A 576,716-nucleotide genomic window follows, 5' to 3' on the forward strand; every position below is an offset into this window, starting at 1 on the left:
AAGGTAAGCTACCTTTCAAATGCTTTTCTTGTGGTAGAGTCGGCCATTATGCTGCCAAATGTCCTCATAAAGATAAATATGAAAAAGGAAAAGAATATGCAAAAGGAAATAGAAAACAGGTTGTGAATAGAAGGAGTTACTATACACATGAAGATAGTGATGGCTTATCCAATAGTGATGAAGATGAAACTGACCAAGATTATAGACTACTCATGGCTTATGACAATGATGATTTTTTGGATGCCTTAGAAGAGGAAGACTTTCTTGAAGAAATCACTAAACTCAAAATCTGTTTAGAAGAAAAGAATATGATCATCGATACGTTGACACACCAACTCACTGAAAGAGAAAAACACAATGAAAATCTAGGATGTGAAATTGTGGCTCTAAGAAAAGAACTTGAGAATACAAAATCTCTTAATCTTAGATTTGCTAAAGGATTTGAAACTTTAAATGAAATCATAAAATTTCAGCTTTCTCCTCTGATAAAGACAGGTCTTGGATATACTGAAGAATCATCTCAATCACAGAAGTCGTCAGCCTCTACCAGAAGCTATCTTGATGCAGCAAAGACCAGTGAACAGTATGTCAATCGTCAGCAAAGGCCTAAAATTACTCATTAGGTAAATCATACCAAATTTACTCGAAGGATGAATATCAACAGAAGTTTCAACCAACAGGTAAACAATGCCAAAAGATTCTATGATCGAAAAAACTTCTTTAATGGGAAATGATTTTCATGTCATAACTTTGGGCATAAGACTGCTCAATGTGTTGCTTACAAAACCATCATGACTAGAGAAGCACGAAATCAAAGGAGTGTAACAAGAATCAAGAAGAGTTCCTATAATAACTTTTCTCCTCTTGAAAATGAAGTAAAATGTTCGATTTGTAACAACTTTGGTCATGAAGAATCTAAATGCAGGAGAAAATTTCGGCCATCACTTCAAAAGGAGCAAACATCATTAAATCCCAAGATATGGAGAAAGAAGGAATCTCAATCAGAAAGATGTGGCATAGCTATGTATGCAGAAGGACACGAAAATCAATGGTACATCGATAGCAGATGCTCCGAACACATGACAAGTGATAAAGAGAAACTTCATTCATATAATGCTTTAGAAAAGGAAAAGAATGTCTCATTTGGAAATGACACTCCAGCTGTCATTAAAGGTAAAGGTTCTGTCTTCTTGAAAGAAAAGGTTAAAGCTGGAAATGTCATGTATGTAGATGGTTTAAAGCATAACCTGTTGAGTGTCAGTCAAATGTGTGATCAAGGAAATGAAGTTGTGTTTCGATCAAACAGATGTGTGGTTCATGAGCTTGATACAGGAAAGACCATGATCAAAGGAACAAGAACTCCAAATAACTTATACATACTCAAAGGAGGACAACAACAATGCTATCTAAGCAAAACAAATGAAAACTGGCTATGGCATAGAAGATTGGGACATCTAAGCTTTTCTCAAATAAGAAAAGCATGCAGGCTTAAGGTAGTTCGTGATCTTCCAGATATCAGCATCCCAGAAATACCATATGCAAACCATGTCAAGTCAGTAAGCAAACCAGAGTTCACTTCAATGAAAAAGAAGGATCAACAAGTAAGCCTCTTGAACTCATCCATACTGATTTATGTGGACCAACAAGGAAAAAGTCACCTCGTGGAGAAGAATATTTTATTTTATTTATTGATGATTTTTCCAGGATGTGTTGGATAGGTATACTAAAGCATAAAGATGAAGCATTTGAAAAATTTAAAGCCTTCAAAGCTTTAGTTGAAAATGAATCAGATCGAAAAATCAAATGTCTTAGATCTGATTGAGGGGGAGAATTCATATCAGATGAATTCTTTGAATTTTGTGAACAACATGGAATAAAGAGGCAATTCTCCATCGCAAGAAATCCTCATAAAAATGGCGTGGTGGAAAGAATGAGCAGAACAATTCAAAAAATGGCTTGAGCAATGCTTGATGAATCTGGAACTCCTGCAACCTTCTGGGGTGAAGCTGCATTTGCTGCCGTGACTATTCTCAACAAAGCGAATGTTCGGGTAAATAGAAATCAAACTCCATATGAACTTTGGTATGGTAAGCCTCCTACTGTAAAACACTTTAGAGTGTTTGGAAGCAAATGTTTCATCAAAAGAATTGTTGAAAAACTTGGTAAGTTCGAACCCAGAGCAGACGAAGGAATTCTTCTCGGTTATTCATCCATAAGTAAAGGATACAAATGTTATAACAAAATACTTCAGAAAATTGTTGAAAGAATTGATGTTGTAATTGATGAAGCATGCAGAAATCTGGAACAAATGAAATCAATAAAGGAATATGACAATGAGGAAGATGGGGAATGCTTTCCCGCATCAAATCAAAATGATATAGAAGAAGAAACCAATGAAGCACCAGAAGAAGATACAACAGATAGGGAAAAGAATCCATCCAGGTATGTTCAGAAGAATCATCCAGAATCTCAAATTCTAGGAGAAAAAGGGGCTGGTGTACAGACAAGAAGAACTCTTACAGGGACCTCAAGTTATCTAGCATTACTATCCTCCACCGAACCTTAGAATGTAAATGAAGCTTGCAAAGATGAATTTTGGGTCAAGGCCATGGATGAAGAACTGGACCAAATTGAAAAGAATGATACTTGGGAATTAGTTCCTAGACCTCATGATAAAAATGTTATAGGAACAAAATGGATATTTAAGAATAAGCTGAATGAAAATGGAGAAGTTATTAGAAATAAGGCAAGACTTGTTTGTAAAGGGTATGCTCAACAAGAAGGTATAGATTTTGAAGAAACTTTTGCACCTGTTGCCAGACTTGAAGCCATAAGGATGTTTCTTGCTCTCTCTAGTTTTCAAAAATTCAAAGTATATCAAATGGATGTAAAATCAACCTTTCTTAATGGAGATTTAGAAGAAGAAGTTTATATTGAACAACCAGAAGGATTCATTCTTGGAAATGATGCAAAACTCGTATGCAAGCTCAAAAAGGCTCTTTATGGTCTAAAACAGGCTCCAAGGGCTTGGTATTACTGCCTTGACAAATATCTACAACAACAAGGTTTCACAAAAGGTTATGTAGATAGCAATTTATACACAAAGATTGAAAATGATAAACTGCTAATTATTGTTGTTTATGTTGATGATATCATCTTTGGTAGCAATGAAGAATCCATGAGTCAAAATTTTGCTTCAGTAATGTAGCAAGAATTTGAAATGTCCTTACTTGGTGAACTTACTTATTTTCTTGGTCTACAAGTACAACAAACAAAAGATGGTATCTTTCTTTCACAAACCAAATATCTCAAGTAGATCTTGAAGAAATATGGAATGGAAGATTCTAAACCAGTATGTACTCCAATGGTAACAGGATGCAGTCTCAGTTCTAACGATGAATCACCAGCAGTAAACCAACCAACTTACAGATCTATGATTGGGAGTTTGCTTTATCTAACAGGTACCAGACTTGATATCATGCATGTAGTAGGAATTATTGGAAGGTTCCAAGAAATTCCAAAGGAATCACATCTACAAGCAGTCAAAAGAATTTTCAAATATCTTCAAGGAACTCAAGAATTTGGTCTATGGTATCCTAAAGATACAAATCTTACTCTTCATGCTTATACAGATGCTGATTGGGCAGGAAATGTGGATGATTGAAAGAGTACTAGTGGAGGAGCATTCTATATGGGTTCACGGTTGGTGTCTTGGTTCAGCAAGAAACAAAGTTTGATTGCCTTATCTACAACTGAAGTATAATATGTGGTTGCTGCATCTTGCTGCACACAACTACTTTGGATGATGCAAACATTGCAAGACATTCAGATCACATGTACTCCACCCATCTCCATTCTATGTGATAATACAAGTGCCATTAGTATTTCGAAAAATCCAGTCATGCACTCCAAGACCAAGCACATATCCATTAAGTACCATTTTATACGAGAACAAGTGCTTGAACGAAAGGTTAAATTGGAGTATGTTCCCTCCAAAGAATAGGTTGTTGATATATTCACTAAACCACTTCCCAGAGAAAAATTTAAATATCTCAGACAAAAGCTGGGAGTAGCTGCTGCATCATCTTGCTGTTAAATCTAGTTTTCAGAGGAAGACTATTATATGTGTGTTTCATGAAGTATAGTTGCGTATACATGCGGGTTTCTATGGCTGAATGAGCATATATGTTTTTCTGACAGAAAAACAGTGGGTCAAACTCTGATATGGGTGCTCTGTCTGATATTGATGATTACAATCTAACGATATTCTTTGTTCATTGATTGTTATCTGACTGACAAAGATGCTTTAATGAATGACTTGTTGACAATGCACAGGTAGCACAGGTTCAGGGGGAGCATTAGCCTTCACACACATTCTGCATTGTTGGCATCATGGTTGTTGAGTTCAACTATGGCTTCAAATACTTATATCATTTGTTGCATAAGTCATGTAAAGATCTAGGGTGTGATATGACTTCTTCTGTCATGGTCTATATTTGAATGAGTCCTATTGGACATATGATGTAATTTGTATCCCCACTTTGCATGGGATGGATGATGTAATAATTGTTATATTTCTGTCATGTATAAACAATTGGTATATCCCCACTTGGTTGGGTGGATGAGTCAAATATGGTGTATCCCCACTTGGTTGGGTGATTGATGTATGTATGAGTCATTGGTCATAGGGAGGTCATACTCACTTAGTTGAGTTATAGAGTCATGTTATTCTTTTGAATCATATCTCTGTAGACTCAACATGTACTCAGGGGGAGCATGGACAACATAATGTATATCAAAGGGGGAGAATATCTTGGTCCGCCCTTTGCCCTTGATGTCAAAGGGGGAGAGTATTTTGGTGTTTCTTGTTATCTCTAACAGTTTCTACAACTTGCAGTAATCAACACCAGCATGGTTGCCATCAAGTCCAAAGGGGGAGATTGTTGGAATTATGATACAAGTGTTGTCCTTGATGGCAACTCACTCATAAGTCAGTTCAGTTTTGATGAAAAGCAACCCATAGTGTAACTGGTCCATTTAGATGTAACAAGGCATTAGTACAGAAGAACAAGAAGATAGAACTAAAGTCTACTAATCAGAATGAAGGAGTTGAAGGAAAAGAATGGTGAAAAGCAGTTGAAGGTGTATACGCAGGTCCACTTAGTCAAAACAATGTATACACGTTGGTTCACAAAACAAAAGGCGCGTATATGTATACACACACTTTCACAAGAAGGAAAGTGCGTACATGTTGGAAAATCAAGGAAATTCAAGAGGAGACAATACCAGGGGCCAATACCATGGTATTATCCCATAATATTGAGCGGAGTAAAGAATATTTGATCCAGTCCAAGAATACCACGGGTCCTAAGTGGTTTTGGTCCAAGGTATTGAGAAAATCCTAAAACTATATAAGGAGGAGAAGATCATAAGGCCAGGGTGTGCAAGTGAAAAGGGTTTCTAAGGAATACTTCTATCTCAAGTATATTTTATGTTACAGGGGCTATGTTGGTGATTTGATCTAAAATATTGTGGCACCTTGAATTCAATGTTGGATCGGGATCATGAGACCTGAAATGACTTATCATTGAATGATCTTATATTGGTTGGGCTAGGTCTGATTGTGTACCCCTCTTTTATTCTTCAAATGTCATGATTTGGGTTTGTCTGAAGTCTGGAATAACAACAAAGTTATGATTTAATATTTGCAGATCTATATGCTAGTTCATTTCAGTAAAAGCGCGTGTACATGCAGGTTCTACTCTTCCAAGTAGCGTATACAATGGAAAAGCCTATTCTTCAGATCTGACTAATCTATCTGATTAGTTCTGTTGTTTTACTACTATTTGTCAATGAAGTCTTCTTAGATCTGAATGTAAAACTGAATGCATAAGAATTTTTATATCTGATTGATTGATTATATAAGTGAGAAGGGTGATATCTGCTACTTCTTGTGTAAAGCTCTGTAAATTGATAGTAGATGTTTAGTATATTGCTGGTTGGTACAGACTTGATTCAGAAGTTTTTTGTTTCAGTAGTTTTGAGGGTATACACAGGTTTGATTAAAGGAATTAGCGTATACATGCAGGTTGGGTTCAGTAAAGTAGCGTATACATTTGAATGCACGATTTTTGAGGTTGCAACTGGTTCTGAATGATGATGCAGGTTTCTAGGTTCAACACAGTTCTCTGGTGACAGTGATCTAATTTTTCAGATTAACTGATTGTTGGTTGATGCAGTTTGAGTTTCAAAGTTTCTGATGGGTCCAGTATGAAAATTTGATGAAATGAGGCCTTCATGTATATTGTTGTGTGCCAGGAGCATCCAATATGAAAATTTATGAAACATGGTCCCTAGAAGAAGAGAGAAGGTCATAGCCTTCTGTAGGCTGACGCCTACGTACTAGTAAATACATTGGCTAATACAAAAGCTAGGGGGTTGCAGCTCCCTTCCAGTAGAAGCTAGAAAACGAGAGAAGGTTGTAGCTTCTCCAGGTGGGTTCCTGCGTACTGGTATGAGTCTACACCAATACAAGATTGTAAGCATATTTTCTTATTATTAAAAGAAGACAGAGACAACAACAACAGGTGGTTTTCACCCACATTGGGTTTCCACCTTAAATCTTGGTGTTCATGTGTGATGGTTTATTCTGTTTTTACTGCACTATTTAATAAGTTACTGATGCACTGATTAAATTAACTAAATCTCAAGTTCTCTGGGTATACGTTGGTTTCTCTAATCACAGTAGTGTGTACACGCTAGTTCATTTCACAAAAGTAGCATATATAAATCTGTTTGGGAAATGAAAAATTATTGATCTGATAATACTGATTCACCCCCTTCTCAGTATTATTTCAACATTATATAGCAACATTGTCTCAACATATGAAGATATCTCATTCCTAGCAATATAGAATATTTTCTACTAATCATATCCCACTCTTTATTTCCGCAATGTATCATTGTTGCATCCAAAACCTGCTCAAACAAGTCTCCAAAGAGATTTCTCAACCAAAATGCCCCACAGCTAGCCATGATAGCAATAATTTACTCAACCTCAACTGTGCTTAAAGCTATAGACTTCTATTTCCTGCTCATCAAAATGTCATGATAGATCCCAAGCTAAAACAACACCCATATATGCTCATTTCATCAATAATGATACCAAACACCATCAGTGCATCCATGAAGTCATATATCATAGGAAGAATATCTCATACCAAAAATTGATTGCCCCATGCAAATATCTCGAAGTGGGCTTAGCGGAAACCCAATGTGTATGAAGTGGCTCAATCATGAATTGACTCAGATTCTATGCAAAACACACACACACACACACACACATACACGAACTGGTGTTCACACAGAACATCAATGCTTCAATCAACTATCGATTGCAAAAACAGGTTCAATAATATCTCTTCATAAATTTTTTAAATTCAATCGGAGTGTCTAAGGATTTTCATTTCCACTTTCCAAAAATGTCTTCAATAGCTTCATTATATAGATTTTTCTTTTCCAAACTTCAGAAAGTAATTCATCATGCCATGATTCTTCATTTCAAACTTCAGAGGCCAACTCCCTCTTACTTTGATCATCAGAGGCTCATTATAAGTCAAGAATAGACCTTCAACATATAAAACCAAAATCAAAGTCATACCTTGGAACACTTATGAAGTAGAGGTTTGCATCATCACATCTTCCTGGCTTCACTAGGTAACTCTCAATGCGGATATACCAAGCTCGGGGAGCTTGCTTCATACAATGTTTTCTGCAAACATAACACTTAACCAAACCAATATGCTCAACCTTACACAAATCAATATTGTGCAATCAAATCAACTAAGTCGATTTATCAAGCCTTAGATGTTAGATCAAAACTAATATCAAAGTCATAAAATTTTCCGCCCATATCACTATAACAAACTCTTCGGACAAGGTGTTAGATAGAGCTCACATCTAAATACGAATTTATGACTTCAGCTATTGTTATGTCAAAAAATTGTTATTAAGAAATATCAAACTTCATGAGGCCATCCATACAATCATAATATGAATTATTTTTGTCATTACACATGAAGGATAAGTCATATAAGTTTCATAAATTCATTGTGAGCTCGTTGCATATTGAATCACACTTTTTTATACTTCAACCAATGTGCCAAATCCAATGACGTCAATACAAAATCACAATTGACTATCAATTAGTCACTGAAAGTCACTATGAACCCATAACACTACCATGAAGGAAAATAATTAGTTATCAAATCAAAACCCTAATTTGTTATCATTGTGATTTCAATCAATCCATAAGCCAAGCATATCTATGAATTATCAAACATCATGTCAAAATTCCAATATTGCTCATCTATATCAAACCAATCAACCAAATCTTGTCAAACCCTCACAATTGTTATAAAATATTGTCATATACCAGTTTCATTGATCAAATCAAAATGACATACTGATATTCATATTCTGGTTCTCTGCAAACACAAGTTTAGTCAACACATTCACATTCTCTATAGTAAGTCAAACATTCAAACTTCCTTGCTCATAGAACTTTCTATTGTCTGTTCCATATCTGTAGGACTGTCATATTCCTGGTGTGCTCTTGGTTTTATGCATAGAATTTAGTTTTTTTCTGGTATCCTACAGGAACAACCGCACCCATAGGCCTTCTTCCAAGTGGTTGGGAGGCTTATAACCGCACTCTTTAAGCCTCTTTCCCAATAGTTGGGGCTTAGACTAGGAGAAGCCTTCTCTTATCATACCAGAACTTGCCAAATATTCTTCAACAACATCAAATGATTATTCATGACTAGAACCCTTCAAAAATCAAGTACTAGGTGTTAAAATCTCATGAAGTGTTTCTCCATCCCTATCAACCTGTCTATCACAATACTGTCATGCTACAACAAAATTGTTAGATCACAAACTATATCAGGTTCTTAGACATATATCATAACAAATCATCATCATGTCATCAAACATTAATCAAGGGTTAGTGTCATATAAGAATATCTTCATACTTCTAGGATCAAGTAAGGCATCGAATTCTACCACATGTCAGATTTACTAGACCTTACCAACGTCAACAAGAGAATCAATCTTATTGTCACACTTTTATCATGCTTATCTCAAGCATTAACAACAATATCAAGCTACCATATATCAAAAACAATATTCTAGCCTTCTTTATGAAACCCATCATGAAATCCATCATGACTAAAAATAAAGATGCTTTCCAAATATCAAGAGCACCAATATATATCACATGTACCATAAATCAAACCTACTTTCATATGTACGCATGAAAGTGATATTATTGACACACCTCAGGGCTTACCTTTCCATCTATTATTGTAGCTGAAATAATATACTATACATACCTTATAAAATTCAGATACCTTTTCACTTTGTATCACTTACTTGTCAAGGGAAATTGTAGCTCTTCTCTTCCTGTATTAGCTATCTTTGCCTACACCTTAGATGATCCTCAAGAAGGATCCACTTATCATATCTCATCAGGAGGTTAGAAGTATCCAAATACTCAAATATACATGTAGGAAGTATAATCAATGATCATATCAATAAATCTAAACAAAAGTAAAGACATAAAGAAGTAACATAAATCGAAAAAGTACTTATCTTCAATGAGAGGTGATCATCTCCCTCTTGAACCAACCTTCAAGAGTCATGACTATCCATTGTCCATATAACATTGTTGCCTTCATTATATTTCAACCAACTTCATCAGCAATTAGGCCTAATTGAGACTATCCCATCTAGTGCTACATCAAACCTGTCACAAGTGCTAGAACATCTTCACACTGATCATGCTAGGGTTTCTAGATTGCATATCTCAAATCTTTGTCATAATCCAAAATTTCCTACAAACCCTAACCTCATAATATCCATCAAACCCTAATAACCAAATTTCTGAGGGTTTCCTTCAAACCCTCGTATTCTTTTAGTCTCCTCCATCTTCTCTTGCTTCCAAAAATGATGTCTTCATATGAGTGATCTTCATTGACTTTTCTTCGGCCCAACTCTGATACCATGTTAAATTTTCTTAGGGCTATATCATTCTTTGCTTTAGATAATTGCATTTCATTTACATATTAAATTCACCCCATAATATCATAACATTATTCATTTTTACCACATTATTCAACAACATATACAATATATAGAAATAACAATATCATCATCAATGTAGTGGAACATAAAGGAACAATAAAAGAAAAACATTCACACATAGAGACACCAAGATTAGTTGGAGACCAGGGAATAACCCATTGGTTTCAATTTCTTCTTCTTATTAGATTGTCATTGAATGATTCAACAAAAGAGAATAAAATGATCCATATCTTCAACCATAATCCTATCCAAAAAAAATGAGCTAAACAACATCCACGAGATGAACCAAACAATGATAATAATAAAAACCTTGATTCAGAAGCCTGCAGTCAACTGCTGAACTTTGCGGTCAACTGTAAAACTCAAGCCCTAGTTCCTAACCACACACATAGAATGACGTGCATGCGGATGAAACCCTGCAACTGCACACATGAGCCTATGTGCTTGTGATTGCGACCAAAATTTGCTTGAACATGCTTGCAACTGTAAACCAAAACCCTAAACACACGTTTGAACTTTGGACTCTGCAATCTCAGACCTGTACGAACTAATCTCAAGACCTAGCCTCAGACCTGTGTGAGCCAAACCCAAAGAAATAAGAATGATCATGACAATGAATTCCAAATGAGGGTCACTTGACTTGTATTTATAACCATCCATAGGAGTCCAATTTCTCTTTTGGGGCAACTTGTCCTTTTGTGCACATGTGGGCTTCAATAAAAAAATACACTTTCCTTTGTCTAAATTATTCCTCTCAAAAAGAGGAATCTAGTTCCATGATTGGAATTTGTCAATGAGCTACCAAATTAACACTATTATCCCTTGTAGTCCTTCACAAGATGTTTCACTTAGGGCTTCTAATTCTGCCTCTCCTACCAGATTCAAAGTCTTTCATGACTCTAGAATTAGGGCTCCCAAGGCCACCTACTTTCTGCCCTCCAAATAGCCATAAGATGACCTCCCAAACTATCCTAAAATAGGACACCAATCCTGCACCTTTCCTCCTTGAATATGTCCTCTTCTAACCCTCCAAAACACTTCAGATTTGGGTCAAACTTCAATATGGAACTCAAACCTATTTAGGGCATCCTGCACCTACACAAAAGCACTCATTTCTCACCTCCACAGGCCTCCTTTTGTTGTGCTCTTGTTGGAGATGATCACGGCCTAGTTTAGGGAGTCCAGTAAGCTACTCGACATCCCAAAATAGAGCTTCCTCCCACCTGCAATCACAATAGAATTTTGGCTTGCATAATAGAGAGAAACACTTCCAAACTATGCCTATAATTACCCTTAAAAACTTGACATGTTCTCATATAGAATCTCCTTTTCTACGCTAGATTTCTCTACCCAAAACATCACCCAAAGTAGGCCTTAAACTCATCTAATTTTTTGCTTCTAAGGCTGCAGCTATCTCAGGAAAATCAACCTCCTAGTTTAGTCTTCCTTGAGGATGGAATGCCTTTATTGGATGCTCAATTGAGGCTCCTCCTCTCCATATTTATATGCTTCCTTAGGGGTAAAAACCAACCCATCAAAGGGTCTCCTTAATATAAGGCTGACTTGTCTTTCTAACCATTTAGCCCACGTGAAACATACAAAAGTCTCACAAACTATAAGTTCTATCTTGGTCCTTGAAGCTTCCCCTTACTTCTTTAAGGGTGCTCTTCCATCTCCAAGGGTCAAATCATCAAATCTCTTCTTGGTTTTGGACCCACTCCTTTGGGTGCAAGATCCCCAGGCTTGGGTTCTCAGCCCACAAGTGACTTTGTGATGCCAATTCCTCCACAACTTTGTGCCCTAGGGTTTATAGTACCTCCCAAGCTACCAACTTCAACAAAAAGGTCATGAGAGGGTTTTGACAATGAATGTGATGATTTCAACTTCTAGTGGTACAAGAAATTCTTATGGATACGAGGAGTGCGATGGACATAAACAATGATTTGAGTGACGAAGATGAAGATTTCGAAGGAAATACCCTAGAAAATACAAAATATAGACACACTAATTTAGGATGAAATCTATAAAAAATAGAGAAGCATGAAGCAATGAAAACTAGTAGTGGTTTGCATTAGTAGAGGTGGCAATGGCATAAATTGGCAACTATTTAAAATGGAAGGAATTCCACAGAATATAATTAAAGTGGTAATACTACACAACATATAGCTAGACTTAAATAAATCAATTACTTATGATATAAGATTACAGATAGAGCCAACGGGGCTTTGGATTGATAGTGAATGGGTGCAATGTTAAGGCACTCCTTGTGATAGGTCACTGACTCAAATCCCCTGTGGGTTCTAGCCTACAAAAAAAAGAAAAAGAAAAAAAAAAGATTACAGATAGAAAGAAATCATGGTAGGGTATATTCACATTTATAGGAGCTTCAAATATCTTGCCTATTTCATCGTTGGTTCAACTCTTAAATTTGGGACAATCTATTGTTCTATAGCCATAATTAGATTTAGCTTAAGGTTATTTCCAGCGAACCTTGAATTTATAATATGATGTACTAGAGTCCAATTCTTGACCAATGGGGGCCAAAGTTCTAGAAATCAAGGATGCAAGAGTAGGTAGGAATGAGGTTACATTTTTATTGCGATAAGTATGAGTGAGAACCCTTGTAGATGTAGATATTAGTCTTTTTGTTGGTGGAAACTTACTAATTTTGGTAGCCCACTTTCTTTTCCTTGTTTCCTACCTTATATCTAGAATCTAATGGTAGCATACTATCTATTTTTTTTTTTTAGTTGATTCAAAATTTCAATCTAAAAGAAAAACCTTTCCATTTTTTTATCTAAAATATTTTCCCATTTTTTTTGGATGGGAATATTGCTAAGGTACTTATGTTGTACGAAGTGTTAGATTACGTTTGCATTAATAGAGGTGGCAATGGAACAACTTGATAGCTATATAACATGGAAAGGAATTCCACAAAAATATAATTAAGAGTGAATTTTACTATGATAAGTTTGAGTGAGGATCCTTGTAGATGTAAATTTTAGTCTCCTTGTTGGTTTCAACTTGCTACTTTTGGTGGCTCTATTTCCCTTTCCCGTCTCCTACCTTATATCATGAACCTAAAGGTAACATACTATTTATTTGATTATTTTTCATTTGATTCAAATTTTCAATTTTCAATTTTTATTTTTTTTCATTTCGAATATAAAATATTTTCCCATTTCGTATTGGGTGGGAGGATTGCTGAGGTGCTTGGGATGTAGGAAGTGTCAGATTAGGATTTCATTTGTAGAGATTGCAATGACACAACTTGATATCTATTTAAAATGGAAATGAATTCCATGAAAACATAATTAAAAGTGGATTTATTGTGATAAGTTTGGTGAGGACCCTTATAAATGTAGATTTTAGGCTCTCTAATGGTGGGAACATGTTATTTTTGGTGGCTTGCATTCCCCTCCATGAAATTGCCTTATATCATGAACCTAAAGATGGAATATTGTTTGTTTATTTAATTTTCATTTGATTCAAGTTTTCAATCTCTCTCTCTCTCTCTCTCTCTCTCTCACACACACACACACACACACACACACACACATATATATTCCCATTTCCTATTAGGTGGTAGGATTGTTAAGGTTTTGAGTTGTAGGAAGTCTTAGGTTAGGTTCGCATTAATGTAGGTGGGAATGGAACAACTTGATAGCTATTTAATGTTAATTTCTTAATTCTAGATCTAGTTTTAATTCCTATCAATCTTTTATACCCAAAAAATATTTATGCAATTACTGAATGTAAAACACATTATAATTTTCAGAAATTTTAACAGAAAATTAAAAAGCACAAGCACACACACATGAAGTATTTCACACAGAAATAACCCTCCAATTATTCTTCACTTTTATCATCTCAATAATTAGGGATCCCTTACTGGCAAAATGGCCCACATAGAAAATACATAATTTTTTCAGCAATAGAAACTAGACAAATCGATTCCCAAAAACCTTGGATCTGCACTAGCTAAATTTCTTCCACTCATGCAACCTCTGGAACATCTGGAACTATCACACATGTAGCCTGTATTAGATCCTACACACTAACACATATAGATCGTGAATAGTCTACCTCACATGTGTGCCCCAATATCCTCACAAGTGTGGCCTAAGCTATCTCTCCCTCATGCGTGTAACCTTCTATAGAATTTTCTTCACATGTGCGACATTTAGCACACCTATGCTCAAAACAAGTATGGTCGTAGTCTCCTTGTTTGAAATTTTTCTGTTGCAAAATTTCTTCTCTCATTAGCCCTGAGTATCACACTCAGTCTTGTGTCTTTGTCCTCTCCTTAGCCTTAATTTTATAATTTCTCATTGTGATAAATACCTAACCTTAATATCCAAAGTGATGGATGACTAGGATTAAATCCTAACCCACTTGAGTTCAATGGTTGAGATTAAAACAAATTCACTAAAGTAAATCATTTTCTTTTCCTTATTTTCTTTACCTCAATAGCCAACATATTTTTTTTTTTCACAAGTCATACTTAGGCTAACTTTTACAAAAGAAAATTACACAATAAATTGAGCAAGTGCTCTAAGGAGACTTTGGATGACTCTTGCATGCTTAACACCTATCTAATGCATAAGTACCTATTTGGTGCTACAATTATCAACACTCCCTCTTAGCGAGGAAGGTATTTTGTACCATTCATAGCTTATCTATGTAAAAGGAAAACTTTCCCTTCACCAAGGGCTTGGTGAGAATATCTACAACCTACTCATTTGTGGAGATATATTGAAGCTTCACTACTCCTCTCTGGACCCTATCTATGATGAACTAAAATCTGATCTCGCTATGCTTGGACTATCATGGAACATTGGATTCTCTAAGAGTTTAATAATGTAACTCTATTTATCATAATGTATCATAGTAGGACCCAACTCCTATCCAAATAATAATGTCAGTGATTTGTGAAGCCAAATAACTTCAAAACTTGCCAAACTTGTTGCCTTATACTCTACCTATTCTAAACAGAGTGCCACAAAATCCAATTTCCTGTTGAACCAATAAAACACTGCTAATCCTAATTAACTAGACCACTTTTGATGTGATGCATGTCATAGACAACCCTATGTTGCCTGATTTGTCTCTCCATCACATGTGTGACCTTCTTTAGAATTTACTTCACACGTGTTGCATTCAGTAAAGATGTGCTCAAAACCAGTATGGCCTCAACCTCCACTTAATATCCTTCTTTGGAATTTTTTTGCTGCAACACTACTTCTCTCTTCAACCCTCAGTATGTTATGAAACTAGCTCACAAAAAGATAGAAAAGATAGATCAACGACTTAGAAATTAGCCTCTTCGAGGGGAAACCTCCTTTACATTACACAAATGAACAATTCTTGGATGATACAAATGACAAAACCTCCTTTCTATATATAGGAGTCTAAGGGGTCACAATATAACCAAAGCCGACCTAACAATAATAATATAAGGGCACAAAAATAACAATAGTGGGCTTCTATGGGGCACAATAATAACAATATGGGGACAACAGGGGCACAACAAGGGATACAATGACCATGAATCACTAGTATTATAGGGACCTAACATGCCCCTCTCCTTCAAAAAAGTTTTGTCCTCAATGATTGAGTAGTTCTAGATGCTTTTGTAAAAAAATTTCATCCTCCCATGTGGAATCTTCAACGGGTAAGTTCTTCCACTTGATGAGATACTCTAAAATTGATTGATTTCGTACTGTCGAGTTCTTATTTCTTTGACTGCTTTAGGTTCTAATATGAATTTTCTTTCCTCATCAAGTTTTGGCAATATTGTTTGAACTGGAAGCTTGTCACCTATAACCTTCTTTAAGCATTAAACATGTAAAACTATGTGCACTTGAGAAGTTCCAAGAAGCTCCAATTTGTATGGCATAGTACCTATGTTTTACAACACCTTGTATGGACCATAATACTTTGGTGATAATTTATTATCCTTCTTAGCTTTCTTGAGGGACATTTGTTTATATGGTTGTAGCCGTAGGAATACCCAATCACCTACATCAAAACTTCTTTCATTGCAATGTTGATTGGCCTATTGTTTCATTCTATTCTGCGCTAAGGTGAGGTTATCCTTTAAGAGTTGGAGAACTTGTTTTTGATGCTTGATGTGATCTTCCACTGCTTGAACCTTAGAATTTTCTCTTAAATATGATGTGATGGATGATGGATGATATCCATAAAGTGCCATAAATGGGGTCATTTTTGTTGCAGTATGGAAGGAAGTGTTATACCACTATTCAGCCAGAGACAACCATTTGACCCATTGTGTCTGTTTATTAGATACAAAGCAACAAAGATATCCCTCCAAACATTTGTTTACTATATGAGTTTTCCCATCAAATTGAGGATGATAAGATGAGCTATGAGCTAACTGAGTACCAAGACAAGAAAATAATTCTATCCAAAAATTTCCAGTGAAAATGGGATCTCTGTCGCTTACAATAATCCTTGGGTTTCCATGTAGCTTTTGAATTGTTTCCATAAATGCAGTAGAAACTGTACTTGCTTTAAATGGATGAGATAATGCACAAAAGTGTTCATACTTGGTAAGTCTGTCAAATACCACCATGATAACACTCTTTCCTTCGAACTTGGGTAAACCTGTGATAAAATCCATTGAAACCTCCTCCCAACGTTGGCTTGGAATGGATAAAGGTTGTAATAGACCTGGGGTCTTAATTGTTTCAACTTTATTTTGTTGGCAAACCAAACATTCCGCCACAAACTTTTGAATATCCTATTTAAGGCCATCCCAAAAAAAATCCTTCTTAACCCTATGGTAAGTTTTTAGAAATCCTGAGTGCCCTCCTAAGGGAGAGGTGTGCAATTACCTAAGAATATTTTGTTGGGAATTCTTACATAGGTATAACCGATCTTTGTACCATAACGAATCATTTTTCCAGCTAAATGTATTAGATGTAATGGGATCTTGTTGTAACTTTTGAATGAGTGCCCACACTTCTTCGTCATTCTTCCTTTCATCCCTTGCTTCGTTTATCCAATCTGGTTTGATAATAGAAATGGAACAAAGAAATGCTTCCACATCCTCATCCTTTCTTGAGAGTGCATCTGCCACAACATTTTGCTTCGCTTTTTTGTAGATGATTTCAAAGTCATAACCCAAAATCTTTGTGACCCATTTTTGATGCTCTTTTGAAGATAATCTTTGTTGTATAAAGTATTTAAGATTTTCATGATCTGTTTGTACCTTGAAGTGTCTTCCCATTAAGTAGGATAGCCATTTCTTAAGTGCATGTAGTATTTCCAACATTTCCTTCTCATAAATAGCTTTGTGTAAATACTTTCCTTTGATTAGATGACTTTCGAAAGCAATGGGTCTTTCTTCTTGCATTAAAACAACACCAATTCCATTTCCTGAGGCATCACATTCCACAATAAAGGTTTTTGTGAAGTTCAACATAGCTAAGACCGGTGCTTGGCACATTGCCTCTTTAAGATGTTCAAAGGCCTTCGTTGCTTCTAGAGTCCATGAAAATGCATCTTTCTTTAATAATGTTGTTAGAGGTGCCGCTATTCTCCCATATTCTTAACAAACTTGCGATAATACCTTGTCAACTCGAGAAATCCTCGTAGATGCTTTATGGATGTGGGGATTTTCCATTCCTTAATGGTTTTAATTTTGCTAGGGTCCACCTAACACCTTCATGAGATACGATATGACCTAGATATTCCACCTCTTGTACTCCAAAGAAACATTTGGAGCTTTTTACATATAATTGTTTCTCTTCCAATAGTTTGAGCACCCTGTCAACATGTTGAACATGATCCTTCCAAGACTTGCTGTAGATTAGTATATCATCAAAAAATACTAACACAAATTTTCTAAGGAAGGGTTTGAAAATAGAATTCATCAAACCTTGAAATGTAGAAGATGCATTGGTAAGGCCAAAAGGCATGACCAAAAATTCATAATGACCCTCATGAGTTCTAAATGATGTTTTTGGAATGTCTTCAATCTTCATTCTCATTTGATGATATCTTCAACGAAGATCCAACTTGGTGAAGTAAATTGATCCATGCAATTCATCCAATAATTCATCAATGGAAGGAATGGAAAATTTATCTTTAATAGTAAGCTTATTGAGCTCCATATAATCTGGACACATGCACCATGATCCATCATTCTTGTGAACCAATACTGCTGGAGCAAAGAAAGAACTTTGACTAGGTTGAATTATACCAGCCTCTAGCATTTTTGCAACCATACGTTCAATTTCACTCTTTTGGGCATAGGGATATATGTAAGGCCTGATGTTTGGAGGACACTTCCTGGAATCAAACGAATAGCATGAGCATGATCACGAATAGGCGGGAGGCCTTTAGGAGTCTTAAATACCTTGGAATGATTGTCCAAGAATTTTTGGAGATCTCGAGAAATAGATGATTTCGATGTGGGAACCTCTAGTGAACATAATTGTGCAATTATACCTCATTGTTCTTTCTTTAGAACCTTTGTCATTCTGTTAGAGCTGATTATCTTTCCCGATTTCCCTACGATACCCCTTAATTCAACTTCCTTTCCTTCTGAAGAAAATTTCATGAAAAGTTCTTGAAAATTAAAAGCTATTGTACCCAAGGATTGTAGCCATTGGACTCCTAGTACAACATCAACACCACCCATTGGAATGGAAAGCATTGGGTTATTCAATACATATTCTTCCATGGATAGCTTGATATTATGGCAATTTCCTGAGCAATTTATGGTTCCTCCACTTGCAACCATCACTTGACACTCTGGTGATGGATATATGAAGCAATTCAATTCCTTGGCTATCTTACAATGAATAAAATTATGGGTACTGCCTGAATCAATCAACACTATTACTTTTTTCTTCTTGATATGCCCATCTATCTTGATAGTTTGAGGAGTGGTAATTCTAGTCAATGCATTACAAGATATGGTCGGATTCATTTCTTCTTTCTCTAGGGTTTGTTCCTAGTGTATATCCTCTTCTTTTGACATTTCTTGTTGCTTTTCTTCCTCCTCTTCACAATCTATGTAAAATAAGTTCTTCTTAGCACACTTAGGACCTTTAGTGTATTTGTTATCACAACTATAACAAACCCCTTTTGCTCTTTTTTCTTCCAATTGTTGTGGTGTCAACCTTGTAGGTTTTGGATGGCTAGGGGCAGCAACACTTCCATCTTTATGATTGTGATTGGTAGGCTTCCTTGTTGCCATAATTTTTCTTTCCATTTTTCTTCCCAACCTGAATGCATTTTCCAATGAATCAGGTTCCCAAAGGAAAACCTCATGTTGGATGTTATCCTTTAAAGTCCCTATGAACACATCAATCCTATGCTCCTATGGAATATATTTTACCCTTATATTCAATTTTTGGAAGTCCTCAATGTGCTCCATCATTGAACCCTTTTGTTTGAGATTTATCAATTGGCTAAAAAAAGTGTTTCTTTTTGTATCTTCATAATGTGCTATCATTTCAATCGTAAAAATAGTCCAAGTGACAATTTGTTTACGAGAGAAAAGCCATTGATACCATACAAACTAATTTGGTTCCAAATATAAAGTTTCAATGCATACTTTTTGTGTGTTTTGCACATTATGGAGATCGAAAAATTGCTCCATCTGTAGTATCCATGATACAAGATCCTTGCCATCAAACTTCCTCATATCGATCTTTGGAACATGTTGATTCTTTGATCCAACGTTAGAGTCTATGAAATCATGATTAAGATTTATTTTGTTCTCATCATGAGTTTCCTTTACTACCCTTTCGCCATTAGTAAGCATTTCTTGTAGAAACTTTGTCAAATTTGTCTTCAAATATTTCATCTTAGCTTCCATGCCTTTCTTTAAATCATCCATCTTAGCTTCCATGCCATCCATCTTAGCTTCCACGTCATTCATCTTAGCTTCTACACCTTTCTTTAAACCATCCATCTTAGCTTCCACGCCATACATCTTAGCTTCTACATCTTTCTTTAAATCACCCATCTTAGCTTCTGTTACTTTTTGTGCAAGTGAAATTTGTTTCACTTGGTCTCATAATTTTCATATATCATGTTGCATTTCTTCCTCTTCTTCATGAGTCATGCTAGAGCTTTCAGGTTGCTTACTAGTTATTTCCATTTTCTTTCTTCGGGGCATCAATTAATGATAATGATGCTTCACTATACCCTTGAATTCCTTCAAACTAATTTTTTAAACCAAACTTTGCAAAAAAAAAAAAAAAAAAAAAAACTACACACCTTTTTTCACTTTGTAGGAGTTCGATATTGAATTTGTTGTATCTCTCTAATTTTGGATCTCCAAGGTCTGAATTTTTTCCTGCGGTAACCCTCTAAGAACTCTTTCTAACCCTGCAAGACTGATCAATATTGGATTCTCCAATGGAGAGTTAAGCTGAATCTTCCACGATGACCTAATTATAGACTAGTTCAGTAGAGTGAGTTTGTATGAAGCTCCACGTGTCACTGTTTTGACTTTAGGATCTGAAACTCATACACAAAAAACTATAGTCCGTCCTCTTTCTGAAACTTCTTATGAAATTTCAATCTGATGCTCAGAAAAAAAGTTATGACGATTTTCCCCAGGTCACCTGTTTGCGATATAATTCGAGATCTTGTAAAAACCCTAACTTCCTTGGATCATATCTCCGAAAATGTAGCGAAACAAGATCTGAAATTCAGACCCGAGGTTCAGAGAGATTTAAGCTCAAATGCTTTTTTTTTCTTCTTAAACGTCGCAGAAAAAAAGTTATAGCGAAAATGCCACGATGGCCTGTTTGGAGCAGCGAAACCCTAGAATCCAAACTCTGATACCAAATGTTATGAAACCAGCTCACGAAAAGACAGAAAAGATAGATCAACGACTTAGAAATCAGCCTCTTTGAGGGGGAAACCTCCTTTACATTACACAAATAAACAATTCTTGGATGATACAAATGACAAAACCTCCTTTCTATATATAGGAGTCTAAGGGTCACAATATAACCAAAGCTGACCTAACAATAATAATTCAAGGGCACAAAAATAACAATAGTGGTCTTCTATGGGGCACAATAATAACAATATGGGGACAATAGGGGCACAACAATAACAATAAGGAATACAATGACCATAGTAATGGGGGAATCACTAGTATTATAGTGACCTAACATAGTATCACACTCACTCTTGAGTCTTTTTCCTCTCCTTAGCTTTGCTTTTATAATTTCTCATTGAGTTAAATCCCTAACCTTAATCTCCAAAGAGATGGATGACTAGGATTAAATCTTAACTCACTTGAGATCAACAATTGAGTTTAAAACAAATTCATTAAAATAAATAATTTATTTTTTCTTCGTTTCTTTAGTTCAATATCCAACATAATTAATTATGTGATTTTCCTAAGTTAGACTTAAGCCAAATTACAAAAACAACCTACTCAATAAACTGAGCAAGTATACTAATTAGACTTTGGATGAATCATGCATTCTTGACACCTAGCTAGTGCTAAAGTGCCCGTTTGTTACTAAAATCATCAACATTTAACATAGAAAGGAATTACATGAAAACATAATTAAAAGTGGACCTTATTGTAGTAAGTTTGAGTGAGAACCCTCCTAATGTAGATTTTAGTCGCTTTGTTGGTGGAAACCTGTTACTTTTTGTGGCCTACTTTCCCTTTTCTATTTCCTACCTTATATCATGACACCAAAGGAATCATACTATCTATATACTTATTGTTAATTTGGTTCAATTTTTCAATATGAAAGAAATATTTGTTTTTCTTTTCTGATACAAAATTTGTTCACATTTCTTATTAAATAGAAGTATTATTAAAATTCTTGGGTTATAAGAAGTGTTGAGTTTGAAATATTTCCTTTTTCTCAAACAAAAAATTAGAAATAAAAGCGAAATAAAAATAAAAATATATATTAATTTTTTTTTTACATCATACAACCTGAAAAAGAGGCATATGGAAATGGAATTTTGTCACCTAACAAATTACTCAGTAATAAGATTTTCTTGGAATACAACGATGCATTTACACATATTTGTAACTAGTTATGCTCAATAGTGTAAGTTTAGTTTAATTTAGTTTTTTTACTTTAAAATACTTTTTAATTCTCATCTTTCAAGTTTTCATTTACATAGGGCAATAATAATTTAGTATTAAAAAGAGAAGGGCATATATTTCTTCTTATGGGAAGTGCACATGAAATGTGCACTCACTCAAAATCTCTATCTTCGAAAAGCAATCCACTTAGACTTCATCTTGTGGTCTACTGACTCATAATCTAAGATTATAACCCAAAACTACCACAGTTTGAAGTCACATATGGATTTTCGTGAGTTGCAAATTAAGATGTGAAAGAATGTAAAGATGATAATAAAGAAAAAAAAAGGCTTAATATATTAGTGAAAGTTTGAAAATTCATAAGTTTCTGTGTCAAATAAATTATACTTTATGTTTGATCATTTATGTGGACAAAATAAGACAACCAATATTAAGAGAAAATTTTGTGGGGAGCAAGAAAAACTTTTGTCATTTTTATAGAGGTGGTGCTCCTCTCTTGATAGATGTAAAATTCTTCTACTTGTTCTCAAATGAATACAATGGGTGAGTGCTAAAGAACAAATCCTAACAAATCTTCCATTAAAGCTTTGATGTAACAAATTTACTTGTAAAACACATCATTTCATTCATGGAAAGAAAAAAGGAATAAATATGAATGCAAAATATTTATCTACATGATTTGCATGTGAAAACTAAAAACACTCTTCTCATGGAAATGATATTAACAATGATATTCACATCATAACATTTACATCAAAAGACTTTTAAAGAGTAAAGGTTGTGACAAGGTTGGATTCTAGCATAACAGTGAGTAAAACACACTACATCATTAAGCAAGATTAAAAGAAATAGACCATATTTACAATAACTTAACATGTTATTTCAATTTAAACTCATAGGGATGAAAGAAGTTACACACTTGCAATCTTAAGCTTGTTGGGTCACTCAAATACCATCTCTTTACCAAACTTTCACTTCACTTTTAAACCATATTTCTCTTTCCCATACCCTTACATTAAACTATTTTCATGATTACATTGGGTTTAGACTTGATATTTTCCAATGCATCTGTTCTAGTGTTTTTGAGTGAATTAATGATTAAAGATTGGAAAAATAACATGTTTTCACTTATATATGAAAGTGGAATGAATTTCATGATGTTTGTAGGTGTATTTGAAGACTTCAACAAAGTCATCTTTGACCACCAAGCCTCAAAATCGAATTTCTTCTTCAACCCCTTGAAGGTTTGATGAATATTTGGGAGATTCCTTCAAGCATACTTCATGGAGAAGAATCATGAAAGTTTTGATAAGATTTCTTATCAAAGATATTAGATATTTGTGAGAGGATTTGTAGAGATGTTACTTGCTAAGTGTTAGCACATGGTTGTAACCACATGAGACATTTATGGATTTAGGAGAGATTTGTGGATCTAAAATCTTTGTTAGTTATCTCAAGTTTATGTATAAATAAGAGTGCCTCCTCCATTCTAAGGGGATGACCCTTGGAGCATGTATCCAACTTATGATGGAATAGAATAAAGCTTCCTTTTACATAAATTTCCATTCTATAGTTTTAGATGTAAATTGTTTTAATGTAGTGTATGAATTTATGGAATAGTTTGTCACTTTGCTCTTAGGAGAATTGAGCTCACTCCAAATGGATCAAGGAAGCATTTTATTTCATTATAAATAGTTGTGAATATTGGTTAGATTTATATGTTGGGTTATAATCTTGATTGTTGATAGGTCCTGTGAAACATTACGAAGAGACCTCCTGTAAGGGAGCTTAGTGTTTTCTTGCCTACAACAACTAAGTCATGTAACTCATCTTAATGCTTTCTATAGGTTTATATGCTTTACTGTTTTCATTAGGAATACTTGATAATTTTGATTGTTGATAGGTCTTGTGAAACATTATGGAAGGACCTCCTGTAAGGGAGCTTAGTGTTTTCTTGCTTACAACAACCAAGTTTGCTTAGCTTAGAGTCAATTGCCTACTCCTACATATATTTTGCTGGCATCATCACAAGCTTACGAGTATCCTTGGTTGATAATTTAATGAAAGCAATTTAAGTAATTGAATTTCCCGACAAAACTTAAAACTCAAAATAAGAAAGTCACACTAGCTGTGAACTCCTAAGATTTCTGTGTGGAATCTAAAATATAAATATATAAAGTGAGTTTATAATATTAAAAAAATTAAATGCATTTGTCCAAAATTGACTGAATAGGGCTCTCATGGACCATGGAAATGAAAAAACCTATAAGAGAAAAGAGGATAAGAATAAGAAATTAATTTTTTTCATTCAAAATGATGTTAGAAGTAAAGGCTGGGTGTTCGTTAACTGAGAAGAATATATTAGAAGACTCAACTAGGAGGTTACTTTACCTACTACACCAGATCTCTCTCTCTCTCTCTTTGGATGTTTTGCACATATTTTTATAATCCTTTCTTCATCTTATTGGAATTGCTTTATGGTTGTGGTTGTTTTCCCTTTGTGTTATCCTTTCATAAATATGAACTTTAATATTTATTCCCCAAAGAAGGGCCAATTCTAAACATTTGTAAAGTCCATTAAATTAGTCACTTTTTAAAAGTAATTTGTTTCCAAGTTAGAAATAGTCATGATTATACTTTAATTTTATCGGCATGATAGATGCCATTTCAACCATAGAAGTGATCTCCAAGTTGTTCTGCACACCTTTAGATTTCCAACGAGCTTTGGTTTTCCCAATTTGGACATTAGGAACTCAAGTAATGGACTTTGGAAGCTAGCGACTCAACAATTGTTTATCTGCTCCACATGAATCTTGGCCTTTGATTTATAAATATGTTCTATTTATCCCACATGCATTATAGAAGGTAATTTGTAACAATCTATAAGGAAATAAACTCCCTTTATTACTTGCATATGAAGTAGAAAGAGCCATGGATATTCATGTAACTTGTGTGTAGCTTTATCTTTTGATCACCAGCAGTTATTGCTCAAATGCCTTCCTTACTTTGAGCATGATATACACTATAGAGATGTGTTCATGCTCTAGATAAATTATTGAAGAAATCTTGCATTCATTGAGGGATTTTATAATAATTTTCTAAATAAGTTTTATTTATTTATTTAAGTCGACCAAAATTTATATTACAATGTAGTTGAAATTAAAATGAAAAAGAAAAAAGTAAATTTATTCATGAAACCTTTCTCATCAACTAAGTTTATGGTTTTTAAAATGTAAAATAAAATTTAATATGCTTTGGTTTGCAACCACAAATTATCCTTCCTCAATTATTTATGTTATATGCGCAGCTCTACAAATGGGGTTCGAACGCGGACCAGGTGCGAGATAACCGACATCCCCGGCCGCATGACCATGCACTCAAGTGCAAAAGATAATATAATTTATATGAAAGATAATACATATTTATAATTAAAAAAATTAAAATGTTTAACATTTTACAATATATTTATAATTAAGAGATTAAAAAATATAAAATATAGTTTTACCTTACAAACAACAATATAATTTATTCAAATTTACATTATCACATAATTATTATATCAAAATTTCCAATAATGATAAAAAATAATATATTTAAAGAAAAACATATCACCAATTTACACAAAAGTTTGGTGAAGTGAAACATTTTAGATATGTCGAGTTGGCACGGGTGGATAACGTGTAACATCATTATCATCAACGATGCCATAACGTTGTCTATCCCACGCTTACGAGAAGGCAAAGTGAGGCTGAGGCCGAGACTAATGGCGATGAGAGTGCCCCTGCAACTACACTTCCATCCTCGTTCTACATTCGCATTCTCTTCCACGACACCACACTATTCTCTGCTGCGCTGCTCTGTCAAATGTAACATCAACCCGGTAAGTGTCTTGAGCTCCTGACATGGCAATGTAGATACCCAGTAAGCCATTTCACATTATACGAAAGTTTTTGCATACTACTGAATCTGAATACAATTGAACATGCAGCTATCTATTACCCATTAGATATCTCCGTAACCATTGTAATTTGTTAAGTATTTATTGGGTGAATTCTTAAATCTGGTTCTTGTTCAATTATTCTAGTTTTGGCATGGCCTGTCATAATTTGCTTCCATAACCAATAGGGCATGCGTGCTTTTTATTCAGCTCAAACCTAGAACAATCTATTTATATTACATGGCACATGCTGGGTTTATTTGATCAGAGACAACATTCTATAGAGTGTAGCACTAAGCAGAATAACCTTTGATGAGACTCAGAGACCACGTTGGTGAGAAAACACAATGTAAAGTCTATCGAAAGAAGGTTAGAGCTATGCCAGTGTGCCAATACCATGTAAATTCTATCAAAAGAGGATTAGAAATTAGAGTTATACAATGGGCCATTGGTTCACTGGTGAGGTTGAAGAAGTTTTATGCACTCCCCAAAGGAAGTTTTCTTTATGTGATGCAACCACTTGTGGCATTTGCTCCCTTCAAAAGCAAAAGGAATAGAAAAGGGTTAATTCCATCAAAAGAGAATTAGAACTTAGAGTTATACAATGGGCCATTGGTTCATTGGCCAGTTTGAAGAAGTATTAAACACTCCCCAAAGAAGTTTTCTCTATATGATGTAACTACTTGTGGCATTTGCTCCCTGGATAAAAAAAAAGGGTTCAAATGTCCTTAAGGTACTTGAAATGAGCTATTTGTGATTAGCAATTGGAGGTTGGCTTGGGTTGCCCGAGTGGAATTCTAAGGGGACCAAGATGAAACCTCAATGATATTGAGTATCCAACATGACAAGGCAGCTTTGAGATGTGTACAAAAGAGCCCCACTTGAACCAGTGAACTATTTTTATGGTGCTTTCCTATTTTTCCTTTGTCGCTGTGGCTTGGTAATAGAATTCAGTCACCTTTGGAGATGATCATTGTACCTTCCTTTATCATTTTTGTCTCTGGTCTCTGAAGGATCCAAGATCACTCTAGGGGCAGATTTTCCCCTGAAAGTTGTATGAAACATGGTTTATGTTAATTTTTCCTGTGTTCTATGCCGTTACAATCACTTCAGCTCAATTCTTTCTTCAATTAGCAATCAATTTAATCTTTAAGTAACAAATAACAATTGTAGATAAAAAAGTAAATTTAATGAACAATAGAAGACAATCAAGAGCAATAAGAGACACAAGATTTGGTCAAAGACCAGGGAAAAACCCCACAAGGGGGAAACCCCTTTCAAATTCTTTTTCTTATTAGATTGTCATAAAATGTTCAACAGGGGGATACAATGATTCAATCCATCAACAAAAAGTCAAAGTCAATTGTTTGACTATCCAAGAGATCAACCAACCCCTCATCTGTTCAAAGTCAAATCTGGTCAACAAGTCAAATCTACAATTCTGGTCAAAGTCAATGACAACAGCAATAGTCCCAAATGGTCAATGGTCAACAGTCAACTTGCCTCCAAAAGAGCTTGGTCAATTGTCCAAAAATTTGAATGCTGGTCAAAATGAAGTCAAAACAGTCCCAAAATGTGAAAATTCCAAACTGGAATCCTATTGCGGCAACTCGTATTATTTCTCCTAATTATTAATTAATTTAACAATCTATTTGCTACAAAAAATATCGAAATAAACACACTGCAACCTTCACAAATAAAATATTGCGGAAAAATAATGCGCTGGAAACTGAGAAATGCTAGCACACACATAAAATTAACACAATTATTTTTGGACAAAAGTCCCTGGAAAAATCCAATGCAGGAAAACTGGTGCAACAGCTGAGGGTTTTATTATTATGTAGCAGTGAGAAATTATGAGTACAACTAGATGCCGAAATCTGACAATCCCATAGAGAAAAATACTGGCAAAAATCTAGTGAGGAATTTCCTCACCCCACAGGCAATCCTCGACACAACTTGCTTTCAGAAACTCGGCCCTCTGAACCTCTGCGTCAGCCTCCGCACTACTCTACGTAGCTTGCTTGACGTCAAGCCTCTGATTGATTTGTGATGAATTCATTCTTCTCTCTACTGCTTGGAAAGATGCTTCTCCGACACTTTGGGACTCCTTCCCGGCCTTTGGAACTAAAGACGTCTTTCCCTCTCAGCAAATCGAACTTGCCTCTAGAAGCTGCTGCGCTGCCCTTGTGTCAACGTCTTTGTGGCTCTTTTGCCTCTCTGCAAATGCACTCATTGGATCTGGAATACTTCCCCCAGCCTCACTGCCTCTGCCCCTCACTCACTGCTTCGATCTCTAGCTCTCTCTTCGGCAACTGACTACTGCTACTCTAGAAATCGATTTGCCAAGAAATCAAATTGTTCAAGTGTCTTCTCCATCACCACATCGACCTCCTCTTATAATCCTCTGTTGGAACACCAACGTCCAAGATTAAAACATAATTGATGGCTACGATCATCTCCGAATCAATCCGTGTAAGTTTCTAGATGATTCTTGGCTTGACATAATTAATACTGATTAATTAACCATATTCCCTAAGTTTAGACTTAGGAAATATTTTAAAACTGGTTAATAATCTAATTAAGTCTTTTCTAGGCAGAATTTCCAGAAACGATTTTTGGGTTTTGGAGATCTCATGTATTCTAGCCTCTCCACCAAATTTCGTGGCTAGAACACATCTGATGCTACAAAAAACTAACACTCCCTCTTATCAAGGAATGTGTTCTAGTGCTTGACACCTTGCCACAACACTCTTTCTCTGTATCATCTCTGTTACGCTGATGATGTCTGGCTGTTGTTGCCCACCAACTACTACGCAACTCTGATGTTGCAACTGTGTTGTCGTTGACATTGCCATACTGCTTCCAACTCTGCATTTGCACTGCAACTCCCTTTCATCTGTTGTTGTTGCAACTACAACATCTGCAATTGAAAAGCATCCAAAATACTGAATTTAATGTGTTCAGTATGATGCGTCTGTCTCCAAAGTATCTGCACTGTCACTGAAGAATTTGCATCGTTGCCAACTCTGCACTGAGCCATCTACTCTGCTGTTAACACTGTACTGCGCTCCTTAGCATCTGACTGCTACAAATCTACAACTGTCACTCTGGTACTGACTGAATCAATTACCACTGATCCATCCTATTACTGAATACTATGGGCCCCTGTAGCAAGGTACTGATCCATGAGGTGGACTCCTCAGGAACCCTGCCCAATCCTTGTAGTTCTTTGGGACTACACTACCAAATCTCCCCATCTCACTCCTGGAGGTATATCTGCGAATGTCGCGAAGTCTTCCTCCAACTTGGAGGACAACCTATCAATCTCTGCAGACGCTGCCTGCCGATCCTGCTTCTCTGAGCTCTCCTTCTTTCTGAGAGGACACTGCATGCTATAGTGAGCAAGCTCACCACACCTGAAACATTTGACCTTTGATAGGTCCTTCTTCTTCTTTCTCTGCTCCCCCTGCCCCTCACTGGGACCCTTTGATGCGAGGGCCACATTTTCCTCGTCCTTCACCACCTTCGATCCGTTGTTGCTACTGCCACTAATGGAGCTCTTTGGCAGAGCTCGTCTCAATTCTTGCTACTGCAGATCGACTCACATCCAGTCCCAATTTGGTAGCTTGGCTCTGCCTAATATACTTTGGACAAAAACTTGCCACTTTTAGAGACATTGTTTAGTGCCAACCTCACTAGTGCTGTTGGTTGAGGTGTTGCCCCAACATCTGCAAGCTGGTCTCGGACCTCCTAAATCCTAGTCAGGAAAGGATCTATGCCTTCCCCCTTTTGCATCCTTATACATCTCAGCTTCTCCTCCAGGAACATCTTCTGCTGCTTGAAAGTGCCCTGATATAGCGTGGTGAGAGCATCCCACATCTCTTTGGTAGTATCCTTGCTAGCTATGTGTGAGACTATATGGTCCCAAACTCCATCTAGGATCAACCGCTTCGCACGCACCATCTCCTTCCTGTATTCCTTTAGGTGATCCGCATCCACGAGATTTGCCACAACGCTGTGTATGTAGAGCTTTAGGCCATATTGATCCAACAGGAAGGACATTCTAGTCTTCGAGATGACGTAGTTGGAGGAGCCATCCAACCTATCCTAATCTCTAAGTCTTGTTGTGGCCATCTCTGATATTATCGAAAACTCCCTCTTTCCCTGTGCTCGACTGCTACTCTGCTACTCGCACTTCCTTCTGGAATGTGTGGCTCAGTTAGCTGCTAGTGCTACTGCCAATCTACAACTGGAAATTCGAACTTCCAAGACTCGAAGTTCCTTGAGGAAATTTTCTCCTCTGCTGTGTGTTCTTCTCTCTTCCACCCCGACGTTGGTTCTACTTCAGCGTACTGCTGCAAAACCCCTGCGTCTAGCTAGAGATCTACCCAATGAAAGCACTGAGTTGCTCCCTCTGCCTCTGGAATCACTTGATCTAGAAGGATCGAATTTTTTTGCCCCCCTCAGAAAAAAACAAACCTCCTCAAGCAACTTGCCCTCTTGGCAAAAATACTGCACTGCCCTTGGGAATTTCGACTTGCTGTCCTTCTGAGCAGAAAAATTTCTTTCCTTCGTTTTTGAACTCTCCAACTGATCAACTGTGCTCTGCTACCGTGTGAAAATTCCAAACTGGAATCCTATTGTAGCAACTAGTATTATTTCTCCTAATTGTTAATTAATTTAACAATCTATCTTCTATGACAAATATCGAAATAAACACACTACAAAATTCACAAATAAAATATCGTGGGAAAATAATGTGTTGGAAACTGAGAAATGCTAGCACACACACATAAAATTAACACAATTATTTTTGGACAAAAGTCCCTGGAAAAACCCAATGCAGGAAAACTGGTGCAGCAACTGAGGGTTTTATTATTATGCAGCAGTGAGAAATTCTGAGTACAACTAGATGCCGAAATATGGCAATCCTACAGAGAAAAATACTGGCAAAAATCTAGTGAGGAATTTCCTCACCCCACAGGCAATCCTCGACACAACTTTCCTTCAGAAACTCGACCCTCTAACCCTCTGTGTCAACCTCTGCGCTGCTTTGCGCAACCTGCTTGATGTCAAGCCTCTGAATGGTCTTTGATGAAGTCGTTCTGCCCTCTGCTTCTTTGGCACTCTGGGACTCCTTCCTGGCCTCTGGAACTGAAGATGTCTTTCCCTATCAGCAAATCAAACTTGCCTCTAGAAGTTGCTGCGCTGCCCCTTCATCAACTTCTCTATGGCTCTTTTGCCTCTCTGCAAATGCACTCATTGGATCTGGAATACTTCCTCCAACCTCACTGTCTTTGCCCCTTACTCACTGCTTCGATCTCTAGCTCTCTCTCCGATAACTGACTACTGCTACTCTGGAAATCGATCTACCAAGAAATTGAACTGTTCAAGTGTCTTCTCCATCACCACATCAACCTCCTCTTATAATCCTCTGTTGGAGCACGAACGACCAAAATTAAAACATAATCGATGGCTAGGATCATCTCCGAATTGATCTGCGTGAGTTTTTAGATGATTCTCGCCTTGACTTAAATAATATTGATTAATTAATCATATTCCCTAAGTTTAGACCTACTAAATATTTAAAAATTGGTTAATAATTTAATTAAGTCATTTCTAGGTGGAATTTCTAGAAACGATTTTAGGGTTTTGGAGATCTCATGTATTCTATCCTCTCCACCAAATTCATGGTTAGAAAACATCCGATGCTACAAAAAAAAACACAAAACAGTCCTCCAAAATCGGTCAAAGTCAAATTAAAACTCTGTTGAGATCCTAGTTGCAGAACTGTAGTCAACCAAGGTCAAAGTACCCAGAAAAATTCGTCCTCCTTACCTATGGGTTTTAGAAATGATGCTTTTTATGGAATCTTTAACAAGTCAAAGACGGGTGTAACTGTTGACGGTGCTGGACCCACCAACATGTTAGGGGATCTCCCTGGTAAGAAGTCCCAACTAGACTGCAGAACATTTGGAGTAGGAGTCCCAACAGTGGGTAGTAAAGCTATGCCTTGACTGTGATAGCGCGCAGAGGTAAGAAAGATATCTTTGTTAGAAGCAAGTGTGTGACCTTGCAGTGAGTCAAGATAGATGCATGGGGGTTCTAACACACAGAGGGGGAAATGAAGTGTATCCCTTAGAAGCCTGTAATAATACGCAACTTGAAACGAACACATGAGCTGAATGACATCACAAGTTGGAAAGCAGAATAGTTGACAATCCAAAGTGATGGGTTAAACCAACAACATGACTTCAAAAAGATTCATACAATCGTATACAAAGTAGCTCATACACAAATGCGTAAGTTAAACAACATACATTGCTAAAGTAACCAAAATAGTCGAACTACAATAACAACATATGCATGAAGGCGTGTTAGCTTTGTTATATTATATAAAGTGAAAGTTCCATCCATACATACACCATTGACAGCCACTAGCCTCAATAGTGGAACATTACAGTCAACATTGCCTGCTTCTCCAAAGAGATGTACTCGCTCTGCACTGTGGAGAAGCCAAGGTTCGTCACAATACTCTCCAAGCCTTCTCTAAGCAATGACTAGATAAAAGCTTGGATCCCAAAAGCCCTGCCTATGAGTTATGAGGTTCTATTTATAACAAAGGGTGGGGTGACCCTTGACATTCCCCTTTGTGACTCTTGGACTACCCTCATGACTCTTCAACTTCATTACATATAACTCTTTACATTACATATGACTGTTTGCATTCCACTAATGACACTTGGAATTTCACTTTACATCATGTTTACAATAATAATACATTTTCCACATATACCCATGTGGGACAAAAATAGGCTTGAGTCAGCCAGATAAGACAACACTAAGACTCGGACGGCTGTGGAAAGACCAACTCATCAACATCCTCTCCGTGATCTTTGGTGACGAACTGATGCCAAGCTTGGTATTGCGCAATGGTGTTCACGTACTGTTTGATGATGTCTTTCTGGAAACGAACTCTTGCCTCCATTGCTTCCAAGTATACTGATCTAGAACCTCTATCTAACTCGTCTTGTAACATGCATAGCTTAGTCCTGAGCATGGCTGGATCGATGACATATCTCTGCATGTTCTCTGCGCTGATCTACAAATCTGCGTTGGTGGCCATGTGCATCAACTGATCAAAGTACGCGTCGAGCTCCAGTCGGACTTGGTTCTTCTCTTTGGCTTCAGTGAGTGTTCCAATTGACGGGGTGCCATACTTTCTCACCACGACATCCAAACTCCTGAACAACCGTGCGTACGAAGCCTCAACATTGGTGATGAGCGGCGGGAGTTCCTCATAGTTCCGGATCAAACTCTGGATGCGTGCTTTGTCCAACTCTACTTGCAGCTTCATCATCTTGTGCAAGTGAAGCAGGGCTCCCTTGTACCTCATTGTCCATGTCTGTACATGATCAACAACAACATGTATATCTATGAGTGTTCACACTATCTTGGTGCAGTGCTGCTGATGACCATGTAGATGGACAACTGCCTTGTGCATGGTGACGAACCTGTCATACAGTCTCCGCATGACTGTCTCAAGAGCCGACACTTCAGCAAGTATCACTTTCTTCATCTCTGCTCTGGCGGATCCTGTTGATTGTTCCTCTCTCTACTTGGCTGCTTGCAATTCCTTAGCCATGCGCTCATTTTTTGCTATCAAGAACTTCACACTTGAGCTTGTGGCTTCAGCATAAGCCTTCGTAGCATCGGCCAAGGCAGCTGGATGTCTTCGCACATCTGACACAATCACCTGTTCTTCAAAGTGCGCAGGTGATGCATGCTCATCCGGGATGTGCGCTCTGTGTGCCTGTACAACTCTATGTTGTGACTCATCAAAGGCTATGTTTTACACATCTGTTCCCGGATCATCTTCAAGGAGAATGGTGTCCCCTTTTTCACTTGGGACTTGCTCTGCTACTGGAGCTGGTGAAGCCTGTGGGGTGACCTCAGTTGCTTTTGGCATGAGGTCAGTGTCTTGATCCTGTTCCAGCTGTACCATCTTCGTGTCCATCAGTTCTACTATCGGCTCATCCTGCTGAGCAAGTTCCTATTCTTGCGGTTGCTCACCCTGTTCATCATTCGCTGTTGGTGAATCTGAGTCTTCAACCTATATCGGCGTAGTTTGCGTTGTTTGAGCGCCTTGCACTTCCTCTTGTTCCTATTCCTATTCCTGTTCCTGCTGTGCTTCCTTCTCTCTTCTGCACAACTCTTGTTCTTCTTTGAGCTTCTGCTCTACTTCTTGCAACTTCCTCTCCGTCTCTTCCAATATTTTCTTATCTCTTCTTTTCTGCGCTCCTCTCCTGTCGCGCTGTTGCCTCTTTGCTTCTATCTCCAAAGCTACTCTCTCAACAAGTGGATCTTCCTTAAACTTGTAGCTATGATCTACCTCTGTGTTTTTGGCAGCCTTCCTCTTGCCTTTGTCTTGCGCAAGTTTGCTGCATGCTGCTGCTGTTGTTGCTACTCCCTGTGGTGCTGCTAGCCACTCTATTGCCATGCTGACCGGTTCATTGAGCCTAGAGGAGTTATAGCAATATCTCCAAGGGTCTTCCTCTGGCCAATGACACGCCTCGTGGATCCAAGGATAGTACACTCTCGTACAGTGGTCCTTGCATAAGCCATGCAGATTGTACGGATTGAAACTCTTGGTGCTGAACTTAAACTTCTTAAAGTCCTCGACCTCGGCATCTGTTTCTTTCAAACTCTGAATTGCGTACAACCCAATTCACAAAGGAAGCATAGGCCATGGTGCCTTCTTCCTGTGCAGTCCAACTGATAACCTTGTCGAGATGTGGTATGCAACCTCCTACATGACTAGCTTGTCTGTGGCAAACTTCGGCAACAAATGCGGAGCCTTCTCTACACTGTACATCTAGATGAAGGTGCCATCGGTGAGGCGTACCAATCTGCAATGTTCAACAACGCCTCCATTGTTGTCTGGGACATTCAAGGCGCATCTTGTTCAAAGATTATAATGTACAGAAGGGCAATGAAGTGGTCAAATAGTCTAGCCATGACTCCTCGGTAGCTTCACTTCTGAGAGCAACTCACAATATACGTTCACAACATTCTCTGAAGGTGTCCATGCCCAACCCATGCCAGGAAACTGTTGACGAGCACAAATTGCATCGAGCAGGTAGGCGGACATGAAGAATCTTGCTTGTTGATCCTTGGGCGGACTCTAGGCATTTGATACATGCACTTTCAACTGAAGAGCCAACATGTCGGACCAGTTGAAAGGTTTTCCTTCACTTGCCAGCTGATCCAACATAACAACCCAACTCTGCGGGAAGGTCTCTGTACTCTCTTGGCCATACAAGCAACATGCAAAGACAACCAAGAGTTGGTAAGCCTTCCTGAGTGTATTTGTCTTGTAGATCTGGTTGGGTGTCGTCCTGAACTTTGATGGCTCCCTTACCCAACGCTTCAAGATGTCTCTTGTGTTCGCGCTGTTGTTGGGAGTGTAGAACGGTGCATCCATCCTGTTCAGCGGCTGCGACAAATGATACATTTGCTGATAATCTTTCATCCTTAAGGTAGCAAGCTCTACTCCACTAACACTGCTCAGTATCATCATCTTAGGATCAGTGTGTGAGAGAATCCAGTGGATCACGTCTGCGTACGGGGGCTTGAGGGGTGACGCAGGCCAAGAGAAGGCTGATGCTAGGCTTTGAGGGGCCGGATCTGGTCCCGGGGAGGCCAAAAAGCTAAAACCCTTGTCCCAATTTTTTTCCTTCTTCGGATCTGAATTATGCCACAAAATCTTCAGTGAATAGCCCTGCAAAATTGTTTAGAGATTAGATCTTACCCTCAAGGGCCTAGATCTAGTTTTTCTTCCACTTGATCCATTGATCCAACCTACAAAAAAGAAAATAAAACACCCAAACCCGAGATATATACAAAATACTAAAAATCCCCAAAACTCAAGTGAGAAAAAATAACTTAAAGTTAGATCTACAAAATTATTTACAAGATTTACAAATATATAAGGGTTTTGAAAATTTTTAAATTTTGAGAAAAATATTTTTATGGAGTTTTTTCCTTTGAATCCCCAATGTATACTATAGCCTTAGCGAAGATTTAATCCACGATATAAATATTTGGAATCCAAGCAATTGTGGTTCTTGCCCAAGTTTGTAACTTGGAGGCCAAAGATTGAAGTACCTGCAAGCACTATGAATTTATCTCAAAAATAATTTGTTAGATCACATGGGGAATCAAACCACCTAAGATTTTTGAAGCCGGAAGCCGACGTGTGAGACTGGGAGGACATAATTGAAGTCTCAGAGGCAAATCGATCAGCTGAAGGGGTGAAACTATCCCTAGAAGCTATGACGTTGGGCTACGTAGAGGCTGCAAAGGACAAGTCATTCTATGGCTGGATCAGTCAAGATCGCCAGTGATAGTGTGAGGTATTTCTCACTAATCTTCTGTCAGTCAAATTATCTGTACTAGATAGTGAGAAAGGCATCCAAAGATTGTATTTAGAAAACTATTGCTTAATAATACAAATCCTCAGCTGCTGCACTAGTTTTCCCGCATTGGGTTTTTCTAGGGACATTTGTCCAAAAATAATTGTGTAATGTGTTGTGTATTTCTTTCTTGCTCAGTTACTTGTTTCCACATATAATTTTAATTGGTGAAGGTTGCAGTGTATTAGTTTCGATATTTGTTGTAGGAAGCAGTAAATAATTTGTTTAGTAATTAACAAATAGAAGGAACTTAATCAGTTGCTGCAGTAGAAATTTGGGCTTCCAACTTTTCACACTTTATGGATGAATTTTGATGTTTGGATTTGGTTTATCTTATCTTGGAGCTTCTCTATTGTCAAATTGTGGATGGTTGGATATGTTGTATTACATGTAAGTACACGCTTTTAATGCTATTCTTATTTTACTTTGCCATATACATTGGATTGGGATTTTTGCTATTTTAGGGCTAATTGTTGCATGCATTCACTGCTTAAACTGTGAAATTTTGTCTATATGTAGCATCTCTCAATGTATGGGCCATGTAATGTGAATGAAATTTTCTAGGGATAATTCTAACAATGAATTCATCTTGATAAGGCATCTCCTTTTGCAAGTCAAAGTGAAAATTGTATGGTTGCTTCCCTTTGCCCTAGAAGGCTAGCGAGGTAGTCTTAAGGCCTCCTTGATTAAGAAACGAAGCCCTCATTCATATTTATCATAGACTCCATTCTCCCAAGACTAAGGCACTGATCTTCCAAGAGGTGGTCACCCAAAATCAATTCTTTTTCACGTTTTCCTAGGTCTAGCCGGGTTGGGTCACCTAAGGCATCATTTTCCCGACAAAATAGCCCTCCAAAAAGTTTGATCTCCTAGCCTTCCCTGCATTGGTGTCTCCTCAAGGCCTCCTCCAGTTTTGAATCCATTCCGATGGTGGAGTTGTGAGAAAAGCCAAGCCCTAGCTCCGAGATCAATCTTTTCCCTAGTATCCCCAAGTCTAGTGCCTCATAGGATCAAATCAACACCTTTAAGTGAAAATTCTTTCTTTGATCCTTCCCCCCCTCCTCGTCTGGGTTAAAAATATCATTGGTTGCTAAACTCTTACCTCCTAATGTAGGCTGTGTCCACTTGGTCCCTTGTGGTCCCATTATTTTGAGAAGACAATTATTCAAGAACCATCCGGGATACCAATTTCAATAAGGATTTTAGGGAATGGGAAACTCTTTTACAAGTCATATTCCCTAAACTTTGTTGATTTGGCGTAGCATCGGATGTACTCTAGGCCTCAAATTTTGCAGGGACGCTTGGGCACATGTATTCCAAAGAACCCAGAAAGCACTTTGGGAAATTCCACCCAGAAACAATTTTATTAAAATAATTAATATTTTTTAATGGGACCCTAAGTCTAAACTTAGGAAATAAAAAATATTAATGGGTATTAATCTAATTGTGTGTGTAACTTCTAGAAGAAGACGAGGATCAAGCTAAAATGATCTTACCCATTGATTAGCTTTTAATCTGGGTCGTTGAATTTCAACGAGAAGATTATTTACGGGAGTTTGAAGGAAGAAATTATGATCGAGTAGATTTCTTGCAGTGAGGGGCAGTGAGTATCCAGAAGAAGGAAGTTTTCCTGGGCCGAAGAGTACAAGGTAGAGAGAGGGCAGAACAACGTCCATAGAGAGGCAGACATTGCCCCACATAGAGCTGACGTAGTGGTAGCGCAGGCCTTAGAGGGAAATCAAATTCCTGCTGAGGAAATCGAGTTTCAGTAGCTGGGAGCTGGGGTGTGAGAGCGAGAGGAAGAGATTCGGATTTTCCAGCCAGCAGAGGGTCTAGAGAAGGAGCAGCATGATACCCAACAGGGGTGACGCAAGAACTGCATGGGAGTGACGCAGTTCTGTGCAGAGGGTACGCAGAGGGTACACAGAGGCTCAAGTTCAGCGTGATCAGTCATAGCTTTTCCCAGTGACAGGGTGAGAGCACTTCACCATTCATTTTGTCTAGTTTCTCTCTGTATTGGATCGCTAGTTGAGCATCCAAGAATTGACTCAGATTTACTACAGGGTAACAATAAAACCCTCAGAACTGTTGCACCGGTTTTCCTGAATTGGGTTTTTTCGGGGACATTTGTTGAAAAGTAACGGTGTCATTTGTGTTTTATTTTCTTTCTTGCTCAGTCTCTTGTTTCCGCATAATATTTAATTAAGTGAAGGCTACAATGTATATGTTTTGATATTTTTCGTAGGAAACTGCAAATAATTTGGTTGATTAATTTAGCAAATAGAAGAAACATTATTAGTTGCTGCAGTAGAGATTCCAGTTTAGGAATTTTCACATGGTATCGGAGCTGCAAGTGGAACAAGAAGAGTAGTGCTAGGAAATCCAACATTGAGCAGAAGTAGAAAATCAAAAAAGCTATAGGAGGCAGCAGTTCGAAACCCTAGAGGGTTTGTGCAGTTCTTAGCCAGAGGGCTGAAATTTCGAGGTAGTCTCTCTCCAAGTGAGTCGCCGAAGAGAAGGGCTTCTAGATTGAGTTTTTGCGGGGGCAGAGGGAGCAGCGCAAAAGCCTCAGCATGAGTAGAGCTTGTGGGAAGCATATTTTTCTGTAGGCAGTTTGCTGAGCAGAAAATCGTCAGAAGAAAGAGGAGAAGTACGTTGATGGAATTTCTTCCTCAGAGAATTCCTAGTCAAGGAATTCGAATTCTCTAGAGCTGAGCAGCAACAAGGGGCAACAATTTTACTAGCTCCAGCAAGGAGTGCGTAAGCTAGCCCAGCAGCAGCACAAAGGAGAGAGGAGGTCATTCAACTTTCTATTTTTGGCAGAAATGGCAACCAGTGGCTTGAGGGATCAGGACAGGTTGGACAGAGCATCCAACTATGTCATCTGGAAGGCTAGAATGTCATTCCTTCTAGATGAGCATGCCCTCAAGACATATGTCAACAACGTGGTGGTTGTGCCTACAGATGCAGATCCATTGAAGAAGTACAAATCAGAAATGGCGAAGGCCAAGAGGATGATCCTTGATGGAGTAAAGGATCACGTAGTGTGTCATGTTGCTAGCAGAGGGACTGCTAAGGAGATGTGGGATGCCTTGGCAACGCTATATCAGGGATCTTCTGAGCAGCAGAAGATGTACTTGGAGCAAAAGCTAAGATCTGCTCAGATGTAGAAGGGAGAGCGTGTGGATCCATTCCTCACGAAGCTTAAGGAGACCCATGATGAATTGTCTACTGCAGGGCATACACCTCAAGATTCAGAGTTGGTTAGACTGACCCTCAATTCTGTCTCAGATGAGTGGCAAGTCTTTGTCTAGAGTATCCTGGGCAAAGTAGCATTGCTGAATTGGGATGAGATGTGGGCAGCTCTAAAACAAGAGGAGCTGAGGAGAGACTTAGTCAAGGTTAAACTTGATGGAAGCAGCAGCAGTGGGTCGAAGCCCAAGGAGGAGGAGGATAATGCAGCCCTTGCATCGAAGGGACAACAGGAGCAATAGAGACGTAAGAAGGACGTCTCGAAGATCAAGTGTTTCAGGTGTGGTGAGATGGGTCACTACGCTACTCAATGTCCTCTCAAGAAGAAGGACAAGGATGAGAAGCACGATCCGAAGGCTGCGCCCGCAAAGATCGAAGAGGAGTTCCCCATGACAATTGAGATACCTCTTGGAGGGAGCTGGGTTGATTTGGAGATGTAGTTCGAAAGAGCTACAGATGGGCAAGATCCTTGAGGAGTCCACCTCTTAGATCAATACCTTGCTACGGAAGCCTAGATTAGAAGCAGCAGGAGGATGGACTAGTGTCGGATGGTGCCAAGGAGTGTCGGGGATACAGTTGCAATGGCTAGGAGTGCCAGAGTATGAGCAACGCAGAGCAGAGTTGGCAGCAGTGCAGATAGCACAAAGTAGAGGTTAGCAACAACGCAATAGATTCAGAGGGTTAGTGCAGAGACTAGCAATAGTCAGACTCCCATATACATAGTTAGTTCAGTAATTTTGGATGTTTTTCCTTTGCTGATGGAGTAGCAGCAATAGTTTGCAATGTAGTGGCAGTTCTAGCAGCAACATAGATGCAACACTTGAGAAGGAGTTGTAGTACAAATGCAGTGTTGACAGTGGTAGTGTTAGCAGCAGTACAGTTGTAGCAGCAGCGCAGTGGTTGGTGGACAACATGTCAGACATCAACAGCATAGAGGATGATGCTTTAGAGTCAAAGCAGTATGTAGCAACGTATATTGCTAGAGCACATTCCTAGCTAAGAGGGAGTGTTGATTTGGGGTAGCATTGGATGTGCTCTAGGCCTCAAATTTTGGAGGGAGGCTTGGGCACATGTATTCCAAAGAACCCAAAAAGTGTTTTGGGAAATTCCACCCAGAAACAATTTTATTAAAATAATTAATATATTTTAATGGGACCCTAAGTCTAAGCTTAGGAAATTAAAAATATTAATGGATATTAATCTAATTGTGGGTGTAACTTCTAGAAGAAGACTAGGATCAAGCTAAAATGATCTTATCCATTGATTAGCTTTTAATCTGGGTCGTTGAATGTCAATGAGAAGATTATTTAAGGGAGCTTGAGGGTCATTTGGAAAACACACCAAGAGATCAGGAGATCGAATTTCTGAAGTGAAGTTCTCAGGAGGAAATTATGTTTGAGGATATTTCTTGCAAGGAGGGGTAGTGAGTGTCTGAAAAAAGGAATTTTTCCTGGGCCGGAGAGTACGAGGCAGAGAGAGAGTAGAACGACATCCAGAGAGAGGCAGACACTGGCCCACGTAGAACTGATGCAGTGGTAGCGCAGTCCTTAGAGGGAAATCAAATTCTTGTTGAGGAAATCGAGTTTCAGTAGCCGGGAGTTGGGGTATGAGATCGAGACGCAGAGATTCGAATTTTCCAGCCAGCAGAGGGTTCGAGGAAGGAGCACAATGATACCCAGTAGGGTTGACGTAGTTCTGCGCAGAGGGTACGTAGAGGCTCCATTTCAGCGTGATCAGACTCAGATTTTCCCAGTGACAGGGTGAGAGCACTTCACCATTCATTTTGTCTAGTTTCTCTCTGTATTGGATTGCTAGTTGAGCATCCAAGAATTGTACTCAGATTTACTACTGCATAATAATAAAAACCTCAGAATTGTTGCATTGGTTTCCTCGCATTGGGTCTTTTTGGGGACATTTATCCAAAAATAATGGTGTCATTTGTGTTGTATTTTCTTTCTTGCTCAATCTCTTGTGTCCACATAATATTTAATTAAGTGAAGGCTACAGTGTATATGTTTTGATATTATCTATAGGAAACTGCAAATAATTTGGTTGATTAATTTAACAAATAGAAGAAACATTATCAGTTGCTGCAGTAGGGATTTTGGTTTAGGAATTTTCACAAATGTAACCCTCAAATCCTCCCGTCCTTCTCCTAGAAGACATGGTACCTTTCTTAGAAAGCAAGCAAGCTCTATCCTTTAACCTCTTCTGGAAAGGGATTATTTGGGTCACTCTATATCCACTTGTTGATTTATTCTTCATTTGGGACTCCATATATATCGAGTCTCCTCCCATCGGTGAAAGTCTGTAAATAGTAGGGAGCCTTAGCTGAGGTGACAGTGGGCTAAGTCTCTATTTGTTGCCCTTGTTCTAGTTTTTTCCCCTTTAGAGATCCCCCTTTAGGTCCCCTACTAGTATGAGCGGTAACAAGGCTTGCTATATTTTGTGACAACGATTCCCTGTGCACAGTGGTCTCCGGGGTCAAAAAGTCAACTTGGTCTCAAATTGTGCAGTTTGATGAGAGGATTCCATGTCATGTGAAATTTTTTCTATTAGAGCATCCAATGGCTAGTTACAACTTGGTCAAACTTGGTCAACAAGTCAGAACAGGCTTTTAGGGGTTAGAATAGGTAGAGTGATGGGTAGAATTAGACATGCATTACATCAAAATTGGTCAGAGTAAGAGTCAAACAATACCCAGGTGTCATATTTTAGAGGTCAGCTAGGGTGTTTGAGAATCATCACGAGGAGGTGATGATGTGGCAAAGCCCTATAGAATATGAAAAGTTGGAGAGATACCCAGTGTAGATTTGGACTAACAGAGCAATACCTAGGTTCTAGAATTGCTAGAAGGGCAAGGGCATTGAATAACCAATAGAAGGGTGGCTATGTCGAATTACTCAAAGGAAAAAGTCAAGTTGAACTAGCCATTAGGATAATTCAAATAGTCCTTAGAAGGAAGATGCAATGGGAAGTTGAGTATTGGACCTGTTACCCACCAAAATGGGTAACCCCATAGGAGAAAACTTTTCTCCTACATTTGAAAACTAGCCAACCAACAACCCTTGATATTCACCATTTGATGATGATATGCCATGTGCCCTTCCATCTGCATCAACCACATACCTCTCACTATCAAGCGCTACCTCTTGGATGAAGGTGGGCTTTTGTTCAAAAGGTACTTTGATCATTTTGCAATCGTGTGCTTATCCTTGTTTGGTTTGGGCATTTAGTATGGATAAAGAGGTGATTTGAAAGATTGACCGATCTTGACTGTAAATTTATTCTCTCAACTTAACAGGGGGTTAATATTTTAGCCCTAGTACAGTGGGACCTCCATTAAGGCCCTAGGGTCATAGGAGGGGCACTACTTGGAAAACTCAAACTGATATAACGTGCTCATTTCCCCTACACCATACTTGACACTTTCCATCTCATATTACAAACCCCTTGTATACCACCTCCATTCTTCGGGTCTAACTTGTCATTGGTTCACTGGGATTTGACTCCCCCTCATGTCCACACTCCTTGAGTAGGGCCGAGAAACATTTCCATGGGGGTTGATGCATCTAAAACAATGGAAAAGCTTATCATGGCCACAATGAAAGAAAAAGGAGAAAAATCAAAATGCAAAAGATGGTCAAGACACAAGTTAGCATGTGGTAAAAAGCCTAGCATTAGCTCTACCCTTCTCAATAGCCATCAGCCATTTCCTGAGTACTTGATGCTCTGTTATATCGAAAGGAACCCTTGCTTGTTTGAACCCTAAAGAGTGATAAACTGCCTCATATTAAGGGGTGAAATTAAATGCTACACCATTAAGAGTAAGATATAACCCTTGAGCTATGCACCATAATGCAAAGCAATATCAAGAAGAAGTAAAAGGAGCACTAGAGGGGTGGAAAAAGCAGGCTAAACAAGGTAACTCATGCTTTTACGATTGCTCCCTCCTTTTACTTCTATACACTTAAGATGTGCCCCCCCCATTAGTTGGTGTCGTTGACCATGGCTCTTGGCCATGAAGCCTTTTCCCCTTCATTTCCACTCATTTACACTAACACCTATTGATTGAGGGATTGACCTTGGAAATGTCACCTCCCCTTAGGGGCTGGAAGCGCCTAATAGGGTTTACCGTTAGCCACCTCTATCAAGGTAGGGAACACCTTTATGGGACTTGGTCTAGTTAGATATTGGAAGGTGATCCAAGTTTGAAGTATTAACATGCTTTTAACATTCAAGTTTGGTCCACTTAGATGCTCATATGATCATAGTCTCTAATGGATGGTTGCTTTCACTTGAGTCCATGTTGGTCTTGTCAGGTGGTCCACAACAGCCCAGGCCTTGAAGGCACACACTCTAGAGGTACCCAGGCCTTTCAAAGAAGTTGATGACTAGCAAATGCAGTGTTGCCCACTTGCATCACAATGTTGGGTCTTATGATGACTTGAGTAGATGATACATGTCTGAAAGCACCCCTAGGACCTAGGACGCTAATCTTCTTTAACCCAACGTAGAGGATTCTTGATGATTGCATCACTAGACCCTGCATGCCCCTAGGTTGGCCTTGACACTACTTGATGGGTAGGCTATGTTTCAAAGCCGAGATGAGGATGATCTTCCTTGAGATGACTAGGGAGGGCTAGTTGCACTTGATGGATCCCTAACACTGGCGAGAGGAGGCCTTGCGTTGACCATTGGAGATGACATGGTAACACCCCATCTTGTGATAGAGATATGACTAAGAGGAGTGCACTGGTGTTAATTTTAGATAACAATGGTATGTTCTATGCTTTAGCACAATTTACTTCAATGTTCCTTATCAACCTGTTGACCACTACGTGTCAACGACCCATAGCAGTACACCCCATTTTCTCGCAAAAAGGATAGTGTTTGATCGATGTGTTCATGCCGTGCAGCTATCATCATCAGATTGATCATCATCTTATAATGTAAAACCAATCTACATGTGTATAATGTAAATAATCTCAGTAGATCTGTGTCGTGTATGTAATCACCTAGGTAAACCTACTTTTCTGGTGAAGATCTACATTCTAGGACGTTTTTTGTCTCACCGATCCATTGTCGAATGGTCGGCAGAGTTTTCCTTCAGTCTTACCCCAAAGTCGGAAATGATTTTGTCACTGGAATCTTAGGGGAGTCCTAGTGTTCTAGATCGAGTCTATGTAAAAGTGATTTGGGAATAATCCTACCTATTTGGTTAGGTTATTTTATTACAAATTGCTTGATCTGCTAGATTATATCTGTCGTAGAACTGTGTAGTCTGTGAGGGTTTTTTTGCAAATGTGTTTTGCCCCTTGAGATGTAATAAATGTAAAAATCATGATGTAAAGTGTCTTGAGGGTTAGAAAAATAATTTATCCCCTCATAGGTTAATTAATTAAATTTTCTGGCCAAAATTAATTAAAATCTTAAGCCAAAAATTTGATTAATTCTAGGTCCTAGGTAAATTTAAATTCTCCAAAGGCAAAATTCGTTGGTCCTTAAAAAATTAAAGTTTAAGAGGTCCAGGGACTAAGGTAAATTAATTATTTTGCTAAATTTTAAGCCTTTGGTCCCTGGGGTTAAGTCAAAGTCAAAATTTTGAGGAAATTAATTCAAAAATTTAATTTTTGAATTAATTAAAATACATTAAATTGAAAAATTCGAATTTCCTCAATAATTTAAAATTTCGACGGATGAGATTAAAAGAAATTTTGATCCTCATCAATGGTCAGGATTTATTTGACTAGGATCACTCGAACTAGCCGTTGGAGGATTTATTTTTAAATAGGAGGTCGTTTTTCAGTCAAAGGATTCGATCTCTGGATCGTGTACTAAGCTCTCAAGCTCTCTTGTATACTTTTTTGAATTAATGCAAAAGTCTTTGGGGTTTCAACGTGTTGTAGTGTTCCTCTTCATGAATTTATGGTAACATTGTTTTAATTTCTGCTTAATATTATGTGAAAACTATCAATCAATAGCTCTCTTAGAATAATCTAAATACAGGTATCTTATTCAGTTTGTTGGATCTAGGGTAACATTTTTAATTTTGATTGAAGTAGCAGGTATCTCTATTTCTTCAGAATTTTATTGTTGTTCTATTTCTCTACTTGATTTGATGGTTGATCTAGTGTTTGCAGAAGATCTCTCAGGTTCTCATTGAGCGTTTGGGTATAGTTCTCGGTTGGACCAGCCAACTTTCAACACATTTTTTTTGAAGAGCCTACTTCATATAAGCCTTAGGATTTATCTAACGATAATCTTTTTTTTGCAGCGTGTTTTTGGGCTAGTACCTCTAAAATTTCAAAATCTTTTAAATATTTTGTGGAAATTTTGATAGATCTGGCTATTAAGAGCCTTATATTATCAGATCTGGGAGCGGAGTTGGACTCATACTCCTCAGATCTGATAGATTTGTAAATTATTTGTATAGATCTGTAAATTATTTATTTGTATGGATCTGTAAATTATTTGTATAGATCTGTTATTTACTTGTGTAGATCTGAAATTTTGTAACATAATTTTGAATTTTAACACTTGGGTTTTGGAGTTTTCTCTATTTTTGTACATATTGGGTATTGGGTTTTTTTCTTTTCACTTGTGCAGAAATAGATCTGAGAAATCAGCCAAGAAAATCTTCAGATCTGAGCTAGATCTAGACCCTGGAGGGCAAGATCTGGGCTCGAAGATTGTTTGCGGGAATAGATCTAAGAATTCAGCCAGGTAAATCTTCAGATCTGAGATTTTTCAAGAAGATCTGGGGGTTTTGAGATAGATATAGGCCCTAGAGGGCAATATCTTATCCCAAATCTTTTTACAAGGCCAGCCATTAAAGATTTTGCAATAAATCTAAAGACCTAAAGCAAAATATTTTTTTTCAGAACAAGGGTTTCAAGTTTTGGGGCTCCTAAGCCTAGATCTACCTTCTCCTAGCTCAACGCTAGTTCTATTGGGCCTAGTGCTAGCTCTCATTGGCCTTAGATTCTCTTGCTCCATTTCTGATTTGAATATTTGATTTTCTGAAGCTAATCATTGGTGGGTTTTTGCAGAAAATTTGGTAAAAATTTGTGTTTCAGGTATCAAAATTTTTTTGGCAACTTGGGCAAGTGATCTTTAAGGCCTAGGGCCTAAAGGTTTGATCTCTAAACCATCTTTTTTTCATTGTTTGCTACAACAGTCATATAACTTTCTAATAGTGGTGAAAAACACATCTAAGTGGTTTGAAATTAACTAAAAAATTGCTAAATACATTAATAAGTCATTTATGTTTGATGTGTATCAAGAATTTAGCCTAGATCTACATTTTGGGTCCTTGATATCTCTGAATAATTCTGTTTCTGAAGTTTGAAATATAACAATGGAAAAATTTCATGTGGGTTAGCCTAAAATCAGTTCCTAAGCTGTCTAATACATTAAGGAATTAATTTCTTGAGTTGGGCATTCATCATTAGGTTTATTCCATGTTTTAATTGTTGGCTGTAATAAGTATATCAGATCTGATATAATTTTGGAAATCACATCATAACAGGCTGATTTTTTTTTATAATTCATGTGGGCAAGTTTGGAAAAATTGTGGTAAATTTTTGGCATAAAGATATCATTGATAGCTTACTATTTTAAGTGTTATATTGTTGCTGTCATAAAGTTTTTCTCACTGCTGTCCTAAAAATTAATTTCTAAAAATTAAGTGATTTGTCATAGAATTGTGATAAAATGCATATCCTTTGTTTCATAAACTGAGTATTTTTTTTGAGCATTTGTTGATATTAATTGCAAAGAAGTTTTTGTTCTCTTTGAGCTATAACTGTATTAGAAAGATTTGAAATAAGCTTGTGTTCTAATTATAATATCTTCAGGGGTTTAATTTTGAGTTTTCATTTAATAAAGCGAACATTTCATTTGGGTATTGGAAATTTCTGCGACATAAGCATCTTTTCATCCTCGGGTCTAACTTCTTCTCATTATCGGGTGCATTTGCATATAAGTTAGTTTTGCATAGATAAAATTTACTTCCAAGCATAAGCTTGGTCGATAGACAAATAGATCTCCATCCATCTTTTCTTGAGAAACCTGTTTTTATAGTACTTAAAACTGTGACCTTGCAGTCGTCAGAGTCACAGTTCTATGCAATGCTGGAGGCACCGGGTATGTTAGAATTTCAGGAGAGGTATCGTTTATCACAGCTTAGTGTGCTTCTCCTGATCTTCTCTCTGCTAATTACTACGAAATTAGGCTCAACACAGAAAGGATTGAAGGGTTCACATTTAAATAGGCATTTAACTAAAATTAACCAAGATTCTTGCATCTCACATTAGTTTTAGGATCTGCATTTCATATAAAATAGTCATTCATCTAAGCAGCAGTTGCTAATCGATTACTTGGTCTTAATTTCCCTAGCAAGATTGTTGACTACATAAGGCACTGGTATTAATTGTTTAAAATCTAATAAAATCCTATAAGTCTTGCTAAATCTTAATCATGTACTTGATCGCTTCACTGTGTCTCCCGAACTGGTTGGTTCCCAACTAATTCTTCTTCATTCCACTTTTCCATAGGGTCTACCCCCCTTAGCCTGTTGTAGGTAGACAACTTAAACGGAGAGATTGGGGATCAGGGTGACAACCCTCGATCTGAGTCGTTGTCACGGTGCCTAGACATTCTGTGCGACAACACAACTCAATGACAATTTCCAATTATATCCAGTAGCAGTGATATTAACATAAACACATTTATAGTAAATGCAGATAGAACATAAAAACATGTGCAGAAGACAAGCCCAGACAAGAGGACACAAGATGTGGCAGATGCCAGGGACAAACCCCAATGTGGGGAAACCCTTTGATCAAATCTTCTTATTATTCTTCAATAGTTCAGCAGAGAGAGAGAGTACAAATATCAGAATTACATGCCCAAAACAGTCCTGCCAAATCAACAGTCAATGCAGCCCTAACCAGAAAGTCAATGGTGGTCAAAGCTGCCCCAAAATGTCCTCCAAGCAGCTCGGTCAACAAAGAAGAATGCGGCCTGCCAAGGGAGTCAAAGTCAACCCAAAATCAGCTCGGTCAACCCAATCAAAGTCTGCTGTAATTTCTGTGGTCAAACTAGAAAGTCAACACAACAGTGAACTCGGTCAAATAGTCCCTAAACACCTCGAAATTCATGCCAATGAATGCTGCCTGCAGAAATTGAAATTCTGCCCTCCAGATCGAAGTCAAAGGATGGTCAAACAACCCAAGTCAACACTGCCCTAATCTCTAAAATTTTCTGCCTCCAAAACCAGTCCAGAAATTCATCGTCTTCCATACGTGCGAAGTAGAGAAGCCTCCAAGTTACAAACCAATCAAGAGAGGAGAGAGAAGATGATGTGATGAGTTGAGATGATGTCCAAATGAGAGAAAGGTCACTTCTATTTATACACTTCGATGAGCGTGAGGAGACATCCATTGGGCTTCATGAGCCTACATTTGACTGAGGCCAACCTTGACAACTTGTCCATGAGAAAGAATAAATTCAAAATTCCATTTTTGCTTGTCAAAATGAGATGATCTTTATATCAAAATTGTACCTCTCGAAAAGAGGAATCCAATGCAATAATCATCTCCATCATATGAGCTGTCCTAAGGTGGAAGTTGGCCCTAGTTGCCAATTTTAACACTACCTCTCAACTAGGGAGAATTCCACCTGTCAAACCATCTGTCATCATGCCATCCTGTCATCCTGTACCATCCTTATCATCACTGCCCTATTATGCTCTGCGGAACCATGAAGTAATAATGAAGAAGTGATCGAGAGTGAGTCGTAAGATCATACCACTCTCTACTGACAAAAGTCAGTCCTTGATCCCAGATCAAGTTTTTGAACACCATGCATCCTAGTCATAGGGAGTACGACAATGCAGGATTCGTTCATCAGCAGTGCTATGGTCCCTAACCATCTTTTCCCAACTCATTTGCCAGATGAGAGGTACTTCCCATGAGTCCCAGATTCTATGGGTAGGATGTGTGGAGAGGCATCAACAGGAGAAGGTGAACCACTCATCCTATACATATGCCATAGGAGAAGGTGAACCACTCATCCTATGCATATGTCAATTGTAGGGGAAGGTGAACCACTCACCCTACATGCATGTGTCCGGGTAGGGGAAGGTGAACCACTCACCCTGTATCCAGCGCACCACTAGGGGAAGGTGAACCACTCAACCTATGGTCGCTCATAGCTCTATGAAGTACCCCAAACCCCTAGGATCTCCCAAAGCTCTGTGTCCAACTCATACAGGACCCTCATAGGAGGTTCGTTCCACGACTCCAAGTCTCTCTCGGAAGGTTAAGAATTTGACCTTTCCCAAAGGTTTCATGAGAATGTCTGCGACCTGCTTATCCATCCTAATGTGGTGGAGCCTTATTGCTCCCCGTTGTACCATATCCCAGATAAAGTGGTACCTGATATCAATGTGCTTAGACTGGTTATGGAACATGGTATTCTCTGATAGGCGAATCCCACTCTGGATATCGCAAAATATCACGGTGGTATCTATCATGTGCTCAAATAGCTCACTGAAGAGCTTCCTCAACCAAACTGCTTCACAACAGGCCATACTCACAACAATGTATTCAGCCTCGGCGGTGCTTAGTGCAACCGATTTCTGCTTCTTGCTCATCCAAGATATAGAAGCAGACCCCAAAGAGAAGCAACACCCAGACGCGCTCCTACGATCCACCACACTACCAACCTAGTCAGTATATATATATCCATGTAACCTCAAATTCCCGACAGTGTATCTCAGTCCATAGTGGATTGTGCCCCGAAGATATCTCAAGAGATTCTTAATAGCAATCCAATGAATGTGATGAGGCTCGACCATATATTGACTCAACGTGTTCACAGTGAAGCATATGTCAGGACAGGAGTTGACCAAAAACATCAGGGCCCCCACAAGTTGACGATACTCGGAAGGGTTTGCCAATCTGGACCCAACAACACTTCCACATAGCTTCTTAAAGTTGAATTCCATTGGAGTAGTCACGGACTTGCAATCCACCATCCCACATCTCTCAAGTAGCTTCACAATGTATTTTCCTTGAGAAGGGAAAATCTCACCTGGCTTTTGCTAGACCTCCAACCCTAGGAAATAATGCATCAGTCCTAGGTCCTTCATCTCAAACTTGGAAGCCAACTCACTTTTGCATTGATGAATGAGAGGGTCATCACTTGTTAGAAAGAGATCATCCACATAAAGGACTAGAATGAGGGGTCTGTCCTTTTCAACATTGAAGTATAGGTTCAGGTCAGCATCACTCTTTTTAAATCCCAACTTCATAAGATAGGTATCTATCCTCTCATACTAAGCCCTAGGGGCTTGCTTCAACACATAGAGGGATTTCTTCAACCTGCATACATGTGTCTCACGATCTTGAACCTTGAACCCCTCAGGTTGTTCCACATAGACTTCCTCTTTAAGCAAACCATGCAAGAAGGCAGTTATGACATCCATTTGGTGTAGGCTCCATCCTTGCGAGGCAACAAGGGCTATAATTGAATGGATGGTAGTATATCAGGAAACCGGTGCAAATATCTCATCGTAGTCTACTCCTTCCTTTTGAGAGAAGCCTCGAGCTAAAAATCTAGCCTTGAATTTCTCAGCACTCCCATCAGCGCCATGTTTGATCTTGTAGAGCCATTTTGAAGTGACCACTGACGTGTCCTTGGGTCTAGGAACCACATCCCAGACATCATTCTTCATGATCGACTCATACTCCTCGTTCATCGCATCCTTCCAAACTTGTTGCTTCACAACTTCTTCGAATGTACAAGGCTCAGATTGAACAATGGTACTCATGGCAGCTAAGTACCCTTGGTACCTATTTGGCTTCTTGCTTTCACGAAATGTCCCCCTCGATGCAATATGTTTCTTAGCATCTTCAAGAGTATCTTTGAGCCATAAAGTTCTTTCTCTTGAAGTAGATGGCTCACTAGGAGGTGGATCAATGGGATCCATTGGACCTTGAACATCAAGCATCGGTTCGTCAGACGAAGGTTCATCATGCTTTTCTACATCATCATCATCATTGTCCTTCCTAGGGATAGGAAGATCTTAGATCTTTCTAAGAGCAGAATCTTTATCGAAAATGACATCATGACTTAATTCCACTTCCCTTTGACTAGGCACATAGATTCTATATGCCTTCGAAGTTTCACTGTAGCCCACAAATGTTCCTTTCTTCCCATATGCATCTAGTTTGTTTCTTACCAGTGAAAACTTCTTCGGGTGTCTTGAAGTCCAAAGCTTGATGTGGGCATCAGTTTTGAACATAAACAATAGTGTTGGCAACTTCTCCCTATAAGAACTTTGGAAGACCTTGATCATGAAGCATAGCATAACTGACTTCTATGATAGTATGATTCTTACTGTCAGCAACATCATTTTGTTCAGGAGTATATGCAGTAGTGGTTTCCCTTTTAATGCCAACTTCTCTACAATAGTCTTTGAATTCATTTGACTCATATTCAGTCCCATTATTGGTCCTCAATATTTTGATCTTCTTCCCTGTTTGATTCTCGACCAAGGCTTTGAAGGAGCGGAACCATTTGAACACTTCATCCTTATTTTTTAAGAGATAGATCCATGTTTTGCGAGAGAACTCATCCACTAAAATAGCGTAGTATAAATATCCACCCAAAGATGTCACGAGCAACATACCTGATAGATCAGAATGGACCAATTGAAGAATATCGGTGGTTTGAGTTTCACTTGAGGGGAATGGTCCCCTTGTATGTTTTCCAATTTCACATCCCTGACAAACACCTTCATGAGTCAAGTTGAATTTAGGCATCCTTGTGACCATCTTCCTTACATTAGGTAAGGCTTTCAAATGAAGGTGAGCAAATCTCCGGTGCCATAATTCGGATTGAAGAGAAGTATCATAAGTCATTGCTCCCAACGGACTTCCTCCAACCTGATAAAGACCTTCAACCCTGAATCCAAGAGTGAATGCATCTCTTGGGTTCCTTTGCCAAACACGAACCTTCCCATCAATGAATGTCACCTTGAAGCTTTTATCCTCCATCGTAGAAATAGAGACCAAGTTCTTTTTCAGATCAAGTACATATAACACTTCTTGTAAGTGGAGGGTTTGACCTTGATTTAAGTGAAGAGTAATAGTCCCAATTCCTTTCACGGGATAAGTGGAATTATCCCCAAGTATAATCTACATATTCGTCTTCTTTTCAACCAAGTTTGAGAGGGCCTCCTTGTACCTAGTGAAGCGCCTTGAGGCACCACTATCGAACAACCAATGATCCAATGTATCTGGAGGAGAGGCGGTGGTGAGGGAAAAAATAAGATAAAATGATTTTGCTTTACAACATTAACTTTTTCATACCTAGAGTTTCTTGACTTCTTGGGAGGACGACCATTTCCATTTCGAGCAACGGGAGCATTCCTCTTTCCCTTGTTATTGAACCTGTTGTTCCTTTGATTTCCATTTCCCTTGAAGTTGTTGTTATTGTTGTCATCTTCTCTTGGAGTATCTTTGTGAGGACGCTTTCTAGTGAAGTGGCGAAACCTGTCACAATTGAAGCATATTCCTTTTCTTCCTTCTTTGAATCTCGGCTTGAACCCTTGTCCTTGATTCCTTGGAACAACATTGTTCCTTCTCTTAGAATGAGCGGAGAAGGCGGTATGATTGTTTCCATTTGAGGGCTTGTCTCTTTCCATCATCCTTATTTCTTCTTGAGTGCATCTAGCCAACAATTCATCAAATCCAGGAATCCTATCATTGTTGAGGATGGTAGTGTTGAAAACATCCCATTCTCTTGTAAGGCCTTCAAGTGCAGTAAGTGTGAGCTCCCTCTCACCAATGACTTCTCCAATAGATAGTAGATCATTATTGATCTCGATAATCCTCATGAAGTAGGATTGGATGGATTCTCCTCTATCCATTTTGATGTCTTTCAACTTGTTCTTGAGAAAGAGAAATTGATTTGCATTATTTAATTTGAACATCCCAACCAGCTTGTCATACATCTCCTTAGATGTTTCCAACTCAAAAATATAGGCAACAAAAGGCTTATGAATAGAATCAACAATAATCTTCTTAGCTTTAACCTTACCTTTCTTGTACTTTGTTTGTGCAACTGCGGATGCATTTGAAGGAGGCTCTACTATTCTTCCTTTGACATAGTCCATAGCATCGTTTTCTTCCAATGTCAAATCTAGAGTCATCTTCCATGCATGATAGTCGGATTTGTCCTTAAGCTTGTCCTCATATTTGAAGAAAGATGTAGTCGTCATTGGGACTAGTTCCAAGTCCTTGTCCAACAAATTCCCTTAGTGATTGTTTTTCTTCACTCTTTCTTGGGCTTTGTCTCCACCTAAGCTCTGATAGCATGTTAATTTTAGATAAAAATGGTATGTTCTATGCTTTAGCACAATTTACTTCAATGTTCCTTATCAGCGCAATGACAGTTTCCAATTATATCCAGTAGCAATCACATTAACTTAAACACATTGATAGTAAATGCATATAGAACATAAAAAAATGTGCAGAAGACAAGCCAAGACAAGAGGACACAAGATGTGACAGATGCTAAGGACAAACCCTAATTGGGTAAACCCTTTGATCAAATCTTCTTATTATTTTTCAATAATTCAGCAAAGAGAGAGAGTACAAATATCAGAATTACATGCCCAAAACAATCCTGCCAAATCAACAATCAATCAATAGTCAATGCAACCCTAACCAGTGTGAAAATTCTAACTATTGCAGCTACTGGAGATTATTCGTCTAACTCATAAATTGATTCTGCAGTTTATTTACTACGACAAATAATGAATAAAATCACCACTGCAATTTTCACCATACAAATACTGCGGAAAATAAAATACTGGAAACTGAGAAATTCTAGCACACACACAATAGAATTGACATAGTTATTTTTGGACAATTGTCTCCAGAAAAACCCAACTTGGGAAAACTGGTGCAGCAGATGAGGGTTTTGTTATTAATGTTCAATAAATTTGAGTACAATAATTTAGATGCCCAGCTAGCAAATCTAATCTGAAGAAAACACTGGCAAAAATATTGTGAGAATTTTTTCTCACCCCACAACTATTTTCTGCCTCCGAAATAGCTTCCCCAAGCTCTGCGTGAGATGTTTGCATCAGCCTCTGCGCAGGCCCTACGCTGGGCCTCTGAAGATTTCAACCTTCCTTCGACTCTTCCAGGAACTGAAAACTTTCTCTCGTAATGTTGCTGCTCTCTTGCTCCACCTACTACTCACCCTCTGGCTCTATCTTCTCTGTTAAGCTACTGCTACTGAGAAAATCGAATTGCCTGGGCAATTGAGTATCTACACTGGATGATCTCCATCACCACATTGACTTTCTTTTATAATCCATTGTTGGAGCACCAACGGTTAAGATTAAAACTTAATCAATGGCTACGATAATTTCTGGGTTGATCCGTGTGGTTTCTAGATGATTCACGCCTTATCTCAATTAATACTGATTAATTAACCATATTCCCTAAGTTTAGACTTACGAAATATTTAAAAATTGGTTAATAATCTAATTGAGACACTTCTAGGCGGAATTTCTAGAAACGATTTCTGGGTTTTGGAGATCTCATGTAGTCTAGCCTCTCCACAAAATTTCGTGGCTAGAACACATTCGATGCTACAAAAACTAACAACCAGAAAGTCAACGGTGGTCAAAGCTACCCCAAAAGGCCCTCCAAGCAGCTCAGTCAACAACAAAAGAATGTGGCTTGCCAAGGGAGTCAAAGTCAACCCAAAATCAGCTCGCTCAACCTAGTCAAAGTCTGTTGTAATTACTGCAGTCAAACCAGAAAGTCAACGTAGTAGTCAACTCAGTCAAATAGTCCATAAACACCTCGAAAATCGTGCCAATGAATGCAGCCTACAGATTTCGAAATTCTGCCCTCCAGATCAAAGTCAAAGGATGGTCAAACAACCCAAGTCAACATTGGTCAATGCTGTCCTAATCTCTGAAATTTTCGGCCTCCAAAACCAGTGTAGAAATTCGTCCTCTTCCACACTTGCGAAGTAGAGAAGCCTCCAAGTTGTACGAACCAATCAAGAGAGGAGAGAGAAGATGATGTCCAAATGAGAGAAAGGTCACATCTATTATACACGTCAATGAGAGTGAGGAGACACATCCATTGGGCTTCATGAGCCTATATTTGACTGAGGCCGACCTTGACAATTTGTCCATGAGAAAGAATAAATTCAAAATTCCATTTCTGCTTGTCATAATGAGATGATCTTTATATCAAAATTGTATCTCTCGAAAAGAGGAATTCAATGCAATAATCATCTCCATTATATGAGCTGTCCTAAGGTGGAAGTTGGCCCTAGTTGCCAATTTTAACAACTGGTCTTCCTTTTTGTTGTGCATCTTCCTTTGTATTTTATCTCTCTTGTCTTGGAGTTGCTAGGGTTTCTTGGAGCTTTCATAGCATTTTGAATACTAGGGTTATGGTTTCATCCCTTGGAGACTTTAATTTAGGGTTTTGTGATGAAACCTGTTGACCACTACTGGTCAACTTCCCATGCAGTACACCCTCTTTTCTTGGCAGAAAGGGGTAGCACCTGAACGACGTGTCCGTGCCAAGCCTACAATCATCAGTAGCTTGATCATTTCAATTGTAAACCCAGTCTGCATGTATGAATTGTAAATAATCTAAGCAGATCAGAGTCATGTATGTAAAATTGCCTAGGTGGACCTAACTTTCTATGATAATCTATGTCCCGGAAGGTTTTTCGTCTCACCGATCCATGGATCGGCAGAGTTTTCCTTCAAACCTGACCCCAAAGCCGGGATGGATTTTGTCATTAGAACTTTAGGAGAATCCTAGTGTGTTAATCTGCTAGATTATAGTCGTGTCGCAGAACTGGGTGATTTATGAGGGTCTGTGTTAAGTGGGCTTGTCCCCTTGAGATGTAAGTTGTAAAAGTCATGATGTAATGTGTCTTGAGGGTCGAAAAATGTTTTAAATCCCCTCGTGAGTCCTAAGTCCTAGGTCCTAGGTGATGTTTCCAAAGGTTTTGGTTCGATGATCCATTTAAAAAAAAATGAAATAAAATAATAAATAATAAAAAATTTAAAAATTTAAAAAATGAAATAAATAAAAAATAATAAAAAATTTAAAAAAAAATATAATAAAATAATAAATAATAAAAAAAAAAAAAAAAATTTAAAAATTTAAAAAATAATAATAAAAAATTAATTGAATAAATCGACGGATGAGATCAAGAGATGTCTTGATCCTCATCAACGGTCGAGATTATTTCTACATGGATCATTCGAACTAGCCATTGGAATCATTTCCTTTATATAGAGTCTTAGGTGGTCATTTCAGATTCATTCGGATCTGTGAGTCTGTACTGAAAAAGCTCTCTTGTAAACTGATTTCTGGTTAATAAAAGAAGACTTTGGGGTCCAAATCTTGCTGGTGTTACTCTCTGGAATTGCTGTGAGATGCTTATTTTTCTGCATATTTCAGTTTTCAGCCATTAATAATAGCTTGTTTTCAGAGTATTGTGAGCACAGGTATCTTGTTCACTTGCTAGGGTTTAAGTGTTGTTAGGGTTTCTAAAATAATGGCAGGTATCTCCATTATTTCCTGAGGTCTAGCAGCATTTTTGCTCTCTTTATCGATGGTTGCTTGAGATGTGCAGGAAATCTTTAGGTGAAGGATATTGGTGGGCGTTTGGGGAAGTTCTAGGCTGAACCAGCCGACTCCCACAGGCTTTTCTTTGCAGAGCCTAGCTGATTTTGGCCCCGGGTTAATCATTAAGAGTTTCTTCTCTGGTTTATATGAGAGATTCCTGAAGCATTACCTGATATTCTGAAATATTTCTGTGCCTATTGTTTAAATATGGCTGTAAGGGGCCAAGTCTGTACATTTATTAAATTAATCTAGGGTTTCAAATTGAAGTTTTGCATATCATCTGTCGGGTTTTGTTTTTCCACTTGCAGAGACAAGGTTGGCAGGCTCTCGGTTCTAGATCAGTGGATTCTAGTGGCAAAGACCAGCTTAAAATGCGTTGTCGTCAAGGATCTCTGGTGACTGACCTCGCAGAATAAGAAATGTCGTGTGAAGCAATAGCATAAAACTGCCACTGCAAGGTCTTCCCGGGTTTGCAATCGCCGTCAATTTTTTTTTTGATTAACCATAGAAATTCTGCCCATAACCAAGCAGCGGCTCCAAGCAAAAACTGAGCTCTGCATTGACCCTTATCAAATCATCTCAAGCCTGGCGGGAAGGTGATATACTGACGATGGAGCTTTAATCAATTGCGATTAGAGGTACATCAGCTCTAAAAAAGGGCCGCCGTCAAATCCCGTTGTGCGTGGAGGTATCAAAGCAGCGAGAGATCCAGGTCTCGAAGCCAGGCAGTCTGCGTATCAACAGCTCAGGGTATTGGCAGCAGGTGAACTCTTCTCGGTTTGCGTATCAGGTGAAAATCGATTGTCAAAACTTAACTGTCGAACGCCGGGGTTCCCAGTATCTTGCACGGGGAAGCTATCACTGCATCCACGCAAGGAGCAAGCTTCTAAAAACAACTGCCGTCAGCTTCTTGGAATTTTTACGTAGCCAGTTACGGAGCCCTTCAGTGTTGCGATTCATTTTAGCCGCCGACGGTGTCAAGAGCTGTTACAGTTAGAAGATTTGATATCGACTGCATTCGAATTCGTTTGGCATTCTTCAGCCCTGCGTTTTTCCGACTTTCAGCTGCATTCTCCCGTTGCGATCTTATTGTCCACAGGTCGTTTCTCATCAGCTCAATCCGTTTGCGTGATTTCGATTGTTAGGGTAACGTAGTTGCTTTTGGGTTTTCATTTTAGAATTAAAATTTCATTTCTTTAGATATTCGTTTTTTAAAGTTTTGTTCTTTTGGTTTTAGTTTAAAGTTAGATTAGTTTTGTCTTGGTTTAAATTTAGATTTTTTTATCTTTTACCTTTATTTTTTTTTTAGGTTTTGCTTCATATTAAAAAAAAAAAAAAAGATTTTCGTTTAGTTTAGTTTTCATTAGATTTAGATTAATTTTTTTTTTTTTATAGTTTTTGTTTTATATTTAAAATAGATTTTAATTTTAGATTTAAATTTAAATTAACTTAGATTTTAATTTAATTTTTTAGTTTAGTTTAGGTTCTATTTTATTTGATTTTTTAATTTAGTTTTTGTTTAATGATAAAAAAATAAAAATTTCTATTTTTAGGCTTGGTTAAATTTCGATTTTGTTAAGATTTTGATTTGTTTTAGTTAGATTTCTAGTTTTCACTTTTTTAGATTTTATAAATAAATAAATAAAAAAAAAAAAAATAATAATAATAATAATAATAATAATAATAATAATATTCAAAAAAATTTCAAAAAAAAAAAAAAAAAAAAATTGTGGAAATTTTTTTTTAGATCCAGTTATTTTCGGGAATTGTCATATCTTTCATGCTGAGATCTAAATTTTCAAGTCGAGATGCGAAATTGATATCTGGTTAATGGTTTATGATTCGTGGTGGTTTAAAGCATTTATTTTTGAAAATTCTCAATTGCTGGATATCGTTTTCATCATTCTAAGAGCATTGTGATTTAGCTGATGATAGACGACTGCTGTTCATGGTCCATATTTCTATATCATTTAACAAGTAATCGTTTTAACCACAATCTCTTAAGGCACTGGTCTGCTAAGTTAATCAAATCTATCTGGTGTTTTTCATATCGTGTCTCGTGTCTTCCAACCAACTGGTCGACAGTTGGTCTCATTATCTCACAGGGACTACCCCCCTTAGCCGCAGGAGACAGGCTTAAACGGAAGGATCGGGGATCAGAGTGACAGCCCCCGGTCTGAGCGTTGTCGTGCCAATTCGCGCGACAACATTTTTTGGCGCCGTTGCCGGGGATAGAGTTTTTCTGTCCTTGGTTCTTACATTTCAAGCTTTTCTGTGTCTAACTTCTTGTTCAAGTGGCGACTCCACTTCCTATATTATCTGCAAGAGTGTACACTAGAAGACATCCAAGCAGTCTGTGCAACCCCACTCCTGATCCTGAAAAGGTTTACAGGGTGCGATCACACAAACTTGCTTCTTGTACACTCCTTGCAAATCTTGGACAAGAAGCCCTTTCCGATATTCATTTGCTCTTTAAAGGTCAAGTTAGGCGCAGCACCATGAGTCTGTATGCCCCTTGTGATTTTTCTAACATTCCTGGATCCCCCAATGCTATTCCATCTGTTGGGATAGACAAACTGCCTAATTTTCAAGGAGATAATGCCATTACTGTTAATTCCCACTTGCTAGATTTCAATATATGGATGGCTAAGTATGCTAGATCTCCTGATTTTGATCATGAAGATGTCAGGATGACTCTTTTTATCTTGACTCTAGCAGGTGATGCTTATGACTGGTTTACAGAAAAACCTCCAAATTCATTTAACTCTTTACAATCAATCATTAATTCATTTAGAGAAAAATATGGAGATAAGAGAGAGGGAAGACATCTTGTAAGAGCTCTTACTCTGATAAAAAAGAGAGAGGATGAAACTGTTGAAGAATTTAATAGAAGGTTTAATGGTATTATTAGAGAATTACCTCAAGACTATAAACCTACAGATAAAACTCTCCAAGATTTTTACATTGATGCCTTCGGTCCTGAACCATCTTATGAGTTAAGGCGTGCTAAACTTACTGATTATCGAGATTTCCAAGCCTTAGCTGTAGAACTTGAAAAGGATAAGGCAGCTTCTGGGAAGTCTGAAATCCCAGGTTTTGATAGGGCTGCTACGAAACTAAAGGAACCTAAGGGAAAAGCAGTCCAAGAGCCAGAAAGTGAGCTTGTTCTTAAATTGCTTCAAAAAATTGAAACTATGGAAATTAATCATAATAAGGAGATAAACACTTTGCAGAATAGATTGATTCAGATGGAAAGAACGCAATCGCAAAATTTTCAGCCTCGAAATAATAATAACAAAAATAATAATTGGCAAAGAAGGGGTCAATCTAGTGAGCAGAGACCCCCTAACCCGCTTACTAATCTGGTAGATGATGCCCCTGCTTACTGTCGTGCTTGCGATGCTTTTCACGAAGAGTCCTCTTGTCTCATTATCAGAAGACTCTTGGATAATGGAATGCTTGGGACAGGTGAGCAAATAAACGTAGTAGGGAGCAAGTTTCCTGTGCCCATGAATGATTGGATAGAGATTAAGGAAAGGAGCTATGATGTTATGGATCCTTCATCTGCTTTTAGTATTAATAACCTTGAAAATGAAGATGACATTTTGGCTAGGTTATATGGTGAGAAACCCTCTCCTGAGAAAATTTTAGAAATTGCTAGAGATAGGGGTTTGACATACCAAAGAAGGGATAAAGATCAGAGCGGGAATCAAATTCCCCCTCGAACTTTAAACCCTGGCATAAACTCTGGAATAGATGTTGATTTGGGAAGTTGGTTTAACAATGCAAAAATCTGGGTTCCTATATCTGAGATCGCTAAGATCCCTTCCCAAAAAGACAAGTTGCTAAAGGCAATTCAGGGTCCTCAAGTCAACACTTCTCAGCAGAAGATTCGCGAGGTTGACTATCATGATGCTCCTATTTATCTGCAAAGCGTAGATGCTGATAACAAAGATCATCAACCCTTCTTTATCACCTTATTAGTCAACGGGTATAAATTGAATAACTGCATGTTGGATTCAGGCGCATCTACTTGCGTTATGACTAAAAGGGTCATGGAACAGCTTAACTTAAGAGTTTCTAGACCCTACTATAATATATGTGCTATGGATTCTAAGAAAATCGAAGTACATGGTTTAATCAAGGATTTACAAGTTCACCTTTCAGTTTACCCGGACATCATGGTTGTTATGGATATTGTTGTCGTTGATGTACCTGATGCTTGGGGTATGCTGTTATCTAGAAAGTGGGCTTCTGATCTAGGAGGAAGCATTCAGATGAATTGGTCATATGCTATGATTCCTTCTCCTAGCGGTGATGGTTTTGTTAGGCTAAATAGAGAGCCCGAGAGGAAATTTCATGTTGAAAATCATAAGAAGCCTCATAACGAAATAATTAGAGAACAATCTGACATCGGGAACTACTCTATCATGTCCAATTTCATAATTCCCCCCGATGATGAGATTAAGGATCTTAAGGATAACGTCTGGTATATGTACTTCGATGGTGCGTCGTCTAGTCATGGTAAAGGTGCGGGAGTAGTGTTTAAATCTCCCCTTGGTCATATATTCAAGTTTGCCTATCGTTTAGAATTTGAAGTAACCAACAATGTCGCTGAGTACGAAGCTATATTGTTGTGTCTTGAATTGGCCAAAGCTTTGAGGATTAAATTGCTTAGCATCAAGGGGGATTCCGATCTGGTTATCATGCAACTTAAAAACAAATTCACATGTAGAAATCAGAGATTAAGAAACTATCGAAATGCTGTGTGGGATACTATGGAGCACTTCGATGCCCTTAACCTTGAAGCAATCCCTCGAGAACAAAATAGTTTGGCGGATGAGCTTGCCGTAGCTGCTACCACTTTCCAGTTGTCTGACGAGTTAATTAACGATAAAATTAAAATGGAAGTAATATTCAGACCATCTGTTCCAGACAACTCAGAGCATTGGCAAGTTTTTAATGATGAAAAACAAGTCGTTCGTTTTCTCAATAGTTTGGATGAGTTTGAGGATTTTCGGATAATTTCTCAGGAGGATGGATCTTTAAATCATGAACATATCATAAATCCTACTCCTAGAAATGTGGTTGCCTTAGAGCAACATTTTGATCGGCATGATGCCACGAAGCTTAGAGAAGAAAACAAGATGAACCCAGGCGAGTACCTCGAAATCAACATTGGAACTTCTGAAAATCCGAAAATAGTTAAAATTGGTAAAGGTACTAGTTTGGAGGAAAGGAAAAAGTTAACTGATTTACTTCATGAATATAGAGACGTTTTAGCTTTTTCCTATGATAAATTAAAAGGCTATAGGGAAGATGTTATGGAGCATACTATTCCCTTAAAGGATGAAAATGCTAAACCCTTTCGGCAGAAAATTAGGCAAATTAATCCGAAATTAGCCCCCTTGGTCCAGAAAGAGCTTGCAAAGATGCTTTCAGCAGGGATCATCGCTCAAACTAGGCATTCGACATGGTGTTCGAATTTGGTGATTGTTAGGAAAAAGAACGGTTCAATAAGACTTTGTGTCGATTTTAGAAACCTTAATCTAGCATGCAAAAAGGATAATTACCCTTTGCCAAACATGGAAACTTTGTTGCAAAGAGTAACGGGGTCTGGAATGATGTCATTGCTAGATGGCTTTTCTGGGTATAATCAAGTTTGGGTAAAAAAGGAAGATCGACACAAGACCACATTTACAACACCGTGGGGTACTTTTGAGTACATCAGAATGCCATTTGGGTTAACAAATGCTGGGGCTACTTTCCAGAGGGCCATGGATTATGCTTTCAAAGGGTTAATCGGGAAAATTATCGAAATCTATCAGGATGATCTTACTGTTTTCTCTAAAGATGGCATCAGTCATATAGATCATCTTAGACAAGTTTTTGATAGATGTAGAGAATATGGAATTTCTTTGAATCCGGCTAAGTCTGTTTTTGGGGTAACAGAAGGGAAATTACTCAGTCATATCATTTCTAAGGAAGGAATCAAAATCGATCCCGAACGAGTTGAAGCAATTCAAAAGATTCCTCTCCCGCATAATCTTAAATCCCTTCAGTATTTCCTTGGAAAGATAAATTTTATTAGAAGATTCATCCCAAATTATGCAGAAATAGCTAAGCCCATTCAAAATCTTCTGAAGAAAGATGCAAAATTTGTCTGGCAAGAAGAGGGCAAAAAGGCTTTCCAAGAAATCAAGTCCGCTATTGCAAAAGCTCCTGTCTTGGTTAGTCCTGACTATTCCAAGGATTTCATGATTTTTTCTTTCGCTTCTGAAGATACCATCGCCGGTGTTTTGCTTCAAAAGAATAAAGAGGGTCACGAGCAGCCTATTGCTTTCATGAGTAGAGCACTTCAAAACTCCGAATTGAAGTACAATACCATGGAAAAGCAGGCTTATGCCTTGGTCAAGTCTCTTAAGCATTTTAAAACTTATGTGGGTTATTCTAAGATCATTGCTTTCGTCCCACATTCTGCTGTTAAAGACATATTAACTCAAACTGATTGCTTAGGGACTCGTGCTAGGTGGGTTACTAAGATACAGGAGTATGATTTAGAAATTAGACCCACCAAGTTGATCAAAGGCCAAGGTTTAGCTCAAATGTTAACTGAAAGTAATGAAAAGACTCTTGGTTTGTTCTGCCTTGACGATCTATCTTCGCCAGAGTTGAGAAGATTAGCAGAGCATGAATGGTATAAGGACATAGTTTACTATTTGACAAATCTTGCATGTCCTAACCATTTAGTCGCTCATAAGAGGAGGGCTCTTAGACTAAAGGCCACTAAGTATTGCCTTATGAAGGATGGCCTTGGATGGAGAAATCCTGAGGGCATAGTGCTTAGGTGTGTTGACGATGTTGAGTCCAAAAGATTAATCTCCGAATTTCATTCAGGATTTTGTGGTGGTCATTATGCCGCTAGAACTATCGCCCACAAAATCCTGAGAGCTGGTTATTGGCCTTCGATTTTTTCTGATGTGCACAAGTATGTTAGAATGTGTCAAGCCTGTCAGCTGTTCACTGGGAAGCAGAAGCTTGCTGCCCTTCCTCTACAACCTGTTATTGTGGAGGCACCTTTTCAGCATTGGGGTCTGGACTTCATAGGGAAGTTCCATGAAAATTCCAGCAATGGCTACTCTTGGATTTTGACCGCTACCGATTATTTCACTAAATGGGTCGAAGCCATTCCTGCTAAGAATGCCACTGAAAAGGTGATTATGGATTTCATTGAGAATAACATCATTACTAGATTTGGTGTCCCCGCTAAGATCACTACGGACAATGCCAAGGCTTTTAGTTCTTCAGAGTTTACATCTTTTTGCTTCAAATATGGCATTGTCTTATCTCATTCGTCGAATTACTATCCTCAGGGTAATGGTTTGGCTGAATCAAGTAATAAAAATCTCATAACCATTATCAAGAAGATAGTAGGAGATAACAAGAAGTCTTGGGACAGTAAAATCAAGTATGCTTTGTGGGCAGACAGAATTACTAAGAAGAAGCCTACTGGTAAATCTCCCTTTGAATTAGTCTATGGCTTGGATGTTACCTTACCTGTGCACCTAAAATTGCCAGCCTATCAGCTTCTCCAAAATTTTTCCACTAATAAAGATGTTGTTCAGAATAGGATAGATCAGATTGTGGAATTAGATGAGGCTCGTCGGACAGCTTTTGAGGCTATATGTAAAAATCAATCTAATATTAAGAAAAGCTTTGATAAATGCTCTCGATCTAGATCTTTGCAGGTTGGAGATATGGTTTTACTCTGGGATCGCAAAAATGAAAAGCCGGGAAAACATAAGAAGTTTGATAGTTTGTGGCTGGGACCATACATCATTAGAGATATAGCCGGGCCAAACTCATTCTACTTGAGCAGATTGGATGGCGAACCACTTGATCTACCAGTGAACGGCCAAATGCTCAAGCTGTTCTTCAGAGATGATATCTGATGCCATGGGGCATCTTCTGTATTGTATTTCTATCCCTACTCCTTGTCTTTTCAGCATTTCATTTCTGTTTTTAGGATTAGATTTACTTTTCATGTTATTAGTTAATAAATGAAGAGCTTTTATCTTCCTGTGCTTAATGTATATGATGATTTTGGACGGACGCTACTTATATTTTGTTGTGTGTTGCATGGATGCAGATTCTGGATTCTCACATTCCTACAGAGCAGCAACGTGTCCCCAAGTAGAGCCAGATGTTGACCACTACTGGTCAACTTCCCATGCAGTACACCCTCTTTTCTTGGCAGAAAGGGGTAGCACCTGAACGACGTGTCCGTGCCAGCCTACAGTCATCAGCAGCTTGATCATTTCAATTGTAAACCCAGTCTGCATGTATGAATTGTAAATAATCTAAGCAGATCAGAGTCATGTATGTAAAATTGCCTAGGTGGACCTAACTTTCTATGATAATCTATGTCCCGGAAGGTTTTTCGTCTCACCGATCCATGGATCGGCAGAGTTTTCCTTCAAACCTGACCCCAAAGCCGGGATGGATTTTGTCATTAGAACTTTAGGAGAATCCTAGTGTGTTAATCTGCTAGATTATAGTTGTGTCGCAGAACTGGGTGATTTATGAGGGTCTGTGTTAAGTGGGCTTGTCCCCTTGAGATGTAAGTTGTAAAAGTCATGATGTAATGTGTCTTGAGGGTCGAAAAATGTTTTAAATCCCCTCGTGAGTCCTAAGTCCTAGGTCCTAGGTGATGTTTCCAAAGGTTTTGGTTCGATGATCCATTTAAAAAAAAATGAAATAAAATAATAAATAATAAAAAATTTAAAAAATGAAATAAATAAAAAATAATAAAAAATTTTAAAAATTTAAAAATTTAAAAAAAATATAATAAAATAATAAATAATAAAAAAAATTTAAAAATTTAAAAAATAATAATAAAAAATTAATTGAATAAATCGACGGATGAGATCAAGAGATGTCTTGATCCTCATCAACGGTCGAGATCATTTCTACATGGATCATTCGAACTAGCCGTTGGAATCATTTCCTTTATATAGAGTCTTAGGTGGTCATTTTAGATTCATTCGGATCTGTGAGTCTGTACTGAAAAAGCTCTCTTGTAAACTGATTTTTGGTTAATAAAAGAAGACTTTGGGGTCCAAATCTTGCTGGTGTTACTCTCTGGAATTGCTGTGAGATGCTTATTTTTCTGCGTATTTCAGTTTTCAGCCATTAATAATAGCTTGTTTTCAGAGTATTGTGAGCACAGGTATCTTGTTCACTTGCTAGGGTTTAAGTGTTGTTAGGGTTTCTAAAATAATGGCAGGTATCTCCATTATTTCCTGAGGTCTAGCAGCATTTTTGCTCTCTTTATCGATGGTTGCTTGAGATGTGCAGGAAATCTTTAGGTGAAGGATATTGGTGGGCGTTTGGGGAAGTTCTAGGCTGAACCAACCGACTCCCACAGGCTTTTCTTTGCAGAGCCTAGCTGATTTTGGCCCCGGGTTAATCATTAAGAGTTTCTTCTCTGGTTTATATGAGAGATTCTTGAAGCATTACCTGATATTCTGAAATATTTCTGTGCCTATTGTTTAAATATGGCTGTAAGGGGCCAAGTCTGTACATTTATTAAATTAATCTAGGGTTTCAAATTGAAGTTTTGCATATTATCTGTCGGGTTTTGTTTTTCCACTTGCAGAGACAAGGTTGGCAGGCTCTCGGTTCTAGATCAGTGGATTCTAGTGGCAAAGACCAGCTTAAAATGCGTTGCCGTCAAGGATCTCTGGTGACTGACCCCGCAGAATAAGAAATGTCGTGTGAAGCAATAGCATAAAACTGCCACTGCAAGGTCTTCCCGGGTTTGCAATCGCCGTCAATTTTTTTTTTTTATTAACCATAGAAATTCTGCCCATAACCAAGCAGCGGCTCCAAGCAAAAACTGAGCTCTGCATTGACCCTTATCAAATCATCTCAAGCCTGGCGGGAAGGTGATATACTGACGATGGAGCTTTAATCAATTGCGATCAGAGGTACATCAGTTCTAAAAAAGGGCCGCCGTCGAATCCCGTTGTGTGTGGAGGTATCAAAGCAGCGGGAGATCCAGGTCTCGAAGCCAGGCAGCCTGCGTATCAACGGCTCAGGGCATTGGCAGCAGATGAACTCTTCTCGATTTGCGTATCAGGTGAAAATCGATTGTCAAAACTTAACTGTCGAACGCCGGGGTTTCGAGTATCTTGCACGGGAAGCTATCACTGCATCCACGCAAGGAACAAGCTTCTAAAAACAACCGCCGTCAGCTTCATGGAATTTTTACGTAGCCAGTTACGGAGCCCTTCAGTGCTGCGATTCATTTTAGCCGCCGACGGTGTCAAGAGTTGTTACAGTTAGAAGATTTGATATCGACTGCATTCGAATTCGTTTGGCATTCTTCAGCCCTGCGTTTTTCCGACTTTCAACTGCATTCTCCCGTTGCGATCTTATTGTCCACAGGTCGTTTCTCATCAGCTCAATCTGTTTGCGTGATTTCGATTGTTAGGGTAGCGTAGTTGCTTTTGGGTTTTCATTTTAGAATTAAAATTTCATTTCTTTAGATATTCGTTTTTTAAAGTTTTGTTCTTTTGGTTTTAGTTTAAAGTTAGATTAGTTTTGTCTTGGTTTAAATTTAGATTTTTTTATCTTTTACCTTTATTTTTTTTTAGGTTTTGCTTCATATTAAAAAAAAAAAAAAAAAAAAAGATTTACGTTTAGTTTAGTTTTCATTAGATTTAGATTTAAATATTTTTTTTTATAGTTTTTGTTTTATATTTAAAATAGATTTAAATTTAAATTAACTTAGATTTTAATTTAATTTTTTAGTTTAGTTTAGGTTCTATTTTATTTGATTTTTTAATTTAGTTTTTGTTTAATGATAAAAAAATAAAAATTTCTATTTTTAGGCTTGGTTAAATTTCGATTTTGTTAAGATTTTGATTTGTTTTAGTTAGATTTCTAGTTTTCGATTTTTTAGATTTTATTAAAAAAAAAAAAAAAAAATTAAAAAAAAAAAATAAATAAATAAATTGTGGAATTTTTTTTTTAGATCCAGTTATTTTCGGGAATTTTCATATCTTTCATGCTGAGATCTAAATTTTCAAGTCGAGATGCGAAATTGATATCTGGTTAATGGTTTATGATTCGTGGTGGTTTAAAGCATTCATTTTTGAAAATTCTCAATTGCTGGATATCGTTTTCATCATTCTAAGAGCATTGTGATTTAGCTGATGATAGACGACTGCTGTTCATGGTCCATATTTCTATATCATTTAACAAGTAATCGTTTTAACCACAATCTCTTAAGGCACTGGTCTGCTAAGTTAATCAAATCTATCTGGTGTTTTTCATATCGTGTCTCGTGTCTTCCAACCAACTGGTCGACAGTTGGTCTCATTATCTCACAGGGACTACCCCCCTTAGTCGCGGGAGACAGGCTTAAACCGAGGGATCGGGGATCAGAGTGACAGCCCCCGGTCTGAGCGTTGTCGTGCCAATTCGCGCGACAACAAAACCCTAGGTTGTACTTGTTGAAGAAATGAAAAAGAGGAGATGTCTTATCTTGGAGGACATGCCATTGCGATGCTTCTTTGTTGTGGCTCCTTGGTGTGAGCTAGGATTTTCTTGGTTTTCCATAGCTAAGGTTTTGGAGAGCTTGAGGATTGTACTTTCCTTGGGATGATGCTATGTATGTACATAAACTTCATCTTTATACATATATATGAAGTTTTTATGTGTCCAAAATTGTTTCTATTGCAGCTTTGATTTTCAGCCATCTATTTGTTCATGCTTTCATAATTTCCAGCACTTATATGTCCTGCTGATTTGACATAAGTTTAGGCTGAAACTGTTAAGTGATTTAACATTAATATTGAAGAAGATAGGGCAGAATTGCGGCTGTATTTGCAACTGTCACAAAGTGAATTTCAGATTTGTTTTATACATGATAAGGTTGCCCTAGAGGGCTGAAACTTGTTGGCACACTTTCTTATCTTTTCTCTTGGATTTCCTTGTTGATTGGGGCTATTGACAGGTGAAATATTGCCCATTGCTGCTTCTGTTTTTTAATATTCCATAACAACCCTAAGAAAGAAAATTCGTAAGGTCAAGATCCTGGAAACCCTTAGGTAAGAGGTAAAATTTCTAGAGTTGTATTAATTGCCCTAGTGTGGAAAATTTCTACAATTTTTGAAGTTGTTTTGCTGTTGGAAATTCTGTATTATCTCTCTTTGCTTATGATTTTAGCATCTTAGAGTTTTTCGTTAGGTAGATTGAGTTTTGTAATACCTTGCTGACTTTTCTGTTTTTACCTTGTCCATCACCTGTAGAATTTGGCACTGATCATTTTTTTAAAATCTTAATTTCATGTTTTAAGTTTTTCCTAGGGACACCCCAAGAAATTAGCATGTACTAGTTTTGAAGTGAGTGGAATATTAGTGACACATTTTTCCCAAGTGGTCATTCGACTTACCTTGGGAACTTTCACAAGGGAAAACCTTGAGTGATCATACTCTTCAAACCCAAAACATGAGCACAAGAGAGAAAAAGAGTTAGAATATTAGCATTGATGGAATCCTGCTCCCATTACTATGAACACAGAGGGAAATTATACCTATAGGGAACATTATACAGTCAATTGAACCTTTCATGGAGACTATCGTCAAATGGTTAACACCAAATGGTTAGAGCATCTTACAAACTTAGTCATGCCTTAATATGATTCCAATCCTTCAGGATATAAAGGTTTTGAGCTGGTAAGGCCTAGGGTTGAATTAAAACTCCACATGTACTAGGTGGTTAAGCTCACTCTATGGCTTAGGAGGTTTTCAATGACCATGTTGTGTATTATAATCTCAACTTAGCGACATAAAGCATGCTCTATACATTGTTTTCTAGGATCAAGCGAATGTTAAACCATAACAGCTCACCATGACCTTGCCACCTCCAAGCATTTCCTAACTTGACCCTTTCAGCCATGGGCATTCTCCCATGTTTATTATTATTATATCATGTATTGGTCCATTTAGAATGGTGGATGATGACACAATTGGTCCCTCTACTTTCACTGAATTGATACATGGATGTGACAATGCCAATCTATTGTCTCAGTTTCCATTTTTGTTTCTACGTCTTCACTTGAAAGCAATTTGTACATGTACTTGGGTCTTATAGTGTAGCTTTATCCATCTTTGGGTTTACTCCATCTCTTTATGTTTACAGCATTCACTTTGTACACATTGTCTTGGTGTTAAAGCTATTTTTTAACTCCCTAGTGTTTTTCCTACCCTAGTTCTTTGCTATTCTGTTGGATGTAATTTAAATTCCATTAATCTTCTTTGGTCATCTGTGGAAATTAATATAATTCCTTTCTTTTTTTCTACGTTCCTTAAATAGAGGGAAAATATGACAGAAAAGGTATAATTATACAAGTATGACAGAAAAGGTATTGCATAACTACAAAGGAAACAATAGAAATATCATTTCCTATTAATTATTACTATGCCTTATCGAAACTCTATTGTTTGAATTGTCAGGATCAAGTCCATTATCAAAATGTTCAAGTATCAGTCTCAGAGCAAGGAAAGTACAGCCGAAGGGACATCATGTTGGGATCTTGTGCAACAGCAGGAGTGGTGAGTAAATCCTAATTTACAACACTTTAATATCCATTTGTTTGACTTATATATATGCAACTTATACCAATGAAGTCCTCGATTATTTTTCTCAAGTCACGGCACATAAAAGGTTAAAGCGTACAAATAAATGAGCTAGTCTGTGATAGTATGAACTACCCCCCTTGTACATAGGGTCATGGAGTGCTAACATATCCTCCATAGTTAATCTGAAGAGAGTTTAAACTTTATATCCTTATAAAAAATGTCAATTATAGTGAAATCCAAACTGCCAAGCTTGCTACGAATGTTGGAGTTTCCTCTAAATGAGAAGGGAAAGCATCCTCATTGAAATTTGGTTGACATCACTTTTTCCATAAAAAAGAGAATCATGTCAACTTTATAGTGTTCCGTATATTCTAGACTATTAGAACATCCACCTCTCTCTCAAAATGATCCCTTTTGCAATGAAAAAGGCTAACGAAAGAATTATGTGGTAGTTGGACTATATTGAAGAATTCATGTTGTAAGTTGTCACCCTTTATCTTCCTTATCATAGCCCTGGAAATCATACTCAAGGTCAGTACTCTTTTATTATACCTCAGAATTTTGTGCACATAAATCACCTTGCCACAGGATTAAAACTAATTTGTCTTTATCATTCCTTGGGAGGCAGAAACTCTACCAAAATAAAAATAAGAACAGTCTGATAAAATTTCATCAAAATCACTTGAGCTCAACTCAAGTAAAGAGGATGAAACATACTTTTATGCCACAGTCGTTTATGAGAAAATTGTCTGCTAGATAGCTTAAATACTGTTCTCCATCGACTTAAGGTGCCATTATAACAATTACATAACATTACTTCCTTTGAAATGCTTCAACCTCAAAGCATTAGATGAGATCAAATAGTATGAGCTTATGATATTTGCATACAACTTGCATGTTGGTTGATCATCCATCTATAGGCACATGATTCATACTGGAGATGGATTTTGATAGCTTGCTGTAAAGTTATTTTTTCTTTGATTCTTTAAATGTCCATAATCATGCAATATACTTTCTCAAGGACGTGAATAGCAATATATGCCTGTTGTCTTGGTTTCAAGGTCTCATGGTGTTGTGGATGTCGATCTGCCACCACCTTTATAACTTTGACCCTAAGTTGCATGAAATGTGGAAACATGTACAAGCTTTGGAAATGGGAACACATGGAAACGTGACCCTCCCCCAAAAGCGTTATATCAAAAGAAACATGGTGTGTGTATGCATAAAGTTTTTTTTAAATGACACATTTTCTTCCAATAAAATAAGAATGATAGGTTAGAGGTTAATTTGCCTTAATTTTTCATATGTTATGGTTCTTTAAACTCCCTATTGGTCCAAGCCCCTCCTAGGTACTTGGGGGTTTTTGAGTTTCTGTAACTTTCCAGTACTGGTGCATGGGAAGTTGAGCAGTTTCGTGCAGCAGAGATTTTAACTCATGATTTTTTTTCTTTTGAATCTTCAACTTTTCTTTCAACATATTCTTGTTTAGACTTTCTCCTGAGGTTATTGAGTTTGTTGAGGATGTTTTCTTTCTTCACATACAACTATGTTCTCTTGTTGTGCTTCATGGATGATCATTTCTTTTGCCTCTTTATTTGCATACTTGTCCTTCTTGGCTACAAGTGAAAATTCTTCCTCTGTTATATCCTGCAAAGGTAGCTTCCATCATGTTCCTTTTTAAACTTGTATGTAGTTTTCCAAATCAATGTTAATGAAGTTATATCTGTTTCCTGGAACTATAGAGACAAGATTGGCCTCCTTTTGAGTGTTCCCTTGTTCCTGTAGTATTGGAAATTCCTTCGATGGAAACACAAATTTTTCTTGCACGGAATTTTAGTCTGAATTTTGGATCTTCATTCTTTCCTTCAAGTTCATTTTCTTCTTTTTGAAGCTGGCACTTAGCTTCCTTTTGCTTGGGATGTTCCTTGCATTCTGTTTTCTTTCCCCATATAACTAAGATTATTTCTTCAAATTCTTCCCAGATGAGTTTAGATCTTCCATCAGGGAATTTCCACCCATCAAAAACCTGATCCTTGATGGTGTATGCCTAGAGCATTTCACCATAAAAATATTCTAACTCTTTAAGGCTTAAGCTAATCCATCATTTTCTAGGATTTTCTTTTCAATAAATTCATTGAAAACCCATATTAAAATGCAATTAACAAGTTTCTGCTATATATATATATATACATAATGACAAAAACTCAAAATGATTCAAGAAAAACATGCTAAAAAATTTAAAAGGGTATTTTCGCAAAATTTTAGATTCATCTGATAACATTATTGTCTTGGCATGAATCCCGAGGTTGACCAAAAATACTGTGAGACAGATGAATTGGGACCTATGTGTGATGTCTCCTATTCCATAAAGCTGCCAAGTGTAGCAAAATTTTGTAATTTTGGCGTTCGAGGAAATTTTTGGCATTTTGGACATAGAAAATGTGGGCAGATGGCTCCCATGCTCAATAAGGGGAGGTAATATGCACCCCTTGAGAAAGGGAGTGCGAATTAGTGGAAAGTCTTGAAATATGTAACTAGTTTTGGTCTTCACAATGACATATATAATGATGATTTTATGTATTTGAATTTTGATGTAATGAGAAAAATATATTATTATTGTTGACCTTGAGGCATGGGTTTCATGCTCAAGAGGAATTTATTTTATAGGTCAAGCTCCCATTGAGAGCTTTAGGGCTTATGAGTCATTGTAATGTATGAATGACCCTTTTGGCCATGTTACATATTGTAAAAATATCTATGAGAGTCAAAGTCAAGTCAAAGAACTCTCCAAAGACCAAGTCATAATGCAAAAGATCAAGTCGGCCTTCTCAACCATCAAGGGGGCCTAATGACAACTTCAAGTCGACCTAAAATCCTGGAGGAAGAGTCTATATATAGGAGGATTCAGACTCACTTAAGGAAGTATTCATTCGTCATCATCAAGTTCGATCTAAGGGAGAAGAAGTGACTAAAAAGGACAGCGAAGAAAGAGATAATCTCCAGCGAAAGAAATCAAAGGTTTTGCATCTGTTTTAAGGCTTGAATCTGTCACATGTGCGAGGAAGGATTAGGGCATTCTATCTTTCAAGCCGAGATCACCAGAAAATGACTGAAATTGCCCCAAGTTTGCCACATGTGCGAAAAGTACAGTCCATTGTAGGAAGCTGAAAGTTGCAGTCAAGGAGGCCGAGAATCTCAGCCTAGTGTTGCGGAGCAAAGGCTAAAGTGGAAGAAGAAATTGCAGCTGAATCAAGAAAGGATTAACTTTGACTTGAGGCAAGTTGACTTGGTCTTGGAGAAGTTCTTGGTCAAGGGTCTAGGTCTTGGAATTTGTCAATTGAAGATTCTATAAGAAGAAGAATTCTGTGGGTTTTCCTTTCAAGCTTGGAGAGGTTTTGGCCCTGGCTGATTGCCTATATCTTGTGTTTTTTGTCTCATTGTTCGTTATGGTTTTGGTAGCTGTTTGATGAAGAAAACATAATAATAATCAAAGATAAATAAGAACCTAATCAAGAAAAAGAAAAATTCTTCACAAGTAGTTATCATTGCAAGAGAAATCATCTTTATGCTACTGCCCCAAATTTCTCAACATGGTATCAGAGCTAAGGTGACAAGTCAAGGAAGGGCAGCTCAATAAGGGACATTCAAGGACCGAAAGATTATCAAGGGCATCAAGGAGATCCTCTCATCTCCAAGGCCAAGGATTACATAAAAGAAGATCTCAAAAACCCTAGCATTCTTGGTTACCTCGCTCAATTATCAACTCAAAGAAAGGAATACTCAGAATTTAGGAAGAAGGCTTGACCAAGTTCTGAAATTCTCAAGTCTGAAAACAAAGAAATCTCAAGAAGACTATATCTCTCTCAAGACATTGAAACTCATTCCAAAGTTAAAAAATTCTGGCTTCAATATCAGTCTTTCTCCAAGTAAGCAAACTTCCAAACTGCGTGCATAATGAAGCGATTTTTGAAGATACTACATCACTATTTCAATAGGTCGAAGGCCTAATTCAAATATTCAGAATAGTCTGAATCCTTTGACAAGAAGATCAAATCTCCGTGACTTAAAGAAGAAGACTGTTATCTGTTGCAACCACATGATTTCTAGACATCCTCAGAAAGGAAGCGAATTCCTCAAGAAGACTGAGAAATTCATGAAGATAGTTCATATCATAGTTTGCAAAGCACCGTGTTTGGGATGAATCAGTCATCTATGGCACTGAGGGTGCAATCATCTTCAAATCAAATATATTTATTCTCTGTAGAACAATCAATCATTTGAGAAGGCTAAATTGCCTCTACATTCATCTATACACTCTGATAAGCAGTTAAATCAAGAAACTACAGGCAGAAAGTAAGTGCAACAAAGGGAGTTTCCATTATGATTTTTTTGTTACAAAGAAGTCATGTAGCCATCAAGGTAGCAGAAAGGAGCTACAAAGGAATTCGTGAAGAAGCAGGTCTCAACAAGAAGGACAACAATTTCCCTGATTAAAGAATTCTTGAAGAGAGCAGAAAAGTCAGTAAAAACAACAATACCATGGCACTCTGAATACTGAGCATTACAGGTAGGTATCCATGAGGTATGTATGATATTTTCCTTTTAACTTTCAAGGGTCCGTCATAAGATGTTGTAGGGTTAAAGTTATGGCTCTAGGGTTTGTATTTTGATGGCTCATAAGAAACCCTAGTAATGAGGAACCCTAGTCTTAAGGTACTTGTTCCCTATGATTTGTAGGGTTTGTTAGGATTCTAGGACATGGAATAAACCCTTGAATAACATGAAGAGAAAATAATATGATCTAGGGTTTGAACTTAAGAAATCCTAGGATGACCTCTTGATAGCATGAAATCCTAGAAAGATAACTTGACATCATGTTTTGGTATCATGTACTTTGCTTGGGGTTCTTGTCAATAAATATTGCAAGTACAAGAAGTAAAGGTGAAGAGGCTAAGCCTTGGTTTTAAGAAGCATTATAGGAGGGAACTATACAGACCCTTTGGCACTATTCATGATGTATGGATACCTGGAAGAAGTAGGTGGTGGAAGACCTCTACCATGGTTAAAGAATTACAGCCAATAAAGTATGATAGGATGCATCACATTAAGAATGGCATACGATTGAAAGCAAGAGCTCATGACATCATTTTGGGAAGCTTGAAAAATAGCTGAAGTCTATGGCAGTCATTATTGGAAGGAAGTAGCTCTTGGTAACCTCATTAAAAGCATAAGTAGCACTTATGGGTAAAATGAGAATCATCTAGTATGAAGCTCATCATATATCATTAGGAAGGAGAATCTGCAAGATGAGGATAATCAGGATTCTCTGTTGGAATCTTCATTAGAAGGTTCATCTCTTGAAATATGCCTCGCTAAGAATTCCACTTTGGATGGGATTCATTGTTTAGAAGAATGATGGTATGATGGCAAAGGAATGCAACAAATTAAAGACGATTGAAGCACTCTCAAACAAGGACAGGAAGTTGCAGAAGGAAGTTGAGATGTCCAAAGAAGCAAAGAGGTATGTATGCATATGTTCAATAAGTCGAGTCATGTCATTATATAGTTGCAAATAGTAAGGATGCATGGTCTACCTCATAAGCATGATCAAGGGAAAATGATCTCTTTCATTAAAAGGATGCACAAAGGCATAGGTCGCATATTAACTAGATGAAATTAACATAATATGTCCTCATATGGAATATGAGATCATGAAAGATGCAACTATAGAGAAGGCAATCAACATCCTATGACTAGAATAATTGACTATGATATCTCCATGGCAAAAAATGACGACCTTGGAAAAGTTTGAAAAGAAAGAAGACCCTTGACAAATGAACATCTTGGAGATGTGTCAATATGAATGCATGATATTGATGTTGCAACAAGTAGATGTCATGATGAAGGGCCATCACAAAAGGTAATTTTTGATTTGATGTTCATTTCTGATTTTTCGAATAATATCTGGATGGGCTAATATAGGGCTACCTAAAGAGAAGTGTGGATGTCATCTACAACTGATACTCATGTGGAAGGATGGAAGATCCTGAAGGAGACATGATGTGAAAAAGGTAGCTGTATGAGGAAAAGCCAGATATGGTCCAATGGATCACTCTCCAAGGAAAGGAGGGATGACATGATTGCCCTGATTCAAGAAGGAAAGTGATGGATGGCCGATGCCCTACAAAGAAATCCCAAAATTTGAAGTCTCCATAATATCAAAATGAAATTCATGACATCAAATGGAGGAGTGCTACAAGCAGCTCAAGGTCCCATGATCTCCACCAATGAAGAAAGAGTGGCTGCTGGAAATAGGTCCCTGGTAAAGAGGGAGCCTGGAAGCAAGTTTCTGATTAAGGAGAAATTTGGATACAAGTCCTTGATTAAGAGGGAGCTTGGGTACATTCCTTTTATAGGAATGGGTACATTCCTTCATTGGAATGGGTATATCCTCCCTAGTTGAGAGGGAGAGATAGACACATCATTCTTGTCTTCACTTGGGAAGAAAGAATGGAGGATTGGGTAAGCATCTGACATCCGATACTCTTTGAGGATGTGGTAGGGAATCCAAGATAAGAGTAGTCGTAGAGGACCGATATTCTTTGAGGACTGGGAATCCAAGATAAGAATAGTCCTAGAAGGACATACCTTGTGAACACCCGGGTGGGGTATGCTCCTTGAGAGACAATGATGAAGGTGTCTATAAATCATTGGTCTCACTAGCATTGTGCTCTGATCTTGTGGAGAGATAGAGTTGTTAAAATTGGCAACTAGGGCCAAACTCCATGTGGGTCATCTTATTAATGGAAGCTGATATTTTTCTTGGATCCCTCTCACCGAGAGGTGTAGGATGTTGAAAATAGCAACAAGAAATGCTAAATATAGAAGTGCTAAATTTAGCACTACTATAAATAGCATTTCGAGATACCTTCCTATTTTAGTTAGTTCCTGAACTAAAATAGAGAAGTAAAAATTCGAATTTGATCTTAGCAGCTGTTTGTAAAATAATTAATTAATTCATCTTGAGTTAATTAGTTGTAGAAAATCAAACATGAAGTCTATGTGGGGACATGCAACAGTTTCTCCATTGATTGAGGAATTTATCCATCAATTAAAGAGATAAGGATGAGTTGTAATATTGAGTTGTAACTGAGCCAAGTCCAATTAGATTAGTTCAAATAGTTTGTTGAACTAATTGTGAGTTCAGTTAGTTAATGCATGCATGCATGTAACTGCTGCACTTCAAATAACTAAATATTCTCTCATAAATAACTCATGTATGTTAGTTCAGAGTCCAGACACAGACCTAGTTGAGATTAGATGATGGGACAATCTACTATCAGTTGCAGGAATATTCCATTGTGAATATCTCTTGCATGCAGAAGGAATTCATTCCTTAGAGATTGCGCAGTTACTTCTTCAGTTTAGTGAGTGTGTGATGAGGCCAATCACACAGGTGGCATCATTGGACCCCAAGAAAAACTGCGCAAGGAAATAGGAGGCTTGGAGGGCTAAGGGAAGGCATATCTAGTGTCTATTCAGTCTGTGAGTTGTATTGTTTGATTGCAGAGAGAGCAAGATAGCTTGTGAGATGATTCTTTTTGTAATACTGAACATATTTCCACTTGTATGATAATACAGAGATTGGGGTTTTAGGCTGAGGCTTTCCCCGAGTTATTCTTTTGTGTTCATGTGTGATTGAATTCTCATTCTCAGTTATATGTGTTGTATTTGATCTTGCTCATATTTGATTAAGATTCCGCAAGTTTGTTGTAGAAGTAGATCTTGTATTTTGCTTTAGTATATTGCATAATCTGTTGTTCTACAGTGGGAATTTCTATATAGGATTGATCTAAAGATCATCCGATTCCGATAAGTATTCGTGGAGATATGAATTTATTTGTGTTATGGGACAGTTCGTCAAGGTTGGCCAACAACCAAATAAACCCCACTTGTGCTCAACGTTTTAGTATAAATAGAGGTGGCTTTCAAGTCATTTCAACACACTTGGGATCTCTTCCTCTCTACTTGTCTTTGGGTTTTAGTAGGAGGAGAGATCCTAAGGGATAACGCTGCCCTAATCCAAAGGGCAGAAGTCGGAACTGCCGGAACTACCCGGAAAAGCCGGAACTGCCGGAAACTGCCGAGAATAGCCGGAATTGATAGAACTGCTGGGAATAGCTGGAATTGACGGAACTGCTGGGAATAGCTAGAATTGCCGGGAAAAGCCGAAACTGTCGGGAATAGTTGGAATTACCGTAACTGCCGGGAATAGCCAGAATTGCCGGGAAAAGCTGGAACTGCCGAAATTGTCGAGAATAACCGGAACTACTGGAACTGCTGGGAATAGCCGGAAGTGCCAAAACTGCCGGGAATAGCCGGAATTGCCAAAACTGCCGGAACTGCTAGAACAAGCAGGAAAGATGACGTAGAGGGCAGAAGCTAGAACAACCGGGAACAGCCGGAATTTCCGGAACTACTGGGAACAGCCAGAATTGCCGGAACTGCCGAGAACAACTGGAACTACCAGAATAGCCGGAACTACTGGGAACTGCTGAAACAGCCAGAGCATATGTCTCCGAAGGAGAGCAGCATTCAAGGGACAACTAACTAACATTGGGATAGTTGTATGGTACTTAACAGCAAATACACCAAGCATGCAATGTTACAGCTAGCATGCAAGGGACAGCTAGCATGCAACATCAAGCATGCAAAGGACAACAAGCAAGCTAGGGACAACAAGCAAGCAAGATGCAGCCAACACATAGGTCAGTATAGCAACATGGTGCAGCAATGTCACATAATGCAGTACAGTGATGGGTACAGTCATGATTAATGAAGCATGATGAGATGCAACATAGTGATGGGTGCAGCATGGTGCAGCACGGTGGGGTGCAGCATGGTGCAGCACGGTGAGATGCAGCATGATGACAAAATGCAGCACAACGATAGGTGAAGGAGTCACCTTGGAGAATCAATTGAAGTAGCATGTCTTCAACTGATCTCATGTATCATCTTCTTAGAGATGATCTATGCTCTTATCTAGATAAGTCAAAGTGTTGACTTCTGTTGTAAACGTACTATCTCTCTCTCTGCTGAACTATTGAAGAACATATAAGAAGAATTGATCAAGGGTTTCCCCACATTGGGGTTTGTCCCTGGCTAGCGCCACATCTTGTGTCCTCTTGTCTTGGCTTGTCTTTTGCAATATATGTTTATGTTATATCTGTAGTTTACTTTAATGCTGATGTGATTGCTAATCTGGAAAAGGTATTGAGCTAACTGTGAAAATTGAAATAAATTGCTCTAAGCATAGAACATATCTAAAATTAACATGGTATCAGAGCTGAGGTGAAAACAATGCCCAAGCAAGAGTGAAAGAGCAATCACCAAAGATAGTTGGAACTTGGGAAAGGACAAAAGGATCAGTGGATTCCTCATCCCTCTTCAAATTTACCGAGGGTGAAGTCGAAGCAGAGAATATTATCAGAATGGCACAGTGGAAGTTTCTGATGGCCTACCTAAAGATCACTTCATTGGGAAGTCCGAATCTAATTGGGAAGTCCGAATCTAAGGGTGGAAGGAAAGGTAGATGCCTTGGTTGCAATAAATTCGGCCATTATGCGAAGGAGTGTCTGTATGGAAGAGACACATCTCTTGATGAAGATAACATTCATTCCAGGGACATCTTGAATGATCAAAGGAATGATAGGTAAGGCAGGTCATCAAGGAAATGGCCGACTCTTCAAAGAAAGCAAGGAACCCCAGGTATGAAGAATCAAATCTTGTTTTTGATAACATAAAGAAGCATTATCTTGTATTGGCCCTTTCCTTCAGATTTTTTGGGAATCTGGCTTATTGATTGTAGTGCTTCAAGGCACTTCATCGGATAGAAGGATGCACTCTCTAATTTGGTAGAGATGGAAACAATCGTGGGATTATACTTGGAGCCGATGCCACCTATCCTGGAAAGGGTGTAGGGAATGTTACCCCTCAATTGAATGAGGGTAACTTGATTCATTTACATAATCTCTTTTATGTACCTGATCTCAAGAAGAACATGGTGTCCATTTCAGCAATGGAAGTCAAAGGATACAAGGTGGCACTCATCGATGGAAAGATACGTGTTTGAAAATAGAATTTTCAAAGATGTTTTTGAATTCAGGGTTGTATCAAGTTGCAGGGAGTCCACTGGGGACCATTTCCATTAACACATAGCATTGGAGGTCTGTGAGTCAGATGGTGACAGGTATGCCTGAATTCAAAAAGAGCATAAAAGTACATCTCTGAGATGTACGGAAGGAAAATATTACAAGGGGACCATTCCCCTCATGTAGCTGGTCCATAGGTTTGGAACAACCTGAGGGGTTTGAGATTGATGATCAGGAATCTCACGTACACAGGTGGAAGAAAGCCCTCTATGGCTTGAAGCAAAACTCCCCGGGCGTAGTATGAAAGGATTGATAGTTGTCAGATGAAGTTGAGATTCACTAAGAGTGAATTCGATCCAAACCATTGTTTGAAGGTTGTGGATGATAGACCTCTCATACCAGCACCTTATGAGGACGACCTATTTCTAATAGGTGCAGACCCTCTCATTTGCAGAAGTAAGAGGGAGTTGGATTCCGAATGTGGAATGATAAACTACAAGCCTGTGACTACCTCGAGGATCTTAACTTTCATAAGTTATATGGTAGTGATGTCGGAACAAATTTGGGAAATGCCTCTGAGTTTCATAAACTCATTCGCGTTGATGTTCTTGGTGAATTTTTGTCTGGATATATGTTTTGTAATTGGCATGGTGAGCTCATATTTGGTTGAGCCTCACTGGATTGGTGCCAAGAATCTTCTGAGATATCTTCGGGGCACAAACTCTCATGGATTGAGATACATTGCCAGAAATATGAAACTGCATGATTATTCGAATGCTGATTAGGCATGCAGTGTGGAGGATCATTAGAGCACTTCTCTGTGCTGGTTCTTTTTGGGTTCTGCTTCGATATCATGGATGAGCAGGAAGCAGAAATCAGTTGCTATAAGCATCGCCGAGACCGAATACGTAGCTACGAGTATGATCTCTCGTGAAGCTGCATGGCTGCAGAAGCTCTTAAGTGAGATGTTTGTACACATGATGAATACCACTGTGATTCTCTGTGACAACCAGAGGGGGGATTCGATTATTGAGGAATCCCGTATTCGATGATTGGTCCAGCAGATAGATATCAGACACTGCCTTATTTGGGATATGGTAAGTCGATGAGTGAGGAGGCTCCATCGCATCGCGACTGATGTATAGGTCGCAGACATTTTGTCAAAGCCCCGGGGAAAGGTCAAATCTGCGACTTTCCCGAACGACTTGTAGTCGTTGAGAGACCTTATAAGGGTCCTGTGTTTTGCATGCATTGAGATTTGGGAGCTCTGGGGGGCTTGGGGTACTTATTGGAGCAACATACGACCACAGGCGACTCACCCTCCCCTGGTGGTGCGCTATGTACAGGATGACAAGTTCAACCTTCCCCTGTGATACCTCGTGGCGACTGTGGAACAGGATGATTAGTTCTCTCGTGGCAACTGTGGAACAGGATGATTAGTTCTCCTGTGGGCTGGGATGATTAGTTCTCTCCTGGCAACTGTGAAACAGGATGATTAGTTCTCCTGTGGGCCAGGATGATTAGTTCTCCCATGGAAACTGTTAAACAAGATGATTAGTTCTCCTGTTGGCCGGGATGATTAGTTCTCCTGTGGCAACTGTGAAACAGAATAATTATTTCTCCTGTGGGCCAGGATGATTAGTTGTCCCATGGCGACTTTGGGGCAAGATGATTTGTTCTCCTGTGGACAGGATGATTAGTTCTCATGGCGAGGCATCCTACCCATGCAGTCCGGGACTCATGGGAAGTACCTCTCATCTGATCAATGAGTAGGGAAATGGGGTTAGGGACGATAGTAGTACTATCGATGGACGCATCGATGTATCTACTGTACTCCCTATGCTAGGATGACCTCCATTAATCTGGGATCAATGAAACTGATCTGGGATTAGTATGAGTGGTTTGAGACACTCTCTTGTGATATTGATCTGGGATTAATAAAACTGACTTCGAGCTAGTAAGAGTGATGTGACACACTCTCTTCAGATGAAACTGACTTCGGGTCAGTAGAGAATGGTATGAGACATTCTCGATCAATTCTTCGTATTCATGGTTCAGCAGAGTAGAGCAGAACAGAGCTCAGCAAAGCAGAGCAATGCAGGGCACTGATGGCAAAGATAGTACAGTCGGACATATGGATCAGCAGATGGAGTTCTCCCTAGTTGAGAGGGAGTGAAAAAATTGGCAGCTAGGGCCAAACTCCATGTGGGTCATCTTATTAATGGACACTGATATTTTTCTTGGATCCCTCTCATCGAGAGGTGTAGGATTGATCTAAAGATCATCTGATTCCGATAAGCATTCATGGAGATATGAATTTATTTGTGTTATGGGACTATTTGTCAAGGTCGACCAACAACCAAATAAACCCCACTTGTGCTCAACGTTTTAGTATAGATAGAGGTGGCCTTCAAGTCATTTCAACACACTTGGGATCTCTTCCTCTCTATTTGTCTTTGGGTTTTAGTAGGAAGAGAGATCCTAAGGGATAATGCTGCCCTGATCCAGAGGGCTGAAGTCGGAACTGCTGGAACTACTGGGAAAAGCTGGAACTACTGGGAATAGCTCGATGGAACTTCGAGGAATAGACGGAATTGACAGAACTATTGGAACTGCCGAGAATAGCCAGAACTGCCAGGAATAGCCGGAATTGCCAGAACTGCCGAGAATAGCTGGAATTGTCAGAACTGCTGGGAATAGCCGAAACTGATGGGAAAAGCTGGAACTGTCGGAACTGCCGGGAATAGCTGGAATTGCAGGAACTGTCGGAACTGCTGGGAATAGCCAGAAGTGCCAAAACTATCGGGAATAGCCGGAATTGCCGAAACTGCTGGGAACAGGTGGAAAAGATGACGCAGAGGGCAGAAGCTAGAACAGCCGGGAACAACTAGAATTGTCGGGAATAGCCGGAACTGCCGGAACTACCGGGAACAACCGGAATTGCCGAAACTATCGTGAACAGTCGGAACTGCCGGAATTGCCGGAACAGCCAGAGCATTTGTCTCCGAAGGAGAGCAACATTCAAGGGACAACTAACTAACATTAGGACAGTTGTAAGGTACTTGCAGCAAATACATCAAGCATGCAATGTTACAGCTAGTACGCAAGGGACAACTAGCATGCAACATCAAGCATGCAAAGGACAACAAGCATGCTAGGGACAACAAGCAAGCAAGATGCAACCACCACATAGGTCAGTATGGCAACATGGTGCAGCAATGGCACATAATGCAATACAGTGATGGGTACAATCATGATTAATGAAGCATGATGAGATGCAACATAGTGATGATGGGTGCATCATGGTGCAACATGGTGAGGTGTAGCATGATGACGAAATGTAGCACAACGATAGGTGAAGGAGTCACCTTGGAGAATCAGTTGAAGCAGCATGTCTTCAACTGATCTCATGTATCATCTTCTTAGAGATGATCTATGCTCTTATCTAGATAAGTCAAAGTGTTGACTTCTGTTGTAAACGTACTATCTCTCTCTCTCTTTGCTGAACTATTGAAGAACATATAAGAAGAATTGATCAAGGGTTTCCCCACATTGGGGTTTGTCCCTGGCTAGTGCCACATCTTGTGTCCTCTTGTCTTGGCTTGTCTTCTGCGATTTATATTTATGTTCTATTTGCAGTTTACTTTAATGCTAATGTGATTGCTAATCTGGAATAGATATTGAGCTAACTGTGAAAATTGAAATAAATTGCTCTAAGCATAGAACATACCTAAAATTAACAGTTGTTAGTCAAGGCCTTGCTATGTGACAATGCTGGATGATATGATGCTATACAGATGGGTTACCAATCCGACTCTTCTTATGAGAATTCTTCAGATTGAGAATTTTTTTTTACTATTGTTGACCTTGAGGCATGGGTTTCATGCTCAAGATGAATTTATTTTATAGGTCAAGATCCCATTAAGAGCTTCTAGGGCTTATGACTCATTGTCATGTATGAATGACCCTTTTGGGCATGTTACATATTGTAAAAAGATTTATGAAAGTCAAATTTAAGTCAAAGAACTCTCCAAAGACCAAGTCATAATGCAAAAGAACAAGTCAGCCTTCTCAAGCATCAAGTGGGCCTAAAGAAAACTTCAAGTCGGTCTAAAAGCATGGAGAAAGAGTCTATATATAGGAGGACTCGGCCTTACTTAAGGAAGCATTCATTCATCATCATCAAGTTTGATATAAGGGAGAAGTGATTGAAAAGGACAATGAAGAAAGAGATAATCTCCAGCAGAAGAAATCAAAGGTTTTGCATCTATTTAAGGCTTGAATCTGTCACATGTACAAGGAAGGATTAGGGCATTCACTTGTTGCAGAAAGGTTGAAGTGCAAACCCTTAGGAAGCCGAACCAAGATAAGGAATTGATCTATCTTTCAAGCTGAGATCACAAGAAGATTAACTCTAGTCAAGCGAAGGAGGAAAAGGATAGAAATTACCCCAAGTCTACGACACATGCGAAAAGTACAACCCATTGCAGGAAGCCAAAAGTTGTAGTCAAGGAGGCCGAGAATCTCAAACTAGTGTTGCAGGAGAGAAGGCTAAAGTGGAAGAAGAAATTGCAGCTGAATCAAGAAAGGATTAACTTTGACTTGAGGTAATTTGACTTGGTCTTGGAGAAGTTCTTGGTTGAGGATCTAGGTCTTGGAATTCGTCAATTGAAGATTCTATAAGAAGAAGAATTATGTGGGTTTTCCTCTCAAGCTTGGAGAGGTTTTGGCCTTGGTTGATCGCCTATATCTTATGTCTTTTGTCTCATTGTTAGTTATGGTTTTGGTAGTTGTTTGATGAAGAAAACACAATAATAATCAAATATGAAGAAGAACCTAATCAAGGAAAAGAAAAAGTCTTCACAAGCAGTTATCATTGCAAGAGAAATCATCTTTATGCTACTGCCCTAGATTTCTCAATAGAGAGTGGAGGCCACCAAAGGGGGTACGCATGGGCCAGGAGTATATAAGGGAAAAACGGGGGTATTTCCAACTATGTTTTGGCTATTACACTTCAGAACTTTACCTCTCTTGGAGTTGTTCATCGCAAGGGTTGGAGTGTTGTTGAGCACAAGGATTTCAAGCGGAATCCACACCAGTTTCAGAGAACTTCGAGTGTCTATTGTTGACCACACTTGTGTCAACAGTCCAAGAAGTAGATTACAAAGCACCAAATCAAATTTTTTCAAATCAATGTCATCATTCAACTTTTAGTTGTATCATTGTAAACCTAATTTCTGCAAATTTATTGTAAATGATGCTAGTGTGGCCATTGAGTCATGTAATTGGACCTAGGTAAGCCTATGATTTTTGTCAAAGGATTTCATTCTAGGAAGTTTTTTAACCTCCTCGAATTATGTGTGTTTGTAAACACGGATAATCGACAAATTTTTTCTCTAGTTATAACCCCAAAGCTAGGGTGGAATTCGTTGACAAGGTCTTAGGTGAGTCCTAGTGTTTATCGAGTCTATGTAAAAGTGTGTTTAGGAATATTTTAGTGCATGGTTACTCATAGTTAGACACCATGGCTAAATTATTTTATTATAAACACACTTGGTTTCATACTAGATCATATTGTGTCGCAGAATTGGGTAGTGTCTTGAGGGTCTATGTCTAAATGTGTATTTCCCCTTCTAAGGGTTGAATTAATTTGTAATATCTTGATGTAAAAAATATTTTAGTGCATGGTTACTCATAGTTAGACACCATGGCTAAAATATTTGAGGGTGGAAAAAATAATTAATCCCCTCTAGTCAATTAATTAATTTTTCTGGCAAAATTAAATAAAAATCCTAAGCCAAAAAATTAATTAATTTTGAGTCAAAAATAATTTGAGAGTAATTCAATGTTCCACCAAGGTTCCGGGATGAGGGGGCGAGGGAGCGAGGGGGCGCGGGAGTGGCCTATGCAAAAGCTCCCCACCATTTTTTAGGAAACGTGGGGGAGCGTCAGGTTCTTAAAAACTTATAAATATAAAATATTATTTATTAATTGAGTCCACTATGACAATTTGGTTTGAATTGAAAGAGTCAAAACATAATGATAAAAAAAGAAATGAAAAAAAATCCTTTGCTCCTAAAGTTAAAACTGTTTTTATAATCTATTCACTCAACTAATAGTCTAGACTCTAATACCTTCTGCGTTTAGGAAAGAAAAGGATATAATTTAAAAGTTTAAACCTATGCTCAATTGTTCTGTCGTCTGCACATAAATGATAAATCTATCAGCTCTGTCAACGTGACCTGAATTAGTTACAAACTTTGCTTTAGATCTCTGAAGATGCCACTATTTTGCTCTAAAAGGGAGACCGAGAATCATGACAAGGTCTATTGATAGCAAGTGAATTTAGATGTATAGAAGACCTCGACCATTAAAAACTTCCTCTTGCACAGTTTGTATTGAAGATCAGATCCTAAAGAAGTAAGTGATATGCCCAAAATAATAAAATATCCAGACCTTCAACCTCCTTTAAGGCTTTAAAATTAAAACTAGTAACATAATGACTGGTTGGTAAGTTACATCCCATTGAAATCTTGGTTTATAGAGCTGTGTTTTTAATACGAATGCATTTCATCAATGAAATTGAACAGCTTCCGACAAAAGGCCGTCATATGAAAAGTTTAACTTAAATATATGCCCTTGGTACTAGTTTAGATAGGTTCTAAATAACAATATCGCGTAAGGATCTACAGGAGTCTGGAGATTATAAAAACAAGCTAGCAAGTATACACAGGTCCCCATCTTTTGTATTGTTAAAACTTTAAGTTACTATAGCGAAGTTCTAGAGTGAGAGAAATTATTTTTCATGGATTCCACAACAGTACTTGCAAAGGGTCATTACAATATATACACATTGAGAAGTTGCATTCAACTCACACTCTTCAGCACAGTCAAGTTTGGTTGACACTGCTCTGAGACAGACACTGTGATGATTTCCCAAACTTCATTCACACGCCCAATGATTCGGAAAGGGCTGTTGTACTGTGCAATGATAAAACCTGCAGAATGTTAGGATATTCCGACACATAGGAAATAGTTAAGTTCAACTTGGTCTAGTATAGAGTTAGGTATAGAGTGTTTCTTTACCGTTGTACATTTTGTAACTTACAATCCGACGGTCCCGATATGTAGTGATCCGACGGTTCACTCTCTCCTCGGTATTACCGACACTTGATCCGTGGCTTGACACCCGATTGGTCCATGAGTTCTATTTAAAGCGCATGGAGGGTCATTGTTTGGGTAATCCGTGCATGAGAGAAGCTTATGTAAATTTTCATTCTTTGATTAATAAATTGCCTGTAGTAGCCACGTTGGCACAGGCCGTGGACTGTTTCTCTCTTTGAGGGTTTTAACCACGTCAAAAATACTGGTGTATTGATCTGTGATCTGGTTGTGAGCGGTGTCCTTTTGGTGTTCTTTTTGAGGAACTTACCCTGTAAATTCCTACATGGTATCAGAGCTATTTGAGGGCCGCGTCTTTTGGTGATCCAAATCTGAAGTCGGTAGAACTGCATCCGATTGCTGTTTCCTAGATCTGCTGTTTCTGACTGCTTTCGGGCCGAGAGGACTGCTCTGATGTGTTCGGAGCATCTGTTTCAATGAGGAACCCCTTTCGTTTCACGCGAAAAGGTTTCCGGTAGCCCTAGCTGCGTCTTTTTTAAGATCTGGAGGTATACAGTGTTTATTTGTAGTTTACTGTTATTTTCTCTCTGCTTATTTCGGTTTCGGTTTATTTAGCTTTTTTTTTAACCGGATCTATACCTTTCATTTCTGCGTATGCTCTTTGCCTTGCGACTCTGTGCGATCTGGGCAAATCAGAAACAGAAAGGAAGGATTTTTCTCATGCGTATGCTCTTTTCCCTGCACCTTAGTGTGATCTCGGAAAATCAGAAACATTGAGAAAAATATTTAGTTTTTCGGCTAAAGCTAACTTTGAGTTGCAAGGTTCTTTTTTTAAAATATCTAGTTTTTTGGCTAAAGCTAACTTCGAGCCATAAGGTTCGTTTTCTTTGCATGTCCGTGTTGGGTTTTGTGTTTTGTGTTTTGTAGGGAAAAAGAGCTTTCTCAAGGCAAGCACGCAAACCAAGGCCCCCCCCTCTCTCTCTCTCTCTCTCTCTCAAATTTTTTGTATAGATCAATTGGTTCAAAGCTATTTTAAGAGAGTAGAGGTCTTGGGTTCAAGTCTCCATTTTGTGGGCGCGGATTTTTTCATTTCCGCACATTTGCGCACTTTGCAGGTAACTTCAACAATTTTTTTTCAAAAAACCATAACTTCTTCATCCGGAAGCCTTTTTCAGAGCCGTTTTTTTTAAAACCGCCTAATTTTTCGAGATCTATCCATTGGAACACTTACTTTCAGCATCTTCAGCTTCAGTTTAAAAAAAAAATGGAAAGTCCATGCCAAGTCATTCTTGACAGCACTAACTACTTCCAATGGATATCCTACATGGAAGATTTACTTAGAAGTAAAGGTCTCTACAGAATAGCCACAGACCAAGAGAAGAAACCAAAAGATGAAGACAAGGCTGCAAAATGGGAAAATAGACAAGATCAAGCACGTGGTTTGATAGGGATGTCTATTTCTCCTGATCTTAGATTCCATATTGCAGAACTTGAGACTCCTCATGAAGCATTGGAACAAATCACTAAAGTTTTTGGGATTAAAAATGAAATTAGAGCCCATCAACTTGAAAATGAGTTGCTTACATTGGATCCTAATAATTTTTCTTGCATTGAAGATTTCTTGTCCAAATTCAAGACCCTTAGATATCTCTTGGAAGGTGTTAAGGTTAAGAAAGAAGATAGTAACCTTATTTATTCCATCCTTACTAAGTTGGGACCAGCCTACTCTGTATTTGTTTCCACCTTCCACTCTACAAGGGAAGCTTTCATTTGTCAGGGAAAAGACTACAAGGCCCCTTCCTTTGACTCTTTTTGTGATTCTTTAATAAGAGAACAAGAAAAACTCTTGCACCTTGGTCTTCTTAATCTTGGAAACTCTTCCAAGAAAGCGTTAGCCACCCAGCAGCAACCAAATTCAAAGAATCCTAAGAAGTCATATCCTAAAAAGAATGGTCCTAAACCAAACAAGGGTCCTAAGCAAACTCAGCCTCAAAATGAAAGATCATTTCAGCAAAATGATAGGACCAATAAAAACAAATGGAAGAAGACTGATAGACATTGTAACTTTTGTAATCGAGATGGCCACTTAGAATCTAAATGCTTTAAGAAGATGGAAGCCTTGGAAGCCGCAATGAAGAAACATAACATCCATGTGGAGCATTCTTCAACTTCAACTTCAACTTCATCTTCAGGAATGGCACTTTCTGCATGTCGTTGTCAATCATCTCAGTCTGGTTATGCATTAAATGTATCTTCTTCTTCTCATTCTCATGAGTGGCTCATTGATTCTGGAGCCTCTTATCACATGGCCAAAAACAAAGCCATGTTTTCTTCTTTAAATGATTGTAACACCAAAAATATATATGTTGGTGATGATAGATCTCTTAATGTTGTAGGGACTGGAACTGTTCATCTAGACAATGGTCAGTTTAATGATGTATTATGTGTTCCAACCTTATCCTGCAACCTTCTATCTGTATATCAGATAACTCATTCAGGTGAAGGTAAAATTGTTGAATTTTCACCTCATGATGTTGTAATCAAGGATCTAAGAGATCCTAAACAGATTCTAGCTACTGGTATTGCTGATGATTCCACAAGGTTGTATAAGTTTCACAACTTTGGGTCATCAAATCTTCCCTCAGTATTTGTTGCTCATAATGATGAAGTGAGCAAACTTTGGCATGAGCGATTTGGTCACTTAAACTATCGCTCCCTTCAGCATCTATGTAAAGAAAATATGGTGACAGGTCTTCCTATGGTATCTTGCAGAGATGGTGTTTGTTCTGGATGTGTACTCGGAAAACATCATCGGGACAGTTTTGAAAAACGTGCCTCTTGGCACGCCTCAGCCCCTTTACAGCTTGTGCACAGTGATTTATGTGGTCCACTTCCTGTTGCTTCATTCTCTGGCTGCAAGTATTTCTTAACTTTCATTGATGATTTCTCCAGACGCACTTGGGTATACTTCTTAAAACTCAAGAGCGAAGTATTTAACACATTTTTGGCCTTCAAAGCCTTTGTTGAAAAACAATCTGGACATCAAATTCTTAAGCTAAGAACTAATAATGGTGGAGAATATGTTAAAAACACATTCATCAACTTTTGCACCGAAAATGGAATTCAAATGCAACATACTGTTCCATACACTCCACAACAAAATGGTGTAGCTGAAAGGAAAAATCGCACCTTAAAGGAAATGGCTAATTGTATGCTGCAATCTAAAGGACTCAGTCTTAGTTTTTGGGCCGAAGCAATTAATTGTGCAAATTATATAATAAATCGCACTCCTACTAAGGTTCTAAAGAATATCACTCCAGAAGAAGCTTGGAGTTCCATTAAACCAGATGTAAGTCACTTTCGTGTTTTTGGAAGTGAAGCATGGGCCCATATTCCAGATGAAAAGCATAAAGCTTTAGAACCTAAGAGTGAGAAATGTACTTTTGTTGGATATTCTGAAGATGTAAAAGGTTATAGACTTATTCCATTTAAGTCCAAAAATGTTATCATTAGAAGAGATGTAAAATTTGATGAAAATAAATCGGCCTGCGAGCCTAGTCCGGCGGATGTGCCACCTCTTCCTATCTCTTCTACTTTTGAAAACATTTCTTCTTCAGATGATGAAAGTGAGGATGACAATCCTCCCCCACCTTCTCAGGATCCTCAACTTCCAAGATGGGTCCGTGCTACTCGGGATGCAGCAGGTGATCTTGCCGGTGATCCTACAGATCAGCGACGTACACGTTCTCAGTTTGAAAGAGCCTCTTCTTTACTGGCTCAAGCTCCAGTAAATCATGATCCTGACACTTTTGCAGAAGCTTCAGGCCATCCACATTGGGAAGCAGCTATGAATGAAGAATATCATTCATTGTTGACAAATGATACATGGGATCTTGTTCCTCTACCAAAGGGACGCAAACTTGTTAGATGTAAATGGGTTTACAGAACCAAGTATGGACCAGATGGGAAAGTTGATAAACATAAAGCTCGTCTTGTTGCTAAGGGCTTTTCACAGGTTGAAGGCATTGACTACACTGAAACCTTCTCCCCTGTTGCCAAAATGAACTCTATCCGCCTTGTTCTTTCCCTTGCTGCCTCTTTAAAATGGGAAGTCCATCAGATGGATGTTAAATCTGCCTTCTTGCATGGGGACTTGCATGAAGAAATCTATATGGAACAACCCATTGGCTTCATCCAAACAGACTCCAGCCTTGTATGTCGACTTAAGAAATCTCTTTATGGTCTCAAGCAAGCTCCTCGGGCTTGGTATGCCAAAATGGATAGCTTTCTTTTAGAATCTGGCTTTTCTAGGTGTTATTCTGACAATACTGTCTACACCAAGAAAGTGGGAAACTCTCTTATCATCCTTGTTCTTTATGTTGATGATCTTATTCTTACTGGTAGTGATCCCAACCTTATAAACCATGTGAAGTCCAGCCTTAAAAAGAAATTTGAAATGACAGACTTAGGACACTTACACTATTTTCTCGGTCTTCAAGTCTTGCAATCCAAGGAGGGTATTTCCCTTTCCCAGTCCAAGTATGCTTGTGATATTCTTCGTCATTTTCACATGGAAGACTGTAAGCCAGCCCCTTCTCCCTTTCAGTCTGGAGTCAAACTTTTAGTCTCTTGTACTTCTCCTGAAGCTGATGCTACCTTATACCGTCAACTTGTAGGAAAACTCTTGTATTTAACCCATACTCGTCCTGACCTTTCCTTTGCTGTTGGCCTTGTTGCTCGTTTTATGCAAAACCCCCGTGAAAGTCATTGGAAAGCAGCTAAAAGAATACTTCGTTATGTTCGAGGTACAGTACAGTTTGGGATTCATTACAATGCCAAAGCAGCTCCTCTATTAGTTGGTTTCACTGATTCTGATTGGGCTGGTGACCCTGATGATCGGAAGTCTACTGCCGGTTATGTCTTCACTCTTGGTTCAGGACCTATTACATGGGCTTGTAAGAAACAGGCTGCCATTTCTCTTTCGTCAGCAGAAGCAGAGTATCGTGGTGCCGTGGAAGCTAGTAAGGAAGCCTTGTGGCTTCATCAGATCCTATTAGAGTTTGGCTTTGAGCAGCAGCATCCAACCACACTTTGGTGTGATAATCAAAGTGCCATTCAGCTATGCAAAGATCCAGTCCAGCATCAGCGCAGCAAACACATTGAACTACACATGCACTTCATCAGAAAGCTCATTCATGACCATGTTCTTGAAGTGCAATATTGTTCAACAGATGATCAGGTTGCAGACATCTTCACAAAGGCTCTCACAGAGGCGAAGTTCACTAAACTTCGATATATGCTTGGAGTTCAGGAAGTTGTCACTAAGGGGGGATAGGCTCTAGTGCCTCCTTCCTTCTCCTATTGTGTCATATTTGTAAATCCTTCAATCCTATCCCAAGTTGTTCTTAAGGGGGGATGTTAGGATATTCTGACAAATAGGAAATAGTTAAGTTCAACTTGGTCTAGTATAGAGTTAGGTATAGAGTGTTTCTTTACCGTTGTACATTTTGTAACTTACAATCCGACGGTCACGATATGTAGTGATCCGACGGTTCACTCTCTCCTCGGTATTACTGACACTTGATCTGTGGCTTGACACCCGATTGGTCCATGAGTTCTATTTAAAGCGCATGGAGGGTCATTGTTCGGGTAATCCGTGCATGAGAGAAGCTTATGTAAATTTTCATTCTTTGATTAATAAATTGCCTGTAGTAGCCACGTTGGCACAGGCCGTGGAATGTTTCCCTCTTTGAGGGTTTTAACCACGTCAAAAATACTGGTGTATTGATCTGTGATCTGGTTGTGAGCGGTGTCCTTTTGGTGTTCTTTCTGAGGAACTTACCCTGTAAATTCCTACACAGAATATATTTAAAATCGAGACAAGGCCGTCATGTGAAAACCAGTGTGGCCGTAGACAAGGCCGTCATATGAAAACCTGCAGAATATATTTAAAATTTTAAATTTATAAGTGAAACATGGAAACCTAGTTTCTTTCGAGAAAGTTGCATTCATACTGAAATTAAAATATTTTGACACAAGGTTAGTTGGCGTGACTTCTATGTTTCGGATCTCATTGCAAGAGTAAAATCAAAATGTCAAAGCAGAGGTGCTCCACGGAACCATGGTGACTCCACGAAAGAATTGATGGCTGGAAGAAAATATCAAAACATGGAACCTCCATCTGTAGATTAGTTACGATAGCATTGTTGCTTAAAAAAATAGCCATCAAGGCACACCAAAGGGGAAACGCCCCCTCAGGAAAGGGAAACATCCCCCTGGCACGTCCCCCTGAGTTTCCTCATTTTTGGGAGCGTGGGGAAACGTCCCCTACTCGTCCCCAATTCCCTGGAGCGCGGGGGAGTGAGGAAACTAGACCCCTAGGGGGGGGTGAGTCCCCGTGGAACACTGGAGTAATTAAACTCTCCAAGTGGAGAATAACAAAAAAATCGTGGGTCAAAAAAGAATTAATTTTTGGAGGTTCTCCACCAAGGGAAAAATGGATTTTTTAAGAAAATTTGACCCCTTGGACCTTGATGGTTAAGTCAAAGTCAATTTTTTGAGGATATTAATCCAAACTGTAATCTTTTGGATTAATAAAAAATGGTTTTTAAGAGAAATTCGATTTTTTCTCAAAAATAAAAAATCGATGGTGGAGATTAAAAGAAGATCAAGTTGTTTTCAACTAATGAGATATTTTTGATGAAGATCAAGCCTACTAGCCATTATTTTCCACTTGGAGGGGTCGTCTCTATATAAAGAAGCTATTAAGCTCCTAGGATCCATATTTGGATGGAGTAATTTTAAACGGATGTACTGAGCTTTGCTCTACTGGGATTATTTTTTGCATAATAGAAAGACTTTGGGGTTTCAGTTCATGGTGTTCTTCTATTTGCTGATCTGTGGTATGTGCTAGTATTTTGTTCTTTCATGCTCTATATTGTGCTAAAATTTATAATTGTTATTTCATTTGCCAGTGATAAGAACATTCTATTGGTACAATTATCTTACCTTAGGTGATCTGATTCACCTCATGATCTAACAATTATTTTCAAGATTAAATAGAGATCTATAGGTATACTAGCCCTTGGACTCCAAGTTCATAGACTGTGGGGAATGATCGACCTTTTTTGAGCTCTGGGCTTTCATTTTGACGAATGATTTTACAGGAGGGTTTTGGCCAGTGATTTTTTGAAATTATTCATCCATATATATATATATATATATATATTTTACAAGTGGTTCACGAACACCCGTGGTCACTGGGTGGCCGCTATGTCCATGGAAATTTCTGAGCTTGATCAAGGGTATCAAGCCCCGCGGCCAATAGCTAGGCCTAACCCCAAGGGCTTCGGGGAGAATTGACCCTGTGACCTCCCGAATGACGACGCACTTATTTGACCAGTTGAGCTAACCCTTGGGGCGATTATTCATCCATATTATCTACTCAAAAATCTCAAACTTTTATTTTTTTAATTTTGTGCCATAAATATTTAATCTGCTAATAAGAGCAAACATTTAAATTTTGTAAATAATTGTAAATATTTTTGTAAATATGTCACTAAACCTTGTATATATCTGACTTCTTTATATATATTTTGTAGAAATCTAACGTGGGTTGTCTAGATCTAGGATTTAGTTGCTAGAATCTTGTACATAAAGTTCCTTTGTAGGTGAAAACTCCATAGATCTGGAGAAAGGATGAGCTATTTTTAATATCTGAAGTTTTTCACCCATCTAATTGGTGTTTTGAGGGTTTTTACACTATTTTGGCCAGCGTTTCACCAAGGAAAGAGGCTGCAAGGGGTTTTGGCATGCTTATGTTTTCCTTAAGCCCAGATCTGCCACACGCATATGCCAGAATCTGAACACTATGCCTAGAAGAGGAGGCCGTATGGTTGTAGGGCTATACTAGCCCTCTTGGTAAGAGTTTAATTGAAAGATTTGAGTTGCAAATAATTTAACCTTTCTCTGATCTTATTTTTACTATTAAAAGTTGTGGATCTACTTGGCATTGTGATCTAAGTCCTTTCCGAAAGCATCAAAGATCTGATCCATATGTGGAATTTTTCGCTGGGCTTTTAAGTGATATATTGCCTTTGGAAGCTAACGTTCTGCATGCAGAGATATAGCGTTCAGTCGGAAGGGCTTAAAAACTAATTTCTGAGCTTCATTTGGCTGGTCATTTGCATTCTAAGGCTAGCTGTAGGCTTGTTAAGGGTTTCCCCCTGTTGCATATGGTTGAAAGACTGATCGTTGGGGTTTTTGCAGTACTACACCATCATTTCAAGAGTTTTGTTGCACAATTTTGTGGTCTAATCACTTGAGGGTTTCTCCCAAGGCTAGCCACAAATCTTAGCAGCCTCATATAGCCTGGCCACTAGCCTTTTCTTGTCTGCTCCTGGCCTCATTTCATCTCAGAATTAACACACTGTGGTTGCAGGGTTTCCATCTCATTTTATGGGGGATCTTATCACTGTTTTGTGGCCTAGGATTAGCCTACTTTGTATATGATCATTGATGACTTCATTTAGGCTTGGCCACAGGGCCTAAAGATCTTGTTTCCCTTAATTGTGACCTACTGTATAATTACATAAGAACATCAGAACTGAAGGTTTATCTACAGTAACTAATCGCACTTAAAATTAACAATTCTATGCCCTAAAGCACCATAATCAGCACACAATAATTGCAAAAAATATTTACAGGTGGCTTTTGCTTGTGTTCATCATTTGCTGGTTGATTGATTTAATCATTATTGGACTAATATCTGTTGTTGTAGAAGTCTGATATGACTATTGTAGAGGTCTGATATCACTCTACAATGGTTCTACAGTGGTATCTTCACATTACATTTGGCATTACAATTATTTGTCCCCTTTGGTATTTGGTAATCAATTTGGTGACTAACATACAAGCTACTAAAGTCTGATTTGAATCTATAACAGTGACGCTTCATTACATCTTAACCTTGCGTTCATTAAGTGATATTTTGTTGAAGATTTTTCTTGGAATAATGTCTAATGTGTGGAATTATTGCAACTAGCTAAATCTCTTGTGCCCTAATTTATTGAATATCATTGTAAAAGGTTGTTTGGTTGTAAATTGCACATGTTACTCATTGAATGGCAATAGATGAATGTTCCTAGTGGATGGGTTTTCGTTCTTTTTCCATGAAAAACCATAGATATTGAGTAGGTAATTGTTGAAGAATGGTTGCTAGGGCATCATTTTTTAGCCTCCTTGAAGATGAATTTAGAAAATCTTGAATCATCTTAGACTCCATAGCCCAAGGATTAGGCACTAGTCCAAGAAGAATTGGTGACCAACCTTCCCCTCTCTCTTTTGCTTCTCAAATTTTCGGCTCCCCTCCTTTAGATGACTAGCTAGGTCATTTTGCGAATTGCATTAGAGGATGAATTTTGGGAATCCGCTTGGATAGGACTCTTCTTTAATGTTTTTTCTAGAAGATAACAAAATTTGGTTGAGTTCCCACAGTGGGGTCTCCATAAATCCTGATGCCCTAGATGTGGCCTAGAAGGGAAACCTAGTTTGAATCTATTGGATTGGTGGTTTTCTAGAGGGTCATATGAACATAGTATTCAAAGAAATAAATCTTACTAGGCCCTTTCTTTTGTCTTACCTTGACCTAGAGAACACTTTGGAAGAGTTTATTCCCATGTTTTCCTAAAAACCCTAGGTCTAGTGTAAGCCCATTTAAAGTGATAAATCATCTTGCAAAGCTTCCTAAGAGGTCCTATCTATGAAAATTCCTAGACTGAAATCCCTACTGCAGCAACTGATTATATTTCTCCTACTTGTTAATTTACATGAACAAGTTATTTGCAGTTTCCTACGACAAACATTGAAATACATAAACTGCAGCCTACACCATTTAAAATAATATGCCGAAACAAGAAATTGAACAATAGAGAGATACAACACAAATGACACAGTTGTTTTTGGACAAACGTCCTTGGAAAAACCCAACGCGGGAAACCGGTGCAACAAATCTAAGGGTTTTATTATTAAGCAGAAGTTATTTCTGAATACAACCTCTGGATGCCTTGCAGGCAATCCGGTACAGAGAATATCACTCGGTAGAAGAAATTAGTGAGATTACCTCACTCTACACTACCAGTCCTAATTGATTCGGTAGCTGAACCAATGAGTCCCCAGCTACTTCTGCGCTGTCCCTACGTAGTCACTGTGTGGGCCTGCATCACAGCCTCTAAGGCACTGTGTCACCTCTTTGCTGAATCGATTTTCTCTCAGGAGCTGACTCCAGCCCTCCTGGTTCAGAACTTGAAGCCCTTCAACAAATTTTGGGCCTTTGCGTGGAAGGCTTTGCGTGAGCCCTTCTTAGCTCTGCGTCGCCCTCTCTGGGCACTGCGCTGCCTCTTATGTGTGTCTCTCTGCCTCTCTGCTGAGTATTCTTGGCTCCGGAGAAGATACTCCAGCCAAAACTCTCTCTACCCCTCCCTGCGTGATCACTACGAAATCACTGCACTGCTCTAGTTTCAACAATTCGATATGACTGATCAACTCTATGTGTGTCTTCCAAATGACCCTCAAGCCTCCTTAAATAATATTCTCGTTGACATTCAATGGCCCAGATTAGAAGCTAATCAATGGCTAAGATCATTTCTGCTTGATCTTTGTCTTCTTCTAGAAGTTACACCGACAGTTAGATTAATACCCATTAATTATTTTAATTTCCTAAGTTTATACTTAGGGTCCCATTAAAATTAATTAATTATTTTAATAAAACTGTCTCCAGGTGGAATTTCCAAAAATGCTTTCTGGGTTCTTTTGAATACATGTGCCCAAGTCTCCTTGCAAAATTTGAGACTTAGAGCACATTCGATGCTACCAGAAATCAACACTATCTCATCTCAGAAGTCTTGTTCCTAGGCATACCTATCCTCATTGCGGAAATATCATACCCTTGGTCTTGATTTCCATCCTAGATCTTTCTTGGAAAGCTTTTCTTTCATCAAGCCTTAATTGAGCCTCTCCTTGAATGGTCTTAGTGGAATCACTTAACGTAGATCATTGATCCTCCCTTTGTGATTCCTATTCTACCGGGACTTCTCCCATCAGTGAAATTTCGTAAAGAGCAAGGAACATTCACTAAGGTGGCAGTGGGTCTTTGTCCCATTGTTGTTACTTGGTTTAGCAGTTTTCTCATAGGTTCCCCTCCTAGGGCCCTGTTACCCACCTTCTGTGGGTAGTATATGTAAGAGAAATTTTTTCTCCTAGATGGTCCTCAGCCAACAGCCAACAGCCTCTTACAGCCACCAAATAGCTTGATGTGACATTATCTTCGCCACTTGAGCTAGCCATGTGGTCCCTCGCCCACTTGTTATGATTGTATATTTGAAGGTGGGCCTCCCAACCTCGAAGGTATGGCTTTTCATTGGTATAGTGTTGGACTTTCTAAGTTTAACCCATTAGAAATTCTTCCTGTACTATCTGATTTATTTCTTCCTACTTGTTTAATTACTTAACAAGTTATTTACCATGTAAATACTAAAAATAAACACAAGTACAATATCAACATTTACAGATCATCAACTAAAAGAAAACAAGCACACAAGTGACACTGTTATTTTTGGACCAATGTCCCCAGAAAAACCCAATGTGGGAAAACTAGTGCATCTATTTAGAGGGTTATATTATTATGCAATTTATCAGAGTACATCTGGGTGCCTAACCGGATCATCCGACAGAGAAAAAATACACGACAGCAATACCTCTATATCCGGAAACAGGTATTTAGAAAGCCTGTCCCACGAAACCCTCTCTGGCACAATTGAAGCACAGCGCTGGCCCTTCTGGCCACTGCGTCAGCCCTTTGCTGACCTGCGTTAGCCCCAGGACGCTCTGTGTTAGCCCTTTGAGGCACTACGCAACCTCTGGAGGCTTTTGCGTCACTCCCTCTGCCCTTTGCGTGGATGACATTGTCTCTCTGGGCTCTGCGCTGCCTCTGTTGGGCTCCGCGTAGCTGGACTGGCTGCTGCTCTTGTTGTCTCTGCTTCTGCATTGGTCTCTCAGTATCGTCTCTGCCTCTCTGCCTCTTACTTACTGCCCCTTGCTGCTAATCACTAATTCAACTTTGCTTAGCAAACCCGCTCTAGCAAAATGAATGACTGATCACTCTGGTGTGTTCTCCAACTGACCCTCAAGCCTCCTCTTATACTTTTCTCGTTGGTCCATCAACGACCGAGATTAAATCTCTAATCAACGGCTAAGATTGGATTTGGCTTGATCCATGACTTTTGGAACCTTCTAAGCCAGTTTTATATTAATACCCATTAATATTTTATTTATCCTAAGTTTAGACTTAGGAACTCCATTAAAAATACTAATTATTTTAATATCTCCCAAACCAATTAGAATCTACCCAAACCATTTCTCGGTCTTGGAGATCTCATGTGCTTTAGCCTCTCCACCAAATTTCATGGCTAGAGCACATCTGATGCTACCCCAAATCAACACTCCCTCTTAGCGAGGACTGTGCTCTAGTAATACTCCACATTGAGTATCACACTAATTATCTGGCACCGGTCCCTGTGCTAATGCTAGGCCTCCCCGCCCAACATCCTCTGCACTGCTGCATCCTGTACTGTTGCCCATGGCCCTGCCACTGCCAGTGCTGCATTCGTACAGTAGCTCTCTCTGCATTTGTGCTGCTGCTGGTCCATCCTCCCAACACTGCATCCCCTCTCATCATGCTGCATCGTGCTACTGCATATTGCTACTGCACTGCAACTCAGTTACTGAGAAGTAATTGATCTACCTAACTTTTGACATCCCTGTCAAGCTAGAAACACTCCAGATGCTGAAGATCCCTCTGTCACCAACAAGTGCTCCATCTATTGACCTCTGTGCTACTGCAACAACTCCCTGCATCTTGCACCGTTGGACACCTCTCTGTGCCATCTTGCACTGGTGCAACACTCCCGTGCCTCTCGCACTGTTGCATCCTGCTAGCCTCGCACTGTCTCGAGACTCCTGCACTATAGCACTCTCTGCCGCTCCATCTGCATCCGTCTCTACCAACATCCGCCAGTCCTACTACTCCTATTCGGGGCTCCCGTAGCAAGGTATAATCCAAGAGTTTGGGTACCTTAAGGATCCTGCCCCTCATTGCTTGTAGTCCTCCTGACTACAGCTTGATGTCTCCCCACTTCTTCTCAAGTGGCACATGAGCACTCATGGCACAATCATCCTCCTTCTCAACTTCTTTCTCCGCCTTTGCAGGCGCTGCCTTCGAGTCCGAAGCCTCTCCCTTGCTCTTCTTCCTAGGACACTGGTTCGCAAAATGACCCAGTTACCCACAATGGAAGCACTTGACCTTGGAGAGGTTCTTCTTCTTCCTCTTCTCCTAGTTTCCTGCAGATGCTAGAGCAACATCCTCTTCTTCCTCCTTCTTGATTCTGACCCCTTTCTCGCTACTCCCCGCCTTGGTCAACTGTCTAATCTCTTCTTGACGAAGAGCCGCCCACAGTTCTTCCCAATTTGGAAGGCTCGTCTTGCCCAGTATGCTCTGGACAAATACCTCCTAGTCCTCGGAAACTGCATTCAGTGTTGTCCTCACCATTAATTCCTCATCCGGCATGGCCCCTATGGAAGTTAGCTGGTCACGGATCTCCTTCAAGCGACCGAGGAAGACATCTATCTGCTTTCCCTTCTACATTTGGTATGCCCTTAGCTAATTCTCCAGGAGCATCTTCCTCTGCACGGAAGTATGCCGGTACAATGTCTTCAAGGCATCCCACATCTCCTTTGCCATTTCCTTCTCGGCAATATGTGGTACCACATGATCCTTGACCCCATCAAGGATGATGCACTTAGCCTTCGCCATTGCCTCCTTGTACCTTTCATTAGCTATCGAGTCAACTCCCTCCACCTTGGTCTTGCCCTGTTAGGTACTGTTCCGACCACAGTACCCCACTAGCTTCGCCTTGCAAATTACCCATAAACTCCTCTACCCCAACAATTGAAGGATTGAGCCACTTGGCTCTGCGCAATCCCGACACCAACAAATGAGCTCCCCCAGCCGACTACGGTAGCCCTCCTGGCCTCTACGTGGCTCTGCGTGAGCCTGATACTGCCTCCCTTAGCCTCTATGCTACCTTTCTCTGGTCCAGAATGATGATGCAGTCCCTTTGCATCACTCCTTCCTTTGTCGCCTTCTGCAAGGATCAGCTCTGTCACTCGGGACAACTGAATCTGCTACCAATGCTCTGCTCAGCTAATGCCTTCAGTTTTCCTGTGATTTGCAACCACGCTCTGCTACCTTGTTGGAATTTGTAAGTTTAACCCATTAGAAATTCTTCCTGTACTATCTAGTTTATTTATTCCTACTTGTTTAATTACTTAACAAGTTATTTTACCATGCAAATACTGAAAATAAACACAAGTACAGTATCAACATTTACAGATCATCAACTAAAGGAAAACAAGCACACAAGTGACACCGTTATTTTTGGACCAATGTCCCTAGAAAAACCCAATGCGGGAAAACTGGTGCAACTATTCAGAGGGTTATATTATTATGCAGTTTATGAGAGTACATTTGGGTGCCTAAACCGGCTCACCCGAGAGAGAAAAAATACACAACAACAATACTTCTATATCCGGAAAAAGGTATTCAGAAAACCTGTCCCACAAAACCCTCTCTGGCACAATCGAAGCACAGCGTTGGGCCTTCTGGCCACTGCGTCAGCACCAGGACCCTCTGCGTCAGCCCTGTAATATTCCCAACCTAGAATAATCCTTAAACCCCATCAAAAACTCCAACCAAATATGTACAAATGATATAATAACCCAGAAGTGATAAAATAACAGTGGAACAGCATATAATAATGTAAACTGGAAATATAAGCAGATACAAGAAATGCAGTGAGAAATGCTAAGCCATTTTATTATACTGAGCAATAAAATGAGTACAAGAGGTGATTAGACAGATGACACCTCGACTTGCACAAGGCAAGTGAAGAAATACTCTCAGAATGACAAGAATGGCCTCTCTGCGTGGATGCTACTGCTGTTGCTAGAAAAAAATGATGATTTGGGGCTGCTCCCCTCCTCAGAAAAAGCTGAAACTCCGGATTCGGGCTCTACTCAAGAAACCCAGAAAGCTTTCCTGGAATGGCCGACCCCCGAAAAACACCCTCTTGGGGTTCTGCGCAGTTCCTCAATGCCCTATGCTGCCACTGAAGAAACCCCTCTAAACTCTGCCTGAAACACTGCCTGAAACCCTGCTTAAATCCTCCAATGAGACAAGAGATGGACCTCTGCTCAATCTCCCAACATAACTCCACCTGCAAACCCCAATCCAACACTACAACCAAAAAGAACTACGTCCCTCTCCAAGTACTGCGCAGTCCTCCAAAATGCTGATGAAACTGCTACTGAAATGCTGATAAAACTACTGCTGAAATGCCGACAGAAATACCTTGCTCGAGCAGGCACTCGAAGTCCCCCGGGGCTAAGGGTGAGATCTCCGAACGGAGACACTCAATGCACTAAACAGTGCTTCAAATTAGCTAAACAGCCAGCATGCTCAGAAGTCTAAACGACTAGCTCAAAATGCACATAAATGAATGATCCAAAATGAGGGGGCTCCTCTCTATTTTATAGCCTCTGCCTCTCACAATCCCTAGGCTCACCTTCTCCCGCGTGCTTCTCCTCTTGCCACGCGTTCTTCCCTCCTGCGCAGTCCCTCCATGTGTCTATGTGGGCTCCATTTCTACGTCTCCCTTTGGCCCCCTTTGTTGGAAATAATACTGAGAGGGGGGGTGAATCAGTATTATCTAGCAATTTAATAAATCTTCCTTATTTGATCTTTGAATTATTTTTGCATGTCAGTACCATAAAATAATGAGCATGAACAAAGACAACAGATAGTCACACCAAAGAACACAAGATGTAAGGTGGAAACCCAATGTGGGTGAAAACCACCTGCTGCAATATGTCTCTATCTTCTTTCAAATTAGAAACTCCTTTTACAATGATTTTGTACTGGTGCAGTCCTTTACCAGTACGCAGGCTGCAACCTGCAGAGAGCTACAACTCTCTCTCGTTTTCCAGTCTTCTCCTGGAAGGGAGCTACAACCCCCTACTTCTTTTCATAAAGCATCAAATGATCATCAAGTACATAACAGTTACAGTCCACTACAGTTATCAGATCAGTAATAACAAAACTAACCCAGAACACCTTATCAACAGAGAAATTCAATCAACAGAACATCTTAAGACAGAGACGCAGTTTTCCCTTCTGTGGCCTGCGACCAGACACAGTTAACCTTCTGCTCCCCTGCGTCCACACGCAGAGATCCTTCTGCTGCGCTGCGTGCCCACGCACTGTTCCTTCAACTGCACTGCGTCCTGTTGCTGCAAGGACGCACTCAGAAATAATATCGCGCCGCGTCTTTTTGCTCAAAGACGCACCTGATCCTTATTATGCTCCGCGTCCCCACGCAGTGCGCCTGTTACTGTACTGCGTCCCGGACGCACCTGAATCTTACTCTGCCTTTTTTCTCCCCGCAGGTCTCTTCTCACTGCACTGCGTCCCGGCGCACTTGCCTTTCACTGAACCTGCGTACCTTCGGGTATGAATGATTTCAAGACTTTAAGAGTAACCCAAACAGTCAGATCTACAGATCTGATCATGCGCCAAAGAGATCTCAGTCTTTCAGAAGATTCGCCTTTTTAGATCTAGACCAGATCTAGCCTCATAAGATATTCAACCAAAGACATACACAAACCAAATGATCTCCTTTGCTTTATATAGGCAAGCTCCTCCTCAAATCATGGAACAATACCACGAGCCGACAACATAATAACACAATACCGTCGGCTAGATACCAAGAGTAAAACACAAGAAACCCCCACGTGAGCTTTTCTCTGCCTTGAAATGTGTGCACTGGGTGGACGCACCTCCTGAATGGCTGGCCTGCGACTCCGGACGCGGTCCTTGGAAGGTGTACCTGCGGGTACGCACCTTCTGAACTGATTTCCTGCGTCCTTCTTATTTTTCAATAAATTGAGAGCCTTGTCATGGGAGTTGCCATCAAGTACAACATCTGTAACATATAGCCATACCAGAGAACATAATGCCAACAATCTCCCCCTTTGGACTTGATGGCAACCTTACAATCTTCAGCTTCATTCTCCCCCTTTGACATCAAGGGCAAAGGGGTATGCTCCCCCTAAGATCATGCTCCCCCTGAAAAAGAACCAGATCTGTAACAAAGAACCATAATCCACCATGAAAGAGATAGAGACATATTGCAGCTATTTCCAAGATCTCCTTCTGACCATCCTCCATAATGCCAACAATGCATTATATGCTCCCCCTGAACCTGTACCATCAATCAGAAAAGATTCAACAATAAGATGATGCATCAACAACCCCCAGCTTTTGCCTGAGGTATTCAAAAGTGTCCCTGGGCAATGGTTTGGTGAGAATATCAGCAACTTGTTCCTTAGAAGGAACATACTCCAACTTGACCTTCTGTTCAAGCACTTGTTCCCGGAGAAAATGATACTTGATTGGTATGTGCTTGGTTTTTGAATGCATAACTGGATTCTTTGAGATGCTGATTGCACTTGTGTTATCACATAAGATGGGGATAGGTGGTGTACAAGTGATTTGAAAATCCTGCAAAGTCTGCATCATCCAAAGGAGTTGGGTGCAACAAGATGCAGCAGCAACATATTCCGCTTCAGCTGTAGACAAGGCAATTGAACTCTGTTTCTTGCTGAACCAAGATACCAGTCTAGAACCCATAAAGAACGCACCACCACTTGTGCTTTTCCTGTCATCCACACTTCCGGCCCAATCTGCATCTGTATAAGCATGAAGAGTAAGATCTATATCTCTAGGATACCATAAGCCATAATTTTGAGTCCCTTGAAGATATTTGAAAATTCTCTTCACTGCCTGAAGATGAGTCTCCTTCGGATTTGCCTGAAATCTTCCAACTATTCCAACTGCATGCATGATGTCCGGTCGGGTACCTGTCAAATAAAGTAAACTTCCAATCATAGATCTGTAGGTTGGTTGATGTACTGCTGCAGATTCATCATTTGTACTGAGACTACATCCTGTGACCATGGGTGTACATACTGGTTTTGCATCTTCCATGCCATATTTCTTCAAAATCTGTTTGAGATACTTGGTTTGAGATAAAAAGATTCCTCCTTCCTTTTGTTGGATTTGCAAACCAAGGAAATATGTCAGTTCTCCTAGCAAGGACATTTCAAATTCTTTCTGCATGACCGAGGCAAAGCTTTGACTCATAGCTTCTTCATTGCTGCCAAAAATAATGTCATCTACATACACAACAAGTATTAGCAATTTGTCATTTTCAACTTTTATATAAAGATTGTTATCTGCTGAACCTTTTGAAAAACCTTGTTGATGAAGATATTTGTCCAAGCGGTAGTACCAAGCCCTTGGAGCTTGTTTGAGACCATAGAGGGCCTTTTTCAATCTGCATACAAGGTTTGGATCATTTCCAAGAATGAACCCATCTGGCTGTTCAATGTATACTTCTTCTTCCAAGTCTCCATTCAGAAAGGTTGATTTCACGTCCATTTGAAATACTTTGAAGTTTTGAAAACTTGAGAGAGCAAGAAACATTCGGATGGCCTCAAGTCTTGCAACAGGAGCAAAGGTTTCTTCAAAGTCTATTCCTTCTTGCTGCGCATACCCTTTACAAACAAGTATGGCTTTATTTCTAATTACTTCTCCATTTTCATTCAATTTGTTTTTGAAGACCCATTTTGTCCCGATAACATTCTTATCTTTTGGTCTAGGAACCAACTCCCAAGTGTTGTTCTTTTCGATCTGCTCAAGTTCTTCATCCATTGCTTTCACCCAACATTCATCTTTGCATGTCTCTTTCACATTTTGTGGTTCAGTTGAGGAGAGTAATGCTAAATAGCTTGAAGCTTCTGCAATTGTTCTTCGAGTTTGTACACCTGCTTCTTTCTGTCCCATAATCTGAGATTCTGGATGGTTCTTCTGAACATATCTGGATGGAGTCTTTTCTTCTATTCTTGTTTGCTCCTCTGGTTCTTCTTGAGGTTCTTCTTGAGATTCTTCTTCTTCATCATTCTGTCTTTGAGGGTAGCCTTCATCTTCTTCGATGTCTTCACGATGTACTTGCCTAGGAATGTATCCCTTCTCATCAACCACTACATCAATGCTGTCAACAATTCTGCCAAGTCTTTTATTGTAGCATTTGTATGCTTTGCTATATGGAGAATAACCAAGAAGAATGCCTTCATCTGCTCTAGGTTCAAGTTTGCCAAGCTGCTCATCAGTATTCTTGATATAGCATTTGCTCCCAAAGATTTTGAAGTGCTTTACCGAAGGAGTCCTACCATTCCAAAGCTCATGAGGAGTTTGAGTGCTGTTCACCCGGACATTCGTTTTGTTGAGAATAACAACCGCAGCATGTGCAGCTTCACCCCAGAAAGTAGCGGGAGTTCCTGATTCATCAAGCATAGCACGAGCCATTTGTTGGATTGTTCTGTTCATTCTTTCCACAACTCCATTTTGCTGGGGAGTTCTTGCTGTAGAGAATTCTCTTCTTATCTCATGTTCTTCACAGAAATCGAAAAATTCATTTGACGTAAATTCCCCACCTCTGTCGGATCTGAGGCACTTAATTTTGTGACCTGATTCATTTTCCACCAAGGCTTTGAAGGATTTGAATTTTTCGAATGCTTCATCTTTGTGCTTCATAAGTCCTAACCAGACAAACCTGGAGAAATCGTCAATGAATCATATCAAGTATTCTTCTCCTCGAGGTGTTCTTTTCCTGAAGGGTCCGCATGTATCTGTATGTACTAGCTCAAGAGGCATGCTAGCTGATCCTTCTTTCTCTGGAAAGTTAGTTCTGGTTTGTTTTCCAAACTGACATGATTTGCATATGGTGTTGTCAGGAATTTTGATATCTGGAAGATCGTGAACTGCCTGATATTTGCACGCTTTCCTTATTTGTGAGAAGCTTAGATGTCCCAACCTTCGATGCCATAACCAGTGCTCTTCATCCTTGCTCAGATAGCATTGTTGTTGTCCTTCTTCAAATATGTACAGATTATTTGGAGTTCTTTTGCCTTTGAGCACTGTTTTACCTGTATCAAGATCACGAACAAGACATCCATTCGATCTGAATATAACCTCGGTTCTTTGATCACACATCTGGCTGACACTTAGAAGATTATGCTTCAATCCATCTACATACAAAACATTTCCAGCCTTGACCTTTTCTTTTAACTGAGCAATGCCTTTTCCTTTTATAGTTGCAGGAGTATCATTTCCAAAAGAGACTTTCTTTCCCTTTTCTAGAGCAGAATAAGATTCAAGTTTTTCTTTATCACCTGTCATATGCTTCGAACATCCACTGTCAATGTACCATAGATTTTCCTGTCCTTCTGCATAAAAAGCTATCCCGCATCTTTCTGTTTGAGGTTCCTTTATTCTCCATGTTTTGGTGCTTGAGGCTTGTTCCTTTTTCTGCTGAAACCTGCTCCTGCATTCAGAGTCTTCATGCCCAAAATTATTGCAAATAGAACATTCAACTTCATTTTCAAGAACCGAAAAGTTGTTATAGGTCCTTTTTGTAATCCCTGTCATACTTCTTTGTTTTTGAGCTTCCCTAGTCATGATTGTTTTATATGCAACACATTGAGCTGCTTTGTGACCAAAGTTATGACAAGAAAAGCCTTGTCCATTGAAGAAACTTCTGCGGTTATCGAATCTACCATCCAACTGATTGTAATTTCTATTTTCATTTATTCTTGAACCAAATTGAGAAGATTTTACCTGTGGCTGGTTCACCCTTAAGATGGATTGCCCCTGATAGTTTCTGTTTGTAATTCGTCCCTGCTTTACCTGATGATCTTCATTGTTCTTTTGCTCATTTCTTCTTGCTGCATCAAGATAACTCTTAGAGGTGGATGCTTGAGAGGTTTCTCCATTGTAGCCCAGACCTGTCTTGTTTAGAGGAGACCGCTGCACATTGATAATCTTATCCAAAGTTTCAGATCCTTTGACAAACTTAAGATTAATAGTTTTTGTTTTCTCAATCTCTTTTCTAAGACCAACAATTTCTCCTTCTAGTTTTTCAAGATGTTTTTCCTTTTCATCAATTTGAAATTGTAAAGTATCAATGATCACATTCTTTTCTTCTATACATCTCTTGAGTCTAGTAATTTCATCATAAAGGTTATCCACATCTATAGCATCCATATAATCATCATCTTCAAATGCCATTAACAACTTATATTCATTACCTCGTTCATCTTCATCATTGTTCGATAGACCATCACTATCTTCATGGGTGTAGTAGCTTTTCTTATTTGCACTTTGTTTCTTGTTCCATCTAGCAGGTTCCTTTCCTTTATCCTTATAAGGACATTTTGCAGCATAATGACCTACTCTTCCACAAGCAAAGCATTTAAAAGGTAACTTACCTCTGAATCTTCCAGAACCTCTTTGAAGTTTTCTGACAAAATTTGATTCTTCTTCCTCTTCTTCTGGGACGTGGATTGCTTCATAATAATCTTCTTTACCTGATGTCTTGAAAGCAGCTTCTCTTCTGTCTGATGGACCTCCCTTTCTCATTTCATAAGCAGTTAGAATTCCATGTAGCTGAGACATAGTGAGAATTCGTAGATTTTCCTTTTCTTCTATAGCAGATACTTTAGATTCAAACTTGGGGGACAATGATCTTAGAACCTTTTCAACCACTATAGCCTCTCTTATTTCTTCACCCAAATTTTTCATACAATTAACAATCTCATCTACCCGAAGAAAATAGTTAGCCACACTTTCATCATTATACATCTTGAGAGTCTCATACTGAATCCTGAGAGTTTGAAGTTTAGCACGCTTTACCTGTTCATCTCCTTCATAGCTTGTGACAATTTTGTCCCATATCTCTTTTGCGGATTTGTAGTGCATTACCTTCATGAATTCCGTTTGGGATATACATCCTAACAGAGTACTGATTGCTTTTGCATTTGTTTCATACTTCTTTTTCTCAGCTGGATCTGTAGGAGTAGCTGAAGGAAAAGCGTAGCCTGTTTCAACAATGTCCCAAACTTCTGTACCAAGAGATTGAAGATATGCAGTAACTCTTACCTTCCAATAATTGAAGTTTGTCCCATCAAAAACCGGTGGCCTGATTGATGCTTCTCTCTCGTAGTTGCTCATGATGAACGATCTACCTTCAAGCGATCAAGCTTCTCTGAAGGACCTGCTCTGATACCAATTGTTGGAAATAATACTGAGAGGGGGGGTGAATCAGTATTATCTAGCAATTTAATAAATCTTCCTTATTTGATCTTTGAATTATTTTTGCATGTCAGTACCATAAAATAATGAGCATGAACAAAGACAACAGATAGTCACACCAAAGAACACAAGATGTAAGGTGGAAACCCAATGTGGGTGAAAACCACCTGCAGCAATATGTCTCTATCTTCTTTCAAATTAGAAACTCCTTTTACAATGATTTTGTACTGGTGCAGTCCTTTACCAGTACGCAGGCTGCAACCTGCAGAGAGCTACAACTCTCTCTCGTTTTCCAGTCTTCTCCTGGAAGGGAGCTACAACCCCCTTCTTCTTTTCATAAAGCATCAAATGATCATCAAGTACATAACAGTTACAGTCCACTACAGTTATCAGATCAGTAATAACAGAACTAACCCAGAACACCTTATCAACAGAGAAATTCAATCAACAGAACATCTTAAGACAGAGACGCAGTTTTCCCTTCTGTGGCCTGCGACCAGACGCAGTTAAACTTCTGCTCCCCTGCGTCCACACGCAGAGATCCTTCTGCTGCGCTGCGTGCCCACGCACTGTTCCTTCAACTGCACTGCGTCCTGTTGCTGCAGGGACGCACTCAGAAATAATATCGCGCCGCGTCTTTTTGCTCAAAGACGCACCTGATCCTTATTATGCTCCGCGTCCCCACGCAGTGCGCCTGTTACTGTACTGCGTCCCGGACGCACCTGAATCTTACTCTGCCTTGCGTCTCCCCGCAGGTCTCTTCTCACTGCACTGCGTCCCAGCGCACTTGCCTTTCACTGAACCTGCGTACCTTCGGGTATGAATGATTTCAAGACTTTAAGAGTAACCCAAACAGTCAGATCTACAGATCTGATCATGCGCCAAAGAGATCTCAGTCTTTCAGAAGATTCGCCTTTTTAGATCTAGACCAGATCTAGCCTCATAAGATATTCAACCAAAGACATACACAAACCAAATGATCTCCTTTGCTTTATATAGGCAAGCTCCTCCTCAAATCATGGAACAATACCACGAGCCGACACCATAATAACACAATACCGTCGGCTAGATACCAAGAGTAAAACACAAGAAACCCCCACGTGAGCTTTTCTCTGCCTTGAAATGTGTGCACTGGGTGGACGCACCTCCTGAATGGCTGGCCTGCGACTCCGGACGCGGTCCCTGCAAGGTGTACCTGCGGGTACGCACCTTCTGAACTGATTTCCTGCGTCCTTATTTTTCAATAAATTGAGAGCCTTGTCATGGGAGTTGCCATCAAGTACAACATCTGTAACATATAGCCATACCAGAGAACATAATGCCAACACCCTTGGCTCCCCTTTAAGTCACAATGTTGTGCTACCTAGGAAGTGACTTTTTATTCTAAAGTGAGTTATGTCCCCCTTCCTCACTTTTATTTACAAATAACTATAGAAGGCAAAAATTGAACAAAATCAAATATTCCAATTAGCCATAGCTAATTAGGAATATCATAGTCTCCCCCGGCAAAATGTTGCTTGTCCTCAAGCAACTGAAGTGATGGATGCTGCAAGATCCTCTCACTCTCCCAAGTGGCATCCTCATCCGACAAATTCTTCCACCTCACCAAGAATTCCTGGACCGTCCTTCTTCGTAGCTGCCTCTCCCTGGTATCAATGATAGCCTCCGGCTGCAATACTAGATGCCCCTCATCATCCATGGGCGGTAGCTCATATGTCACTGTCACCTGCTGCCCCAACGCCTTTTTTAGGCATGATACATGAAAAACTTTATGAATCTTGCTGCCTTGGGGCAGCTCCAGCTCATATGCAACCTGTCCAACTCTGCGTATCACCCTGTACGGCCCATAAAAGCGGGGCTTGAGCTTCTTAGCCCCCTTTTGCTTTAGTGACGATTGTCGGTATGGCTGTAATCGTAGGTAGACCATGTCCCCTACCTCAAACTGTCTCTCCACCTGACCCCTGTCGGCATACAGCTTCTGCTGATTCTGTGCTGTAGCCATGTTATCCTTGAGAGCTCGGAAAATATCTTGACTCTCTTGGATCCAAATCTTGGCTTTGGGAGCCTTGCTATCACCAAACATTACGTCAGCAAAAGATAAAGGATGATACCCATATAAGGCATAGAATGGTGACTTACCAATGGACATGTGATGTGAAGTATTGTAGCAGTACTCCCCTAGATGTAGCCACCTCAACCATGCTCGCTGCTGCCCACTGACATAGTTACGCAAGTAGCCCTCTAGCCACTTGTTAACTATCTCTGTCTCCCATCCGTTTATGGGTGATAATTGGTACTCGGTGTCAACTCCGTCCCCACCAACCGGAAAAGCTCCTGCAAAAACCCGCCCATGAAACGGCTGTCCCGATCATTAACAATGGTCTTAGGAAGACCATGTAGCCTGCGGATCTCTCTGAAGAACAGCTCGGCCACCTGTGCTGCTGTATAATGTGTGGATATGGCAAAGAAATGTGCGTACTTTGTCAGCCGATCAACGACGACAAAGATACAATTCTTGCATGTACCATGGGCAACCCTGTGATGAAGTCCATCAAAATACTCTCCCATTTCCCCTCTGGAATGGGAAGAGGCTGCAATAATCCCGCGGGATAGCTCATCTTCCCCTTGTTCCTCTGGCAAACATCGCACTCCCTGACATGCTGGAGTACGTCCTCCTTGAGGCCCTTCCATGAGAACCTCTCTCTGATGGCCCTCTAGGTTTTGGTAACCCCAGATGGCCTGCTAATGGTGAGTCATGTGATGCCTGGAGTATCTTCTTCTTGAGCTGAGACTCAGTCAAGAAGATCTGATCCCTGTAATAGATGATCTCATCGATCACCCTATACCTGTCATCTGCCACTTGTCCGTCCAAAATCTCACATGCAAACCTGTCCTTGGAGTACTCTACTAAGAGTCGAGCCCTCCAGTCTGTATCCAAGATCATAAGAGACAACGTGGCTGGTCTACGTGAAAGGGCATCTGCTACCACATTGTTTTTACCCTTGACATACTCAATGTCAAAGTCATATGCTTGGATCTTGTTGATCCACTTCTGCTGCCTCTCCTGTAGCTGCTTTTGCTCCAAAAAGAACTTGAGGCTGTTGTGATCAGTCCTCACCCTGAACCTGTTACCCACCAAATACTGCTGGTACTTAGCCAATGCATGCATGATGGCTAGCATCTCCTTATCGTATATAGAATACAACCTCTTGTGTGGAAGGAGTTTCTGGCTCTCGAAGGCTATAGGGTGGCCTCCCTGCATCAATACTGCGCCAATCCCCTCTCCCGACACATCACACTCCAAAACAAAAGGCTGCGTAAAATCTGGCAATGCAAGCATAGGGAAGCTGGTCATAACCTCCTTGAGCCTGTCAAAGGCTCGCTGCGCTGTATCGGACCAACTGAATGCCCCCTTCTTCATCAAATTTGTCAGGGGTGCAACAAGCTGTGAGAAACCTTTGACGAACTTCCGGTAGTAAGTGCAAATTCCAATGAATCCTCGAAGTTCCGTCACGTTTCTCGGCTCTGGCCATTCCCTGATGGCCCTGATCTGCTCCTCGTGGACCCTCACTCCGTCCACCCCATGATGTGTCCCAGATACAACATCTCCGTCAACCCGAACTCACACTTGGAGAGTTTGGCATAGAACTACTGCTCCTGTAAGATACGCAATACTGTCTCAATGTGCTGGAGATGCTCCTCCCAAGTCCTGCTGTAAATGAGAATATCATCGAAGAATACCAACACAAACTTCCTCTAGTGACTACGGAAGATGTGATTCATGCAGGACTGAAATGTAGTTGGGGCGTTGGTTAGCCCAAAAGGCATAACCAAGAACTCAAAGTGCCCATAGTGACACCTGAAGGCGGTCTTGGGAATGTCATGCTCCCTCATGCGAATCTGATGATACCCTGATCTCAAATCAATCTTTGAGAAGAAACGTGCCCCTCTCAACTCGTCCATCAACTCATCGATCCCGGGTATCGGGTACCTGTTCTTCAGGGTCTTCTTGTTTAGGGCCCTGTATTCAATGCACATCCTCAGCGTACTGTCCTTCTTCTTCACCAACACCACTGAAGAAGCAAAAGGACTCATGCTCAGTCGAATGTGCCCAAGAGCCAACAACTCCTAGATAACCCGCTCAATCTCGTCCCGATAGGCCTTGGGATGCCTATAGGGGGTGGTGATCACTGCCTGGATGCCCTGCTCAAGCTCGATAGTGTGCTCAAACCCCCGATCCGGTGGCTGTCTTGGTGGAATCTCTCCAAACACTATGGCATACTAATCAAGGATGGACTGGATCTCTGGATGTATCGTCTGCCCTGTAGTCCCTGTCTCTGATGCACGCAACTCCACTGCCCACTCTATGTCTCCCTTTCGGAAGACTGCCTCCATCTGATGAGCCGACACAGTTTGAGGCAGATATGTGTGCTGTCCCGTAACTTCTCATGCCTCCCTGTCTTCTCATCATCGCACTCCATCTCTAGGGTCTTCCAATCCATCGTGACCTTCCCTAGAGTAATAAGCCACTGAACACCCAGTATCATGTTGGTGTCCGGAATATCAACCACGAAAAAGTGGTCAGTCATTGTGTATGTGCCCATCGTCACTAAAAGCTCTGGGACATAACGAGCACACGTCATGGTCTGATCTCCTGGGACCAATACTGAAAACCCATTGAAGCTCTCTGTCTGAATACCTCTCCGCTCAACCATCTGTGCATCGATAAAGTTGTGGGTTGCCCCACTATCAACCAAAACTGGTACGTGCTGGCCACGTACTGTCCCTTGTACGCGCAGCGTCAGATACTTGGGTACTCCTTGCAATGCTCCAAGGGCCCCTCCGGTAGGTGCAAGTGATGCACCTCCTGGTGGTGGTGGTGGAGGTGGTAAAGGTCCCTGTATGGCATTGCTATCTCCTGCCTCATCATCCTCGTCATCCTCTTCTCCACTGCTCTAGGAGAAAACCTCAATAAAATGTGCTCTACCAGCAGCACATCTATGTCCTAGTGCCCACGGCTCCTGACATGTGAAGCACAACTGCTTCTTCTTCAGCTCCCTCCTGGCATCATCATCAAGCTGTACTCGTCTTGGATTCCCCTTTGGAGGTGGAATCCTCACGTCCTTCCCCTTAGACTGGAAATTCTGTCTCTGGGGGTAAGATGTCTGGGTCCTGGGTAAGACATCTTGTAAGTCTCGGGTTCTGCTGATAGCATCCTGGAGTGTGGCTGGTCTAGTGGATCGGACTAGACCCCGAAGTGGCTCTGCTAACCCCTCAACATATATATAGACCCTTCGTGCCATGGATAGGTCTGGCACCATCATGGAGACCCTCAAGAAATCTGCAATGTAGGTCTCTGGGCTCCCTGTCTGTTTGAGCCTCGTCATCTCAATGAAATGCTGCTCTGGATCCCTCTAATCAAATCGCTCCATCAGTCTCCTGGTAAACTCGGCATATGTCGTCACTGTGGAGTGCCCCAGTGTAACCATCCCATGAAACCACCAATCCTGGGCCTCGCCATCCAAATGCAATGTTGCCACCTTGATGGCCTTTACCTCCGACATCTGGTTAAGCTGGAAATAAATGTCCAGCTTCTCCACCCAAGACTTTGCCGAACTGTTTGATGAGCCATCAAATGTAGGCAAGTGGAATCTACTCACTGCACAGTGGGTGTCGCCATCATGGTAATGCCGGTATCCCCTGTGATGGTCGCGGGGTCTGCTATCCCGCTGGAGCTGAACAAAATCTCTGAATGAGAGGGCTTCCCTGAACTCCTGCCCATAGGCCTGGTACTCTGCAAAATAATCGCCCATATGTCCGGGCTCTGCCTCCTGCTGGGCTACGGCCCCCGTGTCTGCTCCTAAGAAAGTGGGCATCGTAGAGCGTGTAGGGGCATGTGTGGCCACCTGCTGCGTAGTATCATGCTGCTCTGGCAAGTGATGGGATGCACCTGATCCCTCACCAATCTGAAAAGCTCGTGGGCTCTCACGCTGTCTAGCCTCAACTGCCGTGAATCTCTGCCTCATCACCTCAATCTGCCTCGACAAATCCTGCACTGATTTGAGGAGCATATCCGCAAATCTCTTCCCGTCCTCGTCGGTCATCTATTCTGCGTCCACTACTGGCTCTCTCTGTTCTGCGTCTACCACAGGCTCCACCTGTTCTAGGTCCACCACAGGAACACAGTGTCCCTCCCCGGATGCCATACGAAGATCAAAGTCTTCAAGAGGAGCAACAACAATTATTGGGAGACAAAATTTCGGATCTGCAGTAGGAGGTCGAAGTTCTTGCAGTAGGAGGCCGAGTTGGTCTTGATCTTGGAGGGTATTTGTCTGAGTCACTAGGTCATGGTATTTGTCAATTGAATGATGTATAAGAAGAGAAGAGATTTAAGGGTTTTCCCCTCAAGAGGAGGGGTTTTGGCCCTGGCTTGCAACCTATACATTGTGTCACCGTTCTTATTGTTTTTGTAGTTGTTTGATGTATCTCACACCATAATAATAAGGAATAACGCCAATAACGTAAAAGGTAACACAAACAGTTATCGAGTTAAAGAGAATTAACATATTCATTGCCTTATTGAATTTTCAACATTTTGACCCCTCAAAGTGTGTCATAGTAGAAAGTTGAGGGTGAGAGGTGTAATTTTTAGCAGACATACACCATACAACTTCTTTAAACATCACTTATTACATATTATATTCATATTTTATTCCAATTTCCACCCTGCAGGAAATTTTAAAATTTAGTAAATGTCCCCTGAGACCTAACCAGATTCCACAAAATTTTACGAGTGATCTAGTATGGTAATATACAGTGACTCTAGACACTAGGAATCACCCAAGATCATGCTGTACTCCGGCTTTGGGGGTATGTTAAGAGGAAAAAACTCAATTAATTATTAAATTATTAGAGGAAAATGATAATCAACCAAGTGAAAAAACCTCCCAGAGTAGACTCATTTGATGACAAGGTTCAAAGCTACCTAGGTCTGTTACACGACTCAAACACATCATACGAGCATCACTTTACATCATCCTCATAGGGCTTGTGGAATTAGGGTACAATAGAAGAAGATGAGAAGAAGAAGTAGAGTTGAAAAACTCTAGTGATATGATGATATCTGACGGTACAAGCAACCTTTGCTACATCCTTGGGAATGGAGTCTTCAAAAAATCTTCAGGTGCCACTCTAGTGGTCAACTGGGCTCAATTAGGCAAATCGAACTCATTAGAGATTGTATAAATCGATGAGAGGTGATTCATTCTCTCATCATCACTTGGATTTGGGATTTAGTAGCTAGTAGATAATTTTGCATTCCCCTTTGGAGGACGAGTTTGGATTTCATGGATGAATTTTGATGTTTGGATCTACTTCTCTTGTCTTGGAGCATCATTATGGGCATAATTTGATGATTGGATATACTCATTTGTACATGTAAGCGTTCTTTTTCATGCTTATTTTTGTTATTTACTTTGTCACATGAATGTTGCTGGGATTTTCGCTATATAAGTCTGAAATTTACTGCTTTCCTATGCAAAATTGTGGAAATTTTGATCTTTTATAGCGTTGCATCATGTCATCGGCCATGTATGAATGGGCGAATGTTCCTAGAGATTATTTTTGTTGAATACATCTTGATAAGTCATCAATTATTGCATATCGAAGTATAAAGACCTTGAGTAGCTGCTCTCATGCCCTAATGCCATGCGAAGTTGCTTGAAGGCCTCCTTGATTGGGTAAATCCTTTCCAAACAATAAATTCTCTTTGACTCCATCTCTCCCAAAGGATAAGGCACTAATCCTTCCATAGGTGATCACTTTTAAAGAATATTTTTCTCACCTCTCCTTCTCTTTCTAGGCCTAGCGTTCATAGGTCACCTAGGGCATCATTTTTCTCCCATTGTAGCCATAAAACTTTGATCTCTTGCCCATAATTGCACTAGGGTTTTCTCTAGAGGCCCTCCAAATTTCAAGAAATTCCGATGGTGGGATCTCGAGATATTGCAATCCCTAGCTTAAGGATTGTTCTTGCCATAGGTTTCCCTTGGGTAGTGTCCTCATTTGGATCATTGTATTCAATTTTCAAAATAAAATTTGTCTTTCGATCCTCTTCTCTCCCCTAATAAGGTCAAGCCCCTCCTTGGTTGAACAACTCCATATCCTTGACCTAATTCTGGGTCCACTCGATCTTTTGTGATCTTGCAATTTTATAACTCTAATTTCACAAAGATCACATAAAGGCCAATTCTGCATAAAGATCTTTAGGTCTAGGAGTCATCTTTACAAGATATATTCCCAAACCCTAGCTTTGAAAATCCTCTTAGCCCTTCCTAGAGAGCATATCACCTTGCGTCCCAAGCAAGAAAGCCATATAATTGAGTCTCTCTTGTGAATAGGCCGTAGGAATCACTCCTCATCCTCATATTGATCCATTCATTGATCCAGACTTATGCAAGAACACAACAAAATATAGATTTAAACATAAACATAGAGATGCAGTAGGAATAAAACTTCATTTCATTAATATCAAAGCACTGAAATATGCTTACATACATAATGGAAATAAAGTAACTCGGGCGATGACAACTTATCTCTGGGAAGAGATGTGGCAGATACATGCCTCTGAACTATGTCAATGAGGTTCAAAGGCCTATTTATTATTTAGAAACAATGGAAAATCCTAAACATCCAAAAACCTAACCCTAGGAGATGCAGCACCAAAACTATTAGTCCTGTTTGGGTAAATTGGTACATCAACTTCCCGGGGTCGTAACTTTGGCATACGATCTCTATTTGATGCACACAATACCTTGTTAGAAAGATATATTCAAGGAATACAACTTTTGAATGCAGAGACAAATCAAAATTAGCGTTTGCCCAATTTTCCCAAAAAACATCATTTAGGGCCTCAAAACAACTTTGGAAGTTCCAAGACTCAAAAAATTGCCAAAAATAGTAAATTGTGCTACTGAAAACACTGAAAGAGACAATGGTGGGGGTCCAAGTAGAATAGGCGGGTGGCCACAAATATCTCCCTGGATCAATCCTCCCCCCTTAGGAAGCAATGGTCTCCATTTCATTGATTGCCTCCATGAGATGGGGAAATTTCTGCTGAACTTGGTGCTTGGTGAGCCATTTGCCTTGGTGCAGGAGTTGGTCAACTTTGACAACCCGATATTGTTGGATCTTTTGCTGGCAAGTGTCCTTGATCTGTGTCCATGATCCGATCAGTTGTGACCTATTCCATGCAGTCTGGGTTAACTTTGTTGGTGTGAGTTGTTCTGCAATGTCTGATGTGTCTAGTAATGGTGGAAAGTATTGTTGAAGGCGGTCCACATTGAAGACTGGTTGCAAGCCAAGGAATGGGGGAATACTAAGCTTAAAAGCATTGTCTCCCACAACCTTCGTAATGGTGTAAGGCCCATATCGGAGTGGTCTGAGCTTCCGATGGGCTCCGGTAATGCGTTCTTTTTGCAAATGCAACCAAACTTTGTTGCCCACCTGAAACTTATGTGGCACCCGATGTTGATCATGTCGCTGCTTATACTTGGCATTTGACTTCTCCAAGATGTCATGAACTTACTGGCAGATGTGTTGGATACGTTCAATAAATCTGGTTTCTTTATCAGCCTCAGACAATACATGTGTGGATTCTATTTGTGTAGTCGCATGAGACATGTCAACATCAATCGGACACAATGGTTGAAATCCTAGACTCACTTGAAAGGGACTGTGACCAGTTGAGCTATAGAGAGCTCTGTTATAATTGTGTTGCACATAGGGAAGAATCTCATCCCAGGTTTGTGGATGTTTGGAGTTGTACATGCGGAGTATGTGCACTATCATCCTATTGACGACCTCCGTTTGGCCATCAGTCTGGGGATGGAATGTAGTTGACTTGGTGAGGTTGGTGTCCAATAGTGTCCAGAGGCTTGACCAGAATGTGCTCAAGAGCCTGCAGTCCCAATCTGATATAATGGTCTGCGGGATCCCAAAATGTACCCACACTCGTTCAAAGAAGAGTTTGGCAGTGTCCTCTACTGTGATACTCTTCTTGCAGGCCACCAATATAGCCATCTTAGAAAATTTGTCCATGACCACAAATACATAGTCATTACCCTGCTTGGTAGAAGGGGGGACAGACATATAGTCCATGGAGAAGGATTCCGAAGGCTGGCTAGGAGTAAGCAGAGGAGTGTATAGGCCTTGCTTATTGATGATTGGCTTGGCGATGGCGCAGACAGTGGAGGATCTGATATATTTCCCAACATCTAGTTGGAGTTTTGGCCAATAAAAGTACTTTTGTAGTACAATCGCAGTTTTCTCCACACCAAAGTGTCCTGCGACCTGACTATAGTGCGCCTCACAAATCAGCTTGGCACACTCACATGAAGGAACACAAAAGTGGCCCAGGTAGCATAATAATGTATCCTAGAGGTGGAAATCAGGAACTACTTGCCATCTACTAGCATCTGGTATGTGGAGGCGAACTCTGGATCATTTTTGTATAGTTGCGGCCATCCAGAGGTCTCGTGGCCATAAGAGTTGAGAATAGTAGTCAGTGTTGCAACTGGGGGCCGGTTGAGGCAGTTTACAACATGATTGGTGTTACCTTTTTTGTATTTAATGTTCAAGTGGAATTGTTGCAGATATCTAGACCACTTCTGATGGTGACCATTCTGCAACTTCCCTTGTGTATGTAGAAACTGAAGAGGTCAGTGATCGGCGTGGATGACGTCTCCTTCCCCAGAATGTAATGCTTCCATTGTCGGCAAGCCTGCACGATGGAATACATTTCTTTATCATAGGTGGGGTACTTCCGAATTGTATCGGAAAATGTCTCACTATGATAGGCCACTGGATGTCCATGATGAGTAAGGACTGCACCAATAGCATAGTTGGAGGCGTCTATCTCAATTTCAAATGGTTGTTGCAGGTCTAGAAATGTGAGTACTAGTGCAGAGAAGAGGCATCGCTTCAACTCAACAAACGCCTTCTTTTGGGACTCAGACTAGGAAAACTTTGCTTTCGCTCTGCCCTTGGTAATCTGACTCAAAGGCCAAGTGGTATGGGAGAATCTCAACACGAACCTCCGATAAAAATTTGCAAGACCCCAAAAGATGCGAAGCTCTGTTAGAGTGGTTGGGGCTGGCCAATCTCGAATAACTTGGATCTTAGTTGGATCCACTTGCATGCCACACTCATCTATGATGTAACCCAGATATTGGACCTGGCTCATGCTAAAGGTGCATTTCTCTAGGTTGGCACACAGTTTGTGCCGTCGAAGGGTTTGAAGGACCTGCTGAATGTGTTGCAAGTGTTCTTCCCAACTTTTGCTGAAGATGAGGATGTCGTCTAGATAAACAGACATGAATGAGTTGGTAAAGGGCTGCAAGATGCCATCCATTAGCCTCATAAAAGAAGCAAGGGCATTTGTCGACCCAAAGGGCATAACCAACCATTCCAAAAGGCCTTCCTTGGATTTGAAGGCGATCTTCCATACATCTGTGGGCTCTATTGGAACCCGGTGATAGCCAGACTTCAGATCGATCTTGTTGAAATACTTGGCCCCTTGAGTTGGTCCAGAAGGTCATCAATCTGTGGGATTGGATACATGTTCCCGACAACAATCTTGTTTAGTGCCCGATAATCAATGCAGAGCCTCCAAGTCCCATACTTCTTTTGTACAAGTACAATCGGGCTCCTACAAGGCGAGGATCTTGGTCGGATGTGCCCTTTTTGCAGCAACTCCTAGATTTGCCGCTTGATCTCTACATTTTCCAGAATGGAGCGGTGATATATCGTCCCGTTGGGTAGAGGTGCTCCGGGAGTCAGATCGAACGAATGCTTGACCTGACAGTGCAGGGGTACTACCATGGGTGAAGAGAATATGCCCCTATATTCTTACACGACCATATACACCTGCTTTTGTTGCATGGAGGAACCCTTCCTAGGGGCCATGGATGTGGCTATGATCTTCCCCTTTCTTTGAGAGCGAATCAGAAAGAAAACTTTTTTCCCTGTCTGGGAGAAGATTCCACTGCATTGCTTAGCAGAGATCAAATAGATGGCGGTAGGTGGGGCAACCTTCGATATCTTGTATAACGTATTATCCACAGAAATAATAACAGTGCGAGGCCTCGACTCATATACAACATGACACTTCCACAAGTATGCTTGGCCTAATAATACATCACAAACTTCAAGAGGAACAACATCACACAATATTGTGAAAAGTCCTAGTCCTCAAGGAACCTCTACTGCAGCAACTCTGTATCTACTTGACCTACGTGATTTTAGTGTACATTCATTAAGTTATTCTCTGAATACTGAAACAAATTACTTCTACAGCCTATGCTATTTTAATATTTGATTACATGAAACATAAACCTGAGCAAAGAAAAGATACATAGGACACAATTATTTTTGGACAAAATAGTCCTCAGAAAAACCCAATGCGGGAAAACCGATGCAACAGCTCTGAGGGTTTATTATTATACAGGAGAAAATCTTAGTACAAATATAGGATGCTCAACTAGCAATCCTTTATAGAGAAAATACTGGACAAAAGATGGTGAAATAACCTCACCCTGTCATTGGAGCAACAGTGGCTGATCCTTCAGCTCTAGAGGCTCTACATCACCCTCTGCATGGCCTCTGCGTCACACTGCATCACCCTAGGCAGCTTTTGCATCACCCCTCCTGGGTATTACGCTGCCTCTCTGCTCTGGATCCTCTGCTGGTTGAGAAATCGAATTTCCTGCCTCCAGTCTCACACCCTAGCTTCCAGCAACTGAACTTTGAATTCCCTCAGCAGAAAATCGGCTTCTCCTCACTGATTGTGCTACCTTTGCGTCAGCACTGCGTAGGCCAGCGTCAACCCTCCTCTAGGCATCTTCTGTCCTCTCTTTGCCTTGTACTCTCTGGAAAGTCCTTCTCTCGGGTTCTCATTGCTCCTTAGTTGCAAGATCTCCCCCATCGACTTTCCTCCTGAGAACTTCTCACCTCAGGAAAACGATTTCCTCAACCTCTCTGTGTCTCTAAATGAACCCCAATCCTCCTTCTTATACTTTTCTCGTTGAGACTTGAACGACTGAGATTAAGTCTCTAATCAGTGGCTAGGATTAAAACATGACTTGATCCGCCTTAGACCATTCTCACCCATATTTTGATTAATACCCATTAATATTTTAATTTTCCTAGTTTAGACTTAAGAACCCCATTAAAAATATTAATTATTTTAATAAAATACAATCCGAGTGGAATTTCACCAAACGGTTTCTAGGTTCTTTAGAACTCATGTGCCTTAGTCTGTCCACCAATTTTCATGGCTAGAGCACATCCGATGCTACTAAAAACTAACACTCCCTCTTAGCGAGGAAAGTGCTCTAGCAACAATGTTCAACTACATGTTGCTCAATCTTTGAATCACCTCCTTTCTGCACTGCTGCTACCACTGACACTGTGTTGTTGCTGCTACTGTACTGCTACCCATGACACTACCATTGCCACTGCTACATTTGTACTACAACTCCCTCTCAAATGTTGCATCTACTATGCTGCTAGCACTGCATTCGTACTGCAACTCAGTTGCTGAGAGAAGCAACTGAAAAACATCCAAAATTAACTGAACTTAATTGTGTTCAACATAATACCATGAATGTTGGAATTTGACTGCTCTAGTCTCTAACCCTCTAAATATTTTGCACTGTTGCTGACTTCTGCACTGTGCCAACTGTATTGCTGCCAACCTTGCTCTGCGTTGATCAGTCTCTGGTCTTCGAATACTACATCTGTCTCTCCAAACAATCCACTGCATCATCTGGCACTAAGTCCATCTCGCTACTGTTGAATCTCGGGCTCCTGTAGCAAGGAATTGATCCAAGAGGTGGACTCCTCAAAGATCCCTCCCACATGTAGCCCTCCCGAATGCAACTCAATATCATCTCATCTCCCTCCTAGAGATGTGTGGGCACTCGTGGCAAACTCATCTTCGTCAATCTTTGTTGGAGCGGCCTTAGGATCATGTTTCTCATCCTTGTCCTTTGGCTTCAAAGGACATTGGGATGCAAAGTGGCTCATCTCGTTACATCTAAAACATTTCACCTTCGAAATGTCCTTCTTCCACTTCTTCTTATGTTGCCCCTTTGATGCAAGAGCTGCGTTCTCCTCCTCCTCCTTGGTCTTCGTGCCACTCTCACTGCTACCATTGAGATTAACCTTGATTAGGTCCCTCCTTAATTCTTCCTGTTGAAGAGTTGCCCACATCTCCTCCCATGAAGGTGGTCTTTCCCTGCCCAATATGCTTTGGATGAAGACCTGCAATTCATCTGAGACTCCATTCAGGGTTATCCTTACCATCACGGTAGATTAAGGAGTGGACCCCAATACAACAAGCTAGTCTCTGGTGTCCCAAAGGCGTTGAAGATAGGAGTTAACCCCTTCTCCTTTCTGCATCAATGTCCGCTGCAACTTTTATTCTAGGTACATCTTTTGCTACTCAGAAGTGCCTTCATACAGTGAAGACAAGGCTTCCCACATCTCTCGGGCTGTATCCTTGCCCTGTAAGTGTGAGACCACATGATCTCGAACTCCATCGAGAATGAGCCTCTTCACCTTCCCCTGCTCGGCCTTGTGCTTCTTCCTTTGATCATTGTCAACAGGAAGAACTACAACACTTTTGACGTAGGCTTCGAGATCGTACTCCTCCATAACAATTAAGATTCTAGTCTTCCATATGACATAGTCGGAAGCTCCTTCCAACTTGTCTTGATATTTGAGCCCATGTGATGCCATCTCACCCAAATTGTGGAATTGACTCCTCGTGTCACTTCTCAGAACTGCTCAGCTACCCAGCAAGTGAGAAATTTGAAATTTTTGGCAAAAAGTTCTCTAAAGAGAAAATTCCCCTTCTATGTGTCTTTGCTCTTTTCCGACGGATTTCTGCTCCGGTAGAAACTGCGTCTTTCAAGAACTGCATTGAGGCTCTATGTCACTCCCTCTGCCTTTGCAAACTCACGAACTGGAAATCGTACCTCTCTGTCGACTCTCTCAGAGAGAGATTTCCTCGGAATTTCTGCTTCCCGGCAAGGACTGCACAATCCCTTCAAGGGGATTCGAATTGTTGCCAAGTGCAACTTTTGGCCTCTCTGCTCAGCGTTGGATCTGCTCTTCCTGTTTCAAAATCAACGCTCTGATACCATTTGAAATTCCTAATCCTCAAGGAACCCCTACTGCAGCAAATCTGAATCTACTTCACCTACTTGATTTTAATGTACATTCATCAAGTTATTCTCTGAATACTTAAGCAAATTACTTCTGGAGCCTACACTACTTTAATATTTGATTACATGATATAGAAAACTGAGCAAAGAACACGATACATAGGACACTGTTATTTTGGACAAAATAGTCCTCGGAAAAACCCAATGCGGGAAAACTGGTGCAGCAACTCTAAGGGTTTATTATTATATAGGAGAAAATATGAGTACAAATATAGGATGCTCAACTAGCAATCCTCTACAAATAAAATATTGGACAAAAGACTGGTGAAATAATCTCACCCTATCACTGGAGAAACAATGATTAATCCTTCAGCTTTGGAGGCTTTGCATCACCCTCTGCATGGCCTCTATGTCAAACTGCGTCACCCCTCCTAGGTATTACGCTGCCTCTTTGCTTTAGATCCTCTACTGGTTGAGAAATCGAATTTCCTGCCTCCAGTCTCACACCCTTGTTTCCGGAAACTGAACTTCGAATTACCTCAATAGAAACTTGACTTCTCCTCACTGACTGCGCGGCCTCTGCGTCAGCACTATGTAGGCTAGCGTCAACCCTCCTTTGGACGTCTTCCGTCCTCTCTCTGCCTTGTACTCTTTGGAAAGTCCTCCCAGATTGTCACTGCTCCTCAGTTGCAAGATCTCCCCAATTGAATTTTCTCCTGAGAATTTCTCACCTCAGAAAATCAATTTCCTCAATTTCTTTGTGTGTCTCTAAATGAACACCAATCCTCCTTATAGTTTTCTCGTTGAGACTTAAACGACTGAGATTAAGTCTCTAAGAGTCTAATCAACGACTAAGATTAAAACTTGACTTGATCCACCTTCTAAATCATTCTCACCCATATTTTGATTAATACCCATTAATATTTTAATTTTCCTAAGTTTAGACTTCGGAACCCCATTAAAAATATTAATTATTTTAATATAATACACTCTGGTTGTAATTTCACCAAACAGTTTCTGGGTTCTTTAGAACTCATGTACCTTAGCCTCTCCACCAATTTTCATGGCTAGAGCACATCCAATGCTACCAAAAACTAACAAATACCTCATCCGTAAAGGGCTTGATGTTGTATGAAAGGCGACATTGCTAGCTGACGCAAAGATCTCGTCCTTGATGAAGCCACTTGATGGTGTACAAATGCAAGTGTGGTGTGGTCGGTAGGCCCAATCATTTCATGACCTCTGTTGAAATGAGGTTCTTTTGGCTCCTGCTGTTGACAATGAATTGTAGCATGAACCCTTCACCCACATCTGAGTGGAAGAGACGCTCCCCCTCCTTTGGATCTCCGGGTTCAATCTTCTGGATCTTGGTGGTGGCAACACTGACGTTGGGCTCTACATCAATAATCTGCTTCCCTTTGTTATTCCCCTTGTTGGGTTTTGACTCAGAGTCGGAACATGCATTTGATTTTGAAGCCTTCAGCTCGACCACCAGTGACTACTTGCCTCGACAATCACTTGTGTTGTGAGTGGGGCTCTTATGGAACTCACACCACTTCCCTGTGTCCTTCTTCGTCTTCGTGGTGTTGTTCTTTGCTTGCATATTCGACGTGTTGTCCCGGGTCACCCTGCCTTGGCTTTGCCCTTTGTTTTGCGGTTTGGGGGTGCCTTTCCCTTGCTTCAGATTCAGAGATTCAAAGTCTTGCTTCTTTTGTTTTAACCTTTGCTTGATCTTGACAGCATATTGGTATGCGGCACCGAGGGAGGAGATGTCTAGGAACTCCATCTCATCTTGGATGTATTTGTGAAGACAATCGTGGTACTTGAGTACCAGATGCCACTCAGAATCCTTGATACCCAACTTCGTGCGAAGGGGATGAAAAATATTTGTGAACTTTGGCACATCTTGGTCCCTTCCCTGTCGTAGTGTGGTCCACTTTATATACTTATCTTCAAAGACCTCGATATGGTAATACTACTCCTTGATGGCGTCTCCGAAAGAGTTCCAACTGGGTGCAATTGAAAACAATGAGGGTCCCTCTCGTCCTTCTGCTCACAGTAGGTTTTGCACCAATCCTTGACGTGGGGGGCGACTTTGAGGAGTGCAAAAGTAATCTTTTCCCTATTGGAAAAATCATGAACTAAAAAATACCCTTCCAATAGGTTTAACCATCTATCTACAACGTCTGAATCTATCTGGCCTTCAAATATGGGAATATCAAAGTCGACTTGTACCTTGAAGGGAGTGGTGCCTCTAGAGTGGCTGCCAGATGAAGATGCATCGCCTGTGGGCATCCGCCAAAGGATCTGGACAAAGTTGTCCATCATCGTGTTCCTCTGTTGCTCGAGGACTTCTTCGAGCAATATTTTTAAGGGATCTCCAGCTCTCTCGTCTTTCTTTTCTTCCGCCATGCGAGGTCATCGGAGTTTGCGAGGCTGGTCTTGCAAAGGTTCAACCAGTTCAAGCCCTAACTCCTTATACCCTAACCTCGTTGGAGACATGCAAAGAAAAATAGAGAAAGAGCAAACCGCTCTGATACTAATGATCCAGACTTATGCAGGAACGCAACAGAATATAGATATAAACATAAACACAGAGATGCAGCAGGAATAAAACTTCATTTCATTAATATCAAAGAACTGAAATATGCTTACATACAGAATGGAAATAAACTAGCTTGGGAAATGGTAGCTTATCTCTAAGAAGAGATGTGGTAGCTAGATGCCTCTGAATTGTGTTACAATGAGGCTTGAAGGCCTATTTATTATTGAGAAACAATGAAAAACCCTAAACATCCAAAACCTAACCCTAGGATATCAAGCGCCAAGGCCCAAAACTATGGGCCCCGTTTGGGTAAATTGGTATATCAACTTCCTGGAGTTGTAAATTTGGCTTACGATCTCCGTTTGACATGCACATTACCTCATTAGAAAGATCTATTTGAGGACGACAACTTTTGAATGCAAACATCAATCAAAGACTCATGTTCGCTGGGTTTTCCCAAAAACAGTCGTTTAGGACCTCAAAACAACTCTGAAATTTCAGGACTCGAAAAACTGCTAAAAATAGGAAACTATGCTACTAAAAAAATTGAAAGAGACAGTGGTGGGGGTCCAAGTGGAATAGGCGGGTCTCCACCAATATCCACTTGGATCATTCATCTAGTGATTCCCATCATATTAGGTCTCCTCCCATTAGTGAAAGTCTGTAAAGAGTAGGCAGTCTTAGCTGAGGTGACAGTGGGCTATCACTGCATTGTTTCCCTTGACCTAGTAGTTGCTCCATAGGATCCCCTCCTAGGACACCTGCTAGTTTGAGCTAATGTTATTAGAACCGAACCGGTGATCGAACTGAAAAACCTTATGGATTGGGAACCGGTTAGAACCAGTAAAAAACAGGAAAAATACCAGTTTACCAAAAACACATAAAATATTCATATTTTTAAGTAAAAACATATATATTCATGTGCATCCATATGAATCCAAACCATTTATATACAAATATGCAAAAGTTTTCATTTACATAGCATGTAAGGGTGCACATAATCAAAATAACATCGAGTGCATTCCATCTCTGAACCGAAAATACATCAACAAATAGGCTCTAGATGGCCTCTAGCATCCAAAAAAAATCATGCTACAACAAATTCGTACATATCATCAAAATCATTGCCTATATTGGGGTCTTTGCCACCAATCTAACCATTTAGGCATTAAAACGAGATAGAAAAATGTAGCATGTCATGTCAAGATTTTGTTTGAGTGATGGGTACATTTTTAGTAGAGTGATGGTAGAGGAGTTTGACAACCAAATGCCACTATCATCAAAGTACATAGAGGGCTTGGTGCTCTTTATTAAACACTAGCTCCATAACCTCGTACATGACAAAATCCAATGGAAACGTTGCAATCTCCCAATCCTAAAATCCTAAAAAACTGTTAAGTCTTCTTGATTTTGAGTGAAATATGAAATTCTACTTTCTCCATATGAAATCCAATGAGGTTGGAACCGGTTTTGGGCCAAAAACGGCCGGATCGGCTGGTTCCATCGGTTCCAGTCCGGTTCTGGTAACACTAGTTTGAGTGGTAACATTTTTGGTGTTGTTGCTGGGAACACGAGACGTGTTTCTTGCTCCCCATACGACAATATTGATATATCATTCTTGTTGACTCCACTGGAAGAACGAAGCCTTAGTTCTTCATTGAACTCCAAAGTTAATGCTTGTAGGGTGAAACAAGCATCTAGCAAGGCATTAACATTCACCATGGCGACTCCATTTTAATCCTAATGTGCAAAATCATGAAAAATGAACTTTTTCCAAGAGTGTGGTTTCCCTCCATCTCCCTATGATAACCTTGATCCTAAAGAAGTTCTAGAATGTTCGGAAATAAAGGTATGGATTAGGAGTTGGATGCCTTGGTTCAAAGGAAGTCTCGATCGAGATGCCAATGTCCATATTGATGGCTTATTTTGGGTCCTAGCCCCATTAAGGATTGACAATGATGACACAATTATGAGGCTATTTGCCTTATCACTTGAAGGTCAAGTTAAAGATTGGTATGCTAGCCTCCCTCATGAAAGTGTCATTGGTTATGATGGTTTCAAAGATATCTTTTTAAGAGATGGGGTGGCATCCCAAGTAAAGATAATATCTTTCATGACCAAAAGGAGGCTCCCTTGCTAGCAAGTCAAGGAGACCCCTTTGTGCATGATCAACATGATCTAGGTAATGAGACAAGTAATTGGGAAAATTTCTAAATCTAACAAGTCAGAAATCCTATTGCAGTAAACTGATTTGCATTACCTACTTGTGTTCTTTATTTTAACAAGTTATTTTCAGAATTATTCAGAAAATATTAAAGAAAATACACTGTAGCCTACACCAATATAGAGATCAAGTACTAGAAAATAAATGAGACAACCACACAAAGGACACTTATTTTTGGACTAAATGTCTTCGGAAAAATCCAATGCGGGAAAACCGATGCAATAGATATGAGGGTTTTATTATTAAGCATATTTTTGAATACAACTAGCATGCCAAATCCGGCTCACCCAACAGAGAATAAACTCGGCAGAAGTACCTCTATCTGGAGACAGATATTTTGGCGAATCCAGCAACTGGATGAACAAACCCCACAGTTTACTACACTGTCCTAAGTGCTGTGCAACGATGGTTGTTCCCAACCCTGCGCTGGAACTGTGTCACCTCCTCTAGGAGCTACATCACCTTCCCAGTGAGCCTTCCTGACTCAGAAATCTATGTGCTGAACTGATGGCTGATCTGCCTCACAAAAACCCCAGTGTTGCCTCTAAGTGATTGCGTCAGCCCTCCAGCCTCCGCGTTACCCTTTCTGGAGTTGCGTTGTCTCTTCCTGGTGCTGCTCTGCCTATCTGTTATGTATTCTTGGCCTTGGACGGAAGTCCCTCTGCCGAACTGCCCCTCTCTGCACTAGAAGCTCACTCCGAAATTTTGAGCAATCCACGCCCCATAATTTCGATCTAGCTCAAGTGCTGCTCTCACTGTGTGTATTCTCCAACTGACCCAAAGCCTTCCTTTATACTTTTCATGTTGAGAAATCAACGATCGTGATCTAATCTCCAATCAACGGCTAAGATTAAATTAGACTTGATCCTCGTCCCTTAGAAGCTTCTCACCCATATTTTCATTAATACCCATTAATATTTTAATTTTCCTATGTTTAGATATAGGAACCCCATTAAAAATATTAATTATTTTAATAAAATACAATTTGGGTGGAATTTCACCAAACGACTTCTAGGTCTTGGAGATCTCATGTGTTTTAGCCCCTCCACAAAATTTCGGAGCTAGAGCACATCCAATGCTACCCAAAAATCACGATTCCCTCTTAGCGAGAAATGTGCTCTAGCAATACTCCCCAACGGAAGTATCACACTGATCCACGACATCGGTTCTCTACGCTGCTAATGCTTGGCCTGCTGCCCCTCATCCACTGCGCTGTTGCAATCTGTACTGCTGCCCATGACACTGCCACTGTCATTGTTGCATCTGTACTACAACTCCCTCTCAATATGCTACCTATAACACTGCCATTGCTAACTGCTGCACTACAACTCAATTGCTAAGAAGTAAGCAACTGAAAATCCACCCAAAAGCTGACATGTTGGTCAGTCTGGATGCCCCTTGACGTTGAAGCTACCTCTGCTGCTAATCTGTGCTGACCCTCTGATGCTACTGCACTGCTATTGTATTTGCTCTGTGCCTTCCGCACTGCTGCAACACTCCACTGTGCTGCTTCAGACTTTGGCGCTCTAGCTCTGCCACTGTTGCTCCATCATCCCTCGCACCAACTAACTCTCGTCATTCTGCTACTGTCATTAAGGGCTCCCGTAGCCGTATGTGATCCAAGAGTTTGGGCACCTCAAGGATCCTGCCCATTTATGTAGTCCTCCCAACTACAGCTCAATATCGCCCCACCTCTTCTCTAGAGGTGCATGAGCACTCATGGCACAATCATCATCGTCCTCTTTGTCATCTTGCGTTGGAGCAGCCTTTGAGTCAAACTTCTCTTCTTTACCCTTCTTCTTCTGAGAGCAATGTGTGGCGAAATGACCCATTTCTCCACATCTGAAGCATCTGAATTTGGATATGTCCTCCTTCTTTCGTTTTTGCTGCCCTTGTTGTCTCGTTGATGTGAAAGCCGCGTCCTCCTCTTCCTCCTTCTTGATTTTGATCCCTTTACTGTTGCTTCCCCCTTGCTCAACTATCTAATCTCTTCCTGTCGAAGAGCTGCCCACATCTTCTCCCAACTCGGAAGAGAAGCCCTGCCCATGATGCTTTGGACAAAGGTTTCCTAGTCTTCATTGACTGCATTTAGGGTAGTCCTGACCATAAATTCAAGATCTGGTGTAGCCCCTACAGAAGTTAGTTGGTCACGGATCCTTTGCAACTTGAGAAGGAAGGGATCGATTTCTTCTCCCTTTTGCATCTGAAACTGTCTCAATTGACTCTCAAGCAACATCTTCCGCTGAACAAAAGTTCCCTCATACAATGTGGTCAAGGCCTCCCACATTTCCCTTGTTGTGTCTTTCTCAGCAATATGTGGGATCACATGATCCTTGACCCCGTCTAAGATCATGCACTTTGCTTTTTCTTGAGCCTTCTTGTACTTCTTGAGAGGATTAGCATCAACTGGAACAACAACCGTCCTCAAGGCATAATCCTTGATGCGATTTTTATCCAAAACTGCCAGGATCCTGGCCTTCCAGATGACGAAGTTGGATGCTCCATCCAACCTGTCCTGATCCCTCAGTCCATTAATGACCATCTTTGCTCAAATGAATGTCGAACTGGTTCTCTTCTCCCTCTTTCGCTATTGCCCCAACAAAACTCGGATTTGGATTTCTTTGGCGCTAGAAATCCTCTAAGGAACAAGCTCCCTTTGAATTTCAATTTCCTTCACGGAAATCCTTCTGCCAACCACTGTCGAACCACCCCTCTTTAATCTCTTTGCTATTGCTCAGCATTGGATCTAGATTTCTTGGCAAGAAATCTTTTGAGGAATTGATTCCTTCTACTTTGGTTCTGCCCCACTAGGTACTGTTCTGCACCAACAGAATCAGCTCCCCACCAACAACTCCAGATGAAATCTGCGCTACACCTCTAGCCACGACAACCGAAAAAACGAGAATCAACAGTCTCTGCGCTGGACCAGTAACCACTGTGTTGCCCTCTGCAACAACAACCTCACCCAATCAGGCTGACACAGGTTTTGCGTGAGCTTCCCTTGGTGACTACCTCACCCCTCCTCTGCTCTCTCAGCCAAAAACTGCGCTCTCTCGGGACAACTGTCTCCACACGGATTTTCCTCTGTCCTTTCGCCATGGCTTCAATCCGCATTGATCTACAATCCCTTTGATACCATGTGAAAATTTCTAAATCTAACAAGTCAGAAATCCTACTGCAGTAAACTTATTTGCATTACCTACTTGTGTTCTTCATTTTAACAAGTTATTTTCAGAATTATTCTGAAAATATTAATGCAAATACATTGCAACCTACACCAATATAGGGATCAAGTATTGAAAAATAAATGAGACAACCACACAAAGGACACACTTATTTTTAGACTAAACATCCACGGAAAAACCCATACAGGAAAACCGATGCAACAAATATGAGGGTTTTATTATTAAGCAGATTTATGAATACAACTAGGTGCCAAATCCGTCTCACCCAATAGAGAATAAACCCGACAGAAGTATCTCTATTCAGAGACAGATATTTTGGCGAATCTAGCAACTGGATGAACAAATCCCACAGGTGTTGTCTTGTCCCCAGTGTTGTGCAGCGATGGCTGCTCCCAGCTTTGCGTTGGAACTGCGTCACCCTCCCAGTGAGCCTTCTCGAATCAAAAATCAATCTGCTGAACTGATGCTCAATCTGCCTCACAGAAACCCCAACGCTGCCTCTAAGTGACTGCGTCAGCCCTCCAGCCTCTGCGTCGCCCTTTCTGGAGTTGCGTTGTCTCTCCCTGGTGCTGCTCTGCCTCTCTGCTGTGTATTTTCGGCCTTGGACGGAAGTCTCTCTGCCAAACTACCCCTCTGCACTAGAAGCTCACTCCTAAATTCTCAGCAAACCACGCCCCAGAATTTCGATCTAGCTCAAGTGCTGCTCTCATTGTGTGTATTCTCCAACTGACCCGAAGCCTTCCTTTATACTTTTCCTGTTGCGAAATCAACAGTCGTGATCTAATCTCTAATCAACGACTAAGATTAAATTAGACTTGATCCTCGTCTCTTAGAAGCTTCTCACTTATATTTTCATTAATACCCATTAATATTTTTATTTTCCTATGTTTAGACTTAGGAACCCCATTAAAAATATTAATTATTTTAATAAAATACAATTCGGGTGGAATTTCACCAAACGATTTCTAGGTCTTAGAGATCTCATGTGTTCTAGCCCCTCCACAAAATTTCAGAGCTAGAGTGCATCTGATGCTACCCAAAAATCAACAGTAATATTAAAAGAGGTCTAGATGAAAATGTTAATGAGGATTATGCCTTCAAATGTGAGGTTACAAGTGCCCCTTTAATTTCTGAAGAGAACCGTCCTCTCATTACATATGACAAAGCCTCAGAGGAAGAGTCTCACTTGTCTAGCCAATCTAGTGAAGAAATTCTGGAAGGCCCTGATTTGGGAATTGATATGAATGAACGCCCCTTTGAAATCCACAAAAATGAACATAATGAAGAAGGGCCTCTCATTCAAGGGAGGGTTCTTGAGGATATGGATATTGTAGCTCCCTTGGAAGACGACATTTCTAATTTCTTATGCATTAATGAGGGAAAATGGGATGTAGGCAACCATCATTTTGACAACAATCCTATCTATGATACCAACAAAGAAAATGAGGTCGAGGATGATTTTCCCATGCACATCGATGAAAAGGAGGATCATTTATTTCCCATTCATGAATAAGATTGGTGGAAAGTGGATGTCCCCATTTATAATGACAATCATGACCCCAAAGAGAGCCCTACATTCCCTTCCTCCCTCCAAGGTCCCGAAAACGTAGCTGTATTATCTTTGGACCCTTGCTTTTCCCTTTCCCATACCATCACTGTTATTAGCAAGACCTTTCTCCCTCATGAGTATGATGTCAAGGAAGAGGTATTCATTAGATGTATCCCTCCTTCCCCCTCATACCATTAGGATTGTGAATGCCATTATTCCATTGAGTGACCCGTTTGCTGCACCCTTCCTTTCCCATCCCATCATGACCTTGTGGCATCTACAAAGCATAATATTATGAAGAAGGGTTGTTATAGGAAGTTCTTGAAAATGAACGTTCATTCCTCCATTGTGTGCTTAGAGGGAAAGTTCCACCTTTCTAGATTGACTTATTTTCCTTCTTCTGGGGCTTCCTTTTACCTCAAATGGAGATCATAATTTCCCATCTCCCACCCGCTTCATCCTCCATGTGATTATGTCTCCATTGGCTTTGGGATTTACCACATGAGTAATCATATAGGCAAACATATGTATATTGATTTGATGATATGTTGGTTGCATTGACTTTATGATTACACTTAGTATTAGCCTTGTTGTATGCATGTTAGGGTAGGATGCATTGCATGACGATTTTCTCATTAGAGCTAACGTCATATGATATTTTCATGGTAGATTAGCTGCATTTAGATTTAAATTGCATTTGAAATCTACTAGTTGATTTTTAGTGGCCTAACATAAGCATGTACGATCATAAGACGACGCGAAATCATGTTGCCTTGTGTGTTTGATTTGTGATATGTGCAGGTAACAAGTCTACAGTCCCAAGAGATTACTGGTGTTCTCATGATCTCCCGTTCGAGTACATTCATGCACCCTTCCGAGAGCTCATGTTCTAGTTGGAGCCAGATGTTACCCACCACCTGTGGGTAGTATATATAGGAGAAAAGTTTTCTCCTAGATGGTCCTCAACTGACAGCTAGCAACGCTTTGCAGTGACCAAATAGTTTGATGTGCCATTATCGTCGCCACCTGAGCCAACCATGCAGACCCTCGCCCATTTGTTATGATTGTGTGTTTGAAGATGGGCCTCCCAACCCTGAATATATGGCTTTTCATTGGTATAGTTGAGTAATTTTCCTTACTTGTCATGGGCACTTTTGGGCATGGATTCGTGGGGGGATTCGATGGAAAGAGTGGGCTAGGTCTGCACTCTTGTCTCCAATGCCTGATTTCACGTTTAACCTTGTACCCTAGTCCCGTGGGATCTGCTTTACTGACCATTAGCTTTAGGGTTGGCACTACATGGGAAATCCCGACTTTTATTGTGGTGTCCCGCTTCCCGACACCATATACATCAGCCCCTTCCACTCATTTTAGCTCCATTCATCTCTTTTCCCATCTAGGTCCACATGTGTCCACTGGGTCCACATAGGGTTAGCCTCCCCCTCCCCTTGTCCACACTTTATGTCGGCCCTGGAATGATGCCTCGAAGGTTGATGCAGCTAAAAGAAAAGAAAAAAATCATAATTTGGCCACTCAATAAGAAATGTACCAGAAAATGCAAAAGATGGCCGGGAAATACAAATCTAGCACGTGGGCAAAAGCCAAACATAACTCTACTACTTATCCATGGCCATCACCCTCGCTTCTATGGGCCCTAGATGAGCCTCCTCCATCATTAAGGAACCCATAATTGTCCCAATCCCTGGTGGGCGATGAACTACTTCACCTTAAGCGGGTATCCATTGCTATATATTACACATCATGCTCTCATCCCTTGGAGCCTCGAGCAGTTATGAATAAAAACTTATCAAAGGCAAAAGACATATGAAGAAGGGTGGAAAAACAAAGGTCGGGGTAAGTCATGTACCACGATTTTCTCCCTCCTACACTCACATACGTAGGTGTGGGATTCCCTTATTATAGCTACCCTTTTACCATGACATGTGGTTTGGATGATTTCCTTGATCCCCACTTCGTTCCACCACTATATCATTTTCCACCTACCATTTGATGGATGTACCATGGACATATCACCCCCTTTAAAGGATGAAACCACCTAATAGGGTCCTTGATTAACCCCCTTATTGAGCTTGGGGACAGTTGTACATGCCAAACCCACTATGGAAGGGAATGCCACCATGAAGTTCCCCATTGATTCCATGACTTGTAAGCTCTTTTACTTGATTATCCTAATGATTTGTTGTATTGGAAGGCAAGGGGACGTATTGGATCTTATGCATGATTACAGGTGGGTCTCCATTTGGGGCTTGGTCTCCCTATACGAGGTCCTATCCCTCTAGTGGGACACATTGGCATTTGTAGGGGGAGCATTGAGGGCCATGGGCCTCCACAATAGCAGAGCGTACTTCATGGATCCCCAACACCGCTCATTGATTGCTTGTGTTCCACCTTTTGGATGAGGATGATGCATTTGGTTCACCATTGCCCAACCGACTCCACACTTGCACCATACACTTGGCAGATGTTCCAGGGTCCAAATGAGGGTGTGTCTCATTGCAGGAGACAAAGGGAGGGCTTATGTCATCATCCTAGCCCTTACAAATGGTTTACAGGCATTTTCAATCCACTTGGAGATTCGTGAGGATGTCCTGTGCCCCCCCCACACACTTGGGAGCACCACAGGGACTTTGCTTGGAAAACAAGGGACCAACCACTTGTCCACTATGTTTGGAGTCCATCTTCTCACCATGGCACATTTTCGACTTCAATAGGCCTCCCAACGACTCATTTTATTGATCATTCTACCCTCTTGAGAGGCTTATTCTTATTTTATTGAGCTATCTTGGTGGGCTTGTCACCAAGGGATGTTATTATTGCATATTATTTTATTATTTGGGGCTCAATTAGGCCAAATTAGGCAAATCAAACACATTAGAGATTGTATAAATTTATAAATAGATGAGAAGTGATTCATTCTCTCATCATCACATGGATTTGGGATTTAGTAGCTACCTGAGAATTTCACATTCCCTTTTGGAGGGCGAATTTGGATTTCATGGATGAATTTTGATGTTTGGATCTACTTCTCTTGTCTTGGAGCTTCATTATTGGTTTAATTTGATGATTGCATATGCTCATTTGTACATGTAAGCGATATTTTTCATGGTTATTCTTGTTATTTTCTTTGTCACATGTATGTTGTTGGGATTTTCGATATACAAGTATGAAATTTACTACTTTCCTTTGCAATTGTGGAAATTTTGATCTTTTGTAGCATTGCATCATGTCATGGTCCATGTATGAAAGGGTGAATGTTCCTAGAGATTATTTTTGTTGAATACATCTTGACAAGTCATCAATTATTACATATCGAAGTATAAAGACCTTGAGTAGCTGCTCCCATGCCCTAATGCCATGCGAAGTTGCTTGAAGGCCTCCTTGATTGGGTAAATCCTTTCCAAACATTAAATTCTCTTTGGCTCCATCTCTCCCAAAGGATAAGGCACTAATCCTTCCATAGATGATCACTTTTAAAGAATATTTTTCTCACCTCTCCTTCTCTTTTTAGGCCCAACTTTCATAGGTCACCTAGGGCATCATTTTTCTCCCATTGTAGCCATAAAAAAAAATTCGATCTCCTGTCCATCACTGTGCCAGGGTTTTCTTTAGAGGCCCTCCAAATTTCAAGAAATTTTGGTGATGGGATCTCGAGATATCGCAAGCCCTAGCTCAGGGATCATTTCTTGCCCTATGTTTCCCTTGGCTAGTGTCCTCGTTTGGTTCATTGCATTCAATTCTAAAAGAAAATTTGTCCTTTGATCCTCTTCTCTCCCCTACTCAGGTCAAGCCCCTCCTTGGTTGATCAACTCCATATCCTTGACCTAATTCTGGGTCCACTTGATCTTTTGTGGTCCCGCAATTTTATGACTCTAATTTCACAAAGATCACATAAAGGCCATTTCTGCATAAGGACCTTTAGGTCTTGAAAATCCTCTTAGCCCTTCCTAGAGAGCATATCACCTTGCTTCCCGACCAAGAAAGCCATACAATTGAGTCTCTCTTGTGAATCGGCCTTAGGAATCACTCCTCATCTTCCAATTGATCCATTCATGTAGTGATTCCCATCATACCAGGTCTCCTCCCATTGGTGAAAGTCCGTAAAGAGCAGGGAGCCTTCGTTGTGGTGCCAGTGGGCTATCGCTCCATTGTTGCCCTTGACCTAGTAGTTGCTCCATAGGATCCCCTCCTAGGACTCCTGCTAGTTTGAGTGGTAACAGTCCCAACTAGATTGTGTGGCTACAATCCTCATGAATCCCTAAGGATTTCTTCACTTGCCTTCGTTGGGATGGGATCTTTACAATCTCCTTTATAGGAACCTTCATACTCATTTTGCTCACAATAGCACCTGCGTCTTTGGTCTTGTGCTTGGGCTCCCCTTTAGGAGGATCCTTTTTGATGTTATCTTTCTTAGGAGGATCCTTCTTTGGTGGTTCGTTTGGAGGATGATCCCTTTCCTTTAACGGCTTAGAGCTTGAAGAGGCTTGTTTTTCATTCTTCCTAGAGTATTGCATTCCTTTGAATCTCCTGCTATTCTCCATTTTCAGCACAGTCTCACTTGGTTCTTCTTTAAGTTTTACATCGCTTATTTGCGGATGGGTATATGTACCACCTAATATGATGTTGAGAGGTTGGGATTCATCAACGACATTCATTTGTTCACTACCCTCCTCATCCTAGCCCCTTTTAGTTCCCAAATAAATGAAAATAAATGATCCAAAAATATAAAATTCAGGGTTATATTGGCTTTTTTCCACAACTTGGCATCTTTCCCCCCTTTTTTTCCCCGAGAGGGGGGGTGCAAGGGTGGTGAAAAAACCATGATTTTTCAATATTTGCTAAAAATGATGATATTTAGATGGTAATTTATAGTTTTACAGTTGGAATCACAATTTGTTTGCAAAACTATGGTTGAGGTTTCTGTTGTGGGAATTAGAAAACCCAGAGATGAATATTGCAAGGCATAGAACCTACAACAAACCCTTGCTGACATTAGAGTTCTGTGATAATACAAAGGTTACAAATCCACATTGGAATATGGAAGACCCATGCCACAATTACAGGAAGGAAGCCAAATGGACATGTCATTTGGTTGTCCAACTTCCCTGATTGTTGTGGTTCCTTTCACTGACATAATCTCACTCTATAGATGTGTGACTTGTAACAAGAAAAGAAAAAGGGAGGGGGAACCTGTAACCTTGTAATGCAAACATATTTAAAAAAGTATTGATGACAGTGTTCATCATACACAATTAAACTATATGCGCTATTTATTCTCTATCTCACGTCTATTTCTAGTATTGTAGGCTAGAAAAAGGAAATCCTCGTGTAAAAAATAACTTAGTTCCAGAACACCTTGCAAAATCTTTTAAGCGACAAGTTGAAAGCAATTGTGATAGAAAAACCACAACCCTAAAGACGCAGGCACTCGAATTTTTTATCATTTGGTATTTATGTACAAGAATATCTTTTATAGATCAGATTCTTTCCCCTTTCTTCTTGTGTTTTAGGTTGGAGTATGTGAAAATTCCCGAATCTAACACATCAAAAGCCCCTACTGCAATTTCTGGTTTACTATATCCTACTTGTTCTTTATATTAACAAGTTATTTAATCTCATAAATATCAAAGTAAACACAAATGCAACCTTCACAGCTATACAGATCATGCACTAAAGTAAACAATAACACAAGGGACATTGTTGTTTTTGGACAATCGTCCCCGAAAAAACCCAATGCGGGAAAATCAGTGTAGCATATAGAGGGTTTGTATTATTAAGCATATTTTGAATACAACTTGGGTGCCAGATATGGCTCACCTTGCAGAGAATTTCCTTGGCAATAGTACCTCTATCCGGAGAGATATTCCGACAAATCAACAACCAGATGATCAACCCCACAGTGACTTTGACTTTTCCTTGTGATGGACATCGAAAGCTGCTCCAAGCACTGCTCTGGAACTGCGTCACCCTCTCTGAAACTGTGTCTCGCTCTTTTGGCTTAGGATCTACTAATCAACTCCCAATCTGCCCCACAGAATCTCCCAGTGCTGCCTCTGAAGCCCTCTTCGTCCTCTGCGTCAGCCTCTACGACTTCTGTGTCAGCCTCTACGGCCCTCTGTGTCCTCTGCATCATCCCTTCTTGGGCCTGTGCTGCCTCTTCCGACACTTCACTGCCTCTCTGCTATGTATTCTTCAACCTTGGATTGAAATCCCTCGCCGAACTGCCCCTCACTGCAACTGATCTCTAACTTGATTTCCTTAGCAAACCCAACCCCAAAAAATTGAATTCTTGATCTCTCTTTGTGTGTCTCCAATTGACCCTCAAGCCTCCTCTTATACTTTTCCTGTTGACGATTCAATGACTGAGATTAAGTCCCTAATCAACGGCTAAGATTAGATCTGGCTTGATCCTCATCACTTAGAACTTTCTCACCATTTTATATTAATACATATTAATATTTTTATTTTTCTAAGTTTAGACTTTGGGACTCATTAAAAATATTAATTATTTTAATACCTCTACATCTGGGTGGAATTTCTCCAAACGATTTTTGGGTCTTGGAGATCTCATGTTCCTTAGCCTCTCCACCAGTTTTCATGGCTAGAGCACATCCGATGCTACCAAAAATCAACACTCCCTCTTAGAGAGGAATGTGCTCTAGTAATGCTTCACCATAGAAACATCACATTGATCCTCCGCATCAGTACCTGTGTTGATGCTTGGCCTACTGCCTCACATCCCTTGCACTGCTGCTTCCTATACTGCTGCCCATGACACTGGCACTGTCACTGCTACATTTGTACTGCAGCTTCCTTTCAACATGCTACATCATGCTGCCCATAGCACTACCACTACTAACTGCTGCACTGCAACTCAATTACCGAGAAGTAAGTAATTGAATTCACCCAAACACTAACATCCTGTTCAGTCTGGAAGCCTCGTGATGTTGAAGCTACCTTTGCTTCTATCTTGTGCTCCCTCTGTTGCCACTGCGCTGCTGTAAACACCTCTATGCCTCTTGCACTGCTGCAACCTCTACTGCGCTACTACAGACTTTCGTACTCTAGCCTTGCCTTGCTGCTCCACCACACTTTTCTCCACCTGACACCTGTCATCATGCTACTGTCGTTAAGGGCTCCCGTAGCCGTATGCGATCCAAGAGTTTGGGCACCTCAAGGATCCTGCCCCTCTTCTGTAGTCCTCTCGACTATAGCTCTATGTCTACCCACCTCTTCTCTAGAGGTGCATGAGCACTCATGGCACAATCATCATCAGTCTCGACATCCTTCTCCGCCTTTGCTGGAGTAGCCTTTGAGTCAGAAGCTTCTCCCTTGCCTTTCTTCCTGGGGCACAAAGATGTATAATGTCCTAGCTCCCCACAGTTGAAGCACTTGACCTTGGAGATGTCCTTCTTCTTCCTCTTCTGAACCCCCTGTTGTCCCGTAGATGCTAGAGCTGCATCTTCCTCCTCCTCCTTCTTGATTCGAACTCCTTTCCCGCCACTCCCCGCATTGGTCATTCTCCTGAGATCTTCCTGTTGAAGAGCTGCCCACATCTCCTTCCAACTGGGGAGAGTTGCTCTGCCCAAGATGCTTTGGACAAATGTCTCCCTCCTCAGAGACTTCATTTAGGGCAGTCCTAATCATGAACTCTGGATTCGGTTCCGATCTCATGGAAGTAGGGTAGTCATGAATCCCTTGCAACTTGAGAAGGAAGGGATCTATCTTCTCTCCTTTCTGCATCTGATAGATCCCACGGAAGTAAGCTAGTCATGAATCCCTTGCAACCTGAGAAGGAAGGGATCTATCTCCTCTCCTTTCTGCATCTGATATGACCTCAACTGATTTTCTAATAACATCTTTCGTTGCACGGAAGAGCCCTGGTATAAGGTGGTCAGGGTCTGCCACATCTGCCTTGCTATGTTCTTCTCAACAATATGTGGTATGACATGATCCTTGACCACGTCTAGGATCATGCATTTCACCTTCGCCTGGGCCTACTCATACTTCTCATTTGCATTAGGGTCAACTGGGACAACTACAGTTCTCAAGGCATAGTCCTTGATGCGATGTTTATCCAAGGTTGCTAGGATCTTGGCCTTTTAGATGACAAAATTGGAACCCACGTCCAATATGTCATGATCCCTTAATAAATTCACTGCCATCTTTACTCTTCTCTAGACTCCCTTTGAGTCCTGATTTCCCTCTTGGAAATCTTTCGGCCAATTGTCGAATCACTCCTCTCTAATCCTCCTTTGCCACTACAACTTGGATCTAGATTTCTTGGCTAGAAATCTGTCGAGGTAGTGCTTCCCTCTACCTTGGTTTAGTCTCCTTAGACACTGTTCTGCACTGACAGACACAACGTCCCATCAGCTCCTCAAATCAAAGTCTGCACAGTGCCCTTAGCCTCGACAACTGAAGAATCTGAGCCCTTCTGGCTTTGTGCAATCATAGTGAGAGCTGGATCAGCTCCTCCTGGCCACTGCATCAATACTTCCTGGCTGAGAAAGATGACTAGGCAATGCATAGGCCTGATCTGTCCCCCCTGTCTCTGCACTGGCCTGGACTGCTGACGCAGCTACTGCGTGGGCTCCTCCCACCTACTGCGTCTTCCTCTCCTGGGTCAGAATGCTGACGCAGGCACTGCGTGAGCCTCTGCGTCACCTTCTTTGCATTGCATCACCCTTCCTTTTTTGTCTCTGGCTCTGGAACAACGCTGTCTCTTGGGACAACTTCTTCTTTGCTGCAAACTCTTAGATTTCCCGGCTGGTGCCTTCAGTCTCCTATGATCTGCAACCTCCTTCTGATACCATGTGAAAATCCCTGAATCTAACACATCAAAAACCCCTACTGCAATTTCTGGTTTATTATCTCCTACTTGTTCTTTCTTTACATTAACAAGTTATTTAATCACATAAATATCGAAGTAAATAGAAATGAAACCTTCACAGCTATACAGATCATGCATTGAAGTAAACAGAAACAATAACACAAGGGACAATTATTTTTGGACAATCGTCCCTGGAAAAACCCAATGCGGGAAAACCGGTGCAGCATATAGAGGGTTTGTATTATTAAGCAGATTCTGAATACAACTAGGGTGCTAGATATGGCTCATCTTGCAGAGAATTTCCTTGGCAATAGTACCTCTCTCCGGAGATAGATATGCTGGAAAATCAGCAACCGGATGATCAACCCCACAGTGACTCTGACTATTCCTAGAGTTAGACAGCGAAAGCTGCTCCAAGCACTGCTCTGGAACTGCGTCACTTTCTCCTGGCTCAAGATCTATTGATCAACTCTCAGTCTGCCCCACATAATCTCCCAGCGCTGCCTCTGAAGCCCCCTGCGTCCTCTGCATTAGCCTCTATGGCTTCTACGTCAGCCTCTACGGCTTTTGCTTCAGCCTCTACGACCCTTTGTGCTAGCTCCTTAGGCCTTCGTGTCAACCCTTCTTGGGCCTGTGCTACCTCTTTTGGCACTTCACTGCTTCTTCAAAATCTCTTGTTGAACTGCCCCTCACTGCAACTAATCTCTAACTCGATTTCCTCAGCAAACTCGGCCCCATAAAATCGAATTCTTGATCTCTCTTGGTGTGTCTTGACCCTCAAGCCTCCTCTTATACTTTTCCTATTGACGATTCAACGACCGAGATTAAGTCTCTAATCAATGCCTAAGATTAGATCTGGCTTGATCCTCGTCAATTAAAACTTTCTCAACCATTTTATATTAATACTTATTAATATTTTTATTTTCCTAGGTTTAGACTTAGGGACTCATTAAAAATATTAATTATTTTAATATCTCTTCATCTGGGTGGAATTTCTCCAAACGATTTCTGGGTCTCAGAGATCTCATGTGCTTTAATGGGTAATAAAGAACCCCATTGAGACCGCAACTAGATGTCAGTTCAAAACATATGGTTGATGGTTATGAGGTAATTGATATTACATAATAGGTGCCAGGGATACTATAGCCGCAGATGAGAAGCAGGAGACTTGACATAGTTTACTTCTTGTATTTCCCGATAGTCTTGTTGTGTGATGGCTCCAAATATAACTGTTCTATCTTAGTAGCTAATTTGTACTTCACATGTTTTATTCTGTACCCTGCTAGATGATTTCTTCTTCTGCTTTGGATGCATCTTGTTGAGACTCATCATAAACGTGCTCTGTGTTCCCTCATTGCAGCTTTTAATAAGTATTTGAATATGCATCTAGCTAATAGAATTCTGTCATTTCTTGATAGAGTGCATTTATTTTTCACTCTTTCAGTCTGTGATATGGAACTTTTCACCAGCTCTTGAAATTGCATCTGCTGCCGATTTGATTCAACGAAGACAACGGGGTGAATTATTGGGTATGCTTCAATACTTTCTTGTATTAGACTTTTCTTCAAAACTTCACTATTAGTAAGTTACATTATTAAAAATGGATATTTTTGAGTAATTTTCATTTGGGATATTGCACAATCCTATCAACTTGACTTTTTGCTGTCACATGTGCAGAATTTATCAAGAGTTCACTAAAAAATGCTGTAGAGGTAACTTTTGTTGATTGATAACCCAAGTAAATATATGCTATCTTCCAATATTTCAGTTTTCCTCCTTGAGATATACTCGTATAATTTCACAAAGTATATTTTACTTACTTATAAAATGTGACAAGTTATAACGTTGAATTCTCAGAATCAGTATTTCCACTTACCATCAAAAACTATTTCTTTCGTTTTTGTAGGCTCATCCAGAGCTTGTTCCATCGATCCTGAGGTTGGCCTTGAATGATGCAATAACTTATGACAAGGTTTATTCTTGGCATTGTGCTTTAATGACTATGAAGAATGGTTCAATGTTCCATTCTTTGTTTCCATTAATATGGACATTTTTCTTTTGAAGTGTTGGTATAGTATGTTAAGTACCTTTATTTTCTGGTTATAAGTTACATCTGAGAATTGACTTGAACTGATCATAATGAGATTCTGTAAAACTTGTCATCCAGGGTAGCAAGACTGGTGGGGCAAATGGTTCAGTTAGATTCATGTAATACAAAATCATCTCTTGGAATAACAGAAATAATTTTATTTCAATATGTGTGTCTTTAAATTTCAATGTGTTTGAAGTTTGAACAGTCTGCATATAATTAATCGCCATAGATTCTGACTCAGGCTTTTAATTTCATTATGTGAAATTGGATCATCAAACAATCTGCATGACTCACAAACACAGTTCAGAGATAAACAGGCCAGAAAATAAAGGACTGTTACCTGCAATGAACTTATTGGAGGAGCTAAAGAAGGAAATTGATGCATTCTCAAAAGGTGGACCACTTTCTTACGCAGACCTCATCCAATTTGCAGGTATGATGCGTTGATGTTATACGCAATTGCCTTAAATCAGAATTGTAGTTAATTCCAATATAGTATTGTTCTAACAAATTAGTTTCTGTTTCTGAACCAAAATATTGGTTGGATATCTATATGCTGTGTGTGCTGTTAACATCAATGTTTTGCTATGTTACCTCGTAAACCTGCACTTCAAAAATTATTTAAGTCCAACATGAAGATGTGCATATAGGGTAAAGTAGAATTACCACCCACTGTCAACTTAGTGGTGACTTCTCTCTCTTTAAACTGGTCCATTCCCTATAAGGATTACCAATGTTTCTTTTAAATCCAATAATAAATTTTAGATTGGTAAAACAAAAAATTGAGGTTTTCAATAAATATCTTGCAGTGATTTCAAGTAGACAAATTTCTTGAATAATGGGTATGGAGTCAAGGAACTATTAAGCACTTAGAACTTGATTACAGAACCAACCTAGATCCATCTGAACTCTGGATCTACCAAGCACCGAGAGAGATCAAATCTCTTTTAACTCTAAAAGAGCTTTGCATCTCAAGAGATTTGATCCCTCTCTGCGCTTGGTAGATCCAAAGTTAAGATCGATCTAGGATGGTTTTATTATTAATTATAATTATAATTATAAATATAATAATAATTATTATTTTTGTTTTAGTTTTATGTAATTTGACCAAGTCAAAATGTTTTATTGATAATTATCATTATTAAGTTTCTAATTTTATTTTGATCGAGTCAAAATGCTTACAAGGCAACATCTCTATATACTGGGCTAGAGAGCATCTCTCCGTACAATTACTTTTAACCTTTTATTATTTTTTAATTGAGCCCACATGTAAATTTTTACACACATTTACACCACTACAATATTGTTAGAAAATCAGAAAGACAGAAATATTTTCTTTAGTTGATAATTACTTGTGATATGTTTGAATTCTTTGTATCTTTCTTATGTTCTTTTATCTTAGTTCATCAAGCAATTATCAAAAACAAAATATGAAGATTAGGGACACCAGATGTAGGCGGACAGCCAAGGCTAAAATGCCTATATAGGGGAAAACCCAGTCAAGAACCCTTCCTTTAGTAATTCAAATTGAGATGGACCAAGATCCTAGACCAGCAAACTTTCCTCCTCCACCAAGTCAGCCTTCCAAGATGATATAGTAGTCTCTTCTTTATCCAAAAACTCCAGCCCAACAACAATCCAGAAATTCGACTTCCCAGTTGCAGGATTTCGACTTCCCAGTTGCAGTATTTCGACCTCCCAGTTACTACAGAATTTCAGCCCCCTTCCAGCAGCTACACAACTTCACACATGTGGGAAAGAGAGAATTTCGATTTTTATGCTTGAAAGAGTCCTCCTTCTTCTTTGCTATCCTTTTTCTCCTTCTTTGAATTTCACACTTTTTCTTGGCCCAGTTACTGCAGATCAAACTTCTTGTGTGTGTGCGACAAATGAAGTCGAGTTGCTGCCATTATAGTGATTCTGCTGCCCAGTTTTAGGCCGACTTGTCCAGTTTTGAGGCTGACTTGGTGGAAGAGGTCTAAAAGACTAATTTTAATATAAAATAAATTTATTCCTTGACAAATAATTCCCAAGAAGTGTTATTTACATTATGACATGGACGAGGACGCTCGACACAAACCCTAGAAGCTTGCAATGGAGGATTTGACCTAAAACTAATTGACCCAAGCATGAAACCCATGCTTTAATAAGTCAATTTTAATAATAATAAAATTTCATTTTCTTTCTTTTGATAAATACATTATATTGTGACTTAAATACATTTATGAAGACCAAACCTAGTTACATTTTTCAACATTCCCTCTTAACTAGGGAGGTATTCATAATTACAACTATATAGAGGTACATGGAAGATCTCCAAAATGAACTACGAAGAGTTCAGGCACACTCAATGCCACGGACTAGATACCTGACGAGGGTTATCTATCTGGGGTGGGACTAAGATGGACTAAAGCTTTTCACTAGTCTAGGTACCATCAGGCTTACTAACTAACCATCAACCTAGGGATCTAGGTGCGTATCCAAGGTCATAGCTCCAAGACCAACGCCACCGTCCCTCTTCGAGATCTAGGCATCAACACACAGGTCAGCTAGATTTCTTCCCAAACATCTGCCTTTAGATGCTTTAACTCTCCCCAATAAACTAGATATATCCGTTTATCCAAGCATGCTTCCAAAGTGTTTCAACCTTCTTGTGAAGAGATTTTACCTGTACAATCACGACCCCAATTAGTAATAAACTTTCAAACATACAAACAAGTAAACACAAACCTTCGAGGTTTGGATGTTGCTTATATCATCAACAAGTTATCCAAATACATCTTGTCGGAAGCTTTCTTCTACCACTTCTTTAGTAGCACCAAATATAGCCTTAATACTTCTCAATTCTTTTGTTTGCAACTTCATGAATCACGAACATTTATCGATAGTATTCACTATCATAATATGCCTTCCCTCTCAAGTAGGGACGTATCCCTTTCTTCTATCCAAGCTCCCTCTCAACTTACGGAGATTAACCACTTCCTTCTTCCATAACATCGGAGAATCTTTTATGGCTCCATTCCTTCTTACAGTATCAAGGTTATCTTCATTATGCTTATATGAATATCTTCATTATCTTGAAGATTGTGTACTTGCAAATCTTTCAATAGCAAGTACAACCAAATACAAATATACAAAAGCATGAAGTTAACTATACTAAAAATCAAGTCATTATAATGGAAGCATTAAAGCCTTCAAACTTTAGACATCTGATACCTAAACCTAGTTAGGTTCAGTAAGAGAAACATATTTTAAACTTTTGTTAGTATTATTGTTAAGACTTAAAGCAACTCAATCAAGATAACAAACTCTTACTCTTTCAAACCCTAGATTCCACAATGCCTTTATATATTACCAATTTAATCAAATAACAATTCTATTATGCATATTAGAATCTACTAGGGCTTGTTGCAAACCCTAGATATCGAAACTAAAACATATCAATAATATCATCAAATTCTAGGTTATCATCTTTACTAGGCATTGTTACAAGCTCTAGAATTCATGGACTAAACCATGAGCAACGACAAATAGGTCAACATATATACATATCTAAGATTTTATAATCATGTACTAACGAATCACAACACTATCTACTAGGTAATCCTAAGACACAGACATTAATATATTAAAGTTAGACATATAACAAATTTTGACGAGACTAGGGTTTCAATCAAACGGACGAATACACACCTAAGGTTTTGCTCATAAAACCTAATTTATCAAACCCTAAGAATATAGGGTTTCATTTAAACATTAATAGCAAGCCCTAAAGGAGTAGGGTTTTTATTATAACAATACAAAAACTCTAAACATTAAGAAAATAGGATTTCTAGACTTCATCATCAAACCTAAGTAGATTGGGGTTTTATAAATATAGACATACCCTTAGGTTAGGGTTTTATAGAGAACCTTTTAGGGTTCCATATGAATGATCAATATATAATGAGGGTAGTTTCAATCTGATGATTATTCAAACAAGAATCTCTTATGATTCAAAACCCTAGACACAACGATGTTAGTAATGTAGAGCAAAATTTAAAAGAAGAATAATCGTACCTTTCTACAAAGAGAACTTTATAATAAAGCTTATAGGCTAAGACATACCTTGGGTTGTTTCCTAACAAACCTTGTAGGACATCAATGCTTGAAGGGCTTCAATAGAACCTCTTTCATGCTTCAAGTCTATCCTTTGAAGTCTTCTCCATAACCCTTGAGCAAACAACAATCTTTCCTAACCAAGAAAAATATAAAGAGAAAGGTTATCAACATACAATACAAATATACTTTCATATGAGAGAGAAAGAAAACACAAAAGAGGAGACAAAGAATAAAATACTTATCTTTTGGTAAATGATGGAAGCTCTCTCTTAATCCAATCTTTGAGGGATACCTACAACTTATAAAAATAATTCAAAAATATCTTAATACAACATGTTAGACCTACAAATTATAGAAATCAAAACATAAAGGAAATTCAGAACTTAGAATAGAAGACTGAGAGAGGATATGTGAAAAGGAGGATGGAGCTTCATCAGTGACATTTGTTTGATCCCTATTTCTCTTCTTATTTCTTAGATTCTTAGGACAATGACTCCTATAATGTCCCATCTTGTGGCAATTGTAACATTCAACCTTGGATAGGTCCATTTTCTTCTTTGGTCCTTTGAACTTATTGAAGGCTCCCTTCTTCTTTCTTCTTGTCATGAGCATAATAAGCATTCGAGGTGTTTTCTTCTTCATCCTCCTTCTTGTTATTTACCATCGATATTTTGGCTTCTTCTTGACTACATGCATTCCACATTTGTTCAAATGTTGGAGTATCCTTCCAATTGTTCAAATGTTGGAGTATCCTTCCAATTGTTAAAACTTGATGCAAAAGCACTCCAATATTTAGGTAGTCCCAGAAGGGCAGTAATTATGAGCTCCTTTTTTGGGACAACTTCATCTATTACTTGGAGTTCATCCTTGATTTTGGATATCTGTAATATTCCTAATGCAAAAATTTACAGTGATAACAAAAACATGCAAGACAATATGACATAAAAAATTTCAGTAAACACAACAACCCATAAATACTCCCAAACACACAAAAAATGGGCAATTTTATTATATAAATTGCTGGAGTACAATGTGAAATAGAAAGAGTGCACTTGGGATTGCACAAGGCAAGCTACAAACCTTACGTGATCGATATGTCAATGCCCAATTGCTACTGGATGTTGAAATTTCTAAGTCTAACCCGTTAGAAATTTCCCTGCACTATCTGGTTTATTTCGCCTACTTGTTTAATTACTGAACAATTTATTTAACCATATAAATACTAAAATAAACACAATGCAGTCTCGACCATCTACAGATCATCAACTGAAAGAAATAGACAAACACACAAGGGACACCATTATTTTTGGACAATCGTCCCCAGAAAAACCCAACTTGGGAAAACTGGTGCAGCAGTTTTGAGGGTTTTATTATTAAGTAGCTTTTCTTGAGTACAACTAGGTGCCAAATTGGCTCACCCGACAGAGAAATTAATTTGGCAATAATACCTCTCTTCGGAAGCAGATATTCTGAAAATTTGCTCCACGAAACTCTCTCCAACGCCTTTCTAAGACTCAGCGTCAGCCCTTCTAGCCTCTGCGTCAACCTAGAACCCTCTGCGTCAGCCTCTTGATGCACTGCGCAACCTCTCTGGCCCTCTGCGTCAACCACATAGGCCCTTTGGCCCTCTGCGCAGTCACTCTGACCCTCTGCGTGGCTCTTGCTGGCTCTATGTCTGCCTCTCTGCCTCTGCGCTAATCTTCCAGCACTATCTCTGCCTCTCTGTTATCCACTCACTGCCCCTCGCTGCAACTCTGATCACTCTTTCAATTTCTCTCAGCAAACCTAGCTCCAAAAAATCGAACTGACTGATCAACTTGGTGTATCTCCAACTGACCCTCAAGCCTCCTCTTATACTTTTCCTGTTGAGTCTTCAACGACCAAGATTAAATCTCTAATCAACAACTAAGATTAGATTTGGCTTGATCCATGTCATTTAGAACCTTCTAACCTAGTTTTATATTAATATCCATTAACAATTTTATTTTCCTAACTTTAGACTTAGGAACCCATTAAAAATATTAATTATTTTAATATCTCCTTCAACGGGTAGAATTTCCCCAAACCATTTCAGGGTCTTGGAGATCTCATGTGCTTTAGCCTCTCCACCAATTTTCATGGCTAGAGCACATCCGATGCTACCCCAAATCAACACTGGAGTTTATCTATCAGAAAATCTGCGCTGACCCAATAATTTTGCACTGTTGGCTGTGTTGAGACCTTGATTTGACCCCTCAAATCTGCTCAGAAAATTTTGCAAAATTAGATTTGAGGTCCTTTTCAAAAACCCAGAAAAACACAGAAAGGGCTTTGGAAAATTCTACCGACCACTAGGGACCCAATTTTTAAGCTCACCCGTCCTAACTCGTTGCTAAAGAATCCTGTTGTTCTGGGGTTGTAACGACCCATCTATAAATACAAAGAACGTAAGCATAATAGCAGGTATACGGTACATGCATATGATAGCTACATATGCATGTGTTGCATACACCACACTAGTATTTTATACTAAATTGATTATAAGTGCTAAATACCACGACACTTCTTGGAATAGAAGTTCTACTCATTCATCAATATTGCGTAATGCATGGTTAGATCTTAAAAGAGGACTATACATATTATATGTTCCAAATTATTGATAAAATTATATTAATAAATTAATAAAATAAAGGTTAATTATTAATATAAATAATTAATTAAAAAAATGGTCCAAGTATAAAGTTTATGAATGTCATATTAAAACAAATATAAATAAAACTTTATATTAAAACAAATATAAATAAAACAAAGTGTTATGTTAAAAATATATATAACATTATAAATGTTCTAATGGTACGTGTATATCCAAATGTGATGGTCATATTAAAAGAATTTAATATGAACCTAAGGCATTTAAATTAAAGTAAACCCTAAATATAAGATAAATACACCTGTAAAGAATTATGATTCATGTTCATAAAGGAAAAGTTGTCACTACGATGGAAAACGGTGGGATCGCTGGTGAAGAGGGCGGTGACTGCCACAAAAAGCTACATATAGAGGTAGACAGAGTTTTTAGAAGGGGGCTGAACCGGGAGAAAAACGAGAAGGAAGAATTCGAAAGGGAAGGGAATTAGCCATTGGAAGAGCTTGAGAGTTCTGAGGTTCTGGGCATGGGGGACAGTCAGCTTTTGTTCAGAAGCTTACTGGATTGAGCAGCCAGGCTCTGCTCAGTCTGGCTGGGAGGATTCGGTCTCTCGGTAACTGTAGCAGCATAGCCGGAGGCATCTTCAACTGCAACAGTTCAGGTAGGTACCTCAACAGTCCCGTTAATTGATTTTGTTGGGTCCAATGAAAATGTTACAGGTTCATGCTTTAAATTCCTTACTGTTTTCTGTACATCTGTGATTGGTTCTTACAGGGGTACCAAAACTCTCCAAAAATTATGCAAAATTAGGAGCAAACTAGGAGCAAACTCCTTCAGGCTAATTCAACAAAACCCATAAATGTTTTGGGCTAATTCCAACCTCCTGGAATTACCCAAATTTGGTGCTACGCCTTCCTTGACAGATTCTGCATCCCCCACAATTCAAACCATTGGATATGTCACCAATTCCCTCTCAATTAGTTGTAGGATTGCCCTGCAAATTACCTACAGAGGATGTGAGTGAAATTCTTTCCAAAACCTGGCACAAATAAGATGAATCCAACCCCACAAATTCTGCCCAGTAATAATTCTGTGCATACCCTAAAATGGTGAGTTTGAGTCTCTTAGCAGCAACAACTTCCAGCCCCGAAATTCTCCACAAATGCTAGTCCACCCTCAATGAAATTTCTCCTAAATTTGTTGGCCAAAATTCCCCTTGAAACTCCCTTAACTCAGTGGTTCGATTTTTGTCCTTGTATCCTCTTGGAAATTCAAACTAGCTGAAGCAAGAGCTGATGTGTGTGAAAATTCCTAAAACCAGGAATTACTACTGCAACAACAGGTGATATTTCTCCTACTTGCTAGATTTACATGAGCAAGTTATTTGCAATTTCCTATGACAAACATCGTAACACATACACTGCAGCCTACACCAATTAAATAATATGTCGAAACAAGAAACTGAACAATAGAGAAAGATACAACACAAATGACAGTTGTTTTTGGACAAACGTTCCTGGAAAATCCCAATGCAGGAAAAATGGTGCAACATGTCTGAGGGTTTTTGTTATTAAGCGAAGTATTTCTGAATACAACTTCTGGATGCCTTTCCGACAATCCAATTAAAGAGACTATCACTCGGCAAAATAAATTAGTGAGATTACCCCACTCTACACTGCAAGTCTCAGCTAATTCGGTAGTTGAACCAACGAGTTCCCCGGCTACTTCTGCGTTGCCCCTGCGTGGGCCTGTATCATCTCCGCGGGGAATCGATTTACCCTCTAGCACTAATTCCAGCCCTCCCGACTCAGAAACATCAGCCTCCTCAGCAAATTCGACTTCTGCATGGGGCTTGTGTGAGCCCTTCTTGGCTCTGCGTCACCCTATTTGGCCTCTGCGTTGCCTCCTCTATGTGTCTCTCTGCTTCTCTGCTAAGTATTCTTGGCTCTGAAAAAGATCCTCCAGCCAAAACTCCCTCTGCCCCTCTCTGCGTAATCACTACAAATCATTGCACTGCCTCTAGCTTCAGCAATTCAATCTGATTACAACTTCTAGATGCCTTCTCGGCAATACAATTATAGAGACTATCATTCAACAGAAGAAATTAGTGAGATTACCTCACTCTACACTGCAAGTCCCAACTAATTCGACACTTGAACCAACGAGTTCCCCGACTACTTCTGCGTTGCCCCTGCGTGGGGCTGTGTCAGCCTCTAAGGCCCTGCGTCACATCTGCTGGAAATCAATTTTCCCTCTAGAGCTGATTCCAGCCCTCTCGGCTAGAAACTTCAGCCTCCTCAGCAAATTCAGACTTCTGCTTGGATGGTTTTTGTGTTGCTCTGTGTGGGGCCTGCGTGAGCCCTTCCTGGCTCTGCACTGCCTCCTCTGTGTCTCTCTCCCTCTTTGCTGAGTACTCTTGGCTCCGGAGAAGATCCTCCAGCCAAAGCTCCCTCTGTCCCTCTCTACGTGATCACTACAATCATTGTGCTGCCTCTACCTTCAACAATTCGATTTGACTAATCAACTTTCTCTGTGTCTTCAAATGACCCTCAAGCCTCCTTAAATAATCTTCTCATTGACATTCAATGACCCAGATTAGAAGCTAATCAATGGCTAAGATCATTTCTGCTTGATCCTTGTCTTCTTCTAGAAGTTACATCCACAGTTAGATTAATACCCATTAATTATTTTAATTTCCTAAGTTTAGATGGTAGGGACCTATGAAAATAATTAATTAAACTGTCTTCGGGTGAAATTTCCCAAAACACTTTTTGGGTTCTTTGGAATACATGTGCTCAAGCCTCCCTGCAAAATTTGAGACTTAGAGCACATCGGATGCTACCAGAAATCAACAATGTGTCCCACGAACTCTAGCAAATCTCTCCCTACTTAGTTCTGAAATACTCTCCTAGGGTGACTCAAAGTTCACTGAAGGTAGAGGTGGAATTCCCGCTTGGGAATTCCTTGTGCTAAACAACACTGGTTTATTTGAATAAACAGCTCAAGAAAACTTGTGTTCAAAAGTTAGATTGTCAAAAGATGCCAAAATGGAGGCCACTTCTCCTATTTATAATTGTTGCTCGTTTTCTCTCCTTGTGGGTTCCACCATTCGATCTCCTTGCATCTTTCTTCTTCCCTCCAATTTGATTTCCTCAAGGAGTGCGTATTTCCTCATGAGGTGGTCTCCACATCACACTGTGTGATTAATCTTCCCTTTTGTCTAATATTTGGGGCCTCCCCTACCACACAAAATTAAATTAATTATTTTTCATCCACTTTTCCTAAGGTTGTACCCAAAATTTTATCCATCCAAAATTTGCAAAAATTGAGAAAGGAACTTAGCAAATTTTTATCGGAAGGCATATTATAGTCCTCCTCACTAAAAATTGCTTGTCTTCAAGCAATTCTTGAACAAGTTCTCTGTCCCTGCTGACCCAACTAACACTGCAAGCAATATTTGGGCCCCAATTGTGCCAATGAGACACTCCTGATCCATGTGCTAACTTGTCATAAAGGAGTCCATAGATACTAGGGACCCAAGTCATCTTTCTCAATGTGAAGCACCCCTCGCCCCATGCGCAGACCCAAGGTGTAGGGGTGTGAGAGTCCTCCCACCTCCTGTCAGTAAGCAGAGCACTTCGATGCTGCCAAACCCTTGTCAACTCGAAAGAAAGTTGTCCTGCCAGAAAATCGATACTGGGTACCTTAAGAGGTGACTCCTGAAGATACAACCCAAGTCCCATAAAATAGATCCCTCGTCCTGACGTGCCAATCACGGCCGCCTCCTGCCAGTCATATAGCCACCTAAGTGAGGCACTATCCTGTCTCAACTGGTCTTTGGGAAGTGAAGTTCTTGCTATCGAACGGAGTCCCAATGAAAGATCTAGGTGACCTTCCCCTATGAGAACCCACTCTCCCCAATCCGTAACCCAATTGCTCAGCCTTGTAGCTCCCAGCTCCCAAACTAATCTCAAAGTGAGTCGACCAAGTGGATGTTGCCCTGGTTTGGTCATAACTGCGACCCTCCCGTGCTCCTGCAGAGTCATCCACTTCGGTAAACCTCCGCTACAAATCCAATAAGGGGCAACTCCACTACACACAAGTTTATCCTGCCAGGGCACCCTGCCAAGGTTACCATCTACCGATCCATGCTTGGTCTCCTATCAAAACAATAATGAGAAGGGCCTTCCTCGACTCGTAGTGATCATCCTGATGGTCTCCGACCTGTCATCCGAAGGAGGATGCAATCCTGTCTTTGTCATCCCCATGATCCTCCCAAAACAAGGTAGTCCTCTAACCCAATGGATCCTTGGATCCCATAGCCAGATTGGAGGCCCATCGCTCCCAATTCCTGTTGCCTTCCACTAAGTAGTGCCAATGACCACCAAGGACCACACGTGCCAATCATCCTGCCATACTAGCGCAGTGCCCCAAGTCATCAACGAATCTCTAGGGGGCGAACTACTCTCCATGCAACTGAAACCCAATGGAAGACTTGTATGATCTTCCCCTGTAGAAACTATCACATACTTGAATGTGGATGAACTACCAAGCCTTGAGAGGCTGAGATCCTGCGTTGATTGCAAAAGGAAACTGCCATGCTGATGCTGCGACTCTCTAGTCATAATCAATGATCCAACATGCTCATACTGGGTCCTCCCCTCCTGTATCTCTCAGCCACCATACAGGTAATGACCAAAGTTATGCCCACCATGTGTGGACAAATCAACAATGCCCGGGCCTCCCACCCCTTGGCTAGTCTTGATCCTAAGAAACAACAGGGAATAGTCGCCTCACCATGTGGAGAAAACCTCAGTGATCTCCCATGTGTTGACCCAAGAATGAGATAGATCTCTCTCTGTCAAGGTACTGCTCATCTCGAAGTGGAGTGATCCACTCATCAATTGAAACCTTGGCTCCCAAGTTTGCGGCAACATAGTTCTGACAACTATTGTGATCCATCCGTGCCTCACCTCTGATCCTTGCGGGTATAGGCTTCATATATCAAGGGACAATCTGGTGTATACCCCACGACCCTGCTCTTGCCTGGCCACACAATGAACTCTACCATCCCGTCTCTAGATGGTGTACCCAAAAATTGCCAGAAACCTACGAGCCCTCCTGCAGAATGGGTCTATCGTCCCCTGTGCCGCATGCCCTTGCAATGCTTCGAAATGCCCTGCCAAAGGTGTGTCATACAGATCCCCCATAATCATACCCTCAAGGGGGGACTCGGGGGCAAAGCATATGCTACCTCTACAACATACCATGTCATCCCTACGCCTCCATGTGCCAACACACACATAGTTTGTCTGCCCCAATAGGAAAACTCATCTCCTGTCCATGATACTCTGGGTCACATCCATTTGCCTCAGGTGAGTCTCTTGCACCCTACTTCTTGTGATGAGGGCATCAAGGGACAACAACTAGCTCCTCTGTGACTGTATGCAAGTCCCTATGGATATACTCAAGAGGTGCTCATCACTGCATATCTCTATACACCACAGAATGCCACGACCAAAGGTTGAGTCAGTGTGCAACAACCTGCATCCTGTCAGGGTCGCCATCTCTACTACCACACCTCCATGACCTCGAATGGGTGGACCTCCCCTCCTGATCCTCTCAGAGAGATCTAATAGGAAAACCTCCCTACGTGCCAACGGCGGTGTCACTAAGGTGTTGCTGCTTGGTGTCCTCTGCACCCCACATATCCGTAGGAAAGCCTCATCCTCGTACAATGCTTTGTCTGGTGGTCTGCCGATGCCACCTCCTCCAATTAGCCCCTACAAGAGTATGTTGATCATCCTTCGACTCCATGCCTGATCCATATGCCAGGAAAACTCACGGAGTCCAACTAGCCATTAGAGTTGCTCGGAACTTTGATAGAAAACTATGGGTGTGTGTACCCTCAATCCTCGGATCTAGCGCACAACTACTACCATCGCTAACTGACTTCATGATGTGATCGGGAATCCCACCTGGATCCCAAAAACAGTTTGGCCCTCGAGCCCCTGTGATAACCCACGACACCTACTGAACTATGGCCATGGATGCATCTCGACACCTAACTTGCTCCATCGGGTACCAGCTCAATACCTCTTGCCATCCAACCCCATGAGAGGGATCAAAATGCACGAGCACCAATATACGTAACAACTCCACCATGCAAGCATTGTGCCCTGTGCAACTCATGTTGCCTCATATCACTGTATTGGTCAACATATACAATTTGTCTAGGTAACTCAACCACTCTCCCTCCAATGTGCAGAGGTAACCTAACAATACTGCATGCCCCCTCTATGTAAGCCTGAAGAGAGCTACTGATTAGAAGTACTGCAACTCTGCCTGCTGTCTGGGTATCTATTTGCTTCTTGTTGATGGCAGGCCGAAAATATGACTGCCCATCCTCCATCATGGGTTCAACAGGAGTCTTGAGCTACCCCACCACAGGTAGCTCCTCAAGCATAACATCCTCATCTAGCTCATGCTCCTCAAGGCGCTCTCCCTGCTACTGTAGGTAGCGGTCATTTGGGAACTCTATCACAACTTTGGGTACCTTTGTGCCTATTGACACCTCATCAATGGAAGGTCTTATGGGTGTGTGCCAAACTATCTCCACCAACATGTCAATCAGGGCTACCAAAGGAAACTCCCACAAGGGTGGCTGCTGTGTCACATTGGGTGTATCTATGTGCTCCTCATGACCCTGCGTACCCTCGACGTCCTCCTCGGGCTCCTAATGTCTAAAACCAGGTCTCCACTAGCAAAATCGTCTCTTGGACTCACCCTCTAACTGCCCTCGTCTACATGAAGATCCAACCCCTTAACCATACATCTCCTCCTCTTGTTCATGCAAGAAATGAGGCATGGTAGGATGGACAGACTGGTCATATGTATCGGTGTTGTATGACTGGGTTGTGCGTGCATATGCTTGGGTTCTCCACTGGTTATCTATCATTTGTTTCATCTCCTCTAGGATCTACTTGTTATGCCTCACCAATTGTTGGCTCTGCCACATCAACTCCTCCATGATCTTGCTAGCCTCCCCACAACTGACCAAGATCATGCTCTGATACCATTGTAATATTCCTAATGGAAAAATTTATAGTGATAACAAAAACATGCAAGACAATATAACAAAAAAAAATTCAGTAAACACCAACAACCCATAAATGCTCCCAAACACGCCAAAAATGGGAAATTTTACTATATAAACTTTGGAGTACAGTGTGAAATAGAAAGAGTGCACCTAGGCTTGCACAAGGCAAGCTACAAGATTGATATGACAATGCCCAACTACTGTTGGAGCTTATCTATCAGAAAATTTGTGCTGGCCCAATAATTCTACACTACTCGCTGTGTTGAGACTTTGACCCCTCAAATCTGCCCAAAAAATTCTACAAAATTAGATTTGAGGTCCTTGCCAAAAACCTAGAAAAACCCAGAAAGGTTTTGGCAAATTTTATCGACCACCAGGAACCCAATTTTTAAGCTCACCCCTCCTAACTCGCTGCTAAAGAATATTGTTGTTTTGGGGCACCAAATCTCCATAAATTATGCAAAATTAGGAGCAGACTCCTTGAGGCTAGTCCAACAAAACCCAAAAATGATTTGGGCTAATTCCAACCTCCCAAAATTACCCAAATTTGGTGCTATGCCCTCCTTGATAGTTTCTGTGTCCTCCACAATTCAAACTACTGGATATGTCACCAATTCCCTCTCAATTAGTTGTAGGATTGCCTTGCAAATTTCCTCTGAAGGATGTGAGTGAAATTCCTTCGAAAATCCGACACAAATAAGATGAATCCAATCCCACAAATTTTGCCCAGTAGTACTTCTGCACATGCCCTAAAATGGTGAGTTTGGCTCTCTCAGTGGTAGCAACTTCCAGCCCATAAATTCTCCACAAATTCTTGTCAACCCTCAATGAAATTTCTCTTAAATTCTCTGGCCAGAATTCCCCTTGAAACTCTCTCAACTCAGTGGTTCAATTTCTGTCCCTGCTTCCTCCTGGGAGTTCAAACTAGCTGAACGAAGAGCTGATGTGTCCCACAAACTCTAGCAAATCTCTCCCCACTAAGTTTTGAAATACTCTCCTAGGGTGACACTCAAAGTTCACTGAAGGTAGAGGTGAAATTCTTGCTTGGGAATTCCTTGTGCTAAACAACACTGGTTTACTTGGCTAAACAGCGCAAGAAAACTTGTGTTCAAAAGTTAGATTGTCAAAAGATGCCGAAATGGAGGCCACTTCTCCTATTTATAGTTGTTGCTCCTTTTCTCTCCTTGTGGGCTCCACCATTCAATCTCCTTGCCTCAACCCTCTTCCCTCCAATTCGATTTCTTCAAGGAGTGTGTATTTCTTCATGGGGTGGCCCCCATATCCCACTATGTTATTAATCTTCCCTTTTGTCTAATGTTTGGGGCCTCCCCCACCACACAAAATTAAATTAATTAATTTTCACCCAATTTTCCTAAGTTTGTACCCAAAATTTTATCCATCCAAAATTTGCAAAAATTGAGAAAGGCACACAGATTTTTATTGGAAGGGATATTACAATATCCTTATAAATTCTAATGAAACAATGTCATCATTTGTCATCTTAACAGATCTTAGTTCATTCTTGAGGCTTGCTATTTGACCAATGTACTTGATTGTGAATAACTTGGAGAGAGCCTCATACATTTCTTGAGGGGAATTAATGTTGGACATTTATGGAGTTAAGTTATCCTTGAACAAGATCTAAAACTTTGTTTTTTACGAGAATGAGATCTATTCTCTTTTTCCGGGCCCCATAGTTGGAGGCCCCTTCTAATTTATTTTCTCCCTTCATTGAGTTTGTCATTGTTTATGTAAAAATTAGGCTTGTTTTCTTATGTGATCCCCTTTTAATGTCCCTTTTTCTTGATTTCCTTTTTCCTCAATAGAGCATTTAACTTGCCTTTTTTTCTTTTTTCTTTTTCACCTTAGCTCTGATACCATGTTAGAAAATCAGAAAGGCAAAAATATTTTCTTTAGTTGATAATTACTTGTGATATCTTTGAATTCTTTATATATTTCTTATTTTCTTATTTTATCTTATTTCATCAAGCAATTATCAAAAACAAAATATGAAGATCAGGGACACTAGATGTAGGTAGACAACTAGGGCTAAAACCCCTATATAGGGGAAAACCCAACCAAGAAATCATCCTTCAGTGATTCAAATTGAGATGGACCAAGACCCTAGACCAATAGACTTTCCTCCTCCACCAAGTCAACCTTCCAAGATGATATAGTAGTCTCTTCTTATCCAACAACTCCAACCCAACAACAATCCATAAATTCGACTTCCCAGTTGCAGTATTTCGACCTCCTGCAACAAAATTTTGGCCTCCCAGTTACTGTAGAATTTCAGCCCCCCTTCCAACAGCTGCACAACTTCACACGTGTGGGAAAGAGAGAAATTTTCGATTTTTATGCTTGAAAGAGTCCTCCTTCACTATCTTGTTTTCTCCTTCCTTGCATTTCACACTTTTTCTTGGCCCAATTACTGCAGATCGAACTTACTTGTTGTGTGTGTGTGACAAATGAGGTCGAGTTACTGCCTCTATATAGTGATTTTGCTGCCCAGTTTTAGGCCGACTTGTCCAGTTTTGAGGCTAACTTGGTGGAGGAGGCCTAGAAGACTAATTTTAATATAAAATAAATTTCTTTCTTAACAAATAATTCTCAAGAAGGGTTCTTTACATTATCACATGGACAAAGATACTCGACACAAATCCTAGAAACTTGCAATGGGGACTTTGACCTAAAAATAATTGACCCAAGCATGAAACACATGCTTTAATAAGTCAATTTTTTATAATAATAAAATTTCATTTTCTTTCTTTTGATAAATACATTATATTGTGGCTTAAATACATTTATGAAGACTGAACCTAGTTACATTCTTCAACAAATATCTCCCCCATACCTTTTTCTTTTAGATTTAATTTAAAAAATGTTAATAAAATATTTTGATTTTGAATGAGTTACGGTTTTGGGGAAATTGTTATTGATAAGCCATGGTACTTGCCCATGGTGTTGTAACAAAGCCTATTTACAAGTTAATAATATCCGATTAAGAATCATGTTATCTTGTAAATTGATTATAAGTATTAAGTTTTAGTTAAAGAAAATTATTTACGGTTTTTGGACATGGTGTTGATAAACCATGGTATTGTAATAAAGCCTATTTAGAAGTTAATAATATCCGTGGTAAAATGTCAGTGAATATTCATGGTTAAAAATCTTGTTATATTGTAAGTATTAAATTTTTATGTGCTTATTAATTAAATTTAAGTATGGTTATGAAATCATTATTTTAATTTATATGGTAAAATGGATCTTAATTTATAACTACTATTTATATTTTATATATTTTAATGTAATATGTAAAAATGTTGACAAACTTACATCACATTATTTACATTACACACATCTCTCCTACACTAGGTTGTAAAGTGTTTCTCGGTGCAATTACCAAACCCACAATTTGTGTTGTTCACAAGTAACACAATTATGAAATAACAAGCTACAACCAAGTAAAAATGCTCTAACAAGTACAACAATACGACTGTCAAACACTTGGGTAGAATATATGACATAACATATGAAAATATGAAGTATCAAGCAACCTCAAACATTACATATCCAGATCTTATATCATTGCATCTGTGAAAAGGATAAACATATCTCTTTCTGGCTCATCTTTTATTAGCAAGACTATAATAAATAGTAAAGCACTTTATCCAAGCAAAATAAGTGATGCAAGTACACAATAACAACCTTACTTGGGCGTAGCAACCCTTAAAATTATAGATCAAGCTCCAAGACTTGCTCAAAAAAGCTCCCTGGTGTCCACCACAATTATTCTAATATTTTCTCCTATTGGTAGGCCCTTCCAATGGATTAAATACTACATGATAATTCAACTACTCTACCTCCTTTCTCTTGTATCCATGATCTTCTCTAGAATGAGGACCAATTGCCCCTCCACATCTAACGGTGGAAGTTTTGTTATCACCTTAAGCTACTTCCCAAGTACCCTTTTGAGGCAAGATAGGTGGAAGACATTGTGAATCTTGCTTCCTTCTGACAACTCCAATTCATAAGTCACTTCCCCAATTTTTCGCATCACCCTATAAGATCCATAATACCAGGGCTTTAATTTCTCAGAGCCACTCTTCTCCAAGTTGGATTACCTATACAACTGAAACCTCAAGAAGACAAGGTCCCCTTCTTGGAAACTACATTCCACCCTGTGGCAACTAATTTTGGGCCGCTTGCAAGTTCTCTTTAAGGATTCTAAGAATAAACTGACGTTCCTGCAACCAATCTTTTGCCTTTGGTGCCCTATTGTCTCCTAATGCCATCTCAATAAATGAGGGAGCATCATATCCATATAGTGCCTTGAAAGGAGTCATGCCAATAGACATATGGTAAGTAGTGTTATAACAGTATTCTCCCAAGTACAACCACCTAATCCATGTCTTTTGTTAATTGACCACACAGTTCCTCAAATAACTTTCTACCCTTTTATCTCCTAGGTTTTCCCTAGAGAAAAGTACAATCTCACCAAAAGGAGCACCCGAGGATACAATCAGGGAAAGTCACCCATTGTCACTTGACTGCTTCGCCCCTCACTTATAGGTTGCAAATTTTCCTAACCTAAAGGGGCTTTGCCTACATTCAATTCCAATTCTAAATTTGTAAAAATGATGATTAATTTCTCATTACAAATTCACCATAAATGACGAAAACTAAATGTTTGACCATTTGAAACTTAATAAAAAAGATTCATGACCAACCTAGTGAAAATGAATAAAGTTCAAACAAAACCAATCACCACAAATAATTAATTTCCAGTAGGTCTTTTGAGTGTAAGTTTGATCAAGGAGAAAATTGAATAAATCAATTATGCACCAGATATATGCCAAGAGATATCATATCATACAGAAATAAGCCACCAATAAATTTGCTCCAAAAGATCCTTTAACCATAGATTTAACATCTCACCGCATCAAAAAATCATTACCCACGTTTATTTCATTCACTTGCAATCATAGGATGATGACAATATTAGAAAAACAGATTTCTGAGCATCAAATATGTTTTAACGGTCTTGAGATACAAGTTGTTATTACAAAGATGCTGCTCAAGGTTTACCAAGTTATGCCTTCAATTGTTAATTCTATGCATTCAAAATTGGAAAGGGATTGGTAACCACATCGCAAATCTAAGAGAAAGGGCTCACAATTTAAATGGTTGGATTTCCCCTCATGCTGCTTATCAATTTACTTTAGAATTGGATTTATGAAAATGCATATTTCACATCAAATTTCAATGGTATCCATAAAGTTTACCAATCCCATATTAATGTTTTAGAAGATCATGTTTATCACGTATCAATGTTCTAGTCGATCCTGTTTAAAATATATTGCAGAATTTTGTTCACTGAACCAACGCATTTTCACTAATTAATTCCCAGTAATTGTGCAAGAAAATAAAATTGCCAGTCGATTTTCATGTTATCAATCTCTGTGGTTAATGCCAAATATAATTTGCTTACTTCCAAACTCTAATCAAAGCTGCAGACTTAATAACATTAAACTTTATGAAAATTGTGTTGCACTGACTTTGCTGGCCAAATTATGGTGGAAGAGTAGTGTCGCTGAGTTTGTTTTGCAGCGTTGAACCATTGCGTGGAATTTTTGGAGAATAGTGTACGAAGGTGCCGGAAGTTTCTAGCCACTGGGACCGAATGAAGGAGAGCCAATAGACCTGCACCGAGGGCTTCATACCCTGTTCGAGGGCTCGGCTCGATGGCTGCAGGTGACACAAACCGTGGATGATCGGGAGAGTAGAATGTTGAATGCAGTGTGGTGGTTAGGCTGCAAATGCAAAGTAATAGGAAACTCGGCCAGGGAATTGTGAATGAATGATATTTTGAGAGACTAAAAAGGAATATCGGTTTTTTTGGTTTTTTGCTTTTGCAATTTAGTTGCTTTTTGTTGGAATATCTAATTCCTACTTGTCTCTAGTTGTGATTCTCACTAAGTAAAGCTGTTCCTAGTAATTAGGATCCATTTCCTAGTTTGGTGTGTTCCTAGTAATTAGGATCCATTTCCTAGTTTGGTGTGTGGTGTGTGGTTGAGAGATTTCCTCAACAAACAGATTGTGTGTCTAAAATAGTCTCTCTATCTTGAGACAACACCTTGTATATATGTAATTAATAATTTGAATCTGGATTCTCAGTTTTTATCTTGGTATTAGATCCCGTGAGGGCCTGGCCCCTCCTGGGCTGAAGAAATAAAGAGTTTAGTGTATGTTGTTTGTCCATCAGTTTTTTAAAGCACCTGTTGTTAAGCACGCTGCTGCTCTGGTCCGGAGTGTACAGGACGTTGTAAATTCTATTGCCAATGAAGACCTGCGGGCGTCTTTTGGAGGGCAGAGTTGTTGACAATTGGTTCCTCCACACAGCATGGATATTTTCAGCGATGGATCAGCATGAGCATTTCACAGCGTGGATCGTTTGCATTTTTGATGTGATCAGTTAAAAGATTGCAGCCTCTGGCAATCGATGGTACAGTGAAAGTGGAGGAGCGTCTCTGCACTCAGCTTGTCCGATCTGTGGCTCTTCGGTGGTTCTGTGGATGGATTTTCGCTCTGGACAATGTGGATATAGCAGGTATTCGGGGTGATTGGAAAATCAATCAAATATGATTATAGCAGAGCTCATGTTTGTCTGGGCAATGAAATGGCGTTCATTCAGATGAAATATAATTCGGCCACTGTGATTTCCATGTTCACATTGCAGCCGACCATTGATTTGCGTGAGAGAACTCCAAAACTCGTTCACAGTTTGACTGCGTGTATGGATGGTGGCTTTCCCGTTGTAGTGCAGAGGAGGACGATGCCACTCCTTACTGCTTATCCCACTCCCATGCATAACTGACATTGATTAACTAAATTATGTATCTGATAGTTCTCTCGGCAGATAATTGGCACTGAAAAACAACGTTTCTCTGGTGAAATGTCTCGATCCATAATTTCTTCGATGATTGACGCGCTGTGCCCAATGGATGTTGAGTATTTCTAAAGCTTGGAATTTTGTTGAAACTATGTAGATCGATGAAGACTGTGACTAGAATTTCACAAAATTTAGTGTTCCAATCAATTTTCTCAGCTCGTCTCAATCCGTGGCAAATTTTATCATGGTTGTTGCAGCGCGAGCAGCCAGCGTGAGTGGCCTGTGGTTCCTACCTCGAATTCATATCCCGAATACTTTGAGAATGCGTCTCAAGCAATTTGGGGAAGTATCTAGTTTTATCATGGGATATATATATATTTTTTTGGGTGCAGATTTGATTCACTCTCAGATGGTGAAACAAGGGTAGGTACGAATGGCATACAGTGCAGTAGTTATATTAGAGAGGATATCCAACTTCAGGGTAGGTACGAATGGCATACAGTGCAGTAGTTATATTAGAGAGGATATCCAACTTCAAAGGCATCATACTTCCGCTGGAAGAATTAGGAAAAGCCTTTTTTTTTTTCACTCATATTATGGGTTGGTGATTTTTTATTAATACATAGTCAATTTTAGATCATGGCTTGTGCTTTTTTTATTATTTTGAAGGAGAATATATCTTGGAAGTTTGTGTACATATTGAGATTAACGACCTCAATATGCAGTCATGTTGTTAGAATTCGCTACTCTAATTGATGACAGGTAAAACATAGAGATGCAAGACCAGTATATCCAACACTCAAAAGTGCAAAGTCCATAATGGAAATATTCAAACGAGAAAGTAGTCTAGCATATGAAGGGTGTGGTATATTCAACATAAGCGATTAAAGAATGATGGATACTCAAATTTGCTTGAGTAGTTTGTTCGTGTTTGTGGAAAAGACTCTATTATGTTTTAATGTGAATCATAGTTGTAATGTAAGCAAATTTAGGATGTTTTATTATGATCTTTGTAAACTATGTACCTGGTAACTCCAGAATTGGAGTGTGTTGTAAGCCTTCTAAGGCATGTGTATCCCCATACAGTTCGTGGTAATCTAAAAACCACTAACAGAGCCCTTGGTGGCATGGTTGGGGGTGATCCGTTAAAACCCAAAACATGGTTACGGGTAATCTAACAAATCCCGAGTTAACAATCATGGAGGGGAATTTACAGGTACAGGTATAGGTGTGCAGTTATAATGGTTAGAAGAACCATGTATGCGAAGGACATCCTACAAGACTGGCAGTTGCAGCGGTTAGTACCCATGCATTATGGTGGATGGTTGCTCCTTTATATGGACATCAACATATTTTTTTTTTTGGTATATTTAACCACAACTAGATTTTGCAAACTGATATCGAGACAATTACTCATTAAGGGGGAGTGTTGGAATATCAAATTCCTACTTGTCTCTAGTTGTGATTCTCACTAAGTAAAGGACTCTGTTCCTAGTAGTTAGGATCCATTTCCTAGTTTGGTGTGTGGTTGAGAGATTTCCTCAACACACAGATTGTGTGTCTAAAATAGTCTCTCTATCTTGAGACAACACTTTGTATATATGTAATTGTATTTGATTAATAATTTGAATCTAGATTCTCAGTTTTTATCTCTTTTGACGCTGTTTTTATTGGAGCAATTGCTATGGTGCAAGTCACAAGGTATTTAAAAAAAATTGAGCAAATGAAAGAGAGTAGATGGCCTAAGATTGTCTTTAATGACAGATTGTGCAACAGGAAAAAGAGTAGGATGCAACAAAATAACAAATAGTTTAGTAAATGGGGTATTTGCTTGAACACGTATCCCATAAACAACACAGAGATAAAAAAACTTTTGTTATCGATAAATTCCATAAACCTACTTGGGATAAGGAGCTAGGAAGAAAGAAAAAGTACTATATTGAAGTGTTTAATCTCACTCATAGTCATCAACCAAAAGCATACATAGAAGCCAATATCTCTTGGTGAACCAAAATTCTTATTGTTTAGTTAAGGACTAATTCCTCATCATCTCCGTTGTGAAACAGGGTGCGCTGAAAAAGGCCAAAAGAAGTGCGAGCATTTTTTGTTCTTCCGAAAAAGTGGAAACAGAAAAGCATTTCATTTTAGAATGTGAGTCTTTCAAAGACAACAAAGAAAGTTATGCAGATATGCTGACAATGAGCTCTTGGGATAATCTATTTAGCAAAAGGGTTGTCGAGAAGTTGGGAGCATTTATTGTGAGGCTTCATAGAGAAAAAGCCGAATACATCAAGCAGATTAAGATGCAATATGTCCCATAAGCTATCTTTCACATCATAGACATTAAAATAATTTTCTTTCTTTCTTTCTAATTTAATCTTGATGATGAATTGACCAACTTTTAGTAGTCCCTTCATTGAAGATGGAAGAGCCGCATAAGAGAGGGGGGGCACATAATAGGGCGTTGTCACAAGATGCTTGGCCGCTTGAGTTGGTTGATTTATGCCTTATATGGAGTTGGTGCCTTGGCCAAACGAATTATGGGAGCGGTAGTGTCGTTGGTTCAATGGACGACGGGGAAAAAGCGAAGAAAGATCAAGTTGGAGCGGGCCGACCACTGGCCATAAACAATATTCGAGCGAGCTATTGACTTGACAAGAACAGTGTTCGGCCAGTGAGGCTTCGCTCGACGAGACTAACCAAGGGTTTTTTCTATTTGTTTTTTTCTTAAACGAAAACCTTAGATAAATAGAAACAAAAACCTAACCATAAATTTAAAAATTTTAAATTTAAGTAGTTAATATTATTATTATTATTAAATAAAATTTAATGCAAGTAAAATTTAAATATAATCTCTAACAAAATCAAATCTCATTTCTTAATTTATCGAAAATTTAGATAAAATCTCTAATAAAATCAAATCTCGTTTGAAACAAAATTGAAATCCAATGAAGATCTAAATTATTCAACCCTTAAACTAAAAAAATAAAATATGTAACTCAAAATTTGAGATAATTAAGATTGATTTTTTTTTTTAAATCTTAATTTAAATCAAATCTAATTAAATTTTAACTTTTAAAGAAAAATCAAGTCTGATTTAATTTTAATAATTTTTTTAATTCCAAATATATTTTAAATTTAATATAAATAAAATATATAAAACAAAGATATGAAAAATTGTATACCCCATCTATAAAAATTGTATACCCCATCTATAAACTATTCAACCCTTAAAATAAGAGGATAAAATAAGATGTAACTCAAAACCTAAAACCTAAGATAATATAAAAATTGTATACCCCATCTATAAACTATTCAACCCTTAAAATAAGAGGATAAAATAAGATGTAACTCAAAACCTAAAACCTAAGATAATTAAGATTGATTTTTTTGTTTATTTAAATATCAGTTTAAATTAAATCTAATTAAATTTTTTCACTTTTAAAGAAAAATTAAGTCTAATTTAATTCTAATAAATTTTTTAATTCTAATTAAATTTTAAGTTTAATCTAAATAAAATATATAAAGCAAAGATACGAAAATTTGTGTACCCGATTTAAGAGAGATGAAGACATTTGTCACGATAATAATTTCTCCCCTTGTATTTTGTTCGCCCAAAAAAAACCAGTGGCTAATTTCTCCCACTCGTGGTATATGAGAAAAATCATATTACCTGCAAAATACATTAAAAAGGAAAAAAAAACAGGTTAAATTTCTAAAAGGGAAGGAGGGGAAGGGATTCTTGTAAATCCCATTGGAATACAGGAAATTAAGCATTTTTCACGGCTTAAGCATAAATCAAACAATCTTGCGGAGATGTATGGGTTATATTGCGTCCTCCAATTAGCCAAGAATTAGAAAGTTTCCTCAATAGTAATTATTGGTGATTCTCTTATTACGGTCCAACACCTTCCTTTTTTTCAGAGAAAAAACCAGCATAGATTTATATTAAGGAAATATAAAAATCCTCCATACATATAGCTGCAGATTCAGCAGATAGAGAAACCCCTATCTGATTCGGCGAACAACCAACTTTCCCTTCTACTTTGTAGAATCATAACCATGTTGGAGGCCTTCTCAACGAAATCTTATTTCCACATCCTCAGAGGACTGAACAAAGAGGTAGACACCCCTGCTCATAGGGTTTGTCAGCTTGAAATAGGGCAATGGGAAATGAACGACTTATTAAGATGGAGAGTTATCCCATGAAGGCCACTTGCTTGTATACGAGGCCCTCCCTTCTTAATGGGCAGGATGGAAAAATGACAAAGACATGAATTTACACAAAACATTACACTCTACTCTCAATTCTTTCATCACTCCACATCTTTCTTTCCTCAAAAATTGCAGACCTCCATTAGTGTAGAATTTGCATAAAATTTAAAATTTAAAATATAAGTTATTATTATTATTATTATTTTGTTAAATAAATTTAAATATAATCTCTAAAAAAAATAAAATTTAAATATAATATAATCTCTAATATATATTTAAAATTAAATATAATCTCTAACAAAATCAAATTTCATTTAAAACACAATTGAAATTCAATGAAAATCTAATTAATTCACCCCTAAAATAAAAAGATAAATATCAAATTTCATTTAAAACACAATTGAAATTCAATGAAAATCTAATTAATTCACCCCCTAAAATAAAAAGATAAATCTAATGCAAGTTAAACTAAACTAAATAAAGCCTAGCCTTAAAATTTACATCTCAAATAATTAAGACTTGTTATTATAAATCTAATGCAAGTCAAACGGAAATAAATAAAGTAAAGCCTTAAAATTTAGATATCAAATAATTAAGATTTGTTATTTTTAATGTTTAATATGAGTTTGAAATCAATTTTGAGGTTCTTAAAAAAAATCAAAGTGCAATTTAACTCAAACAAAATTTTAATTCTAACTAAATTTTAGGTTTTATTTAAATAAAATAAATTAAGCAAAGATATGATAACAAAATTTTAATTCTAACTAAATTTTAGGTTTTATTTAAATAAAATAAATTAAGCAAAGATATGATTTTTTTGCGTACTGATCTTAAGAGATGAAGATTGTTCCCACTATAATGATCTCTTCCCTTGTACTTTGTTCGTCCAAATAATCGTGTTGCTAATTTCTCTCATCTAGATTTAGGAAAAAAAATCACATTACCTAGAAATACAAAAGAAGAAAAAAAAAAATACTTTTCAAGGAGTTGAATTAAAAAAAAAAATTAACAAAATCAAAATAAGTATTTATGTGAGAACAATAATAAAGAGAAATTTCAACAATGATTTATTTTATACATTTGAATCGATGTAGAAAAAATAAAACATAATCTATAAATGTTTAAAATGACCAATCTAGTTGAAAATTACGTATTTTGATGAATAAAATAAAAAAAATAAAGAAACAGAGTAAAATTGCTTTAAAAACTAACAAAGTTTTAGTTTTTCTCCAAAATCCGATATTGAGTGAGATAGAGTGTCTTCTTTCTATAGAGTAAGGAGGCATCTAACCCATTAGTTACAATTCCATGGGGAAATCAAATACCATTGGAGCATATAAGTGGTGATTAAATTTTGTCCACTTTTGATGTGGTAAAAAATGAAATAATAATAAAATGTTTCTCATTTCTCTAGAAGATCAATTTAAATAATAAAGCACTTAAAGCGCTTTTAAAACTTCTAGAAAAAATTTAATTAGTTGTGTTCATTTGACCAACTAATTTTTTTACATCAATTTTTTTTCATTTTTTTTAGCACACTGATAATTAAAATTTCACATATATGTGCTAGCAAAACTTTATACACTAGCCTAGATTAATCTTAACTCTGTATCTACCAAGTGTCGAGAGGGTTCAAATCTTTTTTCATTGTAAAAGAGATTTGTACCTCGAGATTTTATCCTTTTCAGTGCTTGGTAAATCCAAAGTTATACATCTACATTGGTTTATTTAATATCTTTGTCATTCATTCCTCAAGTTTTTTATGTTTTATGTTAAATGTTTCTTGAACTCCCCTTAAAAATTTTCAAATGTTATTGTATAAATTTCTATTTATAAAAAGATTTTATCATTATTTTAATAAATCCATTCAATAATATTATTACTAATTGTTTTATTATTATTAAGTCATTTTCTTTTGATAATATTTTAATAATCTAATTTCGAATTCTCTTTCAATTAATTGGTCAAAGGTTGAACCTCTATCAATGTTTTTATATATTTTCTCCATTGAAATTTATCAATTCACTAAAATGAAAAAATAATTATCTTTACAAATAACTTTTACAATTTTAAAATTTATATATTATTATTATTATTATTATTTAAAAACGTATACTCCAATTAAGATGGATCTAGATTACTTTATTTAATATATTTGTTCTTTGTTCCTTATTCCTCGGGATTTTTATGATGAATGCGTCTTGAACTTTTTTTGAAAAATTTCAAATATTCATGTATCACTCATTAAATATTTATTTATTTTTATTTATTTATTTATTTTTATTTTATTTATTATCATTATTTTCATAGATCTATTCAACAACAACAATAATAATAATAATAATAATAAGTCATTACCCTTTATTAATATTAATTATACTAATATTACATCTTTCAAGGGTTATTATTGTAATATTTTATTTTTAATATTAACATTAACTGTTAAATATTTTTTTTAATAATTAAAATCTTTACATTAAATATTCTTTTTAATTAATCTTTATTTAAAAAATTATTTTAATAATTTAATTTTCAATTCTCTTTCAATTACTTGGTCAAAGGTTGAATCTCTATCCAATGTTTTTATATAATTTCTCAATTGATTTAAAAATGTTTTTTTTTTTTTTTTTTTTTAAATCATTTTAAAAATATATACTTGAGTTAAGAGGGATCTAAGCTAGTTTATTTAATATCTTTGTACTTCATTCCTCAAGTTATCTAAGAAAACTTGGATGCAGATGGCCTAAGGTTGTCTTGAATGACATATTGTGCAAAGGTAAGAAGACTTGGACGCAACAAAATAACAAATGGCTTAGTAAATGGGGTATTTGTTTGAACATGTGTCCCATAAACAGTAAAGAGATAAAATCTTTTGTTATGGATAAGTTCCACAAGTGTATTTGGGATAAGGAATTAGGGAGAAAGAAAAAGTACTATATTGAAGTGTTTAACTCTACTCATAATCATCAACAAAAAGTGTACATAGAGGCCAATATTTCTTGGAGAGCCAAAATTCTTATTGCTAAGTTAATGACTAATTCTTATCGACTCCGTTGTGAAATAGGGCACTGGAAAATGGCAAAAGAAGTGTGGGAGGAAAGAGTATGTATTTTTTGTTCTTATGGAAAAGTGGAAACAGAAAAACATTTCATTTTAGAATGTGAGGCCTTCAAAGACAATAGACAAAGTTATGTAGATATTCTGACAGCTAACTCTTGGGATAATCTATTTAGCGAGGGGTTTGTTGAGACGCTGGGAGCGTTTGTTGTGAGGCTTCATAAGAAAAGGGTTGGATACATCAACCAGATGAAGAAGCAATTTGTCCCATAGGTTATCTTTAGCCTCGTGGGCACTAAACTAAATTTCTTTTCCTTTCTTTTATGTTGAATGTTTATTGAACTTCCCTCAAAAAATTTCAAATGTTCTTGTACCCATAAAATACTAATTTCTATTTATAAAAAGTTTTTATCATCATTTTAATAAATTCATCCATTATTATTATTATTAAGTCATTACCCTTAAATAATATTAATAATACTAATATTACATCTTTAAATGTTATTATTGTAATATGTTATTTTTAGAGAGTTATTATTGTAATATTTTATTTCTAGAGTTTCTTTTGTTGTTCGGTCAAAAATAATTATTAAATATTTTAATAATAAATTAAAGTCAAAGATTTTTTTTAATTAATATTTATTTAAAAAAGTTATTATTTTAAGATTGAATCTCTATGAAATGTTTTTATATAATTTCTTAATTGAAATTTATCAATTCTCTAAAATGAAAAAATAATCGTCTTAAAAAAATAACCATTACAAGTTTAAATATATTTAAATGTTTTTTAATCATTTTTGAAAGGTATACTCAAGTTTAGATGGATCTAGGCCGGTTTATTTAATATCTTTGTCCTTAATTCTTTGAAATCCTTATGCTAAATGTTTCTAGAACTTCCATTGAAGATTTTTAAATGTTTTTGTATCACCCATTAAATATTAATTTCTATTTACAAAAAGCTTTTATCATTATTTTAATAGATCCATTCATTATTATTATTATTATTAAGTCATTACTTTTTAATAAACATTAATAATACTTCTGTGATGGGGTGCCTTAATTGTTGGACAAGTGGTGGAGGAGGCGACGATGGAGCCTGTTCGGCCTCCACGCGTGCCCCACCCCCATGTTTAATAGACGTGATAGCAAGGGCCAATGTGCGAGGCTGTCACCCATGACGATGGCTATTAAATCCTGTCCTTGGAGCTGGTTACGCATTGCTTGGTCGTGGTGGGAGATGGTAGTGTTGTGCAGTGCGGTAAGGGTTGTGGAGCTCCTGCATGCCTCGCCGAGGTCTAGGCCTTGGGGGAGAGGTGGAGAAGCCAGCAACTGCTGTGTAGTGCAGGGTGTGTTGGATGATCCTTGGGACCCTAGAACGTGTTGATTTGGGGTAGCATCGAATGTGCGCTAGCCATGAAAATTGGTGGAGAGGCTAAAGCACATGAGATCTCCAAGACCTAGAAATGGTTTGGGCAGATTCTACCTGGTTTAGGAGATATTAAAATAATTAATATTTTTAATAGAGTTCCTAAGTCTAAACTTAGGAAAAATAAAATATTAATGGGTATTAATATAAAACTGAGTTAGAAGGTTCCAAATGACATGGATCAAGCAAAATCTAATCTTAGTTGTTGATTAGAGATGTAATCTCGACCGTTGAAGGACCAACATGAAAAGTATAAGAGGAGGCTTGAGGGTCAGTTGGAGAATACACCAGAGTGATCAGTCATTTGATTCTTTAAAGCAGGGTTTGCTAAGAGATAGTCGAATCAGTGATCAATTTGCAACGAGGGGTAGTGAGTACAAGACAAAGAGGTAAATATAGTGCCGAGAGACCAGCGCAGAGGCAGAGAGGCAGACACAAAAGCCAGAGCAGGCCACTCAGAGCTCAACAGAGACAACTCAGAGCCAAAACGGCATGCGTCATCCACGCAAAGGGCAACAGGAGTGACGCAGAGGGCCCTAGAGGCTGCGCATTGCCTTAGAGGGCTGACGCGGAGGGTTTTGAGGCTGACGCAGAGGCCAGGAGCGCTGACACAGTGCTTCAGTTGTGCTGGAGAGGGTTTCGTGGGGCGGATTTTCTGAATATCTGTTTTCGAATAGAGAGGTATTACTTTCGGTTATTTTTCTCTGGCGGGTGAGCCAGTGTGGCACCCAGTTGTACTCAAGGATATACTGCATAATATATAACCCTCAGAATTGTTGCACTAATTTTCCCAAGTTGAGTTTTTTCGGGGACGAGTTGTCCAAAATAACGATGTCACTTGTGTGTTTGCTATTTCTTCTAGCGGTTGATCTATAGATGGTTGAGATGGTACTGTGTTTATTTCGATGTTTATATGTTTAAATAACTTGTTCGTAATTAACAAGTAGCAGAAATAAACCAGAAGAATATAGATAGAATTTCTAATGGATAGACTTAGAAATTTCAACATGGTATCAGAGTGTGGTTGCGGATCACAGGAGAGCTGAAGACACCGGCTGAAGCATGGCATTTACAGCGAAAACAGTTGTCCCGAGTGATAGAAGTTGTTCCTTGCAGAAAGCGATAGAAGAAGGGTTGATGTAGAGGGACTGTGTCATCAGTCCGGGCCAGAGATAGGCTAGCGCAGAGGCTGAGGAGGGCAGAAAAAGGCTCACACAGAGCCATGCATAGACCAGGAGGGTTGACGTAGTTGGCTGAGGGAGCATTTAAGCAGGTGTCGGGATTGCACAGAGCCTAGAGGCTCAGCCCATCAATTACTGGGGCATAGGACGCTGTGGGCAGTTTGCGGGGAGTGAAGTTGGTGGGGTGTTGTGGGCAGAACAGTACCTAACAGGGAAAAACCAAGGTAAAGGGAGTCGCTACTGAGGCAGATTTCTAGCCAAGGAATCCAGATCAGTGTTGCAGGTGCACAGAAGATCAGAGAGGTGTGACTTGATGATTGGTAGGCGGATTTCTAGGAGGGAAATCGAGACTCAGAGGGAGTATAGCAGAGAAATTCCAGGCCAGAAGTAGAGAGACTCAGCAGGAGTCGAAGAGAGAACTTCCGGAGGGAAGTAGAGAGACTCGGAGGAGTCGACAAGAAGAGCAGAGAGATGGCCATGAATGGGTTGAGGAATCAGGACAGGCTGGATGGGGCGTCCAACTTTGTGGTCTGGATGGCCAAGATCCTGTCCATTCTAGATAGACATCGCATCAAAGCCTTCACCTTGAGAACAGTGGCGATCCCAGTTGACCCAACTTATAATGAAAACTACGAGGAGGCAATGGCCAAGGTGAAATGCATCATCCTTGATGGGGTCAAGGGTCATGTGGTCCAACATATTGCCGAGAAGGAGATGACAAAGGAAATGTGGGACACCTTGAAGAAATTGTACCAACATACTTCTGTGTAGAGGAAGATATTACTTGAGATTCAACTGCGGTCATACCAGATGCAAAAGGGGGAGCAGATACATCACTTCCTCGGTAGATTGAAGGAGAAATGGGACCAAATGACTTCCATAGGGGCCACGCCGGATCAGGAGTTGATGGTGAGGACTGCTCTAAACGCAGTCTCTGAGGAGTGGGAGACATTTGTCCAGAGCATTCTGGGCAGGGAAGATCTTCGAGATTGGGAAGAATTGTGGGCGACTCTTCGTCAAGAAGAGATCAGACGGCTGAGAAAGACGGGAAGTAGCAGCAAAGGAGTCTGAATCAAGAAGGAAGAGGAAGAGGATGCAGCTCTGGCATTTGTGGGAAAGCAGGAGAAGAGGAAGAAAAAGGACCTCTCCAAGGTCAAATGTTTCAATTGTGGGGAACTGGGTCATTATGCGAACTAGTGTTCGAGGAAGAAGAACAAGGGAGAGGCATCTGACTCTAAGGCAGCGCCAACGAAGGTGGAAAAGGAGGTAAAGGAGGATGACGATTGTGCCATGAGTGCTCATGTACCTCTAGAGAAGAGGTGGGAAGACATCGAGCTATAGTTAGGAAGACTACAGGCGATGAGGGGCAAGATCCTTGAGGTATCCAACCTCTTGGATCAGATCCTTGCTATGGGAGCCCCGAAGTGAGAAGTAGCAGGATTGGCGGATGTCAGTAGAGACGGATGCAGATGAAGCGATAGAGAGTGCTACAGTGCAGTAGTCCTGCGTAGCACAGAGCTAGCAGGCTGCAGCAGTGCGAGAGGCACAAAGGACATTGCAATAGTGTAGGATGGCATAGAGAGGTTTACAACGGTGCGAGAGGCAAGGAGTTGTTGTAGTAGTGCAGAGGTAGTAGAGGGAACGCTTCATAGCTGCAGAGAGAGATTCAGCATCGGGAGTGTTTCTAGCCTGACAGGGATGTCAGTAGTTGGGTGGATCAGTTACTTACTTCTCCGTAATTGAGTTGCAGTGCAGTAGCACGATGCAGCGTGATGAGAGGGGGTTGCAGTGTAGATGTAGTGTTGGAAGACAGGACCAACAACAACACGGATGTAGAGGGAGTTGTCGTACATATGCAGAAGTGGTAGTGGCAGGGTTGTGGGTAGTAGTACAGGATGCAATAGTGTAGAGGATGTTGGGCAGGGAGGCCTAGCATCAACACAGGTACTGGTGCCGTATAATCAGAGTGATACTTAGTATAGAGTATTATTAGAGCAAAATCCTTGGTAAGAGGGAGTGTTGATTTGGGGTAGCATCAGATGTGCTCTAGCCATGAACATTGGTGGAGAGTCTAAAGCACATGAGATTTCTAAGACCCATAAATGGTTTGGTCAGATTGTACCCGGTTTGGGAGATATTAAAATAATTAATATTTTTAATGGAGTTCCTAAGTCTAAACTTAGAAAAAATAAAATATTAATGGGTATTAATATAAAACTGGGTTAGAAGGTTCAAAGACATGGATCAAGCCAAATCTAATCTTAGCCATTGATTAGAGATGTAATCTCAGCCATTGAAGGAGGAATAGGAAAAGTATAAGAGGAGGCTTGCGAGTCAGTTGGAGAATACACCGGAGTGATCAGTCATTTGATTCTCTAGAGCAGGGTTTGCTAAGAGATAGTCAAATCATTGATCAGTTTGCAACGAGGGGTAGTGAGTATGAGACAAAGAGGCAGAGATAGTGCCGAGAGACCAGCGCAGAGGCAGATGCAGTATCCAGAGCAAGCCACGCAAAGCTCAGTAGAGACAACATAAAGCCAGAAGGGCTTGCGTCATCCACGCAGAGGGCAGTAGGAGTGACGCAGAGGGCAGTAGGAGTGACGCAGAGGGCCCTAGAGGCTGCGCAGTGCCTCAGAGGGCTCACACAGAGGCCAGGAGGGCTGACACAGTGCTTCAGTTGTGCTGGAGAGGGTTTCGTGGGGCAGATTTTTTGAATATTTGCTTCCGAATAGAGAGGTATTACTGCCGGTTATTTTTCTTTGTTGGGTGAGCCAGTTTGGCACCTAGTTGTACTCAAGGATATATTGCATAATAAATAACCCTCATAATTGCTGCACGAGTTTTCCCAAGTTGGGTTTTTCCGGGGACGAGTTGTCCAAAATAACGGTGTCACTTTTGTGTTTGCTATTTCTTTCAACTGTTGATATGTAGATGGTTGAGACTGTATTGTGTTTATTTCGATGTTTATATGTTTAAACAAACTGTTCGTAATTAACAAGTAGGAGAAATGAACCAGAAGAATACAGATAAAATTTCTAATGAATAGACTTAGAAATTTCAACAGAACGTCTAGGGAGAATGAATCCGTTGGCATTCTTGTCGGCCCAGTTCGTTTGCGTGATGCAGTGCAGGGGAGAGGAGAAGAGCCAGGGTTGACAGACCTTGGCCAAGCACTGGCGAATTATCCTCTTCTGGTTCGTGAGCAGTGGGGAACTTGTTCGAGAGACTGGTGGTTTGGGACTGATTGGCACCTGCGACAAGACTTTGGTTTCTTAGGGCCCCCGCGAGGAATTACAGTTGGGAAGGGCTCAACTAGCTAGAGGAAATACGCAGAGGCAAGTGTAGAAGAGGTGGCGGGACGCTGCGTTCAACTTTTGAAGCCCTATGTTGAGGAATCCTCGTCCCGCTTTGCCTGGGTATGGAGAGTTGATTACGGTGACGACCGGTGCAGGATAGCCCCTCAATTCTCTTTGGGGGAAGTGGTAGAAGTTACATTGTTTTCTGTTGTTGTGTGGGGTTGGGAGGGTGTTTGCGTCCGTCGCCCTTTAGGTGTTTTGGTACGCCGGGATGCCTCACCACCAAGGGAGACCATGTCGTGGGGGTGGCAATCTGCGGCAAGCAAATCAGCGGAGTGGGAAAATGACGCTTTGTCGGGTTCGTCAGGCAGCCATGAGATAGAGGACAAAGCCTTGTCAAGTTCGTCAGGCAGCCGTGAAATAGAGGAAAGAGCTGATGGCTCCCTGGGGCATGTGGTTGCTCCAGCGACGCTGGAGTCTATCACTGCTCAAATATGGAACATTCAAGTGAACATGGACAACCTTAGGAACCAAAGGTATGATGACTGTAATGAGTTGGTAGCTTTCGTCAATGACATTCAATTTGGCCAAAGTGAAATCATGGAACAATTGGATAATCTGCAACACCAGCAAAGGCACACCAACGAACACCTTTGCAGTCTGGAAGTGAGGGTGGAGCATATTGATTTTCATATGCACGAATATGTTGGCTATTTCGCAGCTCCCCCTGTAATCTCCCCAACCACCACTCCTTAATATGTTGCTTTCTATTATGTTTCTCTTTTTGTTTACAGTATGTATGTCATGGCTCCTAGGCCGCTGGAAAATAATGCATGAAGTTGGTAGCTCATGTTATCCTCCAGGTCGCAATCTCAACAAATTTGGTCGGACTGAGAGAAAGGGGCCCGTTGAGATGAATTTTGTACTTTGCACTTTGATGTTAATATAATGATTGAACTTTGACTGAAATCTATCTATATATATATATATATATAGTGTTACATTTTTAAAAAGTTATTATTTTAAAATTTTATTTCTAGAGTTTCTTTCCATTGTTTGGTCAAAGATTAATCATTAACCATTTTATTAACAACTTAAAACCTTTACGTCAAAGATTCTTTTTAATTAATCTTTATTTAAAAAAGTTATTATTTTAATAATCTAGTTTTCAATTCTATTTCAATTAATTGGTCAAAGGAGGTTGAATCTCTATCAAATGTGTTTATATATTTTCTCAATTGAAATTGATAAATTGGTTAAACTGAAAAAAATCATCTTTAAAAATACCCTTTACAATTTTAAAATCGATATAAATATTTTTTATTTAAATCATTTTAAAAAGGTATACTCATATGTCAAATTGCAATGAGTTAATCCTACCCTATGAAATTATAAAATCGATACAGTCATTGTAAAAATTGCAATGGGTCTACTCTAACCTATGCTATTTTAAAATGGATACAAGCATTATTTAATTAATCACTTTAAAATATATATGGTCATTTTTAATTAATCATTTTAAAATCGATACAAATTCATCTTTTTAATTTTAACATTAATTAATTTTTTAACTAATGGATGTGTACATTTTAAGTTATAACTTAATTTTCCAATTGATGCTTAGAGGTGGTGATAGAAAATATATTTTCAATCAACAAAAGATTTAGCACTTACTACTTTACGACAAAATTGCACAACCCTCCTGTCATCACTGATTTGCCCATCAATTCAATTGAAATGCGTTTGAGAATTTAAGGCACTGTACCGATAAAAAAAAAATGTGACAATCAAATGTAAAGTGCAACTAGGAGGATACAATTATAGACGACTATAGTTAATTAAACTCAGATTTCAAAGGGTACCGCACTGCACATTCTGCTTTAAAATGTGTAAATAACCCCTAAATATGGGAATACCCCAAAATTCATAAATAATCCCAAAATATGTGAAAATGATTTCTATTAATTTAAAGAATATACAATAAGTAGCGTGAAAAGAACCTTTTATTTCCTAAATCAACTAAGAGGATACAATTATAGATGACTATCACTAATTAACCTATTTCAAATGGTACAACATTGCACATTATATTTAAAAAAATTGTAAATAACCCTAAAATATGGGAATACCCCAAAATTCTTAAATAATCCCAAAATATGTGAAAATGATTTCTATTAATTTAAAGAGTATACAATATGTAATGTAAAAGAGCCTTTTTATTTCCTAAATAGCTAAACAATAATGAATTATGAAATCTATGTGCCTAACCCAAAATACTTTGTTTCTCGTCTAGACGTGTGCCTTCACTTCTCCTACAGAGGGCGAAGATCTTACCTGAAAAACATAACAAAGAACATCCACATAAAAATGAAATTATGAAAAATGAAAATGTGTAGAGAAAACCAAAAAAAAAGTTGTCAATATTTGCATGATGAGTGGTGGATTCTATAAGGTCTATTGGGTGGTAATATTCATAAATGAATTAACCCACGACACCTTCACTTTCACTCATTCAGCAGACCTTGAATCAAAGCCCTAACATAGCTTAAAGTTGGCAATACCTCTAAAGTGTTAAGGCTTGAATGGAAGCCCTAACACATTTTTTCTTTAAGTCACTTACAATTACTTACAGTTACTTTTGGGCTTGTTGGTAAAAATCTACATTGATGGACTGCAATTTTGTGGCAGTCAAATGTTAAAACAATTGGCCAATAAGATTGAATTTTTCTATCCAACGATAATTTTACTTTTCCAACCCCCTATTACACTCACTACTCTTCAAGTAAATCCTTATTTTGAAAAAATAGGGAAATTTTCATTAGAATTTTGTCTTTAAATAGGCCACATTAAAACAAATACCATGGGTTGTTAACCCCGAAAACCACTAATGTTTACATAACAGGATAGGACAAGATAACATCTCTTCCATACCAGGCTAGAGAGCGCCCCTGGCGCAATTAAAAATAATGCTCCAAATAATGCCAATGTAGACCATTGAAATGACGGAACATCATGTAGTTGCTCATATAGGTTGATAAAATGGGCAATGCCTAGCTCCATACCTTTAACAACACATCCAACTTCAACTATTGGCTAGACACTAACATAGATAAGATAAATTAGTCACAAGTAACTTAGCTGATGTTACCAATTTACTCAAGAAACTAACTAATGGGACAAATTTACGTCCGTTACACATGTCTTTGGGCTAAAACACAAAGTATTTCCCAAGTCCTTTAAGTTCAAGTAGGTGGATGACATTATTATTTTTTACATATGTATTAACTTCCAAAGACATAAAAAATGTTGAGGGTATAAATATCAGTGTTGTTAAAATCGCGATAAAATCGCGATTTTATCGGAAAATCGCGATTTTTTCCCCTTCCCGCTTAAATCGTGATTTTTATACGAAAAAATCGCTTACTTTTTTTTTGCCGATTTTTACTGAAAAAATCGCGCTTTTTTCAAAAAATCGCGATTTTTTTGAAAAAAGCGCGATTTTTAACGAAAAAATCGTGGGGGCTCAGGACAGCATAGTTTTATAACTTTTTTTGGGTTTTTTCATGCAATGTTTTTTGAAAGAAACAAATAATTTTTGAGTGGGGTAGCTTAATGATCAAGTCTAGGCCCTAGTATGGATATGCTATTCATGGTAATGTTAAATTCTTAAAGTAAAAGTGACATTCTCCTTAATCTTCATTTTCATCCTTTTACTTAAATTTTTAACATTACCATGAAATGACTCAGGATGTTTGAGAGTGGTTCCAGCCTCATTGGATTTCATATGGAGAAAGTAGAATTTTAGATTTCATTTAAAATCCAGCAGACTTATCAGTTTTTCAGGATTTCAGGATTGGGAGATTGTAATGTTTCCAGGTGACACCACCTGCCCGGGCTACCCCTGCCACCAGTAGAGGACGTGGTCTACCTCCTATAGCTCCTACTTCTAGTTCTTCAACGTCTAGATCACATCAGACTCCACTGCCATTTCCACTTGCACGGGCACCAGCATCTACATCTAGAGGGAAAGGGAAAGCTGTGGCATTTTCTCGCAAGAGGGGCAGAGGAAATCAATAGGATTAGACTTTCATTTTATTGTATATGACATTATGACATGATGAGATACATTATCATATTTTTTGTTGATATTTTGAGGCTGAGTTGGGACTTACTATTCAAGACATGATTCAATGTTATGTGTGATTTTAGCGCTAGAAATGATATTAAACATCTTATATATTAGTTTTTTTATCATATTTATGTGTCAATGTATTTATTTTATGTTGTAGATGGTTTAGATATTAAAAAAAATGAAAAAAAATGAAAAAAAATGAATATTTTTGTGCCAAACGCTTTTTTCCCGCTTTTTCCGCTTTTAACGATTTTTTCCGCTTTTTTCCCGGTGCCGATTAAATCCCGCTCGCGCTTTGTGCAACATTGATAAATATGGTCCAACTAACCGATTAAATTGTGGCTAGGAATCTTCTTTATTTGCAAAGCCTTGTGAGAGGGAGCTTTCGCTACTTCAGCCTGTTGGAAAATACTGAGAGGGGGAGGTGAAACAATATTCCTTAGCAATTAGCACTTTTAAATATTTTCAGAGCTTTAGTTAATCTTCAATTATTATTAATGTTTATGCAGTAATAACAGTAAATAAAAGAACCCAGAAGGCACAAATATTTTAGGTGGAAAATCCCCTTCGGGTCAAAAACCACCGAATGCTTTCCTAATAAATTCTTTAATCTTCAACCCCACTGAAATGAAAGCAACAACTTCCTAGAATTCTAGAATAGCATTATTCTCCAGCTCCCACTGGATGGACACTCCAACGCCTGAGATTCTTCAGTAGTCAACTGAATGGATGCCCCAACACCCAATGAGCTACAACTCACCCTAGCACCACCCTACCACCCTGAAGTTTTCATAGGCTTGAACCTGTTGGTGACTTCATGCACCAGCCTAGCACCAGCCTACCACCCTATAGAAGAATAAAAGAAGAATGGATTCCTGTACCAGGGAAAATGGTCCACTTTACAATGATATAGAATGATGTAGAAGAAGAAGACACACTAGACCATAACCCCAACTATGACACAACCACCTAATGATGATCCTAGACCTCCCGACACTGCCTCTTCAACTCTTGGCAGATAGACACTTGTACAACTTTTACAAAGATGCTTTTACAATGACTCTGTACAATGATACTTTTACAATGTCTGTATGCAGTGCTACCCACTTGAAGACTTCATGTGGTGAACTTCTTGCTGCTGTTTTGCACCTTGATTGCTGCTCTTGTCATGCTACCCTTTCTCATTCTTCAGAACATTAGATTATGTATTGAGTCTTGTCTTGACAAATATATATTACCTGCAAAAAGTCTTCAAGGAAATACCCATGACATGATAATAGAAAAACTTACCTCATCCTGCAAAGCATATGTCAATGCTAAACAAAAACAACAAATTAGAATACAAAGAACCTAATGCAATTAAGAGATGAACATGCATATACAGAAGATACTTACCTATAGCTTACCCTCTGCATCATTTTGCTGCACATTGCTCTTTGTTTCCCTAGAAAGTCTAGTACTTTGCACCCCTTGATAGCACTTGATCTAGTTTTTTTCGCCTTCTAGGAGCACAATATTTAATCTGATGTATCTCTGTGATTTCAGATCCCCAATATGTGATCTTCGGTCCTGTAGTATCCCTCTGAGTCTTCTTTCCAATGCCACAGGTCTGACCCAATTTGGACTCTTCAAGACAAAGTTATGCCCAATCTCTCACAATGACCTAATTATGGACTAGTTCAGTAGAGCGAACTTGTACGGCGTGCCACGTGTCACTATTTCCTCCTTCGGCTCTGAAATTGATACACAGAAAACTATAGTCCGTGCACTATCTGCCACTTTTTACATAATTCCAATCCTCTTCTCAGAGAGAGAGTTATGACGATTTTCCCAAGGTCACTTCTTTGAGATGAAATTCAGGAGCCTGCAAAAACCCTAACTTCCATAGATCATATCTCCAAAAATATAGTGAACCAAGATTTGAAATTCAGTCACGACATTCATCAGGATTGTGAATCAAATGGGTTTTCATTTCAGAATCTAAGACTTCGTAGAAATGAAGTTATAGCGAAAATGCCACGATCACTTCATTTGGAGGATATATGAGATTTCTTTTTATAGAGTTGAGAGGGGCTTCTATAGAGAATGTTGGAGGGATTTTAGGAGCTTAAAAAATTATTTATGAGTGCCATGCCACAACCCCATAGGGTTTTAGCCCACTAATTGGGGTTACTAACTTCAAACATGAATATATCTCAAACCGTAAAGAATTACTTGGCGTGCCATATATCAACAGAAACATCTCGATGAGTAAAATCCATCTAGAAGATCCTTGACTCAAAATAGAGTAAGTTGTTAAGTCAAAATTCCCTTGCAAGATCAGGGTAGCCCCTGGTGCTGCTTAGGTTGACATCAATGACAACCTCAGATCATCTTTAGATCAACAATCTCCCCCTTTGGCGTTGATGGCAATACAAGTACTCCCCTACGATCAGGCACCTCTTCCTACTACTTTCTCTCCCCCTTTGACATCAATGGCAAAGGGTAACCCCCCCGACACACAAGCATCCTGTGGACCTGTACACACTTCCACTCCCCCTTTATTTTTCGAATAAGGAAAATCTAAAGTGAACTTGGGAGAATCCCAAGCTTCTGGCGAAGATATTCAAATGCTTCACGAGGTAAAGGTTTAGTGAAGATATCAGCGATTTTTTCTTTTGTACCAACATATTCAAGCTTGATATTGTTTTCGGCGACCTGCTCTCTAACGAAATGATATTTAATCAGAATGTGCTTCGTTTTGGAATGCATCACAGGATTCTTGGAGATACTGATGGCGTTGGTGTTATCACAAAATATGGGAATAGGCTCATCAAACTTGACCTGAAGATCTTGAAAAGTTTTCTTCATCTAGAGAACTTGAGTACAACAAGCTGTTGCCGTGATATATTCTACTTCTGCTGTGGATAACGAGATTGAGGTTTGTTTTTTGCTCAACCATGATACGAGACAACCACCTAGATAGAATGCTGCTCCACTAGTACTCTTACGATCATCAACGCTTCTTGCCCAATCTGCATTTGTAAAGGCTTGAATAATGAGATTGTTGCCCTTGGGATACCACAAGCCATATTCTGTTGTGCCCTTTAGATATCGAAGAATTATTTTGACGGCAATAATATGTGATTCTTTTGGTGCTGCTTGGAATCTTGCTACTTGTCCAACTGCTTGCATAACATCTGGCTGGGAGGCTATTACATATAGAAGACTACCAATCATAGATCTGTACAACCTCTGATCCACATCCTTAGATGCGTCGTACCATCGGAGTAAGGACAGGCTTGCAATCTTCCATTTTGAATTTCTTGAGCATTTCTTTGATGTACTTGGTTTGACATATAAATATTCCTTTCTCTTGCTGAGATATTTGAAGCCCTAAGAAGTATGTCAACTCACCAAGTAAAGACATCTCGAACTCACTTTGCATCTTTGTAGCAAAGTTCTTACTTAGTCGATCATCATTACTACCAAAGATTATATCATCCACATATACCTCAACGATTGTTAAATTATCTTTATCTATTTGTACGTAAAGATTGCTATCAGCAGTACCTTTCTTGAACCCTTGTTGATGTAGATATCCGTCAAGACGAGCATACCATGCTCTGGGAGCCTGCTTGAGACCATACAGAGCCTTCTTTAACCTGCAAACATAGTCTTCTTTTTCTGATAGTAGAAAACTTTCAGGTTGTTCGATGTAAACTTCTTCTTCTAATTCTCCATTCAGAAATGCTGACTTAACATCCATTTGGTAGACTTTTATTTTTCTTGAACATGCATAGGCGAGAAACATCTAGATGGCTTCCATTCTGGCAACTGGTGCAAATGTTTCGTCGAAATCAATTCCTTCCACTTGTGCATATCCTTTGCAGACTAATCTTGTCTTGTTCCTGGTAACTTGTAATCCTTCAACTGTTTTGCTCCCCCTAAACCTTTAATGAAACTACCATCTTGTTCAAACTACCTTCCTGTCAATCGTAGACTTGTGCCATATATTGCTGCATAGACTCCTCTTGTACAGACATTAAGAAGGTTACAAGCCAAATTGTTCAAAATAGTGAGTCACCTAACAGACCATCTTGACTCGAGTCATTATCTGAAGCAACTACTAATTCCTCAAAACCTTTTGCTTTTACAAATCCTAAAAGCATAACTATTGAAACCTTGTTATCTGCTTTGTCTTCCTGTACCTGTTTCCTTTTCAAAACCTTCTTATTCCTGTAATCTCGAGCCATGTGCCCATAGTTATGACACTTGAAGCATTCAATGTTGTCCAAAGGTGATTCCATTTGATATCTGCAACCACGAGCACTATGGCCATAGTTATGGCATTTGAAACATTCAATATTTGGCCCATATAGCACATATTCTCTTTTGAAAAAATCATTGTGGAACCTATCTTGTGATCCTGCAAACTTGCTTCTAGGGTTTTGCAGATAATGATTGTACCTGTCAAAAACTTCACAATCCCTAGCCATATGTCCAGACTCCATAGTTAGCACATAAAAAGCAGTAACCGTTAAATAAACGAACATACCTAGAAAATTTTTCATTCTTCTTTGGAGGCGGTGTTGTAGTTTCTTGTGGTCCTTTGTTCTTGATTGCTTTGGTCTTGTTATTTAGAGTTGCAACATTCTTCTTTGGCTTTGCACTTTGATCAACTTCCTTCTTAGAATCATCCTGCAAAGCTGTGGAGCTTGTACCTTCATCAACTGGAGCTTTACCATCTTTAATTGCCTTCATTTTCGCTTCTTCATCTGTCTTATCTTGTAAGTATTCTTTTTGCGATCCCTTGAGTTTGTTGATCTCATCACAAGTTGCATCAAGTTCTTCTTGCTTTTGAGCAAGATCTTCTTGAAACCATCTTTTCAAGATCTTCCTTTTTTTTTCTGCCTTCTCTTTTGAGAACCTGTATCTGTTCCTTCTACTTCTCATTTTCAATCCTGAGCCTGCTTATTTCTATTGAAGATGTTTCTAATTCCTTTTGCTTTTGGTCAATGACAGATATGTATCTTTGATCAGATTCCTTCCTTTCAATTTCTGCTTCCTGCATCTATTGTGTGATCCTGCTAATCTCTGCAAATGCTGTGTCGAGTTCTTGTTGCTTCTGTTGGACTTCTCTCTTGAGGTCTTGTGTCGTTGTATTATTGATTTCTTCCAACTTCTTTTGAAGTGACTCTTCAATACATTTGTGTTCTTCAACTTCAATTTTGAGACCTTGGAACAGGTCTCAAGAGTATTGGAACAGGTCTTCTTAGCCTTGAGCTCTTTTATGAGCTTGATTGCCTCCTTAGAAAATTCTTCTATGGTCAACCCTTATTCATCATACTCCGAAGGATCCGAGTTTTCATTAACATCTTGACCTAATTTCTTTGTTGAATAGAGATTATGAAGCTTTTCCCAAAGAGCTTTAGCTGTTGAGCATTGACCAACTTTTGTTTTCACAGAATTTGGCAAAACATTCAAAATTACATTCGTGGCCTTTGAATTGTACCTTTTAGCTTCGTTGGTAGATGTGTCTCCAGAAACAATTGACTCCCATACTCCATGTGCCTGCAAAGATACTTCCATCCTAGATTCCCATATCCAGTAATCATCTCCATCAAAATTAGGGGTTGGTACACAATACTCACTTTCTTGAGATTTTGTTGTACCTGTACCTTCCTTTGAAATTCTTGTAATCCGCTTCTTTGACTTTCCCATCTATATGCTCTGAAAACTGACTTCTAGTGGTTAAGCTCTTACTGAAGGAACCAAGCTCTCATATCAATTGTCGGAAAATACTTAAAGGGAGGGGGTGAATCAATATTCCTTATCAATTAACACTTTTAAATATTTTCAAAGCATTAGTTAATCTTCAATTATTATTAACGTTTATGCAGTAATAACAGTAAATAAAAGAACCCTGGAGGCACAAAGATTTTAGGTGGAAAACACCCTCCAAGTAAAAAACCACCGAACGCTTTTCTAATAAATTCTTTAATCTTTAGCACCAACTGAAATGAAAGCAACAACTTCTAAGATTCTAGAAAAGCATTCTTATCCAGCTCCCACTGGATGGACGCTCCAACGCTCGAGATTCTTCAGTAGTCAACTGAACGGATGCCCCAACACCCAATGAGCTACAACTCACCCTAGCACCACCCTACCACCCTAAAGTTTTCATAGGCTTGAACCTGTTGGTGACTTCATGCACTAGCCTAGCACCACCCTACCACCCTATAGAAGAATAAAATAAGAATGGACTCCCGTACCAGGGAAAATGGTCCACTTTACAATGATATAGAATGATGTAGAAGAAGAAGACACACTAGACCATAACCCCAACTATGACACAACCACCTAATGATGATCCTAGACCTCCCGACACTGCCTCTTCAACTCTTGGTAGATAGACACTTGTACAACTTTTACAAAGATGCTTTTACAATGACTCTGTACAATGATACTTTTACAATGTCTGTATGCAGTATTGCCCACTTGAAAACTTCATGTGGTGAACTTCTTGTTGTTGTTCTACACCTTGATTGATACTCTTGTCATGCTACCCTTTCTCATTCTTCAAAACATTAAATTATGCATTGAGTCTTCTCTTGATGAATATATGGTACCTGCAAAAAGTCTTCAAGGAAATACCCATGACATGATAATAGCAAAACTTACCTCATCTTGCAGAGCATATGTTAGTGCTAAACAAAAACAACAAATTAGAATATAAAGAATCTAATGCAATTAAGAGGTGAACATGCATATACAAAAGATACTTACCCGTAGCTTGCCTGTTAAATTGGCAACTAGGGCCAAACTTCATGTGGGTCATATTATTCATGGCTGATAATATGTTCATTAGATTCCTCTCGTTGAAAGGTGTAGGATTGATCTAAAGATCATTCAATTCCGATAAGTATTCATGGAGATATGAATTTATTTTGATTATGGAATTATTATCAAGCAGACCTACAACTCATGTAGGTTCAGAAGCCAAATAGTCGCATCTATTCAAACATCAACAGTTGTGTATAAATACAGGAGGACTTCTCCTCATTTGCACTCACTCATCTCATCACATCTCTCTCTCCACTGCACAGAAAAGGGTCTCTCTCTCACACATGTGAAGCCAGAAGCTGCTGAAATTGGAGCTGCAATTGTAGATCCAAACTTTTACCAGCATGGACCATGAAACCTCCTCTTCTGATATGTTCTGTAGGTTCATCTAAACCTCCTCTGAAGGCTGCAACTTTTGGTGGTGGAATCAAGTCGATCCGACGGACAGTTTGCGAGATATCGACTGCCATAGTTTGAAGGAAGCTGCTGAAATTGAAGCTGCAACTGCAGAAGTGAAGTTTGACCTACGTGGACCAAAAGATCTCCTCATCTGAACTGCGCTATAGGTTCATCTGAACCTCCTCTGAAGGCTGCAACTTTTGGTGGTGGAATCAAGCCGATCTGACAGTCGGTTTGTGAGATATCGACTGCCCTAGTTTTGATGATGAAGCTGCTAAAGCTGATGCTGCTGATCTAGGGTTTGCTACTACTGATATAAATAAGATTTATTGTACTATTTCTCTCTGCTGAATTATTGAAGATAAAAGAATATTTGATCAAAGGGTTTCCCCACACATTGTGGGGTTTGTCCCTGGCTAGTCGCCACATCTTGTGTCTCTTGTCTTGGCTTGTTTTCTGTCAATCGTTTAATGTTCTATCTGCACTTTATGTACATGTGATTGCTAATCTGTGGAATATAATAAGAAAAAAAAGTAAACTGTTATAAGCATAGAACATACCATAACTTAACATGGTATCAAAGCTGAGGTGAAGACAAAGCCTGAGCAAGAGCAAGAGCAATCACCGAAGAGAAGATTGGCAAGGCTATCCTAAAAGAACTATGGGGTCCTCAACACTCTTTCCTACCAAAGACAAGCTCCATGAGAAAGCTAACTATCACGGATGGAAGATGTCTATCGATCTAACCCTAGAAGATCAAGGAGTGCTGGACCATGTAAGAGGCAATATTGTTGAGCCTCCATCAAATGCATTTGCTGCTGCCTGGAGCAAATGGAAAAACGGAGAATTCAAAACAAAGAAGATCATCTGGGACTCTATTGACAAGCACTTGGTGCCTACATCTTTGAACTAGACACCTCCAAGGAAATCTACGATAGACTAGTGAGTTTATTTAAATTTAATGATGCAAATCAAGTTTTGTTTCTTAGAAATAAGCTGAGGAAAATCAAGAAGGGTAAAGATGAGAGTATGTAAGCATACTTCTTAAGAATCACCGAGATCAAGAATGATCTCTTATCTATTGGGGAGACTATTACGGACAGAGAAATCGCACTCATGACTCTTGGAGGATTACCATCCAAATGGTACGTGTTCAGGACTACTCTTTTGAACAATAATGTAATTCTTGGTTTTGAGGAATTAATGGCTAGATGCATTCAAGAAGAAACAAGGGTAGAAGAGCAAGAAATTCCCTTACCTAAAGGTCCTCCTACTACCTTTTCTTCTCATGCTAAGAAAAGAAAGAATTCCGAGTCTAAATCAAAAGGAAAGGCTAGACCTAAGGGTGGAAGAAAAGGACGATGTTATATTTGCGATAAAGCAGGTCACTATGCAAGGGAGTGCCCTGATAGAAAGGACTCACACCGGGACGATGATCAAAATCCCTCTCATGGCAATCAAAGGAATGGAAAATTCAATAGCAAAGGTAAAAGGAGCGCCGAAAATCAAGGAAGAGGTCAACCATTCAAGAGGGCAAGAAATTCCAGGTATGAATCTAATACTGTAGATAATAAGCAGGATGAATATTATCTACCAGCTGCTCTATCTACCTCTGCTCCTACGGACTCAATGGGAATTTGGCTCATTGATAGTGGTGCCTCAAGGCACTTCACTGGTTACAAAGAAGTTCTCTATAATCTGATAGAGAAAGAAACGAACCTGGAAATTGTCCTTGGAGACAATATGAAATATCCCATAAGAGGTGTAGGAAATGTCTCTCTCAAATTGAATCAAGGAAATACGATCCACCTACAGGATGTATTATATGTACCTGACCTCAAAAAGAACCTGGTGTCCATCTCCACAATGGAAGACAAAGGCTACAAGGTAACCTTCAGCAATGGCAAGGTACGTATATGGAAAAATAATGTTAAAGATTCCTTCACTCTTGGGTTTCGAGTTGATTCATTATATCAGGTTGGTGGAAGTTCGCTAGGTGTCATGTCTTGTGACACAACTCTTCAGTCCAAACTTTGGCATCGAAGGTTTGCCCACCTTCATTATAAATCTCTACCCGATGTAAGACAAATGGTAACAGGGATGCCCGAATTTCGAGTAGAGAGAGAAGGTGTATGTCCAGGATGTGCTGAAGGAAAGCTCAAAAGGGGACCATTCCCCTCAAGCCAAAGAAAGACCTTTGATATATTATAGTTGGTTCACTCAGGCATACCTGAGGCTGGCATTAAGAGGGAGACTACTACTCCACATACTCCTGAGCAGAATGGTGTTGTGGAAAGGAAGAACCGTATGATTGTGGAAGCTGTCCAGAGACTTTTGAAGTTTCTATGGGTAGATAATGTAACAATGCCTGATGTGGAGGAACCCATGGATCCTATTTATCCACCTGAGCCTTCCTCTTCTAGGAAGAGGCCTTCATGGCTTAGGGGGTTACTCGATGATGCTGAAGGACATGCTACACCCCGAGGAACCTTCTGTGAAAATAAGAAACCTAACAGGTATTAGGGATACCTGACCATCATGAGCACGATTATACAAAATGAGCCTTCATCATTCTCAGATGCCGTCAAGCATCAAGTATGGAAGGATGCTATGACCGAAGAATATGAGTCTATTATGAAGAATGATGTCTGGGAAGTAGTTCCCAGACCCCAGGACAAGACAGTTGTCACGTCAAAATGGCTTTACAAGATAAAGCATGCAGTAGATGGAAGTACGGAAAAGTATAAGGCTCGTTTTGTTGCTCGTGGTTTCTCCCAGAAGGAAGGTATAGACTATGATGAGATATTTGCACCTGTTGCCAGATATACGACCATACGCTCGATCATAGCCCTTGCAGCTTCACAAGGATGGAACCTATATCAGATGGATGTCAAGACCACATTCTTGCATGGTTCGATCAAAGAAGAGTTCTACGTGGAGCAACCTGAAGGAGTCGAGATTTATGATCGAAAATCTCATGTATGCAGTTTGAAGAAAACTCTCTATGGGCTGAAGCAAGCACCTTGAGCATGGTATGAGAGGATCGATAGCTATTTGATGAAGCTAGGATTCACTAGGAGTGAAGCCGATCCTAACCTTTATTTTAAGGTTGAAGATGAAAAACCTCTCATACTGGTGCTGTATGTGGACGACCTCTTTCTAATAGGTGCAGACCCTCTCATTCACAAATGTAAGAGGGAGTTGGCTTCTGAATTTGAAATGAAGGACCTAGGACCGATGCACTATTTCCTAAGGAGTTGAAGTATGGCAGAACCCAGGGGAAATTTTTCGATCTCAAGGAAAATATGTGGTAAAGATATTGGAAAGATTTAGTATGATGGACTGCAAGCCTGTGACTACCTCGAGGATCTTAACTTTTAGAAGTTATATGGTAGTGATGTCAGACCAGATTTGGGAAATGCCTCTGAGTTTCATTGTTATGAAACCAGCTCAAGAAAAGATAGAAAAGATAGATCAACACCTTAGAATTCAGCCTCTTCGAGGGGGAAACCTCCTTTACATTACATAAATGAACAATTCTTTGATGATTCAAATGAAAAAACCTCCTTTCTATATATAGGAGTCTAAGGAGTCACAATATAATCCAGCCGACCTAACAATAATAATATAAAGCCACAAAAATAACAATAGAGGGATTCTATGCGGCACAGTAATAACAATATGGGGGCAATAGGGGCACAACAATATTAATAAGGGGTATAACTACAATAGTAATGGGGTAATCACTAGTATTATAGGGACCCAACATGCCCCTCTCCTTCAAAAAAGTGTTGTCCTCAACGCTTGAGTAGTTCTGGATACTTCTGCATAAAATTCTCATCCTCCCATGTGGAATCTTCAGCGGATAAGTTCTTCCACTTGATAAGATACTCTGAAATTGATCGATTTCGTAGCTGTCGAGTTCTTGTTTCTGTGACTGCTTCTGGTTCCAATATAATTTTTCCTTCCTCGTCAAGTTCTGGCAATATTGTTTGAACTGGGAGCTTGTCGCCTATAACCTTCTTTAAACATGAAACATGGAAAACTTGGTGCAATCGAGAAGCTGCAGGAGGCTCCAATTTGTATGCCATAGTACCAATCTTTTGCAACACCTTGTATGGACCATAATACTTTGGTGATAATTTATTATCCTTCTTAGCTTGCTTGAGGGACATTTGCTTATATGGTTGTAGCTGTAGGAATACCCATCACCTACATCAAAACTTCTTTCACTGCGATGTTGATCTGCCTGTTGTTTCATTCTATTTTGTGCCAACACGAGGTTATCTTTTAAGAGTTGGAGGACTTGTTGTGGATGTTCGATGTGATGTTCCACTGCCTGAACCTTAGAATTTTCTCTTAAATATGATGTGATGGATGGTGGTTGATACCCATAAAGTGCCATAAATGGGATCATTTTTGTTGCTGTATGGAAGGAAGTGTTATACCACCATTCAGCCAGAGGCAACCATTTGACCCATTGTGTCTGTTTATCAGATACAAAGCAACGAAGATATCCTTCCAAACATTTGTTTACTATCTCAGTTTGCCCATCAGATTGAGGATGATAAGATGAGCTATGAGCTAACTGAGTACCAAGACAAGAAAATAATTATGTCCAAAAATTTCCAGTGAAAATGGGATCTCTGTCACTTACAATAATCTTTGGGTTTCCATGTAGCTTTTGAATTGTTTCCATAAATGCAGTAGAAACTGTACTGGCTTTAAATGGATGTGATAATGCACAAAAGTGTGCATACTTGGTAAGTCTGTCAACTACCACCATGATGACACTCTTTCCCTCAGACTTGGGTAAACCTGTGATAAAATCCATTGAAACCTCCTCCCAACGTTGGCTTGGAATGGATAAAGGTTGTAATAGACTCGGTGTCTTAATTGTTTCAACTTTATTTTGTTGGCAAACCAAACATTCCGCCACAAACTTTTGAATATCTGATTTAAGGCCATCCCAAAAAAATTCCTTCTTAACCCTGTGGTAAGTTTTTAAAAATCCTGAGTGCCCTCCTAAGGGAGAAGTGTGCAATTCCATAAGAATCTTTTGTTTTAGCTGGGAATTCTTACAGAGGTATAAGCGATCTTTGTACCATAACGAATCATTTTGCCAGCTAAATGTATCAGACGTACTGGAATCTTGTTGTAACTTTCGAATAAGTGCCCACACTTCTTCGTCATTCTTCCATTCCTCCCTTGCTTCGTTTATCCAATCTGGTTGGATAATAGAAATGGCGCACAACAATGCTTCCACATCCTCATCCTTTCTTGAGAGTGCATCTGCCACCACATTTTGCTTCCCTTTTTTGTAGATGATTTCAAAGTCATAACCCAACATCTTTGTGACCCACTTTTGTTGCTCTTCAGAGGATAATCTTTGTTCTAAAAAGTATTTAAGGCTATCATGATCCGTTTTTACCTTGAAGTGTCTTCCCATTAGGTAGGGTCTCCATTTCTTAAGTGCATGGAGTATTGCCAACATTTCCTTCTCATAAATAGCTTTGCTTCAAAACTTTCCCTTGATTGGACGACTTTCAAAAGCAATGGGTCTTTCATATTGCATTAGAACAGCACCAATTCCATTTCCTGAAGCATCACATTCCACAATAAAGGTTTTTGTGAAGTCTGGTGTAGGTGCTTGGCATATTGCCTCTTTAAGATGTTCAAAGGCCTTTGTTGCTTCCGGAGTCCATGAAAATGCATCTTTCTTCAATAATGTTGTTAGAGGTGTTGCTATTCTCCCATAATTCTTAACAAACTTGCGATAATACCCTGTCAACCCGAGAAATCCTCGCAGATGCTTTATGGATGTGGGGATTTTCCATTCCTTAATGGCTTTAATTTTGCTAGGGTCTACCTTAACTCCTTCATGAGATACAATATGACCCAGATATTCCACCTCCTGGACTCCAAAGAAACATTTGGATCTTTTTGCATATAATTGTTTCTCCTCCAATAGTTGTAGCACCTTGTCAACATGTTCAACATGATCCTTCCAAGACTTGCTGTAGATTAGTATATCATCAAAAAATACTAACAAAATTTTCTAAGGAATGGTTTGAAAATTGAATTCATCAAACCTTGAAATGTTGAAGGTGCATTGGTAAGGCCAAAAGGCATGACCAAAAATTCATAATGACCCTCATGAGTTCTAAATTCTGTTTTCGGAATGTCTTCAGTCTTCATTCTGATTTGATGATATCCTGAACGAAGATCCAACTTGGTGAAGTAAATTGATCCATGCAATTCATCCAGTAATTCATCAATGACAGGAATGGGGAACTTATCTTTAATAGTGAGCTTGTTGAGCTCCCTATAATCCGGACACATGCACCATGATCCATCCTTCTTGTGCACCAATACTACTGGAGCAGAGAAAGAACTTTGACTCGGTTGAATTATACCAGCCTCTAGCATTTCTGCAACCATACGTTCAATTTCACTCTTTTGGACATAGGAATATCTGTACGGCCTGATGTTTGGAGGAACACTTCCTGGAATCAGATGAATAGCATGATCATGATCACGCATAGGTGGGAGACCTTTGGGAGTCTCAAATACCTTGGAATGATTGTCCAGGACTTTTTGGAGATCTGGAGAAATAGATGATTCCGATGTGGAAACATCTAGCGAACATAATTGTGCAATTACACCTCTTTGCTCCTTTTTTAGAAGCTTTGTCATACCATTAGAGCTGATTATCTTTCCTGGTTTCCCTGCAATACCCCTTAATTCAACTTCCTTTCCTTCCGTAGAAAATTTGATGAAAAGTTCTTGAAAATTAAAAGCTATTGTACCCAAGGATTGTAGCCATTGGACTCCTAGTACAACATCAGCACCTCCCATTGGAATGGAAAGCATTGGGCTAGTCAATACATATTCTCCCATGGATAGCTTGATATTATGGCACTTTCCAGAGCAATTTATTGTTCCTCCATTTGCAATCATCACTTGACACTCTGGTGCTGGATATAGGAAGCAATTCAATTCTTTTGCTACCTTACAATGAATAAAATTGTGGGTGCTTCCTGAATCAATCAACACTATTACCTTTTTCTTCTTGATTTGTCCTTCTATCTTGATGGTTTGAGGAGTGGTAATTCCTGCCAATGCATTACAAGATATGGTCGGATTTATTTGTTCTTCATCTAGGCTTTGTTCCTGGAGTATATCCTCTTCTTTTGACCTTTCTTGCTCCTTTTCTTCTTCCTCTTCACAATCTATGTAGAATAATTTCTTCTCAGCACACTTATGACCTTTATTGTATTTGCTATCACAACTGTAACAAAGCCCTTTTGCTCTTTTTTCTTCCAATTGTTGTGGTGTCAACCTTATAGGTTGTGGAAGACTAGGGGCAACAACACTTCCGTCTTTATAGTTGTGAGTGGTATGCTTCCTGGTTGCCATAATTTTGCTTTCCATTTTTCTTGCTAACCTGAATGCCTTCTCTAATGAATCAGGTTCCCAAAGGCGAACATCATGTTGGATATTATCCTTTAAAGACCCTATGAACACATCAATCCTATGCTCCTCTGGAATATCTTTTACCCTTATGTTCAATTTTTGGAACTCCTCAATGTGCTCCATTATTGAACCCTTTTGTTTGAGACTTATCAATTGGCTAAAAAAAGTGTTGCTTTTTGTATCCTCATAATGTGCTATCAATTCTTCCGTAAAAATTGCCCAAGTGATAAATTGTTTACGAGAGCAAAGCCATTGATACCATACAAACTGATTTGGTTCCAAATATAAAGTTGCCATACGTACCTTTTGTGTGTTTTCACATTATTGAGATCGAAGAATTGCTCCATCTGTAATATCCATGTGGTGGGATCCTTGCCATCAAACTTCCTCATATCGATTTTTGGAACATGGTGAGTCTTCGATCCAACATTAGAGTCTATGGAATCATGATTAACATTTCTTTTGTTCTCATCATGAGTTTCCTTTAGTACCCTTTCACCCTTAGTGACCATTTCTTGTAGCAACTTATTCATATTTATCTTCAATTCTTCCATCTTATCATCCATGCCATCAATTTTAGCGTCCATGCCATTCACCTTAGCTTCCATGCCATCCATCTTAGCTTCTACATCTTTCCGTAAACCATCCATCTTAGATTCTGTTGCTTTTTGTGCAAGTGACACTTGTTGCACTTGTTCTTGTAATTTTGATATATCATATAGCATTTCTTCTTCTTCTTCATGAGTCATGCTAGAGCTTTCAGGTTCCTTACTAGGTGTTTGCATTTTCTTTCCTCGGGGCATCAGTTACCGATAATAATGCTCTATTATGCCCTTTGAATTCCTTCAAAATAAATTTTCAAACCAAGCTTAAGCAAAAATTTAAGAAAATCTACACACTTTTTTTCACTTTGTAGGAGCTCGATATTTCCTCTGATGTATCTTTGTACTTTTCGATCATCTAGTTCTGAATTTGTGACCTGCAGTAGCCCTCTGTGTCCTCTTTCCAATGCCACAAGTCTGACCCAAATTGGATTCTCCAAGGAAGAGTTATGCGAAATCTCCCACAGTGACTTGATTATAGACTAGTTCAGTAGAGCGAACTTGTACGACGTGCCACGAGTCACTGTTTCGACCTTTGGATCTGAAAAATGCATACAATAAACTACAGTCCATCCTCTTTCTGTACCTTCTTACGGTCAATCCGATCCCCAGAGAGAAAGTTATGACGATTTTCCCCAGGTCACCTGTTTGGAATGTAATTCAGGAGTCTGCAAAAAGACCAACTTCCTCAGATCATATCTCCGCAAATATAGCACGAAAAGCTCCGAAATTCGGACCCGAGGTTCAACGCGATTTCTTCTCAAATGGGTTTTTTTTGCAACTTTTGAAACGTCGCAGAAAAAATGTTATAGAGAAAATGCCACGATGACCTGTTTGGAGCAGCGAAACCCTAGAATCCAAAGCTCTGATACCAAATGTTATGAAACCAGCACAAGTAAAGATAGAAAAGATAGATCAACGCCTTAGAATTCAGCCTCTTCGAGGGGGCATCCTCCTTTACATTACATAAATGAACAATTCTTTGATGATTCAAATGACAAAACCTCCTTTCTATATATAGGAGTCTAAGGAGTCACAATATAATCCAGTCGACCTAACAATAATAATATAAAGCCACAAAAATAACAATAGAGGGATTCTATGGGGCACAGTAATAACAATATGGGGGCAATAGGGGCACAACAATATTAATAAGGGGTATAACTACAATAGTAATTGCAGTCATCTTCACACTTCTCTCCCTCTCTCCTCATTGATTGGGTACGGATTTCTAGGCCTCTCTCTCCACATGTCCAAAATATTAGGAGGCTGAAATTTCAAGAGAGTGAAATTTCAGGAGGCCGAAATTTCAGGAGATCAAATTTTTGGATAGTTTGACCAACATTGGCTGCAGCTAGGGTTGACCGCAGGTGTTTGACTAGACTTTGACTGGGTTGAATTTGATTGTTTTGAGGGTTGTTTTATCTTGTTGTTTGGAGGCCGAAGTTAACCAATTTGCTGAGGGTCAAATCTGCCTTGTTGACCAGCATTGACTTTTCTGGTTAGGGCTCTTTTGCTGCTATTATAAATGATTAGATTTGTAAATTGTACTCTCTCTCTACTGAACTATTGAAGACTAAAAGAAGATTTGATCAAGGGTTTCCCACATTGGGGTTTGTCCCTGGCTAGTGCCACATCTTGTGTCCTCTTGTCTTGGCTTGTCTTCTACTGTTTATGTTTATGTTCTATCTGCATTTCACTATCATGTTGATGTGATTTCTAATCTGAATATTGATACTGGGCTAATAAATAAATTGAAGTAAAATTGCTCTAAAGCATAAAACATACTATTGTTGCCTAAAATTAACATGGTATCAGAGCTGATGTGAAGACAAAGCCCAAGCAAGAGTGAGAGCAATCACCAAAGACAGTTGGGTGAGGACAAAAGGCTCAATAGGTTCTTCATCCTACTTCCTGGCTGAAGACAAGCTCCATGATAAATCTGACTATCATGGATGGAAGATGTCTCTTGATTTGACCTTGGAAGAAAAAGAAGTGGATTATGTGCAGGGTAAAATCCTTGAGCCTCCTTCAAATGCACTGGCTGCTGTGAAGACCAAGTACAATAGGGCTGAAGTCAAAGTGAAGAAGACTATTAGGGATTCCATTGACAAGCATCTGGTGGCCTGTATATCCCAATCAAAGACCTCCAAGGAGATCTACGACAGGTTGCTCGTCATGTTCAAGGTTAGTAATTCTAATAAAATTCTATTTCTCAAGAATAAGTTGAAGGATATTAAGAAGGGCAAGGACGAAGACATTCAATCCTATTACTTGAGGATTACTGAGATTCAGAATGATATACTCTCGATTGGAGAAGTCATTCTTGACAGGGAACTTACTCTCACCACCCTTGGAGGACTCCCACTGAGTGGTATGTATTTAGAACCACCATACTAAACAATGATCGAATTCTAGGGTTTGAAGAATTGATGCCGAGATGCATTCAAGAAGAAACAAGAATGGTGGAGCAAGAAATGCCTTCTAATAGAAGTAGCCCCATTGCATTCTCTGCTGATGCCAAGAGGAAGAACAATGCAGGTTCAAAGAAGAAAAATCAAGGAAGACCGGGATTCAAAAATGGAAGGAAGGGAACATACTTTGTTTGCAATAAGTTTGGCCACTATGCAAGGGAGTGTCCAAATAGAAGGGACACGTCACATGATGATGATCACAATCATTCCAGGGGAAAATTCAACAACAACGATCAAAGGAATGGCAGGCCCAATGACAAAGGAAAAAGGAATGCGGGACATCAATGAAATGGTTGACCCTCCAAGAAATCAAGGAACTCCAGGTATGAAGAATCAGATGTTGTTAACGATAAACAAAAAGGAGTACTATCTTATATTGGCCCTCTCCACTGCCTCTCCTTTGGACACTTTGGGAAATTGGCTGATTGATAGTGGTGCCTCAAGGCACTTCACTGGATACAAGAAAGCCCTCTCTAATATGAGAAAGGAGACAAACTTGGAGATCATCCTTGGAGATGATGCCACCTATCTCGTGAAGGGAGTAGGGAATGTTACCCTTCAATTGAATCAAGGTAACACTATTCATTTGCAAGAAGTACTATATGTACCTGATCTCAAGAAGAACCTGGTGTCCATTTCAGCCATGGAGGACAAAGGATTCAAGGTGACATTCATTGATGGAAAGGTGCATGTTTGAAAAAGAAATTTTAAAGATGCTTTTACTCTTGGGTTCAGGGTTGACACTTTGTATCAAGTTGGAGGAAGTCCATTGGGAGCCGGAGGTTTGCCCATATTCATTATAAGGACCTACTCGATGCGAGACCGATGGTGATAGGTATGCCCGAGTTCAAAATAGAGCATGAAGGTGTATGTTCGAGGTGTGCCGAAGGAAAACTTACAAGGGCACCATTCTCCTCAAGTAATAGCGATATATTGCAATTGATCCACTTCGACATATCTGGTATGATGGCCGTAAACTCTTTGGGAGGATACTTATATTATCTCACCTTTACGGATGATTATTCTCGAAAGACCTGGATCTACTTCTTGAAGAAGAAGGATGAAGTGTTCACCTGGTTCTGACACTTCAAAGCCTTGATCAAAAACCAATCCGAGAAGAAAATCAAGATATTGAGGACTGATAATGGGATCGAGTACGAATCCAATGAATTCCAAGATTATTGCAGAGAAGCTGGCATTAAGAGGGAGACTACAATGCCATACACTCCTTAGCAGAATGGTGTGGCTGAAAGGAAGAATCGCTCTATTGTAGAAGCAGTTCATGCCATGCTTTATGATCAAGGCCTTTAGAAGTTCCTATGGGCTGAAGGTGCAAATACTGTCGTGTAGGTTCAAAATCGACAGCCTCATCAAGCATTGGACTCCAAGAATCCCATAGAAATGTTCACTAGTAAGAAATATGATGTCTCTCATTTTATAATTTTTGGAAGTCCCGTATATTTTCAAGTGCCGAAAGAGAAAAGAAGCAAATTGGGTACATCTAGGAAGAAAGGAATCTTTGTGGGCTATAGTGAAAATTCTAAGGGATATAGAATTTATGTGGCTAGTCAAAAGGAAGTTGAGATAAGTCATGATGTCACCTTCGACGAAGATATGGCCTTCAGGAAGATCAACAACCTTCCTATCCTAAGGAAAGACAAAGAAGCTGACACCGGAAATCAAGGTGCAAAAGAAGACGAAACGATGTCTGATATTGATGAACTTATGAATCCTATTGATCCTCCTCCTCATGAGCCCTACTCCTCCAAAAGGAGACCCTCATGGCTTAGGGAGACTCTCGAAGATGCCGAGAGACAAATTGCACCAAGGGGGACTTTCCATGAAAGTAAGAAGCCGAACAGGTATCAAGGATATTTGACCGCCATGAGCACTATCATTCAAAATGAGCCTTCATCATTCGAAGAGGCTATGAAGCATCAAGTATGGAAGGATGCTATGAATGAAGAATACAAGTCAATTATGAAGAATGATGTCTGGGATGTGGTCCTTAGACCCCAGGACAAATCGATTGTCACCTCTAAGTGGCTCTACAAAATCAAGCATGGAGCTCATGGAAGTGCGTAAAAGTTCAAAGGCTCGCTTTGTTGCTGGAGGCTTCTATCAAAAGGAAGGTGTAGATTACGATGAGATATTTGCACCTGTTGTCCGATACACCACCATCCACTCAATCATAGCCCTTTTGCCTCGCAAGGATGGAACCTATATCAGATGGATGTCAAGACCTCTTTCTTGCATGGTTCAATCAAAGAGGAAGTCTATGTGGAACAACCCAAGGGGTTTGAGGTTCATGATCGGGAATCGATACCTATCTGATGATGTTTGGATTCACTAGAAGTGAAGCCGATCCGAACCTTTACTTTAAGGTTGAAAATGACCTCTCATTCTAGTAATTTATGTGGACGACCTCTTTCTGATAGGTGCAGACCCTCTCATTCACAAATGTAAGAGGGAATTGGCTTCTGAATTTGAGATGAAGGACCTAGGACCGATGCACTATTTCCTAGGGTTGGAGGTTTGGCAAAAGCCAGGTGAAATTTTCCTCTCTCAAAGAAAATATGTTGTGAAGATATTGGAAAGATTTGGGATGGTGGACTGCAAGCCTGTGACTACTTCGATGGAACTTAACATTAAGAAGTTATGTGGTAGTGTTGCTGGACCTGAATTGGGAAATGCTTTTGAGTATCGTCAACTAATAGGAGCACTGATGTTCTTGGTGAACTGTTGTCCAGACATATGTTTTGCAATTAACACATTGAGCCAATACATGGTTGAGCCTCATCATATACATTGGATTGCTGCCAAGAATCTTCTGAGATATCTTCGGGGCACAATCACTCATGGATTGAGATACACTGTTGGAAATGTGAGGCTGCATGGTTATTCTGATGCTGATTGGGCTAGCAGTGTGGTGGATTGCAAGAGCACTAATGATTGTTGTTTTTCTTTGGGGTCTGCTTCAGTATCCTGGATGAGCAGGAAGCAGGAATCGGTTGCTTTGAGCACTGTTGAGTTCGAATACATAGCTGCTAGTATGGCCTCCTGTGAAGTTGTTTGGTTGAGGAAGCTCTTCAGTGAGCTATTTGGATAGGTGTTAGATACCACTGTGATCCTCTACGACAACCAAAGTGGGATCCGATTATCAGAAAATCTCGTGTTTCATGATCACTCCAAGCATATAGATATCAGCTACCACTTTATCCGGGACATGGTACAACGAGGAGAAATAAGGCTCCATCACCTTGGGACTGATGAGCAGGTTGTCGATATTTTGATGAAACCCTAGGGAAGGTCAAGTTCTTGGCCTTCCAAGAACGACTTGGAGTCGTGGAGAGACACTCTTATGAGGGTCCTGTATGAGATGGACATTGAGCTCTGGGAGCTCCGGGGGGCTTGGGGTACTTCTTAGAGTGATGAGAAACTATAGGGTGAGTGGTTCAGCCTTCCCCTAGTGGTTTGTTGTGTAAAGGGTGAGTGGTTTAGCCTTCCCTTGCAATACCACTTTGGCGACATGTAGGCAGGATGAGTGGTTCATTCTTCTCCTGCTGAGACATCCTACCCATGCAGTTTGGGACTCATGGGAAGTACCTCTCATCTGGCCAATGAGTAGGGAAATGAGGATGGGGACTATAGTACTACCGATGGACGCATCGTGTACTACCGTACTCCCTATGCTAGGATGACCGATATTGATCTAGGATCAATGGGAACTGACTTTGGGTCAGTAAGAGTGGTATGACACACTCTCTTTTGATTGGAACAGACTTCGGGTCAGTAAGAGTGGTATGATGTTGATTTTGGGTAGCATCAGATGTGCTCTAGCTTCGAAACTTGGTGGAGAGGCTAAGGCACATGAGATCTCCAATACCCAGAAATGGTTTGGGCGGATTTTAAATAGTTTGATAAATATTAAAAAAATTAATATTTTTAATGGAGCCCCTAAGTCTAAACTTAGGGAAAATAAAATATTAATGTGTATTAATATAAAACTGTGTTAGCATGGTCCAGAAGTCATGGATCAAGCCAGAATTAATCTTAGTCGTTGATTAGGGACTTAATCTCGGCCGTTGAATTTTCAAAGAGAAAAGTATAAAAGAAGGCTTGAGGGTCACTTGGAGAACACACCGAGTTGATCAAGATTTCGATTTTCTGGGGCAGGGTTTGTTGAGGAAGTCAAAAGAGTGATCAGAGTTGCAGCTGAGGGGTATTGAATACAGAAGCAGAGAGGTAGAGATCGTACCGGGAGGATCAGTGCAGAAACCAGGAGAGAGGGACACAGAGCCAGCCAGAGGTTCACGTAGAGCCAGCCAGGGTTCACGCAGAGGCAGCCAGGGCTCACGCAGAGGGAGCCAGGAGATGCGTAGTGCCTCAAAGAGCCAACATGGGTGACACAAATGCTCTAAGGACTGACGTAGTGCCTCCAGAGGCTGACGCTGGGGTTTTCATGGGGCAGATTGGAGCTGGGAGCTGTCGGAGTATTTATCCGAGGTTTCAGCCAGAACATATGTCTCTGATTAAGAGGTACTACTACCAAGATTATTCTCTGTTGGGTGAGTTGGTTTTGGCACCCAGATTGTATTATGAAACTGCTTAATAATTAAAACCCTCAGATAGTTGCACCGGTTTTCCCACATTGGGTTTTTCCGGGGACATTGGTCCAAAAACAATGGTGTCACTTGTGTGCTTGTTTTGTTTCCTTCAGTTGATGATTTGTAATGTGTTGTGCATGTACTTGTATTTATTTTCAGTATTTACATGGTAAATAACTTGTTAATTAATCAGAACAAGTAGGCAGAAATAAATTAGAAAAGTACATGAAGGGTTTCTAACAATTAGACTTAGAAATTCCAACATATGAGACACTTTCTTTTGATTGGGACAGACTTCGAGTCAGTAGAGAATGGTATGATACATTCTCGATCACTTCTTCTTCATAGTTCAGCAGAGTAGAGCAGAGTAGTGCATTGATGGGAGAGATAATACAGATTGGCAGATGGATTAGCAGATGGAGTTCTCCCTAGTTGAGAGGGAGTGTTAAAATTGGCAACTAGGGTCAAACTCCACATGGGTCATCTTATTTATGACAACTGATATTTTTCTTGGATTCCTCTCTCTGGGAGGTGTAGGATTGATCTAAAGATCATCTGACTCCAACATGTACAAATGAAGTTATGAATTTATTTTGATTATGGACAAATTGTCAAGGTCGGCCAGCAAACTTATGTAGGCTGAGAAAGCCCAACAGTTATGTCTATTCATCCTCAACGTTTGCTATAAATACATGATGCCTTAGCCTCATTTGGATACTCATCTTCACACTTTTCTCTCCCTCTCCTCATGGATTGCTTACGGATTTCTGTGCCTCTCTCTCCACACATTCGGAATTTCAGGAGAGCGAAATTTCAGGAGGCCGAAATTTCAGGAGATCGAATTTCTAGACAATTTGACTAGCGTTGACTGCAGCTAGGGATGACCGCAGGTGGGCTGATTGACAAGACTTTGACTGCGTTGAATTTCACTGTTTTGACGGTTGTTTTATCTTGTTGTTTGGAGGTCGAAGTTGACTGAAGTTAACCGATTTGCTGAGAGTCAAATCTGCCCTCTTGACCAGCATTGAGTTTTCTGGTTAGGGCTCTTTTGCTGTTGTTATAAATTATCAGATTTGTAAGTTGTACTATCTCTCTCCACTGAACCATTGAAGACTAAAAGAAGATTTGATCAAGGGTTCCCCACATTGGGGTTTATCCCTGGCTGGTGCCACATCTTGTGTCTTCTTGTCTTGGCTTGTCTTCTACTGTTTATGTTTATGTTCTATTGCATTTTACTATCATGTTGATGTGATTGCTAATATGAATATTGCTACTAGGCTAATAAAGAAATTGAAGTAAAATTGCTCTAAAGCATAGAACATACCATTGTTGCATAAAATTAACAGATACACTACTGGGTTGGGATTGTTTGTGGAGTGATTTAACTTAGGAGGAGCTTAGACTGAGCCTTGTCAGTGGCAACGCCAACAGTAAGACCTAGACACGTGAGGATGACGAGAATGTATCCCTAACAAGAAATGGCAAAGCCAAGAAGGGCTCTAGTAAAGGGTCCAAGGGAGAGAAGAAGAAAAAGGACTTGAGTAAAATCAAGTGTTTTGGATGTGGTCAGCAAGGACACTATGTTAGTCAATGTTCGAACGAAAGAATGGTGACAAGAAGAAGAAGCAACAAACAACATCTTCAATGGATATTAACGAGTCATCTTCGAGACGTGAGGATGAGTTCGCTCTCATAGCTTGCCTCTCTAGCTCTATTTCCACAGGGGTCTAGTATGTTGAGTACGGGGCGTCATGTCACATGATGGGATCTAGAGAATACTTTTCCAGTTACCAGGAAGACGAGATAGGCTTCAAGATTTTGATGGGAAATAAGTCCAAGTGCACTGCAGTTGGGAGAGGGACAAATACCTTTCAGAGGGAGTCAGGAAAGTGTAGTGCTACAGATGTGATGTATGTGCCATGTTTAAGAATGAACTTGATTTCAGTTTCTACTCTTTAGGATAAGAGATATGATGTCTACTTTTGAGGGTCAAAGGTGTACATAAAGCATTGGGATTCTAAGTTAGTGAAAGAGATTGGGGTGAGATGCAACAAGTTATACAAGCTACAGTTGAATGCTCTAAAGGCACTAGTGAGCAACACTAGTACTAGAGACATGGGAGAATTATGGCAGAGGAGGATGGGACATATCCATCATGGAACACTCAAATTGCTCAGAGACACTGTAATGGGAGTTCTAGAAACAAGCACAAAACATGGTAATGTGTGCAGAGGGTGCGTGCTTGAGAAGTTTGCAAAAGCAACATTTTCAAGGAGTGATAGTACAACCAAGGGTTTGTTAGACTTCATCCATTTTGATATAGGTGGTCCATTGTTCATGAAATCTCTCATGGGTTATGAGTATTTCATGACCTTCATTGATGACCTCTTCAGAATGACCTGGATATACTTCTTGAAGATAAAGGACGAAGTCTTCAATCAATTCTAAGAGTTTAAGGCTCTTGTGGAAAGCATGGCAAGAAGGAAGATAAAGCTTCTTCGGATAGATAAAGGAGGTGAGTACATTGAGAAGGTCATCAAGGAATTATGTGTGAAGGAGAGCATTAAGAGAGAGTGGACAACTCCATACAACCCACATCAGAATGGGGTTGTAGTAAGGAAGAACAGGACAATAATTGGAACATCGAGGGTGACGTTATATGATCAGGACATGCCTTGATTTCTGTAGGCAGAGGCATGTAGTACAATAGCATACATTTAGAATAGGCTCCCACACAAGGCATTGGGGAAGATGATACCTGAGGAGGCATTTACAGGAAAGAAGCCAGAAGTCAGGCACTTTAGGATTTTTGGCAACATAGCATATTGTCACGTTCCAAATGATAAGCGCACCAAGTTAGATTCGACTGCAGAGAAGGGATATTTCGTTGGCTACAACGAAACGTCCAAGGCATACAGGATCTACATTCTAGGTATCACGAAGATTGTCGTGAGACAAGACGTAAAGTTATAGGAGGAGAAAGGCTTCAAGAGATCTCTCGAGTTGCCAACAATTGATCACAGTGAGCTAGTGGAAGCTCCAAGGGATGAACAGGGATCTCAAGCTCAGGGAACTTGCATGAGTCTAGTGACTAGTATAGGCATAGGTACAAGTGCAAAGGAGAGTTCACAGCAGGTGGAGCAGCAATAGCTGGATGAGGAGCATGAAGTTCCACCCATCACCAGTGGGAGAAGGAATAGAGAGGTGCTTCAGATGTTGAGAGTTTCACAAGAGTTTGTGGGAGCTCTTAGATCGACCACTAGGGACATGAAACCACTAAAAAGGTATTCGAGGTGTAAGGTGTTAATGAGCGAGCTCATTGACATTGAGCTTTCCATTTATCAGGAGGCTGCACAATAACATGTGTGGCAGGGTGTAATGGTGGAGAGTACAACTTTATCATGATGAATGATATGTGGGAGGTTATACTTAGATTGTTAGACAGGGCAGTGGTTGGTTCCGCTTGGATCTATAAGATCAAACATGTTGCAAATGGTGGTGTGGAGAAGTAAAAGACTAGGTTCGGGGCCAAGAGTTTTCCTCAGAAGGAGGGCATAGAGTGTGAGGAGACTTTCCCTCCAGTGGTCAGATACACTTCCATTAGGGTCGTGATCTCTCTAGCAGCACAAATGGGATGTAAAATTCATCAAATGGGTGTCAAGATGGCTTTTTTGAATGGATTAATAGAAGAGGAGGTATGCATTGAACAACTAGAGGGATTTGAGACGCATGGGAGGGACACCCATGTATCTAAGTTAAAGAGAGTGCTATACAGACTCAAGCAAGCTTCTTGAGCATGGTATAGTCAGATTGACAGTTGCCTGTAGCAGATGGTAGGAGGTGAGCCTCTCATTCTCATATTATATGTGGATGATCTAATTCTGATAAGGTTGCCAATGCTCATAGAGGATTGCAAGAGGTACTTGGCTGCAAAGTATGATATGAAGGATTTGGGGTTGATGCATTATTTTCTAGGTTTGGAGGTATGGCAAACAAATGGGGAGATATTCCTTGGTCAATGGAGATATGCTATGGAGATCCTGAAGAAATTCAGGATGCTGGATTGTAGACCCATGTCTACTCCTTTGATTACCAATTAGGGGAAGATAGACGAATTAGAGCAGGAGGCAATGAAACCCACCTTGTATAGACAACTCATTGGATCTCTTATGTATTTGGTCAATACAAGGAGAAATCTCTTGTAACCATCTAAAACCCTTGAACCCTTGAATTTAGGTCCACTATTGCGCTAGGGTTTTCTCAAGAGGTCCTCCAAGTTTGAGCCAAATTCAACTGTGGAATCACGAAATATAGCAAGCCCTAGCCATAAGACCATCTCTTTACCTAGGCTAATTTGGGTTAGTGTCCTCACTTGGGTCATTGCATTTGAATTTCAAAGAAAATTTGTCCTTTGATCCTATTCTCCTCCCTAAATAGGTTAATCCCCTCTAGTGTTGATCAACTCCATATCCTTGACCTAGTTTGGGTCCACTTGAGTTCTTTGTGGTCACGCAACTTTATAACTCCAATTCCACAAGGATTGAATAGAAGCGATTTCTCCACAAGAATTCTTAGGTCTAGGAAGCTTCTTGTCAAGGCATATCCTCCAAACCTAGGCTCAAGTGTCCTCTTAGCCCTTCTTAGAGAGCCCATCTCCTTGCTTCTCAAGCAAGTAAGCCATTTAATTGAGTCTCTCTTGTGAATAGGCTTTAGGAATCACTCTCCATCCATTCATTGATCTATTTATCCTTGTGATTCCTCTTATACTAGGTCTCCTCCCATCGGTGAAAATCCGTAAAGAGAAGGGAGCCTTAACTGAGGTGACAGTGGGATATCTCTCCATTGTTGCCACTTGACCTAGTAGTAGCTCTATAAGACCCCCACCTCAGACCCCTGCTAGTTTGTGCAGTAACAGGTCCATATATTGAGTAGAGAATACCAAGTAGGTTGTAATATCCCATTTTTTGGTTTCCCTTATGATGCGGTTAGGATGGGTTTCTAGGGATTAAAGGTGACTTTAATTAGTCACTTTATTAAATAAAAGAGGGAAGAAGCGCTTAATTCGAGAAAAAGGCCAAAATGGGGAAAGTGACTTAAAATAAAATAAAATAATCACTTACATAAAATAAAATAAAAGGGAGAAGCTTCTAGAATGGAAATAAAATAATAAAATTAAGGTGCTTCTAGAAGGTTGGAGGGAGATCCATAAGATCTTTATAAGGGGGAAAACACGTCATTTGGGAACGTCTTGGATTTGGGATATCTTCTTGGAGAAGTTTGGAGAACTTGATTTTTAGGTTCGAAAGAGCTCTAGGATGAAAGGGTTTCTTATTGTGTTGGATGAAACCTCAACTCACTATTGTGGAGGTTTCATTCAGAAATCTCATTGGGCTTAATCAACATCAGTGGGTGAGCAAATCTAGAGTAGATTTGTGGATTGAAGTGGGGATCACTTAGATATCCAATTTGGGCTTCATTTCCCGATGCAGTTTTTGGGACGCCAACTTCAGTGTTGTAGTAGTAAATTAGAGGTCCTATTGTTTATTTTGGAGCGGACTTTCAACCATTCAGATGTTTTCGTATATTTGTAATAGGTTCTCATAACCATATTTTAATATAATAAGGTTAAATTTTCTCATGTTGCAACATTCCATTTAATTTCTGGGTTTATATAGAAATCTCATGTGTGCTGGTATTTTTGTAAGAAATTGTGCCAAAACATTTCATGAAATTTTCTATGGATTCATATGGAATTTTTATTAACATTTCCGACATTTATTTTGAAATATTTCTAGGTATTTTTAGCTAAATAATTTCCAGAATGGTAGCTAAATATTCTGAAAGGAATATTAAATAGGTGATCATATACTGGTTGATAAGAACCCTGTCCCTATTAGAATCCATGGCAAAGTAGGTTTTGAGTACTTTTATATCACTAAACTTGATGGTGCACTCTTTCCCTCACCAGTAAAAGGGAACTATCTCACTTTGTTTGTCGAAAACTAGTTAAGTTATATGTAGTTAGTTGCATTACCTGTTGTGTGAGCATTCCAACTCTTGCATTCTCATATTGTTTTGTTTCATTATAGAATAGGTTTCATTTAGATAGATTTTACTTTTGGTACGGATTTTATTATCATCATATCAAACTAGAGTGATAACCAACACCGAATGAACATGCTTCCAAACAAGTTGATTTGAGTGTGCAGGTAATAGGTCTACGAGCCCAGGGATTGATGGAGTTCTCATGAACTCCTCGTTCGAGCATATGGATAATACACTCTATCATGAGCTTATTTTCTTGAGTTGGAGCCAGATGTTATCCACCAAAATGGGTAGCTCCATAGGAGAAAATGTTTCTCCTACATTTGAAAACTAGCTAGATAATAACTCCTGATATTCACTTCATGATGCTGATATGTCGTGTGCCTCCGCCATCTGCATCAACCACATGCCTCTCACTATTTGGCATTTCCTCTTGGATGAAGTGTTGATTTGGGGTAGCATCAGATGTGTTCTAAGCCTCAAATTTTGCAGGGAGGCTTGGACACATGCATTCCAAAGAACCCAAAAAGAGTTTTGAGAAATTCCACCCAGAAGTGATTTTATTAAAATAATTAATAGTTTTAATGGGGTTCCTAAGTCTAAACTTAGGAAAATTAAAATATTAATGGGTATTAATTTAATCAGGGGTGAAAATTCTAGAAAAAGACGCATATCAAGCCAAAACGATCTAAGCCTTTGATTATGATTTAATCTAGGTCGTTGGTTGTCCAACAGAAAGATATAAGAAGAGGCTTGAGGGTAATTTGTAAAACACATAGAGAGGTTGAGAAGATCGATTTTATGAAGTGAGAAGTTCTCAGGAGGAAAAATTAATTGAGATCTCTTGCAGTTGAGGGGTAGGGATAGCAGCTTTCGGAGAGAAAGATTCTCAGCTGGGGATACATCAGTAGAGAGAGGCAGTAAGTGATCCAAAAGACTTGACACAGAGGCTGACACATGGCTAGAAGGGCCACACAGAAGCAATGCAGAGGGAGAGAGAGAAAGTTGAAAGTCAGAGCAAAGGGTCAGTTTCAGCAGCCAGAAGTCGGGGTGTGATACCGGGACGCTGAGAGCAGTGACTCTGGGCTATTGATCGATTCTCCAGTTGGGTGATGCTGTGCTTGAGAGGGTTGACGCTGGGACAACGTAGAGGTAGCGCAGTGATAGCGCAGAGCCTGCCAGGGGCACCTCATTTAGCAGCCGAAACAACCGAGACTTTTTCTCAGTGATTGTGTGAGGTAAAATCACAAAGCTTTTGCCAACATTTCTCTCTGTAACTGAATAACCATGTGAGGTATTCATTGATGTATTCAGAATTTTCTACTGCTTAATAATAATAAACCCTTAGAGTTGCTGCACCAGTTTTCTCGCATTGGGTTTTTCCGGGGGCTTTTGTCCAAAAATAATTGTGTCCTATGTGTTTCTATTTTACTTGCTCAGTTTCTATGTTTTAGAATCATATTTAATTGATGTAGGTTGCTTCAATAATTTACTTCAATGTTTCAAGAAGAAATCTGAAATATGCTTGTAATGTAATTTACAATCTAGGTGAAGTGGATTCAGTTGGTTGCGGTAGGATTCCTGAGATTGTTAGATCTAGGAATTTTCACATGGTATCAGAGCTTTTGATGTGAAACAGGGAAGAGCAGATCTAGCATTGAAGCAATGGCCAACTTGCTGTAGCAAGCAACAATTCGAATCCCCTGAGGGATTGCACAACTCTAGCCAGGAGGGCTATATTTTCGTGTGTGTCTCTCTTTGAGTGAGCTGGCAGAGAGGTAAGCTTGCCATATCGAAAACTTGCCAAGGCAGAAGGAGCCATGTGGAGCTAGAGGGACGCAGTTTTCTGCAAGCTGAGTGCTGGGCAGAAAAGCAGTTAGAAGAAGCAGATCGCATAGTGAGGGAATACTTCCTCAGTGATTTCTTGCCAAGGAAACCAATATTTCTCATTTGATGAGCAACAAAGGAGTAGAAGCTTACCAACTCCATTAGGGAGTGCGTAAGTCAATCTAGGAGCTACGCAGTAGGGAGAAAGAGGGAGTTGTTCGACATTTTTCGGAGGAGATGGCAACCAGTGGCTTGAGGGATTAGGACAGACAGGGCTTCCAACTATGCCATCTGGAAGGCTAGAATGTCTTTCCTTCTAGATGAGCATGCCCTCAAGACGTATGTTGATAATGTGGTAGCTGAACTTGCAGATGCAAATCCGCTAAAGAAATACAAGGATGAGATGTTAAAGGCCAAGAGGATGATCGTGGACACGTTGCTAGCAAAGGAACTGCTAAGGAGATGTGGGATGCCTTGGTCACATTATATCAGGGATCTTCTGAGCAGTGGAAGATGTCCTTGGAACAAAAGTTGAGATCTGCACAGATGCAGAAGGGAGAATGTGTGGATCCATTCCTCACAAAACTGAAGGAGACCTGTGATGAGTTGTCGGTTGTAGAGCATACACCTCAGGATTCGGAGTTAGTGACACTGACTCTAAATTTCGGATGATTGGCAAGTCTTTGTCCAAAGTATCCTGGGTAGAGCAACATTGCCAAATTGGGACGAGATGTGGGAAGCTCTGAAACAAGAAGAGCTGAGGAGAGACCTGCTCAAGGTCAAACTTGACGGGAGAAGCAGCAACAGTGGGTCGAAGCCCAAAGTGGAGGAAGAGGATAACGCAACCCTTACATCGAAGGGACAGTAGGGCCAATAGAGACGAAAGAAAAAAGTCTCCAAGGTGAAGTGCTTCAGATGTGGCAAGATGGGCCACTATGCATCCTAGTGTCCTTTGAAGAAAAAGGACAAGGATGAGAAGCATGATCCGAAGGTTGCAGCCGCAAAGATCGAACAGGAGGAGGAGTTCGCCATGACAACCAAGATACCTCCAGGAGGACAAGATCCTTGAGGAGCCCACCTCTTGGATCATCACCTTGCTACGGGAGCCCATGATCAGTAGTTGCGGATTGGAGGAGTTTTCAGTTGGTGCCATGGAGTGTTGATTCAATAGATGTAGTAGTTAGCAGCACCAGAACATGAGCAACACAGAGCAGAGAGGCAACAGTGTGTGGAGGAACAATGCAAAGCTTCAACAGCGCAGTGGCTTCAGAAGATAGCGTGGAACTAGCAATAGTCAGGCTTTCAACACCGAGGTGTATCCAATGGATACTTGTTCAGTTTTGGCTGTTTTCAGCTGCTTCTCTTAGAAACTGGGTTGCAATACGGATGTAGTGTTAACAATGGCAGTGCTAGCAGCATAGCAGATGCAACATTTGAAAGGGAGCTGTAGTACAGATGCAGCATTGGCAATGGTAGTGTCAAAGGCAGCAGTACAGTAGCAACAACAACGCAGTGTTTGGTGGACAACACGTTAGACATCAGCAGCGTAGAGGACGATGCTTCTGAGTCAGAGCAGTATCCAGTAGCAGTGTATTGCTAGAGCACATTCATCGCTAAGAGGCAGCATTGATTTGGGGTAGAATTGGATGTGCTCTAAGCCTCAAATATTGCAAGGAGGCTTGGGCAGATGCATTCCAAAGAACCCAGAAAGTGTTTTGGGAAATTCCACCCAGAAGTGATTTTATTAAGATAATTAATATTTTTAATGGGGTTCCTAAGTCTAAACTTAGAAAAAGTAAAATATTAATGGGTATTAATCTAATCAGGGGTGAAACTTCTAGAAAAAGACACGGATCAAGCCAAAACGATCTGAGCCTTTGATTATGATTTAAGCTCGGTCATTGGTTGTCCAACAGGAAGATATAAGAAGGGGCTTGAGGGTCATTGGAAAACACACAAAGAGATTAAGAAAATTGATTTTCTAAAGTAAGAAGTTCTCAGGAGGAAAAATTAATTGAGGAGATCTCTTGCAGTTGAGGGGTAGGGATAACAGCTTCCGGAGAGAGAGATTCTCATTTGAAGATACATCAACAGAGAGAGGTAGTAAGTGATCCATTGATGCAGAGGCTGACACAGGGCCAGAAGGGTCACGTAGAAGCAGCACAGAGGGTGAGAGAGAAAGTCGAAAGTCAGAGCAGAGGGTTAGTTTCAGCAGCCAGAAGTCGGTGTGTGAGACCGGAAGGCTGAGAGCAATGACTCTGGGCTACTGATCGATTCCCTAGTTGGGTGACGTTGTGCCTGAGACGGTTGACGTTGTGACAGCATAGAGGCAGTGCAGAGCCTGCCAGGGGCACCTCATCCAGCAGCCGGAACAACCAGGACTTTTTCTCAGTGATTGTGTGAGGTAAATCAACAAAGCTTCTGCCAGTATTTCTCTCTGTAACTGAATAACCCTATGAGGTATTCAATGATGTATTCATAATTTTCTACTGCTTAATAATAAAAAACCCTCAGAGCTACTGCACCAGTTTTCCCGCATTGGGTTTTTCCGGGGACTTTTGTCCAAAAATAACCGTGTCCTATGTGTTTCTATTTTCCTTGCTCCGTTTCTATGTTTCAAAATCATATTTAATTGGTGTAGGCTGCTTCAGTAATTTACTTCAATGTTTCAAGAAGAAATCTGAAATAAGCTTGTAATGTAATTTACAATCTAGGTGAAGTAGATTCAGTTGGTTGTAATAGGATTCGTGAGATTGTTAAATCTAGGAATTTTCACATGAAGGTGGGCTGCTATCCAAAAGGTACTTCAATCATTTTGCAATTAGGGGCTTATACTTGCTTGTTTTGACCATTTAGTATGGATAAAGGGGTGATCTGGATGATTGACCAATCTTGATTGTAAATCTGCTCTCTCACCTTGCCAAGGGGTTAATCCTTATCCCTAGTCCAGTGGGACCTCCCTTGAGTTCTTAGGGTTATAGGAGGGGCACTACTTAGAAAACCTAGATTTATATAGTGTGTTTGTGATATTCCTACTTAGTATTTTACCAAGTAAATACCAATTTTGCTCAGTTTTGGTTTATGACATGGTTACACTTAGGAGAAGTGGGCTTAGGGGACCCACATTCGATTTTTGGCATAGGAGGCACTCCAACATTAGAGTTTGATGAAAGATTGCGGCCTTGGTGGAGTGTGGGGGCCACCACAAGAGAATTTCGGTCCACATGGAGAGTACGATCTCATTGGAGCAAAATTGGTGAGAGGAATTCGATGTGGGCCCACATGGGCAATATTGGAGGCAACTTGACAGAAGGAAGGAGGGACCCTCATTTTGCTCATTCATCTATCAATTTAGAATTTGTCTCTTGACATAGCACGCTTGAGCAGTGAGCCAAGTCTGCATGTGCTGTTCAGCAAACGGGTCTTTCCGAGCAAATTTCCTAGCCCTTGCTTCGGTGGACTTCGAGTGCCATCCCAAGGAGGGAGTTCTACTTAGTCCCAAATCATACCGATAGTAGTGAGGCTGTACTACAACAAAGAGGAAGCTACAACAGTACAGGGACTGCGCAGTCTTGGGTAGAGACACTCCGGGAGGTTGAGGAGTGAGTGGAGTTTGAGGTGGAAACTTGGAGGGAATGCTTGGGGAGCCTTCTAACAGGGATTGTAGGCATTTTTGGAGCATTTAGCAGCAAATTCTACAAGTGGGTCGATTTGCCTAGCAGCAAAGCCACTCAATCCAAAGAGGGTCGAATTTCCGGGGTCAAGCTTTCGCCAAACCCTTCATGGGTTATTATGGATTTATTGAGAAAAGGCTAGGATTAATTTCCCGAAAATTTCTGAGCAGTGGAGAGGGCCCTAGCAGCAGATCCTTTCAGGAAGCAACACATTTCTAGGCATCTACAGTGCAATACTTGGGCAGCATAGCAGCAGTTTTGGAGGAGGGTGTCTCACTTGTCTTTTTGGACTTTGCTAGCATGCCTAGAGCAAACCTAGGTGCACTCATTCCAACACCTATTTGTACACCTATTTCCATTAATAAAAATAGTACACAACGCAGTTTTTGGGTGTCAATTTGTGGGTTGATTGCTTGTTATTGTTTTATGGTGTTTTTGTCTATTTAGCTTTGTATATTTACTGTTAATTTTCCTTGGGATATTACAGTGGTATCAGAGCTCATAGACTTGGCACAACCTATGACACCGGAGGATAAGCAGAACGTGACATACTGAAGGCAAAGGTACGAAACAAAGGAAAGACAGTTGGAAATTACCCCTAATCCTGTGATTACAGAGCCTGAGGTAGAAGAAGCACACATGGGGGATAATGAAGGAGACAAAGTGAATGAGGAAACAAAGTTTGCCCAACTCCTACTGAAGGCAATGTGGGACTTACCCCGGAACATTGAGGCAATGGGCCAGTGAAATGGCAATGGCAACAAGGGTAAGGAAGTCCAAAGGTATTTTCACTATGGAGAAGGGTTTGACACTTCACAACATCATACATCTCTCAATGCCATCATGCCACTGATCCCAAACACACCCCCTAGGTCTACCATTCCCACATTCCTCCAATCTGGAGCTGGTGGGCAACTGGAGTAGGAGGACGCACCTTATGGGGACTATTTCCTGGAGTATCAGTCCTATGGACTTGATTTTGGGAGGGCCATTACTTTCAAAGAATTTGGCTAGCTAAAGGGCAACAATAGGCCCAAGGGACAGAGTGGAGGAGGCTACATGCAGCGGACGAACTTGCAACGCAATGTGGGCAGGTTGTTTCTCAAAACTTTTGATGGGTCCTCCAAGAGCTCTGCCAAGGCATGGGTTGAAAGGCTGGATGTCTATTTCGAGCTAAATCAAATGACGGAGGGAGAGGCAATTAAGATTGCCATGGTGCATTTGGAGGGGGAGCCCATGACTTGTGGTTCCATGGGATGACCATGTTGGGGCATGTAGGGGTAACTGCTTATGATTATTTCACTAGGAGGGTGTTGGAGAGGTTTGAGGGGAAAGACCCAAAGGAGTATTTTGGGGAGCTGACAAGGCTCAAGCAGACCGAGAGTTCATAAGCATACATTTTAGAGTTTCTGCAATTGCCTATGATGGTGTTGGATTTGTCGGATTCTAGGAGGATCTACATGTTTGTGGACGGGCTAGCAGAGCCATTACGCGGGTTAGTGAGGTCCAATAGGCCCACTACAATACAGGATGCAGTAGGGAGAGCTTGAGACTTATAGGATACCCTACCTAGGGCTCGAGCACAACTACCCCCTAGACAGGGTTTCCAGGAGAGGGGGAAAGACACCAGGGCTCCACCACTAAGGGCCAATCAGGGGCGTGGGCAGCTGGTGTTGGAATTTCTAAGTTTAACCCGTTAGAAATTCTTCCTGTATTATCTGGTTTATTTCTTCTTACTTGTTTAATTACTTAATAAGTTATTTACCATGTAAATACTGAAAATAAACACAAGTACAATATCAACATCTATAGATCATTAACTGAAAGAAAACAAGCACACAAGTGACACCATTATTTTTGGACCAATGTCCCTGGAAAAACCCAATGCGGGAAAAACGGTGCAACTATTCAAAGGGTTTTATTATTATGCAGTTTTCATAATACAACTAGGGTGCCAGAAATGGCTCACCCAACAGAGAATGCCCTCGGCAGTAGTACCTCTCCTCGGAGATAGATATTTCGGCTGATTAATCACCAGATGAACGATCCCACAACAAAAATTGCAGCTTCCACTGCTCTACATCACTCTGATAGGGACTGCGTCACCCTACCCGCCTCAGCAACACCCAGTCTGTGCCACGAAAGTCCTACCAATGTTGCCTCTTGGCCCTATGTTAGCTCTAGTAGCCTCTACGCAACTACTGAAGCTTCTGCGTCAGCCCTCAGACCCTCTGCGTCACACACGCTGGCCTCTCCTAGCTTTGCGCTACTCCCAGCTGCCTCTACGTAGCACCCAGCTGCCTCTGCGTCAACCTCTCCAGGCTTTGCGCTGTCTCTCTGGTACTAACTCTGCCTCTCTGCTATGTATTCACTGCCCCTCTCTGCTGATCATTGATTCAACTTTGCTTAGCAACCCCGCTCTAGCAAAATTAATGACTGATCACTCTGGTGTGTTCTCCAATTGATCCTCAAGCCTCTTCTTATACTTTTCTCATTGGTCCATCAACGACCGAGATTAAATCTCTAATCAAAGGGTAAGATTAGATTTGGCTTGATCCATGAATTTTGGAACATTCTAACCCAATTTTATATTAATACCCATTAATATTTTATTTTTCCTAAGTTTAGACTTAGGAACTCCATTAAAAATATTAATTATTTTAATATCTTCCAAACTGGTTAGAATCTGCCCAAACCATTCTTGGGTCTTGGAGATCTCATGTTCTTTAGCCTTTCCACCAATTTTCAAGGCTAGAACAGTAGAACACATTCGATGCTACCCCAAATCAACAGCTGGATGAGGAGACCAGGACAAACCTCAGGAGGAGGAAACTGTGCTTCACTTGTAAGAAGCCGTGGGCACTGAGCCACAGATGTGTAGCAGGAAAGGCCCACTACATAGAGGTCTTTTCTGACAACGATGCAGGGGATGAGACCTAGTTTGAAATGGGTGGGGATGACAACGGAACACCTCAAGAGAGAGGACCAGCACCACAACCACCACCAGTAGGGGGAGTTTCCTTTGCACCTTTTGGAGGGGTCCTTGCATCACTGCATGGGGTACCCAAATTTTTGACCTTGAGGATTGGAGGCACTATTTAGGGGTAGCATGTGTCAATTCTGGTGGATAATGGGGCTACCCACAATTTCATTGATGCCTAGTTGGTTCAGAGGAGAGGCATCACAACTAAGGAGTTTGAGGGATTCTCAGTTCTTGTGGCTGGGCACAGAACCATGCAGTGTACTTGCTATGTGCCAGCTTTGATAGTGAACATGGGGAACTACTCCAAGATGGATCATTTCTTTCTAGTAGATGTACCAAACACCAATGTGGTGTTGGGAGTCCAGTGGCTCTATGCGCTTGGCAGTGTCACAACAGACTAAAGGAAGTTCGAGATGGAGTTTGTAGGGCCAGTGTTAATTTTTGCAACTAGGGTCAAATTCCACAATGGACAGCTCAGATGACCGAGATGATGCTCGTGTTAAATTCTCCTTTTCGAGAGGACCAAAATTGACCTAAAGACCACCCAACTTGGTCAAGCGGAAGTTAAGTTTTGAATTATTTTATTCATACATGCATTATGGAGTGGGTTGATCCTAACCACATGGGTAACTTCTTAGGTCGGCCTTAACCCCAAGTAAACCCTCAGGAAAGCCTATAAATAGAAGCAACCTCAAGCTCATTTCATCACGATGATCAAGCCATCTTCTTTCTTCTCTTTTGTATTCACACAGGTTCGATGGAAGGAGTTCGCACAAGGGTCTGAAATCACAAGTGTGAGGTTCGCTCCAACTTAGGGTTTTCTGATCCCCAGATGCTGGCACAGAACTGGGCATTTTGTTCCTTGGACGCTGGAACATAGGCTTATGAGAGCGTCCAGAGAGCCCTAGACACTGGCACAAAGGCTTAAGGGAGCATCCTAGGGTTCAGAGGCAGACCTAAAGGTGTCGGTCCCTGGATGCTCGCACAGTATAGTCCTGAGAGCATCCAGGCCGTCCCAGATGCACGCATAGCAACTAGAAGAGAGCGTATGAGGGTTTTTGAGCAAATCTGGTGGGTTTGGCCTCAGACGCATGCACAGGGTCCTCCTGAGAGCGTTCGAGCAACTACAAACACCCTCACACAGTGGCAAAGAGAACATCCAGAGAGTTTCAGATGCATGCAGACAATTTTGCTGAGAGCGTCCAAGTTTCTGATCTTGGGTTTATCAGTTGGCTTCAGTGGTCTGGTAGATCTGGTTTTATCTCTGTTGTTACATAAATATGTAGATCTATAGATTTGATTTATTTGTATCCACTCCAAACATATGTATTGAGCTCATTGTACTCTTTACTGAAAACTTTTTATGATGATCTATTAAAGAAGATTTGAAAGGGTTTCCTCCTTGTGGGGTTTTTCCCTGGTCTTGGACCAATCTGCTATTTCTTATGGTTGCGTTGTTGTCTTCTGTGTCACTGCATATATTGTTCATGTTGATCAGTGGTTGTCATTGATGTCAACCCAAGCAGCGGCAGGGGCTACCCTGATCTTGCATGGGCATTTTGACTTGACAAATTACTCTATTCTGAGTCAAGGATCTTCTAGATGGATTCTACTCGTCGAGATGTTTCCGTTGATATATGGCACGCCAAGTAATTCTTCACGGTTTGAGAGATATTCATGTTTGAAGTTAGTAACCCTAGTTAGTGGGCTAAAACCCTATGGGGTTGTGTCATGGCACTCATAATTGGTTGTGGTCATTGAATAGTCAATAATTAATATTCTTTTTTTTCTCCTAAAATCCCTTCAACATTCACTTGTTGAGGACCCTCTCAACTCAAGACATTCATATAAATAATGACCCTCATATCCTCCTCTAGTAGGGATTTTGTGGCTTCAAATAGGTCATCGTGGCATTTTCGCTATAACTTTTTTTCTGCGAAATTTCAAAAGCTGAAATTAATACCCATTTGAGCCAAAATCTTGATGAACTTCATGACCGAATTTCAGATCTTGGTTCACTATATTTTCGGAGGTATGATCTGAGGAATTTAGGGTTTTTGCAGGCTCCTGAATTCCATGTCAAACAGGTAACGTTGGGAAAATTGTCATAACTTTATCTCTGAGAATTGGATTCAAATTTCGTAAATAGTCATAGAAAGAGGACAGACTATAGTTTATTGAGTAGCGTTTTCAGGGCCAAAGGTGGCAACAATGACATGTGGCACTTCGTACAAGTTCACTCTACTGAACCAGTCTATAATCAGGTCATCGTGGGACATGAGACATAACTATTTCTTGAAGAATCCAATCTTGATCAGATTTGTGGGGTTGGAAAGAGGACTTAGAGGGCTACCACAAGACGAAATTCTAGACCCTGGAGATTCTAAATTACATAGATACAACAGATTCAATATCGAACTCCTAGAAGGAAAGAAAAAGCATGCATTCAAGGATCACTGCAGTATGGACCACACAGCAACAGTCAAGGGTAAGTCTCCTATAGCAACATATGTATGATTAGTGTTTACATTTGAAATATGTGTATCATCTTTGACATATGTTTTTGCAGGACAACTTAAGTACATACAGGATCTCGGTTATATCTCTATGTCTCTATATGTCACAGTTAGTTTTGATACCACATTCCGGATGTCCTATTCTTGATACTACACATTTGATGCTACACCAAGTCCACTAAATCTATATGATGTTGTAAGTTCATGTTACTTATCGTGTCAGAGTTGCTAGAATGATCTCTATTGTTGTACCTAGAACTTGGTCCATCACAAGTCTAGGGTCTGTCATCAATTTTTATTGTATATATCTTTAGGTTAGTTTTGGATATAGTCTTGCATAGAATCCAAGCCTATATCAAGAGTGGGAGGCTTTGTCTACTGCTGCAACAAGTCAACAACAAAAGTGACAAGCACACTTCAGGTACGCATTGTAATTTTAATTTGTATTTATTCATTATTATGTACTTACATGTGTTTTGCAGGCAGAGGTAAGTTGAAGGGTATTTTGTTTTGTTTTGGGATTGGTTTCGCCTGACAAATTTTGCATGCAGGTATAAGAAGATTCATGTACAACTTCAAGCAAGAATTCAAGAGCAAAAGTATCAAATCAAAGTAAGCATTGCAGCGGGACATCCTTTGAAGACATGTTAAGTTATGGTATGTTCTATGCTTATAACAGTTTACTTCTTTTTCTTATTATATTCCACAGATTAGCAATCACATATACATAAAGTAAAGTGCAGATAGAACATTAAATGATCGACAGAAAACAAGCCAAGACAAAAGACACAAGATGTGGTGGCTAGCCAGGGACAAACCCCACAATGTGTGGGGAAACCCTTTGATCAAATCTTCTTTTATCTTCAATAATTCAACAGAGAGAAATAGTACAATAAATATGATTCATATCAGCAGTAGCAAACCCTAGATCAGCAGCATCAACATTAGCGGCTTCATCATCAAACTGGGGCAAATGATATCTCACAAACTGACCGTTGGATTGACTTGATTCCACCACCAAAAGTTGCGGCTTCCAGAGGAGGTTCAGATGAACTTACAGCGCAGTTCAGATGAGGAGATCTTCTAGTCCACGTAGGTCAAACTTTACTTCTATAGTTGCAGTTTCAGTTTCGGCAGCTTCCGGCTTCAAACTAGGGCAGTCGATATCTTGCAAACTGTCCGTCGGATTGATTTGATTCCACCACCAAAAGTTGCAGCTTTCAGAGGAGGTTCAGATGAACCTACAGCGTAGTTCAGATGAGAAGATCTTCTAGTCCACGCAGGTCAATCTTTACTTCTGCAGTTGCAGCTTCAGTTTCAGCAGCTTCCGGCTTCACATGTGTGAGGGGGAGACCCTTTTCTGCGCAGTAGAGAAGAGACTCTTTTCTGCGCAATAGAGAGAGAGATGTGATGAGATGAGTGAGTCCAAATGAGGAAAATTCCTCCTGTATTTTGTTATATACCCAGGGGGATAACATGGGGTACAAAGGGAGGTACCCAAGGTAATAATGTAATAATGGGATGGGCCATAGTAATAAATAAGGTGGTTAACCCATATCATGTAAAGGACCACAAGTAGTTAGTAATAATGTAATGGGCCCATGGTATTAGTTTGATGGTATGAGAGAACCATGGTAATGATCCATGGTATTGTATGTATGAGGCCTATATAGAGGCTAGAGACTCCACATGGAGAGATGTCAATGAATATTGTATGAACAGGCATATGGCTTGTAGAGTGTTCTCCTTCCTTAAGGAGTGAATGTATGGTGTTGCCCTACCTTAAAGGTTTTGATCAATAAAGAATCATTTCATATTATTTCTGAGTTTATTTCTATTATCTTATATTTTTGGATCAGATCTGTAACAAGTGGTATTAGAGTTATAACAAGTGGTATCAGAGCACTTTCTTGGGCAAAAAAAGTGGCGATTTTTTTTTTTTTAATTTTTTGCAGGATTTCGGGGGCGGCGAGTTTGCATATCAGATCTGTACATGTTGGTGCAAGATCTGCAAAATCTAATTGCAGATCTAGATTCTATGTGAAAAAATACCCGATTTCAAAAAAAATCGGTCAAATCGGAGTCTGGATGAAGGAAATATCGCTGATTTAAAAATCAGTGGGGTTGCAGACAATTTTTCGGGGCAGCGAGTTTGCGGCGCAGATCTGGATGTCCTAGTGCAAGATCTGCAAAATCTAATTGCAGATCTGGATTCTTGGTGAAAAAATACCCAATTTCAAAAAAAAATCAGTCGAATTGGAGTCCGGATGAGGGAGATATCGCTGATTTAAAATCAGCTCTTTTTTGCAGAAATTTTGATGACGGCGGGAGAGTTGCAGCGCAGATCTGAAATTCCAGTGCCTGGATCAAGATTTCTATCACATGGGAAGATGCAGAATGATTGTTCCATTTCCAAAAACAGGTCATAATAGGGATTCTGAACAATATTGACTAAATTGTGACATTTTATATTTTCGCCAAGTTTTTTTATGATGGCGGGCCTAGATCAGAGTTTGAGGGACTTGTATAAATTTTATGGCTCTCATCCAGCCAAATGGCTAGCACAAATGGAGAAATATTTCAAATTGAATTACGTCTATGATGATGAGACTCAGCTGAGTGTGGGAAAAATGTACTTGGACAATGAAAGATGGCAATGGTGGCAAGGGCATCAACGTTGCTATGGAAGGCCCTTGACTTGGGACACATTCAAAAAAGCTCTTATGGACCACTTTGACCGAAAATCTAATCTTGTGGATAAGCTCACACAGACAGACACACAGCCTAGCAAAGATTTTATTTTTATAGGAAAGAAGGAAACCAAGAAACCTAAAGGGTTATTTGCTGTTGGTATCTCCTTATTGCAGGTTCATGGATTGATTCAGAAGGAGAAGATCATTGTTTCTATAAATCCTAGTTGCAAGCATAATTTTATCAATGTTAATTTGGCAAAAAAATTGCAAGTTCCAGCCAAACACATTGAAAACACACAGGTGGATGATGAGGATGTTCAAGTTTATAAGGATTTGAAGCTTTCTATGGATAAGTATGTGTTGCATGGTGATTTCTATACTTCAGATATGGATAACATGGATGTTGTTTTGGGATATCCTTGGATGGAATCTGTGGGTACTATCAATATTAATGTGCAGAAGAAATTCCTGAAGCTCTAGTATAAAAAGAAGAAAATTACATTACAGGATATTTCCATCAATAAACAGGTAGAGTACATGGAGGCTGAAGCAGAAGATGTTCCAGAGACTGACATATCAGATGATGAGCCTGTGATGATTGACAATCAAACACAAATAGAGGCTGAAGTAGAAAAGGTTACAGGTGCTGATACATCAGATGAGGGCTCAGTGGTTGAAGTAATATTGGAAGATAAGACACCACAGCAGGCACCACAGCATGCACCAGATAACAGTCAGGCTCCAGTAAGGGGTGAATTAAAGAAAAAGACACCGTGGGTTAAAACTTCAACATATCATCACCCACATCACCCCGCAAGACAACAACCAACAAGATGGCAACCAATTAGCCACAAGGACAACAACTCCCACAGGACAGATAGAGAGGAGCGAAGATCCACCTATTACACATCAACACAGAAGAGCGACCACGGTCAACTTCCATTTCAAGCGAGCGGGGCACCAGCGAGATTGAGGGTTCACCTTTCTCTTGGATGGCTAGATGCACGTGCATGGTACCAATGGACTACTCTTTTGTGTAGATCTTATTATTTGTGTTCTTCCCATGTTTCGGGGATGAAACATGCTAAGGGGGGTGGAATGTTATATACCTAGGGGGGATAACATGGGGTACAAAGGGAGGTACCCAAGGTAATAATGTAATAATGGGATGGGCCATAGTAATAAATAAGGTGGTTAACCCATATCATGTAAAGGACCACAAGTAGTTAGTAATAATGTAATTGGCCCATGGTATTAGTTCGATGGTATGAGAGAACCATGGTAATGATCCATGGTATTGTATGTATGAGGCCTATATAGAGGCTAGAGACTCCACATGGAGAGATGTCAATGAATATTGTATGAACAGGGATATGGCTTGTGGAGTGTTCTCCTTCCTTAAGGAGTGAATGTATGGTGTTGCCCTACCTTAAAGGTTTTGATCAATAAAGAATCATTTCATATTATTTCTGAGTTTATTTCTATTATCTTATATTTTTGGATCAGATCTGTAACATATTTATACACAACGTTGGTGTTTGAATAGATGCGACTGTTGGGCTTCTGAGCCTACATGAGTTATAGGTTGGCTTGATAATAATTCCATAATCAAAATAAATTCATATCTCCATGAATACTTATCGGAATCGAATGATCTTTATATCAATCCTACACCTCTCGACGAGAGGAATCTAATAAAAATATTACCAGCCATGAATAAGATGACCCACATGAAGTTTTTCCCTAGTTTCCAATTTTAACACTCCCTCTCAACTAGGGAGAACTTCATCTGCAATTTGTCTATCGGTCGTTACTATTCATCCATCAAATGCACTGCCCTGTACAGCCTGACCCTTGCCCTGCTATGCTCTATTCTTCCTGTTCTGCTTTGGCTTGTTCTGCCCTGTACTGATTGTACGACTCTGCTCTGTTATGCGCTGCTCTTCTTTGTTCTGTTCTGCTCTGCTTTTGTCCGAATTATGAAGAAGAAGAAATGATCGAGGATGTATCATACTGACTCAAAGTAAGTCTCAGAGTATGTACCACTGGTCCCAAACTAGTCTCAACCAACCCGAAGTCAGCGTCATAGTGAGTACAACTCCACTGGTCCTAGACTAGTATCATCCTCCACTGGCTCAAAGTCAGTCTCAGAATGCGTACCACTGGTCCCAGACCAGTCTCAACCGACCTGAAGTTAGCTTCATAGTAGGTACCACTCCTACCACTGGTCCCAGACCAGTATTGCAGTCTCAGAGAGTGTACACTGGTCTCAGACCAGTCTCAATCAACCCAAAGTCAGCGTCATAGTATGTACCACTCTCACTGGTCCCAGACCAGTACTACACTGACACGAAGTTAGTGTCAGAGTATGTACCACTGGTCCTAGACCAGTCTCAACCGACCCGAAGTTAGTGTCATAGTATGGTACAACTCCTACCACTAGTCCTAGACCAGTATCACTGATCCCAGATCAATGGAGGTCATCCTAGCATAGGGAGTACGGTAGATACAACGATGCGTCCATCAGTATTACTATGGTCCCTAACTTCATTTCCCTGCTCATTGATCAAATGAGAGGTACTTCCCATGAGTCCCAGACTGCATGGGTAGGATGCCTCGAAAGGAAAACTAATCAATCCTGTCCTCACAGGAGAACACATCAATCCTGCTACAATCGCCATGGAGAACACATCAATCTAGGCCGCCATGGAGAACACATCAATCCTGCTACAATCGCCATGGAGAACACATCAATCTAGGCCTCACAGGAGAACTAATTATCCTGCTACACAGGAGAGCGAATCATCTTGTTCCAGTGCGCACCACCAAGGGAGGGTGAGTCACCCTATGTTCGTATGTTGCTCCAGTAAGAACCGCAAGCCCTCAGAGCTCTCAGAGCTCAATGTATGCAACATGCAGGACCCTTGTACAAGGGTTTCTTGACGACTCCAAGTTGTTTGGGAAAATCACAGATTAGATCTTTCCTCAGGGCTTTGACAATGTGTATCGACTTGTACATCATCTTAATGTGATGGAGCCTCCTTGCTCATCAACTTACCATATCCCAGATGATGTCTATCTGCTGGAGCAATCGACAAACACAGGATTCCTCAATAATCGAATCCCACCTCTGGTTTTCACAGAGAATCACAGTGGTATCCAATGTAAATCCAAACAGCTCACTGAAGAGCTTTCACAACTAGACTGCCACACAGGAGGCCATGCTAGCAGCAATATATTCTGCTTCGGTGGTGCTCAAAGCCACCAACTTTTGCTTCCTGCTCATCCAGGATATCGAAGCAAATCCCAAGGTGAAACAACACTCGAAAGTGCTCTTACGGTCCACCACACTGCCTGCCCAATTAGCATCAGTATATCCAAGTAGTCTCACATCTCCGGCAGTGTATCTTAACCCATTAGTAATTGTGCCATGAAGATATCTCAGAAGATTATTGGCATCAATCCAGTGAGGCTCAAGCAAATATGAGCTCACAATGCTAACGACAAAACATATGTTCAGACAGAGGTTCACCAAGAACATCAATGCGAATGAGTTTATGAAACTCAGAGGCATTTCCCAAATCTGGTCTGACATCACTACCATATAACTTCTAAAAGTTAAGAACCTCTAGGTAGTCACAGGCTTGCAGTCCATCATACCGAATCTTTTCAATATCTTTACCACATATTTTCCTTGAGATAGCAAAATTTCCCTTGGCTTTCGCCACACTTCAAGTCCTTGGTCCTTCATTTCAAATTCATAAGCCAACTTCCTCTTACGTTTGTGAATGAGAGGGTATGCACCTATTAGAAAGAGGTCATCCACATACAACACCAGTATGAGAGGCTTGTCATCTTCAACCTTAAAGTAAAGGTTAGGATTAGCTTCACTCCTAGTGAATCCCAGCTTCATCAAGTAGCTATTGATCCTCTCATACCATGCTCGGGGTGCTTGCTTCAGCCCATAGAGAGCCTTCTTCAACCTGCATACATGAGATTTTCAATCATAAATCTCAAATCCTTTGGGTTGCTCCACATAGAACTCTTCTTTGATTGAACCGTGCAAGAACGCGGTCTTGACATCCATCTGATGTAGGTTCCATCCTTGTGAAGCCACAAGGGCTATGATCAAGCGGATGGTCTTATATCTGGCAACAAGTGCAAATATCACATCATAGTCTATACCTTCCTTCTGGGAGAAACCACGAGCAATAAAATGAGCCTTATGCTATTCCGTACTTCCATCTTCTACAGCTTTATCTTGTAAATCCAGTTTGAAGTAACAATTGTCTTGTCCTGGGGTCTGGGAACTACTTCCCAGACATCATTCTCCATAATGGTCATAGCATCCTTCCATACTTGATGCTTGACGGCATCTGAGAATGATGAAGGCTCGTTTTGTATGATTGTGCTCATACTGGTCAGGTATCCCTGATACCTATTGGGTTTCTTACTTTCATGGAAGGTTCCTCGGGGTGCAGCATTTTCTTCAGCATCATCAAGTAGCCCCCTAAGCCATGAAGGCCTCTTCCTGGAAGAGGAAGGTTCAGGTGGATAAATAGGATCCATCGGTTCTTCCAAATCAGGCATTGTTACATCATCTACCCATAGAGACAGCTTTCACAATCGTACAGTGCCACACCATTCTGCTCTGGAGTATGTGGTGTAGTAGTCTCCCTCTTAATGCTAGCCTCAGATATGCCTAAGTGAACCAACTATAATATATCGGAGGTCTTGCTTAGGCTTGAGGGGAATGGTCCCCTTTTGAGCTTTCCTTCGGCACATCCTAGACATACACCTTCTTTCTCTACTTGGAATTCAGGCATCCCTGTCACCATTTGCCTTACACCGAGTAGAGCTTTATAATGAAGGGGGGCAAACCTCCAATGCCAAAGTTCGGACTGAAGAGATGTGTCATAAGACATGACACCTAACGGACTTCCATCGACCTGATATAATGAATCAACACGAAACCCAAGAGTAAAGGCATCTTTAACATTATTTTTCCATATACGTACCTTGCCATCGCTGAAGGTTACCTTTTAGCCTTGGACACCAGGTTCTTTTTGAGGTCAAGTGCATTTAATACATCCTGGAATTTCTAGCGTTCTTGAATGGTTGTCCTCTTCCTTGATTCCCAGCTCTCCTCTTACCTTTGCTATTGAATTTGTCATTCCTTTGATTGCCATCAGAGGGATTTTGATCATCATCTCAGTGTGAGTCTTTTCTATCAAGGCACTCCCTTGCATAGTGACCTGCTTTATCGCAGATGTAACATTGTCCTTTTCTTCCATCCTTAGGTCCAGCCTTTCCTTTTGATTTAGTCCCGGAATTATTTATTTTCTTAGCATAAGAAGAAAAGGCAGCAGGAGGACCTTTAGGCATGGGCATTTCTTACTCTTCTACCCGTGTTTCTTCTTGAATGCATCTAGCCATTAATTCCTCGAAACCAGGAATTTCATTATTGTTCAGAAGAGTAGTCCTGAACACATACCATTCGGATGGTAATCCTCCAAGAGTCGTGAGTCCCATTTCCCTATCAGTGATAGTCTCCCCAATAGATAGGAGATCGTTCTTGATCTCGGTGATTCTTAAGAAGTATGCTTGCATACTCTCATCTTTGCCCTTATGAATTTCCTTCAGCTTATTTCTAAGAAAGAAAACTTGATTTGCATCATTAACTTTAAATAAACTCACCAGTCTATCGTAGATTTCCTTGGAGGTGTTCAGTCAGAGATGTAGGCCACCAAGTGCTTGTCGATAGAGTCCCGGATGATCTTCTGTTTTGACTTTTTCAGTTTTCCATTTGTTCCAGGCAGCAACGGATGCATTTGATGGAGGCTCAACAATATTGCCTCTTACATGGTCCAACACTCCTTGGTCTTCTAGGGTTAGATCGATAGACATTTTCCATCCGTGATAGTCAGTTTTCTCACAGAGCTTGTCTTCGACAAGAAAAAGTGTTGAGGACCCCATAGTTCTTTTCGGATAGACTTGCCAATCTTCTCTTCAGTGATTGCTCTTGCTCCTGCTCAGGGTTTGTCTTCACCTCAGCTTTGATCCCATGTTAAGTTATGGTATGTTCTATGCTTATAACAGTTTACTTCTTTTTCTTATTATATTCCACAGATTAGCAATCACATGTACATAAAGTAAAATGTAGATAGAACATTAAATGATCGACAGAAAACAAGCCAAGACAAGAGACACAAGATGTGGCGGCTAGCCAGGGACAAACCCCACAATGTGTGGGGAAACCCTTTGATCAAATCTTTTTTTATCTTCAATAATTCCGCAGAGCGAAATAGTACAATAAATCTGATTCATATCAGCAGTAGCAAACCCTAGATTAGCAGCATCAACATTAGCAGCTTCATCATCAAACTAGGGCAGACGATATCTCACAAACCGACCGTCAGATTGGCTTGATTCCACCACCAAAAGTTGCAGCGTCCAGAGGAGGTTCAGATGAACCTACAGTGCAGTTCAGATGAGTAGATCTTCTAGTCCACGCAGGTCAAACTTTACTTCTGCAGTTGCAGTTTCAGTTTCGGCAGCTTCTGGCTTCAAACTAGGGCAGTCAATATCTTGCAAACCATCCGTCGGATTGACTTGATTCCACCACCAAAAGTTGCGGCTTTCAGAGGAGGTTCATATGAACCTACAGCGCAGTTCAGATGAGGAGATCTTCTAGTCCACGCAGGTCAATCTTTACTTCTGAAGTTGCAGCTTCAGTTTCAGCAGCTTCTGGCTTCACATGTTTGAGGGAGAGACCCTTTTCTGCGCAGTAGAGAAGAGACTCTTTTCTGCGTAGTAGAGAGAGAGAGATGTGATGAGATGAGTGAGTCCAAATGAGGAAAAGTCCTCCTGTATTTATATACAATGTTGGTGTTTGAATAGATGCGACTGTTGGGTTTCTGAGCCTACATGAGTTGTAGGTCGGTTTGATAATAATTCCATAATCAAAATAAATTCATATCTCCATGAATACTTATCGGAATTGGATGATCTTTATATCAATCCTACACCTCTCGACGAGAGGAATCTAATAAAAATATTATCAGCCATGAATAAGATGACCCACATGAAATTTTTCCCTAGTTTCCAATTTTAACAAGACATGACAACCATCCGTATATTGTGAAGAAGTGTCAAGGCCAAGAGTTATCATTGTAAAGTTGTAAAAGAGTCATCATTGGAAGAGTCATTCTTGTAAGAGAGTCAATCTGCCTAGAGTCAAAAAGACATTATTGGGAGGTATAGGAGTCTTTATTGGGATAATGTCATGGTTGGGTTGCAGGTGATAGTGTGATTGGGTGTTTGGTCAAAATCATTGTAAATCATATTGTATTGTGGATTGTTGTCCTTGGTATGGGAATCCACACTCTTGTCTCATTTCAGTCATGATAGGGTGGCAGGGAGGTGCTAGGAAGGTGTATGAAGTCGCCTACAAGTTGGGGCCTGTGAACACTTCAGGGTGGTAGGGTGGTGCTAGGGCGAGTTGTGGCTCACTAGGGTGTTGGGGCATCCATTCAGTTGATTACTGAAGAAACCAGGGCATTGGGGCGTCCTTCCAGTGCAAGATGGAGAAGAATGCTTTTATTGAATTCTAGAGAGTTGTTTCTTTCATTTCAGTTGGGGCTGAAGATTAAAGAATTTATTAGAAAAGCATTCAGTGGTTTTTGACCTGGAGGGGGTTTTCCACCTAAAATTCTTGTGCGTACTGTGTTCTTTTATTTACTGTTATCACTGCATAAACATTAATAATAATTGAAGATTAACTAGTGCTCTGAAAATATTTAAAAGTGCTAATTGCTAAGAAATACAGATTCACCTCCCTCTCAGTATTTCCAACAGTTCTTTCTTCAGTTACATTTATGATTGATTATATTGCTAATAATTGGATGCATTGTTAATGAAAAAGTAAATTGGGCTAAAGTAACTGATACAACATAGAACAATTAGAAAATTTAACATGGTATCAGAGCTAAGGTGAAGGACAAGCCCAAAAGAAGACAAGCATTGAAGCCCTCACTTTCAAAAAGAAGATTGCCTAGTCAAGGTCAAGATGTCGTCCTCTACCTTCAAGGAGCATGAAAAGTTGGGTGATGCATCAAACTTTGCTGCATGGAAAGTCAAATTGGAGATCATAGCTGACAACAATGATGTGCTAGAATACATCCAAGGAAGGATGCCCGAGCCTCCAGAAAATGCTTCCGCTTCCCTCAAGAACAGGTACAAGAAAGGTGAGTCCAAAGAAAAGCAAATTATAGCTGATGGTTTACAAGATCATTTACTTGCATATGTTGGAAATTTAAGAAAATATAAAGATATGCATGACAAGATAGTTGACATGTATGAAATCAACAACTTGAATGAGATCATCACCTTGAAAGATCAACTCAAAGAAAATAAGATGAACAAAGGAGAAGTTGTTCAATCTTACATTATGAGGATATCTTGCCTTAGAGATCAATTGCAGAGAGTTGGAGAAAATGTGCCTGACAGGGAGCTAGTAGTTGTGACTCTTAGAGGTCTCCCTCCTATTTGGGAAACCTTCATTACTACAATTAGCAACAACAATGTCTTTCTATCATTTGATGAAATTGTTGGGAAACTCACTCGAGAAGAATCGAGGATGATAGCAAGCAGAAGGATTCAAAAACATGAAGAGGGAGAGCTTGTTGCATATATCACTCATGAACAAAGGAAGAAGGTAAAAGGAGGTCCATCAAGGAAGCCTCCTTCTCAAAATACAAAAGGAAGGAATGAAAAATCGTTATCTCATATTGAATGCGTCAATTGCTAAAAGACAAGTCATTATGTTCATGATTGTCCCGAGAGGAGAAAAATACCACGTTACAACACTAGAGGGAACTACAATAACAAAAGAAGAAAAGACAATCAAAGAAAGAACCATGACAGAAGATATGAAAGAAGAAGAAGGGACTCCTCAAGCAACCGAGAAGAAGATCATCCTCGTCAAAAGGAGTCAAGGGCTCACAGGTATGAAAGTAATGCTATAAATAAACTGAATACATTCTTATTTCTGCTCTTACTAGTTCTTCTCCACCGGATTCATGGGACAGTTGGTTGGTTGATAGTGGGGCCACTCATCATTTCTCTAGATACAAGGAAGTCCTCTCTAATCCAGTAGAGAGGGAGGCTAAGCTGAAGGTCAGTCTTGGAGACAACTCCAATCATCCCTTGAAAGGCGTTGGGTCTATCAAATTTGAGCTGAATTCTGGGAAATTAGTTCTGCTGCATGATGTTATGTATGTACAGGGATTAATGAAGAGTTTGGTATCTATATCCGCATTGGAAGATAAAGGGATGAGGGTTGCCTTCATGAAAGGAAAGGTTTTGACTTGACCTGCTGATTCACCTATGAGAGATGCATTCACATTACTAAGTTGCACGAAATAGGGAAACGGGTACGAGTTTCCGAAACGGGAAACGATACGAAACGTGACCTCCCCAAATTTTGGAAATGGGGAAATGCGAATATATATATATATATATGTGTGTGTGTGTGTGTGTGTGTGTGTGTGTGCAATCATAAAGCATAAATGATACATTATAATTTATTACACTTAAACATTAAGATTTAATTTACATCACATTTACTCATGAATGATCACATAATGAAAATACAAATATCGGAATATCCAAAAGCAACCTTTATTATATATCCAAATCTCAAAATCAGCCTTTATTTATATTAATAGATGAGGCTGCAAGTACAATAAAGACTATAAGGCTGCAAGAGAGAGGTCCAAATTAGGATTTTCTGCATCCACATCCCATTCTTTAGAAGCACCACTGTTGTATTGGGAGTCTCCTCCTACATAGTCGAACGACCTTAGTGCTCTTGATTAAATACACGTTTCATACCCTAGTACCCTACATGATCTTGATTATTGGGAGTTTCCCCTGCATAGAGGGCTTGGTTCTCTTGATTAAATACAAGTTCCATACCCTAGTACATGATAAAATCCAATGGAAACATTGCAATCCCTCCAATCCTGAAATCCTGAAAAACAAATAAGTCTGTTGGATTTTGAGTGAGATCTAAAATTCTACTTTCTCCATATGAAATCCAATGAGGGCGAAACCACTCTCAAACATCCTGAGTCATTTCATGGTAATGTTAAAAATTTAAGTAAAAGGATGAAAATGAAAAATAAAGGAGAATATCACTTTTACTTTAAGAATTTAACATTACCATGAACTGCATATCCCTCAAACTTCTTGATGAACTGCATATCAACACTAGGGCAAAAATTCACTTTTATAACTTTAGACACGCATCTAGAAGCAACAATAAGTCACTAACATACTCTAAAAGTAAATTAAAAAACAAATTAAAAAAAACACAAGTTATTGAGGAAACGTGGGTCATACGGCCCTGAAACGTGTTTCTGGCCGTACTGGCCACGTTTCCTTTTCGAGAAACGTGGCAGTACGGCCGGAAACGCGTTTCACGGCCGTACCAAACGCATTTCCGCGTTTCGTACCCGTTTCCGTATGGAAACGGACCTCTATACCACGTTTCCTGCAACATAATCACATTAGGATCAAGATTTAACGGACAATATAGAGTCACTGGAAGACCTCTTCTAGCATTGGTTCATAATACCAATCATCTGAGCGAGTTATGGCATTGCAGACTGGCTCATCTACACTATGATGCACTTCTGAAGTTGAAGAAATTGGTCTCAGGTATTCCCAATGTTCAAGCTCATCATGATGGAATTTGTCTAGGTTGTGCGAGTGGAAAGAAAACAAGGGGGCCATTTCCCTCTAGTAAGAACAAGACAAATGACATCCTCCATCTCATTCATTCTGATATATGTGGTCCAATGCCTATACATTCTGTTGGTGGTCATCTCTACTACATCACCTTTATTGACGACTTCTCAAGAAAGACATGGATATACTACCTTAAGCACAAGGATGAAGCCTTTGAAATATTCAAGGAATTCAAAGCCTTGATCAAAAATCAATCAGGAAAGAAAATCAAAGTCTTCAGATTCGACAATGGAGGGGAATACATGTCAAAAGAATTCATATCATTTTGCAAGAAAGAAGGGATCAAGAAAGAAACAATTGTGCCATATACTCCTGAACAGAATGGTCTAGCTGAAAGGAAGAACAGGTCTATATTAGAAGCTGCTTGTGCTATGCTCCATGATCAAAAGGTGCCAAAGTTCCTTTGGGCCGAAGCTACATCTACTGCTGTGTATGTTCAAAACAGGGTGCCTCATCAAGCATTAGAAAACAAGACCCTTGAAGAAATATTCACAAGTATCAAGCCTGATATTAGCCATCTTCGTGTATTTGGATGCCCCGTATATTTTCATGTGCCGAAGGACAAAAGGAACAAATTGGAAGCTACAGGAAGGAAAGGTACGTTTGTGGGTTGTTGTGAAAATTCCAAAGTATATAGAATATATATTCCTGGTCAGAGGAAGGTTGAAATTAGCAGGGATGTAACATTTGATGAAGATGTAGCTCTTGGAAAAGCAAGAGATCTTCCTCTGCCTCCTCCTCCCAAGGAAGAGAATGATGACTGGGATATTCTAGATGGTCCTTCTGTACCCGAGTCCGATATTGATGATGATCCCATGGAGCCTATGGATCCATTAGATCCTCCTCCAAGTGATCCTCCTACTAGGAAGAGACCACTTTGGCTCCGCAATACTTTACAGAATGTTGAAAGAAATGTTCCCATTCGTAGATCATTCAGAGAAAGGAAGCAACCATGCAGGTATTAGGGATATGTTGCAGCGATGAGCACTATGATCCAATTCGAACTGTCCTCATTTGAAGAAGATGTAAAAGAACAAGTTTGGAAGGATGTTATGGCTGAGGAATAATATGAATCAATTGTGAAAAATGATGCATGGGATGTTATACCTAGACCGAATGGGAAATCTATTGTGACTTCAAAGTGGATATTAAAGATCAAACATGGAATTGATGGCAGCATTGAGAAATACAAAGCAAGGTTCGTAGCTCGAGGATTCTCTCAGAAAGAGGGAGAAGATTATGATGACATATTTTCTCTCGTGGCTCGATATACAACGATCTATTCTATAGTTGCCCTTGCTACAAGTCAGGGATGGACTCTTCATCAGATGGATGTAAAGACCGCATTCCTTCATGGCATGTTACAGGAAGAAGTATATGTTGAACAATAATAGGGATTTGAAGTGGAAGATCGAAGAACACATGTTTGTAGGTTGAAGAAGACATTGTATGGTTTGAAGCAAGCTCCCCGAGCTTGGTATGCATGCATTGACAATTACTTAGTGAAGCTGGGATTCACAAGAAGCAATGTTGATCCCAACCTTTACTTCAAGGTAGTCCAAGGTATGCCATTGATTTTGGTTTTATATGTTGATGATTTATTCTTGATAGGTAGTGAGCCTTTGATGATCGAGTGTAAGAGAATGCTAGTCTTTGAATTTGAGATGAAAGACTTTGGTCTTATGCACTACTTTTTAGGCCTTGAGGTATGGCAAAGGCCTAGTGAGATTTTCCTTTCATAAGGAAAGTATGTTGTGAAGTTGCTAGAAAGATTTGGAATGACTGAATGCAAATCCATAGTTACACCAATGGAAATGAACTTCAATAAGTTATGTGGAGAAGCTGCCGAACCAAACTTGGAAAATCCATCCAAGTATAGACAACTGATAAGGGCTCTGATGTTCCTTGTGAACACCCGTCCAGACATATGATATGCAGTAAACACATTGAGTCAATTCATGACCGAACCTCTCCATGCACATTGGATAGCTGCCAAACACATATTGAGATATTTGCATGGGTCGATCACACTTGGCCTGAGATATTCTGTCGGAAATGTTCAACTTCATGGATACACTGATGCTGACTGGGCCAAAAATGTTATCGACAGAAAGAGTACATCTGGATGTTGTTTTAGCCTTGGATCTTGGATGAGTAGGAAACAAAAGCATGTAGCACTGAGCACTGCCGAAGCAAAATACATTGCCGCTAGCATGGCTAGCTGCGAAGCAGTTTGGTTGAGAAAGCTCTTTGGAGAGCTATTTGAGTAGGTCCTAGATACTATAGTGATATACTATGACAACAAGAGTGGAATCCGTCTGGCAGAAAATCCCGTGTTCCATGACAAGTCCAAGCATATTGAGATTCGATATCACTTTATTTGAGACATGGTGCAGAGAGGAGCTGTCAGGCTCCATCACATATTGACAGATGAACATATTGCAGATATTCTCACCAAGGCATTACCAAAGGGAAAGTTTTTGGTCTTCAGAGAGAAGCTTGGACTGATGGATGTGGCCCCTCCGGATAAGGGGCAACACTAATCGAGGACACTGAGCCAACTCTTCCTACCTTGTTTGAGCTCCCAGGGTGAGGAATCGAGATAGAAGGCTCCTGGGGTTGAGGGATCTCTGGACAATAGGGTACTTCCCTATCTATTACCCATAGGGTTGAGGATGTTGCTCCCCTATCTTTATAGGGTCATAAAATGTTGCTCCCCTATATGGTCTTTGCAGAGTATACCCCAGTTGGCATCATACCCACAAGCAAGGCCTGATGGGAATACCGCTCCTTGTTTGTCTAACGAGTTGAGAGTGTACTTGGGGATTTACAACCCAAGGCGATTATGATACAGTTGTTCTACCACATGACTACTGAGAGTCATTGTTGGAAGATCGGTAGGCAATAGGATTGGTTTGAGAGTTACTCCCCTTTTGAGATTCCGGGTTGAGGGTAAGCTCCACGATGAGATTCCAGGGTAGAGGATTTGCTCCCCTTTGTGATGAGTTATCCTATTGCTCAGTATGGGTGGAAGCTATCGCTCCCCGATTCTTCTTCTTTTAGATGCAAGAAAGTTTCAGCAGATAGAGTTGAGCAGAGACAATCAAAGCATTACAGGATGATGTAAAGATCAATTGACACTTATTGGCATGTGGAATTCTTCCTAGTTGTGAGGGAGTGTTAATTTTTGCAACTAGGGTCAAATTCCACAATGGACAACTCATATGACCGAGATAATGCTTGAATTAAATTACTCTTTTTGAGAGGACCAAAATCGACCTAAAGATCACCCAATTTGGTCAAGCAGAAGTTAAGTTTTGAATTATTTTATTCATACATGCATTATGGAGTGGGTCAGCCCTAACCACATGGGTAACTGCTTAGGTTGGCCTTAACCCCAAGTAAACCCTCAAGAAAGCCTATAAATAGAAGCGACCTCAAGCTCATTTCATCACAACGATCAAGCCATCTTCTTTTCTTCTCTTTTGTCTTGGTTCGCACAGGTTCGATGGAAGGAGTTCGCACAAGGGTCCAAAATCACAGGCGTGAGGTTTGCTTTGACTTAGGGTTTTCTGATCCTCGGATGCTGGCACAGAATTGGGCATTTTAGTCCTTGGACACTGGCACATAGGCTTATGAGAGCATCCAGAGAGCCCTAGATGCTGGCATAGAGGCTTAAGGGAGTGTCCAAGGGTTCAAAGGCAGATCTGAAGGTGTCGGTCCTCGGACGCTCGCATAGAGTAGTCCTGAGAGCGTCCAGGCCATTCCAGACGCACACATAGCAATTGGAAGAGAGCGTATGAGGGTTTTTGAGCAGATCTGGTGGGTTTGACCCCGGGTGCATGCACAGGGTCTTATTGCGAGCATCCGAGCAACTAGAAACGCCCTCACACAATGGCAGAGAGAGCATCCAAAGAGTTTCGACGCATGCAAACAATTTTGTTGAGAGCGTCCAGGGTTTTGATCTTGGGTTTATCAGTTGGCTTCAATGATCTGGATGATTTGAGTTTATCTGTTATATAAATCTGATTTATTAGTATTCGCTGAAAACCATTTATGACGATCTATTAAAGAAGATTTGAAAGGGTTTCCCCCTTGTGGGGTTTTTCCCTGGTCTCGAACCAATCTGCTGTCTCTTATGGTTGTGCAGTTGTCTTCTATGTCACTACATATATTGTTCTTTCTTTAGTTATGTTTATGATTGATTATACTGCTACTAATTGGATGCATTGTTAATGAAAAAGTAAATTGGGCTAAAGTAACTGATACAACATAGAACAATTAGAAAATTTAACAGCTAGATGGCAAGACCGTATTGCTTCGGGGAATGCACTCATACCCACCACGTACTGTTTTGGCCCACTGGATGGAGGGTATCTTGAGACATGGAGACATTAAGTGGGTTGTGGAGTTGAGGATCTCAGATGCTGGGGGCAAGCCCAAGCCACCACATTCGGAGATACAGACTATTCTTGACAGGTATCTAGCTATGTTTAGGGACATACCACCAGATCAACCACCTGACCGGGGGTTTGAGCACACTATCGAGTTGGAGCCGGGAGTGTAGACCATCATCACCACTCCTTATCGACATCCCAACACATATCGAGATGAGATAGAGAGGCCCATCCATGAGCTATTGGCACTTGGGTATATCAGGCCCAACTCTAGCCCTTTTGCTTCATCAATTGTGCTGGTGAAGAAGAAAGATGGATCCTTACGGATGTTCATCGATTACCAGGCCCTGAATAAGAAGACACTGAAGAACCTCTACCCCATCCCACGCATAGATGCGTTGATGGATGAGTTGAGGGGAGCTAAGTTCTCTTCGAAGATTGATTTGTGGTCAGGGTACCACCAAATTCGGGTGAGGGACCAAGATGTTGCGAAGACAACATTTCGGTGCCATTATGGGCACTTCCAGTTTTTGGTTATGCCCTTCGGGTTGACCAATGCACCAGCTACATTCCAGTCATGCATGAACTGCGTGTTTCATGGGCAGTTGAGGAAGTTCGTGCTGGTGTTCTTTGATGACATACTAATTTATAGCCGGATTTGGCAGTAGCATTTGCAACACCTTGAGATAGTACTGTGCATTCTGGAGGAGCAATAGTTCTATGCTAAATTGTCCAAGTGCGAGTTTGGGCTGACTGAGATGCTCTACCTAGGGCACATCATTGGGGTGGACGTTGTTAGAGGACATGAGGAGAAGATTCGGGTTATCCGAGATTGGCCAAAGCCCCAGAATGTGACTGAGCTGAGGGGTTTTGTAGGCATTTGCACCTATTATAGGAAGTTCATGAAGGGCTTCTCCCAATTAGCAACACCCCTCACAGACTTGACGAAGAAAGGGGCTTTTGAGTGGACCACTACAGCACAGGAGGCATTTGATCACCTCAAAGAGGTCATGAGTAGTTATTTGGTGTTGGCACTTCTTGACTTCACCCAACCTTTCATGTTGGAATGTGATGCATCGGGAGTGGGTGTGGGGGCCGTGTTGATGTAGGGAGGGCACCCCATAGCTTTTGAGAGTCGGAAGCTACTTCCCCATCATCTACCATACTCCATCTATGATAAGTAGATGTTGACCATCATGCATACGTTGGTCAACTTCAGTTAGTATTTGGTGGGGAACAAGTTTAAGGTCAAGACAGATCACAATAGCCTCAGGTTCTTCTTGGAGCAGAAACAGTTGCAGGAGAGGCAGTAGAAGTGGGTGAGCAAGCTGCAAGCATATGACTTTGACATTGATTATGTCAAAGGGAAGAACAACGTAGTGGCTGATGCATTGTCTAAGAGGCCAACCATTCTTTCTTTGATGAGCATTGCCCCAGATTGGAGGACGCAGTTACTAGTGGAGTAATCCAAGGGCCGATTCGTGTGTGAGGTCCTTGATGGGTTGGTGACAGATGACCGATATCGGGTGATGAATGAGGTGATCTGCTATCGAGACCGGATCTACTTGGTACCCAACTCCCCACTGAGGGAGAAGATTCTATAGGCTACCCACGATTCACCATTAGCAGGGCACCAAGGGTTCACAAAGACATACCAGGCCAGTAGAGAGCGCTTTGCGTGGAAGGGCCTCAAGGATGATATTCTGAGGCATATCTAGGAGTGTGACACATGCCAACGGAACAAGGTAGAGCAGACACAACCCGTGGGCCTATTGCAGTTGCTTTCCATTACGAAGGGGAAATGGGAGAGCATATCGATGGATTTCATTACCAGGCCGCCCATAGTGGTGGACTGCTTGATGAAGTATGCTCACTTCTTCGCCATCCCAGCTCGGTACTTGGCTTCATAGGTGGCCGAATTGTTCTTCTGGGAGGTGTTTCGACTACATGGTCTCCCAAAGACGAATGTCAGTAACTGGGGCAACATATTCATGGGTGGATATTGTCAGGAGCTATTCTGGTTGGTGGGTACTGAGCTCACCCCGAGTACTAGTTACCACCCTCAGACGGACGGGCATCCAGAGATAGTTAACAAGTGGTTGGAGGGCTACTTGCGTAACTATGTGACAGGTCAGCAAAAGGCATGGATACGGTGGCTACACTTGGGTGAATACTGCTACAACACTATGCACCAAATGTCCATAGGTATGTCACCATTTCGAGCTCTGTATGATTATGATGCATTGTATTTCACTAACATTATTTTTGGGGACAGCAGGGCCCCAAGGGCAAAGGATTGGATATAGGAGAGCCAAGATATCATGAGGGCTCTGAAAGACAACATGCAGATGGCCCAAAACTAGCAGAAGCTTTATGCAGATAGGGGCAGAGTTGAGAGGTAGTTCAAATTAACGGACTTGGTGTTTTTGAGGCTCCAACCATATTGACAATCTACATTCAAACATAAGGGGTATGAGAAGCTCAAACCCCGCTTCTATGGGCCTTATTGTGCCACTTGGAGGGTGGGGGAGGTAGCATATGAGCTGGAGCTACCCCCGGGGAGTCGGGTGCACACCATTTTTCATGTGTCTTACCTGAAAAAGGCACTAGGATAACAGGTTACAACAACTACAAAGTTACACCCTATGGATGATGAGGGGCATTTGGTGCTGGAATCGGAGGCCATTTTGGATACCAGGGAGAGGCAACTGTGTAACAAGGTCATCAGGGAGTTTTTGATCCGATGGAGGAATCTGCCAGATGAGGATGCCACCTGGGAGGGGGAGCAGATACTACAACATCCTTCATTGCAGTTGTTGTTGATTTTTAGTAGCGTCGGATGTGCTCTAGCCTTGAAATTTGGAGGAGAGGCTAAGGCACATGAGATCTCTAAGACCAAGAAATTGTTTTGAGAAATTCCACTCGAATGAGGAGTTATTAAAATAACTAATATTTTTAATGGGTTCCTAGGTCTAAACTTAGGAAAATAAAAATATTAATGGGTATTAATAAAGATAAGGATGAGAAGCTTCTAAAAGACGAGGATCAAGTCTGTTTTAATCTTAGCCGTTGATTAAAGACTTAATCTCGGCTGTTGATTCGTCAGCAGGAAAAATATAAGAGAAGACTTGAGGGTCATTTGGAGATACACCGACAGATACTCAGTATCTCAAGGAAAATCGATTCTCAAGGAAGAGGAGATCGATTTCAGAGGGAGAGTTGTAGGGTGGAGGAAGAGGAGGGCATCAGCAACAGGTAGTCACTGAGGAGGAGGTGACACAAGGACAGTGGAAGACAATGCAGAGAGAGAGAGATGCAGTCCAGAGGAGAGATGTAGAACTTACGCAAGTTGACGCAGAAGGACACAGAGCCACTCAGAGCCACACTGGGTCAATCAACGTGACGCATGGGTGACGCATAGGTGGGAGCAGGGTCTCCAAAGTGTCAGATGGTATCATAGGGAAAGTCTCAAGTGTTTTCTTTTAGTTTCTCTGTAAAATCACTCCTTGTAAAAGAAATTGCTGTTGAAGATTAATAAAGTCCTCTTCTGTTGCACTGGTTTTCCCACATTGGGTTTTTCCAGGGACAATTGTCCATAAAATAACTGTGTTGATGTGATTGGTTCTTGCACATGTATTTTTCTCTGGGTAATTATGTGATAATTGCAGTGGAATTTAGTTTAATATTTGCTGAAGGAATTTCGTAAATAACTTATAGTGAATAATAAGTAGGTGAAATAAATCAGTGGCTGCAGTAGTAGAATTTCAGTTTAGAAATTTTCACATTTGCTTGAGGACAAGCAACATTTTGGTGGGGAGAATTTTGATATTCCTACTTAGTATTTTACTAAGTAAATATCAATTTTGCTCAGTTTTGGTTTATTACATGGTTACACTTAGGGGAAGTGGGCTTAAAGGACCCACATTTGATTTTTGGCATAGGAGGCACTTCGACATTAGAGTTCGATGAAAGATTGCAACCTTGGTGGAGCGTGGGGGCCACCACAAGGGAATTTCGGCCCAATTGGAGAGTAAGCTCTCATTGGAGCAAAATTGGTGAGAGGAATTTGATGTGGGCCCACATGGGGAATCTTGGAGGCAACTTGACAAAAGGAGGGAGGGACTCTCATTTTGCTCATTCATTTATCAATTCAAAATTTGTCTCTTGACATGGCACGTTTGGGCAGTGAGCCAAGTCTGCATGTGCATGTTTCTAAGCGGAGATCCCAACCCTTGCTTTGGTGGACTTCTAGTGCCAGCCCAAGGAGGGAGTTCTACTTATTCCCAAATCGTACCAACAGCAGTGAGGTCGTACCACAATAGAGAGGAAGCTACAATAGCACAGGGATTACACAGTCTTGGGTAGAGGCACTTCGGGACGTTGAGGAGTGAGTAGAGTTTGAGGTGGAAACTTGGGGGGAAGGCTTGGGGAGCCTTCTAACAGGGATTGCAGGCATTTTTGGAGCATTTAGAAGCAGATTCTACAGGTGGGTCGATTTTCCTAGCAGTAGAGCCACTCAAGCCAAAGAGGGTCGAATTTTCGAGGTCAAGCTTTGGCCAAACCCTTCATGGGTTATTCTGGGTTTATTGAGGAGAGGTTGGGATTAATTTCCTGAAATTTTCTTAGCAGTGGAGAGGGCCCTAGCAGCATATCCTTTTAGGAAGCAACACATTTCTTGTCATCTACAATGCAGTACTTTGGAAGCATAGCAGCAGTTTTGGAGAGTGTCTCACTTGTCTTTTTGGGCTGCTTGCCTAGAGCAAGCCCAGGTGCACTCATTCCAACACCTATTTGTACACCTCTTTCCATTAATAAAAAGAGTACACAATGCAGTTTTTGGGTGTCAATTTGTGGGCTAATTGCTTGTTATTGTTTCATAGTGTTTTTGTCTATTTAGCTTTGCATATTTACTGTTAATTTTCCTTGGGGATATTACAGTGTTCACTTTCCTTACACCATACTTGCCACTTTCCATTTCAGATTACAAACCCTTTATATACCATCCCCATTATTTTGGTCTAACTTGTCATTGGTTCACTGGGATACGACACCCTCTTATACACATCCTTGAGTAGGGTCGGGAAACATTTCCCTGGAGGTTGATGAAGCTAAAAGAATGGAAAAACATATTATAGCCACAATTAAAAAAATGAAACTCAAAATGCAAAAGATGGTCGGGACATAAATTAGCACGTGGGAAAAAGCCTAGCATGAGCTCTACCCTCCTCATTAGCCATCACCCAATTCCTAAACACTTGATGCTCCTTTTCATCAAAAGGAACCCTTGCATGTCCCAATCCTAATGAGCGATGAATTGTCTAATCTTAATGGGAAAAATTAAATGCTACATCATAGAGAGCGAACTCTAACCCTTGAGCTATGCATCCAAAATAAAAGGCATCATTATGAAAAAGTAAAAGGCGCACTAGAGGTGGAAAATTTAAGCCAAACAGGGTAACTCATGCCTCCACAATTGCTTCATCCATTACATCTATACACTTGGGATGGGGATCCCCATTGGCTAGTTCCCTTGACAGTGGCACTTAGCCATGAAGCCTTTTCCCCTCCATTGCCACTCATGTACACTAGCACCTGTTGATTGAGGGGTTGACCTTGGAAATGCCACTTCCCCTTAGAGGTTGGAAGCACTTGATAGGGTTGGCCATTAGGCACCTAAGTCATGGTAGGGAGCACCTTTACGGGACTTGGTCTAGTAAGAATCTAGTCTTAAAAACCAGAACCGGGTTTCGAACCAGTCACCTATCTAACCATGATTCGAACTAGAACCCGATCAAACCCGATTCAATAAACCAAAATTGGAAAAAAATACATAAATTAATTAATTTTAATGAATTTTTTTTTAAAGATTGCAAACCATGATTCCAAACCATTAGAGACAAAATATGAAAAGTCTTCTCATCTATATACCATGTAAGGGTGTGTTATCACATTAACTCTTTTTTTTTTTTTTTTTAATTTTTCAAAAAATGCTGATAGTTTTAGTGTCAACATTTTAGTTGTAATAAATAGGGAATTCATCGATAGTGGGGCTATCAGCGCTTTAAGTGTTTCGATAATGTTTTTTGAATAAATTTGCTCACAATAGGCTTATCAGTGTTTTCGATAAAATTGATAGGCCAGTTGTCAGCGCCAAAAACAAATTTAAAATTTAAAATTTGGAATTACGCTGACCACATTAGCGTCAATGATGAGGTCTGCAAGCGTGCCACGGGTAAGTGTGATGTTAAATCATAGATTTGTTTGCTGCCATCAGTGTATGGTTTGTTGATTAATCATGCTTTAAAACGTGTTTTCCCCAAATCGTAATGATTTTCTTGAATTATAATGATTTCCTTGCTCCACCGTTGAACTCATTTCATTTTGTAAATTCGTGTTTTCATTTGAAAGTTTGGTTACTTTGTTGTTAATTTGGTAACAATTGGCAAGATATCATCCGATTTCTCCCGTAAAGATCCAGGATTGAATCCTAGGGTTTCAATTTCCAGCTAAAGACTGTGATGGGGAAAGGTGGCAAAGCTAACCGGGCTGAGCCCAAAGCACTAGATTTGTTGGACATTTATCCCGATATCTAGCAGCAATTTCAGCAGGCCGGTTGGAGTGAGTTCTTCCACCGTTGCACCGACTACCACGATGTTGTGGCTCGTTCATTCACTCAAAATTTTGATGGGAACTGGGTGGAAGTCAGTGGGCTCTCCTTCCCTGTTATAGAGAAGCTAATCTCAGAGGCCACAACCTTTCCAACAGACAGGGAACGAGTTTTTAGAAGCCATGTGTTGGCAGGGGTTGATGTGCCCTTCTTTTTGAAGGAAGAATTCAAGAATTGTAATTGGAGAACCAGGGTTCAGAGGGACTGGCTACAAGACAAATGGCATGGCCTGCTTTGCATTACTCAACAGAGTTTCACATGCAAAGGAAGATTCAATTAGGTAAACCTCTATCACTTCCATTTTCTTGCACATTTAGTTGGTCAGGTTAGGATGAACGTCTATTTCTATTTATTGGAGAGTCTCAGGCATATGGAAGCTCATTTCAAAGCCAAAACCGACCCTTATCCCCATTTTGTCTACCATAAAGCCCTCATTAAATTGCTGATTTAAAACCAGCTAGCCAAGGCAGGAAGAACCTGGAGCCACTTCCTATTTTGGGGAGGTTTTCAACCTCAACCCAATGAAGAGGAAGGCCAAAAACTGTTAAACATGGGAAAAAGACTCAAGAGGAAACCCTATTGAGCCAACTCCTAGCCAGAAAGACATAGAGGTCCCTTCTACATCCTGTGGCCCTAAAATCCCCAAAGTTTACCAAAGAAAGAGTGTTAGGTTTAGTAAACTAGACCCTGCATCCCCTGCAAACTTACGTTCTACTATCAATTCTCCCTAGGTCATGAGTTCATCTATTGAAGCCTCCCCTGCAGACACAACTATACCAGAGATTATTAAAGGAAAAGAGGTCGAAATTGAGACCCAAGATGAGGAAACATTGTTTGAAACTTTTAAAGGAGGCAAAAGACCCCATACAAGGCCAACAAACAAGTTAAGGTTTAAAATTAAATTAAAAAACAACCTAGATTTGGCTAAGGAGGTAATTGATGTAGATAATCTGCCATTGAAGGACCTTATCATCAATAGAAAGAAGATTGTAGGCTCTAAGAAGAGCAGAGACAAAGAAACTATAAAAAAAGGTCCTATGGAGAAAAGACAAAGCAAGAAACAGAGGTTGGAGAAGGTGGATGTGCTTCTAAAATCAGCCAGCACCCTTGGCTAGGAGGCTTGGGGTCATTTTGAAAATTTTGATTATGAACATAAGAAACAACGTTTTTGGCTTTATCACTAACAATATGCTTAACAACGTTTTTATATACAGTAGAGCAGGGAGTTGACATTCCCACTGTCAGCGATTTTGAAGGGAGCGCTGACATCTCCGTTGTCAGCGAATTTTGACAAGAGAAATGCTGACATTCCCACTGTCAACGAATTCTAGAAATAGGCAGAAAGGAAACATTGACAGTCAGTCAGTTAGCGAAATCTTCAATTCAGAAAAACAAAGAGGCTGACAGCGGCAGTATCAACAAATTTCACCAGGAAGCCCGAGCGAAAAGAACGCTAACAAAAAAGTAGTTTTGGTGAAGATTGAACCTGTTTCCAACAAGGATTCAGTTCTATCAGTCAGGGACCTGTTTCTATTTTCGAGGAAGATTTTTTTACTTGCCTATATGTTAACATATGTTCCAGCAGATATTTTATTTTAGAAAAAACTTAATGTAATTAAAGATATTTTCCATATGCATGAACTTAGAATATTTTGATATTTTTGGATTATTGTAATTAAGTTTGAAACTATAATCCTGTGATCAATTGATGTAATGTCTATAAAGACAATTTGTGAAGAAAGGAAAAATGTTGGTTTTTATTGTAAAAACATTACCATTCTGGTGTATTTGAGCAGATCTTCAATATATTACAGTTTAATGAGAATTTGCAAAAAATTCATGTGTTGTAGTTCTCTATTTGTTATTTTTCTATTTATGAAAAATCTTCTTCATGTTTGGAAAATTTTAGTATCTGAGATTGGGATTCATTCATGCTCCTTTCTCGTATTTCTCAGTCATTAGTACTTGTTGCTTTTATTAGTTATAATTCTGTTTTCTTTTCAATTTTCTTCTTCTAAATTTCTCAAATTGTCAAAGGAGTTATTGCTACCCTGCTTTTTGTGTCCTCTCATTAGATTTGTAGCATCATTTGATATAACAGGAATCCATGCCCAATGGTGTGTTTTATATACAGCCTAACCAAATTTCATCCTACAAACTATATCTAGCCATAGAGCTTAAAGTGTAAAGCCTACAACTACAATGACCTAGAGTAGTTGTGTGTTAGGGAGAGATCCTTCTCTTGGTCGAAGGGCCAACTTTCAACCTCAAAGATGTTCGAGGTTACCTTAGAGGTTTTCTCGCAGCCGGGTTTCCTCTAAGAGATAACAGGGTGCATGTATCAAAATGGCATAAAGTGTAATACATATCAATGATAGCATTGACAAAATATATAACCAATGGGGCTCTAAATGGCCTCATGAGTCCAAAAACAATGCTACAATTCAAGCTACTAGGCCACTAGCTTACTACAAATCACTAATCGACATGATCACTCATCAAATTCATCACCACTACTAGACATGGGATCATCACCAGGAGCTACATAAATATCATCTAGCTCAGAGATTGAGGACTACTCAAACTCCTCTCTAGCCTCAATAGCATTACTAGTAGTAGCATGAGCAACAACACTAGGCCTAGCAGAACTAGAAGCACGAGTTCGCTGAGTTGCACGACTATTACTTCCCTCACGAGTCAACATGTGCCATGCTTGGTCTTGTTGGTTCACTTCCTTCAACTCTTCGTTCAACTACTAGATCTATATTGGGATCAACACGCCCAACTCCACTATATAACTCCAAACTAGCTCCAAGATGACAAAGAACCTCCAAACTTATTGTTGTGGCTCTAAAACTCAATGTTAGTGCAGAACTATCTAAGCTCTCCGTTGTCGCACAGAATGTCTAGGCACTGCGACAACGGCTCAGATCGGGGGCTGTCACCCTGATCCCCAATCTCTCCGTTTAAGCTGTCTCCCTATAGCAGGCTAAGGGGGGTAGATCCTATGGAAAAATGGAATGAAGAAGAACTAGTTGGGAACCAATCAGTTTAGGAGACACAGTGAAGTGATCAAGTACCTGATTAAGATTTAGCAAGACTTATAGGATTTGATTAGATTTTAAACGATTGATACCAATGCCTTATGGAGTCAACGATCTTGCTAGGGAAATGAAGACCAAGTAATTGATTAGCAACTGCTGCTTAGATGAATGATTATCTTATATGAAATGTAGACCCTAAAACTAATGTGAGATGCAAGAATCTTGGTTAATTTTAGTTAAATGTCTATCTCTCTATCGACCAAGCTTATGCTTGGAAGTAAATTTTATTTATGCAAAGCTAACTTATATGCAAATGCACCAGATGATGAGAAGATGAGATGAAGTTAGATTCAAGAATGAAAAGATGCTTATGTCGCAAAAACTTTTAATACCCAAATGAAATGTTCATTTTATTAAATGAAGACTCAAAATTAAACCCCTGAAGATATTACTATTAGAACACAAGCTTATTTCAAATCTTTATGATACAGTTATAGCTCAAAGAGAACAAAAACTTCTTTGCAATTAATATCAACAGATGCTCAAAAAATACTCAGTTTATGAAACAAAGGATATGCATTTTATCACAATTCCATGAAAGAGTATTTAATTTTCAGAAATTAATTTTTAGGACGGCAGTAAGAAAAACTTTATGACAGCAACAGTATGACAATGAAAACAGTAAGCTATCAATGATATCTTTATGCCAAAAATTTACCAAATTTTTTCCAAACTTGCCCACATGAATTATCAAAAAAATTTCAGCCTGTTATGATGTGATTTCCAAAATTATATCAGATTTGATATACCTATTACAGTGAGCAATTAAAACATGAAATAAGCCTAATGATGAATGCCCAACTCAAGAAATTAATTCCTTAATGTATTAGACAACTTAGGAACTGATTTTAGGCTAACTCACATGAAATTTTTCCACCGTTATATTTCAGACTTCAGAAACAGAATTATTCAAAGATAACAGTCACCCAAAATGTAGATCTAGGCCAAATTCTGGATACACATCAAACATAAATGACTTATTAATGTGTTTAGCAATTTTTTAGTTAATTTCAAACCACTTAGATGTGTTTTTCACCACTATTAGAAAGGTATATGACTGATGTAGCAAACAGTGAGGAAAATGATGGTTTAGAGATCAAACTCTTAGGCTCTAAGCCTTGAAAATCACTTACCCAAGTTGCCAAAAAATTTTCAATACTTGAAACATAAATTTTTACCAAATTTTCTGTAAAAACCCACCAATGATTAGCTTCAGAAAATCAAATATTCAAATAAAAAATGGAGCAAGGGGGATCTAGGGCTAATGAGAGCTAGCACTAGACCCAATAGAACTAGCGTTGGGCTAGGAGAAGACCGATCTGAGCTTAGGAGCCCCAAAACTTGAAACCCTTATTCTGAAAAAAAAATATTTTGCTTTAGATCTTCAGATTTATTGCAAAATCTTTAATGGCTGGCCTTGCACAAATATTTGGGACAAGATATTGCCCTCCAGGGCCTAGATTTGTCTCAAAACCCCCAGATTTGCTTGAAAAAATCTCAGATCTGGAGATTTACTTAGTTGATTTCCCATATCTATTCCTGCAAACAATTTGAAAAGAGAAAAACCCAATACCCAATATATAAAAAAATAGAGAAAATCCCAAAAGCCCAAGTGTTAAAATTCAAAATTATGTTACAAAATTTCAGATCTACACAAGTAAGTAACAGATCTATACAAATAATTTACAGATTTAGATCTGAGGAGTATGAGTCCAACTTCATTCCTAGATCTGATAATGTAAGGCTCTTAATAGCCAGATCTATCAAAATTTTCACAAAATATTTAAAAGATTTTAAAATTTTAGAGAGGTACCAGCCCAAAAACACCCTGCAGAAAAGAATTAGTGTGAGATAAATCCTGAGGCTTATATGAAGTAGGCTCTTCAGAAAGTATGTGGTTGGCTGGTCCAACTGAAGACTATCCCCAAACGCTCAATGAGAACCTGAGAGATCTTCTGCAAACACTAGATCAACCATCAAATCAAGTAGAGAAATAGAACAACAATAAAATTCTGAAGAAATAGAGATACCTGCTACTTCAATCAAAATTAAAAATGTTACCCTAGATCCAACAAACTGAATATTCAGATTATTCTAAGAGAGCTATTGATTGACAATTTTCACATAATATTAAGCAGAAATTAAAACGATGTTACCATAAATTCATGAAGAGGAACACTACAGCACGTTGAAACCCCAAAGACTTTTGCATTAATTCAAAAAAGTATACAAGAGAGCTTGAGAGCTTGGTACACGATTTAGAGATCAGTTGAATTGACAGACAAATGACTTCCTATTTAAAGATAAATCCTCCAACGGCTAGTTCGAGTGATCCTTGTCAAAGCAATCTCGACCGTTGATGAGGATCAAATTTTTTTTTAATCTCATCCGTTGAAATTTTAAATTCTTGAGGAAATTCGAATTTTTCAATTAAATGCATTTTAATTAACTCAAAAATAAAAATTTTGAGTTGATTTCTTCAAAAAATTGACTTTGACTTAAACCCCAGGGACCAAAGGCTAAAAATTTAGCAAAATAATTAATTTACCTTAGTCCTGGGACCTTTTAAAATTTGAATTTTAAAGGACCGATGAATTTTGCCTTTGGAGAATTTAAATTTACCTAAGACCTAAAATTAATTAAATTTCTGGCTTAGGATTTTAATTAATTTTGGGCCAGAAAATTTAATTAATTAACCTATGAGGGGATAACTTATTTTTTCGACCCTCAAGACACTTTACATCTTAATTTTCACAATTTTTACACCTCAAGGGGAAAACCCATTTGCAAAGACCCTCATAGACTACCCATTTCTGCGACACAAATATAATCTAGCAGATCAAACAATTTGTAATAAAATAACCTAACCAAATAGTTAGGATTATTCCCAAATTACTTTTACATAGACTCGATCTAGAAGACTAGGACTCCCCTAAGATTCCAGTGACAAAATCCATTCCGCTTTGGGGTAAGGCTGAAGGAAAACTTTCCCGACCATCCGAGAATAGATCGGTGAGACAAAAAACCTCCAGGAATGTAGATCGTCACCAGAAAAGTAGGTTTACCTAGGTAATTACATACACGACACGGATCTGCTGAGATTATTTACATTATACACATGCAGACTGGATATACATTATAAGATGATGATCAAGTTGATGATAATAGTTGGACGGCACGAACACACTGATCAGGCATTATCCCTTTTGCGAAAAAGGGGGTGTACTACTATGGGTTGTTGACATGTAGTGGTCAACACTCTGATATGCTCTAGCTTGGATACTTTGGACAAAGACTTACCACTCATCTAAGACAGGATTAAGGATCAGTCTAACCAACTCTGAATCTTGAGGTGTATTACCCATAGCAGACAATTCATCACGGGTCTCCTTTAGCTTCGTGAGGAATGGATGCACACGCTCTCCCTTTTGCGTTTGAACAGATCTCAGCTTTTGCTCCAAGTACATCTTTCGTTGCTCAAAAGATCCCTAATATAACATAGCCAAGGCATCCCACATCTCCTTAGTAGTTCTTCTGCTAGTGACATGACATACTACATGATCCTTTACTCCATCAAGGATCATCCTCTTGGCCTTCGCCATTTCTGATCTGTACTTCTTTAGTAGATCTGGATCTGCAGGCACATCCACCACGCTGCTGACATATGTCTTGAGGGCATGCTCATCTAGAAGGAACGACATTCTTGCCTTCCATCTGACGTCGTTGGATGCTCCATCCAACTTGTCCTGATCCCTCAAGCCACTGGTTGCCATTTCTGCCAAAAATAGAAAGTCAAATGACCTCCTCTCTCTTCTGTGCTACCGCTGGGCTAGCTTATGCACTCCCTGCTAGCGTTAGTAAAACTGCCGCACCTTGTTGCTGCGTAGCTCTAGAGAATTCGAATTCCTTGGTTAGGAATTCTCTAATGAAGAAATTCCCTCAGCCGTAATTCACCTCTTTCTTTTGACGATTTTCTACCCAACAAATTGCTTGCAGAAAAATCTGCGTCCCACTAGCTCTTCTCACACTGAGGCTTCAACGCTTCGCCCTCTGCCCCAACACAAAATTGAACTGGAAGTCCTTTCCGTCGTCTCACTTGGAGAGAGACTGCCTCGAAATGTCAGCCCTCCGACTAAGAACTGTTGAATTTTCTAAGTCTATTGGTTAGAAAATTAATCTGTATTCTGCTGGTTTATTTCTTCTACTTGTAAATTTTGAACCAGTTATTTAAAACATTTAAATACCGAAATAAACACAATACAGTCACAACATCTACAGATCATCAGCTGAAAGAAAACAAACACACAAGTGACACCATTATTTTTGCACAACTCATCCTCGGAAAAACCCAATGCGGGAAAACCAGTGCAGCTATTCTGAGGGTTTATTATTATGCAATATTTCCTTGAGTATAACTAGGTGCCTAATCATCTCACCCGACAGAGAAAAATACATGGCAGCATTACCTCTATATTCGGAAACAGGTATTCAGAAAACCTGTCCCATGAAACCCTCTCCAGTGACTCTGGAGCTCAGCGCTGGCCCTTTTGGCCTCCGCGTCAGCCTCCTGCTAACCGGCGTTAGCCCGAGAACCCTCTGCGTCGGCCCTCTGAGGCATTGTGTGGCCTCTGGGACCCTTTGCGTCACTCTAGAAGCCTCTGTGTGGATGACGCAATCCCTCTGGCCTCTACGTTGTCTTTGCTGGGCTCTGCGTGGCTTGAACTGGCCACTTCTCTCGCTCTCCCTACTTCTGCGCTGGTCTCTTAGTACTGTCTCTGCCTCTCTGTCCAGTACTCACTGCCCCTCACTGCTGATCATTGATTCGCTTTTGCTTAGCAACCCCGCTCTAACAAAATGAATGACTGATCACTTTGGTGTGTTCTCCAAGTGACCCTCAAGCCTCCTCTTATACTTTTATCGTTGGTCCTTCAGCGGCCGAGATTAAATCTCTAATCAATGGCTAAGATTAGATTTGGCTTTATCCATGACTTTTGGAACTTTCTAACCCAGTTTTATTTTAATACCCATTAATATTTTATTTTCCCATTAAAAATATTAATTATTTTAATATCTCCCAAACTGGGCACAATCTATCCAAACCATTTATGGGTCTTGGAGATCTCATGCGCTTTAGCCTCTCCACCAATTTTCATAGCTAGAGCACATCCGATGCTACCCCAAATCAACAAGAACTGCGCAAACCCTCTAAGGTTTTGAACTGTTGTCTCTTGCAGCTTTTTGATTTCCCTCTTCTGCTCAGTGCTGGATCTACCGGCTCTGCTCTTCTTACTTCACCTGTAGCTCTGATACCATGTGAAAATTCCTCAACAAAAATTCCTACTACAGCAACTTGATGTTAGTTCTCGTACTTGTTAATCCATACAAGTTATTTATTGTTTGCTACAGTAAATATCGAAGTAAATACTACTGTAGCCTTCACTTAATTAAATTATATGCAGAAACAAGAGACTGATCAAGAAAGAAAATACAACATAATGGCACCGTTATTTTTGGAAAAATGTCCCCGGAAAAACCTAATGCGGGAAAATCGGTGCAGCAATTCTGAGGGTTTTATTATTATGCACTAGTAAATCTGAGTACAATTCTTGGATGCTCAACTAGCAATCCGATAAAGAGAGAAACTGGACAAAACAAATGGTGAAGTGCTCTCACCCTGTCACTAGGGAAATCTATGACTGTTCACACTGAACTAGACCCTCTGCGTACCCTATGTGTAGAACTGCGTCACTCCCATGCAGTTCTTGCGTCACCCCTGCCGGGTATCACGTTGCTCATTCTCTGGACCCTCTGTTGGTTGGAAAATCCGAATCTCTGCCTCCCGGTCTGACACCCCAGCTCTCAGCTACTGAAACTCGATTTCCTCAGTAGGAATTCAATTTCCCTCTAAGGCCTGCGCTGCAACTGCGTCAGCTCTGTGTGGGTCGACGTCTGCCTCTCTCTGGACGTCGTTCTGCCCTCTCTCTGTCGCTTACTCTCCGGCCCAGGAAAACTTCCTTCTTCTAGATATGCACTGCCCCCCACTGTAAGAAATCTACTCGATCAAAATTTCCTCCTGAGAGCTTCTCACTTCAGAAATTCAATCTCTTGATTTCTCGGTGTATTTTCCAAATTACCCTCAAACTCCCTCAAATAATTTTCTCATTGACATTCAATGGCCCAGATTAAAATCTAATCAATAGCTACGATCATTTTAGCTTGATCCTTGTCTTCTTCTAGAAGTTACACCCACAATTAGAATAATACCCATTAATATTTTTAATTTCCTAAGTTTAGACTTAGGGTACCATTCAAAAATATTAATTATTTTAATAAAATTGTCTCTCGGTGGAATTTCCCAAAAACACTTTCTGCGTTCTTTGGAATACATGTGCCCAAGCCTCCCTGCAAAATTTGAGGCCTAGAGCACATCCGATGCTACCCCAAATCAACAGAGGAGGCATTGCATTGGCCATTCATGGATATGACATGGTGACACCTTGGCTAGATTTCGGACCCTTGGAGCTGCTTTGAAGTTGGATTTGAGGGATACTCCAATGATGGATGATCATGACACATGGAAGCACCTTCAGCCTTATACTCACCGTCACATCACATTTAAAGCCCAAAAAGGCATGACATCATCATTTAGAGGCTTATGGCTCACACATGTGGGTCTTTTAGGGCATGTTTTTACATTGAGCTAGTAACCCAAGGATTATTTTATGTTTACTCATCATCAAACTTATTTAGGGGCTTTATAGGTTAAAACTAGATAAGGTAGACCTCATATAAGTAGAGGTCACCTCATTCATTTCTTTTCATCATCACTTGTGGATTATTTCGGCCTCCTTAGAGATTTCAGCCTAGCTCTTGTAGCCTTCTACTCTTGTTGATATTTTGCTATTGGAGACTAGTCCTTGTTGTGGAGATGTCACTTTGGGATAATGAAGGATTGTTCATGGATATCTTGTGAGTGTTTTTGTTGAATATCTTTTAATGCATACAATATATTTGCTAAGGTTTTCTATGTTCTTGTTCAATTGCATATCTTTATACAAAATTTGGTGACATATTGTATGTTTTAACTAGAGAATCTTGAACATCCCTTGAGAACCTCCTTGAGATCTTTTCTCTTGATTTTATCCCCTTAAAGAGTGGAAATCTAGGGTCCCCCCCCTTACTCCCTTCTAGGGTTTGATATCTCCATAGTGATTTTTCCCTTAGACTCCATCACCCAAGAAGTAGGCACTGACTTCCACATAGATGATCAAACATCATTTCTACCTTACCAATTTCTCTCTTTCTAGCAATTTCAACCCTTAAAGGAAAGCTGTTAGGGCTAGGGCATAGAGCCTCGTTCAACTAGGGCCAAGTCATTAGCTTGTTATGAGACTTATCTTGTGGACTGAACCTCATAGCATCAAAATCTACCCTTTTCCATAATTGGATTAGCCTCCCTGGGGCTGATGTCAGTAACCCTACGCAAATTTTCCCTAAGAAACCCTAGTTTAACATCAAGGCTTCAACTTATGGGTTGGCTTGTGGCTCCTCTGTTAATCATACCTATTTTTCACGAGCCTTTTCTTGGTCTTTTATCCCTGTGTGAGCCATTCTTGTTGCGTATTCCTCAAACCCTAGTCTATAAGTACCCTTGATAGGTTTCTTAGAGAGTACACAATTTCTTGTTTCATTTGATTGATCCTTTTTCTTAGTCTGAGTGCCCTTCTTGAACTTATCCCAACTGTCACCTTTGAACTATTGCCTTAGAATATATATTAGGTGATCAATACTGGGAAACCTCCCTTGTGGTGAAACTCCACTAAAGAGTAGGGGGTGGGGTGTTGTGGTGAAACTCCACTAAAGAGTAGGGGGTGGGGTGTTGTGGTGACATTGTTGTCGCCGGGTCTAGTTCTTGTCTTGTGAGCCCTCTCACAACACCTGCTAGATTTTGAGGCAACATATCCAAACATTGATGACTCAAAAAATGAATGTGAGTACTCCAGAAGAGCCCTTATACAATTGCATATCAACTGTATGCATAGGGAAGCTTGGCTAAAGTAGAGCTGGAGGACCCTGCTCAAAATATTACTGAATATGCTAGGATACTTTGTCTGTGTTATGATGTGAGAGTGATTTCCCTCTGGTTGTCCCTGCAATGAACCAATTGCCAAAAACTTTCCAAATCCTTAACCCTTTAGCAACAAAAAGCTTGCAACAGTGTGTCAAGGCTGACTTAGGACTCAGGAAGTGTCAGTGCCGAATGGTGAACTCTGCGATGTTTATTTTGCCCTGAAATGTATCATAGTAACCATCCCTGTTGAATGCCCAATATGAATTTTGAAGAAATTCATTTTGCGTATTAACAAGACTCAGTTAGAACAACCAACCTCTGCAAATTTTGCTTATCTCTATAGACTCACTGATTGACTTTGATAGGGAAGTTTGCATAGACAGAATTGTTGACACAACTCCTAGCTCATCCGTAACTTATTACAAAAGTATATAAAGACATCGCTGTAACATAGAAAATATTTGTTTACCAAACCTCTTTTATTGTAATTAGATTTTACGATAGATAAATACAATTATACACCTAACAACCATTGGTTGTAAATCCTTGCCACAATGATTTACGAGGAAGCTTTCTGCAGTATATCAATTGATAACTTTTCAAGGTGTATGAAGAGTCAGACTATTATAATTGGTATATTTATACATGTAGAAGACTTATCGTCATTGGTTGGATTAGAACTTTTTCTTTTGATTTGCACACGTTTACTGATTTAATATACTCTCAAGGCTCTGGCATATACGCAGACTACTGTTTTGCATATTTTGAGAAGTATTTAAGGTTCGCTAGAGTTTCTGTGTAGTATGCCTGGAATTGGTACTAGTTATATGCTGAAAGAGATATTGTAGCTTCATTATTTCATTCTAGATAATAACTCGTAATACTAACAGGACGAGCAGCAACCAGAAATACCTTTCTTAGTGCTGCAATCCGTAAATGTGGTGGCAACGAAGAGAAAGGCCGGACAGTGTACACTGCATTTGGCTCAGATGGGCAGGTTTATTCCTTTATCTCATCTTCTTATTTCATGTTTTTTTTGCCTTTGTTGTGTTGTCTGTTTTTCACTCTTTTAAAGCTTTTTCTTTAGGAAACAAAAAAAGAGAGAAAGAAAGCCACATATTGTCTTTTTGATAGTGGAAAAGCTCACGAGCCTTTTACACCTTTAGCCCTTGGGTGAATTCCACGAGGTTTTTCATAGATTTTTATATTGAATTAATTTTCATAAAATTTTTGTTGCTTGAAAGCATTTAATCATCCATAACTAATAGAACTTAGCAAAAGAGGAAAAAATCTTGTGATTCCAAAACTTAAAAGATTTTAATCAAAGATCCTAATGTCAGAGAAAATGAGCAGCAAGAAAAGAAGCAAAACAATTCATTGTCTACAGGGTGCACATTTTTGTTAATCAATCTTTCGAATGTCTCAGAGGGTGGAAGAATCTAGGATTAACAAATTTCCCATGTAATAATAGTGAAACTTAAATGCATGTTCAGTCCTAAAAATCGTTAGGAACAGTTCAGCAGAATGCAGGGTGAAGAACTGCCAATCTGCCAAAAAGGAAGTCAAATCAGACTTCAGATTCTCTGGTTTTACATTTAAAACGAACTTGGAATTCTTCTTGTTTTATATTTCAGAAACCTGCCTTGATTATCGTAAATCTCGTAAGTTGCAAAAACGATTGTGACAAGCAAGTTGGACATTTTTGTGTCGAGAGATACTCTCCAGCTCAGTATGGAAGAGATGTTGTAATGTCTTGTTCCATAAACATTTTGACCCAATCAAATTACCAGGAATTTTCGGAGTTAGAATTTTGACTAGCCATGACTTTTCCCATAATATTCTTCTCTAATATAACATATTTAAATTCCTAAAATTCCAATACTTTTTCATTTTTTCAAAAAAAAAAAAGGTTTTGGTTGGGAAATGCCCAGAGACAATAAAACAAACCACATCTACTCATCCAATAAAACAAACCACATCTACTCATGGATGAGGGTTCCCTTTTTCCTACCAGCTTGAAGGACACGGCACCAGCTCCATTGCTGACTTCCGGGAGGCAGCTCCAACATCATACCTGCGCTCTTTCAAAACAAAAAGCCTGAAATGACACCCAAATTTGAAAAGGGCCTGCATTTAAAAGCCTGAAATGGCACTGATATTTGAAAGGGCATGCTTTTGGTGTCTACTCAATGGTAGTTTCTCGGGCGAATTCATTGACAGAGGACCAAAGCCAGGTTATGATTTTTTCCTTCGGCACTTACATCGGTGTTTACGAAGACATTGGTGTTTACGAAGGCCATGGTGGACCAGAGGCCATGGTGGTTTGTGCGAAATAATCGACATAATGAGCACATCGGAAGTAAGTCATGACCATATCGAACTATCTTTGTCCATTTACCTTTAGAAATTAGAATGTCATTTGTTTATAACAATAGAATTTACGTTGTGATTAATTTATTGATACAAGTTTCACATCTGCGCAGTGGGACTTATAATCCCTGACCGTATGCTTTACATGGCCAATATTGGTGATTGCCGAACCATTATGGCCGTCTCAGCCTTTTGCTGCGAAAAACAGGAAGCCATTGTATCTGCATGTCCAAAAGGAGCTGAGAATGCTACATCCGGACGATCCACATATTGTTATAAAATCCGCCAAGTCAAGCAAGTTCTTGCATTATTGTTTGCCACCAGGTATTACAATGCCATTAACATGGAATGCCATGATATGTTTTTTTTGCCTGTTTAGGTGTGAAGGGCAGTCGGTGATTTTAATTTTAAAACAAACAAACTGTATCGTGTATGCCGCGAGAGGCCAATGTTGATAGCAGAGCCCTACATATATTCGTGAGAGCTAAAGAAGGAAGGAAGATAAGCTTTTATTATTTGCGAGCAGGTAAATAGCCTGATCATGATTCAAGTATTGTTTTGTTAAATTTCGAGGGTTCCGGCCTGCAATTCAACTCAAAAAAATTATAATTTAATTAATTCATTTATTCTTTATCTTACAGTATTTTCTGAATTGCCAGTTTTTACATCTTAGTATCATTTTCCCAGCAATCTGAGCGCGAAGAAGCCTATCAAGTGTTTGTCCTGTTGACCACTGGAGTGGCACCTGATGATTATATGAAGGCTCCATGCTAAAGGATGATCTAGAGGACACTTGTACCATCAGATATCATCAATCAATAGAGTTTTTTAATTCTACTTCTATTTTCTTATCATTTTTCTTGTACCCAAATTCCACACCCTGCGGGGAATTGTAATAAGTGATACTAGTAATGATGAGTTTTGAGTCTGTAACAGGCCTATGATGTTGGGACTCGATCATAAAATGCGTACACCTTGGAGTGTTTTTTTTATCCAGTTAATTATCCATTTTTTCAGAGGCGGATAATTTTCTGGGTTTTTTCACTCACTTTTTACCTCAAAGCCGGGGTGACAGTTTGAAGGTTGAGCTCCTAACACATCTTAGTGTCTAGAATCGATGTATATTACCATACTAGATCACACAAAAAATTTCGTGGAATTTGGTTAGGTCTAGGTAGTCATTTTTTAATTTTTTAGATTTTCCGCACTGCGGAAATTGCAATAAAAATTGTATTTGTAATGTAATAAGTGATGTCTAGAGAAGTTGTATGGAGTATGAGTAATGAAATTTGCACCTCTCACCCTCAACTTTCTACTATGATACACTTTGAGAGGTTAAAAATATGTTTTGAACGCTCAAAACCCACTTTTCCTAAGTTTAGTGGGAAATCTGACAATTAATTAAGCCAAAAATTAAATAAATGGAGAAAATAAATATCCGCACATGCTAAATGTTGTTGAAATGAGGTGGAAACTTATGGGGGAGTTAAAGTGAAGTTCCAAGGTGATGTGGACTTCTAAAATCAAGGAAATGATGTGCTCAAATAAAACCAAATTTTTGGCATTAAATGAGAATATTTGGTGGAGATTTTTGTGAGAAATTCTGCCCACATGGGTTACCACCCATATACACTTGTCATTCCATCATAAAATTCAAATTTGGCACATAAGAGAAGAGGAAAATGATGTCCACTTGCCAGAATTCAATTTTTAGTCTTGGCATTGGAGCTCCATTCAACAAATTCAAATTTCTCTTTGTGATTATCACCTCATGCCACTTGTTTAATCACTCTACATTGGGATTTGCTCCCAACTCTCTATATAATGGAGCCATGGTCTCTCATATTGTATCTTTAAAATGAGCTATTGGGTTTACGAAGACTCTACTGGATTTTGTATTCATTTTCATATACTAAAGAGACTCTGGGGTACTGTTGTGTTAGTGTTCTCTTTCCATTGCTTGAAGTGATGTTATTTCAATTGTTGTGTTTTACATTCTACATGTATGTGGATTATGATAGTTATCATTTTGCCACTTGTTTGGATTAACATATGCAAGCTATCTTGTATGGTTTTTGGGTTAGAGAAATACTCTTGGAAGAGGAGCACTAGAAGATTTTTGGTGAAATCTCTAGTCTTCTCCTCCATTGTATAATCTAATTCCTTTATGATTGCTGACATCTTTTTCCAAGTATGTAGAGAGCTTTAGATTTGGTTGAAGGATTTACTTGGGTGCGGGGTAACTCTCCAATAGACGAACTAACTCCTAAGATCAAGAATAAAAGGACCCAATTGGTTTGCTTCAAGGATCTCATTAAACGATTTTGAAAGAGGGAGTTTCATTTCCTCTAACCTACTAAAATCACATAAATTTAAATTCAATATTTTTCTTGATCAATATCTTGTGCTTTCAAGGATTTTATTTACTACCTAGAACATGGTTTTAACTAGACAAGTATGGAGTTCTACTTGCATGTCTTGATCTAGTTCTTGTACACTAATTGTAGATTATCATTTTGACTCTTTCATGTCATCTTTCCACTCATTTTGGATCTGTTTTGCAGCCCCTTTTGATCAGATTTACTAATTCAATCCTTGTGGCAGCGTGAGGGAGTTTTCATTTGAGACATTTAACAAGTTATTTGCAGGACCTTTGGAGCATTTTGAGACGAAAATTCCAAGAGGTTGTGAGTATTTGAGGCATCATTTCTTGAAAGGTCGAGTTCTACTTTGAGGACAACATCCTTCTCTCACTACGCTGTGGGCTAGAGGAGGGTTAGCCTCTCTCCTTAGCGCTGAATACAACTCTCTTTGTGGCTGATTTGATTGCTGCAAATTTGTTTCTTGTATTTTCAGATTTTGTCAAAGACTCTCCTGTAGTTGTTACTTGAAGAGATCTAGCCCTTGGAAGTGGCATGTTGTAAAAGACTCCTTTGGTTTCCTTGGGAAGTCTTCTCAAAAGGCTTTCTTTTCTCTCTTTGTAACCAATCTCTAATAAAAAGATTATTTTTTCTTGTGAGGGAGCTTGGGATTTTTCCCATGGTATCCTTTCTCCCCATTTAGAGGGAGGATCATTGCTTGTGGGTGGACTAATCTCTTAGTTTAGTTACTCCAATTTTCTTTGTTAATCTCATTGCTAAGCTCATTTGTGCATGATTAGTTTCTTAACATAACACTCACATCCATTCTCATTTTAGCATACATTTGAGATTGGTTTATGTTTTCCATTTCCATTTCTTGAATACTTGTATGGGGTAATCTACTACAACACATGCAATTTTTCTTTAGATGCAAGCAATTTTTTTATATTTATTGGGCAAGCATAAACTAGTTTAATTTATCCATCTACTCTGGTTTCACAAGTCTCTTGAGCACATTGCTTTATCATTGTCAATTTATATTATGTGGCATTATCATTATTGTTAGGTCTTTCTTGTGTCAATCCATTGAAGCAATTTGGCATTGATTTCATTTACTTGCAAAACAACATATTTGGAACTTGTGGAGCTACATTGAGCTAATTGTTTCACTTTCCCTATCCATTGAAAGATACTGTATTGTTTATTTGAGCATTGTCTTTTATTTTGAGCACTAATATCAATACGTTTTTGGAAGCAATAGCACTCACTCATGCATTTCATCTAGGCATTTTAGTATAAGAAGACTTCCAAGCCAGGCCCCAAGCCTTCACTAAAATTAATCTCCACGCATAAGCTTGATTGATAGAAAGTATAGGGAAAAATACTTTCTTGGAAAGTTCTTCCATCTGGTACGAAGTAAGGTAAAAGCGTTGTGACCTTGTAGTTATGAAGGTGGCTTGTCCCTTTGTAGGAACGAAGGCACACGCTGACTCGTAAGACTCAGAGGACGGGTATATTTAATGACGCCTACGTGCCCTCACCCCCTCTTTCTTACAGTCACCCCAATTTTTACCCTTTGGTAAAAGCTCAAGAGAAGGATTTCTCATTTAGATTAAAAGTGACAAAGAATAATTGCATTCAAATCTAGTATAGGTGCATCTCATGCTAATACATCTGATGATTTCACTTGCAATTATCCATTTTACTTATCATTATTGAATATTTTATGTTGGCAAGCATTGTTTCATTTTCCTTTTGCAAGTAGAACACTAATTGCTTTTCCTTTTGCAAGGTATTTCTATATGCTTTGATTTACACATTGATTATATAGTAAAAGCATCTTATATCTTGTATCGATTATTGTGTTAACATCTTTGTTTCTATTTTAGGATTGCTTTGCTTTCATTTTTTGAAGTATTCTACTTTTGTTTTGAGCAAATATATCTTTCATTCCCGTTGAGCAATTTATCTTAAGGCACTGGTTTTATGGTTTTAATATGTTAATGATCTTTATTGCTCATAATTCTTAAAAGTAATCCACTTTCACTTTAACATCTCTCTTAAAACCTCACATTTCTTTTTTCTTAGTTTTCCATATTACGGACCACCCCCCATAGCTAACCTAGGAGATAGCTTAAACAGAGAGAGAGGGGATTTAGTCTGATAGTCCTTTCTCTTAGTTCCCTTCCACCAACCACACCTTGTGGGGTTGAAGCCTTTTCTCACTGACTTGTAGGTAGGTGTAGGCAGCAGGGTCAACATGTCCAAAATATCTTGGGCAGAGACACATTGCCTGGATGGGATAGGATGTCGTCCAATCTATGGCAGGAGGAGTTGAGGCAAGCTCTAACAAAGAGCACCATTAGCAGAAGCAACAATAAGGGCACGAAAGGTGAGAAGGAAGAGGAGAATATTGCCCTTGCATCAAAGGGACCTAGTTAGGGATAGGGGAAAAGAAGAAGAAAAACCTATCTAAGGTCAAGTGCTTCAAGTGTGGCGAGCTTGGCCACTACATTATGTAGTGTCCTCTCAAGAAGAAATACAAGCAGGAGAATTAAGACTAGGTGACAATCTCTGCAGAGACAAATAAGTTGTCCTTCGGTTTGGAGGAAGACTTTGCCATGATAGCAACTATATGTCTAGGAGTGAGGTGGGACGATATGGAACTACAGTCCCAGAGTTGCGGATTTGGGCAGGGTCCAGTGAGGTGTCCTCCTCATGGATCATTACTTTGCTAGAGGGGCCCACTGTATTCAGTAGCAAGATGGATTAGTGTCAGTGATGCAGTCAGATTCCAGAGTAATAGTTGTAGACTAGTGGCAGTCAAATGCTGAGTAGTGCAGTGCAATGTTGGCAGCAAAGCAGTAAGCTCAATAGCAGAGTCAGCAGCAACGCAGATTCCTTAGTAGACAGTGCAGGGGCTAGTAGCATTCAGGACTCAGGAGACAAATGTAATAGCAACAGATGATTCAGTATTTATGATGCTTCTCAGTTACAGTAGTTGCAGTAGCAACAACAACAGTTGAGAGGGAGCTGCAGTGCAAATGTAGTGTTGGCAGCAGTATAGGAGTGTCAACAACAACACAGATGCAACATCAGAGTTGCGCAGTGGTTGGTGGGCAGTTAAGGTTTGCATGCATATAATTGGAGAAGTTAAAAATATAATTTTACATGCATTTTTCAGCCATTAATTAGAGCTGACATCTAGGGTTTCTATTGTTGTTATATGTGTTTTTAGTCATTGAAAATTGTTGTGATTTAGTCTCTTGTTTATTTATTGAATATCCCTAATTTTACACTTGTCTATGACAGATTCTGGAATAGTTTTTTTATTGCTATTATAAATCTTTACATACTGTAAACTCTCTAATTAAAACCTTTCTTTATAAGAACAATGTGTGTTTTCTTGATTGCATGTGTTTGGTACCTATTTGAGTTTCTTTTGGACTATCTACTTGAATGGTAATAATGCTAACCTAAGTTCACCCGATTTGGGTGAATGGGGTAGTTTTAGTGAATGGGGTAGTTTTAGAAGCAATGGTAGAGAACTTTCAAGGAAGAGAAGTTGGTAAGATTGGAGATTATGCTTGGTTCAAATGTGAACTTTGTGTGAGGCGTTCAATGCCCAAACTAAAGATATTTGAAACTTAACATGGTGAGTGTGATCCAATTATCTGTTAAAATCCAAGCTCATAAGACATATATAACATAACAAAGAATTTATTGCTCAAAATTTCAACATAAAAGACTACCACAATGAGATTTGAGATTATGTATATATACCATAAGGGAAAAGATAAATCGCATGAACCATGGACATGTAAATATAAATCTCTTCAATCATCCCTAATTTATCATAACATGTATCAAGATCCATTTCACAATTTGCAGTAATTTAATGTGATAATATTGGCATGATCAATCTTCAAGTAAATCTCATCATCATGACTTAGAATGCTAGCTGAAATAAAAAAATTCAGTGTAACAACAATAAAAATCACTGATTTATGTGTGTTAAGCATGCACATTTATCATTAGATTTGTCTCTTAAAACAATATAATGTCCCCTGCTGGTTGTGGAGTATAACAAATAAATTTAACCTAAATGTTCAATTATACTCCATATTATATGCAGAAATGTTTGTTTTTATGTCCATAAATTGCACGCCATAAAAATATAAAATTCAACACATTAATTTGCAATAAATTAGCAGAATTGTAAATGACATAGTTTTGTAATAAATTTGCAGTATTTAAAATAGCCATTGTATTCACCATGAGCCATTAAAGTTGCACTTTATCATCTGAATCTGTCTATCGCCATTAATTTTTATTTACTGTTTTGACTGGGACAACAAAGAAAATTTAGTTCTGAGTTAATTTTAAGAGACCAACAACATTATTTAGGTAAATTGGAACCACCATTCAATCACATACCATCCACTTGATCATATTTCTGATTTTTTTAATTAATTCTATTCTCTAAAATGTGAGTTTTAAGAAGTTAAAGTTAGCTGATCTATCTTCAGAAGATTTAGAAATAAAACACCTTTAGATCAACTTGATTTACTCTTTCAAGCTAATAAAAATGTGATTAAAATTTAGGCATGATTAACTTGAAATAGATGACTCAGCTCGTTTGAAATTTAAACCTTATGTTTACTAGTTTAAAATAAAAAGTTATTTATAAAAGTTTGAAATTTAAATGTCATAAACTTGCTCAAATATAAATAAGTGAAAGAAGAAACTTTTGATTGGAAATTTGAAAGATTTAGCTTATTTTTAAAATTTAATGTGAGATGCATTCCTTCCCTTGATGTTTCTCTTCCTCAAGCTTGAGTTCTTTAATACCTTGAGGTATAGACAAGGTGGTCCAAGTTTGTAGATTCAACTACCACCTACTCCACATGAAGCATTAATTCATAGATGGAAAACTAACCAATATTGAGAACAAGAAATCAACAAATCATTGAATTAAAAAGAAAGATCCCAAGGATATCTAGATCTAATAATTCCATAAATTGAAAATTATATAAAGGTAAAAGGTAGTATTCATGATACCTCTTGAAGAGCTCTACCTTGATGCTAAATTCACTTTAGGATTATGCAGCAATAGAAGTCTGTAGCAAACCCTTGAACAAAGAAAACATAAGAAAATAAAGAAAATATAACTCAAAAGTATTTGATACAAATTTCATCAATTATCTCTGATGAGTGAAATGGGTGAGAGAGCCTTCCTTTTGTAGGAGAAAGAGGCCTTTAAACCATCAATTACAATCCATGTGCTTAAAGAATACAATGTGTTCAATACAAAAGGTTTCCCAGCCAACTTTTGTCCACATGTGTAACGTGGTTTATTTTTATCCATTTTTTCATTATGACCCAATTTCAAAATTCTCGCAGTCAATTTCCATCCAATGGCATTGATCTGAAAAAATTCTGAACACTATCAAAAGATATTTGCCTTGAATTTGGTTGCCCTTTCTAGAAGCTCTAGAAGTAAATAGTCATGAAAAAATGGTCAAATCACTTCCTAGAAGCTTGTAAAAATGTAATGAGAGAGAGTGGTGACTACTTGTGTTCACACCCATGAACGTGGCACACTACTTTACAAATACACTAGATAAATTCTCAATGTGTAAGCAAAAATACATCAAAGACAAGACTCCCATCATACTTGTGCCAATATACCTATACAATAAATACAATGATGCTTGTATGATGATGAGTGTACACAAAAACTAATGTAGACCTTTGGTGATGATGTGGTAGTCTAGTCATTGTCCAAGTAATTTAGCCAGATGAGTAAAAAAAGAAAGAAAGAAAAAACATTGTATAAATAAAATATGAATATTGAGAAGAGATATGATCATCAATTTGAAACACAACATAAAAATTTCCTTTCAAGAGGGTTAAAAATGAATCAGTGATTTAACTATACTGGAAAAAAGAGAAAAAACATTGCATAAATAAAATATGAATATTGAGAAGAAATTTGAGATATTCTTCTCAAGTATTCAAAAAATCCTATCTAAGCAAGACAATTTTTACCCAAATGTCTTTGTACAGACTAGGCCACATGAAAGGAATATTTCTGTGCAATATCTTGATTAAAAAACACTAAGGAATAACAAAGACAAGAGCCACGTTGCATCATTGGAAAAACAAAATGTTATTATCTCCCAAATCTTACCGAACGACGTAGTGTTTTCATTTTATAGAACAAGAAGGCCTCTAATCCATCAATTACAATACCATGTTCTCCCGAAAACCATGGGAGAATACATGTGGTTTTTGGTTAAAAGATAATATTTTACTACATTTCTACAAGATCACATGTAGCTTCTCGTCAAAAGATAATAAGGTATTCTACATCTTTCTAGAAGATCAATTTACATAATAAAGAGGTCAAAACCCTTTCAAAACTTCTATAAATCTAATAATTGGAGCTATTTCTGTTCATTTGACAAATTGTCACGTTTACATCAATTTTTTTTCTACATATATATGTGCGGACATGGGTGAGAAAAAATTCTCTTGTATGTGCTAGCAAAACTTTGTGCATTAGAAATAATGCTCCTAATAATGTCGATGTAGATCATTGAAGATGATGAAGCACCATGTACTTACAAATGTGGGTTAATAAGATTTATAATGCCTAGTTCCACACGTTCAACAACACGTCCAACTTCAACTAATGGTTAGACATCAACATAGATATGATAAATTAATCACATGTAACTTACCCAACGTTACCAATTTACTCAAAGAATCAACCAAGGGAATAACCTTACCTCTGTTACGTGTCTTTGGGCTAAAACAAAAAATATTTTCCAAGCTCTCTAAATTAAGTAGGTGGATGATATTATTATTTTTCATGAAGGGGATGTAAGGAAAACATATGTATTATGGATTAACTTTCAAAGTCATAAATAGTTTTGAGGGTGTAATTTTGATCTAACTAGCCAGTTAAACTATGGCTAGGAGTCTAATTTACTTGCAAAACCTTATGAGAGGGAGCTTTTACTACTTCATCCTACATGCACTTCCCCTTCCTTTAATTTTTTTTAATTTGGATTTTTCTAAGTCTCCCTTTCTTTAGATAAGCATTATGCTCTTAGGACTTTGAAAGGGCGACCATGATGAAGTATTTTCTTTTCTTAAATTTATCTTGCTCTTCACCTCTTTAGCCTTTTATTTGGCTTGACTGGACTTTTTGAGTCTTGCATTTTGTCTTTATCTTTCTTGACAACCTTCTTTTGGATGATCTTTGACAAGTTAACCATATGTTAGGGCAATTCTATCTCTAATGGATGAGATGGAAAGTCAAAAGTGTTTAATGGAAAGTGTTAAGTATGGAAGGGATATTTTCAAGCTACCAACCTAATTCCCCATTACTACCTATTGGTCTAGCTTCATGGCACACTTATCCAAAAGTAATTATGTCCTGGTGGTTAGAAATAGTAACAAGGTAACATATTTACTAAGCTCAAAGTGATAAAGCATGCACCTAATGCTTACATCTACACAATAGGATGAAATATTAGCATCATTTTCAGATGAGGAAGTTAAGCAATGAAACCATACCAACCATTAATCGAAGTAGCATGAAATGTCATTTGGCACATTTGAGATCAAGGGCATGGATTCACAACTGTGAATGACTGATGTGTGAAATTTTAATTATTGTTGCAATCACTGGTTATTATTCTCCTATCTTTCCAGATTATTTGTCAATTGCAATTAAATTACGACAAACATTGAATAAAATACCACTCCAATTTCATTGAAAAGTAAATAACCACAGGAATTGATAAAATATACACATACACAAATAACGGACACTAAAGTTTTTGACAAATGTTGCTGGAAAAACTGTGAAAGGAAAACTAGTTTAGCAGATGAGGGTTTTAATTATTATTATTCAACAAAAATATTACAACTGCCCGCCTGACACTGGTAAAGCTCCAACAAAATGATTTCTTCACTCCTGCAAGACTCTTTTGACCTCCTGGAAGCTATTCAACCCACCAAAATCAATTCAACCTCCCTCTGAAGTTGATTTCGGCTCACACATGTGGCTTAGTTGAGAAACTCGTCCCTCTTGGCAATTTGCACTAGCTGGGAAAATAATCACGACCTCCACTGGAAAATATTTGTTTCCTTTGGCAAATCGATCCTCATATGCAAATTGATATCTCTTGTGCAAATTCCCTTGCTCCGGAAATTTTTATTTATAAGCAATTCACACTGTCTGTTTGGGTAATTCGCATCAGTGCTGGAACAACTTGCATTGTTGGAAAATCATTCTCCCTTTGTAGAAAATCGATCTCCTAATTTCCCTGTAAATCTCTATGAAGAATCTCTCTGACAATCTCTGTTGAAACCCATGCTACTGATGCCCCTGCACTGCCTCTGTGCCCTTGCTCTCACTGCAATTCGTATCTCCTTATGCTCCCCAAATGCCCATTTATTTCCTCTTATAATATCCCATTGATGAATCAACGACCATGATCTAATCCCAATCGATACTAAGATCATATTGACCCCATCAAGTGACTCTTTAGGAAGTCTCTAAAGGAAAATTGATTTACCCCAATTAATATTGATTAATTGAGCTTATTTCCCTAAGTTAGAGTTAGGAAAATTTAATTAACTTCTTAATTAAATCTAATCAAAGTAATTTCTCACAAAACCAATTCTAGGTATTGGAGAAAACACGTTCCTTAGTCTCATAGACACATTTTGAGACTAGAACACCTGTCTGAATTACACAAACCAACATGATGAGCACAAGAATTGAATTGAGGAATGTAGGATAGTAGGTCTAGACTGATAAGGGAATCTCATCCAAGCAACAACAAATCACACCAAATGTTTCTCTAAGGGGGTTGCCTGAAAGGAAACATCTGGTTCCAACGAGGCATGTGCTCTCACACAAGATTGTATAAGAACTCCATATTCTCCTAGTTTTGTAGACTAGAAGTCCTTATTCATTAGGCCATGGAGTCACTAGGTAACATGTGCAACATCTAACTTGGGAGCCATGAGAGGCAATAAACGAATCTACCACCCTGGGCAACTATTAGAAATAAAACATGCTAAATGGAAAAGACCAAAAAGTAAATGTAAGAATTTAGTAAAGACAACTAAATTAGGAAATAAAAGGTACATGAAAGTAATGCCATATCAATCCAAATAAAGCAATAAATATTTAATAAACACACAAGACTATGCTATCTATCAAATGAGCTTATAATTTCTTACTCCTAGAAACTAAATGAAAGGTATGGATGTTAGGTGAAATCAAATAGTCAATGCAACCACTTTAGAAACTCATCCATGACACAAGATCTTCCCTTATGTTTAGTTATTATCCAAAACAAGGATATATAAAAGATTGTGCGGACATCAAAAGGACTGGTGGTCATCTTCAATTTAGGAATCAAGGCAAAAGTTTGGTCATGAAGTATAAATCCCAAAGCATACCAAGACTAATTGTTCTTCCTCATACTTCTTCCATCCAAATGTTAATAGGGCTAATATAATTACAAGAATATGTCATCATGTTACCCACCAAAAGTGGGTAACCCCATAGGAGAAAAAATTTCTCCCATCATCTCTACCAGGCGGTGTTATGAATATAATAATATAAATAATAATTATAAAAATGAATGATTAATTAAACAATAAATAGTTATTGAAGACACATGTCCCCAAGGACATGACTATTCATGAAAGGGCTGTTAGTTTTTGGTAGTATCGGAAGTGCTCTAGAGTCTAGCCTTGAAAATTGGTGGAGAGGCTAAGGCACGTGAGTTCTAATGAACCCAGAAACTGTTTGGTGAAATTCCACCCAGATTGCATTTTATTAAAATAATTAATATTTTTAATGGAGTTCTTAAGTCTAAACTTAGGGAAATTAAAATATTAATGGGTATTAATCAAAATATGGGTGAGAATGATCTAGAAGGCGGATCAAGTCATGTTTTAATCTCAGCGGTTGAAGACTCAATAGGACAAGTATAAGATGGAGGCTTAGGGTTCATTTGGAAACACAGAGAGTTGATCAGTCAGTTCGATTTTCCTTGGGTAGGGTTTGCTAAGGAATTTGAACCAGTGATCAAGCAGTGGGGATCAGAGGCAGTACTGGAAGCAAGTGATTTCCAGTTCTAGTGAATATACAGAGAAGGATAATAGAGCCAACACTGGTCCAAGAAGGGACAACACAACAACTGAAGGAGATTGACGCAGAGGGTCAGTGCAGAAACAGGAGGAGATAGACGCAGAAGTGTTGGGGATGAGCAGAGATCAATGTCGGGAATCACAGTAGGTGATTGGCAGGAGAAATCTCGATTTCTCAGCAGCAAAAGCAGCAACAATCCAGGTTGACGCAGTCAGAGGGATCCTCCACGTAGAAATCATGCCAGAGGCTGCGTAGGCTCATGCAGAGACTATGGAGTGGGTCATCGAGGAGTTGGGGACTAAGAAAAATCTCCAAAATCAGTGTGAGAGAATTCTCAGTTATCTTCTCTGAGTGGATTGCCGTTTTTTTTTTCTCTAAGGCATCTGAATTGTATTAAGATATTTACTGCCAATAATAAGAACCCTTAGATCTGCTGCATTGATTTTCCCACATTGGGTTTTTCCGGGGATGATTGTCCAAAAATAAGTGTGTCAATGTGATTGTTCATATGCTGATGTTTCTCTTGCCTTTTCAGTTCCTAATTTGTGAAGTTTGCAACTGAATTTATTTTGATATTTACTGAAATATTGGTGAATAACTTATTATAAATAAGTAGGAGAAATAAATCAATTATTGCAGAATATTTTCACATGGTATCAGAGCAAGGTTCAAGCAAGATGGAAGCAAAGAAAAAGGGCATGGAGAACAGTAGGGATCAACATATTTTTGAATTAGCTTCCAGGATGGAAGAGGAGTTTGCTTGCTTATCGAGTTCTGCATCAGCAGAGGATTGGTACATTAATAGCGGGGCTTCAACTCATATGATTGGAGAATGAGAATATTTCTTGATCAGGTGCTCATGTCCTAAGTGTCGTAAAATGCTCAAAATTTTAAGTGCTTAGAACTGGTTCAAAGTTGAATGACTGGAAAGTGCTCGTCTTTCCGATTCTGGTGCCACAAACGGTTCGAAAAACGGTCGCCGTATGAGGAAGTTATGGCAAAAAGAAGAATTTGTCCATAACATTAGAAATTTTAATTTTTCAAAAAAAAATTAAAAAAGGAATATTCTGCCGGGCACGAAATCCGAGGCAATCACCAAACATTAAATGTAACTGCAGTTAAGTTGGCGGAATTTTGGCAGGAGTGCCAAATTTGGCAGGCCCGCCATAATTGGCGGAGCTAACTGGAGTTAACTAAAGTTAGCTGGAGTTTTTCTAGGGGCAAACTGGAGAAACTTTAAATGGCCATAACTTTGGCTAGGAAAGTCGGTTTTGGATGATTTTTTTTTTTTGATTTTGGGTATTTTCGACCTTCTGAAGCCATTGGTGCAGGTCTTACAGCCATCTGAGGTCATTTGCAGAGGTTTTGGAGCCGTGAAAGTTCTAGGAGCCACCAGGGCCCAGTTTTGTGAAGACTGTATAGGGTTGCAGGTATCCATTGGAGGTGATCCAATAGTCAATCCTGAAGGATTCAAGTGTTCTGAATCCATTTTTACCATCTATTTCTCCTGTAGATGCTTCTATTCAGCTGTATTTTCAATTTGAGCATTTAATAAAAACAAGGACAAGCCCGGTTGGGAGCTTTGGACCCAGCAGACGTAGCCCTGGAGGGGGTGAACTGCTTTATCAACTTCTTTTGCATTTGTGGTTGATTTATTTTGCATATCGAATTCGTTTTAATGTGTTAAATAGTAAAAGGAAATAATTCTGCTATGCTTAAATGGGTCATGAACAGCTGCAAATTTCATGTGTTTTCTTTCTGCAAGACATGGAAATCTTTTAAACATGTTTAATTCTGAATTGAATACCTTGCAAACAAATTTCAAGTAGTTTCAAATTCAGATCAAGTTAGTATCAGAGCTCAGGGTTTTGTGCAAAGATCTTCTAACTGTCTTGCAAAGTATTGATGCTTACCAGGTTGAAACTTAAAAGAGGGGAAGGACAGTTGACTAGAGAACGAGAGAATCCTTAGTCAAGGAAGGCCAGAGAGCCATCACCTCCACCTTCAATTTCACCCTCAAGAGTCTCAGCAGAAGCTTCAAGGATGTCTGAACATGAAGGAGAAATTCCTACAGAGACAGATCCAAGAGAAGAAGAAAGAGTCTTCAGAAAGGCTTTCTTGGACCTCACTGAAATGCTGAGGATATTGTACCAAGAAAGAAATGAGAAATTGGTTGGAGAAGGGTCCAAACATCCACATGAAGGAGAGGGCTCTTCAGGAGGTAAGAAGGATGATGATCATTCCAAGAAAGGACATGGAGGAAATGGTGATCCACCACCCCCATCTTCACCTTCTTCCTCTTCATCCTCGTCTTCTTCTGTTCATAAGCATAGATCCTCTGGAAAAAGTCCTTTTTTGAAGCTTGATGTAAAATTCGAATTACCTATGTTTAATGGTGAAGTGAATGCAGAAAAGCTTGACAACTGGATTAGGCAGTTGGAAGTTTACTTGAGGATCCAAAATATGCATGATGATGCCACAAAGATTCAGTTGGCTTCTTTGAGAATGGATGGAGCAGCATTGGTCTGGTGGGAGGCCAAGACTAAAGAGGAGATCAAGAAATTTGGTAAGGTTACCTTAACATGGCCTGAATTTCTGTTAGCCATTAAAAAACAGTTTTATCCTCTTGCTCACATGCAGAAGGCCATTATGAATTGGAAAAATTTCAGACAACTTAAGGGTCAGAGTGTCCAAGACTACACCCAAGAATTCAGGAGAAGAGCTCTCTTGTTAAGGGTAGATTTACAGACCCAAGAAACCTTGCTGAAATACATCGATGGCTTGCATAGCTACCTTAGACACACCATCTTGATGTTTAACCCTACTAGCCTGGACGAGGTTTGTGTCCAAGCTACCCATTTAGAGGCAAGGGGAAAAACCACATTTGAAGAGGGTAGAAACAAGCCCCCCAAGGGGAAAAACAAAGAGAAAACCTCCAAGGGAAAGGGCAAAAAGAATGCATCTATCAAACAGGAGAGTGAGAAAGTGATCTGTAAACACTGTTCTAAACCAGGTCATGAGGAGAAAAACTGTTGGAAATTATATCCTGAAAAAAGACCTCAATTTAACAAATCCAAAGGGAAACAGAAAACTGCTGCTACTACATCTACACCACAAGATTTCGGGGAAGATTCAGGTGATGAAACCAAAATTGCAGCCATGGGTTTGAAAAAATTGAAGGGAAAAGAAATTGAAACTCAAGCCAGCACTAGTACCTCAAACTGCCATGTACAAGCTCCTAATGAGGAAGAAAGAATTGAACTGTTTCATGTGAGGGTGATTTCAAAACATACTAAAATTGACACACTTTTTGATAGTGGGTCACAAGCTAACCTTATATCAGAGGACTTGGTCAAGTAGCTTAAACTTGAGACCGTTCCACATCCGAAGCCATATCCACTTGGATGGATTTACAAGGATGCAAATTTACAAGTTTCAAGAAAGTGCACAGTGCGCTTTGCAATTACTGCACATTTTATTGACACAGTTGAACTTGATGTGGTACCTTTTGATATAGCAGGAATTGTTTTGGGAAGTCCTTACTTGTTTGACAGGAAAGCTATCTTTCATCGCCATGAAAACAAATATCATCTGTTCAAAGATGGCAAGGAGTTCATTGTTAGAGCTCATCGCAAGAAGACAAATATAGCGATGGTGAATGCAGGACAGGTAAAAAAGCTGGTCAATTCAAGTAAGAATTTTGTTCTTCTTATGATTAAGCCCAAGGTTGATGTGAATCATGAGTCATTTGACAATTTTGATCCAAAACTTAAATCAGATCTGTATGATGTAGTTGATGCATATCATGAGATGTTTCAGGAGCCAATAGGTTTGCCTCCTAAGAGGGAGATTCAGCATGAAATCCATTTGCATCCAGATTGTCCTCTTCCAAACATAGGCATGTACTGCATGTCTATTATGGAGAATGCTGAAATAAAGAAGAAAATCAAGGACTTGTTGGACAAGGGTTTCATAAGGCCAAGTACTTCGCCATGTGGGTCACCGATTGTATTGATTCCAAAGAAAGATAGCACTTGGCGTATGTGTGTTGATTTCAGGGCCTTGAACAAGATAACGGTAAAGAATCGTTACCCACTCCCAAGGATAGATGATTTGCTAGACCAGCTGAAAGATGCTCGATATTTCACTAAGCTAGACTTGCGCAGTGGATATCATCAAGTAAGAATTGAAGAAAGTGACATTTGGAAGACAGCCTTTAAAACCAAACAAGGACTCTTTGAGTGGCTTGTGATGCCATTTGGTTTGTGCAATGCACCTGCAACTTTCATGCGGGTAATAGATGATGTCTTGCGTCCTTTTCTTGATGATTCCGTTATTGTCTACTTAGATGACATCTTAATTTTCAGCAAGTCTAGAGAAGATCATGTCATGCATGTTAGAAAAGTACTTGATGTTTTGAAGAAGAATCAGTTATTTCTTAAAATGTCAAAGTGTGAATTTGGAAAGACTTCTTTGGTTTATTTGGGACACATAGTAGGAGGAGGTGCTTTGAGAATTGATCCTGCTAAGATTGAGGCTATTGTGAAGTGGCCTACTCCCAAATCCATAACAGAGGTAAGAAGTTTTTTGGGTGTAGCTCAATATTGGAGGAAGTTTATCTCTAACTTCTCTTCTGTAGCAGCTCCTATGCATGCAGTGACAAATGTGAAGCATGCTTTCCAATGGGGAGGCAAGCAGCAAAAGGCTTTCGAATCTTTGAAAGAGAAGATTAGTTCAGCTCCAGTCCTTGCATTACCGGATTTGAGACAGCCATTTGAGATACAAACTGATGCTAGTGATTATGCTATGGGTGCAGTTCTTCTATAGCATGGTAAGCCTATTGCTTTTCATTCTAAAACTTTTAATGGTGCTGTTGTAAATTATCCTACATATGATAAGGAGTTGTATGCGTTGGTACAAAGCGTCAAAAAGTGGAAACACTATTTGATGGGCAAAGAAACTGTTATACATACCGACCATCAACCCTTACAGTACTTGCAATCACAAAGCAAGTTACAATAGTCACGACATTTCAGATGGATGGGCTTCTTGCAACAGTTCCATTTGGTAATAAGGTACAAGAAAGGTACTTTGAATAAGGTCGCTGATATGCTTTCAAGGCCTATTATTGGTGTTGTTACTTTACTTAAGAATGATTCCATTGTACATGATAGTTACATAGAACAATATGCATCTGATGATGACTTTAAAGATGTGTATGCTAACTTGAGTAAAGGAAATCATGTAGAGGAAAATGACTATCACATGCATAACAATTTGCTGTTTCATTTGGGCAAGTTGTGTATACCACAGGGGGAGAGGATAAATGTCATAAGAGAAGCTCATTCTTCTCTTATTGCTGGCCATTTTGGTGTGAGCAAAACAGTTGCACATCTACAGAGGTATTGCTATTGGCCTCGCATGGTAGATTCTGTTTCAAGGTTCATAAGAGGTTGTTCATTATGTGCTACAAGCAAGCCTAGCAACAGGAAGCTTGGTTTGTATACTCCTTTGCCGGTACCTTCTAGACCATGGGAGAGCATCTCTATGGATTTTGTAGGAGGTTTGCCAAAATCTCGAAAGCAGCATGATTATTTATATGTAGTAGTTGATCGTTTCAGCAAAATGTGTATACTTATGCCTTGTAAGAAAACTATAACTGCTGAATTATTTTTTCATCATGTATGGATTCACTTTGGTTTGCCTACTTCCATTATTAGTGACAGGGATTCCAGATTTGTGGGGAATTTTTGGTCCAACCTATGGGAGATGATGGACACAAAGTTGAAGAAAAGTACTACTTTCCATCCGCAAACAGATGGACAAACCGAAGTTGTGAACAGAACCATTGTGCACCTCTTGAGAGGTTATTGCAGCAAGCATCCCAAGCTTTGGGATGAACATTTGCACTACATACAGCATGCTTACAATCGTGCTAAGCACTCTTCCACAAACACCTCACCGTTTGAAGTTTGTTTTGGTTACTTGCCAAAATCACCTCTTGATTTCATTCTTGAGAAAGATGTTGCCATTGAGGGACATAGTGACATTGACAAAGCTCGTTCATTCATTGAAAGAATTCAGCAAATACATCAGCAAATTCAAGAACAGCTTGAGAAGAGTCAAGGCAAGTACAAGGAAAGACACGACAAGCATAGAGTCGATCACAAGTTTCAAGAAGGAGATGAGGTATGGCTGTACATTAGTAAGGAAAGGATGCAAGGAGAAGGTAAAAAGCTAAAGCCTATTCGTTATGGTCCATTCAAAATCCTCAAGAAAGTTGGAAATAATGCTTTTCAATTAGATTTGCCTTCCTACATGCAAATGTATTCTGTTGTCAATGTGGAGAACTTACATTTGTATGAACCTCCTTTGATTGCTGATCATGAAAATGCTGTTCAGCTGCCATCTATAGAAGATTTCTCGCCAGAATTCTTAGATGAGCTGAAAGAAGATACAATCCTTGACAGAAGGACACGCACTTCAAGGAGGGGCAGTGTAGATTATGTTCGGGTTGGTTTCAAAGGCAGCAAACCGAACAAGGCAAAGTGGATGGAGGTGGACAGAGTGAGGGAGTTGTACCCTCACCTCTTTAACAGGTAGTTGAAGGCTTTTGGGGTCCAAAAGCTTCCCAATGGGGAGGCGTGATCAAGTGCTCATGTCCTAAGTGTCGTAAAATGCTCAAAATTTAAAGTGCTTAGAATTGGTTCAAAGTTGAATGACTGGAAAGTGCTCGTCTTCCCAATTCCGGCGCTGCAAACGGTTCAAAAAACGGTCGCCGTATGAGGAAGTTATGGCAAAAAGAAGAATTTGTCCATAACATTAGAAATTTTAATTTTTCAAAAAAAAATTAAAAAAGGAATATTCCGCCGGGCACGAAATCCAAGGCAACCACCAAACATTAAATGTAACTGCAGTTAAGTTGGCGGAATTTTGGCAGGAGCGCCAAATTTGGTGGACCCGCCATAATTGGCGAAGCTAACTAGAGTTAACTAAAGTTAGCTGGAGTTTTTCTAGGGGCAAACTGGAGAAACTTTAAATGGCCATAACTTTGGCTAGGAAAGTCGGTTTTGGACGAATTTTTTTTTGATTTTGGGTATTTTCGACCTTCTGAAGCCATTGGTGTAGGTCTTACAACCATCTGAGGTCATTTGCAGAGGTTTTGGAGCTGTGAAAGTTCTAGGAGCCACTAGAGCCCAGTTTTGTGAAGACTGTATAGGGTTGCAGGTATCCATTGGAGGTGATCCAATAGTCAATCCTGAAGGATTCAAGTGTTCTGAATCCATTTTTACCATCTATTTTTCCTATAGATGCTTCTATTCAGCTGTATTTTCAATTTGAGCATTTAATAAAAACAAGGACAAGCCCGGTTGGGAGCTTTGGACCCAGCAGACGTAGCCCTGGAGGGGGTGAACTGCTTTATCAACTTCTTTTGCTTTTGTGGTTGATTTATTTTGCAGATCAAATTCGTTTTAATGTGTTAAACAGTAAAAGGAAATAACTCTGCTATGCTTAAATGGGTCATGAACAGCTGCAAATTTCATGTGTTTTCTTTCTGCAAGACATGGAAATCTTTTAAACATGTTTAATTCTGAATTGAATACCTTGCAAACAAATTTCAAGTAGTTTCAAATTCAGATCATTTCTTGAGCTATCAAGAGGAACATATGAACTTCCAAATCACAATGGGTAACAAGACGAAATACACACTAGTAGGAAAAACAACAGTTATATTCCAGACAGCAGCAGGAGACAGTGTTCGGGCCATGAACGTACTACATGTGCCAGGTGTGGGTATGAATTTGATTTCTGTCTCTCAATTACAAGATAATGGATATGATGTATACTTCATTGGTAATAGAGTATATGTCATGCATCCAAAGTGGAAAAAGAGGGTCCAGATTGGAACTCGAAGCAATAGATTATAAAAGTTGCAACTCGAGTCTCCTATGGCATTGATAAGTAGTAATGTCGATGGAAAAAAATAATTAAATGAGCTGTGGCATAGGAGAATGGGACACTTACATCATGGCGTGTTACGAATGTTCAAGGAAATTGTTATGGGGGTTCCAATGCTTACTACCAAGCATGATGATACATGCAGAGGATGTGTGCTAGGCAAGTACGCCAAAGTATCATATTCCATAAGCAACAATAGAGCTAAGAGTGTATTGGGGTTAATACACTTGACATTTGCGGTCCAATGTCTACAAGGGCCATCAGTGGCACTGAGTATTTTGTTACCTTCATAGATGACCATTCCAGGAAAACTTGGATTTATTTTTTGAGAACCAAGGATGAGGTCTTTGATCGGTTTAAAGAGTTTAAGGCTCTAGTGGAAAACCTGACAGGAAGGAAGATCAAGATATTGCGCTCGAACAATGGTGGAGAATACATAGATAAAAACTTCACAGCTTTTTGTGCTAGAGAAGGGATCCAAAGAGAATGGACAACACCTTATAATCTAGAACAAAATGGAGTCGCAGAAAGGAAGAATAGAACTATTGTTGGAGCAGCAAAGGTGATGTTATATGATCAGAATCTACCCAAGTTTTTATGGGCAGAAGCATGCAGCACGACTGTACACATTCAGAACAGGACTCCTCACAGGGCTTTAGGAAAGAAAACGCCGAAGGGAGTTTTTACAGGAAAGAAGCCAAAAGTAAGTCGCCTCAGGATATTCGGAAGTGTGGCTTATTGCCATATTCCAGAAGAGAAGCGGAGCAAGTTAGAGCAGACTGCCGACGTTGTGTATATCGTGGGTTACAACGAGACTTCAAAGGCATATTGAATCTACATTTTGAGCAGTAGGAAGATTGTAGTAAGGTGGGATGCAAGGTTCATGGAAGATAGAGCCTTCAGGAAATCTCGTGAGATGTTGTTTGAAGAACAGGCTGAGGATGCTCCTCTAGTCTAGCAACAGGGATCATATTTGGCAGGAAGAGAAGCGTCTGGTTCAAGCACGATAACCAGTACTAACATCTCCTCAAGAGAAGAGGAGCCAGGGGTGTCACAGCAAGAAGAGGAACAGGTGGAACCTCCCACCACTAGCGGAATAACTAGTCGAGAGGTACGACAGACTCCGAAGGACACAGAAGAATTTGTTGGAGATCCTAGAGCCGAGAAAAGGCAGTGTAGACAACCTGACAGGTACAAATCATTGGTAGCTCAGGTCGAAGAACCTTCTAGTTTTCAAGAAGTCGTACAACATTAGGTATGGGTGGATGCCATGGTAGAAAAGTAGAGTTCTATCATGACAAATGATGTTTGGGAAATTGTACCAAGATGAGAGAACAGATCAGTGGTTGGTTTGAGATGGATCTACAAGATCAAGTATGTTGCAGATGGCAGTGTAGACAAGTACAAAGCTAGTTTTGTCGCAAAAGGATATGCACAAAAGGAAGGAATAGACTATGAGGAAACCTTTGCACCAGTAGCTCGGTATACCTCTATGAGATCCATTATATCCCTTGCAGCACAGATGGGATGGGATATTCACCAAATGGATGTCAAGACAACTTTCTTGAATGGGGTGATAGAAGAAGAGGTATATATCGAACAACTAGAAGGGTTCAAAACACATGAAAAGAGAACTCATGTTTGCAGGTTGAAGAAAGCTGTGTATGGGCTAAAACAAGCTCCTAGAGCTTGGTATGGTCGAATTGACAACTACTTACAGCAGTTGGGATTCATCAAGAGCGATGCCGATCCCAATATTTATTGTCTACTGGTAGAAGGTGAGTCGTTAATTCTGGTATTGTATGTGAATGATCTATTTTTGACAGGATCATCCAGACTCATAGAGGAATGTAAGAAGAACCTGGAAACTGAGTTTTATATGAAGGATTTGGGGCTAATGCACTATTTTCTGGGATTGGAAGTTTTGCAGTAGGATGGTGAGATCTTCCTTGGCGAAGGAAGATATGCCTTAAAAATTCTGAAAAGATTCAGAATGCAGGATTTTCGACCTATGGCTACGCCTATGATTACCAATTGGAAGAAAATAGATGCTTCGGGAGACAAGGAAGTGGACCCCACCTTATACAGACAACTCATTGGGTTGCTTATGTATCTCGTCAATACCAGGCCAGACATATGTTATGCTGTCAACACCCTTAATCAGTTCATGACGGAACCAAAAAGGGCGCATTGGGCAGTAGCAAAGCACATTCTCAGGTATGTGAGGGGAACATTCGATGTTGGGTTAAGATACTCTAAGGGCAATGATATCGAATTGAGTGGATTGACTGATGCAGATTGGGCGGGAAGTTCAGTAGAAAGGAAAAATACCACTGGGTATTGCTTTGGTATTGGATCTGGGACGACCTCCTAGTGCAGTAAGAAGTAGAAGTCTGTAGGTTCGAGCTCTGCTGAAGCTGAGTACATTGCAACTAACAAAGCAACATGTGAAATTATATGGCTCAGGAAACTGCTTGTAAATCTATTTAGGAGAAGGATGGAAGTGATGAGGATCTTCTGTGATAATCAAAGTTGTATCAAACTCTCTGAAAATCCAATATTTCATGATCACTCCAAACACATCGATATTCGGTGTCACTTTATCAGACACTGTGTTTAGCGTGGAGTGGTACAGTTGGAGTACACTCCTATAGGAAATCAAGTAGCGGACATACTCACCAAGGCTCTAGGAAGAGCAAAGTTTGTTCAATTGCGGGAATAAATGGGTATGTTGGAAAATCCCTTTCAATAGAGTGATGCAGTAGTTGAGAGGGAGCTTTAGTACAGATGCAGCAATGGCAGTGGTAGTATCATGGGCAACAGTACAGTAGCAGCAACAACATAGTGTTGGGGGCAACAACAGTGCAGAAGGAGGTGCTTTAGAAACAGAGAAGCATGCAGGTAGACATTGTTGATATAACACTTTTCTTGCTAAGTGGGAGTATTAGTTTTTGGTAGCATTGGAAGTGCTCTAGCCTTGAAAATTGGTGGAGAGGCTAAGACACATGAGTTCTAAAGAACCCAGAAACCGTTTGGTGAAATTCCACCTGGATTGTATTTTATTAAAATAATTAATATTTTTAATGGAGTTCCTAAGTCTAAACTCAGGGAAATTAAAATATTAATGGGTATTAATCAAAATATGGGTGAGAATGATCTAGAAGGTGGATCAAGTCATGTTTTAATCTTAGTTGTTGATTAGAGACTTAATCTCGACCGTTGAAGACTCAACAGGAAAGGTATAAGATGGAGGCTTGGGGTTCATTTGGAAACACACAGAGAGTTGATTAGTCAACTCGATTTTCATAGGGAAGGGTTTGCTAAGGAATTCAAACCAGTGATCAAGCAATGAGGATTAGAGGCAGTACTGGAAGGAAGTGATTTCCAGTTCCAGTGAATATACAAAGAAAGATAATAGAGCCAGCGCTAGTCCAAGAAGGGACAGCGCAACAATTGAAGGAGATTGACGTAGAGGGTCAGCGCAGAAACAGGAGGAGGTAGACGCATAAGTGTTGGGGATGGCACGAGAAATCTCGATTTCTCAGCAGCAGAAGCAACATCAGGCTAGGTTGATGCAGTCAGAGACAGTCTCCAAGCAGAGGCTGTGTAGGCTTACGCAGAGACTACGCAGTGGGTCATCCAGGAGTTGGGGACTGAGCAAAATCTCTAGAATCAGTGTGAGAGAATTCTCGGTTATCTTCTTTGAGTGGATTGCCGTTTTTTTTTCTCTAAGGCATCCAAATTGTATTCAAACATTTACTTCCAATAATAAGAACCCTTAGATCTGTTGCATCGGTTTTCCCACATTGGGTTTTTCCGGGGACGATTGTCGAAAAACAAGTGTGTCAATGTGATTGCTCATAAGCTGATGTTTCTCTTGCCTTTTCAATTCCTAATTTGTGAAGTTTGCAACTGAATTTATTTTGATATTTACTGAAATATTGGTGAATAACTTATTATAAATAAGTAGGAGAAATAAATCAATTATTGCAACAAATTTTCACAGGGGCATCTTGCATGTATATAAGCAGGGTCCTCATCTATAACTAGCCATATTCAATCATATATACTTCAACCATACATTTTATATATATACTTTTATCTGTTGAGAAATCTAGGGCATGATTAGTTAGGATATTTCTCTTCTTGATAATTCCGTGTGATATGCTTTTACTTCTTGGATTATGATATTCTCTTAGTTATGTTATTATTGTATTCTTTTCATCAAGACAATTACCAAATAAACAATAGAAGACAAATGACACAATATGTAGGCTTGTCAGGTAGGGCCAAAACCTCTCACTCTTTGAGAGGAAAACCCAATCATAAATTCTTCTTATAGATCTTCAATTGACGAATACCAAGACAATGACAAAGACCGTTGACACTAGGGTCCTCCCAAGACCAAGTCACTAGCCTCCTTGATGTTTTACCTCTTACCTTTCTCAGCTTCCTTCTAGAATCTCAAACTGCTCTTCTCAGCTCCCAGAGAATGTTGTGTGAAAATTCCTACACTGAAGGAACCCCTACTGCAGCAAATCTGAATCTACTTCACCTACTTGATTTTTTAAATTACATTCATCAAGTTATTTTCCTGAATACTGAAGCAAATTACTTTTGCAGCCTACGCTAATTAAATATTTGATCTCATGAAACAAAAAACAAAGCAAAGAACAAGATACATAGGACACACTTATTTTTGGACGCAATAGTCCTCAAAAAAACCCAATGCAGGAAAATTGGTGCAACTGTTCTGAGGGTTTACTATTATGTAGGAGAAATATCTGAATACAAATCTAGGATTCTCATCTAGCAATCATCTACAGAGAAAAAATACTGGCGGAAAATCTAAGTGAGTTTTACCTCACTTCACCCGACAAAATTCTGGCTGATCCGACACAAGACTGGCTAACTCTGGCTAATTTTTGTGTTGGCCTTGCATAGGCCTTGCGTTAGCCTTTCAGGATCTGCGTCAACCTTGTGTCAGCTTTTCTGCCCTTTGTGTTAGCTATCCTGGCAGTTCTGACAGTTCCCGACAGTTCCAGTTGTTCCGACAGTTCTCGATTCTGTGTTACAGGCAACTTTTCTGCTTTGCGCTGGCCCTTCTGGCTCTGTGTCTAGACTGCGTGGGCTTAGACTAGCCCAGCGTCAGCTCTCCCGGCTTCTGCGCTGCCTCTCTGCAAGCTCTTTCCGCCTCTCTGTCAGTATTCTCCAGAAAGTCCTTCTCCAGGATTCTCGTTGCCCCTTTGCTGCTGAATGATCACTTAGTTCAAATTTCTCAACTGCCTAGCCCCATAAATCAAACTTGAGATCAATTATTATCTCTCCGTGTGTGTTTCCAAATGAACCCCAATCCTCCATTTTATACTTTTCCTGTTGAGTCTTCAACGATCGAGATTAAGTCTCTAATCAACAACTAAGATTAAAACATGACTTGATCTGCCTTCTAGATCATTCTCACCGATATTTTGATTAATACCCATTAATATTTTAATTTTTCTAGTTTTAGACTTAGAAACCCCATTAAAAATATTAATTGTTTTAATAAAATACAATCCGGGTGGAATTTCACCCAACAGTTTCTAGGTTCTTTAGAACTCATGTGCCTTAGCCTCTCCACCAATTTTCAAGGCTAGATCACTTCCGATGCTACTCAAAACTAACACTCCCTCTTCACGAGGAAAGTGCTCTAGCAACAATGTTCATCTGCATGCTGCTTTGTTTCTGAAGCACCTCCTTTCTGCACTATTGCTGCCACCAACACTGTGCTATTGCTGCTACTGTACTGCTGCCCATGACACTGCCACTGCCACTACTGCGTCTGTAGGACAACTCCCTTTCAAACGCTACATTTGCTATGCTGCTAGCACTGCCACTACTAACACTGCATCCGTATTGCAACTCAATTGCCGACAGAAGCAACTGAAAAACATCCAAAATTAGCTGAACTTAACTGTGTTCAACATAATACAATGAATGTTGGAATCTGACTACTGCTAATTCTAACCCTCTGAATCTTCTACGTTGCTGCTAACTCCTACACTGTGCCAACTGCACTACTGCCAACCTTGCTCTGCATTGATTAGTCTCTGGTCCCCAGCGACTGCATTTGTCCTCCAACACTCCACTGCATCATCTAACACTAAGTCCATCTCATTACTGCTGAATCTTGGGCTACAGTAGCAAGGAATTGATCCAAGAGGTGGACTCCTCAAGGATCCTGCCCACATGTAGTCCTCTCGACTACAGTTCAATATCACCTCATCTCCCTCCTATAGATGCGTAGGCACTCCTGGCAAACTCATCCTCGTCAATCTTTATTGAAGCAGCCTTAGGATCATGTTTCTCATCCTTATCCTTTTTCTTCAAAGGACACTAGGATGCATAGTGGCACATCTCGCCACAACTGAAACATTCCACCTTCGAAATGTCCTTCTTTCGCTTCGGCTACTATTGTCCCTTTGATGCTAGAGTTTCGTTTTCCTCCTCCTCCTTCGTCTTTGTGTCACTCCCACTGCTGCCACTGAGGTTGACCTTCACTAGGTCTCCCCTTAACTCCTGTTGAAGAGTCGCCCACATCTCCTCGCATGAAGGTAGTTTTTCTCTACCCAATATGCTTTGGACGAAAACTTGCCATTCATCCGAGACTCCATTCAGGGCTATCCTCACCATCGCGGTTGGATGAGGAGTGGACCCCACTATAGCAAGCTGGTCTCTAGTGTCTTGAAGATGCTAAAGATAGAGGTTCATGCCTTCTCGTTTCTGCACCAAAGTCCTTTGCAACTTCTGCTCTGAATACATCTTCCGTTGTTCAGAAGATCCTTCATACAGAGAAGACAAGGCTTCCGACATCTCTCGGGCTGTATCCTTGCCCTGTGTGAGACCACATGATCTTGAACTCCATCAAGAATGAGCCTCTTTGCCTTCCCCTGCCCGGCTTTGTACTTCTTCTTTTGATCGTTTTCGGCAGGAACAACTACAACACTTTTGACATAGGCCTCGAGATCATATTCCTCCAGAACAACTAAAATTCTGGTCTTCCATATGACATAGTTGGAGGCTCCATCCAACCTGTCCTATTCTCTGAACCCATGTGATGCCATTTCACCCAACTTTCAAACTGACTCCTCTAGTCACTTCTTAGCACTGCTCAGCTGCTCAACAAGTAAGAAATTCGAACTTTCTAGCCGAAAGTTCTCTGAGGAGAATTCTCCTTCTACGTGTCTTCGTTCTTTTCCAGCGGATTTCTGCCCCGGCAGAAACTGTGCCCTTCAAGCACTGCGCTGAGGCTCTGCGTCACTCCCTCTGCCTTTTCAAACTCACAAACTGGAAATCGTACCTCTTTGTCGTCTCACTCAGAGAGATTTCCTCGGATCTGCTTCCCAGCCAGGACTGCACAATCACTTCAAGGGGATTTGAATTGCTGCCAAGTGTAGCTTTCGGCCTTACTGCTCAACACTTCATATTCTCTTCCTATTTCAAAATCAAGGCTCTGATACCATGTGAAAATTCCTACACTAAAGGAACCCCTACTGCAGCAAATCTGAATCTACTTCACCTACTTGATTTTTTAAATTACATTCATCAAGTTATTCTCCTGAATAGTGAAGCAAATTACTTCTGCAGCCTACACTAATTAAATATTTGATCTCATGAAACAAAAAACAGAGCAAAGAACAAGATACATAGGACCAATGTTGCACGAAGCGGGAGCGAAGCGGAAGCGTTTTTTGGAAGCGGGGACGCCGAAGCGTCATTTTCCAAAAATCTAGGAAGCGAAGCGTCCGCGGAAGCGTCTGCTATATATATATATATATTTATATTTTTTTGCATTTATACTCAAAACAAACATCCCAAATACCAAATTAATTGTAGAAGACATGAAAACATGCATATTTTTGCATAAATCAAGATAGATATAACATCCATTGTACATTAATGATCTAGAATCTAGATTCTTCTCCTTTTGTCTAGCCTTTGCCTCTACCTCGATTGTCTAGGGATATTAGTCAACATTGCCCAATTTTGATCAAACTACCTAATTCAAGACTTAAAATATGGTAGAAAAAGCTTAACATGTTTGATCGATGATTTTGACTTGATTGAAAGGTAATTTTTTGCTAAGGGTGTGCCGCGTGACAAATGAGTTCAACAATTAACACCACCAACACCAGGGTACATATAGGGCTTGGTGCTCTTGATTAAATGCTAATCGCATACCTTCATACTTGATATAATCTAATGAAATGCCACAATCCCATTGATCCTGAATACCTGAAAACTGTTAAGTCTGCTGAATTTTGAATAGGATATGAAATTCTATTTTCTCCATATGAAGTCCAATGAGGCTGGAACCACTCTCAAACATTCTGAGTCATTTCATGGTAATGTTAAAAATTTAAGTAAAAGGATGAAAATGAAAAATAAAGGAGAATGTCACTTTTACTTTAAGAATTTAACATTACCATGAGGGAGCATCTGCTATATTTATATTTTTTTTTGCTTTCATTTGTCACCCTAACCCAAGGTGGACCCACCCCCAACAAGCAAACTCACCTAAAATTTAAAAAAAAATTGAAAAAAAAACGATTTTCTAAATGCCTTTCCAGAAGCTTTTCTGGAAGCGTACGGAAGCGTCTGGGAAGCGTCTGGGAAGCGCCTGGGAAGCGTCTGGGAAGCGTCTGGGAAGCGCCGTACGAAGTGCGCTTCGGTGCTTCGGAAGCGCCAGCGCTTCCAAATTTCCAGGAAGCGTCTAAAAATTTCGGAAGCACGCTTCTGGCCAAGCTTCCTAGGCGCTTCCGTACGGGACGCGCTTCGGGGCTTGGAACCGGGGGGGGCGCTTCGTGCAACACTGCATAGGACACAATAGTCCCCGGAAAAACCCAATGCGAGAAAATTGGTACAACAATTCTGAGGGTTTATTATTATGCCGGAGAAATATCTGAATACAAATCTAGGATGCTCATCTAACAATCCTTTATAGAGAAAAAACACTGGCGAAAAATCTGAGTGAGTTTTACCTCACTTCACCCGACAGAATTTCAGCTGATCCAGCACAAGATTGGCTAACCCCGACTAATTCCTGCGTCAGCCTTTCAGGCTCCGCATCAATTTTTCTGCACTTTGCGTCATCTATCTCAGTCAGCGGAGTTTCGGCAGTTTTGGATTCTGTGTTATAGGCAGCTTTTATGCTCTGCGCTGGCCCTTCTGGCTCTGCGTCAAGACTACGTGGGCTTAGACTGGCCTAACGTCACCTCTCCTGGCTTTTGCTCTGCCTCTCTGCAAGCTCTCTCCGCCTCTCTGTCAATATTCTCTGGAAAGTCCTCCTAGATTCTCATTGCCCATCTGCTACTGAATGATCACTTAGTACGAATTTCTCAGCTTCCTAGCCCCATAAATCGAACTCCAGACCAATTCTTCTCTCTTTGTGTGTGTTTCCATATGAACCCCAAGCCTCCATTTTATACTTTTCCTATTGAGTCTTCAACGATCGAGATTAAGTCTCTAATCAACGACTAAGATTAAAACATGACTTGATCCGCCTTGTAGTTCATTCTCACCCATATTTTGATTAATACCTATTAATATTTTAATTTTCCAAAGTTTAGACTTAAGAACCCCATTAAAAATATTAATCATTTTAATAAAATACAATCTAGGTGGAATTTCACCAAACGATTTCTGGGTTCTTTAGAAATCATGTGCCTTAGCCTGTCCACGAATTTTCAAGGTTAGATCACTTCCAATGCTACCAAAAAACTAACATCTTGGTCTCTTAGGTTAACTCTATTCTAGAAACCCTAGAACACTTCTTCGCTCCTTGATTAGTATCCTTAAGAGAGAGAGACCTATAGCTCTTCGACTTAGCTTCCTCTTGCGAGATTATTTACCCAAACAAAGTCACCTCAATGCAGTAGCAAGTTCTTCGACCTTCTCTATATGCCCTTGGATTTGCTACCTTAGCACGTGGGAGAGTATACAAGCCCAAATCAGACTTTCGAGAAGTATGCCTTCCTTCGCTCTCCTTCCCTTGTCCTTCGCTTCTCTTTTCTAGTCCTTCTTCGCACTTGTGATTGTATGCTCTTCTTCACCGAATTGCTTGTCTCTAAATGAGGCCGAGTGCTGTTTTATATACATGTTGTCTCATGTCCTTTAGGCCGACATGATCACTTGTTGGAGAGCCGACATGATATTCTAGGTTTCTCCATTCGTTGTAGGTCGAGTGCTGTTTTATATACATGTTGTCTCATGTCCTTTAGGCCAACATGATATTCTAGGTTTCTCCATTCGTTGTAGGCCGACTTGAAGAGGGCTAGTGACGAGGTCTTGGAGGATGACTTTTCATAGACAAGTGTGACTCTTTACAAAGTGTAACATGACCTCATCACATGACAATGACTCTTTTATTCTTTTATGACTAGATGACAAAATTCTTAAAGGCTCTCAATGGGAGCCTTGACTCAAAAATAAAATCTCTTGCTCATGAAATCCACGATGCAAGCATTACAATAATTTTATTTTTCTCCTTTACATCTCTTTACATAAAAACATAATTACATGTCATTATGAAGACCGAACCTAGTTACACTTTTCAACAGTATCCTCAACGAATATCTTCATATTCCAAACTCTTTGGAGTATTTAACTTGTGTAAGTACGAACCTTATTTGTTACATTGGTATCTGAGCTATTCGACCTTTTGGTCGCTCAACCATTGCACAACGCTAGTCTAATTTAGCCCTTGGCCATCAACTCTTCATCAAGTTTTTTGTTGTTGTGATTGAGGCTAAAGCTTTTGGAGGTTCTCCATTTTGTCGTCAGGCCTGTGGCCATTAAAATAATATAATAATAATAGAGGCACAACCGCTAGCCGCCACTGCATCAACAACAACATTTACAGGCATTGTTGACGAGCCACCCTGACAACAACCCACCATTGTTGATCTAACCATACCTGACTAGTTGTCGGACCACGTAGTTTACACACTGCCGCCAACTCCTTCTCAATCGTCGTGCTCCATGACCCACTGCTGCCAACCCCTACTCAATCGTCGCGCTCCATGACCCACTGCCACCTTGTTGCATGACCTGCGCTCCTACCCTCGTATCATCAGTTGTGTTATCACCCACTCTACCTTCCCCATTTGTCGCCACCACTCCCTTGTCCCTGTCCACACCACCGACATTCTTGTGCCCCGTGGTTGAGTGTCCCATGCCCTACAGACCTTGCCCAACCAACCAAACACTACATCGATACGCACTAGCCATAGACATTGTTGTAACTTGTTGTGGATCTCTGCTAGTCATCATACACTATCATCAATCTCTACACAATTATCCTTAAGCATGTTGATTTTTGGTAGCATCGGATGTGCTGTAGCCATGAAAATTGGTGGAGAGGCTAAGGCACATGAGATCTCTAAGACCCAAAAATCATTAGGAGAAATTCCACCCGGATGAAGAGATATTAAAATAATTAATATTTTTAATGGGTTCCGAGGTTTAAACATAGGAAAATTAGAATAATCTCGGCCGCAAAAAAATACTCTATCATCTTTTAATCTTAGCCATTTTATTTTTGAGGAATTTTCGAATTTATTATTTAATTCTATTTTAATTAACTCAAAATTAATTATTTTGAGCTAATTTCTTCAAAAATTTGACTTTGACTTAACCACCAAAGGCCAAGGGTTCAATTTTTCTTGAAATATCCAATATTTCCTTGGTGGAGGACCTCCAAAAATTAATTCTTTTAAGACCCACGAATTTTTCACTTGGAGAATTTTATTTTCCTAAGACATTTTAATTTTTGGCTCTAATTAATTAAATTTCTGGCTTAGGATTTAATTTAATTTTGCCAAAAAATTTAATTAATTGACACGTGAGGGGATTAATTATTTTTCCACCCTCAAATATTTTAACCATGGTCTCTAAATATGAGGGACCATGCATTAAAATGTTTTTTACATAAGATTTACATTTCAATCCTCAAAGGGGGAATACCTGTTCGGCTTAGACCCTCAAAAAACATACCCAATTTGTGACACAATATGAGCTAGTAGACCAAGTGATTTGTAATAAAAAAATTTAGTCAAATAGATTAAATTATTCCCAAATCAATTTTACATAAGACTCGACTAGAACACTAGGATTCACCTAAGACTTTGACGAAGAATTCTACCCTAGATTTGGGGTGAGGCTGGAGGGAAAAGCTCTGCCGACCATCTGTGTTTAGAAACACAAATGAATTAGTGAGACAAAAACCTTCTAGGATGAAACTCTCACCAAAATAATAGGCTTACCTAGTTTGTTACATACATTCATGGTCCCACTAGTATCATTTACATTACATAACTTGCAGAATGGATTTACATTCCTAATAGTTTATTTTCCAAAACAATTATTTACTTTTATGTCAAGCTAATTATCTTTTATTTTCTCAAGTTAAATTTCCTTTTGCAAAGCTATTGTGGGCATCAATCTTATTTCAATTCACTTTCAAGCATTGCAATCTACTTTGGGAAATTTTACATGCATCTTACTTAGGCCCATTTTCAAGCATCACTAAAATCGACCTCCAACTTAAGTTGGTTGTATAGACTCTAGGGACCCTACACCCCTATTGATTACAGTGAGATCCAAATTTCCAGGCGAGGGTGAGGTCTAGGGATAGGAGTTGAATTGAAACTTTTCTTTAGAATACGACTAATAAAATTAAAAAAGAGCATATCTACATCACAACTTTAACAAATGCAATTCTCCTATTTATGCTATCTTGGATTTACTTGAGTCTTGTATGCAAATATCACTTTTATTTCAAGAGGCATTTATTATGCAAGTAATGTGAATTCTTTTACTTTTGCAACATTTAGTTTTCTTGTACTTGGAATATCTTTCATTGATGCAATTCTATTTCAAAGTTATTTCATATATCTGTTGCTTTGATGATCATTTAAGCTCATGAGTAATTGATGTCATTATCTCGTCATTTGGGCATTTACTTTCAAGTACTATCTCCTTTATAGTTGCAATTGATGTTTCTATGTTTATCTTGGTCTAACATTTGATTTTGCAGGATTGCCTATAATTGTATCTTGATTTCATTTTTGAGCAAGCTATTGTTATTTACTTGAAGACACTGGCCTATACTTTGAATATATCATTGAAATTTGCTCATTTATTCATATGCTTGCTTAATTCTTGGAAACAAGTTATTTTTTGACAAGTAATCTAAAATTAATCTTTCTCCTAGAGACTCATGTCATATAATTTTCATTGGAGACCATCCCCCTTAGCTAACCTAAGAGATAAATTAAACAAAGAGAGTTGGGAATAGGTGACAACCCCTTCTCTTAGTTCTTGCCACCAACCACACCTTGTGGGGTTAAGGGCTTTTATCACTAACTTAGGTGTGTGTGTAAGGCGGAAACAATAGGTAAAAGTCCGTAAAGAGCAGGGAGCTTTAGTTGAGGTGACAATGGGCTATCGCTCCATGTTTCCCTTGACGTAGTAGTTGGTCTATAGGATCCCATCCTAGGAACCTTGCTAGTTTGAGCGGTAACAGGGCCAAAACCCCACAATGGGAAAAACCCAGAAAAATTCCTCTTCTTATAAAATTAGATCAAAGTGAGATATCCAAGACCCACGACTGATACAGGAATTCAATGTCCAAGATGCCAGGTCAAGCCTTCCAAACTCTACCTTCTTATAGCTTGCATCATTAGAGATAGTGACCTTCATATCATAGAGATCTGTAGCTTGCATCACAGTGGTATAGCAGTCCACATCATAGATATGATAGTGTTATTTTGTATCTCCTATGACAACAACTTGTATCACTGGTAGGATAGTGTCATCCTGTAACTTGCATGACAATGGTATAGCAGCTCGCATCACAGAGTTTGTCACAGGTTTGTATCTCAGAAAGACTTTGCATTGCAGAGGTCTGTCACAGGTTCGTGTCTCAAAAAGACTTCGCATTACAGAGGTCTGTCACAGGTTTGTGTCTCATAAAGACTTTGCATTACAAAGGTTTGTCACAGGTTCGTAAAGAGACTCATACCATAGATGTTAAGTGCTTCAAATAGTTCGAATGCCACAAAGAAGATAGCTTTAGATATCAGAATATTTTTGCCTCAGATCATCACCAAATTGCTTTCCATTTTGGTGGAGGATGAATGCCAATATATAGTTGTTCTCGTAAGCCAAAAGACACATCTTTTGAGTGAGCTGACTTGTCATCTTGGAGGCCAACTTGGCTTCTTGAGGTGAATTGACCCAAATTACATTTTGAAAATTCTTTTTCCTTTTTCCTTACAAGAAGTCCAAATAGGACGTTGACTCAATTACAATTATTTGACTCAACAAATCCTAGAAGCATGAAGAACATGCTTGATTAATGAAATAATAATGATATAAATTTCTTTTTCTTCTTTTTGGTTTTGCATGAAATACATATTGATAAAAGTACAAAGATAATTATGAAGACCGAACCTAGTTACATTTTTCAACACTGGGCTTGCTAGATTTGCAGAAACACACCTCTTTAGCATTTTATTTGGCTTGATTTAATTTGAGGCTTGCATTCTTTTTTTTCATAACCCTTTTGGATGACTTTTTATAAGCTAACCACAAGTTAGGGGGGTGTTGACTTGTTTTTTCAATGGATGTGATGGAAATATAAGGGAATTTGATGGAAAATGTTAAGTATGGAGGGGAACTAACTATGCTACCTACCTTGTTTTCCTAGTAGTATCTAGTGACCTAGATTAAGGCACAATCATCCAACTGTAATTATGTCCTGGGATGGTTAGATGTAGTAACAAGGTAGCATCCTTACTAAGTTATAAGTGATCAAACATCCATCTAATGCTAACACCTAACAAACAAGTTATAGCCTTAGCACTATTTCTAAGCAAGGAGTTAGATGTAGTAACAAGGTAACATCCTTACTAAGTTATAAGTGATCAAACATCCATCTAATGCCAACACCTAACAAACAAGTTATAGCCTTAGCACTATTTCTAAGCAAGGATACAATACATTGAAAAGCTATACAAACTGAAACTAAGGCATCAGAGAAATTGCTTGGCACATTTGATGTATAAGCCACAGGAACTGATATACCACTGTTTGTGAAAAGACTGATGAGCACATAAATGCAAATAGTGGATGGAGAACAATAGGTCTAGGTTGATGAGTAGGAATCTCATAAAGTCAGAAACAAGTCACACTCACCTGAGCGTGTCTTTGAGGGTGGTTTCCTGAAGGGAAACATGTAGGATCTCTAAAAAGTTTCCCTAGATTTACATTCTTGTGCTGCACTTGAATATTTTATAGGTGCAGATTTAGTAAGTAACAAACAGCAACTAAACCCAAGAAAAGCAGTGCCTTCCATGACTTAATGCTGAAGTAAGTAGAGAAAGGAATGTTCTCCCATGATGCATGAACAGAGATGTTATTGGCATAAAAGAAGAATCTAAGTCATGCCAAAAACAGCACCTTTGACTGAATATGGAATGGATCTGTTCTTAGAAATGGCACAAGAGTTGAGCTGATTTATCCTCAAGCTGAGCACCTTATGCCAAAATCAGATCCTCAAAGTGCCAATTTTATCCCCTAGTGGAGTGCCCAATCCATGCTTAAAATAGAACAGAAATGTGTGGAAATAGGATAGGTGAATTGTCCTCAAGTTGGGTGACCCATTGACTTGGTCAACATTCGAACACATTATTCCAAAATAGACAAGCAATCTCTAAATATAGATCCATGCTAAAAATAGAACAGAAACGTCTGGAAATAGGATAGCTGAATTATTCTCAAGTTGGGTGCCCCATTGACTTGATCAACATGTGAACATATTATTCCAAAATAGACAAGCACTCTCTAACTATAGAGAACTGTCCTCATTCACCATCAGTAGCACTTGCATACATGATCCCCTACTGCCAATGTAACGGCCTATCTTTAAATATAGAGAACAGGCATACGATGCATGCATATGATAGCTACATATGCATGTGCTGCATACACTGCACTAGTATTTATATACTAAATTAACTATAAGTACTAAATACCATGACACTTCTTCGAATAGAGGTTCTACTCATCCATCAACACCCATATTGCGTAATGTATGGGTAAATATTAAAAGAGGGCTAATAAATTATAATAAATTAATAAAATGATTAAAATATATATATGAAATTAATTAAAAGGGTACTTAAAACAATGTTATAATTTTAAATTTTAAAAATAAAGTACTTTAAAAAAAAACATATAGAAATGCCATATATATATATATTTATACGTGACCATAAAAGAGATAAGAGAAGGTGATACGTGACATGGGAGGGTGTCACCAGGAGACTAAGCGGTGGTCTGCTGGTGGAAGAGTGGCCACCGCCAAGAAATCAGATAAAACCAAGCAGAAGTTTACGGGGGAACAAAGGGAAGAAAATCGGGAGGAGGAGGTACATCATCTACGGAAATCATCCACAAGAAGAGCCTGAGTTGTTCTGAGGTTCTAGGCACGGGGGAACAATCGGCTTCTACTAAGAAGCTTACTAGATTGAGTAGCCAGGTTTTGCTCAGTTTGGCTGGGTGGATTCGGTCTTTTGGTATCCGAAGCAGGGAGTTGGAGTCATCATCAACCGCAAGGGCACATGTAGTTACCCTCAACAGTTCTGTGTTAGGTAATCTGTTAATTAATTTTGTAAGAGTTCAGGAACATAATCACAGGTTTAGCATAAAATCTCCTTTACTGTTTTTACACCTGTTTTCACGGTCTTGACAGCCAAAAAATAGACAATTTCTAAAATAAGAACTTCTAAAAATAGAAACACCAAAAATAGCTCTTCATGAAAGTGCTTGGTCTCATGCGTGTTTAAGACACTGCATGTATGGCTTGAAACCCTCTGAAAATGCTCATCTTCCTTGCTGATTCTTTGTTCAAACTTCAGATAGGAATCTTAACAGACCAAAAGCTCCTTCAGATATAAATTCTAAAGTGCATCCATGCATCCAAGCTGAGAAAGATGTCAAATTTCAAAAAAGAAAGGAGAAAATACAATAAATTCTGTCAACAACCACGTATGTCTGTAGGATGACTACATTGAGAATATTAGGCATATATTCTGGGCCTTCTGGCAAGTGCATCCGTGCTTCCAAGCTGAGAAACATGTCAAATTTCAATAAAGAAGGGAGAAAATACAATAAATTTTGTGACCGAGCATGTATGTCTGCAGAATGACCACATAGAGAAATAGTAGGCATATATTTTGGGCCTTCTGGCATAAGGGACTTTTTTCCTTTTTTATGAATTTTGCATCACAGTTGTATTTTAGTATTGTATTACTATTGTATTTCTACTCAAGTCTACATATTACTACAGAAATACACCAGGGTGGGTTTGTTGGGAATAAATGCAACATGATGAGTGACTTGGTCCCATGTATATAAGAGAACTAGTAGTCAATGACATTCTACTAGCAGTTAGCTCCATATATATTTTTGTTTGTATTAAGTTTTAACATTTCCTTACGTGATAATATTTTAGAAGTGTAAATGGAATAACTGGTTGATCATGACATCCTATACAAAACTTTCTTTTATTTCAGTGGGGACTCTTTGATAGACAGTTTGGGCGAACTGATGTTGAAGAAGCCGATCCAGAGGGGAGGGTTCCTTCATGGGAAGAATCGTCAGTCACTGAAATGAAACGCAAATTTTCAGATGTAGGCCTTGGTCCACGACAGGTAATGATGATTAAAACAGCCTGCCCAATATTCTTAGAGCTAAATTTGTTACTAGATTAGAAATACCAGACACGTTTTCTTGGCCATAGGATGTTAATTAGGAAAATAAAGTGAAAAATTTAGAATACATTATGTTTTTTTCAAAAGGAGATTTACAAATATTTATATGTAGACTTTAGTATATAGACTTTGCAGTTATCCATTTTCAGTGAATATGAAATAGGACACTCTTTCACGAACAAATTCCATCTCTATAAACTTTTGTCTTTTTTCTATTAAATTAAAAAAACATAATCCTATTACCTGCATGAATCTTAAAGGTAGATATTTTTCTTGTCATCATCTGTCTCATATATATGCTTTTATGAATACTACACAGTACATACTTCTAGCTGAGTTGCAACCATTATTGTTGGATTTTACTTTCTCAAACAGGTTGTGTTTTGAAGATCAAAGTTCATTACATGCCTAAGTGACGTGATAACATTCACAAGCCTGCTTAAATGATAGATTTATCTATTAAAGGAAAAAACTAATTTAGAAGGCATTTCCTTTTCTTTATATGCATGTAGAAGTGCATAATACACTGCGGAACAAATAGGCAGAATAACCTATAATTCTCATGGATCCCACTAAGATTAAAAAATATCTTTGAGCCAATGGTCCAATGAAGAAGAAAGTAAAGCACTGGAAAGAACTTAACTCAACCCCATTGTTTTGGAAATCTATTTTTCCAGTCCACATTTGGATAGGAGGTTTGGCTTGAGTTCCTAAATCTTAGGAGTTTTCAGTGACATTTTTTCTTCCTTTGTTGAATGGATTTCCTGATGGCACCCTCAACCATTCCTTCCATTCTATTATGCAGTCTTTATGTCATTCCTGTTAGTCAGTGGTAGGTTTTTATAACAAAAATAATCCAAACACAGACGAGACAAGAACATAAAGGATTTTGGAAGAGGGAAATACTTATTAGATTATAAAATGAAGTGAACTCATGCCCTTTTATAGTAAATGAATGAAAAAAACCTTAGGTGCATAAGATGCATGAACCTTCTGATGACATAAACATTATTTACCTTCTCATGACTTAAACATTTATTAAGTCATTAATGCAACACCAAGGCATGATTTATACTAAGTTGAAAAGTGACTTTGTTGATATGCCTAAGTCTATAGTCTATATTGTTGATTTGGGGTAGCATCGGATGTGATTTAGCCACGAAATTTGGTGGAGAGGTTGGGGCACATGAGATCTTCAATACCTAGAAAGGGTTTGGGCAGATTCTAAATAATTCAAGAGATATTAAAATAATTAATATTTTTAATGGAGTCCTTAAGTCTAAACCTAGGGAAATTAAAATATTAATGTGAATTAATATGAAACTGTGTTAGAAAAGTCCAAAAGACATGGATCAAGCCAGATCTAATCTTAGCCATTGATTAGGGATTTAATCTCGGTCGTTGATATGTCAATGAGAAAAGTATAAGAGGAGGCTTGAGGGTGACTTGGAGAATACACCAAAGTGATCAGTCATCCTATTCTCTAGAGCGGGGTTTGCTAAGAGAGATAGAATCAGTGATCGAAGTTGCAGCTGAGGGGCATTGAGTACAGAGAGACAGAGAGGCAGAGATAGTGCCGAGAGATCAGTGCAGGAGCCAGAGAGAGTGACGCAGTAGCAGCCAGGGCTCACATAGGGCCACGCAGAGGTAGTCGAGAGTTGCGCAGAGCTTTAGAGAGGCCAACATTGCTGACACAGAGGGCCAGAAGGCTGAGCAGGGCCTCCTAAGGTTGACGCAGACCCATTCAGGGTGACGTAGGGCCTCCTAAGGCTGACGCAAACCCATTCAAGGTGATGCAGGGCCAACGCTGGGCAGAGAGGGCCTGACGTAGTCTAGAAAGGCAGACGCTAGGGTTTTAGGGGAAGATTGGATCTGAGGCGCTGCTGGAAGGATTATCCGGGGTTTCAGCCTGGAAATTTGTCTCAAACTGAGAGATATTATTGCCAAGCAAATTCTCTGTTGGGTAGGCCAGATTTGGCACCCAGATTGTACTCTGATATTGCTTAATAAGAAAACCCTCAGATAGCTGCACCAGTTTTCCCACATTGGGTTTTTCTAGGGACATTGGTCCAAAAATAACGGTGTCATTTGGTGTGATTGTTTCTGTTTCCTTCAGTTGTTGATCTGTAATATGTTGAGCATGCACTAGTGTTTATTTTCAGTATTTACATTGTAAATAACTTGTTAAGTAACAGAACAAGTAGGTAGGAATAAATCAGATAAAGTGCATGGAGGGTTTCTAACTGGTAGACTTAGAAACTTCAACATGGTATCAGAGGGTGATTGCAGATCACAAGAGGACTGAGGACATTAGCCGAGTGGAGCAATAACAGCAGAAAACAGTTGTTCTGAGGTGACAGAAGTTGTTTCTAGCAGAGTAGCAACAAGGGAAGGGTGATGTAGTGCCTGCGTCATCAAGGGTGAGCCAGGAGGAGGCAACACAGAGGCTAAGGAAGGCAAAGAGAGCCTCACGCAGAGCCACGCAAAAGCTAGGAGGGCTGATGCAATTGGCTGAGGAGGCCGGGTTGCTAGTGCTAGGATTGCGCAAAGCCTAGGAGCTCTCACCTTCAGGTTGCTGGGGTTTAGAAGGCTGTGGGAACATTGCAGAGTGGAGTTGGTGAGGTACTGTAGTCAGAACAGTACCTGACAGGGCAAGGCCAAGAGGAGGGAGTTGCTACCGAGGGTTTCTAGCCGAGAAACCTGGATCAGTGGTGCAGTTGCACAGACGATCAGAGTAGGGGGCATCTCAACATCGGCAAAGGGATTTCCAGGAGGGAAATCGAGACTCAGAGGGAGTCAGATCGTGGACTTCCAGGAGGGAAGTAGAAGAGCATCATGGCACTACACGGAGTAAGAGACCAAGACAGACTGGACGGAGCGTCAAACTTCGCAGTTTGGAAGGCCATAATCTTATCCGTACTTGAAAAAAATCATGTCAAGAACTTCGCCTTAAACGTTATAGCTATCCCAGTCGACCCAAATGATAACGAAAAGTACGAGGAGGAAATGGCGAGGGCCAAGAGCATCATCCTTGACGGGGTCAAGGACCATGTAGTACCACACATTGCCGAGAAGGAAACGACATTTGAGATGTGGGAGGCCCTCAAGAAATTGTACCAACATATTTCTGTGTAGAGAAGAATGTTACTAGAGAATCAGTTGAGGTTGTATCGGATGAAGAAGGGAGGACCGATTGACACCTTCCTTGGAGGACTAAATGAGATCCGAGATCAGTTGACTACTATAGAAGCCACGCCGGATCAGGAATTGATGGTGACGACAGCCTTGAATGCTGTCTCAGAAGACTGGGAGGTATTTGTCTAGAGTGTACTAAGTAGAGGGACACTTCCACCTTGGGATGAGATGTGGGCAGCTCTTCGCTAGGAAGAGATCAGACGACAGTCAAAGATGGGTAGCAGCAGCGAGGGGATCAAAGTCAAACAGGAGGAGGAAGATGTTGCCCTAGCATCTGAGGGAAAGTAGGAAAAGCAGAAGAAGAAGGATCTCTCTAAGATCAAGTGCTTCCACTGTTGGGAGCTAGGTCATTATGCGACCCAGTGTCCAAGGAAGAAGAGTAAGGGAGAGTCTTCCAAGACTAAGGCAGCGCCAACGAAGGCAGAGAAGGAAGTGTTGACAGATGATGACTGTGCCATGAGTGCACACGCACCACTTGAGCGGAAGTGGGGAGACATCGAGCTGTAGTCAGGCGGACTACAGGCGATGAGGGGCAGGATCCTCGAGGTACCCAGCCTCTTCGATTAGACCTTGCTATGGGAGCCCCGAAGAGGAGTAGCAGGACTGGATGATGTGGGTAGAGGCGGATGCAGATGAAGCAACAAAGAGAGCTATAGTGTAGAAGTCCCAGGACAGCGCGAGGCTAGCAAGCTGCAGCAGTGCGAGAGGCATGGGAGTGTTGCACCAGTGCAGGATGGCACAGAGAGGGGTGCAACGGTGCGAGATGCAGGGAGTTGTTGCAACAACGCAGAGATCGGAGAGGGAGCACTTGTCAGTGGCAGAGGGAGCTTCAGCATCAATGAGGGTCTCTAGCCCAACAGGGAGGTTAGAGTTGGGAGATTAGTTACTTACTTCTCTGTAACTGAGTTGCAGTGGGCAGAATGATGCAACATGATGAGAGGAGTTGCAGTGCAGATGCAGTGTTGGGAGAAAGGGCCAACAACAGCATGGATGCAGAGGGAGTTGTCGTATAGATGCAGCAGTGGCAGTGGCAGAACCATGGGCAACAGTACAGGATACAACAGTGCAGAGGATGGTGGGCAGCAGACCTAGCAACAGCACAGGGACCGATGCTGGATGATCAAAGTAATACTCAATGAGGAGTATTGCTAGAGCATAGTCCTCACTAAGAGGGAGTGTTGATTTGGGGTAGCATCGGATGTGCTCTAGCCACGAAATTTTGTGGAGAGGTTGGGTCACATGAGTTCTCCAATACCTAGAAAAGGTTTGGGCAGATTCTTCTAATCCAAACTATTTCTCATGCCCTTTTCACTACTCTACTATGTATTATGCCTCTGTACAGGAAAGTAAAATTGCATGTTGTATCTTGTTGACTCAGGAAACCACCTTTGTGTCAAGACTAAACATATTTCTTGTTGTAGGTGTCCTGTCATCTACAAATCCTGCCCAATCTGTGTTTGAATATTCACACAACTGAGGCTCTTTGCTTCTCTATATAGAATGCCAAAGTTCAATGTTCCCTTTACATACTGTGGCACCCTTTTGTTTTCTAATGTTTATTTTTTGGTGTTCAAATAAACCAAGAGATATAGCCAACAACATAGATCAAGTTAGATATAGTGGTGGTGAGATAGATCAAGATACCCACCAAGTTCATAGGCTGATTCTTTAACTGCGTTTGAATTAGTCTTGTCTAAAAGCTTGAACAATTTCTCCATAGGTGTAGATGAGATTTTGCGATCTACCATCCTAAACTTGTTTAACAAACGTTTGGCATTGTTACGCACCAAAGTGGGGGATCCCATACAAGAAATTCTTCTCCCATCATCTCTCCAGCCAACAACCCCTAATAGCCACCGAGTAGTCGATATGATGTGCCATTCATATCTCTGCCACATGCATCAGTCATATGTTCCCTCGCCCAGTTGCCAAGAGCACATGTTAGAAGGTGGCATCCGACCCAAAAGGTACTTTATTCATTTTTCATTCGAGTACTTATGCTTGTTTATATTTGGGCATTTGGCATGGATTATGGAGTAACCTGGAAGAAGCAAGGGATTTGACCGTAGTCTTGTTCTCTCACCTTCAATGGGGGGTTAATTTTCAACCCTAGTCCACTGGGACCTCTCCTAATGGCCCATGGTTTTAGGAAGGGCACTACTTGAGAAACCTCGATTCAGATAGCGTAGTCCAATCTCTCCATTTTCGTACTTACCACTTTCTATCTCACATCATAAGCCATGTTACCCATCAAAAGTGGGTGACCCACAAGAGAAATTTTCTCCTAGTTATCTCTTCAGCTAGCAGCCAATAGCCCCTGACAACCACCATTGTAGCCGATATATTGTGCCATTTGATCTTTGCTCCCTGCATCAGACATATGTGCCCTCTATTAGTTTTTGTAGCATCGGATCTGTTCTAGCCACAAAATTTTGTGGAGGGGCTAAAATATAGGAGATCTCCGAAACCCAGAAATCGTTTCTGGAAAATCCACCTAGAAATGACTTAATTAGATTATTAGTTAGTTTTAAAATATTTCCCAAGTCTAAATTTAGAGAATATGACTACTTAATCAAAATTAATTAAGTTAAGGTGTGAATGTTTTAGAAACTCACACAGACCGACTTCAAGTTAATCCTAGCCATTGATTAGGATCTAATCTTGGCCGTTGAAGTCTCAACAGAGGATCATAAGAAGAAGTCGATGGGGCTTGGAGAAATCACTTTAGTAGTTTGATTCAATTTCATGAGCAGATTGATTTCCAGAGTAGCAACAGTTAGTTGCTAGAGAGAGAGCCAGTGAGATCAAAGCAGTGAGAGGGGCAAGGACAGTGAATCCGGAGGAAGGATTCCAGTTCTGGTGAGTGCATTTGCAGAGAGGCACGTGAGCCACAATGAGGCTGATGCAGAGCAGTGTAGTAGCCTCTAGAGGCAATTTCAATTCTTCTAGGGAAAGACAAGTTTTAGTGCCAGAAACTAGACAGAGGTTTCGGAGGCTAGGAGAGACATTTTCCTAGACAGCAGCAGACCAGACGGCTTGAGGAGAAGCTGGTTCGAACTGAGTACAGAAGGGACTGTGCTAGGGTGACGCAGTAGCTGCAGAGAACCAGTTTGGATGACTCAATTTGAGCTGGGGTCAGAGCCCGGATTTGCTTGTGGAGTGAGGAAATTCTTCACTAGATTTTTCTTACTAGTTTTTCTCTATAGGATTGTCAATTTCGACATCCAATTGTACTCAGAATATTTCACTGTTGCATAGTAATAAAACCCTCGAGTTGCTGCACCGGTTTTCCCACATTGGGTTTTTTCGGGGACTATTTTGTCCAAAAATAACGGTGTCCTATGTATCTCGTTCTTTGCTCAGTTTTTTGTTTCATGTATTCAAATATTAAAGTAGTGTATGTTGATTTTGGGTAGCATTGGATGTGCTCTAGCCACGAAAATTGGTGGAGAGGTTGGGGCACATGAGATCTCCAATACCCAGAAAGGGTTTGGGCAGATTCTAAACAGTTCAGGAGATATTAAAATAATTAATATTTTTAATGGAGTCCCTAAGTCTAAACTTAGGGAAAATCAAATATCAATCTGGATTAATATAAAACTGTGTTAGAATGGTCCAAAAGACATGGATCAAGCCAGATCTAATCTTAGTCATTGATTAGGGACTTAATCTCGACCGTTGATATGTCAACAGGAAAAGTATAAGAGGAGGCTTGATGGTCACTTGGAGAAGATACACCAAATGATCAGTCATTCTATTCTCTAGAGCGGGGTTTGCTAAGAGAGATAGAATTAGTGATCGGGAGTAGCAGCTGAGGGGCATTGAGTACAGAGATATAGAGGGGCAGAGATAGTGTCGGGAGAGCAGCGCAGTAGCCGGGGAGAGTGACGCAGAGCCAGCCAGGGCTCATGCAGGGCCATGTAGAGGCAGTCGGGAGCTGCGCAGAGCCTCAGAGAGGCCAGCGTTGCAGACACAAAGGGCCAGAAGGCTGACGCAGGGCCTCCTAAGGCTGACGCAGACCCATCCGGGGTGACACAGGGCCAATGCTGAGCAGAGACGGGCTGACGCAGTCCAGAAAAGGCTGACGCTGGGGTTTCTGAGGCAAATTGGTGCTGAGGAGCTGCCAGAAGGATTATCCAGGGTTTCAGCTAGGAGATTTGTCTCAAACTAAGAGGTATTACTGCCAAGGAAATTCTCTGTTGGGTAGACCAGTTTCGGCACCTAGATTGTACTCTGATATTGCTTAATAAGAAAACCCTCAGATAGCTGCACTGGTTTTCCCACATTGGATTTTTCCGGGGACATTGGTCCAAAAATAATGGTATCATATGGTGTGATTGTTTATGTTTCCTTTAGTTGTTGATCTGTAATATGTTGAGCATGCACTAGTGTTTATTTTCAGTATTTACATTGTAAATAACTTGTTAAGTAACATAACAAGTAGGTAGGAATAAATCAGATAAAGTGCATGGAGGGTTTTGTAACTAAATAGACTTAGAAACTTCAACAGTGTAGGTTGCAGAAGTAATTTATTTCAGTGTTATTCAGAAAACAACTTGATAATGTATATTAAAATTAAGCAGGTGAAGTAGATTCAAATTTGTTGTAGTAGGGGTTCCTTGGACTAGGAACTTTTACATGGTATCAGAGCATTGATTTTGAAATAGGAAGAGCAGATCTAGCATTGAGCAGAGAGGCCAATAGCTGCATTTGGCAGCAATTCGAATCCCCTTGAAGGGATTGCGTAGTCCTTGCCGGGAAGCAGAGATTCCGAGGAAATCTCTCTCTGAGAGAGTCAACAGAGGTACGATTTCCAGCTCGTGATTTTGTAGAGGTAGAGGGAATGATGCAAAGCCTCAGTGTTTTGTTTGAAGAATGCAGTTTCTGTTGGGGCAGAAATCCATCAGAAAAGAGCGAAGACACATAGAAGGGGAATTTTCTTCTCAGAGAAATTTTCTTGCCAAAAGTTCGAATTTCTCACTTGCCGGGCAGCAGTGCTGAGCGGTGACTAGAGGAGTCAGTGCGACAGTTTGGGTGAGATGGCATCGCATGGGCTCAAAGATCAGGACAGGTTGGAAGGAGCTTCCAACTATGTCATATGGAAGACCAGAATCTTCGCTGTTCTAGAGGAGTACGATCTTGAAGCCTACGTCAAGAGTGTTGTGGCTGTTCCTGCTAACAATGATTTGAAGAAGAAGTACAAGGCCGAATAGGGGAAGGTGAAGAGGTTCATACTCGATGGAGTTGGAGATCATGTGGTCTCACACTTGCAGAGCAAAGATACAGCCCGAGAGATGTGGGAAGCTTTGTATTCACTATATGAAGGCTCTTCCGAACAGCGGAAAGTGTACCTAGAGCAAAAGTTGTAGCAGACATTGATGTAGAAGGGAGGAGTTAACTCCTATCTTCAATGTCTGCAGGACACCAGAGACCAGCTTGCTGCAGTGGGGTCTACTCCTCAGTCTATTGCGATGGTAAGGACGACCCTGAATGGAGTCTCGGATGAATGGCAAGTCTTCGTCCAAAGTATATTCCGCAACAAAAGACTACTTTCATGGGAGGAGATGTGGGCAGCTCTTCAATAGGTGGAATTAAGGAGGTGTAATGACCATCTCGAATTACGGATAAAACACAATTATTAGCATTCATACGAAACGTACATATGATAGCTACATATGCACACATCGAATGTACTGCGCTAGTATACATATTAACTTATTATGAAATTACCAAGTGAAAGATAAATGAATTAATTATGGTAAATTCTAAGTGAATACATAACTGACAAAATACTAAATATAATGAGTGAGGTACTTAATGTATGTACCATCACCATACATATATAACTATACAAAATACAAAGGAAATACATGTATTATATAAAAGGGGATATAATATATCTAATACAAAAATAAATTGAATAAATACAAATTATATAAAATATACAAAGGAATTATAGAAAAATATTATTATAAAGTTATAAGATAAAATTAAAAATAAAAAGAGAAATTATAATATACCAACTAAACTAACTAAAAGGAATCCATTATATATAATCATAATATAAAGTGACATGGAAATTTAAACATAAATTCAAATAAAGCAGATATTTTATAAAGAATGGATTGTTGTCAACCACTAATTCAAGTGACGTATGCTGGCTCAATCTATAAATTTGAGCTTATCCCTTATCCTTCTTGAGAGGAACCTCGAACATGAGAGATCACCGCTTGGAGGCAGGGGGAAATTCTATTTACGAAGGCGAAGGAAGAAGAATCGAGAGAAAAGGAGAACAATTTTAACAAAGAGGTACATACATGTACAGACAGAAAGGAGTCTTGATTGTAAGAGAGTTTTTGGGCACGGGGGATCAGATTGCTTCGATTGGAAGCATTTTGAGACTGAGTACCTAGGTTGTACCTAGTTCGGCAGGGAGGTTTAGACCATTTTGGTAATGCAGTTGGAACGAGATTTGCAGCAGGGCAAACAGGTTGGTATTCATTAAATAAATTGTTTAAATTCTGTATTTAAATTACATATTATGGTATTTTATGAACAAATTATTGTTAAACCCTCTTAAGTTTTGAATTTAGGGCTCTTACAGGAGGGTCTTGGTAAAGGTCAACCTCAATGGCAGTAGTGGGAGTGGCACGAAGACCAAAGAGGAGGAAGAGAACATAGCTCTAGCATCAAAGGGACAACAAAAGCAGAAGCGGAAGGACATTTTGAAGGTGAAATGTTTCAGATGTGGCGAGATGGGCCACTTTGCATCCCGGTGTCCTTTGAAGCAAAAGGATAAGGATGAGAAACATGATCCTAAGGCTGCTCCAGCAAGGATTGACGAAGATGAGTTTGCCATGAGTGCCCATGCATCTCCAGGAGGGAAGCGGGGCGATATTGAGTTGTCGTTGGGAAAACTACATGTGGGCAGGATCCTTGAGGAGTCCACCTCTTGGATCAATTCCTTGCTATAGGAGCCCGAGATTCAATAGTAGCGAGATGGAATTAGTGTCAGATGATGCAGTGGATTGTTTGGAGAGACAAATGCAGTAGCCTAAGACCAGAGACTGATCAACGCAGAGCAAGGTTGGCAGCAGTGCAGATGGCACAGTGCAGAAGTTAGCAGCAGCGCAGAAGATTCAGAGGGTCAGAGACTAGTAGCAGTCAGATTCCAACATTCATGGTATTATGTTGAACATAGTTAAGTTTAGTAATTTTGGATGTTTTCAGTTGCTTCTCTCAACAACTGATTTGCAATACAAATGCAGTATTAGTAGTGGCAGTGCTAGCATCATAGCAGATGCAACAAGTGAGAGGGAGCTGTAGTACAGATGCAGTAGTGGCAGTGGCAGTGTCATGGGCAACAGTACAATAGCAACAACAACACAGTGTTTGTGGCAACAACAGCGCAGAAAGGTGATGCTTCAGAGATAGAGAAGCATGCAGTTGAACATTGTTGCTAGAGCACTTTCCTCGCTGAGAGGGAGTTATAGTTTTTGGTAGCATCAAATGTGCTCTAGCTGTGAAAATTGGTGGAGAGGCTAAGGCACATGAGTTCTAAAGAACCCATAAACCGTTTGGTGAAATTCCACCCGGATTGTATTTTATTAAAATAATTAATATTTTTAATGGGGTTCCTAAGTCTAAACTTAGGAAAATTAAAATATTAATGGGTATTAATCAAAATATGGGTGAGAATGATCTAGAAGGCAGATCAAATCATGTGTTAATCTCAGCCGTTGATTAGTGACTTAATCACGTCATGTGTTAATCTTAGCTGTTGATTAGAGACTTAATAAGAGAGGGTGACACATTTCTAGAGAGTGCTTGGAGCAACTTTCACTGTCCAGCATAAGGAACAACCAAATTTGCTATGGGATCGTTCATCCGATTGCTAATCAGCCATAATATCTGTCTCCAGATAGAGGTATTGTTGCCAAGGAAATTCTTTGAAGGGTGAGCCATTTCTGGCACCCTAGTTGTATTCAGAATCTGCTTAATAATAAAACCCTCTATATGCTGCATCGGTTTTCCTGCATTGGGTTTTTTCGGGGATGATTGTCCAAAAATAACGGTGTCCCTTGTGTTGTCTCAGTTTATTTCAGTTGTTGATCTGTATGTTTGTGAAGGATGCAATTGTGTTTATTTCGATGTTTATGTTATTAAATAGCTTGTTAATGTAAATAACAAGTAGGAGATAATAAACCAGATATTGCAGTAGGGGTTTCTGATGTGGGCAACTCTTCAACAGGAAGAGATCATGAGGATGACCAAGGCGAGGAGTAGTGGTAAGGGAGTTCGAGTCAAGAAAGAGGAGGAAGAGGATGCGGCTCTAGCATCTACGGGACAACAAGGGAAGAGGAAGAAGAAGGAGATCTTCAAGGCCAAGTGCTTCAACTGTGGGGAGATGGGACACTATGCATCTCAGTGACCCAGGAAGAAAGGCAAGGGAGAATCTTCCGATTCAAAGGCAGCTCTAGCTAAGTCGGAGAAGGATGTCGAGACTGATGATGATTGTGCCATGAGTGCTCATGTGCCTCTAGAGAAGAGGTGGGGAGACATCATGTTGTAGTCAGGAGGACTACATGCTAGGGGCAAAATCCTTGAGGTGCCCAAACTCTTGGATCACATCTGGCTACGGGAACCCTTAACGACAATAGCATGATGATAGGTGTCGGATGGAGCAAAGTGTGATGGAGCAGCAAGGCAGGGCTACAGTGCAGAAGTTTGTGGCAACACAATAGAGGTTGCAGCAGTGCGAGAAGCACAAAGGTGTTTGTAGCAGTGCAGTGGCAGCAGAGAGAGCACAGGATAGTAGTAGAGGCAGCTTCAACATCACGAGGCTTTCAGACTGACCAGGATGTCAGTATATGGGTGAAGTCAATTACTTACTTCTCGGTCACTGAGTTGCAGTGCAGCAGTTAGCAGTGGTAGTGCTATGGGCAGCATGATGCAGCGATGTTGAGAGGGAGCTGTAGTATAGATGGGGCAGTGGCAGTGGTAGTGTCATGGGCAACAGTACAGGAAGCAGCAGTGCAGGGAATGTGAGGCAGCAGGCCAAACATCAGCATAGGTACTGATGCAGAAGATTAGTGTGATGTTTCTATGGTGAAGCATTACTAGAGCACATTCCTCGCTAAGAGGGAGTGTTGATTTTTGGTAGCATTGGATTTGATCTAGCCATGAAAATTGGTGGAGAGGCTACGGCACATGAGATCTCCAAGACCCAGAAATCGTTTGGGGAAATTCCACCCAGATGGAGAGATATTAAAATAATTAATATTTTTAATGAGATTCCTAAGTATAAACTTAGGAAAATTAAAATATTAACTTGTATTAATAGAATATGGGTGAGAAAGTTCTAAATAACGAGGATCAAACCAGATCTAATCTTAGTCATTGATTAGGGACTTAATCCCGGTCGTTGAATCGTCAACAGGAAAAGTATAAGAGGAGGCTTGAGGGTCAGTTGGAGACACACCAAGAAACTTGAGAGATCAGTCAGTTCAATTTTCTGGGGCATGGATTGTTGAGGAAATCGAACAAGTGATCAGTTGTAGTGAGGGGTAGCTCGGTAGGAGGTCGAGGAATACATATCAGAGAGGCAACAGAGTGCCGGAAGAGGCAGTGCAGAGCCTAGGGTGGATGATGTAGAGGCAACAAGGGTTGACGCAGAGGCTAAGGAGACCAGTGCAGAGGACGTGGAGGGCCAAAAGGCTGACGCAGAAGTCGCAGAGGTTGACGCAGTTGACGCAAAGGGCTTCAGAGGCTGCGCTGAGGTGATTCAGTGGGATAAACTAAGAGCTGATTGGCTGACACAGAGCCAGAGAGGGTGACGCAGTCCCTAAGAGGGTGACGCAATTCCAGAGAGTGCATGGAGCAGCTTTCGCTGTCCAACGCAAGGAACAACCAGAGTTGTTGTGGGATCATTCATCCGGTTGCTAATCAACCGGAATATCTACCTCCGGATAGACGTATTGTTGCCAAAGAAATTCTCTGAAGGGTGAGCCATTTATGGCACCCTAGTTGTATTCAGAATCAACTTAATAATAAAATCCTCTATATGTTGCACCGGTTTTCCCTCATTGGGTTTTTCCAGGGACGATTGTCCAAAAATAATGATATCCCTTGTGTTGTCTCAGTTTATTTCAATTGCTGATTTGTATGTTTGTGAAGGCTACAATTGTGTTTATTTCGATGTTTATGTTATTAAATAACTTGTTAATTTAAATAACAAGTAGGAGATAATAAACCAGATATTACAGTAGGGGTTTCTGATGTGTTAGATTCAGAAATTTTCACAAATGGGACACTTACACCATGGAGCACTCACGATGCTTAGCAAGATTGTGATGGGGGTTCCGAAATTGAGCACAAAACATGATGACATGTGTAGGGGGTGCGTACTTGGGAAGTTCGCAAAGGCAGTGTTCCCAGGAAGTGACAGTAGAGCCAATGGTGTGTTGCATTTAGTACACTCAGACATTTATAGCTTGATGTCCATCGGATCTCTTAGGGGATTACCAGTATTTTGTGACCTTCATTGATAACTTCTCCAGGAAAATGTGGATCTATTTTCTAAAGATAAAGGACAAGGTCTTCAGTCGCTTCCAAGAGTTTAAGGCTCTTGTGGAGAATATGACAGGGAAAAGGATCAAGGTGCTTCGTACATACAATGGAGGCGAGTACATAGATAATTCCTTCATGGGGTTCTGTATGAAGGAGGGAATTAGGAGAGAGTGGACAACTCCATAAAATCCATAGTAGAATGTTGTAGTCGAGCGAAAAAACAGGACAATTGTTGCGGCAACAAAGGCAATGTTATATGATCAGGATATGCCCAAGTTTCTATAGGAAGAGGCATGTAGCATGGCAGTGTACATATAGAACAAGGTTCCTCACAAAGCGTTGGGGAAGATAACACCACAGGAGGTCTTCACAAGGAAGAAGGCAAAGGTTGGGCACATCAAGATCTTTGGTAGCAAAGCATACTGTCATGTGCGGGATGATTTATGCACCAAACTTGATCAGACTGCAAAGAAGGGATATTTCGCTGGTTACAACTAAATGTCCAAGGCATATAGGATCTAAATCCCTGGTAGAATGAGGATCATCGTGAGATGGGATGTGAAGTTCCAGGGGGAGAAAGCCTTTAGGAGGTCTTGCGAATTGATAGTAGATGATCAGAGTGGGCCAACAAAAGCTCCAAGTGTTGAGCAACAACCACATGGATAGCTACAAGGACAACAAAGCACTAGTAGAGTTACTAGAGCACTAGCTCAAGTGCAGGAGGTTTTCCGAGTTTGCAGCAAATGGAGCAGCAGGGGCAGGATGAGGAGCTTAAAGCTCCAACCACCACTAGCGGAAGAGAAGTAGAGAGATGCTTCAAACATTGCGAGATGTGCAGGGATTCATGGGAGCTCCTAGATCAAGCACCAGAGAGTGCAAACAACTAGATAGGTAGAGGGCATTGGTGACAAAGGTTGTTGACAGGGAGCCTTCTAGTAATGATGAGGCTACACAGCATCAAGTGTGGCAAGATGCCATGGTGGAGGAGTACAACTCCATCATGATCAATGATGTATGGGAGGTCGTGACTAGGCCTATGGATAGATCAGTTGTAGGCTCTCGTTGGATCTACAAGATCAAGCATGTGTACATGGATCAGTGCGTGGATCAGTTCGGCTACATCATGTTCCCACAGATTAGCAGATTGTAGATATTCTCATGAAGGCTTTGGGTAAGGAAAAGTTTGTCTACTTCAGGGATAAGATGGGAGTAGTGGAAAGCACCTTCCTTGCTAAGAGGGAGTGTTAGCTTTTGGTAGTATCAGATAGCTATTCTAGTCTCTATGGTGTCTATGAGGCTAAGGAACACATTTTCTCCAATACCTACAAAAAGTTCACAAGAAACACCTCAATTAGATTAATTTGCCAATTATTAATTATTTCCCTAAGTCTAACCTAGGAAAATTGTTTAATTAAATCTGATTAATTGAGGAAAATCAATTTTTCTCTAGAGATTTTTGGGACTTCTGGAAAAGTCACTTGATGGGGTCAAGATGATCTTAGCCATTGATTGTGATTAGATTGTGGCCATTGGTTTCTCAACAAGAGATTATAAGGGCAAGTCAATGGGGATTTGGAGAATACATAGATCACTTAAGCAGTTCGACTTACCCAATTGCAGTGAATAGCAAGGGTGCAGTTGAAGTAGAGGGAGACACCAGTAGCAAGGGTTTCAGCGAGAAGAATTGAGGATTGATTGTTGGAGGAATTCTTCATGAGATTCCAGCATTTTGAGAGGAAGGAATAGAGGCAGAATTATTCTGCAGAGAGACCGCACTAGCCAGTGCACATTACTGGGCAGTTGTTCGATTTCTAGTTGTCAAAGATAGTTGTTGGGAGGAAGAGCGAATAACTCAGTGGAGTTGTCGGTGGAAGAAGAAGGTGCGGGAATGATTTCTTAAGGCAATGCGATTTCCAAGAGGGCCGTATGCACTTCCAGATTTTTCCATTGCGAGTTCCAAGCAGGAGGCCGAAATTATTTTGCAGAGGAAACTTGTGTTTCCAGATTATTTTTCCAATGGATAAATTTACCGGAGCTTTTCCAATGTCAGGAAAGTAGTTGATCTACTTTTTAATTTGTTGAAGAATAATAATAAGACACTTATCTGCATAATGGATTTTCCCCACATTGGGGCTTTTTTAGGGACAATTATCCAAAAATACTGGTGTCAAATTTTTATGTGTGCATTATTTTCTCAGTTCTTGTATTTTATTTGTGAATATTATTGTAGTGAATTAATCGTTATTTGTTGTGATAAGTCTAAAGACAAATAAATTGCATAAGTTAGAAGATTAGATTTTCGGGTTACTACAATTAAGGAAATTTGACAGACCTTTCATGGAAAACCGAATTCTCTGTCAGCTTCACACAACTTTGATTATCACAATATATCACGGTCAATTCTAGCACATGGTCAAATATTCCCACGAGTAACTTTTGAAGCCACACTGCTTCACAACTACCTACAATATATCCCGCCTCAACAATACTGAGTGCGACAAATGTCTACTTTCTTCTCATCCATGAAATCATAGAAGAATCCAAACTGAAGCAACCTCAGAAGGTACTCTTTTTCTCTTCAACACTCCCTGCTCAATCTGCATCAGTATATCCCTGGAACTGTATATCATTGTTTGAGACATATCTCAAACCATAGTCAACTGTACCACACAAATATCTCAATATGTGCTTTGTTGCAATCCAATGATCATGTCTCAGTTCCACATAGCGCTGGATCAAAGTGTTCACTGCAAAGAAAATGTTTGGCCTGGTATTAACCAAATACATTAGCGAGCCAATAAGCTTTCATAATTTCATTACATGGTTGGATCTACCAAATCCAACTCAAAGTCTCTCAACTTTCTCAGATTTGTCACCATGGGAGTTGCCATCGATTTACAATCCATCATTCCAAACTTTTGTAGGATCTTGATAATATATTTTCCTTGACCAATAAATATTTCGCCAAGCTTCTGCCATACTTCTAGTCCCAAATAGTAGTGCATCAACCCAAGATCCTTCATATCAAATTCAGAGGCCAACTCCCTCTTACTTCGAATAATGAGATGCTCCACACCTATCAAAAATAAGTCATCAACATACAATAATAGAATCACAGGTTCATTCTTCTCAACCTTGAAATACAGGTTTGGATCAGCATCACTTTTGGAGAAACCAAGTCTTGTCAGATAACTGTCAATTCGTGTATACCAGGCTCTCGGTGCTTGCTTAAGTCCATATAAGGCTTTCTTCAATCTGCAAATGTGAAACTCTTTTCCATGGACCTCAAAACCTTGAGGTTGTTCTATGTATACTTCTTCCTCAATCACGCCATTAAGAAAAGCAGTCTTTACATCCATCTGATGTAAATTCCAACAGATAGAAGAGGCAATAGAAATAATAGATCTAATGGTAGTGTACCTGCTAACTAGAGAAAAAGTCTCATTGTAATCCTCTCCGTCTTTCTATGAGAATTCTCTAGTCACAAATCTTGCCTTATATTTGTCAATACGACCATCCACTACATGCTTGATCTTGTATATCCATTTGGAAGTCACCATAGATTTCCCTTCAGGTCTACGCACAATATCGCATGCATCATTCTTCATAATAGATTGGTATTCTTCCAACATTGCATCCTTCCATACTTGTTGACTAGTTGCTTCTTCAAAGGTGGAAGGTTCCGAATCAATATGATTTGTCATCAAGGATGCATATCCATAATACCTCTTAGGTCTCATGCTTTTCGTGAAAGTGCCACGTGGTGCTTCATGTCCTTCTGCTTCCTGCAAGGTAGATCTAAGCCAAGATGGCCTCTTATTTATTTCAAGAACAATCAGATCCACCAGTTTGCTAGGCCCTTCTGGCTCTTATTGATGATATATGGGATGTTCTACAATATGGGATGGCCTTGAAGCTTCTTCCTTGGGAGCTTCATGTTCTTTGTCATCATTAGAGTCCATGGATACTCCCTTAGATTTTCAATAGGCTACATTCTCATCAAAGGTCATGTCCCTGCTAACTTCAACCTATCTTTGACCTAAAACATAGATTCTATAGGCCTTTGATTACTCAATGTATCTAATGAATATTCCTTTCTTTCCTAAAGGCTCTAACTTCCTTCTCTTATCTTTAGGTGTTGATTTTGGGTAGCATCGGATGCACTCTAGCCATGAAAGTTGGTGGAGAGGCTAGGGCACATAAGATCTCCAAGACCCAGAAATCATTTGGAGAAATTTCCCCCGATTGAAGAGTTGTTAAATAATTAATATTTTAATGAGTTCCCAAGTCTAAACTTAGGAAAATAAAAATAGTAATCTGTATTAATAATAATATGGGTGAGAAAGTTCTAAGAGACGAGGATCAAGACAGTTCTAATCTTAGCCATTGATTAGGGACTTAATCTCGGCCGTTGATTCTTCAACAATAAAAGTATAAGAGGAGGCTTGAGGGTTAGTTGGAGAGACACTAAGAGAGATAAAGAATTCGATTTTTTGGGGCAAGGTTTGCTGAGGAAATCAAATTAGCGATCAAAGTTGTAGTGAGGGGCAGTTCAGCAAGGGATTTTCATCCGAGGCTGAAGAATACATAGTAGAGAGGCAGTGTAGTGCCGGGAGAGACATCGCAGGCCTTAGAAGGGTTGATGCAGAGGATGCAGAAGGCTGACGCAGGTGACGTAAAAGTCGTAGTGGCTAACGCTAGGCCTCAAAGGTAGTGATAAGGTGTTAAAATTGGAAACTAGGGCCAAACTCCATGTGGATCACCTTATTTATAGCTTCTGATATTTTTCCTAGATTCCTCTCATCGAGAGGTGTAGGATTGATCTAAAGATCATCTGATTCTAATAAGTATTTATGGAGATATGAATTTATTTTGATTATGGACAAATTGTGAAGGTCGGCCAGCAAACTTATGTAGGCTCAAAAGCCCAACAATCATGTCTATTCATCCTCAACGTTTGCATATAAATACAAGGATCATTCTCCTCATTTGGACAATTCAATTCACTCATCTTCTCTCTCTCTCTCTCTCCTATGCATAAAAGGAGCCTCTCCCTCTCTCTCTCACACGTGTGGCTGAAAGGAAGACATCCTAGGGCAAGGAAGACACGGAAAGAAGGACACTAGGGCTGCAGGTCATCTCTTTGACCAGCGTTGACCAAGCGTTGACCTTCAAGAAGTGTGGATTGGGTGTGGTTGCCTCTCCTAGGCAGGCCGCAATTTTTGGCACGAAAATTGAGGTGATCTGACCTCTGGTTTGACCAGTGTTGACTGCCCTAGTTTAGGGCTGCAGTTGACTTCAGAAATCTGCAAATTGACTGAACTTTTGGGGCTGTTCAAGCGTTGTTTCTTCAGGCTGTTTGAGGACAAGTTGATCGGAAATTGACCAAGTAATTTTGAGGTCAATTTCAACTAGTTTGACCAAGGTTGACTTCGCTAATCTAGGGTTTGCTGCTGCTGATATAAAATTACAGAATTCAGATTTCGTACTATTTCTCTCTGTTGAACTATTGAAGATAAAAGAAGATTTGATCAAAGGGTTTCCCCGCATTGGGGTTTGTCCCTGGCTAGCTGCCACATCTTGTGTCTCTTGTCTTGGCTTGTTTTTTGTTGATCATTTAATGTTCTATCTGCACTTTACTTAATGTATATGTGATTGCTAATCTATGGCTAATAAGAAGAAAAATAAGTAAACTGCTCTAGGTATAGAACATACCATAATTTAACATGGGATTAGAGTTGAGGTGAAGACAAAGCCCAAGCAAGAGCAAGAGAAATCACTGAAGAGAAGGTTGGCAAAGCTATCTTCAAGAAATCGTGGGGTACTCAACACACTTCCCTACTGAAGACAAACTCCATGAGAAATCTGACTATCATGGATGGAAGATGTCTTTCGATCTAACATTAGAAGAGCAGGAAGTGTTGGACCATGTGAGAGGCGGGATTGTTCAGCCTCCATCAAATGCATCCGCTGTTGCTAGGAACAAATGGACCAAGGGAGAATTCATAGCAAGGAAGATCATCTGGGACTCTATCGACAAGCGCTTGGTGGCCTATGTTTCCGAGTTGATCACCTCCAAGGAAATCTACGATACACTGGTGAGTTTATTTAAAGCTAATGATGAAAATCAAGTCTTGTTTCTTAGAAATAAGATGAAGGAAATTAAGAAGGGCAAAGATGAGAGTATGCAAGCATATTTCTTAAGGATCACCAAGATCAAGAACGATCTCTTATCTATTGGGGAAGTAATTCCTGACAAGGAAATGACACTCACAACTCTTGGAGGACTGCCATCTGAATGGTATATATTCAGGACTACTCTTCTCAACAATAACGTAATTCTTGGATTTGAGGAATTAATGGCCAGATGTATTCAAGAAGGAACGAGGATGGAAGAGCAAGAAATACCCATACTTAAAGGTCATCCCTCTGCCTTTTCTTCTCATACTAAAAGAAGAAACAATTCCGGGGCTAAATTCAAAGGAAAGGCTGGACCAAAGGGTGGAAGAAAAGGACAATGTTACAATTGTGATAAAACAGGTCACTATGCAAGGGAGTGCCCTGATAAAAGGGACTCACACTGGGACGATGATCAAAATCCCTCTCAAGGCAACAAAGGAATGGTAGGTCAAATGGCAGAGGTAAAAGAAGTGCCGGAAATCAAGAAAGAGGACAACCACTCAAGAAGGAAAGAAGTTCCAAGTATGAATCTAACACTGTTAACAATAAGCAGGATGAATATTATCTACCAGCAACTCTATCTAATATTGCTTCCCCAGATTCGTTGGAAATTGGCTTATTGATAATGGTGCCTCAAGGCACTTCACTGGTTACAAAGAAGCTCTCTATAATCTGATAGAGAAGGAAACCAACCTGGAAATTGTTCTTGGAGATAATTCAAAATATCCTGTGAAAGGCATAGGAAATTTCACTCTTCAATTGAATCAGGGTAATACCATCCACTTACAAGATGTATTATATGTGCCTGATCTCAGAAAGAACCTGGTGTCCATTTCGGCAATGGAAGACAAAGGCTACAAAGTGGCCTTCAGTGATGGTAAGGTACGTGTATGGAAAAAGAACTTTAATGATGCTTTTCGAGTTGATTCATTATATCAGGTCGGAGGAAGTCTGTTGGGTGTCATGTCTTGTGACACATCTCTTCAGTCCGAACTATGGCATTGGAGATTTGCTCACCTTCATTATAAAACTCTACCTGATGTAAGGAAAATGGTGATCGGGGTGCTCGAGTTCATATTAGAGCAAGAAGGTGTATGTCCAGGATGTGCCGAAGGAAAGCTAAAAAGGGGACCATTCCCCTCAAGCCAAAGCAAGACCTCTGATATATTGCAGTTGGTTCACTCAGACATATCTAGTATGATGCTTGTGAACTCCTTGGGTGGATATTTATATTACCTCACTTTTACAGATGATTATTCTCGCAAGACTTGAATATACTTCTTGAAAAAGAAGGATGAAGTGTTCTCCTGGTTTCGACACTTCAAAGCCTTGATCAAGAATCAAACCGAAAAGAAGATCAAGATCTTAAGGACTGATAATGGAATTGAATATGAATCCAATGAGTTTCATGACTTTTGCAAAGAGGCTGGCATTAAGAGGGAGACTACTACACCATATACTCTTGAGCAGAATGGTGTGGCGGAAAGGAAGAATCGTACAATTGTGGAAGCTGTCTGTGCTATGCTCCATGATCAAAGACTTCCGAAGTTTCTATGGGCCAAAGCTGCAAATACCGCCGTATATGTACAAAATCGGTGCCCTCATCAAGCATTGGGTTCCAAGACTCCTGAAGAAATGTTCACCGGTAAAAAACCTGACGTATCTCATTTTAGAATTTTTGGAAGCCCTGTATATTTTCATGTGCCTAAAGAAAAAAGGTATAAATTGGGTGCATCTAGAAAGAAAGGAATCTTCATGGGCTATAGCGAAAATACTAAGGGCTATAGAATCTATGTAGTTGGTCAAAGGGAAGTCGAGATTAGTCATGATGTCACCTTTGATGAAGATATGGCTCTTAGCAAGGTAGACAATCTTCCTACTTTAAGGGGATCTAAAGAAGCTGACACCGGGGAATCGAAGGAAAAGGAAGATGAGACGACGCTCGATGTGGAAGAACCTATGGATCCTATTGATCCTCCTCTGCAAGAGCCTTCCTCTTCTAGGAAGAGGCCTTCATGGCTTAGGGGAACACTTGATGATGCTGAAGGACACATTGCACCCCGAGGAACCTTTCGTGAAAGTAAGAAGCCGAACAGGTATCATGGATACCTGACCATCATGAGCACGATCATCCAAAATGAGCCCTTGTCATGCACAAATGTCATTAAGCATCAAGTATGGAATGATGCTATGACTGAGGAATATGAGTCCATTATGAAAAATAATGTTTGGGATATGGTCCCCAAACCCCAGGACAAAGCAATTGTCACTTCAAAATGGCTTTACAAGATAAAGCATGTAGTTGATGGAAGTGCGGAAAAGTATAAGGCTCGTTTTGTCGCTTGTGGCTTCTTCCAGAAGGAAGGTATAGACTATGACGAGATATTTGCACTCGTTGCCCGATATACCACCCTCCGCTCGATCATAGCCCTTGCTGCTTCGCAAAGATGGAACCTACATCAGATGGATGTCAAGACTGCATTCTTACATGGTTCAATCAAAGAGGAGGTCCATGTGGAGCAACCCGAAGGATTTGAGATTTGTGATCAAGAATCTCATGTGTGCAGGTTGAAGAAGGCCCTCTATGGGCTAAAGCAAGCACCCTGAGCATGGTATGAGAGGATAGATAGCTACTTGATGAAGCTGGGATTCACTAGGAGTGAAGCCGGCCCTAACCTTTACTTTAATATTATAAATGACAAGCCTCTCATACTGGTGCTATATGTTGACGACCTCTTTCTAACAGGTGCAGACCCTCTCATTCACAAATATAAGAGGGAGCTGGCTTCTGAGTTCGAGATGAAAGACCTAGGACTTATGCAATATTTCCTAGGACTGGAAGTCTGGCAGAAACCAGGGGAGATTTTCCTATCTCAAGGAAAATATGTGGTGAAGATATTGGAGAGATTCGGCATGGTGGACTGCAAGCCTGTAACTACCCCGATGGAGCTTGACTTCAAGAAGTTAAGCGGTAGTGTTGCCGGGCCTGTTTTACGAAATGCTACCGACTATCATCAACTCGTCAGAGCATTAATGTTCTTCGTGAACTCCTGTTCGGATACATGCTTTGTAGTCAACACATTGAGTCAACATATGGTTGAGCCTCACCACTCACATTGGATTGGTGCCAAGAATCTATTGAGATATCTTCGTGGCACAATCACTCATGGGTTGAGATACACTGCCGAAGATGTGAGACTACTTGGGTATACTGATGTTGATTGGGCAGGCAGTGTGGTGGACCGGAAGAGCACTTTTGGGTGCTGTTTCTCTTTGGGATTTGCCTCGATATCCTGGATGAGCAGGAAGCAGAAGTCGGTGGCTTTGAGCATCGCCGAGGCAGAGTACATTGCTGCTAGTATGGCCTCCTGTGAGGCAGTCTGGTTGCGAAAGCTCTTCAGTGAGCTGTTTGGATTTACATTGGATACCACCGTGATTCTGTGTGACAACCAGAGCGGGATCCGTTTATCAGAGAATCTCATATTTCATGATCACTCCAAGCATATTGATATCAGGTACCACTATATTCGAGATATGGTGCAGCGAGGAGCAATAAGGCTCCAACATATCGGTACAGATGAACAGGTCGTCGACATTTTGACAAAGCCCCTAAGAAAGGTCAAATTCTTGACTTTCCGAGAATGACTTGGTGTCGTTCAGAGACCCTCTTATGAGGGTCGAGTATGATGTATTGAGCTCTGGGAGCTCCGAGGGGGTGCGGGGTACTTATTGGAGCGACATGTGACCACAGGGCGACTCACCATCCCCTGGTGGTGCACTATGTACAGGGTAAAGGTTCAACCTTCCCCTGTGACACACTGTGGTGACTGTGGAACAGGATGATTAGTTCTCCTGTGGGCCAGGATGATTCATTCTCCTTGGCGACTGTGGAACAGGATGATTAGTTCTCTTGTAGGCCAGGATGATTAGTTCTTTGTGGCATCCACTGGACAGGATGATTTGTTCTCCTGTGGACAGGATGATTAGTTCTCCTGTCGAGGCATCATACCCATGCAGTCTGGGACTCATGGGAAGTACCTCTCATCTGATCAATGAGCAGGGAAATGAGGATAGGGACCATAGCAGTACTATCGATGGATGCATCACTGTATCTACTGTACTCCCCATGCTAGGATGACCTCCATTGATCTCAGATCAGTGAGAGTGGTTCACACTCTGAAACTGACTTCAGGTCAGTGGAGGATGGTATGATACATCCTCGATCATTTCTTCTTCTTCATAGTTCGAGCAAGGCAGAGCAGAGTAGATCAAAGTGGGGTCAAGCTGTATAGGACAGTGCATTTGATGGATGGATTGTAGCGACAGTCTGATGGATTGCAGATGAAGTTCTCCCTAGTTGAGATGGAGTGTTAAAATTAGCAACTAGGGCCAAACTCCATGTGGATCACCTTATTTATGGCTTCTGATATTTTTCCTAGATTCGTCTGATCGAGAGGTGTAGGATTGATCTAAAGTTCATCAGATACCAAAAAGTATTTATGGAGATCTGAATTTATTTTGATTATGGACAAATTGTCAAGGTCGGGCAACAAACTTATGTAGGCTCAGAAGCCCAACAGTCACGTCTATTTATCCTCAACGTTTGCATATAAATACGAGGAGCATTCTCCTCATTTGGACAATTCAATTCACTCATCTTCTCTCTCTCTCTCTCTCCTATGCATAAAAGGAGCCCTCTCTCTCTCACACGTGGCTGAAAGGAAGACGTCCTAGGGCAAGGAAGACATAGAAAGAAGGACGCTAGGGCAGCAGGTCATCTCTTTGACCAATGTTGACCAAGCGTTGACCTTCCAAAAGTGCGGATTGGGTGTGGTTGCCTCTCCTAGGCAGGCCGCAATTTTTGGCACGAAAATTGAGGTGATCTGACCTCTGGTTTGACCGGTGTTGACTGCCCTAGTTTAGGGCTACAGTTGACTTCAGAAATCTACAAATTGACCAAACTTTTGGGGCTGTTCAAGGGCTGTTTCTTCAGGCTGTTTGAGGAAAAGTTGATCAGAAATTGACCAAGTAATTGTGAGGTCAATTTCAACTAGTTGGACCAAGTTTGACTTTGCTGATCTAGGATTCGCTGCTGCTGATATAAAATTACAGAATTCAGATTTTGTACTGTTTCTCTCTGCTGAACTATTGAAGATAAAAGAAGATTTGATCAAAGGGTTTCCCTGCATTGGGGTTTGTCCCTGGCTAGCCGCCACATCTTGTGTCTCTTGTCTTGGCTTGTTTTCTGTTGATCATTTAATGTTCTATCTGCACTTTACTTAATGTATATGTGATTGCTAATCTGTGGCTAATAAGAAGAAAAATAAGTAAACTGTTCTAAGCATAGAACATACCATAATTTAACATAAGGAGATTCTGTGGGGCAAACTGGGAGTAGATCAACAGACTCTAAGCCGGGAGAGGGTGACACAACTCTTGGAGGAGTGATGCAGTTCTAGAGCAGTGCTTGGAGTAGCTTTCGTTATCCAACATAGGGAACAACTAGAGTCACCGTGGGGTTTGTACATCCGGTTGCTGATTTGCCGAAATATTTGTCTCCGGATAGAGGTACTACTACCAAGCATATTCTCTGTTGGGTGAGCCATTTTTGGCACCCTAGTTGTATTCACGAAATCTGCTTAATAATACAAACTGTCTATATGCTGCACTTGTTTTCCCGAATTGGGTTTTTTCAGAGACGATTTTCCAAAAATAACAGTGCCCCTTCTGTTATTGTCTCAGTTTATTTTAGTGCATGATCTGTATATTTTTGAAGGCTGCAATAGTGTTTACTTCGATGTTTATGCAATTAAATAACTTGTTAATGTAAAGAACAAGTAGGAGATTGTAAACCAGTAATTGCAGTAAGGGTTTCTGATGTGTTAGATTCAAGAATTTTCACATGGTATGAGAGGGATTGCAGATCATGGGTGATTGAAGACACCAGCCGAATCTGAGAAGTTGTAACAAAGAAGCAGCTGTCCCGAGTGATAACGCTATTCCAGAGTTGAAGAGGCAAGAGGAGGAGTGGTGAAGTGCAGAAAGTGTGATGCAGAGGCTCACGCAGTGCCTGCGTTAGCATTCTGAGCCCGAAGAGGAAGACACAGTAGCTGAGAGGAGCCCACGCAGTAGCTGCGTCAACTAGAAGGGCTAATGTAGAGGCAAAGGAGGGCAAATCAGGCTCATGCAAAGCCACGTCATCTTTTTGAGCCAAGAAGGATTGATGTAGTTGGTCGGGAGGAGCAAATTCAACCCACACAGTGATTGTGTAAAGTCTAAAGGGCTCAAATTCTTCAAGTTGCCGGGGCTAAGGGAGCTGTACAGATTTTGATTTGAGGAGCTGGTGGGACATTATTTCTATTGGTGCAGAACAATTTCTAAGGAGACTGAACCAAGGTAGAGGGAAGCACTACTTTGGTAGATTTCTTGCCAAGAAATCTAAATCCGGGTTGCAGCGGCAAAGGAGGATTGTAGATGAGTGATTTGACAGTTGGCCTGAGGATTTCCGAGAGGGAAATCAAGACTTAGAGGGAGTGTAGAGAAGAGGAGCAGAGATGGCAATGAACAGATTGAGGGATCAAGACAGATTGGATGAGGCTTCCAATCTTATCATCTAGAAGGCCAGGATCCTGGCAATCCTGGATAAACGTCGCATCAAGGACTATGCCTTGAGAACAGTAGCTGTCCCAATTGATCTTGATGCAAATGAGAAGTATGAGGAGGCCTAGGCGAAGGTGAAATGCATGATCCTAGACGAGGTCAAGGATCACGTAATACCACATATTGCTGAGAAGAACACAGCAAGGGAGATGTGGCAGACGCTGACCACCTTATACCAGGGCTCTTCCATGCAGCGGAAGATGTTATTGGAGAATCAATTGAGGTCATATCAGATGCAGAAAGGAGAGGAGATAGATCCATTCCTTCTCAGGTTGCAAGGAATTCGCGACCAGCTTACTTCCGTGGGGTCTACACCGGATCCAAAGTTCATGGTCAGGACTTCCCTTAATGCAGAGTCTCGGAGGAGTGGGAGACGTTTGTCCAAAGCATTTTGGGTAGATCAACTCTCTCCAATTGGGAGGAGATGTGGGCAGCTCTTCGATAAGAAGAGCTCAGGAGATTAACCAAGGCAGGGAGTAGCGATAAGGGAGTTCGAATCAAGAAGGAGGAGGAGGATGCAGCTCTCGCATCAGTGGGACATTAGGGGCTACAGAAGAGGAAGAAGGAAGACATCTCCAAGGTCAAATGCTTCAACTGTGGGGAGCTGGGACATTATGCCTCTTAGTGCCCCAAGAAGAAAGGCAAGGGAGAAGCTTCTGACTCAAAGGCTGCTCCAGCAAAGGCGGAGAAGGATGTCGAGACTGATGATGATTATGCTGAGTGCTCATGCGCCTGTAGAGAAGAGGTGGGGAGACATAGAGTTGTAGTCAAGAGGACTACAAAAAGGGGGCAGGATCCTTGAGGTGCCCAAACTCTTGGATCACATCTGGCTACGGGACCCCTTAAGGACAATAGCATGATGACAGGTGTCGGGTGGAGCAAGGTGTGATGGAGCAACAAGGTAGTGCTAGAGTGTAGAAGTCTGTAGCAGCACAGTGGAGGTTGCAGCAGTGCAAGAGACATAGAAGAGGTTGCAACAATGCAGTGGTAGCAAAGGGAGCACAAAATAGTAGTAGAGGTGCCTTCAGTATCACGAGGCTTCCAGATTGACCAGGATGTCAATGTTTGGGTGAAGTCGGTTACTTACTTCTCGGTAACTGAGTTGCAGTGTAATAGTTAGCAATCGTAGTGCTATGGGCAACATAAGGCAGCATTTTGAGAGGGAGCTGCAGTATAGATGTAGCAGTGGAGGGAGCTGCAGTATAGATGTAGCAGTGGCAGTGGTAGTGTCATGGAGCAGCAGTAAAGGAACCAACAATGCAGTGGATGTGGGGCAGCAGGCTAAGCATCAGCACAGAGGACCGATGCAGAAGATCAGTGTGAGACTTCTATGGTGAAGCATTGCTAGAGCACATTCCTCGCTAAGAGGGAGTGTTGATTTTTGGTGGCATCGGATGTACTCTAGCCATGAAATTTGGCGGAGAGGCTAAGGCACATGAGATCTCTAAGACCCAGAAATCGTTTGCAGAAATTCCACCCGGATGAAGAGTTATTAAAATAATTAATATTTTTAATGAGTTCCTAAGTCTAAACTTAGGAAAATAAAAATATTAATGTGTATTAATAATAATATGGGTGAGAAAGTTCTAAGAGACAAGGATCAAGCCAGTTCTAATCTTAGCCATTGATTAGGGACTTAATCTCGGTCGTTAATTCGTCAACAGGAAAAGTATAAGAGAAGGCTTGAGGGTCAGTTGGAGACACAACAAGAGAGATCAAGAATTCGATTTTCTGGGGCGAGGTTTGCTGAGGAAATCGAGTTAGTGATCATAGTTGCAGTGAGGGGTTGTTCAGCAAGGGATTTTCATCTAAGGCTGAAGAATACATAGCAGAGCGGCAGTGCAGTGCCGGGAGAGACAGCACAGGCCCTAGAAGGGCTGACACAATGGATGCAGAAGCTGTAGAGGCTGACTCTAGGCCTCAGAGGCAGATCTAAGGAGATTCTGTGGGGCAGACTGGGAGAAGATCAATAGACTTTGAGCCAGGAGAGGGTGACGCAGCTCCTGGAGGAGTGACGCAGTTCTCGAGTAGTGCTTGGAGCAGCTTTCGCTGTCCAGCATAGGGAACAACGGGAATCACTGTGGGGTTTGTACATCTAGTTGCTGATTTGTCAGAATATTTGTCTTCGGATAGAGGTACTACTGCCAAGGATATTCTCTATTGGGTGAGCCATTTCCGACACCCTAGTTGTATTCACGAAATCTACTTAATAATACAAACCCTCTATATGTTGCATTAGTTTTCCCGAATTGGGTTTTTTTTGGGGACGATTGTCCAAAAATAATGGTGTCCCTTGTGTTATTGTCTCAGTTTATTTCATTGTATGATCTGTATATTTGTGAAGGTTGTAGTAGTGTTTACTTCGATGTTTATGCAATTAAATAACTTGTTAATGTAAAGAACAAGTAGGAGATTGTAAACCAATAATTGCAGTAGGGGTTTCTGATGTGTTAGATTCTGGAATTTTCACATTAGGTACTTGGATATAAACAGGACAACCCAATATTCTTAAATGACCAACTTGTGGTTTTTGTCCGGTGAATGCTTCCTTAGGATTCTTGTTTTCCAAAATTCGATGAGGACTTCTATTTTGAATGTAGACAACTTTCATAGATGCTTCACTCTACAGAAACATAGGCAAGTTTTGATCATGTGTCATTGCCTTAACATATTCTTTCAATGGTTCTATTCTTCCTTTCAACAACTCCATTTTGTTGTGGATTGTAAGGGACCTCACCCATCAGAATGGACTAGATCCAAAATTTCCCTGGATCTACTTCATGTTTTACTTGCAAATATGGAACCCTTGAAACCATTTGTTTTAAAGGAAACAAAGGTCTATAGTGAAGGTAAGTGTATCTTGTATGCCAAAGCTCACATGGATTACTATCATTATGTACAAATGCTTGAGCATGTTGTGTCTAGAGCCTATACAACCTTCCTTCATGAATTAGAACTACTCTAGCAAAACCTATGGTAGAGCCCTTTGTCCATACAAGAACTTTTCCATCAACAAATGCTACTCTATCTCCCTTTTCTCCCAAACATGAAATATAAACAAAATTCTTTTTCAAACCTGATACATATAATACGTTGCGTAGATGAACGTTTTCACTTGATTCCAGCTTAATAGAAGTCTTCCCAATGCCTTTGAATGCATAACTATTATTGTCTCCAAGCTCTACCTTTTGAGATAATCTTATTTCCATTAAGCTTGTGAGGTTGTTGTGATCTTTGGTCATGTGCCTTGAAGCACCACTATCTACTAGCCATAAATAATTGTTATTTGCAATAGAACTTGTAAGAGTAGAGAAATAAGAGAAATCTCTGTCACTCGATTCTTTGTTCTTGGGTTTCTTTGGAAGTTCTTCAAAATCTGCTGCAGTGGCATGCTGCTTTCTCTTTCTCTTTCTATCATTCAATCTTTTAGGACAATCATGTCTGTAGTGACGAAATTTGTGGCATTGATAGTGTTCTAGATCATCAGTGATACAACTTGCCACAAAGAAAAAGCGCAAGAGAAGAGAATGAGAATGTGGTTTGATGCATCTGATGGCTGCGAGCAACTTGATTTTCAGATGGAAAAAGTCCTACCATGTGCAGGATTGGACATGGCACATCTGAGAAACAGCGAACAAATTTGCTTGAAAGCAGGCAAATGCTCAGTATGCACTATATTAAACACATCTGATGCCATGGGGCATCTTTGTATTGTATTTCTAACCTTATACTCTGTTATTTCAGTATTTCATTTTGTAGTTATATAGATGTTTTTCATGTTATTAGGATAGTTAATAAATGAAGAGCTTATATCTTTCTTGTGCTTAACGTTATATGATGATTTTTGAATGAACGCTATTTATGCTATATTGTGTGTTGCGTGGATGAAGATTTTGGATTCTCACATTCCTCCGTTGTAGCAACGTGTCCCCAAGTAGAGCCAGATGTTGACCACTACGTGTCAACGACCCATAGCAGTACACCCCTTTTTTTCGCAAAAGGGATAGCGCCTGATCAATGTGTTCGTGCTGTCCAGCTATCATCATCAGCTTGAGGATCATGTTATAATGTAAACCCATTCTGCATGTATATGATGTAAATACTATCAATAGATTTGTCATGTATGTAATTGCCTAGGTAATCCTACTTTTTTGGTGATGATCTACATTCCGAGAGTTTTTTTGTTTCACCGATCTATTCTCGGATGGTCGGCAGAGTTTTCTTTCAGTCTTACCCCAAAGCCAGAATGGATTTTGTCACTAGAATCTTAGGCGAGTCCTAGTGTTATAGATCGAGTCTATGTAAAAGTGATTTGGGAATAATCCTAACTATTTTGTTAGGTTATTTTATTACAAATTGTTTGGTCTGCTGGATTATATTTGTGTCGCAGAAATGGTAGTCTGTGAGGGTCTATCACAAATGGGTTTTCCCCCTTATGATGTAAAAAATATGAAAACCATGATGTAAAGTTTCTTGAGGGTTGGAAAAATAATTTATCCCCTCATAGGTTAATTAATTGAATTTGTTGGCTAAAAATTAATTAAAATCCTAAGCGAATTTGTTGGCTAAAAATTAATTAAAATCCTAAGCCAGAAATTTAATTAATTCCAGGCCCTAGGTAAATTTAAATTCTCCAAAGGCAAAATTCGTCAGTTCTTAAAAATCAAAATTTAAAAGGTCCCGGGAATAAGATAAATTAATTATTTTGATAAATTTTAAGCCTTTGATCCTTGGGGTTAAGTCAAAGTCAAAATTTTGAGGAAATTAATTCAAAAATTTAATTTTGAATTAATTAAAATACATTTTATTGAAAAACTCGAATTTCCTCAAGAATTTAAAATTTCGATGGATGAGATTAAAAGAAATTTTGATCCTCATCAACGGTCGAAATTGCTTTGACGAGGATCACTCGAACTAGTCATTGGAGGATTTATCTTTAAATAAGAAGGTATTCGTCAATCAATTCATCCGACCTTTGAGTCGTGTGCTAAGCGAAAAGCTCTCGTGTAAATTTTTATTCAGATAATAAAGAAAGAATTTGGAGTTAATCTTTGCCGGTGTTAATCTTCATGGAAATAATGTAAGATGTGTCATTTTTAATGTGTAAATTTTTTTTAGCCATTGATAATAGCTTCTGAAGAGTGATTTGAATACATGTATGTTGCTCAGTTGTTGGGGTTTAAGTGATAATTTAAATTTTGAATGTAATAGCAGGCATCTCTATTTATCTAAATTTTATTATTATTTTCTCGTTCTATTTTGATGGCTGGATTGAGTTTTGTAGGAAAATCTTGATTTTTTTGATTCTCGGGCATTAGGGGAAGTTTTCAGTTGGACCAACCAACTCCTGATCTTTGTTTTCTGAAGAGCCCAGCTTAATTTAATCATGGGCTTATCATAAGATTTTTTATTGGTGATGCATGAAGGGTTTTGAGCTTAAGCAACTCCTTTAAAATTCAAAAAATTTAATTTTTTATGTGCGAAATTGATAGATCTGGTTGTTGAGAGCTTTAGACTATCAAATCTGGGAGCAGAGTTGGACTCATACTTCTCAGATTTGATAGATCTACCATTCTTGTGCATAGATTTGTAAATTATTTCTGGTTTTCTGACTTGGGCTTTCTTGGGTTTTAGTTTTATCATTGTATATATCGTTTGGGTGTTTCTTGTTGTCATGCAGTTACAGATTTGAAGAAGAAAACTGTGTAGAGCCCACATCTAGGCCCTGGAGGGTAAGATATGGATCTCTGGGGTTCATCAACATCATTTTTGCAAGGATTTTATCCAAACTTTGTAGTCCAAAGTTTACAAAAGATTTTTTCTGGAAATAATTCAATTTTTTAAGGGTTTCACTGGTGAATCTTAAGCAGAAGTATAACATTTTAATCAAGGTTTTCTGGAAATTTTTTGGGTTCTTCGGCTACCGTTTTTTGTTGGGTTTCTCTCTATCTTCATTTTGAGGGTTTTCCAATAGAAAATTTTCGAAGTATTTTCCCTGCCTGGGGTTTTCCGTTTTCTGCTGCATCTTCTCCCTGTCCGCAGCCATTTCTGCTACTCGAGCTCCCTCTTGACCTGCAACCCTTCGTTTCTCTCTACTGATCGTTGATACATCTTTGTTGTTCCAAACCAGTCCTCAATCCGTCGTTGCAAATTCATGCATCCATTCCACTTCCTCTCATTGCACATTCCTCGACTTGCAAGCATTTCTGCTTGCTTCCCTCAACCTTCAAACCCGCGGATCCCTCTTTGTAAACCTTCAAAGCAATCTGCATCCCTATCTGCAAACCCTCTCCTTGCTCGATCTGCATATCTCTATACTCCTCGCTGTTGTCCATCCTCAAACCCATCGAGCAGGCTTTGATCTCCTCACCCATCACTGCTCCTCTGCGTATCCTTCTCTACTCCATACACCGCAACCTTTCCTTATACCTGCAAACAAACGCTGCACCTTCAGCGATCACCGTCACAACTCTTTCCCTCTTCCCTAACCCGCGGCTCTCTCTACTGTCGGTTGAGCAGACCTCATCTCTCCTCCGCCGTCGTGAGTCCCTCCATTCACCACCGTCGAGTTTCAAACCTGCACAACACAAACACTCACATTCGACTTTTTGTTTTATTTTGTATTGCATTTGCATGGTATATGGTTAGGGTTAGTGTATATACATTTTTTTAGTTTCATTTGAATTTGACTTAGGTTTGATTTTATTCTTTGGTTTTGGATTTCTTTTTTATTATTTTTATTTTATCATTTCGATTTTATTGACCTTCGATTTTGTATTGATTTTATATTCTTATTTCATTCTTTAATTTTATTGTTTTCAATCTCCCTTTACTTTTTTTCTTTTTTTTTTTTTGATTTCATTTTTTTTGTGTTACATTTTTTAAATTTTTATGATTTTGGATTTTGATTTTATTTGCATTTAAAAAATATAAAAATTTAAAAAAAATTCCAAAACTTAAAATTCTAAAAAAAATAAAAAAAATAGAACCTAAAAAATTAAAAAATCTAAAAATTAAAAATGAAATAAATTAAAGGGATTTGCTCATTCACATTAAAATTTTTAATGTGGTCTATGGCCCATTAAAATTTTAATTTATTAATCCTTTGATTCGTTTTAATTCTGTCACGTTAAAAAAAATTTGATTTCTTCATTCGACTAATTGCTTAAGGAATAATTAAAATTCTAATTTAAAGTTCCTTGGTGTTATTTGGTGATTAAATGCAATTTTCATGATTTTTCTATGGTCAAGGTGCAATAAATGTTTTAAATCATATTGGAGAAAGTTAATTGTTCTAGATCTGAATTCTTAACGAAAATCATTTTTCTGGAATCTCTTGCATGATAGAGTTTTGGGCGCTTATATTGATCATTCATGATTGGCATTATTCGTCACATATTGGAAAATTGTTCTTGATAACTTGTTTTCTTACTTAATCTATGGTTAATTCAAATTAAAGGCACTGGTCTGTAGTCATTTTTATCTTGTGATTGTGTTTATCTATCTCAATTGACCGAGACTTATTCTAAATTCATCGAGTTGTTCATCCTCAAAAATCTCCTAGAGCCCGTGTTCCACATGCTACCTTCATCCATTTACCTTAGGGATTACCCCCTTGACTTGTCTAGGAGAGAATCTAAACGGAGTGAGTAAGGATTAGAGTGACAACCCTTACTCTGAGCATTATCGTGGTGCCTAGACACTTTGTGCGACAACAGATAGCATTGGAACTTCGACATATTTCTCCTTTGTTAAGAAATAGGTCTTCTTTCTTCAAGTATTCTTCCTTCATTTCTTCTTCGTCCATTTTTTCTTTGAAAGCCAAACTTCTTTCTTCCTCCACCCTTCCAGAAATGTGTTGCATATGCTTGAGCATCAGCTTCTTCGGTTCTTTGAATATTCTCTCTTAACACGATCCTTGATTCTTCTTGAATACACGCAGTCCATAGTTCATCAAACTTTGGAGCTTCTTTTCTAGGACATATTCATACCGAAAATGAGTCCCATGATTTAGGTAAACCATTAAGTGTTGCAGTCACTAGTTCCTTTTCAGGAATGATTTCATCAATTGCTTGAAGTTGATCTCTCAATTCAGAGATCCTCATGAAATATGAGGCTATAGTATCATTCCTTGTCATTCTAACATCACGAACCTCATTCTTCAATCCCATTGCTTGACCAATATTGTTGATAGTGTATAATACAATTAGGGCATTGTTACCCATCATTTCAGAGTAGCATCAGATGTGCTCTAGCCATGAAAATTGGTGGAGAGGCTAAAGCACGTGTAATCTCCAAGACCCAGAAATGGTTTGGACAGACTGTACCCGGTTTGGGAGATATTAAAATAATTAATATTTTTTGGAGTTCCTAAGTCCAAACTTAGGAAAAATAAAATATTAATGGGTATTATTCTAAAACTGGGTTAGAAGATTCCAAAAGTCATGGATTAAGCCAAATCTAATCTTAGTCGTTGATTAGAGATTTAATCTCAGCCATTGAAGGACCAACGCGAAAAGTATAAGAAGAGGCTTGAGGGTCAGTTGGAGAACACACTAGAGTGATCAGTCGTTCATTTTGCTAGAGCGGGGTTGCTAAGCAGAAGTGAATCAGTGATCAACAATGAGGGGGAATGAGTATTGGGTAGAGAGCAGAGACAGTGCCAAGAGACCAGCGCAAAAGTAGAGAGCGAGAGGCAGCAGCCAGTTCAGGCCACCAAGAGCCCAGCAAAGACAGTGCAAAGGCCAGAGGGACTGCGTCATCCACGTAAAGAGCAGTTGGAGTGACGCAGAGGGTCCCAGAGGCTGCACAGTGCCTTAGAGGGCTGACACAAAGAGGCTTGAGGTTGACGTAGAGGCCAAAAGGGCCAACACAGAGCTTAAGAGACGTTGGAGAGGGTTTCGTAGGACAGGTTTTATGAATACCTATTTCCGAATGGAGAGGTATTGCTGTCGTGTATTTTTTCTCTGTTGGGTGAGCCGGTTAGGCACCCAGTGGTACTCAAGGAAACACTACATAATAATAAACCCTCAAAATAGTCGCACCGGTTTTCCCGCATTGGGTTTTTCCGGGAACATTTGTCCAAAAATAATGGTGTCATTTGTGTGTTTGTTTTATTTCAGCTGATGATTTGTAGATGTTGTGACTGTATTGTGTTTATTTCGATATTTAAATGTTTTAAATAACTTGTTCAGAATTTACAAGTAGAAAAAATAAACCAGTAGAGTACAAATTAATTTTCTAACGGGTAGACTTAGAAAATTCAACATGGTATCAGAGCGTGGTTGCATATCACAGGAAAGTTGAAGGCATCAGCTGAGTAGAGCATTTGTAGCAGATTCAACTATCCGAGTGACAGACCTGATCCTTACAGAAAGCGACAGAGGAAGGGTTGATGTAGAGGGACTGTGTCATTAGTCCGGGCCTGAAAGAGGCCAGTGCAAAGGCTGAGGAGGGCAGAAACAGGCTCACGCAGAGGCCAAGTGGGCTGACGTTGTTGGCTGAGGGCGCTGTTGTGTCGGGATTGCGCAGAGCCAAGATGCTCAATTCTTTAGTTGCTAGGTCGAAGGAAGCTGTGGGCAGTTTGCAGGAGCGAAGCTAGTGGGGTACTGTGGTCAGAATAGTACCTAACAGGGCAAAAACAAGGTAGAGGGAGTTGCTGTTGAGGCAGATTTCTAGCCAAGGAATCCAGATCAGTGTTGCAGTTGCACAAACAATCGAAGAGGGGCAATTTGATGGTTGGCAGAAGGATTTCCAGTAGGGAAATCGGGACTCAGAGGGAGTCCAAAAGATAACTTCTAGACGGGAAGTAGAGAGACTCGAAGGAGTCAAACCGAGAACTTCTAGATAGGAAGTAGAGAGACTCAGCAGGAGTTGAACCAAGAACTTCCAGGCGAGAAGTAGAGAGACTCGGAGGAGTCGAACCGAGAACTTCCAGACGGGAAGTAGAGAGACTCAGCAGGAGTCGAATCGAGAACTTCCAGGTGGGATGTAGAGAGACTCGTAGGAGTCGACAAAGAAGAGCAGAGAGATAGCTGTGAATGGGCTGAGGGATTAGGATAGGCTGGACGGAGCGTCCAACTTTGTGGTTTGGAAGGCCAGGATCTTGTCCATTCTAGACAGACATCGCATCAAGGGCTTTGGCTTGAGAGCAATGGCTATCCCAGTTGACCTGGTAGCTAATGAAAGGTACAAGGAGGCAATGGCCAAGGCAAAATGCATCATCCTTGATGGGGTCAAGGATCATGTGGTCCAACATATTGCCGAGAAGGAGACGGCAAAGGAAATGTGGGATACCTTGAAGACGTTGTACCAGCATACTTTCGTGCAGAGGAAGATGCTACTTGAGAATCAGCTATGGTCATACCAGATGCAGAAGGGAGAGCAGATAGATCTCTTCCTCGGTCAGTTGAAGGAGATCCGAGACCAACTAACTTCCATAGGGGCCACGCCGGATCAGGAGTTGATGGTAAGAACCACACTAAATGCAGTCTCCGAGGAGTGGGAGACATTTGTCCAGAGCATACTGGGTAGGGCGAATTTTTCAAATTGGGAAGAATTGTGGGCGACTCTTCGTCAAGAAGAGATCAGACCGCTGACCAAGACGAGAAGTAGCAGCAAAGGACTCTAGATCAAGAAGGAAGAGGAAGAGGATGTAGCTCTGGCATCTGCGAGAAAGCAAGAGAAGAGGAAGAAGAAGGACCTCTCCAAGGTCAAGTGCTTCCACTGTGGGGAACTGGGTCATTATGCGAACTAGTGTCCAAGGAAGAAGAACAAGGGAGAGGCATTTGACTCTAAGGCAACGCCAGCGAAGGTGGAGAAAGAAGTCGAGGAGGATGACGATTGTGCCATGAGTGCTCATGTACCACTAGAGAAGAAGTGGGGAGACATCGAGTTGTAGTTAGGAGGACTACAGGTGATGAGGGGCAGGATCCTTGAAGTACCCAACCTCTTAGATTATACCTTGCTACGAGAGCCCCGAAGAGAGAGTGCTACAGTGCAGGAGTTCCCGGGCAGCACGAGGCTAGCAGGTTGCAACAGTGCGAGAGGCATGGGAGTGTTGCAACGGTGTAGGATGGTATAGAGAGGTGTGCAACGGTGAGAGATGTCGGGAGTTGTTGCAACAGCGCAGAGGTTAGTAGAGGGAGCACTTGTTAGTGGCAGAGGGAGCTTCAGAATTAGGAGTGTTTCTAGCCTAACAGGGATGTCAGAAGTTGGCTGGATCAGTTACTTCTCAGTAACTGAGTTGCAGTTGGAAGTAGCACGATGCAGCATGATAAGAGGGGGTTGCAGTGCAGATGCAATGTTGGGAGAAAGGACCAACAATAGCATAGTTGCAGAGGGAGTTGTCGTATGGATGCAGCAGTGGCAGTGGCAGATCCATAGGCAGTAGTACAGGATGCAGCAGTGCAGAGGATGTTGGGCGAGGAGGCCTAAAATCAGCACAAGTATTAGTGCCAGATAATCAGAGTGATTCTTAGTGAGTATTACTAGAGCACAGTTTTCGCTAAGAGGGAGTGTTGATTTGGGGTAGCATCGAATGTGCTCTAGCCATGAAAATTGGTGGAGAGGCTAAAGCACATGTGATTTCCAAGACTCAGAAATGGTTTGGACAGATTGTACCTGATTTAGGAGATATTAAAATAATTAATACTTTGGAGTTCCTAAGTCTAAACTTTAGGAAAAATAAAATATTAATGGGTATTAATATAAAACTAGGTTAGAAGGTTCTAAAAGTCATGGATCAAGCCAAATCTAATCTTAGCCGTTGATTAGAGATTTAATCTTGGCCGTTGAAGGACCAATGAGAAAAGTATAAGAAGAGGCTTGAGGGTTAGTTGGAGAACACACTAGAGTGATCAGTCATCCATTTTGCTAGAGCGGGGTTGGTAAACAAAAGTGAATCAGTGATCAGCAGTGAGGGGCAGTGAGTACTACGCAGAGAGGCAGACACAGTGCCAAGAGACCAGCGCAGAAGCAGAGAGCGAGAGGGAGTAGCCAGTTCATGCCACGTAGAGCCCAACAAAGACAACATAGAGGCCAGAGGGACAACGTCATCCACGCAGAGAGCAGCTGGAGTGACGCAGAGGGTCCCAGAGACTACGTAGTGCCTCAGAGGGCTGACGCAGAGAGGCTTGAGGCTGACGCAGAGGCTAGAAGGGCCAGCGCAGAGCTTCAGAGACGCTGGAGAGGGTTTCATGGGATAAGTTTTCTGAATACTTGTTTTCGAATAGAGAGGTATTGCCGCCATGTATTTTTTCTTTGTCGGGTGAGCCAGTTAGACACCTAGTTGTACTCAAGGAAATATTGCATAATAATAAACCTTCAGAATAGCTGCACCGATTTTCCCGCATTGGGTTTTTCTGGGGACATTTGTCCAAAAATAACAGTGTCACTTGTGTGTTTTTTTTCTTTCAGCTGATGATCTGTAGATGTTGTGACTGTATTGTGTTTATTTCGGTATTTAAATGTTTTAAATAACTTGTTCAGAATTTACAAGTAGAAGAAATAAACCAACATAATACAGATTAATTTTCTAATGGATAGACTTAGAGAATTCAACATGAAGCACCACTATCTACTAGCCATAAATAATCGTTATCTGCAATAGAACTTGTAAGAGTAGAGAAAAAAAAGAAATCTTTGTCACCTGATTCTTTATTCTTGGGTCTCTTTGGAAGTTCTTCAAAATCTGTTGCAGTGGCATGCTACTTTCCCTTTCTCTTTCTATCATTCGATCTTTAGGACAATCATGTCTGTAGTGATCAAATTTGTGGCATTGATAGCATTGAAACATCGACATATCTCTCCTTCGTTAAGAAGCATGTCTTCTTTCTTCAAGTCTTCTTCCTTCATTTCTTCTTCGTCCATTTTTTCTTTGAAAGCCAAACTTCTTTCTTCCTCCACCCTTCCGGAAATGTGTTGCAAATGCTTGAGAGTCAACTTCTTCGGTTCTTTGAATCTTCCCTCTTAACACGATCCTTGATTCTTCTTGAGTACATGCAGTCCATAGTTCATCAAACTTTGGAGCTTCTTTTCTAGGACATATTCCTATCGCAAATTAGTCCCATGATTCAGGTAAACCATTAAGTGTTGCAGTCACTAGTTCCTTTTTAGGAATGATTTCATCAATTGCTTGAAGTTGATCTGTCAATTGAGAGATCCTCATGAAATATGAGGCTATAGTATCATTCCTTGTCATTCTAACATCACAAACCTCATTCTTCAATCTCATTGTTTGACCAATATTGTTGATAGTGTATAATACAATTAGGGCATTGTTTCCCACCATTTTGTGGGTGATATCCCTAGGAGAAAAAAATTCTCCAAGTTGGTCCTCAGCCGGCAACCAACAACCCCTTACAGCCACCAACTAGCTCGTTGTGCCATTTCTCCGCCCCCTGAGCCAGCCATGTGGTCCCTCAGCCATTTGTCATGATTGTATGTTTGAAGATGGGCCTCTCAAACATAAAGGTATGCCTTGTCATTTGGTAATTGAGTATTGTAGTTTGCTTATCATGGATACTTCTAGGCATGGATTAATGGGGGGATTCAGTGTAAACAATGGGATAGGTCCATGCTCTTGTCCCCTAGACCTCTTTTGGATGTTAACCTTGTACCCTAGTCTCATGGGATCTCTTTTACTGACTTTTGGGTTTTAGGAATGGTATTACATGGAAAACCCTGATTTTGGTTGTGTGGCCCTGTTCCCTCATCCGCATATATAACTTCCCTTCCACTCATTATAACCCCATTCATCATTTCTCCCACCTGGGTCCCTAAGATATCAGATTCGTCCCCCAAGCTTGACGTGTCTCGAATCTGGCGAATCAGACACAATTCGGGCGGATTTGAGTCCGAAAATCGGGACACGTGTCCGATCAGGACACGATCGAATCCGGATCGTTTCCCGATTTTCGAATTCGAATCCAAAAATTAGGAACCCACGTGACATTATAAAGTGACTTTTCTCCATTCTTTTTTCACATTCAGTTGTTTAGTTTGTTGTGGGTTTGTTGTGGACGTTTGGGAGCAAAGAGCAAAGGGTGTGGGAGCGTTTTCTCTCCATTTTTTTTGCATTTTTATTATAGCAGTTTACATATGCATTTCTTTTACAAATTTGTGCATTTTTTGTTTATTTTTTTACAGCATTCATGGCTCAATCAAGGGCAGCAGGGAAAGGGCAAAGGAAGGGGAAGAATGTCCCCATTGGAGATGCCCCTCCTCTCCCAATTTCATTGGAGTCTGCTGCAAGTGTTCCCTATATTGCAAGTAATGTTGACGAGAGCAGTGGTGACCATGATGATGAGGACAGTGATGCTAATTTTGATGATGACTACGAGGATTAATGACTCATGATTCATGAGCTACCTACTTCCTTGAGGCTTGTATACTTGTAGTTGTAGTTGTTTTATATTTGCTATTTCTATTTTCCATTGACATTGCACTACCTATGTATACAGTAACACATTTTGATTTTGATGACTTAATGAGAAAACTACAGTATCTTTATCTTACTATGATGTCTTTCTCCTATTGGATCATTGATGAATTGAATATGTATTATAATTTATCATTTATCATTTATGTCACAATTGTATTTGAATGCATAATGTTACTTTGTAAAACTTACATCTAGATGAAGATTTATGTTTGAAATTTGAATCAATGAATTTGTATCATGAATGAGAATTTGTGTAAAAAATATCTAATTTTTAATATATATATATATATATATATATAAACATATCCGAATGTGTCCTGTTCTGCGGGGTCAACATGTCTGTATTTGACACTCGAATCCCCGTATCCGTCAAATCCCGAATCCCCGTGTCAAGTGACTTAGCTGGGTCCACATTCCTCCACTGGTCCAAATAGGAATAACCTTCCCCCTCCACTTGCCCACACCTTGGGTCGGGCTTGGAATGATGCCCCGAGGTTGATATAGTTGAAAAGAAAAGTAAAAGCATAATTGTCCACATTCAACAGGAAGATGTACCATAAAATGCAAAAGATAGCCGGGACAAACACATTTAACATGTGGGAAAAATCAAATGCATGACCCCATCATCATGGCCATCACCCTGGTTACTATAGGCCCTAGATGAGCCTCCTTTATCATTCAAGAACCCATGATTGTCCCGATCCCTAGTGGGCAATGAACTGCCCTGCCTTAAGGGGGGTATCGACTGCTATACCTTACACATCATGCTCTTAGCCCTTGAGTCCTGAGTGATTAATTAAAGAAAAATTACAAAAGGAAAAAGGCATATAAAAAAGGGTTGAAAAATCAAGGTGGGGGCACCTCATGCACCATGATTGCTTCCTCCTATACATTATATACCCAAGTGTGGGCTTCCCTTTTATTAGCTACCCTTGTACCCCAACATGTGGCCCAAGGTTGCCCCTTTCATTTCTTACTCCATTCATCTCTTTATCACATGCCACTGCCCTTTCAAGGATATTCCTTGGACATACTATCCCTTTTCAAAGTAGAAACCACCTAATGGGATACTTGGCTAACCCCATTTGGAGCTTAGAAACATTAGCATATGCCAAAGCCCACTATGAAAGGGCATGCCATTACGAAGTGCCCACCCCTTGTCCATGGTTTGTAAGCTCTTTATCTCGATTTCCTTTAATGACTTGTTGTACTGGAAGGCTAGGGGACACATTGGATCTTATGCAAGATTGCAGATGGTCTCCATTTTGGGTTTGGTCTCCCTATACGGGGTCCTAACCCTCCAAAGGGCTACATTGGCACATGTAGGGTGTGTGTTGAGAGCCATGGGCCTCCACAATAGTAGACAACACTCCATGGATCCCCGAAGATGTTCAGAGATTGCTCGAGATTCACCTATTGGACGAGGAAGATGCACCTGGTTCACCATGCCTAGCTGACCCCACAGTTGTACCATGCACTTGGCAGATGACCCAGGACTTATATGCTGATGTGGCATCACTTACACCATCATCTAAGCTCTTATAGATGGTCTAGAGGCATATTTTATCTACTTGCAGACCCATGAGATTACTTTTCTGCCCTCACACCCATTGGGAGCACCATAGGTTTATTATTTGGAGAACAAGGGGCCAATCCCTTGCCTACTACTTTTGGGAGTCCTATTCATCATTATGGCACTTATGGACTTCATCGGGCTTCTTAGAAGGCCCAACGACATGTATTATTGCTCATTTGACCTCTTGATAGGCTTATTCTTTTGTTTATGAGCTAGTTTGGTGGGCTTGTCACCAAAAGTTAGTTGTTTTGCACATTATTTTATTTTAGAGGCCCGAGTAGCTAAATCGAACTCATTAGAAGTGTATAAATAGAAGTGATGAGGATTCATTTTAGCATCATCACTTGGATTGGAATTAGTATCTCTTTAGAGATTTTTGCTATCCTTCTTGGAGGACGAATATTTGGAGCATGGAATGAATTTTGATGTTTGGATAATTTTCATATGCCTTGGAGCTTGTTGATGGCAAACTTTTTGAATGGTTGTATATATTCTTATACATGTAATTATATTTTAATGCTATTCTTTCCTTCCAATTTTTCCACATACATTGTTGCTGGGATTTCGCTATACTAGGGCTTATTTGTTGCATCTCTTATGTGAAGTTGTGGAAATTTTGTTTCTGGATAGTGAATGCTTCATGTATGGGCCATGTATAATGAATGAATGTTCCTAGGGATGTTTTGTTACTGAAATTCATCTTGACAAGCCATTTATCTTACAAAACAAAGTATAAAGTCTTTGGAGCTGCTTTTGTTGTTGCCCTACTGCCAAGCGAAGTTGTCTTTGAGGCTTCCTTGACGTAGAAAATTCAAAGGTCCATAGTCATAATTCTACCTGACTCCAATATCCCCAAAGGATTAGGCACTGGCCCACCCAAAGGTGATCATCTTAAACTTATTTTCCTTCAGCCCTTTCCTGTTCTCTAGGTCTAGTCCTTTAGGTCACTTAGGGCATCAATTATCTCATGATCTAGCCATCCAAATACTTTGATTTGTGGTCCACAACTACCCTGGTGTGCCCTCAAGAAGCCCTCCAAATTTCATGAGATTCCTATGGTGGGATCTTGAGATATCGCAAGCCCTAGCTCGAAGACCAATTCTTGCCCTTGGTTTCCCTTAGGCTACAAACCTCACTGGGATCCTTGCATTGCCTTCCATTGAAAATTCATTGCTTGATCCCTTTCCCCTCCCTTATTAGGTGAAGCATATCATTGGTTACTAAATCCTATCCTCTTGACCTAACCTAGGTCGACTTCGTCCCATGTTGTCCCATATCTTATCAAAGTCAACTCTTCAAAAACCACTTGGGAAACCAAGTTCCACAAGGATTTTAGGGTTTAGGAAGCTCCTTTACAAGTCACATTTCCTAAGCCAAGCCCTCAACTCCCTATTCCCCTATCCTAGAGAACTTTGTACCTTGATTAAAAGGCAAGCAAGTCCCACTCTTGAGTCTCTCCTAGGAAAGGGTCATCGAGATCACTTCACATCCATCATAGTTGATCTATCCTTCATAAGTGATTCTCAATATATTGGGTCTCCTCCCATCGATGAAAGTCTATAAAGAGTAGGAAGCTTTAGCTATGGTGATAGTGGGCTTTAGCTTCATTATTGCTCTTGACCTAACAAGTGCCCCTCTAGGATCCTTGCTTGTTTGAGCGGTAACATTTTGGCGTCGTTGTCGGGGACATGAAAAGTGTGTTTTGTTCCCCATATGACATATTGACATATCATTATTGGCAACTCCATTGGAAGAACAAAGTCCTAGTTCTTCATTGATCTCTAAAGTCAATGCTTGTAGGGTGAAGCAAGCATTTGTCAAGGAAATTTCATTCACCCTGGCGACTCCCATGTCATTAAGGACCCAACAACATGTTGACCACATATATTCCCGCCATAAAAGTTATAGGGATCCCACAATATCCCTCATCGAAATGCATGAATAATATGCCAATGTTCGATGGGGATCTGTATTCCACAGCCAATCACATTATGAGGTTCATGAGGTATCTTTCAAAGAAAAATATATCTCAACCTTGTGACCAAATGGAATTACTTGTCCTATCCATTGCCCCAAATACCAATTGGCTTGAGTCATGTGAACTTAGAAGCATTCTTTCTCTTCCAATGTTGATTACACACTTCTTGTTACATGAGGGGTCGGGTTTCCAATCTCATAAAAACATATGTAAAATGTTGGGCGTGGCCCATCGAGAGGAGGAAGTTATTGAATATGGTTTTATGCTTGAGGAAGAGTGTCTTGATCCTTCTCCAAATCATCAAGATCAAGTCATTGATGCATACCTCAAGGATAGTGCCAAAGGAGAGACTCATGAATTGGAAAGCATGTCCTCTCAGGATAATGAAGAAGATCTCAACCCCGGGAGCCTTCATACATTGCAAGAATGGATGATGGAATATGAAAAGTCTTGCAGGAAACTAATGCCCACATATAACTCCCAAGAGATTTTCTCCCAATATTGTGAGCAACCGGAAAGGCTCTGTAACACGAAGAGTGGATATAAAATGAGTCCTACCAATGACCTTCTTATTGAGGCAATTTATCAAAATCATGTAGTAAATACCTTCAAGATCATTCTTCGGGAATAGATGAAGGAGGAAAAGTCCTCCCTATCTAAAGAAGAGAATGAATGGCATCCTAACCAACACCAAATATATAGTGAAGAATGGGAGGATTATGAGGAAGATCATGATAGTCAAATAAATGAAGAATCTATGAGTGACTTTTGCACTGTTGATTGGGGAATTGGGTATGATTATAGACATGAAGACCCCATAGTTTCTCATATCCATAAGAATGATCCCAGGGAAGAAGAAAATGCTCTGCCCCATCTAAATAAAAATGTTGGCCCTTATGAAGCCCTTCCTAGTGATTGGAAAGATCTCTTATTTATGTTCCAGGATGATTCAATCAAAGAAGAGCCCTCCAAAATTGTGGGAAATTCTGGTGACTCTAATATAGGAGAAATTGAGGAAGATGCTTTCTTAAGCCATGCCACCAATAAAGGGGTTTTCTTCATGTTTGAGAGTTCCTCCCCTTGTTATGCCCTTGCCCTGAAAATATATGTTTGTGATGATGTTCATTCCCCTAGTCTTGATGAAGAGTTGCTTTCCCCTACAAAGAAACAAGAATCATGGTTTTTCCCCAAATACAATCATGAGTCCCCTTTTTGTTTTCCCAATGACCAAAATAATATTAAAATGATTACTTGTTAAATGAAGGGGGATGATATCCATATCTTGCTGGTGTTACTCTCTTGAAATGCTGTGAGATTGTTTAATTTTCTGCATATGTTATTTTCAGCCATTAATAATAGCTTTTTGTAGAGTATTGTGAGCACAGGTATCTTGTTCACTTGCTAGGGTTTGAGTGTTGTTAGGGTTTCTGAAGTAATGGCAGGTATCTCCATTACTTTTTGAGATCTAGCAGCATTTTTGCCCTCTTTACTGATGGTTGTTTTGAGCTGTGCAGAAAACATTTTCTGAAGGAATTTTGTGGGCGTTCGGGGAAGTTCTCGGCTGAACCAGCCAACTCCCACAAGCATTTTTTGCTGAGCTCAGTTGGATTTGATCCTGGGTCTATCATTCAGTTTATTTTTTTAAAAATTTGCATGAGAGATTTTCTGAAGTCCTTCACAGTGAAAATCTGAAATTTCTGTTCTTTAAAATATTTCTGTTCTTATTGCTGAATCTCGCTGTTAAGGGGCCAAATCTGTAAATTAGTTAAGCTGTTTTAGGGTTTTAATTTTTTGCTTTATGCAGTTTTCATTAGGGTTCTGTTTTCCTTGTACAGGTTTTTCATCAGGAGTAAATTTTTTTTTTTTAGGATTTTTAGAAAGAGATTAGACCTGCCCGGATCATAGCACTCCTCCATGCAAAACGATAGCAAGCAAAGTTTCACGTGAATCAGTTCATTTATTCAGCAAACGCCAGCAGACATCCTGTGTGCTGTACTGAGCATTTTTGGAAGCTATAAATCAAGCCTGTATACCTGTCCGTCGAAGTGCATTCGTGGACAAGGAAAACGAGTTATCTTTTGCGTCCAGCGTAAGGGAGTTTTCGGTGAAATGTTTGTGGGCATTTCGTGTGGGCATAACAAGTGAGGAAGACATTGGCCTTGCCTTTCAGAGCAGCTGAAATCGACGTGAAAGCCAGCATAGGTGGCAATCAAAATTCCGTCGGTATACAGTGGACACCAGATCGAAAATCATTCAACGCATTGAAACATTCTGCCGAGACCCTGAACGCATATGCTGGGTTTATTCCGGGTAAATCGCTCCATCGGTTGATGATTATTTTTCCAGTTACAAATACGCAGAGAAATAATATCTGATAAGCCCCAGCCTCCGTCTGCGTTTCAAGCAATTTTCACGCGGAGTTCTCACGAGTTTTGGTGTCGGCTCAGGTAATTTTTTACATGTCTGCGTTAAATCGATTCATTGTGGCCGCCGACTGTGTATCTATCATCAATTCGGCCTGTTAGGATGGTATACGAGTTTCTTTTTTTCAATACGGCCAGGAGCTTCATCGAATCGTCCAGGTGAGGGTCTCGATCCATAAGCCTGCGTATTTCCCTGATCATATCTTACCAGCGCATTTTGTATTTTTCAAAGACGTTCTCGTGTATGCGTAGGTGGTGTTATTTTCATTTGAGGGCACTTTTCTTTAGGTATAGTATTTGCTTAATTCTTAGACTTACCATTTCTGCGTCTTAGTTAGGGTATCAATATTTTTAGGATTGAATTGTTTCATGTATGCGTTTCAATTTTTTGGTTTATTTTAGATTTTAGATTTAGGTTTATAATATGTATATATTTGCATAGTTAATTCTTAGGCTTCCGTAGGTTAATTCCAGATTTTAGTTTCTTTTAGTTTAATTTTTAATTAAGTTCTGGTTTTGTTTTCTTTTTTTTTTAAATCAAATATAATAAAAAATAAAAATGTTAGTTGTAGTTTTATTATTTTGGTTTAGAGTTAGGTTTTGGTTTAGGATTTTATTTAGTTTAGATTTTAATTTAATTTCATTTTTTTGAAAAAATCATAAAAAAATATAAATAATAAATAAATAAATATAAAATAAAATAAAATTTTGAAAAAGTATAAAAATATTGTGGAAATTATTTTTGCCAGATTCAGTTGTTTTCATGTTATATCTTTTATGCTGAGATCTAAATTTTCAAGTCGAGATACGAAATATGATATCTGGTCAATGGTTTATGATTCTCGTGGTGGTTTAAAGCATTCATCTCTTTAACATTCTCAGTTGCTGGATATCGTTTTGATCATTCTAAGAGCATTGTGATGACAAATGATTGTTGTTCACGGTTTATGTTCCTATATCATCTAACAAGTAATCGTTTTAATAACAATCTCTCAAGGCACTGGTCTGCTAAATTAATCAAATCCATCTAGTGCTTGTCATATCGTGTCTTGTGTCTCCCAACCAACTGGTCGACAGTTGGTCTTCATTATCTCATAGGGTCTACCCCCCTTAGCCGCGGGAGACAGGCTTAAACGGAGGGATCGGGGATCAGAGTGACAGCCCCCCGGTCTGAGCGTTGTCGTGTCAATCTGCGCGACAACAGGATGATAGGCCTGAGATAGTTCTTCATCAGAGACATATACTTGATCATTGACATTTCCATCTCCGGGTTAGAGGATCAAGTTCAATCCTCTCGGTTCGTGTCTTTTCCTTTTTCCAGTGTTCCTTTCTATGGCATATGGGTCTCTTGTTTTCCCACGTCCCGCCCTTGTAACCGCTCATATCATTATTCCCATTTATACTGTCGAGTCCATTGTAACAATAATCATGGAAGCATGCATTCTTGTATTGATCAATTGACACGTTGGTTGCATTGGGTCTATGATTATACCTAGCACTTAACATTGTATGTTATGCATGCTAGAGTAGGATGTTGATTTGGGGTAGCATCGGATGTGCTCTAGCCATGAAAATTGGTTGAGAGGCTAAAGCACATGAGATCTCCAAGACCCAGACATGGTTTGAGGAAATTCCACCTGTTTGGAGAGATATTAAAATAATTAATATTTTTAATGGAGTTCCTAAGTCTAAACTTAGGAAAATTAAAATATTAATGGGTATTAGTGTAAAACTAGGTGAGAAGGTTCTAAATGACATGGATCAAGCCAAATCTAATCTTAGCCGTTGATTAGAGATTTAATCTTGGTCATTAAAGACTCAACAAAAGAAGTATAAGAGGAGGCTTAAGAGTCAGTTGGAGATACACTAAGATTGATCAGCCAGTTAGATTTTTTGGAGTGGGGTTTGCTAAGAGAAATCGAACTAGTGATCAGAGTTGCAGCGAGGAGCAGTGAGTGCATAGCAGAGAGGCAGAGATAGTGTTGGAAGATCAATGCAGAGGCAGAGAAGGCTACGTAGAGCCAGCAGGCACCTAATAGGATACTTGGCCAATCCCATTTGGAGCTTAGAGACATTAGCACATGCAAAAGCCCACTATGGAAGGGCATTCCATTATGAAGTGTGCATCTGTTGTCCATCGTTTCTAAGCTCTTTATCTCGATTTCCTTTAATGACTTGTTGTACTGGAAGGCTAGGAGACGAATTGGATCTTATGCAAGATTGCAGATGGTCTCCATTTTGGGTTTGGTCTCCTTATACAGGGTCCCAACCCTCCAAAGGGCTACATTGGCACATGTAGGGTGTTTGTTGGAGCCATGGGCCTTCACAGTGGTAGACAACACTCCATGGATCCCCGGAGATATTCAGAGATTGCTCTAGATTCAACTATTGGACGAGGAAGATGCACTTGGTTCACCATGCTCAGCCGGCCCCACTGTTGTACCATGCACTTGGCAGATGACCCAGAACTTGTATGTTGATGTGGCATCACTTATACCATCATCTGAGCCCTTACAGATGGTCTATAGGCCTCTTTGATCAAATTGGAAACCCATGAGGCTACTTGTGTGCCCTCAAAACCATTGGGAGCACCATAGGTTTATTATTTGGAGAACAAGGGGCCAACCCCTTGTCAACTACTTTTGGGAGTCCTATTCATCATTGTGGCACTTATGGACTTCACCAGGCTTCTTAAAAGGCCCAATGGCATGCATTATTGATCATTTGACCTCTCGAGAGGCTTATTCTTTTGTTTATGAGTTAGTTTGGTGGGCTTGTCACCAAAAGTTAGTTGTTTTGCACATTATTTTATTTTAGGGGCTAATGTAGGCCCAGGTAGCTAAATCAAATTCATTAGAAGTGTATAAATAGGAGTGATGAGGATTCATTTTAGCATCATCACTTCGATTTGGAACTAGTATCTCTTTAGAGATTTTCACTATCCTTCTTGGAGGATGAATTTTTGGAGCATGGAACGAATTTTGATGTTTGGATAATTTTCATGTCTTGGAGCTTCTTGATGGAAATTTTTTGAATGGTTGAATATATTCTTATACATGTAAGTACATTTAATGCTATTCTTTCTTTCCAATTTTGTCACATACATTATTGCTAAGATTTCGCTATATAGGGCTTATTCGCTGCATCTCTTATGTGAAGTTGTGGAAATTTTGTTCCTAGATAGTGAATGCTTCATGTATTGGCCATGTATAATGAATGAATGTTCCCAAGGATGTCTTATTATTGAAATTCATCTTGACAAGCCATTTATCTTGCAAAATAAAGTATAAAGTCTTTGGAGTTGCTTTTGTTGTTGCCTTAGTGCCAAGCAAAGTTGTCTTTGAGGCCTCCTTGACGTAGAAAATTCAAAGGTCCATAGTCATAATTCTACCTGACTCCAATCTCCCCAAAGGATTAGACACTGGCCCACCCAAAGGTGATCACCTTAAACCTATTTTCCTGATCCCCTTTCCTGTTCTCTAGGTCTAGTCCTTTAGGTCACCTAGGGCATCAATTATCTCATGATCAAAGCATCCAAATACTTCGATTTTTGGTTCACAATTGCTGGTGTGTCCTTAATAAGCCCTCCAAATTTCATGAGATTCTGATGGTGGGATCTTGAGATATTGCAAGCCTTAGCTCGAAGACCAATTCTTGCCCTTGGTTTCCCCTAGGCTAGAAATCTCACTAGGATCCTTGCGTTGCCTTCCATTGAAAATTCATTCCTTGTTCCCTTTCCCCTCCCTAATTAGGTCAAACATATCATTGGTTGCTAAATCCTATCCTCTTGACCTAACCTAGGTCGACTTGGTCCCATGTGGTTCCATATCTTATCAATGTTAACTCTTCAAAAACCACTTGGGAAACCAACTTCCACAAGGATTTTAGGGTTTAGGAAGCTCCTTTACAAGTCACATTCCCTAAGCCAAGCCCTCAACTCCCCATTATCCTATCCTAGAGAACTTTGTACCTTCCTTAAAAGGAAAGCAAGTCCCACTCTTGAGTATCTGCTAGGAAAAGGTCATCGAGATCACTTCACATCCATGTTAGTTGATGTATCCTTCATAAGTGATCCTTTATATATCAGGTCTCCTCCCATCGGTGAAAGTTCATAAAGAGTAGGAAGCTTTAGCTATGGTGACAGTGGGATTTAGCTTCATTGTTGCTCTTGACCTAGAAAGTGCCCCTCTAGGAACCCTGCTAGTTTGAGAGGTAAAAGGGATCATACATTTTCTTTGAAGATTCAAGATTTGCGATATATGGGATTAGGCGATCTCTCACAGAATCTACAATGACACTTATAGCTATAATATCATCTTTCTCAAATTTTAGTTTTTCTTCATCCGTTTTGGGTTCAGTGACCTTGTCTTTCACAATACCTAAAAGATCATTCTTTGCAAGAAGGAGATTGATCCTTGTTTTCCAAGCCCTAAAGTTTGTAGCTCCTTCCAACTTGTTTTCTACCTTCATATCTGAACCCATGGTCATAGATAAGCAAATAGATCTTAGATGAGGTCTTCTTCAATGCACTTCTCTTTACCAAAGCTTTCCAAGAGTGATCTCAATGCCATATTGAACACCCATTAGGGGAATTTTGAGGTCTAAAATGGGCCTCTTAAGAAAAATGTACAACCAAAATAAACTTTATAAGAACCAATAGGATTCAATATGATGATGTCAACCATGGGGGATGATTCACCATTTTTTGAGTAAAAAAGTAAAAAGATTAAAAAATAATAAAATAATAAAACTACTTTTTCAACTTATCTCTTGAACGTTTTACTCAAATTTTGAGCGGGAGTACTCGTTGGATGCAAAATTTAATTCATCATCCAAGGAGTACCCATTTTGCATACTTTCGATGAACCCTGTTATACGAAAAATGAGAAATACATGAAAAAACGTGATTGCAATCATGTTTTTCATGTATTTCTCATTTTACGTATAGTAGGCTCCATCGAAAGTATGCAACATGGGTACTCCTTGGATGATGAATCAAATTTTTCATCCAACAAGTGCTTACGCTCGAAATTTGAGTAAACCCATAGGGAGATAAGTTGAATATATGAGTTGAAAGAACAGGTTTTTTTTTCCCTCTAAAATTTGTTGATGTAATCCAATCTTATTTTATTATTTCCACTATTATTTTATAATTTGCTTAGGAGGCCCATTTTAGACCTCAAAATTCTCCTAATCAAAGCTTTTATACCGTGTTGAATTTTCATGTGCAATAAATACAAGCACTAATTTCTGAAATACTGATAATTACTTAAAATGATATAATTCTTCTTTTAACAGTTCCAATTTATCATCATACTTCAGAAATTCAAACATATAACCATAAAGATAGTAGAGATCAGAATACACAGAGAACACATGATTTACCCTTGGAAAACCCACTTAGGGGAAAAACCCAACAACCTTTTTCTTAGAGAAATTCTTCAATTCAACAAGGGATACATCTAATGTAGCTAATGAACTATGACATCCAACAAGCTATGGTAAAACCTAGTCAAGCAACCCTCTAGTCAATTCAAGCAGGTCAAAAGTTTTCCCTTCAAAATTTGGTCCTCTCAGATTTGCCCAGAATTTCGGCCTGCCCAAAATATGTTGCCTAGAACTGCCTAGAATTTTGGCCTGTCCAAAAACTGTTGCCAAGAAAATGTCCAAAAAAACACATGTGATCTAGGAGAGAGAGAGATGTGAGTTATAGAGAGAGAGAAAGATGATCTTTGTCCTTGTTTTCATCCTTCTTCTCCTTTTTGTACTTCACTTGGATGCCGAGAAACTCTTTCTTGTGTGAGGTTGAATAGTGCCTTTGTGGAGGAGATCAATTGCCTTTATATAGTGATTTTCCTATACAGAATGTGTGTCTGTTCATTGGCATGACTTGACTTGAGGGAGGGCCGACTTGACAAGTTCGGAGCCAAAAATTCAAATTTCAAATTTCGAAATTTTCTCTTTTAAATCTGACATGAAGAACATGTCTTGTATAAATTCTTTTGAGGGCTAAATAATAAAAATGACATGAAGAACATGTCTTACAATTTCTTTATGCATTCCAATGACTAAAATATAAATTAGCTGACTTGACAAGTTCGGAGCCAAAAATTCAAATTTCAAATTTCGAAATTTTCTCTTTTAAATCCGACATGAAGAACATGTCTTGTATAAATTCTTTTGAGGGCTAAATAATCAAAATGACATGAAGAACATGTCTTTCAAATTTTTTATGCATTACAACAACTAAAATATAAATTATGAAGACCAACCATAGCTACAAATTTCAACTCCAGGTCCTCTAGAGGGACGTATTAACACCCACAGATGAAATGTTGAGAGGCATGGTACTTTAGACAATTGTCAAGCATTACTTACATCACCAGTGACCTCCAACACCCACAACGTTCCAACACTTTGCCCCACATTGTTGACTTTTATGGATGATGCACTTGAACCAGCATGCCCCCAACCGACTTAGCACTAATTAGATGGGATGGTAGCCAATCCAGGGCCCAGATGAGGATGGTCTCGTTGCACACTTTTTGTCAAAGTTTAAGGAAGCAAATATGCCAAAGATTTTTTCAAAGGATCAAATCATCTTTAGCAGTTTATGTGTCACTGTAAACCGATTATGAAAATTTATGATGTGAATGATAATAGTAAGACCATGAATGTATGTAACAACCTAGGTAAACCTATTATTTTGGCGATAATTTCATCTTAGGAGGTTTTTCATCTCACTAAGTCATCTGTGTTTCTAAATACGGATGGTCGGCAGAGTTTGTCCCTCCAGCCTCACCCCAAAGCTAGGGTGGAATTCTTCGTCAAAGTCTTAGGTGAGTCCGAGTGTTTTAATCAAATCATATGTAAAAGTGATTTGGGAATAATTTAAGCTAATTGGATAAATTATTTTATTACAAATCACTTGGTCTACTAGATCACATTGTGTTGCAGAATTGGGTATGTAATTTTAGGGTCTAAGCCGAACGGATATTCCTCGTTTGACTGTTGAAAATGTAATAATCTTATGTAAAAAATATTTTAGTGCATGGTCCTTCGCAATTAGAAACCATGGCTAAAATATTTGAGGGTGGAAAAATATTAATCGCCTCAAGTATCAATTAATTAATTTTTCTGACAAAAATAAAATTAAATCCTAAGCCATAAAATTAATTAATTAGAGTCAAATTAAAATGTCTTAGAGAAATTAAATTCTCCATGTGGAAAAATTTGTGGGTCTTGAAAGAATTAAATTTTGGAGGTCCTCCACCAAGGGAATATTGGATATTTCAAGAAAAATTGGACCCTTGGACCTTGGTGGTTAAGTCAAAGTCAAATTTTCGAGGAAATTAGCTCAAAATAATTAATTTTGAGCTAATAAAAAAAAGATAAAAATAAAAATTCGAAATTTCCTCAAAAATAATAAATTCAACGGCTAAGATTAAAATATGATCAAGTATTTTTCGATGGCCGAGATTATTTTGATAAGGATCAAGCAAACTAGTCGTTATTTTTCCACTTGGAGGGGTATCTATATATAGAGAGTCATTTGTGTGTCAAATCCATCTGATGTCTGGCTAAGAAATCGCTGCAGAAGCATTGATATAACACTATTGTCCCGCTAGTAACGTTTATTTGAATCATAATAAAGACTTTCAGGTGCAGTTCAAGGTGTTCAATGTTCGTTGATTTGTGGTATGTGTTGGGTACGGGCTTTCCTATATTGTGTTGATTAATGTTAAAATTTGTTTTTCATTATATGGGGATAAAGTCATTCTATTAATAGATTTTGGGTTTATCTTAGATGATTTGATTCACCATATGTCTAACAATTTTTCTTGAGAAACATATATAGTGTTTGCAGGCTCCCCAGTTCTTGGTCTCCAAGTTCACAAATTGTAGGGATGAACCGACTTTGTTTGGACTCCAAATATTTATATGGTTGATTTAACTTCACTAAGGCTATAGTGTGCATTAATTTTCCAAAGTATTATAAGTCATTTATCAAAGAAAAATTCGATAAAGAATTTATTTCTCAAAATTTATTTTAAAACACTTTGATATTTGAAAATTTTGTAAATAATTTGTAAATTATTTTTGCTAATTGGGGTTTTGGGTTATTTTTTTATAGATTTTTTTGTATATATTGGGGTTTTGGGCATTTGTAATGTTATTTGTGCAGGTAAACCCCGAGCTAGATCTGAAGATTTTTCAAGGGTTTCAAGGGGTTCAAGCCTTGGAATACTTTCGTGAGGGTTTCCAGAGGTGGATCTAGGTCTATGAAGGCACGATCCACCATCTTTTTCCTCTCAAATCTCAACGTTCAAGTCCAAGAAGAAGGCATGAATCCTGAGGAGAAATCTGAAGCAAAGTTAAATTTTGGCAAGGGTTTGTGAATTTTCTAGGCCTTCAGGCCAGGCATCTACCTCCCTCGTTTGGCTGTAACCCTTTCCTACTATGAAAATTCAAGAATCACACCCGAATCTACTACTGTAGCAACTGATTAAACTTCTCCTATTTGTTAATTACTAAAACAAATTATTTATTCTTTCCTACAACAAATATGAAAGCTAATACAACTGCATCCTTCACTTAATTAATTAATTTGTCCAAAACAAGAATATAACAATAGAGAAAAATCCACACAAGTGACATAGTATTTTTTGGACAAATGTCCCCGGAAAAACCCAATGCGGGAAAACCGGTGCAACAGCTCTGAGGGTTTTATATTATTAAGCAGTAGTTTCTGAATACAACTTTGGATGCCCTTCTGGCAATCCAATTACATAGAAAATAAATTGGTTGAAAAACTTAATGAGATTTCCTCACTCTACCCAACAAATCCTAGTTGTTTCTGTAGTTAAACCAACTGTCCCCGGCTAACTTTACGTTAGCCTCAAAAGGCTCTGCATCAGCTCATCTGGGAAACATCTTGCCTTCTAGAGCAGTTTCCAGCCTTCCCGACTCAGAAATGTCAGCTCCTCTACAAAACTCAGACTTCTGCTCTGGATGACTGCATTGTCTCTGCGTGAGCCCTTCTGGCTCAAGGTCAAGCTCTGCGTGGGCCCCTCTGGCCCAGCGTCAACCCTTCTGGTGTCTCTCTGTTGCTTATCCTAGGTCCTGGAGAAGATACTCCAACCCAACTATCCCCGCCCCTCACTGCAACAACTCACTATCAAAAATCTCTTGGCAACTATTGTGCTTCAAAAAAACGAACTTTTGAACTCTCTATGTGTGTTTTTTCCAAGTGACCCTCAAGCCTCCTTAAATAATCTCCTCGTTGACATTCAACGACCCAGATTAGAAGATAATCAATGGCTAAGATCATATCTGCTTGATCCTCGTCTTCTTCTAGAAGTTACACACACAGTTTATATTAATACCCTTTAATTATTTTATTTTCCTAAGTTTAAACTTAGGGTCCCTTTAAAAATAATTAATTATTTTAATAACACTGTTTCTAGGTGGAATTTCCCAAAACACTTTGCAAAATTTGAGACTTCGAGCACATCCGATGTTGCCAGAAATCAACACTCCCTCTTAGCGACGAATGGGCTCTAGCAATGCACCCTGCTAGAGCATCACTTTGTTCTGTAACATCTACCTCTACGTTGCTAATGTCCGACATGTTGTCCACCACCCACTGCGCAAATGCTGCAACTGTACTGTTACTGACCCTGCCACTGTCAACACTGCATCCATACTGCAACTTCCTTTGAAATTCTGTATCTTTGCTGCTACTGGTACTGCCACTGCACTACAAACTGTTGCTGCTACTCCATCAACAATAGAAAAACATCCCAAATTACTGAACTAACTGTGTTCAATATGATACCATGTGAATGTTGGAGCTTGACTGCTGCTAGTCTCTGCGCTGACCCTTTGAATCTACTGCGCTGTTGCTGGCTACTGCTTTGTGCCATCTGCACTGCTACTCAGTCTCAGTCTTTGGCGCTCCTAGCCACTGCAACTGTCTCTCTGACACTCCTCGACACCATCCGACACTAGTCCATCTTGCTACTTCTGATCTAGGCTTTCGTAGCAAGAAATTGATCCAAGAGGTGGGCTCCTCAAGGATCTTGCCCATCTGTAGCTCTTTCGAACTATAGCTCAAAATCAGCCCACCTCCCTCCTGGAGGTATCTCGGTTGTCATGTTGAACTCCTCTTCCTCGATCTTCGCGGGTGCAACCTTCGAATCGTGCTTCTCATCTTTGTCCTTCTTTCTGGGAGAATAGTGAGTTGCGTAGTGACCCATCTCACTACACCTGCATCACTTTATCTTCGAGACGTCCTTCTTACGTCTTTGCTGCTCTTGCTGTCCCTTCGATGCAAGGGCTGCATTATCCTCCTCCTACTTGGGCTTCGACCCACTATTGCTGCTTCCATTAAGCTTACACTTGACCAAGTCTCTCCTCAGCTCCTCTTGCTTGAGAGCAGCCCACATCTCATCCCAATTCGACAAAGTTGCCCTACCCAAGATACTGTAGACAAAAACTTGCCACTCATCTGAGACAGAATTGAGGGCCAGTCTAACCATCTCTAAGTCTTGAGGTGTAGACCCCACAACAGATAACTCATCATAGGTCTCCTGAAGCTTCGTGAGGAATGGATCTAGACGCTCCCCCTTCTACATCTGAGCGGATCTCAACTTCTGCTCCAAGTACATCTTTTGCTACTCGGAAGATCCCTGATACAACGTAGACAATGCGTCCCACATCTCCTTAGCAGTCCCTCTGCTAGCAATGTGACAGACCATGTGATCCTTCACTCCGTCGAGGATCATTCTTTTTGCCTTCGCCATCTTAGCTCGATACTTCTTCAACGGATCTGCATCTGCAGGCACAACCACCATGCTGTTGACATATGTCTTGAAGGCATGCTAATCTAGAAGGAATGACATTCTAGCCTTCCAGATGACATAGTTGGATGCTCTGTCCAACCTATCCTGATCCCTCAATCCACTAGTTGTCATCTCTGCCACAAATGTCGAAAATCTCCTCTCTGGTTCTTACTGTTGCTGCTTAGCCAATAAGAAAACAAACTTCTTGGCGGGAAGTCTTACTGAGGAAGAAATTCCCTCAATCGTGCTTCTTCCTTCTCTTGTAATGTCTTTCTGCCCAGCAAAACGGCCTGCAAAAAAGACTGCATCCCACCAGCTTCTCCTCACGCTGAGGCTTCAGCACTGCTCCCTCTGCCCCGACAAACTTTCGAACTGGGAGTCCTTCCTCTTTGTCGACTCACTCAGAGAGAGACTGCCTCAAAAATCAGCCCTCCGGCTAGGATTGCGCAAACCCTTTGGGGTTTCAAACTGCTGCCTCCTACAGCTTTTTCGATCTCCCTCTTCTGCTCAGCACTGGGTTCTCTAGAACTATTCTTCTTGCTTCACTTGCAATGCTCTGATACCGTGTGAAAATTCGAGAATCCCACCCGAATCTACTACCACAGCAACTGATTAAACTTCTCCTATTTTTTAATTACTGAAGCAAATTATTTACTATTCCCTACAGCAAATATCGAAGCTAATACAACTGCAGTGTTCACTTAATTAATTAACTTGCCCAAGCAAGAACAGAACAATAGAGAAAATTCCACACAAGTGACATAGTATTTTTTGGACAAATATCCCTGGAAAAACCCAATGCGAGAAAACTGGTGCAGCAACTCTGAGGGTTTTATATTATTAAGCAGTAATTTCTGAATACAACTCTAGATGCCCTTCTAGTAATCTAGTTACAGAGAAAATAAACTGGCAGAAAAACTTAATGAGATTACCTCACTCTACCCGACAAATCCCGACTGTTCTGGCAGCTAAAGTAATTGTCCCCAACTATCTTTGCGTTGGTCCTGCGTCAACTCAACTAGGAAATGTCTTGCCTTCTGGAGTAGTTTCCAGCCCTGCCCACTCAGAAATTTCAGCGCCTTTGGAAAACTCGAACTTCTGCTTTAGATGATTGTGTTGTCTCTGTGTGAGCTCTTCTAGCTTAGCATCAAACTCTACATGGGCCCCTTTGGCCTAGCATCAATCCTTCTGGTGTCTCTCTGCCTCTCTCTGCTGCTTATACTGGGTCCTGGAGAAGATATTCCAACCCAACTATCTCTTCCCCTCACTGCAACAACTCACTATCAAAAATCTCCCGACAGCTTCTCTGCTTCAAAAAATCGAACTTCTGAACTCTGTGTGTGTGTTTTTTCCAAGTGACCCTCAAGCCTCCTTAAATAATATCCTCGTTGACATTCAACGACCCAGATTAGAAGCTAATCATGTTGGAAATAATACTGAGAGGGGGGGTGAATCAGTATTAGCATGTCGATAATATTTCATTTCAGATCTATATACGCTACTTTAGTTAATCAAACTTGCATGTATACGCAACTGTGTTTAAGGCAACTAGCGTATACACTTCAAACTTATAACTTAGTTAATTCATCATATGTTGATCTTTAATTTGTGTATCAGAACCATATAAACAGTAACCAAGTGCAGTAAAAACAGAACAGATAATCACACACATGAACACGAGATATAAGGTGGAAACCCAATGTGGGTGAAAATCACTTGTTGCAATCGCCTTCTACCTGTAGAAGGCTACAACCTTCTCTCGTTCTCCAGCTTCTCCTGGAAGGGAGCTACAACCCCCTAGCTCTTGTACTAGCTGATGTGTTTACTAGTATGTAGGTGTTGGCCTACAGAAGGCTACAACCTTCTGTTTTCTTCTAGGGACCACGTTTCATAAATTTTCAAACTAGATCCATCAATAACATCAATCAAGCATCAAATATATCTGCATCAATCAATCTCCTTTGCACCAAACAAAATTGAATCAATCAATCACTTCTCAGAATGTTGTAACCAGAATACAGTAACAGTAACCAGAACCCAAGCTAGAACCCAGAACACTGCAACAACAAACAGAAGTAGCTAAAGCATATTTTATTAGGTATACGCTACTTCAATGTGTCGAACCTACATACATACGTCGTTTTCTCAAGGCAGACCTGTGTATATACTGTTTTGATATGTAGAACTAGCGTGTATACGCGCCTCTGCTAAAGTGACCCTGCGTACATCTATAAATGATGATTTAAACTTTACAACAATTCCAGACATCAGTTATACCCAGATCATCATATTTACATATTACAACATGCGCTAGTTATTCAGATAAAAGATCAAAACCACACAAAGATACTTCTCTTCAAGCCTTAAGATCTTGACCCATCAATAGAACTTATCCTTCATCAAGCGCTTAGGTTCATCCTTGATTTAGATCCAGCTGTGCACCATAACCCAATAACCTGTATTCTAGATCTTGCTCTTCATTAGATATTCAATTCATGAGTGCCTTTGCCTAATGATCTTCTCCTCCTTTTATAGTCTTAGGCCTTACTCAATACCATGGTCCAAAACCACTTAGAACCAATACCTTGGACCAAATACCTGGGGTCAACACTTCGAACAAGATACCTTGGACCAATACCATGGATCAAAATGCCATGGACCAAATACCACGGACCAAAACTAAGTTTTCCAACATGCACGCGCCTTTTCTTCTGTGAAAGTGTGTGTGTACGCTATACGCGTCTTTTGGTCTGCGAACCCATGTGTACATGCGGCTTGGTCAATGGAGAACCTGTGTATACCTCTCTTTCTTCATTCTATGAGCCTGAACTGTGATTTGTCATCTGTGTGAGTTGCTATCAAGGACAACACTTGTGTCATAGTGCCAAATCTGTATTATAATGCCAACATTCTCCCCCTTTGGACTTGATGGCAACCCCAAGTCACTCTCCCCCTTTGTCATCAAGGGCAAAGGGTTATGCTCCCCCTGAGTACATGCTGAATTCTCTGATATGCTAAAGTGTGCTGTCCATGCTCCCCCTGAATATAAGCAAGGTCTGCAAAAAGATGACTCTATACATACATCATAAATGACCTTCCTATCACTAATGACTCATACATACATCCATCTCCCAACCAAGTGGGGATATACCAAGTTTGACTCATCCACTCAACCAAGTGGGTATATACCAAATGTTTATACATGTCAGAACAAGAACATTACATCATCCATCCCATGCATAGTGGGGAAACAACATAGGTCGTTTCATGACCTTGACAATAAAAGATATACATGACATAGAGACAAAATATCTAAAACAAGACTATGATAGTTATCAGCAACTATCATCAGCAACATCTGTCAATCACCATCCAGACCAGCAACCATGATCTCCCCCTGAACCTGTTCCACCTGAATCAAAAACAACTGTGAAGTTGTACCAAGATCTTCTAAGATAATGCCAACAATGCATTACTATAAATATATGCTCCCCTTGAACCTGTGCCAAATGATCATTGTCAGACCCATATCAGACTCGTTGCATCCATTGTTTTTCTTCAAACCAACATATACGCAACTGTATCCACAGCAACCAGCGTATGTATGCGGATACGCTTCATGAAACTCGTGTACAACCACTTTTCTCTGAAATAGATAAGTTTTAATAGCAAGATGATGCATCAACTACTCCCAGCTTCTGTCTGAGATATTCAAATGTCTCTTTGGGCAGTGGTTTGGTGAATATATCAACGACCTATTCTTTGGAGGGAACATACTCCAATTTGACCTTTTGTTCAAGCACTTGTTCACGTAGAAAATGATATTTGATGGGTATGTGCTTGGTCTTGGAATGCATGACTAGATTCTTTGAAATACTGATTGCACTTGTATTATCACATAGAATGGAGATGGGTGGAGTACATGTGATCTGAATGTCTTGCAATGTTTGCATCATCCAAAGGAGTTGTGTGCAGCAAGATGCAGCAGCCACATATTCTGCTTCAGTTGTAGATAATGCAATTGAACTTTGTTTCTTGCTGAACCAAGACACTAATCTAGAACCCATATAGAATGCACCACCACTAGTGCTTTTTCTGTCATCCACGCTTCCTGCCCAATCTGCATTTGTATATGCATGAAGTGTAAGATCTGTGTCCCTAGGATACGATAAACCAAAATTCTGAGTTCCTTGAAGATATTTGAAGATCCTTTTGACTGTTGAAGGTGTGATTCCTTTGAATTTGCTTGGAATCTTCCAACTATTCCCATTGCATGCATGATGTCTGGTCGGGTACCTGTTAGATAAAGCAAATTGCCAATCATGGATCTGTAGGTTGGTTGATGTACTGCTGTTGATTCATCATTTGAGCTGAGACTGCATCTTATTACCATGGGGGTACATACTGGTTTAGAATTCTCCATGCTGTATTTTTTCAAGATCTGCTTGAGATACTTGGCTTGTGATAGAAAAATACCATCTTTATTTTGTTGAACTTGTAGGCCGAGAAAATATGTGAGCTCACCAAGCAGGGACATTTCAAATTCTTGTTGCATTACCAAAGCAAAGTTTTGACTCATGGCTTCTTCATTGCTACCAAAAATGATATCATCAACATACACTACAAGTATTAGCAATTTATCATTATCAATCTTTGTATATAGATTGCTATCAACTGATCCTTTTGAAAAACCTTGTTGATGGAGGTATTTGTCAAGACGGTAATACCAGGCCCTTGGAGCTTGTTTTAGACCATAGAGAGCCTTTCTGAGTCGGCATACAAGTTTTGGATCATTTCCAAGGATGAATCCGTCTGGTTGCTCAATATATACTTCTTCTTCTAAGTCTCCATTAAGAAAGGCAGATTTTACATCCATTTGGTATACTTTGAATTTCTGAAAGCTAGAAAGAGCAAGGAACATTCTTATGGCTTCAAGTCTAGCAACAGGTGCAAAAGTTTCTTCAAAATCTATACTTTCTTGTTAAGCATATCCTTTGCAAGTCTGGCATTGTTTCTGATAACTTTACCATTTTCATTCAGCTTGTTTTTAAATACCCATTTGGTTCCTATGATATTCTTATCATGAGGTCTAAGAACTAATTCCCAAGTATTATTCTTTTCAATTTGCTCAAGTTTTTCATTCATGGCCTTGACCCAACATTCATCTTTGCATGCTTCATTTACATTTTGAGGTTCGATGGAGGAAAACAATGCTAGATAGCTTGAAGCTTCTGTAATAGTTCTTCTTGTCTGCACACCTGCCTCTTTCTGTCCCAAAATTTGAGTCTCTGGATGATTTTTCTGAACATACCTAGATGGAGTCTTTTCTTCTGCCGTTATCTGTTCTTTTGGTGCTTCATTGGTTTCTTCTTCTTCAAAATTAGTCTGATTTGATGTGGAAGGATAATCCTCATCTTCTTCACACTCTTCGGTTTTTACCTGCTTTGGATTTTTGCCTGCTTCATCAACCACAACATCAATACTTTCAATAATTTTCCCAAGTCTTTTATTATAACACTTATATCCTTTACTTCGGGAAGAGTAACCAAGGAGAATGCCTTCATCTGCTCTAGGTTCAAACTTGCCAAGTTTTTCATCAGTCCTTTTGATGTAACATTTGCTTCCAAAAACTTTGAAGTATTTTACAGTAGGAGTCTTACCATACCAAAGTTCATGTGGAGTTTGAGTGTTGTTTACTCAAACGTTTGCTTTGTTGAGGATAGTGACGGCAACAAATGCAGCTTCACCCCAGAAGGTTGCAGGAGTTCCAAACTCATCTAGCATGGCATGAGCCATTTGTTGAACAGTTTTGTTCATCCTTTCTACCACTCCATTTTGTTGAGGAGTCCTTGCAGTGGAGAATTCTCTTTTTATTCCATGTTCTTCACAAAAGTCGAAGAATTCATCCGAGGTAAATTCCCCTCCTTGATCAGATCTGAGGCATTTGATTTTGTGATCTGATTCATTTTCAACCAAAGCTTTGAAGGCTTTGAACTTTCCAAATGCTTCATCTTTATGCTTTAAAAGTCCTATCCAACACATTCTGGAAAAATCGTCAATGAACAATATAAAGTATTCTTCTCCACGAGGTGACTTTTTTCTTGATTGACCACATAAATCAGTATGAACAAGTTCAAGAGTCTTAATAGCTGATCCTTCCTTCTCAGGGAAATGTGCTCTGGTTTGCTTACCAAATTGACATGATTTTCATATTGTATTTTCTGGAATGCTGATATCAGGAAGATCACAAACAACCTGGAATTTGCATGCTTTCCTTATTTGTGGGAAGCTTAGATGCCCCAATCTTCTGTGCCATAGCCAGTGTTCATCATTTTTGCTTAGATAGCATTGTTGTTGTCCTCCCTTGAGTATGTATAAGTTGTTTGGAGTTCTTATGCCTTTGATCATGGTTTCTCATGTATCAAGCTCACAAACAACACATCCATATGATTGAAATACTACTTCATTTCCTTGATCACACATTTGACTGACACTCAATAGGTTATGCTTTAGATCATCAAAATACATAACATTCCCAGCTTTGACCTTTTCTTTTAAGAGAACAGAACCTTTACCTTTTATGACAGCAGGAGTGTTATTTCCAAATGAGACCTTCTTTTCTTTTTCTAAGGCATTGTATGACTGAAGTTTTTCTTTATCACCTGTCGTGTTTTGAGCATCCACTGTTGATGTACCACTGATTTTCTTGTCCTTTTGCATACAAGGCTATACCACATCTTCCTGTTTGTGGTTCTTTCTTTCTCCATATTTTGGGACTCAATGAAGTTTGCTCCTTCTGAGATGTTTCCCGAAATTTACTCCTGCATTCAGAATCTTCATGACCGAAGTTGTTACAAATAGAGCATTCTATTTCATTTTCAAGAAGTGAAAAGTTATTGTAGGTCCTTTTCATGATCCCTGTCACATTCCTTTGATTTCGTGTTTCTCTAGTCATGATGGTTTTGTAGGCAACACATTGAACAACTTTGTGTCCAAAGTTATGGCATGAAAAACATTGGCCATTAAAGAAGTTCCTGTGATTATTGAATCTACTGACCTGGTATTTGTAGTTTCCATTGACATTCATTCTTGACGCAAATTGAGTATGATTTACTTGAGGTTGGTTGTAACTTCTGTTCATCCTTGAAGTAGATTGAACCCGATTTACTTGGTGAACTACTTTATGCCTTTGTTGACGATTGTCAAACTGTTCACTGCTCTTTGCTGCATCAAGATAGCTTTTAGTGGAGGTTGACGGCTTCTGTGCTTGAGATGCTTCTTCAGTATATCCAAGACCTGTCTTTATCAGAGGAGAATGCTGCACTTTGATAATTTCATCTAAAGTTTCTGATCCTTTAGCAAATCTGAGATTGAGAGCTTTTGTTTTCTCAATATCTTTCCTTAGACCCACAATTTCACATTCTAGTTTTTCATTGTGTTTTTCTCTTTCAACAAGTTGGAATGTCAGAGTATCTATAATCATATTCTTTTCTTCTAAACAGATTTTGAGTTTAGAGATTTCTTCATAAAGATTATCTTCATCTAAAGCATCCAAGAAATCATCATCTGTTATGAAACCAGCTCAAGAAAAGATAGAAAAGATAGATCAACGCCTTAGAATTCGGCCTCTTCGAGGGGGCAACCTCCTTTACATTACATAAATGAACAATTCTTCGATGATACAAATGACAAAACCTCCTTTCTATATATAGGAGTCTAAGGAGTCACAATATAATCCAACCGACCTAACAATAATAATATAAAGCCACAAAAATAACAATAGAGGGATTCTATGGGGTACAAAAATAACAACATGGGGGTAATAGGGGCACAACAATATAAATAAGGGGTATAACTACAATAGTAATGGGGTAATCACTAGTATTATAGGGACCCAACATCATCTTCAAAAGCCATTAGAAGTCTATAGTCATTATTATCTTCATCACTATTTGATAAACCATCGCTATCTTCATGCGTATAGTAGCTCTTCTTACTTACACTTTGTTTTCTATTCCATTTTGCTGATTCCTTACCTTTATCAAGCTTATCTTTATGAGGACATTTGGCTACATAATGACCGACTCTTCCACAAGCAAAGCATTTGAAAGGTAGTTTACCTTTGAATCTTCCAGAACCTCGTTGAAGGTTTTTGACAAAGTTTGCTTCTTCCTCTTCTTCTGAAATATGTCCTGATTCATTGAGTTCTTCTCTTCCTGAAGCTTTGAATGCGGCTTCTCTCATGTCTGATGGGCCTCCTTTTCTCATTTTGAAAGCAATTAAGATTTTGTGCAGCTGTATCATAGTGATACTCTGAAGATCCTGTTTTTCTTCTATGGCAGAAACTTTTGATTCAAACTTAGTAGACAAGGATCTTAAAACCTTTTCAACTAAAGTAACTTCTTTTATCTCTTCACCCAAGTTCTTCATGCAATTAACAATCTCATCTATATGTAAGAAGTAATTAGCTATACTTTCATCATTGTGCATTTTGAGAGTTTCATATTGAATTCTGAGAGATTGCAGTTTTGCACGTTTTACCTGATTGTCTCCTTCATAGCTTAGAACGATCTTGTCCCATATTTTTTTGACGGTTTTGAGCTACATAACTTTGACAAATTCTGATCGTGACAGACTCCCCAATAATGTATTGACAGCCTTGGCATTGGTTTCATTACCTGCCGTATCTGTAGGAATTGCTGATGGAAATGTATATCCTCCTTCCATGATTTCCCAGACATCTGTTCCAAGAGATTGAAGATAGGTTGTGGTTCTTACCTTCCAATAAACGAAGTTGCTCCCATCAAAGATTGGTGGTCTAATGGATCCCTCTCTTTCGTAGTTACTCATGATGATAGATCTTCCTTCAAGCGATCAAGCTTCTTCTGAAGGACCTGCTCTGATACCAATTGTTGGAAATAATACTGGGGGGGGGGGTGAATCAATATTAGCAAGTCAATAATATTTCATTTCAGATTTATATATGCTACTTCAGTTAATCAAAACTGCGTGTATACGCAACTGTGTTTAAGGCAACTAGCATATACCTTTCAAACTTATAACTCCGCTAATTCATCATATGTTGATCTTTAATCTGTGCATCAGAACCATATAAACAATAACCAGATGCAGTAAAAATAGAATAGACAATCACACACATGAACACAAGATATAAGGTGGAAACCCAATGTGGGTGAAAACCGCCTGCTGCAATCGTCTCGATCTTCTTTTAATAAGAAACTTCTTTTTACAATTTTTGTACTGGTGCAGTCTTATACCAGTGCGTAGGCTTCTACCTGTAGAAGGCTATAACCTTCTCTCATTCTCCAGCTTCTCCTGGAAGTGAGCTACAACCCCCTAGCTCTTGTACTAGCTGATGTGTTTACTAGTACATAGGTGCTGGCCTACAGAAGGCTACAACCTTCTCTTTTCTTCCAGGGACCACGTTTCATAAATTTTCAAACTGGATCCATCAATAACATCAATCAAACATCAAATATATCTGCATCAATCAATCTCCTTTGCACCAACCAAAACTGAATCAATCAATCACTTCTCAGAATGTTGTAACTAGAATACAGTAACAGTAACCAGAACCCAAGCTAGAACCCAGAACATTGCAACAGCAAACAGAAGTAGCTAAAGCATATTTTATTAGGTATACGCTACTTCAATGTGTTGAACCTGCGTACATACGCCGTTTTCTCAAGGCGAACCTACGTATATGCTATGCAGAACCAGCGTGTATACACGCCTCTGCTAAAGTGACCCTGCATATAGATCTATAAATGATGATTTAAACTTTACAACAATTCCAGACATCAATTATACCTAGATCATCATATTTACAGATTACAACATGCACCAGTTATTCAGATAAAAGATCAAAACCACACAAAGATACTTCTCTTCAAGCCTTAAGATCTTGACCCATCAATAGAACTTATCCTTCATCAAGCGCTCAGGTTCATCCTTGATTCAGATCTAGTTGTGCACCATAACCCAATAACCTGTATTCTAGATCTTTCTCTTCATTAGATATTCAATTCATGAGTGCCTTTGCCTAATGATCTTCTCCTCCTTTTATAGTCTTAGGCCTTACTCAATACCATGGTCCAAAACCACTTAGAATCAATACCTTGGACCAAATACCTGGGGTCAACACTTCGGACAAGATACCTTGGACCAATACCATGGATCAAAATACCATGGACCAAATACCATGGACCAAAACTAAGTTTTCCAACATGTACGTGCTTTTTCTTCCGTAAAAGTGCGTGTACGTTATACGCGCCTTTTGGTCTGTGAACCCACGTGTACATGCGGCTTGGTCAATGGGGAACCTGCGTATGCCTATCTTTCTTCATTCTGTGAGCCTGAATTTTGATCTGTCATCTGTGTGAGTTGTCATCAAGAACAACACCTGTGTAATAGTGCCAAATCTATATCATAATGCCAACAAATCAATAGCTAAGATCATTTTTATCATCCTCCTTTTGGCTTGGCGCAAGCCATTTTCTCTCCTTATCCCTCCACTGCAACCTTCTCCTCTCCCTTTTCTTCCCTTATCTCCCCATTCCTTCCTTTTCTTCTCCTCCATTGGCTCTTTCTCCCATCCTTCAGGCCTTCCATGGCACTTGAAGCCACTGCCCCTACCTCCTATCAACTATGTCCTACCCTTTCTGCCCTCGAATCCCTTCCTTCCTCCCTCATCCCCTCACGGCCACCCTCACCTCTCCTCCTAACCCTCTCAGCCTTCCACTAGCCATCCTATCTCCTCCACTCCCATTTCTTCTTTATCATGGCTTGCTGCCCCTCACTCCTTCCCTACTGCAGGCCTAAAGGCCTTTCTCTTGGCGGCCTCATCCCTTCGCTGCCTTTTTTTCTCTTTCAATCCCTCTGCCATAAGTCCTACAGGGCCATTCCTTGTTGAATTTTCTAAGTCTATCCGTTAGAAAATTAATCTGTATTTTGCTGGTTTATTTCTTCTACTTGTTTAAATTCGAACAAGTTATTTAATATATTTAAATATCGAAATAAACACAATACAATCACAACATCTACAGATCATCATCTGAAAGAAAACAAACACACAAGTGACACCGTTATTTTTGAACAAATGTCCCCGGAAAAACCCAATGCGGGAAAATCGATGCAGCTATTCAGAGGGTTATATTATTATGCAGTTTATCTGAGTACAACTGGGTGCCTAATTCGGCTCACCCAACACAGAAAAATACACGGCCTCAATACCTCTATATCCGGAAACAGGTATTCAGAAAACCTGTCTCACGAAACCCTCTCTGACACAACTGAAGCTTAGCACGGGCCCTTTTGGCCTCTGTGTCAGCCTCCCGCTGACTTGCGTCAACCCCAGGACTCTCTGCATCATCCCTTTGAGGCACTGCGCAGCCTCTAGGACCCTCTGTGTCACTCTAGTAGCCTCTGCGTGCATGACGCAGTTCCTCTGGCCTCTACGTTGTCTCTGCTGGGCTTTGTCTCAGTATTGTCTCTGCCTCTCTACCTCGTACTCACTGCCCCTCGCTGTTGATCACTGATTCAACTTTTCTTAGCAACCCCGCTCTAGCAAAATGAATGATCACTCTGGTGTGTTCTCCGACTAACCCTCAAGCCTCCTCTTATACTTTTTTCGTTGGTCTGTCAACAACCGAGATTAAATCTCTAATCAATGGCTAAGATTATATTTGGCTTGATCCATGACTTTTGGAACCTTCTAACCCAGTTTTATATTAATACCTGTTAATATTTTATTTTTCCTAAGCTTAGACTTAGGAACTCCATTAAAAATATTAATTATTTTAATATCTCCCAAACCAGGTGCAATCTATCCAAACCATTTCTGGGTCTTGGAGATCTCATGTGATTTAGCCTCTCCACCAATTTTTATGGCTAGAGCACATCCGATGCTACCCCAAATCAACACTCCCTCTTAGTGAGGACTATGCTCTAGTAATACTCCTCACTGACCATTACTCTGATTATTTGGCATCGGTACCTGTGTTGATGCTAGGCCTCCCTGCCCAACATCCTCTACACTGCTACATCTTGTACTACCGCCCATGCCCCTTCCATTGCCACTGCTGCATCCGTACGACAGCTCCCTCTGCATCCGTACCGCTACTGGTCCTTTCCCCCAACACTGCATCTGCACTGCAACCCCCTCTCGTCATGCTACATCGTGCTACTACATACTGCTACTGCACTACAACTCAGTTACTAGGAAGTAAGTAACTGATCCACCCAACTTCTGACATCCCTGTCAGGCTAGAAACAATCCCGATGTTGAAGCTCCCTCTGTCGCTAACAAGTGCTCCCTCTACCGACCTTTGCGTTGTTGCAACAACTCCCTACATCTTGCATCGTTGCACACCTCTTTGTGCCATCCTACCCTGGTGCAACACTTCCGTGCCTCTCACACTGTTGCAGGCTACTAGCCTTACACTGCCCAGGGACTCCTGCATTGTAGCATTCTTTGCCGCTTCATCTGCATTCATCTCTACCTACATCCACCAGTCCTGCTACTCCTCTTCGGGGCTCCCGTAGCAAGGTATAATCCAAGAGGTTGGGTACCTCAAGCATCCTGCCCCTCGCCTGTAGTCCTTCTGACTATAGCTTGATGTCTCCCCACTTCTTCCCAAGTGGCACATGAGCACTCATGGCACAATCGTCATCCTCCTCAACTTGTTTCTCCGCCCTCACTAGCACTGCCTTCGAGTTGGAAGCCTCTCCCTTACTCTTCTTACTCAAACACTGGTTCGCATAGTGATCTAGTTCCTCACAATGGAAGCACTTGACCTTGGAGAGGTCCTTCTTCTTCCTCTTCTCCTACTTTTCCGCATATGCTAGAGTCGCATCCTCTTCCTCCTCCTCCTTAATCCTGACACCTTTGCCGCTACTCCCCGCCTTGGTCAGCTGTTTGATCTTTTCTTGACGAAGAGTCGCCCACAGTTCTTCCCAATCCGGAAGACTCGTCCTGCTAGTATGCTCTGGACAAATGTCTCCCAATCCTTGGAGACTTCGTTCAGTGTGGTCCTTACCATCAACTCCTGATCCGGCGTGGCCCCTATGGAAGTTAGCTGGTCAAGGATCTCCTTCAACTAACCGAGGAAGACATCTATCTTCTCTCCCTTCTGCATCTGGTATGACCTTAGTTGATTCTCCAGAAGCATCTTCCTCTGCGCGGAAGTATGCTGGTACAATGTCTTCAAAGTGTCCCACATCTCCTTTGTCGTTTCCTTCTCGACAATATGTGGTACCATATGATCCTTGACTCCATCAAGGATGATGCACTTTGCCTTCACCATTGCCTCCTCGTACCTTTCATTAGCTACCAGGTCAATTGGGATAGCCATCACTCTCAAGGCGAAGCCCTTGATACGATGTCTATCTAGAATGGACAAGATCTTGGCCTTCAATACCACAAAGTTGGACACTCTGTCCAGTCTGTCCTGATCTCTCAGCCCATTCACGACCATCTCGATGCTCTTCTCTGTCGACTCCTCCGAGTCTCTCTACTTCCCGCCTGGAAGTTCTCGATTCGACTCCTGCTGAACCTCTCTACTTCCCATCTGGAAGTTCTCTTCTAGACTCCCTCTAAGTTCCGATTTCCCTCCTGGAAATCCTTCTGCCAACCGACAAGTTGCCCCTCTTCGATCATCTGTGCAACTGCAACACAGATCTAGATGCCTTGGCTAGAAATCTGCCTCGGTAGCAACTCCCTCTACCTTGGTCTTGCTTTGTTAGGTACTGTTCTAACCACAATACCCCACCAGCTTCACTCCGTAAACTACCCACAACCTCTTATGCCCCAACAACTGAAAGATTGAGCCTCTTAGCTCTGCGCAATCCCGGCGCTGAAAAAATAGCTCCCTCAGCCAATTGCATCAGCCCACCTGGGCTCCGTGTGAGCTTGTTTCTGCCCTCCTCAGCCTCTGCGCTACCTCTCTCTGGCCCAAACTAATGATGCAATCCCTCTGCGTCACTCCTTCTTCTGTTGCTTTCTGCAAGGATCAGCTCTGTCACTCAGGACAACTGAATTTGCTGGAAATGCTCTGCTAAGCTGATGCCTTCAATTTTCCTGTAATCTACAACCACGCTCTGATAGCACGTTGAATTTTCTAAGTCTATCCGTTAGAAAATTAATCTATATTCTGTTGGTTTATTTCTTCTACTTGTTTAAATTCAAACAAGTTATTTGATACATTAAAATACTGAAATAAACACAATACAATCACAACATCTACAAATCATCAACTAAAAGAAAACAAGCACACAAGTGACACCATTATTTTTGGACAAATGTCCCGGAAAAACCAAATGCTGGAAAACCAGTGCAGCTATTCAGAGGGTTATATTATTATGGAGTCTATTTGAGTACAACTGGATGCCTAATCTGGCTCACCCGATAGAGAAAAATACATGGCAGCAATACCTCTATAGCTGGAAACAGGTACTCAAAAAACCTGTCCCATGAAACCCTCTCCGACACAACTGAAGCTCAGCACTAGCCCTTTTGTCCTCTGCATTAGCCTCCTGCTGACTTGTGTCAACCCTAGGACCCTTTGCATCAGCCCTTTGAGGCATTGTGCAACCTCTGGGACCCTCTGCGTCACTCCAGCAACCTCTGTGTGGACGACGCAGTCCCTTTGGGCTCTGCATAGCCTGGACTGGCTGCTACTCTCGCTCTCTCTGCTTCTGCGCTGGTCTCTCAGTATTGTCTCTACCTCTTTGCCTCGTACTCACTGCCCCTCGCTGCTGATCATTGATTCAACTTTGCTTAGCAACCCCGCTCTAGCAAAAATGAATCACTGATCACTCTGGTGTGCTGTCCAACTGACCCTCAAGCCTCCTCTTATACTTTTCTTGTTGGTCCATCAACGACTGAGATTAAATCTCTAATCAACGGGTAAGACTAGATTTGGTTTGATCCATGACTTTTGGAACCTGCTAACCCGGTTTTATATTAATACCCATTAATATTTTATTTTTCCTAAGTTTAAATTTAGGAACTCCATTAAAAATATTAATTATTTTAATATCTCTCAAACCGGGTACAATCTGTCCAAACCATTTCGGGGTCTCGGAGATTTCATGTGTTTTAGTCTCTCCACCAATTTTCATGGCTAGAGCACATTCGATGCTACCCCAAATCAACATTCCTCCCTCACCGTGGCTCTAACAAGGCTTTCTCCCCTCTTCTGTTTATCCTTTGGCCTCTCCCTTGGTTTCAACTTTCCACTAGCTCTTTTGTCCTTGTGATCTTGACCTCCCTTCCCCTCTTTTCCTTTATCTCTGTCACTGTTGGTCAGTTTTCATTTTCTGAGCTAATCTTTGAGTATGTTGCAGAAGTTTGGAGTTGAAGTTTCATGCTTGCAGATGGTCCAACCTTTGAAATAATTGTGAACAAGTTTGCTGATGAAAATCAAGGCCTAGGACCTACTGGTTTGATTTCCAAATCCATCTCTATTCCTCATTATTTGCTTGTAACATCTGGATATTACGTAGCAGTGATCATATTGTTTTTTTGGGCATAGGTTGTTGAGCTTGCTTCATGACTGTTATACCTCCTTTAAGACTGCATATTGAGGACTGATCTAGCTCAGTCACAAGGGGCATCCATTTCTTGGCTCATCTTACCTATACATCAGCAAAGTAATTTGGTTTCTTTTCTTTAACAAACTCGGTGTAAAAATAACTCATGAATATCTCATTGCTGTCATAATTCTTCTTGTACTTCACTGAATCATCTCGAGAGGATAAGTTGCCCAGATAATTGGAAGTTGTTTATAGAAATTACACATTACAGCTAGCATCACAGTAAGCTTACATTACTTTCATTTTTTCCAAGAACGCTAATACATTACTGTCTTGTATGGTCTCAAGAAATTTTCAGGTAGTTCACTCTCTGAAGCGTATTCATCTCATGGTCTAATCGCTAAGTAAATATACTTCATATTAGTATTTATTGTTTCCTCATACATTGGTGATTAATGCTCTCATCATTGCCATTACTAATATCTATTGGTGAGTGATAACTTTACATTGGCTCGTTGAGATCTAAAGAATCCATAGGACCTCTTATTCTATTTTAAGTTGAATGGTCATGGGCATTTTCTAATTTGATTAAGGAACATTGGTTACATAATCATTGGTTAAGAAAAGTGCTTTAATTGAGCATCTTGATGAATTATTTATCTTGAGTAATTGTATCATTGACATTTCTTGTTCATTTTGGCACTTGTTAACTTGGCACATTCTCTTGTGTTTAAGGATTGTCTCTTAATTTCAATTAATAATTACTTATTGTCATAATTGAAGAGTAACCACAACTAAAGCACTTAACAGATGCAATCCCAAACCAAGAATCACTCACATCCTTTGCATAAGCATATAAGCAATAGTTGTCCATCTGATTACTTGGCATCTAATTTGTAAATAAGTGAGAATTTGACTCCATAAGGCACTGGTCTCAATAGTGAATCCAATCCCATATCTTGCTTAAATTAACCAAGTAGCTAGGCCACTCAATTGTGTTTCCCGGAAAAGTTGGTTCCCAACTTGTTTTCCATCACCTCATTTCCATAGTGACTACGCCCCATCGCCTGTTGTTGGGAGACAGATAGAACAAAGTGGGCAGGGATCAGAGTGATAGCCCCCACCCTGAGCTGTTGTCACGGTGCTTGTACAATCTGAGTGACAATAGGTCTCACACATTGAGACATGGGAGGGCTAGCAACACCTTGAGAGCCCTCAACATTGGAGCAAAGATAGGCATTTTGGCCACTTGGAGAGCCATGAGACCACTGTTGTGTGCCAAAGCCAAAATTGGGGTCCACAGATGGATTATATCAGAAATCTAGGGGCCAACCCCTAGAGGGTTATTTTAGAGGGCTTCTACACACTTCATTGCACTCTTGATCCTCAATGCTTGCCCTACAAGGGCCTACACATGCATGACGTCAACACTATCTCTCCGATATCTCACACGTGTGGGAGAAACATTGTGTTTTTTCATTGGCTACTAGGTCGGCTTGTGACCTAGCTTATATTAGCGCATTATTTTATAATTTCCAGGGGAATTAGGCCAAAATAAGGATCTGACTTCCTCATAGAAGTAGAGGAATAATATCATTGTTGTATCTCATGATTGCCCACTTGGAGATTTCAACCTCTCTCTCTCTAGAGAAATTTTGGTCCTCTTTTCTTTTGGTAGAGATTGGATCTATAAATGCACTTTGATATTTGGAGCTATTCTTTGGATAAATGGATGGAGTCTTTGCATGTTATCTTATAAGTGCACCTAATTGTTGAATATTTATTTTCCTCATGTCTAATATATGGAATAATGTTCATTCTAGGTTATGCTAATTGCGCCCTAACTTCTTGAATATATACTTAATGCCATCTAGATGATGTACTGCATGTGCTACTCATATAACATGTGAACAAATTGTCCTACTGGTGAACTCTTTGTAGCTCTCCCATGAAATTTTGGTTGCTAGGGCATCAAAATCTCAACCTCCTTGGAAATTTATTGGCTGACCAATCACATTATAGACTCCACTCGCCCAAGAATAAGGCACTAGCCCTCCCTTGTTGATGATCACTTTAAATTTATCCATAAATCTTCTCCTCTTTTTTCCCTAATTCGATCTCTTTAAGGCCAAGCGACCAAGCTAGGGCTTGGTGTGAATTTCTAGAGAAGAAATTCGGAGTGGGAGAGTCTAAAGGCCAAGAGGATAGTGGTTGCAACAAAATCCCTCCTTTTGGTAGGTACTCACTTCAATTTTGTCCATAAATTTTTGTGCCCTAGTTACTAGCCCTAAGCTAACACTAGTTTTGGATTTAGCTTCAACTTGAGGGCTTCTTGAGGGTTTCATGTTCCTTGTTCTTGTTGAGAATCATTATTTGACTCACCTGGACCTTTGGCTGTCCCAATTGTCAACTTATTGATTAAGACCTAGGTCTTAGTGTGCTTATATTTTATCTCTCTAAGGAAAGTGTATTGCCTCCTCTTGGATCTTTGAGGTTAAATTTGTGTCTTTCCATCTATAGATGTCTGTGTCACCTCACACCTCAGACCTAGAATACCTATTAGGTGACCTTCCTCATACTGGGACTCCTCCCATTAGTGAAAGTTTGTAAAGAGCAGCGGGTTTTGGTTGTGGTGACAGTGGGCCACTACCCCATTGTCTTCTCTTTGTATGGTTTTAACCTAGTATGGTGTTCCCTCTTCTAGGCTTGCTAGATTTTGTGGCAACATTTTTGGCATCATTTCCGGGGAGGAAGCGAGTCTACCTTCCCATAAGCATGTAGCTTATTTGAAGAGGCAAATTCTCTAACAACAAGACAAACTCTCTTCCACTGACTCCATTGGAAGAATGAAGCCCTTGTTCTTCATTAAACCTTAATTTTAATGCTTGTGGGGTGAAGCAAGCATCTCTCAAGGAATTTTAAATTCACCCTGGCAACTCCTCTTATGGTTGATTTGTAAGACTCAAAGCAATGGCCCCTTGGGATTTGGAAGAATCACACTCGGCTTTGGATGTTGCATGGATCCCTAGATATCCAAATAACTTTCACTGGAATTATATGGGGGGTTTACAAAAGTTTCATGGTGATTTATCTTTAGCAACGAGTCATATAGCAAAGTTCACCAAGCATGTCTCAAAGTTAAAGGAGGTGCACGAGGATGTTCTTATTGGATTATTTATCATCTCTATGGGATATGAACATAGGGATTGGCTTGATGACTAACGTGAACCTGGAAGCATCTCCTCTTTTTCTGAATTAATCGAAAATATTTTGAAGTATAATGGACTGGGTTTTCAGTCTAAGGAGGAAGCCCTCATAAGAGAACTGTATCCCCCTATTGATGTTGAGGAAAGGAACTTTCAAGCTGAAGAAGTTGAAGTACACCATGGGCAAGAAGGAGGTTCCTCCTTGGATCATCAAGATGAAAAAATTGATAAAGACCTTGAAAATTATTTTGAAAGCGTGCATGGTCAAGGTCATGGTGAAGATGAATCTTTGGGAAGAGAAGTGTAGGGGAACCCCACCATGTGTGTCAAGTTTGATTATGAGAATCATGAACACCTTGAAGAGGGTGATCTTGTTTATTCCCCAGAGGTTGACATTGGAGATTACTTGCATATTCAAGAAGGGAAATGGGAGGTCAGTGGCCATCTTTTTGACAAGGATTCCATTTATGATACCAATGATGATATTAATGGAGTCCTTGTCTTGCCTTATCTTCCTTACGATCAGGAAGGTGTATTTGAGTCATCCTTGGACCCTCCTATCATTCCCTAATGTATGAGCCTTGAAGATGATGAGCCTAGGTTGATGCCCCCTTTTCAATATGATCCTTGTAATAAGAAACCTAGTTGTGGTGATCCTCCATGCCAACCATCCCCTTTGCTATACCCCTCCATATGTGTCCCTAGGGACACCAAGGAGAGTTGCATCACTAATAAGGATTTTGAGAAGAAATGATTGAGCTTAATCGTTCACTTCTCTATATTCAATCTTGAGGGAATGACTCGATGGTATGGGTGTGAAAATTCTATCGCTGCAACAACTGATTTATTTTACCTACTTATTTCTCGATAAGTTATTTATGAAAATCCTTCAGTAAACATTAAAATAAATTTTGTTACAGATATCACATCATAATAAGAAACAAACACATGCACAAGATTTAACACATTGACACAAATATTTTGGACAATCAGTCCTTGGAAAAACCCAATGTGGGAAAACCGGTGCAGCAAGGGAGGATTTTATTATTCAGCAATTCTTCAGTACAATTAGGTGCCAAATTGGCGTACCCAATAGAGAGAAAATTCTCTAGCACTTCCCCTAGTCTCAGTGTCAGCCTCCCTGACCTCTGTGTAGCTCCCAGACCTTCTGCGTCAGCCCCTGCCTCTCTGTGTCAGCATTAGGCCTCTCTGTGTCACCCACGTAGGCCCTCCAGTGACTGCACAGTCTGTAGCCTCTGCGTCTACCTGAGAGGCTTTACGTCTGCCTCTCCAACCTCTGTGGTGTTCCCTTGGTGCTGTTCCCGACTCTTTGATTCATACTTGCTACCTGCTGCTGCTCTCCAGATCACTAGTTCGAATTTCTCAGTTAACGCCGCTCCATAAATCGAATTGATTGGTCTCCCTTAGTGTGTTCTCCAACTGACCCTCAAGCCTCTTCTTATACTTTTCCTGTTGGTCATTCAACGATCGAGATTAAATCTCTAATCAATGGCTAAAATTAGATTTGGCTTGATCTATGACTTTTGGAACCTTCTAACCCAGTTTTATATTAATACCCATTAATATTTTATTTTTCCTAAGTTTAGATTTAGGAACTCCATTAAAAATATTAATTATTCTAATATCTCCCAAACTGGTTAGAATCTGCCCAAACCATTGATGGGTCTTGGAGATCTCATGTGCTTTAACCTTTCCACCAATTTTCATGGCTAGAGCACATCTGATGCTACCCCAAATCAACACTCCCTCTTAGCGAGAACTGTGCTTTAGTAATACTCCACGCTGAGCATCACCCTGATTATCCGACACCGTCCCTATGCTGATGCTAGGCCTCCCCGCCCAACATCGTCTGCACTGCTACATCCTATACTGATGCCCATGGCTCTATCATTGCCATTGCTACATCTGTACTGCAGCTCCCTCTGCATCTGTGTTGTTGTTGGTCCATCTTCCCAACATTGCATCTGCACTGCAACTCCCTCTGCATCCATGTTGCTGCTGGTCCTCCTTCCCAACACTGCATCTGCACTGCAAACTTCTTCCCATCATGTTACATCGTGCTACTGCACTGCAACATCACACCCATTTTTGCTACTGAAATGGATTCTTTATCATCCCCATCTTCTCCCTGAAATAATCAAACTTGGTTCTTCCAAGGGCCTTGGTAAGGATGTCTGCCACCTATTCTCCTGTAGGAGTGTAGCTCAACTGTACAGCTCCTCGCTAGACACAGTCTCTAAAAAAGTGACACTGGATATCAATATGCTTTGACCAATCGTGAAACACTGGATTCTCAGAGAGCTTGATGCAACTCTGATTATCACACATGATCCTAGTCGCCTCCATCTTTCTTCTGAATAGGTTCACCAACAGTTTTCTAAGCCATATGGCCTCGCACGAAGCTGTGCTTGCAGTCATATATTCTGCCTCAGTTGAGCTCAGAGCCATGGATTTCTGTTTCCTACTGCACCAAGAGGTCATTCCTGATCCAATGTTGAAACAGTACTTAGAGGTACTTTTCTGATCCACTGAACTTCCTGCCCAATTTGCATCAGTAAACCCACTCAATCTGATATCCTTCCCCCTGGTGTACAAGAGTCCATAATCGACTGTTCCCTGTGTTTGGCTGCTGTGCAGTGCGCCCTCTTTGGCTCCACCATGAACTGACTAAGGGTGTTGATAGCGTAGCAAATGTCTGGCCTGGTATTCATCAGATACATCAAGGACCCTATGAGATGCCTGTATAAGGTGGGATCAACATCCTTGTCTTCTGATGCATCAATCTTCTTCCAGTTGGTTATCATTGGAGCAGCCATGAGTCTACAGTCCTCCATCCTGAATCTCTTCAGGATTTCTGTAGCATATCTCCCTTGCCCAAGGAAGATCTCCCTCTTTTGTTTCCAAACTTCCAACCCCAGGAAATAATGCATTCGTCCCAAATCCTTCATGTCGAACTCCATGGCTAGATTCTTCTTGCAGTCCCCTATGAGCCTGGATGATCCTGTCAGGAAGAGATCATCCACATATAATACTAAGATTAGAGGCTCATTCTCTACAACCAGATAGTAGAGATTTGGATTTGCGTCACTCTTGACAAATCCCATTTTCTACAAGTAGCCATTGGTTCGCCCATACCACGCTCTAGGTCTTTGTTTCAGCCCATACAAGGCTATCTTCAATCTGCATACATGAGACTTCTTCTCATGTGTCTCAAAGCCCTCTGGTTGTTCAATGTATACCTCTTCTTCTATCACACTGTTCAAAAATGTTGTTTTGACATCCATCTAATGAATCTCCCACCCCATTTGTGCCCCAAGAGATATCACAGTTCTAATAGATGTATACCTGGCTACTGGGGTGTAGGTCTCTTCATAGTCGACTCCTTCCTTTTGAGCATACCCCTTAGCCACAAACCTAGCTTTGTATTTCTCAACACTGCCGTCTACAGCGTATTTAATCTTGTAGATCCATCTCGAACCTACCACTGATCTGTCTTGAGGCCTTGGCACTACTTCCCAAACATCGTTCACCATTATGGAGTTGTACTCCTATACCATCGCATCCAGCTAAACCTGATGTTGAGCTGCCTCCTGAAAACTACCAGGCTCCCCATTCTGAGCTACTAATGCCTGATATATATCTGGCTGTTTTTGCTCCCTCTTATTGTTCCTTGGCACACCGATGAAGTTGTATCTCATAGAATATGACGAAGTTCCTTGCTTGTTCTTCCTCTGTCAGTAGGTTCTTTTGTTAGCTCCTCCTCATCTTGTGATTCTTCTTGACCCGAGGAAGAACTTTTTTCTTCCTGAACCAAGGAAGAATTCTTTTCTTCCGTTGGTTGAAGAGGTTTGACTAACGGTTCCTCTTTTGATTGCTCTTCGGAAGGCATTTCTCGAGATTTTCTGAAAGCCCTGTCTTCCATGAACTTCACATCTCGTCGAACTACTACCTTCTTGCTCCCTCGAAGATAGATTCTGTATGCTTTAGCGTTCTCGCTATATCCCACTAGATATCCTTTCTTTGCAGTTTGATCCAGCTTCTTCCTCTTTTCCTCGGGTATGCGGCAATATGCTAAACTCCCAAATATCCTAAAATGATTGACTTCAGGTGTCTTCCCTATGAAGACTTTCTCTGGAGTAACCTTGCCCAATGCCTGATGAGGAGTTCTAATCTGAACATAGACTATTGTGTTGCATGCTTCTGCCCACAGGAATTTTGGCATATTCTGATCATACATCATGGCCCCAGCTACTTCTACAATAGTCTTGTTTCTTCTTTTTGCTTCGAATTGTAAGGAGATGTCCACTCTCTTCTGATGCCCTCCTTAGTGCAAAAATCAGTGAAGTCCTTACCGACATACTCTCCACCATTATCTGAGCGCAAAACTTTTATTTTCTTCCTAATCAGATTCTCCACCAGAGCCTTGAACTCTTTGAATCAATAGAAAACCTCATCCTTGGTTTTCAGAAAATAAATCCAAGTTTTCCTTGAGTGGTCATCAATGAAGGTAAGGAAGTACTTAGCACCACTAAGAGCTTAGTGGACATGGGTCCGCGGATATCTAAGTGTATCAATCCTAGTACACTCTTGGCCCTGTTTTTACTTCTAGGAAATGCAGCCTCGGCATACTTAACTAGAGCACATCCTCTGCATACATCATCTCGTTCCGTACTAAGATCCGGAACTCCAGTTACAGTGCTCCTAAGAATTCTCAGAGCCCCATGGTGCAAATGTCCCATTCTTCTATGCCATAGTTCATTCAAATCCTTGTCTCCATGACTGCCTATTAGTGCCATTGGTGATTCTAGTTATAGTCTGTACAACCTATTACTTTTGATCCCGATCTGCACTTTCTTTTTCCAGTTCGAGTGTTTGATGTATACTTTCTCCTTGATGAAGAAAACATCATAGCCTTTGCCTTGAAGTTGCGACACGGAAAGTAATTTCATCCCCAACCCTGTTACATGCAGCACATTGGTAGGACGGAACCGCTCTCCCGTTTCTGTTTGAAAAACTATGGTAACCCTCCTTATTGGAGTACATTTTGCCTTGTTCCCCATGGTGATCTGAAAGTTCATCTTCTCCTCCTGATAATCTGAGAAACATTCCCGGATTCCCGTCATATGCCAAGAGGCCCCACTGTCTATATACCATACCTCTGATGATGCAGAGCTAGTCACACAAGCCACTTCTTCTTCCAGCCTGGAAGCCAACATAGAGAAATCAAAATCACTTTCTCTTGTATAATTTTCTGAAAATCTGTGTGAGTCTTCTGACGTAGATGTATCTGCATCATGGTCTTGACCCATAATTGATTTTTCCTTCCTGTCTCTGATCACTGCTCTGATACCATGTGAAAATTCTATCACTGCAACAACTGATTTATTTTACCTACTTATTTCTCGATAAATTATTTATGAAAATCCTTCAGTAAACATTAAAATAAATTCTGTTGCAGATATCACATCATAATACAGAAACAAAGACATGCAAAAGATTTAACACATTGACACAAATATTTTGGACAATCAGTCCCCGGAAAAACCCAATGTGGGAGAACTGGTGCAGCAAGGGAGGATTTTATTATTCAAGAATTCTTCAGTACAACTGGGTGCCAAATCGGCTTACCCAACAAAGAGAAAATTCTCCAGCACTTCCCCCAGTCTCAGTGTCAGCCCCTGCCTCTCTACATCACCCACGCAGGCCCTCCAGTGACTGTGCAGTCTGTAGCCTCTGCGTCTGCCTCTCCAACCTCTGTGTTGTTCCCGACTCTCTGATCTGTACTTACTGCCTCCTGCGGCTCTCCAAACCACTAGTTCAAATTTCTCAACTAACTCCGTTCTATCAAACTGACTGGTCTCCCTTAGTGTGTTCTCCAACTGACCCTCAAGCCTCTTCTTATACTTTCCCTATTGGTCCTCCAACGTCCGAGATTTAATCTCTAATCAACGGCTGAGATTAGATTTGGCTTGATCCATGACTTTTGGAACCTTCTAACCTAGTTTTATATTAATACCCATTAATATTTTATTTTTCTCAAGTTTAGACTTAGGAACTCCATTAAAAATATTAATTATTTTAATATCTCCCAAACCGGTTAGAATCTGCCCAAACCATTTCTGGGTCTTGGAGATCTCATGTGCTTTAGCCTCTCCACCAATTTTCATGGCTAGAGCACATCCGATGCTACCCCAAATCAACAATGGGCATGATTCCCCTTTTTCCCCTGCACCCATGATTCCTTTTCATAATCCATGGTCTTCTTGCTTTCCCACCTCCCTCCATTGTAATCTTTTATGTGGATCTCGCACGAATAATTATGATTTTTTCTTGTCCCGTCTCATTACTAATCATAGGGGAGAGGGATGTTATATTGATCTAATGATATGTTGGTTACATTGGTTGTATGACTATACCTAGCTCATTTATAGTATGTTAGCATTGCATGGTAGTGTAGGTGCATTGCATATTCCTCTTTCATAGCTAACAACATCATCTCATGTTCTCATGCTAGATTAGATTGCACGTAGATTAGATTTTCATTTAGAATAGATTTACTTTTTGTATGGATTATTATCTTTCATATAAAACATGGGCGATACCCTATGCCTAGGGCAGATGCTCTCAAATAGTTTTATTGTAATGTGTATATTACAGGTTTGCAGTCCCAAGAGGTTATTGGAGTTCTCAAGAACTCCCCGTTTGAGTACATGGATCATGCACTCTATGGTGGGCTCGTGTCCCAATTGGAGCCAAATGTTACCCACCAAAGTGGGTGACCCCATAGGAGAAAGTTTTCTCCCATCATCTCTTCCCATTGGCAACCAACAACCCCTGAAAACCACTTGCTGATTATGATGTGTCATTCAGATCTCCACCACCTGCATTAGTCATATGTTTCTTCACCCATCTAGCAAGAGCACATGTTGGAAGGTAGGCTTCAGATCAAAAGTTACTTTATTCATTTTGCAGTCAGGCACTTATGCTTGTATGTATTTGGGCATATGACATGGATTATGGGGTAACTTGGAAGAAAGAAGGGTCTTGGCCGTGATCTTTTTCCCTCACCTTAAATGGGTGGTTAATTTTCAATCCTAGTATAGTGGGACCTCCCCTAATGGTCCAATAGGTATACGAGGGTCACTACTTGTGAAACCATGATTGACATAGCATAGCCCCATCTCTCCCTTTTTGATACTTACCGCTTTCCATCTTACATTACAAGCCCCTATTCCACCTCTATTTTTCAGGTTTCAACCAACCACTAGTTCATTGGGATTTGGTAAACACTCATCCTCATACCTGGGTAGGGCATGGAAATTTGCCTTGGGAGGTTGATGTAGGTAAAAGAAACAGAAAGAGCATATGATGGCCACAAAAGAAAACAAAGAAAAATAAAAATGCAAAAGATGGTCGGGACATTCAAACTAGGACATGGGAAAAAGCTATGCATGAGCTCCACCTCATTGATATGACCATCACTTGATTCCTAGGCCAATGTTGTCCTATCTCATAAAAGACAAGGAACCCTTGCGTGTACCAGGATGAGGATCCTCATCAAGCTGGTCCCTTTGACCATAGCACTTGTCCATGAATTATTTTCCCTTTCGTTCCATCATTATTCACATGACACCTATCGATTGAAGGGTGGACCAAGGACATGTCACTTCCCGTTAGGAGTTAAGAGCACCTAATAGGGTCATTTATTAAGCACTCCTACCTAGGGAGGTAACACCACTACGTGACCAAAACTACAATTTTGGAACGGAATCCTTGCATGAAGTGTTAATTTTCCCATTACTTTCAAGCTTGGTTCACATAGATGCAATAATGATTAAATGTACCAAATTGTGAAAATTGACACACTGGATATTGTGTGTAATTGATAGTTGGTTCCATCTATAGGTTTGGGCAACTTAACAGGCGTCTAGGTCCTCTAGAGGGACATATTGACACCCATAGGTGAAGTGTTGAGAGCCATGGGACTCCAGACAGTCACAGATCATCACTAACATCCTTGGGCACCTTCAACACCCTTAACATTCTAGCGCTTTGCCCCACATTGTTGAATTTTATGGGATGATGCACCTGGACTAGCATGCCCCTAATCAACTTAGCACTGATCAGCTGGGATGGCAGCCAATCCAGGGCCAAGATGAGGATGGTCTCATGCATTGAGACATGGGAGGGCTAGCAGCACCTTGAGAGCTCTCAACGTTCAAGCAAAGACAAGCATTGTAGCCACTTGGAGACCCATGAGAACATTTTTGTGCCCCAAAGCCAAAATTGGGGTCCACAGATGGATTATGTCAGAGATCTAGGGGCCAACCCCTAGAGGTTGATTTTAGAGGGCTTCTACACACTTCATGGCACTCTTCACCCTCAACACTTTCCCTACAAGGGCCTATGTATGCATGATGTTAGCACTATCTCTCCTATGGCTCACTTGTGTGGGAGAAACGTTATGTTTTTGCATTGGCTACTAGGTCGGCTTGTGACTTAGCTTATATTAACACATTATTTTATAATTTTTAGGGTCATTAGGATAAAATAAGGATCTAAATTCCTCATATAAGTAGAGCAATAGTATCGCTGTTGTATCTTATGATCATACACTTGGAGATTCCAGCTTCTCTCTCTCTAGAGAAATTTCAACCCTCTTTTCTTGTGGTAGAGATTGGATCTATAAATGCACTTTGATATTTGGAGTTGATTTTGGTTATCTTTGGAGCTATTCTTTGGACAAATGGATGGAATCTTTGCATGTTATCTTGTAAGTGCACCTAATTGTTGAATATCTATTTTCTTCATGTCTAATGTATGGAATAATGTTGATTCTAGGTTATGCTAATTGTGCCCTAATTTGTTGAAGATATACTTAATGCTATCTAGATGATCTATTGCATGCATTAATTATATAACATGTGAATGAATTGTCCTATTGGTGAACTCTTGGTAGCTCTCCCATGAAAAATCCATTATCCATTGCATAGGTAATTATTGAAAGTTTGGTTGCTAGGGCATGAAAATCTTGAACTCCTTAGAAACTTATTGGCTGACCTATCACCTTATAGACTCCACTCACCCAAAAATAAGGCACTGACACTCCTTTGTTGATGATAACTAACTTTATCCATAAATTTTCTCCTTTCTCTTTGCCCTAATTTGGTCCCTTTAAGGCCAACCGACCAAACTAGGGTTTGGTGCGAATTTCTAGAATTTTTCGAGTTGGAGAGTCTAAATGGCAAGAGGATAGTGGTTACCACAAAATCCTTCTTTTTGGTAGGCATTCACTTCAATTTAATCCATAGATTTCTTTGCCCTAAGCTAACCCTAGTTTTGGATTTAGCTTCAACTTTGGGGCTTCTTGAGGGTTTCATGTTCCTTGTTCTTGTTGAAAATCATTATTTGAAACCCTTTCTCCTCACCTGGACCTTTGGCCACCCCAACTATCAACTCATTGATCAAGCCCTAGGTCTTGGTTTGCTTATATTTGGTCTCTCTAAGGAAAGTGTATTGCCTCCTCTTAGAGCCTTGAGCCTAAAATTGTGTCTTTCCATTGTAGATATCTTTGTGTCACCTCACACCTCAAACCTAGAATACCTATTAGGTGACCTTCCTCATACCGGGACTCATCCCGTCAGTGAAAGTCCATATAGAGCAGGGGATTTTGGCTACGGGGTGATAGTGGGCCACTACCCCATTGTTTTCTTTGTCTAGTGTTAGCCTAGTAGAGTGTTCCCTCTCCTAGGTCTGCTAGATTTTGTGGCAACAAGGTGCATTTTTCAAGTTTAATTCAATGAATGTTAAGACAACATGTATTTTATATCCTGAATTCTAAAGGGTCTACCTTAGCACACTTGTTTCTCAGGCATAAGGCACTTCTTGAATGTTGTGTTCATTTAGGTTCCACTGATAATTTTTGTCTTCCTTTCTATCAACACAACTATAGCTTAGGCTGTTCGAAAAGAGACAATGCTCAAGGCATGCATCGATGTTTTTGCTGTTATCATGTGCAAATGGTGCGTTACCTCTCAAGCTTAAAACAAGGTAATCTAATTACATATGACTAGGATAGAAAAATGCCAGTATCGTGAAAAGTTGATTAAATGGAAGAATACCAAAATAAATGCCTTGTAATTAGATTTACCAATATAAGAGTAAATGTTTATGCTTTTGTTATTATTATTTTCTTCAGAGGGAAATCTGAAGTAACATTACACATACATATATGCTACATTGTGAGGAAGGGATTATGAGTAGAATTAGGAGGGCTCATGTTGGATTACATGTTAATAGTGTTTTTGAGAGTTTCAACGTTGTTATAGTTGGAATTGTGAAGACTGTATTTTTTAAATGACGTAATGTTCTTGGATTCTCGTTTCAGTTGGCTGTGATGTCTGCATTTTTTAGCCCTGATCAAGCAGCAATGGAGGCGAAGTTAGCCTCCGATCCAGAAGTGGCTCCTTGGGTTGACAAGTATCAACGTAGCCGGGAGACAATATCAGAGACTGACTATGAGGTAAGGAAATGCCACTTGCCAATAACTTTTGAAATGTGGTTTAGTTTTAAATTCTTGATGAAATTTGATTAATTTGATTTTGCAGATGATAAACATCATCTTAATCATTTTTCATCTACTAGCGTTACCTTATGTCTCCCTTGTTCGTCTGTTATTGCAGGTAGATCTCATCACGACATTCACAAAGATCGCGTGCTTAGGCCAGAACATCAACTATGAAGCATACACATATCCTCGAGAAAAAATAGATTTCACTAAATTGAAATTATAAGATTTGTTTCACCATCTTTTTTTTTTCCACGGCAGATTTTGGAATATTTCAAAAATATGAATCACAATAACAATGTCAACTATGTCAACTATTTGAGTTCATCTCTATCCTTCAAACTTCCAAAATCTGCAATGAATTAAGTTCAGCAGATCCAGCCAATATTATGCACCATTTTTTTCCACTTCATGATTCACATCACCTTTCAAATGTAGTCATAATGGATAGAGCAGGATGCAACCTGTAAGTTCAGAGTTCTACTAGGTTGCAATGAATAGTGACAGAGTGCATAAAAAATGATAGAGTTGGGCAAAGTAAATCCATTGTGCTTCGATCAACCCAGCAGGAAATGGACCTTTTTGGGTTTGGGTAGGGAACTATGTGGGCAAATGGCATTTCTGCTGGGGTGGAAGGACGATCGACGGCCAAATTTTAGTTGGAAAATAGTGCATTTTGGTTGAACGTGAACCCACACGCTCTGCTCTTAATTAATTCCAACGGGGAATAATTAAATTTTTAAAAAACTTAATATAATATTTCTGGTTTTAAGTTATTCAAGATTACATGGTTTTTCTTGAAATAATAATTATTTAGTTTGTATTAGATGATTATTCCATTGCGGATTTGACAACTAAATTAGGATAGATTTGACTTATAATTAAAAATAATATCATTATGAAATTTCTTAATATTTAAAAAATAAATTAGAATAATTATTACAGTAAATAGAGGTTTGATTATTTGGTAAATAAAAATAAAGTTATTACTTAAGTTTAAATTTCACACAAAGATATTTGCTTCCTTTGATTATTTAAAAAAATGATATTTATTATAATTAAAGCTATATATCTTCATAAAATATTGATATAATTAACAGTTAAATATAATTAATATTTTTTAACTATGACATTTTAATTGAAAGATAACTATATTACTTATAAAATTAAAATTTTTAATTATAACATTTTAATTAAAATATAAAAATATAAAAAATTTCACATATATAAGTAGATATATAAAAGTTTAGTAAATAAATGAAAATAATATTTCTTAATATTAAATATTATAAATATGGATTATTAGAAATGATTTATCTTAACCAAGTGTCTAGAGCGATTAAATTTTTTGATATGCAATTTTTTTTTGGAGTGAAAAGAGATTTGATACCTCTAGGCACTTGGTAGATCCAGAGTTAAGATGGATTTAAGCTCGTTTAATTTCTCCTTTTAAATAGCCAATATTGCACATAAATACCATAGGTCAATATCATAGGCCATTTTTGTTATTATTTTTATTTTTATTTTATTTTCATGGGGTTATTTTTATTACATTAATTTAACTTTTTATCTTTATTATTTTTTTTACAAAATTAAAATATTTAACTTACATTACATTAATCTTTTTACTTAATTATTTATTTAATTTAATTTAATTTTTATTTTATTTTATGTAATTAGTGAAAATGTTAAATATTAGAAACATAAGTGTAATACTAAATTGAAAAAAACATCTTGACCTAATTATATAACATAAGGTATACTTATAATAATAGGTATCTATAATATTCAATACTAAAAAAATATTATTTTCATTTATAGTAATAAATTTATAATATAATATCTAATATATATGTTTTTGAGATTGACCTATGATTTCTCATTTAATAGTTATTTTATGCAGTGTGTGGTTTAGTATAATAAGTATCTATATAAGTGGGATTTTTTTTGCTTGATTTAAGATTTATTTAATATATATGTTTTTGAGATTGACCTATCATTTCTCATTTAATAGTTATTTTATGCAGTGTGTGGTTTAGTATAATAAGTATCTATATAAGTGGGATTTTTTTTGCTTGATTTAAGATTTATTTATTCTCGTTAATGTGTTTTTAAGTTTTTATGATATATTTGTGTTATTTTGTTTTTAAGATTTTAATGGTATCTTTGTGTTATTTTGATATTTTATGAAAAATGATATTATTTGTAATTTTAATTGAATTTGTAAATGTTTTTTTATTATGTATTTAATTTTTTTAGTTGAATTTGTAAATGTTTTTTTTTTAATGATTGTTGTATTTAATTTTTTAAAGTATTTGTATTTTTTTTTTAATGTTAAGTGAGTTTAGTTTAAGTGGTTGTAATATAAATTGTTATTTTTTAATTTAAATTCAAATTTTATATCATAATTAAATATTTTTTATGAGACATTTTTGGAACATCATTATTATGTAAATTTATTTTAATTTTAGATTAGTTAATATGGGATCAAATCTCTCTAGATACAGATCTCTTCTAGAGTGCAAAATTTTTTTTCAGACACTTGATTCCTCTCTACATTTGATAGATTGAGAGTTTAAATGGATCTATGATGGTTTTTTATAATACTATTTATATCTATACTACTAGAGATGATTTTAAACTGGAATCTATCCAAAGGGATCAAATCGCTTAGGTGCAAATCTCTTTGAGATTGCAAAACTTTGCACCTCAAGAGATTTGATCCTCATAGATATGAGGTTCAGATGTATCTATGTTGGTTATATATATATATGAGGTTGAGCATGGAAGGAATTGTATATCTCTATTTTGAGTAACACACCAATAAAATGTTTCATGGATACATTTTTTCATGAGATTGTACTTTCTCATTTTTTAGATTGCATTTTAAAATGTATCCCCTTGGGCCCTCTTATTTTGTAAACTACACATTTTAAATTTGTAATTCTCACTGAACCAAAAAATATACCTTTGCAAAAATTTAGAAAAGTTAGACCATCCTATATGTTTTAACCATAACAATTTTATTTTATTTTATTTTCAATTAATGGTATAATATATACATAGTTGACATTGAAATATTTTATTTCAATTGTCTTTTATTATATTTACATAGTTCATTTACATAGCTATTGAAAGATTTTATTTATTGTCCACATTTTCCACATTAAATTTTTTCCTATTAATATATTTATTAAAAATACATATCAAGTTTTAATAAAAAAATTATTTAATTTAGATATTGAAATATTTTTATTTATAATTTCAAATAAAATATATATTTATTTAAAAAAATGATATTAATATATGTTATTTAACATGGATATTCAAATATTTTATTAAAAGTTTACGTTGAAATATTTAAAAAAAATTGCACATCTTCTTTCTACTCAAAAGTGAAAATATATTATTTTTTTAACTTTCATTTACCTAATTTTCTATAAAGTTAATATAAATTTATGTTAGGCGTTTTACAGAGTAGTATAGGGGAGATGTGTAGACGTTAAAGTTTGTCAACATTTTTAAATATCCGGAAAAATATCAGCTTCATATGTTTTAATTAATGTTCAAATTAAAACATATATAAATATAAAATGTAAACGAATGTCAAATAATTTCACCCAAGAAAGTTTAACAAACAAAATTTAGTAGATTGAATAAATATAAGGTACAAAACCATTACCTATAACCAAACCAAACTATATGGGATAACACAATCAAATCAAATCTAGTGACTAAAAATGAATTGTTTACTAAATTATAGAGTCAATTGATATTTATATATATTATTTAATTTAATAGAAATTAAAAAATTCATAATTTAATAATATTTTTTAAATTAATAAAGATTAATAATAAATAAGTAATATTAATGTAGATAATTAAATTTCACAATCAAAATTTAACATAATAATAAGTTTATTATAAAAATTATTTAGTGGTCTATTAAAATAATTAATGTAAAATATTACTATATATTAATGATTTAATAACTGCAAATATCTTTATATGAGAGACTTATTAAACTATATATATATATATATTTGAATTTATTATTCAAATTCGAAAATTATAAATAAATAAACCAAGAATTAAACACTATAGTTTATAAATGGATTAATGATTAAAGGTGTTGACATTTTTAATCAAGATTATGAATTAAGTTCAGATAATGGTTCTATTTGAAGCATTTCTTTTGGTTAATTTTATTCAAAATCTAGTACAAAATTATAAAAATCATATTTTAAGTTGTTTAATTTGCAAAGATAAAGTGCCTCTGGGTTTTTCAGGGTACAAAATCCATTTATGCATTCAAAAATGTATTTTAAACAATAAGAAATCACAATCTTGGTGCAAATTGTATTGCGAGATTGCCAAAAAGCCATTTCATTTATTAGTTAGACTATGTCGAATTAAATTTACAATAATAATTATTTTTTATTAATTTACAAATTTAAATTTCAATAATAAAAAATTATTAATTTTAAAAAATAGTACATAAATGTTTATTATATTTATTTTTTCAACATTTTCAACTTAAATTACTATTAATATATTATAATTTATATTAATTTATAAAAATAATATTTATCAAACAAAACAGTAATACTTAAGTAATTTTGAGACATGAAATAAAAACTATAAACTATATTATTAAAAATAAACCCAATCTATATCTATCATAATTCTAGGATCACCAAGTTAGAGGCATCACATATCTTGAGATACAAACCTCTTTTAAAGTGAAAAGAGATTTGATCCTTCTCAATACTTGGTAGACACAAAATTGAAATAAATCTAGATTAGTTTTATATAAAAACACACGTATTATATCTACCTCCTTTATTTTATAATGATTTTAATTTAAACTAAATAAATATATTTGTATTATAGGTGAAATTATTTTTTATTGAATATTTTATTCTTAATTTGAAAATGAATTTCAACATTAAATAAAACATGCAAAAAAAATTACACTTGTAAAATGCATGTCGTTATATAATACATTTATTATATATATATATATATATATAATTCTTATTTATATTATATACTTATTGTTTAAATTTAAACATAAAACTATGGAATATCATTTTATATATATTAAAATTGCTTTATATATTCAAATGGTTTAATATATTAGATTTAAATTTATGTTATCTACATAATGTTAAAGATTATTTATTTTAATTTTTATGAGAATTTTAAATTCTAAATATTTTCCAAAATATTACTTTTAAAATAATAAAAATATTAATAAAATTAATATTTCTCTATTATTTAATATTTTAATTTTAATAACAAAGTTTGAGTATAATTTGTTAATTAAATATGTTTAATGAGATATGTAAATTGTTATTTTTACTTATTGCTACTTTGAAAATATAAGAGGAGCCACCACGTGAGAAGTTAGACTCCCAAGAAAAAATTAAAAATCATTTGTAATCCAAGAAAGGAAAGAAAATCCTCCATCTTTGAGGGATGAGAGCCTACCACCCGAATTATGATGGCAGAAGATAAAGGTATTGGGTGGGGGAAGATAAAAAAAAAAATAAGGATTGCAGGAGAGAAAGGAGGTGGAGGAAGATTAAAAAAAAGGAATGCAGGAGAGAAAAGAAATCTGAATAGTGAGGTTCCAACTGGAGAGAAATACCAAACCTACACAGAATGTAGATTTTCATCCTGATTAGGAGGACACTACAAGGGTATGAGGAGGAAAAGTTGTGAAAGTGACTAATTTGTTTCGTGATAGAAAAGGTGCCTAGAGCTCGGGGGGAACTACCGAGACAACAATTCATTGGTGGGGAGTAGCATGATAGCTCCTATTATATTTTTGGAAACACAAATAAGTAACTAGGTTGTCTGTTATGAACTCTTGAGAATTTAAGTTTTATGGTTTTCTTATGTTTTTGTATATCAACTAGGAATGACTACATATATTTAAGAAGTATATAGTTACTTTTCAAAAAGGGTTTAATTTCTATCATGACTAACTCTATGAATGTATATTCTCATGTGTATGTGAAGGAAAAAGGTTTGCTTAAAACCTTGAATTGATTATGTATAGGAAACTATGGGTTATGATGGGAACTGTTTAGTTAAAGTCTCACAAGAAGGTCATATATATGTCAGGGTTAGCATGGTCATGGGTTGACACTAAGAAAATATTCTCAAGTTACCTCTCAAACAATATGCAGTCCCTGGTTGTAATATGAAAATCCTTGAAGTATTGGGTGCTGAAACCTAGAAGCCGAGAGTCATGCACCTTAAACTTGTGCAGAAAAGATTTCTGCGAGCTAACTAACACGCACACTTACATACAAATAACAAGCAAAATTAACCAATGTGATAGGAGAAGTGGTCCCTTGTCTTGAACAATCAAGGAAAAACATAAAAAATGGACACATTTAATAAATAAGAATAAGGATTTTATACACACATACATACAAATAACAAGTAAAATTAACCAATGTGATAGGAGAAGTGGTCCCTTGTATTGAACAATCAAGGAAAAACGTCGAAAATGGACACATTTAATAAAAAAGAATAGGGATTTTAGACAGTAACCAATATTCATTTTACAAGGAAGATAAATACTAAAATAGAAGTTACAAATGGGCATGGAAGTCGTATTCTTGTTTTAATATTATTTGTTCGTTTCTGGAAAATGTTATTTAAGAATTACATACATAGTAAAGAGAAAATATTCTTAAAACAAAAATGAGATTAAGAGCATACAATATTAGACCTCTAATATTAGGATGAAAGACATCAACACTTGAAATACATAACAAATGATAGTCAATATTATTTGCTTGACCTATGCCAAGGATAAACAATATTACAAAATAAATTCCAATGATTACAAATACTTATTCCATATAATGTTGACATTTCCAAAGTAATAATTGTGCTCAAACACGGATTAAACACAAATTGGTTCTTCAAGCCAAGGACGTCAATACGCCCAAAAAAATAAATTCCTACATGCACGTGCAAATATGGCCTAGTCATATCTAGCCTAAGTCTTACAAGTTGTAATAGTAACTCTGCACCAAAAGAGATAGGAATGGAGATAAGGTAATGGATACATGGCAAACCAGAGCATAGGAAAATATAACATCATACTTTTGATAGCTTCTCTAAGAAAGTTTGTTATTAACTTGCAAATCGACAATAAAAATATTAGAAATTGATTAAACCAAAAAGGAAAGAAATAAGGAACGTGAAATAAATTGAATGATAATAGTAAGGGTTTTAAGCGGTATAATCACTTGAGAAAAGATTCAACAGAAGTTGAATTCTTACTCTTGTAAAAGAGTCAAACTCTATCAGTGGATGGGGGATTTCCTTTGTCTAATAAACCCTGGAAATCCTTAAAGAAACAATTTTGTAAGAATTTAAGTCAGAATAGAAGTGGGTACATTTTGATGTGTATGACGTTGCCATTAGGGGCGCCATTAGGGGCTGAAGCTGTGAAACCATGAAAAAATAATGAAGGTTAACTCTCTGCATTATCCCAACTAGAGTAGGAAGAAATTTTCCTCTATATGGTTAAGGAAAACCTGAAAAAAAAAAAGACTTATAAATAATGGTACCTAAAATTTGGTAAAAATCCCTTTTCCCTTATTGCGATGAAGCTACAGAAATTATGGAGGAAAATCACACAACATTTACCTAAGAAATTAGGATTAGGATTGGATCTTAGACTGGAAGCTAACTCACCACCAAGAACATGAGTATAATGAGTGGTTTTGAGAAAGAACTCCTCACTCTTATAAGATACCTTAAATCAATCCTTGGAAGAACTGTACCCTGTGATACAAGGGGTAGTTAGGAGGATTTGGCTAGAAAATAAAAATGAAAAATTAATACTGGAAAATAATTACTGAGTAGAGGTTTTACTTGTTTAGTTCGAATAAAGAAACCCTAAGGAAATAACCTTAGCAAGTAATGCAATGGGCCAAAATTCCAAGAAGAGTACTTATGCAAGCTTTGGTATGGTTTAAGAAGAACTAGAGGAAATTAAGTGTTTAGATGAAAAACTGAAAAGGAAACCCTAAAGGAAAATCCAAGATTGCAGAGATGAAATGCAGAGGAACCAAAGAGAGAGTGGTCAGAATGAGGAGGGTTTGTGGGGGTAGTTACCCTAACCACACAGTACCTATTTTTTCCACCATTAGATGAAGGAGGGAGCGCTCAGGCCATGGATCTTATGACAACCACGTGGGTAGGCTAGCTATGGCCTAGGAATATTGCCACGTAGTTATGAGCTCATGTCTAAAATATCATAATTGACATTGTAACGTTTTGCACATAATATGTGTTGCATGATAAAATGGAAGATAAGACTTTAAAACCTCGAACTAGGGTTCAAAAACCTTTACCATTGTATTTAAAAGAAAAAAAAACAAATCCACATTGGTGCTCTAATGCTAAGACCTTGTGTTGGCTTTCGACATGTCATGTGTTTGAACCTGGTGGTGGCAATTCATTGTACTTATAAGTAAACCCCATTTGTTTTATGGAAAAAACCGTTTTTTTATACACACGCAATCATATAACCTACAACCTACACGTAGTTGGAAGACACACACATATATAAATCACTCAAAGTAGACCTTGGTGACTAAAGTAAAGCAATGGTATCCATAATTGCAATGTTGAATTTTGAATTCATAAATTTCTTAGGGGGGATTTTATGCCCGACTAAATCATATGTTTATTCTTTTTGTTTCAATGATGAAGAGGAATTGGGTTCATATTGGGGGGGGGGGGGGGGGGGGTTGTGGGTGGAAGGGTGAGGTTCATCACATCAGAAATCGATTTGATGAATTCAGTGGGTTTTTCTACTGAGGTTTCTTGAAATTAAATTATCTTGTGCCTTTTAATTGTACACAATTTTGAAAATATCTCCTCTCCATTTCTCTTTTAGTTTTTTCTTATCATAGATAATGAAAAAAACGTTGAAGTCGAAGAATAATCAGAATCAAAATAATAAGATTGTCTTCCCTGCAAAACAATCCAAATTTTTGTCATTACAGGGGGGGGTGGGGGGGGGTGCGATGATAATATACTATAAATGAATATCACCTCTTGCAAATCATCATCTTCATTTCAGTCACCAATTGAAACTTCAAGCCAAGCTTTCCAGGGTTTTTCTCTTAAAAAACCTTTGTGCTTATCCTTGAAAATATATTGAAGATGACAATGACCTTTTGAGAGACTCCATTTTCATGCCAATGACCAATGAAAATGTCCCTCGCAACACCTTTTATGGTTTTCAAGTTCTTTGTCTTCCCACTATTATTTACATTTGAAATATTAAGGCTCATATTCCATTGTTTTTTTTGTCAACATGGTTGATTCATATTATTTTTTTATATATAATTTTTTTTGGATTTTTCTTAGTTTATAAGTACAATATTCATTTTGGTTGTGAAAATTAAAGTTTGACAATCATTTCAGTTATCGAGTTTCACTTTAGCTAATGAAATAAGAGGGGTGAGGAGGTTGTTTTAATGGTGAAAGTGGATATTGATTTTGTTATAACTAGTTTAGATCCATTTTAATTACGGATCTATCAAGCAATGGAATCTCTCGAGGTACAAATCTCTTTTTTGAGTGCAAAAATTGAACTCGAAAAATTTGATCCTTCCAACGCTTGATAAATTAAGACTTATTTACATATCCAAAAGATGAGTGATATTCCATTATTATACCCCATAAAAAATATTCAAATCTTACTAAAAAAATTATAAGCCTTTTGGTAGAACACAAAGTGATTGATAAGTGTACAACATAGGACAAAGGCTACTATTTTTTTTCAAATAACTTCATACCTGTAGAAGACTAGTTAAAACCTTTCCAACAAATAATGTGACCAACATTATTGTACATAAACATAAACATTGAATACAATACCAGAGTTTCCAAATTCTCTTTCTTTCTTTTTTATTGAATATATATATTAAAAAGTTTCTATTTCAAAAGATTCGATATTTTTTTTTTAATTTAAAAATTTCTGGAAACATAAATAGTCACTTGAACAACTCAAGCCTTTTAAAACCTTTTGAAAACTAAATAGTTGTTGAAGATAATGGAGAATATCCTAGAATAGGTTGAGTTGGTTCACGTAACCTTAGGATAGGAATTAGTTTCTATTTCTTAGGATGTTGTTCTAACTTCCCTAAAACCATGTTTTCTATTTAATGTGTAATGCGCATGAACAATGTAGAGTGTTCTACAGAGCCAGACTCTCCTAGTTCAGACTCTCTTTCGTTGAGCTGACTAGTGGGTTTTATTTTATTAATACAAACATTACCATTTTTATCATGGTATCAGAGCGTCAGGGCTAAGGAACCTGTACGCTGTCTGGTGGGTGCAACTAAACTGAAATCGTCGCAAGTTTTGAGTGGATAGGCACGACGATAGCACTATTACACTTCTTGCGCTTTTTATTTTTCGACTGTCGCAAGTTTTTAGTCTACATCTGTGACAGTCTCAGATAGTAGGTGTATATCTGCGATAGTCTCGGATATTAGGCATACATCCGCGACGACGTCTCAGAAAATTGATGTATATCTGTGACTGTCTTGGATATTGGGCATATATCTGCGACGATCATGTAAACAACAAAAAGGCTCCGAGAGAAGGCTGCATCTTGGAGAAGGTTGCAGAGGCTGACAACAGAAGGTTGTCTGGAGGCTATGAAAGAAGCCACATTGATCAATGGGTGTGCTACGAGATCAAAAAACATTGAAGATCAGTGATCTCTCTCTGTCACAGATCTGGGGTAAATTTAACATCTTTTACCTGTCGATTTTTTTTTAAATCGCCAAGATGAATAACAATATGTTTGAAGCATGCTTGAATGAGCATAACAAGCTCGATGGTTCCAATTATGCAAATTGGAAATTCAAGATGTAGACTCTGCTAGAAGTGCAAAGTGCTTGGACGATCGCGAATGGGGATGAGCCGAGGCCCGCGGCTGGATCAACATCGATCCCAGATTGGGAGAAGCAAGAAGGTAGAGCAAGGACACTGTTGAAGATGTTAGTGAAAGACTGCATCATACCTCACATTAGAGAATGTAAGACAGCTAACGAGATCTGGGGAATTTTGAAGGAGTTGTATGAGATCAGGAATTCAAATCGTCTTCTGTTCCTGAAGAGTAAGATCATATCCCTAAAGATGGAGGAGAATGAAACAATTTCTTCATTCGTAGCAAGGATCAAGGATCTAAAGAACAAATTGTCAAACATTGGTCATACAGTTGATGATACAGATCTTGTAACTAATATAATGAATGGTGTCACTGATGATTACCAAATGTTCATCACTGGGATAAATTCCAGAGAGAAGATCTCAAAATTTGAAGATCTGATAGGAATACCAATGCAAGAAGAAGAAAGAAGATCATCTCTGAAGTCCCAGAGTGTCGATCTTGCGTTAATGGCGAAGAAAAACTTCTTCAAAGGGAAAGGAAGTCCACAAGAGCAAAAAAGAGCAAACTCACGCAAAATACCAAATCAGACCCAAGGTATGCATCCCAATAGAAACTACACTGAAACTAAATGTTTTCATTGTAGAAAATTGGGTCATATTGCCAGGGAGTGTAGGAAAAAGAAATATCATGAAGAACATCAGAAGCAGAAAAGACATGCAGGTCATCTCACGAATGGTGATCAGGTGCAGAATTTTAGATTATTCATGGCAGATCATGATGAATATGTTGATGCAAACAACTGGTATGTAGATTTAGGAGTGTCAACACACATGACATGGAATAACCATTGGTTCGAAGATTTTAAAGAAATCAACGAAGGCGCGCAGATTTTCCTAGGTGGTGACAGAAGTCATCAAATCAAAGGATGTGGGAAATTTTTTGTCATTCTACCTAATGGTAATATCAAACAAATTTATAATGTTATGTATGTGCCTGTATAACAAAGAACTTGATTTCTGTATCCATGATTATGGATCAAGATCTGAAAGTTGAATTCTTTAAATCTAATTGTTATATTAAAGATCTGCTAGATGGCATGAAGACAATTGCTACAAGAATATGAACAGGAGGATTGTACAAGTTGGATGTGAGACGTGCACCAGTTCGAGCATTGACAATAGTGAGCCTGACTACAAAAGAGCTTTGGCATTAGAGATTTGGCCACATCAACTACAATGATTTGTTGTTACTACAAAAGAAGGAAATGGTAAGAGATCTTCCTATGCTAAAGCAAGTACATAATGATTGTGATGCCTGCACATTAGGAAAAATGCATAGAGAAGAATTCCCTGTTCGAGTAGAAAAGAAATAGAGGGATATACTTGAATTAGTGCACACAGATCTTTGTGGACCTATGTAGACAAAATCAATAGGAGGTGCACTGTATTTCCTACTGTTTATTGATGATTGCATGAAGTTTTCTTGGGTGTATTTCTTAAGTAAGAAGAGCCATACATTTGAATACTTTAAGCAGTTTAAAAATATGATTGAAAGACAAATAGGGAAACAGATAAAAATTCTCTGCTCTAATTAAGGGGGAGAATACAGGAAGGATGAGCTTATCAGATATTGTAAAGATCATGGAATTTTATAGAATTCATAGTACCCCATACTCCACAGCAGAATGGAGTAACAGAAAGAAAAAACAAAACACTGGTGGAATGTGCTAGAAGTATGCTGAAAGGTAAGAATCTTTCGAATGGTTTTTGGGCTGAAGCAGTGAATACTACAGTTTATTTGAAAATAGGAGTCCTACAAAAAGTCTTGAGTCTAAAACTCCTTTTGAAGCATTATATGGATATAAGCCTGCAGTAAAACACTTAAGAATATTTGGATCTAAAGCATTTTCCCACATTCCAAAGGAAGATAGAAGAAAATTAGATTCAAAAGCCATCAAATGTACTTTTATAGGGTATTGTTCGTCATATAAAGCATACAGATTATTTAATCCCTCTACTCACAATATTTTTGTTAGTAGAGATGTTAAATTCCATGAGTAGGATCATGAAGAACCTGATGAGCACTATGAGGAATGGGACATTCCATACCTTGTGGAAGAAGAAGTAGAGAACAATCAGGGTCAGCAGCAGACCAAGGCAGAGGATGAACAATAGCAGCAGGCAGCAACAACATCAACAACAACAACAGTAAGAAATAAATGATGATCGAATAAGGTTTGAAACCACCACCCCACCACTCAGGAGATCAGGTAGGAAAGCTCAAATTCCTACAAGATATAGGGAAAATGCTTTTATAACTAGTATGATGAATGTGGTTGAACCGTCTAGTTATAAAGAAGCAAATGAATGTAGTGAATGGAAAACAACCATGGAATAGGAATATGATTCAATAATCAGAAATAACACCTGGGAATTGGTTGAACTTCCTAGAGGAAAACAGACCATAGGTTGTAAATGGTTATATAAACCGAAGATTAATGGATATGGAACTATAGAAAAACTAAAAGCTAGGTTGGTAGCAAAGGGGTACTCACAAAAAGAAGGGATAGACTATGAAGAAACCTTCGCCCTTGTAGCTAAATTGAATACTATCAGAATGTTAATCGCTTTAGCTACTAAGAAACATTGGATGATGCACCAACTAGATGTAAAGTCTGCATTTTTGAATGGAGAACTAAAAGAAGAGGTTTATCTAGAGCAACCGGAAGGGTTTGTCCAGAAAGGAAAAGAACATTTAGTCTGTAGATTGAAGAAAGCACTTTATGGACTAAAACAAGCTCCCAGGTCGTGGTATGAAAAGATTGATTCATTTTTTCTGCAAGCTGGCTATAATAGAAGTAAGAATGACCCTAATCTTTACACCATGAAAGATGAACAAGGGTGCGTAGTGTTGATTTCATTATATGTAGATGATTTGATAATTATAGGTGATGCTACATATCTAATCGATGAAATCAAGCAACAGATGTCACAAGTGTTTGAAATGAAGCACCTCGGTGAACTCATATACTGTTTAGGTCTTGAGATCTGGAGAGATTCAAGTCAAACATTTCTGTCCCAAGAAAAGTATGTCAAAGGCTTGTTAGAAAAGTTTAGGATGTATCAGTGTAAGCCTGCACCAGTACCATTGTAGCAGAACATCAAATTGTAGTGTGAGGATGGCTCAAAAGCGGTGGATGCAACACCTTACAGACAGCTGGTTGGGAGCCTAATCTACCTAACCATCGCTAGACCTGATTTGGCTTATGCCGTCAATGTGCTAAACTAATGTATGTCTAAGCCACTTGAAAGCCACTGGAATTCAACGAAGAGTGTTTTGAGGTATCTACAAGGTACTGTAGATTACGGTATTATTTACACTGACTCTTCTGATGTTAGATTGGCAGGATTTACAGATTCAGATTGGGCTGGAAATGTAGATGATCACAAATCTATAACAGGTTGTGCATTCATCACATGGAGCAGCAAGAAGCAGAACATAGTCTCCTTGTCCTCAGCTGAAGTAGAGTATCAAGCCATGTGTGCAGCAATGTGTGAGGCATTTTGGTTGCGGATACTTCTCCAAGATGTTGGGGAAGAATAGATAGACGCAACAACAATTAGATGCGATAATCAAAGTTCAATCAAACTTGCCAATAATCTGGTGTTTCACAAAAACACTAAACATATTGATACACAATTCCACTTTGTTAGGGAGAAAGTGCAATCTAAAGAAATCCATTTGGAATATTATAATACATGTGATAATGTTGTAGACATTTTCACTAAGCCTCTTGGAAAAGTTAATTTTCAAATGTTTAGGGAGATGTTAGGCATATTTGTGAACCCATTCTCCATTAAGGGGGAGTGTTGAAGATAATGGAGAATATCCTAGAATAGGTTGAGTTGGTTCATGTAACCTCAGGATATGAATTAGTTTCTATTTCTTAGGATGTTGTTCTAACTTCCGTAAAACCATGTTTTCTATTTAATGTGTAATGTGCATGAACAATGTAGAGTGTTCTGCAGAACCAGACTCTCCTGGTTCAGACTCTCTTTCATAGAGCTGACTAGTGGGTTTTATTTTATTAATACAAACATTGCCATTTTTATCAATAGTTGTCATCGACAACCATAGAAACCACTAATATATAAATTAAACTTGTCATATATCTCTTCACCAACCACAAAATTAAACTATTATTTAATATTTTAAAAGAATATATAAAACACACAAAGTTGAACACGACAAATTAAGAAATATCAACGAAAGAATCTATGGTCCAAATTAAACAAACTCAATTCTCACTTGAATAGGATCGTTCTTATACTCATCTTCTTCTCATTGTAATGAAACATTAAACATGAATAAAAAATATGGTGTTAAATCCTCTTATTCTTCTTGTAAATCTTTATCTTCTTCTTCCACTTCTTTAGGTTCTTCATACTTGTACACATAACCACCATCTACATCTAATTTCTCTTAGGGATTTGCTATATGGTGTATATCTTCATCTACTCTAACATTTATGCATTCTTCAATCCTTTTTTTAGCACTTATAGCCTTTGCTTCTAGTTGCACACCCAAGAAAAATGTCTTCATCGGCACAAGAGTCAAACTTACCAATATTTTTGTCATTCCTCTTGATATAACACTTTCTCTCAGACATTTTTGGGTGCTTCACTAAGGCTCATCTTCCTTTCCATAGTTCACAGGGTGTCTTATTACTGTTCAACCTGAGTTGAGTCTTGTTTGGCAAGTAAACAACAACTTGAATTGCTTCACCCTAGAAGTTGTTTGCCACTTTTTCTTTTTTTTGTCATGACCTTGACTATATCCTAAATGGTTATATTCCTCTATTTAACAATTCCATTCTATTGAGGGGTTCTTTCAACAGAGTATTTCCTTCTAATGCCATGGTGCTCACAAAATTATTCAAAACCCTTTAAAGTGAACTCACCTCTGTTTGATTGAAGGCATTTGATCTTCATATTTTTTTCATTCTCAACCTATGCTTTAAATATTTTAAATTTCCTTAAGGATTTTGATTTCTCTTTTAATAGCATGATCCATATGGCTCTAGTGAAATCATCAATGCAAAAATAAAATATGTTTCACCTCTTGAACTTTGTGCTTTGGTTGGACCACATATTTCTATATGAACTAGTTCTAGAGGTATGGATGTGGAATACTCCTTTGTTTTTAATTGCATCCTTTTTTTATTTACCACACTGGCATGACTTACATACTGAACTTTCTAGTTTCGATAGTTTTTGTAAGCGCCTTACTACTTCTATTTTTTGACTCACCAAACTGACAAATTTTACATGATCCATCCTCCTATGCCACAACCACGTCTCATTAGATTTTCTTATATAACACTTCATTCTAGAATCATCAAAGACATATATGTTTTTGGGAGTTTTGATTTCTTTCCCAACTAGCTTTCCATTCTCTTCCCTTCTTATTTCACAATATTTTGATCGAAAAATGACATAATAGCCATTATCACACATTTGTATAACACTTCGGATATTGTGTTTGAGTTCATCCATGTATAGGATCTTTTGAATCTTAGTCTTCTTATCTAAGATGAGTGTTCCTTTCCCTTTTATTTTGGTTGGGGCATTGTTCCCAAACATTATGCTAACTTTCCTATTTTCCTTAAGAAATAGGAACTTTCTTTTGTCTCCAGTCATGTGCTTGGAGAATCCACTGTCCACATACTACTTTTCCTCTTGATCATGTGCATACAATACAACAATGCATGACCCATTTCTATCTTTTGTTTGCACTTTTTATGTTCTTTTGAGGAGTTGGTAGATCATACTTATGTTGTCTAGTATGATTAAACAATTTACTCCTACATCATTAGCTTTGTTCCCATAGTTATGGCAAACATAACACTCAATATCATTCATAAGGGGTGAGAATGGGTTTCTTTATTCAATGGAGAATTTTCTATATATATAAATTTCATCCTTTTCAACATTAATGACCTTCTTGTCAACAACTTTATGGAAAAAGTTATGACACTCAAAACAATTTCTATAAAATAACCTTGGATACTTGAAATAATGCTTCTGCCAAGGTTAGGTAGATCTATTGAAATTCTATTGTCTTTCTTAATAATGGTAGGTCTGCACTAAGGTGCAGTCTCAGTTTTGGCTGGGTTGACATCGTTATGGTTTTATTTTGGTTTTGTCACCATTTCATCCTTACCAACTCTTCCTTTAAGTGCTTTTGCATAACTCTAAGGTTCCTTGTTTCCTAGGGAACTAGAAATCGATTCTCCTTTTGAAGTTTGTTGAGGCTCTTTATATCCTAGACTGGCTTTGCTTGTTGATGGTATTTGAGAGCTAAGAAGATCTCCAATGCTTCTAAACCTTTAGTAAATACTAGGGGTAAGTCCATCTTGGACTTGATATACTCAAAGATACAACTTCTCCCTCCAACTCTTGGTAGTTCTTTTCCCATTGAGTTACCTAGTTCATAAGAAGCTCCTCTTTTCTCCTAGATTACTCAATTTGAGTTTTTAGAGAGATGATATCTCTATCATATGCATCCAAACTAGCCTTTCTTTTCCTTTTTGATAATTCTAGCTCTAGGACTTCATTCTTATCTTCTAGCCTATCATGACTCTTTTGTTTGTCCTTTAATTTTTGAACTAGAATGTCCTTAAGCTTGAGAGTCTCTTCTAACTTTAATTTTTGAATTTTATAATCTTCATTTCCATAATTATACATACCTTATTAAACTCTCAAAAGTTTCTCTTTCAATGACTTATTCTTCTTCCCGACCTTCTTCAACTCCTTTAGTGCACTAACAATTTTTTCCTTGAGGTCCACCACTCCTTCTTCGTAATCTGATTTGTTTTCAAACTTAGTCTCAGATTCAAATGCCATGAGTGTGTATTCCTCTTGTTATCCCTTAGATAATTCTTCACTACTTACCTCAGATGGCTCATTGTCTTGGAATAAAAGCTCTTTTTCTTCTGGTTCTTCTTCTTCTAATATTTATGACCTTTGTCAAGTCTCTTCTTTTCTATCTCCTTCTCTTGCTTCTCAAATTTATATGGACATTTAAAGGAAACATTTCCTACTCTACCACATTCAAAACACTTAAAAGGTATATTTCATTTGTATTTTCTTGAGTATCTTTTAAGTTTCCTTACAAATTGAGCCATCTCCTCATCTGAGTCACAACTAGAGTAATCTTATTGTTTTTTATGCTCTTTGGATTTATTTGAGGATTTGAAATCTTTTTCCTTTGGCTCTGACTTATCTCCTCCAATTCTCATCTAATAGGCTATGAGGTTTCTATGCAAGTGCTCCATTGTTAGAGTCTTTAACTTTGTCATCTCTTCTATAGTTGAGATCTTGGCATTAAATCTCATTTGGAGTGATCTTAAAACCTTTTGGATAATTTCCCCTTCTTTAATGTCTTCACCAAGCCCTCTAATAATATTGGATACTTCATCAACTCTAAGGAAGTATTCAACAATGCTTTCTTCCTCATTCATCCTGATACTTTTAAATTAAATTTATAGATTTGGAGCTTGGTCTGCTTTACCTTTTCATATCCTTTGTTGCAGTTCTTGATCTTGTCCTAGACTTCTTTTTTTTATTTGCAGTGCATCAACTTTACCAGCTTAGATTAGTTAATTCCAATGATAATTGTGTTCTTGGCCTTTTCATTATTCTTGTACGCTCTCCTTTTATCAGGATCTATAGGTGGAGTTACTGGAACTGTGTATCTAGATTCTACTGCAACCCATACATCCACTCCAAGAGACATGATGTATGCTTCCATTCTGACTCTCCAGAATACATAATTAACTCCATCAAAGATTGGCACTATGCTTGTGTAGATATCTTGATTTTCTTGATTTTCCATGATTTACTATGTATCTACCTTTCAGTGATTAAATTGTTCCTGAAGGAACCCACTTTAATACCAATTGTTGGGAATCAAGAATTACTATGAGAGGTGAATCAATAAATATAAATATTTTCTTCTTTAAACAAATATCACACAATCTTACAACAAATGTGCATTCACAATTGTACATAATGATTATAATGTAGAAACCCTTTCGAGAGAATAACCACCAAAGCTTGCTTTTATTGTGATGTAAATTCAAAGAAATCACTTTGTTTACATCAATTATTTTTCAAGAAACTACTCACTAGAGGCCCCAACCCCCTCAGATAAGCAAGCACCAACTTGCTTAGAGGCACCAACCTTAGATTTGTATAGGAACCAACCTATTATTGTTGGTTAGATCTACTCTTTCATAGGATTTTCAAACTAAGACCTTTAACAATGTTCTTTAATTCAATTACAATTTTTTTATCACTGTTCACACACAACCACCTTAGCTTCTATAGCTCACATATTTCTTAACTAGATCTTCGCTCTTCTGCAGGCACATGCAAAGATGCAATCTACAACATTGTTCTTCTGTAGCAATCCTTGCTATCAAGTTCATCTACTTTCAATTTGTGTTCTCTACACATGGTGCACTCTCTCTGGTTATCTCACTCGCACTTCACTTCTCTATTGCTCTACCTTTTCATTCTAGTTTCACGCTGATTTAGGACAGGTACTTCGATTAATCCTTCTTTAGCTCAAGGAGTTTCTTTAGATCATTCCAGGTACAATTTTTTGTATATTTCCTCTAACACCTAGTTCCTACTCCTTGGAATGCTAAGTGGATCTATATTTAATTCCACCAACCATGATTTACATTTAAAGCTTTTCTATCTTTAGCTGCAATTACACTAGCTACCAAATTCAATCATGTGTTGCATTCTCTATGGGTGGTTATCAATAACTTCTTATCAGCAAATTGGATGCCATCCTCTGTTTTCCACAATACTCCATTATCTATCAATGCAAGAAAATCATTTAATTTCATAACTGATTTTGGTGCCAAATTATAAAATGTTGAAGTTATTCGCAACTTGAGCTCCTTTTCCATATGACCACAAATTTGACCAAAGCCTTACCACGTGATGTGCTTATCCTCCTATTCGAGTTCAGTCCTTCTCCATTGTTGCACTTCGAGCAAACCATCCTAATGTTTGAATTACCGAACAACTCATATTTTGGGCCCACTGTCCAACTCCAATAGAACTCGACAATTCTATGGCACAAATAATATTCCACAAATGCAACCTACTAGCATAATTCCAAATACTGTGCCACATTGTCAACTGATGACACTTATTTTGTCATGATGACATCACCATGCCACATGGCATCCTCTTAATGGTGCCACATGTCACATGGATTTGGCCCACTTGGCTATCCAAAACCTTCAAAACTACATGTCACATGTCACTTGCACAAGGTGCCACATCATCATCCATGCCTAGTTAGCACCACCTCAATGCCCATTTCCTTCATCCATGTCATCTACGTGTATGAGGAGTAACTTCGGTTTTAGATGTTATTCCTATGTTTCCTTTGAAATGAACCCTTTAAAGCCAAAAGCCCAATTGACACTGGAACTTCAACATCATACAAAACTATTTTCATGAGTTTGGGTTTGGGACCCTTGTGCACTTGCATTGCCAAACAACTTCAATTCAAGACTCTACAACCCCGAGAAGTTCAATTTTCCCAAACAACTAGATGACCCCGAACTAGTGTGGAGTTCAACCCTATGTGCTGCACATTCCTTATTTCATTCTCAAGTGGCCGAAGCCTTGAACTTATTTAACTAAGTTCAATTGCATGAATTCAACCTATAATCTCTCTTCAACCCATAGGATATTTTGAAAGTGTGATATACCATTGGAAAGGTCTTCCAGAAGGTTATCCATCTAGGAAATTTGTAGGGGAAATTGACTTAATCTTTTTCCCATGAACTATTTGCAACAACCAGGTCTCTAGACCATGCAACCACTAGTCATAGCCATAGTGTTTTTAAGGATCCTTCAATTATTTTACTTCTATGATGGTTCTCTACCAATGACCTAAACAACTAGCTTGATGCTGCCCCTGACATCAATGACTGCACAATATCAATATCTAAGACCAATCACAAGTGCCAATGAATGACAACATTATTTCCAACAATCTCTAGCACTGTGTCCAACAATCTCCAATATTGTGTCCAATAGACAAAATAGGATTATGTTGACCTCATAATTAATGGTCATGTCATTAGGCTTGGAAGGGTTAAATTTATAGATATTGGAATTCATTATGATCAAGAAAGGCTTAATGCAGACTATGTTATAGTTTTCATAATTGATGTCACTCAACCACATTTGATTGTGAAGGATGTTGATGAAGAGGACATTCATCAATGGAATATCATGGATTTGAGGCTCAACATAGGTAAATAAAAATATTGAAGCATGTTTTAAGTGTTATTGAGAGTATTAAATATTTTGTTTGAGAAAATATTGTGCTTATTTACTTTGTTTTACAGGTCAAAATGGTTCTTCTGCATTTTCTCTTGGAGACAAGGTAGACCTTTTGCAAGATGGAATGAAAGTGGGTGAGGGCTCCATATTCAATACAACGCTTAGGAATAAGGTGCATGGAAGGATGGTAAAGAAAATATGCACAGTGGTTTATATTGAGAATGTGTTAAAACATGATTCTCCTCTACCACATACAACAAGATTTGAGCATACACTGGGGGTGCATTGGAATCTTATGATATTTGGCCATAATAAATTTGAAACCTCACTATCATGAGCATGCCATAAGAATTACCTATGATAGTGTTACCTTCATATGTACAAATGTTTCTCTTACACATGAATGAAAAGGAACAAGCATGTGCATTGCAAATGAAATATAGTTAATGTCCATGAGGATGACATGGTTGAGGGTGAAACACTACATGAAATGGAATTTTGTGTTTTTATGGAAGAGATAGATTTTTTTTCCAAATATGTATGATTAGAGATAAGTATAAAGATTGTTTGGTTAGATGGCCAATAAATAAGTTAGTGGAAAACAAAGGTGAGATGTTAAGGGTGAAGGAAAAGTTCAAGGAGAAACCCAAGGAAATGGGAATATGGGATGTTATAAGGAAACACGTCCCTTAAATTAGATGGGGTGAGGATACATATAATGTAAAATATCTAAACTAAATTAATATGCATGTAACAAGGGCATATAAAAGGATTAAACAATTTATGGCTGCCAAAAAAAATTGCAAAATGCTAATAAAAAATAGATGAAGAGAATTGAAAGTAAGCATGGTTGTCTTCAGCATGTGGATAGGAAGGCCATTGCAGCAAATAGAAGGGGTTTGAAAGACATAAATGAAAATGGTATCAGGGAATTTGTCTTGAATTCACTCCTCTTAAATAGAGTCATGTTAAAGAGCAATGGCCATGGTATACCACCTATTGTTAGAAAAGTAAGGGACATGAGATTTAATGGAAATATTATTTGTAAGAAGGCATGGTACAAGATACATAATATTCCTCAATCACCTTCTATAACTACCAAAATGCATGCACATATTGTGGTGGCTAGAGAAATCTTGCACAGGATTGTAATGGATAATTCTGATTTTTCACCAAATGAAACATGTCAAGGTGAAGAAGTTGGAAAGTCTGCTCCATTAAGAGTTTTTCCTTTGACTTACAAACAAAATTATATGCTGGAAGAGATAAAGGATGCTCTCCAAAAGCTCAATTACCCATTAATATCACAACGAACAAAATCAAGATATGGAATACTCATTTATGTAATGTGGCATTTTCAAAGAACACCAACTTCAATAAATGTAGTGAATGTATTGTGTTCAAAGCACAAGTGAATTAAACAACAATAAAGAGTTGGAAGAAAAGGAACAAGGTAGATTGAACAAACATAACAAGACTATTATGTGTTGAAGATATTGCTGCTATGAACACAAAATTATGTTAGAGTGGTTTCCAAAGGAGTATTTGAGCATTATCCATGATAAAATGGACAAAAAAAGACTTTGAACCCAAGGCTACATGTCAAACCAAAATCTATTGTAGGAACAAACTTAGGTTTGTCATTAATAGGTTTTCTAACATATGGGCATAAGACAAGGGGTTTTGGTCATTTATCCCTACCATTTGTACATATGGGATCACAATTTACTATTACATCCCTTGCAAAGTGTTTGAGGGACCTAGAAGATACACTTCTTGATATGTATGGTGATCTAATTTATGAGAGTGGAAGTTCAAGAAACCCCCTTTCAACTACATTACTTGATACTTGTATTTACTGAAATTGTAAAGTGTATAAGAATGATTTTATGTCACATGAAAGATAAAAAAAACAAAATGTTGATTTTAATCCTCTTCCTCCACATTTGTTGTTATAGTTGGACAATGTAGCAAGTGATAATAAGAATCACTATCTTTTCATGTTTCTATCGCTTTTACCTACCCTTTTGCGCCTTCATCTGTTAGGGTTTGACCCTGACCCCTTTATTAATGTAATAGGCCCAAGGGGCCCCATAAGAGTCATGATTAGTTAGTTTAGTAAATAAATCCCGTAAGTGGTTAACCACATTAATGATGATTGTAAGTGGTTGACCCACATTATAAAAATGGACCACAATTAGTTAGTTTAGTTAAGAATGATGAATAAATAGGCCATAGATAATAAATAAAGTGGTTAACCCACATTATGTAAGGGACCATGAGTAGTTAGGGTTTTGGATCTCTTGAAACTATACATAGTCCAAGATAGCAAGGGAATTCTCATCGAGTATTGTTGTATTTGAGCTTTGCTCTACTAGAGGTTGCCCCTTCGAAGAGGCAAGTGAACATTATTTTTTTTGCTCATAGTAATATATTTCCATTTTGTCTCATTTTTGGCATTATTTCTCTGCTATTTTATGGCATTCTAATGTTATCTACAAGTTAAGAGCATTACAAGTGGTATTAGAGTACTTTCTCGAGCTAGCTGCACCACTAATTTTAGCAATTGTTTTTTAGGCTAGAGACATGTTTTGACGTCTTTAAACTACAAAAACCTATCATTACACACATCAACCTGGGTTGGGGAAGCATACACGTAGGAACTACAAGAGGTGGTCATATTTGTTGGACTCCCTTGTAACCCCTATTGGTACCCCTTCAAGTAGTGGTGCATCAGAAAACAACTGTATACAGAATTATCTTCCACGTACCTTTGGTATATCTGAAGTCCCCCTAGGTTACCCCAAAACCAATCTTAGATAAGCTGTTGATTGTCTTGCTACTACAGTACACTAAGAAAAACACTTAAGAAGATTACTTACACGTACCAAGGGTAGTCAGGTAGTATAACTAAGCGGACGATCGATGGTCCTTAGTTGGTTCTCTAAAATATTGGCTAAGTACAACTATTGAACCCTTATCGTATATTGCGATATCTAGCACTTGACACTCCTTACTGCCATAGTTCCCCCACTTCCTGCTACTGGCCATCATATTCCTACACATTTTGCATTATCCATAAGTTGGAGTTTTTTCCATCACAGTATTAATCAGTTGGGACAAACAAATTCCTACTTTTGTAGTATTTAGAAGTTCGGGTGTTTGTTGCCATAGTATTGATCAGTTGGGATTGACAAATTCCTACACATTTTGTAGTATCGATATTTTGGGATTTCCGCTACAACAATATTGATCAGCTAGGAGTAATACTCCTATCAGAGTTAGAAATAAAATTTTTGTGGTCCTAAAATTGCACTTGTAAGATACCTAGCCCACATGATTCAAGACGACGAGTTGATCACAGTGATGCCATCCACTAGTCAGCCTCCATTTGTCAAGCGTTGGTCCCAATTTTTTCATTGGTTCTTTCAAGTGAATTGCATCAACAAATTTCTTGTCTCGCACCCATTCCAACCATACTAATATTAAGTAAGCTAAATTTTTTGACCTGGGCAATTGTATAGTAGGTACACATGCTCAAAATATGGAAAACCTTCATAAAAGAGTGACAATACTAGAGGAAAAACTCAATGCTACACTCACAATCACAGTTGAAAACGCAATTACAAAGGCCCTAGAAGCCTATCACCTCAAGGTTGAAGACCCCATAGGGGAGGAGAACAGTGTAGATGCCCACCTGGAAGGAGAATCCAACCACCATCAATATGAAGGGTATCATCATTTCCAAGGAGGTCACCAATATTCTAGCAGTAAGGAACCCAAGATTGACATGCACAAATTTGATGGTTCTAACCCGATAGTGTGGGTGGCACAAATCGAAGAATATTTTCAACTCAATAATATATGGGATGATAAAACCAAACTACACGTGGGAGCTCTTTATTTAGAGTAATAACATTGGCAGTTGTGGCAATGGCATTAGAAATGCTACGCAAGAAATCCAACTTGGAATATGTTCTCTAAATCCATTTGTGCCCGTTTTGACAGGAACTCTCACTTTTTGGGTCACTTCACTAAGCTCAAACAAATTGGTATAGTACGAGACTTTATTATGGCTTTTGAACAACTGGCCATTAGGACCGAGGGCCTAGGGGATATTTTTTATATGGAGTGTTTTATTAGTGGCCTCAAGGAAGCCATCTAGGCTCATGTTTGAATGCATCAACCCGCTACTTGGTTGGAGTATTGCCACAAATATTTATAAATAGAAGCTCCTATTAATGCCCAATCCATTCGTTCATAATTTCCATCAAAGGCCCATCCAACCCTTGCTAGTGGTCCCATCCAAATCCTTAAGGTACAAAAGGTGTCACCAATGCAAATGGCTAAACGAAGAAGACAATGACTATGTTACTATTGTGATGACAAATATTCACCAGGCCACAAATGTAAGGAACAGAAGTTTTTTCAGATTGACGCAATTGAAAATATCTCATTAGATGAGGCCTCTCCTGTTGAAGTGCCTACGGAGGGCAAAGAAAAGCCTCAAGATACTATGATAGATACTACAACAAGACCAGATGAATTGATTATCTTACTCCATGCATTAAAATAAATTTATTCTCCCCAAACACTAAATAAAGATGATTTATTAAGCATCAACTGGTGGTGGTGTTTTTTGACAGCGGAAACACGAATAATTTTGTCCATAAATGGGTTGTTGAGGCTAATATCCAATTTTTAGATCCTCATAGCTGATGGGGGGACCATGAAATGAAAAGGTCATTGCAAGAACATAAAGGTCCAAATGGGGGAATATAACCTTAAAACCCACATGTTTTCTATTGAAACGGGAGGTTTTGACATCATCCCTGGAGCAGAATGGATTCGAACACTAGACCCAATCACCATGGAATTCCTAGAGCTATATACAAGCTTTAAGCAAAATGTACAAACTCATACACTTAAGGGAAACCAGGAAGGTGCACCTACTATCATTAGCTCGCATAGAATGGAGAAGATCTTAAAAATTGGTCACCATGAGGTAGTTGCTAAATTCAATCCCATCCAAGCTATTGAATCTATCCCTATAACCATTCCTCTAGATTTGAAACAAGTTTTGAGTCACCACCAATAGGTATTTGAAAAACCCAAGGACCTACCCCACTCTCAGGGTCATCATGATCATAACATCCCTCTAATTCTAGGAAGCTAACCACCAAATTTTTTTCCCTATAGGTATCCATTCACACAAAAATAATGAGATTTAAAATATTATTTCGGATCTACTAGAAGCAAGCATTATTCATCCCGACACCATCCCATATTCATTCACAGTGGTCATGGTCTTGAAGAAATATGGGGAGTGGTGCATGTGTCTCGACTTTAGGGCCCTCAACAAGCTCACCATAAAGGATAAGTTTCCCATTCTAGTAGTTGATTATCTCCTTGATCAAATCCATCACACCCAATTCTTTACTAAGTTGGATCTCTGCTTGGGATATCACAAAATCATGATGAAGGAAGAAAACATTACCAAGACAACTTTAAAAGCCCATCTAGGTCACTATGAATTTTTGGTTATGCCCTTTGCTCTTTGAATTGCACCATCCACCTTTCAAATTCTCATTTATCACCTTATCAATCCATATCTTAGAAAGTTTTTCCTGGTATTTTTTGTTGATACACTCAACTACAATAAAACATCGGAAACACATATGCAACATGTTTACAAGATATTACACCTTTTGAAGGATAATAAATTATTTGTTAAATTTTCGAAGTGTTATTTTGGAATGGAAGAGGTGGAGTACTTGGGACACATTGTGGGTCGTGAAGGTGTTTGGGTGGATCCCAAAAAGATTCAAGTTATGCAATATTGGCCACAACCTATGACATTGAAGATTCTAGGAGGAATTTTGGGCCTCATGAGATACTATTTCAAATTTGCCATCGCCAAACCCTTAATGGATCTTCTCAAGAAAAATGCATTTCTCTAGACAAACGTAGCTCAATAGGCCTTCCTAGCTCTCAAACAAGCCATGTGATCCACCCCTTTGTTGGCCCTCCCCAATTTAACTAAACCATTTGTTGTCGAATTTGATTCTTCAAGAACCGACATTGGAGCAGTCTTAAGACAAGAAGGTCAACCACTGGCCTTCACAAGCCAACAATTAAGTGGTAGGAATTTGGGTCAATCTACTTATGAGAAGGATATGATGGCCATCCTACATGCAGTAGAAAATTGGCGACCATACTTTATCAGGAGATGTTTCTAGATCAGAATTGACCTTCATAGTTTGAAGTATTTCTTTGAGCAATACTTATCCTCTCTGTAACAAAATAAATGGCTTACTAAAATGTTGGTCTATGACTATGAGATAGTCTATAAGAAGGGTCATGACAATTTTGTGGCCAATGCCTTGTTTAAACAATTTGAGGAGGATGTCACTCTCTTATCCCTATCTTTTCCCATACTGTGTTTAATTGAGGAGGCACACAATGAATGATTTACTCATCCATTTATTTCCAAAATGATCAAAAAGTTATAAGGGGATCCTAATCCCCTAGCAGGTTATACTTAGCAAGAAGATATTATTTGATATATGAATCGTATGGTTCTATCCCCTCACTTCACACTCAAACCCTACATATCAATGGAGCTACACTCCTCACCCATTATAGTCCATTCTAACTTTAAGAAAACTTATGGTCATGCACACCACTCCTTTTTGTCAAGATGAAGCATGACAATCTTACATTTGTAGCTGAATGTGATGTTTGAAAACAAAGGGTAAACAGTGAAGACACCAGGAACCTTACAATCCCTACTGCTACCTTATTCTATACGGATGAATGTCTCCATTGACTTCATTACAGGTCTCCCTAAATTGGCAAAACAAGTCAATTATCATGGTGGTAGTTGATTTCCCCTCCAAATATGACCATTTTTTCCCCTACCGCACCCATTCACTTCAACCTTGGTGTCTTAAGTCTTCATCGATCAAATTTTCAAACTGCATGGCATACCTACTTCTATTGTGTCAAATTGAGATCCCACCTTCACTAATAAATTTTGGTAAAATCTATTCAAGGTACATGACACAAAACTCTAAATGAGTACAACATGTCACCCCTGGACGGATGGTCAAACTAAAGAAGTGAACAAATTTTTGGAGACCTACCTTAGGTGCTTTACTTTAGACAAACAACATCAATGGGTTCAATGATTACCTTTAGAAAAATGGTGGTATAATACTAATTATCATGAAGCAACCAAGATGACACCGTATGAAGTGGTGTATGGAAAATTCCCACCTTCACCAACTTCTTATCAACTAGGATCTTCCAAAGTGCAGGCAGTTGACTAGTTACTTCAGAATCGCACTGCCACTATCGCTCTTCTGAAGGATAATCTATATCAAACTCAAAATTGGATGAAACAACAAACTAAACAACTTCACTCTGAAAGGTATTTTTAAGTGGGTGACCAAGTGTTTCTTCGACTCCAACCTTATAATAAAACATATCTCAAAGAAAAGGGCTTCCAAAAATTAGCTCCAAAATTTTATGGGCCTTATCTAGTGATTCACCATATTGGCTCAGTCACCTACAAATTGAACTTTCCAACTACTTCAAAAATCTACCCAATCTTCCATGTCTCTTGCCTCAAGAATGTAGTGGGGAAAAATTTCAAGGTCGAGACCATACGTCTTTAATTGGACGAGGAAGGTTTTCTTTGGCTCTGACCAGAATTGGTACTGGATTCACGAGAAAGGCATCTTTGTGGCCACACTATTAGGGAAGTCCCATTCAGTCGAAAGACACCTTACCTGAAGATGCAACATGGGAACCAACAACTATTCTCTAGCCATTTCCGTAGCTCATGCCTTGAGGAGAAGGTTGCTTCTAAAGGGGGAGGGAATGTTAGGATCCAACCCTAACCCTTTTATTAATGTAATAGGCCCAAGGGGCCCTGTAAGAGTCATGATTAGTTAGTTGAGAAAATAAATCCTATAAGCGGTTAACAACATTCATGATGATTGTAAGTGGTTGACCCACATTATAAAAAAGGAACCACAATTAGTTAGCTTAGTTAAGGATGATGAATAAGTCGACCATAGATAATAAATAAAGTGGCTAACTCGCATTATGCAAGGGACCACAAGTAGTTAGGGTTTTGGATCTCACGAAACTATATATAGTCCAAGATATCAAGGGAAGTCTAATAGAGTATTGTTGTATTTGAGCTCTACTCTGCTAGGGGTTTCCCCCTTGAAGAGGCAAGTGAACATTATTTTATTATACTCATAATAAATATTTCCATATTGTCTCATTTCTGGCATTATTTCTCTAGATTTTCTGGCATTATGATGTTATGTGCAGGTTAAGAGAATTACATCATCTCTATTGACCTTGGGTTATTTCCTATGGGGCACACCCATGAAGACATAGATGGAATGTATGGAAGAATGTATTTCAAGTTAAAAAGTGAAGATGTATATTTTTTACTTGGAATGATGGATACATATCACACAATTGAAGAAGAGTGAGTGTTTCCTCCTACACTTATTGACAAGGTGTATGAATTCAAAATTTTCCTTAATGGATACATCAAGGAGGGGAAAAATGGATTAGATGTACATCCTAATGTCTAATACTTCCAATTTTTAGTACTCAATGATGTTCTAGTACCAATAAACAAATAATCCATCAGAGATATTGAGTGGTCAGAACTAGTTGAGTTGTGGAATATAGGCGATGAAGTTCGGCCTAAATTTCCCAAAGATAATGATATATACTTAAAAGAACTAAAGAAAGGAATAATATAATACATAAAAATGTGGAAAGACATTGTCGGCAATGAGGATTCACTAATTGTTATAGAATAATGGAAAAATAAAGTAGAGAATTGAAAAAAAACTCTTGATACATTAGATGAAATCTATAATGATCATACAATAGTGGATAGAAGTGATTCATCTTATGAGGCTTTCTGGCCCAAGACAAGGCAAATTATGTATGATGACCATACTATAGTCCATGTACTCTCAAGTATTATGGATGGATATTTTAATAATTTTATAGATGAACTAGTATATGTTGGACCCAACTATAATAAGTCAAATATTGTTGTCATTATGAATTATGTTGTCCTCAATTGAAACCTACCTGATGTGTTGTCCTTGATGACAACCTACTTAATGCATTGTTCTTTGATGGAAACCAACTTGATATAGATGTCAACATGATGTGTCTACATATGTGATAGAGTGTTTTGACAAAGGCATAGTAGTTTAGAGGCAGAGGAATGATAAAGTTGAAATTTCAAGAAGTATACGTGGGTTCTGTTAAGAAAATACACGTACACACGCGAGTATGAAGAAGCAAAGGCACGTATAGTTTCTGCACCATGGTATTTTAAATACCAAGGGTCCTTAACATGGTATTTCCCTGTGGTATTGAGCCCAGTAACAGATGTTTTGATCTTGTTTAAGAAAGCCATCAACTGGAGTATGGTTTTGACCTATGGTATTGGATAAGGGTTAAACTATATAAGGAGATGAAGATCAAAGTGGTAGAGGTGTGAAAGTGATGTAAATCTTATGAATAGTTAGATATGAAGAAAATATGCATGTAATGGGCTATTGATGCTTTACTTGATCTAAAACTAAGTATGCACCTGGGGGTTTAATGATGGATAAGATCCAATAGATCTGAGATGAAAATTATGATTATGAGATGATTTGATTTGGGTTGATAGCATATTAATGTGTGATTTTCCTATGTATGCTAATATCTAGGTATGTCTGAAGTTATATGTCGTAGCAAAGATTTAATTATAAAATTGCATATTTGTATGCGAGTTTTATAGTCTGCAAGGAGTGTACACACACGAGTGTGTTTTTGGTAATTCGTGTACATGCATTTTTTTTCTTGAAAAGCACGTACACATGCGGATATGATTTGATGAAAGTGCATACATAAAGTAGGGTTTTGATGAAAAGAATGTCTAATCAGATTAATCAATTTTGATGTGTTTCTTTTTTCTGTCAATGAAGTATTCTTGATGATTTGGCTTAAAAAATGATGTTTTGGTTATGGATTGATTGATTGAAGAATATTGAATTTATTTTCTGATTGTGATTGAATATCAGTGAAGGTTCTATGGTTCTTTCAGAATGATGCAGTAAATTTGTATATGATTCAGTGTTTGTTTCAGAATGATAATGGTTTAGTTTTTAGGTTTCAGTGGTTTGGAATCTGTATGCGAGTATGCTTCAGGGAAAGCAAGTACACACGCGAGTTTTCTACTGTAAATTATCATACATATTTTGACAGATGGTTGATCCGGCTTGCAACAACAGAATCTGGTTTATGTGATGTGCAGTATGTTGTTTGCTATTCTGGTTACAATGATCTGATTGTTTTGGTTGATTGGTTGAGTTTTAGTTAATTCAGTGATTGGTTGGTTCTCTTGGTTCAGTGATTGGCTAGTTCAATGGTTTAATTACAATGATAAGCTTCATTTTTGATGATTGGTATTGAGCTTAAATGTTGGTAGTGGGTCTAGTCTGAAAATTTGATGAAATGTGGCGTACAAGTTGTGATGTATTGTAGCAGGTGGATCTAGTATGAAAATTTATGAAACATGGTCCCTGAAGGTGTTGAGGGTTGAAGCATTCAATGAGGGAGTTGAAAATTTGATCTAGTGATAGCTGGTAAATCATATCAAGTGGTTGGATCTCCCTTCCAGTAGGAGCTGGAAAACAAGTGAAGATTGTAGCCTTCTGTAGGTGGGTGCCTGCGTACTAGTATAAGTTTACGTCAGTACAAGATTCAAGGGGTTGGAGCTCCCTTCCAGTAGGAGCTGGAGGACAAATGAAGGTTGTAGCCTTTTTCAGGTGGGTGCCTACAGACTGGTATGAGTCTGTGCCAGTACAAGATTGTAAAACCTTTTATTTATATTAAAAAGAAGACAAATACGACAACAACAAGTGGTTTTTTCCCGCATTGGGTTTCCACCTTAAATCATGGTGTTTGTGTGTGTTTCATATGTGTGATGGTTTATTTTGTTCTTACTACACATGGTTACTATCTATTTAATGTTTAATGAAGTAATGATGCACTGGATCAAAATAAACAGAAGATGAATTAACTGAAAAGTAAGTTGACTAGATATACACTAGTTGTCTTAAGAATAGTCACATACACACACAGGTTCCCTTATATAAAGTCACTTAAAGAAATCAGGAAATGAAGTTGAAAATTTTAATGATTTGAAAATATTGTTTCAACCCACCCCCCCCCCAACCCTCTCAGTATTTTTCCCAACAATTGGTATCAAAGCATGTGCTTTGGCAAAAGCTTGATTACTTGAAGGAGATTCGTCAAATGAGTAGTCATGGAGGAGTATTTTCTATCAGAACTCCTATATTTAATAGAAATAACTTTGTCTTTTGGAAATCTAGTATGATAGCATACTTGCAGGAACTAGGCGCCAATGTGTGGGAAATCGTTTAAAGTGGATATCAATATCCAACCTTTATTCCTTCAGATACTACAGGAAAGAAAAAATATGGAACCAATGCAAAAGTTGTAAATGCCATCTTGGGAATTCTAGCCGAGACCAAGTTCGTGAAGGTAATGCAATTGAACACAAAAAAGGGAATGTGGGATAAGATTATCCAAAATTATGAAGGCGACACCAAGGTAAAAGGTGCTAAACTTCAAACATTCAGAATACAATATGAGACATTGAAAATTCATGATGATGAAAGCATTGCATCCTTTTTTCTTTGAGTAGATGAAGTTGTGAATTCCATGATAAATCTTGGTGAAGAAATAAAAGATGCTTCTATTATTGAAAATATTTTGAGATCTCTAACTCTGAAGTTTGAATCCAAAGTATTTGCTATTGAAGAAATGCAGGATCTGAAAAGTCTTACACTTGATCAACTCCATGGAATATTGACAACATTTGAGATGAGGAAATGTGGTCATTCAGACATGAGAGAAGAAACCTTCAAAGCTACTACAAAAGGAAAAGAGAAGGAAGAATCGGGTTATGTATAAGAAGAAGAAGAGGCTAACTTCATAAAGAAACTCCAAATGGGTATAGGAAGATTCAGAGGTAAGATTCCTTCAAATGTTTTTCTTGTGGTAGAGTTGGTCATTATGATGCTAAGTGTCCTTATAAAGAAAATCAAGAGAAAGGAAAGGAAGCTACCAAAATAAATAAGAAGAGGTCTGAAAACAAAATAAGTTTTTATATACATGAAGACAATGATGGTCTTTCAAATGGTTAAGAAGGTGAGTGTAATCAATATTGTCACTTACTTATGGAATTTGAAGATAAAATTAATAATGAGTTTGATGGCCTAGAAGAAAAGGGTGGTTTTATTGAAAACTTTGACAGGAATATATCAGATGTAGTAACAGTTACAGATGTCAACAAATATTCAAGTTTGGGAGCAACCTGCTTTCTAGTGATCAAGAATGAAGAAGACAAAGCATCATCAAGTATGGGTTTTTGTTCAAAATGTGATCCATTTTCTTGTCTATGCAACAATGACAGTGATGATGATAGTGAAACCACTGAGCTTGCACTTATGGGTAAAAGTGAAAGTAAGCCTCTTGAAGTAGCTAGATCAAGGCAAGTCAGAATCATTGGACAATACAGATGTGCCTATGCTAAGCAAAGATAATTATCAACAATGGAAAGGAAAGATGAAGTATAATCTAATGAATCTTAATGTCTGGCATCTAGTGTGCAATTGTTACACCAAGTTTCCTCCATCAGACAAGGAAGTGCAAAAGAATAGTAAGGTTTTGACTAACATCTTTTGTAACATACATGATTCAATATTGAATAAGTTTATGCATTATACTACTGCAAAGAAAGTGTGGGATAAGTTACAATAAATACAGGAAGAAGTCCCAAAGGAAGATCTCTAAGGTAATATTATATATAAGAACGTGTCCAAAATGACAAATGGAGTTGACAACTTAGGATACATTTTTTTTTATCTTAGAACAAAACTTGATCTTGCTTTGAAAACGATTGTTGATCTTAAAGATAAGTTGCATGCTTATGATAACAAGGATCATGTTGGTATGATATGTAACCAATATTGTGAAGGACTTAAAGCTGAGGTTGTCTCTCTAAAAGAAGATCTTGAAAAATCATATAAGTGGAATGAAGAACTACTTCAAGCTTTTGAAGAACAAGAAAATGGGCTGAAAGAAGAGATTTTCAAATTAAAACAGCAAATGGAGGAAGGAAGAAAGGTTGAAGAAATTATGAAGATGCAGTATCTAGAAAAGGAGAAGAAATATCAGGTTGAGGTAAATATCCTAAAAGGTAAATTAGAAGAAAATGATAAACATTTGCGATTTCAAGATAGTACTAAGATTTTGGATAATATTCTTAGTAGTCAAATGTATCCTACTATCAAATATGGTCTTGGCTTTCATGAAACTATTGAAGCGGAATCTAGTTCACTAGCGAAATCTAGTTCACAATCTGAGGCAAGGAATTCTATTGCAAAATCTAAAATGCTCAACAAAGAGAAAAGAGGTCAACCTCATCAATAACCAAGGAAAGAAAATATTCAAAGGAAACCATTTACTCATGACTATAAAAGTGTTAATCAATTTTCTCCTCTGATCAATAATGTTGAATGTTCTATATGTCATAATTATGGAAATGTTGCAGCCAATTGCAGGAATAAAATGTTTCAAGATAATAACCTTCTCACAAAAAGATCATCATTTTCCAGGCACTTTAAGGGATATTGTTTTGCTTGCAATATGTTTGGTCACAAAGCCTTTAATTGCAACATATAAGATGTTATTCTTGTAACAAGTTTGGGCATATAGAAAAAGAATGCAGGAACAAGTCTATGGATCATCGCAGACAACATGGTAAGCAACCAGATAAGAACATTAATATTAGAAAATCTGAAAAAGGTGGATCCACTAATAAGCAAGAAAAATAAGAATAGATAAGGTGTGGTCTTGCTCTCTACTCATTTGAATGTGAAGATGAATGGTACATAGATAGTGGATGTGTTATATTATTTCCACGACTAGCTACCCTAGTTAACTGGGGGTTAGAGGGGAGCGGGTGGCACCCCGGGGAATTTTTTTTTGGACCTTATATTAGGTGGGGCGAACCTACTTATGGTTTTGTGCATGGTTTTCGCACATGGTTTTGGGCGCGATGGTTTCTGGTCCATGGTATTGGATGCTTCAGCATGTATATATATGTATTGTAACATTGAAAGGAATATAATGAAAAATCAAACTGATAGTCCCTGTTTTGGGATCCAGGGGAAAATCTCTATGTATATGTGTTTTATGTGTTATTCTCTCGCATTGTTTATTTTCTTCGTTTTAGAATTCGTATGCAGGTAATTTCTGTACGGGGTTAAAACCTACATTTGGTATCGGAGCTATTTTGGATTCAAGGGGACTCCTTTGTTGCTGAGGGGTTTCACTCGGGCCTGTGGTAGACCCTATTCAGTGAGAGATCTGTGGGATTGATTCTGGTGGTGAAAGAAGATGGCAAGAAGTGGAAAGATAGAGATTGAGAAATTTAATGGTCAGAGTTTTGAGTTATGGAAACTCAAGATGGAGGATCTATTGGTAGATAAAGATCAGTGGATTGCAGTAGATCGAGGTACTAAACCAACGGGAGTGTTAGATGAAGAATGGAAGAAGTTGGATTAGAAGGCAAAGAGCACAATACAATTGTGTGTCTCAGATTTAGTATTGTTGAATGTATGAGGGGAAGCTGCAACTAAGGCTTTGTGGGTCAAGTTAGGGACTTTGTACCAATCTAAGTCTCTAGTGAATAAACTGTTCCTACGGAAAAAGATGTATAACCTGAGGATGAAAGATGGAGACTCAGTGACAGAGCATCTGAACACATTTAATACTGTGGTAAGTCAATTATTATCTATTGATATTAAAATTTTAGATGAAGATAACTGCATCAGTTTGTTGTGTTCTCTACCAGATTTGTGGGATAGTCTGGTTATTGAAATAGGTAGCAATGCAACTACCTTGTATTTTGATGAAATAGTCTCATCCTTGCTGACGGAGGAGATGAGACGGAAAAATATGGAGAGCCAGAATGGTGATTCCTTGTCTGTACGAGGATGGTCCCAAAATAGAAACAAAAATAATTCATTGAGTGGGATATCTAAATCTAGAGGGAGATCTAAATCTCCAGGAAAACCTATAAAGGTGTGCTGGAAATGTGGAAAGGAAGGGCACTACAAAAGGGATTGTAAATCTAAAGCTCCTGACAAAGGAAAGGGATCTGATGATGCTCCTTCTGTAGAGGCGAAAACCATCTCAGATGAAGATGGGGATGTATACTTGGCTTCTTCAAGTACACATGTAGATCACGACACATGGTTGATTGACTCAGGTGCATCCTTTCATTTCTCTCCCCATAGAGAGTAGTTCTACGAGTATGAGAATATGATGGTGGTGATGTCTTCTTAGGGGATGATAGGAAGGCTAGAATCATTGGTTGCGGAAAAGTAAAGTTGAATTTGCAAGGTGGAAGGATTAGAACACTTTTGGGTGTTCTACATATTCCTGCATTGGCCAGAAATATGATTTATGTAAGCAAGTTGGATGATGCAGGTGTAAAAACAGTGTTCAAAAAAGATACCTGCAAGATGGTTCGGGGAGCACTGGTATTGATGCGCGGAGTTTGGATTGGAACTCTGTACAAGCTACAAGGTAGCGTTGTTGTTGATAGGTGCAACAGTTCTGTGGTTCCTGAAAGTGGAGCAGAAAATCTAGTGGTCTTTGGAGAGAAGACTATGTTGTGGCATCAAAGGCTTGGACATATTGGAGAGAAGGGCCTTCGAATACTTCATGGTAAAGGTATGGTAGAAGGTATCAGTAATAGCTCTCTTGATTTTGATTTCTATGAAAATTGTGTATATGGGAAGCAGAATCGAGTGAGTTTCCCTTCTGGTGGTAAGAGGGTGAAATAGATATTAGAGTTTGTGCATAGTGATGTGTTTGGACCTGTGAAGGTTCCATCACTGGGTAAGTTTGTGTACTATGTATCATTTATGGATGACTTCTCAAGGAATACATGGAAATATTTCCTCAAGAAGAAATCTGAAGTCTTTTACAAGTTTAAAGAATTTAAGGCTTTGGTGGAAAAGCAGATAGAGAAGAAGATAAAGGTGCTGAGAACAGATAACGGCGGAGAGTTTTGCAGTAAGGAATTTGAAGAATTCTGTAAGAAGTGTGGTATAGCACGACAGAAGACTACTCCATATAAACCTGAGGAAAATGGAGTTGTAGAAAGAATGAACAAGACATTGATGGAAAGGACAAGAAGCATGCTCAATGGTACCAGGTTAGGACATGAATTCTGGGCAGAGGCGGTGGAGACAACATGTTACCTGGTCAACAGATCACCTTCATCAGTGTTGGAGGATAAGACTCCACAAGAGGTATGGACTGGTAAGAAACCCTCTCTTTCACATGTGAGGGTATTGGATGTGATACATATGTACATGTTCCAGAAGAGAAAAGAACCAAGCTGGATAGTAAATCTGAAAAGTGCATCTTTATTGGGTATAAGGGTGGTTTAAAGGGTTATAAGCTTTGGAACCCAATAACAAGGAAGGTTGTGTACAGCCGAGATGTGGTATTCAGAGAGGTGAACGATGTTATTAAACATGAATTCGCATCAAAGGAACCTGAGAAGATAGAGTTTGAGATAAAGGAGGAAGAATCAGACTCTACTGTAACAGAAGAATCAGAAGATGAAGAGCCACAAACTCCGGTTGTGAGAAGATCAGTTCAAGAAAGAAGGCAGCCATAAAGGTATAGTCCATCTGCTTTCTGTTAAAATTTTGCTTTATCTATTACTGATGATGATCCCAGAACTGTGAAGGAAGCAGTAGATTCAGAGGATGGAAAACTCTAGAAAGAGGCCATAGTTGATGAAATGGCATCTTTCCACAAAAATGATGCTTGGGATCTGGTGGAGTTGCCAGCTAGAAGGAAACCCATTGGTGGCAAATGGGTGTTTAAGAAGAAGACAAATGTAGAAGGAAAGGTGGAGAAATACAAAGCTTGGTTGGTAGTAAAGGTTACTCCCAGGTGTCGGGAATTGATTTTGGTGATATTTTTTCTCCTGTTGCCAAGGTAGCTTCTATTAGATCACTTTTATCTATTGTTGCTACTTTTTATTTTGAGGTAGAACAGATGGATGTGAAGACAACATTTCTCCACAAGGATCTAGAAGAAGAGATCTACATGAAGCAACTTGAAGGCTTTACGGTGAAGGGTAAGAAAGAACTGGTATGCAAGTTAAAGAAGTCTCTGTATGAGCTAAAATAGTCACCAAGGATGTGGTCTCAAAAATTTGATACATTTATACAAGGACTTGGCTTCACCAGAAGCAAAGCAGATCACTGTGTGTATTTTAAATTAATTGGTGACCATGTTATTTATCTAGTCTTGTATGTGGATGATATATTGCTGGTTGGAAATGACAAAGAAATTATATAGGATTTGAAGACCTAATTGTCCTCCAAATTCGACATGAAATATCTTGGTGCTGCAAATTATATTTTGGGCATGGAAATTAAAAGAGATTGGGAAAAGAGAAGCGTTGGTTAAACTAGAGGAAGTATGTCGAGAAAATACTGTAGAGGTTTAATGTGCGGGATAGTAAATCAATGAAGGTTCCTATTCATGTAGAGGTAAAGTTATCTGTTGAACAATGTCCCAAGACATAAGAATAAGAAGAGGACATGTCCCGTGTTCCATATGCAAGTGTAGTCGGTAGCCTGATGTATGCGATGGTCTGTACTAGACCAAACAGTGCACATGCAGTGGGAGTATTGAGTAGGTTTATGTCAAAACCAGGGAATGAGCATTGGATAACAGTAAAGCGGGTTTTTAGGTATTTGCGTGGCACTAGTGATTATGGTTTTTGCTACCAAGGAAGACTAGGATCGGACAGAGTTTTGGATATTCGTGGCTTTGTTGATGCAGACTGGGTTGGAGATTTGGATCAGAGAAGATCTACAAGTGGGTATGTGTTTAACCTATTTGGAGGTGTAGTAAGTTGGATGAGTAAGAAACAATCTGTAGTGGCACTATCAACTACAGAGGCAGAATACATGTCAGCCACTCATGCAAGCAAGGAAGCAGTTTGGTTGCAGAGATTGTGTTCAAGTATGGGGTTAGTGCAGGGAGCTATAAGTGAAATTTTCTTGGCAAAGAACCCTGCTACCATTCAAAGACAAAGCACATTGATGTTCAATATCACTTTGTGAGGGATATGATAGAAGACAAAAAGGTGTTACTGGTAAAGGTGGACAGTTTGAAGAATACTACAGATGCATTGACAAAATTTTCGAGCTCTGAGAATCTCTCTTGGTGTAGAGAAACAATGGGCATTGTAGGGCTGGATAAATGACTAATCTCTCTTGTGGCCCCCTGTGGAAAGAAAACAACAAGTGGGAGAATGTGATATTCCTTCCACGACTAGCTACCCTAGTTAACTAGGGGGTTGGGGGGGGGGGGCAGAGCCCACCTTCTTTGCGTCGATTGCACAGTGGGGGTGCAACATCCCCCCCCTATATAGGGGGTTTGAGGGGGTTGGGTAGCCCCCCTCTACGGGATCTGGGGCAGTGCCCTGGGGAAATTTTTTTGGACCCTATATTAGGTGGGGCGAACCTATCTATGGTTTTGTGCATGGTTTTCGCACATGGTTTTGGGCGCGATGGTTTTCGGTCCATGGTATTGGATGCTTCAGCATATATATATCTGTATTGTAACATTGAAAGGAATATAATGAAAAATCAATTTGGTAGTCCCGGTTTTGGGATCCAGGGGAAAATCTCTGTGTATATGTGTTTTATGTGTTATGCTCTCCCATTGTTTATTTTCTGTGTTTTAGAATTTGTATGCAGGTAATTTCTGTACGGGGTTAAAACCTACAGGATGTTCTCATCACATGACTATAGATAAGAGTAAAATCGAGTCTCTTAGTAAGACCCATCATGGTAATGTTATTCTTGGAATTGTTGTTTAAGCAAAAGTTCTAGGACAAGGTAAAGCCAAAATTAATAAAACTAGAGCAGTAGTTGATGCTATATTAGTTCAAGGGCTAAAGAAGAATATTCTAAGTGTAGGAAAAATGGAAGATAAGGGAAATATAATTGTGTTTACATCGACAAAGTGTATAGTTATGAATGAAGTAACTGGAAAAGTCATAATAAGAGGATATAGAAATCTAGACAAATTATATGTGTTTGAAGAACCAAATTCTCATAGGTATGGGAAAGATCCAGACTCAAAGTAAAAGAAGATGGTGCCCATTGTAGTCCATTCTTCTTGAACGAATAAATCTTATCAATGACTGCAAAAGTGGTGAGAGGTACTTGACCTCATGAAAAAAAGGTCCTCAGAATCAGTGATGTGCAATCTTAGGGGGAGTAATACATGTTTTTGATGATGATTTCCATGGTTGTTTTTTATTTTCATATTAATTATACTTTTAATAGTGGCTCTGGTGTAGTAATAGTGCACAGGTACAAACATAACAGACTCAGGGGAGCTAAACGTGTAAAATTTTAATATTTCACTTTATGTACGTGGATCCTATAAAGCAAAGGCGTGTGTATACGTGAATTTTGAATTGAATAGTCATGTATATCTTGGTTTGATGAAGAAATAGTGGGACAAACTCAGGAGAAGGGTCTGATATGCTTCAATAAATTATTATGTGACCTTCATGTTTATGATGGTTGATGGTTACAGTTTGTTGATGCTATTTAGAAGTGCTTTTTGTAGATAATCCTGTAGATTCACAACCTCATGTAATATACTAAAACAAGAGACAAGAATCTACTTCTACTCTTTATAGTGGAAGCCCATAAAGATATATGAAAACAATAATCAACAAGAGGAAGATAAATTAATGGCACATAACACAATAAGTATCCGGGGAAATCCCACAGCTCAAAACCCCACTATCTGTATTGCATTAATCATAAATCCAAGATGATATCATAATGCGTGTTCTCACAAAAACAATCACAACACTCAGTATAATCAATATCCAACTCATAAGCAAGCTCAAGCTAAATCTGTGAAATCCCTTCAAGGATCAGTTACTGATTTCATGCACTATCAATACAACTTAGAAAATTATACAACATATAGCACATTGTCCCTACGCTCTAGTCTCGACTGGATCTTTGTCAGAATCGACAAGCATGAGTTTCTGATGAGGGAATCTTCAGTTAACTAGAGTAGCACTAGTTGAGCACATTATTGCATCAAATGACTGTGAACTCACTATTAGTTTCTCAAATAGTTTGGAACTAATTTAACTGGACTTAACTCAGTAAACTGAGTTAAATAATTACAACTCATACTTAACTCATCCTGGACCCCTATAATATAGGGAGAACATATACATGACTTTAGAAAGACTTCCATCTCGAAATTCCTAATTTAATCAAGTCAATTCACTCTAGTTAACTATTACAAGTTGATATGAGAATAGAAATCGATTTTAATTCTCAGTTTAATTCAAGGACAAATTAAACTGGAATTTCTGGATTCTATTTTTATCATTTCTTGTTGCTACTTTCAACAATCCCTCTCAACAAGAAAGGAATTCAATTCGATCCCGATCCTGAACCTTTGGAATGTTTTGCATGCAACACTTCTCTCTAGTGTTGTTGCTCCAGCAACTCTAGAAACAAAAAAAACATCCAACTTGAATTATAATGATGCCTTTGTCATCAAAATATCTGACTGCTATTGTCTCTGTCGATTCAAAACTCTGTGCTTCTGTTGACTCTACCTTTTTGCACTGTTGTCAACCCTTTGCTACGCCTTTTCAGTATCTGACTACTCTAGCCTCTGTCACTTTGGTCTCGGACTACATCAATCCCACTGATTCCTCCCGCTACTATGTACTTTGGGCTCCCGTAGCGAGGTATGATCCATGAGATAAAATCACTCAATGGACCCTGCCCAATTTTAGCCCTCTTAGGACTATCAATTCACATTTCCCCACCTCACACCAGGAGGTATGGCTGCATGTGATCTCTCTACCCACTTGGCTCGAAATTCCCCCCTACTGGAGGTCTCTACATGACTGGATGCCTCCACTCAGTCTCCTCTTGGCCTCTATAATTGTGGCTCATCCACAATTGTCTAAGACTACTTCTTCTCTATTTGAGTGGATCTCTCCACTTGGTCCCCTCTGAGCTTCTCTAGTTGTGGCTGCTCCACAACTTCCTTAAGCTACTTCAGAGGCTTCTTCTAGGCCTGCATGTTGAGAGGTAATTTACTCTCCCTCTCAACCACCAAGTCTCTAACCTTTGCCTTTCTCCTCAAGGCTTTGCATGCATATTGTACCTCAAGAGCATACAGGTTCTTGACCCGTGCACTGATCTGTTTCACCTATCCCGTGGTGATGTGTCTAAGGAAAACCTTTCCCTTAGTAAAAACCACATCATAACCATGATATTCCAATACCGCTACTGGAACAAGATTCTTCTTTAGTCCTGGAATATACATCACATCTGTGATCCTGAGAGGGGAGCCAAACTCCCTCTGAAAGGTAACCATACCGATCCCGATAGCTCTATACCTCTTGTCATCTCCAAACTCTATGCTCTGCTTGAGGTCTTTCTCCTCAAAATCACTAAGAGATATCTATTCCTCATCATATGGAATGAGGCACCATTTTCAATACACCACACACCTCCTATGGCAGTGCTGACCATGCATGCAATGAGAGTGAAATCAAGTTCGAATTGTGAAGCTAGAGCTTCAGCTATTGCCGCTATTGTCGGCTCCTTTCTTGCTCTCTTCTATGGGCAGTTATTGGCATAGTGCCCATGCTTGTGACAGTGAAAACACTTGACTTTCATCAAGTCCATCTTCTTTCTACCCTCCTCGCCTTGGGACATCTTTCCCTTGGCCTTCTTTGCCTTACTCACTAAGGGAAAATCCTCTTCCACTTCCTTGGAAGAGGTTCCATCTTTGGTGTTCCTCCTGATCTCCTCCTACATCAAATCCGACCATTGTAGTTCCCAATCTAGAAGCTTCTCCTGACCATTGACAGAGTCCTGATAACTATGCCAACTCTTGGGAAGTCCTAGAAGAGCTAGTCTCACAATATTGTTTCATCTATCCAGTCGTCACGATTTTTTTTAAAAAAAGACCCGATTTTAAATTAGCGATATCTCTCTCATCTGAACTCCGATTCGACCGATTTTTTTTTTTGAATTTGAGTATTTTTGCACAAGAAATCCAAATCTTCTATTGGTTTCTAAAAATTTTTCACAAAAATTTTTCAAATATTCTCTGCAAACTCGCGGCCCAAAAAAAGAATCTAGCTCCGATACCATGTTTTCTACAAATCTAGCTCTGATACCATGTAGAAAATTTCTACAAATATAGCTCTGATACCATGTAGATGATCCCGTATATTGACAAGCTCATGTAATCTACTAAAACAAGAGACAAGAACATACTTCTACTCTTTACAGTGGAAGCTCATAAATATCGATGAAAACAATAATCAACAAGAGGAAGATAAATCAATGGCACATAACACAATAAATATCTAGGGAAAGCCACAGCTCAAAACCCCACTATCTGTATTGCATTAATCAGAAATCGAAGATGATATTACAATTCTTATTCTCACAAGAACAATCCTAGCACTCAGTATAATCAATCTCCATCTCACAAGCAAGCTCAAGCCAAATCCAAGCCTCCTATTTCCTTACACAATTCCTGAGAGAATTAACCCATATTTAAAGGGAAACCAGTGCATCCAAAACTGTGCAATCCCTTCAAGGATCAGTTCTTAATTGTATGCACTATTAGTACAACTCAGAAAATTAGACAACAAATAACACACTATCCCTGCACTCTAGTCTCAACTGGGTCTTTCTTAGAATCGACATGCATGAGTTTCCGATGAGGGAATATTCAGTTAACTGGAGTAGCACTAGTTGAGTGCATTAGTGCACCAACTGACTGTTAACTCCCTCTTAGTTCCTAAAACAATTTGGAACTAATTTAACTGGATTTAACTTAGTAAACTGAGTTAACTAATTACAACTCATACTTAACTCATCCTGAACTCCTATAATATAGGGAGAACATATACATGACTTCAAAAAGACTTCCAACTCAAAATTCCTAAGTTAACTAAGTCAATTCACTCTAGTTAACTATTACAAGTTTCTATGAGAATATAAATCGATTTTAATTCTCAGTTTAATTCAAGGACAAATTAAACTAGAATCTTTGGATTTTATTTTTATCATTTCTTGTTCCTATTTTCAACACTTAGGCATTTATAAGTTGTTGATAACTTGATGAATGACTAGTTGATGATGATGCTTTAATGATTCTTGCTGATATATGAAATGATATGATCAGGTTTGATAGTGAACAGTTGGCATAGGTTCAAGGGGAGCATTTTCTATGCTTCTAATAATGCATTGTTGGCATTACGTTTGCTTCAAACATGATGATTCTTTCGTGATGCTGCGTATGAAGTTTTTGAATGATGAACTTGTTAACTCATACTATGATAAATAATTGATTATGTCTGCTTAATTTTTATATTGATGGAATAGCTCTTGATGAAGTGGTGTTGGTGTGATAATTCTTCTTATGAAGAATTTGGGCCAAGAGAATGATGTTGCGAAGACATGGTTATATGCTACTACTACATCTATTGGATGATACTTGGAAACATGGAATATTGAAGAATGATGCTACACTGTCCTATCTTACTTTATGGTGATATTCTTGGTCCTCTCTTATGATGTTGTGGCCACATACCAGGTCACAAGTTGATGATATTGAAGCTACATTGTTCTATCTTACATATTGATGGTGAGTTGCTGCTGACATATGCTTATGGTATGGATCATATATGGTGTATGATAGTTGTTGATGACTATCATGGTATTATTGAGGCCTTTGGTCTTGGTTATAAATGTCTTATCTATCATTTGATGTAAAGGTCATGTAAAGAACTATGATGCAATCATTGTAAAATTCATTCATGTATGGACTATTTTGGTCAAGTCCTTTTGGATATGTGATGTAATTTGTAACCCCAGTGTGTTTGAGAAATTGATGTAATATTGATGTCAAATATGTAAACCCACTGTGATTGGGTGATTGATGTACTTTTTATTCCTTGGTGACAGGACAAGTCATATGAGTCATAGAGTCATGTACTTCATTGTACATGCATCAGAAACTTTAGCATGTGCTCAGGGGGAGCATGATCAATGTTCATACTCAGTAGTTCAGATATAGAAGTATTCATTCAACATTGGTCAACCCTTTTCCCTTGATGTCAAAGGGGGAGATTAGCTTTGTTTGGTGCTTGCCTTGATGTTTTTTATAGGTATTTACAGGTTATTGTGACCAAACACCAAATTGGTTTCCATCAAGTCCAAAGGGGGAGATTGTTGGAATTATGAATTATGTGTTGTCCTTGATGGAAACCTACTTGATGTGTTGTCCTTGATGACAAACTACTTGATGAGTTCTTCTTTGATGGAAACCAACTTGATACATATGTCACAGGATGTGTCTACAGATGTGACAGAGTATTTTGACAAAGACATAGCAGTTCAGAGGCAGAGGAATGATAAAGTTGAAATTTCAAGAAGTATACGCGGGTTTTGTTAAGAAAATCTGTGCATACATGTGAGTATGAAGAAGAAAAGCACGTACAGTTTCTGCACCATGGTATTCTAAATACAAGGGTCCTTACCATGGTATTGCCCTGTGGTATTGAGCCTAGTAATGAATGTCTTGATCCTGTCTAAGAAAACCATCAGCTGGACTATGGTTTTGACTTGTGGTATTGGATAAGGGCTAAACTATATAAGGAGATAAAGATCAAAGTGGTAGAGGTGTGCAAGTGATGTAAATCTTATGAATAGTTAGATCTAAAGAAAATATGCATGCAATAGGCTATTGATGCTTTGCTTGATCTAGAACTAAGTATGCACCCAGGATTTTGATGGTGGATCAGTTCCAATAGATCTAATATGACAATCATGATTATGAGATGATTTGATTTAGATTGATAGCGTCTTAACACATGATTTTCCTATGTATGCCGAGATCTGGGTATGTCCGAAGTTCTGTGTTGTAGCGAAGATTTAATTATGAAATTGCATATCTGTACACAAGTTTTATAGCTTGCAAGGCGCATACACACACAAGTGTGTTTTTGGTAAATTACATACACGTGGGTTTTTTTTTTCTTGAAAAGCACATACACACATAGATTTTCTTTGAGGAAAGAGCATACATAAGTAGGGTTTTGATGAAAAGAATGTCTGATCATTTTAATAAGTTTTGATGTGTTTCGGTTGTCTATCAATGAAATCTTCTTGATTATCTGGGCTTAAACAATGTTGAAGTTATTTATTGATTGTGATTGAAGATCAGTGAAGGTTTTATGGTTCTTTCAGAATGATACAGTACATCTGTGTATGATTCAGTGCTTGTTTCAGAATGACAATGGTTCATTTTTCAGGATTCAATGGTTTGAGATCTGTATGCGGGTATTCTTAAGGGAAAGTGTGTGCATACACAAGTTTTCTACTGTAAAGTAGCGTACATATTTTGACAGATGGTTGATCAGGGCTTGTTGCAATAGAATATGGTTTATGTGATGTGAAGCATGTTGTCTGGTATTATGATTAAAGTGATCTGACTGTTCTGGTTGATTGGGTTAGTTTAGTGATTGGATTTCAGTGATTGGTTGGTTCTATTGGTTCAGTGATTGACTGGTTCAATAGTTGAATTACAATGATAAGTTTCAGTTTTTATGATCGGTATTGAGCTTAAATGTTGGTAGTGGGTCCAGTCTAAAAATTTGATGAAACGTGGCCTACATGTTATGATGTGTTATAGTAGGTGGATCTAGTATGAAAATTTATGAAACGTGGTCCCCGAAAGTGTTGATGGTTGGAGCGTTCAATGAGGGATTTGAAGCTTCCTTCTAGTGGTAGTTGGAGCTCCCTTCCAGTAGGAGTTGGAAAACAAGCGAAGGTTGTAGCCATCTCTAGGTGGGTGCTTGCATATTGGTATGAGTTTATGCTAGTACAATATTCAGGGAGTTGGAGCTCCGAGCGAAGGTTGTAGCCTTCTGTAGGTGGGTGCTTGTGTACTAATATGAGTCTACGCAAGTACAAGATTGTAAAATATTTTCTTTATATTAAAAATAAGACAGATACGAAAACAACATGTGGTTTTTTCCCGCATTGGGTTTCCACCTTAAATCCTAGTGTTCATGTGTATTGCTCATATGTGATGGTTTATTTTATTCTTACTGCACATGGTTACTGTTTAATGTTTAATGAAGTACTGATGCATTGGATCAAAACAAACAAATATGTATTAACTGAAAGGTAAGTTAACTCGATTTACACTAGTTGTCTTAAGCACAGTCATGTACACAGGCGGGTTACCTTTTGTAAAGTCTCGTACAGAAATCAGGAAATGGAATTTAAAAGTTTAATGATTTGAAAATACTGATTCCCCCCCTCCCCCCCATCTCTCTCAGTATTTTTCCCAACAAAGCCAACATTCAATCCTATGATTGATGTTGAGAAAGGAAATATGTTTCTAATTAGATTAGTAAATGAGGATGACTGAGAGATGATTTGGATGGAAAAATCCACCTCAAGTATCTTTAAGGATAATGAAAGTAGCACTCTTCATGTAGATATTGATTGGTGGAAACCTATTTTAGGGAAATACAATGGAAATTTTTTAGAACAATATTAGGTACCAAATCATGATGACACAAAGCTTGGCTCTATTCCAATCAGTACCATAGTTTGGGAATTGATGCGAGAGAAATAAAATTGCAAGAATATCATTAAATGTAGTGTATAAGTTGTTCTTAATCTACTTAAGATAATATCTTGATATTAGGTGGTGATGGTTCATGAATGTAATTTTGTATTTTGAAGGATATATTAATATACTTTGGAAATAATTGTCAATGTTTGTTGTATATCAAATATTCTATTCATATTATTTTTTGAGAAGTTTTATATTATTTAATGTATGAACATTTTGGTTCAACTTCATTGTAATCAAGTGACAATACTTTATGTGAATTACATGACACTTTTATTAAATTTCTAAGTTCAAAGTTTTTCTTAATCAATAAAACTTCTCACCATATCAAATTTTCATAGTCAAATTCAATAATGTGCTTAAAAAAAAACTATATTTTAGACTTGGTAAGTTAAAATGATATTAGTGTAGCTAATTTCAATATAACCATTTAAACACTTAATGAATAAATGCTAGACAATTGAAATAAAGTTTTAAAAGAGCTTTTCTTAATATTTCTTATTATATTTTATATAAATAAAAAATTCTACTTTGTTGCATTCTAATTCAGAAAAAAATAATTTTGATCATCAAATGACACAAGTGGACTTACAAACTATTTTCTCTTCTAGACTTTGAAGGTGTGCATACATTGTACTAGTATATTAACTTATACTAGAAGTATAAGTTAATAATTAAAGTAGTTATTCACTATCAACATTAAAATAATCAATAATAGTAACAAACACAATATTTATATGTCGTTAAATAACTTTATAGATAAGAAGTTTCTTACGCAATATATTACACAAGAGTTAAATATTGATGAACTTGGTTTTGATACATAAACATAACTATTAATTATAATAGAAATAATGTAAGCAATAAGTTTTAGAGGAATATCAATTATATTTTCTTTTCAATATAATATATTCAAATTGTTCAAGAATAAATATTGGACACTTGCAATAACTAGTTTAGTGTTTTTACCTGCTTTCCTCTTGTATTTGAAAAAATCAATCTATACTATTCCATTGCTATTCTTATTCATAATTGATTTTTTATTGTTAAAATGATTAATAATAGATATTGGAAATTACTAATTTCATTGTCATTAAATAATTTTATCAGATAATTTTTTCACATTAATCTATTATTAAGGAAGTAAGTCTCAATCAATTTAACTTTTAACAAAAAAAATATAAATAATAAAATAAATTATATTACTCTTCCAATTCATAATTATTTTTATCTTGTCAACTATAAAGTTGTGTAAATTTCCTATAATAATATATAATGATGATGGTGATGATGATGGTTATTAACATCCACAAAGAGTGAATATGGTCTCTTGGATTTTTTTATGGCATCAAGTTATTACTCATAATTCTTTAGAATTTTATTTCTACGCTTCAAAACAATTAAGAGAATCATTTCAAGATCAACATAATTTTGTTAGAGTTACAATATCAACAAGGTTGGTATGTTGGAAACACTGAGAAGGGGCGTGAATTAGTATTTCTCTTTATTAGTCACTAATTAAAACTTTTCACTTCTTCTTGCAAACCGTTGAATTATTAATTAGTTGAATCAACAATTAATTAGCAACATGTATAACATAATCAACTATGAACCATGAGCAATAATACTCATGAAGACACATCAATAAAAAATTCAACACATAACACTAGATATAAGGTGGAAACCCTTCTGGGATAAAAATAACCATATGTTGTGTTTGCTTCTTCCTCTTATTATTTAAAATCTTTCTTTTACATCATACATTGGCCATCACTAGTGTCCAAGACCCAACCTATTGGAGGCCACAACCTCCATTTGTTTCTCTAGCTACCACTAAAAGGCATCCACTACTCCCTGTAGAAGCTCTCCAGCCACCACCAGAAGGAAGCCACCACTCCATGTGCAAGTTATTTGGCCACCACGAAAAGGAAGCCACCACTCCCTTAGCAAGTTATCTAGCCACCACAGGAAGGAAGCCACAACTCCCTTACTAAAGGCTCCAACCCTCAAAATCTTGTGGATCTTGTTTCGTAATGTTTCATACTATATCTACCTATAACAAACTCAAACCCTGTAGGCCCTATTTCACAATTTTCAGGCTGGATCCGATTATAACCTTTTGCTCAAACTGAATACAACATAAAGTGATAATACCTCAACACTGTTGAATACAAAATTTTCTCTCAACACTCTGTAATAAACTCTAACTCATAAACAAAAGTCTACTCAAAACTCTCAAACCATCAACATGAAATCGATACTCTGACCCAAACACAAAACAAATCTCTAAATGATTCTCAACTAATCTCTACCAAAAATATGACGAAATAATAGCATCACAAACCAATCTTCCCTTAGTAACAACATACTTTGATAAAGATACAAATCATCTAGCTGCCAAACTCTAAAAACATACAATAACTCACTCAAAACCAATGACAAATTCTCATAAATCAAAGTAACTCACTTTCAGCAACATACAAGATCTTTGACAACATAAAAAAAATAAACCCTAGAACCATATCAAGCTACCTCTTATTGTACCATACAATATGCTCTCTCACAAACATTCAAGTCACTAAATAACACCTAAAATTTTGATCATATACATACAGTTGTATTATACATCCATCTCTCATATTCAACAACATGTCTCCCTAAAACATAATCCACCCTAGTAGTAGCATACAATTTACTGACCAACAATTTAAGAAACTTTAGCCATCATAACACACACCCAAGACAACAATATGCATATATAAAGCACACTTCAACCTCAATAAGTTTGTGCTCTCAACCTCACTTAGGAATAACTCATGTTAAAGAAGCCTAACAATGCAACAAGAAAAAACAAGGTTCATTCCAGTACAATCAAGCCAATGTATAAGACTATGTCTTTGTAGAAGAAACTTAAACTGACATATTCTGGCTCCAACAAATTGATCCAAAGGGCATTGTCATCGCACCATATAAGGTTGTCAATGTTCTGCACTTTACTTATCTAAATGACCTTAGTAACCACACAACATTCCACATAAGAATACACAATAGATCACATTTTTATTTATTGAATACTTCATTGCTCCAGTTCTAAGCCAGGTCATGCACATTTCTTTGATTCTACTCAGAAATCATACTTTTTCCTTGGGAATAATTGAAAACTCCATTGCATCAGCATGCAAACTATATTCTATGTCACTCCACTTTCAAATAGCTCCAATTCCTCTTCTTCTCTATGCACACACACATATGTAGAGGATACACACATTGTATGTTTACAGTGATCCAATGCTATGATATACATTTGTTCTTCATGCTCTAACAAATTTCCAACACATACCACTTTTCTCATAAGTCTCTCCTACGCTACAACAATCACCAAATCACACTTTAACCTCCTCAGATAGAATTTCACTCCTCAACATAATAACAATGAATTTTCCATTTGCACCAATATCATTTGGAGATTCAATCAAAGATAAATCACATTATCACTAGAATTTTTCTCCTATAGGGGTATGTTTTCTTTCTTGTCTATTATAGAAGCATCCAACTATAATATTCGCTCTTAGCTACAATACTACCCATTCGATTTCCTCATCGCACTAACCTTTGAAGATCGACTCAAGGTATTTAATCTGACATGTGGATACCAAAGTATCACTCATGTAGTCTCAATGATACATGTCTCTTGTTAATCACCCCACCATCAGGATATGTGCACAGAATCTCCTAAATCACACTTTCCAAATGAACTCCAACTTTTACCATCGTTGGCCAACACCAAGATTAGATACACACAACTAGAATTTTTTTTTAGATATGTACTCAAGATTGATTAACAATTCAATAACATATATCTTTGATCCATTAATCATGAAAACACCCTTGAACCTGTGCCAAAACAAAATAAATACAAGAAAAACCATGTCATATCTATGCCAGTGTCCAAGTACTAAATGATCTCTCCTTAGATACCTCAAATGCACACCCAAAATGTTTGATCACACCCTATATTTATACATGATTTTTTTAGAGTTAACCAGGTCAGCTTGCATTTACCATGGTTGAAACCTCGACCTTGTTTGATGGTATTTCATCAGGACTAGATCAACATGGACCATGATCAATTCCATAATGACCAATTCAATGCATTGATCCATGAAATAATATTTGAATATGGTGGCCTACACATCGATCAATGGACTAAAGTAATGTGCTCGACCTCTTGGATCATTTCCATGCAATATTTCTTTGGACTAGATCAATAATCAATAATTGAATCGATAGTATTTCTAGATCAATTCCACTAATTCCATAGTTAATTAGTTTTTGCATTCCACCATAAACATGTTTACATTGTGCATGATTATTGAATCAATTAGTGCGAACCAAATCAAATACAATGTATATTGAATATGTTCCTCTCCATAACCTGTAATCAATGAGTTCTCATCATGATAATGACCAAAGTGATATGAACACTAAGGAATATAATTGATCCTTCAAATTTTAAGGCTCGTGAAACTCATTTTAGGCACCTACAGGGAAAATATGTATTCTTCATGCTTAATATGAGCTACATATGCAAATTTTCCAAATCAAATCTAGGTGATCTAAACTGGAAATGTTGGTTTGCCTTTATGAAATAGCATTTGTACACTTAAATTTAGGAAAAATAAAAATTCCTTTCTTAGATCAAGAACCACCTGTAACATATCATCATTAAACTTCTCAAAGACCTCATCAAATCTTTTTCAATCAATATATCATCATCACAAGATCACTAAGCTTGTTGAAATCAATGCCAACATGAATGGCTCTAGGGTTGACATCAATGTGAACATCATGCTGCTAACATTCTCCCTCTTTGGTGTTGATGTCAACCTAAAACAACAAAAACCAATTTTTATTCTTCTCTGCAAGTTGGCCGATCTTCATTCTTCGTTCTTTGCTAGTGGTTGTGTCACTCTCCCCCTTTGAAATTAATGGAAAAGAGTGTCCCAAATTACATTGAATCACCATGCTGATAGACTGAATACACCATGCTGATACAAATATCCAAGGTTGATATCAAATTCTTTTCTTAGTGAGAACATGATTACCTACCATCATTATTGCAGAATAGACATGAGGAACATCCAGAAAAAATTGTTTCCTACAAACCTCTAGCCAACACCATGCTTTCCTCTCTATTGAACAAGTTCCCGTTAATGGGGTTATAAGAGGCTACAAACATCTTCTTGCTACTATTCAAAACTTTTGTCGTTGCCATGTAATTAGTCTCCTTTCCACTTACAAGAAACAACTCAAGAAAAAACTCAACTAACCATTGACTCCATATAACCAATGACCAAAAGATAACAACAATATTACATGACTACATAATGAGAGATATGAGGCTATATAATGAATGATAATTCTCCTACAATGACACCAAAGATCCCATATATGACTGCAACATGACTCAACATGACTCTCTTCAATGCTCAAAGATTCACTCTCCAAAACATGATTGTCACAAGTGATATGCATAACTACCACCAAGATTTTATTACCTATGTGATCTGGATCTTGGGGAAGGCCCCTAAGATCTGAAAAATTGAAATGGACCTTGGGGGGGACTCCCCCAAGATTTGAAATATTGCAATGCTAGAAAGAAAATGAGATAACACAGAAAATAAAACCATAAAGAAACTTTGTATTAAAACGAAGAATAATTGTAAAATCTACATTGTGGCGGACAAAACTGTCCTTTTACAAAATGCAACTTGTTACTTATAGTATTTTTTAGTTACAATACCACAGGTCAATTCCATGGGTGAATGAATACCATGGGTGGATGTCACAATACCATGGGTCAATTCCATGGGTGAATGAATACCATGGGTGGATGTCACAATACCATGGGCAAATACCATGGGTGAATGTATACCATGGGTGGATGCCACTTACAATACTATGGGTGGATGCCACTTACAATACCATGGGTGGATGAAAAACATGGGTGGATGGATACCATGGGTTGATGCCTTTTTCCATTCGGATCATTCCTCCCTGCTTAAGAACCAATGGTCCCCATTGCGTGAAGTTACCTCTTGTGAAGCCTTTGTTGAATATGAAGACCCACTGAAAAGAAGGGTTTTATGTGGTTAACCCATAACCATGATGAACGAATATATGAGGATAGAGATACCCTGTAATGCTTGTGATCAACTATGTTATTGATAGTGTGCGGCCTAGCAAATGGACTTCTATGAAGTGTGGGTTTGTGGATGACCCATAACCATGATGAACGAAGATCCGAGGATAGAGATACCCTGTAATGCTTGTGACCAACTATGATACTAATAGTGTGCGGCCTAGCAAATGGACTTCGATGAAGTGTGGGTTTATGGATGACCCATAACCATGAAAAATGAAGATCCAAGGATAGAGATACCCTGTAATGCTTGTGACCAACTGTGATACTAACAGTGTGCGGCCTAGCAAATGGACTTCGATGACAAGGATTTTTTGCGGTTGACCCATAACTGTGATGTTGGTTGTTGATGAAGTAGCAGGTGCCTACATAGCCTAGGGTGGGAGGGAATGTCTCCAAAGAACCCAAGCTGAATGCTACTATGCTGAAACTGATGAATGTGAAGCAGGTGCCTACTAAAGTGGGGTGGGAGGGCACGTCTCCAAAGGGAACCTGCTCTGAATGCTGCTCCAGAATTAAAATGGACATAACTCGGTCAATATAACTCATAATATTTATTATAACCTATTTTTGGAAACATAATGACCATTCTTCATCTTCCCATGTGTTGGAAATCCTTATCTGGACACCCTGGAATCCCCGATTCGCGCTGCAACTGTTCTGTCGTCACAAAAATTCTGAAAAAATAGTTGATTTTAAATCAACGATATCTCCCACATCCGAACTCCGATTTGACCCATTTTTTTTTTTTAAATTGAGAGATTTTTCTAGAGGAGCTTAGATATACAATCAATTTTCTAAAATTCTGCACCAAAATTGCAAGAAAAGATAGGAGAGCCATCGTCCATGAATTGTTGTCAAAAACATTTCTGCAACATAGCTGATTTTAAATCAGCAATATCTCCCTCATCCGAACTCTGATTCGGATGATTTTTTTTTGAATTTGGGTATTTTCTTGCAAGGAATCCAGATATGTAATTTTTGTTTATGAGTTTTGTACCCAATGTTTCAGATCTGATCTGCAAACTTGCCGCCCAAAATGATTACTGCAAAAAAATGAAAAAAGAAAAATTTTGCCTGCTTGGCCCAAGAAAGTGCTCTATGGAGGTCGCAGCACGTGCCTAAAATTTGTTGAATATTGCTGCAAAAATTTGAAAATGAAATATGCATTAAACCCTCATTCCCATGGAATCATAACTTGCTTTGATACCATTGATGTGGATCTTGGGGAAGGCCCCCAAGATCTGAAAAATTGAAATAGATTTTGGGGGGAGGTCCCCAAGATCTAAAATATTGCAATGCTAGAAAGAAAATGGGAGAACACAGAAAATAAAACCACAAAGAAACTTTTTATTAAAACGAAGAATAATTGTAAAATCTATATTGTGGCGAACAAAATTGTCCTTTTACAAAATGCAACTTGTTACTTATAGTATTTTTCAGTTATAATACCACGGGTCAATTCCATGGGTGAATGAATACCATGGGTGGATGTCACTTACAATACCATGGGTGGATGCCACTTACAATACCATGGGTAAATTCCATGGGTGGATGAATAACATGGGTGGATGAATACCATGGGTTGATGCCATTTTCCATTCAGATCACTATGCAAGCTTGACTTTAGGACTGGTCTAACAATAGCCAAGTGATAAAGAGAATAGTGTTATATGGATATAATATTAGAGAACATGGTTACAACAATGATAGCCAAAAACCCACTCAAGGTTGAACCAACTCTCATGACTCTCCTCCATGCATACTTGACACTAAGACAACTCAACTAACTAGACCCATTGGTGATGATAACAATGTTATAGAGAAATATCAAATTCACACACATGTTCTTAAAAAATAAATAATCCACTTGTTATCCATTCCAAAAAATCTTTCTTCAAACATGATTGAGTCAAGACTCTCTCCCTTCTATGCATATTGAATCACATGCTACATAGTTGGTTAAAGGCTTTTCAATGCACTTAAAAATACTCCATTATCATAAATGCCATGAGCAAAGACTACTCAACCAACATGCCAAAACTAAACCAATACATACATATGGCTGAATCAAAGATTCTCTTCTATGCATGGTGGTACAAGATCTTTTCAACAAATATATGGCTAGAAGACAAAAAGGATATATGCATAGCTCCCCTAAGCTCATACACCTTCCAAATCTCTGTTGATCCATCCTCCTTATTATATTGTAGGGTATTGTTATGTTGAAGTGCCAAAAATCATTGCTACAACATGGGGGAAAACCACCTGGTCTGGACCTTGGTTAGCAACTCCTTTTCCGTTTGGTGTGGTGGCTCCAATTGGGGATAATGGGACCAATTTCTGAGAAATGATTTTGATAGTGTTGATGGGGTGATATATGATGTAATGGGGGATTGATTAAGCTAAGTGTAATCTATTCTAAATTACTAAATACAAGCATATATCCTAGTTTAAACATTATTTAAATATAAATGTACCTAGGAATTCAATACAATATGCGATCTATAATGATGTCCTACAAAAATTGGTAATATAGATCATTCAATTGCAATAAGAAATAAAAATGTTTAACAGTAATCGTTTTGGATAAATAATTAGCCAAAACGATTGTGAAAGATATATCGCATATAAATCGTTCATGTATTCAGAATAAAGTCAAAGCCAACATCATACAAAAGTGCAATAATGCTAACTATAATTTATACTTTCACACATAAAACAATTAACAGAAGAAGTATTGCCTGATACATAAATAAAACAAGATCATAAGATAAAAGTACCATATATGACGAGTCCTACTCATGTGCTTCAGCAATATTGACCAACTTTCAATCAATCCAACATATTCTAAGAGTACAAAAGTGCATTTCAATAGAGCATGCTAGATATTTAAGAGAAAATAGATCATGTTCCATTCATTCCATCAGAACCTCCTCAAAAATGCAGAAGTGAAATGTTTCGAAGAATGTTTCTGATAAAATTTTTGGACATCTCTCTAAATGCATGAGAGGGGTTTAAATACTAAACTATAGGTCCTAAAATAGATTATTACAAAAATAGCGAGGAGGTTTAAACGACCTGCCTCAGATTATGCAAAAATAAAACTAAAACTAAAAATAAACTAATTGACTAACTCCTTTGCATTTGATCTTTGAGATAAAAAATATGTCATAGGCTTGAGCTGTGTCAGTTGATCGATTGCAGATTTCAACTGCCCAACAAATATAGTGTCTGTTAGTGTTGGCACCATTTTTTGTGTGGAAGTTGTTAAGCATCTCAAGGTCATCCACTGGCTGTATGGTTTTACCAAGAACTGCCAGTATGCTTCCCAGTTTAGCTTGCTCATCTGTTTGATCACCTCCTCCTTTTCCTTCGCTGTCTGCCTCCACTGTTGCTCTAATTGTTTGAAATTTGGAAGAAATCCTGGTATGCTTTTTGTAACCAGGTTGGCGCCATGCAGATTTTCATTGATGGATTCTATTATGCTACTTGCTGTTGCTACTACGATTGTTGTTTCCCTTTCTGCTTGCTTGAGCTGAGAATCCCAATCTGTGAACAAGATGTCTTTATGTGATTCCTCTAGTTTTGGCAGATCAACCTTTCTCCCTTCTTCTGATTCTTGCCAGGTGATAAAGTCAGAATATTTTTATGGATTTCGTCATACTCAACTATCATGTTGACAACTTGGCTTGTTAGCTTATCACTGATGTTGCAATAAGGACTTATTTGCAAGATTTTCGGGCAAAGAACTTTCTTTTGCTTCATTAGTTGGGAGTTAAGACTTAGTGCTTCTTTTATGAACTCATCAATTTGTAGACTATATTTATACTTATCTGTCATACCTTGTATCTGCTAGACTGGCCTGGTGTTGTATTTGCATCTGTTCAAATTATTGTTGAAGCTGGGCTACTTGTAATTCTTATTATTGATTGGATTTCTCCTGAGCCAATTGTTTTTCTAATAGCAGAATTCTTTGTTCCTTTTCTTTAAGCAGCATTTGGACCTCTGTCGCTTTGTCAATTGTTGTCGTTGCATAGGCTCCTGCAAATTGTGACAATATTGTGAGATTTTCTGATGGGTCCATGGGCGAGTCCTTCCATACAATGTCCATTGGTTCATTGTCAGGAGTTGTAATAGTTGTAGTGTCTAACTTTCTTTTATTCCTCTATATTTTGACTACAAATTTGTGGGTAGGACTGTAAAATACATCCAGTGGAGGAATTTCCTCAATTCTCAAAATAATTTCTGAAGTGGGGGTGGCAGGAATGAGTTCAACATCCTGAGTGCCTACAATTTTCTCCACTGTTGTTTCTTGAGTTGATTTGTGTTGTGGCTGCTTAGGAGTTTGTATCTCAGATGTTTGTTCATTTGTGTGAAGCTTCTTGTTGAAATGTTCCCATTCCTTCTTGTTGAAGTGAACTTCTGCCTGTTTCTTTTTCATGGTTTGCTCGACCGTTTCCTCTGTAGTTCTAGCTATGTCCCTTTCAGACTCTTTATTTTTATTGGCTCCCCCATTTTTAGACTGGTGCTCCAAGTGCTCTGACTCATGAGTTGATCTCTCTTGGGTTTCTTCTTCAGAATTATCTTTGGAACTATCCTCCAAGCTTACATTGGGAGTTGGCTCCCTTATTGGTTCAATTTGTAGTGGGTCCAATGGGACCTTCAATAATCTCCTCTCTCTTTACACATGGAAATATTAAACATCATTTGGGGCAAAAAGTAGTGATGCCATATGCGTCACTTTTGAAAACGTCTATTTTTGGAGGAAGAGATCATCGAAGGTGTCCTCTTCATGGGTGAATGGTTTCACTTTCACCATAGTAGTGAAGTTCTTAGCAGTGCCATTTGGGTCATACTTCCTTCCCTAGATTGTAGCTAATTTCAGAGACTTCGTGATCTCTGCTTCTTTGCATGCATGTCCAAAATCATGTAGCGGAAATGCACCACATTGCAATGGAAATGTAGGCCAAATGGCCTTCTTCTACTCTTTCAATCCTTTGCTCAACCCACCTTCCCCTGTCATTTGATAGGCTATCTCCCTGGCCATTAACTTGTTGGAGACATAGTATGGGAGAACATGCAGTGAAGCAATGCTCCCAAATACTCTGATATAGGTAAATGTTTCCTCCCCAAACCATCTAGCTACAGGTAAGATATCTACTTCAGCTTCTTTTGAAAACCTAGGGGTGGTTGTGTTGTAGACTTGTTTATGGATAGGTAGCATAACTCCTTGACAAATCTTATAAAAATGGGGGTGAAACTGAGACTCCCACAAAATCTTATGGTACACATGGATAGGAAGCGAGTCATAAGCGGTCCACTTCCATCCCGTAATGGGAAATTTGAAACTAAAATAGATCACATCCATTACAAAGGTGCTCATAAAAAATGGGGGATAAACCCTTAAAGAGGGACTTCTCTTTCTCCTATATTCCATAATGGCTTTTGCCAAATTATCAGACAAAATTTGAGCCCAATTCATTATCATTGCGTTCACAGCTGCATCTATTAATGGAAGCCATTCTGGGGAAAATTTGGTGCTATCGGGTTTACCGAACAATCTACATAGCATGGCTACTGCAAAACTATAAGGGGGAGAGATAGATGTCGTAGAATACATACCCTTCTTATCCCTTTTGAGCTTTCCTTCACTTACTATCCAGGTCTGCATGACATCCGCCGGGTCTTCATTCTCCTTAGAAAATTGCTCGAGGAACTGTTTATTGTAGAGCTTCTGTGGCTCTAGTAAATGGTACATTAGCCGTAGGATTTATGTTGAAAAAGATCCCATAACCTCTTGCATGTGATTCTTGAATTCTCTGTCCGAGATGTCCACCACATCAATTATCCACTTGACCATATCTGTATATGGGATTATCTTCGGTCTTGCGGCTATGTGGTGTAGGAATGAACATGTTGTCTTGAAGTAGGAGGCGTCAGAGGAAACATGAGCATCGGCCATGGCCTTTGCTACCAGTGGCCTTGGTTTTTCCTCTTCTAACAAATCATACATGGCCTCCCAAGTTGAGGTTCCTCTGTCTCTGTTGCATGTAGTATCAGAGAAAAGAGGGATCATTTCTGACTTTTCAGACACAACTGCCTTTCCCTTCTTTGTCATTGCTTCTCACTAATCTTCCTGCATATTTTTCCTGAAATGGAGTAGAGCAGAAGGTATTAGCGAGACAAAAGCAAGAATGAGAATGAGGATGAATGATACAAATAACCTCGAAAAGGTGACAAGAAAGGAGTTTTAATTAAACACAGATGAAAAGATATCGTATCATGTCGAGCTGCTTTTCAACATAAATGCCATTAACCCATACTAAATATCCACTAATGGTTTGTTATTGCTACCTTTATTGCTCATTAATGTTTTGCATCGTAAAATGGAAAGAATTTTTTTTAAGGCCACGAGCTTTAATTCGATTTTGCGATTGTGATGCAATATTGCAAATCGCATTATCGCATATTTGATTGTGCACTTTCTCAGAGTACCTTAGTTTCCTACGGGATGCGAGATGCAGTGTGTTCTTTATTGTTTAAAGCGTAGCTTGTTTGATGGAATTTTCACCTTATAAAGTGTTTTTTATTGCGCGACGGATTTTAAGTGCTACTTTATGACATAGGCTTTAATCGGGTCTAGCCTCTTATCGCATTTCGCAACATCATGTGATTCGTAAGTTTTAAGACCTTTCTTAAGTGTTTCCGAGACGATGTGATAAGGTTGACCACCTCATCGCAATATCACATTTCACATGTTTCATGAGAATGCACCCTTTGTGAATGGCGATATGCGAAATGGGATTTTGTTTTAATAGAAAATACCTTAGGCCTTAGTTTTAAATGAAAAATCCTAAAGATATTTAGGTTAAGCACAGTGATTCCTTTTTTATTTATTTTCTTGTTTTTTGCTTGTTAACAATGCCTTTAACACACTTGGTCCACCGGTATGTGAAAGTGTGCATATTGTTAGCTTTCAAAGGGTTTTGGCTTGATATCTTGCTTTATTCCAAAAATTTAAAAGGAAGTGTCTAAATGCTAAATTTGTTTTTTTAAAGGATTTTATCAAGGGTCCCTATTTATTGATAGAATACTAGTTATTATATTAATAAATGGGGGGGGGGGGGTTGTTGAATAGCACAACAATTGACGATTCGTTGGAAGAACCAATTATCTTTGATTGTTTTTTGAAATTTCTAAAAAATTCCAAAATAAAGGTAGTTCACAGAATAAAAATACATGAAATATAAGATAAGTAACATTTCTCTGAATAATAAAAACAAAATCTACTTAATTATCATCCATTTGATTATCCTCTTCAATATGAAAATTGCTTTGTCTACATCAGCCATTATTGGGTTTTAAAGATAAAAACATGGGACTCTTGCAAATTAGCTTTTAGATGTACTCACTTTTCATAGGTAGAGCCTCTGCTTCCAACAGGTGTCCATAGCCTCGACATGGTTACCTTTTAATAAAAAATGATTCAGTATCCCATCTAGGTAAGAGTGCAATTTTTAAAGATAAATTCAGATTCATATACTCATTTTCTTTCTCATTCTTTTCTAAACAATTCCTTTTTCTTAAAATTTTCATTTTTCTTCTTAAAGGTCATTGTCTTGGTTTGGTGGCCAAAATTGACAATGCCATTCACTAGTTGTAACTTTAACTGAACAAGCTGGCTCGTGATGAGACCCCTTGTCTTTTGATTAATCATAATCTCAAGCCATTACCTTGTTTTGGTATGTAGTATTGGTAATGTCATCTTGTTACTTCCCTATGATCATGGTAAGTCGGCTCTTGATGATACCTCTTATCCTTTAAGTTTAAGCATATTTTAGAATTACACTCTAAAAAGTGAAAGCTTACTAGATGGGGAGAATCATTGACTTCTTAAGATGTTCTGGATGAAAATTATAGAGTTAAAAATGCTTCTCTGTAGAGAGTCCTTGCAAAGTTGAGTTTCACCAAAGGATAACTAATTTTAGTAGAGGACAAGAAATTTCAGAGAGATAGAACTTAGCTTATGTTTCAAATGTAAAAATCATCTTCTTAACAATCTCTACTTATACAAGAGAAAAGTCAAAATATAAAAGAGATTATTATTATAAAGGAAAAAAGTAAATGCTACTGAACTTTTATTTTCCTAAAAAGTAAAAACAATAATATACAATGAATAGAAGAGATTATCTTCTATGAAAAATATTTTTTTGGGATATGCCCATTAACAGGCAGAGAATCTTTCTTGCCTGATAGATCTTGCAATAAAAAGGTTGACAGGATGATTTGTTCCACAAACTGAAACGGTCCAAGCCACATTCTTTGGAATTTGGTATGCTTACCTTTTTCCTCATGTGATTTATCCCATTTCAATACCAAGTGTAGAATTTTATGCAATTTCTCTACAAATCTACCTCTGAGATCTCTGTAGAAAATCTGACTGTAGATTAACCTGATAATGCAATATAACCAAAGCAAAATATTATAATCTACTTCTACTATCAATTTGTGGAAGCTTAAAGATCGAGCTGAATCAGAGCTGAACACATATAACCTGAAGAAGAAGAATCAATGCACATGAAACACATGAAAATACTTTGGGGAAAGCCTCGGCTAAAAACTCCACTATATGTATTATCATACAAGGTGGAAATACATAGAGAATATACAAAGCCTTAGCTCTCACAGCTAGCTAGATCTCAGTGCAATTCTCTTGGATGCTCACAGGTAATCAAAGCTTCTCACAAGCATTCTTCCCTGCCCTTCAAGCTCCTATTTCCTTGCGCAGTTACCTCTAGGATGATTTCCTTCACCTAGTGTAACACTGCTCTAACACACTGTCAGAACTGTGTAATCCTCAAGGAACCTTATTCCTTCTGCATGCATGAGTTTCCTTTATAGGAGAAAACATACAATTGATAGTACATTGTCCTTGAAATTTAGCTCAACTGGGTCTTTCTCAGAATAGACATGCATGAGTTACTGATGAGGGATTCTTCAGTTATCTGGAGTACACTGGTTGAGTGCATGCATGCATCAACTGACTGATAACTCACAATTAGTTCCCCAAACAGTTTGGAACTAATTTAACTGGACTTAACTCAGTAAACTAAGCTAACTAATTACAACTCAAGTATAATTCAATCTTATCTCCTTAATTAAGGGATAATCTCCTTAATTTACGGGATAACTGTTGCATGACTGCAGAAATACTTCTAACTTGAATTTCTCCAACTAATTAATCCATAATGAATTAATTAATTATTTCCAAGCAACTGGTGAGACTAAATTCGAATTTAATTCACAATTTTAAGTCAAGGACAAATTAAAATTAGAATATTCTAGATTCTATTTTTAACATTTCTTGCTGCTATTTTCAACACTCCCTCTCAACAAGAAAGGAATTCAACTCGATCCCGATCCTGAACCTTTGGAATGTTCTGCATGCAACACTTCTCTCTAGTGTTGTTGCTCCAACAATCTCTAGAAACAAAAAAAAACATCTAACCTGAATCAGAATGATGCCTCTGTCATCAAAGTCTCTGACTGCTATTGCCTTTGTCGACTGAAAACTCTGCACTTCTGCTGACTCAGCCTTTTTTCACTATTGTCAATCCTTCTCTAGGATCTTCAGTATTTGACTGATCTAGCCTCTATCACTTTGATCTCTAACTGCATCAATCCCACTGATTCCTCCTACTACTATGTACTTTGGGCTCCCATAGCAAGGTACGATCCATGAGATAAAACCTCCCAATGGACCCTACGCAATTTCAGCCTTCTTGAGACTATCACTTCACATCACCCCACCTCACACCTAGAAGTATGGCTGCATGTGATCCCTCTGCCCACTTGGCTCGAAATTTCCCCCTACTGGAGGTCTCTACATGAGTGGATGCCTCCACTCGGTCTCCTCTTAGCATCTCCAATTGTGGCTCCTCCATAATTGTCTAAGAATTCTTCTGGGTCTGCATGTTGAGAGGTAATTTACTGTCCCTCTCAACCACCAAGTCTCTAATATTTTCCTTGCTACTCAAGGCTTTTCATACATCTTGAACCTCAAGAACATATAGGTTCTTGACTCATGAACCGATCTATTTCACTTGTCTCATGGTGTGTGTCTAAGGAAAACCTTTCCCTTACTAAAAACGACATTGTAGCCTTTGTCCTCCAACATCACAATCAATACCAAATTCTTCTTCAGTCGAGGCACATACTTCACATCTATCAAGGTGATAAGAGCTCCATGCTCCCTCTGAAAAGAAACCGTGCCCACTCCTGAAACATTAAACCTTTCATCGTCACCCATCTCTATGCGCATCTTGAGGTATTTCTCCTCCAAGGTACTGGATAAACTTTTATCGTCGGTCATGTGGAATGAGGCTCCACTGTCAAGAAACCAACCACAACCCATCATCGATGACACCATGCATGCGATGAGGGTGAAGTCCATTTCGAACTGAGAGGCTAATGCCTCACCTTACAATCCTTCTGAGGATCCCTTCTTGGACTTCTTCGATGGGCAGTTAGTCGCATAATGACCCTTCTTATGACAATTAAAGCATCTCACTTTAGACTTCTCAACCTTCTTCCCTCCATGAGAAGAATTTGATTTGGAATGGGACGCCTTCCCATTCCCTTTCCTTGCCTTACTTGCTAAGGCAAGATTTTCTTCATCATCCTTGGATGAAGAACCATTTCGTGTGCTCCTCATGATTTCCTCCTGCATGAGATCCGACCATAGTCGTTCCCAACCCAACAATTTCTCCCTTCCATTTGCAGAGTCTTGGTAGCTATTCCAAATCTTTGGAGGGCTAAGGAGAGCGAGGCTCGACATATCATCACCAGCAATAGTTATTCCCACACTGCTAATGTCATCTCTGCAAGTGGTGAGCTTGTTCAGATATGTGGAAATAGTATCGCCGTTCTCCATCTTGATTCTTCGAAGCTTGTCCTTGGTAGAGGTCCTTCAATGTCTTCCACATTGAATATGGAGTATCCTTCCCATGGATATTCGAGACAATATGGTTTTAAACTCCCTCAAGGATGATCCGTCTGGCCCTCACCACACACTTCTTCCATTCAACCAACTCTTGTGCATTAGTTGAACTTGGCTTTGGGACTTCTTGATCAATGAAATCCTTCAATCCATTGTCTTCTAATATAGCCTCCATGCAATCTTTCCATGCTATGTAATTCAAGCTGCCTTTCAAGGCATACTTGAGTCTCAATCCATAGAACGCCATTGACCAACCTTGAAGTATGAGATGAATTCGATTTGTACTTGCAACCCCGAACTTCAAACTTCTAATTCTCTTCTTTGTATATTGTTCACTACTCTGATAAACTCAGCTCGGATACCATGTAGAAATTCTACAAATTCTCTACAAATCTACCACTGAGATATCTATAAAAAATCTAACTGTAGATTAACCCGATAATGCGATATAACCGAAGAAAAATACTATAATCTACTTCTACTATCAATTTGCGGAAGCTTAAATATCGAGATGAATCAGAGCTGAACACATATAACTAGAAGAAGAAGAATCAATGCACATGAAACACATGAAAATACTTTGGGGAAAGCCTCGACTAAAAACCCTACTATCGGTATTATCATACAAGGTGGAAATACATAGAGATTATACAAAGCCTTAGCTCTCACAGCTAACCACCTCTTAGTACAATCCTCCTGGACTCTCACAGGAAATCAAAGATTCTCACAAGCCTTCTCCTCTGCCCTTCAAGCTCCTATTTCCTTGCATAGTTACCTCTAGGATGGTTTCCTTCACCCAATGTAACATTGCTTTCACACACTACTCTAACACATTGTCAGAACTGCACAATCCTCAAGGAACCTTATTCCTTCTGCATGCATGAGTTTCCTTTATAAAAGAAAACATGCAACTGATGGTACACTGTCCTTGACATTTAGCTCAATTGGGTATTTCTCAGAATAGACATGCATGAGTTACTGATGAGGGAATCTTTAGTTATTTGGAGTACACTGGTTGAGTGCATGCATGCATCAACTGATTGATAACTCACAATTAGTTCCTCAAATAGTTTGGAACTAATTTAACTAGACTTAACTCAGTAAACTAAGCTAACTAATTACAACTCAAAATATAAGTCAATCTTATCTCCTTAATTAAGGGATAATATCCTTAATTTAAGGGATAAATGTTGCATGGTTGCAGAAAGACTTCTAACTTGAATTTCTCCAACTAATTAATCCATAATGAATTAATTAATTATTTCCAAGCAGCTGGTGAGACTAAATTCGAATTTAATTCACAATTTTAATTCAAGGACAAATTAAAATTGGAATATCTAGATTCTATTTTTAACATTTCTTGTTGCTATTTTCAACACCAAGTCTTCGAGCTGAAAGGATTTTGAACTTACAGAATTTGCATCAAAAGATGATTTGACTAGATGTTGATGGTGTGCATGTGTGACTTTGGTATTTTCCCTTTCTTCTTCGAGCTTAAGGATGTGATTGTCTCACTTTTAGAGAAGAGGAAGGGGTTTCTTCAATAAATTTAACTAGGGCTAGAGACTGAATAACTACATTTGTAGGGAGGAAAACTTCTTTCCCATAGACCAAATTAAAAGGAGAAGTGCCTATTGAGGCCTTCTGTGTTATTCGATCTGCCCATAGAGAAAATATTAAAGATTTGTGCCAGTTTTTCTGACTTTGATCAATGGTTCGTTTGATAATTCTTATGAGATTTTTGTTTGTAGATTCGTCCAAGCCATTTCCTCGAGGATAATAGTTAGTTGAGTATTTAAGTTTAAAACCAATTTTAAGAGAAAATTTTGTCATAGCATTACCTGTAAAATATGATGCATTATCAAAGATGAGAGTAGATGGCAGATCGAATCTAGTAATAATAAACTGATCAGTAAATTCAATGATGTTTTCAGAATTGGCTACCTTAAGTGGAATTGCTTCTACCCACTTTGTGAAGTAATCAATTGTTGTAAGGATATATTTATGCTGCTTTGAAGAGTGAGGAACGATCTCACCTATTATATCCAGTCCCCATTGTTCAAATGGCTGTTCAATGTTGACTGGTTGCAATGGTAATGTGGGTTTCCTTTGTCTTCCAGTAGCTGTTTGACAAAGTTTACATTTCCTTACATAATCGTGTGCATCTTTAAACAAGGTTGGCCAATAGTAGCCAACATGCAGGATTTTATGTGTGGTTGTGTTCCCTCCAAAATGTCCACCAGCTGGTCCATCATTGAGTTCCTGCAAAACCTCTTTTGCATTAGATTTTTCAAGACATCTAAGTAAAACAAAATCATAATTTATTCTAAACAACACATTATTGATGATTTGATATTGTCTAGCTTTTAACCTCAAAGCCCTTTTTCTCTTGTAACTTAGTCGCGTAGGGGCATATCCATTTTTCAAATAAAAAATGATATGAGCATATTTGGATTCAGTGTTGTTGAGGCTTACCTCATATACATGTATGTCATCACCTGAATCTTGTAGTGCTGATAAGTTGGATGCTCCTGCTAACATTATGCAAAAACTTTAACCTTTTACAATTTTGGCTGGTCTTATCTCAATGTCATATTCTTGCAGTTCTGTTACCCAATTTGCCCTTTTCTCACCTAAATCTCTTTATATTAGTATATTTCTCACTGTTGAGAACGCGACTACTACCTTGGTGTGGGTTTTGAGGAGAAAGGGTCTGAAATTCTTTATTGATTTGAAAATAACAAAAGCTTGTTTTTCAACATCTAAGTAGTTTAATTTAGCTCCTTGCAAATTGGATCTAAAGAAACAAATAGGTGCTTTGACTTTATCATCATTGACCTGTGTTAATATAGCTGCATATGATTTTTCAGAAGAAAAGGTATATAAAATGAAATGATTAGAAAAATTTGGGGTTGCTAGTGAGGGAGCATTCAAGCTTTCTTGTTTAATCAAATTAAAGGCTTCATGCTCAATATCTCCCCATTTAAAAAGATATTTTTTTCTTAATCATAGATTGGAGAGGTAAAACAATTCAGGAAAAGTCAGGGACAAATCTTTTGACAAAATTTATCTCACCTAGGAAAGATTGCATGGCTTTCTTGTTATGAGGTAAAGGGATTCCAGAAATTTCTTTTATCCTATCAGGATCAATGTGAATTCCTTCTTTGGATACAATAAATCCAAGGAGCTTTCCTTCGCTTAGAGCAAAGAAAGATTTATTGGGATTGAGAGAAATTCCATACCTCTGACAAAACTCAAATATTTGTTTTAAATCCTTTAAATGATTACCGTGCCATTTTTAGTACACAATTATATCATCTAAATAGATTACCACTGATTTATTAACAAAGCCTTTGAAATCTATGTCCATGGCTCTTTGAAATGTGGCACCAGCATTGATTGATCCAAATGGCATCTTTTGATAGGCATAATTTCCTCATCTGGTTCGAAAGATAGTCTTTAGCTAGTCATCTGGATGTACTAGAATCTGATTGTAACCCAAGAATCCATCCAGAAAAGACATTAGTTCTGAGCCTACAACTGATTGCAGTGTCTGTTCCATTGGAGGCAATGGGAAATTGTCCTTTTGACAAGCTTTGTTAAGATTGTGAAAGTCTATACATATTCTAATATCACCGTTCTTTTTTCTGACAAGAACAAGGTTAGAAACCCACCTTGAGTGCCTGACAGGAAATATAATTTTGGCTTTGAGAAACTTATTCAATTCAAATTTGATCTGATTTTCTAAATTCGGGTGGATTTTCCTTAGCTTTTGCTGCACGGGTTTCTCATCAGATATCATGGGGATGGTATGTTGAATTATAGAAGTGTCATATGTATTAAGGTCTTCATAGTTCCAAGCAAAGAGATTCTTGTATTTCTTCATCAAATGAATGAAGGCTGATTTTTCATCAGGTGTAAGACCAAGACCTAAATTGATGTTCTAAGGTTTAAGGTCATTCCAAGATTAACTAATTCAAACATCAAAGTTGAAATTTGGAGTTCCGAACTAGTGGGTTTTTTGAATCTGTCCTTGAGATCATATAAGTCTTCCAGCTTAACCACGGACTTAGGTATGGAATTCATAGTCGTTTCTTGCTTAAGTTGGAAGTCATGTTGATGTTCATCTATTATCTAGTCGTCTGTTGGGTCCCTATAATACTAGTGATTACCCCATTACTATTGTAGTTATACCCCTTATTTATATTGTTGTGCCCCTATTACCCCCATATTGTTATTTCTGTGCCCCATAGAATCCCTCTATTGTTATTTTTGTGGCTTTATATTATTATTGTTAGGTCGGCTGGATTATATTGTGACTCCTTAGACTCCTATATCTAGAAAGGAGGTTTGGTCATTTGTATCATCCAAGAATTGTTCATTTATGTAATGTAAAGGAGGTTGCCCCCTATAAGAGGCTGAATTCTAAGGCGTTGATCTATCTCTTCTATCTTTTCTTGAGCTGGTTTCATAACATTTGGTATCAGAGCTTTGGATTCTAGGGTTTCGCTGCTCCAAACAGGTCATCGTGGCATTTTCGCTATAACTTTTTTTCTGTGACGTTTCAGAAGTCGCAAAAAAAAACCCATTTGAGAAGAAATCACGCTGAACCTTGGGTCCAAATTTCAGAGCTTTTCGTGTGATATTTGCGGAGATATGATCTGAGGAAGTTGGTCTTTTTGCAGACTCCTGAATTACATTCAAAACATGTGACCTGGGGAAAATCATCATAACTTTCTCTCTGGGGATCGGATTGAAATTTCGTAAGAAGGTATAGAAAGAGGACTGACTGTAGTTTCTTGTGTGTGTGTTTTAGATTCAAAGGTTGAAACAGTGACTCGTGGCACATCGTACAAGTTCGCTCTACTGAACCAGTCTAAAAGCAAGTCACTGTGGGAGATTTCACATAACTCTTCCTTGGAGAATCCAATTTGGCTCAGACTTGTGGCATTGGAAAGAGGACACAGAAGGCTACTACAGGTAGCAATTTCAAAACTGGATGATCCAAAATTACAGAGATACATCAGATTCAATATCAAGCTTCTATAAAGTGAAAAAAGGTGTGTAGTTTTTTTTTAAATTTTTGTGTAAGCTTGGTTTAACGGAATTCAAAGGGCATAGTAAAGCATTATTATCGGTAACTGATGCCCCGAGGAAAGAAAATGCAAACACCTAGTAAGGAACCTGAAAGCTCTAGCATGACTCATGAAGAAGAGGAAGAAATGCTACATGATATATCAAAATTACAAGAACAAGTGCAACAAATGTCACGCTCACAAAAGCTAACAAAAGCTAAGATAAGTGGCGTGGAATCTAAGGTAAATGGCATGGAATCTAAGATAAAGGGCATGGAAGCTAAGATGGATGATTTGAAGATAGATTTGAAGACAGACATGGAAGAATGGAAGAAGTTGCTACAAGAAAGGGTCACTAATGGTGAAAAGGTAGTAAAGGAAACTCATGATGAGAACAAAAGAAATGTTAATCATGATTCCATAGACGCTAATGTTGGATCGAAGAATCACCATATTCCAAAAATCGATATGAGGAAGTTTGATGGCAAGGATCCCGCCACATGGATATTACAGATGGAGCAATTCTTCGATCTCAATAATGTGCAAAACGCACAAAAGGTACGTATGGCAACTGTATATTTGGAACCAAATCAGTTTGTATGGTATCAATGGCTTTGCTCTCGTAAACAATTTATCACTTGGGCAATTTTTACGGAAGAATTGATAGCACATTATGAAGATACAAAAAGCAACACTTTTTTTAGCCAATTGATAAGTCTCAAACAAAAGGGTTCAGTAATGGAGCACATTGAGGAGTTCCAAAAATTGAACATAAGGGTAAAAGATATTCCAGAGGAGCATAGGATTGATGTGTTCATAGGGTCTTTAAAGGATAATATCCAACATGATGTTCGCCTTTGGGAACCTGATTCATTAGAGAAGGCATTCAGGTTAGCAAGAAAAATGGAAAGCAAAATTATGGCAACCAGGAAGCATACCACTCACAACTATAAAGACGGAAGTGTTGTTGCCCCTAGTCTTCCACAACCTATAAGGTTGACACCACAACAATTGGAAGAAAAAAGAGCAAAAGGGCTTTGTTACAGTTGTGATAGCAAATACACTAAAGGTCATAAGTGTGCTGAGAAGAAATTATTCTACATAGATTGTGAAGAGGAAGAAGAAAAGGAGCAAGAAAGGTCAAAAGAAGAAGATATACTCCAGGAACAAAGCCTAGATGAAGAACAAATAAATCCGACCATATCTTGTAATGCATTGGCGGGAATTACCACTCCTCAAACCATCAAGATAGAAGGACAAATCAAGAAGAAAAAGGTAATAGTGTTGATTGATTCAGGAAGCACCCACAATTTTATTCATTGTAGGGTAGCAAAAGAATTGAATTGCTTCCTATATCCAGCACCAGAGTGTCAAGTGATGATTGCAAATGGAGGAACAATAAATTGCTCTGGAAAGTGCCATAATATCAAGCTATCCATGGGAGAATATGTATTGACTAGCCCAATGCTTTCCATTCCAATGGGAGGTGCTGATGTTGTACTAGGAGTCCAATGGCTACAATCCTTGGGTACAATAGCTTTTAATTTTCAAGAACTTTTCATCAAATTTTCTATGGAAGGAAAGGAAGTTGAATTAAGGGGTATTGCAGGGAAACCAGGAAAGATAATCAGCTCTAATGGCATGACAAAGCTTCTAAAAAAGGAGCAAAGAGGTGTAATTGCACAATTATGTTCGCTAGATGTTTCCACATTGGAATCATCTATTTCTCCAGATCTCCAAAAAGTCCTGGACAATCATTCCAAGGTATTTGAGACTCCAAAAGGTCTCCCACCTATGCGTGATCATGATCATGCTATTCATCTGATTCCAGGAAGTGTTCCTCCAAACATCAGGCCGTACAGATATCCCTATGTCCAAAAAAGTGAAATTGAACGTATGGTTGCAGAAATGCTAGAGGCTGGTATAATTCAACCGAGTCAAAGTTCTTTCTCAGCTCCAGTAGTATTGGTGCACAAGAAGGATGGATCATGGCGCATGTGTCCAGATTATAGGGAGCTCAACAAGCTCACTATTAAAGATAAGTTCCCCATTCCTGTTATTGATGAATTACTGGATGAATTGCATGGATCAATTTACTTCACCAAGTTGGATCTTCGTTCGGGATATCATCAAATCAGAATGAAGATTGAAGACATTCCGAAAACGGCATTTAGAACTCATGAGGGTCATTATGAATTTTTGGTCATGCCTTTTGGCCTTACCAATGCACCTTCAACATTTCAAGGTTTGATGAATTCAATTTTCAAACCATTCCTTAAAAATTTGTGTTAGTATTTTTTGATGATATACTAATCTACAGCAAGTCTTGGAAGGATCATGTTGAACATGTTGACAGGGTGCTACAACTATTGGAGGAGAAACAATTATATGCAAAAAGATCCAAATGTTTCTTTGGAGTCCAGGAGGTGGAATATTTGGGTCATATTGTATCTCATGAAGGAGTTAAGGTAGACCCTAGCAAAATTAAAGCCATTAAGGAATGGAAAATCCCCACATCCATAAAGCATCTGCGAGGATTTCTTGGGTTGACAGGGTATTATCGCAAGTTTGTTAAGAATTATGGGAGAATAGCAGCACCTCTAACAACATTATTGAAGAAAGATTCATTTTCATGGACTCCAGAAGCAACAAAGGCCTTTGAACATCTTAAAGAGGCAATGTGCCAAGCACCGGTCTTAGCTACACCGGACTTCACAAAAACCTTTATTGTGGAATGTGATGCTTCAGGAAATGGAATTGGTGCTGTTCTAATGCAAGATGAAAGACCCATTGCTTTTGAAAGTCGTCCAATCAAGGGAAAGTTTTTAAGCAAAGCTATTTATGAGAAGGAAATGTTGGCAATACTCCATGCACTTAAGAAATGGCGACCCTACCTAATGGGAAGACACTTCAAGGTAAAAACGGATCATGATAGCCTTAAATACTTTTTAGAACAAAGATTATCCTCTGAAGAGCAACAAAAGTGGGTCACAAAGATGTTGGGTTATGACTTTGAAATCATCTACAAAAAAGGGAAGCAAAATGTGGTGGCAGATGCACTCTCAAGAAAGGATGAGGATGTGGAAGCATTGTTGTGTGCCATTTCTATTATCCAACCAGATTGGATAAATGAAGCAAGGGAGGAATGGAAGAATGACGAAGAAGTGTGGGCACTTATTCGAAAGCTACAACAAGATTCCAGTACTTCTGATACATTTAGCTGGCAAAATGATTCGTTATGGTACAAAGATCGCTTATACCTCTGTAAGAATTCCCAGCTAAAACAAAAGATTCTTATGGAATTGCACACTTCTCCCTTAGGAGGGCACTCAGGATTTTTAAAAACTTACCACAGGGTTAAGAAGGAATTTTTTTGGGATGGCCTTAAATCAGATATTCAAAAGTTTGTGGCAGAATGTTTGGTTTGCCAGCAAAATAAAGTTGAAACAATTAAGACACCAGGTCTATTACAACCTTTATCCATTCCAAGCCAACGTTGGGAGGAGGTTTCAATGGATTTTATCACAGGTTTACCCAAGTCTGAGGGAAAGAGTGTCATCATGGTGGTAGTTGACAGACTTACCAAGTATGCACACTTTTGTGCATTATCACATCCATTTAAAGCCAGTACAGTTTCTACTGCATTTATGGAAACAGTTCAAAAGCTACATGGAAACCCAAAGATTATTGTAAGTGACAGAGATCCCATTTTCACTGGAAATTTTTGGACATAATTATTTTCTTGTCTTGGTACTCAGTTAGCTCATAGCTCATCTTATCATCCTCAATCTGATGGGCAAACTGAGATAGTAAACAAATGTTTGGAAGGATATCTTCGTTGCTTTGTATCTGATAAACAGACACAATGGGTCAAATGGTTGCCTCTGGCTGAATGGTGGTATAACACTTCCTTCCATACAGCAACAAAAATGACCCCATTTATGGCACTTTATGGGTATCAACCACCATCCATCACATCATATTTAAGAGAAAATTCTAAGGTTCAGGCAGTGGAACATCACATCGAACATCAACAACAAGTCCTCCAACTCTTAAAGGATAACCTCGTGTTGGCACAAAATAGAATGAAACAACAGGCAGATCAACATCGCAGTGAAAGAAGTTTTGATGTAGGTGATTGGGTATTCCTACGGCTACAACCATATAAGCAAATGTCCCTAAAGCAAGCTAAGAAGGATAATAAATTATCACCAAAGTATTATGGTCCGTACAAGGTGTTGCAAAAGATTGGTACTATGGCATACAAATTGGAGCTTCCTGCAGCTTCTCGATTGCACCCAGTTTTCCATGTTTCATGTTTAAAGAAGGTTATAGGTGACAAGCTCCCAATTCAAACAATATTGCCAGAACTTGACGAGGAAGGAAATTATATTGGAACCGGAAGCAGTCACAGAAACAAGAACTTGACAGCTACGAAATCGATCAATTTCAGAGTATCTTATCAAGTGGAAGAACTTATCCGTTGAAGATTCCACATGGGAGGATGAGAATTTTATGCAGAAGTATCCAGAACTACTCAAGCATTGAGGACAACACTTTTTTGAAGGAGAGGGGCATGTTGGGTCCCTATAATACTAGTGATTACCCCATTACTATTGTAGTTATACCCCTTATTTATATTGTTGTGCCCCTATTACCCCCATATTGTTATTTCTGTGCCCCATAGAATCCCTCTATTGTTATTTTTGTGGCTTTATATTATTATTGTTAGGTCGGCTGGATTATATTGTGACTCCTTAGACTCCTATATATAGAAAGGAGGTTTTGTCATTTGTATCATCCAAAAATTGTTCATTTATGTAATGTAAAGGAGGTTGCCCCCTCGAAGAGGCTGAATTCTAAGGCGTTGATCTATCTCTTCTATCTTTTCTTGAGCTGGTTTCATAACATCGTCATAAGATCCTTTAGATGTTAGAAAACTTATGATATCTGTATCATTATTAAAGACTCGCGAATTGGTGATATTGTCAGGAATGGAAGGCTTAATAATCAATTCAATAGAAAAGAAATCGGGGCTATAATATTTTGGTGGAATGAGTTTGGATGCAACATTAGCCAGAAAATTGGCACTTGTATTTTGGAGTCTTGGGATGGGGGAAATATTAAACGTTTTAAAGTGAGAAGTGAGGTCCTAAACTAATGATTGATAGTGTTTAAATGTCTAGATAGATAGTGCATAGTATTTCTTACTTGTTTTATAACAATTTCTGAATCTCCAAACACTTGAAGGTGTTTGATGTTAAGTCTGATAGCGTTATCTAACCCTTGAACCAATGCTTCATATTCGGTAGTGTTATTTATGCATTCAAATTCAAGCCTACATGCTAGCATATTTTTTTCTCCTTTTGTGCTAACTAATATGCATCCTGCTTCGGCTCCATCGTTAGATTTGTATCCATAAAAAAATAATTTCCAAAATAATGAACTAACTACAGGCTTATTTACAAACTTTATACACTTAGAAGTCTCTGTTTGAGAAAAAATTTCAACTTGCGATATAACAAAATTTTCCAAGAAGGGTGAAGTATTTTCATTAAAATTTCCCAGAAATGATTCGACTGAATAGTTTCCAATGATATTGTTGCTATATGCAATTGGCTCATTCTCTCCCTCTAGTTCTGTAACGATATACTTTTGATGTTTTTTGTGGTCAACCCTTATTTGGTTTGGCTTGCCATTATAGGGAAGCCACATGTGGGACCATACAGTTGCAAAATAGCCATGAAGCTTTTCTGACCAGTCTCTGCTAAGGATTAGACGATATAACTCGGGGATATCTACTACAAGAATGTCAATGACTTGACAAATTTTAGAGTTTGATGAGAGTTTGATAGTGACTTGATTGAGTTCTCCTATAACTTCGACTTGAGATTTGTTTAATTGTACAACGCACTCAACATATTTTTGGGGCTCAACATTCAATTTCACACAAAATGTTCATGGTAGAATGTTATATGAAGCTCCAGAATCAACTAAACAGTTGTGTAGATTCTTCTTGAAAACTTCAAAAGTCAAAAGGAATGGAGGAGTATGGGATTTTGATCTTCCTCCTATCAAAGCAATATCGGTAGGACCGATTCTATCTAATGAGGTATTAGGAGGTCTTCCCATTTCTTGGGAAGCTTGCGAGATTACAGCAGTGGGAAGCGGAGAAGTAGGGACTGCTTTTAGATCTTTGAGCAATAGCTTCTATTGATGTTTCAACTTGCTAAGCTCGTGAAAGGTAATGTTTTCCCTAGTCTTTTTCATATCTTCCACTATGTTGTATTCCATTTCATCAGAGACTAACAGGGTTTTAGCTGAAGGTGAAGAATTTGTTTGAGAAGGAGTGGTTTGAGTGGATTTAGACAAAGATTTCTTACCTATTGTTTTGTCTTTGGGAGTTGGAGTTGATACCTTCTATTTTGAATTTGTTTGTGGCAATTCAACAGGGCTTCTACTCCTGGTTGCAACAGGTAGTGCTTCTTCTGCTTCTTCATCGGGAAGGATAAAATCCCACATTCCTTGTAACTCGACTACTTCTTCTTCATTTGTTTGCTCTTCAGCCATTGAGACTTCATCTTCCTCCACATCCGATTCAGCATTTGATACGGTACTTGGAGGCTTAGTATCAGCGAAGGGATTTCTTCTGTATGGTCTGAAAGGTTTTTTTGAGGAAGTATCTACTACCTATTTCTTGATATCAACCATTTCATTGGACATGGTTTTAAGGACTTTTTGTAGACCTTCAAGATCAAAAGGATATTTACGTGGTTTTTTCTTGGATTCATCCCTAAAAGTTACTTTCTTGGATTTACGTTCTTCTAATGCATTTTTCTTGTCTAAGGCTAGAATATGTTTTTCTATAGCTATGGCTTCTTTCATGTTTTCCACCAAAGTTGGTTTTGGCAGCCCTATCGACAAAAATAGCTGTGTTTGAAGGAAGGGCAGAGATGTACCATTCATTTTGGACTTCATCATTGGGCTTAGATGCAGTTGGGATTTTATTTAATAACTTTTTAAAACGTGAATTGAAATCCTTAATCGGTTCTCTAGGTTTGGCTTTCAAGTTGGAGAGATCATTGATAAGAGTAGCCATTGATCTGTCATCTCCAAACTTGGTTAGGAATTTCTCTTGAAAGGCATCCCAACTATTAATGGAACCCGATGGTAATGAAAAGTACCATGACCCTGCTGATCCTTGTAAGGTATAAGGGAATAATCTTACAACTGCATCTTCTTCCACCACTTTGTTTAGGTTTATGGACAACATAAAATTGTTTATGTGCTCTTCGGCTAGTAAACCATCATTAGGATTGAACTTTTGTAACCACTTTTCAAGATGGGCTAGCAATGGATGTAAGGGTCCTGCCATCCGTACAGCTCTTGGATTTGTCCATGGCCTCTATGGGTTTTGAGCCATTGTAGGTGTCTGTGTAGAGGAAGATGTTCCTGTATTTGAAGGTGATTGGGTAGAGGAGGCTTGTGCTCCAGTACCAGTGTAAACCATGATCTGGAGTTGTGAGGCGGATGGTTGATTTTGTGATGAAATGGATGGAATGAATGAGGATGTTTGAGGTGATGATGAGAGAACCTCACTATGGGATTCAAATTGTGTCTTCTTAGCTCTCTTACGGTTTGGTAGAGGAAATTCAAATGGGGGGATCCCAAGCTTTTCACTTTGTGCTCTAGTTAACCTTTGAGATGAGGGGAACTGAGAAGAAACACTAGCTTGAGATAACTCAGATTCTTCTTGAGATATTGAAATCCCCTGTAGCTTATGGATTAAAGACTGGACTTCAGGGGTTTCTATAGAAGAAGATTGATCTGAATTTTTTGAAATCACAGTAGTGGATTCTAAAGGGTTCTTTACAACTTCTCACTTAGGATTTGGAGATTTGGAATGCGATCGAGAAGTTGGAGGAGATGGTGAGGGAGTTTTACTCTTAGAATGGCCTGTTGATTTGAATTTACTTTCCATTCATAGTTAGGCCCTCCTTCTAGTGCCAAAATGTTGAAGCCCCGAAAATCATTGCTACAACATGGGGGAAAACCACCTAGTCCGGACCTTGGTTAGCAACTCCTTTTTTGTTTGGTGTAGTGGCTCCGACTGGGGATAATGGGACCAGTTTCCTAGAAATGATTTTGATAGTGTTGATGGGGTGATATATGATGTAACGGGGGAATGATTAAGCTAAGTGTAATCTAATCTAAACTACTAAACACAAGCATATATCCTAGTTTAAATACTATTTAAATATAAATATACCCGGGAATTTAATACAATATGCGATTTATAATGATGTCCTATAGAAATTGGTAATATAGATCATTCAACTACAATAAGAAATGACATCGTTTAACAGTAATCGTTTTGGATAAATAGTTAGCCAAAACGATTGTGAAAGATATATCACATATAAATCGTTCATGTATTTAGAATAAAGTCAAAGTCAACATCATACAAAAGTGCAATAATGCTAACAATGATTTATACTTTAACACATAAAACAATTAACAAAAGAAGTATTTCCTGATACATAAATAAAACAAGATCATAAAATAAAATTACCATATATGACGAGTCCTACTCATGTGCTTCTGCAGTATTGACCAACTTTCAATCAATACAACATATTCTAAGAGTACAAAAGTGCATTTTAGTAGAGCATGCTAGATATTTAAGAGAAAATAGATCCAGTTCCATTCATTCCATGAAAACTTCCTCAAAAGTAAAGAAGTGCAATGTTTCGAAGAATGTTTTTGATAAAATTTTTAGATGTCTCTGTAAATGCATGAGAGGGGTTTAAATACTAAACTATAGGTCCTAAAATAGGTTATTACAAAAATAGTTGAGGAGGTTTAAATGACCTGCCTCAGATTATGCAAAAATAAAACTAAAAATAAAAATAAACTAAGTGACTAACTCCTTTTCATTTGATCTTTGAGATCACAAATATTTTTCATAGGCTTGAGCTGTGTCGGCTGGCCGATCACAAATTTCAACTGCCCAACAAATATAGTGTTTGTTAGCATTGACACCATTTTTTACGTGGAAGTTGTTAAGCATTTCAAGGTCATCCACTGGTTGTATGGTTTTACCAAGAACTCCCAGTATGCTTCCCAGTTTATCTTACTCATCTGTCTGATCACCTCGTCCTTTTCCTTCGCTATCTACCTCCATTGCTGCTCTAATTGTTTAACATTTGGAAGAAATCCTGGTATGCTTTCTGTAACCAGGTTGGCGCCATGTAGATTTTCATTGATGGATTCTATTATGTTGCTTGCTGCTTCTGCTGTGATTGCTGTTGCCCTTTCTACTTACTTGAACCGAGAATCCCAATCTATGAACAAGATGTCTTTATGGGATTCCTCTAGTTTTGGCAAATCAAGCTTTCTCCATTCTTCTGATTCTTGCAAAGCGATAAAGTTAAAAATCTTTTTATGGGTTTCGTCATACTCAAGTCTCATGTTGACAACTTGGCTTGTTAGCTTATCACTGATCTCACAATAAGGACTTATTTGCAAGAGATTTTCTGGCAAAGAACTTCCTTCTGCTTCATTAGTTGGGAGTTAAGACTGAGTGCTTCTTTTATGAACTCATCAATTTGCGGATTGTATTTATACTTATCTGTCATAGCTTGTATCCGCGCATCCCTTTCTGCTAGGCTGGCCTGGTGTTGTATTTGCATCTGTTCAAATTCTTGCTGGAGTTGGGCTACTTGTAATTCTGCTTGTTGATTGGATTTCTCCTGAGCCAATTGTTGTTCCAACAACAGAATTCTTTGTTCCTTTTCTTTAAGAAGCATTTGGACCTCTGTCACTTTGTCAATTGTTGTCATTGCATAGGCTCCTGTGAATTGTGACAATCTTGTGAGATTTTCTGATGGGTCCATGGGTGAGTCCTTCCATACAATGTCCATTGGTTCATTGTTAGGAGTCGTAATAGCTGCAACATCTAACTTTATTTTCTTCCTCTATCTTTTGATGACAACTTTGTGGGTAGGACTATAAAATACATCCAGTGGAGGAATTTCCTCAATTCTCAAAATAATTTCTAAAGTGGGGGTGGCAGGAATGAGTTCAACATCCTGAGTGCCTATAGTTTTCTCCACTGTTGTTTCTTGGGTTGATTTGTACCGTGGCTTCTTAGGAGTCTGTATCTCAAATGTTTGTTCATTTGTGTGAAGCTTCTTGTTGAAATGTTCCCATTCCTTTTCCAAATCAATAACTGGGGTTTTTTCTAACTGAGTGGATGTGGAGTGAACTTCTGCCTGTTTCTTTGCCATGGTTTTCTCGATTGTTTCCTCTGTAGTTCTAGCTGTGTCCCTTTTAGACTCTTTATTTTTATTGGCTCCCCCATTTTGAGACTGGTGCTCCGAGTGCTCTAACTCATGAGTAGATCTCTCTTGGGTTTCTTCTTCGGAATTCTCTTTGGAGCTATCCTCCAAGCTTACACTAGGAGTTGGCTCCCTTATTGGTTCAATTTGTAGTAGGTCCAATGGGACCTTCAATAATCTCCTCTCTCTGTACACATGGAAAGCTTCAACATCATTTGGGGAAAAAGGTAGTGATGCCATATGCATCACTTCTGAAAATGTTTCTTTTTGTAGGAAGAGGTCATCGAAGGCATCCTCTTCATGGGTGAATGGTTTCACTTTCACCATAGTAGTGAAGTTCTTAGTAGTGCCATTTGGGTCATACTGCCTTCCCAGGATTGTAGCTAATTTCAGAGACTTCATGATCTCTGCTTATTTTCATGCATGTCCAAAATCATGTAGCGCAAATGCACCACATTGCAATGGAAATGTAGGCCAAATGGCCTTCTTCTACTCTTTCAATCCTTTTCTCAACCCACCTTCCCCTGCCGTTTGGTAGGCTATCTCCCTGGCCATTAACTTATCAAAGACATAGTATGGGAGAACATGCGGTGAAGCAATGCTCCCAAATACTCTGATATAGGTAAATGTTTCCTCCCTAAACCATCTGGCTATAGGTAAGATATCTACTTCAACTTCTTTTGAAAACCTAGGGGTGGTTGTGTTGTAGACTTGTTTATGGATAGGTAGCATAACTCCTTGAAAAATATTATAAAAATGGGGGTGAAATTGAGACTCCCACAAAATCTTATGGTACACATGGATAGGAAGCGGGTCATAAGCGGTCCACTTCCATCCCATAATGGGAAATTTGGAACTAAAATAGATTGCATCCATTACAAAGGCGCTCATGAAAAATGGGGGATAAACCCTTAAAGAGGGACTTCTATTTCTCCTATATTCCATAATGGATTTTGCCAAATTATCAGACAAAATTTGAGCCCAATTCATTATCGTTGCATTCATGACTGCATCTATTAATGGAAGCCATTATGGGGAATATTTGGTGCTATTGGATTTATCGAACAATCTACATATCATGGCTACTGCAAAACTATGAGGGGGAGAGATAGATTACGTAGAATACATACCTATCTTATCCCTTTTGAGCTTTCCTTTGCTTGTTGTCCAGGTTAGCGTGACATTGCTAGGTCTTCATTCTCCTTAGAAAATTGCTTGAGGAACTGTTTATTGTAGAGCTTCTGTGGCTCTGGTAAATGATACATTAGCTATAGGATTTCTGCTGAAAAGGATACCCTAACCTCTTACCTGTGATTCTTGAATTATCTGTCTGAGATGTCCACCACATCAATTATCCACTTGACCATATCTGTGTATAGGATTATCTTTGGTCTTGCAGCTATGTGGTGTAGGAATGAACATGTCTTGAAGTAGGAGGTGTTAGAGGAAACATGAGCATTGACTGTGGCCTTTGCTACCAGTGGCCTTGGTTTTTCCTCTTCTAACAAATCATACATGGCCTCCCAAGTTGAGGTTCCTCCATCTCTGCTGCATGTAGTATCAGAGAAAAGAGGGATCATTTCTGACTTTTCAGATGCAAATGCCTTTCCCTTCTTTGTCATTGCTTCTAATGAATCTTCCTGTAGGATTTTCCTGAAATGGAGCAGAGCGGAAGATATCAGATAAACATAAGAAAGAATGAGAATGAGGATGAATGATACAGATAACCCCGAAAAGGTGACAAGAAAGGAGTTTTAATTAAACATAGATGAAAATATATCGTATCACGTCGAGCCGCTTTTCAACATAAATGCCATTAACCCATACTAAATATCCACTAATGGTTTTTTATTGCTACCTTTATTGCTCATTAATGTTCCACATCGTAAAATAGGAAGACAACTTTTTAATGTTATGAGCTTTAATTTGCGAAAATGTCGATTTTTTGATTGTGATGCAATATTGTAAATCACATTATCGCATATTTGATTGTGCACTTTCTTAGAGTACCTTAGTTTCCTGCGAGATATGAGATGTGCTGTGTTCTTTATTGTTTAAAGCGTAGCTTGTGTTATGGAATTTTCACCTTATAAAGCAATTTTTATTGCATGACAGATTTTAAGTGCTACTTTATGACATAGGCTTTAATTGGGTCCGGCCTCTTATTGCATTTCGCAACATCACGTGATTTGTAAGTTTCAAGAACTTTCTTAAGTGTTTATGATGTGATGTGATAAGGTTGACCACCTCATCGCAATTTGCATGTTTCGTGAGAATGCACCCTTTGTGAATGGAAATATGCAATACAGGCTTTTGTTGTAATAGAAAATGCCTTAGGCCTTAGTTTTAAATGAAAAATCCTAATGATATTTAGGTTAAGCACAGTGATTCCTTTTGATCTCTTTTTGCATGTTTCGCTTATTAACAAGGCTTTTGAAGCACTTGGTCCAGCGGTATGCAAAAAGGCGCATATTTCTAGCTTTCAAAGGGTTTTGGCTTGATATCTTGCTTTATTCCAAAAATTTAAAAGAAAGTGTCTAAATGTTGATTTTTTTTTTGAAGGATTTTATCAAGGGCCCCTATTTATTGATAGAATACTAGCTATTATATTAATAAATGGGGGGGTTTTTGAATAGCACTTCATGTTCATACAATGCATCTTCTACTACAACTCGTACTCAACACTTTGTTATGTGATCTATGTTGTTTCCATGCACTCACCCTGAGACCAAGTAGGCCCCACATACACTTCTGCAGTCTTCTTGAATATATCTATCTAATAATAATGGGATGCAGTGGGAGACTAGGTTCCCTTACTCTAAAGATGTCTTTTTCAATGCTTTCCTATATTAAATTCAAATGCTTTCATTATATTAAAAGATCTTTTCTTTCCTAAAATAATTTTTCTTTGCTTTCATTAGATTAGAATATTTCCTTTGCTTTTTCTTCCATCAAGAATAGTCATTGCGTTGCTTCAATCAATTATGTGTGTGTCCTTTGACTAGATTTAATCTCATATATTTTCTTGAATTTTTAGTCTTTAAAATTCAATTGATTTTTCATTAAGATTTGATTTTCATGTCATCACATTATTTTGATTCATTTGCATAGGTTTACCATTCATTTCTTGCTATTAGAATTCTTCTTTTAGAATTAAAATTAAAAGTTGATTTCCTAGCATATTTTGTGCAAGTGTACTTCACAAGTATATGAACTTGTATTGATAATTTAATGCTAAGTAATTTAACTCACAACTAAATTACCCAATAGGTAGTACCATTGACAAGATTGTGCCTTACCTTCTCTTGAGTGAAGTCACTCCACAGACGTTCCCAATCTAACAGTTTATCTAGTCTAGTAATTCCCTAAACGCAAATTCCCCACTCGTTGGAAAAATTGTTTATAGAAACTCACACAAGTTATTTGTCGTCAATATTTTCTCCTAAAACTGCTAACTCATCATAGACATTTTGAACTCTGGTGAGATAGGAAGTTACATTATCACCCTTCTACATATTTGTGGTCCTCAATTTCTCCTTGAGAATCATTTTATGAATCTCTGATGGATCCTCGTATAGCTTCACAATGACCTGTCCTTTTCCATATTCTTCTTTGTAATATGTAAGATGATATGATCCTAAGCCCCATCTAGGACCATCCTCTTAGCTTTGGCCATATCCTTAGTGTAGTCAAGATACTTGATAGGATCTATTAGTTCAACTACAAATGTTGTGATGAACTCCTTTAGATCATGCTTATCCAATAGGAATATCACCCTGGCCTTCCAGACACCAAAGTTAGAAGATCCATCAAGTCTATCATAATCTATGAGACATGCTGCAACCATCTCATGAAACTCAAATAAACTAGAGTCTAGATTTAAAAATATCCTTCTCCTTCCTTCTCGAACTTCCTTTTGCTACTTGCACTCCCTTATGAAGGCATAAATCTACCTTAGGAAATCCTTCTCTAGCTAATGTATTTCCTTCAGTTGCTCACTGAGGATACTCACTCTACCTTCCAAAAGTCCTTCTCTGGGAACTGACACAGGACCTATAACCTCAACAACTTGAACTGGATAGTCTGGAAAACTCACAATGGAAAATTAATTTTCTTTCTATGACCCTTTGCAACTAGAAATTGTCGATCTCCTTATGGAAACTGGAAACCCTATGAGAAAAATAGAAACTTTCCTTTAGTGTTCTTTTCTCTTTCTACCTTGCCTAGATATGTAGCTAAAACCCTTGCTGCAAAAATTCTACACCCAAATCTGCTCAATGAATCAACTTATCTTCTCACCAAAACTGCTTCCTAGAAAATCCACTTCCTGTTGGAATTCTGCTCTAGGAAAAGAAGACTTTTCTTGCACTCTACTTCTTGAAATTGATTTTCCTACCCAACAATTTGCACTGCTTGGTTGGCTTGCGTAGATTTGAACTCTGTGCTTCATATCTCCCTCTGAAACTGCATGATCTACTGTTCCTTTTCCTTTGATCCTTATATCTAATCAATAATGATTTGATACCATGTGAAAATTCCTTGATTGCAATTACTGTATATGATCCTCCTAACTATTAACAGTTTAATTGTTTATGATAATTAATGAATAATTCAAAATTGCAATCTTCGCTATAAAATATGTTAAGGAAAATAAAATCAGGAACTAAGAAATAGATGCACATGTAATAAAAATGACACACATATTTTTGGACTAACTTCCCCAGAAAAACCCCAAAGGTAAAATTGGTGTAGCAGATGGGAGTTTATTTTATTATTATGCAGTAAATTCTAGGAGTACAATAATTTGGATGCCTAACTGGCAATCCTTTGACAAGTATACTGATAAAATACATGGGGGATTATTTTCTCCCTCTTCAAATCAACATGGCCTCCACTACCCTACTCACACTCCTCACCAGAGATGCACACCTTCTGGCCTGGAACAAATTTTAATGCCTTCTAGTTGTCTCTATATGAGCTTTCCTACCTCCCTCTTCCTCTAGAAAAATTTAATCTACCTCTTGGATGATATTTCCAACCTATGGAAACTAAAACAACCTCTCTCTCGACACTCATACTAGGGTTTATGGCTGCTCACACTGATTGCACGAACTCTTTGCAGAATATTTTTAGCCTCCCTTTTCCTACCTCTTCGGCATTGGAAATCCACTAGGAAACTCTCTGGAATCCTCCTCTTGAATTATTTGCTGCTCCATCTCTCTAATGTTCTTTCTCTAGCTCAAAATTTCCCCCTTTCTAAATCACTACAACTAGGTAGCTCGATCTTCCAAGGTAACTCGCTCTCCCTCTTGTCTCTTTCTCCATCCCATAGACTTGCTCTTATAATATCTCACTAGAGATTCAACCAACATGATTAGATCCTCATCGATGACTAAGATCATCTTAGACTTGATCCAAGTCATTTTCAGGAAGTCTCTAGAGAATAACTCAATCTCCTCAATTAATTCACTTTAATTAACCACATTTCCTAAGGTAGATTTAGGAAATAGTTAAAAGATGGCTAATTAATTTAATTAAGGATTTTTGCAAGCTTATCTCTTGAAACATTTTCTGGATTTTGGAGATCTCGTGTTCCTTAGCCTCTTGGACACAAATAAAAACTAGAACACCTACATGATTGTACTAAATCAATAAAAAAATAACAGTTTGTTGTTCTTCAAATATCTAAAGTAGCTTCCTATTTTTTTCATTTGACTTTTTTAGGTCAGTCTTCAGAGAGCTGATCTCACCTTCAATTCCTACACAATGTCATTTATTCTATTTAATATTTAGGTCACTGCTTCATTGGTTCCTTTAACTTCTTTTACTTGATCTTGTAGGACTATTGTAATCTTCTCTAATTCATCCACATCATGATCCCTATTTTCATATACCTACAACTTCTCCTTGAGGCTTTTAATAATATTCATGAAAGAGACAAGTTTTCTTCTAAGATCAAATTGGTTGTCTAACCTTTCTTCTTATGAATTTGTAACTCCATATGATATGATGGAAACTAATTCATGGACACACTCATATTTTTATAGGCTACAAGTTTATTATTCATATACATTGAATGCGTCTACATTAATAAAATAAGTAAGATTACATGTTAGCTTACGTGGTGAATAAAATTATTCCGTAGTTATATATCCTTCATGGATGGCTTACAAGTTATCCCATACATCCTTTGTATATTCATAGTGCATAAATTTCTCAAGTTATCAATTAGGCATGCTATAATAAATTGCATTTATTGCTTGTTCATTCTTCTACATTTCTTGACTTGATGGGTGATTTTTAGTATAACCATTACATACTAGATGTCAAACATTTTACTAAAAATATATTAATATAGAATTCATCCTTTCTTTCCATACTTTATAATTTGCATCATTGAGTAGAAGCATACCATGAATATCCATAGTTTTAGGCATGACTTGTTCGCTACTGATTTTCCTTGATCAACAATTGTTCATACTACCAAATGATTTTCACAATCACAGTCCTCTTGAATTAACTTCATCTTATAATTTGTCTTCTCCTTATGCTTCATTTCCATAATCCCTTATATCCCCTTCCTATTGTTAAACTAATTCCTGAAGGACCTACTTTGATATCAATTATTAGACACACTGGGGAGGGTGGTGGGTGAATCAATATTTCTCTTTATTAGTCACTAATTAAAACTTTTCATCGCTTCTTGTAAACCACTGAATTATTAATTATCTAAATAAAAAATTAATCAACAACATTTATAACATAATAAACTATGAACCATGAGCAATATTACACACGAAAAAACATCAATAAAAAATTCAACACATAGGAACACCAAATATGAGGTGGAAACCCTTCTCGGAGAAAAACCACCATTTTTTGTGTTTGCTTCTTCTTCTTCTTATTTATAATATTCCTTTTACATCATACATTAGCCATCACTAGTGTGTAGACCCTAATCCGCTAGAGGCCACTACCTCTAGTTATTTATTTAGCAACCACTAAAAGGAAGCCACCACACCCCGTGCAAGTTCTATGGCCACCACTAGAAGGAAGAAACCACTCCCTTAGAAAGTTCTTCGACCACCACCAGAAGGAAGCTACCACTCCCTTAGCAAGTTCTTATGCCACCACCAAGCTTATTATTCATATACATTGAATTCGTCCACATTAATAAAATAAGTGAGATTACATGTCAGCTTACTTAGTGAATAAAATTATTCCGTAGTTATATCTCCTTCATGGATGGCTTGCAAGTTATCCCATACATCCTTTATATATTCATAGTGCATAAATTTCTCAAGTTATCAATTAGGTATGCTATAATAAATTGCATTTATTGCTTGTTCATTCTTCTGCATTTCTTGACTTGATGGGTGATTTTCAGTTTAACCATTACATACTAGATGTCAAACATTTTACTAAAAAGATATTAATATAGAATTCATCCTTTCTTTTCATACTTTATAATTTGCATCATTGAGTAGAAGCATACCATGATTATCCATAGTTCTAGGCAGGACTTGTTCGCTACTGAATTTTCTTGATCGACAATTGTTCATACTACCAAATGATTTGCACAATCACAGTCCTCTTGAATTGGCTTCGTCTTCTAATTTTTCTTCTCCTTATGCTTAATTTTCATAATCCCTTATATCTCCTTCCTATTGTTAAACTAATTCCTGAAGGACCTACTTTGATATCAATTATTAGACATACTGAGGGGGTGGGGGGTGAATCAATATTTCTCTTTATTAGTCACTAATTAAAACTTTTCACCGCTTCTTGTAAACCACTGAATTATTAATTATCTAAATCAAAATTTAATCAAAAATTTTTATAACATAATCAACTATGAACCATGAGAAATAATACACATGAAAAAACATCAATAAAAAATTCAACACATAGGAACACCAAATATGAGGTGGAAACCCTTACGGGAGAAAAACCACCATTTGTTGTGTCTGCTTCTTCTTCTTATTATTTACAATATTCCTTTTACATCATACACTAGCCATCACTAGTGTGTAGACCCTAATTTTCTAGAGGCCACCACCTCTAGTTATTTATGTAGCTACCACTAAAAGGAAGCTAGCACTCCCTGTGCAAGTTCTATGGCCTCCACTAGAAGGAAGAAACCACTCCCGTAGAAAGTTCTTCGGCCACCACCGGAAGAAAGCCACCACTCCCTTAGCAAGTTCTTCGGCCACCACCAAAAGGAAGCCACTACCCTCTTAACCCTCAAACTCATGTGGACCTCATTTCACAATGTTTCATACTAGATCCAACTACAACAAACTCAAGCAACGTAGGACATGTTTCAAAATTTTTAGACTAGAAACACTTATAATCTTTTTCTCAAACTGAATACAACATCAACTAAACATACCTCAACACCATTGAATGCAAAATTTTCTCTTAGAACTCTGTAATAGACTTTGACTCATAAACACAACTTTTCCCAAAACTCCCAAACCAATAGCATTCAATCAATACTCTGATCTAAACACACGAAAACACTCTAAACCACTCTCAACTAATCTTTAATAGTAATATGATGAAATCATAACATCACAAACCAATATTCCCGTAGCAGTAACATATTATAATCAAGACAGAAACCATCTAGCTACCAAACCCTAGCGACATACAAAAACTCACTAAAACCCAATGACAGATTCTCATCAATAAAAAATAACTTACTTTTAGTAGCATACACGATATTTTTCAACATAAACAACATAAGGCCTACCAAAATATCGAAATACCTCTTTCTAAACCATAGAAAATTCTATCTCACAAACATTCAAGTCAATAAGAAGCACCTCAAATTATGATAATATATTGGCAGTTATAGTTTACATGCATCTCTCATATTCAACATGTCTACCTAGACATAATTCACCTTAACAACAACATACAAATCATTGACCAATAATTCAAGCAACTCTTAGTCATCATAGCACACACCCAAGACAATAATACGTATATATGAAAGCATACTTCAACCTCAATAAATTTGTGCTCTTAATCTCACTCAGAAATAACTCATGCTAAATAAAACTAGCAGTGAAACAAGACAAAACAAGGTTTACTCCAATACAATAAAGGAAGTCTACAAGACTCTGTCTTTGTAGCAACAACATAAATTGACATATTTTGGCTCTACTAGCAAATCAATCCAAAGGGAACTGTCATCGCACCATATAATGTTGTCAATACTCTGCATTTTACTCAACCAATCAACCTCTGCAACCACACAACATACCACAGAAGAACACACATTATATAACCTTTTTATTCATTGAACAATCCATTACTCTTGTTATAATCCAATTCACACACATTTCGTTGATTCTTCTCAGCAATCATACTTTATGTTCGGGCATAATAAAAAACTCCACTGCATCAACATTCAAACTATATGGTTTTTCACTCCACTTTTGAATTGATCCAATTCATTTTATTCTCTATGCAAACAAACTTATGCAAATCATACACACACTATGCTCTTACAATGATCCAATGCTATGATATACATTTGGTCTTCATGACCCAATGTGATGCTAATGCATATGACATTTCTCATAACTCTATCCTATGTCACAACAATCACCAAATCACACTTCAACCTCTTCAGATAACATTTCACTCCTGAGCATAGAAACAATTCATGTGCCTTTCACACTAATATCATTTTGAGATTCAATCAAAGACAAAACTGATTGTCACCAAAAGTTTTCTCCTACAAGGGTATGTTTGCTTTCTTGTTCGCTACAGATGCGGTCAACTATATTGTTCACTCTTAGATACAATATTGACCATTCCATTTCCTTATCACACTAACCTTTGAAGAATGACTCAAGGCATTGATTCTGACATGTGGATACCAAAGCATCACTCTTGTAGTCTCAATGATAAATGTCTCTTGTTAATCGCCCCCACCTTTAGGCTATGTGTGCAGGAGATTCTAAATCGCACTTGCTAAATGATCTATGAATTTTACCATCACTCACCAACACTAGGATGAAATACATAGATCTATTAAACAAGAATTAGATTTATGCTCAAGGTTGTTAATGCTTTTATAGCAAATATATTTGATCCATCAATGATGAAAGAACCCTTAAATCTATGCTAGAACAAAATAAAGACAATAAAAACTAGTTCATATCTATGCTGGTGCTAGAAAATTGAACGATCACTCCTCAGATAACTCAAATGCATACCCAAAATTTTTGATCGCACTGTGTATTTATACATTAATTTTAGAGAGTAAACTAGGTTGGCTTGAAATTTACCATGGGGAAAAACCTTAACCTCATTTGATGTTATTTCATCAAGACTAGATCAACATGGACCATGATCAATTCCATAATGATGAATTCGACACATCAATCCATGAAATAATATTTAATTATGGTCACGCATACCTCAATCAATGGACTAAAGTAATGTGCTTGACCTATTGGACCATTTCCATGCAATATTGTTATAGACATTTTTGTGCCTTACAACTCTGAGCATGAAATGTCCATAATCCAAGGGATCCAAAGTCCCTAAAAGTGTTGTTCCTACCCCTAGAGGAACAAGGTCAACCAACGACAGCTTCTCCCAGAAGTTCTCCACCAAAAACTACTCAGAACTAGTCAAATCAGGATCAATTCAGATGCTCCACTAGCTGGCTGCGTTGCAAAGCACCCAAATACAATGGCTAGGTGCGTTGCAACGCACTTGAATGCATTACCCAGGTGCGTTGAGTGGGAAATGACAAGTGGCAGAGTCATTCAATGAGGTGGAGAGACAATGGAAGATTCCAGAATCTTCTCCAATGACACTTGCCTCACTGAGTTCAACCAAGGATGAGTAAGAGGCTCTCAGCCTCCAAGTGGAAGCAAGAACTGACAGAGAGAAGCCACAAGTCAAAACATAAGCTGACTCATTCTCTCTGCTTACATCTATATATGGATCCATCATCCCAGAGATCCAGAGGCTGGAATTTTGTACTTTGCAGAGAATTGTTGTTGGTTTTGAGATTGAGATTAGTGCATTGGGTGATTTATTCTTTGTTGGAGGTGAGGAAGGGATTCCTTTGCTAGGAGGTAGATGCTGGATCGGGACTCACTTGGTTGTATCTCTTCCTGGATCTTTTTATTATATCAATAAAACTATTTGAGTTTCTCCTACATGCTTGTGTATCAATGATGTTTTGTTATATTTACATGTTTAGCTTAATCTGATCCTAAGCTATTTATGAATGTAAATCTATATCTTTGTGTAGTCTTTCCTCTTCTGTGATCTTGCAGGAACTTGGTGAAGCTGGGCAAGTAAGGGAGCAGGTAGTTGGAAGCTGTCGAAGAGGAGAGTGATTGGATCAACAAACTAGCACAAGACATAGGTTAGTTTATCCTTCCTCTTCATTTACATTTCATAAAGAAGAATACGAAAGTAGTTTTCCTTGTTTGTTGCTAAGGCACTGTCACACCTTAGAGTGGGATAGGGGCGTTCTGAATAGATACTTTTCCCAACAACAAAATGGCGACTCCACTGGGGATCATGTCTAGTTAGTTTGTTTGTGTTTCTCTTGTTGTTTGCTTCATAAACACTGCAGTAGCAATCGAACTGCATTTGCCATTATCAAATGCAAAGTAGCTGCTACTTCAATCCACCCACTGGATTTGTTTATGATTTGAACAGCTAATCCAAAAATGCTCTAATTTCCCTTTGTGATAGCTCTTAGTCCTCCTTTAAATCATCCCTCTAATTGTACCTTACTCATTGCATTTACTCGGCCAAAATCCATAGATTAAACTGCAAACCGTGACCCAGAACCCGGATAGAAGTCTCGTTTCTGCCCCAGCGCAGGCTCTGTGAAGAGGTTCTGCATTTCAACGCAGGTCCCGAGAGGGCTACCTGCGCTGCAATTCAGTTTCTCTGTGCAACAGGTGCGCTGATCACCCCTTGCCCTGTGCAGCTGAGGTTCTTTGCTTCATTTTGTTCAGTTTTATCTCTGATTTTTGCAGCCTGTTATCAGTGTGTGTACCTATCTGAAAACCCCTTTTCTCTTCCTTAATTCCGCCTCCTTTATACAAAAAGACTGTAGGTGTTCTTTGTGTGTTTGTTACATCATTTACAGTTTTCCATTGAAAAGTAAAATAGTCATACTGTCATTTAGATCTGTCGTAAGTGTCGATTTTGATCTTAGGAGAAAGTTTCTTTACTGTTGACAGTTGATTATACTTTTTACTTTTGCTTTGGTTTGAATTTGTCTCTTTCTAGTGTCAAAACGAATGTTTATTTCATAATCATAAAGTGTCGTAACCTTCTCTACCTTTTTGATTTCGAAAAAGAAGCTTGTTTGTGTTTTTCAGTTGAAAGCAAATTCAGATTTGTACATCAACTTTCTTTTTAGGCATCAATATTAAGAAAGTGAAAACAAATACATGCATTTGTGCATTTGCATATTGATAGTTTGTATGGTTTGATTTAGGAAAAGTTCATTTACAGTGTGCTCTTTGCTCTTTGAGAAAAGATTGTGTCTTTCTTTTCCCCTTGTAGCTAGGATTTTCATTGTTGAAAAGAGATAAATGCTTGCTTATCATCTTTAGATTGCATTTAGGAATTACATCTACATCTCGTGGTGATCCAAAAAGGCAAACTTCTGAGAAAGATCAACTTAAAATAAATTGAATGAATCTAACAATGCATTGGAACTTAACGCACAACATAGAGGTCTAGGCTAGAGACGTGTTCCGGCATCGTAAGGCCCGGTAACTGTTGTCCTCATTGATGGTTGGGTGATTCCTCCACTGTGAGACGATAAGTGCCAGTACGGATTGTGCTCCCACGTACCGTCGAGTATATATTGGGAGACCCCTATAGGCTTAAAACCTTTTATCCATAGGAAGCCGTGTCGGCCGCCCTACTGATCGCAATGCACCGAACACAGCATTCGGGAAGATTGACTGCCGTACCGTAAAACGTATTCTACAGTTTTGTGATTGGTTTGGCACACCCTCTACCTATATCTCCAGAGCAGTCCCTTTCGTTCCTTTTCAGACTCCTTAACGGAAAAGGTCCATCTGAGCACTTGTCACTTCAGGCTCATTAAAAATCGAAGGAGACTAGAGTCATCTTTTGTTTTTTCTTGACTCTTTAAAATTGAAAAAGCAAGTTGTGTCCAAGCGTCGTAAAATTTATTTTAAACGGAATATTTATACCCTTTTCCTACGTTGATCTTAGGTTGAGAAAATGGAGTCTACCAACCAAGGAATTCCCCTTGGTGGAAATCCTAGTCCCTTCTCCTCTTGGGGAGATGTTGGTGCGCCCCATATGGCCACATTGTCGCTTCCAGGACTGACAATTGGCTTGCCAGTCTAGCTCTTCTCAACCAATGTCGTTCAGAACACCACTATTCCTGAACAATCGAATCAGCAGTTAGACCAGTCCAGAGTTACCCACCAACCTTCTACTTCCTCTAATTCTTCCTCTCCTCCTTCCTCTTCGCTTGATGGGGCTGGCAAAACCAATAGTCAAGTTCCTAAGGAGAAGAAGGAAAAGAAGAAGAAAGAGAAGAAGAAGAAGGAGCCAAAAGCAAATGGGGGCAAACGAGTGTCGTCTAATGAAAATCCACACACTCCACTGACCAGGCCTAAATCGCCATGTGTCATTTGCAAGGGAGACCACTTTCACAGAGATTGTCCTTGCATCCCTCGGATACTAAGGGACTGGTCTCCCCGTTTGCACAATCCGGTGGCGTCAACCTCTGATAGCCATGTTGAAAGCACACCGTCAACTAGCGAAAGTGAAGTCCCAGGACAAAAAGGGAGAGCTAGATCTCCCTGTAAACTGTGCGAAGGCGATCATGCCATCCACCGTTGTCCCTTCTTAGACGAAGCTAAAAGAGTTTTGGATGATCGTCCAGTTTCACAGTTACGACTTCCTCCTGGATATAAAAAACTCTTGCCGAGTCCTTCGTTAGTTGAGAATCCAGCTGGCCCGCTCAAGTGGTCAGCTGAAACGCTGGTCATTGAAGATGAACCAGCTGAATCCATACCCGACGAAAGTCAAAAGGTCGAGGCGGCAGTTGACCCGGTCTTGCCTTCAGAGGTTTTATCTTCGAATGACACAGTCACTGGAGAGAACAAGGATGACACCGTCCAAATTCTCTTCATCAACACAGACTCCGACGAACACAGGGGCAACCTACCCATTCCTTTATCGCAGGAAGGAAGTTCGTCAGAGCCGTACCCGGTCGTCTACTTGGTCCCACCACCAAGCAACCTAGTTGTCTCCTTCGACTGGAATCAACTAGGCAGACCCCGTTTACCAGCAAGCATACCATTCAGAATTATCGTCCAAATATATAGAATGGTCATGGCTGGTACCATCATAGATGAGGGGGCTTTTGTGAGTATCCTTTCCTCTACTGCTTGGAAAGCACTTGGTTCGCCATCGCTTTTGCCTGAGATGAGAAATCTGACGGGCTTTGATAAAGGAACCAGTCGACCTTTAGGGATCCTCCCCAATGTGCCCATAACATTGAAAGGGAAGACAGTTCAAATGAACGTAATGGTCGTTCAAGGACCCTTGGATTATAACCTACTCCTTGGACGAGACTATATTTATTGCATGGGAGCCATCGTCTCCTCACTCTTTAGAGTAATGTGTTTTCCGCACGAAGGAAGAGTGGTCAAGCTCGTGGACCAGCTTTCATTTCCCGGATCACGCATCGCAAATAGTCATATACCATCCCTAAATGGTCTCTTCACGCAAGAAATTTCTCAACCCACGGTCCGTCCTCCCGATGAGCGCGAGTAATTCAGAGGGATATGACTGGAACCCAGGGGGCATGCGTCCTGGTCTGCTTCGGCAGGAAAACTTTGGGTATAGGGTAGGTTTCCGCGGGAGAATATGACTAGTTTGTACCCCGTCCGTGATTGAGATAGGGGTTATTCTAGAATAATATTCTCTTGTCAAAGTTCTGTGTTTGGCGCTCGTTGTCACTCACCTTTGTCTATCTCGGTAGACATCGCCAGAGAAGTGTTTTGTTTACACCGTAAATAGAACAATCTTTGGGTAGCCTGTAAGAGGTAGAACCCTTCCTGATAAAACAAATGTTTTGTCAGCTCGAATAAAGGTTGACCCTTCCCGATAAAACAAATGTTTTGTCAGCTCGAATATAGGGAGACCTCGAAACTCTGTTTTATACCTGGGGGCATGCAAACCTTTTGGAGTGCAAGCAAGGGGCGGCTATTTATTTTTTAAATTTTTAGGTCCTCCCTTTAAACCCGTAGGCTAACCCTTTAAACTCGTAGGATTAGTCGTTTCCTAACTTGCATAAAGAAAGGATGTGGGGCAAAAATCTAAATGTTGCCATTTTATATGAGACATTCTTATCATATGACTGGATTATCGAGCAGTTTTAGCACATAGTTCATGCTCGTTAAAAAATAAACATAAGACCGAGCAAGTGTTTCAATCCGCGTTTAAGCTCGTTAAAAAATGAACTATCCTCCGGTAAATAACCACCGTGAATGTAACATTATCAGCCATTAAAGCCTTGGTCGTGTTTGCACCGTCACCTCCACTTTTCCATTGGCCGATCATTCACCTCCATTTGATTGTTTACCCATTTTGAGGAACAGCTGCGAAGAGTGATTTCACTAGCCATCCTTGTGACACTGCCGTGCTTGGAAAATTCCAACCCTTACCTGGAATCAGCTGCTACCCATTTTATCACTCATTCCTCAAAAGATGAGTCTTCTTTAAGCTCTTTTCATCTGACTCGTAAAACATGAAAAGATTGCCGAGTTTTGGCCTTCCAGCTCGTTAAAGCGACCAGAAGTGCTATCCCTCCTCTAGATTTTAATCTTTTTGGACCTGAGGGATTATTGTACAAAAAGATCGAGCGCTTGTTTTGTTCAGCTCGTTAAAACTATCGAAAATTCATCCCTTCTGTATTGTTTTATACTTTTTCGGACTTAAGGGATTAGATGACGAAAAAGGAATTTCGGAGTTATCTTTACGTACCTTTTCAGACTCTCTAAAAATGAAAAGGACCGAGTTATCCTTGTCATTAAACTCGTTAAAAACATTAATAGCGACAAACTTGTCTTTAGACGAGAACGAGTTTCACTATCGCTAGGCTCGTTAAAACATAGCGATGGGTTTTCCCGAAGGGCAAATTATAGAACAAGCATATGTTATCCTCCTCAAGCTTGAAAAAAATAAAGAGGTACTGGTTAGCAATGACTGGGGAAAAATTGGGAAGAAACTCAAAGAATCTTTATTGGTAGCAAGTCGCTCTTGAACATGACACTTCCACTCCGTGCCTGAGTCGGGTTGGGTTGTTTCATTCACCGGTCACATCACCATGGTCTCGCCATACCATCCACATTTGGGGTAAATGCTACCAATCCATCATATAAGTGTCGCCGACATGTTCAAGAGAAGTCATCCAGAGAAGTCACCCGTGTCCCATCCACTACCATACATTATACTTCATTCCTTCATGACCGCCATCCTGAACCATATATCATCAGATTGTTTTCACCTCCATCAAAATCATTTGCTCCGTTCCGTGTCATTGATGTGGGATTCATCAAGGCCCTCCTTTGACGGATCGTTTCTTGTCGACATCAGCTCATTATCCAAGAAGTTGATCTAGGAACACCCCATTCAGTACTTTGAAGCTTGCATGCCTCAATGGCAAGTTTCTCACTTCCGGCGACAGGTATACATCAATGACCTTCAATCGAAAGATTTTACGTGGTGTTCGACGCCAAGTCCTTTATTCACACCACGTGAATTGTACTGCAGTACCTTGAGGGTCATCATCCTTATTGGTGATTCCTCTCGCGCTTGTTAACAGTTTACATCATTGACTGGTAATCAAGCGATGTCTTTCCATGTTCGACTTCAAAACATTTTTCACATGGATCGACTTGTACTTCGAGTGAAGATTGGACGAGATTGAAGACCCCGGATCTAGTTTCATCCATCCGGGCTGCGATATATATTCAGGAAAGTAAAGACATTGACATGTACAACATTGCAGCACAGACGATCATCCTACCAAAAGGATGATGACTTCATCAGAATCATCAGTCTACCATCAGACGATTGTCTGTCCTATGTACATAAAAATGAATTTATAAAGCTGAGCATGGGAATGCCCACCTTAGCTAGATCATGAAAACAGTATGAAAATAATGTATTGTATTGTATCTTATTACAGGTCTCCTCCCAGCATTGAAAGAACTTCGGGTCCTCCTAATAAAGCATTTCACCCGATAAACGACCTCATACTTTAGGGGGCAACTGTTATAGACATTTTTGTGCCTTACATCTCTGAGCATGAAATGTCCATAATCCAAGGGATCCAAAGTCCCTAAAAGTGTTGTTCCTACCCCTAGAGGAACAAGGTCAACCAATGACAGCTTCTCCCAGAAGTTCTCCACCAAAAACTACTCAGAACTAGTCAAATCAGGATCAATTCAGATGCTCCACTAGCTGGCTGCATTGCAAAGCACCCAAATACACTGGCTAGGTGCGTTGCAACGCACTTGAATGCACTACCCAGGTGCGTTGAGCGGGAAATGACAAGTGGCAGAGTCATTCAACGAGGTGGAGAGACAATGGAAGCTTCCAGAATCTTCTTCAATGACACTTGCCTCACTGAGTTCGACCAAGGATGAGTAAGAGGCTCTCAGCCTCCAAGTGGAAGCAAGAACTGACAGAGAGAAGCCACAAGTCAAAACATAAGTTGACTCATCCTCTCTGCTTACATCTATATATGGATCCCTCATCCCAGAGATCCAGAGGCTGGAATTTTGTACTTTGCAGAGAATTGCTGTTGGTTTTGAGATTGAGATTAGTGCATTGGGTGATTTATGCTTTGTTGGAGGTGAGGAAGGGATTCCTTTGCTGGGAGGTAGATGCTGGATCGGGACTCACTTGGTTGTATCTCCTCCTGGATCTTTTTATTATATCAATAAAACTATTTGAGTTTCTCCTACATGCTTGTGTATCAATGATGTTTTGTTATATTTGCATGTTTAGCTTAATCTGATCCTAAGCTATTTATGAATGTAAATCTATATCTTTGTGTAGTTTTTCCTCTTCTGTGATCTTGCAGGAACTTGGTGAAGCTGGGCAAGTAAGGGAGCAGGTAGCTGGAAGCTGTCGAAGAGGAGAGCGATTGGATCAACAAACTAGCGCAAGACACAGGTTAGTTTATCCTTCCTCTTCATTTACATTTCATAAAGAAGAATACGAAAGTAGTTTTCCTTGTTTGTTGCTAAGGCACTGTCACACCTTAGAGTGGGATAGGGGCGTTCTGAATAGATACTTTTCCCAACAACAAATATTCCTTTGGACCAAACCGATGATTAACAACTTAATTAATCCTTTGTCTAGATCAATTCCACTCATGCATATTAATCAATTAATGCGTTCCACGACAAACGTGTATACATTTGGCATAATTATTCAACCAATTAGTGCAAAATCGGTCAAATTCAAAATATATTGATGGTGTTCCTCTCCATAACCTATAATCAATGTGTTCTCATCGTGATAATGATGAAAGAAATGTGAACATTAAGGAATCAGATCAATCCTTTGAGGTTTAAGGCTCGTGAAACTCATTTTGGTAACCTAAAAGCATGGATGTGTATTTAAGTATGGGGGTTTACGCAGTGCATTATATTAGATATCATTTTTGGGATTCAACTGCGTTAAGTAAGTCATTCACGTATGACCATTTCCATGAGAGGTAGTCGAAACTGACTAATTTCTCATGATTTTTGAATAGTTCACTTAGCACTCATTGCATCGGGTGATGGATGTGTATTCTTCAAGCTTAATTTGAGTTTCAGATGTAGATTTTCCAAAGAAAATCTAAGTGATCTAAATTGCAAATGTCAATTTTCCTTTATGAACAAGCATCACAATACACTTAAATGGGGAAAATTCAAAATTCCTTGCTTAGATCATGAACCCCTGTAACATATCATCATTGAACACCTCCATGACCTCATCAAACCTATGCCAATCAATAGATCACCATCACAAGCTCACTATGTCTGTTGACATCCATGCCAATGTGAATGGCTCTAGGGTTGACATCAATGCCAACACTATGCTACCAACATTCTCGTCCTTTGGCATTGATGTCAACCTACAACCATAAAAACCAACTGATCTTCTTCTCTATAAGTTAATTTTTGTTTTCTAATGAAAAGTATGGTGAACATAAATAAGGAAAAAATGCATTACATAGTAATGCACATAAGTAAATAGAGACAAGACATAGAGTAGTGGAGAACTAGTAGAAGCACACTTTAATTATATCTCTTAATCTGAATAGAACATGGATACATTCATTGATATATATACTTTGTCAGGACAATTACAACAATTTAACTGTTTGAAACGACTCAACTTAAATCACCTTGGGTTGTCGAATTGACTAAGTTGTTAACTAACATACAATATGGCTTTCTGCCTTGACTAAGCTAGTAAACTTAGTTGACCAGCCCTTCCAACATCTCACCCACCTTCAAAACCTCCTTCATCCTAAATAAGGGGGATTTGGAGTGTGAGAAAATTATATACAAAAAATTATTACAATATAGAGACAAAACATGAACATGTAAAGTAAATTATGCAGCGTCTTATACAATTATTGGCTCTTCGACATGCTCTGTAAGTTGATCAGTCACCATTTCTTGGGTTGGTTCTATTGAATGTTGAGTTGCTTGGTCAAATTAAACATCATGAGATTTTTGCTCTGACGTCACACCACATGTCGAGATGCTTGGTTCAAAAAAAGTATGTGTAGGTGTTGTGGTCACCAACAACCCCCCTCTTTGTTTGGTATTAGCAATAACATCAAGCAAAGGGGGACCCTTAACAAAAAATCCCAAAAATATTTTTATTAAAATTTTTGTATTTAACTCCCTAAAAGCTATATCGCATCGCAAAGGGAGAGTGAAGCGTTTTCCTATGCGCATAAATTAAGCTGCAAAGAAGCGATGCGACATTCATCGCATCACATATTTTTGAAAGCGCCTTTAAAAGAAAATCTAAGGAATCGCCGACGGCCGATATGCGACGTCGCATATCGCAACGTCGCATAAGCAGCGCACAGTGATCAAATGAAAAATGCGATATTGCGATCTGCGATCTTACGACCTGCGATTTGCGATCTGCGATGAATGAGACTATCAAATTGCTGCGATGCGAATCGCAGAAAACCACTCATCGCAAAGTTTCTTCGGCATGATCTGTAAACCCAAAATGGAGCGCGCACCTTAAGGGAAATTAATGATTGCACGCCTGAGTATCCAAAGATGATCGTGTTGCGTTTTTCGAAGAGTCAAGTCATTATGAGTGTCATGATTATGCATTCATTAGAACTTAAAGCTTTCATGTCAATCTTTTCGTCAATTCTCTTTTCCTTTGCGTGAACTGTAAGGCAGCAACTAATATAAATCTATATGCAGGAAACATCCAAGGAAAAGGGGAAAGCGCCAATACTAGAAGAACAGAGAGGAGATGCCTTCGCAAATGGATGCCGCATGCAGCAGGGCCGCGGATTCCAGAGTATCACTCAACAGACACTGATGAAAATAGACTATCCAAGACTCAGAGTCAAAGGCGCACAAAAGCAGCATGTTTGCAAAAGATCCTGAAGCTCAGATTGGATAAAGCAAAAAGAAAAACGCTGAAGAGGGAGGACGCTCCAGAAAAGCCTGGAACAAAGAACGGAAGATTGTCCAGGCAACGAAATCCCTAACTCATTGAGTCATTCGCACGGCCGGAAACCGAAATAGCAACAGCACAATCAGTTTGAAAGAAATCTGGGTTATACTAAGTATACACACAGCAAATACACCCAACCAGAGGAAGATTTTCAAAAATATCTTCTAGTTTGTCAGAAAGAGGTGCCAGCTTTTGTTATTTCTACTTTTATCGCTCGAGCAAAGGGAAAAGACAACCAGCCGACTCTTTCCAGGCGAACCTTGCATTGCTTACAGCACTAAGGAGCAGATACAGAAACGGTTAGAAATTAGATTCAATTTTTAGAAATAAATTTGTTTTAGTAAAAGGGCGGTCATTTGAAGCCGTTTCCTAAATTTGTGTAATTAAGATTAGTTAGTTAGTAGTATTTAACCCTTCTCAGGGCATTTGGAGAAGGGTCGGGAAATTTGTCAAAAAACTTGTCCTCAGAACATGCACTTTTGCACCCTCGGAGGGGGTTTTTGATGAATGGATGGATCGAGATTTATTTATGTTTACATTTTAATGTCTGCTACTGATGTTGCACTTCTGTACTCTTAGTAGATGTTAGAAGTAAGTAGAGATAAATCGTTAATGCTTGAAGTTTGTGAGTGAAATCAGTCATAAATGGTACTTTTATCTCTTGATTAATTTCTGCTCATATTCTTAGAGTGATATACAGCTGAGTTGTTTATATGTTAATGTATGAATGTGTGGGTTACCATTTGGCACTTTTGTACGGTGGAGTCATTTGTTTGTGCTTGACATATGAATAACTGATTATGCGATATGCTGTTCACAACTGTTTTTCCTAACTTCTTATGCAGAATGGTTTATCTTAATTGATTTATATTCTTATGATAGCTGAATGATCTTTATTACTAGTTGTTGTATGAAATCTTTTTAGATCGTATAATGAAAGAATCTTACCCCGGGTTAGTATAGATTAGATGTGCTGTTTTTGTTAGATTATAGTAGCATAGAGTCAGTTTAGAGTCTAGAATTAAATTAGCTTAAAATTACCTTTAGATTAGCATCGTCAAAATCTACACACACACACACATCCTTTAGATTGGGAAGCTGGTCCCATTATCCCCAGTCGGACCCGCTACACCAAACGGGCAAGGAGCTGCCAACCAGGTTCCCGACCGGGTGGGTATCCCCCTTGTTGTTGACCCGATTTTGGGGCCCTCAACAGTAGGCCAAGGCAGATTTGGTGGCAATGAATGTGTGGTAGTGGTAGTGGCATATCAAGAAAGGAAAAATAATGTATAAATGGAGTAAGTAGTCAAATATTCTCATCTAAAACTGACCATTCATGAACTGTTAATCTTGCTTATGCATCTACTACCTTTATCTCTGGAAGATACTGGACTTTTTCATCTAATGAATTTTTCTTTGATAGTCTCTAGTTGACAGGCCCTTGTTATTCTAGATGTTGCACCCAATTAAGGTTTCCTTAAAGGAATTATACATCATTAGCTGATTCCATTTGAGCTTATGTTCCTTCCCTTATCAATTTTTGTTCCCCCTATGTAAGTTGGGCTTGGAGTTTCTTTTATTGTAAAATATTTTTATCAAGTTCTAGTCTTTCCCTTGGTTCCATGAATTTATGAGAGCATAAGTCATGAATGAGAATTTCCTAAGTTCTGATACGAATGCAAATTGAAGATCAATAAGTGGGTTAGTTATTCAAGATCATGGTCAATGTGGTTTCCTGATCGAGCATATGTTCTAGTTCCTTCTTAGCTTGCACAAATTCATGATGTGTTTTGGATTACTAATAATAACTCCTAACTTCCTGGTACTATTGTTTTTAATTGAAAATCACTTACCTAATCTTGAGTTGCTCATTGTGGTCAATCAACTGGTGCATTAATTTTTGAATAACAATAAGATAATTATCAACCTCAGTTGGAATGTCAATATTTAGTTTTTCTGCTTCCTGATGTTGGCAGTCCAACCAAATCTCCCTTTCTTGCTCCTCGTTTTGCTAAAGCTTATTAGTGTCTTTCTTTTGTTTTTCCATCCTTATCTTTTTTTCCTTTACATAATTTTCTAAAATTTTAAAAATTTGTTTATCACTAGCAAACATTAGATAAAAAAAACATACATGGAATATCTATGAATTTTTTTTAAACATTAGTCATAGGTGTGCTAGTGAAGGTTGGTTGCGATGGCGACATTTGTTGTTGAGTCATCTATGTTGCCGATGTGTCTTGTGTTTATGCATTATCCCCTCCGCTAGTCTCATTCAACATTATATTCTCTAATGAGATTTCTTATGTGTCAGAATGATCTGATGGAGTCTTATAAGTCTCTCCTTATTCTTCTTCAACATGCATCAGAGATATAAGAGGTGAATCTAAGCTTAAGTTGATCTCAGGGATTTGAACATTCTACTTTTTTCTTCATCCAGACTACAATTGATTTTGTTCTTGAGAGGAGTTACTATTTTGTGTAGAGGTCTGCAATGGGGTGGTTTTCTGAGATTCTATCATCTTCTGTCAAACATTTTCAATAAAAACATATTTTGCATACCCAAATGCTTGTAATATATCCCCCCAATAGATGATGCTAATAACTTAGATTTCCTGGGAATTTTTACTACTTTTTCCTCTTCCTTAGTTGTTTCTAGTATCTATTAGACAATTGTATCAATATACTATTGTTGTTGTGTATCATCAAGTCTGAAGTTTGATAAAACTTCTTGCCAATTGATTTCTGGTGAGGAAGTCGAGTAGACTTTGGACTCTGAGATTCTTTATAGACAGGCTTATTAGGAGAATATTTTAAAAAGTTGTAAGTATAGTGCAACTTCTCTTTCCTCCTCCTATTCTACATTAATGAGGGGTGTGATGACATCTCCAATTGGTTCACAGTCCATAGGAGGCATTATGAGTATTGTGTTGGACTATTGACTCAATTATTGAAATATTTGGTCAAATTTTGACTGGTAAGGTAGTTCTTGGGGGTATACTTAATCGGAGTTGACATACAAAACTTTGGTTACATCAAGGCTTAACTATATATGTGAGGTTGGTGGAAACATCCAGCAAATACTTTGTGGAACCCTTCATCTATTTGAAATTTCCTTGATATTCATAAACTAGTTTGTGAATAACTCGTGGGGGGGTCCCATAAACTAGGGTTTTCTTTACCACCCATTTGAAAAAATCTTGAAATTATACATTATATGAGTCATTTCTTGGTGAAGTTGGTTTCCTTAACTGGTAAATTGTGTCTCATTGCAATCCAAATGAGAAAATAGGGGAATCGAATGTGCTTACCATAATTTTGACATTCCTGATAATTGTGCTTGATCATGTTGATGGCATATTCTACCCAATTATATACTTTCCTTGACTTTGTCATTTGGAAAATAGCTTCGAACATTGTTAGCTTGACACCCAATGCTCTGCCTATTGGTTTTAGACACAGGGCTACAATAATGCAAGCCCACCTGACCAATGGATCTTGGAATTGTCCAATTATTAACCTCTTAGAATTATTTGCAGTCATTCCTCCTATGAATTGGAAAATCCAAGTGTTAATGTCACCTATTTTGGGAACTTCTCGCCCTTTGTGGAAGTTCAGTAATGTTGTGGATGGTTGATGATGAAATCGATATAGGATTTTCATACCATAATTATTCGGTGTGATAGTGACTAGCTAGGTACTTCATGGCTTCGTCCTTCATTCCTTTCACATCCGTGACCAATGGAGCACTTAGAATGTCACGAATTCCAAATTTTTGTAGTAGCTCTGGCTATAAATTCCAATGTTTATCCAATTTCACCATTTGAGGAAGGATTCATTGCATTTCTCCTAGAATGGCTCATCCATCATCACTTGCCTAATATTATGAATTCTTATTTCAAGCTCTGTCTTTCTAGATAGGTTGAATTGGCTTTTGTCTTGGGTTCAACTGTGACATCTTCATCCTTAAAAGGAAATTTTCTCTTTGGTATTTTGAAATATTTCTCAAATTCTTCTATTCTTAGCAAATCTAGCAACTCAGAGTTGGAAATTACTGGGCTAGGGATATCTAGTATTTTGTCAAGGTCACAATCCACACTTAATGAAATTTTTGGATGGGTGTTGAGAAAGTTCAACAGTCTACTCATTTTTTTAGAATTTGAATTTAATGTGTCATGATTTTCATTTGTAGCCACCTCTGTGAATTGTCTCGTTGAATCATGATTGGATTTTTCAATGCCACTCAGCTCGTGTAACCAACATGTTCGCCACCTTCTTTGCGCGATGTTAATTGATTGCATTATGATTTGGGGTGATGGATGATGTGACTTTTGGTTATGTGGCATGAACTCCATTCAATTACTTTGATTTTTTCTTTTTTTTTGACTTTTTAATTCAACCTCATGCTAATGATATTTTCTTTTGACTTCCTTCTAAATGTTAATTTCCAATGTCGATTCAATGCTCTTCTCCTGATCACTTTTCTTGTTGAAGTGCTTATTATGATCATGTAATTTCAAGTGGGTTTTTTTTTCATTGGTCCAGCTTCTACTTTGTTCTTTGGACCTACTTGTCAAGTCAAAAAAATTTCTATAATATTGCCTAAATTTTCCTCATTGGCCTTATCTTCTTTCATTTTGTTGCTGATATCAGTCAAAATTATTTTGAAATTTTTTGTTTACAAGGTTGCGCAAATCCATTTCTTGGTCCATGTTTCTAACGCATTTTCCTGATTGATCAATGCTTCTCTTTTTAATAGTTCTCCAACTGCTAATTCGGTTACTTGTCACTAATTTATAACTGGTTCGACTATAATGAACTTACTAAATTCTAATTAAGAAAGATAAAATACTTATTTACAAGAAATTTGGTTAGTAAACCTATGAAAAGGAGGTTTTTAGGGTAACTCATGTCCCTAGCACCTTAGAGAGGTTTTCACTAGGTACATGCCAATGGTGTCAAGAGATGTAATTTTTAAGTTGCGCATCATTAACAAGCAACTTGAATAGGTTCCCTTATAGTTTCTTTAGTCATATTTCTCTCAAAGAGCGTATATCATTAATATCGAAGGGTACAAGCCATGAAATCTCTAGTTTTTTTGGTTTTCCCTTCACTCGACTATCATATAGTAATACTAGATCTCTGACTTGTATATTTTTTATCTACAAATTTATTTCATGCCAATCATTTTGTTTATTTTTACTGGCTTTCTGGTGGTGGAGTGCATCAAGACGATCTTCTTCTAAATTATGTAGTTGTTGGAGTCATTCCTTTTGTATTTTTATATTGTATTTTATTGTTTTCAATACATTTGTTGTGATTTATGAGCACTAAAATGGGACAACTTCCTCCTGGTCATAGACCAACTTAAAAGGAGTACATCCAATCGACTATTTATATGTTGTATGATATTCCTAGAGAATGGTTGGAACTTTGTCATCCCAGTCATATTTGTCCAAATTGCAAAAAATTGTTAGTCCTTTGCACAAAATTTTATAACATGATTGCGCAACCTCATTTGCTTGTGGATGGTAAGAAGTGGTATTCCTATGATAAATCATGAATTTTTACATTATTTTATGAATTATATTTTTACAAAGTGTGTTCCTATATCATTAATTATGATCATAGGACAACTAAGTCAAGTTATTGTATTTTCATAGATGAACTTTGCTTCTACTTCCTTCATGCAATATTGGACTGGTTCTAATTCCACCCGCTTTGTTAGATATTCTATTGCTTTTATAATGTACTTTTATCCTAAATGTTAACCCCTTTTGGGAAAGGGGTTGACAAAGTCAATTCCCCAAATCTTAAAAGGTAATGACAGAAAAATCGATTGTAGTGGCATATGATTTTTGGTAATGGTTTGCTGAAACTTTGACATATGTTGCACTTTTACACTTTGTTAGGAAAACAAAATATTGTGTTGAAAACAAGACAAGATATCCCTATATTTAATGGTTGAATCTAGTAACAAAAAAACAAACTAATAAATATTTCCCTGGGTTCATTCCTATTGAATTATAATCAAAATCACTAGAATATGAAATCCATACCTTTCAAACGAAATTCCTGATGAAGATCCTCACTATGTTTGATGCATCTTTCCAATGCTTAGAATTAAGACCTACAAACATAACAAAAACAAAGGATCAAAGGCATTTGATAGATAAATGACTCAATAAAACCCATACTAATGATCAGGGAGACTAGTACCTAATATCATTATTAATGGAAAAATAGAAGTAATCACACAATACATCAACTCCATTGAACAATATAGTGGGAAAGAAACACTCTTTTGTATTATAAATGAAAAAAAGGAGCAATACAACCTTAGCCTCAATGTTGCAAACATCTATGCAATAGTCTCCAATCCTCCTTTAAGTGACAAGATTCCGACCTCAATTTGGCAGCATAATTTTACATTCCAAAGTCCTCCTTTTACCCTCTCGTTTGTGTTGAATTTATAGGTTAAGAGGAGGAGGTTTGAGATCCTCTTCTCAAGGGATGAGCTCCATAAAGAGAGGGATTATGGTTCCACAAAGAGAGGGAGTTTGATCCATGAACAAAGGGATGAGGCTCAAGTAAGCAGGGGATCGAGGCCATAAGTTGGGAAATATTCCTCCAACAGAGCTTCTAGAAATTTCTTTTTATTTTTTACCTATGTTAAGAGGCTTGTGCACTTTTCAGTGGAAAACAGAGCACAAGATTGCACAACTCATAATGATCATAACTGCGTTTGTGCAGGTAGTGACTAGGAAAAGTGCGCAAGTGCTTGAAAATAGGTTTTTAAGCAATGTAATCAAAGATTCTTATTGTCTTTGGGATTGTTTTTCTTCCAACATTGTAGGGGAATGCTTTGGAACACTTCATCATACAACAAGAGATCTAGATTAGTGGTCATTTGCCTAATGGTGACAAAATTATGTATAACACACTTGTATTTAATAACCTTGAAATGATTTTGGCCACCATAATAATATCTTCTCTTTCATTTTCTAAAACACATCACCTAAGTACCACTTCAATTCCAAGATTGTGTAATTGACCATTTATCAATGTAAATGGTGTTTCTTTGATAGAAAGAGTATTTCTCCTTTTTCTAAGAAAATTATTTAGGTGCCTTCCTTGTGTGTAAAAATTATGTAATGTCAACAAGCTCTGCAGGGATTGATTTGACTCTAAATTGGGAGTTCATCTTCAATATCTATCAGTTCCTCTCTTGTTTCTAATCACGATAAATGATTAGGTCCAACATTCTTTTTACTAGGTCAAACTATCATTTCACATTCAAATTCCCTACATAGTAACAACCACCGATAGATTCATCCTTGATGTACTGGTTTATTAACAAGGTATCTCAATGCTTGATGATCATTGAAAATATAAATGGATTCACTAGGAGTTAGTGATGGAATTTCTGCAATGCGAAGATCATTTTTAGGGCTTCCCTCTCTATTGTCGAATAATTTCTTTGAGATTTATTAATTTTTCAGCTAGCACATGCATTAGGATGGTCTATCAACTCATTGTATGGTTATGCAAGCACAACCCTGACTGCAACATTTGATGTGTTGACATGCACATGGATTTTTTTTTACCAATCGAGGAACTTTAATATAGGTTCCTCAACTGGTTTCTTTTGTAATAATTGGAATGAATCTTCGCACTCCTTTGAACAATTATATGGAACATCCTTTTTAAAAGTTTGTCTATAAGGAATTTTATATTAGAGTAATGCCTTATAAACTTTCTGTAGTATCATATGTATACACAAATATTATAATCTACTTCTGATTAATTGGGGGTTTCAAATCTAGGATTACTTATATTTTTTCCATGTCGACATTTATACATTATCTTGATACTACATGCCCCAACAATATTCCTACAGGTGTTGCAAATAAGCATTTTTTGATATTCAATGACAGACAAATTTGTTTGCATGTTTCCAGCATTAGCCTGAGCCATTGGATATGGTCTTTCAGCGGTGGGTAGACTAGCCAATCATTAAAATAAAAAACCATTATTTTACAGATGTATTCCTAAAAATATTTGACTACAATCCTTGGGAAGACTGTTGGTGTGTTTTTTAGACCAAAAGGCATTACTTGATATGCAAAGGATCTAAATTCAATGAAAAACGTAGTTTTTTCCTAATCTTCCCCTACAATTGGTACCTAATTATATCCTTAGAAGTCATTTGTGATAGAGTAACTTCATGCCCTGCAACTTCAATTATGATTTCATCGACAAATGGAGTGGGAAATGGATCAATCACTGTTAGTTTATTTAATCTGCTATAACCTACACATATACACAACCTAGTCGTGTCATTCCTTTTAGGTTGGAAAACCATAGGACTCACCTGTTAGCACTTGAAATTTCACCTCAGGCTGAGAAAGGCAAATCTCAAAGCTACATCAAACCATTCAGCCTCGTAGCTAGCCCTACGGGGCAGGAGAAGGCTCTCTCCGGTCAATCTCGGTAGATTTACAATAGGATGAGATGACCAAACAAGGTAACACTGATATTAGGCTAGTAAACTGATTTGAAGGTTGATTTGGGGGTTTTTGGGGTTTTTGGTGGCAAATTGAGGAGCTGCAATTTTAGGGTGCGGGGATTGGACACAGTTTCTGCAGGGGGGTCTTTGGGGCAAGGTAGGAGCCTGTATTGATGTATTCAGCTGAAGTGGATGATTAGGAAGAAAGATAAGAGGGCTAAAGAGAGCAAACAATGGATTTGAATTCTCTTTAGACAGCAGAAAACATAGAAATTAAACAAATTTAAAAGTAGAGCATGTCAAGCATGAATTATAACTTTATCACTTCATTTGTTTAATATGCAGTAGTATAGAAAGGAAATGAATCACATAACAAAGCTTACAATAACATGAAGAAACACACCATCAACACATGAGTCCACAAGAATCCCAAAGATGACTGCAAAACCCTGGTCTTCCTTAGCCAAAAATTGCAGAGATACAAGTGATAATACAATGATAGCTTATCCCTCAAGGGTCCAACCATGAAAATGAGCAAGAAAGTACATAATATAGATGATCTAACCTCTTTCCCTGCCTCCATGGGTCGAGCTCACTATCCTAGGAGCTGTTTGAACCACTTCTAAACTAAGCACTAGAAAATAGGCAGTCAAAACAACTTGCCTCTATAAACTTGGAAACCAGTTCATACAGTCAATTTTTACCCTTTACATGATAGAAACTTCTAGAAGAGTTAAACAAGAGTAAAAATATCCAAAAAGTGTCACAATTACATCCATCAAGATCATCATTAACCTCAGAAAGTCGAAAAAGGTCAAAACTGCAATTTCTGGGCTGAACTGGTCAAATCTGGCAACTTTTCCTCAACGGGTCGCGCACTTTGGATCCCTTTTTGGAGGCCTTCCCGGTGTCAGAATTAGGTGCAGGATAGCTCGTTGGAAAGGTCTCTGAGTCTACTTTCCAACCCAACCGGAATTTTTGGATTTGGAGGTCATTTTCCCAGTAAAAAGTCAATTCTCCCAAGACTACTTCTGCAGCTCAAAAAAGGGGCAAAAAGTCAAAATTTGGCTGTATTTTGACCTTTTGGAGGCCCAAAACTCCATAAAAAACTCAAGTACATCCATAGGAATGTGTAACTTTGCATGAAAAATCTAGAAATGCTGGGTTTTCGCAAAACGGAGCTACGATGACAAAGGGTCTCACTGGGGGTGAGACCCGTTGAGAAGCCAAAACCTGTAAATTTCCCAAAAATACCAAAATTACCCAAAATTCTCCAAAATTTTTGGGATTTGTGCTGTAGATGAGGCTAGTGAGTGCCATGATCCTTGAGGGATGCCTCAGCCAAGATACGGAGTGGATTTGGCCTTTTTCTCCGTTTTAGTGCCTCGGTCAACCTCCTTTGAAAAACTTTCATTTTAGCCTTGCAAACATGCATCCTTGCCCAATAGTGATTTTTCATGTTTCTCAGCAGCTTCTTCTCTTGGTTGGCCTTAGCCAACAGCCTCTCTAAATGTGCATTGACCTGGATGAGCATAGACTCACGATCAGCAGGCAAAGGATCACCGGGCCTCCTTCGGTTTAGGACTCGGTCACTACGAATCCTCCATAGCTCATCAAGAACTTTCTCCTCCTCTAGCTATTTGTTCCGCTGCTCCAGGTAGGTGATGGTCCATTGGGCACCCTCAAGTCTCCTCTGCAAAACATCATTCTCGGCCCTGAGATGCTGAATGATCTCCTTTGCCTCTTGGCTAGGAGAACTGGCCTCAAGATCAATCACCGGATCCTCATGAATCATGGGCTCTTTGCCCCTCTGCAATACCTGTGCTGGTGAAGAAAGCGAGGCCCCTTCCACCTGATGTGGAGATAACACTCGCTGATCTGAAGATGAAAGCAAGGCCCCTTCCACCTACTGTGGAGATAGTACTCGCCTAGCTGCTGCAAATAAGGCCCTTGGGCCTTTCTGATAGGTGACCAAAGGAGTGGAACTGGCATGTCGGGTGATGGGAGCATCAGGCTACTGAGATGGTCCTCCCTCCTCATGAATGGCCTCCTGATGTGGCTGAGGTGGCACTGTGAAACACTCACGGGAGATGAACTCCTCCCATGAGATGCCCTGCTGACTCAACTGATGTGAGACTATGAGCTGAATCAAACCATAATGGCAAAGGCTCCTGTACTGCTGAGCCGGGGTCTTCCTCTGCAACATGGGCACCATCCTCTGAATGTTATGAAACAAGAAGACCGGGAGGTTCATCATCCTCACTCGGGTGAAATGCATCAAAAGGCGAATGTGATATGAATACACCTGTGAAAATCTGCCCTCACAGGTAAAGTAATGCATAATAAGTCTCATGAGGGGAGCATACTCGCTCCGGAGAAATCTGAATGGGAAAACACCCGTCAACAGTCTCACAAATGATGGCCGGACATAGGGCTCAAAGTGAACAAAATCAAGTAATCTGCGCTTAGGCCACACCTCACCCACATTTGGTATCCCTGTAGCCTGTGAGATCACCTCAGGTGTCAATGTGAAATTCACCCCTGCAAGAGTGACATGTCCATCATGGAGGTGTAAGACAAACAAGCGGGCCAACTCTCTATGATGCTGAATCTGAGAGATCCTCTCACAAAACTGATAGCAAGACATGTACTGGAAGCAATTCACTGCCAAAGGACAGGCCTGTAATTCTGCCAAAGAAGTAGGCTCCTCCCGCTTATGATGTCCTCCCTTACCTCCTCTACGAGGCCTCCTCTGTTCCTCAACCTCTGTAGATGATGAATGGTCATCACTTTGCTCATACGTTTTGGTTTCTGACATGGTTTTGGAGCAAAGTGGACAAAATGAACTGCTGTCTCTGCCTGCAAAAGGTGCTGAAATCTATGCTGTTTCAAGGGGAGCCAAACATGAGGGAAATGTTAGGGGAGGGAATTTTTTAACAAGGAATGGGAATATATAACAACAACAGGGAGTTTTTAAGGGAAGCTTTGCAAATCATATTCATATAGGAACACATTTTTATAAGGGAAATCATTTGCAAAGAGTTTTACATATGGGAAAAACATACATATAAGTGAACATGAGCACATATGCATATATGTATCAATAGGGAAATAGGGAAACCATATACAAAATTTGCTGATATATTCACCAACATTTGCTACTGTTTTCACATGAATCTTTTCTTTGTTTTTTTTTTACATGTATATGGTAGAGGGAATTAGGGTTTTGAAACTTATTTTTTTTTTATACCTTGGGAGGGGTAGGGTTTCATCTTAGTGATTTAGGGATGTAAAGGGATTTTCATTTCTTTGATAAAATGACATGGGGAAAAATGATATACATATGAGTGTGAGCAAGAGGGAAGGAAGGGAAAGGAATCAAAGGAAAAACAACTTGAAACACCATAAACCCTAACACAGTTTGCATGCAAATATTGCAGCCATATCAATCCATTCATTTGCAATTTTTGAGGTTAGAATCATAGCACACAACCTTACATTCACCACCAATCTTGAAAACCATGCATAAAGAGCCTACCTCGACCGATTGAGAAGAGTTGAAGGGAAATTGAGGAATTTGTTTGAAGTTTGAATGCAAACAACTGAACGGGTCGCGCAGGCTTCCCAACGGGTCGCGCACCGCCCAACGGGTCGCGCACCTCCTTGAACGGGTCGCACACCTCCAAACTGCCCGAAATCACTGTAATTTCGCCCTTTCTCCAATCACTCTCTCACAACCTCTCTTGCAAGCTTTGAAATGCACAATGAGAGTGAAAGGAGGGAATATGACCTTTTATAATCTTCATTTGAAAAAATTTCATCAATAAACCCACTTTATAAAGTCTATTTTGACACTTTTTTAAAACACTGATTTTTTGGTTTCCTTTATCCCGAAGTTGACTTTTTGAGTGCTTTGACTTGATTATTTTTGCAGGTAGATCATCTGAAGGGCTGTGGCAAGGGGACCAGGGTTGTTGCTGCCTTTTTGAAGACTTTTTGAAAATTTATTCTTTTTACAAAAATTTATCATGACTTTGGCTTTAAAAACAGAGTTTTTAAATCCAAGTTTAAAAATGAACTGTACATAATGAGAATATCAAAGAAACATGTTTACCATCCTCCCTCTGGCTTGCTGGTCACTCAAGGACTTTCAAGGACATGACCTTGCTGAGACAAATGACCAAAACCCTAGACCTAGGACCTTTGACCTTAAGACAAAACAAGACAAGCTTGAAAAACTAATTGACATGATATGACCTGATCCAGCAAAGCCAAGAGGGGTATGAATAGACCAGCTCCTCCATCAGGGTTATGGCATGCCTAACGGGATGCAAACTTTGACACTAATGAGACACCTACTAAATGCAAATGCAAAGAGCTTTGATCACTGATGGAGGGCTTTCAAGACCGACACTAACATCACCCATTCTCATTTTTTGATTGGATAAATGATGCCAACGACAATCATTCCCTTTATTTATTTTTGAACAATGGGCTTATATATATGCGTAAGCTTATAAGGTCTCTTTTTTATAGGACTCCTAGAATGAGGTTTTTTTATCTCCCCCATTTCTTTTACAAGTCCCTTAAGGTCTTTATAATCATGGGTGAACACACCCTGATATTATTTAAGTAAGTCGATAAATCCCGATCTTTGTGTATCTGACCAATAATTCCCTGGTTGATCCATATTTGATCGATCATCATCTGATATATCAAATACTTTCATTTTAATTTCTGCATCCATCCAGTCGAGGGCCTTCGACTTGTCGAGTCATTAGTCTCTGACTTTCACCTCATGATAGGCAGGTGGGAAATCTTCTTTTTCATACTTCTAAATTTAATGTTTTTCAAGCTTGTACACCGATTTTAGTTTTTATGATTTTCAGGATGGTCCCTTTTCTAGTAAAATTTTTAGCTAGATATATAGGCTTCTTCCAATTCTAATTGACTGGCCATCTTATGTTTTGGTACACATGATACATAATTGCAAGTCAATGAGGAGTCAACTATTTTTTATTGATTCAAGTTGTCAGGAGATTTTTTCTTTATGAAATATTTTATTTGTTGGGATGCATTGACCAGTTCTTGTTCTTCTGGTCGAAGCTCAAAGTGCTTGATAGTTTTTTTTTTTTAACTCTTTCCATTGTAAGGATTTCCCACAAGCTTCTTCCATATTGTACAATTTATTAGGAAATTCGTCCTAAGTGTTGGGGAATAAATGGGGCCAAACACTTTCTTCTTTGTTCTCATTCTATTCCATTCCATCTCATAATTTTTTATATGAAGGGCCGAGTCTTGTCTGAGACTGAGTATTGGGATGTTTGCCTGCGTTGAGAGTTTGCGACCTGAAAACCGTTCAATGAAGTACATTGCTGTTTTTTTCTAATTTTGGAGTTGAGAAGAGTGGGTATCCCAACATCTTGCTACTTAGCCCATAAATGTTTGTACCAAAATTTTCATTCTCCCTTATTCTCTAATAGCTTTAGTTACTTGTTCCACATGATTGATATGGGAGGCTTGTTCCTCAATTTTGATTAGTCTACTAGATTCTTGTTTTAAATCAAACGGTAGTACTGATGCAATTTCTTTGCAACTTTTTTATTGAAGTATAGGTATTGTTTTAATGGAATAATAAGGTTGTAATTTTTTTGTTAGTATTGCCTCAATTTTCTAGTAGTCTTTCAATTTTGATTCATAATTTTAAAATTTCCATTCATAAAGCTCTGTGCCTGAATTATGTCTAATGGAAATATGGGAACTTGTTAAAATTTCTTTGAATGCATTGGGTTCCATGTTGTCCCTATCTTCATGCAGAACTTGATATAGCCTTCTTGTTTCCGTGTCTTCTTCCCATGGTTAGAACCATGGTTTCCCTTTGTGAGGGTCCAAAAGAATAATGATATTTTTCTTGTTGCCTTTCAATTTAATTCTATCTTTTTCTAATGAAATAGTTTCCTTCATTCTTCGACCCTAGGATCTTCTGACTAGAGCTGGGTAGGCTAGTATGCCATCAACTAAGTTGGTGACCTTAAAGTAGACTGTCATCAGAATTCCCATGATTGATGTTCTTACTTGTCTCAACGTTCCGATAGATTCAATAAACCTTTGATTTTCAAGTTTAAGATAGTTGGCCGTTCTGTGCAGAGTTGAATTTCCCAAGTTAATCCATGTTTCACAGGGAAGTATATTAACTTGCGATCCAAAGTAGACGAAGAATTGTCTTACCAAGTATCTATTTATCTCCAAATCAACTTGAGTATCATGGTCATCCATTTGTTTCCCTTGCGAAAGCTGACACAAAATTTTTCATTTCTCTTTAATCTCGTTATAATCTTTTAGCATATTTAAAAGCTCTAGCAAATGATCAACATAATGTTCTTCTTTAAGTAGCTCCAAGAGTTCTTTGAGGATAATATCCTTCGATAGTATTTGTTTGTCGACTTCATTCTTGAAAAATTTGTCTGCTCTTGTCGCGTGTCATTTTGTACCTACATGTTCGAATGTCTAGTCATGTTTCATGTTGTTCGAAGAATTTGTAGATTATGAGCACTATTATCTTTCCCTGCCCCCGATCTTGTGACAACATGAAGTTTTTTTGAATTAAAATATCCCGCTTAGGGATTGTTTGTAATAGATCCAAAATTACTTTATTTAGTATTTTTTCAATGGTTTTGGGGCAATCCTCCAAAGAGTGATTCCCTAATCCACACATGTTACAAAAAAGTAGGTCGATTTTATCTTTTAGAGATAAATTGGGGGTTGCGTGACCCTCTTGCCAGTACGTAAAATAGTAAAATGTTCATCAATCCCAACCTTGTCATTGACCTCGATCATTATACCCTCTATGATGACTGCCATATGCTCCTCGTATGTTTCCTCTTCTGCCTTGCGTTGGTTGTTCATTGCACTAATCTGATGCTTGAGAATAGTAGATGACATGGTAATTAGGTTTGGTTTTTTCATTGAGCTCACACTCATGTCTTGAATGTCTATTATCTTTGTAGATGGCATGCCATTTTGGTTTAGAATTGTGAATTTTATATTGACATTCTTCACTACTATGGTCCAAAGTTGTTTGGCATATGTTGTAATATACATCAGACTGTATTTGTTGAACATCTTGGTTGAAATGGTCAAAAACTTTACATTTGTCCTTGGTGTGCCCCTCAATTCTATAGTTATTGCACCATAGATTACTGTTTTGAAATGATAATGCCATTAACAGATTTTGTAATTGCTAAATTTCTCCGTCAATATTATTATCAGTCGATGGGTTAGTTGACTGTCCATTATCATTTGTTTCAATTCACTAGGCTAGTTTGAAGGCTTCTTCACAAGTTTTAAATTCATGCATCCTCAAAGGTCCATGGATCTTTTGAAAAGGTCCAACAACATGCCATTACACTAGTATATTTTCATCATTAACATATGGAATTTGACTTAGAAAATATTTAAATATTTTTTCACATTCACATACCATCTTATCGCTCTATTTCTTGATTTCTTTTAGCTTTTGAGCTTCTAAGTGTTTCATGTCTTCTACCTTGAAGAAGGTAAAATAGTTGGTTTTGATCTTATCTTTTGATTTTGGCTGATTTTCAGTAAAATTGATAAACCAAGTGAGTGCTCGTTTCCTCAGGGTTGTTGCAAACTGAGCCATTTGTGTCTTATCGTTTGTAATATCATTTGCAATCCAAAAATTTTCACAGACGAACCAATTCTTCTTTTCATATTCGTCTCCCACATTGAGGGGTATATGGTTTAGCCCCATTTTACTTTTCATATGTTTAAATTTTTTATTTTTTTTTGTGATCGATTAATTGGTTTATGTCAACAATTTTGATGATTGGTTGATTATTTGAAGATGTGCTAATTTCTTGTTTTTCACTTTTGACTTCAACTCTAGGGTTTTCCAATATTTCATTGCTCTGAAAGGATTGATCTATATTCTCGATAAATCAAATCATTTTGGGTTGTGATGGCTCAGTGACCATACTTGTATTTTCTTGGTTTTGAATAGATAGTAATTAAGGCAGGTAGAGGTACATCCACGAGATTCTAGATATGGAGAAGCATATCTTATTTTTCTTGATTATTGATCCAAGTTTTATTTATTGCAGGTATTTCAATTTCCAATCGATCACTTAGATTTCTTTGATCATCGCTTCTATACAAAATGGTAGATGGTTCTGAATAAATATGAAGTCTTTACTAGAGGAATTCCCTTATGGCGGGACTTGTTATTGATGCAATTGGAGAATCGGGTACCACAAGACCAATGTCATCAACCTAAATTTCATTTACTTTCCCTCTAGGACTTAATTATCGATTAATACTTCCTATCAGAACGGGTGGTGCATCACCTCTCAAATCTTGATGTGAAGCGTCAGACGATTCTCATGTATCTTCTCTCTCATGTTCACACATCTCAGCTTTAATTTTTTGAAATTGGTCCCTTATCTCTTCTTGTTGATTTTCTCTTTTGTCTCACGCCATTTTATAAATATCAGTGGAATGCTTATATTTTCAAACACTGTTTGAATTTTTTCGCTGACTTATTTCTCCTGGATATTTCTTTGCAATCGACCTCCTCCCTTCGATCTTCAATTTTTATGACTTATTTTATACTTCTCCATTTTTAATTCTTCTCTTTTTCTTTTTCTTTCCTTCTTTATCTCTCACGAATTGTTACCACCCCTTGTTGACAGGAAATAATCCCTAAGGCTAGGGTTGAAAGCCTCAATAGAGCATAATAAATAAATCAACAAATAACACTCAATCAAGCATGCCAAACATTTGAATTATTAAAGTTTGACTTAGGAACATACCCAAGAGTCCTACGTTTGAATATGTTCCCGTAGGGTCCAAACCCTTTGCCTCATCCAATATGTGAATACCTACAAATCTATCACATAAGCAGAGATATAATATATAATTCAAAGTATATGCATAAGAATCTATTAGATCATCATAAATATAAATTTAGACTATCATTCATAAGATGACAACATATATCTGGAACAAGACATGAGCTTTCTATTGATGAATAACAATAAGTATAGGATAGATACAACTTGATATAGCCTAGAGGCACTAGTGAAAAATTCCTCCGGATTTATCCAGCCCGAGCCGTGAAGACAAACTCTCTAATAGACACAAAAATATTCTAGATAAGGAGACTGAGCATCTCTGCAAAGGAAAACATGGTCTCCTAGAGACTAGGAGTGCAGGAAGCACGGGAAAGGCAGACTTGATATGGGGGAAATTGAGTATAATGTCGATATCTCTCTTCTCTTATGAATTATGCCTACCCAAGGGGTGTATATATACCACCTCAAATTGCTTATTTCAGTGTAGGTGGGCTCTTGGTAAAACCTGTAAACCCCATATGAAAAACAACATTTTATTTTATTTTTTCAAATTTAAAGATGTATACGTTGGTGCAGTGTTCTAGGACTCGCGTATGTACACATTTTTGTGTGGGTAGAGTCGCGTAAGGATTTTGAAATATTTTTTTTAATATAAACTCAAGTCTGTAAGGGCAAAGGGATTGGCTAAGACCATAAAGGAGCATCAGGTCTACAGAAGTTTTGAATGATGCTATAACACCCCTCGCATGTTGTCCCAACTTATTTTTGGGAGATGAAATAATATGGAGCAACCATGTTTATTTGTTTAAAATGAGTCCCATGCTTCTTTCATATCTTTACAACATGCATTGAGAAAATTATTCTAGTCGACCTACCTTTGATGGCGGTTAGTATTTATCAGATTTTCTAGAGGTGGTCGATATTCCATGATATGTCCAACATATTTGTAGAGAAGTAACTTGTGCAAAAATGTGGGGATCATATAGAAGAAAATTTCATGAAGATCGTCAAAGAACCTTGCTATAATATGCTCAATAGAGGTTATCTCTTAAATTTTGCGTTCCTCATAGATTTCATCAAGAATCTTTTCAAGCCACTCATACAAGTTTGTTCAACCATCATTTGATAGTTTCAATAAAAATCAACCATTAGTTTATAGTTTTATCATGACAAATTTGGTCAAGGAATATTTTAATCTCTATTGGAGCTCCTTCGATGAAACGTTCATGATTTTCTCTAAAGAAATTAACCCTCGCTTCTGCTATTAACAATCTATTTCTTCTCACATAGTTCTTCAAGTAATTATTAACTTTTGTCTCCCACCAGTATTGTATCTCTTCCAAGGTTAACATTTATGCTTGCATATTCTTCAAAATCAAGTCCAATACTTTTGGAAACAAAACCAATGTTGTAATCATATGAAAATTAAGTATGGTTACCAGTTGTAAGGACAACAATGTTACATAGAAATGCACATAAGAAAATAGAGAAGATATACAAAGTAGTGAAGAACTAGTAGAAACACACTTTTATTATATCTCTTACGCTAAAAAAAACATTGATACATTCATTGATATATATAATTTATTGGGAAAGATACAACAATTTATGTTTCTGAACTGACTTGACTTAAACTGACCTAGGTCATCGATTTGACTAAGATGTCCACCAAATTATAATATAGCTTTCCGACTCGACTCGGATAGTTGACTAACTCAACTAGCCCCTCCAACATTGACTCATTTTCGTTCTTGATTCTCTGTTAGTGGCTATCTCACTACCCCCCTTTGACATCAATGGCAAAGGGTGGCCCAAAGCACACTAAAGCACCATGTTGATGGACTAAATACACCACACTGATACAAATAGCCAAGGATGATATCAAATTCTTTGCTTGATGAGAACATGATAATCCACCATTATTATTCAAAAATAGACATGAGGAACCAAAAATATATGCTTCCAATAAACCTCTAGCTAACACCATGCTCTCCTTTCTGTTTAAAAAGATCCCCCTAAACATGTAATGTGGCTATAAGAGGCTACAAACATCTTCTTCTTGTTGTTGTTCAAAACTTTTTTTGTTGCCTTGCATCAACATCCCTACCACTTGCAAGAGACAACTCAACTTACCACTGACTCCATATAACCAATGACCAAAAGATAACAAAAATATTACATGGTTTCATAATGAGAGATATATGGTTATATAATGAAGGATAATGCTACTGCAATGACACCAAAAATCCTATATATGAATGTAACATGACTCTCTTCAATGCTCAAAGATTCACTATTCCAAACATGAATGTAACAAGTGATATATATGACTTCCACCAAGATTCTCTTACTTATGCATGCTTGATTCTAGGACTGGTCCAACAATAACCAAGTGATAAGACAAAAATTTTACATGGCTATAATATACCCAACATCCCACACGTGTTTGAACCAGCTCTCATGTAACGATGCCACCCCATATTTACCTGTTTTTACATGCCCTATAGGTAAATGTGAAGTAAAGTGCCACTATGACATGACCCGACCTCCTTCTTCCAATTAAGAAAGTGGGTCCTACAACTGAGACTTATTGACAACAAACTGACATCCTATAGGGACTACAAATCACCTAGGAGTTGAAGAAACACCCAAGGTGGTCAATCCCTGAGTTGGAACCTTGTTTCACTGATCTAGACCCCAAACCACATGCATGACAAGGTTGGGGGTGCAATTATAGGACTTTAAATACATGCACAACACTGCCTCCATGCAGTTGTGAACCAACTTGCCCAGTTAAGAGGGTGCAGTGCCGAGATCTAAGCTACCTTTCTAGGTTAGCCTCTAGACCACTGCCCAGAACTGCCTGTAACTTATTAGAATGATAAGTGACATAATGACAAGGCTAAACATACAAACTTGAGTCATAAACATGACCTAGAATGGCCAAAACATACTAGGCATTTCGTCAAACACATAGTAAACATGTAGGCTACAGGTCATGAATGCATATATGACTGTAAATCTCTATTCTTTAGTTGTGAATCACCGAAAAGGTATAATTCCCTCTCAAGTATCTACAACCACACGTTAGCCCATGCATTCATCAAACATTCATTAAATTATCAAAGCATAAATAAGAGTCATAACTATAACATATTATAGAACTATGCTTATAACATACATATAATCATAATAGTAACGATTATAGAACAACTATCAAAGCCACATAAGAACAAGTATAAATTCTCATGAATCACAATAGGATAATATATCTTATTAACATATTCAAAAGCCAATCAAGTCAGGGACTTCCACGTACTACCCGACCATAGATTGATATGAACCAAATATTTCTTTCAACGAATCACCCCCATGCCATATTCTAAGCATGAATGTGGGATCTCATGGGATAAACCAAGATATAAAAAACCAAGGGAATCTAGAGGTTAAACCTGTTGGGTCAAGAAAAAGGTATGTTTTCTCCTTGGTAATCATTTTATTTCTCATTCATCCTTACATGATTATCTTTGTTTATGGATTGAAACAAAGGAAATAACAACTAAAGTTGGATGAAAGCACTTGGTAACAAATTAGATAAATCTAGTACAAGAAACTGACTTTTTACTATCCTTGTGTGCAGAAGACGCGAATTGGTCAATATCTGTTCAATCAACAGATCAGCACCATTCCATAAAAGGAAAAGACAACGTCTGAGGTAGGCAAGGCAGCGAGAGACCAGGCAGACTGATGTTATTTCATGACAAGATCAGATTATGTATAGCGAAATCCTCAAGATCCCCTGATCCTGAGGATTCACTTTTATCTATTTATTTTCTAAATGTAATATATAAGGCTGAAAGGAAAAACTACACGGAGTTCAGACTTTCATAATTTGTAATTATTCTTTTTGAGACATATAATATTGTTATCTCAGTGATGTTGTAATCTTGTTACTTATATTAATGAAGAAAGACTGCATTTGATCCATACTTATATTCTAAGTATTTCTTAGCAGAGACTTCTGGCGACTCTGGGCCCAGTCAAGAGAAGTTCTACTGCTTTCTTGTGTTATAATCTTTCTACTTAGTCTTTACTGATTGTTAATGTTCAATTAATATTATTTTGCTTATTGTGAAGATTGACGATTCTGATTCATATTGCTGTTCATTTAGATTCAAACTTAGCCGTGTGATATATCTGAGTAATGCTTTGATTGGATTGGTTATGTTAGTTTCAGTAGTAGATTGTTGTTCATTCTGAGTGATGTTATCATAGATCTTAGAGATAGCATTAATCGATTTCCATAATTTTCTTACATAGATCAATTTATGTTTAGAGATCATTTATCATTATATGCTTGCTTGTTGTTCAATTATCAGTTTTCGTTCAATTATGATTTTCCGTTCAATTGAGATTATCATTCAATTAGGATTTGCTGTTCAATTCAGATTTACTATAGATTATCATTATTGTTTAGTTGTTATAGTTCTCTTTCTTGATTGAGTGAGTTAGTCTCAATTCTATTTGAAGGTTTCCAAGCATGATTCTTTGCATTCACATTCACATTCATTTGATTTTGGAATAAGTTAAACATAATTGCATAGTGTGTTAAGAGTTCTTTCAAAGTTATTTATTCCTTAGTTATTTCTTTCAGCATTGTGTGGATTAAGTTGAAGAGACAGTTATTAGTGATTGCAATGATTTATCATTAGATAACCTCTGAATTCAATACATATTCTATGCTGACACTCTTGAGATAAAAAGACTTACCTTGGGTTGAAAATTAATGTAGGAATTAAGATTGCGTGTAAAAAGACATCTTAGTGAACCAACATTTTGGTTCCATTACCCAGGAGAGTGTTTCAAGTGATTTCCTTTTTATCTTGCCGTGAAAGAATTGGGTTTTAAAAACAGAAGGTAAGAACCTGCTTACCTAGCAAGTAAAGTGCTTTTTTGCCAGCCTGCTTTTCAGCAAAAGCTTAGAGGTTAAATAGGAATTGGTTTTTATGAATGACTAGGAATAGAAAGATAGAAAAAGAGCAGAACCCCCCACCTAAATCTGCAAAACCCAAAGGATCAGTGAACCTTGGGAGAATGACCTTTATAGATGAAATCATAAGAAAAGCAGAGTCTCAAGTGTCAGTAGGATTTTGAGCAGTATCTAGAAAAGGTCCTACTGTAATCCCACATGCAACAGGCTCACCATCTACAGCTTATGCTAAGATTCAAAGCCAAATTGGAGGATCTGAACAAAGTCTTCAAGCTACAACAAGTTTACATTCTGATCCTCTACAAGAGGGAAAATATTGTAACTTAAGAGAAGGAGAAGGAGAAACTAGTGGGACTACTAAGGCAGAACCATAGCTGTCTGAACAGGGGTCTCCTGTGATCCTAGATCTAGGCAGTGCTGCAAAGCCAGCCTGGGTTGCTAATCCTCCACTTACTCAAAAAGCACCCCTTGAAATCCCTGAAGGTTATTGGCACATCTTTGACCAAATGGAAAACCAGCCACCTCAAGGTCAAACCTCGACATTGGAGTATCCCATAGTCGACCAAGTGGCCAATGCCCCCATGAAGGCTATTCCTCTACAGAGCATCCCAAATTTTCATGGGATGATCACAGAGGATCTCGATGCTTTCTTGTTTGAGTTTGATGTCCTCTGTAGAGGGTATGACTACACCACTAACCCCCAAAAGCTAAAGTTGTTCCCTTCTACTCTGAAAGGAGAAGCCTTAAGATGGTTCATGGGTCTGGGTGGGTGAACTATTAATTCTTGGGATGATATGAAAACCTCCTTCCTCACAAGATACCAGGACTTTTGCAAGACTAGGGAGCTAAAAGATGAAATTTTTAAGATGACTGCAAAAGATAATGAAACACTAGAAGAATATGTAGAATGATTTAATTATAATTTGTAAAGGTCTCCACACACTACCTTACCTAAAGAAGTCCTAAGAGCTATATTAATTAAAGGAATGAAAGAGGAATGGTTAGAAACTCTAAATTTAATGGGTAAAGGAGATATTTCTTAGGAATATTATGATGAAATCATCCGCTTGTGTATCAGGTGTTCGCGAGGAAGCACACGCACAGGAGCCGAGATCCCATGAGCAGGGGAAGCAAACCACACAGTGGAGGCATAACACGAATGGAGATAAACAACCTCCTAGAAGATTTCAAAACAGGCATCCTAGGTACCCTCACAATGTAGTTGGACGTCTTACAGGCTAAACAAAAGCAATACTTAGCAGAAAAAACTTGGCCATCTTCTATCCACGTTGTCGAAAGAAGCACAACCAATAGGAGTGTCCATTAGACATGGTCCAAACATGCACTATCTGCACCAAAGATCACGCCACTAAACAATGTCCATCACTGCTAGGGCTAAAAGAAGTATTCAAGGAAGAAGAAGAAGAGATAGAGCCAGTGTATCTAATGAATCAATGTCGACAGTGGCAGGCTAAACCTACAGGTATGTCACAAGACACATCCCAGTTCTTTCCTTCTTCATAGTTTAATCAGCAACAGAACCTTGGGGCAGCATGGCAAGGCCAATCACCTTACCCAAATTGGAAAACCCAGCCATTCCCTATGGCATCCTGGCCAACTCAATCCTTTCCAGGTAATGGCTGGCCAAATTCTCCTTTTACTCCTGTTTGGCAGGGCAATCCCTATCAATCCCAGTGGCTTTCCTCCACCTCTCAAAATTCGAACTAGTCTCCAAATTGGCAGTGACCGCTGGGGAAATCCAATGCACCTATGGGTACATGTCCTCAGCCTCAACCTTGCACTATCAGGTCCATAGACATTACAACAAAATCCTCAACCTCTTATGCGCCCTCAATTTCCAGCTCAGCCGAATTCAAATCCTAATAACAGGCTGGTCCAGTTGGTGCAGATGATTGAAAGCTCAGAGTATGAGATTAAGCAGAAGGAATGTAATGAACTCAGATTGAGGTTAGGATGTTTCATCACCCCTAAGGAAAACAGGGACCAGCCTTCAATCAAAATTGAAACCCCACTTATACATATACCACCACCTATAATTAATACTGAACTAAATCAAGGAGAAGAGGCAGATCAACATGAAGACCCTAAAAAACTTACATTCACTTCTCCCCCATTCCCCGAAAGGTTAGTGATACCCAAACCTACTGTTTACCCAGATTTCGATATTTTTAGGGAACTAAAAAATATTTGTATTAAAATTCCTCTCCTCCAGGCCATTCAAGACATTCCCATCTATGCTAAAACAATCAAAGAGCTATGTGTAAAGAAGCCTATGAGGAAAGCAAAAAATTCACCCACCATTCACATTGTAGGAACCTTATCTGATTTACTCTTGGGAGGGGAAACTCCAATAAAGTATGAAGATCCTAGAAATACCATAGTGACAGTTCAGATATATGGCCACTCTTTTCCCAATACACTAGTTGATCTAGGTGTAGCCATTAATATTTTAACAACAAAAACCTGTCAAGCACTTGGTATTACAGCCCTAGAACCAACCACCACTTTATTAGAACTTGATGATCGTTCAGTGGTAAGGCCAAAAGGAACCTTATAGGATATTATAGTTTCTGTTGATTCGTGGGAATATCCAGTAGATTTTCTTGTTATAAAACCAAAGATTCAATTGGATGGGCACCCTCTGATTCTAGGCCGACCTTCGCTGATGACAGCTAATGCTTATGTTGGCTGCTGAGAAGGCAACATGACTATTGCAAAGGGGGATGCTATAAAAAATATTGTGTTATATCCTCCTACCAAGCCATGTCTTCCCATTGTAAAAATATGTAAGCAACCACCAGCGTACCTAGAGGAAAGCATCCATTCACCACTCACAATAGCAGAGGCACTGGAATTTAAAGATTAGACTGAAGATGACGTTATCAATAATTTTATAAATCAGCCAGCTAATGTGAGAAATGTAAAGTGTCAAATGTTGAAAGCAATTCTTGATAATGAAGCCATGGAGGATCCTCTGAAGGATATCGACGACCAGCATATTCAGACGACTGTTGTTCATAACAACAAACCTATTGAGATTGAACCAGGAAAAATTATAAATATTAATGATAGTCTAGATAGCGATTAACAACAAAAGCTCATACAGGTCTTGCAGAAATATAAAGGGGCTTTTGCCTGGGATTACCCTGATATGAAAGGAATAGACCCACAGCTATGTACACACCACATCTATATGGAGAAGGATGCTCGACCCATTCAGCAACCTCAATGAAGATTGAATCCACATCTCAAGGACATTGTGAAAGAAGAGTTACAAAAGCTGCTAGATGTAAACTTCATTTATCCCATCTTAGACAGTAAATGGTTCTCTCCATTGGTGTTCGTCCCTAAGAAGAATGGGAAGTGGCGTATCTGTGTAGACTATTGGGAGTTGAACATGGCGACACAGAAAGATCACTTCCCCCTCCCATTCATTGATCAGGTCCTTGATACTTTGGCAGGGAAGCAGTTCTTTTCCTTCTTAGACGGTTTCAACGGCTACAATCATATTCAGATTGCCCCTGAAGACCAGGACAAAACAACCTTCACTTGTCCTTGGGGTACATTCGCATACATAGTATTACCATTTGGCTTGTGTAATTCCCCAACTACATTCCAGAGAGCTATACTTAGCATCATTCCTGATTTAATAAATGAAGGACTTGAGGTGTATATGGATGACTTTAATCCATATGGGGATGACTTTGACCAAGCATTGCAAACATTAGAAAAAGTCTTAGAACGATGCATTGCTACCAGGTTATGTTTAAGCAATGTCAAGTGTCACATGATGATGACCGAGGGCGTAATCTTGGGACATTATATCTCTGCAGTAGGGATACAGGTAGATCCAACAAAAATTTAGGTAATTCTTTTACTGCCTACCCCCTGCACTCAGACAGAGGTACGTAGCTTCCTGGGATATGCAAGCTATTATCGTAGGTTTATTAAAAACTTTTCACAAATTACTGTGCCTCTATATGCTTTAATTGGAAATGTTGATTTCAACTGGTCTGACAAATGTGACACAACTTTTACAGGTTTAAAGAAACTAGTCTCAACAACACCAGTATTACGTGGACCAAACTGGGAGGTTCCTTTCCACATATCCACAGATGCATCAGATGTAGCTATAGGCGTTGTCCTTGGCAAAGATGAGGGCAGGAAACCTTGTGCTATATATTATATTAGAAAAAATCTCACTTCTACAGAATTTAAATATACAGTGACAGAAAAAGAATTTCTTACCTGTTATTTATGCAATAAATAAATTTAGACACTATATAACTGGTTACCAAGTCTTTATATACATTGATCAATCTGCCATTCGGTATCTCACTAATAAACCTATCACAAATGGTCGAGTAACACAGTGGCTATTTATTTTGTAGGAGTTCGACATTACTATTAAGGATTTTCAGGGGAAGGAAAACCCAGTTGTTGATTTTATATCTCGAATCCTGAAGGTGAATGACCCACTGGTGGTAGACGACCAATTTCCAGATGAACATCTATTTACCATGGCAGTCAAGACACCATGGTATGCAGATGTGGCAAATTATCTAGCAGCAGGGAAGCTACCTAGGCATTTGACGACAAGAGAGAGAAAACTGATTGTTCAACGTAGCGCCCGATTCTCTTAGATAGGTGGATATCTTTTTCACATAGGGGCCGACATGTGTATACGTAGATGCATCTACGAGGATGAGATTTATGACATCCTGAGGGTTTGTCATGACGAGATTTACGGGGGACTTTTCGCAGATTGAAGAACATGGAATAAGGTATTACATATGGGCTATTATTGACCCACTATTTTTAAGGATGCTAAGAAATATCCCTAGGCTTGTGATAGCTACAAAAGGATGGGTCGGCCTGGCCAATCTGATGAAATGCCTCTCTAGCCCCAACTAGTCATCGAACCCTTCGAGCGTTAGGCATTGGACTTTGTGGTCCCATTCCATCTGCCATCCAATCAGAAGGCCTACATATTGGTGTCCACAGATTATGTGACAAAATGGGTGGAAAAAGTAGATTTACCAAGAGCCACAGAGGAAGCTGTGATTAACTTCCTTTTTGGGCTATTTGTGTGGTATGGTTTACCATGAGAAGTGATCACAAATGGGGGAGGGAAATTCGTAGGACACAATATTACTGCCACTCTCAGAAATCATCATATTATGCATAGGATCACTTCCCCGTATCACCCACAGGCGAATGGGCAGGTCGAAAGCACCAATAAGGTCATTGAAGCGATTTTGACCAAGACAATCTCAACACACTGGTGAGAGTAGGGTGCTACACTGCCAGAGGCCTTGTGGGCCTATCGAATGACTTGGAGGAATACTACTGGATACTCTCCATACCAGCTTGTGTTCGAAAAAGAACCTATTTTTTCAATCAAATTCGAAATAAAGACTCTAAGAATGGCCCATGAAGTGGGGCTGGATATAACAAAATCCCAGACCAAGCTACTCCAACAGATCAACGAACTAGACAAGGCTCGACTACTTGCTTTGAAACTGACTGCAATTATTCAAAAACAAAGGGCAAAATGGCATGACAACCTTATGAAGAAGAAAACGTTTCAAAAAGGGGATTGGGCACTCCTTTACGACTCCAGATTCTAGGATTTCCTGGAAAGTTGCAAACAAGATGGCTCGACCCTTTGGAGATTCAAGAAGTGCATAGCAATAGTACTCTTACCTTGACTACCATTGATGGATCTTGCCATTCTTTTAAGGTGAACAGGCATCGAGTGCGCCTCTATCACAAGCCACTCACCAAGGAGTCTTTCTGCGAGTAGGCACACAAGGACCCCTCCATGCAAATATTAGTTGCAGGGAGTGATGACCCAACAACTTTTCTTTCAAAAAATTGAGATTTCTTTAAAATTGTAAATAATGTATATATTCTTTTTTATTGATTGCAATTAAGAATAGGCATTACCATGTAAATATGAGAATTTTTATTGCTTTGTGTGCTTGATAAGTGTTATTCAATCGATTGAACAGTTGTTGTTCAATCAATTGAAAAACACTTTCGTGTCTTTTGTTTTTGCTGTTCAAACGAGTGAACGATTGTTGTTCAATCGATTGAACAACACTTTTACATTTGTTTCTTTTTTGTTCAAACGATTGAATGATTGATGTTCAATTGATTGAACATCACTTTTACATTTTTTTATTTTTGATGTTCAAAAGACTGAACGATTGCTGTTCAATCAATTGACAACACTTTTACATTTTTATTTTTATTTTTGTTGTTCAATCGATTAAACAACACATTTTCAATTTGCGATTTTTTCTGTTCAAACGATTGAACGATTGTTGTTCAATCGATTAAACAACACTTTTGCATCTCTTGATTTTGCTATTCAAATGATTGAACGATTGATGTTCAATCGATTGAACATCACATTTTCGTTTTATTGATTTTGTTGTTCAAACGATTGAACAATTGTTGTTCAATCGATTGAACAACACTTTTGCGTTTTGGTTTTCCCTGTTCAAATGATTTGAATGATTGATGTTCAATCGATTGAACAACACTTTTGCAGTTTTTGTTTTGTTGTTCAAACAATTGAATGATTGTTGTTCAATTGACTCAACAACACTTTTAAATTTTTTAAATTTTTGGTTGTTTAAATGATTGAATGATTAATGTTCAATCAATTGAAAAACACTTTTATGTTTGCATTTTTGCTGTTCAAACAATTGAACAACACTTTTTGTTTGCAATTTTTGTTCTGTTGTTCAAATGATTGAATGATTGATGTTCAATCGATTGAATAACACTTTTACATTTGTGATTTTTGTTGTTCAAACAAGTGAACGATTGCTATTCAATAGATTGAACAACACTTGTGCGTGTTTTTTTCTCTCTTTTCTTTTAAATTCTACTGTTCAATCGATTGAAAAATTGCTGTTCAATCCATTAAACAACACTTTTGTCTTTTTAAATAGGATAAATTATGAATTCTTTAATTGACAGTCATTAAGTCATATTCTTTTTTTCCTTTGTATTGTGAATAAACACCATTTGAATGGATTTGTGCTTGATATAAGGAAAAACAGTAATGACATTACCATTATGACCTATGAAGCCTTTTGATGGTTATCTTTATTCGAAAGTTGATACGGTGTATCTTTATAATGACTGGTTGAGCATCTCCTCTTTGGACACATCATAAAATGATTCATTATTTTCAAACCATGTTGGCTTATGTTTACACTTTCAAATGGATAATTCTCACTGACATGATGATATGGGGATAAGAGTATAAACTTTCATTGGCATCTTTTTACTTCTTACCCCATCCCTGAATCTTAAGGAGCAAATGAGGCTCCCTCTTTTTACAATAAAAAAAATTCAAAAAACAATGGAAATAATGAGATATGAAAATGCATCAAACATTGTCTTAAAGAGAATAGGGGGTCTCATCTTGAGCCAGCCTACCATGATCATAAGGATGTAATAGGTGACATTCCAATTTGGCCACCAAACCAAGGTAATGACCTTCTTGATGCTTAAAACTGTCAGAAGGACGGGGGGTCTCATCACGAGCTAGACTGATCACTTTGTTATATCCTAGTGAATGGAACTATGGTCATTTGGTTACCATGCCAGCATAATGGCCTCTTTATGACAAGAAAAGAAGAACCATATACATACTAAAAGGAGGCCCCTAACTCATTTGTGGGGTTAAAAAACAACCCTGCCGAGGCTATGAACGCCTGCTGGCAGCAACAGCTTTGCTTGTGGTATTGGAGTATCATCTTACACTGCCAAATGTTCTCTAGCTCTTACCACCTATGGATTTGTTTCTAAAGGGAATTTTCCATTTGAGCAACACTCTTACAAGCCGACTTGCATGGTAACTTATGTTATATATTCATTATATTCTAATTGTCCAATCATTTTACCACAGTCATTAATACATACCATCCATTATGCCTTTGTTATTAATACAACTTATGGTGAAAATATTTTGACATAATGAATTAAAATCTCTGTTTTAATTTTTTTTTTGGCCATTTCACATCCGATGACGTGTATTTCTTTAATTGCCTTACCGATTAGCACGTTGTTTTTTGGATTGGTTGCCGACATTTATGTATTGTCAATGCTTTCGCTTGCTTTTCACATGCTTAAAGGATGTGGACGCCCTTTTCTCGTTAGAGGGGGGATGGCCTGCATATGCACGACATGTGTGATAGTTATGGATAATTGTGTGATAATCATTTGAATTAACTTCTGGGTAAGGACTGCATGATGATTATGAATGCGTAATAATTAGCAAGTATTTCTAATTGGGGAAAGGACGGAAACCATTATGGCTGGCATGCGGACTCATGATCCTGTGTTAAGTGTGGTTGATGGGACAAATGACTTAACTAAATATGATATTAATTCTCAAAACATCGTCATTTCTCTATTAATTGTTGTAATGTTCTCTGCTGTTGTTCTGAATTGTAGAAGTGTAAAACAATTGCATACAAGTGAACCAGTCACAGGTATAGCAGCCATGGGAGGAAGAGCTATCCGGAATGAACCTCTAGTGCTTATGGTATCGGATCAAGCCCATGCAATTCTCAAGTGCACAAGATGGCTGCAATATTTGAATAGATTGTAGGGATTTCATGAGGAGCTGACGTTGGAATTTCTGCAGAATTTGTAGAACGACAACACAGTGGTAAGAGGCAGAAGTATAACGATGATCCAGATTTAAATAGGAATGCAACAAATTATAGATATAACCATACATACAAAGATGCAGTACAATTAATACTTCATTTCATTACTGTAAAATATTGAAATATGCTTACAAACATAAATGGAAATAAACTAGCTAGGGCAATGGTAGCTTACCTCTGAGAAGAGATGTGGCAGCTACATGCCTCTGAACTGTGTTACAATGAGGTTAGAAGGCCTATTTATTGTTGAGAAACAATGGAAAATCATGAACATCCAAAAACCTAACCCTAGGAGATGAAGCGCCAAACTATGGGCCCTGTTTTGGGTAAATTGGTACATCAACTTCCTGGGGTCGTAACTTTGGCATATGATCTCCATTTGAGGCACACACTACCTCATTAGAAATATCTATCTGAGGACTACAACTTTGGGAAGAGAAACATCAGTCCATGGACCCATGTTGCTCCTAGTTTTCCAAAAAAACATCGTTTAGGGCCTCAAAACAGCTCCGAAAGTTTAGGACCCGAAGACCTGCTAAAAATAGTAAACTGTGCTACAATTAAGGAAACTCAAAAACTGAAAGAAACAATGGTGGGGGCCCAAGTGGAATTGGTGGGTGGACACAAATATCCACCTAGATCATTCCTCACCCCTTAGGAAGCAATGGTCCCCATTACATTGAGTTCCTCCATGAGATGAGGAAAATTTTGCTGAACTTGGTCCCTGGTGAGCCACTTGCCTTGGTGAAGGAGCTAGCCTGCTTCGAAAACTTGATACAGTTGGATCTTTTGCTGGTGAGTGTGCTTGATCTATGTGTCCATGATCTGATCAGTTGCAACTTGTTCCATGCAATCTGGATTTAACTTTGTGGGTGTTAGCTGCTCTGCAATGTCAGATGTGTCTAGTAATGGTGGAAAGTATGGCTGAAGGTGGTCCACATTGAACACTAGGTGCAGGCCAAGGAATGGGGGAATCCTAAGCTCAAATGCATTTTCTCCCACAACCTTGGTAATGGTGTACAGACCATATCGGAGTGGTCTGAGTTTCCGATAGGATCCAGTAAGGCGTTCCTTTTGCAAATGCAACCAGACATTGTCGTTCACCTGAAACTTGTGTGGCACCCGATGTTGATCATGTCGCTACTTGTAATTGGCATTCGATTTCTCTAGAACATCATGGACCTATTGGAAAATATGTTGGATGTGCTCAATGAAGTTGTTTCCCTGATCTGTTTCGGACTAGACATGAGCTGAACCTGCCTGAGTAGCTGCAAATGGCATGGCCACATCAATGGGACATAGTGGTTGGAATCCCAAGCCCACCTAAAAAGGGCGGTGGCCAGTCGAGTTGTGGAGAGCCCAGTTATAGCTGTGCTAAACATAGGGGAGGATCTCATCCCATGTGCGTGGATGCTTTGAGTTGTACATGCGCAGAATGTGTACAATCATCTTGTTGACAACCTTTGTCTGGCCATCAGTTTGGGGATGGAAGGCTGTGGACTTAGTGATTTTGGTGTCCAGCAACAACCAGAGACTGGACCAAAATGTACTAAGGAACCTGCTGTCTCGATCTGAGATGATAGATTGTGGGATCCCAAAGTGTACCCACACTCGTTCAAATAAGAGTTTAGCAAGGGCTTCTGTTGTGATATTATTCTTGCAGGCTGCCATAATGGCCATCTTCGAGAACCTATCGACGACCACAAAAACACAGTCGTTTCCATGCTTAGTAGAAGGAAGTATCGACATGTAATCCATGGAGATGGATTCCCAAGGTCGACTAGGGGTAGGTAGTGGGGTATAGAGGCCTTGCTTCTTAATGGTCGGTTTGGCAATGGCGCAGGCAGTGCATGATTTGATGTACTTCCCGACATCTTGTTGAAGATTTGGCCAATAGAAATGCTTCTGCAGTACTACCACCATTTCGCGACCCCGAAATGCCCAACAACCCAACTGTAGTGTGCTTCCAAAATCATCTTCGCACACTCACTTGAAGGAACATAAAGGTGAAGGTGGCATAACATGGCATCCTGGAGGTGAAAATCTAGAACATGTTGACCCTCCAAGAGTGTCTGGTATGTGTGGCTAAATTCTGGGTCGCTTTTGTAGAGAAGTGGCCAATTAGAAGTCTCGTGCCCACAAGAGTTGAGCACGGTGGTTAACGCCATGATTGGTGGTCGACTGAGGCAAGCGGCAACATTATTAGTGTTTCCCTTCTTATACTTGATATTCAAATGGAAATTTTGCAGGTATGTGGACCACTTATGATGGTGATCATTCCGCAATTTCCCTTGGGTCTGTATGAACTGCAGGGGCCAGTGGTTTGTGTGGATGACCATGTCCTTCCCCAAAATGTAATGCTTCCATTGTCGGCAGGCCTGCATAATGGAATACATCTATTTATCATAAGTGAGATACTTCTGGACTGTGTCTAAAAGTGTCTCACTGTGATATGCCACTGGATGCCCATGTTGAGTAAGGACTACCCCAATAGCATAGTTAGAGGCATCTGTCTCGACCTCAAATGGTTGTTGCAAGTCTGGTAATGGGAGCGCTGGTGCCGAGCAGAGGCGATGTTTCAACTCTGTGAATGCCTTATGTTGAGATTCATACCAAAATAATTTTGCTTTTGCTCCTCCCTTGGTGACTTGACTCAAGGGCCAAGTGATATGAGAAAATCCCAACACGAACCTGTGGTATAAGTTGGCAAGACCAAGAAAGCTGTGGAGCTCTCTAAGAGTGGTTGGAGATGGCCAATCCCAAATGACTTGGATCTTAGATGGATCCACATGCACTCCCCATTCATCAATAATATATCCCAGATATTGAACCTGGGTCATGCCAAAAGTGCATTTCTCCAAATTGGCACATAACTTGTGTTGTTGCAGTGTTTGGAGAACCTGTCGGATGTGGTGGAGGTGCTCTTCCCAACTCTGGCTGAAGATCAAGATGTCATCCAAGTATACCACTACAAATGAGTTGGTGAATGGCCACAAGATGTCATCCATTAGCCTCATGAAGGTTGCAGGAAGATTCGTCAACCCAAAAGGCATAACCAACCATTCGAAAAGGCCCTCCTTGGCTTTGAAGGAAGTCTTCCACACATCAGAGGGTTTGATTGGTACCTAGTGATATCCTGACTTCAAATCGATCTTGCTGAAATATTTTGCCACCTTCAGTTGGTCCAGGAGGTCATCAATACATGGGATTGGGTACCTATTATGGACAGTGATCTTCTTTAGTGCTCGATAGTCAATACAAAGTCTCTAAGTCCCATCCTTCTTCTGTACCAACATGATCGGGCTCCCACGGGGCGATGAACGCAAACGGATGTGACCTTTCTGCAACAGCTCCTGAATCTGCCTCTTGATTTCATTGTTCTCCAGAACAGAGTGCCGTTATATTGGTCCATTGGGTAGTGGCACACCTGGGGTTAGATCAATGGAGTGCTTGACTTGACAGTGTAGAGGAACCCCTACGGGGGAGGTGAAGATTTCTTCGTACTCCTCCATGACCTTGTCCATTTGTAGCTGTCATGCGGAGGGGCCCTGTTTGGAGGCCGTGTCCACCGTTTTCTTCTTTCCTTAAGGGCATATCATCAGGAAAAAAATTCCCAGTTTTGGAAATGAGCTTACTGCATTGTTTTGCAGTAACCAAAGAGATGGCATTAGGCGATGCTACCTCCGGTATCTTATACAACTTATTTCCCAAAGTAACAATAACAACACGAGGCCTTGATTCATACACAGCATGTCGCTTCCACAAGTATGGTTGGCCTAATAATACATCACAAACATTAAGGGGAGCAATGTCACACAATAGCTCATCCATGAAGGGCTTGATTTTGTATGGAAGGCGACACTACTGGCTCATGCGAAGATCCCATCCTTGGTGAAGCCACCTGATGGTGTACGGTTTTGGATGTGCAGTGGTTGGTATGCCCCATTCACGACCTTTGCCGAAATGAGGCTCTTTTGGCTTCTGCTATCAACAATGAACTGTAGTGGGGTGCCCTTTACCCACATTTGGGAGTGGAAGAGGCGCTCCTTCTCCTCTATATCTTCAGGTTCCTTATTCTAGATCTTTGTGGTGGCAATGGTGGCGTTGGGCTCCGCATCGATAATATGCTTCCATTTTTCATTCCCCTTGTGGAGTTCTGACTTAGAGTCAGAACATGCATTTGATTCCGAAACGTTTAGCTCGGCCACCAGTGACTGCTTGGCCCAACACTCACTTGTGTTGTGAGTGGAGCTCTTATGGAACTCACACTACTTTCCATGTCCTTTTTTGGCTTCGAGATGCTTTTCTTTGCTTGTAGCTTTTGCAGGTTGTCTTGGGCCACCCCGCCTTGGCTTTGTCCTTTTTTCTACGGTTTGGGGGCACCTTTCCCTTGCTTCAGATTCACAGATCCAAAGTCTCGCTTCTTCTGTTTAAACTTTTGCTCGATCTTGACAGCATATTAGTATGCCGTGCTAAGCGAGGAGATGTTCAGGAATTCTATTTCATCCTGGATGTACTTGTGCAAACAGTCGTGGTATTTGAGTACCAAATGCTGCTCCAAATCCTTGATACTGAACTTTGTGCGAAGGGTATGGAAATTATTGATAAACTTCGGCATGTCTTGGTCCCTTCCCTGTTGTAGCGTGGTCCACTTTATGTATTGATCTTCGTAGCTTCTGAAAGGGTAGTACTACTCCTTGATGGTAGCCGAGAATGAATTCCAAGTGGGTGCGGCTGAAAACAGTGAGGCCGTACTTTCATCCTTCTTCTCGCAGTAGGTTTTCCACCAGTCCTTGACGTGGGGTGTGGCTTTGAGAAGAACGAAAGTAATCTTTTCCTGACTGGAAAAATCATGAACTGAAAAATACCCTTCTAGCAGATTTAACCATTTATCTACGACATTTGCATCTATCTGACCCTCAAATATGGGAATTTCAAAGTTAACTTGTACCTTAAAGGGTGTGGCGCTTCCAGAGTATTTGTTGGAAGTAGATGTGTCGCCCCTGGGTAGCCGCTGAAGGATCTGGGAAAAGTTGTCCATCATCACGTTCCTTTGTTGCCTGAGGGCCTCTTTGAGTAAGATTTTGATAGGATCTCCTACCCCTCATCTTTCTTTTCATCCTCCATGGGAGGCCGTCAGGATTTGCGAGGCTAGCCTTAAAAAGGTTTGACCAGTTCAAGCTCTAACTCCTTATATCCCGACCTCGTTGGGGACATGCAAAGAAAGACAAAGAAAGAGTAGAACACTCTTAAATAGGAATGCAACAAATTACAGATATAACCATACATACAGAGATGCAACAGAAATAATACTTCATTTCATTACTGTAAAATACTTAAATATGCTTACAAACAGAAATGGTAATAAACTAGCTAGGGCGATGGTAGCTTATCTCTGAGAAGATATGTGGTGGATACATGCATTTGATCTGTGTTACAATGAGGCTCGAAGGCCTATTTATTGTTGAGAAACAATGGAAAACCCTGAACATCCAAAAACCTAACCCTAGAAGATGAAGCCCCGTTTTGGGTAAGTTGGTACATCAACTTCCTAGGGTCGTAACTTTGGCATATGATCTCTGTTTGCTGTGCACAATACCTCGTTAGAAATATCTATCCGAGGACTACAAATTTGCAAAGAGAAACATTTGTCCATGGACCCATGTTGCTCCCAGGTTTCCCAAAAAATGTCGTTTAGGGCCTCAAAATGGCTCCGGAAGTTCAAGACCTGAAAAATTACTAAAAATTGTAAACTGTGCTACAATTAAGAAAACTGAAAAACTGAAAGAAACAATGGTGGGGGTCCAAGTGGAATTGGTGGGTGGCCACCAATATCCACCTAGATCAAACGGTATCTGAAGCGGTCATAGCCGAAGTCACTGGAATTCCAACAGAGGGGACAAAATGGATAGACAAACACGTCCTTCTGCACAATGCGGTTGAAGTATTCCAGGATCCAAGCGAGCAACTGGTGCAAACAGGAAAACGGAATCATCCTTCAGTGTTAAGGCAATCTGGCAAGAATTGGCCATCATTGTGCATAGGTACATTACCTGCGACAGTAGACATGATGTGGTAAAGCCCTGCCAACTGAAACTTCTAGCCATTTGTTATAGACATTTTTGTGCCTTACAGCTATAAGCATGAAATGTCCATAATTCAAGGGATCCAAAGTCCCTAAAGATGTTGTTATAGCTCCTAAAGGAACAAGGTCAACCAATGACAGCTTCTCCCAGAAGTTCTCCACCAAAAACCACTCAGAAACAGTCAATTCAGGATCAATTCAGAAGCTCCACTAGCTGCCTGCGTTGCAAAGCACCCAAATGCACTGGCTAGGTGCATTGCAACGCACTTGGATGCACTACCAGGGTGCGCTGAGCGGGAAATGACAAATGGCAAGCTCATTCAACGAGGTGGAAAGACCATGGAAGCTTCCAGAATCTTCTCCAGTGACACTTGCCTCAATGAATTCGACTAGTGATGAGTAAGAGGCTCTCAACCTCCAAGTGGAAGCAAGAACTGACAGAGAGAAGCCACAAGTCAAAACATAAGCTGACTCATCCTCTCTGCTTACATCTATATATGGGTCTCTCACCCAGAGATTCAGGAGGCTGGAATTTTGTACTTTGCAGAGAATTGCTGTTGGTTTGAGATTGAGATTAGTACATTGGGTGATTTATGCTTTGTTGGAGGAGAGGAAGGGATTCCTTTGCTGGGAGGTAGATGCTAGATTGGAACTCACTTGGTTGTATCTCCTCTTGGACTTTCTTATTCTATCAATAAACTATTTGAGTTTCTCCTACATGCTGTGTACCAATGATGTTTTGTTATGCTTACATGTTTAGCTTAATCTGATCTTGAGCTTTTTATGAAGGTATATCTATATCTTCGTGTAGTTTCTCTCTCTTGTGGTCTTGCAGGAATTCGGTGAAGCTGGGCTGGTGAAGGAGCAAGGAGCCGGGAGCCACTGAAGAGAGGAGCGATTGGATCAACAAACTAGCGGAAGACACAGGTTAGTTACATCCTTCCTTCTCATTTACATTTCATAAAGAAGAATACTCAATTAGTTTTCCTTGTTTGTTGCTAAGGCACTATCACACCTTAGAGTGGGATAGGGGAATTCCGAATGGATACTTTTCCCAACAACAAATTGGCGACTCCGTTGGGGACAGTATCTTGTTAGTTTATTTGTGTTTCTATTGTTGTTCTTCTCATAAACTCAGGAGTGCCGAATCGAAATGCATTTTCCATTTACAAATGCAAAGTAGAGATCTGCCACTCTAGCCCACTCACTGGGCCTGTTTTTATGATCTGAACAGCTGATCCACAAGTGCTCTAACAGCCCTTTGTGATAGATCTTAGTCCTCCTTTAAATCATCCTCCTAATTGTACCTAATTGATAGCTTTTATCCGGCCAAAAACTGTAGATTAAACTGCAAACCGTGACCCAGAACCCAGAGACAATTCTCGTTTCTGCTTCAGCGTAGGCTCTGTGAAGAGGTTCTGCATTTCAACGCAGGTCCCGAGAGGGCTACCTACGCTGAAGTTCAGTTTCTCTGTGCTGGGGGTGCGCTGATCAGCCTTTGCCTTGTGCAGTTGTGGTTCCCTGCTTCCTTTTGCTCAGTTTTATCTTTGTTTTTTGCAGCCTGTTATCAGTGTGTGTACCTATCTGAAACCCCTTTTCTTTGCCTCAATTCCGCCTCAGTTGTATAAAGAAACTGTATTTTTTCTTTTTGTATTTGTTAAATCATTTGCAGTTTCCCATTACAAAAGTAAACTAGTCATACTGTCGCCCTTAGATCTAGACCTGTCGTAAGTGTCGTTTTGATATTAGGAGTGAGTTTGTTTGCTGTTGACAGTTGATTGCGCTTTTACTTTTGTCTTTTGGTTTGAATTTATGAATTTCTAGTGTCGAAACAAGTGTTTACTTCAAAATCATAAAGTGTCGTAATCGTCTTTTTGAGTTCAAAAAGAAACTTGTTTGTGTTTTCACTTGAAATCGAATTCAAATTTGTACAACAGCTTTCTTTTTAGGCATCAATATTAAGAAAGCGAAAACAAATACATGCATTTGTGCATTTGCATTTTGAAAGTTTGTATGTTGATTTAGGAAAAGTGCATTTACAGTGTGCTCTATGCTCTTTGAGAAAAGATTGTGTCTTTCTTTTCCCCTTGTAGCTAGGATTTTCATTGTTGAAAAGATATAAAAGCTTGCTTATCATCTTTAGACTGCATTTAGGAATTGTATCATACATCTCGTGGTGATCCAAAAAGGCAAACTTCTAAGAAAGATCAACCTAAAATAAATTGAATGAACTTAACAACGCTTTGTAATTTAACGCACAACATAGAGGTCTAGGCTAGAGACGTGTTCCGGCGTCGTAAAACCTGGTGACTGTCGATCTCGCTGATGGTTGGGTGATTCCTCCTGAGAGACGATAAGCGCCAGTACGGATTGTGCTCCCACGTACAGTCGAGTATATATTGGGAGACCCCTATAGGCATAAAACCTTTATCCATAGGAAGCCGTGTCGGCCGCCCTACTAATCGCAATGCACTGAACACAGCATTCGGGAAGATTGACCGCCCGTACCTTAAAAAGTATTCTGCGGTTTTGCGAAAAGTTTGGCACACCCTCTACCTAGAACTCCAGAGCAGTTCCTTTTGGCCTCTTTCAGACTCTATAACGGAAAAAGTCCATCCGAGCATTTGTCACTTCGGGCTCGTTAAAACATCGAAGGCAACTAGAGTCATCTTTTGCTTTTTCTCGACTCTTTAAAATTGAAAAAGCAAGTTGTGTCCAAGCGTCGTTAAAATTTATTTTAAATGGAATATTCATACCCTTTCCCCTGCGTTGATCTTTAGGTTGAGAAAATGGAGCCTACCAACCAAGGAATTCCCCTTGGTGGAAATCATAGTCCTTTCTCCTCTTGGGGAGATGTTGGTGCGCCCCATATGGCCACATTGTCGCTTCCAGGACTGACAATTGGCTTGCCGGTCTGGCTCTTCTCAACCAATGTCGTTCAGAACACCACTATTCCTGAATAATCGAATCAACAGTTAGACCAGTCCAGAGTTACCCACTAGCCTTCTACTTCCTCTAATTCTTCCTCTCCTCCTTCCTCTTCGCTTGACGGGACTGGTAAAGATAAAAACCAAGTTCCTAAGGAGAAGAAGGAAAAGAAGAAGAAAGAGAAGAAGAAGAAGGAGCCAAAAGCGACTGGGGGCAAACAAGTGTCGTCTAACAAAAATCCACACACAGCACTGACTAGGCCTAAATCGCCATGTGTCATATGCAAGGGAGACCACTTCCACAGAGATTGTCCCTGCATCCCTCGGATACTAAGGGACTGGTCTCCCCGTTTGCACAATCCGGTGGCATCAACCTCTGATAGCCATGTTGAATGCACACCGTCAACTAGCGAAAGTGAAGTCCCTGGACAAAAAGGGAGAGCTAGATCTCCCTGTAGACTGTGCGAAGGCAACCACACCATCCACCGTTGTCCCTTCTTAGACGAAGCAAAAAGAGTTTTGGATGATCGTCCAGTTTCACCGTTACGACTTCCTCCTGGATATAAAAAACTCTTGCCGAGTCCTTCGTTAGTTGAGAATCCAGCTGGCCCGCTCAAGTGGTCAGCTGAAGCGCCGGTCATTGAAGATGAACCAGCTGAATCCATACCTGACGAAAGTCAAAAGGTCGAGGCGGCAGTTGACCCGGTCTTGCCTTCAGAGGTTTTATCTTCGAATGATACAATCACTGAAGAGGATAAAGATGACACCATCCAAATTCTCTTCATCAACACAGACTCCGACGAACATGGGGGCACCCCCCCCATTCCTTTATCGTAGGAAGGAAGTTCGTCAGAGCGATACTCGGCTGTCTACTCGGTCCCACCACCAAGCAACCTAGTTGTCTCCTTCGACTGGAACCAACTAGGTAGACCCTGTTTGCCAACAAGCATACCATTCAGAATTATCGTCCAAATATACAGAATGGTCATGGCTGGCACCATCATTGATGAGGGGGCATCTGTGAGTATCCTTTCCTCTATTGCTTGGAAAGCGCTTGGTTCGCCAGCGCTTTTTCCTGAAATGAGAAATCTGACAGGCTTTGATAAAGGAACCAGTCGACCTTTAGGGATCCTCCCCAATGTGCCTATCACATTGAAAGGGAAGACCGTTCAAATGAACGTGATGGTCGTTCAAGGACCCTTGGATTATAACCTACTCCTTGGACGGGACTATATATATTACATGGGAGCCATCGTCTCCTCACTCTTTAGAGTAATGTGTTTTCCGCACGAAGGAAGAGTGGTCAAGCTCGTGGACCAGCTTTCATTTCCCGGATCACGCATCGCAAATAGTCATGTACCATCCCTAAATGGTCTCTTCACGCAAGAAGTGTCTCAACCTATGGTCCGTCCTCCCGATGAGCGCGAGTAATTCGGAGGGATATGACTGGAACCCAGGGGGCATGCGTCCTAGTCTGCTTCGGCAGGAAAACTTCGAGTATAGGGTAGGTTTCCGCGGGAGAATATGACTAGTCTGTACCCCGTCCGTCTTGGAAGAGGGGTTATTCTAGAATAAGATTCTTTTGTCAAAGTTATGTGTTTGGCGCTCGTTGTCACTCACCTTTGTCTATCTCGGTAGACATCGCTGAAGAAATGTTTTGTTTGAAAGATTAACAAAACAATCTTTGGTAACCTGAAAGAGGTAGGCCTCTCCCGGTTAAACAAATGTTTTTCCTGCAAATTGAGGGGTAACCTTGAAACTCTACTTTATACCTGGAGGCATGCAAACCTTTTGGAGTGCAAGCAAGGGGCGGCTATTTATTTTTTAAATTTTTAGGTCCTCCCTTTAAACCTGTAGGTCTAACCCTTTAAACTCGTAGGATTAGTCGTTTCCGAACTTGCATAACGAAAGGATGTGGGGCATAGCTTTGTAAGGCGCAAGCTCCATAAAAAATGGAATCTTACATGAGACATTCTTATCATATGACTGGATTATCGAGCAGTTTTAGCGCATAGTTCATGCTCGTTAAAAAATAAACATAAGATCGAGCAAGTGTTTCAATCCGCGTTTAAGCTCGTTAAAAAATGAACTACCCTCCGGTAAATAACCACCGTGAATGTAACATTATCAGCCATTAAAGCCTTGGTCGTGTTTGCACCGTCACCTCCACTTTTCCATTGGCCGATCATTCACCTCCATTTGATTGTTTACCCATTTTGAGGAACAGCTGCGAAGAGTGATTTCACTAGCCATCCTTGTGACACTGCCGTGCTTGGAAAATTCCAACCCTTACCTGGAATCAGCTGCTACCCATTTTATCACTCGTTCCTCAAAAGACGAGTCTTCTTTAAGCTCTTTTCATTTGACTCGTAAAATATGAAAAGATTGCCGAGTTTTGGCCTTCCAGCTCATTAAAGCGACCGGAAGAGCTATCCCTCCTCTAGATTTTAATCTTTTTGGACCTGAGGGATTATTGCACAAAAAGATCGAGCGCTTGTTTTGTTCGGCTTGTTAAAACTATCGAAAATTCATCCCTTCTGTATTGTTTTATACTTTTTCGGACTTAAGGGATTAGATGACGAAAAAGGACTTTTGGAGTTAACTTTACGTACCTTTTCAGACTCTCTAAAAATGAAAAGGACCGAGTTATTTTTGTCGTTAGACTCGTTAAAAAGATTAATAGCGACAAACTTGTCTTTAGACGAGAACGAGTTTCACTATCGCTAGGCTCGTTAAAACATAGCGATGGGTTTGCCCGAAGGGCAAATTATAGAACAAGCATATGTTATCCTCCTCAAGCTTGACAAAAATAAAGAGGTACTGGTCAGCAATGACTGGGGAAAAATTGGGAAGAAACTCAAAGAACTTTTATTGGTAGCGAGTCGCTCTTGAACATGACACTTCCGCTCCGTGCCTGAGTTGGGTTGGGTTGTTTCATTCACCGGTCAAATCGCCATGGTCTCGCCATACCATCCACCTTTGGGGTAAATGCTACCAATCCATCACATAAGTGTCGCCGATATGTTCAAGAGAAGTCATCCAGAGAAGTCAACCGTGTCCCATCCACTACCATACATTATACTTCATTCTTTCATGACCGCCACCCTGAACAATATATCATCAGATCGTTTTCACCTCCATCAAAATCATTTGCTCCGTTCCGTGTCACTGATGTGGGATACATTAAGGCCTTCCTTTGACGGATCGCTTCTTGTCGACATCAGCTCATTATCCAAGAAGTTGATCTAGGAACACCCCCTTCAGTACTTTGAAGCTTGCATGCCTCAAAGGCAAGCTTCTCACTTCCGGCGACAGGTATACATCAATGACCTTCGACCGAAAGATTTTGCGTGGTGTTCGACGCCAAGTCCTTTATTCACACCACGTGAATTGTGCTGCAGTACCTTGAGGGTCATTATCATTATCGGTGATTCCTCTCGCGCTTGTTAATAGTTTACATCGTTGACTGGTAATCAAGCGATGTCTTTCCATGTTCGACTTCAAAACATTTCTCACATGGATCGACTTTTACTTAGAGTGAAGATCGGACGAGATTGAAGACCCCAGATCTAGTTTCATCCATCCGGGCTGCGATATATATTCAGGAAAAATAAAGACATTGACATGTATAGCACTGCAGAACAGATAATCATCCTACCAAAAGGATGATGATTTCATCAGAATCATCAGTCTACCATCAGACGATTGTCTATCCTATGTACATAAAATGAATTTATAAAGCTGAGCATGGGAATGCCCGCCTCAGCTAGATCATGAAAACAATATGAAAAATAATGTATTTTATTGTATCTTATTACAGGTCTCCTCCCAGCATTGAATGAACTTCGGATCCTCCTAATAAAGCATTTCACCCGATAAACGGCCTCATACTTTAGGGGGCAACTGTTATAGAAATTTTTGTGCCTTACAGCTATAAGCATGAAATGTCCATAATTCAAGGGATCCAAAGTCCCTAAAGATGTTGTTACAGCTCCTAAAGGAACAAGGTCAACCAATGACAGCTTCTCCCAGAAGTTCTCCACCAAAAACCACTCAGAAACAGTCAATTCAGGATCAATTCAGAAGCTCCACTAGCTGCCTGCGTTGCAAAGCACCCAAATGCACTGACTAGGTGCGTTGCAACACACTTGGATGCACTACCAGGGTGCTCTGAGCGGGAAATGACAAATGGCAAGCTCATTCAACGAGGTGGAAAGACCATGGAAGCTTCCAGAATCTTCTCCAGTGACACTTGCCTCAATGAATTCGACTAGTGATGAGTAAGAGGCTCTCAACCTCCAAGTGGAAGCAAGAACTGACAGAGAGAAGCCACAAGTCAAAACATAAGCTGACTCATCCTCTCTGCTTACATCTATATATGGGTCTCTCACCCAGAGATTCAGGAGGCTGGAATTTTGTACTTTGCAGAGAATTGCTGTTGGTTTGAGATTGAGATTAGTACATTGGGTGATTTATGCTTTGTTGGAGGAGAGGAAGGGATTCCTTTGCTGGGAGGTAGATGCTGGATCGGAACTCACTTGGTTGTATCTCCTCTTGGACTTTCTTATTCTATCAATAAATTATTTGAGTTTCTCCTAGATGCTGTGTACCAATGATGTTTTGTTATGCTTACATGTTTAGCTTAATCTGATCTTGAGCTTTTTATGAATGTATATCTATATCTTCGTGTAGTTTCTCTCTCTTGTGATCTTGCAGGAATTTGGTGAAGCTGGGCCGGTGAAGGAGCAAGGAGCCGGGAGCCACTGAAGAGAGGAGCGATTGGATCAACAAACTAGCGGAAGACACAAGTTAGTTACATCCTTCCTTCTCATTTACATTTCATAAAGAAGAATACTCAATTAGTTTTCCTTGTTTGTTGCTAAGGCACTATCACACCTTAGAGTGGGATAGGGGCATTCCGAATGGATACTTTTCCCAACAACACCATTTTAAAACATAAAATTTCAGTTAATTTGTCATTTTATTTGAATTCCCTATTACATGATGTCGCCCATCGAGTTAGGACAGTTAAGGACCCACACAAAGTAATCAGTCATCATGGATTAATTAAATTGATTATCATGAATGGATTGGCCCAGTAGTAGTTAACCTGGGACAATGTTGTAAATCCTACTTTGGCTCCACCTCCAGAAAACACAGTAACAGAGAAACAAGGGCCAAGAACCCTAGGTCCAAGAAGGACACTAAAAAGAAATAATTCCTTTGTTCCCTTGAACCCAACAAAACGTAGGTGCTCTATGCGAGTGAGATCCCAATGATGTATCCTAATTCAAACAGATGAGGCTGGACCATCCCACACACCACCTCCAAGTCTGCAAAATTTCCCTTTGCAAGACTATGAGGAGGAAGTGGCTAGGGTATTGGAAAACATGGGAATATTTGGTGAGGGTAGAGAAAAATTTGAGAATGTTGAAGAATAGAATTGTACCCCCAACTAGTATGCCCTTGTTGACAGCCCTGGTTGTGAGAAAACCCTGCCATTCACTGATTCCGTGGAGGAATAGAGGGAACCAATCCCTTCTGTGGAAAAACCCCTTGAGGCGGAGGTACATGAAGAGGAAGTCATTAGAGAAGAAAATAAGACAGTAGACACTGGTCCAGTGGACCCCCCAGCTGAAGAAAATTGTGTAGATGAAACCATGGGATATGAAAATCAACCAGGTAATACTATTTATTCCAAGTCCCCTAAGGATGAAGCCTACCCAAAAGAAAACCCAGAGAATGACAATTGTTCAGGAGACACCATTGTATTAGGATCTCCTGAAAGAGAAATCCATGATAAAGAGGAGCTAGAAGGTGAAGCTCCATCGGGAGATACAGTTCCAGTTGGAACCCTCCCTGATGCTGACACAATACCACTTGTATAGGAACCAGAGGACAATGTAGTTAATCCACCACTGGTTGGAAGTCCCAGAATAAAGAAGTCCTACAAGGACAGGCTCAGAAAAATGCTTAAGAAGTATAGGAAACATAAGTGAATAATTGGGCAGCTAAGGCAGTGGTTAAAAGAATCCATTAGAGCCAGGAATTTGAAAGTAGAAAAAGAGACCACAGGCACATAGACAGAACATTGTTCTGGAAAGGATGTTGAAACCCAAACTGAGGATCTTTTGGCCTGTCCAAAGGAAACTCAGACAAAGCCATGTCTTGTAAAAGACACTGAAATGCAGACTGAAGACCCCTGTGTTTTCTCACAGGAGACCTAAAAAAACTACCCTACCGTGGATACTATTGTTCAAATATATGCTAAAGAGGACATTCAAATTAGTCATTGCATGATTCAAGAGGTATTTGAAGTTGTTGTTGACCGATCCCATGGAGACCCATGATGGATAAACCCATACAGAGGAGACACCTACTTATATCCCCGTAGTAAGGGAGGCATTTATTTGCAGACTGCATATTGAACTACTGAAGGTTCAATAGGAGTTAGCCCAACACAAGGAGGAGGTAGTGCCCCTACAGATACATCAAGAGTTAAATAAAAATTTTGAGGCACTTACAGTGACTGAGGATGAGACCTTTGCTCAGTACAAGGTTGAATAGAAAAAGGTTGAGAAATCACAGGACAAATTACAAAAGGCTAAAGAGCAGTTGGAAATTGTTTGCTCTCTTTATTTAGATACCCTGTCATGCAGAGCCCCTACTACAAATTATGCCTTATTCCTCCTGGAGAGATACCTCCTGCTGAAAGTCAAAGCTGTTAAGGCTGGGAAGTCTATGGAAATCAAGACTACCCCAGATTTTGTCAAGTGCTTTAGAGAATAGAATAAGTAGGTACAACGCCTCCTCTATGAACTTTATATGCACAATTTCATTCTGGAAGATGACAGAGACAACAACCCTGGCCCCTTTATAGGGGATGTACAACTCCAGGCATTCCTCTCTTTTGCCACTAATCAACTCAAGTGGGCCAAGGCTCACAATACTTTTAGGAAGCATGAAGAAGGAATCGACCTATGGGTGAGAGGGGAACCAACCAAACCCCTGCATCTCTCGATCAGACACAAGCAATTCATGAAGCGAGATGGTGTTGTGGGCCAACTGGGGCCATTTCACATGGATATTGTATAAGCTGGAAAGGAGTACTTCCAATAGATTAAGGAGGAAGCCTTGTCTGCATCCAGACAAAGGTGGGAGGTATCTAACAATACTATTAGAAATCAAGAACCATTTGGATAACGGAACTTTAAAGCTGCCTCATCTCGTTTCTACAAGTATAGTAACATGGTTTTAACCATGGGGCCTGAATGGATAAGATGTCGGTATAAGACTCCAATCATATGGTATCCTCCAAATAAGTATTGCTGTGACTACACCTTGAAGGATCAAGATGTTACCCAGGCTTTTTCTATAGTAAAGAAGAAAAATGAATTCAGAAATTATAAGGAGGTATATCTTGCCTACTCGCTAACTCAGCTACACATCAATTATTTAATTGCATGAGGACATGCAACAAGGTAAGCTGGGGAGTATGTTGGGTCAAGAAAAATGTATGTTTTCTCCTTGGTAATCGCTTTATTTTGCATTCATCCTTACATGATTATCTCTGTTTATGGATTGAAACAAATGAAATAACAGCTAAAGTTGGATGAAAGCACTTGGTAACAAATTAGATAAATCTAGTACAAGGAACTGACTTTTTACTATTCTTGTGTGTAGAAGACGCGGATTGGTCAATAACCGTTCAATTGACAGAGCAACACCAGGCCGTAAAAGGAAATCCTCAGGATCAGATTATGTATAATGAAATCCTCAGGATCCACTGATCCTGAGGATTCGCTTTTATCTATTTATTTTCTAAATGTAATGTTAGTGTCGGTATCTCCATCCCTCCGTTAGTGATCAAATTCTCTTGTTGCATTGCATGTTAGTTGTCTCACCCGATCAGCTGCATTCCATTAGGATCATGGATCATCTAACGGTAGTGGCTTATTATACATTTTCCCTCATGTGTTGGCCCATTGTCATTCATCTAGATCATTTGCAGTCAATGTTTGTCTTTAAATCTGTAAAAGTCATTTTCAGGGTTTTAGGTCTCATTAGGTTTAGGGTTTTCATCAATAAGGTCTCAAAATGCTCAGTGATGGTCAACAGGCACATGAGGAGGTCAAATAAAGTTCCAACAACAATAATTTCCATAATCACTCACTCAGTGATTGATTTTTCCTCAAAACCCTGTTTTGAGGAAAAACATAGTATTTTATGTTTTTATGTATAAATTTGATGTAATTTTAGTTCTTTCATATGTAAATAACTTCAGTGGTAACCCTAGTCACCTTGCCAAGATTCAGGAACTCCATCACCTGCAAGGCAAACAAAAAGTCAAATCATTCAATTCATCAAAGGCAAAAATAAAGTAAACTTCCCAAAAACAGAGTTTGAAAAGTAAGTCAAATGCATACATTACAAAAGTAGGTTTTTATGAGTGAAAAATTAAAATCTCTTGTATATAAATCATTTGTCATGTTCAAAGAGTTCATTTGCATCTAAAGGAGAAAGACCAAGCAAGAGAAAGGCCGTGTTGGAGAAAAAGAGCAAAATCGCAGCAAACTGTGCAAGTTTCAGGGGTGCGGCACATTGGGTCGTGGGTGCGACGCATAGAGCTGGCACAGTGCATTGGGCCGCCCTCCACAGTGCAAAAAATACACAGGCATGGCACATTGAGGTGGCACAGCGCGTTGGGTTTGTGGCGCGACGCATTGGGTTTCAAGCCAGTTTTCACCCACAAACTCTCCCAAATTTCAAAATTCGCTCAATCCTTAGGTGTGCAAGTAAGTCAAGCATTCTTCCACTGCCATTGAATGAGTTTCTTTTAAAGTTTATGGTGATTTAATGAGATAAAACTCAAACCCTACCTCCTTGCAATTTTTGCTCAAAAACAATTGCTTAGGGTTTGCAATTTGTGTTTTTGCTACCAAGTCCACTCCATCATTCCCTCACTCTTTGATTCCTTCATTTATTTTCCAGTTTCATCAACTCATTCCCTAATTCCCATATCCCTAACTCCCACTATCCCAAACCCTAGTTACAAATTCCTAAACCCTAATTGTTGTCCCTAAGCCTACATACTATTCCCTAAACCCCCTATTTCCCAAAAAACTTGTCAACAACATTCCCAAAACCCCTCATACACTTTCCCTTCACAGTCCCTCATACATTCTCATCCTTGGTAGTAGAAAACTAAAAACACCATAAATCTCTTCATACTCATCAAGAAAACTCACACATTGGCAAACATGGAGTCTAATCCTTCCTATGACCGAGATGAGGAGACACTCAGTGATTCTCCTAGAGAAATGCATGCACCAAGGAGACCTCACAAGGGTGGTAAACATATATGGGAGGAGCCTACTTCACTTGCTGAGTTCCAGGCCTGTACTCTTGCTGTAACATTCTTTCAACACCAATCCTGTTATCAGTTTTCTGAGATGGTAGAGAGAGTTCAGTACCATCATGAGTTGACCAGGTTGTTTGTGCTCCATCTTCATAATGGCCAAGTCACTCTAGCAGGTGTGACATTCACCTTGACACTGGAGTCTATTTCTCTAGCAACTGGCATTCCCAATGTCGGTGAGCGGTGGAATAAAAGGTAGCAGATTGACAGAGAACATTATGAGCCTTACATCAAGGTTGGTTATCAGAGACATCTCAGTAGAGTTTTTCCCTTCCGGTATCTGAAAGACTCATATGCTCCCTTGATGAAACTCATAATTAAGTATTTCAACTGTGAGGGCCGGTTTTCTCGCCTATATGCCTATCATATCCGATTGTTGATGCACTTCACTAGGGTGAAAATGATGAATCTCCCCTACTTTGTTTGCTATAACATTGATAAGATGACCACCTTAGTGCACATGAAGACTCCTTAGCAGTAGTATAACAACATATATCATTTTGCACTAATCAAGATTGTGGTCATGCATCAGCTTGGTTTATAGAACATCTCATGGGAGGATTTCATTTCACATGAGGTCTTCACAGGTCCTCAAGTACCTCCAGCAACTTTTCATGAGACAGGTGGACCTTCACATCGGCAGGAGATTCATGAGACACAAACCACTAGTGTCCCAGTGTTTGTCACCTACCAAAAGGGCACTAGAAGGTTGTTTGCAGCAGCAAAGCGAGTATTATCTCCACCCGGGGTGGAAGGGGTCTCACTTCCTCCATCAACAAAGCAGGTATATGACAAGGGCAAGTGGCCATTGCATGATGAGGGGCCTTCAGGAGGACAGGAGACAGATTTTATTCTTATTCAGGATGATGACACTGATTTGGGCTCACAAAGCTCAAAGCTTAAAGAGATCATCCAGGAGAAACAAGATGACATTCAACATTTGTCTCTCAACCTAGAAAGAGCCAAGTGGATAATCAAATATCTGGAGCAAAGAAACAAATAGCTAGAGGATAAACAAACCATAATGGAGCTACGAAACATACGAGAAAACCAACAAGCTGCCAAAAGGAGGAAAGTCAAGCTCACAACACTTGAACAAGAAATCAATGCTGATCGTGAATCTTGGTTGGAGAGGGAAAATATCCACTTGGAGAAAATTCTGGAGAAGGCCAACAATGAGAAAAATGTGTTGAGAAACATGGCATACCACTACTTGCCAAGAAGTATGGTGTGCAAAGCAAGAATCAGGAATTTGAAAGCCAAGTTGAAGAAGGCATCACGGAGGTGAAAAGAGCAAGATAGACTTCAGATATTGGCTGAGGCTTCCTTGGCCCAACAGAGCACTTAATGGAGGACACTCAACCCAAATTTCAAAAAATTTGGGACACTTTTTGCAATTTTGGAATTTTTGCCTTAAAAAACAGGCTTTTCTTCCCGATGCGCCGCACCACCTGGTGCTCGCTTTTGATGGGGACCTCCTCTTGAGGAAAAATCAACATTTTTGGATTTTCATGGAAAAATATGCATGCTCACAAATGGCCAAGAAATTTTGACAGGTTTTGAGCTTCCAAAAAGGTCAAAAACACCTCAAAAATGACCTTTCTGCCCCTTTTTTGACACATAGAAAGCAGTGTTGGGAGAACTCAGTTTTGGAGGGGAAAATGGAGGAAAAATTTAAAAATTCTACTTGTGCTAGAAAGTAGAAAGGCATATCTTTCCAACAAGCCCACTTGGAGCAAAGCTTTACACTGGGAAGGCCTCCAAAATAAGCTGCAAAAAGGCACTATGCATAGGGAAATCAGCGCGGTGCATTGGAGGAATTTTGCTCATTTTTGGTCAAAAACTTTGTTTTTCGCCTAGTTTTTTCACAGTTTGACTTTTTTCCTTCTAATTGGAAAACTCATGATGTAATTTAATGTGAAATGATGGATTTTGATGTAATTATGATAAATTTTCAATCATAGAGGTAGATTCATCCATCAAAAGGTAGTTTGCAACTGAAAGAATCAGTTTCCTAGTTTTTAGAGGCAAGTTGTTCCACTGCCTACTTTTTAGTTATCAGTTTAGATTTTGTTGGAACAGCTTCTAATATTATGAGCTCGACCCCTAGAGGCTAGGATGAGTTGTTGGTTTCCTATATCTTGTAATTTTCTAGTCATTAGCATGGTTGGACTTTTGGGAAAGCTTGGAGCTTATTGTATACTCATTTCAACAGTTTGGCTAAGGAATAGACCAGTGGTTTGTAGCACTTTATGGGATTCATGTGGAATATTTCTTTGGTATTATCTTTTCTTCTATAATTGTAAGTCTGCATGTGTTTTATGTATGCCATTATCTTTCTTTATTTCATCTTAACTAAATCAAACAAGGATAAAGGTAGAATACATTGAAAGTGCAGTGCTCTACCTAGGGTTTGTTTAGTTATCTATGTTTTCAGTTGTTTGAAGAGGATCCCCGAGTTTTTCATGTCCTCTCCAACTCCTCACCTGTCTAAAATCTCTCCATCTCACTCAATTTGAAGTACCAAACCATTTGCCTACCTTGCCCCATAGAGATCTCTGCAAACCTCAGCCTCATTCCCTAGATCTAAATCTGCCTTTCACATTTGAGCCAACAAAATATCATCAAATTCAATCAAACACCTCTGTACACATACCTAGCCTAAAATCAGTCATTGCATCAGTCATCTTAAGCTTTATTGGCCATCTTTTCCTGAGATTGACAAGGAGAGAGCCATCTCTCGACCTGGTAGGGCTAGCTACCAGGTTAAATGTGGTTTGATGTTACCCTAGATCCTACCTTTCTCAGCCTGAGGTAGATTTAGGCACTAACATGTAATATATAAGGCTGAAAGGCAAAGCTGCACAAAGTTCAGACTTTCATAATTTGTAATTATTCTTTTTGAGACATATAATGTTGTTATCTCAATGATGATGTAATATTTTTACTTATATTAATGAAGAAAGACGACATTTGATCCATACTTATATTCTAAGTATTTCTTAGCAGAGACTTCTGGCGACTCTGGGCCTGGTAAAGAGAATTTCTATTGATTTCTTGTGTTATAATATTTCTACTTAGTATTTACTGATTGTTAATGTTCAGTTAATATCATTTTGCTTATTGTGAAGAATGACGATTCTGATTCATACTCCTGTTCATTTAGATTCAAACTTAGTTGTGTGATATCTTTGAGTAACACTTTGATTGGATTGGTTATGTTAGTTTCAGTAGTAGATTATTGTTCATTTTGAGTGATGTTATCATAGATCTTAGAGATAGAATTAATCGATTTCCATAATTTTCTTACATAGATCAATTGCTGTTTAGAGATCATTTATCGTTATATGCTTTCTTACTGTTCAGTTATCAGTTGCCATGCAATTAGGATTTTCCGTTCAATTGAGATTGCCATTCAATTAGGATTTGTTGTTCAATTCAGATTTGCTATAGATTATCATTGTTGTTCAGTTGTTATAGTTCTCTTTCTTGATTGAGTGAGTTAGTCTTAATTCTATTTGAAGGTTGCCAAGCGTGATTCTTTGCATTCGCATTCAGATTCATTTGATTTTGGAATAAGTTAAATAGAATTACAGAGTGAGAATTCTTTTAGAGTTATTTCTTCCTTAGTTATTTTTTTCAGAATTGTGTGGATTGAGTTGAAGAGAGAGTTATTAGTGATTGCAAAGATTTATCATTAGATAACATCTTAATTCATTGCATATATTGTGCTTCCACTCTTGAGATAAAAAGACTTACCTTGGGTTGAAAATTAATGTAGGAATTAATATTGCCTATAGAAAGACATCTTAGTGAACTAACAAAACCACCTCCAACCTAAAACTATCGCGATCTTACCAAAACCAGTCAAGAGATCACAAAACCAAACAAGCTTGGATGCCTCAAAATTCCTTCACCATACCTTGACGAATTTTCCTGTCTCCACCGACCAGTCAAGGGTTTCTCATAGAAAACCATATCCACCCCTATTGGCTTGATGGGCCCTGACCCAGGTTCAACATTAGTCAACCAAGAAAATCCCTACACTACTAGCCCTTTCGGTACCAATCCATGGAGTGCAGACTAAAGTCTCACCCAAAGTAGTATGGAGGGATGTAGGAACCAAGTTTTTGCACCCTGATATGGTTGTGATGTCGGTTTTATACCTTAACCCTACCTTTGTGTAGATCGATAAGCCTTTAGGGCTTATCGATGTACTTCTCTATTAGTCTTCCAGAACCTCCACGAAGGTACGTGATTGTCCTTCGCGTAACCCTAACAAGCGATCTCGACACTTACGCGCCTCTATAACTGCTTTGATGTATAGTTCTTTGAATTATCTTAAGTTTTCACCACTTCTATCATGCAATTTAGATTATCTTTGCATAAACATATATCCCTACTTACATTCATATAACAAAGGAAAACTTATAGATTCGCGCATCAATTTAACAATAAAACATAAACCCAGTGCTTAACATAACATAATCACATGCAATTGACAGAAGGAAAATACATAGCAATTTCAGAATACTCTTCTTTATTGATGATCCAAATGTTTAGTATAGACTCTGATTACCCTGCGCACATAGTTGAAGGGGTCCACGCACTCAGCTTTGGACTTCTACCCTAGGCCTCTGCGCACTCAGCTATATAGCCTTATTCCTACGCTAAGACTCTCACTCTTAGCTCCTTTACAGACTCATCAATGAATCCACTTAATTGAATTGACTCCAAAACTGCCTTAGACTCCTCTTAAGACCTCCTTTTTATACAATCACATGGTCTGCGAACCAAGGACGGATCTCATTAAGCCGATACAACCTATCAAGACTAAGGGTGGAAACCATTTTTTACTCTTGATATCTTCATGCTCCGCGACCACAAAATGTGGAGACTTTACATTTCTTTACCCAAAACTTAGGTATTTAACCCCAAAATTGACCCCAGGGGACCTGTTCCCAATAGGTCCCCAACAAAAGCATGGTGACTCGACCTCGAGTCACTCGACTGGCGCGGAGATCTTGTCGCGAAGACCTCCCAGCTCTACTTGGACTACTGCAACTTCGGCAGCACACTGTGTTGCCGCTTGCATCATCTCCTCAACCAGCTGCTCCATCGCTAGCCCAGTACTATCTGACTGTATCTTCTATTGAGTTGCCTGCAAACTAGCCAACTTTCCTTTGATGGTGGTAATGAGCCCATAGGATTCTTCAAGCGAAGGCCCTATTCTATCCTTGAGGATGCTCTCTTTGCATTGCCTGCATCCACCTGCTCCTTCAATACCTTTGCCTCCTATATTTTGGCTAGCCTTTTTGTAATGGTGACGATGCGTGCCATTGCATTGACTTCATCATATCTCTACTGCATCTCCCGGGCCTCCATTTCCAACCTTTGCAAGGTGGGATATTCTTGCAAATTGGTAAGCACTTCGAGCGCCTACTCAAAGAGCGCGATACACTCTGTTATGTGTTGTTTACTGCTGCTAGGACATTCTTTATAGTTGTATCACACTACTCTCTGACTTCTAGCAGGGTTGAAGGCTAGGCCTTCAACTGTAGTTCTGTGATCTTGAGGTTTAGGTCAAACTAAACCTTCGCCAACATTGTTCTGGCATCGCACACTCCAACAACAAGCTTCTGAATTCACACATCTACTAGCTCATCATCTAGAATGGCTAGCTCTAGGACAAACCTGCATGCCTTAGCCACCACCTTAGCCGTGCACTCATTTTTTTCTGTGATGGATTTAACGAGGTTGACAGAAGAATCTCTTTGTACCATTATCTGAGCATTGTTGACTTTCTTCTCATTGATTACCGGTAATGCATGTTGTTTACGGGCCCGAAGTTCCACAATCATGCCATCCTGCAAATTGTGAATCGCCTCACTGGGAAGCGCGACCAAATTGAACCCAATTCCTTTGAGGGTGCTGATAGTGTGTTTGTTAGCTTCAATCTCTGTGGTTAGAACTCTCTCCAATAGCAGTATTTCCCGGGGATCCAGGGTGCACATCGTCCCTTCTGCTTCCAATGTGTTGGGTGCCAAACTATTTGACGTTGCACTACTTCATCTCACGCTGGTTTGGACCTATGACGCCTAGATCTGTAGCTCACACAGACCCATCTCAATGGCCCCCAAGGCCTACTTCTGCTGTAGCTTGATTTGCTGCAGCAGTTCCATGGTGTTATCTCTCACCCTATCACCGATATCATTCAAGTCAACTTCTATTAAGGTGATCAGATCGAGAGAAGTCTTGATGGCCTTAGACTTCTTTTGTGGCCCTAACTTCTGTGGATCTTTTTTATGCTTAACATGGAACAGAGTGGTCTCTAGGCCTGCTCCTCCCTGGTCTGACTGTTGTTCCTCCTCCTCTATCTCTGGAGAAGGCGACTTCTAACTCCTGTCAAAGCCGCGCTCCTATTCTTCTACCTGTCCTCCTATCTACTTTTCCTTGGCCTTGTCCTCAACTTCCTTTTTTCTTTTTGCGACCAGATGCTCCATCTTCAGCTTGGCCTCCTCCTTTTTCCACTGCGCTGTAGTCTTGCTAGACCCAGCTATCAAGTCCGAGGCAGTGAACCAATCTGCCAACCAACAGTTGAGGACCACTGTAATTGCGTCGTCTATGACCAGGTATGGTAGGTCATACCATTTCTGCTTAGGGTCCTTGCACGCACGTATCGAGACTCGACGAAAATCGGCCTTGAATTCCAAATACTTCTGCAGCTTCTCATACACAATTGGCAACATCCGCGGTTTGCGGTTGATGGCCATATGGATGCTCATCTCCATCAAGATCCAAAATACATTGTTGTCCTTGACCCTTTGAGGGTCCTTCATATCCCATAGCGAAGCGAACTTCACTGCCTCTAGTAGGTCGGGTGCGACTGGAGGAAACTAACTATCCTTTGGTAACTCTCACGTGACTAGCACTGTGGACAGTAGCTGCTAGGCATAGTGGAATGTTTTACTATGATCCTATGCCTCTCTGTAGTTCACGAGGAACTCTCCATGGAGGTAGCCTGCCCAGTTAAACTGTATTCCCTCCGTTCATTGGGCTGCTAAGGCTACTACTGGTGTTGGCACTTCATCTACGCGACACTTTCGCATAATATTTCCTGCCAAGATTTGCATTGCGACTTTGACCATGGGGTCAGCGATACTTGTGATGGCATAGCCGCATGGCTTCTTAGCGAGTTTGAATTTGTCCTTCATTGCTTCAGTGAGGTCATGCTCGCCTGGATTTCCACCAAACGCGATGGCCAGATTTTCTCCCGAGTACGGCAACCGAGTGATCCTATGGATTAGCATTTCAGTGATGGGTATCGCCTCTTCTAGCCAAAGACACCCATCATGCGCCAAGCACAACAGGTGCTTGATCATGACCATGTTTATGGGTGTGAAATTATAATGCGCTACCCACAACATGTTTAATAGTGCCACCTTATCCACCCCTTTTACCCACTTCCTTAGCTCTAGTGCGGTCACACCAGAGTCTTTGTGGAAGACGCGATGCATGAGCTGGTCCGTCGCTAAATGGGGAAAGCGTTCTGCATCAGCCAAATCCCAGTCCTCCAATTTTAATAGGGGGATGCACCCTAGGCATGGTCCTTCAAAGAAAATTTGGTCTGGGAGTAAGGGTGTGTGCAATGTAACCTTACTTTCATCAATATCCTTTAGGACCTTCACCTTGCCTCTACGCGAAGGAATGTACTCGGGCAGTTTAGAAATGGGGTCAGACCCCTCCACATCAATGTCCTCTGCCCCTTCCATATGATTATCATCTGTACCCACATGGAGTTCTTCAGCCTCGGCTTCAGGCTCTAGGTCAATCACCTTACCCTTTTCCTGCGCAGTGGGCTTTCTTGTTTGTGGATGCTTTTTGGGTGATGCGCGCAACAACTGTTGCACTTTCTTCTTATCCTTCTTTGATTTTGGACCATCCTAGGTTGGAAAGGCCTCAACCTGGGTGTCCTGGGGGATTTAGGCACTTCTACCAATACTTCTACACTTCCAACGTCCAAGGTAGCTCCCTCAGCTACCATTACGACCTTCGGGGCAGTTCCTTCGACTACCATTGCTTCTCCTGCACTCAGGGTTTCTGTGGGTGCCAACATTATGCTAGATAGCAAAACCCGTGTCTCTGTTGGAAACTTCTTAAAGACTAAATTCGCTATCAAGGCTTCAAAGAGCTCAGGGTTCATACGCGCCTGAGAGCTTAATACCTCAATTCTCAAAATGCCAAGTGTTTTTCGCTGGGCAGCCACCTATAATTTATAGGCATTTTCAAATTCAAATCTGGTTGTTCCCCCCATAAATCGTTCATAAATGTTGGATTGGCAGAAAATTTTCACATATCTTGTCCTTAAATTTCGACTTAAATGTCGCCCCCCGTTCCATTTAGCCATTTTCCAACTATCAAGTCATTAACAGTGACCATACCAGTCACTTTCCGGCTACCCTGCGCGGTCCCTCCTTGGATAGCGTAGCTCCCTGCGTGTATCTGTTGATACTGTGACATTCCTTCATTCTGCATAGTTACCCAATCACGCAGCTACCCAACCCGGGCAGTGTAGTTTATAGTCCTACACCTCCTTTTAGCTGCCTAGAGCACTAAGACTGTGCTTCCATCATGTGGTCATCTAGTTGGATTACCGGTGTATGGCTTCAATCGGCTGCCATTCACCTATCCTAGGAATGGTTCTCCATTCAATTTTACCAACTGAACTGCTCCACCATCGGTAATCTCCTTGATAAAATAGGGCCCCAACCAATGCATCCTAAATTTCCTTGGAAATTTATCAAACTTGTTGTCATATAAAAAAAGCTAGATCATTTAGCTTGAAGGTGTACAGTTTGATGTGTCGATAGTGCCAGGCATTTTCACGCTCATTTTGAACCTATTGATGGAATCTAGCTAGAAATCAATCTTCTTCAAGCTCTGTTAGCTGCATGAGCCTCTCCTTCAAGGCTCTATGATCCGCCATTCATGTGAATGCCACTATGTGCAAACTAGGTACAATGTACTCCATCGGCATCACAACTTCCATGCCATAAACCAGTCTGAATGGTGTTTGTCCAGTCAACTTCTTGCAAGTCGTTCGATAAGCCCATAGCACTGCGGGTATGTGAACATCCCAGTCATTTCTTTGAGCATTCCAAACCTTCGTGAGCGCACTCTCCAAATTTTTATTAAATGATTCCACCGTCCCATTAGCCTATGGATGATAGGGCATGTTCTTCTGATGTTACACCTGAAACTCTTCCGTCAACGCACTGATTGTCTCATTGAGAAAATGTGTACCGCGATCACTCATTAAAATTTTTGGACAACCAAACCTTGACAGTACGTACTCAAAGATAAATTTGCGGTTGTCACGCTCGTATAGTCTTTCATAGGCTATGCCTTCATGCATCTGGTTAAATATTCAATCGTGGTGATGATGTACCGCGCACCCATCTTCTTTCGTAGAGGCTGAATTGGTCCTACAAAGTCAATTGCCCTCTTCTTGAAGGGATGTAGTGACATCTGCAGGTTCAACGACAACTCATCCCTGTGCAAGGGTCTGCTCATCCTTTGGCATGCATTGCATGCCCTACAATATGCTTTTGAATCCTTATGCAAGGTTAGCCACCATAACCCAACGTGTAGAATCTTCTGTGTTGTTTCTTTTCCTACATAATGACCTCCCACAACTCTGTGATTAGCCTTAGCGAGGATGATGTTTCATTCAAACTCTGGCACATAATGTCAAAATATTTCATCTGACCCCATTTTGTACAAGTGCCCTGCAATGACAGAAATGTCTTCCGCTCACACCACCAATTCATTCTTATGTTGGCTTGTATATCCTTCTGGAGCCGTACCTGTCATTAGGAAGTGTATAATATCTTCAAAGTGATTTTCCATGATGCGCACTACAAAGAGTTGTGCATAAGGTAGCCCTTAGTCCAAATTAGTAGGTTCCTCTCCCGTTTCGATGCACGACAATTGATTCGGTCTAGCATTCAAATGTCCTGGTTTCACAATAACTTCAAAATCATACTCCTGGAACAACAACAACCACCTACATATCTTTCCCCCAAACACAGGCTTGTTGACCAGGTATTTCAACGTGGAATGGTCCATATACATATTAAAGTGTCTGCCCAACAAATAGTGCCTAAACTTCTAGAGTGCGTGCACAATAGCTAAACCTTCGTGCTCTGTTGTGAAATAATTTTTCTCTGCTTTGGACAACTTCCTAGTTGCAAATACTATAGGATGATCCAAGTCCCCTTCACTGACCTATGTTAGTACTTCTCCCAGTGCAATACATGATGCGTCCACATGCACATGAAATTCATTCTTCTAATCTGGGAAGACTAGGATCGACACCATGACTGTCTTCTCCTTTAGCACATCCAAGCTCTTCTAGCATTCTTCATTCCAACAAAACATGACATCCTTTTTTAACAATTTTTACATCGGTGCGGTAATCTGGGCATAGCTCTTGATGAATTTCCTATAGTATCCTATATGCCCTAGTGTTGCGCACAATGATTTCACACTTTGTGGCGCCTCCAAGTTGATTATGATAGCAATCTTAGCTGGATCTACCATCAAGCCTTGTCTGCATACCACATGGCCCAGAAATATCCCAAAAGGGACGTAAAACAAACATTTCCTCAAATTGAGTGCGATCTGGTATCTCTAACATGTATCTAACATCAAGTGCAGAATTTCCACATGGTGCTTCACTAGTCGAAACACTGTCCAATCATCGAAGTATACTTCTAGAAATTTATGAATAAAATCCTTGAACGCTGTGATGACTACACGCAAAAATATCTTTGGCATATTCTTTAGCCCAAAAGGCATCACCGTATACTGGAAGCATCTGCATTTGGTCGCGAAGTTCATATTACTTCTATCCTCTGGCGTGATCTTGATTTGATGGTACCTAGAGAACCCATCAGTGAACGAATATGCTTCTTAGCCACCAAAATTATCCAGGACTTCATCGGTGAACGGGGTTGGGAAGGGATCATGCATGTAGACATCATTCAACTTCATGAGATCTACGCATATCCTTATTTCTTCCTTCTGCTTCTTTTCCTGAACCACTATTGGGCTTACCCAATCAGATTCTTCCACCGGTTCAATAATACCCGCCACAAGCATCTTATCTAACTCAACATGGACCCTTTCCTTATACTTCAGATTGAGGTGGTAAGGTCTTTGTTTCACAGGTTTTGCGTCCAGTTTTAGGGTGATCTTCATGACACCCAGGTCTCCTATTATCCCTTTCAGATCGGAAAACTTCGTGGGGAACAAGTCTTGATATTCGTAGAGCAGTTTGGCGACCTTATCTACTGTCGCATCATCCCAATAGTCCCCAATATTTGCAAACTTCGGTTCTACCTTCGTGCCAATGTTCACTTGCCTGGTCTTGAGCGGCTCAGTTATGTCTGGGTTCTCTAGCTGTGATCCTTCAACTCCATGATGACCTTTAGCCTTTGAGATATTAATCTTCCTCGGGTCTTCATCTTCTTCTTCCATTGTTACATTGTAACACTCCAACGCTTGGCTTAGCTGGGTAGTCCAATCAGGTTGAATCAGGTCTAGAGGATCCTATGGTATCCTAAAGATGGCTATCTTCACCTCTTGCAATGCTTCATCGATAGGTTCAAATCCATCCTCAAAATTGAATGTCAATGGAAATCCTTGGCATAAAACATCCCATTCTTTAGTGCCATGATGGTGTTCTGTATCCAAGTACCAATTCAATGGTATAACATCCATGGTATGACAAAACAGATGGACCCACTCCAGTTGAGGCTTCACTCCATATACTTCAGTCCATTTGGTGAAATGATCGCGCAGATCATTCCTCCCATCATACTTCTCTATTAGTCGTCCCTTCAGGTGGCCAAAGCATATCCTCATCATCCTTCTATATTCATGCTAATCCTCAAAACTATCCTTGTGTGTACTCCACCATCTTGTGGGTGTAGCGCACAACACCCAATCTAATGCCTGGAAGCGATGATTCCCAGGATTCCCTTTCAAATTCATCAAAAAAGCGATCAACATCTGTTAACCCATCATAGTGAGGCAAATTTCTTATCTTTGATGATACGCAATGCAATGACTTGGTCATCATATTATAGTGCATTGTAGATACTTCATGTAGCCAGTTCTGCTAGTGGTCCAATTCTTCATCTGAATCTGATGTGCAGGGGCTCTTGCAGTCCCATGCAATACATCCGTCTACTATTGGATTCACCCAATCCTAGTCTCATGCCGTTATCTTGTAAATTTGGTCCAAATCGTCATCACTTTCATAATCGCGGACCGATTCTATATAGCGTGCTCCTTCTGTAGGATATAGTGGCACCACTACATAGAGCGATTTCTTCTCAAATATCATCTTTTGCTTCTTCAAGTTGATTACCCAATTCATGTTTGTGGCCCAATTGATCCCAAGGAGTGCAGGGTGGGGATCACTATCATCCACAATCTCTATTACTTCAAAATCTGCCAGTGCACTTGTGCCTTCGATGTGAACAATTACCCCCTACAACCTTCCCATTGGGATGATTTTCTGTTGATTTTCCATCCTTAGCTGGATCAAAGACCATTGGAGTGCAAGTCTCCCCATTATTTCCCATGTTTGTTTCGGAAAAACATTCGCGTTGGACCCTAGATCCAAGATAATCTGGTCCATTTCATATTCCCCTATCTACGCTGTGAGTCTCATCTCATGTCTAGTCCTTGCCTTATGCCTACCAAGCTTTCTGACTACACGTGGTTCGCCATTAGCATTGTCCTTTTCTGTGCACCGATTGATCAGTTCCTGTAGTCCCTTGATAACCTTACTATCGAAAAGTAGTTTCATACACATCTCCAAGAATGTGGTAATCATGGATGGGTCCATTTCTTCAACCAGTTTATCCTGACTTCCTGAGGTAGAGGCCTGAATGAAACTTTTCTTTTATTCCATAAATGTTTCTTTTGCAAGTTCTAAATCAAACCCGATCTCCATTTCCGGTGCTTTGCGGACCCACTCACCCTCTACAGGCTACTTCCCCTTATCCTCACCAGTCGTCGTTCCACTCCGTAGCATAATGTTTACCTTAGGGTCTTCCTCGCGAGGCTCAGCCCTCATCATCTGTAGGTTTTGAGTCGGCTGCGGAGGTTGCATTCCATTTTCGTGAATCTTAGCCAATAATATAGGGCAATCCTCAGTCACATGGTCAAACTGAGTACAATAGCGACATGACAGTCGTGTCGGATTTGAGAAGTCTCTCGCATAGTGTCCTAATCCTCCACAATTGTAACAAATAAGTTGCCCTTGGCCTCTACCAGACCCTCCTCCACCTTGGCCTCGGTCGCATCCTTGATACTCACCTCACGCTCACCCAGCACCTTAGTCCAGAGGTCGTGTTTCTACCTGCACCCTGTATGTAGGTGTCCTGTCCATCATTAATTCGTAACTATGGAAATTGCGCTTGTCATGATCTACTAATTGATATAAATTTCAAAAGACATGTTGTGGTGTCTATAAGAATTTCTACAACAAATGGCAATTATCGGTTGCATATTTCCTAGCTACTTAGCATATAGCACACCATAGCAAGGGCCTTGTACTTGGCCCTGCTGAGCCTCTAGCCTTAGAGGCATTGGTCCCCCTGCTGCAACATAGTTCGCAAAGACTAGACAGGGATCCTTGTCATGCCCTTGACCTTTGCATTTCAGGCACCAGACTTCTTCGCGCGCCTCTAGCCGAGCTGTTCTGTCTTTCTTTAGACTTTTCATTTTGAGGAAAAGGTTTTGCAACTACATGTGAATCTGCTGAACCCCCATATTAGCATCCTACATTGGTGTCTCATGAAGTTTCATCACGATTTCCAGAGCTTCCGCCTGGGTCCCAATCTTCTATTGTGATAGCGTAACCCTTACGTGAGGTAGGAGTGAGGCCAAAAACCATTCGCGGTGCTGCCCATCAGTTAGGTTCATGTTGGCTTCACAGATCGTACACTTCAATCTTTGATCCAAATCCCAGGGTGTCTCCCCAGGCTTCATCATGATCTCCTTGAATCCCACAATGGATTGCACTTGAGACTTAGGTCTACTGAATTCCCTATTCAACACAGTATGGATATTTGCCGATGCAGACGTTGAGTTATCGGTATTGTACTTAATGTACCACGTTAGTGCAAAGCACTAACCAATGTTTCTTTCTTCATTTGATCATTCGTGAAACCCTGAGCTTCCCATACAACCTTCGCAATAAACCAAAACTGGTAAGGATCTTCATTTCCTATGCCCTTGAATACAGGTAGCTTTACGGAGTTCACCATGTTGAAAAATGGTGGAGGTGGCGGCTGTGTGGGCGATGGGGTGACTGGTGGAGGTGAGGATGGAGGCAGTGTGGATGGATGGGATGAGGATGGAGGTGGTATAGGTATTTGCGGTAACCCTTTTTTTTATCAACTGAATAGTGCTCAATGGAGAATGCTGTGCTGCTCCTTCGTCATCACTCATAGGAGGCTCAATCAGCAGGCTATACTCAGGACCTTTTCTTCCTTCATCCTTGAAAGACCTTCCACTTCGCGTAGCTTCAAACATCAAGGTAACTGCATGACCCACTTTTCACACAAGAGCATCTTAATCCAAGTATTTAATGATTTCAAATACTTACCTCATGGCCCCTTGAATAAGCATTGCTCTGCTTCGTTGTAACTGACCGAAGTGTCGACCACGAACTTTGTTACAAACCCTCCTATGATATGGTCGAGCCAATGATCGATAACGCACGTGATCTTATCTTCAGAGGCTTCTAATTTCCTTACTAACTCCGGGGTCCAGACAATTGGACCGTCAAGCCTCCACCTTCCCTAGCCATCTGCCAACTTCGCGATCCACTCGTATAATTCAATCAGGAAAGAACAAAAGAAGATTTTTTGAAATTTTGTGTATAGATATCTATCCAACCACTGTTGCTTTGTCAATTGCAGATTTTTTTTTTTTTTGTGCCACAAATTTGTGGATCTTTCTATCTAACCTGTCTTCAATCTCCTTCTTAGTTGGATTCCAATGATGTGACATCACACATCTCGTTATGTAGATCTTGCTCCCAGCAATGGAACCATTTGTTGGCTTGATGGGCCCTAACCCAGGTTTAGCGTTAGTCAACCAAGAAAATCCCTACACTATTGGCCCTTTCGGCATCAATCCGCAGAGCGCAGACTGAAGTCTCACCCAAAGCAGTATGGGGGGGGGGTGTAGGAACTAAGTTTCTACACCTTGAGATGGTTGTGATGTCGGTTTTATACCTTAACCCTACCTTCACGCGGATCGATAAGACTTTAGGGCATATCGATGTACTTCTCTATTAGTCTTCCAAAACCTTCACGAAGGTATGCAATCGTCCTTCGCATAACCCTAACAAGTAATCTCAGCACTTATGCGCCTCTATAACTACTTTGTTGTATAGTTCTTCGAATTATCTTAACTGTTCGCCACTTATATCATGTAATTTAGGTTATCTTTGCGTAAACATATATCTCTACTTCCGTTCATATAACAAAGGAAAACATATAGATTCACACATCAATTTAGCAAGAAAACATAAACCCAATGCTTAACATAACATAATCACATGCACTTGACAGAAGTGAAATACACAAAAATTTCAGAATACTCTTCTTTATTGATGATCCAAATGTTCAGTATAGACTCTAAATACCCTACGCACACAACTGCAGGGGTCCACGTACTCAGCTGTGGATTTCTACCCTAGGCCTCTGCGCACTCAGCTGCAGAGCCTTCTTCCTATGCTAAGACTCTCGTTCTTAGCTCCTTTACAGACTCATCAATGACTCAACTTAACTGAACTGACTCCAAAACTACCTTCGACTCCTCTTAAGACCTCCTTTTTATACAATCCCATGGTCCGCAGACTAAGGGTGGATCCCATCAAGCCGACACAACCTATCTAGACTAAGGGCAGAAACACTTTTTGACTCTTGATATCTTCGCGCTCCGCAACCACAAAATGCAGAGACTTTACATTTCTTATATGAAATTTGGGCCTTCTGCCCCAAAACTTGGGTTTTTAACCCCAAAATTGACCCCAGGGGACCTATTCCCAACAACCCTCAACCCTTGCGAATTTTCATGCGACCAACTCACCTAGTTCCAAAACCTTTTGGCAATCCAAATCTCAACTACTAAATGCATCCCATCAAACCATAGCTATCTAAGAAATGGCAAGGCAAGGTTGAAACCAGTGTCAAACCCGACAAAACCCATTCCAATGACATCTAATGAACCAAATAAACAAATTCATGTACCATGCATTCACTCATTAGCTAGGAAACCACACATGCAACTTGTGATGTGCAAAATCTTCCTGTTGAAGTCGTTGATCCAAACTTCTCCTTGCTTCCTTTACTTGCTGGCTTGATTTCTCCTCTTGGTGCTCTTCTCTCTTACTAAAACTATTTCCAAAGCCAAACCGGAAAAAGTTGTGAAATGATCCTTAGAAGCCATTTTATCATTGAGGCCTCTAATTTCTTTATTTTCCTTAGTTTCCTTTTAATTTCCTTCTGATACAAATTTGTGTCTCTTCACCTTCCTTTTCTCCTATTTTCCATTATTTTCATAATCAAATGCCAATTAATTCCTGTTTTCCTTTGCCAATTTCCTTAGCCATTAATAAACCACAAGTGATGCCTACTATAGTGCTTTTTCCCAACATTCAACTTGGAATACATGTCCCATGGCCTTGGTCATATTTTTCCTTTATTAACCTTTATTACATGAACTTTAACCTAGGGTTGTTACAAACCCCTCCCCCTTAGGGAAATACCGTGCTTAGTGTTCTATGACATTTATAACCAGCAAACCATTGAAAACAAAACATAGTGCCTATGGAGCTTTATAACATAACTCGATGCAGTATTTACAGTGAAGAACTACTACAAACCATGGAAAACATAACAAACATGAAAATCATACTACTTATTGGAGCTTTATAACACAATTCATTGTGGTATCTATAACCATATACATATATACATATACCAAAACTCATTTTCTTTGCCCAACAAATAATGAAAGATAGAAAGGCTACATCTAATCAGGCTCTCCCATGTGGCTTCATCGGGCCCAAACTGCTTCCACTGCACTTTCACTTTCTCGATTGCTTAGTTATGGAGCATGAGTTGTTTCCACTACAATATGCACTGAGGCTTTGGCCAGAATTATCCCTTTGGCTCCACCTGTAATACAAACTAGTCAATTACATGATCAACATCCTGGACATACTTCTTAAGCATTGAAACATGGAAAACATCATGGACTTTCACTGTTGGAGGAAATGAAACATTGTAGGCCACTAGTCCAATCCTCTCAAGGTTCTCGAAACGCCCACAATACTGAGGTGCCAAATTGGCACATGATCCAATCCTCAAGGAGCTCCTGTTAGGCTTGACGTGCATGTATACATGTTCCCCAACCTGAAACTCCTTAAATTCCCTATGTTGATCTGCATAAATATTTTGTCGGTCTTGTGCTGCCTTCAAATTCCTTTTAATGACCTGCATTTCTTGTTCCATGTTTACCAACATATATGGTCCAATCAATACCCTATTCACTAGATCACTCTAGATGATAGGAATATTACAACTCCGCCCATAAAGTGACTCAAAAAAACTCATTATACCCATTATTATAAGAAAATTCTACTAGTGGAAGATATTCCTCCACTTCTGCTGCTGATGCATGACGTACATCCTCAAAATTTGCTCAAGAACCCTGTTGACCCTCTCTATTTTTCCATCTATCTGTGGATGATAAGTTGTACTAAAGGCCAAATCTATCCCCAAAACTACAAACAACTCCATCCAAAACTTGGAAGTGAACTTGGCATCTCTGTCAGATACAATCTTCTTAGGAACACCATGCAACCTCACTATCTCCCTGATGAAAATCTGTGCTACCTCCCTAGCTAAATTAGTAGACTTAATGGCAATGAAGTGAGCTACCTTACTTAACCTATCAACAATAACCATGATGGAATCATGTTACTTCGATGTCCTCAGCAAACCTGTAATGAAGTCCATTGAAATGACCTCCCATTTCCACTCTAGAGTCAGGATTGGCTGCAATATACCACTTGAATTCTTACACTCTGTTTTTTCCTACTGACAATCCATACATCTTGCAACAAAATTAGCCATCTCTTTGTTCAAGTTCAGCCAATGGTATAATTCCTTAACTATTGTCATTGTCTTCTGATATCCCCGGTGTCCTGAATATGACTTGATATGAAACTCCCTCAATATAAGCTTCTTGAGCTCACTGTTATCCAACACATAAATATGTTCTCTAATATGACCAAGCCATCTATTGTGAGGTGATACTCCTCATCCCTATCACCTGTACCTTATTATTGTAACCTATGCCTCAACTCCTGATACCTGTCATCATGCTGACCTGCTTGTAAGATTCACTCCTGCAAATCTGTCCCATAAGAATTCACTGCTGGAATGTGATTCTCCTGTACTCTTCTACTAAGAGAATTTTCAACCTTGTTCTCATTTCCCTTAATGTACCTAATCTTGAATTCAAATTCACTGAGAGTAGACAACCAATTAGATTGTATGGCATTCAGATTAGGTTGGTCAAACAAGTACCTCAACCCACTGTGATAACTCATCAAGACGAACCTCCTGCTAAGAAGATAATGTATCCATATCTTCAATGCATGAATGATAGCTGAAAAATCAAGATCATGAGTCAAATAGTTATGCTCGTGTTCATTCAACATCCTTGACTCATAGCATACCATCTTCCCTTCCTGCATTAGGACTCCACCAAGTCCTCTCTTGCAAGCATCTATACATACCACAAATTCTTTATCTAGATCTGTTATCTTCAATACCAAAGCATTTGTAAGAAAATTCTTCAACTGCTCAAAAATAGTTGTACACTCCTTAGTACATTCAAACTTCTTCCCTTTTCAATGTAAATATGTAATAGGATAGTAAATCTATGAGAAGTTCCTGATGAACCATCTATAATAACCTGCTTGTCCTATGAATGATATGAACTTATCCACATTCCTAGGAGTTTCCCACTCCATGATAGCTCTGATCTTTTCCAAGTCCGCTGCTATGCCTTCCTTGAAAACAACATGTCCCAAGTAATGAACTTATGTCTGAAAGAAGCTACACTTACTAAGCTTGACATACAACTGATTCTCTCTCAACAATCTCAATATTGATCCTAAGTGTTCTATTGAAAATGCAATAAGATGATGGAGCTTAGTGAAAAGAAGTCGCCTTCACTAAGTGGGCCCGCAGGCTATTTTTGGTGCAAAGTCTATTTTTAGACATATGGATCATGGTCTATGAGTTGCAGGATGATATTTGTGGATGATTGGTCATGTTGGTAAAAATAGATGGACTCTATTTTTAGACATATGGGCGGAGTTTATTTTTAGACTGCTAGGCTAAAAATAGAACAGTTGAATATTATTAGCTCTTAATAGTATTTGGACTATAAACATTATCTTATCCTCTTGGAGTACTTCAATTTGAGCTACAGATGTGGCACATGCAACTGCCAGAAGGAAATATGCTTTTCTTATGGGTCAGTTGAGCTATTGCATGATGGACTTCAGTTAGAACTCAAGTGATTGAGTTTGGTAGAGTTGATTGAGGAGTTGATGGAGTTGCATTCAGTTTGACTTAGTTGAACTAGTTGTATTTAGTCTAACTGCCTAATACACTAGTGATGAGTGATGTGAATTAATTATTAATTAATTCACTAATTATTAACTCATAAAGCAACTAAAGAATACATCAGTTAACTCAGTGCATGGATAGTTCAATGGAGACAAGTGTTAGAGGTGGGTGAAAGAGCGAGACTGCTATCAGTTGTGACTATAACTGTGCATGAGATTTGCACAATCATTGATTGAGATTGCCAATGAGGATTGCGTAGTACAACAAAAGGGAATTTGAACTTGGATCATTCCTAATTCTCACATTGGATTACGCAGTAGAGGCAGGCAAACAGCGGAGGAGATTTGAACCTGTGACTTGATTCAGATCTGAGCTAGTTTGTGTGTAGCAGGTGGAGATAGTACTGAGTACTTGTGAGGAGTATTGTAGTATGTATTGTTACATGTTATCTATCATTATAATATACAGATAGTGCGGGGTTTTCAGCTGTGTGATTTCCCCATTACATACTGTGTTAATGTGCACATGCGATTGATGTTTCATTGTTTTTAATTCTGCAAAATTGATGATCAATGTAGAGGAGGTTATGTATTATGCATGCATTCCGCAATAGTGTATAATCAGGATAATCTCTGTGAATAAGTGTTATATTATTCAAAATTTCTACATGGTATCAGAGCAGATTTGATCATCAGATCTATTATTCAGAAAGTGATTACATTTTATTTCTTCAGGCATAGTCTATAATCGGGCCAGGTAGCTTCTGGATTCATCCTTCTTTTGGAAGGTGAGATATCTGGTAAATTCCCATACAGTCAATCTCTATACCAGAAATACTTTGTTCTCACAAATTTTAGATCAAAAGCGGTTGAGTTTTGAGCTGGTGGAATTCAATTTGCAGCAGTGTTTTCTTGGTGTCGAAGTTGAAATGTCTTTCAATGGTTTGCAATTGGAGTATGCTCTTGAAGGCAGCTCGAATTATATTGCATGGAAAGACAGGATGGAGGTGGTGTTAGATGAAAATGGGTTGAAGGATTTCATAGAGGCTGAGGTCCCAAAGCCTACTGATGCTGCTCATGTTGAGGCTTGGCAAAAGAAGACAATAAAGTGTCGAAGGATTCTGTTGGAGGGCGTGAAGGATCACATTGTATCCAGCCTGCATGGAAAGGCTTCTCCATACTTGATGTGGAAAGCGTTGACAGATCTATTCCAAAGAAAGAGAGACCATAGGAAGTTGGCGCTCAAGGATAAACTTAGAAACATTAAGTGTGAGAATGGAGACAGTATGCCCAAGTATCTCACGAAGTTCACCCAATGCCAGGATGGGCTGGTAAGTGTGGGGGTGACTGTCGATGATGAGGACTTGGTGAGCTTGGCTCTCCTTGGTCTTCTGAAGAGTTGGCATTCCTATAAGGACTCTGTCAATGGTCGAGATAAATTACCAGGATGGGAGAGACTTTGGTCAGATCTTGTGCAAGAGGAGATCAAGCAGAATACCAGGGACGGATCTTCATCAAAGGCATCTAATGAAGAAAATTGCGCTTTGGCTGCCAAAGCAAAGAAGGGGAAGGAGAAGGGTTCTCTTTCCGAATCTAGTTCTTCCAATGATGGGAAGAAGGTTGAAAAATCAAAAGTGTGATGCTTTCGTTGTCATGAGGTGGGCCATTATGCTGCAAATTGTCCATGGAGGAAATCCAAGAAGGGATCCGGGGAAGGATATAAAGGTGAGGCACTTGCTTCACATTTTGAGTTGGATTTCACACTCTCTGCATGCATGGTTTCATCCATGGTGGGAAGTGGTTGGTTTCTTGATAGTGGAGCTTCTTTCCACATGACCGGTGATAAGAGTTTGTTCAGTACTTTGGAGGAGAAAGATCTCCAGATACTCATAGCGATGGGTAATGATGAGAAGTATAGTGTCTCAGGTGAAGGCATGGTTATTTTTCAGAGGGAGCATGGAGCTCGCCTTACCTTAACCGATGTCAAGTATGTACCAGGACTGAAGAGAAACTTGGTGTCGATTGTGATGCTGGAAGATGGAGGCTATGATGTAGTCTTCAATAAGGGAAAGGTTTTCCTTAGACACATCATCACTAGACAGGTGAAGCAGAGTGGTTCACGGGTCAAGAACCTGTATGCTCTTGAGGTTAAAGATGCATGCAAAGCCTTGAGTAGCGAGGGAACTGATGGAGACTTGGTGGTTGAGAGGGAGCGTATATTACCTCTCAACATGCAGAGCCAGAAGAAGTCTCAAACGCTTGTGGAGGAGCCACGATTGGTGCAACAGCTTCAGGAGGTTGTGGAGAAGCCACAACAAGGGAAGCTGAGAGGAGATCGAGTAGAGACATCTACTCATGCAAAGACCTCCAGTAGGGGGAAACTTCGAGCCAAGTGGTCTGAGGGATCACATGCAGCCATACCTCCATGTAGGAGAAGGGGCGATATAGAGTGATCGTCCCAAGGAGGAGGGGCAGGATCCTTGAGGTACTCAACTTCTTGGATGAGACCTTGCTACGGGAGCCTCGATGTGGAGTAGCAGGAACTGACTGATTGGGTAGAGACAGATGCGGATGGAGCAGCAGAGAGAGCGACAGTGTAGGGAATCCCAGGACAACGCATAGCTAGCAGGCTGCAGCAATGTGAGATGCACAAGTATTTTGCACAGTGCTAGGTGGCACAGAGAAGTGTGAAATGGTGCGAGATGGGAGATGTTATAGTAGCACAGATGTCAGAGAGGGAGCACTTGTCAACAGCAGGTAGAGCTTCAACATCAGAGTATGTTCCTAGCCCAACAGAGTGGTCAGTTGGGAGTGTTTTTTATTCCAAGTGTTGTTGGAGCAAGTGGATCGGGCAAATGTGTTGCATGCAGAACATTCTAGAGTTGCAAGATTGGGGTTGCAAATAATCCATATCTTGTTGAGAGGGAGTGTTGAAAATGCAACAAGATGATGGAGCTTAGTGAAAAGAAGTCGCCTTCACTAAGTGGGCCCGCAGGCTATTTTGGTGCAAAGTCTATTTTTAGACATATGGATCATGGTCTATGAGTTGCGGGATGCTATTTGTGGATAATTGGTCATGTTGGTAAAAAGAGATGGACTTCTATTTTTAGACATATGGGCGGAGTCTATTTTTAGACTACCAGGCTAAGAATAGAACAGTCAAATATTATTATCTCTTAATAATATTTGGACTATAAACATTATCTTATCCTCTTGGAGCACTTCAGTTCAAGCTATAGATGTGGCACATGCAAGTGCCAGAAGGAAATGCGCTTTTCTTATGGGTTAGTTGAGTTATTGCATGATGGACTTCAGTTAGAACTCAAGTGATTGAGTTTGGTAGAGTCGATTGAGGAGTTGATGGAGTTGTGCTCAGTTTGACTTAGTTGAACTATTTGTATTTAGTCTAACTGCCTAATACACTAGTGATGAGTGATGTGAATTAATTATTAATTAATTCACTAATTATTAATTCATAAAGCAACTAAAGAATACATCAGTTAACTCAGTGCATGGACAATTCAGTGGAGACAAGTGTTAGAGGTGGGTGAAAGAGTGAGACTGCTATCAGTTGTGACTATAACTGTGCATGAGATTTGCACAATCATTGATTGAGATTTCCAATGAGGATTGCGTAGTACAACAAAAGGGAAATCGAACTTGGATCATTCCTAATTCTCACATTGGATTGCGTAGTAGAGGCAGGCAAACAGCGAAGGATATTTGAACCTGTGACTTGATTCAGATCTGAGCTAGTTTGTGTGTAGCAGGTGGAGATAGTACTGAGTACTTGTGAGGAGTATTGTAGTATGTATTGTTACATGTTATCTATCATTATAATATACAAATAGTGTGGGGTTTTTAGCTGTATGCCTTCCCCATTACATACTGTGTTAATGTGCGCATGCGATTGATGTTTCATTGTTTTTAATTCCACAAAATTGATGATCAACGTAGAGGAGGTTATGTATTATGCATGCATTCCGCAATAGTGTATAATCAAGATAATCTCTGTGAATAAGTGTTATATTATTCAAAATTTCTACATGTTTTGTATGTTCTTCCTCATTCTTAGAGTATATCAATATGTCATCAATGAATACTATCACAAACTTGTCTAGATAAGGACACAACACACTATTCATCAAACACATGAAATTAACTGGAGCATTAGTAAGACCAAACAGAACTACTACAAACTCATAATGCCCATACCTGGTATGGAATGTAGCCTTGTAGATGTCCTCTTCTTTGATGTGTACCTGATGATATCTTGATCTCAGGTCAATCTTCAAGAAAACTACTGCTCCCTTCAACTGATCAAACAAGTCATCAATCCATAGCAAAGGGTACTTGTTCTTAATCGTCACTTTGTTCAATTGTTTGTAGTCAATACACAACCTGAGAATACCATCCTTCTTGTTCACAAACAATATTGGCTTACCCCAATGTGACACATTTGGAGTTATGTATCCCTTATCAAGCATTTCCTTAAGCTGCAACTTCAATTCCACCAACTCTAAAGTGCTTATCCTGTAAGGTGCCTTTGATGTTGGTGCTACTCCTCATACCAACTCAATAGAAAAGTCAAATTCCCTATGAGGAGGAAACTCCAAAATATCTGCTAGAAATACATCCTAAAACTACTGCAAAAATGGATACCTCTTCAAGACTTCAACATCCTCAATATCCTTTCCTTTACCACTAGAAACATGCACTGCAAACAATACACACCCTTTCCTACAACTGCACTTTCCCTACATAGCTGTAACAATTCTCATTGATGTAGGCTTCTTCTTACCTTGCAATATTCTCTTCTCTCCATCATCATCCAAGTACTCAATATCCTTATCATAAGAATCTACCTTAGTCCTATGAAGGTACAACCAATCCATACCCAAAAGCATATTGTATGACCTAACGGAAGTACATTTGGATGCGCTAATGTAGACATATCATTCAACTCAAATGCACAAGATCCTACCTAGTTATGAACTATTTTCTTAGTACCCGTAGCCAACTGCACCAACTAGGACTCTGCATGCACTTCTTTACTCAAGCCAAATTTATTCACCAGGTTAGGATTAACACAACTATAATTAAATCCAGGGTCAATCGAAATGGAAACAACTCAATAACGAGCTTACCTTCCATCTCAATAATGGATGCTTGGTGTTCTTCCTTCTTGTTATCAAATGTTGCGTAAATCCAAGGAATTATTTAACCAATGTCCCTAACTATCTATGCCTCTTGAGCACTATAGATATGGGGTCTACCACCCTCATACAACGGACAATCCTTCTTACGATGACATTTTCCACAAATTCAATACTGCAACAGTTCTCTATGACTACCCTTATTTTTCTGCTCTCCAGACTGAGATCCATTTATGTTCTCTGTTGTACTAAACTTCTTGTAAGGATACACATTCTCTTTCTCACCTACATCCTAAGGTATTTCCCACTTCAGATGCCATTTTCCTTTGGTATTGTCATTACCTTTCCATCATGCTTAGGCCCTGCCTTGCGCTTTGACTACCCATATTAATGCTTCAACTTCCCAATGACTTCCTCTAGTGACTTAGGCTCATCATACTCAAGTTGATCCTTGAATTCTAATGGTAGTCCATTGATGAACCTCATAAATTTCAGATTCTCATCCTTAAGATATGACACATACCTCAAAAAATATATAAACTTATTCGAATACTCTTCATTTGTCATAGACCCCATCTTCAAATCATAGAAATCCTTAGCCTTTCCATCATAATATCTCTCTGACAAGTACTTCCTAAAGAGTCTTTTGAACTCATGCCAACTCAACTCCTTTGTCCTAATTCCTCTGGCACACTTCACATCTTCCCACCGAATGTCTTCCTTTCCTTTGAGACTGATAATAGTTATCTTGGCCTTCATGTTCTCTATATAATTATGTAGCTCAAAGAACTTCTCCATTCCAAGCAACCGAGTTTCTGCATCTTCCGATTTCTTCAACTCTCCGTCAAATGTAGGAGGCTTGTCTTTCTTGAACTCATCCGATAATTATCCCCTCACACTCCTCCTATAAGGATGATAACGATGATGACCATGTTGTCTATCTAAACCAAAACTAGAATAGAACCAATAACCATTACCTCTCCTATCAGGTGTATCCATCCATCTGCCACCTCTGACTGTGTCATCCATATCTAACCTATGCCCACCATGAGACTTTCTACCATATACTCTATTAGCCTTGTCCTCCTATCCATAACTGATATGTGGCTACCCCTGTATCTACAAATCTGATAAACTCTAAAGGATTATCACATTGACCTCTGCTTTTTTTTCTTCTACCTTGGAAAGTCTTTCCTGTGATTGAATGATTATGTCATTATCTGCCTTGCAACTTTTGATTTCTGCCTTTAAACTTCTCAAGGTGTCTGCTACATTAGGAGAGTACTCCTCTCTGTGTTGCTCTTTTGATCTATAAGGAGAGTCACATGAACTGTAATCCACCATTCTACTTGTCATCTCTGATCCTATATCTTCTGCAAACATATGATGTTAAATAACCAAATATAAAAATAATTAAACATACCTTAGTGAAGTTTAGGGGAGGCTATCTTGTGTGCACAAATAGGTCCATATTAGAATTATACATATATATATATATTCATATCAACATATCAACATATCAACATCATGCGTGATAACACTAACTGCATATAATGAACTCATGCACGACAACCATAACCATGACAATGCATGCATAACAACATGCATCTAGCCCATCCAGTCCAAGTGTTTGAACCCGGAACACTTTGATACCAATATGTAATGATGCCACCCCACATTTACTTTGTTTTATAGGCCCTCCAAGTAAATGTAAAGCATAGTGCCACTATGACATTACCTAACCTCCTAGTTCCAATTAAGAAAGTGGGGCCTACAACTAATACATACTGACCACAAACTGACATCCTGCAGGAACTACAGATCACCCAGGAGATAGAGAAACACCCCAGGTGATCAATCCCTAAGTTGGAACCTTATTTCATTGACCTAGACCCCCAACCACATGCATGACAAGGCCTAGGTGCGGTTATAGACCTCCAACCACATGCACAACATTGCCTCCGTGCGGTTGTGACCCAACTTGCCTAGTTCAGAGGGAGAGATCCTGAGATCTAAGCCACCTTTCTAGGTCAGCCTCCAGACCACTGCCCAGAACTTCTTGTAACTTCTCAGAATGATAAATTACATAATGAAAAATCTAAAAATACAAACTTGAGTCAAAAACTTGACCTAGATTGACCAAAACATACTAGGAATTTCATCAAACACATAGTAAACATGTAACCTATAGGTCATGAATGCATATTTGATTGTAAATATATGTTCTTTAGCTATGAATCACTGAGAGCGTCTAATTCCCTCTTAAATAGCCACAACCACACTTGTTATCTCACACATTCATTAACCATTCATTAACTTATCAAAGCATAAACAAGAGTCATAGCTAGAACATATTATAGAACCATGGTTATAAATATCATATAATAATAATATTAACCATGAAAGAACATCCATCAAAGCCACATAATAACAAATATAAATTCCCATGAATCAAAATAGGAAAATAACTCTTAGTAACATATGAAAAATCCATCCAAGTCAAAGACTTCCACATACCACCTGACCATGGATTGAGCTAAAACAAATCTTCCTTGCATCCAATCACCCCCGTGTCATATTCTAAGCATGAATGTGGGATCTCATGGGATAAACCAATACATAAACAATCAAGGTAATCAAAAAGTTAAACCACATCCACCCTCAAATTACTGCGATCTTGTCAAAACTAGTCAAGAGATCACAAAACCAAACAAGCTTGGATGCCTCAAAATGCCTTTGCCATACCTTAAGGAATTTTCCTATCTCCACCCACATGTCAAAGGGATTCCCAGAGAAAACCATTTCCACCTTGAACCCTTGGGAATTTTCCTGAGACCACCTCAGCCAACTCCAAAGCCTTCCAGCAATCCAAAGCTCAACCAATAAATGAATTCGATCAAACCATGGCTATCCAGGAAATGCACATGCCAGGATGAAACCAATCTCAAACCCAAAAAAACCCATGCCAATGACATCAAATGAATCAAACAAAAAAATGAATGTACCATGCATTCACTCATCATCTAGGAAATCACACATGTAATTTGTTACCTGCAAAATCTTCTTGCTGAAGCTGTTGATCCAACCTTCTCCTTGCTTCCTTTTCTTTCCTTTTTTCTTCCTTTGCTTGCTTTTTTTATTTCTCCTCTTAGTGCTCTTCTCTCTTTCTAAAGCTAATTCCAAATCCAAAATGAAAAAATATGTGAACTTGTCCTCAGAAGCCTCTTTATCATTAAGGCCTCTATTTTCTTCATTTTCTTCTAATTTCCCTCTCATGCAAATTTGTGTCTCTTCACCTTCCTTTTATCCTATTTTCCTTTATTTTCATAATTAATTCCCAATTAATGCCTCTTTTCATTTGCCAATGCCTTTGCTAATTTCCTTAGACATTAATAAACCACAAGTGATTCCCACTATAGTGCTTTTCCCAACATTTAGCTTGGAATACATGTCCCATGACCTTGGTCTTATTTTTCATTTATTAAACTTTATTACATGAACTTCAACCTGGGGTTGTTGCATCTCATGAATCTCCTCCATGCTTAGTTGAAACTAAGACAACTCAAATAACTAGACCCAATGTTGATGATATTAATGTTACGGACCTAGATCAAATTCACAAACATGTGCTTACAAAATAAATAATCCACTTGTTATGCATGCCAAAGATACTTTCTTCACACATGATTAATTTAAAGCTCTCTCTCTCCTATGCATATTGAATCACATGATATACAGTTGGTTCAAGGGTTTTCAATGCACCAAAAAATAGTCCATTACTATGTATGCCATGAACAAATACTACTCAATTGGCATGCAAAAAGTAAACTAGTAGATACATAAGGCTAAATCAAAGATGCTATTCTATGCATGGCTGGTATAAGAGATTTTCATCACATATATGGCTAAAAGACAAAAATGATATATGCATAGCTCCCCATGAGCTCATGTACCTTATAACTCTTTATTGATCCATCCTCCTTATTGTATTGTAGGCTCTTTTTCATACCATGCATCTACTACTACAACTTATACTCAACACTTTTTTCAGGAGATCTATGTTGTTTCCATGCACCCCCCTTGAGATTAATCAAGCCTCACATACACTTATGCAGACTTATTGAATAGATATATCAAGTAGCAATGGACTTTAGTGGGAGATTAGGTTCTCCTACTCGAAATCTGAAGAGGATGATATTGAATTCGATCTATTGTTTCTATCTGGACTTTTCTTCAACACATATACCTTTTCCACAGTTCTGATTCCTTTTGCTATTAACTTTCTAGTTTATTCTTCTATAATTTTGCATCCTCTGGAAGTCAATATAACTACATGTACTTTATCAATCATTTGACCCACACTCAGAGTGTTGTGTTTTAACCCTTCAACATGTAAGACATCAACACATTTTTTATTTTTAACACCAATGTTGGTTCTACCTTTTCCTATCACCTTTGTTGGTGTATTTGTTTTAATAATAACGTCACCACACTTAGTTTTATTGAAAGATATAAATATTCTCTTATTTTCAAACATGTGATAAGAACACCCATTATCTATGTACCAATGATCATCTTCTTCTAGTGCACACAATATAAGTCCACACTTCACTTGTTCTCTTCCATATTGTGGTGTGATGACTGTTGATGGAGGAATCTTCGTATGGATCATTGTTAAATGAATTCTTATTTAGTTTCCGGCTCTAAATATGTTCCATCTATTGTTTAAAATTTTTAGAAGAGATCATTGACTTGATCCTACACTCCTTTGCCACACGTCCAAACTTATTGCATGCATAACATCTTATGTAACCATAAAAAGGGGCAAATGAATCATAACATTTCTACCTCATGTTCCTTTCATTTCCATATGATTTGTAGTTTGTATCCTTATGACCAAATAAATTGCATGAAAAAAAATAGCCTTGAAAGAAACTTATATACGTGGGGACTAATGATCTTCTTGTGGAGAGGATATTCCTTGACTACTTGTTTGAGAAGGCCTGAACAATTTTCCTCTAAAATCAGTTGCAATGTGTCCAAAGTTGTGAAATATAAATCAGCCAATATCATACATCAGGGGAGAAAATGAATTGTTTCTTCTTCTTTGGATGTTTGTATTTTTTCCATACTGATTCTTGGAAGCAAATGATTTTTTTGTTGGTTCTGTTGCTTTCTTCCATTACTTACTTTTTGAATCTTGTTGCTACTTGTTTCTTTACTAGTGTTTTCAAAAGTTTTTTTATTGTCTCTCAGACTTCCTGCACTTGACCGTGAGTTGGATTCTCCCTTAGATATCTCATGAAACCAAGGACTAATTTAATGGAGGGAGACATTTGTATGTTGAGAATATTGTCCAACATCTTGGTACTATCTTGAAATATCAAATATTTTTCATTTTCTTCTAATTTACTCCTTAATCAGACTACCTCTATTTCAAATTTCTCACAATCACTCTCCTTTTCTCTTAGTTGATTGATTATTTCTTCTTCACCTCTTCTTGCCTCTTCCAATTGGGTTCTCAACTTGATAATTTCCTCTTTAAGCCCATTTTCGTGTTCTTCTAATATCTAAAGTAGCTTCTTATTTTGTTTATTTTACTTTTCTAGATTAGTCTTCAGAGAGATGATCTCAACTTCAATTCCTTCGCAATGTCTTTTCTTCTTTTTAAGTTGTTCAGTCACTGCTTCAATGGTTTTTTTAACTTCTTTTAGCTTAGCATGTTGGACTTTTGCAGTCTTCTCTAATCCATCCACACCATGATCCTTGTTTTCATATACCTACAACTTCTTGTTGAGGCTTTCAATCTTTTTCAAGTCAGAGACAAGTTTTCTTCTATGATCAAATTCGTTACCTAACCTTTCTTCTTATAAATCTATAACTCCATCTGATATGATGGAAACTAATTCACAGCTACACCCATATTCTAATAGGATGCAAGTTTATTCTTTAGATACATTGAATGTTTCTTCATTAAGAAAAGAATAAATATTACCCGTAAGCTTACCAGGTGAATGAACTTATTCCTTAATTATATCTCCTTCATGGATGGCTTGTAGGTTATCCCATACATACTTTATAGACTCATAGTGCATAACTTTCTCAAGTTCTGAATAAGGTATGCTAAGTAAATTACATTTATTGCATGATTCATTCTCATGTAGTTCTTGACTTGATGGGGGATTTTTAGTATAGCCATTACATAATAGATGTCAAACATGTGATCCAAAAGATATTAATCTAGACTTGATTCTTTCTTTCCATACTTGATAATTTGCATAATTGAGCAGAAGCATACCTTGATTATCCATAATTCCTAACATGACTTGTTCTGCTATTGATTGTCCTTGATCAACAACTATTGATATTGCCACATAATTTGCATAGTCAAATTCCTACTGAATTGACTTCTTCTTATGAGTTGTATTCTTCTTGTGTTTCCTTGCCATAATCCCTTATATCTCCTTTGAGCTCTTAAGTTGATTCCTGAAGGACGTTCTCTAATAAAAATCGTTGGAAATACTTGGGGGGGGGGTTTGAATTAGTATTTCTCTTTATTAGTCACTAATTAAAACTTTTCAGCACTTCCTGTAAACCACTCAATTATTAATTAGTTGAATAAACAATTAATCACCAAAATCTATAACATAATCAACTATGAACCATGAGCAATAATACACATGAAGACACATCAATAAAAAATCAACACATATGAACACCATATATAGGTGGAAACTCTTTTGGGAGAAAAACCACCATCTATTGTGTCTTCTTCTTCTTATTATTATTTAAAATCTTTCTTTTACATCATACACTAGCTACCACCAGTGTGCAGACCCCAACCTACTGGAGGCCACCACCTCCAATTATTTTTGTAGTTACCACTAGAAGGAAGCCACTACTTCCTGTGTAAGTTCTCCAACCACCACCGGAAGGAATCCACCACTCTCTTAGCAAGTTTTCCTGCCACCATCGAAAGGAAGCCACTACTCCCTCGCGAGTTCTTCGACTACAACTAGAAGGAAACCACTACTCCCACTAAAATTTGATAGCCTGGTGTTTTATGTTTGACAACTTTCAGTGTCACTCCGATGCCTCATTTTCCAGGCTTATTGGTGCAACTCGATCAAATAATTGATGAGACAAATGGCCATTGGATATTCGACGTTAGCCTCTAGTTGGATAAATGTCGGAAAAGAGATGAATACTTTGTTGATTATTTGATGCATTGTTCGTCAGATAGCCCACGACATCCTACTAGAAAATCCACAAATTCGATGATAGGATTTTGATGATGTGCTATTGGATACTCAATGGGAAATCCAACATCCTCTAGTCGAATAAATAAAAAATAGGAGATGAATATTTTTTCGAGTATTCGATGCAATATCCGTTGGATGTCTGAAAAATTTTCACCAGACAAATCATAAATTAGAAAATAATAAGGCAACAATGGGCATTGGATAGTCGATAAAAAATCCGATAGGGTTTTCTGAAATGATTGCATCGGAAATACGACGTAATAATCCGACACTACCATTGTGTATCTGATGGTCACACTGTACATCTAATGACCCCTTCCAACCTTACTATGTTGGAAACCAAATGGTTTATTCGTTGAGTGAGATTTCTATTTGATGGAATATAGGGAAGAATCCAATGGCCCCTCTGTGTATCTGACGAGTTGTCCATCGAAAATCCAACGGTCAATGGAGTCTTAAAAAAGAAAGTTGATATTCATAGAACCAGGATCCCTGATTTTGATAGTCAGTATTAGACCCATCGAGGGGTGGTTTTTCAGGTGTTCTTATATGCTTGATACCTAATAGCATGATTCCATATTGACCCAACCGTGGGTCCAGCCCCTCCCATCAGATTGTTCAATCGTTGTTAAGCAACTCACGTCTCCACATCCAATATCGTCAAGAAGTTGTAAATCCCCCAATCCTATGGCTAATATGATGCATAACCCTCGAACCCATACACATTTCAATGTGATTTTAATTCCTGATGTGATTTTGTGACCCACACTCATTCCATCCAACAATCGTTGTGTCATGTCAGGTGAGAAGATGATGCTTTTATAACACACACCTTTTCATCGAGTGACATGATCCAACTATTGTGAGCGATGTAGATCAACAACTATTGTGATATATCGAAATCCTAGGTTCATGGCAGTTAAGGACCTTGGCCTAACCCGATATGGATGGTTGTGGTAGCTAATCCATAGATCGATAAGGATTGAAGAAATCCTCTTTCTCAAAATGTATCTTAGGTAACTGCCCAAGAAAGCTAATTAAGAATGTCAAGAATGAACTATGTGAAATTCTCATATCTGTGCCAAAATTATTTGGCAAATTGAAGTGTTATACATTGGATTGAAGTTTTGGGGATTTATTTTTCTTTTGGAAATATTGCATTTCATTTTAGATTGTGTTCAGAAACAGGATGTATTGATGACATGAAACTTGAAAGATGCCTTGCATATGTTTGTAGTTGAGATATGTTGCTCTACAAAATCTATAACAAGCTATTAACCCTGATGTGTCCTTGATTGATTTCATCACATATGGATTTTATGGTTTTGGGCATTTGGATTTTGGAAAGAAAACTTGCATATGACAAAGGTTAGATAAAAATTGGAAGTCTAGGGTTTGTAAACCCTAGTAGTCTAGAAGGATTAATAAGAAAGCCCTATGGTTTGTGGATAAAACCCTAGAGCTAGACCTAAATCCATGTTTCTACTAAAATACTAAAAATCTAACTTATGTGAAGAAGGAATAACATCATGCTGATTCAAGAACACATAATTATTCATAGTTATAGTAGTTAGGGTTGAACCTAGAACACATGTTCAAGAAGAAGTCCTAGATCCAAAAAATTAGTTTGTCATGCCTAGAATAAACACCAAGATTCAAGAAAATAAGAGCTTCTCTCAATGTGAGTTTGTCTCCTAAATGCAACTTTACAAGGAGCATGACTAGAAATATCAATGTAGAAAATATTACTAGCTATATCAAACAAGAGAAGGTAATCGAGGTATATGACTCATATGATCAAGTTAGATGAAAAAATACTAAAATTTTGAATTGCATTGCATAAAATACCTAAAATTCCCTTGTAAAACTCCATCTCAATTGATATGATATCAAACTTGGGATGAAAATTGATAAATTGAGAATAAAAATACCTAAAATTCACATAAATTGAGTTAAAGGTAGATAAACAAACATAAAAACAATAAAATAAAGTAACAAACATTTTAATGACTAAATATTAATTAAAAATACTCGAGTGCAAGAATACCTAAGTGAGATCCTCTTGGTTTTGAGAATAATTTATTGGAGTAATCTAATCTTGGAGCAAACATCGCTAAATTTGTTGGAGCAACAACAAACTCGACATTGACTTTGTTGTTTCTCTCTTGGATTGAGGGATGTTTCCTGCAAGATTATCCAAATAATAAAATATTCTCTACTAAACAAGTACAACCATGTGCAAGTGGAAACTCTTATGCCCCCCCCTCAAATCACTCTCAATTCCCCAATACCCAATCTATCTACTAGAAAATAGTTGAAACCAACAAATTAGGATTCATGCATAAACACTAACAAAACAAAAATTTCATAAAGAAACATGTGGCTTTGTAAATAAAGGAACATATACAAATAATTCATTAACCTATAACATTCATTCATTAATCATAGACACAAAACACTTATCTCAATAGGTTTTATCATCAAAAATATGTTTTCATAACATCACACATGATGTTTCTAATGATATAACTAGTAAATCATTTCTTTTTCTTTTTCCTCACTTTCTAATAGAATTCAAAAATGACTTCATCAATTTATTCTTCTTCCCCTTCAGTTCTTATGGCCCTGTTATCTCTCATTAACAACCTTTTAGTGTACTCACGACATCGTCGAGGTTGCTGCAAGAGGGGTGGATCATCAACTGCAACAAGAGAGATGTTAAATTGTTTTTTTTAATCATTATTATTACCAATTATTTCATTAATTGAAATAAAATTAGAGTGTTATTTATTTTCTTCAATAGTGGGGGAAAGCTGAGTTGTTTTTAACTTATTGTTCTTAAGTTATAAATATATGTGGCATATGTCTATTATGATGTTACATGTTGTGTTTGGTTATTCTTATATCATGGATAAATAAACTAGGTCATAGAAGATAGTTTCTGAAAGATTCCACTAGAATCCCATATATTGGGTTAGTGATAGGCTTCACAACTGGAATATTAGGTTTTATAAGAAGACTAAGTGGGTTATAGTCTTCATAGAGCATCTAACAATGTGAAGCAATATATTCCACAATATATTCATTTTCCTCACTATTATAGTATGGGGTTAGCTTAGGCCCATGATCATCATGGGGAGGGTTATATACTCCCTGTAGGTTACCCTATATCAACTAGGTGAGCTATTGGAAACATTCAAAATAAGTGAATTCCTAATATTCGAATGTCCATATGAATAAAATGGGTGGTTGATTTACAACTGACCTGCTCACTAGATCAAAAGAATAAAAGGAGACTACAATTCTAACATGTAATAAGCATCCCTACGTCTATATACAAAGGAAATTATCTTTTGGTTTTGTTTTGTTTTGTTTTTTTCTTATTGCAAATGTTTATTCCTCATGCTTGATGCAAATTGTGTTGAATATTTTGCATTTTGGGTCAACACTCTAATATTCTAGGGGAAAAATAGATTGGTGGTTTGATGAGTGGAATTACACTTAGGTTGGGTGAGCCCGAACATACAATTTTTCATAGGATGATGGTGTTTGAGGTAAGTTTCCTTGCTCTAATGTGCTTCATGAAGATTGAATGTTTGACTTGTTGGCCCAGTTGATTAACATTGATGAAATTGTTCATGTACTCTATTGATAGTTGTATGAGGTGAATTAATAAATATTTTCATTTTGTGGAATAATTTGGTGATAGGTTCATCATATGAATATGAGATCTACATGATGGATCTCATATTTATTCAAAGGCTTGTGCCTCAATCTGGGTTAGGAAAGAAATGTGACATTTAAAATTTTTATTTGAGTTGTGATTTTCAAGAGTAAAATCCCCAATACCTTATCACAGTTCATCCTCATCACTAGGCTATGACCCCTATGCAATTGATCCATATTCATTTTGGGATCAACTTCTTTTGCACTATATCTGAGCTTTGATTTTAAACGAACGTTGTGTGATCCATTCTAAAATTGGTGATCCTACTATAAGTTGGCTTCTCAGTAAAAAGAGTTCTAATTAACCATAATAGTTGAAAGTCCTTGTGCAAACAATTTACAATTGTTGCTCCTTTCAGAACTGTTGTTTTTCATGAAAAGTGCCAATATTTCTTTTGGCTTCTACCAGTAAGGTTTCATAAGTCTCCCAGGGAAGCAAATTTCCCTATTGATCTCAGCATGAAGGCAATCCTGCTCTGGTTCTCTTATCAAATTTGGTGTTAAACTTTAAAATAGATTGTTGAATCTCTCCAAGCTTTGTATGATAAATTCTAAAGAGAATAGCCTCATAGGTACAAATGTGGGAAGTCTATAAGGGGCAACCTCTACTCCATACAGTCTAATCTCAACATAGTCTTCAAACTGGAACCCATCACCCACTTTAAAATATTTTCTAATTTGAAGAAGAGATCGAGCCTTAGAAAAATACAAGGTGGAGGAGAGCTATTTATAATGGAGTAAGAAACTGACAAGAAAGAAGTAGTGAAGTATATAAATCCTTCATAATTGGCATGAATTCTTAAGGTATCTGTCCAATTCACCACTGATTGCTTCTTTTTATGCATATCCATTATATTAAGACCCAAATGCATGAATCTCTCCACATGAGTGTACAAGAAAATATAAGTCACTAATGAAGGAAATCTAAAACAACTAGTAAGAGCAAGGTCTGACAACTAAGAATTAACCAGTTTTTCCCAATAGGTAGGTATATCAAGTATAGTCTCAGGTTGCAACATTAAATTAAACATCCCTAAAATGGCTTGGTCAATAACAATTGTATCTTCCCTTCCCAAAACCTTGGAAATTATTTTCAAAATTGGTCTTACATCTTCAATAGAGGTTTCAAGAGAAAGCTAAGTAGACTACAAGAAATTTTTGTCCTGTAGGAATTAAAAAGAAGGTCAATTGGGCATAATCCTTCCCAGACAAATTTTGAAAAGCTAACAACAAAGTTTCTTCTGAAAATGGGGTATAAATATTTGAAGGTGGAAAGACCAAGGCTTGCTAAATTAAAAGGGCAGACACCTGAAAAATATTTTCACCTAATGCATTCATCACAAAGCACTTTTGAGGCTAAAGAGCAGAGACTAACCAATAAATAAATTCAGGGAAAACATAGGTTTGGGGAATTATTGCAGAAAAAATACCAGACTTTATGACTGTAGAATACACAGGGGACTCTTTTTTATTGACTAAAATATGTTGACGAAGTTCCATTAGATTTAGAGAGAAAATTGGATCAAAACTGCAACATACACAAGGGGCTCTTTTTTATTGACTAAAATATGCTAACAAAGTTCCATTAGATTTAGAGAGAAAATTGGATCAAAAACATCCCTCTCGATGTCCATGAGAGGAATGTGGGTAGAATAACTCGATAACACAACTTTCTTTGACATTATGAAGACTTTAACAAGTGGAGATGATGTATAAATACTTGGTTAATGGATGACTAGTGATGGTGACTTTGAATTTTAAGTAGGATAGAGACTCTGACATGCTACGTACACGGGGAATTGAAAATGATAAAATGGAAAAAATGAGACTAAAACGAAGTTTGTAAAAAAGAAAAATGGGAGGGAAACATAGTTAATGTTGAATTGACATGTATGGTATGGATGACATCGCAGAAAAGACGTGACGATGTGATGGGGTGATGTGGTAGTGACATAATGATGATGTGGGAGACCAATCTGCTAGAAGGCACTCACTTGATGTGGAGTTACGGGGGCACCCACTAGGATGGGGGAAACCCGCTGGTGGTGATCCCACATATGATATTAGTCGTCGGTTGATAGTCAACCGTCGATCATTGACTACTA

General features: G+C 39.0%; 1 protein-coding gene across 1 annotated transcript; it reads left to right on the top strand.

Moving 5' to 3' along the window:
- Positions 1-25,903: 25,903 nt before the first annotated feature.
- Positions 25,904-388,380, top strand: TL29 (ascorbate peroxidase 4). The gene is made up of 11 exons (XM_089460247.1): positions 25,904-26,093; positions 71,097-71,195; positions 145,842-145,926; positions 146,075-146,109; positions 146,304-146,369; positions 146,565-146,605; positions 146,792-146,922; positions 260,577-260,683; positions 300,180-300,317; positions 387,415-387,549; positions 387,710-388,380. Exons 1-11 carry the CDS (start codon positions 25,977-25,979, stop codon positions 387,818-387,820), a joined length of 1,065 nt encoding a protein of 354 aa, XP_089316373.1. The 5' UTR covers positions 25,904-25,976; the 3' UTR covers positions 387,821-388,380.
- The last annotated feature ends 188,336 nt before the right edge of the window (positions 388,381-576,716 follow it).

The sequence above is a fragment of the Pinus tabuliformis genome, chromosome 7 (genome assembly GCF_031772625.1).
Source record: "Pinus tabuliformis cultivar Carrire ecotype Pingquan chromosome 7, CPIR1, whole genome shotgun sequence".
In the NCBI taxonomy this organism is placed as follows: domain Eukaryota; kingdom Viridiplantae; phylum Streptophyta; class Pinopsida; order Pinales; family Pinaceae; genus Pinus; species Pinus tabuliformis.

Excerpts from the sequence above, each read along its gene's own strand:
- TL29 (XM_089460247.1), top strand. The coding sequence starts at position 25,977 with ATGGCGATGAGAGTGCCCCTGCAACTACACTTCCATCCTCGTTCTACA. Across the intron at positions 260,684-300,179 it reads CATTTGGCTCAGATGGGCAG|TGGGGACTCTTTGATAGACA; the intron begins GTTTATTCCTTT and ends CTTTTATTTCAG. Across the intron at positions 387,550-387,709 it reads TATCAGAGACTGACTATGAG|GTAGATCTCATCACGACATT; the intron begins GTAAGGAAATGC and ends CTGTTATTGCAG.